This window comes from Phyllobates terribilis, unplaced genomic scaffold, assembly GCF_046119375.1.
Source record: "Phyllobates terribilis strain yellow unplaced genomic scaffold, ASM4611937v1 Scaffold_1__5_contigs__length_1240528914, whole genome shotgun sequence".
Lineage (NCBI taxonomy): Eukaryota > Metazoa > Chordata > Amphibia > Anura > Dendrobatidae > Phyllobates > Phyllobates terribilis.
In genome coordinates this window covers 876,687,467-877,262,940 of record NW_027362761.1, presented here as the reverse complement: position 1 = coordinate 877,262,940, position 575,474 = coordinate 876,687,467, and the positions used below count along the sequence as shown (strand labels likewise).

At 43.2% G+C, this 575,474-nt stretch overlaps 2 protein-coding genes across 6 annotated transcripts in view; one reads left to right on the top strand and one right to left on the bottom strand.

The window, feature by feature from the left end:
• AIMP1 (aminoacyl tRNA synthetase complex interacting multifunctional protein 1) overlaps positions 1-82,039 on the bottom strand; it is a 102,936-nt gene extending 20,897 nt beyond the window's left edge. Inside the window, exons 1-6 of one of the 5 annotated variants that reach the window (XM_073639611.1) lie at positions 78,679-78,866; positions 69,777-69,828; positions 30,261-30,394; positions 29,164-29,277; positions 28,174-28,323; positions 13,526-13,731 (exon numbers count right to left, since the gene is read on the bottom strand). In XM_073639611.1, the coding sequence (XP_073495712.1) occupies positions 13,526-13,731; positions 28,174-28,323; positions 29,164-29,277; positions 30,261-30,394; positions 69,777-69,778 (606 nt within the window). In that variant the 5' untranslated portion in view covers positions 69,779-69,828; positions 78,679-78,866. Of the gene's footprint in view, positions 1-13,525; positions 13,732-28,173; positions 28,324-29,163; positions 29,278-30,260; positions 30,395-40,542; positions 40,697-69,776; positions 69,829-78,678; positions 78,867-79,237; positions 79,259-82,016 lie in introns of those variants that run through there. The other 4 variants (XM_073639603.1, XM_073639639.1, XM_073639621.1 and 1 more) reach the window with 4 other exon arrangements.
• A 10,205-nt stretch (positions 82,040-92,244) lies between these two features.
• Positions 92,245-488,690, top strand: TBCK (TBC1 domain containing kinase). Its single transcript, XM_073639595.1, has 26 exons — positions 92,245-92,395; positions 94,979-95,206; positions 121,783-121,855; positions 185,796-185,910; positions 195,162-195,235; positions 208,341-208,482; positions 212,653-212,713; positions 214,597-214,658; positions 215,244-215,305; positions 219,898-220,046; positions 220,134-220,269; positions 222,779-222,878; positions 223,944-223,993; positions 224,434-224,560; positions 227,820-227,918; positions 228,496-228,558; positions 232,420-232,546; positions 241,193-241,243; positions 254,216-254,299; positions 257,138-257,223; positions 284,306-284,342; positions 311,442-311,603; positions 330,652-330,827; positions 388,141-388,316; positions 416,281-416,440; positions 485,504-488,690. The coding sequence occupies exons 1-26, from the start codon at positions 92,341-92,343 to the stop codon at positions 485,612-485,614; spliced, it is 2,766 nt and encodes a 921-aa protein (XP_073495696.1). The 5' UTR covers positions 92,245-92,340; the 3' UTR covers positions 485,615-488,690.
• Positions 488,691-575,474: the final 86,784 nt, after the last annotated feature.

The following is a 575,474-nucleotide window of genomic DNA, read 5'->3' as shown; positions in this document are numbered from 1 at the left end:
TGCTGTTGACGAGGAGGCCCTCTATACCAGTTGTGATGAAAGCCGGCCGGTGGGTGCAGCTCTCTGGCGCCCCCTTACCTCTCAGGTCAGTCAAGGTACTGCACCTAGAGGAAGTAGTGCCAGGTAGCTGCAACCAGCGCAGGGAACACGGTAGAGTGTTATCCCTTCAACGTCACTAAACCGTAACGTCACTACACAGCACAACTCGCTAGCGCCCTCTTAGCCTCAGGTCAGTCAAGGAACTGCACCTAGGATAAGCGGTCGCCAGGGAGACTGTCCTGTAACCTACTGGGTATCGGGGCCCTCTGTAGTGAGGGCGGTATATATATCTTCCTTGGCCGCGCCAGGAATATATATATCTGAACCTCCGACCGTCACTACCAGCCTTCCCCAATCCCCAGTTGGTATGCTGCCACCAGTCCCTATTTTAGATATACGCCCAGTCCGTGAATGGGCCTATATCGGGTCAGGAACCAACCCTGGGTAGCGTTTTTGGCTTGAGCCGAGCTCACACGGACGTGCGTTCGTTATGCAGAATAAAAGGCAGGCCCACAATTACTTGAGGTAATTGATTATAATAATACACTAGATACACGATATACAACTAAATATACACAGGTATAAGGTCAGGCTAAACTATACAACAATGGAATACAACACACAGAATCACCACAGCATATCAGTTACCGGTTTCTTGATTTTCTTGTGACGCAGGGAGAGGATTCTGCGGTCGCAGGCACGGTTCTTTGTTACAGGCTGAGGCCTACCACCGCATGGTCAAACTGCTCCTCCCCTTGGTGGCCTCAGCTGGTGCTCAGATGTTCAGCACCCCACTCTTGGGTCAAGACTGAGGGATCTCTTGTCTGTCCTGCTATCTTACCTGCCCCGTCCCGCCCACTGCTGGTGAGGTCAGCTGGCTCAGTCTCCACCCTCAGGTCTAACTTCGATCAGAAGCCCAAATTCTAAGGAACCCAATAACTTCTTCTGGGATGGTCTCATGATACCCCCAGGGGTTCCCATGGATTCGGGCCGCCGTAACCGACCTTTTGATATCAATTATGATACCATACGGTCCTCAGGAATGGCTCAGCGCTATATCTTGGCTTCCAGAGCACGTACAAACGTCTACCGCGGAGGCTTGTGTGCGCAGTGGCTCCGGGACGCCGTGATATTTTTTATTGGCCCATCCCACACAACATGCGTGTACTATTCATGTTTCTATATCTTATGCCTCCATGCTTGTGACAGACAAAGAAACTAGTCCTATGGGACAAATGGTCAGAGTTACAGATGGACGAAGCACCCCCCCTGCTAGCTGTGTTTCCTCTCGAAGTCTTTGAAGCTCCTAGCATTCAAGTGTTAAGTAAGCCCTGGGGCTTCTTATCTTACAGGAGCCTGGATGGGGGGAAACTATCTAGTTGACGTTTTAACAGAAGGTCCCAAGGGTGGGGGCTGCTGAAGTGTGGCCATCCCTGGATATGATTTATCATTACCAAGATGGCGGCTACGGGTTCATCACACCAGTATTGAGCACCATCACGGAATACTTTTTGGAGATGAGCAGTATGGAGGCGTAGCTTTGCTCTCTGGTTCTTACCCTATTAGAGTTTGTACTTAAGCACAACTTCTTCCTGTTCGGGGACCGATTCTACCTACAGAGGAGGGGCACTGCGATGGGCGCGGCCTGCGCCCTATCATACGCAAACCTGCTCCTCGCATATTGGGAGAGGGAGGTTTTCGGTGGTGGAGCTCTGGCCACGGCCCATGCGCAGTGCTGGCTTCGTACACTGACGACATCCTGATCATTTGGGATGGATCGGTCCCTGAGCTGGAGGAATTTATTTCTTCCCTGAATGTAAATGACTACAACATGAACCTCACCTATAAACATCATTTGCAAAGTATTGACTTCTTGGACATCAAGATTTCAGTTCATGGGGATGGTGAGGTAGGCACGACCATACTCAGCTAGGAGACCTCGGTTAATTCTCTCCTGCATGCCTCATCTGCACACACCAGATCTACAATCAGTGCAGTACCTACAGGGCAATTTTTACGTCTTAGACATATTTGCTCTTATGAGGTGGACTTCAAAGTGTGCGCAGCGGACATGCGGGAGAGATTCGTCTCTAGAGGTTATAGCAATTGTAGCATTATGAGGGGTTACCAGAGAGCGAAGGTAGCCTCCAGACATGAACTGCTGGTATCCAAGCCGCCATAGAGACTGACGAGTCGGCCCGTGGTGAGATTTATATCTACATTTAATAATCAGTGGCACGCCATCAGGGGCATCCTCGACAGACACTGGCAGGTCCTAAAAACTGATCCAAGCCTTCGAGAGTTTGTACCTGATCGCCCTCTTATGACTGAGAGGAGGGGCAGAAGCCTCAGGGATACTCTGGTGCAGTCACTATGTGCGGCAGAATACTTTACCTTTCAATACTGGTAACCCCAAATGGGGTTGCTATCCCTGCGGTTCCTGCCTCTCCTGCAGAAATATAGTTAGGGCTAAAACGTTTCGTAATGCGGATGGTACGAGAGTATTTGATGTCAGGCAATACATCTCCTGCAGCAGGGTCATTTATCATGCCACATGTTGTTGTGGGCTCATTTATGTGGGGCTCACGTCTAGGAAATTGAGACGACACGTGAGGGAGCATGTGTTGGACATTCTGGGAGCTGGGGAGGTGGAGGATCTATCATCACTTCGGACCCTACCAAGACATTTTAAGCAACATCATCATTGCGATCCCAAGAGTCTGCACGTCCGCGGCATTGACCAGGTTCATTTGGGCCTAAGAGGAGGTGATGTAAAGAAGGCACTGGCTAAACTGGAGTGCCGTTGGATCTATAGACTGGGAACCATGTCACCAGCGGGCCTCAATGAACGATTGAGCTTCTCCCCTTTCTTGAACTGTGTGGCATTCGCCTGCTCCCTCCACAGGGGTGGATTAAGAGTAGCAAGGGCCCTGGGCAGTTTAGAAGGCGCGCCCCCCCCCCCCCACACACACACACATACACACACACCTGATGTATCACATGTCACATGATCCCCTGTGATAGATCATGTGATAGTTCACGTGAAATTAATATGGCACAATATTAATTATAATAATTTTTTTTAGGCTGTGTGCCCACTATGCATTTATTTAAGCAATTCCGCTGCAGAAACGCTTAAAAAACGCTTGGTAGAAGGTCTGCCATGTTCCCCAATGATAATCCGCATGTGCTGTGCACATGCTGCGGAAATTTCCGCTCCGGATTATCATTGTGGAAAAATCTGCAGCATTACCAATTATTTTGCGGAAGCGCTGCGTTTTCGCCGCCACTGACTTGCATTGGAACGCATGGAATCCTCATCACTGCATCTGTACATGCGGATTCCATGTGTTTCAATGTGCGGATAGTACCCGGGTGTGGAGGAGAGGAGACTCTCCTCCGGACCCGGGTACCATAGTACCTGTAAAAAAAAAGAATAAAATAAAAAATAAATATCATACTTACCTTCTGATGGCCCCCGGTGTCTTTATCCGATGCGTCCTGGCTTGCCGGCAGCTCACGATGGTCTGAAAAGGACCTGCCGTGACGTCATTTAGTCATGTGACAGGTCACGCGACCGCTGACGTTGGCAGGCCATCAGAAGGTAATTATATATTTATTTTTTACCATTCTTTTACGGTCACACTATATAAATCCATGCCGGTTGCATGGATTTATATAGTGTGACCAAGTTGTCAAGCACTTTCCAAGTGATGCTAAAATCGCTTGGAAAAGAGCTTGATAACCCGCATGCAGAAATACATGTGAAGAACGCTTCACATCCGCTTGTAAAATCCCCATGCGTTTTTTCTGCCAGGGGAGATGCAGAAACGCTCAAAAAAAATCCGGAGCATTTCTGCATCGTGGGCACATAGCCTTACATTAATTGTATGACTCAATATTGAGCACACGTAGCCATCTATACACAGCGGGAGGCCGCACGTAGCCATCTATACACAGCGGGAGGCCGCACGTAGCCATCTATACACAGCGGGAGGCCGCACGTAGCCATCTATACACAGCGGGAGGCCGCACGGCGCCATCTATACACAGCGGGAGGCCGCACGGCGCCATCTATACACAGCGGGAGGCCGCACGGCGCCATCTATACACAGCGGGAGGCCGCACGTAGCCATCTATACACAGCGGGAGGCCGCACGGCGCCATCTATACACAGCGGGAGGCCGCACGGCACCATCTATACACAGCGGGAGGCCGCACGTAGCCATCTCTACACAGCGGGAGGCCGCACGTAGCCATCTATACACAGCGGGAGGCCGCACGTAGCCATCTATACACAGCGGGAGGCCGCACGGCGCCATCTATACACAGCGGGAGGCCGCACGGCGCCATCTATACACAGCGGGAGGCCGCACGGCGCCATCTATACACAGCGGGAGGCCGCACGTAGCCATCTATACACAGCGGGAGGCCGCACGTAGCCATCTATACACAGCGGGAGGCCGCACGGCGCCATCTATACACAGCGGGAGGCCGCACGGCGCCATCTATACACAGCGGGAGGCCGCACAGCGCTATCTATACACAGCGAGAGGCCGCACAGCGCCATCTATACACAGCGGGAAGCCGCACAGCGCCATCTATACACAGCGGGAAGCCGCACAGCGCCATCTATACACAGCAGGAGGCCGCACAGCGCCATCTATACACAGCAGGAGGCCGCACAGCGCCATCTATACACAGCAGGAGGCCGCACAGCGCCATCTATACACAGCAGGAGGCCGCACAGCGCCATCTATACACAGCGGGAGGCCGCACGGCGCCACCCCCAGAGACAGTGGGAGGCCGCACGCAGTCATGCACACACAAACATATACAGACATATACATACACGCATAAACACATTTGAAACACAAAAATACATATAAACAAACATCACACAATGATATCTGCCTGCACACACATACACACTCTATCATACACACACACTCACACACAGACACACACACACAGACTCACCATCCCCCGGCTCGGCTCCAGTCGTCCAGCTCCTCTCCGGTGGTAAGTAGCACTGCAGGCTGGGCGCGCACTGCGTGACGTCACAGCTAGGAGACACGGCCGCGCACAGGGCCGTGTCTCCTAGCAGTGACGCGGCCAGAGAAGAAGCAGCGTCCATGCGCCACTGCTGGGGGAGCGGTCCGGGGGCCCCCCCCCGCAACTGTCTGCCAGTATGTGCTGCAGCGCCGCACATATAATGAGGGCAATCTGGCCATAAACACCCCAGAGCCCCGGGCCCCATGGAGGCCCGAGGCCCCGGGCAGTAGCCCGGATTGCCCTCATTATAATCCGCCTATGATGACACGTGTTTTGGTTATTTATTTATCAGCTTTAGGATTATATTGGATCCTCTTGCCTCTACCGTATATGGCTATCCCCAAAAAAACATATAGACTAGGCTATTTGTTGCTGCTCGACTTCTCCTTATGATGGCCCATATTATGACTATCATAAATTGTCTTCTCTGGATGCTTTGACCTCCTGGTGACTTCCCTTGCATAATGTTTTAAGTATGAATAATTAATATTCCTCATTGGTTTATCTCTGCTCTTCTGCTCCACATCTCTTTTGCAGTCTGTTTTTTAATTGTTTGTGTTTGTTACTTTTTACTCCCTTTTTAGTTCACCTATTTCCCCTGGCCTCTTCTTATATGTGGAGCTTCTTCTGGAATGCAGTTGGAAGGGAATTCCAGTACTTCACGACAGATAACATATTTGGATTTAAATGTAACCCGATTTCCTTCTAAAGAGAACAAATGACACGATGGACATGGACATCCATCTACATTATGGACATTTTTTGCAATATGATCTGTTGTGCATCATGTATGGTATCTTAATTATATATCATGTGCGGGGTGACATTGGGTTAGCTGTGTGAACAGGTGCGGTATTAATTTTCCCACGTGGGAGCAATCTCCTGTTCTCCCCCATATTTGTCCCCTGCTTGTTTGCGACTGTCACCTCATCTTCTGCAATTATGTAGGCCGACCTTGTGCGCATGCGCCGGGTGCCGCGGTCATGTGACTGTGACGTGGCCTCTGAGGGGCGGAGTCCCGGAACATGTGACATCAATGGGGGAGTTCCCTCTTTCGGGACGCCGCCTGAGACCGCGCCGCTGTCACCAAGGTCCGGGGGTGCGCGGCGCTATGCGCCATCACTGGTCGGCGCCCACTTTTCTCCTCCTGGTTCACATATACAAGAGGCCCTGTATCCACACATACCCCACCACTGCCCCCTGAGGAAGTACGGAAACACGTGTCGGGCCTTCCCGGACACAGTTGGTTATCTCCTACCTTTTACTAAGTATGTCCTATTCAGCTTAACTTATGTGATATTTGCATTATTGTGTATTGGAGTGTATGACTTTTGGTCGTTTGCACTGACCTTACATAGGTCATATGATTAATGTTACTGTGATTTTCTCAACACACATGCTACTTTTACCAATGAATCGTATTGGTTAGGCTATGTGACCTCATATGTTGTAGGCTTGGTTTAAATTTGATACCAACCTTGTCTCTATCTACCCTCTGTTGCCTCACCTACCCATGTTAAGTCTTATATTATATGGAACTTATACAATGTGTGTCTCCTTAGAATCATAGAATGGTAAAGTTGGAAGGGACCTCCTTGGTCATCTGGTCCAACCCCCTGCTCAAAGCAGGATTCACTAGATCATCTCAGACAGATGTCTGTCCAGCCTCTGTTTGAAGACGTCCATTGAAGGGGAACTCACCACCTCTCGTGGCAGCCTGTTCCACTCATTAATCACCCTAACTGTCAAAAAGTTTTTTCTAATATCTAATCTGTGTCTCCTCCCATTTAGTTTCATCCCATTGCTTCTAGTCTTTCCTTGTGCAAATGAGAATAAAGATGATCCTTCTACAATGTGACAGCCCTTGACATATTTGTAGACAGCTATTAAGTCTCCTCTCAGTCTTCTTTTTTGCAAGCTAAACATTCCCAAATCCTGCAACCGTTCCTCATAGGACATGGTTTGCAGACCAGTCACCATTCTGGTCGCTCTTCTCTGAACTTGCTCCAGTTTGTCTATGTCTTTTTTAAAATGTGGTGCCCAAAACTGTACACAGTATTCCAGATGAGGTCTGACCAAAGAGGAGTCAAGACCGATAATGACTTCACGTGATCTAGACTGTATGCTTCTGTTAATACATCCCAGAATTGTATTTGCCTTTTTTGCTGCTGCATCACACTGTTGACTCATGTTCAGTCTATGATCTATTAGTATACCTAAGTCTTTTTCACATGTACTGTTGCTTAGCTCTATTCCTCCCATTTTGTATATGCTTTTTTCATTTTTATTGCCCAGATGTAGTACTTTGCATTTTTCCCTGTTAAAAACCATTCTGTTGGTTGCTGCCCACTGCTCCAGTTTATTTAGGTCTTTTTGAATCCTCTCTCTCTCTTCTCTAGTATTAGCTATCCCTCCTAGCTTTGTGTCATCAGCAAATTTAATGAATATATTTAATAAATTATGAAGTATTTTTAGTCATCACATTGTGTCTTAACTATGTTATATTCTGGGGTGGTTTAAACACTTATGGCTTTCCTTTTTCTGCTTAAAAGACTTGATAATGTTGAGATCACAGCTCTCTGTGGGCCATGTCATCACTTCCAGCACTCCTCATTCTTCTTTATGCTAAAGATATGGTTGTATTTTGGAAGTTGTTGTCGTGCTGCAGAATACATTTGGAGGCAATAGGATGCCTCACTCATAGTATACTATGATGGATAAGCTGAGGACCATAGACACAGTAGTCTGCCATGGTAACTTAATGCAGCAGAGGAAAGGCACATTATGCTTGATTCCCTTCGGAATCAGATGTGCAGTAGTACCATCAGCTCAGAACTGGCAGCAATCAGTAGGACTCAGCTACACCCATCTACAGGCAAAAAAAACATACTTTCAATGTGGAAAAGGCCAAGTGCTTAAACTAGGCATGAAAACACAGGAATCGGGGTTCAGGAGACTGGCATCAAGTGCTCTGAACTAAAGGGTCAAAATCTGAAATATTTGGCTGTAATAAAAGGCAGTTTGTTTGCCGAAAGGCTGGAAAGTGGTACAATGAGTGTCTGTAGGCAACAGCGGAGCATGGTGGAAGTTGGTAGAGAAATACAAGCAGATATGAATCCATCAGGCAATACCATCAGACAGGTGTCGGATTGGCTCCAAATTTATTCTGCAGCAGGAAAACGACCCTAAACATACAGCTAATTTAAAACTTTTTTCAGTGTAAAGAAGAAAAAGGAGTCCTGGAAGTGCTGATATGACCCCACAGAGCTCTCATCTCATTATCACAAAGTCTGTCTGGGATTACATGAAGAGACAAAAGGATTTGCACAAACCTACATGCACAGAAGATCTGTGGTTAGTTCTCCAAGATAATTGGAACAACCTCCCTGCCAAGTTCCTTCAAAATTTATGCAAATGTAACTAGAAGAATTGATGCTTTGATGATGTTTTGAAGGTAAAAAGTGTGGTTACACTAAATATTGATTTGACTTAGTTTTCTTCATTCACTCTACATTTTAATTGATAAAAAGTAAAATATTAACACTTCTATTTTTTAAAGCATTCTTACAGTGCAGCCTTTTTTCCATACCTGCCTAAAACCTTTTATACAGTACTGTACCACAAGTGCACACATGGCATTGAGAATTATATAAATTACATTTAAAACAAAAGAGAAAATGAAGAAATCTAAAATGATCATTACATCATGAACACTTTGGGACTTTGCAAGGTTAACTTAAATCAATGAGAAGACATGAATTTTACGTGCGTGTACTATTTGGGTGGTCATTGCCCCATACATACATTTATTTTTTCATTCTGGATTTTCATTTGAGAAATAAAATTTACAGGGCAATTGTGCCATTTCAATGTTGGCCATCTGGAGTCTGACTTTGGTGGCCATTTTACGCTCTGATAAATTGTTTCCCCTGGTGTCTCTCTTAGTTGCATGGTAAGCAGTTCAACATCCAGGACGCTTGTGGTTAAAGGGAATGTTAAAAAGCAGAGAGAAAATGAACTTCTTTAAGCCCTACCACTTCAGTCTACATTTGGATTACACATACCAGTAATAAAATGCTCTATTTTCTCCAGAGCTGGAAAATGATTTTCCTTGATAGATACCTAACTTAAGAGTATTTATAGCAATGATGAAGATATACGACTCTAACATGTAATTGACCAGATGTTTTATTTTTCTATTGTTGTTTTATATCTGTACTTAGGAGCACATGATTCACATCAAGTGCCGTTTTTCTTCTTATTTCCCAGGTGCTCCTTATTATTTATGCATGTATTTATTTTAAAGCTCATGCAAGCATCAGAGACAATTATCTAATTACTTGAATGGCTTGGCAGCACACCGATCCTCCCTGCTGCATCCTGAGGAATATTGATCAGCAGTTTGCAATGGTTCCCAAGGTTAGGATTAATCTTGGCACTAAGAATGTAGCCATAAACGACGGGTCCCCAAGGAAAAAATGAAAAAGAGAAAACAGCCTTCAAATTAGATCCTACTCTTCCCCCATTCAAAGGTTCATAAAACAGGGAAGAAGCACATGGAAACCTAACATCTATAAACTTTCGTTTCATAGATTAAAATAAAGTGCATATATTAGTTTTAAGGGGAAAAAAAAACCTTATGTGCACACATCTTTTTTCGGGCCATTTCTGCTCAGAATCTGCCTGAAAGAGGGCTGAAAAACGCCCTAATCAAAATGCACATCGATGTCAAAATAACATTGCTGTGCAAACGTTCTATCTTATGTCATTTCAGGGTTAGGAACTCCTGAAGTGGTTGAAAGAAGTGATCTGTCGATTCTTCGGGCGGCTTCTGTTACAAAGCCGCCCACTGACTATACTTGGAAGTATACAATATAAAGATGCCACTGGCAGGACCGCTGCAAGAACGACGGCAAAACCACCGGCCAAGCAGCTTCAGGAAAACAGTGGCCAGGGTTTTCTTGAAGCGGCTTCACCTGGGAAAACTAAAAATAATGCAGCGTTAAGACTAATATTAGTAAAAGAGAATAAAAGGTTTGTAGGGCACAGAAATGATGTTTTACCACTGCGGTTGTTGAAGGAAACAACATATCCACAAACTGCCCCCAAAAAATCACCAATCAATAATAAACTATATAAAGAAATAGTAACAATTATATACTTAAACATGCGGAGCAAATATGCAGTCACAGTTCATAACCTTAACAATGACTTTATGCATTCCCAAATGTTTGTTCAATGTAAAATTTTCGACTGGAAAAATTATTTTGGGAGGACCACACATGCTACGCAGAAGAAAAACTGGAAATGTATTTATGAAGAACTGCATTCAGCCAAGAGAGTGGAGAAATGTATTTCACATTCTGGAATCTATTCCTATAAATTATGCTGGACACATGTATGTTTTCCACCATAGTATGATACACAGGCCAGCTCCAGGCGTCTGTGGCCCCCCCTACAGGCAGCATAATTGTGGTCACATTCTCTCCTAAACCCAGTCGACTGACATGCCCACTGCCCAGGTTTGGATGATGCTGATGTTGTCCCAGAGGATACACATGATTCCCCAATTTTCTTCTTTCTAACTGGTAAATTTTAAAGTATATGAAAATAATTATTGAACAATTTCTTCAGCAATCTGTATTCTTTTGTGGGTACAGCTACTTTCATTAATCCTTAAACTCTGGCTTCAATGCTCGTACATCATATGCTATGGTCCAGAATTTAAGGATCAAAGAAATCTTATAATTAAAAAAGATCTACACTGTGGTTCAATCCAAGGGTCCCCCCAGGCCCTACAATTTTGACAAGCAAAGGTGTAGGAAATCAGCAAACAGAGAATGGAAAAGAGCAGTCATGTATGTTTAACTTTGAAATGCTGTGGGAAAGAGTTGTCAGTCTAGAGCAGGGGTCTCAAACAAGTGGCCCCTCAGGCTGCTTCATGCAGACACCGTAGACCCCTTATCGATCGCGGCCCGGTCCAGGAGCTGTGGACATCAGCTTTATTTCAGTGTATTGCCGCGCAGAGACCGACTCTCTGTACAGCAATACCCATGCCAGCTGCCTGCCTATCAGAGGCCAGAAGCTGACATCTGCGTCCCGGCGCTGCGGCGTATGACGTATACCTACAATATGGGGACATATCTACAATATGGAGACCTGGATGGGGATACACCTACTATATGGGGACCTGGATGGGGATACACCTACTATATGGGGACCTGGATGGGGACATACCTACTATATGGGGACCTGGATGGGGACATACCTACAATATGGGGACCTAGATGGGGACATACCTACAATATGGGGACCTGGATGGGGGACATTACGACAAGATGAGGACCAGGATGGGGGACATTACTACAAGATGGGGACCAGAATTGGGCATTACTACAAAATGGGGACCAGGATGGGGCATTAGCACAAAATGGGGACCAGGATGGGGCATTAGCACAAGATGGGGACCAGGATGGGGCATTAGCACAAGATGGGGACCAGGATGGGGCATTAGCACAAGATGGGGACCAGGATGGGGCATTAGCACAAGATGGGGACCAGGATGGGGCATTAGCACAAGATGGGGACCAGGATGGGGCATTAGCACAAGATGGGGACCAGGATGGGGCATTAGCACAAGATGGGGACCAGGATGGGGCATTAGCACAAGATGGGGACCAGGATGGGGCATTAGCACAAGATGGGGACCAGGATGGGGCATTAGCACAAGATGGGGACCAGGATGGGGCATTAGCACAAGATGGGGACCAGGATGGGGCATTAGCACAAGATGGGGACCAGGATGGGGCATTAGCACAAGATGGGGACCAGGATGGGGCATTAGCACAAGATGGGGACCAGGATGGGGCATTAGCACAAGATGGGGACCAGGATGGGGCATTAGCACAAGATGGGGACCAGGATGGGGCATTAGCACAAGATGGGGACCAGGATGGGGCATTAGCACAAGATGGGGACCAGGATGGGGCATTAGCACAAGATGGGGACCAGGATGGGGCATTAGCACAAGATGGGGACCAGGATGGGGCATTAGCACAAGATGGGGACCAGGATGGGGCATTAGCACAAGATGGGGACCAGGATGGGGCATTAGCACAAGATGGGGACCAGGATGGGGCATTAGCACAAGATGGGGACCAGGATGGGGCATTAGCACAAGATGGGGACCAGGATGGGGCATTAGCACAAGATGGGGACCAGGATGGGGCATTAGTACAAGATGGGGACCAGGATGGGGCATTAGCACAAGATGGGGACCAGGATGGGGCATTAGCACAAGATGGGGACCAGGATGGGGCATTAGCACAAGATGGGGACCAGGATGGGGCATTAGCACAAGATGGGGACCAGGATGGGGCATTAGCACAAGATGGGGACCAGGATGGGGCATTAGCACAAGATGGGGACCAGGATGGGGCATTAGCACAAGATGGGGACCAGGATGGGGCATTAGCACAAGATGGGGACCAGGATGGGGCATTAGCACAAGATGGGGACCAGGATGGGGCATTAGCACAAGATGGGGACCAGGATGGGGCATTAGTACAAGATGGGGACCAGGATGGGACACATTACTATAAGTTGTTTGCCAGAATTACTATATGGTGCTAATTGTAAGACAATATTACTGTATGTGGCTATTTGGGGGAAACAAACTTGTAAAAATTTCCCAACCCTATTTTCCTGTTCTCTCCACTTTTTTCCCCTCAATAAAAATTATTCCTACCCAATTTTCCTTAACTTACCTCCCCCTCTTTTCTTTTCCCATTTAATTATGAATATTTAATAAAATTATTGAAAATCAAAATTGTAAAAATTAAAAAAAAAAAAATTCTAAATAAAGCATGAAAAAATATTTTGCCACTAAAAATGCTGCTTTAAATATAAACGAAAATAATCAAAAAAAAGAGTGTTTGTTATCGTCACATCCGTAACGACCCAAACTATGAAAAAATAAAATAAAAACCGGCAAAAATATTCAAAAGGTGTATAGAAAAAAAATGATATCATTAAAAATGGCACTTTGTCCTGCAAAGTATGCGACCCCCCAAATTCCAATTTTTTCCATGTGCGGCCCATATACCCAGCTGCGTTTGAGACCCCTGGTCTAGAGGAGCGGGGTGCAAAAAAGTCTCTGACTAGTCATCCGAGACGCATAGTCCCAGACTGCCTTTTCAAAGTATGTTTTCCCTGAAGAGCCACAATATTTGTGAATAAAACATACAAGGAGGCCATAAAGCATCCAGGATCTTGGTTTGGTCACCTGATACTCCTGTCAGATTCCCTTTAATCCTTGAAATCTGGCCCCATTTCCATATGTACACCCTAGGTTCAATTTATACTGTACATATTTATATATAGTATATAAGGCATTTATGCTATAAAATTAGTACGATTCATTATCGTATACCTGTTCTAGAGGAATATGCTTCACAAGACCACTGACAACAGTTCTTGGAGATGCTTCTCCTACGTCTACTTCTTCTACATACAGGGAGTAGGCATCTGGATGTTTCTTGGCAGAGACAATGCAGCCAACACGCAGGTCCATTCGAGACACATCGACAGGTCTGGCATCATCATCTACTGTAGCTGACTTCTTCTCCTTCTTCTCTCCTTCATATTAAAGAAAATAATCCAATAGTGTTATGCTAAATGTTTACATGAAATCCATTCTTTTTCCAATTGAAAAATTCCAAAAATTACTTGCAAAAAAAAAAAAAAATCGCCTCTCAAAGTTTTTCAATTAAATATCCAAAGTAATATAGTTATAAAGAATGTTACGCACACGTCATCATAAGAACGGAGCAAGTTTTATATATTAGAAAGGTCACATATATATAAGCTCTATTTACTTGAGGTCAAGTTCAGCAGTGGAGGTCGGGTATGGAGCCAAATAAGCAATGGCTGATGGTGAGAGCTGGGGGATTTAAATGCTAAGTAAAGGTCTTTTATAATCACATTTCCCTTCTTGGACAATCTTTTGCTGACCTTGGAAAACCCCATTAAATATATACTAAATAGAAAGGTTTGCAGAAAAGACAAAAAGGTTAAGTATGGCCAGTGAGGTAACCTGCAGTAAAGTTCTGCCATAAATTACATAAAATTTCCAGAAACTCAATTCAAGACATACAAGAATAAACTTTCACTTGGATGACTTTTTGTTGACTTGCTGATCTTTTCTTTATAAGAATGAAAGACACAGTACCCTCCTGCATGCCGCACACTTAATTTATTCTTTAAAGAATCCTTTTACATGTGAAGATAAATTTGTACAAAATGAGCACCAACCAACCATAGTATTACAAATACAACATAGGAATATTGTTAAGTATACTGCATGCATTGCAATAATCGTATGTTAGTTTTGTAATTTTGATAGCTTATTTTTCCTCGCGTTTCCACTACTAACAACTTATTGAAAGCCGCACTGATCAGCAATGATAATACTGATAGATGACCTTCATATTAAACTAATGAAGCCCTGTAGGCAAATATATAGTAACTAGTATAAAAGTCCTTGAATGCACACGATTGCGAAATTTAAAATCCAGATTTTAGCCAAAAGTCAAGTAACCACTTCACAACTTTCCAGTTTTGCTTCTTTCTCTCTCGCTGTGTTCTCTGCTCGAATCCAACACAAGCGTCAAATGTAATTACAGCGGAATAAAGAAAATTGATAAAAGAACAAAGCTAAGCTGGTAGAGATCCAATATCTGGAAATGAAACCTTATACCCTTGAGGTAAACCTTCTCTTTTTATGAGTCAGATGCTAAGTGCCTCCAGAATGAATTAAAACTAAAAAAAAAAAAAAAAAAAAAAAAAGAAAAGAAATAACATTAGTCTGACTAGATGCTAAAAAAGAATTGATTGCAAAAAGAACTGGTCTGTCCCCTTAATCCCCTGTACGGTCTTCCACTCCTCTTGAGATGCCCTCCATCTCCTAAATGATGCTGCTCTCCAGCCCTTGTTCTAGGATTAGTTACAGAGCTCTACACATCTATATTTACTAACACATACATGCACACAGGAGACATTGGGACCACCTTTTGGGATCAGTAGAAGTGTCAGCAGCCCTACAATCACACAAATATATCAACTATACTGTGATTAGTGAATAAGTGTCATTTATGGAACAACTCCTGGTCAAACTGTATCTTATAGTTTTCCAATATCCTTTGCATGTGAACGACATTTAGATCTTCCTCTCTTCCTTACCATATATAGTCCCAAACTGTATTAATAGTCTCAAATTCATCAAAAAAATAATTTATAGCATCTAGCAAACTTGTCCTCCGCCCCATCTTTCTGAAACTCTTCTTAGCTCATCCATGTCTCATTGTGCTCCTTTATCTGCACCATCTCTACATGTTTCTTTCACCAAAAAAAACCTACAAAGTGGTCTTTAACCTTGTAGCTTTGCATAGCCCTGCAATTATCTCTGTACCCATCATCCACTTTATACATGACTTTATCCCTTAGTTACTCAGAAAAGTGTCCCCTCCAAGATTATAGGCACCTCTGCTCCTCAGGAATACAAACTTGTTCTGTTTTTTTTTTCTTTTACATATATACACTTCTCCGCACCTACTGGCCCTATCTAAAGCCCTTTTAAGGAATCTACTAATGGTGTAATTTATACATACATGACTCTTCCTTCTTGGTGTTGGAGTTTCTTTCAATGTTTAGGAGAGTGAGCAGTTAACTGAAACCACCCTCCAAATTGCGAATCAGAGGAGAGAGGCCAAGCCAAGGACAAATTGAAAGAGACAGGCGACTCAATACTGGCTTTTCTTTGGAAATCATTAAAAGACCAGAACAACGTCCTGAATGCCCGATGGCATCAAAGACTATGGTGGGAATTATATTATAAACCAGCAGAACGTCAAGAAGATTTGGAAACAATACACAGAATAACTATATGCCATTGCCAGCACTGGCCATCATGAGAAACTTGGGGGCCATGATGATCCAGAACTAGAACTACTGGAAAGTGAAGTGAATTGAGCACTGAGGCAGCTACCAAGCAAAGCACCTGGCACTGATGGTAACCCTGCAGAGCTAGTCAAACCAGCCTCAAGAGCCGCACTGACAGCACTATCCAAGATGAGGAATACCTGCACATGGCCACTCCAAAAGAAAGGTGACATCATGGATTATGCAAGTTATGGAACAACTGTCCTGATCTCCCATGCCAGAAAGGTGCTTCTAAAAATCATTCAGAAGTGCTGAGGCAACATCCTTGATAGAGAACGTTTTGATGACCATGATGAATTCCATAAGGACAGAGAGACTAGTGATCACATTGCAAACCTGAGGTGGATCACAGAAAAGACACAGTAGTATCAGAAGAAGCTCTATCTGTGATTCATTGATTATACCAAAGCTTTTGACTGTTGAGCATAAGCTGTGGGAAACACCAAGCAAAGTAGGAGTACTGGCGTACCTAGTTAAGTTAATCAGTTCACTCAATGATGATCAAGAAGTTACAGTGCAAACCAGGTATGGAGATGGTATATGATCAAAAAAGGACGCATGACAAAGATGCATCCACTCTCCTTTACAACCACTATGCAGAAGTAATCATGAGGAAGCTAGACTTAGATTGCTGATGGTTCTTCCACATATTTTAACCCGAACATCTTAATCATCTGAGATATGCAGATGATACAACCCTGCTGGCAGAAAGTGAGAATGAACCGAAGATGCTGATCCTGAAGTTGAAAGATAAAGCGAGACGATGGGACTTTACCTAAACATCAAGACGGCCAAAATCATGACTACCACCAACGAGGCAATCTACATAAAAATCAAAAATAAAGGAATAAAAGTGATCGATAGCTTTGTTTTCCTTGGATCCCTCATTGATCACAATGGCGGTCCAACAGAAGAGCTCAAACGTAGATTAGCTGTGGGACGTACAGCCGTGGTGGGCATTAACATCTCCGTCAATTAGATTAATCAGTGCAACTGTATTTACACATGAGACATATTGCTGTAAAACGTGGACATTCATGAAAGCAGGAAGCTTTTGAGCTGTGGTGCTGGAGACGACTTCTACGAATCGAATTTACAGCTAGGATCAACAGCAAAGATGTTCTTGATCAAATAAACCCAGAGCTGTCCCTGGAAGGCAAGATCATACAACAGAAATGGTCCTATTTTGGGTATGGGATGAGGGAAAATTTACTAAAAAAAAATGATGCTAGTTGGAATGTCAGTGGTAAAAGGAAATAGAGTATGCTTAATGCCCACTGGCTGGACACCATTAAGAATCAAATGGGAATGAACATCAAGTAATTGAAAGAAGCCATTGAAAACAGGGAAGCATGGCGAGACCTGGTCTATAGAGTATCCAAGGGATGACTGAATAGACAGAATCAGAATCACATCCACAGAAGAACTGGAGTTAGTTCTCTAAGATTTTAGGAACATCCACTCTGCCAAGATTCTACAAATTGATGTTGTTTTGAAGGAAAAAAGGTCGCCGTACCAAAATAATGATTTGACTAACACTTCTAGATTTTAACGCATTCTTACTTTGCAGCATTTCTTCCTCACCTACCTAAAACTTTTGCACAGACAAAATAGAATATATTCCCCATCCCATTACTGAAATATATGCTTTAAAGATCAGAGTCTCTTTTTTTTCCCTATTCATGATGTGGATATTATATATGCCAAAATAGATGGGCTGTTATTTAAGACATAATGGGGCCTCGTTATAAGATATTTTACACGCTAACTTCAAGGCTTTCTGCTGATTTATTCTATCATTATGTAGAAGTACAGCATTACAACTGAAAGGCATGTTAATTAAAATCTTCCATTTTCATGAAGCAAAAAAAATACTAGTCCTTCTCCATTCATCATAGCCAGACTGCTCTCCAGAACAAGCCTAAAACAAGTAGTTGTAGTAATACTTAAGTAGAAACACAGGTGTCTCATCGTTCCTATTCACCACCACTGGAACATTGCTCACTTGATGCATTTCTTTTTACATGAAAGGGACTAGAGGTTTTGTGGTGCTTGTGAAATATTACCTGCACCAATCTGCTGACCGACACAGTGCAATGTCAACATCAACTGCAGAAGCAGTAAAGTTGTGGGGTTTTTCTATTGTCGTTGCAACATCGCAAAAATGTAAAAAAAAAATGCTGTAAATGTCATATTTATCCCAAAATGGTATCAATAAAAGCGTTGTATCACCCTGCAAAAAATAAGCTAACGATCAGCTCCATCGACCAAAAAATTTAAACGTTATGGGTCTCAGAAAATGAAGACAGTCAAAAAAAATGTCTGTGTTTTTCTGGTTTCTGTGTCCCCCACAGAAAACTAACGAGAAACAGATTTTTACAGCGAGTACCAAAAATCTAAAATTTCTTGATCGCATCATTGGGAAACACAGAAACCGTGGGATGTCCTAAAGCTGTCCCTGTGGTGGGAGAAAATTAATATCCTGTTGTTACCACAGAACCTTCCGATGTCGATCAAGAGGAAGTGTAAGCTACTGCCACCTCCAGTATCTTCCTGCCAAGACTTGCATCTACTGAGGCAAAGGTGTGGATCCTGTAAAAATTAGAAAAGTATGTACTGATGTCCAAGTAGCTGCCTTACAGAGCTACAGTGCTGATGCCTCATCGTGAACCAACCAGGAAGCTGTTAATGTCTGCGAAGAGTGCACCCTTATCTTAAACGGGGGGCACCCTGTCCTTTGTCTTATAAGCCTGAATAATGGTTGTCCTGACCCAATGATCGATAGTCGCTTTAGAAGTGGCCTGACTTCTATGAGAGCAGTCTGTTATGACAAACAAGTAATCAGATTGGCAGAACGAGGCGGTGACCAATAAATAGCACAGTATAGCTCTGAACAAATCCAGATTGTTCAGCGTCTTCTTGATTGGATGAGATGGTGCAGGGCAAAATGAAGGTAAGACAATATCCTCATTAAGGTTAAATGCTGAAACTACCTTAGGGAGGGAGGAATGGCAGAACGAGCCTCAATACAACCTTATCCTGGGGCAGAACAAGGTAAGGAGCAGGAAAGAGCCCTCAGCTCCGAAATGCTTCTGATGAAAGTAATGGCTATAAGAAAGGCTACCTTTTAAGAAATAATTACCTGATGAGCTCGAACAGCGTAAACTGAATAGCCTCCAAAACCAGATTAAGATGCCAGGAATTGAGGGGCATAAGGAGGCATAGCATGGGCCACCCCCTGAAGAAAATTTCTGATCTGCGATTCTGAGGCTAAATCCCTCTTAAACAAGATAGCCAGAGCAGAAACCGGACCCTTAGAGAGTTATGCGCCAGCCCTGACACCAGCCCAACCTGCAAAAAGGAGGGCAGGACAGGCAAAGAAAAGGACATTGGGAAAGTATTAGCAGACTCACACGAACAAAAGTATACCTTCCAAGTGTTATGGTAGATATGCTGCAGGGCAACAGTGCGACCAGGAGGGTAGCAATGGCGACAGCAGCTGAAACACCGCCCGGGGCGCACAACCCTGACCAAGCCTTGAACAGCTACCTCTCTATGGCTGGAGAACCCAGCTGGTGATCACCAAGATCCACCACCTAAAGAAGGTCCCTATCTCCTGCAATGTAAGTAAGCATGGGGTGGGTGAGTGGGGGATGCCTCACAAGGGAGTGGCAGGGCAATACTCACCTGTCTTGATGTACCCAAAAAACTCTTCTTCTCCATGCAACGATCTATGTGGGACGGGTGGGCAGGAGCTAACGGACCAACACCCCCGTACCTGACCACCGGCTGTGTCAAGGTACGAAGGTCCAGCCCGAGAGGATACAGACTGAACAATACAGACTGTACTCTCCGTTGCTACGTGGGTGAAACAGATTGCACAATTACATTTTGTTAACTGCCATGGATCCATCTGAAAAACAAACAAAAGACGGTTAACACGTAACCTAACAACTAAGACAGGTCTGAGACAGACCTTGCCTCCAACTGACACTAGATAAAACTAAGGAAGCCAGATGCTAGCAGGCAAGGTACAGTCTGCTGGGGAATAGCCAATTGTTATTTGAATGTAATAATAATGTCAACCTCCAGGTGGCAGCAGACTATCCCATGGTTCCAACTGAGTAACAAGCTTTATTCATTTACACTACACTAAAAAGAATTTAAAAAAAGTTAATCGATAAGTTATTGTATGCCAAAATGGTACTATTGAAAAAAAAACTAGTACAGCAAATGGCAAAAGAGAAAAATCAAAGCGCAGAACAGAACTCGGCCTAAGTAAAGGGAGGATTCACACTGGGTAAGAAAGGTTTTTTTCCTCTTCTTCCCAATTTCAAAATCTAACTGTAATCTTTTTAGAAAGTCCCTGGCAAAGGATGGATAAGAGAGTAATTAGGATTTCCTTTGGGGAGACTAAACTTGCATGTTTTGCTGGATTCACAGCGCTGTGTACCTCGCCCACAAGTCAGATTCCTTCCTCTCGTCTATGCTATTTGTTGTGTGGTTTAATTAAACAGCATGGAATGGAAAATACCCTGCTGTGAGCGCAGGGGGGAAAGCATGGCACAGATCGCCTTTTTTGGAGACAACAGTCAGTAAACCTTTCTGGCGTTAAAAACAAGTTGAGTTTCATAATTGGCTTATTGGATTACAATCAATGAGAGCAATTTCATAATTATGACATATGTATTCCAGATGGTATTCTGTTTTCCTTTCCAGAGGAAATTCGGGTCTTCTAAGTGTGAATTAGCTTGATGAAATGCGCATCACTCCGGCTTGAGGCACTAATGCGTTCCTGGACCTCCTTAGATTACAGTGCTGCTGTGAATGTGTGCGCAGAACCAACAGTAAGTAGCATGTTCAAAGACACCTGTAGGTGTATATGACGCGCCCCTGGGCCTGTGTCGCGCTGCGTTGCGCACGCGGGAGCTTACCCGGAGCCGGATCTCTTGAGGGTTGTAGTCTCGTGGCGGTGACCCGGTCCGTGCCCAGGGAGTCAAACTGAGCGGCGATGTAACAGCGGTAGATGTAGGACGACTACGCCACCCGTTGAATGCAGCTGTGGAGCTGCCGCTGCAGGACAGTCCGCTGAGGCCGGTGGATGGATGGTGCAGCGTAGATGGTATAACCCCCAACGGGAGGGGTATGGCCTCAGGGCAGCAGATGTGGATGATGGGGGTAGCAGGAACCACTCAGAGACGGTGCGGTGTAATTCAGGGTCTTTACTGGTAACAACGATAGACCCTCCCGGAGTACTTGCTAGTGAACGGGGCCTGGTCAGTCCTTGAGCAGATGGGATCTCCCCTGGCCAGGCGGAGTTGTAGGCCTCCCAAACTGACTGTACTCTTCTGGCTACCTTGCTAGAAGCGGATATAAGTAGCCCACGTCCCTGAGTGTGCCGTGTGGTGCTCACCCGTATGGCCGGTGACTCGGGGCCTTCTAATGGCTTCCGCTCCACGATGGCGGTGCTGGTCCCACGCGTGTGACCGTGCCTTCGGGTTTCTGGGCCTGAGGACCTGAAATCCCCTGCCGGTCGGCTTCTGCTGCTGGGTAAGAGTTAGTCCCCACAGCCTCGGACGCCGGGTCCGGTAAGAAAGCTTCTCAGTCAGGGCGAGCTCTGCAGCTGCCAGCCCCTGACTCGTAGTAGTATTGCTTCTGCTGTTTCTTGTCTCTACTCTCCTTGACTGCTCACCCTGCTTCAGCCCCGGGTTTATATAGGGGAAGTTCTTCCCCTCCCAAGACTGGGCAGGAGGTGTGGCATGCACAGGATCCCTGACCAAAGGACCTCCCACCTGCTCTCAGACATAATATCTCTATCACTGTGGCAACCAGACCCCTGGGGTGTCACATATACTGTATAAAAAAACTTGTGGTAGAGATTTGCTTTTATAGCAGCATCACATGCTCATTACACTAGCTACACACCAAGAGGACAATGGTGGCCATCAGCGGACGTCAGGTGCCCTCTCTGCTGCCCCTGGCTCTCACATCACATCTCCCTGCGATACACTCTGCTGCCCGGTGTAAGTGTTGGTTCTGGTCTTCCAGTGAACAAACTACATTATGTTCTCAGCTTTAGCCTGTGCTTTCATATCGAAAAAAAATGAGTACAGTACTATTGCAGAGATTTCGCACTATGTAGTGTCCAGGAGATTGTACAAAAGCCAGTCATGATGTCATTGCAGCCAGCAAATCAGCACTGGCCACTAGATTTCCCACCCACCCGTTATATCCTCAGCTACTGCATCCAGCTTCTATTACAGAGCTGGATGCAGGAGACGACATGAAGCTTTATAATACAGCCTTCTTCCAGTAGAGGGCACCTCACAAGAGGGAGAGTAGGTGAGTAAATGTCTGCAGGGGTAGTGGGGAGTCCTGGTGTCCCGCCATGACTACTGTGTGACCCAATGTAGACCAGTGTGGTTGGGGGCTGTAGTGACTACTAAGAAAATAAAATGTAAATGTGGTAAATGTGGAGGGGGTCTCTGAGAACACGCATGTGAGAAACAATTTTTGTTACTAGATGGCAGGGACAGCTCAGCCATCGTTCATAAACTAAATTGTGTAAAGTAGGCTTGGTCCCATATTGAGTTGTTAATGGCTCTTAGATTAGACTAAAAGCCCCCATATTTATGGGATGAAAGTCGTCCAAACCCACTTCAGGGGGACCAGCCATCTTTCAGATCTGTATGGTACCCTCCTGACTCTCCCCCACAGGTTTCAGGGAGAGAAGGATCAGACACTGGAAATGTCCACAGTTTTTCAGGAGAGATGAGCAGCTGCCGGTATTGTCTGGCAGCAGTTTTCTCCTCTTTCGCTGCTGAAAACACATGAGCATTCAGCCACACTACTAGATCATATGCATAAGAAACAATCAAATTTTGGTTTGCCACTCATAGCTAGAAGACAGTGGTGGTCTGTAATAGGGGACTTCTCTCCAAACAATAGCGCAAGATACCACGGCACTCACTTAAAAATGCAATTAACGTTTTCTTGACAAGTCAGCATGTGGAAATAGAAAGGACGGCCAACGTTTCAGTCTGTTCCTTGATCAAGGCCTATGTGCTATCGTTCATGCCACTGGGGAGGCGCCAGATGTTGCAGAAGGGCCAGCTGGGGTGTGTAGCCTCACTGGCAGCAGATAATGATGTCACGGTAGCTGAAGTGGGTCGCTGGACCCCTCAACACTTCCCTCGTGTCCACAACAATTTCAAAAGCGGAACGTGGCACTTGTGGATGGTATAGGACCCCCCGGGGGCATTCCTGTAGCGGTGGTGTCTGGGGGCAGGTTTTGGAGTGCCCGTGATGTTTGTGTAATCTCCAGCAGCCAGACACGCAGGTGACCTTGTAACCATAACTATTTTACTGAAGGAGGTAACAGGGTACAGTCTTACAGGTAAAGGTCACAGTATATTGTACATACGGAAGTTATGGTTTTCTCCTCATGAGACGAACATTGTTATTGTCCAGGGCGGCTGCAGCAGAGTTCTCTTCACTTGCTTGTACAGGAAATGCTGTGCACAGTCCAGGAAATGCTGTGCACAGTCCAGGAAATGCTGTGCACAGTCCAGGAAATGCTGTGCACAGTCCAGGAAATGCTGTGCACAGTCCAGGAAATGCTATGCACAGTCCAGGAAATGCTGTGCACAGTCCAGGAAATGCTGTGCACAGTCCAGGAAATGCTGTGCACAGTCCAGGAAATGCTGTGCACAGTCCAGGAAATGCTGTGCACAGTCCAGGAAATGCTGTGCACAGTCCAGGAAATGCTATGCACAGTCCAGGAAATGCTATGCACAGTCCAGGAAATATTAAACTGATGGAGGGACCTCCACAGACTGGCTCTGTGGAAAACACACTAAAGTGTGGATGTACTCGCAGTTTTTATCCCACCATTCCCTCTTGCAGGGGGTGGGTTTAAAAAAAGTCGGTGGTGTGGCAGCTACGTGGATCTGGTCCTGGCTAGAAGCGATCAGGATAACCAGAGAGCAGGAGAGTCCATGTACAGCTTTCTCTCTCCTGACTAGAAGACACTTCACTCTTTTTGTGAAGGAGATTATGTGAGGAAAAATGTCCCCTCAGCATAGACTGGCATTGAAAACTCTTCTCTGAGAGAATAATGTCTCTCCTCAATCTTCCTGAGGCAGCAGGAACCGCTCACAACTGGTTTATACCAGCGTTCAGTCAGAGTGAGAGCTCTGAGCTGGGAGACTACTCTCAGCCATTGCTATGGCCACCACTTGTGAGGAGAATAATCGTTACTTCATATACACACATTGGCCAGCAGATGGCAGGAAAGTACAATTTACAATGCAATGTATTATATCCTCGGATTCAGTGCACAGAATGGAACAAATCTAGTACTGTACCACACTACAACTGTCTCACTTAGCAGCAATGGAACGAGTACCGGGATGCCACACAGGGGCTGGCAGTCAGCCCCCTTCAGTTAGCCCCTATATCTGCTAAGAACCATAGCACATAGGACAAGATCAAGGTCTAGGACAGACTCAAAAGTTGGCCATCCTTTCTATTTCCACATGCTGAAGTCTCAAGAAACCTTTCATTGGTTATTTAAGCGAGTGCCGTAGTATTTTGCACTATCCTAAATATGGGGAAGTCTGCCTGACGAACACTTGGGCAACTGCTATCTCGCACATGGACAGCTTAAGATCTGAACAAAGCCGATTTATCAACTTTTGAAACATTAATGACCAAGCACCAAATAGGTTTCTTAATCTAATGATAAAAAGAAAAGAGATGCACTGCAACCCACTCATAAAATACTAAGAAAGTGATTCCTACCTGTCTTAGAGAAAATGGTAGTCGAAATGAAGCACTTCAGATATACGTGTGCAGCTTCCAGGGGTCCTTTGAAGAAGTCACAACTGCAACTAGAGGTGGTGGACAAGTGCCGGAGACTGTAGAACGAGCCATGTGTATTGCAGAAAATGGGTTCAGACGGCGTGTTAACGCCGGAGATAGAGGGCATACGGTGCTTTGAGATTGCGGCTCTTTGCCTATCTTATCGTACTATAGCAGCAGCGCTACTGCAGTTTTTTACATTTTACTTTAGGTTTCTTAATCTGCTTGAAAGCACCACTCCAGGACTTATTTTTATTTCACCGCTGGAGTGGTGCAATTAATCTAAGTTCCCTGAACCTAGAATTACACTTATCAGTCGCTGTTTTTTGCTGTTCCCAGCGCCGCACAGGTCACGTGCCGCTATCTTGTGACTGCAACTTCTGACTGATTGCAAGTCAGAGATAACAGTCACAAGCTCGCAATATAAGTCTATGGGAGCCTTGTTCTGGCCATGTTCAGGCTCTCATAAACTTACAATGAGTTGTGACTTCCGGCTCGCTCGGCAAACACTTGAGTGATCTGGCAGGTCACAAACTGCTGGAGAACGACCGGAGCGGCGCCGATAACAGATGAAGACGGCGGCCGGTAAGTATAAGACTAGGGTCTGGAACTTAAGATTAGTTGCACCACTCCAGTGCTGCAATAAAAAAAAAACACTTAAGTGGTGCTTTAAAAGAGCTTGCCCTATAATGAAGATTGCATAGGGAAAATATCATTAAAGACTTAAAATATTTGGCAAAAAAAAATGAAAATGTACTTCATTTTGTAAACTTTGTTTGTGATAGATTTTATTCATGTTCCATTCAGTTATGTTCTTAAAAACTGTACAAAAAATAAATAATGTCTGGTGACCAAAAGTGGATAGCCAATCAGGAGAAAAGTGTAGGAAAGGGTTTGTAGAAAGAGCACGGAGTTAGGGTTACACAAGAACCTCTGCCCTCAGGTCGCCTTGTCACACTGGATCAGAAATGTGATTTCTATGCGAAAAGCAATACTTCCTCTGGAAGCAAATTCCACATACTAATCTCCATCCAGATAAAAACAAAAGGAAACGGTCATTAATCAAACTCTTTTTTTTTTGCTTTTAGATTTTGCCTTAGATGAAGCAGATTGCAATTACATTCTTCTTGGGTCTTCATTTACACAGATTTGGCAATGGCTGCATCTCCTCCATGACCTCTTTTAGACACATTCCAAAACTATTTAAGAAAACAGCCATACCCCCAAGCTAATGGCTAAAATACCAGAATGTCAGAACTCTAAATACTACAGAAGATGCATATAGATGTATACTCCACCATACTATTTTATACATACAGAAATATAGGATGCATGTGTAAATGATTCCACATAACGGACGTACAACACTCCCAATGTCACATCATAGCAGGGCCGGCTCCAGGTTTTTGTGGGCCCCGGGCGAAAGAGTCTCAGCGGGCCCCTTTAACACATACCACGATTCATGATGCAGAGATACCGCAGAGAAATATAGATATAGTACAGTGTTAAAGATTTCACTTCTTACATTACATGAGCGATATCTATTGTAAATTCTACAATAGCTCAGAAACCGGCGAACTCTCTCAACGCACAGTGCAGACTAGACAGTATAGTCCTCCATACAGTATTATGGGCCCCATATATTGCTCCATGCAGAATACTGGTCCCCATATAATGCTGAATACAGGATACTGGCCCCCATATAACGCTCCATACAGGATACTGGCCCCCTTATAATGCTCCGTACAGAACACTGGCCCCCACATAATGCCCCATGCAGGATGTCACCCGCCCCCATATAATGCCCCATGCAGGATGTCACCTCTCCCCCCATATAATGCTCCATGCAGGATGTCGCCTCTCCCCTCATATAATGCCCCATGCAGGATGTTGCCTCACTCCCTGCGCATATAATGCCCCATGCAGGATGTCACATCTCCCCCCCCATATAATGCCCCATGCAGGATGTCACCTCTCCCCCCCCCCCATATAATGCCCCACGCAGGATGTCACCTCTCCCCCCCCCCCATATAATGCCCCATGCAGGATGTCACCTCTCCCCCCCCATATAATGCCCCACTCAGGATGTCACCTCCCCCCCATATAATGCCCCATGCAGTATGTCACCTCCCCCCATATAATGCCCCATGCAGTATGTCACCTCCCCCCATATAATGCCCCATGCAGGATGTCATCCCCCCCATATAATGCCCCATGCAGTATGTCACCTCTCCCCCCATATAATGCCCCATGCAGGATGTCGCCTCTCCCCCCATATAATGCCCCATGCAGGATGTCACTTGTCCCCCCCCATATAATGCCCCATGCAGGATGTCACTTGTCCCCCCTCCATATAATGCCCCATGCAGGATGTCACTTGTTCCCCCCATATAATGCCCCATGCAGGATGTCACTTGTCCCCCCACCATATAATGCCCCATGCAGGATGTCACTTGCCCCCCCCCATATAGTGCCCCATGCAGGATGTCACTTGTCCCCCCCCCCATATAATGCCCCATGCAGGATGTCACTACTTGTCTTCCCCCCCATATAATGCCCCATGCAGGATGTCACTTGTCCCCCCCCCCATATAATGCCCCATGCAGGATGTCACTTGTCCCCCCCTCCCCCCGTATAATGCCCCATGCCTCCATACATATATAAAAAAAAAAAAATCAAATACTCACCTCACTTCTCACCTGCTGCTGCTGCTCCGGACCCCTCACCCGCGCCTTCCCGCTGCCGGTGACGGCTCAGGAGAGAACACGGTGTAAAGACGCCACCGCACCCTCTGACCTGAGACGTCACAGTGCAGCAGCCGCCGAAGAGACCGGAGCTGCTGTGGAGGCACGCGGAGAGGTAAGTATTGTGCCGTGACCCAGAGCAAGCGGGGGGAAGCGGGCGATGACACCGGCACCGTACCGCTCACGGGTCCCATAGCGAGCCGGGGTGCCCGACGGTGAGTTTTTTTTCCAGCTCCAAAAGTTTTGAACTCCCATTGATTTCTATGGCGTTCGGGTTCAGGTTCAAGTTCGGGTACAGTTCTAGTACCCGAACCAAACTTTTGGACTTCCACGGGTCTGCTCATTCCTACATGTGACCAATCTAGTTGCTGCCTCTGAAGCTCAAGAAGTAAAATCTGACTGGTGGCTAAGGGAGAATCCTCCACTTTTTCCTTGTACTGTTTTGTTGGTAGGAGACAGGCTTCTTATGTTATACCTTTTTTTTCGGGCTTCTCCTTCTTTTTCTTCTCTTCTCCCGCTTTCAGTGCCGGAGGCGAGGTCTTCACAGGTGCAGGTTGTGCAGCGGGCGGTGAGGTAGCTGGGCTGGAGACAGCAGGTGCAGTAGCAGGGGCACCAACCTGTTTTACTAAAATACCATCAAAATAAGAAAGGAGAAAATGAGCAGACTCCTCCAAATACTCCAGTGTACTGAATGATAAATTGCTCTACCAACCGAGCACAGCAGATCCTGGTACTTAGTGACCAGAGTACATTGCTGCAGACTGACACAAATCACTAATGTATTCCCAGACTTGGTCTTAAACGCTTTCTGCCTCCATACATACATGTACATGATGGAGACCACATGCAATCAGCTATGAGAGACAGACATATCTATCTAATCCTACCTGTAAAAACTGGATTTTCATTCTCATACTGCAGTGGGCAATCAGCAGCAGAACAGTAAATGCACACGGTGCGTATTTGGTCCAGATTTTCTGTGTACTTTTGTGTGCAGAAAAGCCACAGCATAATACAGGGCCAACTAAGTTAATGAGATTTTAAGAATCTCACGTACATTGCGGAGATTTTTTGCACATAAATTGACCTGCCGTGCCGACGTTAAAATCCACAGCAATAATTCTATGTGCAGAATTCATTGTGATCTTGCGATGTATAGTGTGAAATTCAACAAAATTTTCCAAAAGGGTGAAATTTAACAAAAATCATCATTTAGGATCTAGTCACATAGTAATTGATAAATGTATTGCTGTAGGCCCCTCCAGATCTCCCTTGATCCTCCTCACCAACATGACTGAGGTGAAAAAGATTTGGCCTCATGTAACAGAAACCATCTTGTCTTAATAAGTGACATATCAGTGATGTATACCAATGCAATAAATACAATTGAGAAGTCAATTCTGACCAAATATTAAAACCTTACTCTGAAAACACAATGGGGGTACAATGGATGCAGCAATCTTACCTCCGTTATTTATCTCTGTTTTCACAAGTTGATCTTTCAAGGCTTCAATCTCTTTCTTCAGCTTTGCGTTTTCAACACGCAGCTTCTTCTCCTCCCGCAGAGAAGCTTGTAAAACTGAAGTCAAAATATTGCAATTTATGTTCATAGGTGCATATAGTTACATAGGTTGAAAAAAGACTTGGGTCCATCAAACTCAACCATTCTCCACCAATTATACATCAGCAACTCTGATAACCTGCCCTGACAAACTATTAACCATGAAGGCCTATTCAGGGAAAAGTGGACAGTAGAGTGATTCTGATTACAGCAATCGATTAATATATCCTGAAAGTGTATGATAACTAGGTGTTACCCATCACTGGGGAGGGAGAAATAATGGTACAGTGCTACTTTATCAGGTATATAAGTGTCAGGAGAGTGCTATCTAACTCCGATATGGTTTTATGTCCTGAAGAAGTATGTAAACTTTGAAACGCATCGCCAAAATAAAAAAAAAGCAAAAACCTTTGTGTGTATACCTTGACTTGCCATTCCACTCACCAGCAGCGTGGAAAATCTACAATCCCTTCCTTACGTTCTTCCTAACCAGGGCTGTGTAGTCGGAGCCCATTTTGGTGGAGTCTGAGTCGGTATAAAATGGGCCGACTTTGACTCCTAAAATATATAATAAATTGGATACAGTAGTTCAATGCAGTTTGTGGGGAATATTTTTTCATAAGAATTTGAGAAAGTTATGAAATGTCCTATAAATGTCTGTCCTATTCTTGATCTAAGGGTCTAGACTTTCAGCTGAGATGAATCTGTGCTGCAGTAAATTTATCACAAACATGAACCATGTATGAGGGAGTTGGGGTCATGGACATGATAAAATCCATCTACAAGGGGTTTGTAAGTTCTCCCCGTGTTTGCGTGGGTTTCCTCCGGGTTCTCTGGTTTCCTCCCACACTCCAAAGACATACTGATAGGGGATTTAGATTGTGAGCCCCAATGGGGACAGTGCCGATATGTCTGTAAAGCATTGTGGAATTAATGGTGCTATATAAGCAAGTAAAATAAATAAAATTTGCATTTTTCAGAAAGGCATTAACATTTCATACTTGCTTTCTCTTTCAAGAGAGCGACTTGCTGTTTGAGGTATTCTATCACTTGATCGGCTTCGGAGGCCCTCTGCTCTAGCTTGTTCAACACTGGATTGCTGGAAGCCATCTTAGTTATGGACCTGACAAAAAACCTACAACCACAAAAATGAAATAAATAAAAAAAATGGCATTTTATGGCACAAGCACATAGTGCAAATCATGAATGGAAAACACTATAGGCACCATAAAAAAAAGGAAACAAAAATGTCAGGGGCCAGCAGTCCATTCCTAGTCATATTGGCTACAATATATCTGCCATCGTCGTCCGCATCTCTTCCTTTTCCCATCTTTATACATGCGGAGTACACAATGATACTGTACATGTAAGTACATGGCAAGAGAGCTTGGACGCCCTAAACAGATGAGGTCTTACTACAGCTATAGCTTTACTGCTGTACAACACCTTGCACTGTAATATGTTAAATGCCCCATTTCATGTATTCGGCGGGTCACTATGATTAATGTATGAACACATTTACATTTTCATGCTCAAACATTTTTACTGACTGTCAATGAAGCTGTGTTTCGGTAATTTGGATTATTTGCAACTTTATGATCACTTTTTATTTTAAGAGCAGCAAGGGTAACTAAAACATAACTTTTTACCTAGTCACTTAATAAATGGACATACCTTGATAAAAACATACAAAGCGAACAAAGACAGGTATGGTCAGTACTGCCGTGCAATAACATCCAAAAGGCATGTATGGTGCCACATCATGATGTATTATTGCACCAATAAATACAAGTAATGACAGGTGTACAACTCCACATATAAATGTATAAGTGTAGAGTTGATGTTAGAAGTGGGTCTGTCAAGAGAAAAAATAACCAATGTGGACAATCAATGAACTTGATAGTGATGTTATTATCAAATAGTATGCACAATTAAAATGTAACACGTGCTATGCATTTGATAAATAACCAAAACACTACACACATCCTTAGAGGCAGTATTTTAGACTGTTAGGTCATAAATATACACCAACAATCACCCCAATGGTGAATTGGACATAGTAAAAGCATATATAAATTGGAACGTCCTCACCCATCAATTAATTGAGTTGTCAGTAGTAGGTTCTCATGGATCCCCAGTTGATGGAGCAGGAGTAAAACAAAAGGGTCCCAGCGGTAGTTTCAGGAAGGCATATGGTTCTGCCCCTATTAAACCCAGACGGGGTACTGCACTACTCTGGTCCCCCTTTTGCTCCTGCCCTGACAAGGGCAGTCCACAGCTACCACTGCGATAACAGGCCCTGCACTTGCCCTACAAAAATGCCTCACATGCGTTATTGTCTACATTGTTATTGCGAGGAGAGGTGATCAATTCTGGCCCCTTTTTATTGCGTTCACCGTGCTGGAAAATATATTGATATTATAATATTTCTGATTGCTACAAATGTTTATATTTATGTAATAAATGGGAAAATGCTTTGTGAATATTTAGGACCAGGCCATACGTCTATATTAGTTTTTTTTTCACCATGGCATTCTAGGAGTCAGCAGTTTTATTTTTTTCATCAATAAAAAGACATTTCACAGCAACAAGACCTGTAATATGAGGTATACAGGTAGGTATAGATTTACATTTCTATCACCTGTATCCCAATATTAGAGGTCAGATAAGTGCCAGAGGGTGACAGATTCCCTTTAACACTCTATTTTTGGGGGGCTTTTTTGTGTAAGAGCTATTGTTTTTATTGGAATCATTTTAAGATACATAGGACTTTTAACTACTTTTTTTTTTTGCAAGGCAGAATCAACACTATTTTCGCATTCATTTTTTTGAATGTTTTATTTGTGGGCCTTTACCTTGAGAGATAAATAATTATATAGTGTTTTGTAAGGGTTATTAATAGTGATGAGCGAACGTGCTCGCCCGAGCATCACTGTGCTCGGCGCGTATTTCAGGGATTCTCGGGCGGGAACTCGGGTCCCCTCCCCGCATGTTTGGCGCTCTTTAGAGAGCCAATGGACATGTAGGGATTGCTTGCCACGCACTGTAATGTCATAGCCATGTTGGTTGTGGCATTACAGTGATTGGCTGGCCGCATAGCATCATCAGGTCAATATAAGGCTTAAAATCTAAAACAGGTAGGGTATGTGACAGACTGCAGTGCATGATACAGAACAAGAGGGTCCGATGCATGTTCAACTTCTGACTTATCCTGCTGTAACAAATATTTGTAGACATAGCACCAGATATCAGGGCAAAATTTTTTTTTATCTTAATCCTGGTTATTTGCTTAAAAAGCAATCCAGAGTACACCATTTTTCTGCTCCATTTGCTTGTTCTCACTGCAGAATAAAGCCAGATCTGTTCCATATTACAGCAATAAAAATCCAGAAATTTGTAGTGAACATGGAAAATATTGGCCTCCTTTTCCATTCTGTAGCAGTGTGTCAGTGAAGCTATTAAAACTAGGTGTCTGTGAAGGATAGTATTAGCAAATAACAGGCCTGCTATTTAAAGCCATGGTTCTCTGTCAGACATAACACCTATAAGAGTGTTCCAAAATCAGACATTTCTTCTATTTTCATTCCGTTGCAGTGTGCCGATCAAGCTAGTCACACTAGGTCTCTGTGAAGGATAGTATTAGTAAACTACAGGCCCGCTTTTTAAAACCGTGGTTCTCCGTCAGATGTATCACATATAACTGCGTTCCAAAATCAGCCATTTAAAGTGAACGTGGAAAATATTGTCCTCCATTTCTAGATTGTATCAGTGCGTCAGTGTACACCATTTTACAGCTCCATTTGCTTGTTCACAGAATACAGCTAGATTTTTTTAGTTTTATTCATATTATGGTATTGTGGAAGCAGAATAGCTTTTACCAATGATCAGACGCATGTGATCCATATGACTGCCGTAATAATACAGAAATTTTGTGGAGCGTGCCAAATATTCCACTCCATTTAAAGTCAGCCACCTTTGTTTTGTTGAACTAATTGACACTTGGTCGCTGACAAATACCATACTATTAAGCGACTGCCTGAAACCGTGGCCATCAGACGTTATCCCATATGACTGCCCTAATAATCCAGCAATTTTTGTGAGCGTGTCAAATATTACACTCCATTTAAAGTATTGCAGTTGTGGGTTCAAACCTATTCTCAGCTGGCCGCTGACAAATATCTGTGAACAATGTTAGGGTATTACGCCACTTTTACGGACTGACAACAAAAAACATACAAAAAACAAGCTAAAATGTTAAGAAACATTCTTTCCAGAGTAATGACTTGTATATAAGGCCAAAGAAATAAAAAAAAACAAAATTATGGACTGTGGAAGACATTTATGCGACCATAATGAACATCCATCTGTAGCTGGTGATGATACCACCTAGCGGCACCTGTTCCTATTATAAATGTATCTGACAGCATTATCGATAGGGAATAGAATAGATTTTACATTTTTTTGGGGGGAAGCACCAGCAGCACGCAGTATAAGGCAATAATACCTGGCTGGATAGATGTATTACGCTATCCACACTGCGATATCTCACACGTAAAAGAATTTCAGATAAGACCGTTAATATTCTAGAATATAGAATCTATACGAATTGTCCTTCCCATTATTAAGGAGCGTGCCTCCAATACTGTTATTGCATATGCAACAATTTCAAGGGCAACTGAAATTGCAATTAGGACGAACTCCAATACACATTTGAAGAGACGTAAAAAAAAAAATAAAAACACAGTAGAAATTGTCTTTAGTATAAAAGCCAGACTTGCCAATGTAACCTTAATGTAATCAGATTGTTCGGCTCCTGGACCTCGTCCTCCTCTTGTTCGGCCTCCATCTCCGAAATGACCACATCAATCACAAGCTGAAAGCACTGCAGCACTGCCTTGGCCAAAGGGCAACAGGCTGCGCTGAAGATAACATGCTTAATGCTTAGGTAACAAACCACCCACCGCTGCAGAGTTGTTGAAAGCTGTAACACAGCAGCCTTATCTGTGGCTCTCACCGCTGAACATACAGCCAGGTATGGTTGTGTGTGACAATGGTGGAGAAATGACAGCCGGAGTAGATACGGTTTCCCTCTATGACAGTCCTTTCACTGAGCTAAACAATATGGCTGTGGTGAAATACAACTCTCACCGAGAAGCAGTGTCAGACTGAAAAACATTGTGCCCACCAGAGGATTTGATTCTGAGGGCCCACATTTCTCCCCCGCTCAAGAGCCACATAGCAGCTGCAAAGTTAGCGCTATCATGAACTCTCCTGATGGAGAAGCCAGGGCCCACCCGATGATTCTCGGGTGGGCCTGTCCAACCCTGTCGAGAAGCAGCCCTGGCTAAGAAAAGTCTGTGGGAAGGTTCCAGGACAGTTTATGTCTGCTTTTTTACTGTGACCTGGCTCCAGTGAGATGTACGGTCCCTGGCCACATTCACTTGTCTACGTGTTGGTGGTTAGGCGGTCCTTCACATTAAGTGCACTGGGGAGGGCACGGATAATGTTCTGGGACCCGCCCTTGTGAAAAGCGGAGACAATACCGGGAGAAATAGTGGCGGCTGGGGACCGAGTATGGACACCCGGCCGCCGCCATGAGGTTGTGGAAAACTTCCGCCTCCACGAGCCTAAGGCTGCGTGCCCACGATGCGTTTTTCATGCGTTTCCGCTGCGGAATTTCCACAGCGGAAACGCATCAAAAACGCTTGGTAATCCGCACCCCATGGTCCCCAATGGCATTCTGCAATGTCAATGCTGCGTTTCTGCAGCGCTCATAAATCCGCAGCATGTTCATTAATTTTGCGGAAGCGCAGCGTAATCGCCGCCATTGACTTGCATTGAGACGCATATAATCCGTGTCTGTACATTTGTACACGCAGATTATATGCGTTTCAATATGCGGATGGTACCCAGTTCTGGAGGAGAGAAGACTCTCATCCAGACCTGGGTACCATTGTACCTGTGAAAAAAAGAATAAAATAATAAATAAAGTTTATATTCACCTGTCCGGCGGCTTCTCTCTGCTTGCCGGCAGCGCTTATCTTCCAGGACCTGAGATGACGTCGCGGTCATGTGACCGCAGGCTGTCTCGCGAGAGTCCGGCAACCAGGAAGAAGCCAGGACGAGCACGACAGCACACGCGGTAGGGCATCGGAGGTAAGTATAGCTTTATTTTTTTATTTTTACCGTCACACTATATAAATCCATGCCATTTGCATGGATTTATACAGTGTGACCTAGTTGTCAAGCACTTTCCAAGTGATGCTATCGCCTGGAAAGTGCTTGATGCGGAAACACATGCGGTAACGCATGTGGATACGCATGTGAATCCGCATGTATTCCGCATGTATTCTGCAGGAAAAAAGCATGCACAATCTGCATGCGTTTTTTCTGCCAGGGAGATGCAGAAATTTTCTGCTTCATTTCTGCATCGTGGGCACATAGCCTAAGAGGCAACATTTCAAGTGCAAGCGAGCAGTCCAGAAATGTATCAGCTTACTATTGCGGCCTGTGGGTGGTTGGTTGGCTGAATACTTGCGCTTGCATTCCAAGGACTGGGGTAGGGACAACTGAACGCTGTGCTGGGATTAAGGACGTGGATGGTGATTGTTGCAAGTCTCCAACGACAGGTGCAGGGCGGGAGGCATCTTCGCATGCGCCATGCACAGGGGATTGGCGTGCACGCACAACAGCGGAAGAGGCAGTGGTGTCACCTACAGACACTGTTTCTGGACCTTGGCGTTCGGCCCAGCTAGTCAGGTGCTTTGCTGTCATGTGCCTGAGAATGCTGGTGGTGGTCAGGCTGGTAGTTTTGGTGCTTTTGATGATGCTGGCCTGGCAGATGTTGCAAATGGCCTTTTTTGGGTTATCTAAACAACGGTCTTTAAAAAAGAACCAGACTCGGGAAGACTAACAGTTGTACTGGCAACTTCCATCGTGTTGGTGCTCCAGGGAACAGTTGCCCGCCTTGTGTCTGTGGCCACCACACTGCTTGTTCTTGCCTGTTGTGGTGCTACGCCTTCCTCCCCCTGTATGCTGCTGTGTTCGCTCTAAATGTGTCACGGGTGTGTCAGAAGTGACAGTCACCCTGCAGTTGGTTGCAGGAGAGCACGTCGTTTGCCATTATAGCCAACTTCTTAGAAGCAGTATCTCTAGGACCCAGCGGCTACCTTCCTCTGGCTAATTAACACCCTGGCCTGGGTGTATAAATACCTTCTGTGTACAGGAGGGAGGTGCCGGCGATATTCATTATTCCTTTTGAAGGCTTGAGCAAGCGCAGTACTTCTTCCTCTCTGGTGCTAGAGGACATGTGCGAATTTGTCTGGAGTCAACTAAAGCTAAGCGATTTTCCCTTGTTTGTCCCGCCTTGTTGTCTTTAGTGTTCAGTGGGGATCGACTAGCGCTCATCCCCTCCCTTCCGGCGATTGGTGAAGAACCAATATAGGGACGTTAGTGGAGATGGGCTGATCTACTCTCACCCTCCGTTTCCCTAGAGTCTGGGTTCCCTTTCCCTCTTCCCTTTGTGTTGCACTTAGTCTTTCCCACACCTTGAGTGACAGCATGTCCCCTTGCCAGGTTGGGTTAGTGACTTCATCGTCCACCACTTAGTCTTCCACTTCCGCACCCTGGTCCTTCTTCTGACTTTCTGTCCATTGTGTCTCATCAATATCCACCTCTTGCGACAGTAATTACACTTTCCCATCAAGAGCGAGAGGCCAGAACTTATAAATGATGATGAACAAAACAGCTCTTCCCCCACTTGGAATGGAGGATCAGGGTGAGGAAGATGCTGACTCCAACTAAAAAAAAATCTCCCGAATCCGCACATTCCTCAACCATGAATCTACGAAAACACTAGTGCACGTCCTCATCATCTACCTTCTCGACGACTGCAACCTTCTGCTCTGTGGCCTCGCCTCTAACACTCTCGCATTCCTCCAATCTATCCTAAACTCTGTTTCCCGACTAATCCACATGTCCCCTCGCTATTCCCTGGCCTCTCCTCTCTGTCAATCCCTTCACTGGCTCCCCTTTGCCCAGAGACTCCAGTTCAAAACTCTAACCTTGGCATGCAAAGCCATCCACAACCTGTCTTCTCCATACATCTGTGACCTAGTCTTCCAGTACTTACCTGCACGCAACCTCCGATCCTCACAAGATCTCCTTCTCTACTCCCATCTTATCTTCACTTCTCACAATCGCATACAAGATTTCTCCCATGCATCCCCCCTTCTCTGGAACTACCTACCCCACCATTTCTGACTCTTGCCTACTGTTGAAACCTTCAAAAAGCACCTGAAGACCCACCTCTTGTGACATGTACAATCTGCAGTAACCCTCGCTCCACCATACCGCTGCACGACCAGCTCTATCCTCACCCATCCCTTGTAGACTGTAAGCCCTGGCAGGCAGGGTCCTCTCCTCTTCTGAACCAGTCGCTGTCACATTTTTGTTCAAGATTAATGTAATTGTTTTTGCGATGTATACTCCTTTTTCACATGTAAAGCGCCATGGAATAAATGGCGATAAAGTAATAATAATAATGTGGTCCACTCACATCTACTGAGACTGGACCATGTGATGGTAGCAAACTGACTGGAAGCTTTATCTACTATCCAACCAACAACATTTTCACACTGCTCTGGCTTCAATAGTGGTGTTCCATGGCCCCCTAGAAATTGGGACAGGAAGGTAGTTCGACATGACATGGGTGTTTGTTGTGCTCCTTCAGCAGGCACAGTTTCATCTTGCCCACTGCCTCTGCGTGCACTATCACAATCACTATAACATCCACTTACCCGTCCCTTGACACACACCTTGCCCATTTTAAATGGAGTTTAATATTTGTCACGTTGTCAAAAATGTCTGTATTATTACAGCAGTAATATAGGATCACGTCTGATGAGATGACCACAGTTTTAGGCAGTGACCTTGGAGTCAGGAGTTGCTTCCAGGGGTTTTCCCCATGTTGTTCCCATGTCACACACCACATGGCCAGATAAGGTAGTAAAATGTTAAAATGACATTTCCTGGTGAATGCATTTTTCACAATTGAAAGCAATGCAAAAGTGCAAAAATGCATCAAAAATGCTACGTGTGAACATAGCCCAAGGTGTGGAGAAGCATTTTTGTTTTTGGTTATTTATTTTGCCTTATATACAAGTCATTACCCTGGAAAGGATGTTACTTAACATTCTTCCCAGGAAAATCCATTTTGGTTTTGTTTTTGTATGTTTTATTGTGAGTCCGTAAAAGTGGCGCAATACTCTGACCACGTTGCTGACAGCAGTGATCTGGGAGTCAGAAATGCTTCCAGGGGTCTTCCCCATGCTGTTCCCATGTCATTTGAGCACTGTTCCCATCGATTTGGGCAATTTTTAGGCCCTCTGCTGACCGCCGGGGGGAGCTGCCTGAAAAATGCTCGAGTTTCCCATAGACTCACATTGGGCTCGTTGCTCGGGTCGAGAACCCGAGTATTCCACTTTGCTCGACCTGAGCAACAAGTACCAGAGCATTTTAGTGCTCACTCATCACTAGTCATTACACATACGGTGATATCAAATATTTAAAGTGGGGGTTTTGAGAAGGGTTTATTATCTATTTCTTTGGCACTCCCTCTGTTACTCATTACATGCCATGGTCAATAGCTGCTGACTGCGACATGTAAGGAGTTAACTAAGCCTCTGTGGCGTGCAGACAGTGCTCCCTTCCCCTGCTCCTGTCTGTGCTCCCTCCCTGCATGAACCTGTTAGAGTTATCCTAATAAGCACTGCTAGAGGAGAAAATGGAAGATCTAGGGGGCTTTTTCAGACCCTTGATTGCCATGACAACACATCAGCAGAGTCCTCTCTCTTGTCTAGTCACTTCAATGCCATTTTCTATGGAAGCCATGGCATGTAAAAATTAATGGCAGTGATCGTAAAGCGTAAATGGCAGTGATCAGCGTTCTCAGATATTAAAAGTTGCAGCAAAATATTAGCAACTGTATACAGCTGATAGCTTCTACGTATAGTATAAGGTCAGCTCTTAAGCTGGCCACAGGCAGCCCTCCTGGGCTTTGTTAACAAGTGGCCAAAAAATTACCACTGCAATGGCCACGTGGTATACATTACTGCTATTACCACTTAGTGCTAAGCCATGATGCCAGTAGTGTATATATTACATACAGACTCATTATAAGATTTGTTATACTTCCCTGTACGATTTCTGCAAAGTTTGTTGTAAGTCCAGTTCCCTTTAACACCTGATACACAACTCTCGATGTCAAACCACTTAATAAATAGAATTGAATAGAATACAGTAGGAACTTCATTTTTGTTCACAAGACTCACTATCAGCCTGTATTTATTTTAAACACCACCAGTTCTGGGTGCATACTGTAACGGGAAACTTCATCTAACAGCCCAGAATGAGGATTTTATTTCTACAATTTATGTAATGATCCGGTTTTTTGAATGTTTTTTTCTGTGACATCATTTATGCCTTATGCCCAGCTTGCTCTATACTAGTCTATTTGATTTACAAAGCATCAGCTATAAATCATAATATATGGTAATAAATTATATGTATACATAAAATGCACACACATATACACACGTCTACACATATTTAACATTTATATTATTATACACACATGTTTTTGCTTCCATTTCTTAAATGGATTGGACAGCTAATCTGTGAGCCTAATCTTTTCTCAGTGGTAAAGTAGTAACTGAGCTCATACATTCCTCCTTTTGGAGGAATGTTATCTGCATTTTTTCAAGTGATGGAAGCATAATCACACATATAGATACCAGAAAGCAAATGTCAAACTGCAATACACAAAGCAATCATCAGCTTACACAAAAAGCTAAATAGTGGTGTAGTAGCAGTAGTGCTAGATTTTGGACAGAAGTAATTCAAGCTGTGGTATGGTATGTGTCCACTACTCAACAGTACGGTATGTACGCACAAGAGAGAACATCCGAACCCCAAACCTCCTCCTCTGTGTGATCCAACGCATAGATCAATTTAACTTGGATGTATAATGCACAAAAACAAGGATTGCTTACATACTTACATAGAGTATGTAAGCCAGGTTGTAGGAGAACGTCACTCAGCGACCACCAAACAAAGAGCAGCCGTCAAATGACACTAGTGAATGTGAAAGGTCAAGAATCGACAAGGCTGAACTGCTCCAAGCTCCCATCACAGGAGTACATGACAGTGTTGCCCCACTTATTAAAGTTTACAAACAAGTTTTATAAAAAAAAATAAATAAATAAAGGAAAAAATATACAATACCTTATATTTGATGCAGACAAAGAATAAAGTGAGACTACGTATTAGTCAGACTTGGATCATCTGTGGTGAGAAGCAACTGGCTCCTGTCACTCAAGGAGTGACATTCCCAGCGAGCTCCGACCTCCCCGCACCATGTGCGCTCAGGCCTGGTGTCCTGTGAAACATGAGAGGTCACACAACGGGGGTTTCTGTTTTGCTTCTTTTTCTAGATGGCATGGAAAGAGGAGGACACGGCTTCTCAACGAAAACCTTAATGTATGTTTTATTTGATTCCTAATAAGTCTTAACTTATTTTATTTCATCAGAGTTCATCAGTGTCAAAAAATGCTGTAAAGTCTTGTAAAGTCTTCATACATGGCACTATGTTTTGGGGGTCAGCAGGGCTTTTTAGGCTTCAAATTACATCATGTTTTGAATAAAAAATCTAAAATTTCTCTATAGGAAAAAATATATGTTAACACACAGAAGCTACCAAAAAACTTGGAAGAAATGCCTTCCGAATGCCTGACTGAAGCTAGGCGAAAGTAAGCCATCTACAATATAAAAGAAAGAAAGCCACGCAGCCCCCAACGGCACACGTTTCCACATAAGCAGAATACTACACCAACACAGCGTGTGAAGTGCTGGCGGACTGGCATTTAGCATCGCCCACACCTATCACAAAATAGACCAGGCAAAGGATGACAGCTGAAAATGAGGCCAGAGGGGGCAAGAAGTATGGTCATTTCACTTGGTGCCAGGCCAAATCTTACAAATCACCATCCCAAAATAGACCGGCTACTAATCACTAATTCATTCGCTGAGAACCAAGTCTGACAAAGCCAGGCACTATGCAGAAAAAACACTACATGATACTCTGCATGGCGGGAATAATGGAAAACACAGAGTTCTCACATGTATGATGTAGGAATGGACATTTAAAGTGGTCTGCACAGACACAGGAAGCAGTCACAGCTCCACCACCCTCTGGACCACTGGAAGGCTACATTCACACATTGCGTTTTTTTATGCAAATTTTCAGCTGCGTTTTACAGTACCAGCAAAGTCTATGAGATTCCAGAAATCTCACGCACACACCTTGGTTTTTATTTGATCAGTATTTTGTGCTTTGCATGTTTTTTTTATTACAGAACAGAGCATGTCACTTCTTTCAGTTTTTTCACCCATTGGAAGTAATGGGTGGTGAAAAAAACACACCAAAAACGCAGGTGTCAGGTTTTTCAGTGCTTTTTGTGCCAAAACCAGAATGAGATTTTTTTTTTTTTTTCACTGAACTTTATGTACATGCATAGAAGAGACAAAAGGAAAAAAACACTCCAAAAAGGGCGCAAAATAGCAAGAAAACTCCTGAACAAACCTCCTGCCAAGAGATCAGGTTTTGCTGCAGAAAAAAAACTGCTGAAAAACCGCAATGTGTGAACATAGCCTAATGAGCTGTCAGGTGACGGAGCAGCGCATCATAAAATATCCGATGACATGCTGCTCAAGAAGCCTGACCATCTGCAGCGGTCTAGCGGCTTGTGAAGCAGTAGCGCCACCACTTCCGTCTTTGCGCAGACCACTAGATCCAGGTGGGTGCCAGGAAGTATGACTGAGTTTGTTACTTACATATCCAGTTCCATTAATCAAGAATACACATGAAAATAAGCAACTTATCAGAGAAATCTGCTTCTTTCTCTGCCAGAATTGATCAGTCATTACCAAAATTCCAATTTCTTTGGTAAAATCTATATTCAGTGAAGATTTATCAGTATTTTATAAGTTTTAACTATCAATGATTTTTTGGCATGTAAAAAAAATTAATTGTAAAGCTTGTCGTACCCATTACAGGTGGCACCCATGTCCTGTCCGTGCTTATGTGTGGTTTTGATCTGTGACGAATGCGTCTACATGATTTTTCTGAAGACACACAGTCTGCAAAATAACTTGGTGAATAGCTCCATACAGTCGGTATATATTCAATGCATGGAAAACATGGTCAGAACACATATGTTACACCAGACGGCTGAATGAGCCCTTGAATGAAATCGATTTCACCTCAGGCCTCTGTCAGATGGCCGAAATTCAGCTACATAACTTCTCTAGAAAAAGCTCATGTCAGGGGAGAACAAAAGGGACTGGCAATTTAACCCCTTCATGACCGGAGCATTTTCTGTTTTTTGAGTTTTCATTTTTTGCTCCCCTTCTTCCCAGAGCCATAGCCTTTTTTATTTTTCGGTCAATATGGCCATGTGAAGGCTTATTTTTGAGGGACGAGTTGTTTTTTTAAACGCCATTACTAGTTTTACCATATCGTGTACTGGAAAACGGGAAAAAAATCCAAGTGCGGTGAAATTGCAAAAAAAATGCAATTTCACAGTTGTTTTTTTTTTCTTTCCACGTTCACTGATTGCTAGAACTGACCAGCCATCATTATTCTCCAGGTCATTACGAGTTTGTAGACAACAAACATGTATAAGTTCTTTTTTATTTAGGTGGTGAAAAAAAATTCCAAAGTTTGCTTTAAAAAAAAAAAAGAAAGAAAGAAAAAAATGGCGCCATTTTCCAAGACCCGTAGCGTCTCCATTTTTCAGGATCTGGGGCTGGGTGAGGACTTATTTTTTACGCGCCGGGCTGATGTTTTTATTGATACCATTTTGGGGTGGATCCGATGTTTTGATGGCCCGTTATTGCATTTTATTGCAATGTTGCGCCGACCAAAAACATAATTCTGGCATGTGGAATTTTTTTCTTGTTACGCCGTTTACCGATCGGATTAATTATTTTTTTATATGGATAGATCGGGCGATTCTGAACGCTGCAATACCAAATATGTGTATGTGGGGTTTATTTTTTAATATTTTATTTTGAATGGGGCAAAAGGGGGTAATTTAAACTTTTATATTTTTTTTTTTTCTTTTTTTAACACTTTTTGCTTGCTTCTATAGTGTCCATAGGAGACTAGAAGCAGCAACTGTCAGATCGCCTCCGCTACATAGAGGTGATGAGCAGATCACCTCTATGTAGCAGAAATGCTTCTGTACTATGAGCACCGACCACTAGGTGGCGCACATAGCAATCATTACATCACAACCACTGGGGTCAGCTGCAGACCCAGGGTTGTCATGCCCACCCATCAGTGACCCGCGATCAAGTGACAGTGTCACCGATGGGCGGGGTAAGTGATGCGCTTCTGGCGCTGTTAAATGCCGCTGTCAGAGATTGACCGGCATTTAACTAGTTAACAGCTGCGGTTGGATCGAGATTCCACCCGCGGCTGTTGCGGGCACATGTCAGCTGTAAGAATCAGCTGACATGTGCTCGGTTCAGTGCGGGCTCAGCGTCGGTCCCTCGCTCAACCGGCCTATCCGACGTGGTGCGTACTATTACTGACCACGTCGGAAAGGGGTTAAAGGGAATCTGTCAGTAGGATCAGCCTTCCTCCGCCGCCGTCTATATGGACATATAGGTCATAGGAAGCTGAATAACATGACACCTTGATTTCTGCAATCTGATGTCTTATTCCAGAGAAATCCATGTTTTTATTAATATATAAAAGAGCTGTGAAATTGAACCTGTCACGTAAAATAACGCTATGGGGTTAATCTGCAGGATAATAGCGTTCTAATACCGTGCAGCCACCACACCGAGCGCCCCGCTGCCAGGAGGAAATTTAATCTGAGAATAGCATAATCTAGGGTAAGTGAGCCCGATTCCAACGATATATCACTTAGTTTACTGGATGCAGCAGGTGTGACACAATCAGAGTTTTTAGATGTAGCAGAGCCCAGAAGCTAACCCCGCCCACACCAGGCTCTGTATGTACATTGTCTATTGACAGTGAGCTGCTTATCACAGGAGAGGGTGGAGTCGGACAACTGCTCACATGTGCACCAGTCTGGCAGTGATAATCCCCAGTGATAAAACCTTCATTGTAAGTAAATAACCACACTTCATTGTAAGTGACACACCTTTGAAACCTGTGTTTCAGCCCCTATGTCTTGCAGTCTTCAGATTACACAGCAAAAACCTGCTGACAGATTCCCTTGAAAGAGCGAGGCTGCCTGGGGAAATAAGCGGGGCTCGCAGTGTGGCAGCCACACGGTGTCAGAAGGCTATTAACCGGCAGATTAACCCCATATCTGCAGGTAAATAGTTATTTTACATGACATAAGACATCAGATCGCAGATGTCAAAGTATCATTTTATTCAGCCTTTTAGGACCTACATGAACATATATACGGCCTAGGGATGCTGATCCTACTGACAGATTCCCTTTAATGTCACCCTGTCCAATGCTTACAGATGATATGAAGGGAGAGTAGGGAGATCCCCATACACATTAGATGGTCAGTCGGTCCTGCTAAAATCATTAGTGTGTAAAATAGGAGCATGGTGCAGAATACCTCACCATGGAAAATAACTTTTTTTTTTTTTTTTTTGTAGAAGGAATACACAGGCCGTGCACTCCAAAACATGGTTTAAATCATATTAATAACCCCACATAGACATTCTTTAAGATGATCCAAGATCCTAAATTGTAGCTTAATGATAAAAAAAAAAATGATGATATGCACTGCAGAGGTAAACGGTTTAAGATCCGAGCTGAACCACAAAGAAACAAATTTAGGACAATTCAGCGAACAATAAATTTTATTTGGTACACCTGATTTCCGAGAGATCCTTTCCAAGAAATGTTCTAACATCTGCAGTTGTTACCGAGTGCAATAAAAGATATTCTTCAAGTGGTTGCCATACATTTTATTATAGTATAAATTATGCCTCATACTTTAGTCCTCAGAACCTATTACAGGAAAGCATGAATAAGAACCCATTACAGAAACAATTGCACATAATGATTGTTGGATGGTGGATCACAGAAAACAGTGTTTCTCTGAGTGATGCCAGCTATGATGAGGGCTATGCTCGCAGCAAGCGCATGGAAGCCATCACTCATCTTAAAGGAAAGCGATACAGTCGTGGCCAAAACGTTTTCACACTGACACAAATATTGGTTTTCACAAAGTTTTCTGCTTCGGTGTTTTTAGATCTTTTAGTCAGATATTTCTATGTTTACTGGAGTACTATTATCAAGTTTATGTGAAGACTCAATATTTACACTGTTGACCCTTATTTTTCAAGACTTTTGCAATTTTCCCGGACAGCTGGATATCAGCTTCTGGGTCAAATTCTGACCCACCACAACTTAGTAGGAATTATAAGGATTGGACTGCAGAGGACTGGAATAAAAGTTATTTTCTTATTTTCTCTGGTGAAGCCCTGTTCAGACTGTTTGGGACATTTGGAAGAGTGACTTGTCTGGAGAAGAGAAGGTGAGCGTTGCCATGTGATACTAATACTAAAGCATCCTGACACCAGTCATGTGTCATCATCCAAGGGAGCGGGATCACTAATGATTTTGCCTATGAACACTGCCATCATTAAAGAATGGGATCTGAACATCCTTCAGAGCAACTTCTCTCAAGAGCAACTTTTGGCCATGACTGTAGATTAGAGCCACTGATAGAAGACATGTAGCATATGTATAGCATAAACTTTATAACAAAAATGGCATGAATGCTATACAGTTTCCAAACTTCTCTAGAAAAGGCTTTCCTACTGCAGGAACCAAAAATTATAAGGTATAATGAAAACTAACATGATTGAAGCAACAGACCATCTGATATCTGCTAATGAGCAAGAGTTTGGAGCCCCCACTCATTTTAAAGAGGACCTGTTACCATGTAAAAAGTGGCCAGTTTCTGTCCACCATACGGTTCCCAGAGATAGGAGCCTTTATATTTACTGCTGTTTATGGTCTTTATGGAGGAGGTGGTGCTTACAGGGTAATTATGCAAACCAGCCTAAAAACATGCCACAAAAGAATCCAGTATGTCACACCCTCTCAAAGACCAGAAAAATCAGTACTAATAAAAGGTCCTATATCTTGAAATCGTATGGCAGATTTAAAAAATATATTTATTAAAAAGGAGCAGTGGGAGAAAAATAAGACCAAAAATTGCCCCTTGTGACTTCATGACAGGTCCTCTTTAATCATAAACTGATGGGTATTGCCACCCTAACAAGATAAAACACCTGCCGCTCCACTGCCAACTCTCCCCACTGACTTTCTTTACAGGCCTACAGCAGTGACATCCCGTCTACATATCTACCACCTTACTATCACCACTGATACCGCTGAATGGCTGCAGCGGTGAAAGGGACCTCACTACCGCAGTCCTTTAACAAAGATTGAGCCACGGCTCAGCATCACCTGATCCTGCACAACCCTTTTAAGTCTTTATAGAGGACCATCAGTTGTCAACAAATCTGGAGAGGTAATGGCATTCTCCATCAAATAATTCAAGAAGCTCTTTAAAATTCTGTGCCGTGTCATTCCTCTGTTTAACCTTCTAAAGAATGAATAAATAAATTGACAATTGGGTGTCAATTTATTCATACATTTTCAGGAGGAACATCACAATGCAAAGTGAAAAGATAGTTCAGAATTGCCATTTCAGGGTATGTGCGCACGATCAGGATTTGAAGCAGAAATTTCCTGAGCATTTCTGCATCTCCTTTGGCAAGAAAAACACTGGGCGTTTTTGATGCGTTTTTTTTTCAAGCGTTTTTGTACAACAATGAATGCTTTTTGGAGCTAAATAAAAGTTATTTGGTGGGACATTGCTTAAACCTTGGATTACCATCAAAACTGGGGTTAGTATATTGGTTAATTTGAATGATTAAAGAATGTGTCTGCTGTATTTCAAATAAAGTGTTTACTCTGCGTCTGTGTGTTTATTTAACTCTTTACTTTAACTGGGTTTGGTCATGAAAAGGTCTGACTGATACCTTGTCATCACCAAACAAAAGAGCTAAGTGTCAGCTAGTCCCATTCATCCAATCGTCATTAGCATTTCTATTCATGTAATTTATGCATCTGCTGTGAGCTGCTATTCTTAGCCTGAGAAGGTGCCATTTGCAAACATTTTCCCCGGCCATTAATAACATCTCACAGCTGTCAGCACTCCGCAGCGGCGCTTTGGACGCAGAATATTTTGTTACGTCCAAAACGCGGTGTTCTAATGCCGCACTTTTGTTGTTGGTACATGTGAATCCACCGCATATAATGGCACTTCAGAAATTGACATGCTGCGGGTGAGTTTGGGTACGCGGCCACGATCAGGACTCTGCGTATTTATACAGCGTCAAACCTGTAGCATCCAGATGTTACAGCAATGTGGATGGGATCTCTAGATATCCCATGTCCACTATGCGTGCATCAGAGGCTGCGAATCACCTGTGGACACCGACATGCGACGCATCTTTCAGGACTGCAACATGTCAAATTCTCTTGTGGAGTCGCTAGTCTCCGCAACAGAAATTTGACCACTAGAAAGTATAGAATGCGATAAATCCACATGGTTCAGTGAACACATGTGGATTTACTTGCTTTCAAAAGAATGCAACGTTTTGTACGTAGCAAAAAATGTGTGTCCAAATTGAAAAAAAAATAAAAAAAAAAAAATGGCGTGGGTTCCCGCATCATTTTTATAACCAGCAGAGGGAAAGCCGACCGCTGGGGGCTGATATTAGTAGCCGGGGAAGGGGCCATTAGACAACAATGTTCCCTGGCTATTAATATTAGCCCACAGCTGTTTGTTTAGCCTTTACTGGCTAGATTACAGAGGGACCCCAGAAAAAAATTTACGTGGGGTCCCCTTATAAAATCTAACCAGCAAAGGCTAAACTAGACAGATGCGGGCTGATATTAATAGCCAGGGAAGGGGCCATGAATATTAGACCCCTCCGTGGCTATTAATATCACCCCTCAGCAGTCCCAGCAATGGCGCATCCATAAGAATCTGGCGCTTAGCCTCCGCTATTCCCACTGCCCTGTAGCGGTGGCGAGTGGGGTAATGGGGTTGATGTCAGCCTTGTATTGGCAGCGGACGTGAAACCCAGGTTAGTAACGGAGGGCTGATTGCTGACGTCAGCGTAGGTCCTGGAAGCACAGTACACTGTGCTTCCAGGATTTGCTCCCCGCATTATACCGCTGGCCGCCGGGCTGAAGACATCGCCGCGAGGGACCAGGAGGTCACCGGAGGAAGCCGTAAAGGTGAGTATAGAGGTTTATTTTTACTTTCTTTTTACCGCGGGCACGCAGTTTATCAGCGGGAGCGGCGATCGGATGAGAGGAGTAGTAGCCTCCTCTCACGACCCACGTACCACCCGCAACGCGTTTCAGGCGCAAATTCTCACCCACTGACTTTCATTGAAATGCAGCAAATCTGCAGGTATAGATATTATACCTGCGGGTTTGCTGCTATTCACTGCAAGTCAATGGGTGCAAATTTGCGGCGGAAAAGCCCAAACAATGGTCTTGCTGCGGTTTTTGACAATGCGAATCCGGAGCGGAAATTTCCGCATCATGTGCACAGCACATCCGGATTGCCATTGCTATACATAGCAGACCTATTAACAAGAGTTTTTGAAGCGTTTCCGCGGCAGAAATATCGCAGCGGAAACGCATTAAAAACGCATCGTGTGCGCATAGCCTCGAGGTGAATATAAATATTTACTTAAAAGGAGTTGTCTCAATATCATAAATGAATTAAAATATGCAAAGTTGTTTATCAAAATCAGCGCTGTTCTGAAGAATTTGTTTACTGCTCATTGCCTTGGTTACCAGCAAACTGCAGTCTTTCAGTGCTAGCTTGTTCCTTCCGCATGGAGCACAGCACTTACAAGCTCTTTGCTACACATCCGGGCAGCTTCAGTGCCACTGCACTCCTTCCATGCTGCAGAGTTAAAGCTGCCTCTGCAAGCAGAATGGGAGATGGTAAAGTTCAGACAAGCAGCATCATGATGCCAGTGATCTAAACAGTCAATCATTCAGAAGAGCACCATTCCATGCCATGGAGGGAGCCTTCGATGCAGAGGAGACCTAAACACCTGAAGATCTATCATGAGAACAATCCTTTAAACAGACAGGTCACAAGAGCCGAGCAGTGAGTATAGTGAGCGGTGACTTTTACAGCTCCCTGCACAACCCCGATGACTGAAAGTGAGCAGCTCTAAGGAGAATATAACTTCATTTTCTCCCTGCAGCTGCTGCTCCATTAAGTCTGCCAGACATGATTTAAAGAAGCACTTCCATCAAAATGTTTATCCTATTAATAAATTGCAATCATCACATTATACAGCACTGTGTACTTACAATTGCTCATTTTGCCCTTCTACCCAGCTAATTCTTCTCTTTTCCATTAGGTCTATGACATCACGGGATTAAAAACCAACTAGCTGAATCACTCTAAGCTCTATGTACTCTACATAGAAACAGGAGGTCAATTTTCCCTGTATGACTCATCAGTCACTGCAAAAGTCCCTAGGGGGGGGGTTCGGGAGAGCAGCTGAGTCAGGAGTTGAAGAGGGGGATGAAGAGACTTCCTTTTTCTACATAGAGCAGAGAAAAGAGAAGAATTAGTTGGGTAGAAAGGGAAAAGGAGCAATTTTAAGTACACTGTGCTATATAATAAGATGACTGAAATATATTAACAAGATAAAAACTTTGAAGGGAGGAGTGCTTCTTTAAGTGATTATTATGTGCGATATACCACTATATCTAGCACTATATCTGCAGGTAAATAGCAGTTCTGAAGGTGTCGGGTTTCCTTTAAAGGGAACCTGTCACAAGATTTTCCAATATAACCTACGGCCACCACCTTACAGGGTATGTCACAGGGCCCTGTGACGTGCAGGGGAGAGGGGGGGGATATGGTAATTTATCACAGAGGCAGCGATTTAGGGGAATAGTAAGCAGATAGGAGGGGATTTCTCGGCAATCAGACCTCTACTATGGGCCATACAGGTAAGTATAGATTTACTTTTCTATCACCTGTATGCCCATAGTAGAGGTCTGATATCGCCCAGGGGGGGGTGACACATTCCCGTCTTCTTGGTCACATGTTGTGGATAATTCTGGCTGCATATTTGGTTACGATTTCACGACAAATCTGCAAACAGAATTCGCATATGTTACTTGTGGATTTTGTTGCGGACTTGTCTGGAGATTTCGTCCTACCCTTACACCAATACTAAGCATTGTATAGGGTGACATTTGAAATAAAAATATAGAAAAGAATAAGCATGCAGCAGATTTAAAATCTGCATCATGATTTCATTTTCGTGAGGATTTTTTCCTGCAACATGTGAACTGTATTTTAAAAACTTCATTCATTGACATTATACTGTAAATTGCTGGATATTTACAGTGCAGAATCTGCAACACAAAGCTGCCACATGTGAACTTGGCCAAAAGTATGTTTTCTCTAACCGGCCAGATTGTTTGGAGTATAGTTATAAGGAAATCTGTCCTTGACTCATTCTGCCCATGGTTCGGACAGCATAACTCAAATGACCGGTCTCCTACAAAACCTGTCTCTGGAGAAAATCTGCACAATGGGTTTTCAGGCAGCCCTGTCTGCAGAGCACTGATAGAATGAAGACTCCGGGAAACGGGAATCCGCTTTTTGCTGTAAGATACTTAGGGAAAGGTGCAATTGTTGGGATCAGCTCTGCTTCCTGATAATGATGTGATATAGTGGGACTTCTGATATGTCACATATTATATTCAGGCTTCATTTACTGCATAATCATGAATACATTTACAACTATTAAGTATTCAAACAGGTCTGTAGATACAAGTGTGCATTCAGGGCATGGCTTTAGTAATGAGGGTATGTGCATTTATCTTTCTCAGGATAAAATGAACATAATGCACAGTAACGTCACAACGACACTGCTGTGCATGTTACGTCTTATGTCACTGCTTTTAACCACTTCAGGGTTTGGAAACGCTTAAGTGACGTGACATGCTCATTCTTTAAGGCTGCTTCTACTCAGAAGCTACTCACTCACTACACTTAGTCTATGTGCCCACGATGCAGAAATGCTCCGATTTTTCCTGAGTGTTTCTGCATCTCCCTGGCAGAAAAACCGCATGCGGATTGTACATGCAGATTGTACATGAGGATTGTACATGCGGATTGTACATGCGCTTTTCCTAGAGATTTTAGCAGTGCTTGACAACTTGGTCACACTATATAAATCCATGCAAACGGCATGGATTTATATAGTGTGACCAAGTTACGATGCTGCAAATGCAGCATCAATAGTAAAAAAAACAAAACAAAAAAAACATTATACTCACCTTCAGATGGCCCCCGGTATCTTTGGCGGCTCCCGGTGCTCTAAAAGGACCTTCCATGACGTCATTTAGTCATGTGATGGTCACGCGACCATCACCTGACCGCTGACGTCAGCGGTCGCATGACCGTCACATGAGTAAATTATGTCACGGAAGGTCCTTGCAGACCACCGCCGGAAGCCAAGGAGACAGCAGCGCCGCTCAAAGGAGACCGGGGGCGCCGGAAAGAGGAGTATAAGGTTTTTTTTTATTCTAATTCTTTTTTTTTACAGGTACTATGGTACCCGGGTCTGGAAGTGAGACTCCTCTTCTCCAGACCCGGGTACCATCCGCGCATTGAACTGCATGATATCCGCATGTGCGCGTGTAGTCATGCGGATGTCATGCGGTCCAATGCAAGTCAATGGCGGCGAAAACGCAGCGCTTCCGCAAAATAATTGGTAGTGCTGCGGATTTTTCCGCAATGATAATCCGCAGCATGTGCACATCACATGCGGATTATCATTGGGGAACATGGCAGACCTTCTACCAAGCGTGTGTGCCCACGATGCGTTTTTTAAGCCTTTCCGCAGCAGCAATTCCACTGCAGAAATGCTTAAAAAAATAGGTAGGAGGTCTGCAATAGTTCCCAATGATAATCCGCATGTGCACATGCTGCGGAAATTTCCGCTGCGGATTATAATTGAGGAAAAAAACGCAGCACTATCAATTATTTTGCGGAAGTGCTGCGTTTTCGCCGCCATTGACTTGCATTGGAACGCATGGAATATAGCATCACTGCATCTGTACATGCGGAATCCATGCGTTTCAATGTGCGGATGGTACCCGGGTCTGGAGGAGAGGAGACTCTCCTCCGGACCCGGGTACCATAGAACCTGTAAAAAAAAGAATATAAAAAATAAATATTATAATTTACCTTCTGATGGCCAGCGGTGTGCTTGTCCTGGCTTGCCGGCAGCTAGCAGTAGACTAAAGGACCTGCGCTGACGTCATTTAGTCATGTGACTGGTCACGCGACCGCCGACGTCGGCAGGTCCTTCAGTCTACCGTGAGCTGCCGGCAAGCCGAGAAGCATCGAATAAAGACTCCGGGGGCCATCAGAAGGTAAGTATGATATTTATTTTTTAACATTCTTTCGGTCACACTACATAAATCCATCCTCTTTGCATGGATTTATATAGTGTGACCAAGTTGACAAGCACTTTCCAAGTGATGCTAAAATCGCTTGACAACCCGCATGCGGAAATGCATGTGAAGAACGCTTCACATCCGCATGTCCCTGGCAGGAAAAACGCATGTACAATCCGCATGCATTTTTTCTGCCAGGGAGATGCAGAAACGCTCAGGAAAAAATCCAGAGCATTTCTGCACCATGGGCACATAGCCTAAAAGTTTTTTTTTGTTTTCTTTTTTAATCTGCAGCAGGTCAATGCTTTCAGCATTTCCACCCATTCAAATGAACAGGAAATAAAATGCAGGTAAAAAAGCATGCAAAAACAAACACATTTTTTGCAGCTTTTTTTCCTGCCAGCACTCTGCTTTTTGCTGCAGAAAAAAAATGGGTGCCTTCGGCTCACCTTCTCAAATGCTTGGTTAGATCCATGGGAAGTGCTCAGATGAAAAATCCTGGATGGGAAAGAATGGATGAGACTTAAAAAGCCAGTGAAAATGCAGTACTTGTTTTTCAGTGTGAGCAAAAACGGAAAATTGTCCCATCAGGAAGAAGTTGATGTTTCAATGCAAGTTTTTGTTATTCTTCACACTGTAAAACAAGTGCTGGATTTTCACATGCATATGGCCTAACAGTACAGCGTGAAAGCTGCCAGGAGTGGAGCTGTCACAACAGCAGCAAAGCTTCCCCAGGGAAAAAAAATAACCAAAAAAACCCCCGGCGTTTTCCTGGAGTGGCCTTGGCTGGGAAAACTTGCCAGCGTCTAAATGCTGGCGTGTGCACATACCCTTAAATTGGTTATGTCTAACATGCATGCTCACAACCCCTAAGCATACGCCATGCTGATGTAGCCGATAAAATACACTAATACACTGGGTCACATTCCAATTCAGGCAATGCCTAGACATTTAATATAGAAATCATTAAAAACGTAAACCAGACACTAACATGGCCCTGAAATGCCAGCCTGGAAAGTCAATCAGTGCCCAAAACTGTTGGAGACACGGCGGCTAAATTGGAACAAATCTAATCTACAAAACAGAGTTTCCAAAGTGAGAGACCTAGTTTTTCATGGGTATAGGAACATTCTCGGCCAAAGTACCATCTCTGACAGCTCGGTGCTAGCATCTGCCGTTCTGTACACTTCACACCAAAGTCAGGATTTATAGGCGGTGCAAAATCCATGTCACAGGTGGAAAGTGTAGATCTGCTTTCACACGTTGCTCTCACGCCTCATGCACATGGCCATTTTACGCTTATATTTTGTACAGAGCAGTGGTGAGTGAATTCATAAGACCTCTGCTGTTCCTCTCTAGGAACAGGGTGACATCTCTCTAGGGTGTCAGTTCTTTATTGCTAGATTCAGTATGTGAGAATACTTGCGATTGAGCCTCTACAGCAGCGCACACAGTCATTTGGCTTTTCTGCCATTGTACATGAATCCAAATATCAACAGACTGGCAGGTGCATACTAAAAGTAGCCATCTCCATATATAACTAACAAATAAAGTTGCACTTTGTAACACTATAGTATGCAAACATGAAATATATGAAATTGCATTATTGCTCAAAAAAATAGGAAAAAACGAAGATACTCAGCGCATAAATTGGCCAATTCATGTGTGCCCAGTAGCCATGACAAGGCGATCTTCTTTGCTCGGAACCTAACCACTCCACCCATCACCCTATGGCGGTCTTAATCACAGCAGGATTCTACCTACCCATATAAATGTAGGCTATCAGCACAAGAGAGAAAACACATTAGGTTAGGCTCCCAACAAAGAAGATCGCCTTCTCATGGCTTATGTGCACACATGAATTGACCAATTTATGTGCTAAGTATCTTCATTTTTTCCTATTTTCTAGAATAATGCAATTCCAATTTGGTATATTTCATGTTTGCATACTATAGCATTACAGAGTGCAACTTTGTTAACTGTACATGAATCCTCAGGCCGAGTTCACATAACAGCGTGAAAAACATGCCTTGTAATTCCCTGAAAACCAAAACTTGTATGTGTTAAATGTGGATTTAGCTACTGATGTCGCCCACATGGGGCGGTTGGGGAATGAAGTGTTATACAACCCCATCTATTCACATTGTCTTATACTTTGCTGCTGGTCTCACAACCTAAAGACAGTTACACTGTGTGTGAATGAGGCCAAGATGGTCACTGGTCAAGATGAACTGATGACTGTAAAATCAAAAAGTCCCACATTTTTAATGAAATCCAAGGACAAATCAATGTATGCAGGGACAGAGTTAAAGCCAGAACTAGTTCTGCGAGGGTGTAAGGGTGAGTAGGATTTCTATTTTTAACCATTCTTATCCCGTGTAATAATATGCTTTACCAGATGGGAAAACCCTGTTAAATATCAAATTATATAACCTACTAATAGACTTCAATTATCAAAGGTACCCTGATTCGAATGTATCCACTCTGGTCCCCGAAGGCCAGGGCTGTGGAGTCGGTAAGCTACAGTTGAAACTCCGACTCCTGGATTTTATCAGGTTCCGACTCAGACTCCGGCTCCGACTCCTTCATAAATGGCCAATTCGTAACAATAAATTTACTGTTGTAAAATATTAACATCGTGCTTATTCAGTTTCTCACCATCACATAAGTAATCAGACCGCTTAGAGCAAAAACTATATTTATTAGAATACAATTAGAATATAGCAAATAACTTTTATAAACTTTTCTAAACTCTTGTAAGTAAATATGTAATAAACACTGTTATGCAGTTAAGAAGAAATCTATAAATTTGTCCTCAGAAAAAGTATTGCCTCTGTCAGATCCTCCTTCATGGATGCCCTCAAATCTGATCTAATTATTTTGAGAGCTGAGAACAACCTCTCTACACTAACTAGGGTTGGTGGCAAAGCAGTAACCACTCGGGCAACATCTCTGACAATGTCAGGATACAGAGGAATCGCTTGTTGCACTGTTATTTTTGATGAACGGTCAAATTTCTCAATTTCTTTTAGTGCACATGAAAAATTCTGCTGAAATGTACTGGCTGTGTTCTTTGATGGGGATGACTCTTCTTCTATGCGGGAACGCTTTGCACGGTCCTTGTGATCCAAATATTTTTCGAAATTAAATTCTTCATCAGTTGATGATGAGGGTGAAGATGTGGCAGGACGACCATTCTTCTTGTTCCTCCTGACTGTTCTGCAACCCTTTCATCCTTACTGCTATTTCAAACAGAGCTTCTTTTCCTTTAGTTAGCTGTTGATCATCTAGAAGAATCCGATGCATTGGGTCTACATAAACAGCTGCCAAAAGAATGTTATTTTGTAATAGTAGCTCTTTCATTGATGTAGCAATGCCACTTGCAATTAACCCTTCTCTTTGGGACAGGCGAAACATCAGGTTCTTCCACTCCTTTAAGAAAATACCTGGAGTTAAGTCCTCTGCTTGTAATTTTTTAGTCACGGTAAATGGGTGCTCTAGCAATTTTTCCAGCTCAGTCACCTGATTCCACTGACTTTCATTTAGCGTCAGTTGAGGGTTAGCCACATCTACAAGAAAGGTTTTCAGTTCAACCAAGCGCTGAATCATTAAGTAAGTACTGCCCCATCGTGTGGCTTGATCAATAATTGCCCCTTTTCCAGCACGTCTCTTCAAAATTGAGTCAACTTTAGGGGTTCTGGCAACAGTAGCCAATTTTCTCACCTTGCCAATCAGTGCAGCAGCATGTCCTTCTTGCAGACTGTCTCTTATAGCCAGCTGTAGCGTATGCACAACACAGCGCATGTGATGAATGAAAGAACGTATTGACACAGTTTCAACAAGATCATCTAAACTATCATGTTGCTGTTCATCTGAAGCAACTTCAGTTACAATACTGTGTTCCTCTATATCAAACATTTCTGTGTCTGTGGACCCAGAATGTTCTTCTAGCTGCAGGTCACCATCATTACTCTCATTCATTAGCTTAATAGTACTTATCATATTTGAAGCATTGTCAGTTACGACAGAAAGAACTTGCTCTTTAAGTTCATAGTCTTGCAGAACCTTTTCCACCAAGACCTGGAGAAACTCACTGGTGTTATGAGCTTTGGTGTCTTTTACTGCCAATTTCTTGGTAACTATTTCATTTTTGTCACAAACAAATCGGACATTGATGGCAAAATAGTTCACTCTGTGACGTGTGCAGGCATCCATTTTAAGAAACAGAAAGCGTCCCTTGAGAGTTTTTTTTAAGTTCTTCCTTTTGTTTAAAAGCTTCTTCGATTACTAATTTTCTAATACTCTCTCTCTCCAGAGAAACACCAAGCTTGCGGGCCATTTCCCCATTCAGACACATAAAAGCTGGTCGTGAAAATAATGAAATAGGCACACTATCCTTTACAACAAGCTCTATGATCTGTTTTTTTAAATGTATCTACTGTCATTGTCACAGTAACTTTGTCACTGACAAAATATCTTGCAACTGATGGCTGCAAAGTTCTCTGCTTCTTTGTTTGGCTGGAAGAGCTGGGCACTGGTTCATTGGTTTGGATGCAGTCTTTCTCATCCACTGCTTTCAGTACTACTGGATGAAAGCGCTGTAAATGTCTCTTTAGATTAGAAGCTCTGGTAGGAGCATTTTTATCTTTGCCTGAATATGCACTGATCTTGGCTTCACAGCATTTGTTTTCGTCTGGATCATTTGTCATACACTGACAGACAGAAAACATTATGTCTTGAGTGATGGTGAAATGTTCAAATACAGCTGATTTAATGTGACGCTTCTTTGACATTCTCAGGTTTTTAATTCTGCATTCACAATCCAAATGACAATTGTTTTTCCTAAAAACAATTGTACAAAATTATTGCCAGGTCGTACAACTGATATAGTGGTCCGTAATACTGTTATTCCTCATGTACTCACAGTTAACTGATGCAAAGTTTGTTGAAAGGATAATACTTCTTACAGTCTTCCTCTTCTGAGTAGCAGCTGTGAGATGCTTGGAAGACGCACACCTAGTAAACATCTAGTCTAGAGGAGGACCTTTACTACTAAGAATTTGCAACACATTTTCACTTTCAGTTTCATACATTGTAAGTAGGGGGGTTGGGGCAGCATGTGGTTAACCAAGTATAAGATTAGATAAAGGCAGTGGAGAACAGTGACACACAAGAAGTAAGAAATATCTCTATCTCCAGCAGAACTGCTTATCACTGTTGTTCATAGTTTGATAGAACATAAATATTTGAGTAACATTTATAAAATTCATATGAAAGTTCAATTATGAAGTATTAATACATTTTTTTAAAGCTGGAGTCGGAGTCGGTACATTTCTACCGACTCCGACTCCACAGCCCTGCCGGAGGCCCATCATCCAGAGAGCACCTTCATCTTGGCACATTATGAGCGACATGTATGAAGGAAGCTGGCCGACTGCTCATTTCAACAGCTATGCCAGCCCCTTTCTCTGGCTAGACATCGACCATGAAGGAGAAGGGAGCTGGCTTAGCTGTTGAAATGAGAATTCAGGTCGTCTCCATCACACAGCACTTATGAGATGAAACACTGTGTGGAAAACAAGCAAGAGGAGCAGATCAATTATAAAAGGGCCCAGATCTAAAGTGAACTATATAGGTAAGTAATACCACTTGCAGTAGTAAGCACCTTTGGGGACAATTTTTTTTCACTTTAAATGCATGTATTTGGGGCTAAAAAACATAATTTTTCCAATTGGAGTTCTTTAGAAAATTTCCAGCGTTTAGCTTTAACGGGCTCTTTGATTCCCTGCACATTCAATGTAGTCTGTGATCATAATAGGCAAGAGGAGCTCATAAAACAGATGTAAGAGATACAAACTATCGGTCAGACCGTCACAGCGGACTGACAGGTTCTCAGTTACCTCATTCTGCAGTCAGAAATAGGCAATGCAACACAGAGGCAATGAAAGAGAAATGGTGCAAAATTTTTAAGGAAACCCAACTGCACAAAAAATGATTTTTAGCTCCAATTACATACAAAAATGTTCCTGAAGGTGGAGAACCCCTTTAATGTTAATTCTTTAACTAGAGAGCACATTTAACTTTGGGCTACCTCATGCTTGAAAATGGCTCTTATATCATTGGATTCAGTCTGGACCCAGTATAAAGCAGAAAGTGATGAAAAAAAATGATCATTATACAAGTGGTAAATTCACAGACGACAGTCACAGCACTGCATCATTACTGCTTCCTGGCAAAGCCATCCATGGGGGGCACAGCCCTCCGTGTTCCTCCAGGGCGCCAATATCCACTCATCACAGCAGTGGTAACATTACCAATACAATAAGAAAGCGGTCCTTATATTCTGCTGCTAATAATACTACCATTTCCAGGTTAGTCTCCTGGGCAATCACTTTACAAGACAAAGAACATAATATTATTTACTGAAAACATGTCAGCAGGCATGGAAGAGGTTAATTTGTTGTGTTAAGATGGAGATCCCAGTGAAACCTTTATTTTCAAGAATTTCTGTGGCTTTTCAATCAGCTTCTACCCGAACCCGATAAGAAAACTAATTGTGAAGCCAATTCCTAATCAAAGTAAATGAAGCCAGGTGCGTGCACCGGAAACTGCAAGTTATCGCAATATACACAGCGTGCCAGGAGCACAGCCAGGGAACCTGGCACCTTCACAGAGAAGTAGCATCTACAGCCTGCCGCTATTTCGTGTCATATTTATGTACAGCCTGTCTCTTCCAAAACCCCAGAAACTTCATTCTGCGTCACGTCACAATTCATATAGGCCGTTTTCAGACAAGCATAATTTATGCGGCATATACAGCCTGGCTGCGGGTCTCCTAACCCAAACTATTAGGCTGTGCTCCCACTATGCGTTTTTCAAGCGTTTTTGCCGCTGAACTTCTGCAGCGAAAACGCTTAAAAAACACTTGGTAATACGTGCCCCATGGTCCCCAATGATAATCCGCATGTGCTGTGCACATGCTGCAGAAAATTCAGCTGCGGAAAAATACGCAGCACATCCATTAATTTTGCGGACACTCAGAGTAATTGCCGCCATTGACTTGCATTGAAACGCTCGATATCCGCATCACTACATGTGCTCGTGCTGATCGCAGCGCCGGCAGGAACCATGATAAGGGCAGCATTCAGCACCGGGTGCTTGGGAACAGTGCTAGCTGTACACTAATTCCCAGGTGCCGGTACGTGTCACACTGATGACACACGGATGTCATTTGTAGGTGTTGTGTGAGACACTTTTGCGGACCATGCAGCCGGAAAAAAACGGACATGTCAGCGTGTGGAGCACATGGATGTGCACAGACCCATTCATTTGAATGGGTCTGCATGTGTCAGTGTCTCCAGTACGTGTGGAAACTGTCACCACAAGTACCGGAAACACAGACATGTGAAAGAGCCCTAACAGTGTAAAGCTTTGTTCACATTTGCATCAGAGGCCATTGTAAATGACATAAGATTTGAGGGGAACAGTAATGATATGTGCAATACTATTCTACCAAAGGGATGGCACTCACAGAACCCAATTATAGGTCACTGAATGCTGAGGTCTGCTGTACGAGGGACCTCCCACTGTGTTGCTATATTAAAAGGGTTTTCCAGGCCCCACATAAGTGACTTCAGATTGCAGAATCCTGACATTGTGCAATGTGCACACTGTAAAAATTCTGCACAATTGGCAGCTCGACCAGGTTGTCACATAAGCACAAGTGTGTGATTTACAAACTGACAAAAGAGCAAAATCCTGACAGTGTGCACAGAGCCAGGATTTGGCAATCAGTAGTCACAGTACGCAGAAAATTAATGCAGAGCCTAGAAAACACTTTTAGGCTTAGTGCCCACGATGCAGAAATGAAGCAGAAATTTTCCTGAGCATTTCTGCATCTCCTTGGCAGATAAACGCATTAGTTTTTTACATGCGTTTTTGCATGCGTTTTTCCAATGCATTGTATAGGCAAATACGCATGCAGAAACGCACAAGAATTGGTCATGTCCGTATTTTTTCTGCGAGTAAAATCTGCGCAGAAAAAATAAGGACCATGTGAACAGAACTTGCAGAATGTCATAGGAAGTCATGGGATAAGGTATGCAATGCGTTTCTGGAGCGTTTATGCGCTGCAGATACGCACCAAAAACGCATGGTGGGCACACAGACTTAGAGTATGTGCACGCAACATCTTTTTCAGGCGGATTCTCCCAGGAAAAGTACTCAAACGTCTAAAATAATGAATACGTGAACAGCAATGTCAGAATGGCAGCAATGTAGAATTTGTAACTAAAAAAACACATCGGGGGCCAAGATGCCGCTAGATGACATTGTTATAGCAGAAGATGGAGTCCCTCAAGTTTAAAGACCCCATCAATGCTATATAAGTCTGACAGTTATTTTAGGTAAAAAACAGCAAGCTGAAATGTTCCTTCTTGTATCAATAGCGTGTCCTTGCTAAAAAGATAACATGTACTCCCTGGCCAGATATTTCATCTTGTAGCAATAATGTGTTCTTGCAAGAAGATAAAATGGCCTTGGTAACCAGATAAGTCTAATTAAATATTTTAAAGCATAGCTTTTTTTCGCTTGTTCAGCTAAACTGTATAATCGAACCATATATGGCAAATCCGTTTCCTGCCTTCAGGGTGTATATTAGCCCTGTGTTTTGTAATAAAGGTTAGAGTATGTTTAGACACAAACATCCTGTCCTGTGTCTTCTTCTCTCCAATATCGTAATCCAAAGGATAGAAGACCAAGAATGCAGTGACGACAGCTGGCACCTCGAACAGGGACCTTGAGTTAATCTACCCAAGGGTGCTCGACCGGTCCGAGACGTGGGACGAGTGAAGCTCTCTGTTGGTGATATATACAGCGCTGAGGTAAGAATAACTGTTATATTCTACCTAATTATATCACTGCATAGAAGAGACTCCCTCACCCCCGAGCGGTCGGCTCCCCAGGTAATTCACAGATTGTTGTCTGGCTCAGGTCCCTTTGAACCAGTAGAATCCCCTCAGATCAGTCCTGCCTTCTATCCTTTGGAGAATTTAAGAATGAAAGTATGGATCCGATGATTGTGTTGTGGATGTGTCCCGGGATTGATGTTTTTGGTCTGTTTTTCTGGCTGGCGTATAAGTCCTAGAGAGGCTAGTAGTGGAATGGTTCAGAAACCTTTGTGGCCCATTGTCTAAGTGACCATTGTCTAAGTGACTGAGGAGTCTCTTCTAGGTGAGGAGAACCGAAAAAAATGGGGAACCAAAATGCCAAGGAAGGTATTCTAGCCAAAGACTTAGTAGTACGCAGAGAAGGGAAACAGGCACTGATTGGAATTGACAAAATATTGTGTAAAGCGGGAATGAATGAGAATGGAGAGATGAATGGAGAGAAATGGAAATCCTTCTTTAACTCCTATCATGGATGGCTGAAAGATAAGGGTCTGTTAGGGACAGTAGATGTATGGATGAATGCATGCGCTTATTTTGAAGGAAAGATTGAAGAACTAGGAGACGGACGTTACAGACTGACAAAAACCAGAATGACAGATTTTCCTCCCTGTCCGCTCCCGACGTCACCCCCACCCCAGTATCAGAATTCCCAGGAACCTAAATGTTGGGTTTGCCCCAGATGTGGACAGCAGAACCCCTTGACAGTAGACATCTGTGTGGCATGTGGAGGACCGAGACCCCACCCAGCTAGTCTATTCCCAATGAGGACGGTAGTTGTGCCAGGAGCACCATCAGCAGCAGCAGGGGGGGGGGGCGATGCAGTGGTTCCAGGTCAGGAAGCTCGTACAATGTTAATGTATAGACCATGGAGTCCTTCAGAGCAGTTGGCACTGATCTCCCAGCTGCCAGACCCATCCCAGTCCCCTATGGTTTTCGCTAGAATGATCACCACCATACAGGATACGTACCATGCCACTAGAATAGATCTGCAGGGGGTAATTAAGGGAAAATTGGCAGATGAAGCCCGCTATGATAGGTTGATAGATGAGGCAAAAAAACAGTATGCCAATAGGACAGGACCCGTAGATGCAGAATCTAATGATGCAGCAGCTGGAGTCCTATTCGCAGCAGCATTGGTAAAAGCATGTCAAGACAGGCAAGCAGAAAAGCAAGTTACACTAGAAGATAGAGTGCAAGGGAAGGAGGAAGATCCTAAGGATTATTTCTATGCACTAAAGAAAACCTGGTCAGAAATGGGGTTCAACCCCGGGAATAAGACTAGTGAGAGGGTATTAGCAAGTGCTTTCATGAATGGACTAAAGAAAGAGATTGCAGAGAAGGTAAAAGCAAGTAGACCGGACTGGAGATCAGTGAAGGCAGAAGATTTAGCTAGAATAGCTCAGGGGGCACAATATGACATAGCGCAGGCAAAAAGAGCTGCCAGAATACACATAGTAGAGACGACCCCCAGAAACAACAGAAGCAGAGGACGGACTGAAGGAGGAGGACAGAAACTGTGTTACGGATGTAAAAAGCCAGGACATTTTAGAAAGAACTGTAGGACCAACCCGTATCCAAATGCTCAGAGTACGGGTCCTCCAGCTGACCAAACAACGCCCCCATAGGATGAGGGTAGCTTGCACATGAACCCCTTCATCTCCTTACCCCCAACTCCCAGTTGTATAGTGCAAGTGAACCTACCAGGGGGACATGAAATCGATTTCCAAGTAGATACGGGGGCCGACAATTCAGTAATTACGCAAGGTGATTGGCCATATACTGACACTGATTATTCACATCATGTCACTGCCACCCCCTTCAATTCCCCGTCTGTCCTGCTCCCTGTCACTAAAAAAATTCCCCTGCAAATTCAAGGAGCTACTGTACATAGCCAGCTCATGGTATCGCCCCGAGGCCAATGTAATCTTTTGGGAAATGATGTGTTGTCCCAATTACAAGCACATATAGAGTATCATCCCGATGGCACTGTGACCATGACCCCAGATTTAAAACCAAGTACCCTTTGCAAAATTATGTCACTAGATTGCCAGCATAGAAGAGACAAATGAGTTTCCCCTGATATTAGAGCAGGCTGTGCCACATGATTTTTGGGCCTCAGACAAAACAGATGTTGGTAGGTTAAGAGTTGAACCAGTGATGGTGAAATTAAAACCAGGAGCAATCTTACCTCAACAGAGGCAGTATCCCCTTAGCTCGGCTCAGGAGAATGCCATAGCCCAGCAAGTCCAAAAATTACTACAGAGAGGAGTCCTAGTCAAAACCCAGTCCCCTTGCAACACTCCCCTGTTCCCAGTAAAGAAAAAGAGCGTGCCAGGACAACCAGCCACATATAGAATGGTCCATGACCTTCGGTTGGTTAACAAAGCCACAGAACTTCTAACACCAGTTGTGCCCAACCCGCATACTCTCCTGTCACAGATACCTTCTAACTCTCTTTGTTTTTCAGTGGTCGATTTGGCAAATGCATTTTTCAGTGTACCATTACATCCTGACTGCCAGTACCTGTTTGCTTTCACATTCCAGGGTAGTCAATATACATGGACAGTGTTGCCACAGGGTGCCCAGAATTCACCCACAATGTACACTGCAAGTCTGCAGGAAATACTGGAGGGATGGTCTGAACCACATATCGTTGTTTTGCAATATGTCGATGACCTGCTCATTTGTGCCCCCTCCAGGAAACAATGTCATAGTGCAACTATATCACTTATGTTGTTTCTCTATCGCGCTGGCTGCAAGGCATCGAAAGATAAGCTTCAGTTTTGTAAATCTTCAGTCACCTTTTTGGGACATTGCATTACACCAGGAGCTCGTCATTTGACAAATGCACGTAAACTAGCAGTACAGGCATTCACCGTCCCCATTAATGTTGCAGCCCTCAGAACTTTTCTTGGACTTGTTTCCTATTGCAGACAGTGGATTCATGCCGTCTCTGTTTTAATGCAGCCCCTCTATGACTGTCTTACTCCAACACCTTTTGTACTAACACCAGAGGCAATAGACTGTTTTTATTCTCTCAAGAACCGTATTTTGGCCGCTCCAGCTTTGGGTACACCTAATTATGAGCTCCCATTTACTCTGTACCTTCATGAACAAGCTGGACATGCAGCAGGAGTTTTAACGCAAACACACGGTGATAATCAGAGACCTGTTGCCTACTTTAGTGGCAGATTGGATGCGGTAGCCAGAGGTGCACCATCCTGTGTACGTGCTCTGCATGCTGTTGGACTATTACTCCATAAATCCACAGACATTGTTCTAGATCACCCGCTCACCGTTCTAACACCTCATGATGTCTATACTATATTGAATCAAGTGCAACCCGCTCACCTCTCAGCAGCACGTCATCTTAGGTTACAATGTGCACTGTTAATGCCTCCCAATGTTTCTTTACAGAGGTGTACTACCCTGAATCCAGCAACTTTGTTACCTCTCTCGGATCTAAAGGAGGAGTCAGGTACTGTGCTTTTTAAGGAAGATCCAAGAGAGGAAGTTCCTCATGACTGTGTACAAATTATGGCACAAGAAACGGCAGGTTTACCTACTGTATTTGAACATGAATTACAAAATGCAGATTTTGAATTTTTTGTAGATGGATCCCGTCATCAGGACGATTCAGGTACCTTCCATACTGGATACGCAGTTATCTCCCTCAATGCAGTAATCAAGGCAGAACCAATGCTCCCACACCAATCGGCTCAAGAAGCTGAACTTAGGGCCCTAACCGAGGGCTGTAAACTAGCGGAAGGTAGTATTGTTAACATTTACACAGATTCTAGGTACGCATTCGGTATATCGCATGATTTTGGTCCAATATGGAAGTCAAGAGGTTTCTTGACGGCAGCAGGACACCCCATTAAGAATGCTGATGCGGTCCAGCAGTTAATTGATGCGCTACAACTACCCAAACAAGTAGCTGTCATAAAGGTAAGAGCACATACCAGACGCACCGACCAGGTAAGCAGAGGTAACGCGATGGCAGATGCAGCGGCAAAAACAGCAGCCTGTAAGCCGCAACAAGGGTCAACAGTACGTCAGTTAAGTGCCCCTAAAAACCCCTTTGTGTCGGAGGACATCTTATCCCAAATGCAGGCTCAGGCTCAAAAGGAGGAGGTTGATAAGTGGTTAAAGGAAGGTGCATGCCTGAATGAAGCAAATGGGATATGGGGGAAAGGGACACGACGATGCCTTCCAAGGGCACTGTACCCAGCAGCTGCCCAGATACTACATGGGCCGACACACCAATCTAAAACGGGTGTGATGAGTGTGATGCAGAAATATTGGGTGGCACCAGGATTCTCCACCTGTATTGAAAACCTGGTACAAGGGTGCATGATATATGTGCTACACATAATCAGGGTAGAGTAGTTAAAACACCACCCAAACACATCCTCCGGCCCCTCTATCCATTCCAGAGACTGCAAATTGATTATATTCAGCTGCCAAAGTCAGGATCATGGGAATATGTGTTGGTCTGTATTGATTTGTTCTCAGGATGGCCAGAGGCTTTCCCGATTGCCAAAGCCAAGGCTGCGGCAACCGCAAAGAAACTGCTTGCGGAGGTGGTCTGCAGGTATGGGGTACCAGAGGTAATTGAGAGTGACAGAGGTACACACTTCACAGGTGAAATAATGAATGAAGTCATGTCAGCTCTAGGAATTCAACAAGCATTCCACACCCCATATCACCCACAAAGTAGTGGTAAAGTGGAAAGACTGAATGGGACATTGAAATTAAAAATTCAGAAAGCCATGGCTGAGACAGGAAAACCATGGCCGGACTGTTTACCGCTTGCTCTGTTTTCAGTAAGATACACGCCTAATAGAAAGACTGGACTCTCCCCATATGAGATATTGTTTGGCAAAGTACCCAGCCTAGGGTGTTTCTATCCACAAGCATTAGAAATGAACAACCATGTGCTAAGTTCCTACGTGAGGGCTTTACACAAAAAGATTAAGCAAGCACATGATAATGTCTTCAGTTCTCTTCCAGATCCAGATCAAGACTCTAGCAGCCATACGCTGCAACCTGGAGACTGGGTGGTTATAAAAAGACACGTGAGGAAAAGCCTAGATCCACGGTTTGACGGACCCTTTCAAGTTCTGCTGACCACAAGTACAGCCGTTAAGCTAGAGGGAAAAGAGACCTGGATCCACGCATCCCATTGCAAAAAGATACTAGGAGAACCAGCGGACAAAGAATGATGACATTGTTTACACTTACCTGCATCCTTACAACCACAGGTGCATGGACTAGGTTGAGCGCCACAGATGGAGACGACAATAGATTCATTAGACACCATCTTGCTCTAATCGATGGACTAAAGGAGCAAAACCAGACCATTGCTAACTGTTGGATATGTACACATGCCCCTGTGACGTCCACTAGCATACCCTTTCTCGCTGTCCTGGTCTCATGGGACGAGATAAACTTTTGGGTGAACTGTTCAAATACTTTGGCCAATAATTCCACACAGATTTTCCTTTCTAAATCCCGCAAATTGGTTTAAAGGTATCGGTGGGTGGTTGGCTGGTATAGTGCAAGCTATTTTACAGGTTTTGCTAATGTGTCTTGCAGTTTATTTGGTTTTTAAGCTTTTTCTAATGTGTATTCAGCGTTGTACTAAAAGAAAACAGAGATTCGTATTGATAAATGAAGGAACAAAAGGATGGAATGTTATAGCAGAAGATGGAGTCCCTCAAGTTTAAAGACCCCATCCATGCTATATACAGTACAGACCAAAAGTTTGGACACACCTCATTTAAAGATTTTTCTGTATTTTCATGACTATGAAAATTGTACATTCACACTGAAGGCATCAAAACTATGAATTAACACATGCGAAATTATATACTTAACAAAAAAGTGTGAAACAACAGAAAATATATCTTATATTCTAGGTTCTTCAAAGTAGCCACCTTTTGCTTTGATGACTGCTTTGCACACTCTTGGCATTCTCTTGATGAGCTTCAAGAGGTAGTCACTGGAAATGGTCTTCCAACAATCTTGAAGGAGTTCCCAGAGATGCTTAGCACTTGTTCGCTCTTTTGCCTTCACTCTGCGTTCCAGCTCACCCCAAACCATCTCGATTGGGTTCAGGTCTGGTGACTGTGGAGGCCAGGTCATCTGGTGTAGCACCCCATCACTCTCCTTCTTGGTGAAAGAGCCCTTACACATCCTGGAGGTGTTTTGGGGTCATTGTCCTGTTGAAAAATAAATGATGGTCCAACTAGACGCAAACCGGATGGAATAGCATGCCGCTGCAAGATGCTGTGGTAGCTATGCTGGTTCAGTATGCCTTCAATTTTGAATAAATCCCCAACAGTGTCACCAGCAAACCACCCCCACACCATCACACCTCCTCCTCCATGCTTCACGGTTGAAACCAGGCATGTAGAGTCCATCCGTTCACCTTTTCTGCGTCGCACAGACACGGTAGTTGGAACCAAAGATCTCAAATTTGGACTCATCAGACCAACGCACAGATTTCCACTGGTCTAATGTCCATTCCTTGTGTTCTTTAGCCCAAACAAGTCTCTTCTGATTGTTGCCTGTCCTTAGCAGTGGTTTCCTAGCAGCTATTTTACCATGAAGGCCTGCTGCACAAAGTCTCCTCTTAACAGTTGTTGAAAAGATGTGTCTGCTGCTAGAACTCTGTGTGGCATTGACCTGGTCTCTAATCTGAGCTGCTGTTAACCTACGATTTCTGAGACTGGTGACTCGGATAAACTTATCCTCAGAAGCAGAGGTGACTCTTGGTCTTCCTTTCCTGGGGCGGTCCTCATGTGAGCCAGTTTCTTTGTAGCGCTTGATGGTTTTTGCAAGTGCACTTGGGGACACATTCAAAGTGTGCCCAATTTTTCGGACTGACTGACCTTCATTTCTTAAAGTAATGATGGCCACTCGTTTTTCTTTACTTAGAATTTGTATTATGGCAATAAAAAGCAGCTAACAGTCTATTCAGTAGGACTATCAGCTGTGTATCCACCTGACTTCTGCATAACACAACTGATGGTCCCAACCCCATGTATAAGGCAAGAAATCCCACTTATTAAACCTGACAGGGCACACCTGTGAAGTGAAAACCATTTCCAGTGACTACCTCTTGAAGCTCATCAAGAGAATGCCAAGAGTGTGCAAAGCAGTCATCAAAGCAAAAGGTGGCTACTTTGAAGAACCTAGAATATAAGATATATTTTCAGTTGTTTCACACTTTTTTGTTAAGTATATAATTCCACATGTGTTAATTCATAGTTTTGATGCCTTCAGTGTGAATGTACAATTTTCAAAGTCATGAAAATACAGAAAAATCTTTAAATGAGAAGGTGTGTCCAAACTTTTGGTCTGTACTGTAAGTCTGACAGTTATTTTAGGTAAAAAAACAGCAAGCTGAAATGTTCCTTCTTGTATCAATAGCGTGTCCTTGCTAAAAAGATAACATGTACTCCCTGGCCAGATATTTCATCTTGTAGCAATAATGTGTTCTTGCAAGAAGATAAAATGGTCTTGGTAACCAGATAAGTCTAATTAAATATTTTAAAGCATAGCTTTTTTTCGCTTGTTCAGCTAAACTGTATAATCGAACCATATATGGCAAATCCGTTTCCTGCCTTCAGGGTGTATATTAGCCCTGTGTTTTGTAATAAAGGTTAGAGTATGTTTAGACACAAACATCCTGTCCTGTGTCTTCTTCTCTCCAATATCGTAATCCAAAGGATAGAAGACCAAGAATGCAGTGACGACAACATCGAAGACATTATAGAAGATGTTTCAGGAAAAACACTGCCGGTGTGCACATACACTCAAAGAAGTGCACATTTTTGGAGGCAGCCATTACTATATCGCAACCACACAAATTTTCAAACCGTTTCTGCTAAGTTTAACAAGAGACAGAAAATCACAGGAGTCCTAAAGGTCTTGTAAGAAAGATCATTAAGAAAGGCACTTACATGTACGGACAGTAACTTGCTGCAAAGGGATTTTTCCACAAAAGCTGGAAATCTACAAGCAAAGATGAGAAATGTTTCACTTTTCAGCTTTCCAATGGCGCTCTTTGGTCAATGCTGGGGACAGCAGACTCCAATTTTAGGGTATGTGCAATGACGGCAATCACATACAGTTTTTGAAGCAAGACGCTTCAGGTAAATGACGGCGGTGTTTTCCCTGAAGCAGCTTTTCCAACGTCGTCTTGGACACTTCTAGTGGACCTGTCACTTTTTTTAGCTACTTCACGGATTTGAAAGACAAAACATATGTAAAGCAAGACGTTTTGACCTTGCTGTACAAATGATTATTTTCCCCCCCCCACTTTTTAAGGCTTTTTCAGGCGGAATGCACCTAAAAAGATGTGTTCACAAACTCTTAGAACACACGTCAAACTCTGGCCCACCAGAACTACCACCCCTATATGGGCCCCTTATACCGTATGGAGGGCTATGTGGGGCCCACTATACCGTATGGAGGGCTATGTGGGGCCCACTATACCGTATGGAGGGCTATGTGGGGCCCACTATACCGTATGGAGGGCTATGTGGGGCCCACTATACCGTATGGAGGGCTATGTGGGGCCCACTATACCGTATGGAGGGCTATGTGGGGCCCATTATTCTGTATGGAGGGCTATGTGGGGCCCATTATTCTGTATGGAGGGCTATGTGGGGCCCACTATACTGTATGGAGGACTATGTGGGGCTCATTTTTTCATTTTGGCCCTTTGTGTGTTTTGAGTTTGAGATCCCTGTCTTAGAATGACAGCTACCTGGAAGTGAAGGCTGGTACCAGGATCGGAGACGTGTCTCTTTTGGGAATCTGACACGGCCAGGTTAAGTTCTTTCACATATTTTTAGGAAAGTAATAGCCACGCTGTAAGCAAATGCAGCCAGCAATGTTCTGTTTTATAATAAAAGATACACGGTAAATGTCTTCCACAAGTCTTCTCCAACTGCTATGTATGTACAGTTACCTAGATGGTCACAGAACACTAGAGCAGGATTCCAATATACTGCGGTGTAAGAGGGGCTGGACAACCCATTGTGAAAATGAAGGGGGCTCTTTTCAAGATTATTTGTTGCACACTGGTGACTACCAAGCACAGTAAAAGTGGATAGCATCCCCCTGCAGTCCCACCTCTCAAATTTATACATAAAAGGTGTTGTCTCATGTTTGAAAAATGGTTAAAGGGAGTCTACCCCCCGAAAGCAGCTAGACTAGCTATACAGTGATATAGGGGAATTAGTCCCTATAATCATTCCTATAGCAATGTACATTTTAGTGGTACGGTGCCTGAGAAAATTACTTTTCATCCAAATTCAAATTAGGGGGCTTAGGCATTGCACAGTTAAACCCTTTTCAATTGGCATTTTGGGGACTTCCTCTGTGACAGTGTTTGCTTACCCAGAGCGAGCACTGCCTGATTCGAGTTCACGCGTCTGTGCATGCACAATAACACTGTAAACATCGTAAAGAAAAAAATACAATTTGTAATGCTAATATTTCCATTCATCAGTCACCACACCTCTCCCCAAAACTGCAATAAAAAGTTATCAAAACATTCTACATACCACAAAAAGATACCAATAAAAAGCAGAAAAAAAGGAAAACTGGCCGAAGCACAATTACAGTGATAGCCAGCTATATATATATATATATATATATATATATATATATATATATATATATATTTATTAGTGGTTAAAATTGATTCTGAACTTTGTAAAAAAAAATAAAAAATGTGGTTTGTCGCTATTTTCTGAGACTCATAAATTCATTTTTCCATCAATAGAGTTGTGCGGGGGCTTGTACTTTTGTGGAGAGCTGATGGTTTTCTTGGTACAATTTTTGGGTACACATGCTGTTATTAATTTATTTTTATTGCATTAATGCTTTTTCTTTTAAACTCTTTTTTCCTTCTCACTGATTTTTTTTAACCCCTTCACCACCTTGGGTTTTTTCAGTTTTCGTTTTTTGCTCCCCTTCTTCCCAGAGCAATTACTTTTTTGTCGGTCAATATGGCTGTGTGAAGGCTTGGTTTTTGTGAACAAGTTGTACTTCTGAACAACACCATTGGTTTTACCATATCGTGTACTGGAAAATGGGAAAAAAAATCCAAGTGCGATGAAATTGCACAAAAGAGCAATTCCACAGTTGTTTTTTGGGGTTCTATTTTATCACGTTCACTGATTGCTAAAACTGACCTGCCATTATGATTCTCCAGGTCATTACGAGGCCATAGACACCAAACATGTATAGGTTCTTTCGTATTTAGGTGGTGAAAAAAAAATCCAAATTTTGTATAAAAAAAAAAAAAAAAAAAAAAAAAGGCCTCCATTTTCCGACACCCGTAGTGTCTCCATTTTCGAGATCTGGGGCTGGGTGAGGGCTTATTTCTTGCACACCAAGATGACATTTTTATTTATACCATGTTGGGCTAGATACAATATTTTGATCGATTTATTGAATTTTATTGCAATGTTGCAGCAACCCCCCCCAAAAAAAAAAACCACGGAATTTTGAAGTTTGGATTTTTTTTCTCGCTACGTCGTTTATCGATTGGATTAATTCTTTTTAGATTGTGATAGATCGGGCGATTCTTAACTCGCCGAGACCAAATACAGTACAGACCAAAAGTTTGGACACACCTTCTCATTTAAAGAAATTTCTGTATTTTCATGACTATGAAAATTGTACATTCACACTGAAGGCATCAAAACTATGAATTAACACATGTGGAATTATATACTTAACAAAAAAGTGTGAAACCACTGAAAATATGTCTTATATTCTAGGTTCTTCAAAGTAGCCACCTTTTGCTTTGATGACTGCTTTGCACACTCTTGGCATTCTTTTGATGAGCTTCAAGAGGTAGTCACCGGAAATGGTCTTCCAACAATCTTGAAGGAGTTCCCACAGATGCTTAGCACTTGTTGGCCCTTTTGCCTTCACTCTGCGGTCCAGCTCACCCCAAACCATCTAGATTGGGTTCAGGTCTAGTGACTGTGGAGGCTAGGTCATCTGGCGCAGCACCCTCCTTCTTGGTCAAATAGCCCTTACACAGCCTGGAGGTGTGTTTGGGGTCATTGTCCTGTTGAAAAATAAATGATGGTCCAACTAAACGCAAACCGGATGGAATAGCATGCCGCTGCAAGATGCTGTGGTAGCCATGCTGGTTCAGTATGCCTTCAATTTTGAATAAATCCCCAACAGTGTCAGCAGCAAAGCACCCCCACACCATCACACCTTCTCCTCCATGCTTCACGGTGGGAACCAGGCATGTAGAGTCCATCCGTTCACCTTTTCTGCATCGCATAAAGACACGGTGGTTGGAACCAAAGATCTCAAATTTGGACTCATCAGACCAAAGCACAGATTTCCACTGGTCTAATATCCATTCCTTGTGTTTTTTAGCCCAAACAAGTCTCTTCTGCTTGTTGCCCGTCCTTAGCAATGGTTTCCTAGCAGCTATTTTACCATGAAGGCCTGCTGCACAAAGTCTCCTCTTAACAGTTATTGAAGAGATGTATCTGCTGCTAGAACTCTGTGTGGCATTGACCTGGTCTCTAATCTGAGCTGCTGTTAACCTGCGATTTCTGAGGCTGATGACTCGGATAAACTTATCCTCTGAAGCAGAGGTGACTCTTGGTCTTCCTTTCCTGGGGCGGTCCTCATGTGAGCCAGTTTCTTAGTAGCGCTTGATGGTTTTTGCAACTGCACTTGGGGACACTTTCAAAGCTTTCCCAATTTTTTGGACTGACTGACCTTCATTTCTTAAAGTAATGATGGCCACTCGTTTTTCTTTACTTAGAATTTGTATTATGGCAAGAAAAAAGCAGCTAACAGTCTATTCAGTAGGACTATCAGCTGTGTATCCACCAGACTTCTGCACAACACAACTGATGGTCCCAACCCCATTTATAATGAAAGAAATCCCACTTATTAAACCTGACAGGGCACAACTGTGAAGTGAAAACCATTTCCGGTGACTACCTCTTGAAGCTCATCAAGAGAATGCCAAGAGTGTGCAAAGCAGTCATCAAAGCAAAAGGTGGCTACTTTGAAGAACCTAGAATATAAGACATATTTTCAGTTGTTTCACACTTTTTTGTTAAGTATATAATTCCACATGTGTTAATTCATAGTTTTGATGCCTTCAGTGTGAATGTACAACTGTCATAAAAATACAGAAAAATCTTTAAATGAGGTGTGTCCAAACTTTTGGTCTGTACTGTATGTGGATTTTTTTATTGTTTTATTTTGCATGGGGCGAAAGGGGGGGGTGGTGACTAACTTTTATATTGTTAAAAAAAATTTTTTTTACCTTTCACTTGCTTCAATAGTCTCCTAGACTAGAAGCTGCGATCATCGGATTGCTTATGTTACACATAGCAGGGCGGCGCTCATAGCAGTTCGGCAATGACAACTACAGGGGTCTCCCATAACTTATAAGCAGCCCGCGATCATGTGATAGACGGAGGTAATCACGCGCTTACAGGTATTGACAGCGGCATTTAACATGTTAATAGACGTGGGTGGATCGCGATTCCGCCCACAGCTGTTAGGGGCACATGTCAGTTGATGAAATCAGCTGTCATGTGCCTGAAAAAGTGTGAGCTCATCGCCAGAGGCCGCACAGAAAAGGGGGAGGCGACCTATGACGTGTATATGTACATCATAGGTTGTAAACGTTTTAGATCCCCCCTGTGGACATGAAAAAAATGTTGAAATGCACCTGCCTCATACAGTGGGGAAAAAAAGTATTTGATACACTGCTGATTTTGCAAGTTTTACCACCTACAAAGAATGGCGAGGTCTGTAATTTTTATCGTAGGTACACTTCACCTGTGAGACAGAACCTAAAAAAAAATCCAGAAAATCACATTGTATGATTTTTACATAATTAATTTGCATTTTATTGCATGAAATAAGTGATCACCTACCAACCAGCAAGAATTCTGGCTCTCACAGACCTGTTAGTTTTCCTTTAAGAAGCCCTCCTACTCTGTACTCATTACCTGTATTAGTCGCACCTGTTTGAACTTGTTACTTGTATAAAAGACACCTGTCAACACATTTAATCAATCACACTCCAACCTCACCACCATGGCCAAGACCAAAGACCAGGGACAAAATTGTAGACCAGCACAACGCTGGGATGGGCTACAAGACAATAGGCAAGCAGCTTGGTGAGAAGGCAACTATTGGCAAAATTATTAGAAAATGGAAGACACACAAGATGACTGTCAATCTTCCTCAGTCTGGGGCTCCATGCAAGATCTCGCCTCGTGGGGTCAGGTTGATTCTGAAAGGTCAGAAATCAGCCCAGAAGTACATGAGAGGACCTGGTCAAGGACCTGAAGAGAGCTGGGACTTCAGTCTCAAACATTACCATTAGTAACACACTAAGCTGTCATGGATTAAAATCCTGCATGGCACGCAAGGTCCCCCTGCTCACAAAAGCACATGGCCAGGCCTGTTTGAAGTTCGCCAATGACCATCTGGATGATCCAGAGGAGGCATGGGAGAAGGTTATGTATCAGATGAGACCAAAATAGAACTTTTTGGTCTCAACTCCACTCGCCTTCTTTGGAGTAAGAAGGATGAGTACAACCCCAAGAACACAATCGCAACCGTGAAGCATGGTGGGGGAAACATCATACTTTTGGGGTGCTTTTCTGCAAAGGGAACATGACAACTGCACCGTATTGAAGGGAGGATGGATGGGGTCATGTATCATGAGATTTTGGCCAACAACCTCCTTCCCTCAGTAAGAGCATTGAAGATGGGTTGTGGCTAGGTCTTCCAGCATGACAATGATCCAAAACACACAGCCAGGGCAACTAAGAAGTGGCTCAGTAAGAAACATTTCAGGGAGGGTCCTGGAGTGGCCTACCCAATAGAAAATCTTTGGAGGGAGCTGAAACATAATGTTACACAGCAAAAGCCCTGAAACTTGAAAGATCAGAAGATCTGTATGGAAGAGTGGGCCAAAATCCCTGCTGCAGTGTGTGCAAACTTGGTCAAGAACTACAGGAAACTTCTGACCTCTAATTGAAAACAAAGGTTTCTATACCAAATATTAAGTTGGGTTTTTCTATTGTATCAAATACTTATTTCATGCAATAAAATGCTAACTAATTATTTAAAAATCATACAATGTGATTTTCTGTTTTTTTATTTTTAGATTCTGTCTCTCACAGTTGAGGTGTACCAACGATAAAAATTACAGACCTCGCCATTCTTTGTAGGTGGGAAAACTTGCAAAATCAGCAGTGTATCAAATACTATTTTCCCCACTGTATGATTGTGGTCCTGAGCCCATTCCATTCACTCACACATGACATGTGACGTAAATGTATGTCACTATTTCAATTAAGGAGCAAACAATAATGGGCAACAGGAATCAGTCTGGCTTTCTTGACGTCTAGAATTTTTTCTTTTTAGCGTTTTGAGTAATCTTTTGTGCTTGTCTTTTACAGTTATTTTTTTCTCTGTTCAACAATGAAAAAACTGCTAGCGGTCCTATAAATGTCTGTCCTATTCCTGATCTAAGGGTCTAGACTTTTAGCTGAGATGAATCTGTGCTACAGTAAATTTATCACTTACATGAGCCATGTAAGAGGGAGTCGGAGTCATGGAAATTGAGGAGTCGGAGGTTTGGCTTACCGATTCCACAGCCCTGATAGGCATCACACTGATTTCCGAGTCCGCAGCTATAGGTACAAGACACTAATCACCCTGCTGGGGAGGGTATGATGACACGTTCTACCTCCCGAATACAGATCATCTATTGCTAAGAAAAGCCACTTTGGACCTTGGTGTAAATCAGGCTGCAGGTGCCCAAAGCAGTGCTGATTCCAGGCTGCCGCACTACACCCCATCTAGGGTCACCTCTGTGTGCTGGGGCGATGTCTTCTGTGCAGATATTGCTCTTCTTAGCCATCACACACCCGTGGGTGGTGCTAGCTTGGGAATTAGGCTTTAACTGACACCTTATATTACAAGGGGCTATTCACGGCAGCTTTTGTTGCTGAGCGATGGTCCGCATAAAATGCAAAGCAAAGAGTATGTCATACTCTTCCATCCAAGTGAACGGGTCAGAATAACAATAAACTGCACCCTGCTGGCATCCTGGCATCGGTACGCTCACCATTTTCCCTGTATTCTGGAAGTTTGGGAAATCTCCAATAGGTTTTCTTTTGTTTTTTACATTCTTTTCAAGCAAAATGAATAAATGACAAACAGATGGTGAAAAGCGACAGATAAATATGTAAATAAGGAGGAACATGGAGGAGACATAGCCTGGAACCATCCTGCCCTCTGTCACAATGTGAAGGCTGCAGCCGATCACAGCTCCAGGACACTGCAGAGGTGCCAGTTACCAACCAATCATGGCCCACTGGGAAGAATTGGTAAAGCAGGAGAAATCCCTCTAAGGCTGTGTGCCCACGTAGCGTTTTTGATGCGGAATTTCCGCAGCGGAAACGCTTGGTAACCCGCACCCCATGGTCCCCAATGTGATTCCGCAAGTTCTATGCACATGCTGCGGATTTTTCCGCAGCGTTTAGGCTATGTGCCCACGTTGCGGACCTGAAGCATATTTTTTACGCTTCTCCCTGGCGGGAAAATCGCATGCGGATATTACATGCGGTTTTCCCGCCAGGTAGAAGCGTTTGTGAGGCGTCTTTGCATGCATTTCCGCATGCGGGTTATCAAGCACTTCTCCAAGCATCACTTGGAAAAGTGCTTGACAACTTGTTCAGAATGGTAAAAAATAAACTTTATACTCACCTTCTGATGCATTCTCTGCCCCGTCCGGAGTCTTCAGCGGCTCACGCTGTTGTGTGCAGGACCTGCAGTGACGTCATTGAGTCATGTGGTGGGTCACATGACTCAATGACGTGGCAGGTCCTTCAGACAACAGCGCGACGGAGAGAAAACATCAGAAGATAAGTATAAACTTTATTTTATTCTTTTTTTTACAGGTTCTTTGGTACCCAGGTCTGGATGAGAGTCTCCTCTCATCCAGACTTGGGTACCATCCGCACATTGATTCCGCTGCACTTCCGCAAAATTAATGAACATGCTGCGGATTTTTGACCGCAGCATGGGCCTTGACATTGCGGAATGCCATTGGGGACCATGGGGTGCGGATATACATGCGTTTTTCAAGCGTTTACGCTGCGGAAATTCCGCAGCATATACGCTTGAAAAACGCTACGTGGGCACACAGCCTTATGCTGCGTTCAAAAATCCGCAGCATGTCATTTAATTTTGCGTTTCCGCAAGCAGAATTGCCTTTGTCCAATGCATAAAAAACGCAAGGCAATTCCGCATGTGGAAAACGTGCGATAAACGCGTGCGGAATTCCGCATGCGTTTTTCCGGGAGAGGACTTGCAGAAATGAAGCAGAAATTTTCTGCTTCATAAATGCAACGTGGGCACATAGCCTAAGGGCGAGTTCACATCTGCAGGAAAGGCTGTATAAAAGCCGTATGGTTGTCAGTCTGGTAGAATGACAGCCGGGTACAGTGCTGGCTGCCTCCTGGTGCCCACCCATCACCCCCGCTGTTATTTACTGGCACCAAGGTGAACGGAGCCGGGACATCAGAAAGTTCTACTTAAAAGAGCGAAAAAGGTTCCAACCAGATGAGAATGTAAGCATGGCCGGAGGAGGCCGCCACCGAGCGGAGGACCGGCCGTCAGTGCGGGCAGAGCGCACGTGTCCGGTGTCAGGCGGCCCCTCCCCCAGCGCCCGACAACAACTCAGCACGACCTCCCTCCCCATGGAACCGGACTGACCGCAGGCACCAGCTCCCAACCGGTCTACAGATACCGCACATGAAACGCAGCGCTTACCTCTTCCTGAGGGCTGAGAGACCGGCGCAGAGAGATGACGTCACGAATCACATGGCTTGCCCAAGCTCGCTAGTCCTGCAGGTGGCGCTGTGTAATATGATGCCTAGACATAATGAGCTGGTGTAGGCCTGCAGTGTCAGTAGTCACCTGCCCATAGGAGGGACTGTACTGCGGGAGGTTCCTGTCATGTCTGCAGAGCCGTGGCCTGTGTATGGCAGCCTGTATGTCGTCACTGCCGGGCGCTACGGGAGCAGGCTCTGACCAATATACAATGCGGCTCATGCTCCATATACAGAGCGCGGTTCCTGTGCTGACCCCTCTCCCGCAGTACAGGGGGGTATATGAGGCTGTCAGTCCTGGGCTGGGGATTGGGGTCCGCACACAGGCTGAGCGTAAGGCCAGCGTTCACCAAGGACCACAATGCCTAGATACCGCCGGTCTCCCAAGCTGACCTTACCGGCTGTAAGCTCAGGAGACCGGCGGTCCGTCCGGGCATTGCGGTACATATACGGACCGCGAATGACACGTGTGTGAACCCGGCCGTAGTCCTGGATCTTACCTGTATGGAGCACAGCAGCAGGCGGGGAATGAGAGGACCGCCAGCCCTCCTGACAGGGGGCTCCAAGGAATATTATATTCCCCATGAAGTCACACTGGCACAGCCCAACATTAATCACATGCTGGTAACAATGGTGCCCCAGCCTCACCTACACAATCACACCACGTTCACACGTCCAGTATTTGATCAGTATTTTACATCAGTATTTCTAAGCCGAAACCAGGAGTGGGTGAAAAATCCAGAAGTGGTGACGTGTTTCTATTATACTTTTCCTCTGATTGTTCCTCTCCTGGTTTTGGCTTATATATACTGATGTGAAATACTGATCAAATACTGAATGTGTGAACGTGGCCTTAGAACTCCTTTGTTCCTCCTGGCCATTACACCTTCCATGTCAAGGGGTGTGTGCACAATGTGACCGTGTGTAAGGACACCCGCCATCTACTCAGCAACACAGTCATACATTTCTGGGAGGAATAGTACAAAGCACAGTATAAGAAGAGATGTTTTCTTTTGTAACAGAGGAACAGCGGCATTGACACAAGATGAACAAAAACGACATATTTATGGCAAGTGACAGGTCCTCTTCAAAGGATTATTACAAAAAATTCAAATTGCCCCATATCCTCAGGACAGGGAATAACCTACTGATCACTGCAGGTCTGATCACTGGGACCCTCACCAATCTCAAAAACCAGAGCACTGTACAGCCCTGTCCTGAATGGTGGAGGTGCAAATGCTTGACTGACACTCCATTCATTGTCTATGAGACCACCAGACAGAGTAGAGTGCAGAGATGAGCGAATCCATTCCCAGGACCCTAGTCCAGCAGCCACTTCGGTATTCCGGGACCATAGAATGGGAGCGCTGCAAACCTCCTACCGGCGTCCATGGCGTCTATTATGATTAGCAGTGTAATAATAGAAGGAAAGATGCACAGTCAAATAATAAGGAAATGGTGCTATATCAGCAAGCAAAATGAATTAGCAAAATTTCAATTAGCAAAATGGTGCATATTTGCACTACTCACATTATATTATATTAACTTACATGTACACTGTATGTGTGTATATATATACACTTGCTCAAAAAAATAAAGGGAACACTTAAACAACAGGATATAACTCCATGTAAATCAAACTTCTGTGAAATCAAATTGTCCACTTAGGAAGCAACACTGATTGACAATCAATTTCACATGCTGTTGTGCAAATGGAATAGACAATAGATGGAAATTATTGGCAATTATCAAGACACCCTCAATAAAGGAGTGGTTCTGCAGGTGGGGACCACAGACCACATCTCAGTACCAATGCTTTCTGGCTGATGTTTTGGTCACTTTTGAATGTTGGTTGTGCTTTCACACTCGTGGTACCATGAGACGGACTCTAAAACCCACAGAAGTTGCTCAGGTAGTTCAGCTCATCCAGGATGGCACATCAATGTGAGCTGTAGCAAGAAGGTTTGCTGTGTCTGTCAGCGTAGTGTCCAGAGGCAGTAGGCGCTACCAGGAGACAGGCCAGTACACCAGGAGACGTGGAGGGGGCCGTAGGAAGGCAACAACCCAGCAGCAGGACCACTACCTCCGCCTTTGTGCAAGGAGGAACAGGAGGAGCACTGCCAGAGCCCTGCAAAATGACCTCCAGCAGGCTACAAATGTGCATGTGTCTGCACAAACGGTTAGAAACTGACTCTATGAGGGCCCGACATCCACAGATGGCGGTTGTGCTCACAGCCCAACACCGTACAGGACGCCTGGCATTTGCCACAGCACACCAGGATTGGCAAAGTCGCCACTGGCACCCTGTGCTCTTCACAGATGAAAGCAGGTTCACACTGAGCACATGTGAAAGAGTCTGGAGACGACGTGGAGAGCGATCTGCTGCCTGCAACATCCTTCATCATGACCAGTTTGGCAGTGGGTCAGTAATGGTGTGGGGTGGCATTTCTTTGGAGGGCCGCACAGCCCTCCATGTGCTCGCCAGAGGTAGCCTGACTGCCATTAGGTACCGAGATGAGATCCTCAGACCCCTTGTGAGACCATATGCTGGAGCGGTTGGCCCTGGGTTCCTCCTAATGCAGGACAATGCCAGACCTCATGTGGCTGGAGTGTGTCAGCAGTTTCTGCAAGATGAAGGCATTGAAGCTATGGACTGGCCCGTCCGTTCCACAGACCTGAATCCGAGTGAGCACATCTGGGACATCATGTCTCGCTCCATCCACCAACGTCACGTTGCACCACAGACTGTCCAGGAGTTGGTGGATGCTTTAGTCCAGGTCTGGGAGGAGATCCCACAGGAGACCATCCGCAACCTCATCAGGAGCATGCCCAGGTGTTGTAGGGAGGTCATACAGGCACGTGGAGGCCACACACAATACTGAGCCTCATTTTGACTTGTTTTAAGGACATTACACCAAAGTTGGATCAGCCTGTAGTGTGTTTTTCCACTTTAATTTTAGGGGTGGCTCCAAATCCAGGCCTCCATTGGTTAATAAATTTGATTTCCTTTGATGATTTTTTGTGTGATTTTGTGATTTTGTTGTCAGCACATTCAACTTAGTACAGAACAAAGTATTCAATGAGAATATTTCATTCACTCAGATCTAGGATGTGTTATTTGAGTGTTCCCTTTAATTTTGGCAGTGTGTATATATATATATATATATATATATATATATATATACCGTATATATATATATATATATATACCGTATATATATATATATATATATATACCGTATATATATATATATATATATATATATTGCTGTAACATACCTGGCGGCGTCCTTGCATGGTGGTCCATCTCCCACTGTGCAAGAGAGCGCACTTGATCTCCTGTCCGGAATGTCTCTCTGGCTTCCCTCCATGCTGTCTGTTTGTGTCTGTCTCTGCTGCTTAAGGGCGGCGCCCGATCACTTCCTGCTTTTTGTACCTGCTGTGGGTCACACCCCTTGTGCGTCCTCAGCCTATTGCTGTCTGACACTTGGTATATAGCTCAGCAGCTCCCTTCTATCCCTGCCTGAGCATAGTGTTTTCCTTCAGTGTGTGCTTGCACTCTGAAGGTGCCAGGTCCCGTCTTTGTTTCCTTGTCTGCCTTTCCTGGAGGCTGTATTTCCAGGCCTGTCTGAACTTAGTCCTGTATGTCTCCTGCTTTGCGGTATTAGTTCCCGTGTCTGAACTAAGTCCTGTATGTCTCCTGCTTTTCGGTATTAGTTCCCGTGTCTGAACTGAGTCCTGTATGTCTCCTGCTTTGCGGTATCAGCTCCCGTGTCTGAACTGAGTCCTTTCTGTGTTCTCTTGTCTGTCCTGTCTGAACACGCTCCTAGCCTGTTCCTCCTGCCTTCTAGGGGCCGATTACCTAGACCCGTTCCTGTATCTTGTCTGACCTGTCTGAACACGCTCCTAGCCTGTTCCTCCTGCCTTCTAGGGGCCGATTACCTAGACCCGCTCCTGTGTCTGGTCTGTCCTGTCTGAACACGCTCCTTGCCTGTTCGTTCCGCCTTTTAGTGGCCGTTTTCCTAGACCCGCTCCTGTGTCTGGTCTGTCCTGTCTGTACACGCTCCTTGCCTGTTCGTCCCGCCTCTCTGGGGGCCGTATTCCCAGACCCGCTCCTGTATCCCTCTGCAGTGTCGGTCTCCTCCGTACACTCAGTTCCAGTCTGAACTCTCTCCTGTCCTTTACCTGTTTTGCCTCTATGTCCGTTCCCTTCCTTTTTCTGCAGAGTCTGAACTCGTACCTAACTCCTGCTTGTTGTCTCTGCAAGTACTGTGTGAGTATCTGGCTCTGTCTTTCCCTTCCTGTCTGTTCTGTGTGAACAGAGCCCTGTCCTCCCTGCTCAGCCTTGTCTGCACTCTAGCTGTGCTTGCCTTTACCCCCCCTGCCTGCATACCCGCCTGCCTGCATACCAGTCGTGCCTGCCTATACCCACCAGTCTGTGTGCCAGCCTACCAGCCTGTTCCTGTATTCCCCTGTGTGGGTCAACAGCCGTGTCCGGGGTCTGTCCTGGAGTAGCACCTGGTCCCTCTGCTCGGTTCCTCCTTGGTGCACTGGCGTCGTATGCCGTCGTGCGACCCTGGTCGGATCGGGTGAATACTTAGTCACGCCCCTCCAGGCATTCACTCTCCGGCATGGTCCAGTGGAATCACTACCAATCCCACGCACACGCCGCTTAGCCCGGGCGTGTGCATAACAGCATGCTCAGGCCATGGTTCCCGTTGAGCCCCACGGCCTTCGCCCTCTGAGAAGTTTTCCAGCGAATATATGCATTAAAATAAATAAATAAATTTTTTTCCTCTTAGCTGAGTTCCAGGCGAAATTACGCACCGTCCAGATGGATCTATCAGCTCTCGTTCCTGTGGATCCGCCACGTTACTATGGGGATCCAAGACAGTGTCGTGCATTTGTGGAGCAATGCATGCTACACTTTAAGGCCTACCCTCTCTACTTTCCTTCCGATTGGGCTAAAGTGGCCTTTATGATGTCTTACCTGGCGGGTGATGCCTTGGAATGGATCAACCCCCTATATGAAACACAGGATCCGATCCTCCGGGACCTAATGGCCTTCCTGGTGGCCTTTCTAATGGTCTTCGATGATCCTAACCCGGAGGCTCCTGCTGAAGCTTCACCTCCCAATATCCCGGAGCAGCCCCGATGGGTAATGTGTGTGGGTAGCGCAATAGTCCTCCAGCCCAATGAGACTACTGCCCACCCAGAATCCTCACAGGGTGACTACGCTTTCCAGAATACTTTTCTCAACCTCAAGAGGCAGTCCAGACGTGCTAGACGTAGAGGCAAGCCGTCACGCCAGGGTCTGTCCTCCCTGAGACCTCCTGACCCCAACCTTGAAGTCCCTACTGAAGCTTCATCTCCCTGTATCCCGGAGAAACCCCAATGGGTAATGTGCGTGGGTAGTGCACCAGTTCTCCTGCCCGAAGAGACTTCTGCCCATCCAGACTCCACACAGGAGAACTTCCTGCACCCGGCATCAGATGCTTCTCTCTCTTTAACCGGTGTGCATGTCCAAGGATGCTCCAAAGCTGTGGTTACCTCTGAGTCTGTGCACCTCTACTACCAGGCGGAGGATCCCCTGTTGCCTCCTGAATCCTCCGGGATACCACTCGATGACAAATGGAGAGAGACTTCTCTACACCCGGTACTCAATACTTTGTCCGCTTCGTCCTGTGAGCCTGACAATGGGTACCCCAAAGTGGTAGTTACCTCCGAGTCTCTACACCCCTCCGACCAGGCGGAGGATCTCCAGTTGTCTCCTGAACCCTTCGGGGTGCTACCTGGTAACGAAAGGACAGAGACTCTCCTATACTCTGTACCTGATACCTCGCTCGCTTCGTCCAGTGAGTCCAACCTAGTGTACTCCGAAGCAGAAGTTACTCCCGAGTCTCTACACCCCTCCGACCAGGCGGAGGACCTCCAGTTGTGTCCAGAACCCTTCGGGGTGCCACCTGGTGGTGAATGGACAGAGACTTTCCTATACTCGGTACCCGATACCTCGCCTGCTTCCTCCAGTGAGTCCAACCTAGTGTACTCCGAAGCAGAGGTTACTCCCGAGTCTCTACACCCCTCCGACCAGGCGGAGGACCTCCAGTTGTGTTCAGAACCCTTCGGGGTGCCACCTGGTGGTGAATGGACAGAGACTTTCCTATACTCGGTACCCGATACCTCGCCTGCTTCCTCCAGTGAGTCCGACCTAGTGTACTCTGAAGCAGTTGTTTTCTCTAAGCCTCTGCACTCTTCTGACCCGGCGGAGGACCTCCAGTTGTTTCCTGAATCCTCCGGGGTACCACCAGATAACAAAGAGACAGTGACTTTTCCTCATTATGTACCTGATAACCCGTCTATTTTTTCCTGTGAGCTTGACAAGATGTACCTCGAAGCAGAGATTACCCTCAAGTCTCTGTCCCCCTCCAACCCAGTGAACGACTGGTCCTCGAATTCCCTGCGGAAGATTCTGGCAGGCCTGAAGAAGAGGGGGCGTAAGGGGGGAGGTACTGTAACATACCTGGCGGCGTCCTTGCATGGTGGTCCATCTCCCACTGTGCAAGAGAGCGCACTTGATCTCCTGTCTGGAATGTCTCTCTGGCTTCCCTCCATGCTGTCTGTTTGTGTCTGTCTCTGCTGCTTAAGGGCGGCGCCCGATCACTTCCTGCTTTTTGTACCTGCTGTGGGTCACACCCCTTGTGCGTCCTCAGCCTATTGCTGTCTGACACTTGGTATATAGCTCAGCAGCTCCCTTCTATCCCTGCCTGAGCATAGTGTTTTCCTTCAGTGTGTGCTTGCACTCTGAAGGTGCCAGGTCCCGTCTTTGTTTCCTTGTCTGCCTTTCCTGGAGGCTGTATTTCCAGGCCTGTCTGAACTTAGTCCTGTATGTCTCCTGCTTTGCGGTATTAGTTCCCGTGTCTGAACTAAGTCCTGTATGTCTCCTGCTTTTCGGTATTAGTTCCCGTGTCTGAACTGAGTCCTGTATGTCTCCTGCTTTTCGGTATTAGTTCCCGTGTCTGAACTGAGTCCTGTATGTCTCCTGCTTTGCGGTATCAGCTCCCGTGTCTGAACTGAGTCCTTTCTGTGTTCTCTTGTCTGTCCTGTCTGAACACGCTCCTAGCCTGTTCCTCCTGCCTTCTAGGGGCCGATTACCTAGACCCGTTCCTGTATCTTGTCTGACCTGTCTGAACACGCTCCTAGCCTGTTCCTCCTGCCTTCTAGGGGCCGATTACCTAGACCCGTTCCTGTATCTTGTCTGACCTGTATGTACTCGCTCCTAGCCTGTTCCTCTCGCCTTCTAGTGGCCGATTTCCTAGACCCGCTCCTGTGTCTGGTCTGTCCTGTCTGTACACGCTCCTTGCCTGTTCGTTCCGCCTTTTAGTGGCCGTTTTCCTAGACCCGCTCCTGTGTCTGGTCTGTCCTGTCTGTACACGCTCCTTGCCTGTTCGTCCCGCCTCTCTGGGGGCCGTATTCCCAGACCCGCTCCTGTATCCCTCTGCAGTGTCGGTCTCCTCCGTACACTCAGTTCCAGTCTGAACTCTCTCCTGTCCTTTACCTGTTTTGCCTCTATGTCCGTTCCCTTCCTTTTTCTGCAGAGTCTGAACTCGTACCTAACTCCTGCTTGTTGTCTCTGCAAGTACTGTGTGAGTATCTGGCTCTGTCTTTCCCTTCCTGTCTGTTCCGTGTGAACAGAGCCCTGTCCTCCCTGCTCAGCCTTGTCTGCACTCTAGCTGTGCTTGCCTTTACCCCCCCTGCCTGCATACCCGCCTGCCTGCATACCAGTCGTGCCTGCCTATACCCACCAGTCTGTGTGCCAGCCTACCAGCCTGTTCCTGTATTCCCCTGTGTGGGTCAACAGCCGTGTCCGGGGTCTGTCCTGGAGTAGCACCTGGTCCCTCTGCTCGGTTCCTCCTTGGTGCACTGGCGTCGTATGCCGTCGTGCGACCCTGGTCGGATCGGGTGAATACTTAGTCACGCCCCTCCAGGCATTCACTCTCCGGCACGGTCCAGTGGAATCACTACCAATCCCACGCACACGCCGCTTAGCCCGGGCGTGTGCATAACAATTGCTATATACTTTCACATATGGTCTGTTATACTGCACTTGCACTTTAGGATATTATTAATTTGATTGTAGGGGTTTCTTTATCCATTAGGATATTATATTTTCTATATACAGTACAGACCAAAAGTTTGGACACACCTCATTTAAAGATTTTTCTGTATTTTCATGACTATGAAAATTATACATTTACACTGAAGGCATCAAAACTATGAATTAACACATGTGGAATTATATACTTAACAAAAAAGTGTGAAGCAACTGAAAACATGTCTTATATTCTAGGTTCTTCAAAGTAGCCACCTTTTGCTTTGATGACTGCTTTGCACACTCTTAGCATTCTCTTGATGAGCTTTAAGAGGTAGTCACCGGAAATGGTCTTCCAACATTCTTGAAGGAGTTCCCAGAGATGCTTAGCTCTTGTTGGCCCTTTTGCCTTCACTCTGCGGTCCAGCTCACCCCAAACCATCTCGATTGGGTTCAGGTCTGGTGACTGTGGAGGCCAGGTCATCTGGCGTAGCACCCCATCACTCTCCTTCTTGGTAAAATAGCCCTTGCACAGCCTGGAGGTGTGTTTGGGGTCATTGTCCTGTTGAAAAATAAATGATGGTCCAACTAAACGCAAACCGGATGGAATAGCATGCCGCTGCAAGATGCTGTGGTAGCCATGCTGGTTCAGTATGCCTTCAATTTTGAATAAATCCCCAACAGTGTCACCAGCAAAGCACCCCCACACCATCACACCTCCTCCTCCATGCTTCACGGTGGGAACCAGGCATGTAGAGTCCAACCGTTCACCTTTTCTGTGTCGCACAAAGACACGGTGGTTGGAACCAAAGATCTCAAATTTGGACTCATCAGACCAAAGCACAGATTTCCACTGGTCTAATGTCCATTCCTTGTGTTCTTTAGCCCAAACTTGTCTCTTCTGCTTTTTGCCTGTCCTTTGCAGTGGTTTCCTAGCAGCTATTTTACCATGAAGGCCTGCTGCACAAAGTCTACTCTTAACAGTTGTTGTAGAGATGTGTCTGCTGCTAGAACTCTGTGTGGCATTGACCTGGTCTTTAATCTGAGCTGCTGTTAATCTGCGATTTCTGAGGCTGGTGACTCGGATAAACTTATCCTCAGAAGCAGAGGTGACTCTTGGTCTTCCTTTTCTGGGGCGGTCCTCATGTGAGCCAGATTCTTTGTAGCGCTTAATGGTTTTTGCAACTGCTCTTTAGGACACTTTCAAAGTTTGCCCAATTTTTTGGACTGACTGACCTTCATTTCTTAAAGTAATGATGGCCACTCATTTTTCTTTACTTAGCTGCTTTTTTCTTGCCATAATACAAATTCTAACAGTCTATTCAGTAGGACTATCAGCTTTGTATCCACCAGACTTCTGCACAACACAACTGATGGTCCCAACCCCATTTATAAGGCAAGAAATCCCACTTATTAAACCTGACAGGGCACACCTGTGAAGTGAAAACCATTTCCGGTGACCACCTCTTAAAGCTCATCAAGAGAATGCCAAGAGTGTGCAAAGCAGTCATCAAAGCAAAAGGTGGCTACTTTGAAGAACCTAGAATATAAGACATATTTTCAGTTGTTTCACACTTTTTTGTTAAGTATATAATTCCACATGTGTTAATTCATAGTTTTGATGCCTTCAGTGTGAATGTACAATTTTCAAAGTCATGAAAATACAGAAAAATCTTTAAATGAGAAGGTGTGTCCAAACTTTTGGTCTGTACTGTATATATTTACTGTGGAAAATTATTATGGGGGCATGCCCCTTTTTATATATATTTTTTTTCAACTTTTATCTTTTTGAGGGGCTCCATTATTGATGTTATTTGTGGATTCAGTGTGTGGGTCATCTTGATAATTTTTAATTGTTTTTAACATGGCATTTCATATGTAATAAATTGGATGTACTATATTAGGTGTGCATATCATTTTTGGCTAGCTTTTGTCTCCCTCTGCTCTTATGATTAGCAGGCCTAGTATGGCATAGTTGTGGTGTGCCGCACGCATGACATTGCGCCGTGCCTTCTAATCAGAAAAGGCCCTGGGGATTCCTTCAGGTAGTAGACAGTTCACAGTGCTCCCATTTGGAGGCCATGGAACACTGATGTGGCCGGTGGACCAGGCGAATTGATTCACTCATTTCTAGCCAAGCCCTCTGTTCTCAGCTTTCTCTGGCAGTCCAAAAGGCAATTAATGGAGCAGAGGTTGAGCATGCACTTCTGTGCTCCATTCGACAGGGCTCTACAGAGCCCCATTTTCAGTATTGCTGGGGGTTCCAGTTATTAGATCCCCAGTGATCAAAAAGTTTAGGTAATAATTTTCAACAAAATAGGAATACCCCATGTCACTTTAACTGCTGATAACCTGCAGATATAGGGTTAATCTGCAGGTAAGTAGCATCACTATTCTGTCCATTTGCTTTACTGGAGCAATTACAGTACAATACTGTGAGCAGCGGTTGTAAGCACGTCCTGGGACTTTGATTGACAGAGATGCGCTGGACTGCGAACTGTCAAAGTGAAGTATAGTGAGCGGTGACTAACTGCTCCGTATATGACCTTAAGGACATGGCCCCACTATCAGTATTTTTTCTCAGGAGTGGGAGCCAAAACCAGGAGTGGGTGATAAATGCAGAATTGGTGCACTTGTTACTATTATACATTTTCTCTGATTTTTCCTCACCTGGTTTTGGCTCCCACTCCTGAGAAAAAATACTGACCAAATACTGAAAGTAGGGCCGTGTCCCAAGACTGAAAGCCAGAGGCTCCTAGGAGGAAATAAGGTAATTTCCTGCAGGTAGCCACACTTTCATTAAGACAGGCATCTTTGACACAATATTTACCTGCAGATTAACCCCTTGTAGTTTTCCAAGGTGACTGGTTCCTTTTTATGATAAAAGGGTTGTTCTCAAGAACAGTCTTCAGGAGCCCAATGCTCGTCTGCCCTCAGAGAAACGTACAATCCTGAAGATTGACACTTTGGGAAAGTGGCATGGTTGATCCGCATTGGAAGAGCAGAAGTGCTGCAGTCATTGCCTAGGGGACCGACCACCACCGCAAGTGCTGCAGTCATTGCCTAGGGGACCGATCACCACCGCAAGTGCTGCAGTCATTGCCTAGGGGACCGACCACCGCCGCAAGTGCTGCAGTCATTGCCTAGGGGCACCGACCACCACCGCAAGTGCTGCAGTCATTGCCTAGGGGACCGACCACATCACAAGTGCTGCAGTCATTGCCTAGGGGGACCAACCACCACAGCAAGTGCTGCAGTCATTGCCTAGGGGCTCCGACCACCACCGCAAGTGCTGCAGTCATTGCCTAGGGGTTCGACCACCACCGCAAGTGCTGCAGTCATTGCCTAGGGGACCGACCACATCATAAGTGCTACAATCATTGCCTAGGGGACCGACTACCACAGAGGTGGCCAGTAGCCTAGGTAATGAGCAATAAACTATAGCACTGAAAATCCCTTCATTGTTGATAACAGCTGTTTTTTTCCAGGACGTTGCAATGTTCCCACTTATCACATGGAGACAACCCCTGTGTGCTAGAAGACTGCTCAAAAAAATAAAGGGAACACTTAAACAACAGAATATAACTCAAGTAGATCAAACGTCTGTGAAATCAAACTGTCCACTTAGGAAGCAACACTGATTGACAATCAATTTCACATGCTGTTGTGCAAATGCTATAGACAATAGATGGAAACTATTGGCAATTATCAAGACACCCTCAATAAAGGAGTGGTTCTGCAGGTGTGGACCACAGACCACATCTCAGTACCAATGCTTTCTGGCTGATGTTTTGGTCACTTTTGAATGTTGGTTGTACTTTCACACTCGTGGTAGCATGAGAGGGACTCTACAACCCACATAAGTTGCTCAGGTAGTGCAGCTCATCCAGGATGGCACATCAATGCGAGCTGTGTCAAGAAGGTTTGCTGTGTCTGTCAGCGTAGTGTCCAGAGGCTGGAGGCGCTACCAGGAGACAGGCCAGTACACCAGGAGACGTGGAGGGGGCCGTAGGAGGGCAAGAACCCAGCAGCAGGACCGCTACCTCTGCCTTTGTGCAAGGAGGAACAGGAGGAGCACTGCCAGAGCCCTGCAAAATGACCTCCAGCAGGCTACAAATGTGCATGTGTCTGCACAAACGGTTAGAGGGTGGTATGAGGGCCAGACGTCCACAGATGGGGGTTGTGCTCTCAGCCCGACACCGTGCAGGATGCTTGGCCACAGAACACCAGGATTGGCAAAGTCGCCACTGGCGCCCTGTGCTCTTCACAGATGAAAGCAGGTTCACACTGAGCACATGTGACAGACGTGACAGAGTCTGGAGACGCCGTGGAGAGCGATCTGCTGCCTGCAACATCCTTCAGCATGACCAGTTTGGCAGTGGGTCAGTAATGGAGTGGGGTGGCATTTCTTTGGAGGGCCACACAGCCCTCCATGTGCTCGCAAAAGGTAGACTGACTACCATTAGGTACCAAGATGAGATCCTCAGACCCCTTGTGAGACCATATGCTGCTGCGGTTGGCCCTGGGTTCCCCCTAATGCAGGACAATGCCAGACCTCATGTGGCTGGAGTGTGTCAGCAGTTCTTTCAAGATGAAGGCATTGAAGCTATGGACTGGCCCGCCTGTTCCCCAGACCTGAATCCGATTGAGCACATCTGTTGCACCACAGACTGTCCAGGGGTTGGCAGATGCTTTAGTCCAGGTCTGGGAGGAGATCCCACAGGAGACCATCCGCAACCTCATCAGGAGCATGCCCAGGCGTTGTAGGGAGGTCATACAGGCACGTGGAGGCCACACACAATACTGAGCCTCATTTTGACTTGTTTTAAGGACATTACATCAAAGTTGGATCAGCCTGTAGTGTGTTTTTCCACTTTAATTTTGGGGGTGACTCCAAATCCAGGCCTCCATAGGTTAATAAATTTGATTTCCATTGATGATTTTTGTGTGATTTTGTTGTCAGCACATTCAACTTTGTACAGAACAAAGTATTCAATGAGAATATTTCATTCATTCAGATCTAGGATGCGTTATTTGAGTGTTCCCTTTATTTTTGTTTAGCAGTGTAATTCGATTCATTGCTGCTATAGGAAAATCCTTATATTCAGTAGTAAAACAGATGGAGGGGCTGTGATGGTGACTGCTGTGACATGCCTCATAGCTGGGGATGAGAACACGGCTGGGATGGAAGTGAGAGCTGACTAGTGAAGGGAAGATCCAGGGGAGCTCTGGGGACAGGAGACATTACTGGCACTGGACCCTCAGGATGCTGCAGGCACAGCACAGCGCTGCAGACCCTGCAGTGAAGGACCCGCACCCGTGAGCAGACATGGCTGTGTGCACGGCATCATAGGCACCACACGGTAGGAACTGTCTCCAGTCCTTCTCTCAGTCAGCGCCATGTGACCACACGGGAAGGCCTAGTGTACTGGCGCCTGCCGATGACGTCACGGTCACATGACAGCAGTTCTGGCAATGGAGTGTCCTGTCCATTTGTAGTACGGTGATGTTTGGATGCTGAGGTCTGTCCGGGCAGGGAGAAGAGGCGCCGTCACACGGAGGAGCAGGGGTGAGAGCAGCAGTGGGGCCGGGCAGGCATAGTCCTGCTGACTGTCTGTTAGCTGTGTATCTATCATCTATGTGCTACCTATCTGTTGTCTGTCTAGTCTGTCTGCAGCTATCTGTCTATCTACAGCACATGCATCAGTAATGTCACAAGGAAATATTGGGAGAAAAATGACAGAAAACTCCATATTTGAAAACTGATTCACAGTTGAAAATCTACACACAGTGATTGTAGCTAGAGTCCTCCACCCAGCTAGTGTTATTCCACGGAGTGGTGACAACGTTGTGATGGCTGAGGGTCCGAGCGCTGGGACCCCGACTTCTACAAACTCTGTACTCAGCTGTCTCTGGCAGTCAAATACAGGGCCTAGATCCAGGTATCTCAGGGTTAAAACCCCCATGATCAACTATCACCTGTCCTGTAGGTGGTACATTTTATGCTGGGGTATCACCTTAAAGGGGGTTAGCTATAACTCGTACTCCTCCTTCTGATTCCCTATGTCCCTTCTAGTAAAATGATAACACTTAGGCCACGGCCCCACTATCAGTATTTGGTCAGTATTCGGTCAGTATTTTTTCTCAGTAGTGGGAGCCAAAACCAGGAGTGGGTGATAAATGCAGAATTGGGGACTTGTTTCTATTATACCTTTTCTCTGATTGTGCCTCACCTGGTTTTGGTTCCCACTCCTGAGAAAAAATACTGACCAAATACTGACCAAATACTGATAGTAGGGCCGTGGCCTTTTTCTCACCTCTGGTGTCAGCACTGGCTCTCCCTGGGCTCATATGACATTATGTTACGCAATCCCTGTTGGAAGTCAGTGTTGGTTTTCCTCTTAGTGTTATTATTTTACTGTGGGTAAACAGGGATTCAGATGGGTTGTCCGAGTAGTAGACGACCCCTTAAAGCCAAGTGTGCACAACCTGCAGCCTGTGATACCATTTTGTGAGGTCCTCAGCCATCTACATAGTGTCTGCTCACATGTCATGGAGAAGATCAGGGGTGCGCAACATCACAGATGGGGGAAATATACATGATGTGTTTTTTTCTGGGCCAGGATGGGTGAGTCCTGACTCATATAACACAGACAGGAGTAATGAGGGAAAGATGCTGCCATGCATGAGTGCAGCTATATTCATTGTATTTTATGGGAGAAGGAAAACTGTGTCTGGAATATACTAGAATTTATTGGGCTGAATGCTTGGTCTCTTCCTTTCTGGACTGCACAGCCATGAGAAGGGTACCTCTACTGTCCTGATAGGTGAGAGCTGGTAAATGGAACCAGCACCTATAAATATTTACGTTACGTACTTTAAACATGCAGTAAATGTCTCTGAAGGTAATAGTGTGGTAATATTGCAGGTTGGGATTGGTTCAATTGGACAGTGTGGATATTTGAAAAACTTGGCACTCGATTTATGATTAATAAAGAAGAATATTTATTTGTAGCATTTTCCAGACAATAAAAGATGTTTCGGTCTACAACTTGACGGTGAAGGTCTGGAAAATGCTACAAATAAATATTCTTCTTTATTAATCACAAATCGAGTGCCAAGTTTTTCGTATATCTACATATAGGATTGATCCTACTTGTGCACTGCCTACCAGAAGTGCCACGTCTACTTTCAGTCGATCTAACAATGTGGCCCTCGGACCCAAAACTGTTGCGCACATCTGCCGTAAGATGACCATACAACCAATGTGCATGAGGGTGTCCCAGAGCCAGATTCGTTCTATAAATGTAATGGGAACCTGTCATCAGATTCTTTCTGCCTGAACCACATGCAGCATGAATCAGAGTCGGCCGGGATTATTGAGGACTGGTATGTATTTCTCTTAAACACTGCAGCATTTCAGAGAAAACATAGTTTGATAAGCCGGTTAAGGACTTTGGGAGTCAGCTAACTAATCCCAGGTGGTCCCTGGCCGATTTCTCCATACTCCGATCCCCATGACTTACTGGTGTCTCCCTATTGGCAAAGTCTGCATACTCACCTAAGCTGAACATGTATACATATGGGAGGCTTGTGACAGATAGGTCATCAGTATAAGATCTGTGGAGGTCTGACCTGGCAGCTTTACTATCAGCAGTTCACTCTTGTGGCAGCGGGATGTAGACAGCATGGGGAGCTGCACTGTACAACTCCATTCAGTGGGTCACAGCTGCAGTACTTGGCAGCAGCCACTACATTAGTGACAAGAGATGATGAGCAGCCCCCGGGGTTGATATATTTCACTAACACTGACACAATTTAGTAGAACAGAAGAGAGCAGTTTGCTGCTGTTGGATTTCGTTCACAAAGTAACACCGTTTTCTTAAACTCCTTTAGGAAGTGAAAGGTTTGTAGAGTTTTTCACCAGGAGGTAACCAAGAACTCTTCCACGTACTGATCCAAATGGACATCTGGGTCATTGTGTGGCAGTGAGACACAAAGTACAAGAGAAAATGCTATTCTACAATGATAAATCCCCTCTGGTAGCATGCATAACATCCGCTGCAGTCCTCTGTGTCTGTGAGCATGGCATGGAGCAATGGCAGCCGTACAGTATTGTCTTCCTAATCTATGCTCTGTCTTGTGTTCGCAGGTCATTCCTCAGCAAGTCGCAGGCAGCCCTCCATCATGGCTCCTCTCATGGACGCAGGATTAGGAGCTTTCACTTTTTTCGCATCAGCCCTCCCTCACGATGTGTGTGGCAGTAATGGCCTCCCTCTTACTCCAAACTCTATCAAAATCCTGGGCCGATTTCAAATCCTCAAGACTATCGTCCACCCACGACTGTGCCAATATGTGGATATCACCCGGGGCAAGCATGGTAAGGGGGCAGTACACCCTGAAGTCATAATTCAAAAACCGTGGAATTATATGAACAAATGTATTTTTCTGGCACAAATTTGCTGCATATTTTACCTTCGATCCTCTGCGAATCTGCAGCAATTTCTTCCTTTGTGAATTCGGCTTATAAATGATCAGTTCTATCACTGCAATTAGAAGTCGTCTGTGCATTAGCAGGGTTGCTGGGCCCTGTATTCATGGTGTCATTGGGGCAAGTTGTTTCTTCTGAAAAGCCACTTTGCCTTAGCGAGGATATTTAGATACAAGGATAGGGCGGAGAGGAAAGAACGCTACCCATTGGACTGCTCCAGCTCTCCTGTACAGCTATAATTAATGTTATTAGCCGTAAATCTGACCCCTTTAAGTTAGGCAATCTACTAAATGCTGTCCAACCTCCAGTAGCAGCTTCTTGTGGCTCTACAGTCCAAGCTCGTAGTGGCTACTTTAAATTGGATCTGTCACCATATATCCGAATATAAACTACTTACGTTATTAAATAGATCTCTTACACCTGGTGAGACTCTGTACTTGCTTTGAAAACCCAACATGACTGTTTAATCCTTTGTGAATGTTCCCCTCATGTTCATTTAAATGAACATATTATGGGTCCTGCCCTAACTCGGCTCAGAAAATGCTCATTTTAGTTTGAGGATTGTACAGCATTTCTGACATGGATTTTCTAAGTAAGCATAACAGCCCCATCAGATCTAAGATATCTATGTAATAATGTATACAGTTTGTATTGTGAAATCTGGTGGCTGATCCGCTTTAAGTACCATATTACTCCAGTGGTACCAAGTATTTCTTAATAGTACTAAAACTTGGTCGGGTCAAAATCACATACTTCCTAGTTAAGGGGTGTTCCCATGTTATAAACATGATGCACATCACTAGGATATATCATCACTTTGGGGCTAGAAATGTTGCATGTCAATTCTCAGGACCTGGTCCAACGCCCATGATTGTGTATGCCAAACCAGAGCTCTGCGCACCGCCTTGTACCTGAGGGCATCTCCGGGTCCTCTTTTGATTAGCCAAACTGGCATGTTGTCAATGCTGTTGTCACGGGTGTGTCAGAAGTGACAGACATTCGCCCTGCAGTTGGTTGCAGGAGAGCTCCATGTTTGGCATTACAGACATCTTCTTAGAGGCTGTCTCTAGGACCCAGCGGCTACCTCCCTCTGGCTAATTAACACCCTGCCTGGATGTATAAATATTATTACTGGTGAAGGCTTTAGCAAGAGCAGTACTTTGTCCTCTCTGGAGCTTGAGGATGTGTGCGCATTTGTCTGGATTCATCTAAAGCTAAGCAATTTCCCCCTGTTTGTTCTTCCTTGTTGTCCATAGTGTTTAGTGGAGATCGACTAGTTTAGTGGAGATCGACTAGTGCTCATGTCCTCCCTTCCCTAGCCTTAGCCATATGCCAGGGAAAGACAAGGCGAGGAACGCTTGTGGCGATTGGTGAAGAGCCGATACAGGGACGATAGGGGAGACAGGGTGACGCTAGATCAACCTAGGAGGTCTCCACTTTCCCCCTGTCCCTCTTCCCTTTGTGTTGCACTAAGTCTTTCCCATACCTTGCGTGACAGCTGTTGCATGACGCACGTGTGACATTGCACCAGGCTGGCTTATCAAAAGAAGAGCCGCAGATACTGGCAGGAAGGAGGACGGAGGAGATACTCAGGGCAACATATCGGTAGCAACAGGTGACTGACCTGATATATGTAGCTGGGGCCCAACCTCTGAGACATGCACCAATCAGCAGAATAATGGGGACGCACAGCTAGGGTAGTGCTGTTTTGGCCACCACTGGTACCAGTGATTAGCAGCAGCAGTCACATGCCTGGACAGGTGGAGTGACAGTGCACTTATTCTTACAGCATTAGACTTTAGGCATTATCGTCCCTTCTTTGTACCCACTAAAGTGATTTCACATCTCGTGGTCTTATGTACAGCACCATGGAATCAATGGCGCTCTATAAATAAATAATAATAAATTACCAAATAATAATAAATTACCTTTTGGGTATAATTGTATTGTGTCTATTATTATTGTAGGTAATTCTTACACCAACATTAGTTAAGACTATATTTCACCTTTTTTATACCCCCTGATATGTAGTTTGTGCCACCTTCTCCTGGTTTCAGACTTTTCTCCTGGGAGTGTATTCCTCTCAATACCTTGTTGGATGTGAATTCTGTTATTTCGGGATGCTGCTTCACTAGATTGCATGCATCATCATTTGATGGTCAGGATACGTACGTCGGTCCAAAAGAACAACTGTTAACGATAATGTTTTGATCGGACCCCATTTACAGCTAGATCAGGCAGATGGACATGTATGAAATAACGTAGTTCTATAGTTATGTAGGTTGATTAAAGACCTAGATCCATCAAGTTCAACCTTCCTCCAACAATTGTACATTTTGTCACTAATTTAACTATAACCCACATTGTTATGTGTAATGAGGAAATCATCCAGCCCTTTTTTAAAAGCTGTTATAGTGTCGGCCATCACTATTTCTTGTGGTAGGGGATTCTATAGTCCGGCTGCTCTGACTGTAAAGAACCCTTTCCTGTTTAGGTGCCGGAATTGCCTTTCTTCCACTCGTAATGAGTGCCTCCTGGTGCTTAGTATGACGTTTGGAAGGAATAAGTCATGTTCTAGTCCTTTGTACTGGCCACACATATATGTCACGGGTGTGACAGACACTCGTCCTGGATCCAGCTGTAGAAGGTCATTGCGCTTTACTCTGCAGGCAACTTCTTGATTTTCTCATCTCTGTAGTGTAGTGATATCCTTCTCCTTCTAGAACCTAGCAGTGACCTCCACCTTCTGCTGCTAATTAACACACCCTTGCTGGAGGTTTAAATTCCTTCAGTCTCTCCAGAGAGTCGCCGGTGATAGCTCTATTTTCCTCTGTCCCGGCTTGAAGCACTAGTAGTTGGCTAGTGTCTTCCTGGAGTTCCATTGGAGGATCGTTGGTGTGATCTCTCTGGTGTCTTCTCAAACTACACACGTGGTCAAAATTGTTGGTACTCGTCGTTTAATGAAAGAAAAACCCACAATGGCCCATGAAGTAAAAACCTATGAAAATGAACAAATGAAAGTCAGTCATTGCTTTTTAAACTCATGAAATAGGCCTGGACAGAAATGATGGTACTCTTAACTTAATATTTTGTTGAACAACCTTTTGAGGCAATCACTGCAATCAAACGATTCCTGTAACTGTCAATGAGACTTCTGCACCTCTCGACAGGTATTTTGGCCCACTCCTCATGAGCAAACTGCTTCAGTTGTCTCGTGTTTTGAAGGTTGCCTTTTCCAGACAGCATGTTTCAGCTCTTTACAAAGATGCTCAATAGGATTTAGGTCAGGGCTCATAGAAGGCCACTTCAGAATAGTTCATTGTTTTCCTCTTAGCCATTCTTGGGTGTTTTTAGCTGTGTGTTTTGGGTCATTATCCTCTTGCAAGACCCATGACCTGTGACTGAGACCAAGCTTTCTGACACTGGGCAGCACATTTCTCTCTAGAATCCCTTGATAGTCTTGAGATTTCATTGTACCCTGCACAGATTCAAGACATCCTCTGCCAGATGCAGCAGAGCAGCCCAAGAACATAACAGAGCCTCCACCATGTTTCACAGTAGGGACAGTGTTCTTTTCTTGATATGCTTCATTTTTCCGTCTGTGAACATAGAGCTGATGTGCCTTGCCAAAAACTTCAATGTTTGTCTCATCTGCCCATAGGACATTCTCCCAGAAGCTTTGTTGCTTGTCAACATGTTGTTTTGCAAATTCCAGTCTGGCTTTTTTATGATTTTTTTTCAACAATGGTGTTCTCCTTGGTCGTCTCCCATAAAGTCCACTTTGGATCAAATAACGACGGATGGTGCGATCTGAAACTGATGTTCCTTGAGCTTGAAGTTCACCTTTAATCTCTTTAGAAGTTATCCTGGGCTCTTTTGTTACCATTCGTATTATCCGTCTCTTTGATTTGTCATCAATTTTCCTCCTGCGGCCAGTGGATCTTAAATTTGTGAATAATATGTGCAACTGTAGTCACAGGAACATCAAGCTGCTTGGAGATGGTCTTATAACCTTTACCTTTAACATGCTTGTCTGTAATTTTCCTTCTAATCTCTTGAGACAACTCTTTCCTTTGCTTCCTCTGCTCCATGTCGAGTGTGGTACACACCATGTCACCAAACAGCACAGTGAGTATCTGTAGCCCTATATACAGGCCCACTGACTGATTACAAGATTGTAGACACCTGGGATGCTAATTAGTGGACACAACTTGATTTAACATGTCCCTTTTGTCACATTATTTTCAGGGGTACCATCATTTCTGTCCAGGCCTATTTCATGAGATACATTTTTTTTTAAATTCTGTGGAAGCAGGGTTGAAAAGCAATGCCTGACTTTCATTTGTTCATTTTCATAGATGTTTAATTTATTATAACTTTTGTCAGATTCAAGTTATTTCTGTGACCATTGTGGGTTTTTCTTTAATTAAACGAGGGGTACCAACAATTTTGACCACGTGTGTGTTTCCTTTGTCTGTTTACCTGTTTGTCTTTAGTTGGAGTGGGGGCTGACTAGTGCTCATCCCGTCCCCTCCCTATCTAGGTGCAGTCAGGGATTAGGTTTCCTGCTCGGCGATAGGTGCGGAACCTATTTAGGAACGTTAGGGGAGCCAGGGTGTTGTCAGATCTGCCTGGTGGGTCTCCACTCCCCCTTTCCCTAGTGTTTGGGCTTCCTCCCCCTCCTCCCGTTGTTGTGCACTTAGTCTTTCCCTGACCTTGCATGACAATATATTTATACATGTAAATGAGATTCCCTCCCTTTTTTCTAAACTAAACAAGCCCAACTTTTCCAACCTCTCATCATATGAGAGGCCTTCCATCCCTTGTAATAATCTAGTTGCCCGGCTTTGAACTGATTCTAACTTCTGAATATCCTTTTTAAAATGTGGAGCCAAAACTGGATCCCATGTTCTAGATGTGGCCTCACCAGTGATTTATAGAGGGGTAAGGCTATGTGCCCACGATGCAGAAATGAAGCAGAAAATTTCTGCAGCATTTCTGCATCTCCCTGGCAGAAAAAACGCATGCAGATTGTGCATGCGTTTTTCCTGCAGAATACATGCGGATTCACATGCGTTTCCGCATGCAGATTGACAAGCGCTTTCCATGCGATAGCATCACTTGGAAAGTGCTTGACAACTAGGTCACACTGTATAAATCCATGCAAACAGCATGGATTTATACAGTGTGACCGTAAAAATTAAAACAAATAAAGCTATGCTCACCCCCGAGGCCCCGGCGTGTGCTGCAGCGGTCGTCCTGGCTTCTTCCGGGTTGCCGGCACATCGCGAGACAGAGCGGTGAAGGGCCTGCGGTCACATGACTGTGACGTCACCGCAGGTCCTCAAGCGATGCCGGCATTCAGAGAGAAGACACCGGACAGGTGAATATAACTTTATTTGTTATTTTATTCTTTTTTTACAGGTAGAATGGTACCCAGGTCTGGATGAGAGTCTTCTCTCCTCCAGAACTGGGTACCATCCGCACATAGAGACGCATAGAAGCCGCTTGTAAAAATGTACAGTTGCGGTTTCTATGCGTCTCAATGCAAGTCAATGGCGGGAGTTCTGCTGCGCTTCCGCAAAATTAAATGACATGCTGCGGACTTTTGTACGCAGCATAAACGCTGCGGAAAAATCCGCATCATGTGCATAGAACATGCTGAATCCCCTTGGGGACCATGGGGTGCGGATTACCTAGCGTTTCACAAGCGTTTATGCTGCGGAAATTCCGCAGCATAAACGCTTGAAAAACGCTACGTGGGCACCCAGCCTTAAAGGACAGTGGGATCGCGGGATTTTATTTCTCTTTTTATATATCCTAAAATCTTGTTTGCTTTTGCGGCTGCTGCTTGACATTGAGTACTGCTGCTCACGTTACTTGTAACCAGAATATCCAGGTCCTTCTCCTGTTCTGTAGTCCCGAGTATACTCCCATTTATTGTATATGTAGCAATAAGATTACTCCATCCTAGGTGCATTACTCTACATTTATCTACATTAAACCTCATTTGCCAAGTGTTTTCCCATTCAGTCATCTTATTCAGATCATTTTGCAATATTGTAATGTCAAGATCAGATTTTAATATCCTACATAGTTTGTTGTCATCAACAAAGACTGACACTTTGCTCACAATCCCATCCACAAGGTCATTAATAAAGAGGTTAAAAAGAATCAGTCCTAGCACAGATCCCTGCGGCACCCCACTGCTGACTATATCCCATTTACAGAATGTACCATTTATGACGACTCCTTGTTTCTTGTCATTTAGCCAATTCCTTACCCATCTACATATACAGTACAGACCAAAAGTTTGGACACACCTTCTCATTTAAAGATTTTTCTCTATTTTCATGACTATGAAAATTGTACATTCAAACTATGAATTAACACATGTGGAATTATATACTTAACAAAAAAGTGTGAAACAACTGAAAATATGTCTTATATTCTAGGTTCTTCAAAGTAGCCACCTTTTGCTTTGATGACTGCTTTGCACACTCTGGGCATTCTCTTGATGAGATTCAAGAGGTAGTCACCGGAAATGGTTTTCACTTCACAGGTGTGCCCTGTCAGGTTTAATAAGTGGGATTTCTTACCTTATAATTGGGGTTGGGACCATCTGTTGTGCTGTGCAGAAGACTGGTGGATACACAGCTGATAGTTCTACTGAATAGACTGTTAGAATTTGTATTATGGCAAGAAAAAAGCAGCTAAGTAAAGAAAAACGAGTGGCCATCATTACTTTAAAAAATGAAGGTCAGTCAGTCTGAAAAATTGGGCAAACTTTGAAAGTGTCCCCAAGTGCAGTTGCAAAAACCATCAAGTGCTACAAAGAAACTTGCTTACATGAGAACCGCGCCAGGAAAGGAAGACCAAGAGTCACCTCTGCTTCTGAGGATAAGTTTATCCGAGTCACCAGCCTCAGAAATCGCAGGTTAACAGCAGCTCAGATTAGAGACCAGGTCAATGCCACACAGAGTTCTAGCAGCAGACAACAACTGTTAACAGGAGACTTTGTGCAGCAGGCCTTCATGGTAAAATTGCTGCTAGGAAACCACTGCTAAGGACAGGCAACAACCAGAAGAAACTTCTTTGGGCTAAAGAACACAAGGAATGGACATTAGACCAGTGGAAATCTGTGCTTAAGTCTGATGAGTCCAAATTTGAGATCTTTGGTTCCAACCGCCGTGTCTTTGTGCGACGCAGAAAAAGTGAACGAATGGACTCTACATGCCTGGTTTCCACCGTGAAGCATGGAGGAGGAGGTGTGATGGTGTGGGGGTGCTTTGCTGGTGACACTCTTGGGGATTTATTCAAAATTGAAGGCATACTGAAGCAGCATGGCTACCACAGCATCTTGCAGCGGCATGTTATTCCATCCGGTTTGCGTTTAGTTGGACCATCATTTATTTTTCAACAGGACAATGACACCAAACACACCTCCAGGCTGTGTAAGGGCTATTTGACCAAGAAGGAGAGTGATGGGGGGCTACGCCAGATGACCTGGCCTCCACAGTCACCTGACCTGAACCCAATCGAGAGGGTTTGGGGTGAGCTGGACCGCAGAGTGAAGGCAAAAGGGCCAACAAGTGCTAAGCATCTCTGGGAACTCCTTCAAGATTGTTGGAAGACCATTTCCGGTGACTACCTCTTGAATCTCATCAAGCGAATGCCAAGAGTGTGCAAAGCAGTCATCAAAGCAAAAGGTGGCTACTTTGAAGAACCTAGAATATAAGAAATATTTGCAGTTGTTTCACACTTTTTTGTTAAGTATATAATTACACATGTGTTAATTCATAGTTTTGATACCTTCAGTGTGAATGTACAATTTTCATAGTTATGAAAATACAGAAAAATCTTTAAATGAGAAGGTGTGTCCAAACTTTTGGTCTGTACTGTAGTTCCCCCAAGTCCTTGCTTCTGTAGCTTAAGTATAAGGCTGTTATGTGGTACGGTATCAAATGCCTTTGCAAAGTCCAGATAAATCACATCAGCCGCATTACCAACATCCACATTTGCACTTACCTCCTCATAGAACCCCAACATGTTGGTTTGACACGACCTATTTTTCATGAATCTGTTCTGATTATCATTTTTTGTATTATTGTCATGACTCTGTTGTCGGGTATCCCGGGGTCAGTGTCTCCTTCCCTGTCCCTAACGTTAGGGGTACCCTAGCTGGCCTGTTCCCCGGATTACTTTTGAAGGTGAAGACTCCGGGCCCACGTACCCTATCTTAGCTCCTCAATCCGCCCTCAGTCTTTTCCCTTCCCCCACCAGAGAAGAGGGGAGTAGTAGTGTATGGCAGTACACAAACCAGACTAACAAGGTAATACAAACAGGGCTAAAGGAAAATACCAATCATACAAATAAATGCACACAAACAACATAGGTTAACACCAGGAAGTGAAGGATGAGGAACCAACCAAAATAGGAGAAGAAGAGGATTACACTAAACCACGTAACCGTCTTAGCTTAAATCCTCCGATCAGCTTCTCAAACAACAACACTCCACCACACTCCTAGAACCATGCAGCATAAGCTAGCACTGGCAATGACTCCAAGCCAAAGCCCAGAATATATAGGAACGGGGAGTGGCTAACACTGAACAGCTGAGAGCCTTAATGCAGGTAAGCTTCCAGGAGCTCACAACTGAGCAGATTAACCCCTGTTCTGCTGAATGAAATCTGCGCCATTTTAATATGAAGGTGAAAGGCTTCTAGTGAGTGCAGGAGTGGAAGGCATCAGACCTGGCTCCTCTCTGTCGCGGTAAACCTGTGACAATTATTCTCTGTGATTATGGCTCTGCAGGTCATCTCTTATAATGCCCTCAAAAACTTTGCACACTACTGATGTCAGACTTACTGGACGGTAGTTGCCTAGATCCACCTTCTTACCTTTCTTAAATATCGGTACCACATCGGCTATCCTACAATCCTGTGGCACTACCCCTGTTGCAAGAGAGTCTAAGAATATGAGATACAGCGGTCTGTCAATTACTGAGCTCAATTCCCTCAGTATCTGTGGAAGAATGCCATCTGGGCCAGGAAATTGTCAATGTTTAATTTGCTCAGATGCAGGTGTACTTCTTTTTGTGTTAAACTAGTTATATCAGGTGGTGAACTTTGATTTTTGCCTAGTTGAAAGGTTACTGGAACAGACAGTTTGTGATGAAAAGTTACTGTTTAATATCTCAGCCTTTTCTTTGTCCTCTATAATTATCTTGTTATCGTCTTTTAAGGGGCCGATACCTTTATATTTTTTTCTTTTTGGAATTTATGTATTTATAAAAAAATTTGGGGATTTATTTTAATGTCACTGGTGATTTGTTGCTCTGTATATAACTTTGCTAGCTTGATTTCTTTTTTTATATTTCTTATTTAGATCTTTATACTCCTGAAATGCTATTTCTGTATTCTCAGCCTTCAAGATTTTGAAGGCCCTTTGTTTTTGTCTTATTAAACTTTGTACTGTCTTAGTTATCCATAATGGTTTCTTTTTATTATAATGGCTGACTGTGCTTTTTTTCTTGCTTATTGTTGGGACTGAAGGCTCCAACACAAGTGCATCTATGAACTGCTAAGAGTGACGGCCATATTTTCTGCTTAAGCACTCCCGTATCATACACAGCTTGTGTGAATCACCCACTGCCATTTCAAAATGCCGTGTGTGCTATTTTCTTATCTGCACTCTGATCGTGAACACCATGTATGATCTTCCCTCCCCATAGACTTAAAGGGTAACTATATTCAAGTATTAGCTGTCCACTGTTAGTACATGGGGAATAACACCATTTCTGGCCATTGTATGACTTGTAGCCCGCAGTCTCACCAGGGCTGTGGAGTCGAAGTCGTTGAGTCTGTGTCCATTTTGGTGGAGTCGGAATCGGAGTCGGTATGAAGTGGACCGACTCCAACTCCTAAAATATATAATAAATTAGGTGCAGTAGTTCAATGCAGTTTGTGGAGAATATTTTTTTCATAAGAATTTGGGAAAGTTACGAAATGTCCTATAAATGTCTGTCCTATTCCTGATCTAAGGGTCTAGACTTTCAGCTGAGATGAATTTGTGCTACATTAAATTTGTCACTTAAACATGAACCATGTATGAGGGAGTCGGAGTCATGGAAACTGAGGAGTTGGAGTCGGAGATTTGGCTTACCAACTCCACAGCCCTGATTTTCACCAGTATTCCCCTCTGCATGCTCTATCTGTAATTATAATCCACTCTGAGCTGGTGAGTGGAGACTAGCTGCTGTTTGTCTTCCATACACATTACTATCCATGAGAAAGGGTTCTTGGTCTTCTCTCCTATATTTTAGCACACAGAGACCAGAAGCAGTTGCATAAAGGACAATACACAGCAGTAGTGATAAGTGAAGATACAAATCCAGCTTTGGTGTGAGGTAAAAGACTTGCTAGAAAGTTCAGCACAATCTTTCTGCATCTCCCTCTGCTTATTTCCTCTCCCTATTCCTCTTTTTTCTCTGCCCCCGCTCCCGTTCCCTCTCCATAGAGTATAATGAGCCTTGCCACATGACACCACAAGGAGTCTTGCTCGGACTAGATGGATTTGAACTGGGTTTTTTTTTTCAGACTGGAAAATGAGGCAGAGGGAGGGGATGAGGGGGAAGAACCATCTTAGGGTATGTGCGCCTGATCCTTAGATGCCTGCGGCCCCCGACGCTGCAGAATAGCCGCACGGCTTCCAACCTCATTATGCAAAAGAGCGGCACAATGTTTTTTTTTTTCACATTCGGACTTTCCTGATTGAGGACGCGTGACATGTCAGTTTCCGCGGTTGATCCGCAGGTGCACGGAGATGCATAGTAACATCTGGATGCTGCGGGTTTGACGCTGCATAAGCACGCAGCTTCAAACCCGCAGCGGCTCCTGATCGTGTGCACATACCCTTATAAATGGGGAAGGAAACAGATTTCTCAGATAAGATATTTTACAAAGTTCCTTACATGAGCTTGTACCACTGAATTCAGAATTTGTTGAATGTCTATTTCCCTTTTAACCAGTTCCATTATTTACCAACCTCCCGACCAGGGGCATTTTTGGGTTTTATTGTATATAGATTTATAACGGTTCTAAAAAAAAATTCTGGCCCTCTTTTTTAGTTTTGTTTTATTTATTTATGCTTTTATCTATTTTATTTTTGCTTTATATAATATATATTCATTTATTTTACACACTGTGCCCCCCATAAGGTCTTAAAAGATGGGCATTTTAACATATTAATACATTCTTTTTATTGCTGATTTCAGCTTCTTGCCTGCACAGCGGAGCTGACTAGGACCCAGCATCTTCTGCTCCCTCCCTACACCTAGTAATCACATGTTCACTGGGTCCGGAGGAGGAAGAACTGTCAGTGTCTGGTTCAGTGCTGTGTATAAAGAGATTGAGAAGGTAAGCATTGCAATACAGCATGCTTAGCTTCTTTCAGGGAAGTCTGGCTGTGTCAGCCAGCCGGATCCACACCACCACAGCTACACAATCTTGTGCTAGCTGCTTACACTACATTGACGTTTTAAAAAGTTATTGCAGCATAATGTGTAGACTGACTGGATGTTTCTAGTCTTTGGGCTGTCCAAAAGTAATTAAAGGGATTGTCCACTATTTGCAAAATGACTTCTTAAATGCCCAAGTTCCCCGAGTGAAATAAGAAAACCTTATAGTCACCTCCTGACCAGGCGCCGACATCGCTGAAGCGGCAGTGCGGGAAGTAAGCATAAGGTTTTTTTATTTTACTCCGGGGACTGGGACATTTAAGAAGTCGTTGTCCAGATGACAAGCCCTTTAAGCATTAATACCTTTTAATTCTCAGCAGGTGTGTTATGGCCAGGTTGCATGTCGGAACATGAAACTCTGTTTCGGTATGTGAACTCGGTGTTCATATGGTTCCATGGAGGGGAGAATAACATATATTACAGGGTGCCCAAGTATTCCTGATCCTCTGCTCTACATTTTCCATGACCTCCGTTTCCTTTATGTGCACACAATATTCATTGCTCCTTCTTGAGTAATCGTTATTACCCTGCTTCTGATGCTTTTTTTACATGCATGGTGCGCCCCCTGCTGCTTGGCTCTATAACAGCTGGTATCCTTGTAATATAGGTGTGCACTTGTTTTCCTCTGTTTCCCATGTTACGAGGGATACATTTACACCCCCTTTTCATTACCTTGGAGAGCAGACATACTTGTAATCTGCTACAACACAACTTCTTCTAATTTCTTCTCCAGATGCTTTGCTTTTCATCACATCTACAACACTAAGAACATATAATGTCCTCTGACCACTGTCTTTATTACCGGCTCAGTCACTTCCACACTAATCATGGATCAGAAACCTCACAGTGGATTACACAAGCTGAGAAAAGGGCCTGACAAGGATTAAGTCAGTGATCCGGCTCTGTACATCTGTCTGTAGACAGCTACATGCACTACACAGAGAGGAGGAAAGTGACGAGGATCTGCCGGATTACACTTATCAAGGTCACTTTGATATTTTAGGAACGGAGTAATGTCTTTTTACGTCTTTTTAAGGGTTAAGTGCTACATTGCTACATTGTATTCATCCAGTAATGTATCCTTCCTGTTGTGTCTCTAGCTTATAACAAACATTTTTGTGGGATTTTATTTAATTTACTTTGTATCCCTATGTATATGGGATGCATAGTGTAAAATCACCTCTGTCACGATACAGCTGTCGGGTGACCAAGGGCTCCTACCCTGTCCGTAACACTAAGGGGCGCCCTAGCTTGCCCTATTCCTCGTGATACATCTGAAGGTGAGGATTCCGGGGTCTCCACCCTTGCCCTAACTCCTGAGTAAGCCCTCCGTCTGTTAACTCCCCCCTACCCAGAGAAGGGGGCGCTACTGTGCACCGTAGTACACCAACCCAACAAACAGGGTTACACAGACAGGGGTAAAAAGGAAACTCCAGGCACACGAAATATACACTCACATATAACAGAGGAAAGCATCGGGGTGTGAAAGTAGGGGAATAAACCAAAAATGGAGAAGGATAAGAAATTACCATGCGTACAAACCAGACAACAGTCACAAATAATTCCTTCAACTCTCCTTCTCATAAGAACTCCTCTCCCTCCGTTATCCATGCAACAAAAGCTAGCTCTGACAAGGATTAGTATCAGAGCCCAGATTATAAAGGGAAAAGGACTAGACGGCCCAGCAATTTACAGGAACTGGAGGCTTTTTGCCAAGAAAAATGGGCAGCTTTACCATCTGAGAAAATAAAGAACCTCATCCACAACTACCACAAAAGACTTCAAGCAGTCATCGATGTTAGAGGGGGCAATACACGGTATTAAGAAATGGGGTATATGAACTTTTGATCAGGGTCATTTGGATGTTTTTGGTTTTCATTAAGATTTAAAAAGAGAAAACACAATAGTTTGACAATAAATGGCTTCACCCAACCAATAACCATGAGTGGAGAAAAAAAGTTTTTTTGTTATCATTCATATTCTCTGAAACAAGGCCAAGAAAGGAAAAATTCTGCCGGGGTATGTAAACTTTTGAGCACAACTGTATATACACAGTGCATTGAAAAAGTATTCATATCGTGAACTTTTCCACGTTGTTCCCACTCTTCAATAAAGGCCAGATTTGTGGAATATCTAACTAAGGCTGGGGTCCCACTAGCGAATCACATCCGATGCGAGAGTGTCAGATGTGATATGCTAATGACCCTCGGCTCCTGCTCTGCTGCGAGCGTGAGCCGAGTGTCAGTGCTCCGTTCTGCGTTCCTCTCGCACAGAGAGGATCGCAACACAGCTGCAGAGGGGATGGAGAAATCAATTTCTCCATCTCCTCTGTTGCTAGCATCGGAGGGATTCGCCCTGCACTCGGCTGTTACCCGAGTGCAGTTCGATGTTTCACACGCACCCATAGGTTTATATGGGTGCGTGCGATCTGAATGCAGTATGCAATCGCTGCATGCTGCGATATTTTTTTTTCCAGCCCGATCGCCGCTGGAAAAAAAACGTCACTGAGCACATCATCATGGGATTAAATTGGTCTGAATGCAATCCAATTTTTTTTATCGGATTGCATTCGTCCAATTTAATCGCAAGTGAGAGCGAGCCCTAATAGTTGTCCTGTGGACAGATTCTCCCACCTGAGCTGTGGATTTCTGCATCTCCTCCAGAGTGACCATGGACCTCTTGGTTGCTTGTCTAATTAGGGCTCTCCTTGCTTAGGGTTCAGTTTAGGTGAACTTCCATGTCTTGTTCCTTCCATTTATGGATGATGGATTGAACAGTGCTCCGTGAGATGTTTAGAGATTGGGCTATTTTTTATAACCAAACCCTGCTTTATTGCTTTATTTTTCTCCACAACTTTATCTCTGACCTGTCTGGTGTGTTCCTTGGTTTTCATGATGCTGTTTGATCTCTTATGTTCTCATACAAACCTCTGAGGCCTTCACAGAACAGCTGTAGTTATACTGAGAATACATTACACACAGTTTACTAATTTACATTCAGTGTATTAATTATGTGACCTCTGGAGGCAGTTGTTTCACTCAGCATTTTATTCAGGGGTAACAGACTACAGGGGGCTGAATACAAATGCACGTCACAATTTTCAGATTTATGTTTTTAAAATCTCTAGAAAACCATGTATCACTTCCTTCATACTATACAAATACTTGCTACTTTGTGTTGGTATAGCTCATAAAACCCCAATAAATTATATTTAAGTTTGTGGCTGTAATGTGGAAAAGTTCACAGGGTACGAATACTTTTTCGAAGCACTATGTGTGTGTCTGTCTATTTATCTATGTATATATCTCAATTTTTCTTTTTTTGTGGGTGGGCTTTGTAAGGGGCAATTTGCAGCCCATTGAACCAGAAATTCCTGAATATGCTGACCTCCTACTATTTTTTTTCATGGAATCTTTAAACAGGATTTTACCACTTAATCTGACAGTAGCATTATGTTGGGACAGAGACCCTAATTCCAGCGATGTGTCACTTACTGAGATGCTTCCTGGAGTTTTGATGAAATCACAATTTTATCAGCAGGAGATTGTCATTAGAAGACTAGTAGACCTTCTGTCAGATAGACAAACTACGCCGCACCACTGATTGGCAGCTTTCTGCCTATGCACAGTGTTCACAGATCGCTTCCAATCAGTTGTGTGTGTGGAGTTACACAGAGCTCAGCATTCAGAGAACTTAGATCTGCAGCAGACAAAACAGTGATTTTATACATCTAATCTGCAGCAGCACGTAAAGTAAGTGACACATTGATGGAATCAGGGTCTCTGCCCCTACATTATGCTGCTTTCAGATGAGGTAGCAAAAAGCTGGTGACAGATTCCCTTTAAAGGTTGTTAGGACGTGTCACACAGTGAAAGGTGGATGGAGGTGCAGGCAAGGGGTCAGGAACCAAGCTTTATACAGTTTTGTCAAGGGCAGAGAGCTGGGGAGTGAAGGCACAAGGGATACAGAAGGGGAAACATGAGAGGAGGTTAGCTCTTACCTCATTTTGTGCATAGGTCAGACGACACAAAAAAACAAACTAACCAAATGAAATCAATTATTCACCCACATCTGAATAATCTATATATATATATTATACTTATATCTGCTATCCTAGGCAGAGAAATATTAAAAAGAGGTGATATAGGTTTATTACATATGTGATGGGGGAGATTGGGTAACTTTGTCCTTACTATTCAAGACATCCCATATTTCTTTCCATTTTTCCAAGCCCGGACCTGATCCTTTCATATTCATGTATTTGCCTTACAAGGTTCTGCCATTCCTACAACGTAGGGACATTCTGTCCCAGCCAATTTCTGGCTATGAGTAATCGATCAGCGAAAAGCAACCTTGTAGCGAGCACAGTTGTCATTGCAATTCCCCTCTCTGGTCCAGTTAAGAATTCCCGTGAACAAGTCACGTGGCAGATCAAGGTCAAGTCCCCTCCGAATTTCCTCAAAGAGCCCATTATAAAAATGTCTAAGAGATTCACAAGCTCAAGTTAGATGTTCAATGCCTGCATCGGTCATGTAAGTCATTGTCATAGTAGGCTGGTGATAGTGGTAAGATCGGGCTAGGTTCACACACACTGCTCTCCGCTGAGCCCTACTTCCAGGTTTCCACCATAATCCCTGAACAACTGTATTCTAACAAACCCTGAATGAGCGCCAACGGAGCCATTCTCTTAATTGAAGCCGACGTAGCCGCCATTCTCTTAATTGAAGACGACAAAGTGAACACTTTCTGGCCTCGGTTCTGGCAGTATTCGTCTTTTGCTGACATGCACAAAAACATGACACCCTATTGGCTCCCCAACACGATCGTGGGTGGTAATGGTTTGGTATGGCAGGCAAAGGTCTATAAAAGGCCCCCAGGCTTGCCATGGTTCTGAGTCTATAAATTACCTAATTTCATTACTGAGAGGCAATATCAAAGTATTTTATAAGCCATCAGTTGATTGCATTGTGAGGTCCACTTATGGGACTCAAAAAATAATTAGTGTGTGTGTATACAGGGTAGTCCAAAAGTAGGTGGACAGAAAATAATAGCATTTATTTTGATTTATATATAAAATTATATTTACTAACACAAGCATAACACTGACAATTCAATTTTATTCTGAACAATAATACAAAAGCCCTTAAATTTTATCAACGCAGGCGCTCAAACTGTTTTCCATTACAATTTGCACAGCTTTGAAGTCTGCCTCTTACGCTTCGACAAACTTTTTTGCACAAGTCTCTTTGGGTATTAATTTCTTGAAATGCATCTCTTATGTAATTTTTCAAATCACTGACACTTTTTGGTTTTCGACTATAAACTTTGTCCTTGAGTTCTCCCCAAAAGAAAAAATCCATTGGGGTCAAGTCTGGTGAACGTGCCGGCCAATCAAGTGGGCCAATCCATTTATTAGGAAATGTTACATAAAGATACTCGCGGACTACTCTTGAATAATGTGGAGGGGCCCCATCTTGTTGGAAATAAAGGTCATTTGAATTAGACTGTTGCTGTAACTGGGGAACAACTTGATTCATTAGAATTTCGAGATACTTATCTCCTGTGACTGTTCCATCAAAAAATATTGGTCCTAAAACACCAACTCTTGAAATAGCACCCCAAACATTAACACCAGGCTCATTTAGTTGTTGCTCTAATGTTAAATGCATGTTCTCATTATACCAGTAAATACAATTATGTCTGTTAATATGGCCGGATACTGTGAAAGAAGCTTCATCACTCCACATAATGTTATCTAAAATTACTGGATTTTGTTTGATAAATCTCCCGCTTCATAACTTTATTATACTTTCTGTGCATCTACTTTTGGACCACCCTATATATATATATATATATATATATATATATATATATATATATATATATATATATATATATATATATATATATATATATATATATATATATATATATACACTGTCCAAAACAATAAAGGGAACACTTGAACAACAGAATATAACTCCAAGTAAATCAAACTTCTGTGAAATCAAACTGTCCTCTTAGGAAGCAACACTGATTGACAATCAATTTCACATGCTGTTGTGCAAATGGAATAGACAATAGATGGAAATTATTGGCAATTATCAAGACACCCTCAATAAAGGAGTGGTTCTGCAGGTGGGGACCACAGACCACATCTCAGTACCAATGCTTTCTGGCTGATGTTTTGGTCACATTTGAATGTTGGTTGTGCTTTCACACTCGAGGTAGCATGAGACGGACTCTACAACCCACAGAAGTTGCTCAGATAGTACAGCTCATCCAGGATGGCACATCAATGTGAGCTGTAGCAAGAAGGTTTTCTGTGTCTTTCAGCGTAGTGTCCAGAGCCTGGAGGCGCTACCAGGAGACAGGCCAGTACACCAGGAGACGTGGAGGGGGCCGTAGGAGGGCAACAACCCAGCAGCAGGACCGCTACCTCTGCCTTTGTGCAAGGAGGAACAGGAGGAGCACTGCCAGACCCTGCAAAATGACCTCCAGCAGGCCACAAATGTGCATGTGTCTGCACAAACGGTTAGAAACCGACTGCATGAGGGTGGTATGAGGGCCAGACGTCCACAGATGGGGGTTGTGCTCACAGCCCAACACCATGCAGGACACTTGGCATTTGCCACAGAACACCAGGATTGGCAAAGTCGCTACTGGCACCCTGTGATCTTCACAGATGAAAGCAGGTTCACACTGAGCACATGTGACAGAGTCTGGAGACGCCGTGGAGAGCGATCTGCTGCCTGCAACATCCTTCAGCATGACCGGTTTGGCAGTGGGTCAGTAATGGTGTGGGGTGGCATTTCTTTGGAGGGCCGCAGAGCCCTCCTTGTGCTCGCCAGAGGTAGCCTGACTGCCATTAGGTACCGAGATGACATCCTCAGACCCCTTGTGAGACCATATGCTGGTGCGGTTGACCCTGGGTTCTTCCTAATGCAGGACAATGCCAGACCTCCTATGGCTGGAGTGTGTCAGCAGTTCCTGCAAGATAAAGGCATTGAAGCTGTGGACTGGCCCGCCCGTTCCCCCAGACCTGAATCCGATTGAGCACATCTGGGACATCATGTCTCGCTCCATCCACCAACGTCACGTTGCACCACAGACTGTCCAGGAGTTGGCGGATGCTTTAGTCCAGGTCTGGAAGGAGATCCCACAGGAGACCATCCGCAACCTCATCAGAAGCATGCCCAGGCGTTGTAGGGAGGTCATACAGGCACGTGGAGGCCACACACAATACTGAGCCTCATTTTGACTTGTTTTAAGGACATTACATCAAACTTGGATCAGCCTGTAGTGTGTTTTTCCACTTTAATTTTGGGGGTGACTCCAAATCCAGGCCTCCATAGGTTAATAAATTTGATTTCCATTGATGATTTTTGTGTGATTTTGTTGTCAGCACATTCAACTTTGTACAGAACAAAGTACTCAATGAGAATATTTCATTCATTCAGATCTAGGATGTGTTATTTAAATTTTCCCTTTATTTTTTTGAGCAGTGTATATTTTTATATATATATATATATATATATATATATATATATATATATATATATTATTTATTTAGTATTTATTTATATATATATTATTTATTAGTGAAAAAAAAGTTATGGTGCTGAATTTAGCAAAATAAAAAAAAGTTATCTTCAAGATAGGCCTGATAATACTACTGAAGTGGTGAAAGGGGCGAATGAATGGGAGACGAAGTGCAGTACTTGATAACGGCCACTATATGGTGAATGGCGCTGTTACATTCCCCCCACACATTGCTTATGTCTAGCTACTGCCAGAGGAGATTTCAGCTGATTATTGGGGGTGCCAGGTGTCGGACCCCCCACTGATCCTGTGGGTTGCTCATCAATTGTTAAATCTTGGACAACCCTATTAAAGAGCTGTATTGTAAACACCTTAAACAATAGGTGACCCCCACCTTATCTGAGTAGGGGTCCTGATCCCTGTTGCGCATTGAAAGGTGAGCAGCCGCAATAAAGAAATGAAGAAGAAAGCTGATTTTTCCAGAGCACGGCTCCTCAAAATGATGCTTTATTTCTGCTGCAGAAACCACAAAGCTCCCAGCTATCCCATACCCATTCACCTCCTATTGCAGATGTTCTGATATGTGGTGTTCCCAGGGGGACTAAAGATGTCTACCCCAGTACCTCTCTAAGTAAGCATAGCCTATATCACATTTACCATGAGGATGAAAAGATTTCACTAGAAAAACCTATCTTATTGAAAGTTTTCCTTGTTTCAGCCTTGTACTTGCGAGGATGTAAGATAGTGGTGAGTAGGTAGGCGGTCTTCATTGTGTGACTCCCCCGCAGTACTCCTACCACTGGTTGCCGTCTCAGCCCTGACACAATTGCGATCTTATAAGACACTTTTTGCCAATTGCTTTCAAGAGCTTAAAGTTATGAACTGTTTAAAAGTAATAATGGGGACGAGGGATTGTTCCAATATCCTAGCCATAAATACTGCTTAGCGCACATGTACGGTATCCGCAGGTCTCTACTATTGCCCTGTTCTGATTTAGCTCTGCACTTCAGATACAATGAGAGTAAGGAGAGCAAGAGCAGAACAAGATGTATGTTACGTAGCGGCCAAGGCATTCTTCTTCTATGTATAAATATGTTTTATATGTTCCTATTGTAATAATAGCCACTCAGGTCCCATTTCTGCCTTCAGACATTTCTTTCATCACCGTCTTATAACATCCTACAAATATCTTTTTTATTAGAAATTGCATTTGGAAGCGTTTAAAACTTCCTTCTGCCCAAATAATAAAGCTTGCATGTGTTTCATGAATGTTCCAGTTCTCTTGTGAGGACGCTATATCCCTTCTTAGAGCTGCAGTTGGTGCTCCAGAGCTCCTCTTCTTCCTACTGTAACCTGCAGGTTAAAATCTACAGTCACCAGTATTGGACACTATGGAGATTTGTATCTCTTAGGGGGATCACACATTAAGGAAAAAAAAGAGTGATGGTTCTAAAACATATTACCATGAGCGAGCACTCACACACGAATTATCCACATATCCACGATTAGCAAGTGATGAAGGCTCTAAAGTGCCAACCTGGACCCACTGTCACTTAGCAAGGGGCACTGAAATACATGGAAGGTATATGTTTTTGCATGTTTTGTATACATTTTTGTATTATCAGGAGACCAGGTGTGATTGGTTTTAATTAGACAATGTGTACTGTGACATACCCCTGATGAAGCTGCACTACGGCGATACACATGTAGCATTCATTCCTCCGTTGAGACTATAGGAATGAGTTCTAGTATTTGATACTATCTTTGTTGCCCTTTATTGGGGATCCTGCATATATTTTACGTTATTACTTTATATTGAATTATTTATCATTTATCTCTAGGTAGGACTACTTTTATCAATTTTATACATTTATTTATATTGCCACACATCTCATTTTCCACTTTGACCATCGTCCCTATGGGGGGTTGCTATTCAGATTAGTGTTAGTGTGTGAGTTTGTGCAATTCTGAATTTTTTTAAGTGTTTTTACTGCGATCTGTCCTGTTAATTTGATTATGATAAAATAAAATGTTATTTCTTTGATAATTGTGAATGTGCAACCAATTCTTTAGACTTTTTTTGAGTGTATGATTATGGTATTACAGGTATATGTTTTCACCCCATACAGTTTTTATTATATTTTTAACCGGTATTCTCATGTTATTAAATTGCTGTCGTCAGCAATTTAATTGACTTGCTTTTTCTATCTGCTTTTATTCTCCTGCTCTGAGTGCTTTTATCTTACATAGTGTACAACTTGTTTTTAATGAACTCAGGCACCAGAGCCTGGCTAAGTCTGTACAATAGTTACATTTCAGGAGAGGAGTTGACTCCTAACATACCAGTCAGCTCTTACCTGCCCATTGATTTTTATACAGCAGATAGCTTCCCCCCTCCCTCCCCCTCCCTATAACCTCCTGACTGGGCTCTTATCAGTCCTGTAGGATCACATTCCCTTGGCACTGAGCATTAGCAGTTCCCAAAGCAATTTCCTTAATCATGGCGCTCACTGTCCAGAGGTGTTTTTTTGTTCAAATGCCCTGTTATCTCTATAAGTAAATATAATGACTCCAGAAGAAGCACTGATAGACAGTTAATGTGTTGTGACAGAACAGAGCACCTGACCAGGACTGTCACTCAAGGAGGAGCACCCGTCCCACAAAGCAATAAGGAAGAAAGGAGACTGCAGAGCTGTAAGCTGCTCAAGAGATGACTTGAGAATACCTCTTTAAAGGGGTTGTCCAGTACTTTTAAAAAAAATGCCAGTGTGTTTTAATGATAAATACAATGACCCCCGGCTGCAGCCGACTCTGACATCCGCTGACGTCACAACAAGTTGCGGCTGCAGCGGGGGCTCCCTCTTTCGCGTTCCACCGGTGGCTGCTGGGTTGTGGGTTATTCCCCTGCGTCAAACCCGGCATCTACCGCGCGCTCTCTCTGTCCTCATTCACTGGGAAAGTTCGTGGTGGATGCTGGGTGTGACGCAGGGGAATAACCCACAACCCAGCAGCCACTGCGGAGACCCCAGCGCTGAGTCACGCCTCACTTGTCGTGACGTCAGCGTGCGGTCATGTTCTGCCTGTGAGCGGCCAACGATAGCGCCGCTCACAGGCAGTATCAGCAGCGCAAGGTAATTAGAAGGAAGGTTGTATTTATCATTAAAACACACTGCCATTTTTTTTAAAAGTACCGGACAACCCCTTTAAGTTATGTATGGTAGCCCAGAGCTGCATTCCCAATTTTGGACGTTTCAGAGCTGAAATCACCTTGCTGACCAAATTTCTGCTTGGAGCTTGCTTATGCAATTGCACTGCCGTCTTTACACTGTACTCTTTACAGTAAGCGTGTCTGTAGACAGGCTTGTTATCTGAGGGAATTAGCGGAATTGGCAACGTGTCAGTAAGTATAAAAATGACAGGAAAGGTATAACATTTTAGAGGTTACAATGGGATCCATCTCATTTTATTGTGAGAGCAAGAATGGTGCAAATGGAGCCCGTGGGGCAGTTTGGCTGACTGGTTTAATTATTTTTAAAATCTTCTCACAACTCCAGCAAAAGATACCGATGTTTAAGATACCTGTCAGCTGAACATTTTTTTTCGGTTGACAGTTATTCACCCCAATTCCTGCATACACACACATTCTCGTTTCTGCCGGGTGTGCATGTATTCTCAATGGAAAGTAATGGGGAATAAACCTCCACAGGACACTTCTGAGGACGGCTTATCTACCGGGATAGCAGCATTATCCCCACATATGTGCTCTCATGGGAGTGTTGGGACACCCATTCACTTTAGACAGCTGGTACTGCCAAAATGAGCAGGCTCTCTGACGATTGTCTAATGTGTATGGCCGACCCTATGTGGATTATGTGTGTTTTTTTATATATATATATATATATACATATATATATATATATATATATATATATATATATATATATATATATATATATATACACATATACACACTTTTATTATTTTTCATATGTTATGATAATTCTACATTGTTTACAATAGATGTTGTCTACATTTTTGGTGGTGATAAGGTATTTAATGTGTTCTTGAGTAGGTCTATATACTTGTGGTACAGGTCTGTATAACTTTCATCATGTATATATCTATGCCGTCATTACCCTTCTATGCTGGTAATAGGTTTTATGTATTCCCCGAAGACAATGATGTGTAATAAGGGTATAAAACCCCAATTACATGAAGTGTCCAAACGTTCTGATTTTTATGTCGGATTAGGTCATCGGTATGGATAATTTGGGAAAAACATGTTCTTAATAGAAACACTTGAGAATATGTCACTATCTGTCCTGATGTCTTGACGAAAATAACACATACAAGTGTGCGAGTTATAAACTCCGCGCTGCGAAATTCCCAGTGTTTTGTAAGACTGGGGGGGCCTGTAAAAGGGTAATGTGTCTGGGCTGTGAGCGAGCCATCTAGGCTACAGAGAGCGGCCAGGGCTGACGTGAGTTCCTTCTCTCTGGGAATGAAATCTAGTAAATTACCTGCAGTAAAACCTTTCATAGGAACATATAGTTTCCAGATTTCGGTGTGTGGACAATTCAGGATGTGAGGATGACCTATATTACTTCTAATCCATTTCTTGAAGTCCTCCTGTGGTTAGGGGAGTTTTCTTTAGTAAAATAACAGAGCGTGTCTGGTTTTCTTATTGTTCCTTTGCCCTTTGTATGTCCTGAATCCATGATCTGCTCATAGAGGGCAACATACATGAGTATACATGGCGTACGTGGAGTTAGCAGTCCAGACTCCGCAGCAAGTTGGGATCGCCTGACATGTAGAGGTGCCTTCTAGTTAGAATGGCTCAGGACGGTGCGAGCCCTGGAAATACATTGTGGCAGCCAGCCCCCTATAATGCATTAGTATCAGTGTTTTGGGTAATTGCACTGCTTGTTTAGAGACTAAATTAGGTTCTTGCGTAGGTGATTAAGGTTCGAGACCATTAAAAGTGATGTGAACAGAGCTTTTAATTTGATTTCCAAAATTGCTGCCTAGTTTTAAAAGCCATTGAACCCTGAAATGACCACATGCATTTTTGTGCTCCTGGTGGTTTCACCGCCGTAGCGCTTTTATTTCTTGAGATTGCAAAATATTTTTTACAGTGTATGATATAACATATGGGATGTGTGTATAAACATAAAAAAAATATGTATTAATTCTTTAAGTTAGTCAATTCACCTTATAGTCTTTGAAAAGTTTGTGCTGACATTTTTTTTGTTTTCCCATTGTTTTATGCAATTTTATTTTATCTTCCTTTTGTACGTATTATAGTTCAGCAAAAAGATTTGCAGGTACCTGGCGGAGTGCAATGCACATGTATTTTTCTAATTTTTTATTTTTATTGTTTCCATTTTCCAAGAGTCATAACTGTTTTGTCGTGTTTTCTTCATTTTTTTTGATTACTTGTAATAATAAACGAACTTAAAAAAATATATATTTTTTTTGGTCATCATGTTCAGAGAACCATAACATTTATATTTTTCTGCGCTTGTTCACATGCTGCGTTTTTGCCACGGAAAAAAATGCAGAATTTTACAGTACCAGCTGTGAATAAGATTTCTGAAATCTCCCGCACATGCTCCTTATTTTTTCCTTGCAGATATGAACCTTCAAAGTGTTTTTTTCACAACCTATGGGTAATTTTTTCTGCTACAAGAACCAGTGTTGGCAAGAAAACCGCTCCGTAAAATACACACAATTTTGATGTTTTTTTTCCTATTTGTTTGAATGGGTGAAAAACACTGCAAAAAAATTGAGAGAATTGACACACTGCAGATTTAATAAGAAATTAACACTTTTAGGTTCAAATTTTCATGGAAAAAATAAGCAGCATGTGCAGGACATTTCAGAAATCTCTCTTTGCTGGTACTATAAAATGCTATGTTTTTTCGACAGCAGTAATGTGAGGTGGGAAAACAGAAAAAATGCAGCGTGTGAACAACACTTAAGGGCTTATTATTTGACAAACTGTTTTCTTTATTTACTCTTTTGAAATATATGAAACTTCTTTTCAGAGATGAGGTGACCAATAAATAGCAATTCTGGCATTTCTATTTTTCTTTTCGTATGAGAAAATCGGATCATAGGTGAGGAGAAGACGGAGAACTTAATTTCTCCATCTTCTCCATTCTCCGTGTTCTCGGTAATCGGACTACATTTGGATGACAGCTGAGTGCAGTCTGATGTTTTACACGCACCCATAGATTTGTATGGGTGCGTGTGATCCAATTTTCGGATGTACTCGACTGTTTTCTCATGCCGACTCGGCATGAGAAAATAATCGCATATCTGCACCGCCCCATAGTATAACATTGGTTCGTGTGCCGTGTTATACGCTAGTGTGAGTGAGCCCTTACAGGCAGCGTCTTGCAGCTGATGCCTGATACGTATGGAGCAGGCCCAGCTCTTGAGTCTGCGCCATAGCTGTGCACCTAACGTGACGTACGTCGGGAATGGGGATAATTTTTTTTTTTATTCTTTTTTTAGGGTCATCACTAGATCAGGGATGTAACAAGTTCTATCAGGAGACTAAAGGTTTATGAATATTTTGGAGTCCACCTGCTTTCTTGTGTCTTTTTCTGTTCTTAGTTTCCATAGAAGTTGGATTTGGAATAGCATCACTTCCTTGGATTCAGAACTGCGGCACATCGCTATCAAAGTGAATTCAAGTCTATCCAAAATTCAGAAGGAAAATTCTTTTGTGCTCATATTCACAGCTGAACCTTTTTCATAAGGAATAATCTTTGTGTAAGAGCCAAACCATTGCCATCTTGTCATTTGCCTTACCACAAATGAATGAAATTAAAAAACCTGACTGAATTTTCTGTATAGAGTATCTTGGATTTACAGGAAAATGGCCGTGTTCTTTATTTTTCCTTATTACTATTTTGGATAACATTTCGGGGTAATCCAATAATACAGAAATCCTTGGTTGTCTGCCTATCGGAATATTACTTTAGTGAGAAAACATTCCTGACTCTGTTTTCAACATAAAACCTATTAAGGGAGGGAATAGCCCTAGAGAAATAAGTTTCTCTTTCTTTTCTGGACATCCTTAGAGTTTAGAAGGTTTTTGATCTCACACTTGGACTTCTGTAACTAGGTTGGGTTTACATTTAGTGGAAATTCCTGATTAAATACTCCTGAGCAAACCTTGCTTCCCTGTATTTGGATATCCTGAAATGTACATAAAATTTGTTATGTATTACATTTATTACAGCAAATTTAGATTTTGTGTCTCGTCTTACACCAATTTTTGTTCATAATTTTCTAGATCAGTAGGATTGTGGGATTTCCTTCTGTAGTCTTGTATTAACGTTGTACAGTTTCACTGCTTTTTAACCTCTGATTTATTCTCTTCTTGCCTCTCCAGAGAGACTGGTAGTTGTAGCTGAACACTATGAAAAAAGTCTTGAAGATTTGCTACAGGGCAGGAAGCCTGTGAGGTAACGTCTCCATCCAAGACATCCACATTTGTAAAATTGTCAAGCAAAAACAGATGGGCAGACTGCAACATGTTTGGTAGTCACATAACTGTGTATAGCGGCCACATTGTTAGTTTTGGTCTCTGTATGATATGTCCATCTTTCTACAATATTTTGCCCACACATACTCTGCTTTTAGCTCTTCAATTGTTGTAATCAGTAGTAAGTGATGAAAAAATTACCTAGATCAGTTATGGTGATAAAAGGCAAAACTATTAAGATATTGTCTTATAATGTCCAAAAAATTGTAATGCAGAATAGCATGATACTCCACAAAAGTAGAATATTACTGGTCAATTCTTGTGAAATGTGGCGCTAGTTTTAACATTCTTTCCTAAGTATTTACGTTTGTGAATTTTTGCCTTTTATCTTGTTCTGATTTACATTTTTGACATAAACCGGGATTTCACTGCACGATCGCAGTCATTTAATAGCCTGTTGAGGCTGACCGGACTTCCATGCTGTAATAGATCTTTCTGTTCGCATACAAAATTATGTTCTCAGCAGCACATCAACTGTTTACATGGGATAATGTGCAGATGATTCTTAAAGAAGACCTGTTGCTAGGTCAGAAGTGTCCAATTTTTTTCTCTTATTCTATTCCCACAGCTCTACTTAGCAATCCGCTTTATTATTTTTCAAATCTGCCATGTGGTTACAGAGGGCCGTTGGTCATAGGGCAATAATGGAGAAAAGCCAAAATAGAATTTTATAAGTCACGCCCCCTTGGTTAAAATCATAAAAATTAGCATAAATATAAAGGCCCATGTATCTGGTACCATATAATGTAAAAAACTGAATAATCGGGATCAGCAGGAATAAAATAGAAGTAAACACGGGCTAATTTTGACTTGGAGACTAGTCCTCTTTAAGCCAGCTTACAAATCATCTCACCTGACCAATGCAATGAGCGTTCTGCTCATTTGACGTGTGATTGGCGGCTTGTGTAGACAAGAGAATTTATCGAGAAACTAGCGCTCCTAAAACACTCAATCCTAAATATTGACCTGTCTGATTGGGCCTTTAGAGTAGCCATACAAAATAGATATCTAATAATAGAGCAGCCCCCCTACATAGGCAGGCTCAGCCAGATGTGCATATAGGAGAGTGGAGTCATTGCTTCCAGACTTATCTGACTGCAGTTTAACTTACTTAAAAAGAAAAGGATCAGGCTTCCATATTCATCTCTTCCCCAACATCCTCTGCCAGGGGAGAGTCAGGAAGCCCTCATAGCCAATCAATGGTCAACTGGTCCGATTGAACTTGTTTGGTTCGGCCTACATTAATTGTATGTGTATGGTCAGTTTTAAGCTTCACTGATCCAGTCACATTCCCTCCATTTTACATCTGTGTTACATCCATTTTTTATCATCTAGTTTTAAAACCTGTGGGGAGGCAGACTGTCTGAACTTTTTTCCCATTGTTTCTTAGCAATGGATTAATTCAAAACGTGTGAGAAACCGATGTCTTCTGCTTTTTATCTATTTTTTCTGAGTCTAAGCCCCAAAAGTGGATGACAATAGGACTTGCTCTGAGTTTGACAATGCGGAAACCCAGATCCTTTAAAAATGAGGATGTGTGTGGCGGGGTATGTAAAGTCAGTAAACCAAACTTCCAACTCCTCAATTTCTCCTACTCCACAGCACTGGTCACTACTGAGCGTGTACATAAAGTACAGCGCAGATTCATCTCAACTAAAAGCCAAGATCCTTAGATCAGGAACACACATTTTTATAGGACATTTCATAACTTTCCCAAATTCTTCTGAAAAAAATTTACAGCACATTCTGCACAGAACTACTGTACCCAATTAATTATATATTTTAGGAGTCTGGGTCCATTTTATACCAACTCTGGTGTGTGTGTGTACAGTTCTAATAAACTCGGTCGGTGTACTGACCATCGTAACAACCGATAAGAATAACAGATGTGTGAATGTAGCCTAAGTGTGAGGTTGGGATGGGACCTTCTGAAACACAGTATTGTGCAAGGACTCAGCTATGAAAGTGCTGAGGTTGTGTTCACACCTGCCTTGTAATCTAATGGGACCCCAACGTTCGCTAGCATTGGTGCTTGTAATTTCCAGTTATGCATCGGATATTGGGGTTTACTGTTCTGGGTATGATGCCCTTATTTTTTTGTACATTTTAAGTGTTTCTTAGTGTAGTAATTTTTGTAGAAGTGAAGTGGGCGAGTGGTAACACTGTGCAGATGCCTGAGGGCCGCACTATATTGTAGTAGTACCTTCTGTTATATGTGAGATTGCTGCTAATAATACCCTTACCGTCCTGTTACATCTCTACCCAACGTCTCTATTTCCCCATGCCGGTGTTATATCGCTCAATGTCGCTGCTCACTGAACCCTGAGAGAGGTTACACAGTCTCCCACAAAGATTTCCTTTCTGCTTAGCTGCCAAATCGATTCTCCACTCAGCGAATTGGCAAATACTTTTGGAGGGACATGTTATTTCAATTTCTAAATGTTTATCCAATTTGGGGAACCATAAAGTTAAGACTCATCTGCTTCTCAGATCAGTCCTGCCAGCTACCGCCAGGAGCCTACGGAGAACAAAAAGGTCCTATGCACCTGTAGTCGGCATGGGTTCAGACCCAGCAGGGAATGTCCTCTTAGTGCTGGCTCCTCGTAGCTTCTGTACACAGAGACATTACTGTATTTTCAGCAAAATTCCATGTAAGCGTGCGTTATTCATGCATTATGCTGAAAGCTTGGAATTGCAAGGTTGTGTGGTTTTTTTTCTATTTTTTTGCACAAATAACAATGTACTGTGTTTAAAATTAATTAAAATCTATAGTGTGTTTATATAGAAAGAAATATGTTGAAAATATGTAGTGCAATGGTCGTTAATCCTGATGTAAAATAGGGAACCTTTATCCCATGCAGTGTAAATGATAGTCGGTCTTATGTTGTGCAGAGGACAATAGCAGTTATCTTAAATTGTTGTCCCATGATTAAAGAAGCGATCCCATTAAAATGTTTATGGTCTAAATCTGTGTGAATTTATATGTAGTGTAGGTGTATTATACTCACCGATTGCTATCTTCCCCAGTTTCCAGCTCCGCTCCGGTCCTCTTCTGAGTCACATTACTAAAGTTCCATCAAGGACTTGAATAAAATGGGTTAAATCTGCACTGCCGGCGGAAAAGTGATGAGGAGTCAGGAATCCAAGAATGCAGTTTATTGGTCAATGCGTTTCGAAGTATCAAACTTCTTCAGCAGGACAATCTACAGCTGTGGTTTGTCCTGATGAAGTTTGATACTTCGAAACACGTTGACCAATAAACTGCATTCTTGGATTCCTGACTCCTCATCACTTTTCCACCGGCAGTGCAGATTTAACCCATATTATTCCAGTCCTTGATGTTTTCATGACCGTGGGTCTGCAGCAGCCTAAGCCCTTTTAGCGGTTGTGAGCACACAACCCAACCAGGTGACCACGATTGCCCACATTGTTTTACCTATTTACCGGATAAGACCCTATTACGCTTATTGTCCTTCCAGCTTCATTCTCTATTACTAAAGTTCCGACTCTCTGAATCACACTGGGGTCTACAGTGGGTACGGAAAGTATTAAGACCCCTTTAAATTTTTCACTCTTTGTTTCATTGCAGCCATTTGGTAAATTCTAAAAATTTCATTTTTTTTCTCATTAAAGTACACTCTGCACCCCATCTTAACTGAAAAAAAAACAGAAATGTAGAAATTTTTGCAAATTTATTAAAAAAAAGAAAAACTGAAATATCACATGGTCATAAGGATCTATAGGCTTACATTGTAAAAGAGACAACCCCACTGTGAACAGTCAATTCAGAATAGTCATCATGCTACTGAGAAGAGAATCAGAGTGGAGCTGGGCACCGGGAAAGATGACGATTGATGAATATATCAGTGCACCTACACTACACTACATATATGTTCACAGTTTTAGCCCATAAAAATTTTAATGGGAGTGCTTAAATATTACTTTCTCTATTAGGCCATGCATTTTTTTTTTTTCAATCAAAGTGATTTAAAAAACGCTCCTGTGTCTAGTTATTGCTGTTACACACTTGTTACTGTGCCCCCAAGTGTTATTTTCATTTTTTTCCAAAAAGATCCAATGTTGCCAATGGCAGGGGACACATGCCCAGTAGGTACTAAGCTGCTGAACATGTGTTCTTTGACATTATATACATTAGGAGGACATTCTGAGAAGGAATAGTAAAAAGCACTAGGGAGCGCCATAAAAATTCTGTGATAGCAGCCTCTAAACACTGAAACATTTTTTTAAAATTATTCAATTTATAAAATATTCTGTTTTTCATTATCTATTTATTTGTGCAACAGCCACTTTAAGAGTTTCTTCGAACGAGATCATATTTATTTTCATAGTGTACCGTAGTGTAATTATAGCATTTCTGTCTCCTATCCATCTAGAAGATCTAGAAAAGTCTCCGATATAAATCTGGTACCGCTGTAATCGCACCAAAGAATAAAGTCTCCTTATCACTTATACCACACTTTGAACGGTGTAAAAAATAAAAACAATTCTTGACCTGCTCTTCATTTGTTCCTTCTGCATCCCAAATATCGCAGTAAGGCTCCGCTCATATTTATCCTGCGCTCTACGCTGAGCGTTTACACCGGGGGTTTTGTGTCACTCTGAAATACGTGATTCAGACGTAATACCTGGCGGAAGATTCCCTATAATGAGGCAGATGGAGACACTGTGGACTCTGTCTGGCCTATGATCTGGCGGCGTCCATCTTTTTAAGCGTGCATAAAAGTGTGGTCAATCACAGTTTTGTGCACCTCTGAAAAGATGGACACAGCAGAACAGAGGCCAGACGGAGTCCAGAGTAACTCTGCTGCCTCATTATAGCAAATGGATTCCTCAGGGGGTTTTATCTAAATCAGGTAATTTATGTAAAATGTTCTCAATAAAAGCTTCAACTCAATCCACAAAAAAAGCAAGTCCACACTCAGGTCCTTCATCTGTCTACGGAAATATAGGGGGCTTCCACATCACTGGTAGCACAAAGGCTCTGGAAAAGTGCTGTGGCTCAATGGCCCCCAAAAGAAATCCAGCGAATTCTGCACTCCCAAATCCAAATGCCCTCCTCGCTTCTGAACTCCACAGTGTGCCTAAACCATATTTAGCATCCACATGTTTGGTATTTCTGTAGTGATGAGAGCACACTTAATTTATAGGGTCCATGTCTCCAGAAGCACAATCTGGGCATAATGTATGGGCACTACACTGGCAGATTTGCAATTTTCACTCAGCAACATCCACTGCTGTTTGTTTTTGGAAAACACCCATGAGTCAAAATCATCACTACAACTGTAGATAAACTCCCAAAGGGGTGCAATTTCCAAAATGGAGAGGGGATTGTGCTCTTCTAGAACTTAGAGGCTCTGTATACGGAGGCCGCAAACTATTCTACAATAATTTGTTCTCCAACTGTCAAATAGCATTCCTTAGTTTCCGAGTCACGCCATGTGACTAAGCAGTACTGTACAGCCACATATGGGGTATTTCCACATTCAGCAGAAATTGTGTGACAAACTTTGATGCCGTGTGAAATTGTAAAATCTGGACTAAAACAATTTTTTTGTGCTAAAAATACAACAATTTTTTTCTACACTGCCCAATGGTATAAAATTCTGTGACACACCCGTTCTGTCAATATGATCACTTAGATTAATTAATTGAGAGGTGTAGTTTGTAAAATGGGGTCACTTATGGGGGGTTCTGTCACCTCAGGGGCTCTTTTAGTGGGTCATGGCACCCGCAAACCATTCCAGCAAAATCTGAACTCCAACATGACGCTCCTTCCCTTATGAGCTTTGCACTGTGCCTCAGAAATAGTTTTCGACCACATATGGGGTATTGGCGTACTCAGAGAAATTGTGTAACAAATTGTATTATTAATTTTATCCTATTATCCCTTTTGAAAATTGAAAACTTGGGGCCAAAGCAACATTTTTGTGGAAAAAATACTAATTTTCCATTAACTCAGACAAATATTATACAATTCTATGAGTTCCTCAAGATGTGGTTTCCAAAATCACGTCACTTGTGGGGGTTTCTGCTGTTTTGGCATGTTAAGGGCTCTTCAAATGTAACATGACATCTGCACTCTATTCCAGCCAAAATTGCGCTTCAGAATTTAATTGGCAGTCCTTCCTTTTCAAGATTTGACGTGCGCCCACATATGGAGTATCGGTGTACTCAGGGGAAAATGCACAACAAATTGTACAGTCCATTTTCACCTGTAACCCTTGTGGCCGAAAGTGTTATCACCCTTGAACTTGTTCTAGAAAATGAAGCATTTCTCCCAGAATATTATTGCAGTTATACATGTTTTGTTATACACGTGTTTATTTCCTTTGTGTGTATCGGAACGACACAAAAAAATGAGAAAAAAAGGCAAATTGGACATAATTTTACACAAAATAGCAAAATGGGCCGGACAAATTGTTGGCACCTTTCCAAAATTGTGGGTAAACAACTTTGTTTCAAGCATTTGATGCTTGTTCAAACTCACCTGTGGCAAATAACAGGTGTAGGCAATATGAAAATCTCACCTGAAACCAGATAAAAAGTGTGAGAAGTTGACTCAATCTTTGCATTGTGTGGCTGTGTGTGCCACACTTAGTATGGAAAACAGAAAGAAGAGAAGAGAACTGTCAACTGTCTGAGGACTTGAGAACCAAAATTGTTGAAAAATATTTAACAATCTCAAGGTTACTAGTCCATCTCCAGAGATCCTTATGTACCTTTGTCTCCGGTGTGCAACATAATCAAGACGTTTACAACCCATGGCACTGTAGCTAATCTCCCTGGATGTGGACAGCAAAAAAAAAATTGATGAAAGGTTGCAATGCAGAATAGTCCGGATGGTGGATAACCAGCCCCAATCAAGTTCTAAAGAAATTCAAGCTATCCTGCAGGCTCAGGGTGCATCAGTATCAGCGCAAACTATCGGTCGACATTTGAATGAAATGAAACACTATGGCAGAAGACCCAGGAGGACCCCACTGCTGACACAGAGACATAAAAAAGATAGATTTATGTTTGCCAAAATGCTTGTAAGCCAAAATCTTTCTGGGAGAGTGTCTTGTGGGCAGATAAGAGCAAGATAGAGCTTTTGGGTAAAGCACATCATTCTACTGTTTACTGAAAACCGAATGAGGCCTACAAAGAAAAGAACACCGTACCTACAGGCAAATATGGTGGAGGTTCAAAGATGTTCTGGGGTTGTTTTGGTGCACCTGGCACTGGGTGCCTTGACTGGGTACAAGGCATCATGGAATCTGAATATTTCCAAAGGATTTTGGTTTGCAATGTAGTGCCCAGTGTCACAAAGCTGGCTTTGTATCCTAAGTGATGGTTCTTCTAGCAGGACAATGACCCCAAGCATACTTCAAGAAGCTCCCAGAAATGGATGGAAACTGTAGCGTCGGCGTCCCTGCCTCCTGCTAGGCAAGGACTCTGTTCCCCTCACCTCTCCGCTCTGTGCCCGGCGTCTTCTTCCCGCTCTGCTGGCAGCGCGCGCTGCTTCCCGGCCACGGTGCTTAGGGCGCGCGCGCGCTCCCCCTCTCTTAAAGGGGCCGCGCGCGCCGTCCTAAGGAGTCCCCGGCCAATGGCTGGAGGACTTCACCATATATAAGGCACCTCCTCCAAAATGGAGGTGCCCGAGCAATGTTGTTGCAAAGCCTTCACTCTGCTTCAGCCCTCAGGTCCCGTTACCAGTCACCTGCCAGATTCCTGCCTGTTACCTGCCAGTCACCTGCCAGATTCCTGCCTGTTACCTGCCAGTCACCTGCCAGATTCCTGCTTGATACCTGCCAGATATCCGTTTACCTGCTTGCAAGCCTGCGGTCCGACGGTCTGCCTTCCGACACCTGTCAGTCTGTCTATGGACCAGCCTGCCCGCTCACCTGGGAGCGCTCATCTGCTACCTGCCTGCTAGCCTACCTGGAGGCTCCGCCGTCACTTGCCGTGACCACCTGCCTGTCCAGAGACTCTCGCCTGCTCACCTAGGAGCGCTCACCTGCTACCTGCCTGCTAGCCTACCTGGAGGCTCTGCCGTCACTTGCCGTGACCACCTGCCTGTCCAGAGACTCTCGCCGGCTCACCTGGGAGCGCTCACCAGTCACCTGCCTGCTGTCCTTCTACCCAGAGACTGTCCCTGTCACTTGCCGTGAGTACCCGTCCTTCTACTCAGAGACTGTCCCTGTCACTTGCCGTGACTACCTGCCCTTCTACCCAGAGACTGTCCCTGTCACTTGCTGTGACTACCTGCCCTTCTACCCAGAGACTGTCCCTGTCACTTGCCGTGACTACCTGCCCGTCTTCCCTGGGAGCCACCCGCTTCCTTACAAGGACCGCCCCCTTGTATAGTTGCTCAGAGGTTCCGCCTCCCAGACCCGTTACAGTTTGCTCGGGCCATGGAATCCGGTGGCACCCAAGCTCCCTCGCTCTCGGACCTATGTCATGAACTGTCCCGTCAGAGGTCCCAACAGGAGTCCATCCTGAGTCACCTGCGGAGTGTCAAATCTCGCCTGGACACTCTGTCTGCTCCACCAGCAACCACCGCTATTGTCATGACTCGCAACCTGGCAGCGCCGCTGCCCACCAATACCATGGTATCCTGTCCCGGACCCCGGTTTTCTGCACCTCCTCGTTTCGGAGGTGACTCCGCTCAAGCTCGGGGCTTCATAAACCAGTGCACCCTGCACTTTGAACTCTTGTCCCACCAGTTTATCTCCGACCGGTCCAAAGTAGCCTTTATCATGTCCCACCTCACGGGGGAGGCTCTGGCTTGGCTAAATCCTCTGTGGGAGAGAGGAGATCCCCTGGTGTCCGACCTGCCAGCCTTTCTCACGGCTTTCCGGAAAGTCTTCGATGAACCCGGACGGAAGACGTCATCCGCATCGTCTCTGCTACTCCTCCGTCAAGGAGATCTCACCGTGGGCCAATATGCCATAAGGTTCCGTACCCTTGCTTCAGAGCTGGCCTGGGATAACGACGCTCTGGTGTCTGTCTTCTGGGAGGGTCTGTCCGGCCGTATTAAAGATGAACTCGCCGGTCGGGACATTCCTACCACTCTCGACGACTTAATAACACTTGCCACCCGGATTGACATCCGATTCCAGGAGCGCGCCAAAGAGGTCACCCGTGAGAGGAGGTTTCCACGTCTAGCCCCCACCTTCCAGAAACCTGTCACTCCCTCCGTAACGGAGTAACTCCCCAGGCACACTCACCTGAGCCTATGCAGGTCGACCAGACCAAGATGGTCAAAACCCATCAACACTTAAGCTGTGCCGAGGGGAGCTGCTTCTACTGTGGCAGTAAGGAGCACCGGATCCGTTCCTGCCCAGAGAGGTTGGGAAACGCCTGTGTCTAGGATCGCTCAGAGAGGTCGCCCTAGACAAAAGTAAACCCTCTCCATCTCTGATGCTGTCAGTCTCTATCACCTGCGGAGAGAACCGCTATTTCGAACTAGCTCAACTTGACTCAGGAGCTGCTGGAAATCTCATTTCTCAGTCTCTGGTAGAGAAATACCGCATTCCCACCAAACCTCTGGCCGTACCTTTATCTGTCGCCGCCGTGGATGGGGGCCTCTTACCACATCCCATCCAACTCATCACCGAATCCATAACTCTGCAGGTGGGAATGCTGCATTCTGAGAGCATCTCCTTTCATGTTCTGCCTGGACTCTCTCACGCACTCTTGTTAGGCCTACCTTGGCTCCAGAAACATGCACCCGTGCTTGACTGGCAGACCGGAGAAGTCCTTCGCTGGGGACAGGACTGCCATAGGACTTGTCTAGTTCCCGTTCATCCTGCTCGTCCTTCTCCTACCCCAGTCAATCTACCCGGTCTACCGGTTCCCTATTGGTCTTATGCGGATGTCTTCAATAAAAAAGAAGCAGAGACATTACCCCCTCATAGACCATACGATTGTCCAATCGTCCTGATACCCGGCTCTACTCCTCCCCGTGGGCGTATCTACCCTTTGTCCGCAGCGGAGACCCGGTCCATGTCAGAATATATTGAGGAGAATCTGGCCCAGGGATTTATCCGGAAATCTACCTCCCCGGCAGGAGCAGGCTTCTTCTTCGTCAAAAAGAAGGACGGCTCACTCCGTCCATGTATAGATTATAGAGGCCTTAACCAGATTACAGTGAAGAATAAATGCCCCCTCCCGCTCATTCCTGAATTATTTGACCGCCTGAGGGGGGCTAGAATCTTCACCAAACTGGATCTCCGTGGGGCGTATAACCTGGTCCGTATCCGTCAGGGGGATGAGTGGAAGACGGCATTCAACACCCGGGACGGCCACTATGAGTACCTTGTAATGCCCTTCGGTCTCTGTAACGCTCCTGCCGTCTTTCAAGAGTTGGTCAATGACATCTTCCGTGACCTTCTCTACTCCTGCGTGGTGGTGTACCTGGACGACATCTTGGTCTTCTCTCCGGACCTTCCTACTCACCGGAGGGATGTTCGTCAGGTCCTGCTCAGGCTCAGGCAGAACCACCTCTACGCTAAATATGAGAAGTGCATCTTTGAGCAGACCTCTCTTCCATTTCTGGGCTACATAATCTCTCAGACCGGCCTACGAATGGATCCTGAGAAACTGTCTGCCATCCAGAAGTGGCCCCGACCAGAGGGGTTGAAGGCTATTCAGCGGTTCCTGGGCTTCGCCAACTATTACCGCCTCTTCATACCGCACTTCTCTTCCCGGACTGCCCCTATCTCTGCGCTCACCCGTAAGGGTACTAATCCCAGAAGATGGCCGCCCGAAGCTGAGGAGGCCTTTCTTTCCTTAAAACAGGCCTTCTCCTCCACCCCGATGCTGCATCGTCCGGACGGCAACAAACAATTCTTCCTAGAAGTTGACGCTTCCTCCTCCGGAGCCGGGGCGGTACTTACCCAAAAGTCATCTTCCGGAAGAATGGTAACCTGCGTTTTTTTCTCCAAGCTCTTCTCCTCTTCTGAGCGCAACTATTCTATTGGAGACCGAGAATTGTTAGCTATTAAGCTGGCACTGGAGGAGTGGCGTTACCTGCTCGAGGGGGCTCTTCACCCGGTAATAATTTACACGGACCACAAGAACTTGGCTTACCTTCAGAGCGCCCAGAGACTTAACCCGCGCCAAGCCCTGTGGTCCTTGTTTTTTGCCCGCTTTGATTTTGTTCTTCATTTTCGCCCGGCAGACAAAAACATCAAAGCTGACGCCTTGTCCCGATCCTTCCTGGTATCTGATCTAGAGGAGGAACCTAAGCACATCATTGATCCCGCCAGAGTAATGCAAGTGGCTCCCGTGAATCTAAATCGTCTCCCTCCCGGTAAGACGTTCGTAACTGTACCTGATCGGAAGAAGGTCCTACACTGGGGTCACTCGTCTAAGCTAGCTGGCCACGCCGGTCAGAAAAAGACCCTCCAGCTCATTACCTGGCATTACTGGTGGCCTACCCTGCACAAGGATGTAATAGACTTTGTTTCTGCCTGTGTGTCCTGCGCCCGCAACAAAGTTCCGAGACACCTGCCAGCCGGTCGCCTTCTTCCTCTTCCAGTACCTGCTGCCCCGTGGCAGCATATTGCTATGGACTTTATAACGGATCTTCTTGTCTCTGCCGGTTGTACGGTTATTTGGGTGGTCGCTGATTGCTTCTCCAAGATGGCGCACTTCATTCCCTTGCCGGGTCTCCCGTCTGCACCCGAACTGGCTAAAGACTTTATCCGCCACATCTTCCGTCTCCATGGCCTGCCCCTCCACATCGTGTCAGATCGTGGGGTTCAGTTCACCTCACGCTTCTGGAGAGCCACATGTAAGTTGCTTGACGTCACTCTGGACTTCTCCTCCGCTTACCATCCACAGTCCAATGGTCAAGTGGAGCGGATCAATCAGAACCTGACCAGTTACCTCCGGCACTTCGTTAATGCCCACTTTTCGGACTGGGTGGATCTCCTACCATGGGCCGAGTTCTCTTACAATAATCACGAGAGCGAATCTTCCTCCAAATCCCCGTTTTTTGTAGTCTTCGGTCAGCATCCTCGGATCCCATTTCCCGTCTCCACCTCGGTGGACAATCCGGCTGCGGAATCTCTCGTTCGCGAATTCTCCTCCATTTGGGAGAGTACCCGATCCGCACTCCTTCAGTCGTCCGAACGGATGAAAAAACACGCTGACAAGAAACGCCTGGATCCTCCACAATTCCGTCCTGGAGATGAAGTCTGGCTCTCGTCCAAATATGTCCGGCTCAAGATTCCCTCCTACAAGTTAGGGCCTCGGTTCATCGGCCCACTGGAAGTTATCAAACAGTTCAACCCGGTGGCCTATAAATTAAAACTCCCGGCCAACTTACGGATCCCTAACTCCTTCCATGTATCTCTCCTCAAACCCGTGGTACTTAACTCTTTTTCCAAGTCTACAGGTACGCCTCCTGCTCCAGTTTCTGCTGAAAACGAGTTTGAGGTAGAGAACATTCTGGCCACCAAAAGGGTAAGAGGAAAAACCTTTTTTCTGGTAGATTGGAAGGGGTTTGGTCCTGAGGAGAGAATGTGGGAGCCCCGGGAGAACATCCATGCCCCTCTCATCCTTGATAAATTTCTCTCTGGCCTAAAAAAGGGGGGGCCTAAAGGGGGGGGTACTGTAGCGTTGGCGTCCCTGCCTCCTGCTAGGCAGGGACGCTGTTCCCCTCACCTCTCCGCTCTGTGCCCGGCGTCTTCCTCCCGCTCTGCTGGCAGCGCACGCTGCTTCCCGGCCACGGTGCTTAGGGCGCGTGCGCGCTCCCCCTCTCTTAAAGGGGCCGCGCGCGCCGTCCTAAGGAGTCCCCGGCCAATGGCCGGAGGACTTCACCATATATAAGGCACCTCCTCCAAAATGGAGGTGCCCGAGCAATGTTGTTGCAAAGCCTTCACTCTGCTTCAGCTCTCAGGTCCCGTTACCAGTTACCTGCCAGTCACCTGCCAGATTCCTGCCTGTTACCTGCCAGTCACCTGCCAGATTCCTGCTTGATACCTGCCGGATATCCGTTTACCTGCTTGCAAGCCTGCGGTCCGACGGTCTGCCTTCCGACACCTGTCAGTCTGTCTATGGACCAGCCTGCCTGCTCACCTGGGAGCGCTCATCTGCTACCTGCCTGCTAGCCTACCTGGAGGCTCCGCCGTAACTTGCCGTGACCACCTGCCTGTCCAGAGACTCTTGTCTGCTCACCTGGGAGCGCTCATCTGCTACTTGCCTGCTAGCCTACCTGGAGGCTCCGCCGTCACTTGCCGTGACCACCTGCCTGTCCAGAGACTCTCGCCTGCTCACCTAGGAGCACTCACCTGCTACCTGCCTGCTAGCCTACCTGAAGGCTCTGCCGTCACTTGCCGTGACCACCTGCCTGTCCAGAGACTCTCGCCCGCTCACCTGGGAGCGCTCACCAGTCACCTGCCTGCTGTCCTTCTACCCAGAGACTGTCCCTGTCACTTGCCGTGAGTACCCGTCCTTCTACCCAGAGACTGTCCCTGTCACTTTCCGTGACTACCTGCCCTTCTACCCAGAGACTGTCCCTGTCACTCGCCGTGACTACCTGCCCTTCTACCCAGAGACTGTCCCTGTCACTTGCCGTGACTACCTGCCCGTCTTCCCTGGGAGCCACCCGCTTCTTTACAAGGACCGCCCCCTTGTATAGTTGCTCAGAGGTTCCGCCTCCCAGACCCGTTACAGAAACAAAGCGCTCTGAGTTCTGAAGTGGCCAGCAATGAGTCCGGATCTAAATTCCTTTGAACACCTATGGAGAGATCTTAAAATTGCTGTTGGGAGAAGGCACTCTTCATATATGAGAGACATGGAGCAGTTTGCAAAAGAAGAGTGGTCCAAAATTCCGGTTGAGAGGTGTAAGAAGCTTGTTGATAGTTATAGGAAAGGGCCCTGTGACGTGCAGGGGAAGGGGGAATATTTAGATTAAGCATATAGAAAAAAGGATTTTACAGTTAGGTCCATATATATTTGGACAGAGACAACATTTTTCTAATTTTGATTCTAGACATTACCACAATGAATTTTAAACAAAACAATTCAGATGTGCCATCCTGTTTTTAAAGGGACCAAAAGTAATTGGACAATTGACGCCAAGGATATTTCATGGACAGGTGTGGGCAATCCCTTCGTTATGTCATTCTCAATTAAGCAGATAAAAGGCCTGGAGTTGATTTGAGGTGTGGTGCTTGCATTTGGAAGGTTTTGCTGTGAAGTAAACATGTGGTCGAAGGAGCTCTCCATGCAGGTGAAACAAGCCATCCTTAAGCTGCCAAAACAGAAAAAACCCATCCGAGAAATTGCTACAATATTAGGAGTGGCAAAATCTACAGTTTGGTACATCCTGAGAAAGAAAGAAAGCACTGGTGAACTCATCAATGCAAAAAGACCAGGGCGCCCACGGAAGACAACAGTGGTGGATGATCGCAGAATAATGTCCATGGTGAAGGGAAACCCCTTCACAACAGCCAACCGAGTGAGCAACACTCTCCAGGAGGTAGGCGTATCAATATCCAAATCTACCATAAAGAGAAGACTGCATGAAAGTAAATACAGAGGGTTCACTGCACAGTGCAAGCCACTCATAAGCATCAAGATTAAAAAGGGCTAGACTGGACTTTGCTAAAAAACATCTAAAAATAACAAGCACAGTTCTGGAAGAATATTCTTTGGACAGATGAAACCAAGATCAACCTCTACCAGAATGATGGAAAGAGAAAAGTATGGCGAAGGCTTTGTACAGCTCATGATCCAAAGCATACCACATCATCTGTAAAACACGGCCGAGGCAGGGTGATGGCTTGGGCATGCATGGCTGCCAGTGGCACTGGGTCACTAGTGTTTATTGATGATGTGACACAGGACAGAAGCAGCCGAATGAATTCTGATGTATTCAGAGCCATACTGTGTGCTCAGATCCAGCCAAATGCTGCCAAACTGATTGGTCGTCATTTCATACTACAGATGGACAATGACCCAAAACATAAAGCCAAAGCAACCCAGGAGTTTATTAAAGCAAAGAAGTGGAATATTCTTGAATGGCCAAGTCAGTCACCTGATCTCAACCCAATTGAGCATGCATTTCACTTGTTAAAGACTAAACTAAAGACAGAAAGGCCCACAAACAAACAGCAACTGAAAACCACCGCAGTGAAGGCCTGGCAGAGTATCAAAAAGGAGGAAACAGCGTCTGGTGATGTCCATGAGTTCAAGAATTCAGGCAGTCATTGCCAACAAAGGGTTTTCAACCAAGTACTAGAAATGAACATTTTATTTACAATTATTTAATCTGTCCAATTACTTTTGGTCCCTTTTAAAAACAGGGTGGCACATGTTAAGGAGCTGAAACTCCTAAACCCTTAATCCAATTTTAATGTGGCTACCCTCAAATGAAAGCTGAAAGTCTGAACTTCAACTGCATCAGAATTGTTTTGTTTAAAATTCATTGTGGTACTGTCTAGAACCAAAATTAGAAAAATGTTGTCTCTGTCCAAATATATATGGACCTAACTGTATAATAAGCAATTTCACAGCCAGAAGACTGCTAATATGGGACATACCGGTAAGTATAGATTTACATTTCTGTAACCTGTATGCCCATATTAGCGGTCTGATAGGTCCCAGGGGGTGACAGATTCCCTTTAAGGGTGCCAACAATTTTGTCCAGCCCATTTTTTGGGGGGGGTTTGTTTAAAATTATGTCCAATTTTCCTTTTTTTTTCAGTTTTTCTTGTGTTGTTCCAATACACACAAAGGAAATAAACATATTGTATATAACAAAACGTGTAATTGTAATAATTTTCTGGGAAAAATACTTCATTTTCTGGAAAAACTTCAAGGGTGCCAACACTTTGGGCCATGACTGTATATCCTAAACTTACATTTGAACATATTGCATTTAGAATATTTCTATAAACTGTAAGAATGTCAGAACTGGAGGTTGCACTAAGTGAAGAACACCAATGAGCTACATCAATAAAGTTCTACTTTCCAAACTGGAGAAGAGATGAATCACAAAGTATTAGAAAGTTTTATAACTTTTAATTATACAGTTACTGATCTTTATTTATATAAAACAGGAAACTTTTCCTTTCAAATACAATAATAGAATTGACGGTAGGAACAACTGTGTTTTATGGAACAGTCCTAGCCAAGCCAAGAACACATATCTGTGAGAACAATATTTTTCTCAGCAAGATGGGGTCTTCTGAATGGAAACTAATTCTTCTGGTTTAATGTTTGCTGATGTAGGTCCAAAGTGTCTACTATTTGGTGTGTCCACTTCAAAGAAAATATTTGGTATTCCTGGCACCCAAAAAAATACAGACACCTGGCATCAAGAAGGTATTAGAAAAAGACCAGGCTTGACTGTTGACAAGTAGCAATTCTGATTTTTTTTTTCCATCAAACTAGTAATGGAGGTTAGTAGTTGGCGCAGAGGTTCGCCCATGCCCATGTGACCTCCGGCAACACTAATAAATACATAGCCTTGATCTGAATATGTCTTACATATGTTCTGCGTGGGCTTCTGGCTAACGTTCCTGTAGTTATCATTAGGCTGTCTGATTTTCCAGCATCATTTTATTTAAAAGCCAGTGACTCACATGGTATTTTATTAGGTATGAGACAAATTTTCCCACCCAGAAATTCTGTAAAAGTGCATTGCTTGCTGTTTATTATGTGTTGTGGTCTGGTCTTCCCTTGAGGATTACATTGAGCAGATGATCTGTGTTGTCCATGTTGTATTTTCATTCTTCCTGATAAACCACATAAAGTTTTCTTCACTACTATATACTGGATTCTTTATTAAACTTCCTGGAAGCTTGGGATAATCAAGAAATGGCCTCCAGGACAATTGGAGCAGTCGTCAGTGGAATGTATATGTGTTTCACCTTTATGATTCCAGTGGAGAGCAGGTGTCATCTATTAAATCCTGATGAACTGGAACAACCCCAGCAAGCCGATTGCTTTTTAAACTGAACCTTGAGGAAAATAAATACTTACTGGACCAGATGAAATGTCCGGTCCTTGTGGCACGAAAATCTGGTATGAAGGATCTTTCCATATATGATTTTTTTTAGATAATTTGTGACATATCAATTGTCTTTAAAAAAATCACTTGGTTCATAGAGTGTAAATATTAGCTGCAGTGTTGGCATCTTTTAGGGTTATACAAATGAATTGGTGTGCCACTGAGCTTTTACAAACTGAGACGTTGGTGCTTGCCATTCAGAACTGTCAATTGTTCTTTAGTAACTGGTTACAGATAGACATTGTCAGCCTTCGCGACTGCTAATAGAGAAAAACTATTGTGTAGAATACAAAATATTGTGTAACAGCAGTCTACTATAGTTTTATTTGGTCCATCAGACAAAACGTTTTAGTCCATATTTAATTGTGTATTGTTGTTACACATACGAGACATTTCATCAGTAGGTTTTTTTTTGGGTGAATCAACCCATAATATATAGTGTATAACAGCCTGGGCTGTGGAACCAGAGTCTTATGGCTTGTTCACACATGACGTTTTTGCTAGAAAGTCAATATTTACTAACCTTTTTTGACCACTCTTAAGGCTAGCCACTCCTTTCAAAAGTATGGGGCAGACCCAGACTGGTGATAGTTGTACAACTTGGTTTTAGAGAGTACCTGTCTATAAATACCTCATAAGTTAAGTTGATTCAATGGAAACCATGCAGGGTTGAAGGGTTTTGATTTTATTGCCAGTAAAGGGCAAATTTACTGAAATAAATTTGCCAAACAACTTTCGTCTGTTATTGGAAATTGACGTAATAAATTTTGCATTGCCAAACTGTTACATTATTATCTGAGATGCTGGGCCAGCATCGATGCCAGTCCAATGCTACTCACTACTTTTACAGTCTTGTAGTCTTTTTTAGAAAGTGCTGTTGTGTTTCTCCATCTTACCATGTAGATTCTCCTCTGAAGAGACATTGGAGGAGAGCAATCCACCCCTAACTTTGATGCCTCTGTTTATTCAATAAATTCTCACCATGATTAAGGACAGTCATAATGCTACAGTGGGGAAAAAAGTATTTAGTCAGCCACCAATTGTGCAAGTTCTCCCACTTAAAAAGATGAGAGAGGCCTGTAATTGACATCATAGGTAGACCTCAACTATGAGAGACAAAATGAGAATACAAATCCTGAAAATCACATTTTCTGATTTGGAAAGAATTTTCTTTCAAATTTTGGTGGAAAATAAGTATTTGGTCAATTACAAAAGTTCATCTCAATATTTTGTTATATATCCTTTGCTGGCAATGACAGAGGTCAAACGTTTTCTGTAAGTCTTCACGAGGTTGGCACACACTGTTGCTGGTCTGTTGGCCCATTCCTCCATGCAGATCTCCTCTAGAGCAGTGATGTTTTGGGGCTGTCACTGGGCAACACAGACTTTCAACTCCCTCCAAAGGTTTACTATAGGGTTTAGATCTGGAGACTGGCTAGCCCACTCCAGGACCTTGAAATGCTTCTTACGAAGCCACTCCTTCATTTCCCTGGCGGTGTGCTTGGGATCATTGTCATGCTGAAAGACCCAGCCTCGTTTCATCTTCAATGCCCTTGCTGATGGAAGGAGGTTTGCACTCAAGATCTCACAATACATGGCCCCATTCTTTCATGTACACGGATCAGTCGTCCTGGTCCGTTGGCAGAGAAAAAACCCCAAAGCATGATGTTGCCACCCCCATGCTTCGCAGTAGGTATGGTGTTCTTTGGATGCAACTCGGCATTCTTTCTCATCCAAACACGTCGAGTTGTGTTTCTACCAAACAGTTCTACTTTGGTTTCATCTGACCATATGACATTCTCCCAATACTCTTATGGATCATCCAAATGCGCTCTAGCAAACTTCAGATGGGCCCGGACATGTAATGGCTTAAGTAGGGGGACACGTCTGGCACGGTAGGATCTGAGTCCCTGGCTAGTAGTGTGTTACTGATGGTAGCCTGTGTAACGTTGGTCGGTCCCACCTCTCTGCAGGTCATTCACTAGGTTCCCCCGTGTGGTTCTGGGATTTTTGCTCACTGTTCTTGAGATCATTTTGACCCCACGAGGTGAGATCTTGTGTGGAGCCGCAGATCGAGGGAGATTATCAGTGGTCTTCTATGTCTTCCATTTTCTAATTATTGCTCCCACAGTTGATTTCTTCACACCAAGCTGCTTGCCTATTGCAGATTCAGTATTCCCAGCCTGGTGCAGGGCTACAATTTTGTTTCTGGTGTCCTTCGCTCTTTGGTCTTCACCAATAGTGGAGTTTGTAGTGTGACTGTAAGAAGTTGCGGAATGGTGTCTTTTATACTGATAACAAGTTTAAGCAGGTGCCAGTACTACACGTAATGAGTGGAGGACAGAGGAGCCTCTTAAATAAGAAATTACAGGTCTATGAGAGCCAGAAATCTTGCTTGTTTGTAATTGACCAAGTACTTATTTTTCACCAAAATTTGAAAAAAAATTATTTCCAAATCAGACAATGTGATTTTCAGGATTTGTTTTCTCATTTTGTATCTCGTAGTTGAGGTCTACCTATGATGTCAATTACAGGCCACTCTCATCTTTTTAAGTGGGAGAACTTGCACAATTGGTGGCTGACTAAATACTTTTTCTCCCCACTGTATTTTTCCAAAAAGATGGTGCACCACCACATTATGGGTGTCTGGTCCGAGCATTCCTACATGAACAGTTTCCTGGAAAGTGCATTGGTCGTCGTGGGCCAGTTAAATGGCCACCAAGGTCTCCCGATCTGAACCCCTTAGACTTTTATCTTTGGGGTCATCTGAAGGCAATTGTCTATGCTCTGAAGTTACGAGATGTGCAACATCTGAAACAACAGATACTGGAAGCCTGTGCTAGCATTTCTTCTGCGGTGCTGCTCTCAGTGTCTCAAGAGTGGAAGAAGAGGGTTGCATTGACAATCCAACACAATGGGCAGCACTTTGAACACATTTTATAAGTGGTCGTAAACTTATAAAAAACTCATGAAAGAATAAATTTGCTTTACAACCAAGCACACCGTTGTTTTTCTTATGAAATTCTCAAGAAGTTTAATGTGTCACATGACCCTCTTTCCCATTGAAAAAAATAAAGTTGGATCCAAAATGGCCGACTTCAATATGGCCGCCATGGTCACCACCCATTTGGAAAAGTTTTACCCCTCCCATATACTAATGTGCCACAAACAGGAAGTTGATATCACCAACCATTCCCATTTTATTTAGGTGTATCCATATAAATAGCCCACCCTGTATATACACTGCTCAAAAAAATAAAGGGAAGACTTAAACAACACAATGCAACTCCAAGTCAATAACACTTCTGTGAAATCTACCTGTCCAGTTATGAAGCAACACTGATTGTGAATCAATTTCTCCTGCTGTTGTGCAGATGGAACAGACAACTGGTAGAAATGATAGGCAATTAGCAAGATACCCCCTATAAAGGAGTGGTTCTGCAGGTGGTGACCACAGACCATTTCTCTGTTCTCATCCTTTTTGGCTGGTTTTTTTTGGTCACTTTTTCATTTTGCCATTGCTCTCACCCCAAGAGGTACAGTAGCATGAGGCGGTGTCTACAGTACAACCCACAGAAGTTGCTCAGGTAGTGCAGTTCATCCAGGATGGCACATCAGTGCGGGCTGTGGCAAGAAGGGTAGCAGTGTCTGTCAGCACAGTGTCCAGAGCATGGAGCAGATACCGGGAGATGTGGAGGGAGCCATAGGAGGGCAACAACCCAGCAGCAGGACCGTTACCTCCTCCTTTGTGCAAGGAGGAACAGGAGGAGCACTGCCAGAGCCCTGCAAAATGACCTACAGCAGGCCACAAATGTGCATGTGTCTGCACAAACGGTTAGAAACCGACTCCATGAGGGTGGTATGAGGGCCCGACATCCACAGATGGGGGTTGTGCTCACAGCCCAACACCGTGCAGGACGCTTGGCATTTGCCACAGAACACCAGGATTGGCAAAGTTGCCACTGGCGCCCTGTGCTCTTCACAGATGAAAGCAGGTTCACACTGAGCACATGTGACAGACGTGACAGAGTCTGGAGACGCCGTGGAGAGCGATCTGCTGCCTGCGACGTCCTTCAGCATGACCGGTTTGGCAGTGGGTCAGTTATGCTGTGGGGTGGCATTTCTTTGGAGGGCCGCACAGCCCTCCATGTGCTCGCCACAGGTAGCCTGATTGCCATTAGGTACCGAGATGACATCCTCAGACCCCTTGTGAGACCATATGCTGGTGCGGTTGGCCCTGGGTTCCTCCTAATGCAGGACAATGCCAGACGTCATGTGGCTGGAGTGTGTCAGCAGTTCCTGCAAGATGAAGGCATTGAAGCTATGGATTGGCCCGCCCATTCCCCAGACCTGAATCCGATTGAGCACATCTGGGACATAATGTCTCGCTCCATCCACCAACGTCACGTTGCACCACAGACTGTCCAGGAGTTGGCGGATGCTTTAGTCCAGGTCTGGGAGGAGATCCCACAGGAGACCATCCACAACCTCATCAGGAGCATGCCCAGGCGTTGTAGGGAGGTCATACAGGCACGTGGGGGCCACACACAATACTGAACCTCATTTTGACTTGTTTTAAGGACGTTACATCAAAGTTGGATCAGCCTGTAGTGTGTTTTTCCACTTTAATTTTGGGGGTGACTCCAAATTCAGGCCTCCATTGGTTAATAAATTTGATTTCCATTGATGATTTTTGTGTGATTTTGTTGTCAGCACATTCAACTTAGTACAGAACAAAGTATTCAATGAGAATATTTCATTCATTCAGATCTAGGATGTGTTATTTGAGTGTTCCCTTTATTTTATTGAGCAGTGTGTGTAGAAAGAAAGAGACATGCAGCATTTAATTTTCCATACACTTGAAGACTAAAGGGATCTCTTACATTAACATAATATTGTATAGAAGTATATCCCAGAAATGCAAACTTTCTTAAGGGTATGTGCACACGATGCAGAAATGAAGCAGAAAATTTCTGCATCATTTCTGCATCTCCCTGGCAGAAAAAACGCATGCAGATTGTGCATGCGTTTTTCCTGCAGAATACATGCGGATCCACATGCAGATTGACATGCGTTTCCGCATGCAGATTGACAAGCGCTTTCCAGGCGATTTTAGCATCACTTGGAAAGTGCTAGACAACTAGGTCACACTATATAAATCCATGCAAACAGCATGGATTTATATAGTGTGACCCGAGAGAGTGTATATACTTACCTCTGATGGCCCGCGCTGTCCTGCTTTACAAAGTTCCCGGCTGCCGGCAACTTTGAATTAAAAGACCTGCCGACATCAGCGTCACGTGACCCGTCACATGACTCTGACGTCACCGCAGGTCCTACAACTCACTGCAAGTGCCGGGAACCAAGCGGGAGCGCTGCGCGGGCCGACAGATGGTAAGAATACATTTATTTTTTATTTTATTCTTTTTTTACAGCTTTTTTAATGGTACCTGGGTGTGGATGAGACTCTCCTCTCCTCCACACCCGGGTACCATCCGCATATTAGAACGCGCCAATAACGCAAGTACAAATGCTGTCTTGCGGAATTGGCGCGTTCTAATGCAAGTCAATGGCGGCGAAATCGCCGCGTTTCCGCAAAATTAATTGACATGCTGCGGATTTTTGACCGCAGCGTTAACGCTGCGGAAAAATCCGCATCATGGGCACAGCACATGCGGATTTCCATTGGGGAACATTGCTTCCCTTCTACCATGCGTTTTTCATGCGTTTCCGCAACTGCAAAAACGCCGCGGAAACGCATGAAATACGCATCGTGTGAACTCAGCCTTAATGTTTATAAAATTTCAGTGAGAAAGAAGTAAATATAAAAAAATAGAGGGGAGAGGGGTTGGGGGAGAGGGACGACTTCAGAAAAGGAAATTTCAAAATACTGAAATAAAAATATCACTCGGATATTCAGTTAGATAGAATCGCTGTCAAATCGTCAGAGTTTCTGAACATAATCCATCTCTGCCACGTTCTAAAGAAACCGTCAGTCTTCTATGTATTATGTGTTGAAAGCCTCTCCATTCTGCATATGGAGTCCATATCTGATGCCCAGTGTAGAATAGATGGGCCTGTCCTAGAGCGCCTTTTTCTCTGAATAATGGAGCGAGTAGCAGTCAGACAGTGCTTCACAATTCCTCGCTTGATGTTTTTATAGGAGCCTGGAATCACGGACAGAAGTCCAATCTGAGGTGTATTAGGTATGTCCTCTCCCGAGATATGTTTAAATACCTGTAAAACCTTTATGGAACATTCCCACCAAATATGTAACATGGAACCCTCTGAATTTTCACAACTTCAACATAGACTGGAAACCAAAGGATATATCCTATGTAGATCAGCTGTGCATTTATACCATCTGGAGATAATTTTATCGTTTTTTTCTTGTGCCTTATAAGCCAGTGAAATTCTCTGGGTACAGAAAAAGGATTTATTCCACTGTTCCTCAGAGAAGACCCCTCCAATCTCCTTCTCCCACTCTCTAATAAACCACAGCAAGGTCTCAAGAGAAAGAGAGGATAGTACATTGAGAAATGGGATGAGTTGGCATGTCCTCTCGTAATGCAATATTTTTAATGTACCTGGAACCTTTTAAGCTGTACTAATAAATTGGTAAAGTTTTGTATCCAAATGGCTGGATACCTTCATTTGCATTATCTGCATCTCAAGCCTGGCCCGGGCTTTTATTTTCCGTGCTGAGGATCTTCACAACCAGTCTGTGGGAGCTGGAGAGCTTTGTGCTTATCAATAAATTCTCAGCCTCGTCTTGTAGCTCATCTCTGCCGAGACCGGTAATATGGGGGCAAGAAGCATTAAGGATATGTGCACACGGTGCGGATTTGCTGCGGTTTTGATGCTGCGTCTTTATGTTGCATCAAAACCGCAGCTGCCAGATGTTACAGCATAGTGGATGGGATTTCAAGAAATCCCATGCCCACTATGCGTTTTTGTGCACCTGCCAATCACCTGCGGAAACTGACATTTCTCTTGCAGAAAAACATGCGGATTTTCCCCATAGACTAGCATTAGATGAGGAAAATCCGTATGCGTAAAAACTATTCTCTAATTTCAACATGAAGGCATGAAAAACGCATGCCTAAAAACCGCATAAAAAATCGCATGTGGCAAAACCGCACCAAAGACCGCAAGTAGCCTAATTTGCATATTAGGTGCGGAAATTCTGCAGCGCCAAAACCGCAGCAAATCCGCACCGTGAGCACAACCGCTGCACTGCTGTGTATGTGAGGATTTTCTGTGGCATCTTTACTTGAATAATATACTAGTTTATAGACACATATCCCTATATGCTTGTGAATTACAGATTTAAAAAATTGAAAAGTAAAAAGTTAAAGATTTTTTTTGAAAGTTTTCGAAAAGCTGCACAAAAACAATTGTAAGGCTATGTGCCCATGATGCAGAAATGCTCCGGATTTTTTCCTGAGCGTCTCTGCATCTCCCCTGGCAGAAAAAAACGCATGCGGATTGTACATGCGGATTGTACATGCGGATTGTACATGCGTTTTTCCTGCCAGGGACATGCGGATGTGAAGCGTTCTTAACTTGCATTTCCGCATGCGGGTTGACAAGCGCTTTCCAAGCGATTTTAGCATCACTTGGAAAGTGCTTGACAACTTGGTCACACTATATAAATCCATGCAAAAGGCATGAATTTATATAGTGTGGCCGAAAGAATGTCAAAAAATGAAAAAATAAATATATACTTACCCTCCGATGGCCCGCGCTGTCTTGCTTCACCGTCCCGGCAGCGGTACACTGAAGGACCTGCCGACGTCAGCGTCGCGTGACCCGTCACATGACTATGACGCCAGCGCAGGTCCTTCATTCCATCGTGAACTGCCGCCAAGCAAGGAGGAGCGCACCGAGGGCCGCCGAAAGGTAAGTATATATTTATTTTTTATTTTATTCTTTTTTTTTTCACAGGTTCTATGGTACCCGGGTCCGGAGGAGAGTCTCCTGTCCTCCACACCCGGGTACCATCCGCACATTAGAACGCATGGAATGCGCCTCTACAGATGCAGTGATGCGGATTCCATGCGTTCTAATGCAAGTCAATGGCGGCGAAAACGCAGCGCTTCCGCAAAATAATTGGTAGTCCTGCGTTTTTTTCCGCAATGATAATCCGCAGCGGAAATTTCCGCAGCATGTGCACAGCACATGCGGATTATCATTGGGGAACATGGCAGACCTTCTACCAAGCGTTTTTTAAGCGTTTCTGCAGCGTTTTTGCCTAATAAACAAAACTTTGTAATACACTTTTTTTAAAATAACCGTCACAGACCAATACAAACCATTGACATAGTTGGTAATCCTAGCTTCTCCTCCCTCTTACCTCTATAAATGAGATGACAGATGCTACTGATAATCTAAGTAGCCAAGGAGGAGGGCAGAGCTGTTCCCCCATCCAATCTACATAGGATCTTATCAGTAGTAATTTACATTACTGGGATAGATGACAATCTGTCTTCACTGAATACACATTTTACCTGTGAATTGAGAATTTTGTGAATGAATTAATCAGTCCAGGAGGAGAAAGAAGCAGATTTCTCTGATAAGATATATTACAAAGTTTCTTATTTTCTTGTGTACTACTGATGTATGAAATAAAAATTAAAACGACGGTTACCCTTTAAACCAAGCCACTTAACCAACCTAATTTTTGATATTTGTCAATTCCATATTTTTTATTTATTTTACTCACTTTTATAACGCCACTAATTCCAGAGTGCTTTACAGACATTATCTGCACTGTCCCCATTGGGGCTCACAATCTACATTGCCTATCAGTATGTCTTTGGAGTGTGGGAGGAAACCGGAGAACCCGGAGGAAAGCCAACACGGGGAGAACATACAAACTCCTTGCAGATGTTGTCCTTGGTGGGATTTGAACTCAGAACCCCAGCGCTGCAAGGCTGCAGTGCTAACCACTGAGCCACCGTGCTGCTTCCATATATATTTATTTCCACAAAGAAAAATGTAGTTTCCGTCTGTGAAAAGGGTACCGCTGTTTCTATACATGTTCTATATAGCCTAAAAGTATATTTGTGTGATGCTACCTCATTAGTTCCAAAAACCCACACAGGATTTGTGGAGCTGCCATGAAAACTCCCACCTTTGGTGGTATCGCACTATAAAGCATGGTGGTAAAAGCTGAGATAGAATAAGAATATTTCATGGATATATTATGTGTAAATCTGGCAGCTCTGTTCCTGTGTAAACGGCACTGTAATAACAATGTTGCCCTTGAAATAATCAGAAATGCTGATAATAGGTAATTCTATATCCTTGATGTGTTCCTTTCTATGTCTGCACCATTTTCAAAATGTATTTTTCCAGTTCCCGTTTCAGTGTTGTCCTTCTTGATCTATTTTATTCAGCACTATCAAATTCAAGTGCAAAAAAATAAGTATGTATCTCTGCTTTTCATGCCATGATGTATGAGGACCACCCAATATAATGGCCTGATTTCTCTGCGGCTAGATAAGTCATATGATTGTTGTGGCTTTGTCTGTTTGCCAAAAGTCAATAGATGTAAAGTGAGCATAGAGTGAAGACTAACCAGGAACTTTTCCTTGGGCAGCCATCAAGTACTTGAAGTGAGCATCATTTTAAAAAGACTGACCCCAATTCATCATTTTTAAGTCACTTTTCTTTTTTTTATCTTGTGGTATTTGTTGCTGGGTTTTGCGCCAATTTTTTCAATATTGCACACGTGGTTTTTGAGTTTTGCTCAAATTAAAAAAAAAAAAAGAATTTTGTCTTTTTAATTTTTTTTGCAACTTTTTTGAGCAAAACGTTGCATTTTCCGCAAAATGCTGCAAGTATATATAAAGTCACTAAGCTGGGAGGGGAAGCTGGGTGAGTGTTACAATGGACAAGAAGCCACTTATTGCTTGGCCTGCTTAAAAGAAAGAAGAATTTTGCTGGCCATGTGCTAGAAGATTAGATTGGTGGCTGAACGACTGAACTACTAAAACATAAATATATATACAGTGTGTGTGTATGTATATATATGTATGTATGTGTATATATGTATGTATGTGTATATATATATATATATATATATATATATATATATATATATATATATATATATATGTGTACACACATTTTATTTATTTTTTAAATTTGGTATCACCATAAACTCTTCAACCTGCAATAAAGAAAGTTAAAGGATTATTCCCATCTCCAAGATGCTATCCAAATATGTAGTAGGTGTAATAGTATTAACAAATACCTCCAATTAGAAATGTAGTATAGTTCTCCTGATAAGCTGTCGCTTAACTCATGTGCAGACATTGCAATAGCTTAGGTGTCTATCCGTGGTTATGACCCCTCATATAGGGACAGTTAGTTAGCTGTTAGTGGTTGTTACCATGGATACCTAAGCTATTGGATGTCAGCACATGAGGTAAATGACAGGTTATCAGGAGAATTATACTACATTTCTGATTGGAGGTATTTTCTTATATTATTCTTATTATTACACCTACTACATATTGGGATAGGATCTTGGAGATGGGGTACCGTGGCATGTAAAAATTTGGGCACCCCTGGTCAAAATTACTGTTATTGTGAACAGTTAAGCAAGTTGAAGATGAAATGATCTCTAAAAGGCCTAAAGTTAAAGATGACACTGTCACAGGTCAGTGTCTTGAGTTCACATACTTTTACATTGAATAGAAGCACTTCTCCCTCTTATTAAATGGTGCTCGTTTCTTTCAGCAGTGCAGGAGTTAAACTGCCCAGCTTTGAGTCTCTGTAGCTTACTTCTTGGAAGTTCTCAGCTGTGCAGTATCAGCCACGCCCCTCTCTTATATAGTCTCTGCTCTGGCAATCTTAATTGCCAGTGTTAAGTCTTGTACTGCCTGGTGAGGAGTGGAGGATTCGGTGTTCAATAGAAACGTTGAAGGAGAGTTGTTCTGTGACTGTTGCTTGGTGTTTTGGTTGTGTGCATAATCCCGTCCTCTTCTATTTTTGTTTACCTTCAAATCCCTTGAGTGTTTTCCCTCTGTTGTCTGTGAGTGCATATATTGTATGTTTGGTATTTTCATTCATCCCTGTACTTCCTTTCCTTGTTTTCTGGTTTGTGTATTTACATACACTATTCCTCGCAGGAGGGGAGGGGACCGATAAGGGCTGATTCAGGAGTACAGCAAGGTGCGTGGCATCTTCACCATCAGAAGTAACCTGGGGAGCAGGTATAGCTAGAGCGCCCATAGCGTTAGGGACAGGGTAGGAACCCCTGGTCCTGGGTTATCAGACAACAGACAAATTTCCTTCGTATTTTAGGCAAAAAAAAGAGGCTTTGTGGGACTGCACCATTTTCATTTTCAAAGTGCTAGGCTGCTGCTTAGAAGAACTAATAGCTGGTGTTTTTTGGCACAAGGTTAGAGGAGGCTGGGTTTTTATAAAGCTGGGAAAATTGGCATCACCTGGCCTTTCCTAACGATGATAGTGAACAAGCCATAACCCTAACGGGCTAATTAAGGTCTGAAACCTTGGTCAAAGTTACCTGAGCAAACAAATCTCCAGGGGTGCCCATACTTTTGCATTGGCCCATTTCCTTTTTGTAATTTTTAAATTGTAAAAAATTACAATTTATTGTTTTTCCTAAAATACAAAGGAAATGTGTCATCTTTAACTTTAGCCTTTTTTAGAGCTCATTTCATCTTCAGCTTGCTTAACTGTTCAGTTAACAGCAATTTTGACCGGGGTGCCCAGACTTTTACATGCCACTGTACCCTTTTAACCTCATTCTGACGCTGGGCGTAATAATACGTACCTGCGCTCTGTGTTCAGATTATTATGCCCTGGCAATCTCGCCCGCACAGAGGCTGTGCAGGCTCGATCGCTGACGGGTGTCAGCTGACACTCAGTACTATGTGCCAGGAGCTGTCCCGCACCGCCAGAATGCTGCGATAGGAGACCCCGCTCACATGCGCGGGGTCCCGATCGTTGCCATGATGACCCGATGTCGTCGTGACGACATCCGTGTCACCAGGCATCAGGAAGTTAGATAGATCGTGCCCAGTGCACAATCTATCTAACTTGTGCCTGCAGGGCTGACAGGCTGTATAGCATAGAGATGCTGCTGCCTCATCTATATGCTATGCAAGCGATCAGCCTGCAAAAAAATGAAAGTCCAATAGTGGGACAAAGTGTAAAAGTAAAAATAAAGTGTCAGAAAGTGAAGAAAATGTTTGTGTGTATATATATATATATATATATACAGTGCCTACAAGTAGTATTCAACCCCCTGCAGATTTAGCTGGTTTGATAAGATGCAAATAAGTTAGAGCCTTCAAACTGCAAACGAGAGTAGGTTTTATGAACAGAAGCATAAATCTTACAAACCAAAAAGTTATGTTGCTCAGTTGAATTTTATTAAATTTTAAACATAAAAGTGTGGGTCAATTATTATACAACCCCTATGTTTAATATTTTGTGGAATAACCCTTGTTTGCAATTACAGCTAATAATCGTCTTTTATAAGACCTGATCAGGCCGGCACAGGTCTGTGGAGTTATCTTGGCCCACTCCTCCATGCAGATCTTCTCCAAGTTATCTAGGTTCTTTGGGTGTCTCATGTGGACTTTATTCTTGAGCTCCTTCCACAAGTTTTCAATTGGGTTAAGGTCAGGAGACTGACTAGGCCACTCCAACACCTTGACTTTTTCCCTCTTGAACCAGGCCTTGGTTTTCTTGGCTGTGTGCTTTGGGTCGTTGTCTTGTTGGAAGATGAAATTACGACCCATCTTAAGATCCTTGATGGAGGAGCGGAGGTTCTTGGCCAAAATCTCCAGGTAGGCCGTGCTATCCATCTTCCCATGGATGCGGACCAGATGGCCAGGCCCCTTGGCTGAGAAACAGCCCCACAGCATGATGCTGCCACCACCATGCTTGACTGTAGGGATGGTATTCTTGGGGTCGTATGCAGTGCCATCCAGTCTCCAAACGTCACGTGTGTGGTTGGCACCAAAGATCTCGATCTTGGTCTCATCAGACCATAGAACCTTGAACCAGTCTGTCTCAGAGTCCTCCAAGTGATCATGAGCAAACTGTAGACGAGCCTTGACATGACGCTTTGAAAGTAAAGGTACCATACAGGCTCGTCTGGAACGGAGACCATTGCGGTGGAGTACGTTACTTATGGTATTGACTGAAACCAATGTCCCCACTGCCATGAGATCTTCCCGGAGCTCCTTCCTTGTTGTCCTTGGGTTAGCCTTGACTCTTCAGACAAACCTGGCCTCGGCACGGGAGGACACTTTCAAAGGCTGTCCAGGCCGTGGAAGGCTAACAGTAGTTCCATAAGCCTTCCACTTACGGATGATGCTCCCAACAGTGGAGACAGGTAGGCCCAACTCCTTGGAAAGGGTTTTGTAACCCTTGCCAGCCTTGTGACCCTCCACGATCTTGTCTCTGATGGCCTTGGAATGCTCCTTTGTCTTTCCCATGTTGACCATGTCTGAGTGCTGTTCACAAGTTTGGGGAGGGTCTTAAATAGTCAGAAAAGGCTGGCAAAAGAGATCTTTAATCCACACATGTGAAGCTCATTATTCTTGGTGCCTGAACTACTTCTTAATACTTTAGGGGGGCCAAACAGAATTCTTGTGGTTTGAGGGGTTGAATAATAAATGACACTCTGAATTAACTTTTAACATTTTAAAAAAAAATAAATAAAAAATAAAAAAATTGCTGCAGTGCATTTCCCACTTCCAGGCTGATCTACAGTACAAATGTCACAATGCCAAGTTAATTCCGCATGTGTCAACCAGCTAAATCTGCAGGGGGTTGAATACTACTTGTAGGCACTGTGTATATGTATATATATATATATATATATATATATATATATATATATATATATATATATATATATATATATATATATATATATATATTGTGTATATATATATATTGTGTATATATATATATTGTGTATATATATATATTGTATATAAAGAAAAAATAATCCCCATAAAAATATACTGTACCCATAAATAAAAAAAACAACAATAAAAGTACACATATTTGGTATCGCCGCAGCCGGAACGACCTGACCTATTAGACTGTTCCACTAGTTAACCCCTTTAGTGAACACGGTAAAAAAATTAAATAAACGAAGCAAAAAACGATGCTTTATCATCATACCGCCAAACAAAAAATAGAATAAAACGTGATCAAGAAGACGAATGTAAATAAAAATGGTACCTCTGAAAACGTAATCTTGTTCCGCATTTAACAAACCGCCATACTGCTCCATCAGTCAAAAAATAAAAGTTATAGCTCTGACTAAAACGATGCAAAAAAATATTTTTTCTATAATATAGTTTTTATTGTGTAAAAGCGTTTAAACAGAAAAAATATAAATGTAGTATCACTGTAAACGTACTGACCCAAAGAATGATGCTGACTTATCAATTTTATCACACGCGGAACGGCATAAAAAAAAATATAAAAAAAACAATTCCTGAATTGTTGTTTTTTGTTTATTCTGCCTCCCAAAAATCGGAATAGAAAGTGATCAAAAAATCTCATGTGCCCGAAAATGGTACCAATAAAAACGTCAACTTGACCTGCAAAAAACAAGCCTTAATATGACTGTCGGCCGAAATATGGAAAAATGATTGCTAAAACTTGTCTTTGCAAAAAAAAAAAGTGTCTTTTAGTGTGTGACAGCTGCCAAACATAAAAACCCGATATGAATCTGGTATCGCTGCAATCGCACCGACCCGAAGAATAAAGTAGTCTAATCACTTATACTGCACGAGGAACGGCTTAAAAAATAAACTCTAGGGTTAGGGTTGTTGTAGGATTAGGGTTGTGTTACGGTTACGGTTAGGGTTGTGTCAGGATTGTGTTGGGGTTGGGATTTTTTCAAAAGTAAAGAAAAAAAACGATGACGATATGGTGACTAGTGTTGAGCGCATGTGCTCGCTACTTGAGTTTGCATCGAGTGCTCGGCTATGCACTGTGTATCGCGGGTGCTCGACTGACATGCTCGAGTCTCTGCCCCATATGTTTCGCGTCTGTTATACAGCCAAAAAAAACACGCGGGTATTGCCTGCATGTTTTTTCTTGGGTGTCTAACAACCGTGAAACATGCGGGGACCCGAGCATGTCACTCGAGCACCAGCGATAGTTGGTGCATACCCGAGTACCCGATGCCAACTCAAGTAGCGAGCACTTACGCTCAAGATTAATGACAACTTATTTAACCCCTTCGCAACCCTGGGATTTTCCGTTTTTGCATTTTCGTTTTTTGCTCCCCTTGTTCCTGGAGCAATAGCGTTTTTATTTTTTGGTCAATATGGCCGTGTGAGGGCTTATTTTTTGCGGGACGAGTAGTACTTTTCAACGCCATTACTAGTTTTACCATATCGTGTACGGGAAAGCGGGAAAAAAAATCCAAGTGCGGTGAAATTGCGAAACAAAAGTGCAATACCACAGATGTTTTTTTTAAAAAAATTTTTTACCACGTTCACTGAATGCTAAAACTGACCTGCCATTATTATTCTCCAGGTCATTACGAGTTCGTAGACATCAAACATGTATAGGTTCTTTTTTATTTAAGTGGTGAAAAAAAATTCCCCAAAAAAATGGCACCATTTTCCAAGACCCGTAGCGTCTCCATTTTTTAGGATCTGGGGCTGGGTGAGTGCTTATTTTTTGTGCGCCGAGCTAAAGTTTTTATTGATACCATTTTGGGGTAGATCCGATGTATTGATCGCCCGGTATTGCGTTTTATTGCAATGTTGCGGCGACCAAAAAGCGTAATTCTGGCGTTTAGAATTTTTTTCTCGTTACGCCGTTTACCGATCGGATTAATTCTTTTTTTATATTGATAGATCGGGCGATTCTGAACGCGGTGATACCAAATATGTGTATGTGGGTTTTTTTTATTGATGTTTTATTTTGAATGGGGCGAAAGGGGGGGTGATTTAAACTTTTATATTTATTTAATTTTTTTAAAAACATTTTTTGTTACTTTTTGCTTGCTTCTATAGTCTCCATAGGAGACTAGAAGCAGCACTTATCTGACCGCCTCTGCTACATAGACGTGATCAGCAGATCACCTCTGTGTAGCAGAAATGGTCCTGTGCTATGAGCGCCGACCACTAGGTGGCGCTCATAGCGATCAGCTCATGACAACCACTGGAGCCTGCTGCAGACCCCGGGTTGTCATGCCCACGCATCGGTGACCCGCGATCACGTGACGGGGTCACTGATCGGCGGGGTAAGTGATGCGCTTCCGGCGCGGCGCTGTTAAATGCCGCTGTCAGAGATTGACAGCGTCATTTAACATGTTAACAGCTGCGGGTGGATCACGATTCCACCTGCGGCTGTTGCGGCACATGTCAGCTGTAAGAATCAGCTGACTTGTGCCCGGTTCAGTGAGGGCTCAGCGCCGCAGCCCTCACTAACCGGGGGTTACAGCCTTGTGTGTACAAATACGGCACAGGCTGTAAAGTCAATATGATGACCTAATGTTATCAAATTCTGTGTCATACCTCTGGGTTCAAAATGTTCACTATACCCCTTGATAAAATCCTTGAAGGGTCTAGTTTCCAAAATGGGGTCACTTGTGGGGGGTTTCCACTGTTTAGGCGCATCAGGGGCTCTCCAACCGTGACATAGCATCCGCTTTCGATTCCAGCCAATTTTGCGTTCAAAAAGTCACACAGTGCTTTTTCCCTTCTGAACCCTGCCGTGTGCCCAAACAGTGTTTTTTCCCCACATATGGGGTATCTGCGTACTCAGGAAAAATTGCACAACTTCTTTTGGGGTCCATTTTCACCTCTTACCCTTGTTAAAATAAAAAAGATAATTTTTGTGGAAAAAGTTTGATTTGTTTATTTTCACGGCTCTACTTTATAAACTTCTGTAAAGCACCTGGGGGTACAGGGTGCTCACCACACATCTAGATAAGTTCCCTGAGGGGTCTAGTTTCCAAAATGGTGTCACTTGTGGGTGGTTTCCACTGTTTAGGTACATCAGGGGCTCTCCAAACGCAACATGGCGTCCGCTAATTATTCAAGAGAATTTTACATTCAAAAAGTCAAATGGCGCTCCTTCCCTTCCGAACCCTTCCGTGCGCCCAAACTGTGTTTTTTTTCCCACATATGGGGTATTGGCATGCTCAGGAGAAATTGCACAACAAATTGCATGGTGCAATTTCTTCTGTTACCCTTATTACACCGTGTGCAGAATTATTAGGCAAATGCGTATTTTGATCACTTTGATACTTTTTATACATGTTGTCCTACTCCAAGCTGCATAGGCTTGAGAGCCAACTACCAATTAAGTAAATCTGGTGATGTGCATTTCTGTAATGAGGAGGGGTGTTGTCTAATGACATCAACACCCTATATAAGGTGTGCTTAATTATTAGGCAACTTCCTTTCCTTTGGCAAAATGGGTCAGAAGAGAGATTTGACAGGCTCTGAAAAGTCCAAAATTGTGAGATGTCTTGCAGAGGGATGCAGCAGTCTTGAAATTTCCAAACTTTTGAAGCGTGATCACCGAACAATCAAGCGTTTCATGGAAAATAGCCAACAGGGTCGCGAGAAGCGTGTTGGCCCAAAGAGGCGCAAAATAACTGCCCATGAATTGAGTAAAATCAAGCGTGAAGCTGCCAAGATGCCATTAGCCACCAGTTTTACCATATTTCAGTGCTGCAACGTTACTGGAGTATCAAATAGCACAAGGTGTGCGATACTCAGAGACAAGGTAAGGAAGGCTGAAAAACGACCACCTTTGAACAAGAAACATAAGATAAAACGTCAAGAATGGGACAAGAAATATCTTAAGACTGATTTTTCAAAGGTTTTATGGACTGATTAAATGAGAGTGACTCTTGATGGGCCAGAGGCTGGATCAATAAAGGGCAGAGAGCTCCACTCCGACTCACACGCCAGCAAGGTGGAGGTGGGGTACTGGTATGGGCTGGCATCATCAAAGATGAACTTGTGGGACCTTTTCGGGTTGAGGATGGAGTGAAGCTCAACTCCCAGACCTACTGCCAGTTTCTGGAAGACAACTTCTTCAAGCAGTGGTACAGGAAGAAGTCGGCATCGTTCAAGAAAAAGATGATTTTCATGCAGGACAATGCTCCATCACATCCATCCAACTATTCCACAGCGTGGCTGGCCAGTAAAGGTCTAAAGGAAGAAAAAATAATGACATGGCCCCCTTGTTCACCTGATCTGAACCCCATAGAGAACCTGTGGTCCATCATAAAATGTGAGATCTACAGGGAGGGAAAACAGTACACCTCTCGGAACAGTGTCTGGGAGGCTGTGGTGGCTGCTGCACGCAATGTTGATCGAAAACAGATCAAGCAACTGACCGAATCTATGGATGGAAGGCTGTTGAGTGTCATCATAAAGAAAGGTGGCTATATTGATCACTAATTTTTTGGTTTTTGTTTTTGCATGTCAGAAATGTTTATTTCTAAATTTTGTGCACTGATATTGGTTTACCTGGCGAAAATAAACAAGTGAGATGGGATTATATTTGGTTTTTATTAAGTTGCCTAATAATTCTGCACAGTAATAGTTACCTGCACAAACAGATATCCTCCTAAGATAGCCAAATCTAAAAAAAAAACACTCCAACTTCCAAAAATATTAAGCTTAGATATTTATGAGTCTTTTGGGTTGATTGAGAACATAGTTGTTGATCAATAATAAAAATAATCCTCTAAAATACAACTTGCCTAATAATTCTGCACACAGTGTAAAATGCAAAATTGGGAGCTGAAAAACATTTTTGTGGGAAAAATGTGAAAATTTTATTTTCACGGCTCTACGTTATAAACTTCTGTGAAGCACTTTGGGGTTTAGGGTACTCACCACACATCTAGGTAAGTTCTCTGAGGGGTCTAGTTTCCAAAATGGTATCATTTGTGAAGGGTTTCCACTGTTTAGGCACATCAGGGGCTCCCCAAAAGCGACATGGCATCTGCTAATTATTCAAGCAAATTTTACATTCAAAAAGTCAAATGGTTCTCCTTCCCTTCCGAACTCTGCCGTGCGCCCAATCAGTGGTTTTCCCCCACATAGGGGTATTGGCGTGCTCAGGAGAAATTACAAAACAACTTTTGGGGTCCATTTTTTTCCTTTTACCCTTGAAAAATAAACAAAAATTGGGTCTAAAGTAACATTTTTGTGAAAAAATTGAAATGTTAATTTTTTTCTTCCACATTCCAAAAATTCCTGTGAAGCACGTGAAGGGTTAATAAACTTTTTTAATGTGGTTTTGAGCACCTTCAGGGGTGCAGTTTTTAGAATGTTGTCACTTTTGGGGATTTTCGGTCATAAAGGCCCCTCAAAGTCACTTCAGATATGTGATGTGGGCCCTAAAAAATGGTTTTGTAAATTTTGTTGGAAAAATGAGAAATCGTTGGTCAACTTTTAACCCTTATAACTTCCTAACAAAAGAAATTTGGGTTCCAAAATTGTGCTGATGTAAAGTAGACATGTGGGAAATGTTATTTATTAACTATTTTGTGTGACATATCTCTCCAATTTAAGGGCATGAAAATTCACATTTTGAAAATTGCGAAATTTTCGCCAAATTCCCGATTTTTTTTCACAAATAAACACAAGCCATATCGAAGAAATTTTACTATTATCATGAAGTACAATATGTCATGAAAAAACTGTCTCAGAATCAGGGGGATCCGTTGAAGCGTTCCAGAGTAAATACCTCATAAATTGACAGTGGTCAGAATTGTAAAAATTGGCCTGGTCATTAAGGGGCAAACCATCTTCGGGGGTAAAGGGGTTAACATAATTTGTACTACATGATAAATATCATTAAAAAAAAACAGTGGAATTGACAGATAAGAAAAAGATGCTCTTTGTGATCAGCATGTCACTTTCCCTAAAGAAAAGCCTGCCCTGAATACATAGATATAGATTATTATATTGTGTATTTGCCCCATATTTCTAGTACCTTCTAATGCCCTGATGCACTCTGCACAGGCTCCACATTGTAACTAGATATACCACCAAGCAGGGCTCAGTAGTTTCCCTTGTTATGCACAAGATGGATCTGCTATCCTCTACCTGTAATAGCCCCACTGAGACTTGAAATTATCATTGTTTCAGGGCCACCCCAGTCTCGGGTTTCCTCCACTAAGTCTTGGACTTATTCTTGCAACATGTTTTCCATTTCTTCTTCTGTATTTGCTGTATAAGTTCTTCTGTAATTTTTTTTTTTGTGTGACTTCAATGCTTACTTTCTTCAGGGGCCCGTTTACCCCCTGGTTTGTTGATGTCTAGTCTTTGTAAAACTTAATAAAAATAGAACATAAATTGAATTGCCAGTTCAACCTAAAGCAAAGCTACAAGAAAAATTCACGCTCCAAAATCCAAACTATAGTCTTTTCCATCTGAGCCCTCCAGTATGTCTCAGCGGCAGTTTATGTCCACAGTCAAGCCAACTGACTCACTGAACGATTTCTGAGTGACTCCAGTTCCATTAGCTGGACACAACATTGCACAACAAAATGCCACATCTATGGAAAACTGCAGTTTTCACTTTGTACTGTCCGTTGTGCATCAGTTTATGGCAAATACCTGTGCTGAACACATTTCAAGAGAAGGAAGAGAAAAGGAAATATCTGAGCTAAAGCCACAGCTCAATTCATCATTGCTGTTTCTCCAGATTTCCGGAGTAATTTGCTCCTCTCTGTATGTTCTGTGCCCTTTTTAAAGGGGTTTTTAACACGAACAAAGTACATTTTAATTAATAGATCTTGGAACAAAAATAAGTTACAGAATTGGATGTGTTAAAAAAAAATGTTCCTGTGCTGAGATAATCTTATACAGTTAGATGCAGAAAGTGTAGACTTGCAGATTTAATTAAAGGGGTTGAACAAGAATATCTTGTGAAACAGTTAGAAACTACAACCATTTTTCTACAGAGCCTCATTTCAGGGGCTCAAGTCATTGGAGAAATTAACTTTACCATGAATAAAATGTTCATTGTTAATTCTTTGTAGAGAATCCTTTGCAGGCAATGACTGCCTGAAGTCTGGTAGTCATGGACGTCACCAAACACTGGGTTTCCTCCTTTGCGATGCTTTCCCAGGGCTTTACTGTAGCTGACTTCAGTTGTTGCTTATTTGTGGGTCTTTCTGCCTTAAAGGGAATCTGTCAGTAGGATCAACTCTCCTAAGCCATCAATATAGGCATGTAGGTCATAGGAAGCTGAATAAAATGGTACCATGATATCTGCGGTCTGATGTCTTATTCCAGAGAAATCCACGTTTGTCTTATGTGTAAATGACCTCTTCCAGGCTATGGGGCATACGCTGACCGGGAGATAACTCCACCACCAGAGCTTATTTTAAATAAAGGGGGAGTTACCAGTGTGAGACAAGTAACTAACACAGAAGAGGAGAACTGAAATAGCTGAAGCTGAGAGGAACCTGCAGATGTGTCAGGTATAAACACACACAGCTCCGCAGTGAGGCCAGGAGAGCAGAGAGCGGCCATCACACATCGCACTGGTAACTCCCCTTTCATGTAAAATGAGCTCTGGAGGCAGAGTTATCTTCCAGGCAAAATCCTACCCATAGCCTGGAAGAGCTCATTTATTTAAAGTAATAAATAATTTATCAACAACAAGGCATCTGATATGAGACATACAGGTAGGACTTTTTTTCAGCATTCTATAAACTGTATACCCATATTAATAATTTAGATCAAATGTGATGACCGATTCCTTTTAAGTTTTGTCTTAAGCATGTGAAATGCAGCTCGATGGGGTGGAGATCTGCTGATTAACTCGGCCATTGCAGAATATTCCAATTCCACTACTTTGCCTTAAAAAAACTACTTCATTGCTTTTGCAGTATGTCTTGGGTCATTGTCCATTTGTACTGTGAAGCATCGTCCAATCAATCTTGCTGCATTTGGTTGAATCTGAGCAGAAAGTATCGCCCTGTACACTTCAGAATTCATCCGGCTGCTTCGGTCTTCAGTCACATCATTAATAAATACTGGTGACCCAATGCCATTGGAAGCCATGCATGCCCATGCCATCACAATGCCTCCACCATGTTTTACAGGGGATGTGGTGTGCTTTGGATCATGAGCCGCTCCCAGCCTTCTCCATACTTTCTTCTTCCCATCATTCTGGTAAAGGTTGATCTTAGTTTCATCTGTCCAAAGTATGCTTTTCCAGAACTGGGCTGGCTTCTTTAGATGTTTTTTTGTCAAACTCTAATCAGGGCTTTCTATTTTTAAGGCTGATTAATGGTTTGCACCTTGTGGTGAACCCTCTGTATTTGCTCTCATGAAGTCTTCTCTTTATGGTAGACTTAGATGCTGAAACACCTACTTCTTGGAGAGTGTTCTTCACTTGACTGGATGTTGTGAAGGTATTTTTCTTCACAATAGAAAGCATTCTGTGATCATACACGACTGTTGTCTTCTGTCGACATACAGGCCTTTTTGAGTTCGCAAACTCACCAGTACGCTCTTTTTTTGCATAATGTAACAAACTGTTGATTTGGTCACTCCTAACATTTTTGCTATATTCTTAATGATGGTCTGTTTCTCTTCCATTGAGAGCTCCTTTGACTGCATGTTGTAGGTTCACAGCAACAGCTTCCAAGTGCAAATGACACATCTGGAATTAGCACCAGACCTTTTACCTGCTTAATTAATGACTGATTAATGAGGATATAGCCCATGCAGCCCATTAAAGAGCCTTTGATATAATTGTCCAAATACTTTTGGTCCCTTTAAAAAGAGGCAGCTACATATTAACATATTAACCTTTTTACGACCTTAGATGTACCCATACATCCTGGTTGGGAAGGGGTTCCCAACCTAAGACATAAGGGTACGTCTTGGTGATCGTGTGGGAACAGGAGATGTGCATACGCGATCGCCGCCGGGAGCTCAGCTTACATGCCCCTGGCTGTTTAACCCCCTAAATGCCGCGATCGATATTGATCGCAACATTTTGGAGGCTGGGAGACGGAGGGTTACCCAGCTATGGAAAGCCTGTTAGACCAAGTACAGACATTTAGTATTGCCGTGTCTAGAGCGACTTGACCTATAAAACTGTCATACTAGTGAACTGCTTCAGTGAACACCATAAAAAATGTTTACATATGAGAATAAAAAAAATACATTGCAAAATCTTCTCTTCAATCACGGACAGCACACGGATTGCACATGGATAGTATGTGTGTGCTGTCTATGACTTTCTTAGACCCCTAGACTTGTATGGGTAATTTTGATCTATAACTGTAATCAAAAACAGACATGTCTCCATGATGTTTCTTGTGGACACACAGTCCACAAAAAACATGGGCTTGTAAGTAGCACCATTGACTTTAATGGGTACGGATAGAACATGTACTTAATATACGGATGTCTGAATGAGGCCTTAGCGAGGCAGATCTGTGATTATACATTCCAGATAAAATATAACTTGCTGTCTTCTTTATTGGGTGTAAAATTATTATTGCAGCCATACAGCAATCCAGCATAAAGCTCCCCAATAAGCTTCCCCATCCTCCTGTCACAAGCGTCCAATTACCAAGGTGTGATCCAGCAGTATAAAAGTCTCCAGTCATTAAGGCTGAAAATACATCCAATGTTGCAGAGATAAACATGTTCCACAAAGTAAGTAAATCCACATTTTCATAATAAGAATCAAATTCAAAAATTGTTTTTGGAAAGAACAGTGCACTGTATATAATCAGCCCGAAAGAGAGGAAGGAATGACTGCGCAGAATAAACGATCAGCTGGAATAAAGAAGATGATGGAGAGCATGAAGCATGACGAGAAAATATAATCCTCCAAGATAGAGAAACGCCTGGCAAGGGTTAGGAGTTAGAAGAAGCCCGGAGATAAGTGAATGTCCAATGGACCTCAGACTGGAGGCTGTAAACCAGGGCTGTGGAGTCGGTAAGACAAACCTCCGACTCCACGACTCCTCAATTTCCATGACTCCGACTCCCTCATACACGGCTCATGTTTAAGTGATGAATTTACTGTAGCTCATATTCATCTCAGCTAAAAGTCTAGACCCTTAGGATCAGGAATAGGACAGACATTTATAGGACATTTCATAACTTTCCCAAATTCTTATGAAAAAATATTCCCCACAAACTGCATTGAACTACTGTATCCAACTACTGGGTACTGTACCCAATTTATTATATATTTTAGGAGTTGGTCCATTTTATACCGACTTCGACTCCACCAAAATGGACTCTGACTCCACAGCCATGCTGTAAATGCTCTTGTGCAATGTGCCATCACAAACAATGATGCCCGTTGAATAATTTTCATCTCCTTTCATGAAGAAATAATTTTTGTAAAGACGTTCTTCACCTCCTGCCTGCTTTCCTCCTCTCTGCCATTAGCACACCATTAATGAGCTGTCCCACCTTCTAATACTTCGGAACATAAGGCTGGAGTCAGACGCTTCTTAATGAAGGGCCCTACGCCTTTTCATGCATCAGAAGCACCGGATGAGTGGTGTAGACTTCTGTGAGCGCCTTGCCACAAATCCTACTCCAATCCCTGCTGGACTAAGATCGGTGATATAGTGCATGCCACTGCTTGCCATGAATTTGACAAGCGGTAGTCACCACGCCGCGCCCCACTCCCTGCTCACCCCACTTTTGTCAGAGCTGAGCAAAAAGGGCTTAAGACACCAAATGTCGCAAAAATTTTAGAGCTCCCTCAATTTGCTTCAATAATGTCACTATTCAAAGATTTTTAAGCCACAATACTGGTATAAAAGATTTGATCAAACACATTATTAAAGCTTGTTTCCGCTATTTCTCCTTCTTGATTCTACTACTTAAGTATAAAAATGAATTTAGAGGTGGAGAACTTAGTAACCCCTTCCTGACCGGGTGATTTTCTTATTTTGTACTTCTGTTTTTTTTTTCTTCCATTGTTCCAAGAGCCATAATTTTAACATTTTTCCATTGACATAGCCTGATATATGAATATTCTTGTGGGTTTCATGTCTTCAACTATAAGATAAATGTATGTTTTTGATGCAATCCGTGATGCCAAGACACTGATGCAACATTGCTTACTGATGGTTATTGGAAAAGAACCTTAGTGCTAACTGACTGCCTGCATGGAAAAATTCAGTGTACTACAGGATTTTACCCTTATCTTTTGGGGATGCGCAATACAACAAACTTACAGGTATGGAAATTAACAGTTTTTTCCCCCATAGAGCATTGGTCTCTTTAAGGAGAACTCCCCCAAAAGCTGCATTTACAGTATTTGATAGAGAGTGAAAGTAATGAGAACGAACATAAGTAGATGTCACCCAGTTTCCAGATAGAATTAAAACAATAAGAAGAATTACAATAATATAGGAAGACATCTCACAGATGTCAGATATTTTTCTGTCAATAGATCATTTTGGGCATTTGAACCTTTTTTATGAAGATGAAAATGTTATACTGTCTTCTACATAAGTGTTTTTGAGGATAGAGATTAGAAGATTTATTATTTTATGTACTACGGATGATTTACTTTTGTATGGGAATTGAACTTGATTGTTTAACAAAAATCAAAATACCTGAAGGATAGCTTGAGATATAGCTTCTCATGAAAATGATGCCAGAAGGAGATGGGATAATAGAATTCCTTGCAGCAAACACTCTGTAGTACTTTTGTAGATCCTTTCTGCTATTTTGTGATGGAGATTTCCAATCACAAACATGTATGATTGAAACCAGGGGAGGAGTCCTGAGGAGATAATTTGCATATTCCCACTGCATTTTGGGGTAAGTGAAAAGTCTCCGCGAGCTCAAAGAACACTGGATTTTGGCTGTTGGAGCTGAAAAGAGGACATCGGTAAACCAGGGGAGGAGTCCTGAGGAGATAATTTGCATATTCCCACTGCATTTTGGGGTAAGTGAAGAGTCTCCGCGAGCTCAAAGAACACTGGATTTTGGCTGTTGGAGCTGAAAAGAGGACATCGGTAAACCAGGGGAGGAGTCCTGAGGAGATAATTTGCATATTCCCACTGCATTTTGGGGTAAGTGAAAAGTCTCCGCGAGCTCAAAGAACACTGGATTTTGGCTGTTGGAGCTGAAAAGAGGACATCGGTAAACCAGGGGAGGAGTCCTGAGGAGATAATTTGCATATTCCCACTGCATTTTGGGGTAAGTGAAGAGTCTCCGCGAGCTCAAAGAACACTGGATTTTGGCTGTTGGAGCTGAAAAGAGGACATCGGTAAACCAGGGGAGGAGTCCTGAGGAGATAATTTGCATATTCCCACTGCATTTTGGGGTAAGTGAAGAGTCTCCGCGAGCTCAAAGAACACTGGATTTTGGCTGTTGGAGCTGAAAAGAGGACATCGGTAAACCAGGGGAGGAGTCCTGAGGAGATAATTTGCATATTCCCACTGCATTTTGGGGTAAGTGAAAAGTCTCCGCGAGCTCAAAGAACACTGGATTTTGGCTGTTGGAGCTGAAAAGAGGACATCGGTAAACCAGGGGAGGAGTCCTGAGGAGATAATTTGCATATTCCCACTGCATTTTGGGGTAAGTGAAGAGTCTCCGCGAGCTCAAAGAACACTGGATTTTGGCTGTTGGAGCTGAAAAGAGGACATCGGTAAACCAGGGGAGGAGTCCTGAGGAGATAATTTGCATATTCCCACTGCATTTTGGGGTAAGTGAAGAGTCTCCGCGAGCTCAAAGAACACTGGATTTTGGCTGTTGGAGCTGAAAAGAGGACATCGGTAAACCAGGGGAGGAGTCCTGAGGAGATAATTTGCATATTCCCACTGCATTTTGGGGTAAGTGAAAGTCTCCGCGAGCTCAAAGAACACTGGATTTTGGCTGTTGGAGCTGAAAAGAGGACATCGGTAAACCAGGGGAGGAGTCCTGAGGAGATAATTTGCATATTCCCACTGCATTTTGGGGTAAGTGAAGAGTCTCCGCGAGCTCAAAGAACACTGGATTTTGGCTGTTGGAGCTGAAAAGAGGACATCGGTAAACCAGGGGAGGAGTCCTGAGGAGATAATTTGCATATTCCCACTGCATTTTGGGGTAAGTGAAGAGTCTCCGCGAGCTCAAAGAACACTGGATTTTGGCTGTTGGAGCTGAAAAGAGGACATCGGTAAACCAGGGGAGGAGTCCTGAGGAGATAATTTGCATATTCCCACTGCATTTTGGGGTAAGTGAAGAGTCTCCGCGAGCTCAAAGAACACTGGATTTTGGCTGTTGGAGCTGAAAAGAGGACATCGGTAAACCAGGGGAGGAGTCCTGAGGAGATAATTTGCATATTCCCACTGCATTTTGGGGTAAGTGAAGAGTCTCCGCGAGCTCAAAGAACACTGGATTTTGGCTGTTGGAGCTGAAAAGAGGACATCGGTAAACCAGGGGAGGAGTCCTGAGGAGATAATTTGCATATTCCCACTGCATTTTGGGGTAAGTGAAAAGTCTCCGCGAGCTCAAAGAACACTGGATTTTGGCTGTTGGAGCTGAAAAGAGGACATCGGTAAACCAGGGGAGGAGTCCTGAGGAGATAATTTGCATATTCCCACTGCATTTTGGGGTAAGTGAAAAGTCTCCGCGAGCTCAAAGAACACTGGATTTTGGCTGTTGGAGCTGAAAAGAGGACATCGGTAAACCAGGGGAGGAGTCCTGAGGAGATAATTTGCATATTCCCACTGCATTTTGGGGTAAGTGAAAAGTCTCCGCGAGCTCAAAGAACACTGGATTTTGGCTGTTGGAGCTGAAAAGAGGACATCGGTAAACCGCGCGCCTGCTGGCGCGCGCATTTTGAAGCTTTCTTTTTAAGCTTTTTTCACTGTTTTCAGAACATTAACAATAAGAACATGGAAGAGTCCAGGAGCCATTTGGTGAGCTGCATATCCTGCTACATGTTCACAGACTTGCCAGTGGAAAAGCCAGACTTCACATGCCAGAAATGCAAGCTTGTGTCCCTGTTGGAGGAAAAGTTGCGAAATCTAGAAGAGAGGTTAACTACCTTGAAAATCATTAAGGAAGGTGAAGAGTTCTTAGACAGAGCAGAATTATCTCTTCATGATTCAGAAAGAGAAGAAATTCGAACTGCACCTGACGAAACAGAGGAATGGAAGCATGTGACCCAGAGAAGCAGGAGGATCGAGAGGCAGTCAGCACCCATACTGCTCAGGAACCAGTACCAGGCTCTCACACAGGAGAACCATGAAGACATACAGCAAGATAAGACTTTGCCAGCAATGAATAACCTTGTAAGCCCTCAGAATCCTCCTGGATGGAGAAAGAAGAAAGTTGTGAAGAAAAAACGGAGAGTGGTGGTCATGGGGGATTCCCTGTTAAAAGGAACAGAGGCCGCTATCTGCAGACCAGACATAACCTCAAGAGAAATGTGCTGTCTTCCAGGAGCAAAAATTAAAGATGTGTCTGACAGGATATCAAGACTCTTCAGACCTACAGATCACTACCCATTCCTGCTAATACATGTGGGGACAAATGACACCGCAAGAAAGGACCTGGAAACCATCTGCAGTGACTTTGAAGACTTAGGCAAGAAAGTGAAAGAATTGGGAGCGCAGGTGGTCTTCTCATCCATCCTCCCAGTGGATGGCCATGGAACAATGAGGTGGAATAAGATTCTACAGGTGAACAACTGGCTACGTCGATGGTGCCGTCAACAAGGATTTGGATTTCTGGATCACGGAATGAATTACCTATACGATGGACTACTTGCTAGAGATGGGGTGCACCTTACGAAGACTGGAAAACATGTATTTGGAAGTCGCCTTGCTACACTCATCAGAAGAGCTTTAAACTAGAACAATGTGGGAAGGGAAGCAAAAGGCCAGAAAAAGCCATACAGCTGACAAATACTATTGAGATCTCTGCTACTGGAAGTGGAAAAGAAGAACAAAGACAAAAAAATCTAAATAATAAAAATATGGGAGGAAGAGAAACCAATCACAAACTAAAATGTTTTTATACAAATGCACAAAGCATGGGCAACAAACAAGGAGAATTGGAACTACTAATGCAGGAAAAGGAATATGATGTCATTGGAATCACTGAAACTTGGTGGGACGATACACATGATTGGAATAAAAGGCTAAAAGGATACAACTTATTTGCAAGAAACAGACTTGATAAACGAGGAGGAGGTGTTGCATTGTATGTTAGAAAAGCATATATCTGCACAGAGATTGAAGCTTCAGAGACTGGGAGTTCTGTGGAAACTGTTTGGGTAAGAATACAAGGAGAGAACAACGGAAAGGACACCATTGTAGGCATTTACTACAGGCCACCTGGGCAAGCTGAAGATATGGATGAACTCTTTATGTATCAAATGACCAAGTTCTCCAAAAAATATGACGTAGTGGTCATGGGAGATTTCAACTATCCAGACATTTGTTGGGAATCTCTCTCAAGTAAAACTAACAGGTCAAGCAAATTCTTATCCTCTCTTGCTGACAACTTTATCTTCCAAAAGGTAGGGGAGAAAACAAGGGGATCTGCTACTTTGGATCTAATCCTTATAAACAGGGAGGAAATGGTTGAGGAGGTAAAGGTGGCTGGGACCCTAGGAGGCAGCGATCATGCTATTATAGAATTTTGGATAACTAGAGGAGGAAGACATGTGAAGACTCAAACTTCAAGGTTAGATTTTAGAAAGGCAGATTTTAAGAGACTCAGAAAGAGAATAGGAGGGATCCAATGGCTGGATGTCCTTAAGGACAAAAATGTCCAGGAAGGATGGGAAATTTTTAAAAATGAGATTCTCAAAGCACAATCGTTAACAATCCCGAAAAGTAGGAAGAATGGGAAGCATTTAAGGAAACCAGGATGGATGAACACAGAACTTAAACACATGCTAAAAATAAAGAAAGAAATGTTTATTAAATGGAAAGAGAGAGGCATATCTAAAGAAGATTATAATGCAGTCTGCAGATCCTGTAGGGCACGTATCAGGTTAGCTAAAGCTGACAATGAATTAAGGCTTGCAAGAGATGTCAAAAGCAATAAAAAAGGATTTTGGGGGTATGTCAAAAGTAAAAGAAAAGTCAAAGATGCTATAGGATTTTTACAGGATGAAAATGGAGAAATGGTAAGAGAGGATGTTGAGAAGGCCGAACTTTTTAATTCCTATTTTGCATCTGTTTTCTCTCAGAAAGAAAATGTAACATCAACTGATCTTCACTGTCCTTTTAAAGGAATAGAGGAATCCAAGTTATCAGTAAACAGAAAGATTGTGAGGGAATATTTAGCTAACATAAATGAGTTCAAGTCTCCAGGTCCAGATGAATTACACCCCAGAGTACTGAAGGAGATTGTAGAAGAAATTTTAGAACCACTCTCCATAATCTTTGAAAATTCTTGGAGAACAGGAGAAGTCCCAGAAGACTGGAGAAGAGCAAATGTTGTTCCTATCTTCAAAAAGGGGAAGAAGGTGGACCCAGGGAACTATAGGCCGGTGAGTCTGACTTCTATACCAGGAAAGATCTTTGAACAAATTATTAAACAACATGTATGTAAGTACATGGATAAGAATGAAGTGATTAACCAGAGTCAGCATGGGTTTGTAACTAACAAGTCATGTCAGACTAACTTAATTTCCTTCTATGACAGAATCACTGACTGGGTGGATCAGGGAAATGCTGTAGATATAGTATATCTTGACTTCAGCAAAGCATTTGACAAAGTATCTCACATCATCCTTATTGAAAAAATGACCAAGTATGCAATGGACCAGGCAACTGTTAGGTGGATTCATAACTGGCTTAGTGATCGGACTCAAAGGGTGGTTGTAAATGGCTTCACATCCAGCTGGATGAATGTCTCAAGTGGGGTACCACAGGGCTCCGTCCTGGGACCTGTATTGTTCAACATCTTTATCAATGATTTAGATGAAGGAATTGAGGGTAAACTGATTAAATTTGCTGATGACACAAAGCTAGGAGGGATAGCTAATACTAGAGAAGAGAGAGAGAGGATTCAAAAAGACCTAAATAAACTGGAGCAGTGGGCAGCAACCAACAGAATGGTTTTTAACAGGGAAAAATGCAAAGTACTACATCTGGGCAATAAAAATGAAAAAAGCATATACAGTATGGGAGGAATAGAGCTAAGCAACAGTACATGTGAAAAAGACTTAGGTATACTAATAGATCATAGACTGAACATGAGTCAACAGTGTGATGCAGCAGCAAAAAAGGCAAATACAATTCTGGGATGTATTAACAGAAGCATACAGTCTAGATCACGTGAAGTCATTATCGGTCTTTACTCCTCTTTGGTCAGACCTCATCTGGAATACTGTGTACAGTTTTGGGCACCACATTTTAAAAAAGACATAGACAAACTGGAGCAAGTTCAGAGAAGAGCGACCAGAATGGTGACTGGTCTGCAAACCATGTCCTATGAGGAACGGTTGCAGGATTTGGGAATGTTTAGCTTGCAAAAAAGAAGACTGAGAGGAGACTTAATAGCTGTCTACAAATATGTCAAGGGCTGTCACATTGTAGAAGGATCATCTTTATTCTCATTTGCACAAGGAAAGACTAGAAGCAATGGGATGAAACTAAATGGGAGGAGACACAGATTAGATATTAGAAAAAACTTTTTGACAGTTAGGGTGATTAATGAGTGGAACAGGCTGCCACGAGAGGTGGTGAGTTCCCCTTCAATGGACGTCTTCAAACAGAGGCTGGACAGACATCTGTCTGAGATGATCTAGTGAATCCTGCTTTGAGCAGGGGGTTGGACCAGATGACCCAGGAGGTTCCTTCCAACTCTACCATTCTATGATTCTATGATTCTATGAAATAGACTGCAACCAGGTGAAAGAGGGTAACGTCTACCATTTTCAGAGGAAACCCATTAAAATGAATGGATCCTATAAATGAACATTTTATTTCTGCTTGATACTCCCCAAACAGATCATAAAAATGGATATGTCAACATAACCTTAGCCCTTTCCCTGCATCCTCCATATGTGTATGTGCATGGAACAGGCTCACATGTATGACATACACAAAGGGAATCTGTCAGTAGGATCAACCCTCCTAAACTACACTGGTAACATCCCCCTTTGATTTAAGATGAGCTCTGGAGGCAGATCCTCGGGGAGATCAGTGTCCGGCCCATAGATCTTAACAGCTAATTTATATGTAAGAAAAAAACGTGTCTTTCTCTGGAATAAGATATCAGATTGCAGAATCAAGGTATCGTTTTATTCCACTTCCTATGACCTACATGCCCATATAGACCGCTTAGGAGGGTTGATCCTACTGACAGATTCCTTTTAAGAAAAACTAAATACAAAATCTTTGAATTATATGCATGACATAATATAAAAAAAATATCTGATTCTTAGAAGGTGCTAAATGCATCCCCAACACATGACAAATTACACCATGTTATTATTTATTTAACAGTAACTAGTCCAAACAACAAAAGTGAAAAATTAAGTAAACCCCTTTATGGATTATGTTATAGATTAAGTAGATAAATCCAATATCACTGGACACCAGGCAGCATCTCCTGTGTGTAGATACAGTATATTAATTAGCAAGTAACTGACAGTTTCTGGAAAAGCTAATTTACTGTGAACTTCCTTGTTAGCAAAGAGCTGCGACATCAGGTGAAGATTGCCCCTAAGGTAGATGGGTGGTCTCTAGCCTGTATCCGAGACATCACATGGCATTGCTAGTGCAGTGTTTTCATGCCATACTGATGGGAAAGCTGGGTGGTGTGTCCCCCCGAGGGCAGGCATCTCACTGGCTTATCAAAACAGAAAGTGGTGGCAGCAAGAAGTGTGGTGCGGGTGTGTGTACTGGCTGCGGGGTGTGCCTAACTCATTGTTAGCCTATTGCGATAGATGGGTGGACGTGTGAGTGTGCAACAATTGGGCGTGTTTGTGACACACCCCATAAATCAATAACTTACAGAACAATCTTTAGCAACAATAACTTGGAGTAATCATTTTCTTATCATTGTCTCACCTCGTTCTGGAGGAATGTTGACCCGCTCTTTTCCTTTACAACTTTCCTTAAGTTCATTGAGGTTTGTGGGCATTCATTCATGCCCAGCTCTCTTAAGGTCCCAATCCAGCATTTCAAAAGGGTTTAGGTCTCCACTTTGGGCCATTACAACATCTTGATTCTTTTTTTTTTTCAGCCACGCTGATGTAGATTTGCTGCTGTGCTTGAGATTGTTGTCCCGTTGCATCACCTAGTTTCGGCCAAGTCTTGGCTTTTGAATTGATGGCCTCCTAGCATCTGAACTTGCAATGTGGCTTTGTCTTGGTTTTTGCAGTGGTTCCTTTTAAGAACACATCTGCTTTTCAACAAGAGATCTGTTAAGTTGTTTTTCAAAGTGGGGAATCCCTATAGTTGTATTGTAAAAATATCATTCTAAAATATCTGAGAAAAGTGAAGTTCATATGAAAGTATTCTAGTACGTGGATCAATAAGCCAAGGAGGGCCTAGAATCAAATTCTCAGGGTAATTGTGGTGTCCCAATACATGTTTTGTCCAATTGTGGTTCACAATGAAAAGAATGGTGATCACATCCATACATTTTCCTTTTTTGCTATATTGTCCTATACAGAAATAGTTATTCAAATGTGGTCAATTCATACAGCTGAGAACAGAGTCGTATATCTGCCATAAGGCTGATTACATTCTGCCTATAGTAAGCAAAATACATAGAAATTCCTCTCGCTCTGATGGGATTATGGGATAATAATAACACATTTTGGTTTGAACATTTCCATTAACATTGCTGAGAATAGACTGTTACAGAATTTGTGCTATTATTATACAATCCTCCACAATAAAATAGAAAATGTTTTGACATGTTTAACATATTAGTGTGTGCTTTTCTATTACAGGCGCTCAAAATGAAATAAATGTTAATCTAAGCAAATATGGAGCACATGTGTTTAGAATTGACTGTATAGATTATCCAGAATTCATTAGTGATAGATCGCTCTTGGAGGCCACCTGCGAAAAATATGGTCCGGGAAATGAGACAGACTTGTGAATGGCTCCCTACCAGCATCACCTGGATGTTTTACATTTTATTTAGGGCTTTCATGTAATGCTTTTTTTGGGGGGTGCTTGGTGGTCCGCAGGCCACCATCAGACATTCTAATAGGAAATCTTAATACAGGTTATTGAAGCATGAAGGTTGGAACAATAATATCATTACATTAAGTGAATCCAGCATTTTGCATTTTTTTTTATTAAGTTACATCAGTTTTGGATGACTCTGAAGTGCATACAATATAATGATTATGTATTCTATGTGTTCGTTATATTGCATGAACCACTTTTTTTCACGTTTAATAAGAATATTCTGGTTTATTTTACAATCTGCTCTAATGGTTCTGTGAGATAATGATTTCCGCTATACTATTCTATGAATGGAACCTGATTAAATACTTTGCGTATATTTAAGTACCGGATGTAGAAGGATGTAAGGAGGGCATGTGGGTCAACAGAATAGCCTCCTTTTATATATGAGAACTATAAGGGTCTTTGCACATGTTGCATTTTTGTCCATTATTTCTCTGTACAGTTTTGTCACAAAACTTGAAGGACTTCCTAGTGCCAGCAAAGTGCATGAGATTCCTGAAGTCTCATGCACACATTGCTTATTTTTTCCTTGTAGATTTGCAACACTTTAAATCTTCAGCATGTCTATTCTCTCAGCATTTTTCAGATTTCATCCATACTAATGAGTGGGGAAAAATCCGGAGCAAAAAGCATGACAAAAATGTTCTGCAGCAATTTTTCCTGCCCACATATCAGGATCTGCGGCAGAAGAGCACATACCCTAATTAATTATCCCCCTTTAGAATGATTGATTATATTGTACTGTTACAGTCTTGTATATATGATGTATATACTGGGCTCCACACTGTCCATGTACCTTTTGGTCCAAGGTATATTAGGTAAAGGACCACTCAAACGTAAACATAATTTTACATTTGGCAACTATCAAGTGTATTGTATCATCAAGTGTGACCTGTAACTACCAAGCTTATTGTGCCACTTCATATGTTTGCAATCATTAACTGCTTGTGCCACTTTTGTGAAGAGAAGCAAAGTCCTCTGTTTAACCATTAGCTTTAGCAGATGTCACTATATAAACGTCATACATATTAAAGGGAACCTGTCAGCAGGTTTTTGCTGTTTAATCTGAGAGCAGCATAATATAGGGCACAAGAGCCTGATTACAGGGATGTGTCACTTATTAGGCTGTGTTGTAGTTAATACAATCAGTATTTTTATCAACAGGAGATTATCACTACAGGACTACATCTCATGTGCAGAGCAGTCAGGCTAATCTCTGTAACCCCGCCCCCACCACTCAATAGCAACTTGCTGACTCTTCACAGTGTACACAGGAACCTGCCAGCCAGGGGTGTGCGTGAGGTTATGCACAGCCCCGAAGACTTCGCTCTGCTACATCTACAACAGGCTAAACAGGGATTCTATCAAAATCACTCCAAGCAGTCCAGTAAGTGACACATCACTGCAATCAGGCTCTCTGTCTCTACCTTATGCTGCTCTCAGATTCCATAGCAAAAAACTGCTGTCATATTCTCTTAAATAGACCTGAACAGGCCTGTGTACTTACTCTGAAAATCCATGTCTGCTATGAATTTTTAAAATAAGGACACCGCCTGCCTTATCAGGTCTAAGTGATCTATGTAATAAAGTAGAGTTTGTTTTGCAAAATCTGGTGACAGATCCGCTTTACAGGGAGCCGTATTAACCGCAAGGATACTTACTAGAATGCAAGTCATCATAGCAGTGTCTGTGCAAACACTGTGCCTGCAAGGAGTGCTGGGATATGTTAGTGCTGTGAAAATGTGACTAATACAGATATCTAAATTATATAACCAACTATGTAAGGATGTTCAAACATACCCTTCAAAGGCCCTCGTAGTGCCCTAACAATTTACAGATTCTCTAACTTGCACCTTCCCGATGGCTTTCTCTAGTATGAGCTGTGGTCCTTCAGGTATTAAAGACTCTGGTCACTGTGCTCCACTCTCTCCAGCAGTCTTTAGAGAGCAAATGGAGCGGAGGTGGGTATGCCAGATCCGCGTTCAGACATAGCTGCAAAACTTAGCACAAACCCTTCAACTATTTGTTAGAGCTCGTATATTGGGCCACTACTTCTCCATTAAGACTACTTGACATGTTTGGTTTATCTTCTGTACAACTGCAATGCCTTTAGTTCTCTCTTATGGGTTCCTAATTTTATTATGGTCTTTGATGGGTATTACAAATTTTTAAATGGGTGACCTGCCTAAAATAAGCTACAGGAGCCTTTCGTATGTTAGGTTCCACACCACTTATGACTTTACTGGAAACAATGTCCTGACGGTCATCATCCAGTATCCAGAAGCTTCTGCTCTCCGGAGAGATACTAGAAGAGTGATGCTTTGGTAAATGTCTGGCCAGTTTAGGTTTAATGGTTTGGGTTTTTTTTTACACTACTGAAAAGCTTACACTGGTACACTAACTATAAGTAGGCGTTTGATTTTTGTTTCTGATATTGAAGTCAGTGGCTGATGTATGTTACAATACAGGTATATGGCAGCATGTGATTGCGTCTGTTTTGACTGTACAGTATACTTTTCCCCATTGTCATTCATGGGTGTGCAGTGCTGCTCCTCAGTCAGCAGCGATATCTCTCCTCAAAATGGTTGGAGATAGAAGCTCCTTGTCTAGGAGCAAGCTGCCAAAATCCACTCCAGTATTTAGGACATCTATCTAGACCCATAGCTATTGGATCTTTATCTTATCAAACCAAGCCTCCATAGGCTTACCAGTGGCAAGTGACCCATAGAAGTCAGATGAGGACCGGGGCGGCGCTGGAAACCAGGAAAGACGATGATCGGTTAGTATATTAACATACCTACAGGACTCTACATATATATGTACACAGGTTTAGGCTTTAAAACGTTATGTAGGAGTGCTTCTTTAACTCTTCCATATAGTTGGATACATTTTACTCCTATTTTTTGGATATATTGCCCTTTCCTCAAATGCTGTTAATTAATGTTTCCCACTCTAATTTAGTATATATCAGAGTGGGTTGCTGATGTATACTTCTGCTTTGCTACCATGACAAAGTCATACTTAGGTGAATACATTGTTAGGGACCCGTTAGCCAGGAGCTCAAAAGGTATAAATGCAGAGCGGTCTATATACACACTCCTGAATAATCCTGTGAGCACCACCCCATGAAAATTAGCACTAAATAAAAAGGAACTGCATGCCGGATTTAAAATAAAACAAAAACACACTGAGCACTCATTTTGATGGAGCTATTATCTTTTCTGAAAGCTGAAACTGTTTCAAAATGTGCATTTTGAAGACCCCTTTGTGCTCCTTTTGTTTTTGGGCCCTACTGAGTGACCAGGAAATGTAGTTGGGCTGCACTGGGGATATCAAGAAATTGGAGATTTAAATTTTTCACTGTTTCCTCATTTTGTACAAAATAACCTTACTTGACTCTTCCTGTCACGGAAAATTTCCTTTTTTATGCTTTTGGTTTTCTTCAACTTCTTCCATAGTTGTATGAGGAAACGCAGGGACGCTAGCACTAAAATATCAAGAATTATTTAATTGTTGTTCCAGGCAAAATGTGTGTATACGTGCGCTGCGATGTGTTCTTAAATGAATTTTATTTGAACAGGTTAAAAGTTAACAACATGTTTTGAAGTCACACAGGACTTCTTCACACATAACCTAAAAATCAAAAAAAGATTTTTAGGTTATGTCCTGAGGAAGAAGTCCTGTGTGGCTTCAAAACGCGTTGACTTTTAACCTGTTCAAATAAAATTCAGTTAAAGTGCACCTGTCAGCAGGATAGTGCTCAGTAAACTACATACACTGTCAGGTGGGCGACTTTACACTGATTAAAATGATACCTTGGTTGATGAAATCCATCCTGTGGTTCTTGTGTAATCTTTACTTTCAGTTTGGAGATAATGATATGCTCGTGCTCCGGGGCGACCTGTGGGGGGCGCTCTATGTGGTGCTCTGCATGTGGTGCTCTGCTTACATATTCATCTGTATGCTCTTTTGATAGGTCACTGTGCCTTCACTGACCTGCCTCCTATTTTACCTAGCCCCGCACTACTAGATGCACTACGTAAAATAGGAGGCAGGTCAATGAAGGCACAGTGAGCTGTCATAAGTGCATACAGATGAATATGTAAGCAGAGCACTAGATAGAGAGCCCCCCACAGGCCACCCCGAAGCACGAGCATATCATTATTTCCAAAATGAAAGTAAAGATTGCACAAGAACCACAGGACGTATTTCATCAACCAAGGTATCATTTTAATCAGTGTAATGTCACCCACTTGACAGTGTAAGCCGGATTGTGCTCAGTAAACTACAGACAGGTTCACTTTAAGAACACATCGACATCCTGGAATCTTCATCAGCAGCGCAGGTATACATACAATGTGCCTGGAACAACTATTTCTTCGGTCTGTTGACCCGTGTCCCACAGCAGCTGATTCATGCGGTTGAAATGTTGCTACTGTGCAACCTCATCAGGTGAGTGTAATACGCCTCTATTTATCACTTTTCTTTTACCAGTTAAGACCCTATTTGCGCTTGTTTTGCTCCCCAGCATCTCAACTACAAGAATTATTTAATATGTCTCAGCTCATCGGCCTTGTCTTTCCTCCTTACTATACTCAGTCTGATTGTAAGCCAAATGGCTGCAGCAGGACCCTCTCCCCTCTGCCTGTTTGCAGTAGGACAGTGATTGTAAACTCCACCCCTTTAATAAGCCCTGCCCCTCTGCCATTCGCTAACTGAAAATGGACCAGAGTTGCAAAGTGTATGTGTTTTACATGGGAGAACATTGCACAGTATTTCAGCTTCAGTCAGTGAATAAAAAAGCAGAATATGTATTTTGTTTATGCTTCATTGCAGGGTTGGACATACCATTGGTGCAACCTAGGCTGCTGCATAAGGGCCTAAGAGGTAAGGGGGCCACATGCACCTCCAAAGCAGGTGGAATTGTGCATTATAAAGAGCTATTGGACTGCAAAGGGCCCCTATATATTGTTCAGGGACCGCCTTCTATGTGTGTCCTGTCTGCCAGGGATCATTGCAATGCTCTTACAACTCCTAGAAGGAAATGTTACTTTTACAAATATTACCTAAAATGTACTGTATGCACAAGTTATTTGAGACGTAACAGAGAAAGTTTCAGATGTTAAACAGTAAGGTAATATATAGGGTAATATGTAGGATGTAGTTCTTATATTTGGAGCCAGCAGAATGTCTTGTTTTAGGCTTTCTGATTTGTAGTAGATAGGTGCCTTGCTGCCACCAAGAGGCCATTTATATGAATGACATAACTGCTTAAACTGGATGATAAAGCTTCGACATAGACCTTCAGTTTTTGTTTTACGCTGTTCTTTTTCTAAACCATAGCATTTCCTAACTCATAGTTTTGCTGAAGTTTCAATTGATTTCAGTGCGGAAAACATATCATGGCATTTAAATTTCTCAATGCTAGGACTTTTTTCTTTAATAAAAAAAAATGCAGTATTGCATTTACTAAGAGTTACCGAGATGTCAAATATACTTTTGTGTGTGTGTATGTATGTATATGTGTGTATGTATGTGTATATATATATATATATATATATATATATATATATATATATATATATATATATATATATATATATATATATGTCAAATATACTTTTGTGTGTGTATGTATGTATGTATGTATGTATATATATATATATATATATATATATATATATATATATATTTAAAAGGAAACGTAATAGTTGTTTTTTGGTCACCTTTTAGTAACACGGGATAAAAAGGAATCCAAAAGTCCTATGTTCTTAAACAAAACAGTCCTTAACATGGATCCATTGACAGAGAAATAAAAAAAAGTTATTGGCTGAATCCTGAAACATAAACATATTTTTTCTTTTTTTTAATAATTAAATTTTTCAGGATGTTGATAGACATAAAAACACCACTGTATATTAATTTGGGTTTTTCTATAATCATAAGGGTTTGCTCACACCGCCTTATTCATCGGACGGGTGCTATTCATTTTGTTATCAGATAGCACTAGGACCAATGTTATTTATTGAGGCAGTTCTGACGCACAAGTTTTTTCACTGACAATCTGTCAGTGAAAAAAATTGCAGCATTCACTTTGATATCGAAGGACACCAACCCATTCAAGTCTATGAGCTCGTGGAAATCATCAGACTGCACTCGGATGACTGCAGTCAGACTGCAGCCTGATTTCCACCCACTGACACAAGGGAGAAGATGGAGAAATTTTGTTCTCTGTCTTTTCAGTGTGCTATGGTTCTCCAGTCTCAGCTGAGATAATTAGATCACGCTATGCCGTCACTTTGATCATACTCTGATCAGTGTCATTTGCATATTCGGCCCGATTCTCTCAGATGAAAGAAGCTAAGTTCATCTGACCGTAGCCCTACCCAAAAAATAAAGTTTCCATAAATAAAGTCTTTTTTACTGCATAGTTAATGGCTTAAAAAAAAGAATTCAAGTAAGTAATGACAAAAGTGCATTTTATTCCCCTAAACCCCAGAATGAATATTTTTTCCCTTTCAGTATATTACGGTAAAATAAATGGTGGCTTATATGCCTATGTAGGGCCAAAAATATAAAAGGTGTAGAGGATTATGCTGATTAGCCAACAGTCATGACAACTACTAAATAAGCTCTTTGCACTCTATGGTTTTAAAGGAAATCTGTCATGTCCCATAGTGCAATTAACCTGCAGATATGGGGTTAATGTACATAACAATAGCCTTCTAAAGCTGTGCAGTTGCCACTCTGAAAGCGTGGCTACCAGGGATCAAATTAATTTATTCCTCTGGCTTTCAGATATAGAGGCATTGAGGTCTCCGCTCAGTACATAGTGAGGGAAAGGAGCAAAAAACTATCAAAAAGTCCAAATATATATGTTTCAAAAAATAGACAATTTTATTAAATAAATATAATTGCAGGTATATGGAGAAAAAAGTGCATGAGTGCAATAATTCAAGCATGGGACGCACAGAGGTGGAGCAGTAAATTCCTACATCAAATAATGACACAGCTGTGCATAGTAGTACGTTACAATGTTATAGGTATCTCCTATGTTCTAAGCCTATGGCATAACCTCAACAATCATCCAGCCATGAATGGTTAGGATTCAACAGGTTCAGATATATAGCAGGTAATGACTGTTTTACATGCTGGCAACATATTACACGGTACAATACCGTTTGATGTGTATATATAGAAAAAGAGGGGGGAGGGCTCCACCTAAGAGCACATCCGCCCCAACGCGCGTTTTGGATCTGCCTTCGTCAGGGGGCTTAAGAAAGTGAATGTGCAGGTGGTTTAAAAAGGATGCAGGATCCACTCAAACCGCAGCCCGGAGGTGATGTGTGCTTTGCTTTGGCAACCGCAATGCTGGCCAGCATCCGTGTCATGTGACGAGTTATGTCAGGCCCACATGATACACATGTGACTATATGGGCCTGATGTCAGAAGCCACATAGAGACGCGGAGGGCTGGCCGGGATAGCGGGGACAGAGCACGCACGCGTGCAAGGCCGCGGTGTGTTAAAACGGTAGTGCACAAAGACATCAATGAACACAGTATAAATAACTATATACTTGGCCGCAAATAGTTAGCATATGACATAACCATGTGGTAAGTCATGCAAATATGAGAAATAGATCATACAAATAATAAATGACAAGAAATAATCATAGCATAAGGATATGATCATATCAGCATTTACTTGAGGAGTATAAATATATACACATATGTGTCCAAGTCATACAATCACAAACCCCATAGATGTGTATATTCATAAATGTACCAAAACAACCTCACTTATAGTAGACATGCATACTTGTATCAAACTTATACGGTATAAGTATTACAGGAAAAATTTCCCTAAAGCACAATGTACCACTAAGATATACATATATCATAATATTCAAGAGAACATGTCCTATATAATTACACATGGCACATCACATAGGAACATCACCTCAAGGGCAATAATAGCATATGCAACCTAAGGCAAGCAATACACACATGATAAACTAGAGACGGGGGGGGGGGGGGGGACCAAGGAAATAGGTGGGATGTGAGGCAAGCAAGGGGGAAGGGGAGAAGTGAATATAATGAGGGTGGAGAGGGGGGTGGGGATAGTACAGTTAGATCGTTAGAGGAGAATAGGATGCTAAATAACCCCAAAGTTTTATCTTGCATGCTGACCAACGCAAGAAGCCTGACCAATAAGGCGGATGAGCTGCGGGCGCTTATATCGGAGGAGAGGTATGACATCGTAGGTATGACAGAGACTTGGCTAGACGATAGCTACGACTGGGCGGTAAATTTATTAGATTATAGTTTATTTAGAAGGGACCGGAAACAGGGGTAGGGCGGAGGAGTCTGCTTATATGTAAAGTCATGTCTAAAGCCCAGACTAAGGGAAGATATAGGAGAGGGAGAAGAGGGGGTCGAGTCCATGTGGGTAGAGATAGAGGGGGCAAAAAATAATAATAAAATATTACTGGGGGTCTGCTATAAGCCACCAAATATAACAGAGGAGAATGAGAAACTGCTATTAGGACAAATAGACAAAGTAGCAAAACATAATGAAGTGATTGTAATAGGGGATTTCAACTACCCGGATATTGACTGGGAAACAGAAACCTGTAGATCTCAGAAAGGAAAAAGGTTCTTGACAAATATTAAGGATAATTATCTCTCCCAACTAGTGCAGGAACCAACGAGAGGGAAGGCCGTGTTGGACTTAATATTGACTAATAGGCCTGATAGAATAACTGAGGTACAGATAGGGGGGCACCTAGGTAATAGCGATCATAATATTATCGACTTCAAAATGCCCTTCAGTAGGGTTATCAATAAGGGAACAACAAAAACATTAAACTTTAGGAGGGCGAAGTTTGATCAGCTGATAGAAAACCTTCAACTTATTGACTGGGACAAAGTACTTAATCAATGGAATACGAATAGTAAATGGGAAACCTTCAAAAGAATTCTGAATACTCAGTGCGAGAGGTATATACCGTATGGGAATAAAAGGGCCAGAAATAAGAGGAAACCAATATGGTTGAACAAGAACGTAAAAGGGGCGTTAAATAGCAAAAAAGAGGCATTCAAGAGATTAAAACAGGAAAACAGTAAGGAGGCACTAATGTGTTACAAGGAAAAAACGAGAACCTGCAAAAAACAAATAAAAATAGCGAAGGAGGAAACATAGAGACGTATTGCTAGGGAAAGTAGATCAAATCCCAAACTGTTCTTTACGTATATAAATAGTAAAAGGATTAAATCGGATAATATTGGACCGATAAAAAGTGAGGAAGGCAAAATCATAGAGAAAGATGAGGATAAAGCTAATCTATTAAATAATTTTTTTTCGACAACTTTCACAAAGGAAATAGAACTAACAGGAGAAATGAGAAGTGACAAACTTAATCCGCCACTAAGTATGACTAATCTAACCCAAGCTGGGGTACAGAAACGCCTCAGTAACATTAAAATAAACAAATCACCAGGACCTGATGGCATACACCCACGGGTACTAAGGGAACTAAGTAATGTGATAGACCGTTATATCTCATATTTAAGGACTCTGTTGAGACTGGGTCTGTACCACTTGATTGGCGACAGGCGAATGTAGTGCCAATATTCAAGAAGGGAGCGAAAAGTGACGCCGGAAACTATCGGCCGGTGAGTCTGACGTCCGTTGTGGGCAAAATTTTTGAAAGCTTCATTAAAGAGGCGATTACGGAGCATCTTGATGCTAATAATCTATTAACCCCGAAAAACATGGATTCATGAGGAATCGCTCCTGCCAAACAAACCTGATTGACTTCTACGAGGATGTTAGCTCTCGAGTAGATCAGGGGGAACCAGTGGATGTTGTGTATCTTGACTTCTCAAAAGCGTTCGATAGCGTGCCACATAATAGGTTGGTATACAAAATGAGAATGATGGGGCTGGGGGAAAATGTCTGCAAGTGGGTAGCTAACTGGCTAAAGGATAGAAGGCAGAGGGTGGTTATAAATGGAATATACTCAGATTGGGTAAGCGTCACTAGTAGGGTACCACAGGGGTCTGTACTAGGCCCAATGTTATTTAATATCTTTATTAACGACATAGTCAACGGGATAAATAGTAAAATATCAATATTTGCAGATGACCCAAAGTTATGTAAAACAATTAATACAAAAGAGGACAGTGCAGACCTACAGAGTGATTTGGATAAGCTGGGTAGGTGGAGCATTAAATGGCAAATGAGGTTTAACGAGGAGAAATGTAAGGTCATACATATGGGAAGGAAAAATGGAAGTCACCAGTACTCACTGAATGGGAAATCATTGGGGAATTCAGAGATGGAGAAGGACTTGGGCATCTTGATTGATAGCAAACTAAATTGGAGTGCCCAAAGTCAGGCCGCTGCTGTAAGGGCAAACAGGGTAATGGGATGTATCAGAAGAGGTATAGCTGCAAAGGATGAGAACATTGTTCTTCCACTGTACAAAGCACTGGTCAGACCACACTTGGAATACTGTGCTCAGTTATGGGCCCCAATATATAGAAAGGATATAAATGAGCTTGAAAAGGTACAAAGGAGGGCAACAAAATTAATAAAGGGAATGGAGGGACTGCAATACCCAGAGAGGTTGGCAAAACTAGGACTATTCAGCCTGGAAAAGAGAAGGTTGAGGGGGGACATAATAAATGTGTACAAATATGTTAGGGGACAGTATAGAGATCTTGCCCGGGATTTGTTCAAAAGGAGGGATATTACGGTAACAAGAGGGCATTCACTAAGACTGGAAGAGAAAAGGTTTCAGCACCAGCATAGGAAGGGGTTCTTTACGGTAAGAGCAGTGAGAATATGGAATTCACTGAGTGAGGAGACGGTAATGTCGGATTCACTACACCAGTTCAAGCGGGTACTGGATGCATTTCTAGATACCAGGCAGATTTCAGCGTATACTTAAAAATAAAATAAAATAGTAAGTTGATACAGGGATTTATTCTGACTGCTGGTTTCAGAGTCGGGAGGGAATTTTTCCTCAGGTGAAGATTGGCTAAATCATTTGGGGTTTTTGCCCTCCTCTGGATCAACTTTAGCAATTACAGAACTAACAGGTCGAACTTGATGGACGCAAGTCTTTATTCGGCTTTACTAACTATGTTACTATGATAATATATGGGATAGAGCAATATACTAGTACTGCATCCATACAGAAACCATGTAGTGTGAGGAGTAGAATGGAACACATGGTTTACATTAAGTGCATCCAATAGTGGACAATACCAAATCATGAATCCCTGGAGACATAAATAAAATAAATCAAGATAAAAAATGCATTACAAAAGAAAAAACCTTAAGCACATGGATGGTAGATGACATATAGATGGTGGATGCGGCGATAATACCGAGTACATGCTCCCAAACTCGGACTTTCAGTTGGTGGGTGGTCAAGCCAAAGTAAATAAGTGCGCATGGGCAGGTGGCAAAATAAATTACATTCTTGGTGGCACAGGTGATATATTTTTTAATTTTGTAAATCTTTGACTTGTTAGAGTCAAAAAATTAGTCACAACGATCAATATTGGGGCATGTCACACACCGGCCACACGGAACACATCCACATCTCTTAGCAGGGCCATCCAGAAACATAGTTTTTGGCTCACTGACATAATGTCTTAATACAAGATGGTCCCGGAGTTTTCTAGAGCGTCGGACAGTGATAGAGGGTTTATCAGATATTAACTTGGAAATAATCGGATTGGCCTTTAAGATTGGCCATGATTTTTCTAGGGCCTCCCTCATAAGGGGGAGCTGCGAATGAAAATTCGTGATATACAGTTGAAACCAGAAGTTTACATACACTATATAAAAAGACACATCTGCATGTTTTTCTCAATATCTAACATGAAATCAGAATAAACCTTTCCCGTTTTAGGTCAATTAGGATTACCATAATGTTTAATATTTGCCAAATGCCAGAATAATGAGAGATGGAGAATGTTTTAAGGCATTTTTATTACTTACTCCAAAGTTAAAAGTTTACATACATTTCATTAGTATTTGGTACCATTGCCCTTAAACTGAATGACTTGGGTCAAACCAACTTCAACAGCAACAATTTGAAACAATCCTGTATGACTTTATGAATCTCTCACCTCATTCTGGAGGAATGTTGGCCCATTCTTTATAATGTTGCTTAAAAAGGGATATCCAGGACTTTGTAAAAAAAAAAAATTGTGCCTGAACACTAACAACCAGGTAGTTGCTACCTACCTGCCTGTTGTGCCTGGCACCGTTCTTCGTCGGCAGAGAGCGTCACAGACCGATCCTGCCGGTGATTTAGCTGCCTCTGATGACATTGTGTCGACAGAGCGGAGGATTCTTTTCCGCTCTCCTCTGTTGACAGGGCTGGACTGCCGACTTCATTCTGATGGATCCCCGCTGCCTAACTGCCTAATACCATTGATCACCACCTTATGATTACCTGATATATGTCCAGTGCCGAGTGTCTCCAGATACATTTATATATATATGCATGTGATTGATAGCTCTTTATACAAGTTGTTCTGTTTCTGCATGTCCCTAACTGCTCTTTTTAGTACATTGGAAATCATATTCATAGACATTTTTTGTTAGCATTTTTCAAAGCCAGCACTTCTTCTCTTTCTCTCATCCATCAGCCCTTTGAAGATTTTGCACATTGCTTTTGAAGCCCTTCAGGGATTGGAATATTTGAACTGTCATCGCATTGTCCACCGGGCACTGTCTCCTCACAATATCCTGCTGGATGGAGAGGTAAGGATGAGGGGATCTATGGGGACTTGAGAGCTTCTTTGTGATCTAGTTACTCTACGGCTACACAGCATGCATTAAGATGAATAGTTGATTCTTAAATTCTATATGGAATTCGATCATTCAGTATATGTGTGTAAACCTAGCAAGCTCCGCACACCTTGCTCAGGATATGTATAAATCGGGCACCTTTTACAGCATTTCCTGATAAAATAAATAAATAAAGCTTAAAGAGAAGCTATCATCAGGATTTTATACCCCAAAACTGACCTGTATGTAGAGTTGAGTTGCAAGTGCAATGGGCGGGCACTGCACTACCACCTCTCCTGCCTCCTCTGCCTGTTCCTGCCGCCTGCCTCCTCTGCCTGTTCCTGCCGCCTGCCTCTTGTCACTGGCTGACAGGTGACTGAAATAGGAGAAACCTGTCAGTCAGAAACAGGAGGTGGCGTAGAAGTATAGAAGGCAGGAAAGCTGTAAGTGCAGTGCCCGCCCATTGCACTTGCAACTCATTAGCATACAATTATAACTATGGATTTCTCTAAGCCAGCAAAACGGATTTCTACAAGAAAGGTGAGGATTTATTCAGCATTAATAAATCGCATCTACATGCAGTACATGCCATTAATTTGGGATATAAAATCCTAGTAACAGGCTCTTTTATTAATCTTTGTATAAATGTAGTTTTATTAATAATAGTTATTTATGTGTACGTTTCAGTTCCAAATTTTTCAAAATATGATCGCTGTCAGTGAAAGAAAAAAACTGGTTAAAACCTGGTCCGCACTGAGTGTGTGTCCACGGTCACACGTAGGGAAAACCGGCACACTGCTAGTAGAGAGGGTCATGCTTGAGAAAAGGACCAAAAGTCCTGTAATACTGTAGTGTAAACCTCAGCACCAAAAAGACAAATGTGGAAATACGTGCTGCAAGAATTTCCACGTTTGTGCACACACAATCAGGATGGATACCAAGCCACCTGTCCATGATAGGGACCCACTGTAAAGAAACCTATCCCATTTGGTATTCATTTCTTTGCAGTGTCTCTCTGCATAGGAAAGCGCAGTTTGCTTTCAGCCTCTATCCGGTGAATAGTCAACTATGGCAATGTTATAGTTAACATTGTGAAAAGCTCCTGATGTGTACTGTAGGCTAGTGTCAGAATTCCTGTTGTCTTTATATAGTTTGACCCCTAGTGGCTGCTATTGTTCACCTTAATAATTATGCTGTAATCCCACTCCTTACCACTGGAGGCTGCTGTTGTGTTCTGCAATTGCTCTTTACTAAGATGGCAGATTCTGAACTTGGAATCCTTCTTTTTCCTCTTTGGGCCTACTTAAAGCCACATGGATTTCTCACTTATTGCTTGACTATTGTGTCTAGCTGTTAGCTAAGTTCCAGTCTCAGCTCCTGAACATTCTTTCCCAGACTGTTCTCATTCATCTATGGATTGTGCCCTACAACTCCTTTGTTATATCCAAGTACATCTATAGCTGCTTGCTGTTCCTGCTCGTGCTCCTTTGGCCACTGGTTTCCAGCAGTACTACACCAGTATCATAACCTCTAGGTGCACCAACACAGACCTAGCCTTACATCCACATTGTGCTCACTGATACTTATCTAGTCATGCACTCAGCCGAGTTGTCTATAAAATTGTATTCAGTCTACAGTAGACAATCCTTTGTGACATAAACAGCATGACCTCCAGACTGATGAATTGTAGCAAATTACATGGTATGTTCAAAAGTATTGGAACACGCCTCTTATAGGGGTTTCCCACTTTCAGGAAAGTGGACCCCAAACAGTCTAAAATACCTAAACAGAGCAGGTACTCACCCTCACCAGATTCAGCACTGGCTTCCCACTTTTGCTTGGGTCTTGGTGTTTTGGCTACAGCCGTCTATCTAGTAGCGATGCACTCTGTCAATGTCACCTCACTGCTGCAACTAAAGCACCAAAATCGAGTGGGTAGCAGTCAGTGGACCTGAGGAAGGTGAATATCTGCGCAGTTTGTGATTTCAGGTACTGTAGAGCAGTGTGGTATACTTTTCTGAAAGTGGAATACCTCTATAATCATTACATTTTGTTCTAGTTTTTATTCGGTTCCATTGTCACAGGTGTATAAAATCCAGCCCCTAGCCATGAAGGTATAGTTGGGTGTTACTTACCTTTCCCAGCTCCTGTGACAGTCCTTGATTAATTCTCTTATTTCAGCGAGCATGGAAGAGGGATTTGGGGGTTGGTTTGTCCCCTCTTGAGTGGGCTAAAGGGTTCTTCTTCACACATAAGCTTACTAATGCTGGGACTGCACAAGAAAAGAACTATAAATACTTACATGATGGTATCACTACCCTTCTAAATTACATGCAATATTCCCTACAGTTTCGGAAACATGTTGGAGATGTGAAAGTGAAGTGGGTTCTATGATTCATATATGGTGGGAGTGTTCTAAAATTAAACCATTTTGGGAGAAGGTATTTGACAATTACCAACGTATCACAGGAAACAGAGTATTGGGGTCTCCTCATAGAATCATAGAATGGTAGAGTTGGAGGGGACCTCCTGGGTCATCTGGTCCAACCCCTGCTCAAAGCAGGATTCACTAAATCATCTCAGACACATGTCTGTCCAGCCTCTGCTTGAAGACATCCATTGAAGGAGAACTCACCACCTCTCATGGCAGCCTGTTCCACTCATTGATCACCCTAACTGTCAAAAAGTTTTTTCTAATATCTAATCTGTGTCTCCTCCCATTCAGTTTCATCCCATTGCTTCTAGTCCTTCCTTGTGCAAATGAGAATAAAGATGATCCTTCTACAATGTGACAGCCCTTGAAATATTTGTAGACAGCTATTAAGTCTCCTCTCAGTCTTCTTTTTTGCAAGCTAAACATTCCCAAATCCTGTAACCGTTCCTCATAGGACACGGTTTGCAGACCGGTCACCATTCTGGTCGCACTTCTCTGAACTTGCTACAGTTTGTCGATGTCTTTTTTAAAATGTGGTGCCCAAAACTGTACACAGTATTCCAGATGAGGTCTGACCAAAGAGGAGTAAAGTCCGATAATGACTTCACGTGATCTAGACTGTATGCTTCTGTTAATACATCCCAGAATTGTATTTGCCTTTTTTGCTGCTGCATCACACTGTTGACTCATGTTCAGTCTATGATCTATTGGTATACCTAAGTCTTTTTCACATGTGCTGTTGCTTAGCTGTATTCCTCCCATTCTGTATATGTTTTTTTCATTTTTATTGCCCAGATGTAGTACTTTGCATTTTTCCCTGTTAAAAACCATTCTGTTAGTTGCTGCCCACTGCTCCAGTTTATTTAGGTCTTTTTGAATCCTCTCTCTCTCTTCTCTAGTATTAGCTATCCCTCCTAGCTTTGTGTCATCAGCAAATTTAATCAGTTTACCCTCAATTCCCTCATCTAAATCATTGATGAAGATGTTGAACAATATAAGTCCCAGGACAGAGCCCTGTGGTACCCCACTTGAGACATTCATCCAACTCAAATAGCCCTTCTGTCTATCCTCCCTTCCTCACTAGGTGTACAAAAGAAGGATTTACTGTGATTTTGCTTAACAGCGGCACGGACGGTAATTCCACAGTTTTGGAAACGTAAAAACCCCCCTAACATACTAGATTGGTACAAGGAAATGGTGAATCTATGTAGAATGGAAGAACTGTGTGCAGAATGTAATGGAACCAGTGATAAATTTAGAAAGGTTTGGAGCGGATGGATTCTGTTTCAGGACTAACCTGATTTTCATAACCTATTCTATAGTTTCAATAGATGCTTGCGATTGGGTTCATAATTAGTCACACGGGCATAAGGACCTCCCCCTCTTCCTTGACCCTCTGTCTTTTCTTTTCTTCTCTCTTTTCTCCCTCCTTTTTTCTTCTTATATGGGCTTTTCAGATACAATATAGAAATTGCCTCAACATATGATCCTCTTATAGGCGGTTATCTTAGAAACATCATATTGTTTAATACACTACTGTTTGAATTGTTATTTGAAAAAAGTGACCCCATTTGAACTTTGGACATTTTTTGATATGTTTATTTTGTTCTATTTTCTTCAAAGTCGAATACAATACAATATATTTTTCTTGATCTGCCATATGGAAAATGATTAATAATTAATGCTTAATTGATGTTTAATAAAACAGATTGAATATAATTCTCTTATGGCTAGCTCCCTCTGCACTTGTTAGTGCACAAGTTACTCTGGTAACCCAGCAAACACCTCTGACATAATCTACCTAGGTCTTTTAAGGACCGCTTACACAAGTACCAGCTGCCTGAGTATTTAGGAACCATATTTCCTTGCTACCATATGTTTGCTTCATCATTTACTTCAGTCAGTTACAGCCAGGTGCCCAATCTTCTCCCCAGCAAACTCATATCTGTTATCCAGCAATCTGCAACTAATTCCTAGGTCAGGCCTGTGAATTTTGGTGCTTTTGCAATTTTATCTCTGCTGCAAATAATTACATGATAATGAACTCCTCTCTGCTTCTGGGGCTGTTCACACCTTAGTCTCTGCAAGCAAGGTACTTGATTATTGTTCACCTTTGCTACTGGTATGCTGCCCATACTCTCAGCTCTTGCGTTCTTGTGAAAAGCAGAATTTCATCTGCAAGTTATCTGATTATTAATACATCTACTATTCCTGTGAGTAACTGCATCTCATTCGCAAGTTGTCAGATTGCCGATACATCTACTTTTCCTGAGTGTAACTTGATTTCTGTAAGTAAGTTACCAGATTGATTATACACCTTGATGGAGATCTTAAGCCCTGTTTGTGCTTTAACCAATGCACTGTACATTTTACATTTTGTCCTTAACAGAATATTTTCTGACCCGCTGAAAGTGATCTCGGTTGAGACTGCACCACTATGGGAATGAGTTAACTTGCTGTTAAAAATTAGCCATCTTCCCTTGACAATCTGATTTCTTTACTAATCGTGTGGACTTACGTTTTAAGGAGAGTTCAAGGGAGAAAGCTGAAGATTCTCGTGTAGGAATCCATGCAAATTTGACAGAAGAAATTGTAGTTTGATGAAAGATTCTGTAACCATACTGAAGGGCTTTGTCAATATTGTGATGAAAAAGCTCACTCTCACATAGACTGTTCCAAACTCAAGGCCAAACAGGGAAACTTCACACCCTAGGTGAAAGGGAAGGGAGTGTTTTTGGGTTAACATTATCCTCCACTAAAAACAAGCTTGTAACTACAGTACAGACCAAAAGTTTGGACACACCTTCTCATTTAAAGATTTTTCTGTATTTTCATGACTATGAAAATTGTACATTCACACTGAAGGCATCAAAACTATGAATTAACACATGTGGAATTATATACTTAACAAAAAAGTGTGAAACCACTGAAAATATATCTTATATTCTAGGTTCTTCAAAGTAGCCACCTTTTGCTTTGATGACTGCTTTGCACACTCTTGGCATTCTCTTGATGAGCTTCAAGAGGTAGTTACCGGAAATGGTCTTCCCACAATCTTGAAGGAGTTCCCAGAGATGTTTAGCACTTGTTGGCCCTTTTGCCTTCACTCTGCGGTCCAGCTCACCCCAAACCATCTCGATTGGGTTCAGGTCTGGTGACTGTGGAGGCCAGGTCATCTGGCGTAGCACCCCATCACTCTCCTTCTTGGTCAAATAGCCCTTACACAGCCTGGAGGTGTGTTTGGGGTCATTGTCCTGTTGAAAAATAAATGATGGTTCAACTAAACGCAAACCGGATGGAATAGCATGCCGCTGCAAGATGCTGTGGTAGCCATGCTGGTTCAGTATGCCTTCAATTTTGAATAAATCCCCAACAGTGTCACCAGCAAAGCACCCCCACACCATCACACCTCCTCCTCCATGCTTCACGGTGGGAACCAGGCATGTAGAGTCCATCCGTTCACCTTTTCTGCGTCACACAAAGACACGGTGGTTGGAACCAAAGATCTCAAATTTGGACTCGTCAGACCAAAGCACAGATTTCCACTGGTCTAATGTCCATTCCTTGTGTTCTTTAGCCCAAACAAGTCTCTTCTGCTTGTTGCCTGTCCTTAGCAGTGGTTTCCTAGCAGCTATTTTACCATGAAGGCCTGCTGCACAAAGTCTCCTCTTAACAGTTGTTGTAGAGATGTGTCTGCTGCTAGAACTCTGTGTGGCATTGACCTGGTCCCTAATCTGAGCTGCTGTTAACCTGCGATTTCTGAGGCTGGTGACTCGGATAAACTTATCCTCCGAAGTAGAGGTGACTCTTGGTCTTCCTTTCCTGGGGCGGTCCTCATGTGAGCCAGTTTCTTTGTAGCGCTTGATGGTTTTTGCAACTGCACTTGGGGACACTTTCAAAGTATTCCCAATTTTTCAGACTGACTGACCTTCATTTCTTAAAGTAATGATGGCCATTTTCTATACTTAGCTGCTTTTTTCTTGCCATAATACAATTTCTAACAGTTTATTCAGTAGGACTATCAGCTGTGTATCCATCTGACTTCTGCACAACACAACTGATGGTCCCAACCCCATTTATAAGGCAAGAAATCCCACTTATTAAACCAGATAGGGCACACCTGTGAAGTGAAGACCATTTCCGGTGACTACCTCTTGAAGCTCATCAAGAGAATGCCAAGAGTGTGCACAGCAGTCATCAAAGCTAAAGGTGGCTACTTTGAAGAACCTAGAATATAAGACATATTTTCCGTTGTTTCACACTTTTTTGTTAAGTATATAATTCCACATGTGTTAATTCATAGTTTTGATGCCTTCAGTGTGAATGTACAATTTTCATAGTCATGAAAATACCGAAAAATCTTTAAATGAGAAGGTGTGTCCAAACTTTTGGTCTGTACTGTATGTCTATTCTGTTCAGTTTCTCTGAGTTCACAGGACAAGCCTTCATTGATTCCGCAGCTCTCCATAATTTTATTGATCACTCATTGGCTAAAAGGCTAAAAAGTCCCTTAGTTTTTTTTGTTGACACCTCTAAAACGAATCTTTACGAATGGCTCCATAGTTCATGGTAGTCGTATCCAATTCCAGATTGAGAAAGTGACTCTTCAGATCAGAGCACTATATGTTGAGGACATTTCTTTTTTAGTTTTGTTACTTACTGATGCATTGGTACTGTTGGTACTTCTGTAGTTAAGGCTACATGCTCCAGTTATTGATTGGTCATCTAACCAGATCGTTCAGTGTGGATAGTCTTGCTTTCAATATTTCCTCAAAGTTCTACCACAACCACCTTCTCTGATATAGTGCTCTGCCTCTTTTGCCTCCAATCTGTTTGCTCCTTACCAAGACTTCATAGATATCTTTTCCAAGCAGACACTACCTCCACATAGGCTGTTTGACTATGTCATACTTCCTTTTTCAGGTACTGAACCACCCAGAGAGAAGTAATCCCCTTTGTCTTCCTGAGACTGATGCAATGTCTGCTTATATTAAAGTGAATCTGGAAAGAGAGTTCATCTTGAACTCAGGGCAGGATTCTTATTTTTTAAAGAAGAAAACCAGATCATTGAGACCAATGATAGACTATTCGGGTTTGAATAAAACCACTTTGAAAGACCGTTATCCATTGCCCCATATCTCTGAACTGTTTGATTGTATTAAAGGAGCTACCGTCTTTACCAAATTAGATTTGCATAGAACTTATCACCTAAGCTGTAGTAAATAGGGTGACAAATGGAAAACTGCATTCACCCATGATGGTTTTTATGAATATCTCATCATGATTTTCAGTTTATCAAACACACCTGCTGTGTTCGAGCAGTTCATTAATGAAGTCTTCTGTGACGTCCTCTACCCATATATCTGGATGACATACTAACATCCTCTAGAGTCTTGGACTCACATTGTCTTCATGTCTGCTCCATTCTGAAAAGACTGCGACGACATCTTCATGCCAAGCAAAAATATCCCTGAGGTTCCCCACCCCTGCCTTATAACATCATAAACTGCCATTTCTGAGTTACATCATCTCTTCAGGAGGTCTGTGGATGGATCCTAAGAAAGTTTCTGCTATTTTGGATTGGCCACAGCCCATAGGCTTTAAAGCCCTCAAAAAGTTCCTAGACTTTGCAAACTATTCCCCCCAGTTGATTAAGAGTTACTCTAAAGTGGTACAAGTAGCTCTTCAAATGGTGTTCACTTGAAAGGGCACTAGTTCTTGGGATTGACTATATTCTGCTGTACAAGGAACTGAAGTCTTGTTTTTCCACTACTTCAGCTCTACATCATCTTGTTGCCATGCTTTTTTTTCCTTGAAGTGTATTGAATTCAGGTGTCAATTGTTAAATAAGCAGTGGAAAAGTGATGCATTAGCTGTGCAGCAAAATGCCGGCAAAATTGCTCCCAAAAACCACATGAACCATATACTAAAATACGCATATAGGTATAATGAAAAGGACAAGTCTGATTAGTTTTCAAAGCTGCTATTATTTAATTGTAGTAAGCATTCCAACAAGATAGTGTACGTACAAGAATAACTACCTAATGGATAATTGCAAGCATACAAGGCAAATACTTGCTGTATAGAAGCCTTTATTCCTTTCCCTTCTTTCCTCTTTGTTCCCTTTCTTCTAATTTTTCCATATTCTTTCCATGTTTTACCCCTTAGTATAGATATTATTTTAAAATGTTAATAAAAACACTTAAAGCACCACTCCAGCGTTTTGTATTTTAGAGCTGGAGTGGTGCTTTAAATCTAAGCCCCCTGCCCCATTCTTATACTCACTATCCGGCGGCTTCACCTTTTACCAACGCCGCTTCCGTCCTGCGGCGCCATCTTGAACCCATAACTTCTGACTGGCCGGAAATCAGAAGATACGTCACATGCTCTCAATGCAAGAGAGGCAGAACGAGGCTCTCATAGACTTGTATTGAAAAGTGACCTCTGCACAGATCCATGGAACACTGGTGCTGTAGGCAGGCAGGTCACTTTTCACAGGAGACCGACTGGCGCGACGCCGGAAAAGGATGAAGGCGGCTGCAGGGGACTTACATGTAAAGCACCACTCCTGCGGTGCAATAAAAAAAACTGCTGGAGTGGTGCTTTAAACAAGAGGTTGGTCCCCGACTGCTTTTCTTTGCTCCCCTCCTCTAGACTGACCAGTCTCTGTGTGATAGGTGTGAAATTGTCCAGTTATAGCTGTTCGTTTCTAATACCTCTTCCCAGCCGCTCGCTGTGTGTGTATAGTTTGTATTGTGAATATTATTTTGTAATTATCTTTCTTTCTCAGGGTCATGTTAAGATGGCGAAATTTGGTCTTTATTACATAACAGATGATGGAACAGATGTAGATTTTCCAATCGGGTAAGATTATTAGTTCCTGCCGTAATGTAATGTAATGTACCAGTAGGTGGCAGTGTAGTCGCAGTGTAGAGGAAGCTGAGCACTTGCTGTTTTTGGATGAGATGTCCAGCAATATATTCAATGTAATAAATCGTCTCATTGATCTGATATCATAGCTAAAATAAGAAATTATAATAATGTCACCAAATTGGCAGTGTTACTGGCATGATGGCCAGTTCAAAAACACTTGCTGCAGATTTCAAGAATTTTTTGTTATGTTTTCTGGGAAAAAATATTAATGATTTTTATGTGTACTGACACACAGCAGCCAAACAGTCTAACAAATAATATCTTTATTTTTACAGCTTGTTGTAAAATTGGAAAATATCACTTTCTTCTTTTCAGCAGCATTAAAGTGATTGAGGATCCCCCATTGTCTGTGTAATTTGGAGGGTGGGTGATCTGCCCATTTTGAAGTGCCCATATGCATTAAAATCGACTGAACCTGAAGATCTAGAACAGGGGTCTAAAACTCAGCTGGGTATATGGGCCGCACACGGAAAAAAATTGAATTTGGGGGGCCGCATTCTTTGCATGACAAAGTGACACCATTTTTTTTTCTATACACCTTTTGAACTGGTCCTCATCTTGTAGTAATGCCCCATCCTGGTCCTCATCTTGTAGTAATGTCCGATACTGGTCCTCATCTTGTAGTAATGCCCCATCCCGGTCCCCATCTTGAAGTAATGGCTCCATCCTGGTCTTCATCTTATAATAATGTGCCCCATCCTGGTCCTCATCTTGTAGTAATGCCCAATCCTGGTCCTCATCTTGTCGTAATGGCCCCATCCTGGTCCCCATATTGTAGGAACGTCCCCATCCAGGTCCCCATATTGTAGGAACGTCCCCATCCAGGTCCCCATGTTGTAGGAATGTCCCCATCCAGGTCCCCATATTGTAGAAATGTCCCCATCCAGGTCCCCATATTGTAGGAATGTCCCCATATTGTAGGAACATTCCCCCATCCAGGTCCCCATATTGTAGGAACATTCCCCCATCCAGGTCCCCATATTGTAGGAACGTCCCCCATCCAGGTCCCCATATTGTAGGAATGTCCCCATCCAGGTGCCCATAGGTCCCCATCCAGGTGCCCATAGTGCCCATATGTCCCCATCCAGATGCCCATATTGTATGAATGTCCCCATTCAGGTCCCCATATTGTAGGAATGTCCCCATCCAGGTCCCCATATTGTAGGAATGTCCCCATCCAGGTGTCCATAGTGCCCATATGTCCTCATCCAGGTGCCCATAGTGCCCATATGTCCTCATCCAGGTGCCCATAGAGCCAATATGTCCCCTTCCAGATGCCCATATGTCCCCATAAAGGTGCCCATATGTCCCCTTCCAGGTGCTCACCCAGGTGCCCATATGTCTCCATACAGGTGCCCATAGTGCACATAACAGAGAAAAAAAAGATTCTTCTCACCTGTCCTCCATTCCCTCGGCGTCCTTTCTGCACATGCAGCCAACAGGCACCATAGCCCCCTTGACGATCGTGGCCCGGTCCAGGAGCCGCCGACATCAGCGTTTTAGTTCAGTGTATAGCCGCGCAGAGACCAGCTCTCTGTACAGCAGTGCCAGCCGCCAGCCTATCAGAGGCCAGAAGCTGACATCTGCGCGTGTCAGTGACGTCATACGCCGCTGCGCTGGGACGCAGATGTCAGCTTCTGGCCTCTGATAGGCCGGCGGTTGCCATCGGTCTCTGCGCCGCAATACACTGAAATAAAGCGCAGCTGTCGGCGGCTCCTGGACCGGGCCGGGATTGGGGTCTATGGTGCCCGCGGGCCGTGTGTTTGAGACCCCTGATCTAGAACATGCCTGACCCCTTGTTTTCTCACAAGATAAAATGATGTCAGAGTTGTCAAGCTTCCCGCCGTGGCCAATTTCCATTTTTTCATCCCCTTCTTTCAAGAGCCATAACTCTTTAATTTGCCCATCCACATAGCCTTATGAGGGCTTGTTTTTTTGCACTGGAAAGCGTATAAAAAATTCAATGGTAAAACTGATATGATTCCCCAGGTCTGTATGATTATACAGATACCAAACATGTATAGTTTTTTTTTTATATATTTAAGTAGTTAAAAAAAATCATAAAAAAAAAAAAATAATACATTTTGTTTTGATAGCCATTTTTTGATAACTGTAACATTTTCATTTTTCGTGATCTGGGACTGTGTGAGGGCTTATTTTTTGCGCCCTCAGCTGATGTTTTTACTGATACCATTTTGGGGTAGATACAATGTTTTGATTGCCTCTTATTGCATTATATTGCAATGTTGCGGGACCCAAAAAAAATTAATTCTGCCATTTCAATTTTTTTCGTCACACCGTTTGCCAGTAGGATTAGTTTATTTTAGATTTTGTTAGATCGGACTTTTACAAATGCAGTGATACCAAAAATGTCTTTTTTTATTTTTTTCATTTTAAAGGGACAAAAGGGGGGTGATTTGAACTTTTGTATTTTTTTAACATTTTTTCAAAGTCTTAAAAACTTTTTTTTACTGTAAATAATAGTCCTCTTATGAGACTTGAAGCTGGGATCATCTGCTCGCTCGTGCTATACATAGCAGTGCATCTGCAAAAATCACGATGTCCTATGACCACTAGCTAAATGCTGGCTTTCACAGATTAATCGTCATGACAAGCACAGAGATCTTCAGCAGACTCCTGGCTGCCATGACAATCCATCGGCGCCCCGCGATCACGGCACTAATGCGCTGATGGACATATGGAATGACGCGGCCCCCCTGCTGGCTCGTGTTAAATGCCACTGACAGAGCTTGACAGCGGAATGTAACAGGTTAAGAGCCGCGGGCGGTTGTCCGAGGCAGCTGATGTCTGATTAAATCAGCCTTCATTAGCTGGGAAAGATGCGGGCTCGGCGCGTGAGCCCGCATCAAAGTCAGGGACACGTCATATGAAATAAATGTATGTTGTGAAGGGGTTAAAGGATTTCCCTCTCACCAGTGAAAACACATGCACATTGGCGGAGTGTTCATTTATATGGAGCAGATGGGAGAAATATTTTGCAGCTGAACCACGTGTCTGGCATGCTTAGAGGGATTGTCCGGTCAAAGAAGAAAAGTGTGGAGTTACTCTATACGACTGCAGATTGTGAATCGTGACCGTGTGCAATGCACATACTGATTACCACAATTACCCTGTATTCCCAGCCCCAGTGAGTGGAATTCACCTCGTGTATGCCATTTGTATTCATCACATCCTGACCAGACTCCTCTCGCTTCTCTCAATTCTCGTCTATTGTGAGGAGCTGAATGAGACTAGTTGGCATGTGACTGTAAAGTATACAGATCGCTTACATGATGTCACGTGACCGCCCGAGGCTATGCCGCAGCCTGCAGTCACATAGAGTGACTGCAGACCTCTCTTAGACCGGACAACCCCATTAAGGGTATAAGCACCCAACATTTTTTTAGGCGTGAAAACCCATAATTTTCAAGAGTAAGATGTTTTGTTTTTGTTTTTTTTACTAAATCATCTTTTACAGAACTTTATTTGGTCATTTATTTTTCATAGCTTTTGGTTGCCAGCAGGGTTTTTTGAGCATTTTTCCAGTGGTTTTGGGGTGCCTTTTTTACTGGCATTTTCCAGATTTTGTGTTTAACTCCAGCAATGAATAAACTGCTAGCAATTTTTCAAGGAAAGACCATAGCAAAAAGATGCTCAGGCGACGTCCGGGCTTTTTTTGAGCCTTCCTATTAACTGGTATTGTAAAGTTTAGGCCACGGCCCCACTATGAGTATTTGGTCAGTATTTTTTCTCAGGAGTGGGAGCCAAAACCAGGAGTGGGTGATAAATGCAGAATTGGTGACTTGTTTCTATTATACCTTTTCTCTGATTGTTCCTCACTTGGTTTTGGCTCCCACTCCAAAGAAAAAAATACTGTCCGAATACTGACCAAATACTGATAGTGGGGCCAGGGACTTACAGTGTCTTCAGAGCTGAAAAAAACTGAAGAACAATCAGGTCCCTTCTTTTAACAGCTTGGCATCCTTGGAAATCTGAAGAGGCGAACCCCCTTCACGACTTTTGACGTACATGTATATCATAAGTTTTGTTCCTGTCTTTGATTCGGGGCTCGCATGCAGACCCCGCACCTTTCCCCGTATATGATGGCTGATTTAATCATCCATCATCTGCCTTTAATAGCCGCGGGTGGAGCTGTTAACCTGTTAAATGCCAATGTCAATTTCTTACTGTGGCATTTAACACGCGCTGGCAGGGAACACGTCGTTCCACACTCCCATCGCCGCGCCCATGACTTGATCGCGGGGCACCGATGGGTTGTCATGACAGCCGGGGGAATGCTGATGACCCCTGTACCTATCATTATGATCATCCTCTGAAAGTCAGCCCGTGGCTGGTGTTCATAAGAGATTGTGATTTTCACTATACATTTCAATGCTGATGCATATAGCACAAGCAATCAGACAATTGCAGCTTCAGGTACCCTAAGGGGACTATTAAATACAGTAAAAAGTAAAAACAAAAGTTTTTTAAAAATATGAAAAAAATATAAAATAAAAAAAAACAAAAGTTCAAATCACCCCAGTTTTGCCCAATTAAAAATAAAACAATTTAAAAAAATAAAGATACATTATTTGGTATTGCCACTTTCATAAAAGTCTGATCTATCAAAATATACAGTAAATTAATCTGATCGGCAAATGGCGTAACAAAAAATAAAAATAAAAACGTCGGAATTACTTTTTTTGGCTGCCGCAATATTTAAGTCAAATGTAATAAGAAGTGATCAAAACATCATACCTATCCCAAAATGGTATCATTTAAAAATTTCAGTTCAGGGTGCAAAAAATAAGCCCTCACACAGCCCCATATCCCGAAAAATGAAAAGGTTACAGGTCTCAAAAAAAATGTCGACAGAAGCAAAAAAAATAGTTTTACATATTTCTAAAATAAAATGTCACCACTTAAATTTAAAAAAAACCTATACATGTTTGGTATCTGCGTACTTGTTCTGACCTGGGGAATCATATTGCCTGCTCAGTTTTACCATATAGTGAACATGAAAAATGATAAAAACAATTGTGACATTGCACTTTTTTTTGCAATTTCAACGTACTTGGACTTTTTTCACGCTTTTATTTTTAATTATTTTTTTTTATTACTGGGTTAGTAATGAGGGTGTCTGATGGATACTGCTCCATTACTAATGCCAGGGCTTGATGCCAGCTGTGATTTTTGACAAATCACAGGTGACATCAACCCCAATACCATTACCTCGAATACCACCGCACCAAGGCAATCGGGAAGAGCCGGGCAAAGCGCCAGAGTTGGCGCATCTAATGTAATGCTACACTTTTGGGGAGGCTGCTGGCTCGTATTTTTAGGCTGGGAAGGGCCCGATAACCATGGACCTTCCCAGCCTGATAATATCAGCTCACAGCTGTCTGCTTTACTTTTGCTTGTTATCAAAAATAGGGGGGACCCACATTGTTTTTTCATTTATTTATTAGCTTAATCCATGTACTGTAAACTACACACGCATGGCAATTACATATCTCATGAATATCTATTTATCTACCCCATATCTATCTACCTACCCCATATCTATTCATTCATCTATCTATCTACCCCATATCTATCTACCTCATATCTATCTACCTCATATCTATCTACCCCATATCTATCTACCCCATATCTATCTATCTACCCCTTATCTATATATCTATCTATTTACCCCATATCTATTTACCCCATATCTATCTACCCCATATCTATCTACCTTCCCCATATCTATTCATTCATCTATCTATCTACCCCATATCTATTCATTCATCTACCTATCTACCCCATATCTATCTACCTCATATCTATCTACCCCATATCTATCTATCTACCCCTTATCTATCTACCCCATATCTATATATATATATATATATCTATTTACCCCATATCTATCTACCCCATATCTATCTACCTCATATTCATCTACCCCATGTCTATCTACCCCATGTCTATCTACCCCATGTCTATCTACCCCATGTCTATCTACCCCATGTCTATCTACCCCATGTCTATCTACCCCATATCTATCTATCTACCCCATATCTATCTATCTACCCCATATCTATCTATCTACCCCATATCTATCTATCTACCCCATATCTATCTATCTACCCCATATCTATCTATCTACCCCATATCTATCTATCTACCCCATATCTATCTATATACCTCATATCTATCTGTCTACCCCATATCTATCTACCCCATATCTATCTACCCCATATCTATCTACCCCATATCTATCTACCCCATATCTATCTACCCCATATCTATCTATCTAACCTATAGCTATCTATTTCTATCTTTGTACATCTTTAACACCTAAACATCTGTCATTTCTATTCTGCATTCTATTCTGGTACATGTCACACGGATGGCACAGGGATGTCACACTTTATGTCATCCATGTCCTCTTGTGCGAGATGCATTGACAGCCGTGCTGTTGGAAAAAAACAGACATTACCAGGACGTTCCTCCTGACAGCACCATCAGGAGGTCGTCCTTCATATCCTTGATAGGGACAGGAAACACACAAGAGGTTAAAAGGCCTCTCACTCCAGTGTTTTTCCTGTCCGTATCACAGAAGACTTTACCTACCGGGAGCAGGAGTTCCTGAAGCCGGGCGCAGGAGGATCGGGCCGGCGTCCTCGCACTCCTCCCCTCCCTCCTGCCAGGGTCCGGAGGCAGACACCCCGCTGAATCCAGGGGTCCCTCAGCCTTTTTTTCCGGTGGGAGTGGAACCATCTTCCCCGCAAAGGGGGCTCTTGGTTCCGGCTGCTGCAGCCCTGCATACTCCAGCGTGCGCGAGATGGCGGAGACGGCACTTCCGGTTACAGAGGAAGCGATACACGAACCTCTAGTAACCGGCGTGCGTTCCACGGTGGAACGCACTTCCGGAAAATTAGAAAAAAATGGCGCCAAACTAAAAATTAAAGGAGAAGCACCCTTTTTTCTGGCGATTCAGATGGAAGACAGGTGAGATCTATTTAAGGGGGGATGGGACTAAGGTCATCAGTCAACCAGCACACCAGCAATGGCAAATCAAACCACTGGGCGTTCTGACACTCTGACTGAGGTTTACTGGGTACTTCCCCTCTTCTCACCTCATTCCCATTGGTATACGGTAGTAAAAGTCTTGTGCTCTTTGTCTTTTTAGGACAAGGAGACACCTAAAAAAGACTCGATGACATCAGCTCCTAATAAAAGGAGATGCACCATCTGTAACAAGAAACTACCGGACACATACGGAAAACAGTTATGCTCTACCTGTATTGCAAAAATTGTCAAAGAAGAACATTCCTCCTTCATGTCAGACTTAAGAGCCATAGTAAGAGAGGAAGTGCAGAGTACTGTCACAGACTTAGTTGTTCCACAAGCTCCTCAGGGTGCGCCCCATCTCAAGAGGCCACGTCAGGAGCTGGAGTCCAGTTCTGGGGAAGAAGAGTTGTCGGATTTTTCTGCCCCCGATCAGGACAGGGAAGACTCTATCATTAACCCTCCAGAAGAGAAGAAAAAATATCTCTTCTCCTGGGAAGATACCGATACACTGTTAACTGCAGTAAGAAACACTATGCAGATAGAAGACACTTACCAACCATCATCAGTGCAGGATGAGATGTTTGGGGGGTTGAGAACCCGCAGGAATAAGGTTTTTCCCATGAATAATCACATTAAGGCAATGATCCTGGAAGAGTGGGAGGACACAGAGAAGAAGCTAATAATTCCCAGAAGCTTCAGAACTCGCCTACCATTCGAACCAGAAGATATAAAATTATGGGAGGAAACCCCAAAAATTGATATCCTGATTGCCACGGTAGCGAAAAAAACATCCATCCTGTTTGAGGATTCATCATCTGTAAAGGATGCAATGGATAGGAAAGCAGACAGTCTCCTTAAAAAGACCTGGGAAACATCTGCAGCAATAATAAAAGCCAATATCGCATCCACTTCAGTTGCAAGATCCATGAGTATATGGCTGGAACAACTGGAAGACCACCTGAGGAGGAAGACGTCCAGAGAGGAGATCCTCGACTCTATTCCACTACTTAAGATGGGGTTCGTCGTCGATGTCTCGGCAGAATCAATAAGATTTGCTGCTCGGAATGGGGCCCTTTCTACTGCATCCAGAAGAGCAATATGGCTAAAAACCTGGTCAGGTGACAGTCATTCTAAAAGTAAATTATGTGCCATTCCCTTTTCAGGCCTCCGGGTGTTTGTTCCAGTATTTGATGAAATACTGGAGAAGGCCTCAGATGAAAAAAAGGGTTTTCCGGAGGAGAAACCTAAGAAGGTGTCCTCCTTTCGGAAACCTCGTTACCAGCAAAAGCCAGAATATTCCGGGAAAGGGAAGTCAGGTAGATGGAGCTACCAGAAGGAAGGTATCTCGAGAAATCCCCTTCCCTCTACAAGTGCTAACACACGTAGAAGATGACGCCAGGAAAGTGGGAGTAAGACTCCAACTTTTCCACGGCGCTTGGATGAAGATTACCAACAGCCCATGGATTCTCCAGTCTATCGCAGAGGGCTACAAGATAGAATTCGGACAGATTCCGCAGGGAAGGTTTCACCTGACAACAACCCATTCCGCCCAGGTCTCCAAAAGTCTGCTAACAGACGTGAGGAAGCTAATAAAATCGGGAGCAGTAATACCAGTACCAAAAGCAGAACAGTTCCTGGGCTTTTACTCGGGTCTTTTTTCAATAAAGAAACCCGGGGGCGATTATCGCACCATAATAAATCTGAAATCTCTAAACAAATCAGTCATTTACAAAAAATTCAAAATGGAATCAATCAGGTCGACAATTCCCTTAATCGGACACAACATGGTGATGTGTACAATAGATCTCAAAGAGGCCTATTATCATGTCCCAATTCACCGTCACAGTAAAAAATTTCTAAGGTTTGCTCTAAAAGAAGGAGACACCATTCTACATTACCCGTTTACTTGTCTTCCGTTTGGCCTATCTTCAGCTCCACGTATCTTTACCAAACTGATGGCCGAAGTTATGGCGTTCCTCAGGGAACAAGGAATATTAATTATTCAGTATCTAGACGACTCCCTGGTATTGGCAGACTCTCCACAGCAGCTATAGACCAACCTAGCATCAACCATCCTGACCCTGAAAAATTTAGGATGGATTATAAACTGGAAAAAAATCACATCTTGTACCAGATGGGAATCCTTCTAGACTCAGAACAACAAATGTCTTTTCTGCCTGAAAAGAAACAGACAGAGCTCAGAGTCAGGATCAAGAAATTCATGAGGAACACGAAAGTTACCATTCGGGAATGTATGAAAATCCTGGGTCTCATGACAGCTTCCATACGGGAGTCAGGTGGAGCCAATTCCATTCAAGAAACTTGCAACAACAAATTCTATCAACCTGGAATCGGAAAATGGTCGATCTGGACAAAAAGGTTTCCTTATCAAAGGTAACCAAAGATCATTGACTTGGTGGACCTCCAAAGCCAACCTACAGGAAGGAGTCATGTGGAGGTTGACCCCATTCGTGACTCTCACTACCGATGTGAGCAGCAGAGGTCACGAAGGACTGGCTTATAGATTCCAACCTATTTATACAGTTTGGGGGAAAAAATAGGGGGGAAAAAGCAACAAAATCTACATTAGCAAGATGGGTCAGATCAGTAATTAGTCTGGCCTATTTAGCCGAGGGGAAGTCCCCTCCAGAAAATATTAGAGCCCATTCTACCAGAGCTATGTCCGCATCATGGGCAGAAAGAGCAGGGGCATCTGTGGACCAAATCTGCAGAGCGTCAACTTGGACAAATCTGAACACCTTCTGTAAACATTATAAATTGGACATTCTATCAGGCCAAAAGATGGCCTTTGGAAGGAAGGTCCTCCAGGCAGTGGTCCCCCCCCTAAATGTATTCTCTGGTATTCTCCTGATGGTGCTGTCAGGAGGGATGTCCTGGAAAGTAGGCATTAGACCTACCGGTAATAGGGTTTCCAGGAGTCCCTCATGACAGCACCCATTATATTCCCTCCCTAAATATTCCTAAACGGCTATGTGAAATTAACATAGATATTTGAAAGGCAAATAAAATAGAGTTGCATCCATCCTGGTGTGGTACTTGGAAAATCACTGGAGTGAGGGTGGAGGGAGGGGCCTTTTAACCTCTTGTGTGTTTCCTGTCCCTATCAAGGATATGAAGGACGACCTCCTGATGGTGCTGTCATGAGGGACTCCTGGTCTAATGCCTACTTTCTCCGCGTGGGTTACACAGCGCAGCCCCATAGGTTATAATGGGTGTGGGGGTGTAAGTGTCCCCAGTACTTGTGAAAACTCTCACCAAACTTATCGGAGACACTGACATGTGAAGTGGGGGCCTTAGAAAGACACATACCCTTAGGTGCTGTGGGCAGCATACTTCATCACAAAACAGCTATTTCGCACTTGTGCAGTGATGCAGCACTTGATGGCTTCTTCTTCATCTTTACACTGCACTTGGGCTGGAAGCCACTGGAGCCACTCAGTGTGCCAATTCGGACAGAGAACAGGTCATGGTATATGAGATACCAATCACATGTTTTATAATCACTGATTATCCTGTATATTCCATCTGCTATACAGGGTAATGTATATTTTATTATACTATGGCTACATACCAGTCACATATTATGGTATATAACATCGGGTGTTTGTATGCACAGTATATTACGGGTTGATATGTGACTAGTACATGCTATTCTGTGACCACAGATTATCATATGTTGCACACATAATGTGACTGGTCTAATTTATTCCTCAACTGTAGAACACTGGATAATGAGTACCGGTATATTCCCATTCACCCTATACACTGTGTGCACAATTATTAGGCAAGTGAGTATTTTGACTGTATCGTAATTTTTATGCAGATTTTCCAGTCCAAACTTGGACTATGCTGCTGTTCCTTACATGTGCTTTTTTCTTTACTTCCTGTGAATTTTTGTTTAGTTTTAGGGGAGTTGGGATATCAAAGTACAAAGGTGCTCCAGTCACTTACCACAGCTTCTGTCACCACTGTCACCTGAAAATGTCCTAATTCAGGAGGGCGATGGAGAAGTGACCGCAGCTTTGTCACCGCCACCCACATATTCAGTGACCACCAGCACACTTCTGTCGCCGCCTCTTTCTTTGAAACATATCACCAGGGGGCGGTGATATAAGTAGAGTGAGTTATAGCAGCGCTGCCGCACAGCTTCTATCCCTAACCTGAAATAAATCAGTAACAGGCAGTAGCTATAGAAACTGGTTGAGTAACAACAACGCCACCCCCTGATGATGATCCGTTTGAAGGCAGTGATAGAAGCTGAGGTCAGTGCTGCTTTCACTCACCCTCCTTTTATCACTAATCCCTGAAGATGATTCATTTTAGGCCGGTTTCACACGTCCGGATATTTCCAGTACTGGAAAAAACAGTACCGGAGATATCCGTGTCCCGTGTGTTTTACATGTTGCATCCATGTGCAGCACGTGTGTCGCATTAGGGTCACACGTACGGCGCCTGGGAATTAGCACTACTGTTAGCGCTGTTCCCAAGCGCCAGTGCTGAACACTGCCCTCATCATTGTTTCCTGCCGGCGCTGTGATCAGCACCAGCAGGGACAATGATGAAGGTAGTAGTGTGTGCTCCTGGTGTCCCCACCTGTAAAAATAAGAATAAAATCCATGTACTCACCTCTCCTAGGTGTCCCCCGCTGTAATCCATGTGACCACTGCTGCAGGGGAGAATGAGCTGCCTCGGAACTGCGCTCAGTGAGTGACAGGACACCGCTCCTGAGCCGCAGCTTCAGAGCGGCTCTTACACGCTGGCTCCTCGGCAGCAGCGCTGGCAGGGAACCATGAGGAGGGCAGTGTTCAGCACCGACGTTTGGGAACAGCGCCATTCCCAGGCGTCGGTACGTGTCACACGGATGTCATCCGTGTGGTACGTTTTGCGGACCGTGTATCCGCTAAAAAACAGACTTGTCTCTGAGTGGAGCACACAGACACACGGTCCGTGAAAACACACTGACATGTGCACAGACCCATTCATTTGAATGGGTCTGCGTGTGTCAGTGTCTCCAGTACGTGTGGAAACTGTCACCACTCGTACCGGAGATACTGACGTGGGAAATAGGATGCGGTGTCAAAAGCCCGGACTGTGGCGGCAGTGACAGAAGTGTGGCGGTGGCCACTGAAGATCTATATAGGGCATTATATATATTGGACAAGCCTTTTAAATAGAATGTGAACAATATGTTAAAAACATTCACTGCTGAATAGAAGAGTAATAAATATCTGAGAAACTGAGTCTGGGTGTTTTATCATACATGCCTAGTTTCATTTTCCTTGTAATAAGGAGGCTGAGAACCAAACTATCCCTACAGTCTATACTTCAGTGTTGGGGTTTCATATTATTGGTTCATTGTGATGAGCCGAAAATTTATATTTGGAATTTAACCAGGAAATTCAATTTGCATCAAAGTTATTTGATTTGAATCGAGTGTTCCTTATTATGTTTTGTGTGTTCTCTCCATACCCCAGAGCATAATAATTGTAGGGTAAAGAAATAAAAGTAATACTATCTTCACTGCTCACCTGTCTTGCTGACGCAGCCCCCGTTCAGTCTTCCACAAAGGCCCTTTCTTGCCATTGGCACGTCTGTAATCTTCACTGTGTGCTGGAACTTCACTGCAGTTGTGGCTGCAATAAGCCCATTATTTTTCTGTGTTGTGTCTGAATGTTCCTTCATAAGATATAGAGATTCAAAAAGACACAAAGATTGACTATAGGTCAACAATCATATTGGCAAACGCACTGAGAGATCTTGATTACTGTTAATTTCCAAGAAGTGAACGTTGTATGCTCCACTAACCTTCACTGGTTGCCGCCAGACATTTCTTGGGATCAGTGGGGGATGGCAGATGGCTAGAATCTCAGTGAGTGGGGATTTGTGGTACCTATTAAGTCATAGCCATATTAGGGACAACACCCTGAATGTACTTCTTCTGCTTGATTCCCTTTAGATACCCCTCATATTTGGCTCCGGAAGTAATCGCCTTGGGAATGGTTAAACCAAAAGATCCCACTCAAAATGAGAGACCTCTACCCTCAGGATCCAAGTCAGATGTGTGGTCGTTGGGGGTCATTTTATTTGAACTGTGTATGGTATGTTAAGTCTATCTCTAACTTGTATGTCTCTGATTCTCTGACATATGTGTGTTTTATTTAATGTCAGTTGGTTAGTAATTTGGTTAAAAGGTGGTTTTCCTAATAATGAGATTTATCACCTAACCACAGAATAGAGGAACCATTTCTCACCTCTGTGACCTCTACCTGTTGCAGTTGAATAGGGTGGCATGATAACACGTGTGTGCCGCTCAATTCACTGTCTATATGGGACTGTAGAGATGGCTGAGTACAGCGTAGAGAAGAGCATATACAGTGGTGTGAAAAAGTGTTTACCTCTTTCCTGATTTCTTATTCTTTTGCATGATTATCACATATTTTCAGATCACAAAACAAATATTAGACAAAGATAGCACAACTAAACATAAAATGCAGTTTTTAAATGAGGGTCTTTATTATTAAGGGAAAAATAAATCCAAACCTACAGGGCCCTGTGTGAAAAAGTGATTCCCCGCTCCCTTAAAACATAAACTGTGGTTTATCACATCTTTAGGAAGCGGAGTTAAATTTCCCTAGCCACACACAGGCCTGATTACTGCCATACCTGTTCTCAATCAAGAAATCACTTAAACCTGCCTGACAAAGTGAAGTAGACCAAAAGATTCTCAAAAGCTAGACATCATACTACGATCCAAAGAAATATAGGAACAAATAAGAAGCAAAGTAATTGAGATCTATCATTCTGGGAAAGGTTATAAAGCCATTTCTAAAGCTTTGGAACTCCAGCGAACTACAGCGAGAGCCATTATCCACAAATGGCAAAAACATGGAACAATGGTGAACATTCCCAGGGGTGGTCAGCCAACCAAAATTACCCCAAGAGCGCAGCGACAACTCATCCAAGAGGTCACAAAAGACCCCACAACAACATGCAAAGAACTGCAGGCCTCACTTGCTTCAATAAAGGTCCGTGTTCATGACTTCCCCATAAGAAAGAGACTGGGCAAAAATGACATGCATGGCAGAGTTCCAAGACGAAAACCACTGCTGAGCAAAAACAACATAAAGGCTCATCTCATCATCAGTTTTGCCAGAAAACATCTTGATGATCACCAAGACGTTTGGAAGAATACCCGAGACAAATGTTGATCTTTTTTGTAAGTAAAATACGGTTGTGGTAGTGTGATGGTCTGGGGCTGTTTTTCTGCTTGAGGACCTGGAAGACTTGCTGTGGTAAATGGAACCATGAATTCTGCTGTCTACCTGAAAATTCTGAAGGAGAATATCCGGCCATCTGTTCGTGACCTCAAGCTGAAGCGCACTTGGGTTATGCATCAGGACAATGATCCAAAACACACTAGCAAGTCCACCTCTGAATGGCTTAAGATAAACAAAATTAAGACTTTGGAGTGGCCTAGTCAAAGTCCTGACCTTAATCCGATTGAGATGCTGTGGCATGACCTTAAAAAGGCGATTCATGCTTGGAAACCCTCCAATGTGGCTGAATTGCAACAATTTTGCAAAGATAAGTGGGCCAAAACTCCTCCAGAGCCTTGTAAAAGACTCATTGCCAGTTATCACCAGGGTTGTGGAGTCGGTAAGCCAGACCACCAACTCCTCAATTTCCATGACACCGACTCCCTCATACATGGCTCATGTTTAAGTGATAAACTTACTGTAGCACAGATTCATCTCAGCTAAAAGTCTACACCCTTAGATCAGGAATAGGACAGACCTTTATAGGACATTTCATAACTTTCCTAAATTCTTATGAAAAAATATTCCTCACAAACTGCATTGAACTACTGTACCCAATTTATAATAATATAATGTGTGTACAGTGAGTTTTTGCTCTCTGGTAGCCGCTTCGATATGCAGACAAATGGGAAAGGAAAACAGATTTTCTTCAGCACAAATGAAAAACAAAACAGTTGTTTCTTTTGTGTAAGGCAAATCAAACAGTCACACCAATTTTCTGTCAGATGCATTTCTCAGACTCTAACAGACTATCCATCATGAACAGTCTCCCTCAGCCTCAGTACAACAGCATCTACTAAGCTAACCCAGCTGCCTGTTATTAAGCCTCTAAGACCCAAAATAGAGTATGGGAGCGACATTTCCCACCCAGTCTCTTTTGTTCGCTCCTTAATCCTGGACCCGAAATCCAGTCAAAATAAAAACCTATTGTTACTGGTGCAATTTCTCCTGGGACTTATATCACTGGGGCCAGCCGCCTTGGTGACACATACCTGCCATCTAGAACATATATATATATATATATATATATATATATATAATATAGTATATAGTCCTGCTCATTGTTATTGACACCCATGAAGTTTAAGTATATAACGTGGAATATCTCCTGGAAAAAATCAATCAAGTGAAACAGTTTTTTTGTATAGAGCACTCGTGTTAAATGCAAAAGAGCAAATGATAAACAATAATTTAAAACAAAAAACAATGGGAGGGAAAAATAGGAAAACTTAAAGTTTGCTGTGTCACTGGTATTGGCACCCTTTACATTAATTTAGTATGGAAACACATTTTAACTCGCCTGTGGTAAATAACAAAAGAGATTCACCTGTGATTGTCGATGCCCATGTGACATGAATTAGCCAGTGAATGATGACTTCTGTATTTTAAAAAGCCACATGGTAGGCCCTGTTCCTTTGCCACAATGGTGAAGACAACGGAGCTGTCTGAGGACATCAGAACTGCTATTAGCAAACACTTACTTCCAAAGGGTATAAGGCCATCTTCAAAGACCTTGGTATCCAAGTTTCAACAGTGCGCAATGTTATTAAGAAGTTTGCCAAGAATGGAACCGTCAAGAACCTCCCTGGACTTGGGGGGGAAAGAGTAAAATTGACAGGAGATGTCTTCGAAGGTTGATGAGAACGGTGGAAAAAACACCACGTCAAACATCCAAAGACCTGAAGGCCAACCTGGAACAGTACCATACGCTGCACACTAAACCAAGCAGAGCTTTATGGACGAAAGCCAAGGAAAAAAACATTGCTGAAGAAAAGACATAAAAAGGAACAACTGATCTTTGCCAAAGAGAACCTTGACAAACCCCTGCGGCACGACTAACTCTGCCCTCTCCTACTGTTTCCTCACCCATCCCTTGTAGATTGTGAGGCCTCGCGGGCAGGGCCTTCTCACCTCCTGTACCAGTCGATGACTCATTTTTGTTCAAATGATTGTACTTGTTGTTTGCTATGTATACCCCTTTTCACATTTAGAGCGCCATGGAATAAGTGGCGCTATAATAAATAATAATAATAAAACCACAATCCTTCTGGGAAAATGTTTTGTAGACCCATGAAACAAAAATAGAGCTTTTTGGCAATGGAAAGCAACAGTTTGTTTACAGACGGCGCAATGAAATTTCTAAGGGAAAGAACCAACAGTTAAGCATGGTGGAGGATCCATAATGCTGTGGGATTGCTTTGCTGCGTCTGGTATTGGAGACCTTGACCGTATCACAGGAATCATGAAATCCGAGAATTATCAAGAGATTTTAGAGCGAAATGTCCTACCCAGTGTATGAAAACTTGGTTTGAATCGAAGATCATGGGTCCTCCAGCTGGACAATGACCCAAAGCACACATCCAAAAGTACACAGCAATAGTTGAAAAAGGAAAAAATTGACTGTTTTTTAAAATTGCCAGCAATGAGTCCTGACCTAAATCCCATTGAAAATCTTTGGGGTAAGCTGAAATCTACCATTGGGAAAAAGAACCCTGCAAACATTCAAGAGCTTGAACAAACTGCAAAGGAAGAGTGGGAGAAAATTCCAGCTGAGAAGTGCAAGAAGCTTATAGATGCCTACACGAAACATTTGGAGGCTGTCAGCAATGCCAAAGGGTGTGCAACCAAGTGTTAATTAGGGGTGCCTTTATTGCTGCACATGCTGTTTATACTGTTTCTTCTTTGAAATTGCAACATGGAAGGTGAAAAACAATGTTTTATTGTTGTATTACTTTGGACCACTAATTAAAAAATCCTGAGGATATAACTTTGGAACATTTCCATTTATTTATGAAGATATTGTACAGTCTATGAAAAAAATAAAGGGGTGCCAATAATGTTGAGCAGCACTGTGTGTGTGTGTGTGTGTGTATGTATATATATATATATATATATATATATATATATATATATATATCAATTGACACTGTGACTTGGTATTTTTTTTTTCAGGGAAGGATGTTATTTCAAAGCCTGGACATATCAGAGAAACTAAAAGTAATGCTTGAATTGGGTATGTAGCAATTCTGAATGCTCACATAATATATTGAACGTGTTTATTTTTTGATATACATAGATTAAAAGTTCTGTGCCGCCTAATAGTATAATATGGCTCTATAAAGATAGAGTAAATGCTATACCGCTACTCAGTCCTCTGCACCGTATTCTTGGTATCCCCTTCCACAATCCTCTGTGTACAGACGTACACAGAGATTGCTATCAGGCACGACTGAGGAGGATAGATGGAGGTGGCAGACGTACTGAGATCTTAAAAAGCAGACTCATAATCTGAAATAAAATATATAATATATTAGTTCTTTATTTTGGTCGCCTCTGCTTTATGTACTGCACATTACATACTGCACATCCACAGATGGGGAGAGTGTGCAATACTCCATGTATTAAAAGTAGCCATACACCTTGGAAAGCAGCCTGCTATCAGATATCTGTACTGAATTATCTATACTTATTCATGTTCGGCTTCCCCCAGTTTATGCATTTTTTTAGTGGGGTGATGGAGGTAAGTCGCTGTCAGACTCTTCAGCTTGCTGCTTATCTCAGAAACAAATGGAACTCATATATGGCTCTACATCATCCATGGAGGGAGAGTCAGGACCTTCATACACATCATATGGTTGGTGGGTCTCGCTGATATTGACATGTTCAGTCGTCATTAGCCTAATGTGTATGGGGCCTTAATAGCAGGTGTCTGAGAGATTGTTTTCAAATGTAGCCCTACAATTTTTTATCAGGTTTTTGATACCCCTTTTGAGAGAAGCATGAGACCCAACCAGTTGTGGGGACTGGGTTATACAGAGCTCATGAATATGGAGGACTGCATGGCAGCAGGTTTCCTAGTCCTATGGTGATAATCTGCTGATAAAATAGTGATTTTATCAAAACTACAGCAAGCAGCCCAGTAAATGATACATCGCTGGAATCACAGTCTCTGGCTCTACATTATGCCGCTCTTAGGTGGCAAAAACCTGATGACAAATTCCTTTTAATCTATTAGAGAATTGGAGAGCTTGACTATTGTCCTTAGGGTTTTTTTGTGATCTATACTGAAGGTATAGTTAACTACAACACTGAAGAGTGATCTTAAAATTTATAACAAAGTCACCCCTCCAACTCCTCCCTCGAGAGGTGCTCAGCTCAGGAGATAAGAGAGCATTGCTCCTGGATTAGGGTGCACACGGAGCAGGATAGGCTTCTAATGTATAAGGGAAAACTGCTAAAAATGCAAATAGGTCATATAATGGCCAGTGTTATTTCTTATGTACGTATAGGATTCCTAGGATTAGCCTTGACAAGATGATGGCAATTTTCCATCAAAATGTATTATCTCTTGAACAGCTGCAATCAAAATTTCTACTACTTGGGGTTCCCTGTAGTCATCACTAAACTGCTGCCATCCTTTATTAAAGTCATGATCGAACTACCAATGTGCTTCACTGTGGTCACTAAGCCACCGCTGTGCTTCTCTGTAGGCAGGGTGTTGAGATTGTCAAAAAGATGAAACAATGTAGACATGATGAAAGGAGCCAAGGTGGTCTGATCCTGTCATATAACGGGTGCCTTTCTGACTGCCATTGGCCACAGCACATTTTCTGCTGCATTTCTATTAATGTTTTGTTTGTGAATATTAGGTTAATATACCATGCTCATCCGGCTGCTTCCGGTGTGAGAGTACACGGCTACAAATGCTATCATGTCTGCAGGAAGCCTTGATCTACATTTAATCATATGTTTGTTTTGCTACTTGCAGATTTCCATTCCGGCTGTGTTTAGCTTTCCAGCCCTCGCCATGTAATTCCCAGCATGCTATTTTTTCGTGGTTTCAAGTGCTTGTGTGTACGGCTCAGGCCTCATTTTCTTGTTATTTTGTTCCCTCAGGCTGTGTTGATGACATTGTGACCGTGCTCGCTGAAGAACATGGATGTGTGGAAGTGATAAAGGTGTGTGAAGCGCTTTGCTATTCCCAGGAAATTGCTGCTAAAGCTAGTGACATGCATTTTAAGCGGTGATTGTTAGTGATGTTCCCTGTAGGTGGCGCTGTAGAGCAGGTGACGGTCCATGTAATCAGTTCTAGCAGGGAGCATTTCGAATCGTGTGTAACAAGAGCGGGATTGGATTTATCCCTTCTCTGTAGCTGTGTGTAGATGCTTGTTACAATGCCGGTGCCACTGCAGAGTCTTATAATGATGCTGCAGATTAATTCCAAATAATACTGTATTGTGCTGCTGTGTAAGTGCAAAATTAGATATAGTATATCAATTATATTATACGTTCTTCTGTAAGGATATCAACCAGAACATGACCTTGATTCCCAAGAGATAGGTTTATCTGTAACTTCTGGACCTGGTTTTTGACCCCAGGTTAATTCTGGAATATCTGCAACTGGCTATATGTTTTCTATATTCTTATTTTGGATTATAAAACAGACGGATACCTTTTATTATTAATACTATTATTACTATTACTACTATTGTTGTTACTATTATTATTATTACCACTATTTTTACTGTTGTTATTATTTCAAGAATCTTCCAGGAAATCTCCTAACATTATTGAGAAAATGCCTTACGTATCATCCTTCCAAGAGGTGGGTGCATTGCAGGCTATAGTGATAATTAAACCTTCCAATAGTAAACCCCCCCCCCCTCCAAACTCCAATAAGAATGGGGGTCCTCGCAACTCTTCCTCCGACAGGTGATGCCAGGGAGACAAGGACCAGACGGTTGGAATTTCAATGGCCGATCCTTTAATTTTCAGGAGCTACTGGCAGCATTTCTTTTTAACTCTTAGCTGAGCCGCTATATACAGGAAAGTTAGGAGAGTTAGCTGTTCAGCTGACAGCTATCTTGTGTGTGGCCATCTTAAAGGAAATCTGTCATCAGGTTTTTGCTGCATTATCTGAGAGCGTGATGTAGAGGCAGAGACCCTGATTCCAGTGATGTATCACTTACTGGGCTTTGCTATTTTTTTTAGGAAATTTTTGTTTTATCTCCTGCAGATCTAGTTCTCTAAATGCAGAGCTCTCTATAACTCCGCCCATACCACTGATTGGCAGATTTCTGCCTATGCACAGAGTACACAGAAAACTGACAAACTGGTGAGTCCTGGTTATACAGAGCTCATGAATATGGAGGACTACATGCCAGCAGGCTTACTAGTCCTCTAGTGATAATCTCCTACTGAAGAAAAGTATTTTTTTGCAAATGCAAAATGGACAAGCATGTGAGACTAAGGCTTGGGATGGAAAGACACAAAGAGACAGGAGCGCAATGTGAGGACACCTGAGATTAAATGAAAAGTAATTGGGGGCCAAAAGGCCGCTCACCCCGATGGTTGCACACCCTTGCACAACTGCGGTGAAAGCCTGAATGCCATGTTGTCTGGCTGGAGATGCAGAGGAGCCCAGCCGGTTGTTGTGCCGCTCCCCAAACACTTCCTGGTTTGTCACGTGAGTTATCATGTGATGCAGGTCCTAGACGACGTGCAGGCAGGACTTTGCAACAGCGGTGAATGGAAATGTCACTTAGCTCCTCCAAAATAGTAAGTGATATTAAACAAAACCCAAAGCAGCTCCACCAGCGGTCCCAAAGGGACAAACAGTAGAAAGAAATGCGAATATGCCAGTGATCTTAAGCGCTAGGGTGATGGATGGGGATAAAAAAACGCTGAATAAGACAGGGGTAAATGGTCAATTGAGACTTTTTATTAGAAATCCTTGTATAATCCACAACGCGTTTCGACAGCACGCAGGCCGTCTTCATCAGGTGATCCATCACCCTAGCTCTTAAGATCACTGGCATATTCGCATTTCTTTCTAAGGCTTGGGATGGGAATACCTATTGAACTGACAATATTATGGTTTTGATCCAAGTGTCATGTTTTAGTAATACTATGACATCACACTTGTAACAGGTGAGGAGTCAGGTGGGGCAAGTGCTCCTAAAATAACAAAGGAGTGGCTTCAGAACAAATCTGTGACCATTCTTGACTGGCCCAGCCAGAGCCCTGACCTAAACCCAACTGAGCATCTCTGGAGAGACCTGAATATGGCTGTCCACCAACATTCACCATCCAACCTGACGGAACTGGAGAGGATCTGCAAGGAAGAATGGCAGAGGATCCCCAAATCCAAGTGTGAAAAACCTGTAGCATCATTCCCAAGAAGACTCATGGCTGTACTAGCTCAAAAGGTTTCTTCTACTCAATACTGAGCAAAGGGTCTGAATACTTATGACCATGTGATATTTCAGTTTTTCTTTTTTAATAAATTTGCAAAAATTTTTACATTTCTGTTTTTTTCAGTCAAGATGGGGTGTATAGTGTACTTTAATGAGGAAAATAATGAACTTTTTAGAATTTACCAAATGGCTGCAATGAAACAAAGAGTGAAAAATTTAAAGGGGTCTGAATACTTTCCGTACCCACTGTATTCCATGACAAACAGCATAAAATCTACAACAGGCAGTACAACTTGAGGCAAGGTCTGATTTGCACTAGGCTGTGTTTTGTCTGACCTGTAGTCAACATCATTGTGCTTTTGTATGTGTGTGTATAGTTGCAATGTAAAGTGGTACAAGTAAGTGCACACACTGCGCAATAGTGTGTGTATAAGAAGAGACCTGGCAGCCAAGCGGGGCACAGAGAAGCTTTTGGGAACCTGCTTGGACAAATCATCTGAGCTGCACAGGGCCCGATCCATTATTACATTTGCGCCTGTTTTTGGTGTTTTTCACCTGTTTATCCTTTGCGTCTAATTCTTCTTTTAATTTGGATCTTTTTTTAAGTCTATTTTAAGTGTGTTCACCTCTTTTTGTCTTATGTTCGTTATTGTGGGTTATTGTTTACACATGTGTAAACTTCTTAAAAAGTTGCAAAATTTGTCTCAAAACTTGACTCTTAGGCTATGTACCCACGATGCAGAAATGCTCCGGATTTTTCCTGAGCGTTTCTGCATCTCCCCTGGCAGAAAAAACGCATGCGGATTGTACATGCGGATTGTACATGCGTTTTTCCTGCTAGGGACATGCGGTTGTGAAGCGTTCTTCACATGCATTTCCGCATGCGGGTTGACAAGCGCTTTCCAAGCGATTTTAGCATCACTTGGAAAGTGCTTGACAACTTGGTCACACTATATAAATCCTGCAAACAGCGTGGATTTATATAGTGTGACCCCAAAGATTGTAAAAAAATAAAAAATAAATATATACTCACCTTCCGATGGCCCCCGGTGTCTTGCTTCACCGTCCCGGCTGCCGGCAGATCGCGTTACACTGAAGGTCCTGCCGACGTCAGCGTCGCGTGACCCGTCACATGACTGTGACGTCAGCGCAGGTCCTTCGTTCCATCGCGAACTGCCGGCATGAGAGGAGGAGCGCATCGGGGGCCGCCAGAAGGTAAGTATATATTTATTTTTTATTTTATTCTTTTTTTTTTTTTTACAGTTTCTATGGTACCCGGGTCCGGAGGAGAGTCTCCTCTTCTCTAGACCTGGGTACCATCCGCACATTAGAACACATGGAATGCGCATCTACAGATGCAGTGATGCGGAATCCATGCGTTCCAATGCAAGTCAATGGCGGAAAAAACGCAGCACTTCCGCAAAATAATTGGTAGTGCTGCGTATTTTTCCACAATGATAATCCGCAGCGGAAATTTCCACAGCATGTGCACAGCACATGCGGATTATCATTGGGGAACATGGCAGACCTTCTACCAAGCGTTTTTTATGCGTTTCTACAGCGTTTTTGCCGATGCGGAAACGCTTAAAAAACACATTGTGGGCACACAGCCTGAGGCTACGTTCCCACAATGAGCTTAAAAAATGCAATACAAGTTCAATACAAGGTCTCCTTAAAAGCAATATGCTTTAACAGTTTGTTTTCCAAGTAACTTGTAAGAGACCATTTCCATGGGCAGGTAATCTGCCTAGAATAAGAGATAATTGATAGAGCATGTTGATCAGTGTTTGTTAAACTTCCATTTATACGCATCATTAACCATGAATGTGCAAACTGAATGGTCACAAACAATTGGTAGTACAGTACAGTTTTTACTATTGTCAGCAGCCCGTGGCTTATATACATGAGTGAATGTGGTGCTGTTAAACCTTTTTTTAGGCCTGCATTAAAGTTGTAGTCAACAACAAATAGTTGATCGCTGACTATGTCTACACATTGCTATGAGCGAAGGTTGGTCGACTGATCATCAACCCATGCTAAAGGGTCTTCAAGGGTTATTCACATCTTCATAAATGGTTATTGTTGAATAGTGCTGGCAAAAAAACAAGCAATTTTTGTAAGTTTTTGGCTTATTAAAATTTTCATTCGTTCTTGAGATATTAACACTTTTCTTTTGTTTACAGCTTGTTGCTTAGGAGACCGACCACCGCTGCTAGACAGCAGAGCATGTCCAGTACTTACAAGCACTTTTCTATTGAGCTTATAAGCACTGTTTGAAGTTGGCTTGTGATCTCTGGAGCTCGCTGTTACTTCCTAATCTCAGCCAGCTTCAGAGCAGTGCTTACAATCTAGGCAGCAGTGGTGGTCGGTCTCCTAGACAATCAGCCATAAATAAAAGAAAAGTGTTACAGTCTCAAGAATGGCTGCAAAGTTATATAAACTGTAAATTGCAAAAGTGCTATTTTTACAAAACCAATCTGACAATATTCCTCCATGAAGATGGTAATAACCTTTTATATAACAATGAAGAAATGTTTCTGATACAGTCGGGAGGATAAATACTGGTAGTAATAATAATGTAATACAACATAAGTTGTAATCAAAAAAATGTATGGCATGCCCTTAGGTAGCACATGATGAGCATCTACATATAAACTTTCACAAGTAAGTGAAAGAAAATAGAAACAAAAGAACAAAAATAATAAATAAAATAAGAGTCAAAGTATCCATCTATCCACTGAAGATGCGGAGTACAGGTATCCAACTTATTGAGGCCACACGTAATAATCCACAGTAGTTTCTGTTTAACTAGATAAAGTTAACTGCGTTGATTCTTCCATTACCATAGGCTACATACCGTATGTCTTTTGAAATTAGTACTTGTTTTTATTCCCCCCTATCATTATACAACTGGTTAGATGTTTACAATGGGGTTACTTTGTGTTTCTGTTGATGCTTACTAAATGTTAGCAGTGTTTTACTATACTTCTGTTCCTTGTAGGCCCACAGCTTCAAATTTGCTTTCTGATGACGTATTCAGTGAAATCTCCCCTACATACACGCCCTTCCACAAACCTGCTAGCCTATTCTCATCTGTTTTGAGATGTGCTGACCTTTACCTTCCTGAGGACATCAGTCTCCTGTGTAAAGGTACTGTGATGATTTAGAAAATCAAGGTCAAAACATAATTGATTAATTTGCCATACATATTCAATTCTTATCATTTCATCATTTTAGATGAAGGTGACTTTCTGTCAGAGAGATCCATTGAGGAAGTGTACCACCTCTGGTGCTTGGCAGGGGGAGACCTAGAAAAAGAATTGGTCAGTAAAGGAATCATAAGGTCAAAGGCACCGATTTGTACATTACCAAAGTAAGTGGAAATACTTCTCTAACTGCACATATATCATCTCCCATTCCCATACTACCTCCTCATCCTGCCCTCTCTCTGTTGGTGTGCCTCAAGGCTCTGTCCTAGGCCTTTTACTCCTCTCCATTTACACCTTTCACCTGATGCAACTCATAAAGTCACACGGCTTCTAGTATCACCTATATGCTGGTGACACTCGGACCTACCACTCTGGCCCAGACATCACCTTTCTGCTGTCCAGAATTCCAGAGTGCCTATTGGCCATATCTTTCTTCTTCTCATCATGCTTCCTAAAATTCAACATGGACATAACCAAACTAATAATCTTTCCTCCATCTCACTCAACCCCCAAATCCGATCTATCTATTGCTATAAATGACATTGCGCTTTCCCCTGTGTCACAAGTCCTCTGCCTGGGTGTACCCCTTGACTTTTCTCTGTCCTTTAAACCACACATACAAGCCTTACCACCTCCTGCCATCTCCAGAATTTACAGAATCCATCCTCAATCCTGAATCAACCAACATGTTAGTGCATGCCGTCATGATCTCTTGCCTGTACTACTGCAATATCTTCCTCCGTGGCCTACCGACTACCACTCTCACACCTTTCTAGTTCATCCTTAACTCTGTTTCTGGATTAATCCACCTCTCCTCTCGCTACTGCTTTGACTGTCCCCTCTGCCAATTCCTTCGCTGGTTTTCAGTTCTCCAGTCAATCCAGTTTAAATGACTGGTAATTACATACATCTCCAAACTCATCTCCCGATACCTTCCTAGATGTTATCTCCCATTCTTATAAGACCTCCATGACTCCTTCGCCATTGTGCTTTCCTCACTTAATCGCCTCCAAGATTGTTCTTGAGCATCCCCTATTCTCTGGCATTCAGTGCCTCAGCACATCTGATTGTCTCCCACAATTGAAATTTTCAGCCGCAGCCTAACCACTCATCTCTTCAGGAAAGCCAAAACCTGAAAAAACCTCCACTGTCACCTCACTGCCCCCGTGGCTGTTACAGCTCCCGGACCTACTGTCTCTTTCCCCATTACACTGTAGATTGTAAACTTGTAAGGGCAGGGCCTTCTACCCTTCTGTACCATGAGTTTATATTTGTTAATTGATGAATAGCTGTTATTTACATCTTATATCAGCTCCTACAGTTTATTGCACTGTTATCTTTGCACAGGGTCTTTAAGCAATGAATGTTTGCTAAATATGTTGATTAACCATTGTGTGGGCCCTGTGGCTTGTTGACTCGCAGAGCAGAGGAGTATAAGCTATGCAGATCGATTAAATGCTCAAACAACGGAGAGTTAAACTCATCTCACCTCCCCTCTGACCTGAAGACAGTGTCTTGAAGGACAGTTGTGAACTATATAAAGGGATTATGCCTCTGTATCAGGAGTCTTTTACAAAACCACAGACAGGAACACTCTAAGTGACAGGTCTACAGGACAGCATGGCTCCATCCAGAGGGATACAGATCTGCTCCATTAACTATCACAGAACCCATGGATACATCGATACATTCGGGAGAAAGCCAGGTTGGGACCCACCAGTCACCTGGTTCCATGGAGATGTTTGGGTAGCCAGGTTGGGACCCACTGGTCGCCTGGAACCCATGGATACGCTCGGAGAAAACTAGGTTGGGACCATCCGGTCACCTGGTTCCATGGATATGTTCGGAGAAAGCCAGGTTGGGACCATCTGGTCACCTGGTTCAATGGGTATGTTTGGAGAAGCCGGGTTGGGACCCTCGGGTCTCCTGGCCACTTACCTCAATGGACTTTCAGCTTCCTAAGCTTGCCGCTACCTCCTCTCTGTGAGTGTTCACCCAAAGCGGGGTGCCACTGGTTGAGGTAGTTGGCCCTGGAAGTCCCAAAGCCGCAGCTGCTCTATTCCCGGCAGGCCAGCTGAAGGGTTAGACTGTGTAATTTTGCACCATCTTGGGTGTTTGCTGGGACTGTTCTATATGGTTATTGTCTGTTTGGTGGTTCAATAAAGTATTGCCACACTGTTTACAGTCACCCAGTGTTGTCTGAATAGTATTGCGTCAACGCAAGACCCTGCGTCTTCACAAGTAGTAATAATAATCGGAGAAGTAATCTGTGACCAGAACAGAGCTCTTTTCCTTACTACATATAATAGAAAGCTTAGAGGGATTGTCCAGTGAAAACAAGCTATCACCTCTCCTCAGAATAGGGGATAACTTCCTGATCAGTGTGTTTCTAAAAGCAAGGAACCGCACCAATTGGCAGATGTGGGAATTTTTTCCCCTTTACAAAATGGCATGATAGCTCAGATGCCCAATCACAACCCATTTATTCTCTACGGAGCTGCCAGAGAAAGCCAAGCGCTGTGTTCAGCAACCCCATAGGGAATGAATGGGGCAGTGGTCGCGCATGTACACTGTTGCTCCATTCTACCAGGAATAAAAGGTACCTTTGGTTTAAGTAGTTCAGGGACATCTACTGCCGTCTGAATTATTCTGTCTTATACTGTCTTTATATAGCCTGTTATTAGAAGATGGAGAAAGCTTTGGCCGAGGAAGAGACAGAAGTTCCCTTCTTGATGACACAACAGTGACTTTATCTCTGTGCCAACTTAGAAATGTAAGAATAGATTTTCATATATCTGTGGCTTTTGAACGGCTAACACCAGCTAACCTACATTTTACATTTCTTTGCCTTACACAAGTTTTGCTGCTCATGGATGTGCCAGACCCCTGCACTCAATGGGAATTTTTCATAGATGCTGTCTCAGTAATTCTACTACATGTGCCAGAAAGATCTGAGCTCATTACCTAGAAGCTGGGCTTACATTTCTATTGTAGTTAACTAAAACATATATCTACGTTTGTTAGGTAGAGAGTGGTGGGATGGAAAAATGTCAGCAATCCGGGATTAAGAGGTATTTCACTTGGAGAAGTTTATTCACCATTTATCATAGCAGTACAGCCAGATCCTTCGCCACCACAAGGATATATGGCGCATACAAATGATTAGTCCTTTCATACATAACTTTACATTCATGCACGCAAAGGGTCCAATTCATCAGTTTGTGCTAGATAAGTGATGGAAAACTCTTTAAAAAATCTCAAACTTTTTGCACAACTACGTGTGTGTCTACAACTACTACAAAACATCACTCTTGATGAATTGGCTTCTAAATCTTTAAAGCTGAATGGATGTGTATAGACAGGCAATTTCACTGCATAAAAAACCCATAAATCACCTTTGTGATCTCCCTCAGTTCCAGTGCCACTGCTTCGGTGGCCCCAGCCATTCCTATAACTGGTGTCATATATCATTCACCTGACCACTGCAGCCAGTCACCAGCCTCTGCTGTCATGCTGGCTTGTATAAAATATGACTGTGAAGCCCAGTGTTTGGCTGCAGCAGTAATGTGAATTGAAAGGTCAGTTATGGTTATTCTCTGATGTGATCACATTGCCCGCTGTTAGGCAAATTTCATAAAATCCCTTTAATTTTAGCATCAGAAAGTTATACTCATGCCCCATGTGCAACTATTGCTGAGTTTGGATTGAGGATAGGGCTCATCACTTCATTTGCTGGATTAATATATTGGTTTTCTGTGTAAGGCTGTAAACTTTGTTTTTTGGGGGTGTTTTTTTGCCTTGAATAATATATAGTTCTGTGTTATCTCCTACATTTTAGAGACTGAAAGATGTGCCTGGGGAGGCTTATTATCCCCTCCTAGGAGAAGAGTGAGTACAGCTTTGTCTTCCTCCCTGTAATAGCTGCCGATAGCCAATGTGAATCTAGTCTTATGTGCCGTCCAGTAATTTCATTCTGCAATCAGTGTTTTTTTTTCAGTAGCGTTATCCTCATGGGTATTTGTTAAGCACACAGCTCATCATATTAGCCCTATGTTTCCGGCGCCTGGCATACACGCCGATGCTTCGACTGCATGTAAATAAGTGGCAGCGCAGAATGTTAACAGTGACATTGTAATATCACGCTGATCATCTTTATTTATTAATGATTCACGAACGACTCCCCAGAGGGTGAGGCGTACAGACACGGCCCGGGCATGGCAGGGACGGCTGTTGTGCGGCAGCGAGACACAAGCTGTCAGTGGCAGATGGGGCACAATGTGTATATAACAGGCTGGTAATTTGTTCTTGTCTCTCTAATCACTTCTCAGCCAGTCAAACGTCCCTCATTCCGGTAGTAACAGCGAGCTCTCTACATCCACCCTGCCTCTGATTATCAGGGAGAGAGACACCGAATATCAGCTCAACCGGATTGTCTTATTTGATCGGCTGCTTAAAGTAAGTACTTTTCTCTTAGGCTTAGTGCCCACGATGCAGAAATGAAGCAGAAATTTTCCTGAACATTTCTCCATCTCCTTGGCAGAAAAACGCATGCGTTTTTTACATGCATTTTTGACGAGTTTTTAACGCGTATTTGCATGCGTATTTGCCATGCGTTTTTCCAATGCATTGTATAGGCAAATACGCATGCAGAAACGCACAAGAATTGGTCATGTCCGTATTTTTTCTGCGAGTAAAATCTGTAAGAAAAAATCCTGACCATGTGCACAGAACTTGCAGAATGTCATAGCAAGTCATGGGATAAGGTATGCAATGCGTTTCTGGAGCGTTTACGCGCTGCAAATACCAAAAAACGCACCAAAAACGCATCGTGGGCACACAGCCTTATTGTATGTATTGGTCTGAGCAGATTTAGACCTTTACAGATCGGAGTCAAGTGTTTTCAATCATTATCTATATTTACTCTTTTCCCCGAATGCAATCTAGTATTCCTTGTTATTAACCAAAGGGGAAGATTGCAATATTCCTTATTTTCATGGTCACTACCTTAGCTTATTCCCCAATATTGAAATTGCAACCCCAAGAAGGAAAAGTCGTTGAATTATGAAAATCACAGGATGGATAGACATGTTAATGATATGCAAATGATGAAAAAATGGAAACCAAAATTTCAAAACTTCTCAAATTATTCAGTATTGAGTGTGAGCGCCATGTGCAGAAATTTTCACCTTTGCACATCTCTGCATGTTATCAGTTAAGTTAGTGATGGTTCTCTGAGGAATGTTCTGCCACGATAAATGCACTTGGCCAAACAAATCATCAAGGTTTGCTGCTGGCAGCTCCCTTTGAAGTTGTTGACCAATAACATATTAGGTGTGCTTGACGAGAGACAAATTTGGAGATAATTCATGCCATGGTAGCACGTTTAGACCATGCAGGCCACTGTCAATAGCACTAGCAACATGCAGCTTCAATTTCACAATGCATTTTGGGGCACTGCAGTAATGTCCATACCCCTGGTTTCCTGACCAAATCAATGTTACACTGAGCTGTTACTGTACCTGTAATGAAGATTAGAGGAGTCCGGCTACTGTACATTATGCCACACCATAATCTTTGGAATAGTACCGGTATGATGTTCCCTCATGAAGGCCTCCTCCTGGCATTGCTCGTATGAACTCCAGACCATTCTCCGGCTATCATTGCATCCAAGACAAAATCGTGATTAATCTCTGAAGAGGTTAGACCCCTATTTCAGCCTCTATTGCCATCTTGCTCTGCACCAATATAACCTTAAAGAGCGATGGTATGAGGTCAGTGGATCATGTGCAGAGGGACCTCTGTCTCATAGACCATTGTCATGCAAACACCTTCCGTTTGTGCAGACAATGTTTGATGTTATAGGCTTGGTATGTGACATCCAATTTGACTTGCAGTACATAATGGATCAATTGTGGAACCAGTGGTATGGCAATTTCTCCAAAGTGTCCCAGTTGCCATTTTCCAACACTACAACCTAGGCCACATGTTGCTCGTGCTACTGTGAGCAGCCAGCGATACAATGCTATCTGGCCGCTGTACCGAAAGCACGGCTACTGAGAGAAAAATAGCGTTTGGCTTAGGATTCTCAGTTTGAGTCCAGAGCACCCATGGCAGATTCCCCAAAGCACCACCCACAGCATCTAGATAGAACTTTCCCAAGGTTATCTTCAGTTATCTTCTTCTATCCAATTTTTTAGTCATTTTGATTACCAGCAGGACTATCTGGTCCACAGTTTGGAAGGCTCTTGGCCTTCTGGATTAGGTTTGTCTGACCAGGATTAGGGAAGAAGGGCCTTAAAGGTCATTTTTGTGCCATTTAATTTAGCAACTTCTTCATAGGTGACAGCCTATGGGCAGCGCTCATCTGGCTATATCCTCCTTTTTAATTGTTCTAGGCCTCTATTGAGCTAGTGTATACTCCCAAGAGCCAGGTTCCTGCCTTGGTTTTCCTGGTTCAGTAGAATTTTACTTGTAGGCAATGGGTCAGGACTGTCCTTCCAGGCAGGGCGAACTTGAGACCACCTTATTATCCCCCGAAATCCGAGAGACCTCTATTGCGTTTCGTCACTCTTCGGTCCTCTCCCTTGGCGCAAGTCAGAGAGATCTCTCTATTTCGGCTTTCTAGTGATTTTTCTCCTCTTTAGCGATACCTTCCATCACGCAAGGCTCCAAGGGAGGCTCTCTCCTGTCTCTCTCATTCTCTGGGACAGAGTAGTCTGACATTGGGCTCTATTCTTTCTCCTTAGCGGGATTCTCCACCTTTCATTTTAATGAGGAGATGGCTCTCCTTCCTTTAGTTACTTCGCCTCTCATCTCCCTGAGAGGTTCTCACGTAATCTAACATAGCGAGAGCTGTACAGCTCTACTTATCTCTCACAGCTCCGTTTGGATGTCATGTGGGTCATCACGGTAAGATCTGGCAGAGATCCTACCCCATCTATGATTATTATTAGATCAGCCATTATGGAGGCTTTATAAGGCAAGGCCACTGCTTCAGTGTTTAAGCTCACTCTGTGTGGGCTGTTATAGCTTCCCGGGCTGTTAATCAGGCATCAGTTCTGCAACTATGTAAGGCAGCTACGTGGTCGTAGTGGCATACCTTTTCTACGTTTTACGGGGTCCACACCTTTGCTTCTGCAGACACAAGTCTTGGGAGGAGTATACTGCAGGCGGCAGTTGCTCAGGTGATAGCTTGAGCAAGAGTGGAAAATTCTGTTATAACAGTATATTATTTAGTTTGCAACCACTCCAGGGGCAGCTTTGGGACATCCCATGGTTTCTGTTTACCCCAATGAAGCGAGGAAGAAATCAAGATTTGTGGTACCCACCATAATATCTCTTTCTCGTAATCTTCATTGAGGGACACAGCACCCACCCCTTGATTGCCCGGTCGGGCGTGCATTTACATTGTTTTTTTCTCGGGGTGTAATTGGTTCATTTGCCTTTCATGCTTTAATTCTTTTTGTTTCTCCTACTGCTTTCTCACTAACTCAGGAGGCTTTACGCTAGTATGCGAGGTATAGTCTGCTGAGTAAGAGCCAGTTTTCATTTAGGATGTAATTATTGTGTCAGCCTCCAGGTGGCAGCAGACTATCCCATGGTTTCTGTGTCCCCCAGTGAAAACTACAAGAAAGAGATTTTACTGTGACAAAAATCTTCATTTATTTCACCTGGATTATGATTTTGATATATTGCATTTGTGCTGGTATTCCAGGCTTACCCATACAAGAAGAATCTCATTTGGAAGGAAGCTAGAGTGGACATTCCCCCCCTTCTGAGAGGACTAACCTGGGCAGCATTGCTGGGTGTAGAGGTCAGTATCGTATATGGTGCCTTACATCAGAATAGATTTTTTAATATTTTGTAAAAATCTGGATAGATTACTGCTCCTTGGTTATACCTGGTTTAGAATCTTACATTGAGGTAACGGACAACTGAAAGAACAAATACTATTTCACTTATAGATCCACAATATTTTTGTCCAACTTCATGTTATGGGACTTGTTACAGGATAGGTGATAACTATTAGGTCAGTGGGGTCTGACTGCCGAAACCCTCACTGATTGCCAGAATGGGGACTAGTATCCTCATTACAATAGAGCAATGCTGCTTTTGTATGTAATCATTTGGAACTGAAAGACATAGCCGATAACTGAGCTTTTCTATTTTTGTTAGCTCCATTGACATTGAATGGATCAGCAGCAGGCAGACATATACGCACGACCGTCGGAACAACCATACAGACAACTAGTGTGTGTATCGATAGTCAGACCCCACCAATTCAGCAACTATCACCTACCTACTTATTCCCAAAATACCCTTTTAAATTTCTTTATAACAGTAAATAATTTGCAGATGAAATCTTTATTTTTTCATGTTGACTTTTAAAGGGTGCAATCCAAGAGAAGTACGATTCCACAGACAAAGACACCCCAATTCCTACTGACCGCCAGGTAACCATGCACGTTTACTATGTTATGTTTCAGTGGGGTCTCCAGTTTCTAGAAATAAACATATCCATCCACGTCTATTGCTCATGGACCATATATGGATTTCTCTGGTCCTCAGCATGTCAATATCATCTGATATTTTAGAGTCCGTTAGATGAATGTCATAGATAACAGCCGGGGAGAGGCACGTAGATCCCACCACTTGCCACCAATATGTCACTGATACACAGCTGGGGGGGTCATGCAGAGCCCACCACTGTTACTGCTTTGTCACAAATGACACTGAAGAGATCACCTAGATCTCGCCACTGCCACCAGTATGTCAGGAAATGCAACTCCGCTGCCTCCAGTCGTCAAGACAATTACACAATCGGCTGATGAGTGACGGACATGACCGCGGCTGCTTCCAATACTAGACCAGTTATTGGGGAAATAACAGTGAGCATATGGTAAATACACCTCCAGTTCCAACTAATGGATTATATATATATACCCCTCGTATGGGGTACGGGGTCACTGCTAGCTCCACAATAACAAATAGAACCATTAGCTGCCACCACCAAACATTTATACAGGCCGATTGGATACCCGTTACAGGTAGCGTATGGCTTCAGGGGTGCGGTTTACAGAGCAAGAGGAACAGAGCTATTAAATTTTATATATTTAATCCAGAAAGATAGGCAGTGTTAAAATTATAAAATTATGCAAATATGTTGCAAAATGGGAATAAAACAATATGGTATATGCATTTACATAAAATAAAAATAGATAACAAAAGAGAATAACTAAACCCGATGTCATGAAAATGGCTCAGAGCTTAGCGGAGGGTTATACTCCAGTAAAACGGACAGAACTTACAGCAAGCTGCACCTTCCAAGAGCTAACAAATGACCCAGACTCAAATACTGATTCTTATTAGCTCAAAGTTGCGCCTACACACCTCCTCCTGATGAGCTCATGAGCGAGCAGATTGTGGGATGTGCCGGGTCTGTTAGAATTTTATGAGATCCCTAACTTACAGAATATCGTCACTCCTGAACGTTCCATTCGTTAGATATTGACGTCATATTTCTTTTTTTTTTTTCCGTAAATATATTTATTAAAATTTTGTCAAAGATAAGATACAACAATCAAGAAAAATAGTATACATATGAATACATGTGAATTCACATTCAGGTATAATGCAACTTTATGAAGAAACAAATCAAACTTGTAATCCTAGATATCTCGGGTTGGACTCATCTTGTCCAAACACCACTTTGTAAATTTTAAACTAAACATTCTTAAATTGTGTAGGAAAAGGACAGTGAAGAAGAAACAAAGTCAGGAAAAGAGAAAGGAAATAGAGTCAAAAGATTGGAAGTGGGGAAAAGGGGGGGGGGAGGGGCAAAACCCGCCTCGGTCCCGATTACCTTATTTGGAGGTTATGAGGACTCACTTAACCAGTCCCGAAACTCTAAGCTCACCTTGAATGTCTCCCAAAGGAACCATGTTTGGCCCTGAACGGTCACAGAGTTGCTATCTTGAGCCATCATCGACTCCATGTGGCCCAATCTATCCATTTCGGACACCCACTCAACCGCAGATGGAACCCTCACCATTCTCCAGTATCGGGGGATAATTGTTCTGGCCGCCACTAAGCAGAACCTCAGAATTCCCTTCTTTATGGTTGTTATAGACCCAGGAATCAATGAAAGGAGGGCAATTTGAGGGGATGGTTCACAATGGACACCCGTCATCAAGCGAAAGGCATTAAAAACCGCACCCCAAAATGGACGCAGAAGCCTACAAGACCACCATATATGAAGCATAGACCACTCCTCATTGTCGCATCTCCAGCATGTATTCGGGATTGCAGGATTGAATTTATGGAGAAGCACAGGACACCTATACCAGCGTGTTAAAATTTTATAATTTTTCTCTTGTGATCTGCAAGAGACAGAGATCTTGTGAGTAAGGGTAAAGATCTTCAGGCAGTCAGCTTCAGAGAGGGTAGTCTGCAGGTCTCCCTCCCATGCTGTAATAAAGCTAGGGGTGTCAATAGATACCGTTTCCAGGATCAAATTATAAAGCAAGGAGACTGTGTGGGTAGGGCCCTCTGTAGACAGCTTCAAGTACTGAAATCGAGTCGGTCTGTTAAAAGAAATACCTGAGAGGAAGTCCTTCAACTGGGTGAATTCAAACAAAGACCGTGGCCTGCCATGGCATATGTCCCCTAACTCCCCCACATCGGAGAGCCCAGAGAGCCTGTCCGCCACCTGTCCCAATCTCACCCGGTCATCAGACCTCCAACATAAAAACGTAGTCCTATCCACTGCTGGGGAGAAATCAATGTTGTCGAAGAGGGGGCTTAATCTGCACGGTGTATTACTAAGTTTCAGTTTCCCCCGATTTCTATCCCAATATCTCAGCACTATCTGCGTAAGTGGTGGAAAGTCTGAGATCGGGGGCCTAGAATTGGCACCACACCATGGTGCCCAATATAGAGAGCCAGGGGAGAGAAGTTTGACGTCATATTTCTTATTCTGATTTTACCGTTACAATGAGATCAAACATGGCCTGGTTCGCATCATCTATTTAGACGTTATTAAGTTGTAGGGGTTCTAGTGGCCTTAAAGTGATGTGAGTGAATGCGTTCTGTTCGTCCCTTCGCTATGACGCCGAAAATCTATATTCATCACTAACGACCGGAGACAAAAGCCTACTGCCCTTGTCCAGTTATCCTTTGATGCGAAAAAGAGTTACCTCTGTGTAAATGAATGTCCATTTTGGTATCTGGTTCCCAGAATAGATCTTCCTGTCTTAATTACCGGGACACTGCAGGGGACCGCTGCTTCAATGGAGCTGAGGTGTTAGCTCTCTCTCATTTCACTTGTTTTAAGTAGTCCCTCTGTTCCCTAGCTATAATTAGTTTTCTCTCTTTACCCTATATTTAATGTGAGGTTAGCATGTCCCTCCCTGGAGATATCTTATGGTTTTTAATTTTTCTCTATGACAATGAATATCTAAAGTGAGGCCATGACGAGGTCAAAAGTAGACAGTTTTTGCTCTATTTATTCCCAGTTATTTTTTTTTTCAAATTTGCCTTACAGTTTCAGAGATATCAAGTTTTTGACTTGGTACTTCTTTTTATGTTGTGTACCAGTGGGGCGAGGCTCACAGGGTAATAATGCAGAACAGATTAAATACACGCCCCCAGAGAATTCTGTCAGCCACACCCCTCTGGTATACACCATAAAAATTAGCGCAAAATGTAAAGACCAATATCTCTGAAACTGTATGGTGGAATTTAGAGAAAAAAAAAAGCAGCAGGGGGAGAAAAAAAATTGGACACTTTTTACCTGGTGACAGGTCCTCTTTAAAAATTAAAATTCTGTATTTAACTATTTTAGCTTAAAGGTCTAGTTTACCTGTCGATTTAGATCCTAAAGCTTTCCTACTAATGAGAATTGCCCAGGAAATAACTTCTTACACAAAGTGTCCGTCACACTAAAGCTTCATGTCTATTTGGCATCTCATCAGTAGGCCTGGCCAATACCTAGGTTCTGTGTAATAAGTGCGCTCTTCTTGCACCCCGGGTAACTCTGATCGGCTGGCTTTCCTTATGTTTAGGGTTAGTTCCTCCCCATGCTTCTGTGATGGTTATAATATTATAATTGTAATAGAATTTTAAACAATATTTAGACCTTATTCTGGCTTTTATATTTGTAATTTTTTTAAATCTGTGACTATGTGAGATAACTTGACTTTCATATCTATGTGCTTTCTGGGTTGAATGTAGTGAAATATACAATATTATATTTTTGGTTCACTGATGATATGTTACCATTCTGATATGTAACCTTTCTGCTCATCTTTTGTCAGATTGAGGTGGATATCCCCCGATGTCATCAGTACGATGAGCTCCTGTCATCACCCGAAGGACATGCAAAATTTCGGAGGGTGTTAAAAGCGTGGGTGGTATCACATCCAAACTTGGTATACTGGCAAGGTAACTTGTGCAAATTAAAATCTGAATTACATGAATCCTCACATTAGTAACTGTAGTTATGCCTGAGGCTTGTCCTCCTGGGATATTGCGGAGAGCTTGAAGCTGGTACAGTCTTTGGAAGGCATGGTGGATTCATGGCCATTAGTGCTATGCCAATTGAAAAGATTAACAGCATACTAAAGCTAGGAGGCATAATGGGGGAATTGAGAATCTATTGCGGAGTTTCACCCAGTGTGCTTAGTTTCTTGAGAGGAGTGGTTCATCTGCTTTTTGGAACATGTCCTGGAAGCAAATTGTGAGCTAATACAGTGATAGCTTGTTAGTCTAGACATGTTTAGCCGTGAAGGCCGGTGGCTTCCTGCACTAGTCAGGACAACATTAGTGTATCAGGTATAGTGTGAGTGCAGTTGGGGTTAGTTCTGGGAGAGTCTGGGGATATTTTCAGTCTAGAGAAAGCCAGGGAGAATAAAGCAGTGCCAAAATCAAATTTGGGGAAGACTGCAGTACGGTTCAGTCAGGGCTAGGAGAGAAATCACCTAAGTGGGACTAGTGAGGAGCTGTATTCTGGGCTGCAGTGGCACTAATGAGGAGCTGTGATGCAGTCTTCAGCAGGCCAAGTGAGTAGCTGTGTTGGAGGCCATGATGGAACTAATGTGGAGCTGTGTTAAGAGTTCTTAGCGGGACTAATGAGGAGCTGTTTTGGACGCCTCACAGGACTAGAGAGGAGCTATGTTGGAGGCCACAGTGGGACTAATGAAGAGCTGTGTCTTAGGCTTCAGGGGGATAAGTGAGGAGCTTTTCGGTGGCAAAATGTGGGATTAGTGAGGGGCTGTGTTGGAGGCTTCAGGGGGACTTTAGGGGAGCTGTGTTGGAGGAATCTGTGGGACTAGTGAGGAGCTGTGTTGGAGGCCACAGTGTGACTAGTGAGGGGCTGTGTTAGTGGTTTCAGGGGGACTAGTGAGGAGCTGTGTTAGTGATTTCAGGGGAACCAGTGAGGAGCTGTGTTGGGAGCCAGAAACATGGCCTGGTTATTTCAGTTGTGAATGTGTTTAAGACAGAACATTGTCCCCAGAAGGTGTGACATGGGCTCAAGAGAGCAGGGCCTGGATAGTCATGAGTTGCAGTGGGATTGTTGGTGCACTATGTGGTGCACTAATGGCTCTTGATAGAAGGGCCTAGACTTGGAAGGACATTGACTTAATATTAGGTGGAAAATGTATTTTCTGCTTTGTAAGGCAACACTATTATAAGGTGTAACTCTAAGAATTGAAAATAAAGGTTAGAAGTTAGAGAATAACATGATTATTAAGTGACATATTCTTCTTGTTTTCTCTCTCTGACAATAAGCAAAAGCAAAAAATACCAGGCAATAATTGAATTACTTGAAGCCATATTACTGAATAAATGATAGGAAAGGATGACATGCGCCAGTAAGCTTGGTCATGATAGAAGCCCCATGCATATCATGACCTCACAAAACTTCTCCAGCAGTAGTCCCGTGCTAGCAAGAAATCATTATAGAAATAATGTTACATTGATAACCAGGTAGAGCGGACACCATGATACTGAAGGCAAACAAGCCAAACACAAGCAATCAATCATTGATCAGTTTCAGTGTCATGGTGTTCGCTCTACCTGGTAAACTTGTACAGATTTTATTGTTATTATTCCGTTTTTGTGAATGGTGAGAAGTCTTAGCATATATAGACACTGGTCTATTGCCTAGTCCTTAGAATTATCATACAGTGTTTTTAATGTGTTTTGGATAGTTTATTTTCCCCAATGTTTGCATTAATATTGATTAATACTGTATTATACTATGCTAACACTAGATTATTACTATTGTATATTTCAAGTGTGCACTAATTTCTTCGTTACATGTAGTCTTCTTTCAAGGTTTAGTGTTATGTTTGTTCACATTAGTTGCATTCCCATTTGAGACATAGTTGCAGTGACTTTCAGGTATATTAGTATATTATGTGAACCGTATACATGCACATATTTGCAGATTACCTTTTGAATTGTGCATCTTCACTATTAAATACTTTGTCGGCCTTTAAAGGGGTTGTCCAATAGGTATAATGCCCTTTATAAATATCTATCTTTAAGACCTAACCACTTTTTTAATTAGTTTAATAAACCCTATATGTTTTTTTTCTTTGCTTCCTGTGATGTTTCATTTGAGGGGAGTCGTAAATGAGACATTATAACCCGCCATGAAACCAGACGTCATCAGGGGGCACTGCAGTCATTTACCAGCTTCTGTCACTGTCACCCCGTGATGATGTCCTGTTTCATTGAGTTAATAGAGAAGTAACTGCTACTTCTCTCCCCATCAGCCACATCTACAGTCGCCGCACACATCTTCATTTACCGCCTCCACACTCCCTACTTCTGTTCCCGACGCCTCATCCACTGAAAGAAGACGTCATCGGTGGGCACTAACAGAAGCAGTATGAGTGACAGCAGTGCCTTCCCACAGCTTCTTTGTCCGCCCTGAAACAAATCGTTGTCAGGGATTCGTTTCAGGGAGCAAGTTGGCGGGAAGAGAAGCAGTGACTGTAGCTGCAGTGAGTAAAGGTGTGGGAGGCAGTGACTGAAGATGTGGGCCGGGTGGGTAGAAGCTGCAATCTCTTTTCCATTGCTCCCCCGAAATAGGTTGTCATAAGGGAACAGCTATGGTAAGTGTGTGCCCCATGATGACGTCCTGTTTCGGGGAGTGATAAAAGCTGTAGGGAAGTTACTGTGTCCTGTGACGTCCCGCTTGAGACTCCCCACAAATGAAATGTCACAGGAAGTAAAGTAACAAAGCACATAGAGGGATTAGCAGGACAGGGAGAAGTGTAGGGATTTTAATATATAACAAATGACAAAAGTGGCTAGGGCTTAAAGATAGATATTTATAAAAGGCATTATAATTATCGGACAACCCCTTTAAAAGGAATGTGTCACCCCCTTGGGCGATATCAGACGTCTACTATGGCCATACAGGTTATAGAAAAGTAAATCTATACTTAGCTGTATGGCCCATAGTAGAGGTCTGATTGCAGAGAAATCTGGTTTTATAAAGTCTGTTTTCCAGAGGCTTGGCGTCTGGGGGGACGCCAAGCAAACCCCTCCTATCTGCTTACTATTCTCCTAAATCGCCGCCTCTGTGCTAAATTACCATATTCCCCTCCTCCCCCGCACGTCACAGGGCCCAGCTCTGCCTCCCCTCCTGCGCATGCGCAAAGCACCGCTCGCATGGAGCGCACTTTGTTTCCCTCCGGCCCCATTTGGCTGCATACTGCCAGTGGAGCGGAAGTCTCAGTGACTCACCATCGCTTGTGCAATACAAGGCTGCGGCGCAGTAAGCAGCCAAACGGGGCTGGAGGGAAACAAAGCGCGCTCCATGTGAGCGGTGCTTTGCGCATGCGCAGGAGGGGAGGCAGAGCAGGACCTGTCACAGGGCCCTGTGACGTGCAGGGGAGAGGGGGGGATATTGTAATTTAGCACAGAGGCAGCGATTTAGGGGAATAATAAGCAGATAGGAGGGGTCCCCCAGATGCCAAGCCTCTGGAAAACAGACTTTGTAAAACCATATTTCTCGGCAATCAGACCTCTACTATGGGCCATACAGGTAAGTATAGATTTACTTTTCTATCACCTGTATGGCCATAGTAGAGGTCTGATATCGACCAGGGGGGTGACACATTCCCTTTAAGTCTAGGGCTACTCAGCAACATGTCATGGGACTTTGTGACAGCGCATCAAAATTTCCTGTGTTCCGTTATTGCCTTCTGCAAGACAGTCCAAATGTTTTCAAATGTGTTGGGTTTTCTGTCTGTGCTCAAGTGACACGCAGCTCTCTTGCCATAGACTTCAGTGCAAGTTCTATGCAACAGTGACTTGCGTGTGACCTTTTTGCGACTTGGCCATTTTTTTTACATTGAAATCACAGCTCTAATGTAGTTAAGTAACAGCAAGTCACAGACAAGTTGCACCGATGTTTTTGAACCTACAACTTGTCTTAAACACATGTCACCATACAGCCCGAGCTTTAGGATAAATACGTTTTGTCCTCCAGCTTTACACTGAAAGGGGGTATCTTTCACTCCACTCCATTTGCTGTCTTTTCTGCTAACCTGCTCTCTGTCTACTGTTATGACAGGGCAGATGGAAGGAAGTAGCATGTGATTTAAGAATTACGATGTGTTCACACTGAGTTCTTTTGATGATTTTTTTTTTAGCAGAAGAGTTTGGAGAGTTTCTGCTCCAAAATCTTCTGAAAAAAAGTGTGGACACACCTTCAAGGCCTGTGCATATGGCGTCTATTAGCGTTTTCCCACGTGAAGCCACTTCATGAAAACACCGGTGGTCGTTTTCCTAAAGCGGCTTCGCTAGCGGCTTTGCTGTTGTTCTTGTGGCTGCATGTATTTCGCTCTATATTCTCGAGGGTAGGCGGCTTCAGCTCTAAAAGTAAACACTTTACTTCTTTTAACCTGAAGCATGAAGCTGATAAAAGAAGTGACATAAGAAGGGACATGTGCACAGCAATGTTGTTTCCACATTGCTGTGCGTTACGTTCATTTTATGGGGAGCTTTTGTGACACTTAATCAGGTGAATCCACCTGAATAAGACATTGTGTTCTCATAGCCTTAGACAATCACTAGTTTATAGAGATACGTAGGTTTGGATAAAAGCTTCTTTTTTATTTTGGATTCATTGGGGCAAGTAGCAAGTAAAGAAAAGCAAGCATTTAGAGAAAAATTGCCCTGGGGCCCTAAAAGCTTGCAAGTCCCGGAGTGGTGCCCAATTATCTGTATGAATAGTCCACACCTGCAAGAGAGCAATAAGCATGGTTGCAATTTTTTTTTTCAAATATAAATTAAGTTGTACCAAAAATTCAAGTTATCACCAATCTATAGGCACCACCTTTTGGACAACGCAAGATCCCAAAAATGAAGGCTCAGGAAGTCTATTGGTTAGTTCCACATAGCTGAGTGCATCTCCGACAGGCTCATAGATAATGAGTGGAGCATAGGTGCTCATGTATGACCATTGCTTCATTTAGACAAAGCACTCCAAAGCCTTTTTCTCGGCATTGCATGGGATCCAGCAGTGAGAACCAGCAATGGGATCCAATATAGTTAACAAGATATCGCTTATCCTGTAATATATTGCATTCTCGGTACAACCGCATTAAGTGCAGTGTACTATTACAACTAATCCCATTGATTTAACCACTAAGTTCCTAGTTTAAGTCCAAATTTGCCTGAAGGACATAAGACTTTGTCACCAAGGAGAGATGTCTCCTTTCTACATTTGTGCTTTGGATTTTGGTAACAGTTGGACAAATCCCCATGAAACCAAGAGCATCCAATGCAGCTTTTGCCTTTGATGTTGATCTTTTTTCATTTGTAAAGTTCTCAGAGGAATCAACATAAAACGCTTGGACTTGCTGTACTGTAAAAAGGATGAATTTATTTCTCGCAGTGTTCAACAAACTCCCTCAGCATCCGCATTAACCCTTTGCTTATAGCTGTGGCTATATGAAAGAAGGCTCATGTTTACTATTACACTATTGGAGAGGCGAGTATTGCACCCTATTGGGAGAAGACCACCCAAAATGAAACAGGGGCCTTATGAGTGGTTGGCATTATTTAGGCTATGAGATTTTAAACGATATTCCTTCTAATGTCAGAAATAAATCGCAGATTAATGTTATGATTATCATACACTGATGATTCATTTTATTATTGAACACCTACAGTGCTGTCTGTGAATCCAAAAGGTTAATAAACCTGAAATATTTAAGAAAGTAAAAGTGAGGTTTTGTAAGGGCGCAGTCAGACGGCCATAAAATTCGGACCAAGATCGGAACGTATGCATGGACTGGCCAGCGGCTCTCCCGACCCAAGCGTACCCACTGCATAGAAATACATGAAGCTGTCACGCTCTGATTAGGACAGCCACCGGCCAGTCCATGCACTGCGTTCCTATCTCAGTCCGAGTTTATATGGCCGTCTGACTGCTCCCTTAGGAGAAAATCTATGTGTGCAGAATTATTATGCAACTAACTGAAAAACATAAATGTTCCTATCTCAGTTGTATATTTTCATCTACAGTGAAGGAAACTATTATTTGATCCCTTGCTGTTTTTGTAAGTTTGCCCACTGACAAAGACATGAACAGTCTATAATTTTAAGGATAGATTAATTTTAACATTTGAGAGATAAAATATCCCCAAAAAATCAAGAAAATCACATTGTATAAATTAGATAATTTTTTTTTGCAGTGAGAAATAAGTATTTGATCCCCTTAGACAATTATAAGTTCTGGCTCCTACAGATCACTTAGACGCTCCTAATCCACTCGTTACCTGCATTAAAGACAGCTGTCTTACATAGTCACCTGTATAAAAGACTCCTGTCCACAGACTCAATTAATCAGTCAGACTCTAACCTCTACAACATGGGCAAGACCAAAGAGCTTTCTAAGGCTATGTGCCCACGATGCAGAAATGCTCCGGATTTTTCCTGAGCGTTTCCGCATCTCCCTGGCAGAAAAAACACATGCGGATTGTACATGCGTTTTTCCTGCCAGGGACATGCGGATGTGAAGCGTTCTTCACTTGCATTTCCGCATGCGGGTTGACAAGCGCTTTCCAAGCGATTTTAGCATCACTTGGAAAGTGCTTGACAACTTGGTCACACTATATAAATCCATGCAACCGTTTTTGACGCTGCGGAAACGCTTAAAAAACGCATCGTGGGCACACAGCCTTTCTGTCTGTTTCTTAATCTGTTGACGATAAACTTTTTAGGCATCACTAACCCCAGCCTCCCAGACATTGTTCAGAGAGGTGTAATGTTTTCCTTTACCCTAAATCTTCCTTTTAAAGGGAACCTGTCAGCAAGTTTTTGCTATGCGTTCTGAGAGCAGCATGGTGTAGGAGTTGAGACCCTGATTCCAGATACTTACTTGACTGTGTCTTTTATTTCAATAAATTAAGTTAATCATCAGGAGATTATCACTATCTGACTAGGTGCTGGTCTGACCCCACCCCCACCACTGATTAGCAGCTATCTGTCAATAGACATTGTACAGAGAAGACTGACGCTCAGTGGTGTGGGCGGGCTCAACATTCCAAGCTCTGCTAAATCTGCAGCAAAACAAAACGGATTCTGTCACAACTGCTGTGCCCAGTAAGCTATGTGATACATCATTGGAATCAGGGTCTCTGCCCCAGCATTTTGCTGCTGTCGGATTACAGAGCGAAGGGCCCACAAGCTCTCAATAGAGTTTTTCAGGTGAAGAAGAGGGCCATGTCATTATTCTTTTATGTTTAAAGGGGTTGTCCACTACTAGGACAACCCCTTCTCAATCTGAATGTTTGCCCCCGTGAAAATAAAAACACCTATACTCACCTGTGCCGGCGCCGTGGTCGTCGCTCCCGGGGCTCATGTGCAGTTGTTATGACACGTGAGCCCTGTGCCCAATCAGCGCTGGCGTCACTGTGTCCGCCTTCAAACATTCAGTAATCAAGTGAGCGCCAGCCGCAGCTCTCACTTCCTCTTGATCGCATTTACGTCCGAGGGCCTTTACCTATACCCCTTTAAGGCCTTTACTGGCTGCCAAGCAGTGCAGGACTTCGATGCATGTGATGGAGAATTGTCTTGCATAAAAATCATATTTTTCTTGAAAGATGCAGACTTTTTCTTGTAGCACTGTTTGAATAACTTGTCTTCTAAAAACTTGCAGTAGGTTTAGGTTGATTGTTGATTTTGACTCCATCTTGAATCCAAGAAGGTACGACTAGTTCACGTTTAATAATAGCAGCCCCCCACCTCCGTCTTACGAGTGTTCTGTGCCTGCTACTGATCCAGCCATGAGCCCATCCATCTGGTCCGAAAAGATCACTCTCATCTCCTCAGTCCATAAACCTTTGAAAAATCTATGTTAAGATATTTCTTGGCCCAGTCTTGATGTTTCAACTTCTGTGTCTTGTTCAGTCGGGTTTCAACCTTCCGTACCTTGGCCATGTCTCTGAGCTCTGAACACCTTGTACTTCTGGGCACTCCAGGGAGGTTGCAGTTCTGGAATATGATGGCACTAGAGGGTAATGGCTTCCTGATTACTTCATGTTAGATTTCTCTTAAATCTTTGGCAGTTAATATGCAACTTTTTTTCTGAAAACATTTTTTTTGCGATCCTGTTGATTGTTTGCATTTAAACATTTCATTAGCAATTTCAAGAGTGCTGCATCTCTTTGTAAGACAATTTTTGAATTTTCAGAGTCAGTTAAATCTCTTTTTTGACCCATTTTTGACTGACAAAAACTAGTGTCCTAATAATTCTGCACACCTTGATACCTTGATAAAGGGCATTGAATCCTTAGGTCATACACCCCTCATAACACAAATACGCATCACCTGATCTGCTTTATCCAATAAGCATTCACGGTTATATAGCTTGGAGCTGGAAAATCTGCATAAAAATGATGATCTGTTCGAAATCCTCACTTGCCTAATAATTGTGCACTCAGTGTAAATAGAGGTTAGGGTGATATATGAAATAAACGATTGTTATACTGTATATCTGAGGTGTATAATTAGTTCTGTACTTACCATTCTTTGCATACATTTCTCCTTTTGCTTTCCCAGGATTGGATTCTTTGTGTGCTCCATTCCTCTATTTAAACTTTAACAATGAAGGTAAGTGTCTGGAATCTTACATTAAGGTGTAACTTCAACTATGAGCACCTTTTCAAGTTTAGGTTCAAAATTTTGTGTTGATTAATTTCTGTTTAGTTGCACCTTTCCTTCGTGTTAGCTATGGACAAAGGTCTCTTTCATAATAATGGAGCCATCTAGTAAGAGGCACTTAGTTTGGAGGGATACTGATTTATACTGCCAATAAGGGTATTTTATGTGGGGAGATTATCCTTTAAAATAATAATTTAACCGAGGTTCCTAATCATTGAACAGTGTAAACAAATTGAACTATCAGCAAAAATTGTCTCACTTCAGTGGCTGCCACTACACTTCTTCTGTTCCCACAGCCCATATTTTCAGTCGCCACCACCACAGTCCCTGCCTCTGACACCGCCACCTCTTTCCCTGAAATGAGACTGTCACACAAGGTGAGGGAGGGAACAAGTGTACAACGATGGAAAATGGGGGAAGGGAGCCCAACAACTAGGGAAAGGGAGAGTTGAGACACCTAGGCAGATCTAATATCACCCTGACTACCCTATCGTCCCTACATAGGTTCCGCACCTATTGCCGAGCAGGAAACCTAATCCCTGAATGTCCCTAGAGCTACGCCCTATTAAGGGAGGGGACGGGGTGAACAGTAATCGGGCCCCACTGTAACTAAAGACAACAAGGTAAACAAACAAAGGGGATACACTTAACTTGAAAAGACACCAGAGAGATGACGCCAACGGTCCTCCAAGGGGAAGTCCAAGGAGAAACTAGCCAACTACTAGTACTCCAGGGCATGGACAGAGAAACATAGAACTATCACCTTCGACTCTCTGGAGACAGAGTTTTTAACTACCAAGCATGGGTGTGTCAATTAGCAGCAGAAGGCGGAGGTCGTTGCTGGATCCTAAAGGAAGAAGGATATCACTACACTACAAAGATGAGAGGATCAAGAAGGCATCTGCAATGCCAAGCGCAGTGACCTTCTACAGCCGGATCCAGAGCGACTGTCTGTCACACTTGATATACCCGTGTCAGAGACTTCATCAAGAGGCAGCGATTGAAGCAGGATGATTGGCAGCAGCACCGCATCTCGGCTTCTATCACAGACCTCAAACAAATTGTCATCAGGAGGCGGCACTGGTGTCACTCAACCTGCTTCTATCACCGCCCACTGGTGACAAGGGCGGTGACTGAAGCTGTGGTAAGTGACCGCGGCAGCGTTCCCTGACAACGTCCTGTTTCAGGGCAGGTGATAGAAGGGTCATCTTCCTGTAATGTTCCATCTGAGACTCCGCTTAAACAAACGTCACAGAAAGTAAAGAAACAAATGACAGAGGGAATTGCTGTATTGGGGTAATGTTAGGGAATTTTATAATATAGCAAATTACAAAAGTGGTTAGGGGTTAAAGATATAGATATTTACAAAGGGCATTATAGGTATCAGATAAACCCTTTAAAATGACAAATTTGTGAAAATCAGAGCAGGTCTTATTCTGATCCTATTTTGAGGATCAGAGTAGGACGCACTCTGTGTGCTATCCGATGACAAAAAATCATACAGCACACCGACTCTTCACATGGATGTATGAATGCAGCCTTGAAGTACAAAATGGCTTTGTTTCTAGGAGATTAAAATACTTCAAATCCATTAATTCAAAAAAGGACGTTTTTTTTATTTATTTTTTTATGATGTGCAATTTTACTGCTGCTAAATGTTTTCTGTAATAATTACTGATAGTAGAAGACAGTTTGCTAATACCTTCTGTGAGAATATCATGCATCTTCATTCTCTTTGTTGAGCATTTCAGATCCCTCCTACTCAATTATAAATGATTTAGTTGCTGATTTATGAATGCGATTAGAGGTAACATAACATTGTATTGTTATATCATCAGGTAATGGAGATGAAGGGGGAAGTCGTGTTTTTAGAACACTCTTACTCGCCCATTATCTTTTTTCCTGCCCATTCACTCACATATTTCTATTACTGGGCCACCCAAGCAGCATCCTGACCACAATCAATTTCATTAATGATGCTTTGCAAATTATTCACATCTCCAGTTCTACTTTTACCAACATAATGCGACTAATTGAAATGACGTTTGATGGTTGAATTCACTTGTTTTATGTAGAATGATTCCTTGTTGATTGAGCTACACTTAATTTACCCTAAAGTTTGCATTTGTACCTTTTATTAAAATACAAGGTTTTTAGCATTGTCTTGAATAGCACTTTGTAGCTACGACTGCGTGTTAAACTGCAATGAAGAAATCCTTTAAATCATTTGCTAACCTAAATATTTTTCTCACTTCATACCATTTAATTATCTGTTTGTCTAATGTCATGTATCACCCACATCAATTGGCATTACAGGCAGTATGAAAAGGTTTTTGTATGGCTATTTGTTTTAGGTTTTGAACATTAATATAGCAAAGTATTTAAAGGGAATCTGTCAGTAGGATCAACCCTCCTAAGTCATCTATATGGGCATGTAGGTCATAGGAAGCTGAATAAAATGATACCTTGATAGCTGCAATCTGATGCTTATTCCAGAGAAATCCACATTTTTCTTATATGTACAGTACAGACCAAAAGTTTGGACACACCTCATTTAAAGATTTTTCTGTATTTTCATGACTATGAAAATTGTACATTCACACTGAAGGCATCAAAACTATGAATTAACACATGTGGAATTATATACTTAACAAAAAAGTGTGAAACAACTGAAAATATGTCTTATATTCTAGGTTCTTCAAAGTAGCCACCTTTTGCTTTGATGACTGCTTTGCACACTCTTGGCATTCTCTTGATGAGCTTCAAGAGGTAGTCACCGGAAATGGTTTTCACCCTGTCAGGTTTAATAAGTGGGATTTCTTGCCTTATAAATGGGATTGGGACCATCAGTTGTGTTGTGCAGAAGTCAGGTGGATACACAGCTGATAGTCCTACTGAATAGACTGTTAGCTGCTTTTTTCTTGCCATAATACAAATTCTAACAGTCTATTCAGTAGGACTATCAGCTGTGTATCCACCTGACTTCTGCACAACACAACTGATGGTCCCAATCCCATTTATAAGGCAAGAAATCCCACTTATTAAACCTGACAGGGTGAAAACCATTTCCGGTGACTACCTCTTGAAGCTCATCAAGAGAATGCCAAGAGTGTGCAAAGCAGTCATCAAAGCAAAAGGTGGCTACTTTGAAGAACCTAGAATATAAGACCTATTTTCAGTTGTTTCACACTTTTTTGTTAACTATATAATTCCACATGTGTTAATTCATAGTTTTGATGCCTTCAGTGTGAATGAACAATTTTCAAAGTCATGAAAATACAGAAAAATCTTTAAATGAGAAGGTGTGTCCAAACTTTTGGTCTGTACTGTATATGAAATGTTCAGGACTATGGGCCGGACATAGATCTACATGAGAATCTGCCTCCAGAGCTTCTATTAAATGAAAGGAGGTGTTACCAGTGTGAGACATGTAACTAACACAGAACAAGAGAACTGAACTTAGTCTCCTTTCAAACGCATTTGCTGCAGCTCTCACAGCTCTGCTGTATAGCAACAATATTGCAGCCCTGTGAGGAACCTGCAGATGTGTCCGTTATAATCACACAGCTCTGTAGTGAGATCAGGAGAGCAGAGATCGGACATTACACATCACATTGGTATTTCCCCCTCTTATTTATAATAAGTTCTGAAGGCAGATTCTCATGTACAGTGTAAACGTTTGGGCATCCCTGGTCAAAATTACTGTTATTGTGAACAGTTAAGCAAATTGAACATGAAATGATTTCTAAAAGGCCTAAAGTTAAAGATGTCACATTTCCTTTGTATTTTAGGCAAAAAAAATACTGTCATTCATTTTAAAAATTACAAAAAGAAAAATGGGCCGATGCAAAAGTTTGGGCACCCTTGGAGATTTGTGTGCTCAGATAACTTTGACCAAGGTTTCAGACCTTAATTAGCCTGTTAAGGTTATAGCTTGTTCACTATTATCGTTAGGAAAGGCCAAGTGATGCACATTTCCCAGCTTTATAAAAACCCATCCTCCTCTAACCTTGTGTCAAAAAACAGTAGCAATGGGTTCTTCTAATCAGCTGCCTAGCACTCTGAAAATGAAAATGGTGGAGGCCCACAAAGCAGGAAAAGGCTATAAGAAGATCGCAAAGCGTTTTCAAGTTGCCCTTTCCTCAGTTCGAAATGTAATTAAGAAATGGCAGTTAACAGAAACAGTGGAGGTCAAGGAAAGGTCTGGAAGACCAAGCAAAATTTCAGTGAGAGCTACTCGAAGGATTACTAGAAAGGCAAATCAGAACACCCGCTTGACTTAAAAAGGCTTTCAGAAAGATTTAGCAGACTCTGGAGTTGTGGTACATTGTTCTACTGTTCAGAGACACCTGCACAAATATGACCTTCATGGAAGAGTCATCAGAAAAAAACCTCTATTGCTGCCTCACCATAAAATTCAGCATCTGAAGTATGCAAAAGAACATTTAAACAAGCCTGATTCATTTTGGAAACAAGTCCTGTGGTCCGATAAAGTTAAAATAGAACTCTTTGGCCACAATGATCAAAGGTATGTGTAGAGAAAAAGGACACAGAATTTCAGGAAAAGAACACTCACCAATCATTAAGCATGGGGGTGGATCAATCATGCTTTGGGGTTGTGTTGCAGCCAATGGCACGGGGGGACATTTCACGGGTAGAGAGAAGAATGGATTCAATAAAATTTTAACAAATTCTTAATGCAAACATAACACCATCTGTAAGAAAGCTGAAGTTGAAAAGCGGTTGGCTTCTACAAATGGATAATAATCCTAAACACATGTCAAAATCCACAATAGACTACCTCAAAAGGTGCAAGCTGAAGGTTTTGCAATGGGCCTCACAGTCCCCTGATCTGAACATCATTGAAAATCTGTGGCTAGACCTCAAAATTGCAGGGCGTGCAAGACGACCCATGAATCTCATAGAACTGTAAGAATTTTCCAAGTAAGAATGGATGAAAATCTCTCAAACAAGAATTGAAAGACTCTTGTCTGACTTCAAAAAAACGTTTACAAGCTGTGATACACTTGTAGATGGTTTAGGAGGGTAATTGCTATGGACTAATTCCTTTAAGACATATTTTACCCTTACATAAAATAAGGTGTTTTGGGCCGTGATGACCAGAGCAAAATGTTAACTTCCTAACTTCGGTCTTCTAAAATAAATGATTTTATTTTTTTTTGTTATTTCTTAGGCCATGTTCATAAATTGTGTTCAGATGTTGCATTCCTGGTGCAAGTTGCAGAAAAGGCTGTAAAATGTAGCAATTTTACGACATTTTTGGAGAATCACAGAATCATGACAAATACAACTGGAATGCATTGTGTGAACATAGCCTTTTTGTACTTTTTTTTTCTGTTCCTTTTTGTTTTATTATTATTTCTCGCTACTGGAGCTCAGTTTAGCAGGACAAATATGAACTACTAGATGGTGGCCCGATTCTAACGCATCGGGTATTCTAGAATATGTATGCGGCCGACCGGGCGAGACTAATCAGCGAAGCAGTGTTTAAATGGGTTGTGCACTACTTTAAATGAAACCCCCAATGTATCCCCCCGGGGTCCCTAATGAATTTTGTAATTACGTCATGTTGTCAATACTGCTTGTGACAACATCGCTGACCACGCACAGCCAGCACGTAATTCCCCCGGCTGCAGCCGGCTCTTGCTTCCGCTTACATCACGACTATTTGCGGCTGCAGCCAGGGGTCTCCTGTTACGCGTACCATGGTGAATGACGGGCTGTGGGCAGGGTTATCCCCCATCGTGTTACACCCAGCATCCAACGCGCGCTGTGGCCATCTCCCGGCTGCTTCGCCGCTGATCTCCCGACGGTGGCCTGCATGTTTCAAATCCAGCGCCAATTCGCGGCCGGGCTGCGCCAGTTGCTGATTGGTCGCGACCGGTGGCCTCCACCAATCAGGACAGCGGTGTTTTAAATTTCGCGCCAATTTCGCTGATTGGTCGCACCCGCCCGGCCGCGACCAATCAGCGAAGCATGTTTCAAATCCGGCGCCAATTCGCGGCCGGACTGCGCTCGTTGCTGATTGGTGGCGGCCGCTGATCTCCCGACGGCAAGTGTGAAGGGAGGACCGGGGAGCGGCGCCGCCGGTCGGGGTACTTCTGCTGCGAGCAGCCGGGAGATCACCGGCTGGCGCCGGTCATCTCCCGGCTGCATCGCCGCTGACCTCCGTGCGACTTATGAACCGCTAACGGCCGCCATCTTGATCTGAAATCCCGCGTCGCTGATTGGCCGCGGCCCGACCAATCAGCGACGCTGGATTTCCTGGACGGACAGATTGGATAAGCCGATTATATAGTAGACTAGATGGTGGCCCGATTCAAACGCATCGGGTATTCTAGAATATGTATGCGGTACACCGGGCGCAATCAGCAGAGCGGTGTTTAAATTTGGCGCCAATATCGCTGATTGGTTGCGCCCGCCGGCCACGACCAATCAGCACAGCGGTTTTTAAATTTGCCGCCAATATCGCTGATTGGTCGTGGCCGGCGATGTCCAACTCATTAAGTGAGTTGGACATCACCACTTCCTCTCCCAGAGAGTTCCAGAGTCTCACGGCTCTGACCGTAAAGAATCCCCTTCTATGCTGGTGCAGGAACCTCCTTTCCTCCAGACGCATAGTGTGCCCCCTCGTCTTTGTCACCATCCTTGGTATAAACAGGTCATGGGAGAGATCTCTGTACTGCCCCCTGATGTATTTATACATGTTTATGAGGTCTCCCCTAAGCCTTCTCTTTTCCAATGTAAATAGGCCTAATTTTGACAACCTCTCTGGGTATTCTAGTCCCTCCATTCCCTTTATTACCTTAGTCGCCCTCCTTTGTACCCTCTCTAGCTCCAATATGTCTTTCCTGAGCACCGGAGCCCAGAACTGTGCACAATATTCTAAGTGCGGCCTTACCAGCGCTTTATACAGAGGAAGAACAATGTTCTCATCACATGCTCCTATTCCTCTTCTGATGCATGCCATGACTCTATTTGCCTTCGCAGCTGCTGCTTGACACTGGGCACTCCAATTTAATTTGCTGTTAATCAAGACGCCCAGGTCCTTCTCCATGTCAGATTTCCCCAACGGTTTCCCATTTAATATGTATGGGTGACTGCTGTTTTTCTTTCCCATGTGCATGACCTTACATTTATCGGCATTGAACCCCATTTGCCATTTTTTGGCCCAACTCCCCAATTTATCTAAAGCCTCCTGTATCTGTGCCCTATCCTCATCTGTATTAACTACTTTACAAAGTTTAGTATTTGCAAATATTGCTATTTTACTATGCAACCCTTCCACTAGATCATTAATAAATATATTAAATAATATAGGGCCCAAGACAGACCCTTGAGGCACCCCGCTAGTAACCCTGACACACCCTGAGCTTACTCCATTGATAACCACACTCTGCTTTCTATCACTCAGCCAGCTATTTACCCACTTGTACACATTATCCCCCAGACCAAGCATTCTCATTTTATATACCAACCTTTTGTGTGGCACGGTATCAAACGCTTTGGAGAAGTCAAGGTATACAACATCCACTGACTCTCCCCGGTCCAGCTGTGAGCTCACCTCCTCGTAGAAGGCGATCAGGTTTGTTTGGCAGGAGCGATCCCTCATGAATCCATGTTGATATGGAGTTAGACAGTTATTATCATTAAGATATTCTACAATAGCATCTTTAAGAAATCCTTCAAACAATTTACCCACAACAGACGTTAAGCTTACTGGTCTATAGTTCCCAGGGTCACTTTTAGACCCCTTTTTGAATATTGGTACCACATTTGCTTGGCGCCAGTCTAGTGGGACAGTCCCTGTCCATAAAGAGTGCTTGAATATAAGATACAGCGGTCTGTCTATCACATTACTTAATTCTTTTAGTACCTGGGGGTGTATGCCATCTGGGCCTGGTGACTTGTCTATTTTGATATTATTTAGGCGTTTCTGAACTTCCCCCTGGGTTAGGTGGGTGATATTTAGCGGAGGGTTTACTTTATCACTCTGCATTTCCTCCGATAAATTGTTTTCTTTTGTGAAAACAGTGGAGAAGAAGCTATTGAGTAGGTTTGCTTTACCCTCATCGCCCTCTATGATTTTACCCAGGTTATTTTTCAATGGGCCAACGCCATCAGTTTTAATCCCTTTACTGTTTATATAGTTAAAGAACAGTTTGGGATTCTTTTTACTTTCCTTGGCAATTAGTCTCTCTGTCTCCTCTTTTGCTACTCTTATTTGTTTCTTACAGATTTTGTTTTTTTCCCTATAAGATATTAGCGCTTCCTCGCTGCCTTCTTGTTTAAGTTTACCGAAAGCCCTTTTTTTGTTTTTCATTGCCCTCTTGACTTCCTTATTTAGCCACTTTGGCTTCCTCCTATTCCTAGCCCTTTTATTCCCATAAGGTATGTACCTTCTACAGTGACTATGTAGGACTGTTTTGAAAATTTCCCATTTTCTATCCATGCTCCTATTACTGAAGATACTATCCCAGTCTATAAGGTGAAGGGCATCTCTTAGCTGATCAAACTTTGCCCTCCTGAAGTTCAGTGTTTTTGTGACTCCCTTGCTGGGCACCCTACTGAAGCACATGTGGAATTGTATAATGTTGTGGTCACTATTTCCCAGGTGCCCCCCGACCTGCACCACAGTTATTCTGTCTGGCCTGTTAATATTAAGTCTAAAAGGGCCGTCCCTCTAGTTGGTTCCTGCACAAGTTGTGACAAATAATTGTCTTTGATAATTGACAGAAACCTGTTTCCTTTCTGAGATCTACAGCTTTCGGTTTCCCAGTCTATATCGGGGTAGTTGAAGTCCCCCATAATAATCACCTCGTTATTTTTTGCTACTTCGTCTATTTGTCTCATTAATAGACTTTCCGTGGCTTCTGCTATATTTGGTGGTTTATAACAGACTCCTATGATAATTTTATTATTGTTTTTTGCCCCATGTATCTCCACCCATAAGGACTCTACCTCCTCATTTCCCTCCCATACATCCTCCCGTATTGTAGGCTTTAGACACGTCTTTACATATAGACAGACTCCACCCCCTTTCCGATTTCTTCGATCCCTTCTAAACAGACTGTAACCCTGTAAGTTAACTGCCCAGTCATAGCTTTCATCTAACCATGTCTCGGTTATTCCCACTATGTCATAGTTACCTGTAGATATTTCTGCTTCCAGTTCATCCATCTTGTTTGTCAGGCTTCTGGCATTTGCTAGCAACCAGTTTACATGATTTTGTTTTGTTCCAATCTTCTCCCTGTGGATTGTATTAGAAATTTTCTTACCTCCCTTCCAAGTATCTTGTCTTGGACCTTCTTTGTCGCACTTCATATCTTTCATTAGTATGTTCTCTGGTTTCATGTTCGTGTCCGGCGTTTTTCTTCCCATCCCCTCTTCTTCTAGTTTAACGCCCTCCTGATGAGTGTTGCGAGTCTCCTGGCGAATGTGTGTTTCCCGAGTTTGTTGAGGTGTAGTCCGTCTCTGGCAAGGAGTCCGTCATAGAGGTAATTCACACCGTGGTCCAGGAATCCAAATCCTTGTTGTCTGCACCATTGTCTTAGCCAGTTGTTCACATCAAGGATCCTGTTCCATCTCCTGACGCCATGCCCGTCTACAGGAAGGATAGAAGAAAAAACTACCTACGCATCCAGTTCTTTTACTTTCTTCCCCAATGCTTCAAAGTCCTTGCAGATTGTCGGTAGGTCCTTCCTTGCCGTGTCATTGGTACCAACATGTATCAGAAGAAATGGGTGGACATCCTTGGAACTGATGAGCTTCGGTATCCTATCGGTAACATCCTTGATCTTCGCACCTGGTAGGCAGCATACTTCTCTTGCAGTTATGTCCGGTCTGCAGATAGCTGCTTCTGTTCCTCTCAGTAGTGAGTCTCCCACCACCACCACTCTTCTTCCCTTCTTGGCTGTCCTTTTTCTTGTCGCTTCTGGGTGCTCTTTTCTTTTTTGCTTGCTGGTAGTGCCTCATCCTTAGGTGTGCCATCTTCATCCTCCACAAGTCCTTGGAATCTGTTTCTCAGTTGTGTGGTTGGTGGTGTCTCCATGGTCTTCTTGCTTCTTTTGGTCACTTGCCTCCACTTGTCTGCCTCTGGAGGTTCTCTGACGCTTCCTTCACTTTCCGTGACCAGTAGTGACGCTTCTGTTCTGTCCAGGAAGTCTTCATTTTCCTTGATGAGTTTTAATGTCGCAATTCTTTCTTCCAGTCCCCGCACCTTTTCTTCTAAAAGAGCCAGTAGTCTACACTTCTGGCAGGTGAAGTTGGTTTCATCTTCTGGTCGATCTGTGAACATGTAGCACATGTTGCAGCTCACCATGTAGGTTGTCACATCTGCCATGCTGCTCCTTGTCCCTGCTGACTTGATGTCTGTCTTCTTTCTTGCGATACTCTAGGATAAACAAATTAAACAAATTCGGCGCGCGGTTTGGTGATGCTTTCCAAACAGCTGGTCCCGGCTGTACCCAACGATCTTCTAGCTGAGGGAGACTCTTCGCTTTTCCCAGAAGGCACCTGGAATATGCAAATTGTCCTCTTCAAGCTTCAATCCCTGGTTTGGCGATGTTTTCCAAGCAGCTGGTCCCGGCTGTACCCAACGATCTTCTAGCTGAGGGCGACTCTTCGCTTTTCCCAGAAGGCACCTGGAATATGCAAATTATCCTCTTCAAGCTTCAATCCCTGGTTACATGTGGATTACACCATAGATTATGATCGGTACATGTATCCATGAAAAAAAAAAAAAATATTTATTTACTGTTTTGCAATGATTAATTGGATATGGATATTTACTTGCTAGTTATTCTCTTGAAGAGGAGTTTTGTTGAGATTTTTAGACAGAGAAAATCCTCTTAAAGTGCACCTTATGTCTCCAAAGCTTATTTTAAATGAAAGTGGGCGTTACCAGTGTGAGACATGTAATGTCTGACAATCTGCTCTCCTGATCTACCTGTCTCACACTGGTAACTCCCCCATTAACGTAAAATAAGCTCTGGAGGCAGATTCTCAGGAAGATCTATAGTGGGGAAAATAGTATGTGATACACTGCCGATTTTGCAAGTTTTCCCACCTACAAAGAATGGAGAGGTTTGTAATTTTTATCGTAGGTACACTTCAACTGTGAGAGACAGAATCTAAAGAAAAAAAAAAACAGAAAATCACACTGTATGATTTTTAAATAAATTACATTTTATTGCATGCTATAAGTATTTGATCACCTACTAACCAGCAAGAATTCTGACTCTCACAGGTCTGTTAGTTTTTTTAAGAAGCTCTCCTATTCTACACTCATTAGCTGTATTAATTGCACCTGTTTGAACTTGTTACCTGTATAAAAGACATCTGTACACACAATCAATCACACTCCAACCTCTCCACCATGGCCAAGACCAAAGAACTGTCTAAGAACACCAGGGACAAAATTGTAGACCTGCACAATGCTGGGATGGGCTACAGGACAATAGGCAAGCAGCTTGGTGAGAGTTGTCGGCACAATTATTAGAAAATGGAAGAAACAAGATGACTGTCAATCTTCCTCAGTTTTGGGCTCCATGCAAAATCTCGCCTTGTGGGGTAAGGATGATTCTGAGAAAGGTCAGGAATCAGCCCAGATCTACAGGTGAGGACCTGGTCAATGACCTGAAGAGAGCTGGGACCACAGTCTCAAACATTACTGTTAGTAAAACACTATACCATCATGGATTAAAACCAAAGGAGGCATGGGAGAAGGTCATGTGGTCAGATGAGACCAAAATAAAACTTTTTGGTATCAATTCCACTAGCTATGTTTCGAGGAAGAAGGATGGGTACAGCACAAAGAACACCGTCCCAACCTTGAAGCATGGTGGGGGAAGCATCATACTTTAGGGGTGCTTTTCTGCAAAGGGGACAGGACAACTGCACCGTATTGAAGGGAGGATGGATGGGGTCATGTATCATGAGATTTTGGCCAACAACCTCCTTCCCTCAGTAAGAGCATTGAAGATGGGTCGTGGCTGGGTCTTCCAGCATGACAATGAGCTGAAATACACAGCCAGTGCAACTAAGGAGTGGCTCCGTAAGAAGCATTTCAATGTCCTGGAATGGCCTCGCCAGTCTCCAGACCTAAACCCAGTAGCAAATCTTTGGAGGGAGCTGAAACTCAGTTTTGCCCAGCGACAGCCCCGAAACCTGAAAGATCTGGAGAAGATCTGTATGGAGGAGTGGGCCAAAATCCCATGTGCAAACTTGGTCAAGAACCACAGGAAATACCTGACCTCTGTAATTGCAAACAAAGGTTTCTGTACCAAATATTAAGTTCTGTTTTTCTATTGCATCAAATACTTATTTCATGCAATAAAATGAAAATTAATTATGTAAAAATCATACAATGTGATTTTCTGGATTTTTTGTAGATTCTGTCTCTCACAGTTGAAGTGTACCTACGATAAAAATTACAGACCTCTCCAATCTTTGTAGGTGGGAAAACTTGCAAAATCGGCAGTGTATCAAATACTTATTTTCCCCACTGTATGTCTTGCCCTTAGATCTCAACAGTTCATTTACGTATAAGAAAAATGTGTATTTCTCTGGAATAAGACTTCGAGTTGCATAGCTCAAGGTATCATTTTATTTAATTTCCTATGACCTACATGCCTGTATAGACAGCTTAAGAGGGCTGATCCTACTGACTGATTCCCTTTAGCCTTTAGTAAATACTATATGCCCCTATACAATAGTGGCATTTTTTTTTTGTTACAGTCACCTAAAATGTATGCGATGACTTGTACAACTTTAAACTCTTTCGTGAATAGCAGATGTAATATGTACTTAGAACTATATGTTTATGCAGTAAATTTTCCATATGTTAGCACAATTGTGGAAAATAAAATATTAAACAAGGATTCTTTTCTTTTCTTCTAGCACTAGCATATGCATGTATGTCTGCATTCATACCAAAGTACCTGTACAATTTCTTTTTAAAAGATAATTCTCATGTAATTCAAGGTAAGTTGTTTACAGTGCTAATAGTAGTCTGAAATATGTAGTATGTTAAAGGGGTCATCCAGGACTTTAACATTGATGGCCTGTATCGGTGGGGGTGCGACGACTGGCACCCCTGACAATCAGCTATTCCCGGTATCGGTGTAAGTCAGAGCTGCTCAGTTATGGAGCTGCACAATAGCTGGGTCCTGCACATCCACCCCCTACTGATTTGAATAGGGGGCAGATGTGCAGTACCCAGTCGTGGCCACTATACAGTTAGTGGAGCTGTGCTGTGCAGTTCTGGACGCCACTGACACCGGGAACAGCTTATCGTGGGGTGACCGGGTGTTGCACCCCACCGATCAGGCATTGATGACCTTTCCTAGGTAGAGGCCATCAAAGTTAGTAGTGGACAACCTCTTTAAGCTATACAATTTGTTTGGGTAAAATGCTGCTTTGACAGTTGACATGAGCTCATTGATCTGCACATGTGATGGACGCATTAAATTCAGCACTTGTATGTGACACACAGGTATATAATATGACTGCTATCATGTTACTGTGTATGTACGGCATACATGGACAGCTGCACATATTGAAATTTCACTGGCACCAGAAAGAAAATTATTATTGTTCTTTTCTTTATTGAAAATGAAAAGTTCTACTGAATAATGAGGGAGTGTGGTCTATTGGAGAATTCAGGGGAGATAAAAGGAGAAAAAAAAAAGTATTCCAATGATAGACATCGATGACGTACGGTATATCTAAATATGACATTAAGGCTGATTAGTGGGGCCCCTGCCAGTAGGACTCCAGATGAGCCGAGTTCATGTCCAATGAACTCAGCTCACCTCATGCACGTCACTGACAGCGTGGGAAAATTCTCCTGCACTCACCGCATGCGCAGGAGAATTTTCCCACGCTGTCAGTGACGTGCATGAGGTGAGCTGAGTTCATTGGACATGAACTCGGCTCATCTGGATGCAGTCACAGCCAGACACTGAGGAGCGCAAGCATGCCTGCGCTTCTCAGTCTCTGCGGCATGGCAAGCTGGATGGCAGCGTTCTGCTGCGGTCCAGCCTGTCATGTGAATGTAGCAGAGCTGAAGTTGTCGTGGGAACCATGGAAAGGTAAGGATGAGGTTGCTTTATTATTTTACTTTTATTGCAGGAGATCGTTGGCTTCAGCTGGAATGGGCGTGATGGTAAGTATGGTTTAATTTAGAACAATAAAGAATTGTGTGTTTATTTCAATTAAAGGACTTTATTCTGGGTGTTGTGTTTTTTTGTAACTTTGACTATGGGGTTAGTAATGGGGGTGTCTTATAGACGCCTCTCCATTACTAACCTGGGCTTGATGTCAGCTGGCATTATAAGCTGACATCAACCCCAACCCTATTACCCCACTGCCACCGCTACAGGGCAGTGGGAAGAGCGAGGCTAAATGCCAGAATTGGCGCATCCTATGGATGCGCCATTTCTGGGGCGGCTGACTGCTGGTGTTTCTAGCCTGGGAGGGGGCCAATATTCATGGCACCCTTCCTGGACCATTAATATCAGCCCCCAGCTGTCTGCCTAGCCTTTGATAGCTATTAAAATAGGGGGGACCCCACGTCACTAGTAAAGGCTAGGTATTCAGCTGGGGGCTGATATTAGTAGCCTGGGAAGCTCCGTGGGTATTACCCCCTTCCCAGGCTTCAAACATCTGCCCCAGCCGTCTGCTTAACCTCCGCTAGAGACTAAAATTACGGGGAACCCCACGCCAATTTTTTTTTTAATAAATCCTTTATTTTAACACTAAATGACAAGTACAGTAATCAACACTATCACTGTACTTCTTATATATGTGACTGACATGTTTCTATGTATCTAATCTATGTGTGATGCTCTATTCTTTCTGTTATTGCCGGCCGGCTTTTTTAAAGAGGCGGTGCATGAAAACACTAATATTTTTTTTAATAAATCCTTTGCACTAAATGACAAGTACAGTAAGCAACACTGTCACTGTACTTCTTATATATGTGACTGACATGTTTCTATCTAATCTATGTGTGATACTCTATTCTTTCGGTTCTAAATTGTTGGGTACCGGTGTATGCCTCTGCTGAATTGCCGACTTTTCATGTTTCACTGTGAGCACTGTTCCCATTGATTTGGGCAACCACTGTAATGCTACAACCACCATGGCTGTGGCATTACAGTGAGTGGCAGACAATCCCTGCATGATTGGTGCTCTAAATAACGCCAGACATGCAGGACACGCTTTTGGTGCACGAACAGTTATCGAACATAACCTCGAACCGCCGAATTTTTTGCAAATCGTTCGCGTTCGTCGAACGACTCGAACACCGCCCAAAACAGCTCGAATTTGAGATTGGCGAACAGTTCTAGTCGAACACCGCTCATCTCTGTTAGTGAGGTATATGGAAACCTTGGATTTTGAGCCTTTTTAAAAATCTGTACAGTAAGAAGTTAATGTATGTTTAATTGCTTAAAGGGGTTGTAACATGAACAAAGTACTTTTTAATTAATTGATCTTGGAATAATAAGTTCCACAATTGGATGTGTCTTTTGCTTCCTCCCCTGCCCAGGAGATGTGGTATGATCAGACCATGTTCCTGTATGGTCAGACACAGACATTACACAGTACACAGCAGGGGCACGTTTATAAGATTATCTCGGCACAGGGACATTTTATTGAAACACACATAATTGTGGAACCGATTATTATTCCAAGATCTACTGATTAAAATATACTTTGTTAGTGGGATAACCCTTTTAATTTATCTGTCCTAGGCTATGTATGAACTCTGCCTCGTTGCTTTGATCACATCTGTCTGTAATGTTCCTGTGATTTCAGAGTACCTGACTGTGTTTTCCCAGATGATTGCATTTCATGACCCAGAACTGAGTAACCACCTCAATGAAATTGGTTTCATTCCAGATGTAAGTAATTGAGGCTCTTGTATATGCATTGTGCCATAAAGCAGCATGTGTGTGTCTGTCTATCTGACATATCTGTGCAAATGTGGCTCTGTCCACAATCTCCTGGCAGCCCTAAATAGAGCTTCCTTGGACAGGCTTTGCAATAGCTACACCAACTATGGTTTCCCATGAGAGCCCTGGCCATCACCTTTTAATCCCTTTACAGAGATGTGGACTTAGACAAGGACCCTAGTCTGAGTCCTTAGTGTAGCTGCTGGCCGGCAGAGCAAATGGTCAGGTCAACAGGTCAGAACTAGGAGGGTGAACAAGGGATAAAATTGTGAGTCAGAGGGAACATCAATAAATGGGCCGATGTCAGAACAAGAATCAAACAGGCAAAGTAGGAGCAGAACTGCAGGAGTAGACCAGAAATAGTATGAACTATAACTGGCAACTCCGAGCAGGAGTCTTGGTGGATGTGTAGAGTGTGGCGCTGTCCCATTGTTCAGCTGGTTTGCACACACACCCATACTGCCAGTGCCTACTGTACACAGTCTGCACCAGAGCTTCTAATCCCAATGTCTCCTCCACCACCAGTTCTGCCCACAGAATGAATACAGTGGCGCCTGGTGACAGAAACAGATGTTACAGTAGCAGGTCCCAGAGTAGATGTGACAAAAGATCAATTCACTATTACTCTTATTATTACTTATAGGATAAAATTATCATTATGGATAAAACAAACATTACATTTGGCAAGTGGAAGAGTTGGGCATCCTGTTAGCCTTCCTTAACCTTGCCTTCTTTTTAGCCAGCTAATGATGTCTGCCTTCTTGCTATAGGAGATTTTTTTTACTTTTCACCTGAGCACCCCAATGCATGTTTTGCAACCTTCATCAGGAGATAAAAGGTTAGCAAAGGCTGTGAAATGCACTTTGATGTGCTCAGGTAAAGGTTTACCTCTACATATGCTCATTAGATCATTAGATGCTTCAATAAAAAAAGATAGGGTCTGACTCTTTTTGCTGCTAGTATATGTTTGGATTTCCTGAAACAACAGAAAGTAGGAACAAGAGGACGTAGGAGTCCAGACTAGCCCCAGTGGCCAATGTAAAAATTGCAAAATTTCTAATGGTGTTTTAAATACAGATCATGAGATGAAGAATAAAAAAAATTAACACAAATTTTGTAAAAAATCCATTTAACATAAAAAAACTGATTTAAATAGTAGGCCATTTTCTGATGACACATTCCTTTTAAATCAGATTATTTTTCCCAGACCATATTCAGCGAGAAAAGGGTCCTGGTGCTGTACTCTACCTCCACTGATTGCTGTAAAATGGCTGTAATTTTGTCAACGCCATAATTCATCTTAATCTTTTTTTTTCTAGATACTAAATAGCTATAATTTCAGACATGATTCTGGCTTGAAGTGCTGATGAGTGCAATCAGTGGCTCTGCTGTAATCAGATGTCATGGTTATTTTCTAGAATGATCTTTAATCATTAAGCAGAAGTATTGTAGAGTTTCCTTTTTTCTGGATTGATGGAATGACTTGGTTCTGCCCATTTGTTATCATTATGGTTGCACTGAATTTTCAGTTTTATTATTTTGTTACAGAAAATTCTGGTATGAAAGTAAAGACAAGATTAAAGTGGTGTTAAATATTTTTGTAAGGCATTCTGAAAGTTGATTTGGTTATGTTATAGTGGATTTTTGCTGTCTTTGAATAAGTTAATTTTGATCTGGCATTGTACATGTTGTGTGCAATAGAGAAAAGAAAAATCTAGCTTTTGGGGTTAAAGAACTATGGGGGCGATTCACTAAGCCAACAATTCTCTTGCCGATCTTGATGAGGGGCGTTCTGGAGAGGACGCTCATACCTCTTAATGAATCAGGTGAGGCGCATAGTAACATAGTTTGTAAAGCCGAATAAAGACTTGCGTCCATCAAGTTCGACCTGTTAGTTCTGTAATTGCTAAAGTTGATCCAGAGGAGGGCAAAAACCCCAAATGATTTGGCCAATCTTCACCTGAGGAAAAATTCCCTCCCGACTCTGAAACCAGCAGTCAGAATAAATCCCTGTATCAACCTACTATTTTATTTTATTTTTAAGTATATGCTGAAATCTGCCTGGTATCTAGAAATGCATCCAGTCCCCGCTTGAACTGGTGTAGTGAATCCGACATTACCGTCTCCTCACTCAGTGAATTCCATATTCTCACTGCTCTTACCGTAAAGAACCCCTTCCTATGCTGGTGCTGAAACCTTTTCTCTTCCAGTCTTAGTGAGTGCCCTCTTGTTACCGTAATATCCCTCCTTTTGAACAAATCTCGGGCAAGATCTCTATACTGTCCCCTAACATATTTGTACACATTTATTATGTCCCCCCTCAACCTTCTCTTTTCCAAGCTGAATAGTCCTAGTTTTGCCAACCTCTCTGGGTATTGCAGTCCCTCCATTCCCTTTATTAATTTTGTTGCCCTCCTTTGTACCTTTTCAAGCTCATTTATATCCTTTCTATATATTGGGGCCCATAACTGAGCACAGTATTCCAAGTGTGGTCTGACCAGTGCTTTGTACAGTGGAAGAACAATGTTCTCATCCTTTGCAGCTATACCTCTTCTGATACATCCCATTACCCTGTTTGCCCTTACAGCAGCGGCCTGACTTTGGGCACTCCAATTTAGTTTGCTATCAATCAAGATGCCCAAGTCCTTCTCCATCTCTGAATTCCCCAATGATTTCCCATTCAGTGAGTACTGGTGACTTCCATTTTTCCTTCCCATATGTATGACCTTACATTTCTCCTCGTTAAACCGCGTTCGCCACTATGTGCGCCTTGCCACAAGTCTTACTCAAGCAACTGCTGAAGTAAGGTTTGTGGCATTGTGAAAGCCGTCGCTCGTCATGAATTTGAAGAGCTGGGGTAGCAACACCCCCATCGTGTCCCAGCTCCACCCATTTTGTCGAAGCTGAAGCTGGGACGAGAAAAATACCAGATGTCAAATGTTTTTGCAAGACCTCGTGTTTCTCAAAAACAATTGCAACTTTTCAACTCCTTTTTTCTCCAGAAATCTGGCGAAAAAGCTGTAATGAATCACCCCCCCCATTTTTTTATGTTGGGACTTGTGTTAAAATCTATACACATTGATTATGTGGTGCCCCCCCCCCCCCATTATTGCAATGTGTTTCAAATGTATAGCACCTTTTTAACCCTGGTGTGTATAGTGGCCTCGTGCTTCCAAACACTCCGGATTCATTATAAAGGGGTAAGCTGGTTTTCTTGCTTCATATCTGAACATGCTGTATGGAGCTATACCCAAAAAACTATACGTTTCCACATGTTTTGTGCACTCAGACTTAACTTTTAATATTGAATACTTTTGTAATTAGAATATACTAAAATAAAGTAACAGCAGAGTTTTAGTTTCTCATTTCCTTTCTGCCAGTGAACAAGTTGGGGTTAAAAAAAAATTCTCTCACCCATGACCGCACCACGCAGAGAGGGGTACACCCTTCAATGACAGGAAACCTACAGGATAAAAGGGTGTACCGCTCTTCCACACCTCAGTTGGTTTCCTGTCCTTGAAGGGGGACCTGCATTTGGATTGGCGGTACTGGATGAAGATGAGAAGACTTACCCAGGCCTGACCGATCGATTCAGGCAGCGGCTCCATCTCTGCTGCGGCCAGTGCAAGGGTCCTGGAAGCTCCACAGTGGGTCCAAGCGGATTTGACTGGTGTGCGGGCATGAGTAGTGGCGCCATTTCCTGTGGCAGGTTGGCTACCACGCCTTCCGAATCTTCGCATATGCAGGACACACACCAAGGAGGATTGCCCTGATGACAAGTGCTCCCGTGAGATTTCACCCGGAGGTGATTTTTCACTTCCAGGGTAAGCACGGAAGAGGTATCAACGGAGGGACAGGCTGTGTCTGGCAGGTCCTGCATTTAAAAATGCGGTTAGACCGCCGGCAGCGCAGTTTCTTTGCTCCGATAGTCATTCTAGCAGTAATGGAGCAGCCACAACAGTAGTGGGAGCCCCATCAGGAGCATGTTGAGCGGAAGCAGCAGCAGCAACATCAGCGGCAACGCGGCAGTGGTAATTGCTCCGGTGGGATGCATGGCACCAGGAGTGACAGTATGACCTGTCAGAAAAGGCACAGCTCCAGTAAGTTGGCTCTCGAGAGAGAATGGATGAATCCACAGCCTCCAGACGTCGGATCTGTCAGATGATATAATTCATCCACCGAATCCGGTAACCTTGATAACTTCTGAGTGGTAAGTGACCTTCGGGAAAGTTCACTTTATAATAGGACTTCTCTTGTCAATTTATTGTCAGGGAAAACTTAGGAAGTATATAATGAAGTCTAATCACAGAGGCTGTGCACTCTGTAAACAACGGTTGCCCAGTTCTTGGCAGAAAAGACTTTCTCAATCCTGTATTGACCAGGCTGTCTGTGTAGAATCCCCTAACTTTTCCTCAGAATTCAGATTCATCATTAGGCTTGAGGTCAAGAATTCGCTATTCAAGAAAATCCTCTCTCATGGAGAGGAAGAAAGGGATAAAAATGTTAGGAAGTCTAGGAGATCATCCCCACAGTTGGACAAATCAGACAGGTCAGAGAGAGGGCGAATACGTGTCTTTGGATTCTTGTTCTTCTACTTCATCATCAGATGGTGGTACAGGGGGGCGTCAGAGCTTTCTTATAGAGGATACGGATAAATTAGTAAAGGCAGTTAGATCCACAATGGGTATTGTTGAGCCGAAAGCCCAAAAATCTGTCCAGGATATCATGTTTGCGGGCCTAGAACAAAGGAAGCGTCGGACTTTCCCTGTTAATGAAAAGATCCAAACCCACATCAGAAGAGAATTGAAGAAACTCTGAAAGAGAGGTTTTTATCCTTCATTATTTAAGAGGAAATATCCTTTTGATGAGGTCTCAACATCATCTGGGGATAAAGCCCCAAAATTAGATGTAGCTGTCTCAAAGGCATCCAAAAGGTTCACTTTACCCTTTGAAGATATGGGGATGCTTAGGATAGAAAGGCGGATAGCTTTCTTAAAGGTACTTGGGAATCCTCAGCTGGAGGTCTGAAACCAATCATCTCAGCAACATGTGCCACCAGATCTTTAATGGTTTGACTGGATCATCTGGGAGGTCAGCTGAAGGATAAGGTGGCTAGGGACAGTATTTTATCCGCAATTTCGTAAAAGCAGCATTTCTATCTGATGCTTTAGCGGATTCTGCAAGGCTGACGGCTAGATCAGCGGCACTTTCTAGTGCAACCTGTAGAGCTCTCTGGTTGAAATGCTGGCTGGGGGATATTCAAGCTAATTCAAAGCTATGCTCTATCCCTTGTGAAGGGGAATACCTATTCGGGCCAGTCTTTGACAGCATTTTCGAAAAAGCAAGAGACAGCAAAAAAAGAATTTCAGAATTTGTCCTTTCCAGCTTATACAGGATCCTTTCAGAAAACAAGGTATAACACGAGAAAAAAAACATGGATCAAGATACATGGGATGACTGGAGGAAAAAAAAGTAGAGGTTTTATTTTTGGGGGTCCCTCCCATGAAGGAAAGAAATCCTCCCAGTGACTCCTGTTCCCAGTTGGTGGAAAGCCTCTCCCTCTTTTTCTTTGCTTGGGAAAAAATTTCCTCAAGCAGCTGAATTCTCAACCTAGTAAGATCCAGACGAAGTCTGGAGTTTCAAGCTGTTCCTCCGCAAAAGTTTATTCTGACTTCTGCACGGTGTTCTCATAGGGAACAGCTAGCCTTGGAATCAGAGATCCTTGATCTGGTAAAGAAGTTCGTCCTCTTGGAGGTCCCTATACAAGAAAAGGGGGAAGGAAGTGTTTTATTCCCCTCTCTTTTTGATAAAAAAGAGAGACAGTACTTTCAATACAATAATCAACTTGAGGGGCCTGAACAGATTCCTGAAAATTCCTACGTTCAAGATGGAGTCCGTAAGATCAACCGTAAAGATGCTTTTCTGGACTGTTATATGGCTGTCCTCGATATGAAGAATGCATATTATCACTTGCTGATACATGTGGAATACCAGAAATTCCTTAGAGTGGCCTAAACCATAATAGGAGAAATCAAACACTTCCAGTACAGAGCCCTTCCACTCAGACTGGCAGTGGCCCCTCGGGTCTTTACAAAAATAATAGTGAAAGTGACGGCTCACCTTCGAGAGAAAGATGCGCTATAGTCCCATATCTGGACGACTTCTTAATTATAGGCCGTTCAATTCATCACTGCAACGTTCAGCTAGAAGAGGTCAGCACTACCGTGAAAAACTTAGGTTGGTTCTTAAAGCTAAAGAAATCGAGACTAAAGCCCCTGAAAGCACAAATCTTTTTAAGTCTCATGCTAGACTCCAGAAATCAGGATTGTCATCTTCCAGAGGGCAAAATAGAAAAAATATGCAGCCAGATATCAGAAGGTAGGAAGCCCAAAGGACATAGAAAATGTGGTGGGATTACCCTCGGACCATTTGTGAAACGCCTCATCATATGGTTGGGTCCTTCTTAAACTTTATCTGGACAAATGATTGAAATCAGATAAGGAGCCTTTGATATACATATCTGTGCCTGATTAACTACTCCTGATGAACCTTGTAAAAGGAGAAACGCGTCGAGTTAATATATGCGTTGGTTAGGCTATATGGAATGAACTTAAGCTTGATTTGATCTGACTATATTTAATTCATTTATCAAGATCATCATGATGGAATTAAAATCATGCAATTTATATATGTTAATTGATCATGTTATATCTTTGAATCATACATAAGACTTATCTAGAGATATTGAGATTCCCAACATAGATTAACTCTTTCTTTTGCTACTTGTCTGCTGCTAAATTGAACTGATCAGAGCTGCTGATATACATTTTTTCCTACTATATGCTACTGAATTTTTATGTCTCTACATCAAATTTTTGCACTTTGCACTTTTTGGACCCCATATTTTTGTCACTATAGGGTGAGGAGGGTGAGTCGTCGGTGAGCGGGGGCGCCATTGCGCAGGATATAGGGTGCCAACCTCCACAGCAAGGTAGGGTCAGTTAGTGCCGTAACAGGGTAAGGCACTCCTCCTTCGTTTTTACTGTGCACTGATAATGTGGTTTGTAGTTTTATTATTAAGATATATATTAAAAGTTAATTTTTAAACGGTCTGTGAAGGTATTAATTCTGTGAGCTTCTATTTTGATTGTCAGTACTATATACAGATTAGTTTTTTGCTGTGATTTATGCATCTTTTGCCTACTGTTAAATTAGAGTTTTTCTGGTATAGTGAAGTTTTATAATGGTGCGGGCACATGCTCCTGGCTTAGCAAGGGTGCAAAACTTTGTCCACCCCCATCGAGCCAATGGCTACATGTGGCCAGCCTCTTTCTCCTAGTTTTCATGTCAGTCATGCTGGAATAACGCACCACATTTTGATGCTTCACCCTCAGGGCTTAATCACATGTCAATTTTTCGCGTATGCGTGCTATCCATGTATTTCATGATAATCATGCGGCTTTTCAAAGGCATGTCCGATCCTGATCCGAGTGTTTTATGAGACTCCGCAATGAAAGGCTATGGGTCCATGAGAAAATCAGACAACACTTTAGTGTCCAAGGACTGTCGGTTTTTCACAGACTGATAGGAGAAGGTGGAGAAAGTTTTTTTTCTCACCAGAGACACTCAGAGAAAGCCCATGTTCACACGCTGAGTATTTGGTCAGTATTTCACATCAGTATTTGTAAGCCAAAGGTAGGAGTGGTGATAAATACAGAAGTGGTGACAGGTTTCTATTCTACTCCTCTGATTGTTCCTCTTCTGATTTTGGCCTCTAAATACTGAATGTGTGTGAACATTTCCAAACTCTGATGACACTGATGAAACTCTGATCAAAATCTCTGATGAACTTCGGACCGATTTTTTGTATAAGAAAATCACTGATGTGTGCATGAGCTCTGCGTTACATGGTTAGTATGATTGAAAAAAGACATATCCATCAAGTTCATCCAAGGAATGAGAAGGAATAAAGGCAACAACCATACTGCATGATCCAGTGTGCCCTAAAAGGGCAAGTTTTTCACTCCTTATCCCGAGTGTCAAGCGACTGGATGAACATTCATAAACAGAATTTGTGTACCTCCCCTGAAATCTTACTTTATTACCGGAGTGAGATTTCTGACATCAGGTATGCCCAAACTGAGCATGAATCAGACGAATGGGCACAGTCTCGCCCCTGTTCCGCCCCAACTCTGCACACTTTGACATTAAAACTCCAGAAGTCGCAAAATTTTGTGACTTTTTAAGGTGTTTTACCCCAGTATTTTAGCGTAAAAACACCTTAATGAATTGGGACCCAAGCTATTTAATTATTTCCAATGTACACTGAATGGCCACTTAATTCCTGTCACAATTGGAGCTTTTTGGTGTGAATTAACATAAAATTTTGAAAACTGCGATATGTACATGTTTGAACGAGGCATGGTCATTGGTGGTAGACTAGTGAGGCCAGTATGTCAAAAACTTCCAACCTTATGGGGTTTTGTCATACAACATTGCCAATAATATACTTAGAGTGGGGGTGCTTGAGAAAAATATCTAGTGAAAAGGGTACCTTAGGATTTAAAAGTTGGTAGATGAAAAGGGATCATAGGATGATGTAATGGGCCCAATATTCTTGCTGAATGTATGCCATGAAGAATTGCTGTGGTTCTGAAGGCCAAAGGAGGTCCAACACATTGCTAGATGGATGTCTCAGATAAAGTGACCACCTAGGGCTTCATTGCAGTCTATTTCTTATTGTATATAACATTTTAAAATGTTTATACTTTCTTTTTTTAATTTAGAACTTCACTTAAAATTTGCAAACTTTTTTTTCTCCCACTTTTTTTTTGTCCAAATATGATTCAAAATTCCATATGCTTTTTTGAAGGATTTGCTGGTGACTGTGGTGCTGCTATGTAGGTGTGATGTGGAAAATTCTTTTCTACTTTCCAGTGTATTTCTAGAATTAAGGCAAGGGGCATCATCCCTGAGTCATAGTAATGTGATCACACATACGTTATTGCAATTCGGCTTGTGAAGGTTCTTGTGCAACCTGCTGCTGCAGAAAATGCGCTAATACAAAGAAGATTGTTTTCTCCTCAAACAAGATGGCCTGTGTCTGGTCATGGTAACCTATCAGCAAGCCGATAATAGGGCCTGAACTTGATTTTCGTGCTGGAGCAGTAATCCGGTATCAGTAAAACCTGATTAATCTTTCATCACCCTAACGCGGTGTCTCACTGCAGGAAGGATTACGTTTCCTGGCAACCTTCCACTTACTCGGGGTCAGTAAGAAGCTCTTGGAATACAGAATGTGTCTAAAGCTACAAGCATCCTCGGTGCCGTATGCCGACCTGCCTGTTTGCTGGAAAGTCAGCATCATATTACCCTTGGATTTTTATTTTAATGCATTTTATAATTCCATTCTTATTTCTTCTCTATTATCATTTCTGATGTGATGATTTCTCTTTCTGCCATATGTATCATACATCATCAATATACCTAAATTACTAACATGCATAGTGCTACTTATAGGTATAGTCAATTCAATATACCAATATACTGTCATTTCAGTTTTGTAGATTCTCCGCTTGTGCTTCCCTAATTGATTGGTCTTTATGTATTGCTGGCTTCATATCTTCCAACCACATTGCGTCCTAAAGCTGAGATGACATACAGATTAGTTTAGTTTTCCAATGACAGCAGATAAAGGTAGCTTCATTGTTAGTGGCCATCCGGTGAACTGCCATTGGGTTGCATAACCGCTTAGGCCTCATTCAGACGTCCGATTTTCTCACGTATGGGAAAAACGGACCAATTATTTTGATCGGAGTTTGATTAGAATGTGGTCTAAGCGTCTTCAGATTTCCTCATATGTGGTGAAGAAACAAAAAAAAGTTTCTCCACATTCTCCTATGTGACAGATTGCATCCGAGTGTGGTCAAATTTTTTCACGAACCCATAGACTTGCATTACTGATTTTGATCCTACCCTCAGATCAAAATCGGACATGTCTCAACGATTTTCCTCGGATCGCTTGGTTCTCGGCAAATCATGGACATGTGAAAAACACAGATATCATTCATATGCGAAAATCAAACGTCTGAATGTCTGAAAACGTCTAAACTTATATATGCCATGCATGCTCCTCTGGGAAATTAAGTATTCCAGAGGAGCATGCATGGCGTATATACGTCTCCTCACTCTGACATGCCAGGCCTGGCTTGTCACTCTCCACAAAGAGACCCCTTGCTAAAACATTAAAATACTGATAAAGTATGTGGTGATCATAAAGCTTTAACATATCAAACTGTCTAAACATGTAAAAGTCGCCATTATGAAGTATTCTTCTGAACGTTCGTTCAGTCGGCTGATTGCATGTGTGAAAGAACCTTTACAAACAATTTGATGAATTTAGCTATCTAATGTGTGTGGATCCTTTCATTACACTATCAAACTTATTCTAATAAAGAATGAGAGCAGAAAACATACAAAGTATCAAAGTATTACTATCTGGGAGTGCTCAAGATGCCTCGTAGACAGTATAAAAAATGGCTGAGCTGCAGAAGATGTGCCATGATGTGTTTGATTATGAGTGTACTACATCACGTATTCCCTCAGGATCAGCTTCAAGCCACTGGTGCGGATAACAGCCATTTATCCCATGGGGATATGCTCTTATTTATGTCCTATAACACAGGCTGGAAGCTGCAGTGAAAAGATGCTGAATTGTGATACTGACTATTTTGATTCATTTAGTGAATTTTTAAAAAATAAAATGCAGTTGTTTGTTGAGTGAATTACATTATGATGACCCCTTTTTAGTGCTTTCTAATTATTTGTGGATTGTCCTGCCATATTCGCACCAACTCATTACTGCACTATTTATGGACACCTGACAATCACGTCTATGTGTAATAGTTGCCTCCCCTTTTTTTAGCAGGGGGTAGAGTCTAAACCTTGGCCATGACACATGTTGCAAGGCCAAAGATTGCGGTAAGGTGATTCAACATCACAGGTATAAAGGAGTGTTGTTGCATTGTGATTATGGCAACTTGTGAGTCACAACTCAGCCACAATATCTTTCCCTAAAAAGGCCATGTAGCATCACCATAGTGCAATCTTTGGTGTTGGAACTTCAAGCCTTATTCATTGGAATGCTATTAAAGGAGTTGTCTCAACTTCTTAAATCTTTAAGATTGCAAAGTGTCTTGTAAAAACTAAGTAAGTTTGCAATTTATCGCTTATTAAAAATCCTCGTTTCTCAGGTACTGGGGGATTTTTAATTTTATAGCTCACTCATCGTTTCCAAGGTTACCGTCTACCTTTGTATGAAAGTGAGCGTGATTGGTTTCCTAGGCAAGGTGCTTTCGCTTGGAAGCGCTGCTCTGAAGCTAATCAGATCGCTGGATCCTGCCATCGTTATTGTCAAAGCTGCCTCTGCTTGCAGCATCGGAGAGCGCAGTTCAGACCAGCAGTGCGACCATGCAGCTGGTGTGAACAGTCAGCCAGGAGCGCCTGATCTCCAGCAGGCAGTGCACTCCTGAAGAAAGAAAATTAGAACAACCCTTTAAGTAAAATGGAGGTCTGGGCTTGGAGATACTTTTATGCTGAAACTAGACTTCCCAAAACTGTGACCTCTAAGTGGGAAACAAAATTCTTTTGAACCCACAAACTGATTAATATATTTATATAATTGTACTTTTTTCTTCATTGGAACTAAGGCACCAATGATATCATAGAGCCAATCTGTAGAGTAGAGAGCAAAGCCACTTTCACCGCTGAAGAGGGCACCACAGATGGTCTGGCACCCAAGGTTTGTAGACACCATAATAAATCTTAATATTTATTGTATAGTAATATCATTTCCACATTGTTTACCCCTGTTGTTAGGTGATGTGTGTTGTCAAATTTACTAGGATCACCATTTATGCAGTGTGTTGCAGTGATAGCAATTCAATATGTGCCCGTGTTATTTAGGCAACTGAATGGAAGTGATATTTGGCCAACATATGGCACTATTATTTTGGCACTATTTTTAAGCATTGTATGGTTATTTGGATACTAGTGCATCACCTGGTGGCTGGGTTGCGAAAGAAAGTCCCAAATTAGGCATAATCCCATGTAAAACAATCCAGCCTCCGTTAAAAAAAAATAGTATGCCAGAAATTGTGCCCCTTGCCAACTACTTTCCTAACATACACTGGGGAAAGTGAATTCTTACTAGTGGATGCGGACAATTGGGACACTGCTAATACATGGCATTGGGCATTACTACAGCCATAGGGGACCCATTGCAGGTGCTATGGCATCTACAAGCTTCAACTTTTTGTAGAGAAAAGAAAAACAGCGATGGCCCCATTGTGTGGGTTCTACTTGTGTCAAGGTCTAATATGCAACACAACTATCCATGCCACTAACATAAAAGTAGTTATTCTGCTGTTTGCAGCTCAGTTTATGGCAAACAAGGTGTAACCTGATTTTGGTTTTATAATTTGACTAGTAATTTTCTGATGTCACAATATGCTTTTTCCAAATGGGAGGAACCTGATTAAATTGATCAAATTGTGTGCTTGTGTCAACTTGAAGTCCCCCCCCATCCTGGAATATGAGGTTATGGGTACTAGATTCTGTGATGGAACTTTGATCAGGGAGTTAGTCTGATTGCAATTTTCAATTGCCTGATTTGGTTGTTCATTCCGGTTTTGAGGGGGCATGCTGGAGTCGGACACTCCTGATTCATGAAGCTGTGCCTGCATGCGCTAACCAGAAATCTCATTCCAGTCAGGTACTGGAGTGAGAATTCTGGCATAGGGAACGCCGCAGCCTGACTTGAATTAGACAAGCTGTGGCATCATGCCCCTGTCCCATACCAGCTCCACCCATTTTTGCGGAGCTAGGAGAAACTGGTGAGAAGATGCGAAAAGTCGCAAAATTTAGCAACACCAACTTTCACCTACATTTTTTACTTCAGAATTCTGGCATGAAAGCTGAATGATGAATTGGGCCCATAGTTTTTGTTCTTTCAGGAAGAGGCAGGATTGCAATGACAGGTAACTATTCTATACACAATTAATAACACAATCGATAACCAATCACAATAGGTGATGTCAAAACTGACCCTGCTCCCTTTCCCTTCCCAATGACCTTTGCAAAATATAGGGTCTTGGCCTGATCATTGTGGCTAATGTACACATGGTTTTTTTTTACAGAAACAGTAAGTTAGAGTCTAAAAAATCCCTAGTGCCCAGTGTGAGAATTGCAACATTTCATTTTTTTTATTTTTAATACAAATTATGTTATAGGGAAAAAAAATGTTGCCAAAAATTAAAAAAATATGTATATTTAACACACAAGCCGGAGGTAACAGACTGTGGGTTGGTAGTTTCCCTTTACTACTATTATGTGTGAGTTATATCTGGACATATTGAATGTACTTGACATTTTATCAGTATATATTCTTAAATGGCTTTATGCACTTTACCAATTGTAGCTACAGAGCAGGAGAGCCTAGTGTATCCTTATGCACTATTATGATATTTAAATTATACGGGGACTATATATTTTGGATTAGTTATTATTTAACAATCTTTGATGAATTTTATTTTCTAACACTTTCTATACTCTTTTGCTCAGTACATAATAATAATAATATAATAATAATTTTTTATTTACCGTATATAGCGCCAACAAATTCCGCAGCACTTTACAATTAAGCGGGGACATGTACAGACAATAAATTCAATACAATTTAAGACAGTTTAAACAGTTACATTAGGAGTGAGGTCCCTGCTCGCAAGCTTACAATGTACAAGAAAATGGGGGGGACACAATAGGTGAAAAGTGCTTGTTATTTCAGATCTGGCAATTATAATAAATAGGGATTTTCATATAAAGCTATTTGATGCGGTCATCAGCCTGTATGTTTAAGTGCAATACTCGAGTACCGAGTGCACTTATCTTGTGCATGGAGGATGTGGAGACAAATGAAGAGTAGGGAACAGATTCTGAATGATATTTAGGAGGGAACAGAGGAAAGTTAATTTACTGAGTAGTTAAGGTGGTAGGCTTGTTTAAAGAGATGGGTTTTTAAAGCACGCTTGAAGACATGGGGGGCTAGGCATCAGTCTGATCGCCTGGGGTAGTGCATTCCAGAGAACTGGCGCAGCACAAGAGAAGTCTTGGAGACGGAGGTGCGAGGTTCGGATTATGGGGGATGTTAGTCTTAGATCATTTGTAGAACGGAGGGCACGTGTAGGGCGATAGACAGAGATGAGAGAGGAGATATAAGGCGGTACAGAACTGTGGAGAGCTTTGTGGGTGAGAGCGATGAGTTTATATTGGACCATGAGGCGGATAGGCAACCATTGTAATGACTGGCACAAGATGGAGGCATCGGTGAAGCTGCTGGACAGAAATACGACCCTGGCTGCCGCATTCAGGACGGATTGGAGAGGAGAAAGTTTGGGAAGAGGGAGACCGATTAGAAGAGAGTTGCAGTAGTCCAGACGAGAGTGAATAAGAGCAACAATAAGAGTTTTAGCAGTTTCAAAGGTGAGAAAAGGTCGAATTCTGGAGATGTTTTTAAGATGCAGGTGACTGGAGCGAGTGAGTGATCGGATATAGGGAGTAAAGGAAAGGTTAGTGTCGAATATGACCCCAAGGCAGCGGGCGTGCTGCTTGGGAGTTATGGTTGAACCCTCCAAGGTAATTTCGATGTTAGGTAGAGTTAGGTTAGTAGAGGGGAGAAACACAAGAAGTTCGGTTTTAGAGAGATTCAGTTTAAGATAGAGGGAGGACATGATGTTATACACAGCAGACAAACAATCCTTGGTATTTTGTATTAGGGTAGGGGTGATGTCAGGTGAAGAGGTGTATAATTGGGTGTCGTCAGCATAGAGATGATACTGGAACCCAAATCTGCTGACTGTTTGTCCAATAGGTGCAGTGTATAGAGAGAAGAGGAGGGGGCCTAGGACTGAGCCCTGCGGAACCCCGATAGTAAGGGGATGAGGAGGGGAAGAGGAGCCGGCAAAAGATACAGTGAAGGAGCGGTCAGAGAGGTAGGAGGAGAACCAGGAGAGAACGGTGTCCTTGAGGCCTATAGAGCGGAGCATAGTGAGGAGGAGCTGGTTATCCACAGTGTCAAATGCTGCAGAGAGATCCAGGAGAATCAGCAGGGAGCAGCGACCTTTGGATTTGGCTGTTAGTAGATCATTAGAGACTTTAGTGAGGGCAGTTTCAGTGGAGTGTAAGGAGCGGAAACCAGATTGTAGAGGGTCGAGGAGAGAGTTATCTGAGAGATAGCGGATTAGACGGGAGTGGACCAAGCGTTCCAGGAGTTTGGAGATGAAAGGAAGATTAGAGACAGGTCTGTAGTTAGCAGTGCAGTTCTGGTCCAGGGATGGCTTTTTAAGTAAATGATGGCATGTTTAAATGAGGAGGGAAAGATACCTGAAGAAAGAGAGAGGTTAAATATTTTAATCATGTGAGTGGTGACCACCGGTGAGAGTGACTGCAGGAGATGTGAAGGACTGCGGTCACTGTTGCAGGGTGTAGGCCGAGAAGAAGCGAGGAGCTGGGTAACTTCTTCTTCTGTAACAGGTTCAAAGATGGCAAGTGAGCTTGAAGTGCGGCAGGGAAGGGGATCCTGGCACTGAGGAGATTGGGCTGAGATGTCCTGATGGATGTGGTTGATTTTTTCAAAGAAATAAGTGGCCAGATCCTCCCCGCTGAGGTTGGTGGTGGGGGCCTGTGCTTTAGGTTTCAGGAGGGAGTTTAAGGTTTCGAAAAGTCGTTTTGGATTGTTGGACATTGAAGTGATGAGGGTGGTTAAGTAGGATTGTTTGGCCAGATGAAGGGCAGAGTTATAGGTTTTGAGCATGAATTTATAGTGGATGAAGTCCTCTGCTAAAAGAGATTTTCTCCACTGACACTCAGCACACCTTGAGCAACGTTGAAGAAAACGTGTTTGCATCGTATGCCAGGGCTGCCGTTGTCTGTGCCGGGTCTTTCTGCGAGTAGAAGGAGCTGCTTCATCTAGGGCACTCTTCAGTGTATTATTGTAGTGTGACAATGCTAAGTCTGGACAGGAGAAGGAGGAGATGGGGGCTAAAGATGTGTGGAGATTGTCCATAAGCTGCTGGGTATTAATGGTACGTGTATTCCTATAAGTGTGGTAAGTGGGCGTGTCCCAGGTGAGGAGACAATTCTTAACAGAGAAGGAAAGAAGGTTGTGGTCCGAGAGCGGGAGAGGGGAGTTGGTAAAGTCATCCAGCGAGCAGAGACTGGAAAAAAACAGGTCCAGAGTATTCCCGTCTTCATGGGTAGGAGAATTCGTAAACTGTGAGAGACGAAATGAAGAGGTTAGAGAAAGTAGATGCGAGGCAGATTGGGAGAGGGGATCATCGATGGGGATGTTAAAGTCGCCCATGATGAGGGTGGGGATGTCACAGGATAGAAAGTGAGGAAGCCAGGTGGCAAAGTGATCCAAGAACTGGTGGGAGGAGCCAGGAGGGGCGATACACAACTGCCACTCGCAGGGAGAAGGGTTTAAAGAGTCTGATGGTGTGGACTTCAAAGGAAGGAAACATAAGTGAGGGAACTGGGGGGGATGACCTGGAAAGCACATTGTGAGGAAAGGAGCAGACCAACACCTCCACCCTGTCTGTTGCCAGGTCTGGCGGTATGTGAAAATTTCAGCCCACCAAACGAGAGAGCAGCAGCAGTGGTGGAAAGCGATAGGAGAGGGCATGCACTGAATGTTAATAAGATTAGCAGGGTTTCTATATGCAGCTGGAGGAGAGTGGTGTATGCTAGTGGAGGGAGGCCCAGGGTTGGGGAAGATGTCGCGAGCGACTAGGAGAAAGAGCAGGTGGTGCAATGATTTGTATGAACGTTTTGAGTGCTGTGTGGAGGTAGTGGATGGTTTGGAGTGGGTGAGAAATGTCAGTAGAGCCTCAGAGTTATACATGGGAGAGGGGAGAAGGGAGGGGTGATATGGAGTGAGTGCACAGAATGTGTTAAAGGGTGGATGAGATGTGAGAAAGCAGAAGTTAAAACATGTAAGAAGCAGATTGCTATGGCCAATGCATAATGTAATACAACTGACCAAGAAGCAGCATGTTTGTATGAATATCTTATACACCTTACCTGTCTCCTGCCCTGTCTAACTGCCGTTGTATAACTGCTTATTAAATGCACTTTAAACTATTGCACTTAAAGTCTGTTGCACACGTGACCCAGCACGCGTGCTATCCTGAGCCAGAGCTGAATATAAATACAGTACAGTTTGTAATAGATCATCTGTCATGTATATATTTAAGTATGAGACTAATATATTTATGGGAGTGACCAACTCATCCTAGAACCTCCTAGTTATCATTGATGAAGTTAACAATTTTGTTATTATTATTTTATTTTGTTTGTAAGTTATGTAATTATGATTATGTGTAGTAAATCATTTTTGTACCGTATTTTTTGTAGTCATCGTTTGGGTTTTATAAGATTGTATTCATGACTACCAATGCAATAAACATGTTATATTAGTGGCCCAGTGTTTTTTTTTTGCCAATTTTTATAGGTATTATATTTATACCATATTATATGAGGTTTACCCTAGTTTTGCAGCTCGAAGTCCTTTCTATTGGGTCTTCAGAGGTGGAGCGTCATTTAAAGTGAATCTGTCAGCATGTTTTTGCTACCTCATCTGAGAACAGCCTGATATAGGCAAAGAGAAGCTGAATCCAATGATGTATCACTTAGATTACTGGACTCACACAATCAGAGCTTTTAGATTTAGCATGTAGCAGAGCTGAGGAAGCTAACCCCGCCCACACCAGGCTCTGTATATACAATGTCCATAGATGGTGAGCAGATCATCACTGGAGGGGGCGTGTCTGACTAGCATGCATGGGCTACTGTGTCCCAGTAATGATAAGATCCTGGTGCTAAAACAATCATTACAAGCAAACAAAACCACAGAGCTTTATAAGATAGGCATAGCTGAAACTTGTGTTTTAACCCCTACCTCATGCTGTCTTCAGACTGCATTGCAAAAACCTGCTGACAGATTCCCTTTAAGAATAATACCAGCAGAGGAGCAGTGCATCACTTTATTCATGCAAAATGTTTGTACAGTGGTGGCCAAAAGTATTGGCACCCCTGCAATTCTGTCAGATAATACTCAGTTTCTTCCTGAAAATGATTGCAATCACAAATTCTTTGGTATTATTATCTTCATTTAATTTGTCTTCAATGAAAAAAAACACAAAAAGAATTGTCCTAAAGCCAAATTGGATACAATTCCACACCAAACCTAAAAAAGGGGGTGGACAAAAGTATTGGCACTGTTTGAAAAATCATGTGATGCTTCTCTAATTCGTGTAATTAACAGCACCTGCAACTTACCTGTGGCACCTAACAGGTGTTGGCAATAACTAAATCACACTTGCAGCCAGTTAACATGGATGAAAGTTGACTCAACCTCTGTCCTGTGTCCTTGTGTGTACCACATTGAGCATGGAGAAAAGAAAGAAGACCAAAGAACTGTCTGAGGACTTGAGAAACCAAATTGTGAGGAAGCATGCGCAATCTCAAGGCTACAAGTCCATCTCCAAAGACCTGAATGTTCCTGTGTCTTCCGTATGCAGTGTCATCAAGAAGTTTAAAGCTCATGGCACTGTGGCTAACCTCCCTAGATGTGGACGGAAAAGAAAAATTGACGAGAGATTTCAACGCAAGATTGTGCAGATGGTGGATAAAGAACCTCCACTAACATCCAAACAAGTTCAAGCTGCCCTGCAGTCCGAGTGTACAACAGAGTCAACCCGTACTATCCGTCGGCGTCTGAATGAAAAGGGACTGTATGGTAGGATACCCAGGAAGACCCCACTTCTTACCCCGAGACATAAAAAAGCCAGGCTGGAGTTTGCCAAAACTTACCTGAGAAAGCCTAAAACGTTTTGGAAGAATGTTCTCTGGTCAGATGAGACAAAAGTAGAGCTTTTTGGCAAAAAACATCAACATAGAGTGTACAGGGAAAAAAATGAGGCATTCAAAGAAAAGAACACTGTCCCTACAGTCAAACATGGCGGAGGTTCCCTGATGTTTTGGGGTTGCTTTGCTGCCTCTGGCACTGGACTGCTTGACCGTGTGCATGGCATTATGAAGTCTGAAGATTACCAACAAAATTTTGCAGCATAATGTAGGGCCCAGTGTGAGAAAGCTGGGTCTCCCTCAGAGGTCATGGGTCTTCCAGCAGGACAATGACCCAAAACACACTTCCAAAAGCACTATAAAATGGTTTGAGAGAAAGCACTGGAGACTTCTAAGGTGGCCAGCAATGAGTCCAGACCTGAATCCCATAGAATACCTGTGGAGAGATCTCAAAATGGCAGTTTGGAGAAGGCACCCTTCAAATATCAGGGACCTGGAGCAGTTTGCCAAAGAAGAATGGTCTACAATTCCAGCAGAGCATTGTAAGAAACTCATTGATGGTTACCGGAAGCGGTTGTTCGCAGTTATTTTGGATAAAGGTTGTGCAACCAAGTATTAGGCTGAGGGTGCCAATACTTTTGTCTGGCCCATTTTTGGAGTTTTGTGTGAAATGATCAATGATTTGATTTTTGCTTCATTCTCTTTTGTGTTTTTTCCTTCCAAGCAAATTAAATGAAGATAATAAGGCCAAAGAATTTGTGATTGGAATCATTTTCAGGAAGAAACTGAGTATTATCTGACAGAATTGCAGGGGTGCCAATACTTTTGGCCACCACTGTATAGATCAAAAATTAGACTTAAGAAAAGCAATGTGGTGATTGAATCGCCTAGACACTCTTTCTTTAAATAGTGTATCTTATTAAAAAAAGATAAGAACATATCTGATTTCTAAAGAAATTGCCTTTTATCCGTTCCCTTTTCCACTGTCTTGTCTTAGCATTTGCAGGTTTAAGGTTTCCATTCTACCTAGTAGACAATCTCTATTATTATTTCCAGCCACTGTCTGCTGCTGCTTTCCCATCAATATGAGCTGTAACAAACATCCGTAACATGTTCCTTGTAACAGAATAGATTAAGCTTACAGTGGTTGGCAAAAAAAGCATCAAAACCCGGTTTGATGTAACGTATAGGCTGCATACTTTTCATTCCAGCTGCCGAGCCTTTAGATGCATCCAATTTACACCCTGTTATAGGTCAGCGAGCACCGATACAGAAAGAGCATAGGAAAGTAAGTGTCCAACACCAGCTGAGACCATTGCTGATCTGTAACACTGTCCAGCTGATGGGGAAGAGAATTCACATCAGTAGCGGTTAGACGGAAATAATTGTATGATAGCGGCATGGATAGTCTGACAGGCTAGGGGGAATGACAGGCTGATTGATTATGTAGAATGATAGACTGATTACGAAGAATGACAGACTGATAGAATATAATAAGTAGATACTATAGAGAGATAGATATTGTAGATGGAAACTGTAGATAGATTGATGGTTAGATACCGTACATAGATATATATTGTAGATAGATACTGTAGATAGATTAACTAGGTGGATAGATAGTCACAAATGTTCCGCATTCTGCTGAGACCTTTTGGGTATCTGGAATCAGAAGGGCACAGCAATTGGCAGATCGCAGGTCCTCTTTGGAGTCCGCTCAGCGTTTAACTTGAGTGCAGCGGATTGATTTTCACTTGGTGTGGAAGGGATTGAGTTCCTTTTTGATCCTTCAGTGATTCCACATGGCTCTAATCTCAGCTTCTGCATTTTGCTGCCACTCCCTTTCATTATTTAAACTCACTCATAGCTCTCTCCTATGCCGGTTATAGGCTTTCTATGCTGACCTCCCTTGAGAAGTTGTTCCAGTTTTAGCTGTGGAGTTCCAGTTGCTGTTTGATTTTTCTCTGTTGTCTCCCTCCCTGTGTTTCCTTAATGTAGTAGTGAGACTAGTGTCTTGCTGCTTTACTCACTAGTTAAGGCTAGCTCAGGACCAGCCAGGGCTTAGGCACGTGATCACACACGGGGTTAAGGACCCGTCTAGGGATGATAGGGAGCGCAGGGTGCAGTCTCAGGTGAGTGTTTAAGAGTGTCCCTTCTTTCCTTTTCCTATCGCCCGGGCACCTTTTACCTTCTTTCCCTCGTTTGCGCCGCACGCTGGGCATTTCCTTGCTCCGGCGTGACATAGATAGATAGATACTGTAGATAGATACTGTAGATAGATACAGTGGGGAAAATAAGTATTTGATACACTGCCGATTTTGCAAGTTTTCCCACCTACAAAGAATGGAGAGGTCTGTAATTTTTATGGTAGGTACACTTCAACTGTGAGAGACAGAATCTAAAAAAGAAAAACAAGAAAATCGCATTGTATTATTTTTAAATAATTAAATTGCGTTTTATTGCATGAAATAAGTATTTGATCATCTACCAACCAGCAAGAATTCGGGCTCTCACAGACCTGTTTGTTTTTCTTTAAGAAACCCTCCTACTCTACACTCATTACCTGGATTAATTGCACCTGTTTGAACTTGTTACCTGTATAAAAGACACCTATCCACACACGCAATCACACTCCAACCTCTCCACCACGGTCAAGAACAAACAGCTGTCTAAGGACACCAGGGACAAAATTGTAGACCTCCACAAGGCTGGGATGGGCTACAGAACAGTAGGCAAGCAGCTTGGTGAGAAGGCAACAGCTGTTGGCACAATTATTAGAAAATGGAAGAAACACAAGATGATTGACAATCTTCCTCGGTCTGGAGCTCCATGCAAGATCTCGCCTCGTGGGTTAAGGATGATTCTGAGAAAGGTCAGGAATCAGCACAGAATTTCTCAGGAGGACCTGGTCAATGACCTGAAGAGAGCTGGGACCACAGTCTCAAACATTACCGTTAGTAACACACTACGTCGTCATGGAGTAAAGTCTTGCAGGGCAAGCAAGGTCCCCCTGCTCACGCCAGGACATGTACAGGCCCATTTGAAGTTCACCAGTGACCATCTGGATGATCCAGAGGAAGCATGGGAGAAGGTCATGTGTTTACAGGAAGAAGAAGGATGAGTACAGCCCCAAGAACACTGTCCCAACCGTGAAGCACAGTGGGGGAAACATCATACTTTGGGGGTGCTTTTCTGCAAAAGGGACAGGACGACTGCACTGTATTGAAGGGAGGATGAATGGGGTCATGTATCGCAAGATTGCTGCCAACAACCACCTTCGCTCAGAGCATTGAAGATGGGTCGTGGCTGGATCTTCCAGCATGACAATGACCCGAAATAAATACTGTGGATATGTATTGTAGATCAGTAGATACTGTATAGATACAGTAGATAAATAGGTGGATAGATAGTTAAATGGATAGAAGGACAGACAGACTAATAAATAGATAGACAGATAGATAGACAGCTTGAGGAAGGCTCAGTATTGTGTTTGCACCTGAAATGTCACATTTACACTTCTGGGTGAATAAAAGAGTCTGTTTCTTCGGTTGAATAGCAGTAGAGTGCTGCCTTTTTTTCTGGGAATGTAGTTTTTGTGCACTTGGGTAATAGTCCTGGGATGTGCACCCGGCCACACATATAGGGTAGAACACCAGTGCTCTTTAATTCAACCTAGATAGAAAGAAAGCAACTCCTGCAAAAAAAGGAGTACGGAGAAGGAATATGTATGAAGATGATTTTGATTGAGAATAAGGGGCTTTGTACCCATTGCTGTCTGGCATGCTGCTTAATTTTTTTCCCTTTTTTTTTACATGGATGGACAGATAGATGGATGGATAGATACATATAGATACAAATGAAAAGAGATGAATAGATGGATATGCCTGTATGCCAGATGCATGGACAAGACTTAAGTAAATGGTTCCCTTCTCCCCATCTTCCATACCTCCATTCTTTTATAAAACATATTGTAAGACGTATTATAATAAAACCAGCTCTGCTTTATGAGCTTTCATTTTAGCAACAGTTGTAAAACAAATCGTACACCGTTTAATTGCTGGCCCAGAATTTTGTTTTCAGTGTGGCTAGAAAAACTTTACTTTGTGGTATCTGTCAAGATTGTGCTTATGAGAGAGACATTAGGAGAAGCATATTTCCAAAGTTGTGATTTCCATCCTTCGCTACTAGGGGGCACTGTGGGACAATATAAGTAGCCTGCTTGTCTGGTTTGTACTGTAGAAAATAAAAAATAGGAAATAATTTTAAAGAGACCCACACACCACAGTCACATTTTCAATCAGTTCACATCACCTTATCTATAGTTCTGAGTATTACAGCAGTTATGCCGTTGTATACTGTAGACATGTTTCTGTAAAACTGTTCCATGGTATTACAGTATAGATTAGACTATGAGCATTGTAATTTTTTGAGGCATACACTCTGTAGCAGCTATATTTTGGACAGAATTGCCACAAAGTTTTCAGTGAGTATTAGAAACAGATTGACATATTGCAATCCTATTAAATAGCTGTGTACTTACAACTGTCCTTCTACACAGCTAATTCTTCTCTTTTCCATTAGATCTGTGACATCACATGATTAAAACAGACTAGCTGAATCCTTCTGAGCTCTATATAGAAACAGGAGGACAATTTTCCCTGCATGAGTCATCACTATGAAAGTCCCTGGCAGTGGGGAGGAGGGAGCAGCTGGGTAGAGATTTGAAGAGGGGGATGACTCATGCAGGGAAAAGAGACTTCCTGTTTCTCTGTTTCTACATAGAGCAGAGGAAAGAGAAGAATTAGCTGGGTAGAAAGGCAAAATGAGCAATTGTAATTACACAGTGCCATATTATATGATGATTGCAATATATTAAGAGTATAAAAACTCTGATGGGAGGAGTTCTTCTTTAAGAGACTGTTAAATATGACATACCAGTGTAAAGAGGAACATGCCCATTGCTGCGTTTTCTGGCACCTGCTCCACCAAGAGATTTTGTGAAAAAGTGGAGAGGGAGACATGTGAGTGCCCTTGCCAAAACATGCTGGACTAATTGTAAAATCAAGGACACCATGATGGAAACCTGACGGACCTAAGTATGAAAGAATGATAGTCGACACCATTGGTGTACATCATGTGACATATTTGGCACTGCAAATGCCTTCATGTAATATCATTGAAGGGTTACACCTACAATTAATGTTATACCAAGTATCTGTTATTCGTATATTTTAGTATGATATGGCGCAAAATGACAGCTAAAAATATGACTGAATTCCATATAGGAACATATAACCCATCTGATGTGGAGAGCACAATTCCTGTTGATGATGTTGGCTCTGGATATCTTATGTCCACTACTTAGGGATCTGCATTTTCAAATAGTTTCCAGGCTAGTTAAGAGATTAATTACTGTTCTAGAACAGCATGGAAGAGCTCATTTCAATTCTCATTTTAATGTAAGGGGAAAACCAATTTAAAAAAAAAATTATACAGCCATTCTGACATGCATTTTCAAAGCAAGTAGACCAGCCTCATCTGGTCTAACATGTATTTAAAGGGAATCTGTTACCAGTTTTTTTTTCAAAATCTGAGAGTGGCATAAAATATGCTCACTTACTGGACTTCTTGCTGTAGTTTGTATAAATGGACTATTTTATCTGCTGCAGATTTGCTTGTCTTCTCAATAATGAGGTCTGTGCATATGTAGAGAGCAGTTAATCAATGGTCAGGGGAGGAGATTGACAGAGCTCATGAATATCGAGGACTACACAGCGCAGGTTCATCATTGAGAGAACTAGCTAAGCTGCTGCAGATTACAAAATGTGTTATTAAAGGGAATCTGTGACGTCTCCAAACGCTATTAACCCACTGATAAGTGGGGTTAATCTGCAGGTTAATAGTATTATAATGCTGTCCAGCCGCCTTATTGAATGTGCTCCGCCTTATAGAAAATTAACTTTATTCCTCCTGGAGCCACGCCCTGGCACTTTGATTGGCAGCTCACTCTGCTGTGCATCTGCAGCGCTTACTACTTGGAAACCATTTTACCTTACAAGAGAGATGTACAACTTCTAATATGACTCGTTTTAATCCTCTTTAAATACCTTATTACGGTTTATTATAACCATGCAACCATGCTAGATTCTGGCCGCCCCTTGACCTTGTGTTTAAAAGAAAGTTCTCACTTGTATAACAGTGCTCTATTTAGTAAAAAGATAAAAAGAAACTCCAAGCCTCCATATCTGCTACACATGTATTTTTATACAATATTATTTTTTTTTCTTGCACATGTGAATTAGCTTATTGTTTTCCAACTTAGCCGTAGTATATGGTTCACGGCTTCTGTTCTTTTAACTTCTGTTATCCATGAGCCCCCGAGTGTCCTCCAGAACTCTTGTGTCCGGTTGCCCTTTGATGATATTCGGCAGGGTGTGTGACCTGAGTACTTGCTGCATTCATTTACTTAGTGTTTTTGTGGTAGAGCCACCAAGTACTTGAGTCATTTCCACTGCACTGATCACTGAACTGTTTCCTCTTCACTCTGTGTTTTCCTGCCAGGTGGGCGCACACACTCTTTTCTATTTATTTTTACATTATATAAATTATGTGTTTTTGCACAAAGACAAATGAAAAAACAAAACGCATTGGTTATGTTAATACCCCAAAGAGATCTCAGCTTGTTGATGCTGGCCTGTTTAGGCTAGGTGGCTTACTTCTGTCCTTCCTTACACCCCCCCAATGATTCAGTGATCGGTAGGAGGGGGTTCTTTTGCCAGGTATTACATTTTTGTTTTTCAGTAGAGAAGAGCACAGATCTAAAATGATCTACCTAAGATGAGCCACTCTGTCACAACCATTGGCTTCCATCAAACAACAACTTCAAGGAGCTCCTAGGTTTTATTTAAGAACATTTTCCCTTAAAGGGAATATGTCAGTAGGTTTTTTCTATATAATCTGAGAGCAGGATAATATAGGGGAAAGAAAGCCTGATTCCAGGGATGTATCACTTACTTGGCTGCTTGGTGCAGTCTTGATAGAGTCCTTATTTGTTTGATGTAGATTTATCATAGCTAAGTCTTCTGACTGTGTATTACCCCGTCCACACCCCTGACTGTCAGCTTCCTGTGTACACTGTGCATTGTCAGCAAGCTGCTAATCAGTGGTGTGGGGGGCGGGGTTACAGATTATTCTGACTGCTCTGCACAGGAGATGTAGTCCTGATAGTGATAATCTCCTGTTGATAAAATACTGATTGTATCGAAAGTACAACACATAGCATAATAATTGACACATCCCTTGTATCAGGCTGTTGAGCTCTATGTTATACTGCTCTCAGATTAAATAGCAAAAGCTTGCTGACAGATTCCCTTTAAAAACATAAGTCATTCTGTGCTACCAGTTTAGTAAAAGAAACACCAAAGCCATTAGGAAGATAGATGAGACAATAAAACTAGGGGTTCCCAAAACAGCAACATCTGCCCCCCACTCCCCCCCCCAAAAAAAAAATAAACTTACATTCACCCTATTATCAACCTAATTATTAGTATTAAAAATCACCCAATGGCGTCCCCGTGTCATAAATAACAGAGACCTAACGATATCCACTGCATCAAATACTCTGTAGTAGAGCAAGAGTAAAAGATGACGGCCAGAAAATAATCTGAGATAAAGGCAAAGATGTGGACTGAGTCAGATCAATACTAGGAGTCTACATCTAATATATTGATACAAAATCGAGAAGCAAAAAGGGATAATTAATAGTGTATTTTAGTTTTTTTTTCTTCTTTTTTCTGTGTTGTGCAGTTTGGTAAAATCTAAAAAATATATTGATCCATTTCTCAGGAGTCTGGAAAAGCGACATGACGTCCCCATGTGATTTTTTTTTTTTTACTTTTAAGGAAAAGTTCCATTGTGTCTAGACACCATGCTATTACGTTTTGTGAAATAAGTTCACATTTAGTTTTATTAGTCTTCACTTTTCAGAGCGACACCTCCATTTGTGGGTACGGCGTAGCATATTTGTGACAATGACATTACTCATCACTGAAAGGTTATGTTTCTTCCGAGAACAGATTGTTCCCCCATTGATTGCATCTTCACTGTCTTTCAGCTCTACGCTATTCCGTGGTTCCTCACAATGTTCACACGTAAGTCCCAATTTTTCTATTTTGTTCCTGTGTTCGGTCTTATTGCTTTACGTCACATTTTTTTTGTTCTTGTCTACCCGCATTCTTGACATTTGTATTGCATTATGCTTTGGTTTGTCGTGTTTGCTGATCACAGATATTAAATGTCAGCAGTCACCCAGGAGCTGCCACTTCCAGCGCACCCCGCACTGACACAAAGGGGTTAAAAGACTGTAGACAGATGGAAACGGATATGTCATTGAAACTGAGAGGTAGATTGTTGTGGAAAATGAATACGCTGAGTCTCTGTGGAATGAGAAGACTTTGGAGTAATAGGAGTTCAATCAAGGTGGAAGATTAAAACCTACAAGGCCAAATTCATGCCTGCTGATGTGGCTGTTTCTCCGAGAAGGTTTCGTGTCTTAGAACTCTACTAGTTTCTCATAGCGAGAGCAGGTTGAGTGAAGAATTCTTGTCTGGTTTGATTAAACAATTAATGCCTAGATGCGGGAATTGCTTGCATCATCCAAGCAGGAGCAGAATTTGCAAGTAAATCACGCTGCTTTTGACAGTGCCAGAACAAGAAGAGGATCCTCTCATTTAACACTAGCCAAAACTCACTTTAGAAAGCAATTTGCACTTCTCTGAAATACACTTGAAATGAAAAGCCTTCTATAATAGGTTAAATAAAAATCAAGACCAATGCTTCCCATTAGTAATTACGAGCCTTGAGGAAGTTGAATACATTTGTGCCGTCTTCAAGAGACCCGTGGTGCTGTAATAATATTCTATTTAAGACATTGGCATATCTTGTTACGTAAAGTGGCCCGCTACCGCAAGAGGGGCTTAGTACTTTCTTAAGTCCACTTCACAGGCCATATGGATTAATTACACAAAGATACAAGACCATTGCTCATTATAGATGTGTGATCAATCATTTTGGTGGGGGTCCACTAGCTGGTGACTCCAACATTGTTGTGAAAGAAAGGTCCTGGAGTTCAGTTCTTGGATAGGTGATTGCACATGACCGACCATCATCAGTCACACCAATGACATTTCAATAATTGGAATATTCATCCTTAAAGAGTGTCTGTCACCCACCCAACGATAAATTTAAAAAGTACACAGTTATACAGGGGACTTAGCCCCTTTACAAACTTTACTTTTAGTGTATTAAAACTTGGCTTAATGTCTAGAAAACAGTGGCTGAACAGAGTCTTCCTGTGTGCGCATGTATACACAGTCCGCCGGCGTCTGAACGGCCAGTGTATACGCCTGCACCCAGGCGGATTCTTCTCAGTCAGTGCTCGCTCTAGGCAAGCAAACGCTTTCTATCACGATTCAGAGAATGAAACGGACTCTCTGAGCTCTGGGCTGATGCACCAAGCACCCTAAATTGCATATTGATTAAATAGTGCTTTCCGGACAATAACACCATGGATTTATACTAGAGATTAGCAGATCAATTCACAGAACTCTGGTCCATCAGCCAGGTCAATAGTCTGTGGCCGCTGGATGGGAGGCTCACAAATCTCTTATCTACTGGGATTGATAATGCGGCATTCGATTAGCCAGGCTGATATAACGTCATCATTGCAGTGTCACACACAGATGACATCATGCCAGTCCGACTAATTAAAAGCCACCACATGGAATCCCAGAAGGAAAGAGATTTGCGAGACTCTTGTCCAGTGACCAGAGACTACTGACCTTGCCATGGACCAGTGTCTCGCGGATTGATCCGCCCATTTCAAATTCAGTAAATGTATACTTTTTTCCCCTATATGACGTGTACTTAATTTAATTTGTGTTTGGTGACAGATTCCTATTAACCATTTACAACAATTAGTGATTTGCTAATATCAAGTCAACAATTGCATAGCCGCATAGCCCTAGATGGAAAGTCTGAGAAGATTATTTTATTAAAGGGGCACTGTATAGAGAAAAGAGGACCTAAGACTGAACCTTGAGGAACCCCTACAGTAAGGGGAACAAGAGCAGGCAAATGATTATTTTATTTTTTTTATCATTATGCTTTGCTTATACATCACTAACATATTCTGCAGCACTTTACAGACATTATCATCGCTGTCCGCTTTGGGGCTCACAATCTAGATTCCCTATCATTATGTCTTTGGAGTGTGAGAGGAAACTGGAGAACCCGCAGGAAACCCAACATGGGGAGAACATACAAACTCCTTGCAGATGTTGTCCTTGGTGGGATTTGAACCCAACGCTGCAAAGCAACAGTGCTAACCACAGAGACACTGTGCTGCATCTGAGAGGGAGAAGAAGAACCTTGATAGAGTAATTTCTATGAGGCAGAGATATTGGAGGAGCTAGTTATCCAATGTGTCAAATGCTGCAGAGGGATCCAGGAGAATCAGCAGGGAGCAGTGACCATTAGATTTAGCTGTTAGCAGATCATTAGATACTTTAGTAAGGGCAGAGTCAGTAAAGTGTAAAGAACAGAAACCAGATTGTAAAGGGTCAAGGAGAGAGTTATCTGTGAAGTAGCGGATTAGACACTAGTAGACCTAGTGTTCCAGGAGTTTAGAGATAAATTGGAGAGTAGAGACAGGTCTGTAGTCGGCAGCACAGGTCTGGTTAAGGGATGTTTTTTGTTTTTGCAAAGAGGTTATTAAATAATTGTCAACCTAATTAGAGGCTTATAGGATTTGATCAGCTGTTTGATGTGTATGAAGGGGTCCCAAGTCTCTCCCTATGACAAATGTCAGGGGCAAGGAGGGAGTAGAATGATCTGGCATATTGAATTTCCTGCAGAAATTAGGCAGCTTCTTACTGAAAATGCAACCCCAATTCCAAAAAGTTAGGACCCTATGTAAGATGTTAAGAAAACAAAAATGCAATCGTATAGAAATCTTTTATAGACATACTGTATTCAGAACACATATCAGAAGTTGATAGGTATTTTTCCATTTTATTTGAAAGGATTAATTAATTTAGAAATTAATGACCGCAACACATCTCAAAAAATTTGGAACAGTGTTAACAAGAGGCTGGAAAAGTAAGAGCTACTAATGAAAAACATCAGGAGGGTCAATTTTCCACTAAGTCACATAACTGTGTATAAAAATCACATGTTAGGCTATGTGTGCACGATCAGGATTTGAAGTAGAAATTTCCTGAGCGTATCTGCGTCTCCTTAGCAGCAAAAACACTGCGGAAATTCATCGCGTTTTTGACGGATTTTTTGATGCGTTTTTTGAAGCGTTTTTGTACATCAATGAATGCTTTTTGGAGCTAAATAAAGTTATTTGGTGGGACATTGCTTAAACCCTTGGATTACTCTCAGAACTGGGGTGAGTATATTGGTTAATTTAAATGATTAAATAATGTGTCTGTTGTGTATCAAACAAAGTGTTTACTCTGTGTGTGTTTATTTAATTCTTTACTTTACTTTAATTAGGTTTGGTCATGAAAAGGTCTGATTGACATCTTGTCTTCACCAAACAAAAGAGCTGGGTATCAGGTAGTCCCCTTTGCCCCATCTTCATTAGCATTTCTATTTATGTAATTTAAGCAGCTGCTGTGAGCTGCTATTTTCAGCATAGGAAGGTGCCATTTGGCCATTATTAACAGCTCACAGCTGGTTCATTAGCCACTATGTCCCCACAAACCGCAACAAGCAGAGCTTTGGACCCAGCATATTTTTGTTGTGTCCAAAACGCGGTTTTTAATGCCGCACTTTTGTTGTCGGTACATGTGAATCCACCGCATATAATGACACTTCAATCGATCAAAATCTGCAGCGGAGACTAGCGTGTCCGCTACAGAAATTGACATGCTGCCGGTGAGTGTGGTTATGTGTCCACAGTCAGGAGCTGCTGAAGGTTTGATGCTGCGTGTTTATACAGCTTCAAACCCGCAGCATCCAGATATTACAGCATAGTGGATGGGATGTCTAGAAATCCCTTGTCCACTATGCGTGCATCAGAGGCTGCGAATCACCCATGGACACTGACATGCGGCACGTCTTTCAGGACCGCAGCATGTCAAATTCTCTTGCGGAGTCGCAAGTCTCTGCAACAGAAATTTGACCACTAGAATGTATTGAATGTGGTAAATACGCATGGTTCAGTGAACACATGCGGATTTACCTGCGTTGAATAGAATGCAGTGTTTTGGTCGCAGCAAAAAATATGCGGCAAAAGTGCTACTACTTCCGGATCGTGGGCATAGAGCCTAAGATTTAAAAAAAATATATAGCGTGGGCTCCCGCATCATTTTTATAACCAGCAGAGGGAAATCTGACCGCTGGGGGCTGATATTAGTAGCCGGGGAAGGGGCCATTAGCCAAAAATGTTCCCTGGCTATTAATATCGGCCCACAGCTGGTTATTTAGCCTTTACTGGCTAGATTACTGGGGGACCCCAGAAAAAAATTGACATGGGGTCCCCCTATAAAATCTAACCAGCAAAGGCTAAACAAACAGCTGCGGGCTGATATTAATAGCCAGGGAATGGGCTCTGCGGCTATTAATATCACCCCTCAGCAGTCCCAGAAATGGCGCATCCATGAGATGGCGCTTAGCCTCCTCTCTTTCCACTGCCCTGTAGCAGTTGCGAGTGGGGTAATGGGGTTGGGGTTCATGTCTGCCTTGTATCGGCGGCTGACGTGAAGCCCAGGTTAGTAATGAAGGGCGTCTATAAGACGCCCCCATTACTTACTGCGTAGTAAAATGGTCGCCGCTTTTTCAATAAAAGACATGGCCAGAATAAAGTATTTTAATGAAATAAAAAACACACAGTTTTAAAAAATATATATACAGTACAGACCAAAAGTTTGGACACACCTTCTCATTTAAAGATTTTTCTGTATTTTCATGACTATGAAAATTGTACATTCACACTGAAGGCATCAAAACTATGAATTAACACATGTGGAATTATATAGTTAACAAAAAAGTGTGAAACAACTGAAAATATGTCTTATATTCTAGGTTCTTCAAAGTAGCCACCTTTTGCTTTGATCACTGCTTTGCACACTCTTGGCATTCTCTTGATGAGCTTCAAGAGGTAGTCACCGGAAATGGTTTTCATTTCACAGGTGTGCCCTGTCAGGTTTAATAAGTGGGATTTCTTGCCTTATAAATGGGGTTGGGACCATCAGTTGTGTTGTGCAGAAGTCTGGTGGATACACAGCTGATAGTCCTACTGAATAGACTGTTAGAATTTGTATTATGGCAAGAGAAAAGCAGCTAAGTAAAGAAAAACGAGTGGCCATCATTACTTTAAGAAATGTAGGTCAGTCAGTCGGAAAAATTGGGAAAACTTTGAAAGTGTCCCCAAGTGCAGTTGCAAAAACCGTCAAGCGCTACAAAGAAACTGGCTCACATGAGGACCACCCCAGGAAAGGAAGACCAAGAGTCACCTCTGCTTCTGAGGATAAGTTTATCCGAGTCACCAGCCTCAAAAATCACAGGTTAACAGCAGCTCAGATTAGAGACCAGGTCAATGCCACACAAAGTTCTAGCAGCAGACACATCTCTTCAACAACTGTTAAGAGGTGACTTTGTGCAGCAGGCCTTCATGGTAAAATAGCTGCTAGGAAACCACTGCTAAGGACAGGCAACAAGCAGAAGAGACTTGTTTGGGCTAAAGAACACAAGGAATGGACATTAGACCAGTGGAAATCTGTGCTTTGGTCTGATGAGTCCAAATTTGAGATCTATGGTTCCAACCACCGTGTCTTTGTGCGACGCAGAAAAGGTGAACGGATAGACTCTACATGCCTGGTTCCCACCGTAAAGCATGGAGGAGGATGTGTGATGGTGTGGGGGTGCTTTGCTGGTGACACTGTTGGGGATTTATTCAAAATTTAAGGCATACTGAACCAGCATGGCTACCACAGCATCTTGCAACGGCATGCTATTCCATCCGGTTTGCGTTTAGTTGGACCATCATTTATTTTTCAACAGGACAATGACCTAAAACACACCTCCAGGCTGTGTAGGGGCTATTTGACCAAGAAGGAGAGTGATGGGGTGCTACACCAGATGACCTGGCCTCCACAGTCACCAGACCTGAACCCAATTGAGATGGTTTGGGTTGAGCTGGACCGCAGAGTGAAGGCAAAAGGGCCAACAAGTGCTAAGCATCTCTGGGAACTCCTTCAAGATTGTTGGAAGACCATTTCCGGTGACTACCTTTTGAAGCTCATCAAGAGAATGCCAAGAGTGTGCAAAGCAGTCATCAAAGCAAAAGGTGGCTACTTTGAAGAACCTAGAATATAAGACATATTTTCAGTTGTTTCACACTTTTTTGTTAACTATATAATTCCACATGTGTTAATTCATAGTTTTGATGCCTTCAGTGTGAATGTACAATTTTCATAGTCAAGAAAATACAGAAAAATCTTTAAATGAGAAGGTGTGTCCAAACTTTTGGTCTGTACTGTATATATATTGTACTGGTCCGCAAAGCCATCCATCTTCTGAAAAAACTAAAATAACAAACAACCATATTCCTCACCTGTCCGCGGTCAATGACGCAGTCCACGTATCGCCAGCGATTGTCACACGGCGATCTGGGTCACTTCTACAGCAGTGACATCAGTAATTACTGATGTCACTGCTGTGGAAGACAGCAGTGTATACTGATCAGTGTCCATTGCTGTGCAGGAGGTCACTGGGGTTCATCGGCTGATAAGCCCTGGTGAGCTCTCACCACCATCACCCTGGGAACATTCTTCAGAATGTTCCCAGGGTGAGGTCACGTGACCACAGGTCCTGGAAGCACAGTATACTGCGGGGAGCGAGCGCACTCCTTGCAGTATACCGCTGGGGAGAGAGCATCGCTGGGGGCCACCGGACAGGTGAGTATAACTTTTTTGTTTTTTTTTAATTTTTACTTTTTTTTTCTTTTTTTAACTGCCGATTGTTCCGGGCTCTGCTGAGGAGAACTACTTCTCCCTCAGCCACGCCGTTCTTGCTGTTATCAGCGGGAGCGTCGGTCTTATGAGAGGAGTTGTAGTCCTCCTGACCTGGGTACCACCCGCACCACGTTTCCGCAGCGTTTCCCGCTCATTGGCTTTAATTGAAACGCAGCAAATCTGCAGGTATTAATATTAGACCTGCGGATTTGCTGTGTTTCAATTAAAGTCATTGGGCAGCAAACGCTCTAGAAACTGGGCATAATGGTCATGCTGCGTTTTTTTCCGCAATCCTAATCCTGAGCGGAAATTTACGCACCATGTGCACAGCACATCGGGATTAGCATTGCTATAGCTGGCAGACCTATTAACAAGCGTTTTTGCAGCGTTTCCGCAGCGGTTTTAACGCATCAAAAATGCATCGTGTGCATATAGCCTTAGAGAGGCAAAGTCTCTCAGAGGCAAACATGGCCAGAGGTAGGTTCATCAATCTGAACAGCTGCTTCTAAGAAAGAGGGAACAATTAAAAAAAAATGCTCTTCAACACAAAATTGCAAAGACTTTGAAGATCCCACCATTTACAGTACATGATGCCATCAAAAGATTCAGAGATTCTGGAGAAATCCATGTGCACAAAGGACAATATCGACAGTCAATATTGGATGCTTGTGAGCTATGGGCCCTCAGGTGGTACTGCATTAAAAATGGGCATGATTCAGTCATGCAAATCACTGCATGGGCTCAAGATATTACTTCCAGAAATCATTTTTCCTGTGCAAATTACAAATTCCAGTTACATTTCTACCGTGCAAAGAAGAAACAATATATCAACCAAATCCTGAAAGGCTGCTGTCTTCTCTAGGACAAAACTCATTTAAAATGGACTGAGGCAAAATGGAAAACTGATTTGTGATAAATCAAAATTTAAAACTCTTTATGGAAACCACTGATGCCTTTTCCTGGGGAATCATGAGGAGAGGGACCATCCAGCTTGTTATCAGCACACCGTTCAAAAGCAGCTGCATCTCTGATGGTATGGGGTTGTATTAGTGCCTATGGCATGGGCAGCTTATACATCTTGAAAGGTAAACTAGCTCCATGCAGACTCAGCGTGACCCCCCCACAAGGTCCAAAGCAGTGAAGATTCCAAAAATCCGAGTCACCAGAATTTATATAGGGATAAAGTGTAGCGTTTATTTCATCCCTAAAATCACATAGCCAGGATACGACAATGTGGTAAATGATGCAACGTTTCAGCCATAATAGGCCTTTATCAAGCCTGAAATACCAATGATAAAAAAATTAATACTGACCCAATACCGTAACCTAATAGAAAACATTGGTCTCTTCACTTCCCAGATGTTTACAGACTGTTGTAAAAGAAGGATGGATGCTACACAATGGTACAGTGGGTACGGAAAGTATTCAGACCCCTTTGAAATTTTCACTCTTTGTTTCATTGCAGCCATTTGGTAAATTCTAAAAAATTCATTTTTTTCTCATTAAAGTACACTCTGCACCCCATCTTGACTGAAAAAAAAACAGAAATGTAGAAATTTTTGCAAATTTATTAAAAAAGAAAACCTGAAATATCACATGGTCATAAATATTCAGACCCTTTGCTCAGACACTCATGTTTAAGTCACATGCTGTCCATTTCCTTGTGATCCTCCTTGAGATGGTTCTACTCCATCATTGGAGTCCAGCTGTGTTATATTAAACTGATAGGATTTGATTTGGAAAGGAATATACCTGTCTATATAAGACGTCATAGCTCACAGTGCATGTCAGACCAAATGAGACTCATGAGCTCAAAGGAACTGCCCAAGGAGCTCAGAGACAGAATTGTGGCAAGGCACAGATCTGGCCAAGGTTACAAAAGAATTTCTGCATTACTCAGGGTTCCTAAGAGCACAGTGGCCTCCATAATCCTTAAATGGAAGAAGTTTGGGACCACCAGAAGTCTTCCTAGACCTGGCCGTCCAGCCAAACTGAGCAATCGTAGGAGAAGAGCCTTGGTGAGAGAGGTAAAGAAGAACCCCAAGATCACTGTGGCTGAGCTCCAGAGATGCAGTAGGGAGATGGGAGAAAGTTCCGCAAAGTCAACTATCACTGTAGCCTTCCACCAGTCAGGCCTTTATGGCAGAGTGGCCCGACGGAAGCCTTTCCTCAGTGCAATACATATGAAAGCCCGAATAGTGTTTGCTCAAAAACACATGAAGGACTCCCAGACTATGAGAAATAAGATTCTGTGGTCTGATGAGACGAAGATAGAACTTTTTGGTGATAATTCTAAGCGATATGTGTGGAAAAAAAACAGGCACTGCTCATCACCTGCCCAATACAATCCCAACAGTGAAACATGGTGGTGGCATCATCATGCTATGGGGGTGTTTTTCAGCTGCAGTGACAGGACGACTTGTTGTAATTGAAGGAAACATGAACGAGCCAAGTACAGAGATATCCTAGATGAAAACCTCTTCCAGAGTGCTCTGGATCTCAGACTTAGCCAAAGGTTCACCTTCCAACAAGACAATGACCCTAAGAAAACAGCTAAAATAACAAAGGAGTGGCTTTGGAACAACACTGTGACCATTCTTGACTGGCCCAGCCAGAGCCCTGACCTAAACCCAATTGAGCATCTCTGGAAAGACCTGAAAATGGCTGTCCACCAACGTTCACTATCCAACCTGATGGAACTGAAGAAGATCTGCAAGGAAGAATGGCAGAGGATCCCCAAATCCAGGTGTGAAAAACTTGTTGCTTCATTCCCAAAAAGACTCATGGCTGCACTAGCTTAAAAGAGTGCTTCTACTCAATACTGAGCAAAGGGTCTAAATACTTATGACCATGTGATATTTCAGTTTTTCTTTTTTAATAAATTTGCAAAAATTTCTACATTTCTGTTTTTTTTCAGTCAAGATGGGGTACAGAGTGTACTTTAATGAGAAAAAAATGAACTTTTTAGAATTTATCAAATGGCTGCAATGAAACAAAGAGTGAAAAATTAAAAAGGGTCTGAATACTTTCCGTACCCACTGTAGACATGGCCCTGTCACAACTTTTTTGAGATGTGTTGCTGACATCAATTTAAATGGAAAGCGGCCTTGCCCTTATCTTCTGATATGTGATCTATGTTCTGTTGTGAAAAAAATATGGCTATAAGAGATATCCATATCATTTCATTCTTGTATTTACATTTTAAACAGTGTCTCAACTCTTTTGAAGTTAGATTGTACATTCAAATTTTGCCAAGTTGAGCATGTATAATTATAGTGGAGGGAGAAATAATAAATATCTGAAATGTATGGCTAGCTTAATGTGTTGACCTATTTATCTTTATTTTACCAAATGTGTTGGGGACATGACTTAGTAGCACTTACTATATAAGTATTGCAGGTTCTTCTCTTGCATTTGTTAGTGTACAGCCTTGTTCACAGACTAGATGGCTCTTATTTTCTCAAAATGACAGTTTCTGAAGGGGCAAGTTACCAGACCTGTCCTTCAGCCTCTTCCAATTGAAAAACCCTGGACATGTGAAAGCTGTTTTTCAAATGCAGGAGGCTGATGGACAGGTCTGGTCACTTGCCCCTTCAGAATCTGTCTTTTTGAAAACAGGGGCTTTGTGAAGATGGTGCAATAACAGTGTCTAATGTTTTGCAATGGAGAAGAACCTGTCAAATGTACACTGCTCAGAAAAATAAAGGGGACACTCAACACATCCTAGATCTGAATGAATGAAATATTCTCATTGAGTACTTTGTTCTGTACAAAGTTGAATGTGCTGACAACAAAATCACACAAAAATCATCAATGGAAATCAAATTTATTAACCAATGGAGGCCTGGATTTGGAGTCACCCCCAAAATTAAAGTGGAAAAACACACTACAGGCTGATCCAACTTTGATGTAATGTCCTTAAAACAAGTCAAAATGAGGCTCAGTATTGTGTGTGGCCTCCACGTGCCTGTATGACCTCCCTACAACGCCTGGGCATGCTCCTGATGAGGTTGCGGATGGTCTCCTGTGGGATCTCCTCCCAGACCTGGAATAAAGCATCCGCCAACTCCTGGACAGTCTGTGGTGCAACATGACGTTGGTGGATGGAGCGAGACGTAATGTCCCAGATGTGCTCAATCGGATTCAGGTCTGGGGAACGGGCGGGCCAGTCCATAGCTTCAATGCCTTCATCTTGCAGGAACTGCTGACACACTCCAGCCACATGAGGTCTGGCATTGTCCTGTATTAGGAGGAAAGCAGGGCCAACCGCACCAGCATATGGTCTCACAAGGGGTCTGAGGATCTTATCTCGGTACCTAATGGCAGTCTGGCTACCTCTGTCGAGCACATGGAGGGCTGTGCGGCCCTCCAAAGAAATGCCACCCCACACCATTACTGACCCACTGCCAAACCGGTCATGCTGAAGGATGTTGCAAGCAGCAGATCGCTCTCCACGGCGTCTCCAGACTCTGTCACGTCTGTCACATGTGCTCAGTGTGAACCTGCTTTCATCTGTGAAGAGCACAGGGCGCCAGTGCCGACTTTGCCAATCCTGGTTTTCTGTGGCAATTGCCAAGCGTCCTGCACAGTGCTGGGCTGTGAGCACAACCCCCATCTGTGGACGTCTGGCCCTCATACCACCCTCATGGAGTCGGTTTCTAACCGTTTGTGCAGACACATGCACATTTGTGGCCTGCTGGAGGTCATTTTGCAGGGCTCTGGCAGTGTTCCTCCTGTTCCTCCTTGCACAAAGGCGGAGATAGCGGTCCTGCTGCTGGGTTGTTGCCCTCCTACGGCCCCCTCCATGTCTCCTGGTGTACTGGCCTGTCTCCTGGTTGCGCCTCCAGCATCTGGACACTACGCTGACAGACACAGCAAACCTTGTTGCCACAGCTCGCATTGATGTGCCATCCTGCATGAGCTGCACTACCTGAGCAACTTCTGTGGGTTGTAGAGTTCGTCTCATGCTACCACAAGTGTGAAAGCACAACCAACATTGAAAAGTGACCAAATTATAAGCCAGAAAGCATTGGTACTGAGATGTGGTCTGTGGTCCCCACCTGCAGAACCACTCCTATATTGAGTGTGTCTTGATAATTGCAATAATTTCCATCTATTGTCTATTCCATTTGCACAACAGCATGTGAAATTGATTGTCAATCAGTGTTGCTTCCTAAGTGGACAGTTTGATTTCACAGAAGTTTGATTTACTTGGCGTTATATTCTGTTGTTTAAGTGGTCCCTTTATTTTTTGAGCAGTATATATATTAGTAAGTGCCACAAAATCATGTCTTCAACACATTTGTTAAAATAAAGTGTGCAATCTCTTTAAGTTTAGTGTGGCTATCATATGAACATGATGATGACGATTTCTGGATGTTATTTTCAGATATACATTTTACTTAATGACTTAAAAAGGACCTTTCACCAAATTTTTGAGATGTTGAACTAGACACACAATGTAATAGTGGCTGCAGAATGTAATGGAATGCTTTTTTGTTTGTTTGTTTTCTTTTGCCTCTACATTGCGGAGATATTAACAATTGAAGTATTTTTCAATGATTTAATGTTTTTTAAGTGGGTGTTATCAGATAGATTTCACTGGGGTCGTGTACATCTCCCTGTATGACCCTGACCAATCATATTAAGTCAGCAACACACTGGAGAAAGAAGAACACGTCCCCACAAAAGATTAGAGCAGGTTAATCAGTGTGAGAGATGTATGACAGATAGCCCTCATCTGATGTAACCGCATACATGATTAGAAGGAGCACAGGTGATTAACACTTGTCACATAAGCTAATTAAATAAGCAGAGCAGGCTATCATATGTGGTACACAGAGGTGGCTTATCTGTTCTGGGCTACTCCTGTGTGAGCTGTAATGACAGACAACCTGATCTCACTGCAACTTGATTACAAGTTTTTGTGAACACAACAGACCTAAGTTTGTTTATTGACACATTTCTGGATAGACAGTATGTGGGGCAACACTGCATAGATGCCAATCCTTGGAGAACAGGGAAGCTGATAGAACTGTTTGTAATATGACACAGCTAAACTCAGCTGTGCTTCCCCTCCCCACACACAGACTGCTGGCAATTTATCTGAAAGTTGTTAGTCGTCTGTGCTCTATTCCCAGCACTTTTTAATCATGGAGGATGATAGACCAAGAGTTCAGGGCTGTTTGTTATTACATCTCACTCACTGAGAAACCTGCTCTAAGGTATTGTGCAGGCATGTTTTTTCTTCTCCAGTGTGTTGCTGCCTGCTTATGATTGGTCATCCTCATACAGGGAGAAAAAGTACACCCCTCCAGTGAAAACTATCTGATAACACCCTCATGGACTTAACTTACATTAGCTCATTAGGTGCCAAATTGCTAATATCTCTACAATAAAGAGACGAAATTAAATATAAATAAAAAGGATTTATTCCGCTCTACAGCCAGTATTATATCATGTGTCCAGTTTAACAGGAAAAATTTGGTGAAAGGTCCTCTTTAACACCTTTATTTTCTTTTTTCCAGTAGACTCAATCATTTCTTGTTGCACTTGTGTGCTAATTGTACAAAACTATAGATACTAAATCACCTTCTGTTTGGTAATGTGAAGTGTCATTTAGCTAATTTCAACTGTCATTCACATAATTATAACTTGGCTGCACACTTCTTTCTAAGCAGCAAAATCAAAGTAGCTAGAAGTTGTCAATTTTGTTTCTAGATTGACAGAGTATTAACATTTTAATTATAGCCTTTATTGATTTAATAATACATTACAACATTAGCCCTGTTATTAAATATATAATAAATCTGTGATTGTCATTGAACTCTTTAATGTTCTGTTTGTGAGTGTATAGAATTTTGTGTGTGTGTGTGTATATATATATATATATATATATATATATAATATACAGTACAGACCAAAAGTTTGGACACACCTTCTTTTTTAAAGATTTTTCTGCATTTTCATGACTATGAAAATTGTTCATTCACACTGAAGGCATCAGAAGTATGAATTAACACATGTGGAATTATATACTTAACCAAAAAGTGTGAAACAGCTGATAATATGTCTTATATTCTAGGTTCTTCAAAGTAGCCACCTTTTGCTTTGATGACTGCTTTGCACACTCTTGGTATTCTCTTGATGAGCTTCGAGAGGTAGTCACCGGAAATGGTTTTCACTTCACAAGTATGCCCTGTCAGGTTTAATAAGTGGGATTTCTTGCCTTATAAATGGGGTTGGGACCATCAGTTGTGTTGTGCAGAAGTCTGGTGGATACACAGCTGATAGTCCTACTGAATAGACAGTTAGCTGCTTTTTTCTTGCCATAATACAAATTCTAAGTATAGAAAAACGAGTGGCCATCATTACTTTAAGAAATGAAGGTCAGTCAGTTTGAAAAATTGGGAAAAATTTGAAAGTGTTCCCAAGTGCAGTTGCAAAAACCATCAAGCGCTGCAAAGAAACTGGCTCACATGAGGATCGCCCCAGGAAAGGAAGACCAAGAGTCACCTCTGCTTCTGAGGATAAGTTTATCCGAGTCACCAGCCTCAGAAATCGCAGGTTAACAGCAGCTCAGATTAGAGACCAGGTCAATGCCACACAGAGTTCTAGCAGCAGATACATCTCTACAACAACTGTTAAGAGGAGACTTTGTGCAGCAGGCCTTCATGGTAAAATAGCTGATAGGAAACCACTGCTAAGGACAGGCAACAAGCAGAAGAGACTTGTTTGGGCTAAAAAACACAAGGAATGGACATTAGACCAGTGGAAATCTGAGATGGTTTGGCGTGAGCTGGACCGCAGAGTGAAGGCAAAAGGGCCAACAAGTGCTAAGCATCTCTGGGAACTCCTTCAAGATTGTTGGAAGACCATTCCGGTGACTACCTCTTGAAGCTCATCAAGAGAATGCCAAGAGTGTGCAAAGCAGTCATCAAAGCAAAAGGTGGCTACTTTGAAGAACCTAGAATATAAGACATATTTTCAGTTGTTTCACACTTTTTTGTTAAGTATATAATTCCACATGTGTTAATTCATAGTTTTGATGCCTTCAGTGTGAATGTACAATTTTCATAGTCATGAAAATACAGAAAAATCTTCAAATGAGAAGGTGTGTCCAAACTTTTGGTCTGTACTGTATATGTATATCCTAAACTGAAGCAAAAGCTTAAATGGGTGGTCCGAAGGCAAAACAATGTTTCGTATCTATTTACTCCCATAATCTAAGCTATTTTCTAATATACTTGCTTTAACAAATCCCTACCTTTCCTTAAATACAATACCTAACTACTTTTGTATTTTTTTTCTCTACTTCCTGTCTGATGATTATTAGTTTGAGTATCCACACTGCATGCTGGGATACTCAAACAAAACGTCATCAGAGCAGGGGGAAAATGCTGTGGTCATTGTTATAGCCCTTACCCCTCCCTGAAACTAAGCATCATCATTGTGGCAGTGACCACAGTTTCTGCCACCTGATGATGCTTCGTTTAAGGGAGGGGCATGGGCTGTGACAGTGACCGCAACCTCTGCTCCCTGCTCTGATGACGTCTTGTTCGAATATCCCAGCATGCACTGTGGATACTGAAACGAATCGTCATCAAACAGGAAGTAGAGAAAAACAATACAAAAGTAGTTAGATAGTTTAGTTAGGGAACAGTATGGAATTGTTAAAGCAAGTTTATTAGAACTTAGATTATGGGACTGAATAGATAGGGAAAAGTGCTTTGCCTTCGGACCACCCCTTTAATCATTGTGAAATTTGAAAGCGCCTTAATTTTATAATATACTTGTATCAAGATCTCTCTTTCCAATCTGTGAATGTCTTGTTCTTGTCAACGTTGAAAGGATGGAAATCTGTGTGACTAATCATGTCCATAACATTGGTACAAGGCTTGATAAAGGAAATCCCTGGAACACGAACACAGCCTACACTAATTTTATTTAGAAAAGATATGGATAGTTTTGACATATCTGGATGTAGAAAAAAATGTTAAGTGACAGACAGTAAGCAGAAAATGTTGACTAATCGAAACGTATAGGCCCTGATACATCATCTGCATTTTTTAAGTGACTTTTCTTTCTTTGTTTTATGATATTCAATGCCATTTTTGCACCAAATTTGTTCAAAATGGCACACATGGGTTTATGAATTTTGTTCAAAGTCAAAAAAGCTTTTTTTGTCTTTTACTTTTTTACACCCTCTTAAATCTAAGTCACAAGGTCCTTTAAAAACATTGCACGTTATTTCTGATTCCACTATAAACATATATGTTCAGCTTGGCTAAATGTAAATGTACAACCCCAATTCCAAAAAAAGTTTAGATGTGTTAAAGTCTTCTACTGTGTAAAAATGAAATGAGACAGAGTTTGTACTGCAATAGGATAATAGGGTACAATTGCAGAAAAATATTGTAACACTTTGAAAAGTTGCTAATTATGAATTGGGTTAAAACATCTGGATAGGAAGCCCACTCCCACATTGTCAAACAAAAAAATTAAAGCAGATGAAATCGGGTAAAGTTAACTTAAAGTCCCATTCCATATAAAAATTGTTTGCACTCCCTCCATGATCTCTTCAGCTTCAATATTAATAGCAGTGGCAAAAGGCTCATTTATATCCAATGGTGGTGCTTAATATCCAAAGTCCACATATAAGAGAAGATTCAAAAAGTCACAGTGGATATAAAAAGTCTACGCACCCCAGTTAAAATGCTAGATTTTTGTCATGTAAAAAAATCATATTAAGGCTGTGTGCCCACGATGCGTTTTTAATGCGTTTCTGCAGCGTTTTTGCAGCTGCGGAAACGCTGTAGAAACGCATTAAAAACGCATGGTAGAAGGTCTGCAATGTTCCCCAATGATAATCTGCATGTGCTGTGCACATGCTGCGGAAATTTCCGCTGCGGATTATCATTGCGGAAAAAAACGCAGCACTACCAATTATTTTGCGGAAGTGCTGCGTCTTCGCCGCCATTGACTTGCATTAGACCGCATGGATTACGCATCACTGTATATGTAGATGCGGAATCCAAGCGTTTTAATGTTCGGATGGTACCCGGGTGTAGAGGAGAGGAGAGTCTCATCCACACCCAGGTACCATTAAAAAATCTGTAAAAAAAGAATAAAATAAAAAATAAATGTATATTTACCTTCCGGCGGCCGCGCAGCGCTCCTCCTGGCTTCCTGGCACTTTGCAGTGGTTTGAAGGACCTGCGCTGACATCAGAGTCATGTGACGGGTCACGCGACGCTGACGTCGGCAGGTCTTTCAATCCACTGCTGCCGGCAGCCGGTACCAAGCGAAACAAGCCAGCGCGGGCCATCGGAGGGTAAGTATATATTTATTTTTTTATTTTTACCACTCTCTCGGGTTACACTATATAAATCCATGCAGTTTGCATGGATTTATATAGTATGACCTAGTTGTCACAAGCACTTTCCAAGTGATGCTAATCGCTTGGAAAGCGCTTGTCAATCCGCATGCATTTTTTTCTGCCAGGGAGATGCAGAAACGCTCAGGAAAAAATCCTGAGCATTTCTGCATCGTGGGCACATAGCCTATGAAGAATAATTTCAGCGATGTTCCACTTTTAATTTTACCCATAATCTGTACAATTTAATTGAGAAATAAAACTGAATTCTTTTTGGCTGGAAAAAGACAAAAGAAAAAAAAAACTAAAATAATGTGTTTGCATAAATATACGCACAGCCTTAAACTAATACTTTATTGATGTGCCCTTTGAATTTATGACAGCTTTTAATCATTTTGGGTAGGAGTCTATCAGCATGATACTTCTAGAATTGGCAGTCTTTGCCCACTCTTCCCTGCAGTACTGCCCCAAATCTGTAAGATTGTGACGGCATCTCCTATGTGCAGCACTCTTCAGGTCAACCCACAGATTTTCAATTGGATTCTGCTCCGGACTCTGGCTTTGCCACTCCAAAACGTTGATCTTCTTCTGGAGAAGCCATTCTTTACTTGATTTGGAGGCATGCTTAGTGTCATTGTTCATTATTATTATTTATTTTTAACGCACCATTGATTCCATGGTGCTGTACATGAAAAGGGGTTACATACAAAATACAAATATACCGTACTTTTCGGACAATAAGACGCACTTTCCCCCCCCCAAATTTGGGAGGAAAATGGGGGGTGCATCTTATGGTCCGAACGTAACTTACTGGTGGTGCGGTGGTGGTAGAGCGTGATCACACGGCCCTTCGTTCCCTCCCTCCATCAGGAAGGCGGCGGTGGCAGCAGAAGAAGAGGTGAGGCAGACTTGTATCTGGCTGGGTACCGGGGCCGGTGTAAAGCTGTGAGCGACTTTCCGGTGGCCGCGGCAATGTTCCTTAAGCTGTGATCTACTGGAAAATGGCTGCCGGAGCCGACACATGCGCTCTGCCACGCCAGCGGCCATTTTCCTGTAGATCACAGCTGCAAAAAGATGGCACCGGAAGCCGGTCACTCCTCTCTGCCACGCCGCTCACAGCAAGACACCGGTCCCGGTATCATGCCCCCTGCGCCTGGCACCAGGCCCCCAGTGCCAGGCACCAAACCCCAGGCACCGGCCCCCAGCCAGGCACCGGCCCGCAGCATCTCACCTCTTCTGCTGCAGCCGCCGGGTTCCTGAGGGAGGGAATGGAGGGCCCTGAAATCCTTCTTCACCGAAACTCCCCGCTGCTGGAGCACCAGCTTCTCGCATCAAGGGTCCGCAGCATTCCTCCACTTCCGCCGGCTTCCTGAAGGACCCTGCCTCCTGTGACCCCCGCTCCACTGCCCCCCTAGGTAAGATTCAGACTATAAGATGAACCCCCATCTTATAAAAATATTTTTATTCCTATTTTCCACCCCAAAATTCGGGGTGCGTCTTATGGTCCGGTGCGTTTTATACTCCAAAAAATACGATAAATTACAATGAACAAACTAACGATTACAGACTAGCACAGAGTGGGAGAGGGCTGTGCCGTTTCAGGCTTACAGTTTACATATGGAAGGTGACAGTAAGTTGGGGGTTGTAGCAGCTCTGGTGGTGGTGAGGGACCCTTCTTCTAATGAATAAGGAATATTATGTGATCCTTTTGTTTCTCTGAGATATAACCCACAGCCAGAGGTTTCTAGCATCTTACTTCACTTTCCCCATTGAAAGCATGTGGACATTTAGCCAAATGGTTTGTGTATGGATGTCAGGAAAGATGACTGTCAGCAGAGCAAGCATTCTGCTAGCTAAGGTGGGTACAATTACAGTATGGGGCGTTCATATCGTAGAGGTTGACTATGAATCTTCTATGAAAACCTTAGAGATTGTTGTCTTTGCTACAGGGTGACAAAGAACTTTGAATGACTTAGTACGGAAGAACTATGGGGAATTGGGACAAGGAAAGGGAGTGACATAGGCAAGAAATGCAAAAAATGGCACCACTATGGGAGCCCTTTCATCCTATAATTTTTTTTGGCTCCAATATAGAATTTTACCTAAAAGGTTGTTCAAACTTATTCAGTCCCTTCTTACCAAATCCACTGGCCATTACAGTCATAAAACTGCAAACTTATCGATGGCTGTGTCCCACGGCAGTCACGTGATATAATGTAATCTTCAGTATTCCATTAGAGCGGAAGTCACATCACCACCAGGAACAGGGCTGGTTTGGGGAGGGAAGTATGCGGTTTTATTATTTTATAATGGGCAGTAGAGCTGTTGAGAAAGGGTTGTCTAGTCGTGGACAATCCGTATGTATTACAATATTAAAAAACAAGTTTATTTTCCTAGAAAATCTGATTATTTGCACATACAGTCATATGAAAAAGTTTGGGCACCCCTATTAATCTTAAGCTTATTGTTTTATAAAAATTGGTGTTTTTGCAACAGCTATTTCAGTTTGATATATGTAATAACTGTTGGACACAGTAATGTTTCTGCCTTGAAATGAGGTTTATTGTACTAACAGAAAATGTGCAATCTGCATTCAAACAAAATTTGACAGGTGCATAAGTATGGCCACCCTTATCATTTTCTTGTTTTAATTACTCCTACCTACTTTTTACTGACATACTAAAGCACTTTTTTGGTTTTGTAACCTCATTGAGCTTTGAACTTCATAGCCACGTGTATGCAATCATGAGAAAAGCTATTTAAAGTGGCCACTTGCAAGTTGTTCTCCTGTTTGAATCTCCTCTGAAGAGTGGCATCATGGGCTCCTCAAAACAACTGTCAAATGATCTGAAAACAAAGAATATTCAACATAGTTGTTCAGGGGAAGGATACAAAAAGCTGTCTCAGAGATTTAACCTTTCAGTTTCCACTGTGAGGAACATAGTAAGGAAATGGAAGAACACAGGGACAGTTCTTGTTAAGGCCAGAAGTGGCAGGCCAAGAAAAACATCAGAAAGGCAGAGAAGAAGAATGATAAGATCAGTTAAGGTCAATCCTCAGACCAGCCCCAGAGAGCTGCAGCATCAACTTGCTGCAGATGGTGTCACTGTGCATCGGTCAACTATACAACGCACTTTGCACAAGGAGAAGCTGTATGGGAGAGTGATGCGAAAGAAGCCGTTTCTGCAAGCACGCCACAAACAGAGTCGGCTGAGGTATGCAAAAGCACATTTGGAGAAGCCAATTTCTTTTTGGAAGAAGGTCCTGTAGACTGATGAAACCAAGATTGAGTTGTTTGGTCATACAAAAAGGCATTATGCATGGCGGCAAAAAAACACAGCATTCCAAGAAAAACACTTGCTACCCACAGTAAAATTTGGTGGAGGTTCCATCATGCTTTGGGGCTGTGTGGCCAATGCCGGCACCGGGAGTCTTGTTAAAGTTGCGGGACGCATGGATTCCACTCAGTATCAGCAGATTCTTGACAATAATGTTCAAGAATCAGTGATAAAGTTGAAGTTACGCAGGGGATGGATCTTTCAGCAAGACAATGATCCAAAACACCACTCCAAATCTACTCAGGCATTCATGCAGAGGAACAATTACAATGTTCTGGAATGGCCATCCCAGTCCCCAGACCTGAATATCATTGAACATCTGTGGGATCATTTGAAGAGGGCTGTCCATGCTCGGCGACCATCAAACTTAACTGAACTGGAATTGTTTTGTAAAGAGGAATGGTCAAAAATACCTTCATCCAGGATCCAGGAAATCATTAAAAGCTACAGGAAGCGACTAGAAGCTGTTATTTTTGCAAAAGGAGGATCTACTAAATATTAATGTCACTTTTCTGGTGAGGTGCCCATACTTATGCACCTGTCAAATTTTGTTTGAATGCAGATTGCACATTTTCTGTTAGTACAATAAACCTCATTTCAAGGCAGAAACATTACTGTGTCCAACAGTTATTACATATATCAAACTGAGATAGCTGTTGCAAAACACCAATTTTTCTAAAACATTAAGCTTAAGATTAATAGGGGTGCCCAAACTTTTTCATATAACTGTATGTGTGCAGTGGGTCATTGATAATGAGTGTTCTATATACTGAGCAATGGAATGATTGAGTCACAGCAGATTTACAATGCAGAACACATAGCAAGATGAGGATTTCATGTACTAGTTAATTTCCCAAAGCACAATCCTGTTTTTAAGATGTGGAAATGTTCAGGAAAGCTGAATTCCCTTCAAGGAATCTTTCACATTAATGATTGAACACTGACATAATGATTGAACTCTTGTCCTTCCGATTTTCTCACACTGGAAGAAAAATGAATTTCTGTGGTTGTAAGGGCAGCTCCATTGTATACCAACAGTGAACTCTCACCTCTCTGTTCATTTGTGCAAGGCAAGGAAGCAGGGATGTGATGAGCAGCATTAATAAGAGGAGATAAAAGATGCTCTGGCCTTTGAGTCTAGTGAGATGCAACAGCATATGTAGCAGAAATGTGCCGATTGCTCTGGAGGTTACAACAGGGCAGCAAGCGGAAGCTTCGGAATATCAATGGTGAAGATCCTGGTCTACTCCTGAGCTTCGAATGATATGCACTGCCAGGAATTTACTCGCATTTCTTTTCTCTTTTGAAGATCTTAAAACGGCAATCCTATCGACTTCTATTTTTTTTTATTATTATATTTTAGCTGGAAGGAGATTATATTCATCTTTTTACATGTATAAAAATTTCGAAGCTCTATAATCCCTAAAGAGGAAACTGCTTTGCATCCCGTGAGGAGAGGCGGCCGAGCGCATCCTACCCATGTTCTCCCATGATCTTTGGGCTATGTGAACTTGCACGGAGTCTCTGCTAGCAAGCTTGGGTCCTAGAGTTTTGTTGTTTTTATGTTTGTGTTTATTTTTTTGCAAAACATTTATTAAGAGATGAATTACAGGAATCACCAATACGTTAAAATTCAGTAAACTTTATTCCAGGAAGTAAGGTGGTAAACACATATCAGGCTTAAAGGGATTTTCCACTACTAGGACAACCCCTTCTTAAACTAAGACCGCGAGTGCCGACACCGTTGGAATGGAGCTGGCACAGGAGGGGAGTATAGGTGTTTTTATTTTATCGCGGCCAAACATTTAGTTTAAGAAGGGGTTGTCCTAGTAGTGGACAATCCCTTTAACTCAGCTGTTGTTCAAGTATTTAGAGTATCAGCATGCTTCCTCGCTGTATTTTAATGCCTTTAGAATAAAGTTTGCTGAATTTTAACATATTGTTGCGAGCCACAATTCATCTCTTAATATATGTTTTGCAACGATCTCCTGGATTTTCTACGTATCATTGCTGAGCACCATGGAGTGTAAGGGGTAGTGATTTCTATTGAGTGTTGGTACTAATTCTCAGGATTTGATTGTTTATTTTTTTTTGTTTTATTTTGCTTTTTTTATTTAAATTTTACTATATCTATTTTCCAAAACTTTGCACCCCATTGAAATCAAGCTTTCTCCCACTTTTGATGAATTGACATCAAGTGTTCCTAATAAGGACAGGTGGTGCAGATGACTGTAGCTACTCTCATCCGCGAGAAACGGGTCAGTTATGCAAATGACACTCTGATCAGCGTTTAATCAGTGTATGAGCATAGTCTGATCCTATTCTCTCAGATAAGGAGCAAAAAATTCTCCATCTTCTCCATTCTGTCAGACCTTGGAAATCAGACTGCACTCAGATTTCACCCGATGGTTTCCACAGTCTCATTGACTTGCATGGCCAAGTGCGATCTGAATATCGGATTAAACTTGGGCATGCAGCGATTTTTTCCTCAGATAGTTTCTGTTCGAGGAAAAAATCAGACATGTACACAGCCCCATAGAATAACATTGGTCTGAGTGTGATTCGGTGTTTTGTCGGATCGCACTCTGACCCAAAATACAGTTGTCTCCGCCTGGCCTCCAGATGTACGGTTGTATCATCCAGTGGGTATTAATGTCTCTCTGTAACGGGTCTGGGAGGCGGAACCTCTGAGCTACTATACAAGGGGGCGGTCCTTGTAAGGGAGCGGGTGGCGACCAGGGAAGACGGGCTGGAAGTCTCAGCAGGTGAACGGGACAGTCTCTGAGTGAACGGGCTGGAGGTCACGGCAAGTGACCGAGGCAGTCTCTGGATGAACGGGCTGGTGGTCACGGCAAGTGACCGGGGCAGTCTCTAGGTAAAGGGTTGGTACGACCTGTGGCGGCTGATGATAGACGTGAGCTCCCAGGTGAGCAGGCGAGAGTCTCTGGATGAACGGGTGGTCACAGCATGTGACGGCGGAGCCTCCAGGAAGACCAACAGGCGGCAGATGAGCGCTCCCAGGTGAGCGGGCAGAAGTCTCTGGACAGGCGGGTGGTCACAGCACGTGACGGCGGAGCCTCCAGGTAGGCTAGCAGACAGGTAGCAGATGAGCGCTCCCAGGTGAGCGGGCGAGCTGGTCCATAGACAGACTGACAGGAGTAGGAAGGCAGACCGTCGGACCACAGGCAAGCAACCAGGTAGCTGATGTGCGCTCCCAGGTGAGCGGGCAGGCTGGTCCTTAGACAGACTGACAGGATTAGTAAGGCAGACCGTCGGACCTCAGACTAGCAGGCAGGTAGCAAGTAATCAGGCAGGAATCTGGCAGGTAAACTGGCAGGTAACTGGCAACGGGACCTGAGGGCTGAAGCAGAGTAGTGAACAGTGCAACAACATTGCTCGGGCACCTCCATTTTGGAGGAGGTGCCTTATATATGGTGAAGTCCTCCGGCCATTGGCCGGGGACTCCTTAGGACGGCGCGCGCGGCCCCTTTAAGAGGGAGGGAGAGCGCGCGCGCGCGCCCTAAGCACAGTGGCCGGGAAGGAGCGCGCGCTGCCAGCAGAGCGGGAGGAGGACGCCGAGCACGGAGCAGAGAGGTGAGGGGAACAGCGTCCCTGCCTAGCAGAGGGCAGGGACGCCGGCGCTACACTCTCCACCCCTGGGAGATTGTAAATGGACGTACTTTTAATGGAGAAGTCAGCATTTGATGTGATCGTGTGATCATTTTGTCGGCACGTGATCATTTTGGCATTCTTTCACCTTGTGTGCTAATTTAAAAAGGCCCATAATGCAGCAGAGTAAACCAGTAACATAACATGCACATGGAGGGTGACCTTAGTTCTCCATGTTGCAGAAATAACCTTTCAGCAGAATAACCATCTAACCATCCCTGGGAAAATGAACTGTTTTACTTGTAAAAAAATACAAATATACCGTACTTTTCGGACCATAAGACGCACTTTTTCCCCCCCAAATTTGGGAGGAAAATGGGGGGTGCATCTTATGGTCCGAACGTAACTTACTGGTGGTGCGGTGGTGGTAGAGCGTGATCACACGGCCCTTCGTTCCCTCCCTCCATCAGGAAGGCGGCGGTGGCAGCAGAAGAAGAGGTGAGGCAGACCGGTATCTGGCTGGGTACCGGGGCCGGTATAAAGCTGTGAGCGGCTTTCCGGTGGCCGCGGCAATGTTCCTTAAGCTGTGATCTACTGGAAAATGGCTGCCGGAGCCGACGCATGCGCTCTGCCACGCCAGCGGCCATTTTCCTGTAGATCACAGCTGCAAAAAGATGGCACCAGAAGCCGGTCACTCCGCTCTGCCACGTCGCTCACAGCAAGACACCGGTCCCGGTATCATGCCCCCTGCGCCTGGCACCAGGCCCCCAGCGCCAGGCACCAAACCCCAGCCCCAGGCACCGGCCTCCAACCAGACCCTGTCCCGCAGCATCTCACCTCTTCTGCTGCAGCCGCCGGGTTCCTGAGGGAGGGAATGGAGGGCCCTGCAATCCTGCTTCACCGAAACTTCCCGCTGCTGGAGCACCGGCTTCTCGCATCAAGGGTCCGCAGCATTCCTCCACTTCCGCCGGCTTCCTGAAGGACCCTGCCTCCTGTGACCCCCGCTCCACTGCCCCCCTAGGTAAGATTCAGACTATAAGATGAACCCCCATCTTATAAAAATATTTTTTTTCCTATTTTCCACCCCAAAATTCGGGGTGCGTCTTATGGTCCGGTGCGTCTTATACTCCAAAAAATACGATAAATTACAATGAACAAACTAACGATGACAGACTAGCACAGAGTGGGAGAGGGCTGTGCCGTTTCAGGCTTACAGTTTACATATGGAAGGTGACAGTAAGTTGGGGGTTGTAGCAGCTCTGGTGGTGGTGAGGGACCCTTCTTCTAATGAATAAGGAATATTATGTGATCCTTTTGTTTCTCTGAGATATAACCCACAGCCAGAGGTTTCTAGCAGCTTACTTCACTTTCCCCATTGAAAGCATGTGGACATTTAGCCAAATGGTTTGTGTATGGATGTCAGGAAAGATGACTGTCAGCAGAGCAAGCATTCTGTTAGCTAAGGTGGGTACAATTACAGTATGGGGCGTTCATATCGTAGAGGTTGACTATGAATCTTCTATGAAAACCTTAGAGATTGTTGTCTTTGCTACAGGGTGACAAAGAACTTTGAATGACTTAGTACGGAAGAACTATGGGGAATTGGGACAAGGAAAGGGAGTGAAATAGGCAAGAAATGCAAAAAACGTAAATTAAAGCAACCATAATTTTCATAACCACAACATAGAGGATTTCAGGAAAGAATGCACACGAACAAACCAAAGCGGTCCCACAATATATCACTAAAGTTTCACAATTAAAATAGCTCGACCAATACAGCAATACAGTCCCTCAAGTGTAAATCTGCAGTTGTTGCAATTGTTCCGACTCTCCAAAGGTTCCAAGATTGTTGCAAGTCTGAAAGAGCCGCTCTAAAATATAAATGTCTGTTCTAGAAAGTGAAATATTGTGCTCATTACTCTGTTACTCTTCTTATAAATGTATGGACATATTGACATTTGGGTCTTACAAGTTGGAGGTATGTCCCTACACTGCATATGCTTCCAGTATCATACTTTGTAAGGACACACCCCTTTGACAAGAGGGGGATGATAATAGCCAGTTGTCAATTTATTCAAAAATGTCTAGGAGGCAAAAAGGAGTATTGCAGACATATTAGTAAAAGTACTTTATAATTGTTATTTCATAAAGAAAAAAAATTTGCTCAAACAGGAATCAGGAGAGATGGGGTGATCTTCAAATTTTACAGTTCAATCCAGTCAATTATATATTTTCTCCAGCAATAAAAATGTATCAATGTATTTTTTTTGTTTGTGGGCAAAAACTTTTTTTAATCTGTAATAGTTTTTGAATGATTACTTAAACAAAATTTGTCATGTTTGAACGTTCTCTACTTTTCAGGCAGGATGTTATAGAGCAGAAGGAGCTGAGCAGAATGATGTACATATTTGTGGGAAAGCGAGTCAGTATAACTTGTATTTTTATTGAAATCCCTGGTGTTTATATACATATGAGTCCTGTGGGTGGTCCTCTACATGCACAGTCATACAGGGAAGACTGTCAGTCACTATTGGCACCGCCCACTGGACTCATGTGTATAAAAACAGTAACTTCTAAGGATAAAATACAAGTTATACTGAATCTTTTCCAGCAAACCTGTACATCGTTCTTCTTAGCTTCTCCTTCTATACGGCATGATGTCCACAGATCAGACTGCAAGTACAGCGAGGCAGATTCTACTTAACGTGCATAATCCTTGTTATTGGATATTTAACTGAATGCATATTGAATTTGTGTGTGTAAATGTATGTGTATATATATATATATATATATATGTGTGTATTTATGTGTATATATATATATATATATATATATATATATATGTATTTATATATATATATATATATATCATTATTCTTTTTCCTTTATCCTCTTGTATTACAGATGTTTTTCCTTTGCACAAGATCTTCCACTTGTGGGACACACTGCTCTTGGGGAACGCCTCTTTTCCTTTCTGTATTGGGGTGGCTATTTTGCAGCAGCTGAGAGTCCGGCTTCTTGCTAATGGATTTAATGAATGCATTCTGCTTTTTTCAGATTTACCAGGTATGACATTGCCAAAAAAATAATTAGTTAATTAAAATAGCCTCATGAGCAACTGAAAATGTATGATTTGCCATCCTTACATTCGCGGTTCTAATGTAGTACATGCGTGTATTATTCTTCAGTAAAAAGATGCACTTATTATTGAAGAAGCACATATGTGACTTATTAAAGTGTTATACCTCCAAAAAAACAAGTTATCTACTATCCAAAGGGGTGATCCATCAAGAGGACACCCAGCAATCTCGAGTTTGGTCCTTCGATCCCTGAGAATAAGGCTCCGCAGTCCCCTCTTTGAATAGAGCAGTGGTGCTCAAGCTCAACCTCTGCTTCATTCATTGCCTATGGGAGTTCTGGAGAAAGCTGGGCATTATACTCTGCTTTATCCCGCAGCCCCAGTAACAATGAAAAGATCTGGCTGAGCATGACCCCCAGCAATCAGCAAGGTATCCCTTATATGGATAGGGGATAACTTGATTTTTTTTTGGGACTCACCCTTTAAGAGGCGGGTTGACTAGTAGGTCCATATATCAAAGATGAGAAATATACTGGTCTTGTTGTCCACATCAACCAGCCAACCTTAGGTTTCATTTCTTCAGTAGAGTTTAGAAATATTTTGATTGCATGTTCCAAGCAACAGCTTAGATAAATTACAGTGGTTCTGTTGTTCGCTTAGGATATGTAGTGGTCCTGTGTCCTAATTCTATGATATTAGATCCAAAAAATGAAGTCTTTTGAAAGGGAAAAAGTATCGCAGCACACAAAAAGATAGTGTCAAAACATGTGAGGTTCTTACTTCACGTAAAAACATTTGTCACATTTTGACCATGTTTGGTTCCTGGGATGGAGTAGCGTTGCACCTGCACTATACCAATTGCTACTGTATGGGATGTTCTTATGATACTGTCTCTTAAAAACTTCCATGACTACAGCTGTATTTCTTAGAGGGCGTTTACTCTTGCCAAACTCCAGCTTTAACCGACTTCCCATCGGCTATATGTTTGCTGATCGGCATTCATTTAATATCCTGGTTGGACAGGCCAACTGTACTTCCCATGCCCACAGAGCAACCAGTGACAGATCATTTTTTTGCATAGACTGTCATTGTTCTCAAAAATTATTTTAAAGCAAGCCTAAAGTGGTTGTCCACTACTATAACAACCCCTTCTCAATCTGAATGTTTGGCCCCCTTGAAAATAAAAAAGCTTATACTCCCCTCCCGTGCCAGCGCCATTCCAGCGGTGTTGGCACTCACGTTCCCGGGCTCACGTGCGGTTGTTATGACATGTGAGTTTGGCGCCCAATCAGTTCTGGAGTCACGGTCTCTGGAGGTGAGTGTAAGCTTTTTTTATTTTGACGGGGGAAAATATTCAGATCGAGAAGGGGTTGTCCTAGTAGTGGACAACCCCTTTAAAAATAATTTCCCCTGAAGAATGAGAATTTTGCTCTATTGTCAAGTGATTGGCAATCTGTTTACACTGGCCGATTAGTGGGAAACGAGCGTTCACAATATTTGATCATATAAATGCACCTTGAGTTTCGATGATGATTTCACTATGAATCACAAGGATATCTCCAATTAAATGCTAGAATAAGTTTTTCGTGACAACCAATTCAAATATCACAACATTCTTCATCTTGCTGTAAGAAAGTAAGGACTAGCCTGTAAGGTCGTATTGTTTAAAATTAAGACAACATCAGTTTTTCGTGATAAATGCTGATTGTGCTGCAAATTTGCTGCCAAGTTCAGCCAAAACTTCGAAAGAAGGGTATGTGTAAATCCCTGTAACATGGTTTTAATGAGCATATGCAATTCTGCCAGACGTGTAGAAGTCTTTAAACTGAATTTTGTTTGATATTGAACTTGTCAATAGTTGATGTGTCTGACAGTACCATAAATCTCCGTCCCTACATCTGTTTACCCTGGCTGCATGGAAGGTGTGTTGCCTGCAGCATGTCAGGAAGGATAGCAGTCAGCTGTGGACTAGCGCTGCTATTTCTCCCCCCCCGGACACATTCCTGTCTCTGAAGACCCAGAATGTCCCAACTTGATTTCTTTGTCCTGTTCAGAGAGGAAATTAAAACATATTGCTCAAGTATAACCGGTATATTGCTTTATTATTTGGTCTTGGGGAGAAAAAGGTGAATATTTCTTAAATCAAATCTATTTGACATATTCTGATAATTTCCGGCTATCCCATTGCAGAACGTGAGCCTTAGTGACAGGTGAATATTGACAGTAGGTCATGAATGCCATTCTTCTTTGTACAAATAATTAGAAGTTTATTAACTCCTCTAGACACATGCATCTCATTGTCTTCTTCAGGCTCTTCTTTGGAGAGGAGGAGATTTATTTATTTGGAATTGTTAGTCTCAAAAATATAAAAAAATTGCATTGGTCAAACTACCTTGATTTTGTTTTTCTAAAGAGTTGTGCAAAGATTGTTAGTAAAAACAATGGTCGAGACAGAGGCCCCGATTCATTAAGCTGGCATTTCGTACACCAGTCTAAATGATGGGCATGCAGGAGTAAGGCGTGCCTAATTAATTAAGGCCACTTAGTGTATTAGGCTCATCTTAACACTGGCGTGTGCCTCAACAACAATGTTACTCCCGACAGAGACATTTCTGTTGTAAGTTACGCTACTAAGTTGGCGCAACCTTTTGAAGCATTTGTCTAGCGGACTTTGCCACACCCATCCCACTTATGCCTCGCCCACCTTAGCGGACCTGGCCAGGACTATTGTGAAAGCGTCAAACTTTTTAAAATGTTTTAAATCTGTCAAAAACACTTTGATGAATCAGGGCTAAAGTCTTCCAAGACTTGTTGTATCTGACAGCATTGTAAAGTGGAAAACTTTGAGTGAATATTGATTGTTCTCATTGGTTTTGAATGTCATTAACCAGTTAAATGGTCATTGTTCGTAATGACAACTTGATATACTTTGACAATGTGCTAAATAGACAATCTACAACATCACTGTTGTGAACTATAATCTGACTCTAGCACTAGAAATGCCAAGATGGATTATAAGAAGTGGGGATGGTTTTGTCTATCCGCTCTTGCTTTCATGTTAATCTGTGTGCCGACACAAAAGAGAAGCCAGCTTTCAGTCTGGGGCAGGAAAGCGATTGGACAATGGCAGGTACGATACATGCTGTGATGTAAGGGAAAGGATCTTCCAGCACATATATTGCTGGCAGAATGCCAATAAAGAGGAACTGTCCACACAAAAAGAGTGCATGGCAAGTTACATAACATGAAAATCAGGACCGTTTTTTAGAACGGTATGTGCACCAAATGCACGTGCCCGGAAATGAAGACAAGCAATCTTGTGCTGTCGTTACAATTAAATTTATCATAAAGAAAATTATAAGCAACATTATCACAATACAGATTTCACACAAAATAAAGACATTTTTGTGGCATTATCACATTGCAGTAGGGTTCTGTGTGCATAAAATATGTATTTTACCAGAAATTGGCACAATTTATTAGGCTGAGTTCACACGATGCGTTTTTCATGCGTTTCCGTGGCGTTTTTGCAGTTGCGTAAACGCCGCGGAAACGCATGAAAAACGCATGGTAGAAGGGCAGCAATGTTCCCCAATGGAAATCCGCATGTGCTGTGCCCATGATGCGGATTTTTCCGCAGCGTAAACGCTGCGGTCAAAAATCCGCAGCATGTCAATTAATTTTGCGGAAACGCTGCTCTTTTGCCGCCATTGACTTGCATTAGACCGCATGGAATCCGCATCACTGTATATGTTGATGCGTTTTTCATGCGGTCTAATGTGCGGATGGTACCCGGGTGTGGAGGAGAGGACTCTCATCCAGACCCAGGTACCATTAAAAAAAAAAAGAATAAAATAAAAAATATATATATTCTCACCTTCTGACGGCCCGCGCTGCGTCCTGCCGGCTTCCCGCGCACTTCGGGGTTGAATGAAGGACCTTCGCTGACGTCAGAGTCATGTGACGGGTCACGTGACGCTGACGTCGGAAGGTCCTACAGTCTTCACTGCCGGCAGCCGGGACCGATGAAGCAGGACACCGGGGGCCATCAGAGGGTAAAGTATAGATTTATTTTTTATTTTTTGACATCACACACTATATAAATCCATGCCGGTTGCATGGATTTATATAGTGTGAAGTTGACAAGCACTTTCCAAGTGATGCTAAAATCGCTTGGGAAGCGCTTGTCAACCCGCATGCGGAAATGAAAGTGAAGACCGCTTCATTTCCGCATGTCCCTGGCAGGAAACCGCATGTACAATCCGCATGCGTTTTTTCCTGCCAGAGAGATGCAGAAACGCTCAGGAAAAAATCCTGAGCATTTCTGCATCGTGTGCACATACCCTTATTGTCCATGCATTTTTTTAACATGTTCAACATTTGGATCAAAAAATGCAGCAAAATGTATGTAGCTTAGAAATGTGAGGTTTTTTTCTCTCGCTTGTCACTCTACCACAATATATCACATGATCCCAGCCTTTAAACGTAATGATAATACAGGGGATGGGATGAATAGCATAAGTTTACATTTTTCCAGATGACTGCAAGATGTGGAATGTAATGCAGAGTGTGCACGAAGCTTTATTACTTAGGAATTGGGTGAACTTGTAGATCATACACTAAGAACAACCTGGAATATCAATCAGCTGCTTCTAATGCTAGCAGGTTACTGTCGTGTAATAAAATAGACATGGACTATAGCAAAAAATAACCTAAAAACGTATGTACTATAAATATATTAAACTCCAAGTTGTTTGACTGTTGATACGGTATGTTTGCCATGTGGAAACATGAGGAGGCAGAGCTTTAGAACGTCCTTTCAGAGTCAGCAGCTTCAGGATTGGGATGCTACCTGTCAGAGACAGGCAGACTATCTACCTACAGAAAAGGCAGCAACAGTTTATTACCATCTCTGCGTTCCTGAGAGACGTATGAGCACTGCGCACACAGTTCAGCAATTAGTAATAATGCTTCCTGCTCCCATCGCAGCAATCTTCTGATCACTGGAAAAGGTGTAGAAGCTGCTGGGTCTTAGCAGAACAAGCCCAACTCCGCAGCATAGTCAGAAGTCTAAATTTGCCCTATAACCGGTGCTATCCCAAGTTCAGGGGAAGTCCGCACTAAAAAAAAATATGATAACGTTGACATGCTTCCAAAAGGTAATTTATGACATTATGGGAAACACTGCAGTTTCTAGAGGCACCCTCTGATAAAAAAAAATAAAAATGATATATTCCAAATATAAAAATAATTGTAGTTAAATGGGAACTCGGTTAAAAGCAATTTAAGTGGCACTTTGTGCTAAAAAAAATGCTAAAGATGTGAAAAGTAGATGCATATTTCCTCTTTTTTTATTTACATTATAACCTTACATTGCAAAAAAATAAAACAAGAATATAACAACAACATAATCCTCTTGTATCTCAAAAAAATAATGCACAAGTTACAGAGTGCAAAACCGTTGCTTTTTCTCCCGCCTTTGTTTTTTTGCCACTGTCTGCACCCAAATGTACTGCATTTTTGCTGCATTTTTTATTCCATTTCCTTTTTTTTTTTTCATGTTTTTTTTTGGTTACCGATATGAAGCAGTGTTTTTTAAGGAGTCTTTTTAGTTAAGAAGTGATGGGAGTCTGCTCTTAAAAGCAAGAAAATGGCCTTGAAATAAAGACAAACATAAAGGCTCTGTTCACACATTGTCTTTTTGGCTGAAAAAAAGGGTCATTTTCTTACCTCCCAACTTTGAAAGTTGGTTAAGAGGGACGCATACTGCGTGTACGCGTAATACACCACAACAATTTCTATTTTGATCTAAGCTGTTTCCCTAATCTTGCCCAGTCTTTTATATGTGCCCAAACAAAAATATTGCTGCTAGTGAAGTCCATTAGTGTTCCCACACAGTGCGATACTTTTTTCATTGCCACTATAGTGCCCACAACACTTGTATGATGCCCGCAGTCCACCCACACAGTACAATGATGAATAGTCCCACTCCATACTGTGCTATGTCCCCACAGTCCTCCCACACAGTACAATGCTCCACAGTCCCACTCCATACTGTACTATGTCCCCACAGTCCTCCCACACATTACAATGCTGACTAGTCCCACTCCATAGTGTACTGTGTCCCCATAGTTCTCCCACAGAGTACAATGCTGAATAGTCCCACTCCATACTGTACTATGTCCCCACAGTCCTCCTACACAGTACAATGCCCCCACTGTCCCCCACACACACATTATGAAGCCCCTCATGTCCCTCTTATATTATACCCCCCATAGACTCCCCACATATTATCATGCCCCAACAGTTTGAATTCCCCACAGTCACTTCCACATGTTATAATGTATGAAGCATGCACAGTATGAAGTGCCCACAATGGCCCCCAAACAAGCATCCCACTTGCCTATGTGTCCTTTCACATCCCTGCTCCCCTGCAAATGAGCTTTGCCTGCTGCCCAGTCATGTGACCTGATTTGGCGGTGGCGTTTGCAAAGCCGCAAACCTTACTCCAGCAGGGGACTGAAGTAGGATTTGTGGCAAGGTGAACACGGAGGAGCATGCGACTCGTCCAGCACTACACCTCTTCATGAATCATGAGCATCTGACTCTAGTGCGCCCATATCAAGACCTGCGTGAACAGCGCCGGTCTTGATGAATCGGGCCCAATGTCTAAACCGGCCCATGTGAACATAGTCTAATACTATAGTAATAAAATTCAATATTAACTGTTGAGGCACAGTGGACATGCAGGAGCCCGTGGTGAATACTACATTCTGTGCATGGATTCTCTGCCTCACATTCATTTTAATGAGCTAGTTATTCTATAAAATGCTGTGTTTTCTCTGCATTGTGGATCTACAGCAGTGGTGGTTTCCCTTTGTGCTAGGAAAGGCCTTGAGGCACTGACCTGGTGAAATTACAAATTACCATCATTATTATTTTTCAAAAGAGCAGATAATGCTTATTCTGCGCTGAACTCCCACAGAGCCTTGCAGAGTGCTGCCGTATTAATTAATTCTTTGGAAGACATGCTTAGACTGCTCGCAGAACTTCAGCCTCTTCTCTCTGCTATATATTTTTTAACTCTAAACTGTAATGTTATTCACAGCGAATACATTAAAGGTCAAAAAAAGATCTGTAATGATTTTTCTTGGCATGATTTTTTTTTTTACATAACAAAAACCTGGCATCTTTACATCGGTGTGTAGATTTTTTGTAAAACATTGTAGCAGTGTTTCCCAAGGGTCAGTCCTCACAGCCCCCCAATTCATTTTTTCAGGATTTCCTTAGTATTACCGTGTGAGAGAACCTGTGGCAATTTCTGGTGCTTTGATAATTCCATCTCCTGTGCAATACTAAGGAGATACTGGAAACATGATGTCTTGGGGGGGCCGTGAGAACGGGATTTAACAAACACTGCTTTATGGGATAGATTCTAATTTACTGACCGCTGGAACCCCACCAATTCTGGAACCCCACCAAGTCCACATAATTCAACCCTTCCAGAATGAAATCGGCTTCAAACCAGAAGGAGTGTAGAGGGATATCCCGATTCGCAGTAGATGGATATAGAAGCAATCTATTTCCAAACCTGCTGGATGACAAAATATCTAGCTGATAGGAATGGAATATAGTGTAGAACTGCCAGACAGGGTATAAATGAAAAGCAGTTTATTATACTCAGAAAAGGAGATAACAGAGCACTCATAGCTTATTTTTATCTTGTGCCAAACGCTGATGTTTGACCTGACCCAGAGTTTTTCTTTGCGTATGTCATCTTCTTCTGGGGTGTAGAAGAAGTCATGAGACAGGCAATATTACTAACTGTAGGGCAACCATTCAATATTTTTAATAGGAGTATACTGAAAAAATTACAAAAATACAATTTTCTAAATATATTGATGACACAACACCTCTAAGTCTTGATATACAGTCATGGCTGAAAGCATTGGCACACTTGAAATTGTTCCAGAAAATGAAGTATTTCTCCCAGAAAATTATCTGTGCCTTGGTGGAGGATGATGCCAGGCAACAACACGATGTGGCCCCAGAGCCCGGCACCAGTGGAGCACCAGGATGCTCAGTTATGGATCCAGTTTCAGAACTTTCCAACTCAGAGGGGGTCAGCAGCAACCATAGTTCCCAGAGTGGAACGAACTCTTGCTTGCCACTCATTCTGCAGCAACTGGGAGGATGTGACCCTCAAATGTGGATACAGCTTGTGCTACAAGAACTCAGCAGAGCGAGAGGTTGCTGAGCGTCAAGCCAAGTGGCAGGTTCAAGCCGGACAAGAAGCCCAACAGGCCTAGCCAAAGGAACAACAAGCAGAGTGAGAGCACCAGCTGGCGTTAGCCCGACTGCAGAAGGAGCCATCCACCCCACTGATCAATGAGTCCAGTAATGTCCACACCTTTAAACCGCATCCTGAGCATTTTCATGTCATGGACAAGGACGCGGATCTGGACACATTTTTTGCATGGGTTAGAAAAGGCCTATAAACAGTACCAGTTGCCTGAGGATCATTGAGCCTGATACTTAACCCAGGACTACGAGGCAAGTTTCTCGAGGTGTTCGCCTCTTTCCCTTAAGATCAAGATGGAGACTATGAGGCCATCAAAAAGGCCCCGATAAAGAAATATCAGCAGACTCCTGTGGCGTGGCATGGTGTGGCATGAAAAAGTTCTGTGGACTTCACGACAGCTACAGTGATGTGGTGAACGGGCTCAGAACCAAATTTGAGCAGTCGGTCCAGGGACTATAGGTCACCACCTTCCGGGAACTAAAGGACTCAATGTCGAACGACCAGTTTCTTCATGTTTTCCCTGTGGAGGTGAGACAGTTTGTGATGGACCAGGAGCCAAAGGAGGCCTCCAAGTCCACAAAGATTGCTGATACCTATGAGGCCAACCATACACCTGAAGTGAGGAAATCGGCCATTGCCAGCCGGAAAGGGGGAAAGCCGACACCTAATGCTCCTAACAGCTGGTCCTCGGGGGTCTCGCCCATCTTTTAGCACCCAGTTTGCATCTGACTCCCGCCTGTGCTATACCTGCGACCGAGCTGGCCTCACCTGCCAGATGTGGGGCAGAAGAGGAACCCCACATTTGAGGCCTTGTTCTTTTTGTGGGTGGGTCGGTTGGGAGGGCCCGTGAAAAATTGCAACTGATTACTGTGGGCGACACCGTTACGGTGGTGCTCAAGGACACCGGTACAGAACAAACTCTCATTCGTCCTGAATTTGTGTTCCCTGAAGAACTCATCCCTGGAAAGAGCCTGGCTGCCATCGGGTTTGGGGGTGTTCGCCGATCTTTACCAATGGCCCGGGTTATCCTGGATTGGGGTGCTGGGAGGGGGTTGAGGAAAGTGGGGGGGTGTCTGAGAACCTCCCTACAAATGTTTTATTGGGGACGAATCTGGGACGGTTGGTCGCTCAATACATTCCTGACAACCTTCCCAGATTTAACCAGTCATGTGATTCAAATATCAATAATTTGGATGTTAATGTCATGCATGATGATAATGTATTTTGTGGTACAGGAGAACTCAGCCATGTTATGCTGTAGGGTGATGTTGCTGAGGATCTCTTAAAAGGAGCAAGCATCAGTGCTAAGGGCTATGGGAACAGGCATTGGGATCATGAAGCTGCTGGTCCCATGCTGCTGATCGGTGTCACGAAGGACTGTGACATGGCCAGTGGTAGATGCCCCATGATTAGCACTGAACCTGAGGTATCAGGAGAGGATAGGGACAGGCTTGGGGATCATGAAGCGAGTGGTCCCGTGCAGCTGACCAGTGTCATGACGTACTGTGACATGGCCGGTGGTAGCTGCCCCATGATTAGCACTGCTCCTGAGGTATGAGGGGAGGCGGTTAAGGTTTTATCCCCAACCTGTCAGGATGGTAAGAAAGCGTGTCCCACAGCCTGTCAGGGTTGGGGGGAAAATGTTACCACTGCCTGTCAGGATGATGGGAAAGTGGTACCCATAGCCTGTCAGGATGGTTGGAAAGTGTGTTCCACAGCCAGTTAGGGTGAAGGAAATGTGTTACCCACAATTTCAGGGTGGTGGGAAAGTGTGTCCCACAGCCTGTCAGGATGGTGTGAAAGTAGTGTCCACAGTCTGTCAGGATGATGGGAAAGTGGTACCTATAGCCTGTCAGGGTGGTGGGAAAGTGCGTATCAGAGCCTGTAAGGGTGATGGGAAATTAGTACACATAGCCTGTCACTGTGGGGGAGAAGTGTTACCCACAGCCTGTCAGGGTCATGGGAAAGCCGTACACATAGTCTGTCAGGGTGGTGGGAAAGTGTTAGCCATAGCCTATCAGGGTGGAGGGAAAGTGTGTCTCACAGCCTGTTAGGATAGTGGGAAAGTGTTACCCACAACCTGTCAGGATGGTGGGTGAGTTGTGTCCCCAGTCTGTCAGGATGATGGGAACATGTGTCCCACAGCCTTTCAGGATGGTAGGAAAGTGGTATCCCCAGTCTGTCGGGGTGAGTAAAAAAAAGGGTTACTCACCGCCTGTCGGACTAATGAGAAAGTGTTGTTATACCTCGGGGTGACAGACTACATAGCTGCTGTCACCCGACATATATGGGAGATGTGTTTTCGGCGTCATAGTGAAGGGACAAACATGATGCATTCACTCACGTCAGTGTAAGGCCATTCTAAGCCCTCCAACTTAATAATGGTCCAATAAATGATAATAAAAAGCAGTATTTGGGTTTGGGTAATTTTTCACTTCTGGAAGGTACAGTTTGCTGTAGTTTTGTCCATTTTTTCAAGGTGTACCTCCCTCTGCTAAACTCAGCCATTTCCGTGACACAGGTTTAGTAATTTTCTTTTGTTATTCCATTCTATTTTATGTAATTATATATCACATTGTTTTGTTCCCATTTTGGATCATTTCTATAATTTTTATAAACACTGCCTATCTTTCTGGATTAGTTCTGATAGTCCTTTGAAAATCAGACCACACTCGGATGTCATCCAAGTGCCGTCTGATTTTTTTTCATGGACTCATAGACTTGCATGGCCGATTTTGATCCTACACTGGGATCAAAATTGGACATGTCTCTGTTATTTTCTGCTGACCTAATTGGTTCGCGAAAAATCACGGACATGTGAATGGCCCCATAGACTATTAAAGGTACAACTGCTATCTGTGAAAAACTGACATCTGAAAGAGCCTTTATTCTAACACATTCTTTTCTTTATGTCCGTTGTTCTAAAACATCCTGGATAAGCCCTTTAAGTTTCTTTGATCTGGCGATAGTAGCCTCCGCATACACTAACATAAAGGTATATTCACATACAGAAGATTTGCTGCATACATTTTTTTAGCTGAGAATATATTCAAATCCTCTGAATTCAGTTGCTTTGGCATCAAGCCCTTGAATTCCTCTATTAAGATGACTAGAACAATTGAAGAAATTTCTCTGGCGCTGAATTTTGCTTCGAGGCTTCCAAACTTCTTACAAGTGGAACTCACAAACTTCCACTTTCTTCACCCGTGTAACGCTTGATTCTTTGACCTGACATTCCTCCTATGCAGCGTAGCTGTTTTGTGTTCCTTGTTGCCCAGATACCCTCTTCTCCTCAGTCCTGTAGTTAATTTTAGTGTAATGGGAATGAGTTGAGGTTTATTTGATTAGCCGACTCCTTGAAAACCTTTATTGTATAGTATGTTTGCACTACATTACAGACACTTGTGCCTTGTACAGGAGCCATGATAAGCAGAGGGCTGCATTAACCCTTTGCTGTGTACATGAATGCAATTATCTTGTAAAAACAAGACAAATACCGAGAAAACACAAAGTAAATTAAGACTCTAGTGTAAAGATGGAAAATGGTTCTAGTCCTTGCCCGACCAAGACTTTTTCAAGTGGTTGCTACGGTGTTCTTTGTCATGCAGCTCACGTGATGAAATGACGCAGATTATTAAATGATTGTGACTGGAGCTTGGGAAATGCACATAGGCAGGTCATCTATTCATGCTGTCAGCTTTTTCCTACCTTGACCATGGACAATAACGGATTTATTGATGGCAAAAGGTGACTCGGGGACAGATTAAAGGAACAGACTTCAGCTGAAATAATAAATCTTTGCTGGGTGTGTATGCTGGCACATCCTTTTTAATCTCCTCTAATAAAGAATTGATTTTACTCTGAGACTAAACTTTTCCTTTTTTGCATTGTGTATTATTATTATTGCTTGGTTTTAATCTTAAAGTTACATTATTCACCTCCTTATCAACAGATTTTAAATGTATATAAAAGAACACAACTAGACAATATATATATTTTTACAGGCTTTATTGCTTGCCAAAAGATCAGTATTCACTGTGACAAAGTCACTGGCAAAGTACTGGAGGGGAGATATGTAGCACTGAGATTGTTAGCTCCAGTAATATAAACATAGGAAAATGTTCCAGCACACGAAGGAATGAGGGGTTAATCGGCCATATTTACTGCTAAGGTGATTAAACACCTGTAGAGAGGGAGGAGGGCAGAGTATACATTCTCAGCCTTCTAGAGCATTTGGTGTGGGGTGGGTCTGGAGGTGAAAGCTCTGGAGCTGATTTGTCATGTGAAGGAAAGCTAAACCTTGGATTGTTTGTTCCTAAAGCGGGCGGTTACCTGTAGCAACCAGGACTGTGCCATTCATTGTTTTGTTTTTCCTGTTAGGCCAGGAAGGCCGTGTTTGTTTTGCTAACGTTGCCGTGGTTTAGGAAGTGCTCTTAATAAACCACAGTAGATTTAAAGAGACAGTGTTCCTGTGTCTACCTCTGTGTGCAACCAAGTGAGCTGATCTACCACATCACATATTATATGCATTTTCTTGTCAACATGTACAAGCCAACTTCCAGTGGTTCTACAGCTGGACACAGACATCAACTTGTTAGATCAATACCATCAATTTTTACAGCTAAGATAGGTCTAAATAGATTGTTTCTGACATATAGACATCCCAAATAATTTCTTATTAAAACTAAAAGCACCCAAAAATAAATGCTCTTAAAGGGAAGCTGTCCTGTAAAAAAAAATGCTACTAACCTCCAGATATGGGGTTAATCTGCAGGTCTGAAGCTGTCTGCCGGCCGCAATGAGGACCCCACTGCCAGGAGGAAAATTAATTTTATTTTTTCATAGGTGTGGTGCCAGCACAGCTTCAGTCACCACTCAGTGCATAGCGAGCGGTGGTGGTAACCGTTCCCCAGTACTGAGTGACAGCCTGCTCAGCATGAGACTTGCAACATGACACAGTGTCTGGATCTTATCTATCATTGGACAGTGTACTGTCATGCCTAAAATGTAGCGTTGGTGTAATTTGTGGCAAATTTATCATTAGGATGCAACATTTGATAAATATGGAGTGACAAAGTTGAAGCGTGTACACTAAAAATTTGGAGACAATGGTGCATATTTTTATATAGAAATGTGGCCATCAATTCTCTGGATCAGTGGGAACTTTGGTGGAAAATCCTTTTAGGATTGTGTAGGTTCACAGTAGCGTATATAAAAAATTGTTCAAAGTTTCATGCAGAAAAGTGGGTCGATTGTTTTCTCACTTGTCATCCGTGTATAGTCCGTATACAATGTTTTTTACAGCAGCAGCTATTAATCATATACAAGACTATTTACAATTTCCCGTGTTACAGAATTGTAATGTTTCCGTAAAAATCTGATGTTATACTGTTGCTTCGTACTGCATTAGATTTTTTTTTACGTACCAATAGACTTAAATAGGCGAGTCTCATCCGATTTATGGAAGAAACTAGTGCATGCTGCTATTTTTTTCAGACACAGATTCGGTCAAGTGAAAAAAAAATCGCTCATCTCCACTGCCCCATTGATTAAAATTGGTCTGAGACTGTCCTTTTTTTTCACGGACAGCATTAGGACTGAAAATACAGTTTTATGGACGAGCCCTTAAAGGGAAACTGTAACTATATTTTCCCGATATAAACTAAAAGGACCACCTTTAAGCCTTCTTACATGTTACTCCAGCAATTTGTCTATAAGCCTCACGGATCCATAAAAATACCTTTTATAATTGTTCCACGCCATTTGCCAAACGACACAGTCTGATCTGATGGGTGTTGCTGGTGTTTGCTCAGTGCCTCCTCTTTCCTTGCATTTACCGCCCCTCCTGTCTTGCAAAAGTGTGAGTGTTGCAAAATCTCGAGCCTGTGAAATTGAAACGCAGACCTTCTTCTGAGGACAGAGAAAAGTTCTGTAATGCACTGGTGCCGGCTACACTTCCGGGTCATCGGCTACCTCCGGATAGAGTGAAGCATTCGTATGCCAGTCTTTACAGGCTGGAGATTTGCAGCACTGGGTGGATCATATAGGAGCCATCATTCTTGTTCTTCAAGACAGGAGAGCCAGCGATTGCTGGGAGAGCGGTGTGGGAAAGACTTAGTGCAACACAAAGGGAAGAGGGAAAGGGAGCCCAGACTCCAGGGAAAGGGGGTGAGTGGAGACCTCCTAGGTTGATCTAGCGTCACCCTGTCTCCCCTAACGTCCCTGTATTGGCTATTCGCCAATCGCCGCACGCCTACCTTGCCCTGTCTTTCCCTGGCGTTTGGCTCAGGCTAGGGAAGGGAGGAGAAGAGCACTAGTCGATCTCCACTCAACACTATAGACAAGGAAGGACAAACGGGGAAATAGCTTAGCTTTAGACGACTCCAGACAAATGCCATCAAGCTCCAGAGAGGACAAAGTACTGCTCTTGTTAAAGCCTTCACAGGTAGTAATGAATATCGCCAGCACCTCCCTCTAGAACACACCAGGTATTTATACACCCAGGCCAGGGAGTTAATTAGCCTGAGGGAGGTAGCCGCTGGGTCCTAGAGACAGCCTCTAAGAAGATGTCTGTAATGCCAAACGTAGAGATAGCCTGCAACCAACTTCAGGGCGACTGTCTGTCACTTCTGACACACCCGTGACAAGAGGACACACAGACCAGCGACACCCATCGGACCGGACTGCACGATTAGCTTATGGCACGGCAGAATCATAAAAGGTATTTTCATGCATGTGCGGAGGGAGGGATTGCTGGAGTTTTATGTATGATGGCTTAAAGGTGGTGATTTTACTGTACGTGGGGAAAACCTAGTGACAGATTTCCTTTAACAGCCATTGGTTGAAATTGTCTCATGCCAGGCGGTGCGAGTAATTAAGATTGAGTATTGTCCTCTCCCCTTTTCTTTTATATTCTTAGTTGCCATGATGCACACTTGCTATTTTAGTGAATGAATCATGTATTTGTTTAATTGGCAAAGTACTTGATTCTCTGCATTGCGTAGTGTATTTGCCGTACCTTGCAGTACTCCTGGGAGTGTTTGGAAAATTGAATGGAGCAGATGACAGGTTTGTTGTAACCCTTTGTTGTGGAAATTAGGCGAACACAAAATTATAACTTGTACCACAAGATATATAGTCAGTAAAAGATGGAATTCTGCATCTATGTAGATGTCGACCGTGGTTCTAACTAGGGACACAAACTTTGAAAAATAAAGTCATATAATATAATAAATGACGAGCTTATATTTCTGTGGATAGTGGGATACTTTCCATTGTTGACACCATACAAGTGTTTCTACCCCCTGGAAATTAAAGAAAAAATAGGTCCTATAAATGGCTTCACCGTATATACTATTAAATCTACAATTAAAATACGCAGCTTTAATTTGATACAGATGTGAATGTGAAAAGTTCTGCATAAATGTGAAATAATTTACAATTAGAGACAGATTTGAACGGACCAAAGGGCAAACGTCTGACCTGTTCTCACGTTCTCTGGTCTCATATCCTTCCAATAACAATATACTTTTGTATAAAACACATTTCCTTTTGATGGTGCTGTCCAAATAGTTGATACAAGTGTCACAGTAGTGTAACATTTATTTTCCTATTGAAAACAATCCCATTTCAAGAGATTAAACGGAGATCATAGTCAAACATTTGTACAACGATCAGTAGACTTCCGTGTTCGTTTTCGGAATGGAGATTAAAACCAACATGTTTCTTTTAGAATTTTTACTACTGCTGATAAAAATGGCTTTGTTTCATTAAGTGTGGTTTGATTTTTTGTGCACCATCTTTTAGTTGTCTGAGTTCAGGCAGGAATTTAGGCAATGGATGGTACCTGAGCGGATGTGAATGCATGAAATTGTCTACAATCTGTTTTGCAGTGGAAGGTTTGCACATTTCAGCTTGTTAGGTATGTAGCCTTTTGGACACAGTATACAAATTTAGTTTGGTCAGTGGACCTATAGTTTATTCATGTTTTTGAAACACCACTCCAGCATTTTTCTTCTTTCAGCACTGGAGTTGTGCCGCTAATCTAAGTTCGCTGCCCCTAGTCTTATACTCATCAACTGCTGTCTTCAGCTCTTCACGGCGTTGCTCCAGTCCCACGCCGCCATTTTGTGACCACAACTTCTAACTGACCGGAAGTCAGAGGTAACGGTCACAAGCTCTCAATACAAGTCTATGAGACTGTCATTCTGGCTCTTATAGACTTACATTGAGTTGTGACCTTCAGCTCGCCCAGCTAACACCGGAGCGATCCGGCACGTCACAAACTGCTGGGGACCGACCAGAACCGCACTGATAACAGATGAAGACAACGTCTGGTAAGTATAAGACTAGGGGCAGGGAACTTAGAGTAGTGGCACCACTTCAGCACTGCAATAAAAAATAACGCTGGAGTGGTCCTTTAAGGAAATGCAAATGTTGCATAAAGGCATTCTGACACAAAAAAGGCTTGTCTTCATGCAACCATATACAGTACACACCTTCTCATTTAAATATTTTTCTGTATTTTCATGACTATGAAAATTGTACATTCACACTGAAGGCATCAAAACTATGAATTAACACGTGGAATTGTATAGTTAACAAAAAAGTGTGAAACAACTGAAAATATGTCTTATATTCTAGGTTCTTCAAAGTAGCCACCTTTTGCTTTGATGACTACTTTGCACACTCTTGGCATTCTCACTTTTTTGTTAAGTATATAATTCCACATGTGTTAATTCATAGTTTTGATGCCTTCAGTGTGAATGTACAATTTCCATAGTCATGAAAATACAGAAAAATCTTTAAATGAGAAGGTGTGTCCAAACTTTTGGTCTGTACTGCATGTCATCAAAAGTTCTAGAAAAGGGAGTAATTTCAGCATTAGGATATGGCATGCTGAAGGTGACGTTTGATACCGGCTTATTTTTCGTTTTGGTCCGTAGTGGACATTTTTATTTTTTTTTATGGCAGAAGAATATGCAAAACCAAAAAAATGAAAAAATATGCATTTAAAAAATAAAAAATTATTATCCCACCTACTCTTCGTTCTATGGAGAGTAAAAAATATTTAATGCTACCATTTTCCACTGGTAGATTTATGTGCACACATTGTCGTTTTAAGTAAATGAACTCTAGTGTAGTAATTTTAATTGAAATGGTCGATCAGCTGGAACTATGTGTAAATTTGCGCCAAATTGTAATTGAAATGTCACTCTCTCTACATAATTCATCTTATTAGTTGCCACAAATTCTACAGGTTAATTACGGTTAATTCAGAACACAAATAGGTGAAAAGTAGTTTGGGGTTTTTTTTGGATGGGGGTATTTTGCTTTGATGTTAATAAATTATGCTAAATATAACATTGATCAGGTATAGTCCTTCTGAAAGTCAGTGGCATCAAGAATAATGCTAAGGAATTATATGACGACTACTCTGTAGAGCCAAACTGAAGAATAATAATTTACTACTAAAAAAGTATTTATTTTGAACAAAAATTTCCCTCTGATTTAGATTTCTTTTTTGTTCATTTGATTTCCATTTTGTTAAAGAAGCCCTCCCATGAAGTATTTTTACGTAATCTGTGCATGTAGTGTGAGTGTGTTAATATATTCACCTTCTCCGGTATCCAGCGCCGTTCTGCTCCTCTTCTCAATGACATCACCGCTCTTCATATCCGACTCACTTTATGTTCTATGTATGAGCCGGAGGTCTCTTTTACAATGTAAGTCTATGAAGCCTTGTTCTGATGCTCCATCAGCTTACATTGTAAAAGCCATTCCAGGGCACACAGAGTGAAGTGTGACCAGTAGAATCTGAAGAGCAGGAATGTTACTGAGAAAAGGACCGGAAGAGCACCAGGTACCGGAGAAGACTCTGGTAGGTGAGTACTTTAACACACACACTATACTACATACACATATACACAAATTTAGGTAAAAAAACTTAATGGAAGAGCTTATTTAATTGATAAAAATAATCTGTTTATACCTCTATTTTGAAAGCATTCTTACTATCATCCTTTTTTCTACATCTGCCTAAAACTTTTGCACAGTACTTACTGTTCATTGGTGCCAATGAGGCAACATGTACAAAGGAGGGGTTACTTTTCATCCAGAAGAATGGAAGTATTATATGAAGGCTATAGATGCAGAAAAAATATTTTTGCCATGACAAACCAAGATAAATATGTACCCCCAAAAATAGATGAGCAAGAGTAGTGAAATGTGTCACTAAGGCTGGTCCATAGTAGTCTGGTGAAGAAGTTTAGAACAAGAGGGAAATGGAGATACAAATAAGTAAAGGGTCCAGTCGGATTATAAAAAGTGAACAACGACCGATAGCAGGTTAGAAAAAGGTCAAATCCCAGAAATCGTAAGTAGGTGTGAACAGGGGAAACCGTTTTCTTAAAACAAAAGGGTTTACAGCAAAGTATGATTCTTTCCTGGCCTGTCCATGATGTGAGCCTACAGAGCAGTGTAGGTCATGTAGGGATGACCAGACTTTCTTCTATAGATGAGATTTGGTGGCCTAGAAAAGATACACTCTAAGGGGATTTTTCTTATGAACAAGCCCGAAACATAATGTAGCAACACAAGGGCAGAATCCTTTCATCTATAGTCAGACCAATAGATAGGGAAGCACAGTGCCATAGCCCATTGGAAGTAATTTATAAGTAAAACCACATTTTTATATATATGTTACTTATTGTATAATTTAATGTTACATACAGAAATTGACATAGAGCGATGTGTGCGTGAGTCAATCAACCTCTTCTGTTGGACGCCTAAGAGCGCCACCTTCAGGCAACATGCTCAGTCACCGAGACAAGCAATTGACAGCAACAGCATGGGCAGATCTCCATCCAGCTTCACCACTGAATATCAGGACTCTTCCAAGACTGATTTGGTATGTTGAACAAACCCCTATTACAGACATTTTACAAAACTGGATATATGTTATATATGTTTTCTAACATGCTTTGAAATGTAAAAGGTGAAAAATAGCAGAAAATATCTACTTTATGTGCATATGACCTAAAATTCCTCCAGAGACGTCATTGCTTTTTGCGCCTAAATACCCCCAAAATACTGGTTGGGCCATTTATATGGCCACCTAAATAAAATGGGAATGGTTGGTGATATCAACTTCCTTTTTGTGGCACATTAGTATATGGGAGGGGGAAAACTTACAGATGGGTGGTGACCATGGCGGCCATTTTGAAGGCGACCATTTTGGATCCAACTTTATTTTTTTCAATGGGAAGAGGGTCATGTGACACATCAAACTTATTGTGAATTTCATAAGAAAAACAATGGTGTGCTTGGTTTTAACACAACTATTCTTTCATGAGTTATTTACAAGTTTATGACCACTTATAAAATGTGTTCAAAGTGCTGCCCATTGTGTTGGATTGTCAATGCAACCCTCTTCTCCCACTCTTGACACACTGATAGCAGCACCGCAGAAGAAATGCTAGCACAGGCTTCCAGTATCCGTTGTTTCAGATGCTGCACATCTCGTATCTTCACAGCATAGACAATTGCCTTCAGATACCCCAAATATAAAAGTCTAAGGGGTCAGATCGGGAGACCTTGGTGGCCATTCAACTGGCCCACGACGACCAATCCACTTTCCAGGAAACTGTTCATGTAGGAATGCTCGGACCTGACACCCATAATGTGGTGGTGCACCATCTTGTTGGAAAAACTCAGGGAACGTGCCATCTTCAGTGCATAAAGAGGGCAACACATCATCATGTAGCAATTTCAGATATCCAGTGGCATTAAGGTTTCCATTGATGAAGAATGGCCCCACTATCTTTGTACCCCATATACCACACCATACCATCAATTTTTGCGTTCCAACAGTCTTGGAGGCATCTATCCACTGTGCGTTAGTGTCAGACCAATAGCGGTGGTTTTGTTTGTTAACTTCACCATTCACAAAAAAGTTTGCCTCATCACTGAACATAATGTTCTGTGTAAACTGAGCGTCCTGTTCCAATTTTTGTTTTGCCCATTCTGCAAATTCAGTGCGCCGATCTGGGTCATCCTCGTTGAGATGCTGCAGTAGCTGGATTTTGTAAGAGTGCCATTTGTGAGTAGCTAATATAAGCCGAAGGGATGTTCGACTGATGCCACTCTCCAGTGACATGCGGTGAGTGCTACGCTGTGGGCTCTTGCTGAATGAAGCTAGGACAGCCACTGATGTTTCTTCATTAGTGACCGTTTTCTTGCGTCCACATTTTGGCAAATCCAACACTGAACCCGTTTCACGAAATTTGGCAAGCAGTTTGCTAACTGTAGCATGGGAGATGGGTGGTCTCGTAGGGTGTCTTGCATTGAAATCTGCTGCAATGACCTGGGTACTGCGTTCACCAGACATCAACACAATTTCTATCCGCTCCTCACGTGTTAACCTCTGCGACATGTCAATGGCTGTAAACAAAGAGAAACTTGTAAATAACTCATGAAAGAATAAAGTTACGTTAAAACCAAGCACACCATTGTTTTTCTTATGAAATTCTCAATAAGTTTGATGTGTCACATGACCCGCTTCCCATTAAAAAAAATAAAGTTGGATCCAAAATGGCCACCATGGTCACCACCCATCTGGAAAAGTTTTCCCCCTCCCATATAGTAATGTGCCACAAACAGGAAGTTGATATCACCAACCATTCCCATTTTATTTAGGTGTATCCATATAAATGGCCCACCCTGTACTGTATTTATACACTGGCATATAAATTTATATTAGAAAAATAAAATGATGAACGTTTTCCTTGCTGGCATAAAATGTGTTTTTCAAAAATGTTTTAATAAAGATAGTGTAGTATAATGTTTTTAATAAAAAATACTACCAAATGAAAAAAAGACCAAAATGTTAACAGTACACTTTGTATAATAACTATTAAATGCATATACCCCACATTAAAGGGGTTTCTTGGGTTTAAGATATTGATGAGCTCTCTTCAGGAAAAGTGAGCAATATAAAATCCGTGAGGGTCCCCACCAATCAGAGGGTTTCAGCTCCGGAGGCCAAGTGTAAAAAGTGAATAGAGCCAAACAGCACTGCTCTGTACACTGTCTAATAGCCATTCCTGAATAATGCAGCTCAGCTCCTATTCACTTTAATGGGAGCTGAGCTGCAGTAGCTGAGAATGGTGACAGTGTACACAGCTGTTCTCTTTAGCTTTGTTCACGGCTAACATCCAGCTGCTGGCGGAGCGGAAAACTTCAGAATGGTAGCAGTTCCCCAACGAACCCTTTATGGGTTAATACAGGATGATTCAAAAAGAGTGGGGCAAAATTATAGTCTTGATGTTCATGGCTGAGAGAACATAACACAGATTTATTAATATGAAAAGACACATCTATTCAAGCTTTATCTATACGCTATAAAGTGATTTTGATTGGTGATACGGCAGCTGTGTAGGTGATAGTCCAATTCTGGCCAGACGTATGCCAGCATATCCTCGGATATAGCCTCCACTGTTTCAGTGATGCATGGTCTCTGGGCGTTCAGATCCTATGGATGGGGGCACAGATATACTGAGTCCTTGATGTAGCAATACAAAAAGAATTTGCAGGGTGTTACATCTGTTGACCCTGTAGGCCATCACCACATTAGTTAATTGTTGTTTATCAGTGGCCAATCCAATGTACCAATAGTTTCATTGAGATATCGGTGAATGTCCAAATGGAGATGTGGAGAAGGAAATATGAAATTATGTTTGACAGATCTTCCTCGATTTGTGGCATAAGCCATTCTTTTAACACGTCCTGGTAGAAGTGACCAGTGACAGTATCCTCTGCAAAAAAAAAGGGGATCTTGGTAAGGGCACATGGTTTTTCTGAGCCCCAAACTCTAACATTGCTCGTGGCGATTGACCTTTCCACTGAGGTCAACAGTAGCCTTGTCGCTGAACACCAGCCTGTCAGTGAATTAGTCCTTTTCCAATCAGTGCAATAGTCACAGCATTTTGATTTGTCCTCTGGTTTCAGCTCCTGAAGATGTAATTTGTACACATGACATCGCAGACGTTTTTGTAGAAGGTAGTAAGTGGCATCTGTAGTTCCATACGAGTCAGCCTGGTTGGCTTTATAGGACTACACACGTCTTGAATCCTGTTCTCTTTCTCTGCTGAAGTTTTTGGGCGGCCCAGACTTTTCCCATGACACGTACACTCAGTGGTTTTGAATCGCTGAATTTGCCTTGATGTTGTCAACTATGTTAACACAGTTTAAAAGTTCGGGTTCTCATTGTTTTCAATCAGGTTCAAGTTCGGGTAAACATCTGGTAACCGAACTTTGGAAAAAAGTTTGAATAGGGAACCAGAACTCGAACTTCCACTGGTCTGCTCATCCCTACTCCTGAAGATTGAGAGTTCAGCCTTGTTTTTCAAGTTCTAGAAAATGTCTCTATCTTTATGAAGACTTTCACCTTGCTGAGAGCATTGCACTCTGTCATCATTTCGCTCAATGTGACGGACGTCGCTTATACACACATCACTGCCTCCTCTACATCTTCTCCCACACCCTGTGGCCTGATACACATGTGTATGTTTGATAAAGGTCTACATTGACCGAAACGCCACGTATGATGCACAATATCTATGAGGACCACTGTAATTAAAGTCTCATGTTTTTTCACCATACTCCCCTCTGAGTGCCGTTTTTTTCTTACTACTTTATCATTTCGTATAGGTCAGACATGCAGATTGCTACCCACTCCAACCAAAATTGAACCCAATAATCGCTTTCATGTTTTAGTCAATGAGTCCGGAACTCAGAACATTTCTGGTTGTAAAATGCAACATAGCCACTATTAATCATACATGGTGTACTACTATTGGTGGAGATTGTGCTCCATTATTTAGCAATTCCAAGTGTTATTGACGATTAGACCTGCTGTGATGTCATCCTGACGTAAAAGACTGTACATACTCTAAGGTTATCCGAAAACCTGAGCAGAAGTATTATGGAGTTTGTGGCATTGAGATACTTTGTATAAGTCCCATAGAGCATCCTCCTGCAGGCGAAATAATTGGCACTTTTAGAATCGTGAATAAATTCACAAAATTGCACAATTAAATTGTTGTGCGGATATATTAAAGGTGAATTAGGAAATAGATCTAAGCCAGAGTGTCCAAGAGCATCCGTGGAATGCTTGACATTCGCACTTGTGCAGATAAGATGGATTTCTTGAATATTTATGGCGTTGCTTATGAATCAGCATGGCCTGCTATGTTATATGATGTGTGTCTTAAGATATCAGTCTTGAGATTAACTCAGCATTCTTCTTAATTCATAAAGTATACAGTGATCCCACACATTGGCAGTGGGTTTCCAAAACTTTCGATTATTGGTTTCCATAGCATTAGGCGTCAGTTTCATAGCAATCATGAGCATGCATATTTAATAATATGTCACAGTATATAGTAATTTAATGGTCTATATCATAATATACTAAATCAGTAAATACAGATATGCCTAAATAAAGGCTGCCTTTATATCCTGTTTACTTGCAGGAGGTTTTGCATTGTACAGTCAGAGAACACAAGAGCTGTTTTCAATTAGTATAACCATCATTTTAATTTTTGAAATAAATCCATAGTACTTGTAAAGATAAGCAACTTTGTAATGTATCTTATCAGAGAAATCTGCTTCTTTCTCCTCCTGGAATGATCACTAATTCTTAAAATTCTCAATTTCATGCGTTAATTCTGTCTTCATTGAATCCATAGTTTACCCATGAATTGAGAGTGAAAGATCAATCTAACAAGAGAAAAAGGCAGATTTTCCAGAGAAGATATATTACAGCGTTTTTTATTTTCACGCATACTATTGATTCTTGAAATAAAGTGAAGACGACATTTACTCAAAAAAGGGAACCTGTCAGGTCTCTTTGTTGCTACTAAACTGCCCCCAGTGTCTTGTTAGTGATGCACATTGTATCACTAACATGTTTGTCTCAAGCAAAATGTCCCAGTCTTTGGCGCACAAATCACTATTTACACTTTGATTGCCCCACATACCTCCAGATTCAGTCATAGGGGTGGGCAGCTCTTCAGTCACAGTCAATCAAATGCGTTTTGAAATTCTCCATGCCCATCCCATTAGCATTCCTTCCAGCCACTGCTTCCTATGTCACTGCAATCTCCCAGCAGATCCCGCGCTTGTGCAACGACGCTCAGCTTTCCGGGCATGCGCACTGATTCTAGGTGTACGTCCCAGCTTCATATACTACGTGAGCATGCTCCAGAGCCGCTGAGCGCCAGCATGGTGAGCAGGAAGACAGGCGCGCATAGCGTGCACGCTCACAAACTGTCATGTGGCCACTGACGCTCAGCAGCTCCAGAGCATGCGCACTACTACTGCAGTTCACCTAGTAATGTGATTAGTATTATGTTGTAGATCATGTTCGCACATTGAGGAGTCTGTCAGTATTTTATTTAAAAAGCTTAAACAAGGCAAAAAAAAAAGAATCGATAGTCACCCTTTCCCCCACAGCTCTGCTTTCGACACTCCTAACTTATGTCCCTACTTTCTGATGCCATCTTGTCACACAAGAAATGCCCTCTCAGGAGAGATTAGCTGTGCCCAAGTAGGCATCAGAACCAGAGTTGTGGGGTATTGGTGAGGGTACGTATTACTATTTATATTTTGTTAAACCAGGCTGAGTCCTTTGATTTGTATATTTTTGGATAAAAATTTTTTAGCCAAGTTAACTTATTGCAGCCGATAAAAGACACATTTTGCCTACTTCCCTTCAAAATCAGAAAATGTCCAGCAGTGCCATCAGCTCAGAACTGGCAGCAACCAGTGGGAATCAGCTACACCCATCTACTGTTTCAAGAAGTCTAGCCAGAAGTGGTCTTCATAGAAGAATTCCAGCCAAAAACTATACCTTGACCTGGAAACCAATCCAAGTGACTCAACTATACACAAAAAAAAAATGGCAGCAGGAGCTCTGGACTGATGAGTGAAAATATGGAATATTTGGCTATAACATAAGGCAGTTTGTTTGTCAAAAGCCTGGAGAGTAGTACAACAGTGAGTGTCTGCAGGCAACAGTTGAAGGCTTTTTGTAAGTTTGGGGCTGCATTTCAAGGCCAAACTTGGGTTAGGATTCATGGTGTCGTCAATGCAGAGAAATACAGGCACATACTTATTAGTCAAGCAATATCATCAGGGAGGCATCTGAATGGATCCAAATTTATTCTGCAGTAGGACAATACCCAAACATAGTTCACAGCCAATACCATTAAAGAATGTAACATCTAGAAGAACAAGGAGTCCTGGAAGTGATGATATGGTGCCTACACAGTCCTGATCTCAACATTATCAAGTCTGTCTGGGATTACATAATGAGACAGGAGAATCTGCACAAGCCTACATCCACAGAAGATCTGTGGTTTGGAACAACCCCAACTGCCAAGTTCCTTAAAAAACTGTGTGAAAGTGTACCTGAAAGAATTGATGCTGTTTTGAAGACAAAGGATGGTCACACCAAATATTGATTTGATTTAGATTTTTCTTTATATACTTTACAAAAAAATGTGTCAGCTAGTCAAAGGGGCCAGTGTGAGCAAAGCAAGCAAATGAGGGAATGAACACAGACTACTAGCATATAAATCCGAAAACCTATAAAGAATGACTCTATTTGAATAAAAAATACCTTTATTAACAAATAAACAAGATAAAAAAAGTCATGAGATGACATATAGATAGTAATGGGTGATAACATCATAGAGAAAACATATTCCAGAGAAGATCAAGGTGTAACTAATGATATATATATACAAAAATTATGGAACCAAATTTGTTATGGCAACCAAATACTATGGCATTGAATATTGTGTAACTCACTGTAAATTACAGTAACAGCGTAGATATTGTTATTGTACCAGTAGTAAAGGAAAATATAAAGGATAAGTGGGTAATTTAGGATCAGCCTGATTAACAGATTGCCTAAAAAAGTATAATATACAGAGAGATACTACAATAAGTATTCCCAATCCTTGCTAGTAGAGTACCGCAGCTGCAGGTAAATCAAGGCAGAATCCCAACAAGTGAAGACAAATGATTGTCATCAACTCATAGTGAGTATATGGTAGATTTCTCTTTTGTTCAGTCACTTTGCATTTTGTTCATTGATACAGATAAACTATTAACACTTCTATTTTTGAAAACATTCTTACTTTGCAGCATAGTTTCCACACCTGCCTAAAAATTTTCACAGTACTGCAGTGATATTTTTTATGTATATACACACAAACGACAACTTATTCTGAAAAGTCACCTGAAAAATCTACAATCTTTGATGTGCTATATGCTGTAGAACCCTAACATAAATTGCTTTTATACATTTTTGAACATTTTTCACCCACAAAATATGTATAGAAATATATTTTGAAAGTAAAATGTATATGTCTGTGGGCTAAACATATGCCTGAAGTGTGCTTATATCTCACTTGTAACAGGATCAGGACTCAAATGAGCAGGTAAAGCCTATTCTTGGTATCGTTTTATTTTCATTTTTCTAAATGTAATTATTGCTCCACATTGTATGGCTTTTATTAATCTAATGCCAAGCTTCTCTTGCCTCCTCCTGCAGTTCTGGGCTACTAGTTTTAGTTAATTTAGTTACTTTTTTCCTGGGAACATCAAAGACTGACCGCAAGTAATTATATCTGCCAGAAAACAAAGCAAAGTGATGATTACATTTCTAGAGGGGGAGTTCCAGCTCAATCTTGGCATCTATTCACTATTAGTGTAGGGTTGCATTACTTTGTATTTTATTAATTTTATACAGACCATACAATTTTATGATAGTATTAGACAAGTTACTTGCTGTCTTTGTGGCTTTTATGGTATATTTAAAGATAAGCAGCAATAATCCAGCAGTAAATCATTGTGGTTTTGACAAAGTCTCATTCTGTTTTACTGTGGATTGTCAGTGTTCTGGCTTTCATCAATAAAGTCAGTAGTAGTTATTCTGCATTTAATCTCTGTTTAGTAATAATCAAAAACGAATGTCCTAAGCGCCTGTCTAAATGGAGTGCTAATACACACGCAGGACCACTTGGACTGAGGGAACGGCTATCACCATCAGTCCTGTGGAGGTGAATAGAGGGGTAGTCATGGACTCTCAGTACTGCACACTAGCAGTATTTATACAGGGGAAATTAGGACCCCTATTCTCAGGTGCATGGGAGTCACCAGCAATTATACATATTTCACCTATCTTGTGGATAAGTGATATTTGCATTTAGTGGGGAAACCCTCATTATTACAAAATTAGACCCTATTTTGCAGCTATAGCAGTCTCCATTCTACTCGGAAGGAAGTTAGAATTTGTGTCCATTCGGGCAAAAGAGCATTTGTAAGCTCAGAAAGGAGGAGAGGAGTACATATAGTGTTCCGTTTGGCTGAAGTCATATATATATATATATATATATATATATATATATATAGATAGATAGATAGATACTTATATATATATATAGATAGATAGATATATGATATAAATACTGCTCGAAAAAATAAAGGGAACACTTAAACAACACAATGTAACTCCAAGTCTATCACACTTCTGTGAAATCAACCTGTCCAGTTATGAAGCAACACTGATTGTGAATCAATTTCTCCTGCTGTTGTGCAAGTGGAATAGTCAGTCAGTAGAAATTATACGCAATTAGCAAGACAACCCCTATATATAGGAGCAGTTCTGCAGAAGGTGACCTCAGAACATTTCTCTGTTCTCATCCTTTTTGTCATTGCTCTCAACCCTAGAAGTACAGTAGCATGAGGTGGTGTCTACAGTACAACCCACAGAAGTTGCTCAGGTAGTGCAGCTCATCCAGGATGGCACATCACTGCGAGCTGTGGCAAGAAGGGTAGCTGTGTCTATCAACACAGTGTCCAGAGCATGGAGCAGATACCAGGAGCCAGGCGGGTACACCAGGAGATGTGGAGGGGACAGTAGGAGGGAAAATACCCAGCAGCAGAATCTCAACCTCCTCCTTTGTGCAAGGAGGAACGGGAGGAGCAGTGCCAGAGCCCTGCAAAATGACCTCCAGCAGGCTACTAAGATCCATGTGTTTGCTCAAACTGTCAGAAACAGACTCAATGAGGGTGGTATGAGGACCCGATGTCCACAAGTGGGTATTGGGCTTACAGCCCAACACCGTGCAGGGCGATTGGCATTTGCCAGAGAACACCCAAGATTGGCAGATTCGATATTGGCGCCCTGTGCTCTTCACAGATGAGACCAGGTTCACACTGAGCAGATGTGACAAAGACTGAAGACGTCGTGCAGAACGTTCTGCCTGCAACATCCTCCAGCATGACCAGTTTGGCAGTGGGTAATGGTAATGGTGTGGAGAGGCATTTCTTTGGAGGGCCACACAGCCCTCCATGTGCTAGCCAGAGATACCCTGACAGCCATTAGGTATCGGGATGAGATCCTCAGACCCCTTGTGAGACCATATGCAGCTGTAGTGGGCCCTGGATTCCTTCTGATGCATGACAATGCTAGGCCTCATGTAGCTGAAGTGTGTCAGCAGTTCCTGCATGATGAAGGCATTGAAGCTATGGACTGGCCCGCCCATTCCCCAGACCTGAATCCAATCGAGAATATCTGGGACATCATGTCTCGTTCCATCCACCAACGCCACATTGCACCACAGACTGTCCAGAAGGTGACTGATGCTTTAATCCAGGTCTGGGAGTAGATCCCTCAGTAGAACATCCGCCGCCACATCAGGAGCATTGTAAAGAGTTCATACAGACACTTGTCTTGAAGCATTTCCACTGAAGTTGGATCAGCCTGTAATTTGATTTTCCACTTTGCATGCCAAATCCAGAATAAAGATCTGCAACTGGAATATTTCATTCAGTGATATCTAGAATGTGATATTTTAGTATTCCCTTTATTTTTTTGAGCAGTGCATGTGTATATGTGTGTATATATACAGTATGTGTGTGTGTGTGTGTGTATATATACAGTGCCTACAAGTAGTATTCAACCCCCTGCAGATTTAGCTGGTTTGATAAGATGCAAATAAGTTAGAGCCTTCAAACTGCAAACGAGAGTAGGATTTATGAACAGAAGCATAAATCTTACAAACCAAAAAGTTATGTTGCTCAGTTGAATTTTATTAAATTTTAAACATAAAAGTGTGGGTCAATTATTATACAACCCCTATGTTTAATATTTTGTGGAATACCCCTTGTTTGCAATTACAGCTAATAATCGTCTTTTATAAGACCTGATGAGGCCGGCACAGGTCTGTGGAGTTATCTTGGCCCACTCCTCCATGCAGATCTTCTCCAAGTTATCTAGGTTCTTTGGGTGTCTCATGTGGACTTTATTCTTGAGCTCCTTCCACAAGTTTTCAATTGGGTTAAGGTCAGGAGACTGACTAGGCCACTCCAACACCTTGACTTTTTCCCTCTTGAACCAGGCCTTGGTTTTCTTGGCTGTGTGCTTTGGGTCATTGTCTTGTTGGAAGATGAAATTACGACCCATCTTAAGATCCTTGATGGAGGAGCGGAGGTTCTTGGCCAAAATCTCCAGGTAGGCCGTGCTATCCATCTTCCCATGGATGCGGACCAGATGGCCAGGCCCCTTGGCTGAGAAACAGCCCCACAGCATGATGCTGCCACCACCATGCTTGACTGTAGGGATGGTATTCTTGGGGTCGTATGCAGTGCCATCCAGTCTCCAAACGTCACGTGTGTGGTTGGCACCAAAGATCTTGATCTTGGTCTCATCAGACCATAGAACCTTGAACCAGTCTGTCTCAGAGTCCTCCAAGTGATCATGAGCAAACTGTAGACGAGCCTTGACATGACGCTTTGAAAGTAAAGGTACCTTACGGGCTCGTCTGGAACGGAGACCATTGCGGTGGAGTACGTTACTTATGGTATTGACTGAAACCAATGTCCCCACTGCCATGAGATCTTACCGGAGCTCCTTCCTTGTTGTCCTTGGGTTAGCCTTGACTCTTCGGACAAGCCTGGCCTCGGCACGGGAGGACACTTTCAAAGGCTGTCCAGGCCGTGGAAGGCTAACAGTAGTTCCATAAGCCTTCCACTTACGGATGATGCTCCCAACAGTGGAGACAGGTAGGCCCAACTCCTTGGAAAGGATTTTGTACCCCTTGCCAGCCTTGTGACCCTCCACGATCTTGTCTCTGATGGCCTTGGAATGCTCCTTTGTCTTTCCCATGTTGACCATGTCTGAGTGCTGTTCACAAGTTTGGGGAGGGTCTTAAATAGTCAGAAAAGGCTGGCAAAAGAGATCTTTAATCCACACATGTGAAGCTCATTATTCTTGGTGCCTGAACTACTTCTTAATACTTTAGGGGGACCAAACAGAATTCTTGTGGTTTGAGGGGTTGAATAATAAATGACACTCTGAATTAACTTTTAACGTTTTAAAAAAAAACAAAAAAAAAAAACAAAAACAATATTTGCTGCAGTGCATTTCCCACTTCCAGGCTGATCTACAGTACAAATGTCACAATGCCAAGTTAATTCCGCATGTGTCAACCAGCTAAATCTGCAGGGGGTTGAATACTACTTGTAGGCACTGTATATATATATATATATATATATATATATATGTGTGTATGTATGTATGTGTATATATATATATATACACACACATATACTGTGTATATATATATATATATATATATATATACAGTTAGGTCCATATATATTTGGACAGAGACAACATTTTTCTAATTTTGGTTCTAGACATTACCACAATGAATTTTAAACAAAACAATTCAGATGCAGTTGAAGTTCAGACTTCCAGCTTTCATTTGAGGATATTCATATTAAAAATGGATGAAGGGTTTAGGAGTTTCAGCTCCTTAAAATGTGCCACCCTGTTTTTAAAGGGGCCAAAAGTAATTGGACAATTGACTCCAAGGCTATTTCATGGACAGGTGTGGGCAATCCCTTCGTTATGTCATTCTCAATTAAGCAGATAAAAGGCCTGGAGTTGATTTGAGGTGTGGTGCTTGCATTTGGAAGGTTTTGCTGTGAAGTAAACATGCGGTCAAAGGAGCTCTCCATGCAGGTGAAACAAGCCATCCTTAAGCTGCAAAAACCGAAAAAACCCATCCGAGAAATTGCTACAATATTAGGAGTGGCAAAATCTACAGTTTGGTACATCCTGAGAAAGAACGAAAGCACTGGTGAACTCATCAATGCAAAAAGACCTGGGTGCCCACGGAAGACAACAGTGGTGGATGATCGCAGAATAATCTCCATGGTGAAGAGAAACCCCTTCACAACAGCCAACCAAGTGAACAACACTCTCCAGGGGGTAGGCGTATCAATATCCAAATCTACCATAAAGAGAAGACTGCATGAAAGTAAATACAGAGGGTTCACTGCACGGTGCAAGCCACTCATAAGCATCAAGAATAAAAAGGCTAGACTGGACTTTGCTAAAAAAAACATCTAAAAAAGCCAGCACAGTTCTGGAAGAACATTCTTTGGACAGATGAAACCAGATCAACTTCTACCAGAATGATGGAAAGAGAAAATTATGGTGAAGGCGTGGTACAGCTCATGATCCAAAGCATACCACATCATCTGTAAAACACGGCGGAGGCAGTGTGATGGCTTGGGCATGCATGGCTGCCAGTGGCACTGGGTCACTAGTGTTTATTGATGGTGTGACACAGGACAGAAGCAGCCGAATTAATTCTGAAGTATTCAGAGCCATACTGTGTGCTCAGATCCAGCCAAATGCAGCCAAACTGATTGGTCGTCATTTCATACTACAGATGGACAATGACCCAAAACATAAAGCCAAAGCAACCCAGGAGTTTATTAAAGCAAAGAAGTGGAATATTCTTGAATGGCCAAGTCAGTCACCTGATCTCAACCCAATTGAGCATGCATTTCACTTGTTAAAGACTAAACTTCAGACAGAAAGGCCCACAAACAAACACCAACTGAAATCCACCGCAGTGAAGGCCTGGCAGAGCATCAAAAAGGAGGAAACACAGCGTCTGGTGATGTCCATGAGTTCAAGACTTCAGGCAGTCATTGCCAACAAAGGGTTTTCAACCAAGTACTAGAAATGAACATTTTATTTACATTTAATCTGTCCAATTACTTTTGGTCCCTTTAAAAACAGGGTGGCACATTTTAAGGAGCTGAAACTCCTAAACCCTTCATCCAATTTTAATGTGGATACCCTCAAATGAAAGCTGAAAGTCTGAACTTCAACTGCATCTGAATTGTTTTGTTTAAAATTCATTGTGGTAATGTCTAGAACCAAAATTAGAAAAATGTTGTCTCTGTCCAAATATATATGGACCTAACTGTATATACACATATACACACACACAGACACACACATTTGGGAACATCTAAATTGTGATGATTCAAGGAATAAATTTAATATGTTGTTTATACTATACAGTACAGTAAACATCTAACAATCAACAATCAAAAATATCAATCCCAAAAAATTATGAAACTGCTGTTATTTTGTTAACTTAGAAAAACTATTCACAGATTATATGTACACCAAAATGCCACCATTAAAAAAAATACAATGAGCCACTAAAACAAGCCCTCGTATGGTTATATTCTAAAAGGCAAATTAAAATGTTATGGCTCTTTGGCAAAACAAAGATGAAAAATAGTGTTTGCTTGATGTTAAGCATCTATATGTTATGAATGTGGTAAAAATGGTGGAACATGAACTCAATAAGTAGTGTTGATTGATATATTGATAGACACAAAGAGGAAAAAAGTCTATACACCCCTGTTAAAATAGCATTTTTTATTATGTAAAAAAAATCATGCCAGGACGAATCATTTAAAAACTTTTTTGACCTTTAACCCCTTAATGACCTGAGCATTTTCAATTTTTGTTTTTTGCTCCCCTTGTTCCCAGAGCCATATCTTTTTTAGTTTTTGGTCAATATAGTCTTGTGAGGGCTTATTTTTTGTTGGACAAGTTGTACTTTTGAACGACATTACTGGTTTTACCATATCGTGTACTGGAAAATGGGGAAAAAAATTCTAAGTGCGGTGAAATTGCAAAAAAAGTGCAATTCCACAGTTGTTTTTTTTACCACGTTCACTGAATGCTAAAACTGACCTGCCATTATTATTCTCCAGTTCATTACGAGGTCGTAGACACCAAACATGTATAGGTTCTTTCTTATTTAAGTGGTGAAAAAAAAATCAAAATTTTGCTAAAAAAAATGGCGCCATTTTCAGAGACCCATAGCGTCTCTATTTTTCGTGATTTGGGGCCGGGTGAGGGCTTATGTTTTGCGCCGAGCTGACGTTATTATTGATACCATTTTGGGGTAAATCCGATGTTTTGATAGCCCGTTATTACATTTTATTGCAATGTTGCGGCGACCAAAAAAAAGTAATTCTGGCGTTTATAATTTTTTTCTCGTTACGCTGTTTACCGATCGGATTAATTCTTTTTTTATATTGATAGATTGGGCAATTCTGAACACGGCGATACCAAATATGTGATGTATGTGTTTTTTGTTTTTTTTTATTTTGAATGGTGCGAAAGGTGGGTAATTTAAACTCTTATATTTTTTTAATCTTTTTAAAAACATTTTTTTTTACTCTTTGCTTGATTCAATAGTCTCCATGGGAGACTAGAAGCAGCACTTGTCTGATCGGCTCTGGGGTTTATGTCACCCATAAACACAATTCAATTGAAAAGTAAACTGAAATCTTTTCGTGTGGAAAAAGAAAAATAAAGAGCTAAAATAATGTTTTTGCATAAATATGCACACCCTTGAACAAAATCTTTGTGGAAGTACTTTTTAAATTTATGAAAAAATGCAGTCTTTTTTGGCAGTAGTCTATCAGCATTGGTAATTGCCAATCTTTGCCCACTCTTCTTTGCTGTAGTGCTCCAAATTTGTCAGATTTTGAGGGCATGCTCAGTGGCTTTGTCATGCTGAAAAGTGAAATTCCTCTTCATCTTCAGTTGTTTTAACAGACGCCTGAAGGTTTTGTTGCAAAATTGGCTGGAACTGTTCATATTTCACTCCTCCTTGATTAACCCCTTTCTGACATGCTCAGTAATAGTACGTCCCTGTGCCCTGGGCCTATTAAGACCAGGTATGTACTATTACGCGCACTGCGATTGCGCCCGCACACAAGCGGTGCAGGGCGATCGTCGCCGGGTGTCAGCTGATTCTCACAGTTAGGGTTGTGTTGGGGTTGGAATTTTTTCAAAAGTAAAAAAAAAAAAAATGATGATGATATGGCGACTAGTGTTGAGCACAAGTGCTCGCTACTTGAGTTTGCATCGGGCGCTCAGGAATGCACTGAGTATTGCGGGTGCTTGAGTGACATGCTCGAGTCTCTGCCTCATATGCTTCGCGTTCAAAAAAAACCTTGCGAGGATTGCATGCAATGCACGAGCGATCCCCGCTTGTTTTTTTTTTTTTTTTTTTGGGTGTCTAACAACCGTGAAATATGCGGGGCAGGGACTCGAGCATGTCACTCGAGTACCCGCAATACATGGTGCATGCCCGAGTACCCGATACAAACTGAAGTAGCGAGCACTTCTGCTCAAGACCAATGACAATTTATTCAATATAATGACCTAATGTTATCAAATTCTGTGTTGATCCTCTGGGTTCAAATGTTCACTATACCTCTTGATAACATCCTTGAGGGGTCTAGTTTCCAAAATGGGGTCACTTATGGGGGGGTTTCCACTATTTAGGTGCATCAGGGGCTCTCCAAACGCGACATGGCGTCTGCTCCCGATTCCAGACAATTTTGCGTTCAAAAAGTTACACAGTGCTCCTTCCCTTCTGAACCCTGCCGTGCGCCCAAACAGTGTATTTTGCCCTCATATGGGGTATCGGCATACTCTGGAGAAATTGCACAACAGTTTTTGGGGTCCATTTTCTGCTCTTACCCTTGTGAAACTAAAAAATTTGTGGAAAAAGTTTGATTTTCTTATTTTTACGGCTCCATGTTATAAACTTCTGTGAAGCACCTGTGGGTTCAAGGTGCTCACCACACATCTACATAAGTTCCCTGAGGGGTCTAGTTTCCAAAATGGGGTCACTTGTGGGTGATTTCCACTGTTTAGGCACATCAGGGGCTCCCCAAACGCAACATGGCGTCCGCTAATTATTCAAGCAAATTTTACATTCAAAAAGTCAAATGGTGCTCCTTCCCTTCCGAGCCCTGCCGTGCGCCCAAACAGTGGTTTTCACATATGGGGTATTGGCTTACTCAGGAGAAATTGCGCAACAAACTTTGGGGTCTATTTTTTTTGGTTACCCTTGCGAAAATAAAAAAATTGGGGTCTAAAGTAACATTTTTGTGAAAAAAGTTAAATGTTCATTTTTTTCTTCCACATTCCAAAAATTCCTGTGAAGCACCTGAAAGGTTAAAAAAAACTTCTTGAATGTGGTTTGAGCACCTTGAGGGATGCAGTTTTTAGAATTGTGTCACTTTTGGGTATTTTCTGTCATAAAGGCCCCTCAGTGTCAAATGTAATGTGGTCCCTAAAAAAATGGTTTTGTAAATTTTGTTGGAAAAATGAGAAATCGCTGGTCAACTTTTAACCCCTATAACGTCCTAACAAAAGAAAATTTTGGTTCCAAAATTGTGCTGAACCTGAACATGCTGAAGTAGACATGTGGGAAATGTTATTTATTAACTATTTTGTGTGACATATCTCTCTGATTTAAAGGCATGAAAATTCAAAGTTTGAAAATTGCTAAATTTTCAACATTTTTGCCAAATTTCCGATTTTTTCGCATATAAACGCAAGTCATATCGAAGAAATTTTACAACTATCATGAAGAACAATATGTCACAAAAAAAACTATCTCAGAATCAGTGGGATCCGTTGAAGCGTTCCAGAGTTATTACCTCATAAAGTGACAGTGGTCAGAATTGTAAAAATTGGCCTGGTCATTAATGTGCAAACCACCCTCGGTGGTAAAAGGGTTAAAGCCCCAATTCCAGCTGTCGAAAACCAGCCCAAAGCATAATGTTGCCTCCTCCGTGCTTCACTGTGGGTACGTTGTTGTTTTGATGATGCGCAGTGTTGGCTTTGCAACAAACATGCCTTTTGGAATTTTGGCCAAAAAGTTCAACCTTGGTCTCATCAGACCATAACGCGTTTTCACACAAGCATTTGGTAGACTTTTGATGTAGGTTTTGTCAACTAGCCGGTCTTGGATGTTTCTTTTGCAAGCGGAGGCTTCCATCTAGCCACCCCACCCCCAGAGACCAGACAAGAATACGGGAGATTGTTTCCTTTCGCGCTCCTGCGCAGCCGAACTTCTCTCTGCCCTGCCGAGGGCAGAGCAAAGTACTGTTTTGCGCATGCACAGGGAAAGACCAAAGACCGCTGATGCATGCGCATTGCAGTACTTTGCTCTGCCCTCAGCAGAAGTGCACCTGCGCGGGAGCACAAAAGGGAATGCTGTGTGGATGACGTAGGATGTGTCATCCACACGATGCAGAGAAGGAGGACAGCATTGGTAGAAGAGAGGAGGCGCCGGACCAAGACCAGGTATGCCCATCGGGCCAGACCACCCCCTAGGTGAGTATAATAAAAGGTGTATTTTTTGCCTTGCCCTTTAGAATGCTGTCACATGGGGCTTATTAAAGGTGGTGGATTATATGGGAAAAACCTGGTGACACGTTCCCTTTAAATGTGATTGGCTAATTTTCAACACAACCACATCCTCAATTATAAGAGGATGTTCACACTAATGCAACCACATTATTTTAGTTTAGTCATTTTTATTTTCCCCTTCAAAATTATTTCAGTTTTTTCAACCGAACCACCACAGCTCCTTGTATACAGTACGATAGCCCCCACAGCCACATATACACATTATAATGGCCCCTAAAGCTACCATCAGTATGTTGGTCCTACAGCCCCTATATGCAGTATGATTGCTTCCAAAGCCCCCCCCCACATACAGTATGATGGTCCCCACAGCTCCCAATGTACAGTATCATGGCCACCACAGCTATCTTTATACAGTATAATGGCTCCCACAGCTTCTTGTATACAGTATATCACCTCAACTCACTATATACAGTATAATGGCCCCAAAGCTACTTATGTTCAGTATGCTGGCCCGCCCAGCTCCCTATATACAGTATTATCCCCCCGTAACCCACTATATGCTCATGATGTCCTCCACAGTCTTCCATATATAGTATTGGGCTCAACAGCTTCCTAAATATATCATGGCCCCACAGCCCCCTATATACAGTATGATGGCCACCACAGCTCCCCCACACACATTATATTTGTCCCCACTGCCTCCTATATACAATATGATAACCTTCACAGCCCCCTATACACCGTGTTATGACCCCACATATCATACAGTATGATGGCCCTCACATCTCTCTATATACAGTATGATGTCACTTCCACTATGATGGCCCCACAACTCCGCATATATAGTGTATCAACTCAGCTTCCTATGTACAGTATGATGGTCCCTACAGCTCCCTATATACAGTATCATGCTCCCACATTCCTCTTCAAGTACTGAACTATACAATAAAAAAACACTATATGCTCACCTAATCCTGAGTTCACCGTCACAATCAGCGACCAAGCGCGGACCGAGGCATGCGGTTACATCATCATGCCATTTATGCCAAGGCACTGACATCCTATGCGTGCTCCCGGTGTTCTGCAGTCGCAGGCCTAAAACAACCTGTGGCTTACAAAATGGAGAGCAGTAGAACAGGGAGACCATGTCCCTACTGCAGAGTTTAACTATGTAGTGCACAGTTAAAGTTATAAGTGGCGGTCTCTCCAGTTGGGCCCCTACATGTGCAGGGGCCTGGCCCAATTGCCCATTTGGACCCACCTAGCACTTGCCTCCTGCTGGCGCAGTGACACGGGGAGTGCAGTAATAAGTCTAAGGCAATAACTAATATAATACATTTTGTGTACTTCCAGTGCTGCTGGTCCAGTGTTTCCTACTGGTCACTGTCTAATTCCCTACAGTGGTCACATGCCATCTAATTAGTGGTCATTTAGCTATTTTATTTCATTTAGTCTTTTAATTTTGCTGATCTCTCAAAGTTATCTCTATCTACCTATAATTGTAGAGCTAACTGTGTTCTGATGTCTAGCCAGGCAGCAGCAGACAAGAGTGTGGGGGGTGTCTCACTGGTTCCACCACAACTAAAACTATATGGATGGCAGGCCACATTTCATGGACAACCTTGCACTATATAATGAAACGGATGATGGAAGACACCAAAGGTGTTATCCGTATGCTTACAGGTGGCAGTGCTTCTTGACGGTGATATTTTTTTTTCCATGTTTTCAAGGCGTTTTGGCAAGATCGGACATACCATTGGTTTAATATATGCAGCCACACAAGGGCCAAGTGGTAAGGGGGGCAACATCTACCTCCAAAGCTGGTGGAATTGTGCATTATGACGAGCTATTGGACTGCAAACGGTCTATATATTGTTCCTCTACAGGGGACTTTTTGTCTATGTCTTCTACTACTTTTTGGGTACTTTCTTGTGATAAAAAATATATAATAATTGGTGCTTGCATAGAATCTGGATACCTTCTAGGACCATCTAGGATGGGAACCGGAGATAACAATTCTCTAGACTACTTGTCTAGGGAATTGATTGAACCAGAAATGAGAGCCAAGCATGGATTATATGAATAGGAGGAAAGTTCTACATTTAAACATTAGAGACCAAAGGTGGTTAAAGGGGTGGTCCGAAAGTAACATTATTTTAATCCTAAATGTCTGTTTAATGAAATAATCTAATCACTTTTCTAATATAGTTTAATTAAAAAAATCCCTACTGTTCCTCATCAGGAGGCAGAGGCTGCGGTTACTGCCGCAGCCTTTGTCCCCACTCTGAAACAAAGCATCATCAGCGACGTCCGCCTCAGGGGCTGGGCTAGTTCTACTGTGCATGTGTCGGTTCTACTCTACTGAGCATGCGTTGGTTATCAGTTCCAAAGTATGCTGAGTACGAGCTGCCTTGTCACTGTGTAATATTACTTTCAATGCACAAAGACAGTGCGCTCCCTTGCCTGCTCTGGTTAGAAGTGTCATGGGCTAACCAGAGAGCGCGTTCTCTGTGCACATAGTAAGGAGAAAACGCACAAAGTGATGTCACATTCGGGGGCAGAGCTGGTCTCTGCTCGCCTGGTTATCTCCTTACAATGAGCACTGACAGTGTGATCTCTTATTGGTTCATCAATTCTGATAAGAGCAAAAGAGGGAGAGCACTGTCAATGTGAAATAAAAGTATTATCACATAGTGAGGAGGGATCTCATAATGAGTATAAGTTAGAATTGACAACTTACTAGTGATGAGCAAACGTGCTCTGATAAGGGGTTAACCGAGCATGCACGGATGCTAACCGAGTATCTTCAGCGTGCTCGTATATTATGTTTGAGTCCCTGCGTCTGCATGATTTGCGGCTGTTAGACAGCCTCAACACATGCTGGGATTGCCTGTTTGTTAGACTGCCTCAACACATGCAGGGATTGCATGTTTGTTAGACAATTTCAACACATGTGAGGATTCCCTAACAGCCGCAAATCATGCAGACGCAGAGACTCGAACATAATATACGGGCACGCCGAAGATACTCAGTTAGCACCAGAGCATGCTCAGTTAACCCCTTATCCGAACACGTTCCCTAATCATTTAAACGTACGCATGCGCAGTAGATATATGTAAAAAATAACATCAAGTGCACTTTAAGAATATAATTTTATCCATTCTGAAATCATTTTTCTTATGGCAGTGTTTATGTAGGATATCATGTAAGACATAAGTAGTAGCACAGAAAGGAAAGTGATGAATTTCTCCTCTTGCCATTTCAGCCTAGTGTTTACGTAGTGTGAAACAAGAGCTCTTAAATCCTAATATGGCAATGATGTTGCTGTGTTAAGCACGCAGCAATTTATTGAAGTCCTGGGCTATGTCATCACTTTAATTGTTCTATAATTAGGCCCTGCTAGCCATAATTACAGACCCTTCATCTTCTAAACCTAATTGAATACGGAACGATTTAATGTGTTGTCCTATTGAACTTCTCTTCTCGCGTATTTTCCCAGGTTAATTATTCTGAGTCAGCCTGGTCTCCATGCTTTGGGTTGTCTTATTTTACTGTTCATCATTAGAAAAATATAGGGTTTATTCAGAGTCTGCGTAACACAAAAAGCAGTTTGTTTCCCAGCTCTTTCTTCCATGAGCTAATTGCCAGTTCTGAACAAATGTATTGAAAGCAGGCACATCTGCCTCAAGAACTTTGCAAGTCTACAAGAATGTGTTAAAGTAATGCATATTCTATTGGATATTTGGAAGCATCATATACAATAGAGTCAAGATTTATTGTCATGCATAGTGTGACAAAGTCACTGGCAAAGTACTGGCAAGAAGATGTGCAGCACTGAGATTGTTAGCTCCAGTAATATAAACATAGAAAAAGTGTTCCAGCACACGAAGCATAGAAAGGGGTTAATCATGCATGTTTAGTGTTAGGGTTAAGTAGAAAGGGAGGAAGTCAGAGGATAAATTCCCAGCCTATTAGAGCATTTGGTGTGGGGTGGGCCTGGAGGTGAAAGCTCTGGAGCTGTTTTGTCTTGTGAAGGAAAGCTAAACCTTGGATTCTTTATTCCTGAAGCGGGCTGTTACCCGTAGCAACAAGGACTGTGCCATACATTATGTTTTGTTTTTCCTGTTAGGCCGGGAAGGCCGTGTTTGCTTTGCTAATGTTGCTGTGGTTTATGCAGTGCTCTTAATAAACCACCAAAACAAAAATTGATAGAAAAGAGGTCACAAAATAATTAAAGACACATTTAACAAAAGACCCACCCACTGTATACATTCCTTTATTAGTCAATATCATAAAACTAGATGGTGGCCCGATTCAAACGCATCGGGTATTCTAGAATATGTATGCGGTACAGCGGGCGCAATCAGCAGAGCGGTGTTTAGACTTGGCGCCGATATAGCTGATTGGTCGCGGCCGTCGGCAGCGACCAATCAGCGTCGTATTAGTGTGGGCCCGGGAGCGGCGCTGCTTGTGCGGGTACTTCCGCTGCGAGCAGCTGGGAGATGACCAGCTGCTCGCAGCAGAAGCATCCCGACCAGCGGCGCCGCTCCCCGTTCCTCCCTTCACACTTACCGTCGGGAGATCAGCGGTCCTAGCCGCTGCTCTCCCGACGGTAGCCGCATGGAGGTCAGCGGCGCCGCCGGTCGAGGTAGTTCTGCTGCGATCAGCCGGGAGATGACCGGCTGGCGCCGGTCATCTCCCGGCTGCATCGCCGCTGACCTCTGTGCGGCAGATGAGCCGCTAACGGCCGCCATCTTTTTTCTGAAATCCCGCGTCGCTGATTGGCCGCGGCCAGACCAATCAGCGACGCGGGATTTCCTGGACTGACAGACTGACGGGATAAGACAATTATATATATTAGAAGGGGGGCTTTAGACTACCAGAGTTACAGGGGAAGGACATTGGGCCTTACCCTATAAACACCTCTTATACTGTCCCTGCCTTGCAGCGGAGGTTAGCAACCTAAGATTGCGTTATGTCGCCCCCGCTCCTCATCGGCTTTCCCTCCTGACCCTATCATGCCCTAATAAAAAAGAAGTGACAAGTGAAAAAAGTGAAAAATAACAATACCAATATAAAATCACGTCGTCAAAAAGGCCATCAATGAGATGGTTGAGACATCAATACAAGTCACTGTTTAAATAGATTATATAATAATCTGTATTGATGGTCTTTTTTACTATGTGATTTTTGTATTGGTATTGTTATTTTTCACTTTTTTTTTTTCACCTGCGAACTTTCCTCATAGAGGTTAGGTCTATGGGGAAAGCCCACATGCGGACCTGCCGGAGAAATTGACATGCTGCGGTCTGGAAAGTCCCGCCACATATTAGTTTCCGCGGGTGAGCCGCCGACTCATAGTGGACATAGGATTTCTAGAAATCCCATCCACTATGCTGTAACATCTGTCTGCTGCAATTTTGATGCCTCATAACACACAGCTTCAAACCTGCAGCAGGTCCTGACCATGTGACATACCCTAATGAAGTTATATAATAGAAATTTTCATTGTTTACTTCTTAAAGGGGTTTCCCAACAAAAGTTCATTTTAATCAATGGCTGTGTCTGACCGTGGAGGGACACGGTCTGATAATACCACATCTCCTGGGCAGTGGAGGATGTGAAAGAGTATACAGATATTACAGCACGGGATCACAGCTGATTCTTTCTTTGAAGTAAAACATTGTTTAAAAATAGGCAGGGAAAGGTTTTACCTCCCAAAAAGAATCAGCTGAGATCTCTTGCTGTAATGTCTGTATACTCTTGTGCTTCCTCCCCTGCCCAGGAGATGTGGTATGATCAGACCATGTTCCTGTATGGTCAGACACAGCCATTACACAGTACACAGCAGGGGCACATTTATAAGATTATCTCCGCACAGGAACATTTTATTTAAACACATCCAATTGTGGAACTTATTATTATTCCAAGATCTATTGATTAAAATCAACTTTCGTTTGTGGGAAAACCCCTTTAAATAAAGTTCTGTCCTCTTTATGTGACCATTGGTGTTGGGAGTTATGTAGCATTATGAATGAAAAGTGCATCCATATCAAGGCTACATTCACTTTTTATTTTTTGCTGTACAAACTGAATAAAAAATAAGACATGCTTGCATCCATACAAGAACAATTAGTGCAATCATGACTACACCAGGACTGGGTTTAACTGACACAACACAAAACCTGTCCTAATCCCATTACCAACTCAATCTTTATGTGCAGATATTGTGCCAAAAAGCCACTTATACAATTGTATCAAGCAGTGTGGTCTGTAATGAGGTTTATCCTCTTGTCTTGGAACTGATGGAATTTCAGGCATTAATTCCTTATAATGAGCACTTAGTGATAATTATCTTATGTGCGATTAACCTGTGATGACAGTAATGACTTGATGTGACCGTGGATTGGCCTGTGCCACCATTTAGGTTCAGAAATGGTAATAGAAATGTTAGAAATATGTGTGTTCAATAAATGGCCTAATGTAATAAGCAAAGCCAGGAATTGCCCAACATCATTGCTTACAGTACACCTCAATAAGGTGATGTCCATTCCTTATGATTTTGTGCCTGTTCATGTCGTAGTTTAACCCTTAAAGCACTACTCCAGCATTTTGATTTTTTCAGTGCTGGAGTGGTGCTTAAAATGTAAGCCCCCCTGCCCCCGGTCATATCCTCACATTCCGTCATCTTCCCCAGTTTTCAGCACCGCTCCGGTCCCCCTGCGCTGTCTTGTGAGCTCAGGTCCACTCACAAGCTATCAATACAAGTCAGAATGAGTCTCTCATAGACTTGTATTGAAAAGTGACCTCCGCGCAGCTTCATGAAACATTGGGGCTGTAGGCAGGCAGGTCACTTTTCACAGGAGACAGACTTTAGCGGCGGGGAAACTGGTGAAGACGGCGGAAGGTGAGTATGAGACAGAATGCAAGGGACTTACATTTAAAGCACCACTCCAGCAGTGCAATTAAAAAAAAAACCCGCTGGAGTGGTGCTTTAGAGGTATTCTATCAGCAGGATCCTCCACCCCCAAACTATTGATGTTGGAATGTAGCTCTTTTAAAGACAAGTCCAGCAATACCTTTACATGGCCAGTCTGTTCCTACATTACTGAGAAATCAGTGTTTGAATTGATATGTAAATGAGGCTGAGGGACTATTATAGATCTGAGGCCTGTATCACTTCAGCTCTATTCCTCACCACCCAATTCCTGACACATACCCCTAGTGAATCTTTTATGGAAGAAACACATTGGGAGGCCAATGAGGACACCGAGGGCAAGCTTTTGATAGGGAAAGCTGTGGACTGCTCTTGTTAGGGCGGGAGCAACTGGGGTTCGTATGGACACAACAGGTCCTGAAGGGCTAAACCGGGCATTTATTTATCCTGATGCCCCCCTGCAATCCAGGTTTCGGCGCCGGGAGCGGCAGTTATGTGACCACAAGTATGCAATATGCATACTTCCGGGCACATTCTGACTAGACTGTTTTTGGCCTCGCTCAACACACTTGTATTGATCAAGGCCGCACCCATCTAGTCGGAATGTGGCCTGGAATATGCATATCACATACGTATAGTTATATGACCGCATCTCCTGACGGCGGAGTATCCTCACAGTGAACAGTGTGCATCATGTGAGGTTTCATAAGTCTGCAGTCACATGGAGTGACTGCAAACTTTTAGTTTTAGGCCAGACAACCCCTTTAAGCTCCGTTTGGAAGATATGTGAGACAATTCCTTTATTTGTGATATCTTTAAGTGCTTATGGTGGGGAGATACGACTGAACCTGGATATCATAGACATTATTGGAGTATAAATAACCATTGTTTGTCCTCATATCATACATATATCATCATATCATATCATACAAACATCATCTTATTTTAACAGAGGTCATAATACTTCTGTATGTCTTTACGTGGTGAGTGGATATTGTGTTACTATATTGTGACATGGCATTCATGGCCCTTTTTAAATTATTATATTATAAGTCATATTTTAATATTTTTTTGATTCTCACACTATTGCTGGATAATATTTAGCGGGTGAGACTTTTCCTATTGATTTTGTCATTGGACACGATGTTCACTTGTGCTGCTTGATATGTTTAATGCTTCCAGGATTCTTGCTATTTCCATGATTGTTACTATAACCTAATGTCTTTTTTAATTCAGATGTTAACATGTTACTATTTATCCAAAAATAAGGAATATGCATTAAAAAGTCACTGATCAATTCCAATAATTCTTAGTAAGACTGGGTCTTTACCCTGCAGTAGCAGCTTGAAAATGTGTAGTACTTTGCCATCAGCTGTACAGGAACTGTAAAGCATCACTGAAACAACCAGTGTATACACCCGTATCTGTAAAGTCCAATTGCTGTTGTCATAAAATACCTGTCAGTGGATGGATATTGAGTATTTTTCTTAGGCTTTCCATAAACCAGAGATGGGGAACCTTGTTTCTGCCAGGGGCCATTTCAATATTTATAACCACATTCGAGGGCTGTACAAAATGATCAACTTGAAATTTATCCTGCTATATTTGGTCAAACATTTAATTAACTCACCCCTAATGTGATGGCTGGAACTGCTTTTTGATGCAACGTATGATGTTAGTTGGTATTGATGATGTTGCTGCTCGCAACTGCTTTTCCATTTTTGCGTCGGTCTGGAGCGCAGTCAATTATTTGCTATGAGTTTTGAAAAGAACTTGCAGTATATTACTCTGAAGGTCTCCAAATAGTGGGAAATTCATCACTGCTCACATTACATATTTAGAACTCAAGCAGTATAAATCACATAGGAGATGCTGGGGCTGAAGCATATACATTACACAGGAGATGCAGGGACTGGAGCATATATATCACATATGGATACTTCACAGAAGATGCTGGGGCATATGCATCACAGAAGACCCTGGAGCATACGGATCACAGAAAATGTTGGGAAATATGCATCACAGGAGACACTGGGGCATATGTATCACTGAAGACGCTTTGGAAAATTCTTAACAGGAAACGCTGGTTCATCTACATCACAGGAGATGCTGGGGCATATACAGTACAGACCAAAAGTTTGGACACACCTTCTTATTTATAGATTTTTCTGTATTTTCATGACTATGAAAATTGTACATTCACACTGAAGGCATCAAAACTATGAATTAACACATGTGGAATTATATACTTAACTAAAAAGTGTGAAACAACTGAAAATATGTCTTATATTCTAGGTTCTTCAAAGTAGCCACCTTTTGCTTTGATGACTGCTTTGCACACTCTTGGCATTCTCTTGATGAGCTTCAAGAGGTAGTCACCGGAAATGGTCTTCCAACAATCTTGAAGGAGCTCCCAGAGATGCTTAGCACTTGTTGGCCCTTTTGCCTTCACTCTGCGGTCCAGCTCACCTCAAACCATCTCGATTGGGTTCAGGTCTGGTGACTGTGGAGGCCAGGTCATCTGGCGTATCACCCCATCACTCTCCCTCTTGGTCAAATAGCCCTTACACAGCCTGGAGGTGTGTTTGGGGTCATTGTCCTGTTGAAAAATAAATGATGGTCCAACTAAACGCAAACCGGATGGAATAGCATGCCGCTGCAAGATGCTGTGGTAGCCATGCTGGTTCAGTATGCCTTCAATTTTGAATAAATCCCCAACAGTGTCACCAGCAAAGCACCCCCACACCATCACACCTCCTCCTCCATGGTTCACGGTGGGAACCAGGCATGTGGAGTCCATCCGCTCACCTTTTCTGCGTCGCACAAAGACACGGTGGTTGGAACAAAAGATCTCAAATTTGGACTCATCAGACCAAAGCACAGATTTCCACTGGTCTAATGTCCATTCCTTGTGTTCTTTAGCCCAAACAAGTCTCTTCTGCTTGTTGCCTGTCCTTAGCAGTGGTTTCCTAGTAGCTATTTTACCATGAAGGCCTGCTGCACAAAGTCTCCTCTTAACAGTTGTTGAAGAGATGTGTCTGCTGCTAGAACTCTGTGTGGCATTGACCTGGTCTGTAATCTGAGCTGCGGTTAACCTGCGATTTCTGAGGCTGGTGACTCGGATAAACTTATCCTCGGAAGCAGAGGTGACTCTTGGTCTTCCTTTCCTGGGGCGGTCCTCATGTGAGCCAGTTTCTTTGTAGCGCTTGATGGTTTTTGCAACTGCACTTAGGGACACTTTCAAAGTTTTCCCAATTTTTCGGACTGACTGACCTTCATTTCTTAAAGTAATGATGGCCACTCGTTTTTCTTTACTTAGCTGCTTTTTTCTTGCCATAATATAAATTCTAACAGTCTATTCAGTAGGACTATCAGCTGTTTATCCACCTGACTTCTGCACAACACAACTGATGGTCCCAACCCCATTTATAAGGTAAGAAATCCCACTTATTAAACTTGACAGGGCACACTTGTGAAGTGAAAACCATTTCCGGTGACTACCTCTTGAAGCTCATCAAGACAATGCCAAGACTGTGCAAAGCAGTCATCAAAGCAAAAGGTGGCTACTTTGAAGAACCTAGAATATAAGACATATTTTCAGTTGTTTCACACTTTTTTGTTAAGTATATAATTCCACATGTGTTAATTCATAGTTTTGATGCCTTCAGTGTGAACGTACAATTTTCATAGTCATGAAAATACAGAAAAATCTTTAACCCCTTCAGGACCCAGCCTATTTTGACCCTAAAGACCTTGTCATTTTTGTCAATTCTGACCAGTGTCCCTTTACGAAGTAAAAACTCTGGAACACTTCAATGGATCCTAGCGATTCTGAGATTGTTTTTTCGTGACATATTGGGCTTCATGATAGTATTAAATTTAGGTTGATAATATTTGCGTTTATTTGTGAAAAAATCAAAAATATGGGAAAAATTTTGAAAATTTTGCAATTTTCAAATTTTGAATTTTTATTCTGCTAAACTAGAGAGTGATGTGACACAAAATAGTTAATAAATAACATTTCCCACATGTCTACTTTACATCATCACAATTTTGGAAAAAAAACAAATTTTTGGTAGGAAGTTAGAAGGGTTCAAAGTTCATCAGCAAATTTTCTTTTTTCCAGCAAAATTTGCAAAGCCATTTTTTTTAGTGACCACATCACATTTGAAGTCCCTTTGAGGGGTGTACATGACAGAAAACACCCAAAAGTGACACCATTCCAAAAACTGCACCCCTCAAGCTACTCAAAACTACATTCAAGAAGATTATTAACCCTTCAGGTGCATCACAGGAACTAAAGCCACATGGAAGAAAAAAATGAACATTTTTATTTTTCTAACAAAAATTTTCTTTTAGCCTAAATTGTTTAATTTTCACATGGGTAACAGGATAAAATGCATCCTAAAATTTGTTGGTCAATTTCTCCTGAGTACACTGATACCTCATATGTGGTCATAAACCACTGTTTGGGCACACGGCAGGGCTCAGAAGGGAAGGAGCGCCATTTTACTTTTTGAATGGAAAATTAGCTCCAAAAGTCAAATTGCGCTCCTTCTCTTCTGAGCCCTGCCATGCGCCCAAACAGTGGTTTATGACCACATATGAGGTATCAGTGTACTCAGGAGAAATTGACCAACACATTTTAGGATGCATTTTATCCTGTTACCCATGTGAAAATTAAAAAATTTAGGCTAAAAGAAAATTTTTGTGAAAAAAAAAGTACTTTTTTGTTTTCACAGATCATTTTGTGAAGCACCTGGGGGTTCCAAGTGCTCACTATGCATCTAGATAGGTGCCTTGGGGGGTCTAGTTTCCAAAATGGGGTCACTTGTGGGGGAGCTCCACTTTTTAGGCACATTAGGGGCTCTCCAAACGCAACATGGTGTCCGCTAACAATTTGAGCCGATTTTCCATTCAATTTGTTTGCGGACACCATGTCCCGTTTGGAGAGCCGCTGTGTGCCCAAACATTGGAGCTCACCTACAAGTGACCCCATTTTGGAAACTATACCCCCCAAGGCACCTATCTAGATGCATAGTGAGCACTTGGAACCCCCAGATCCTTCACAAATTAATCCGTAAAAATCAAAAAAGTGTTTTTTTTTCCACTTTTTCATTTTTATGAATCAATTTGTGAAGCACCTGAGGGTTCCAAGTGCTCACTATGCATCTAGATAGGTGCCTTGGGGGGTCTAGTTTCCAAAATGGGGTCACTTGTGGGGGAGCTCCAATGTTTGGGCACACAGCGGCTCTCCAAAAGCAACATGGTGTCCGCTAACAAATTGTCGACTCAAATTGTTAGAAGACACCATGTTGCGTTTGGAGAGCCGCTGTGTGCCCAAACATTGGAGCTCCCCCACAAGTGACCCCATTTTGGAAACTAGACCCCCCAAGGCACTTACCTAGATGCATAGTGAGCACTTGAAACCCCCAGGTCCTTCACAAATTAATCCGTAAAAATAAAAAAGTGTTTTTTTTTCCACTTTTTCATTTTTATGAATCAATTTGTGAAGCACCTGGGGGTTCCAAGTGCTCACTATGCATCTAGATAGGTGCCTTGGGGGGTCTAGTTTCCAAAATGGGGTCACTTGTGGGGGAGCTCCAATGTTTGGGCACACAGCGGCTCTCCAAATGCAACATGGTGTCCGCTAACAAATTGTCGGCTCAAATTGTTAGAAGACACCATGTTGCGTTTGGAGAGCCGCTGTGTGCCCAAACATTGGAGCTCCCCCACAAGTGACCCCATTTTGGAAACTAGACCCCCCAAGGCACCTATCTAGATGCATAGTGAGCACTTGGGACCCCCAGGTCCTTAGGAAATTAATCCGTAAAAATAAAAAAGTTTTTTTTTTCACTTTTTCATTTTTATCAATCAATTTGTGAAGCACCTGGGGGTTCCAAGTGCTCACTATGCATCTATATAGGTGCCTTGGGGGGTCTAGTTTCCAAAATGGGGTCACTTGTTGGTGAGCTCCAATGTTTGGGCACACAGGGACTCTCCAAACGCAAAGGGTTCCAATTTGTTAGTGGACACCATTGTGTAGTGCATGTCAGGTTGGTGTGCGGTGTGGTATATTGTAGTGCATACACCACACACACACACAACACACACACACAATCTCATACACTACAACACACACACACCAACCTGACATAGCCTCCTCAGCTGAGTACGCCCTAGACTGGGATGAGCGGGACGGGCGGGACATTTTGTGTGCTTTGTGCGTGTGTAAAAAAAAAAAAAAAAAAAATCAAAACTTTATTATAGTGTGAGTGTACGTGTGTGTGCTTGGTGTAACCTTCTGCAGTCACGTGTGGGGCCGGTCAGGCGTAGGGGGCGGTCAGGAGTAGGGGGCGGTCAGGCGTAGGGGGCGGTCAGGCGTAGGGGGCGGTCAGGAGTAGGGGGCGGTCAGGCGTAGGGGGCGGTCAGGCATAGGGGGCGGTCAGGCGTAGGGGGCGGTCAGACATAGGGGGCGGTCAGACGTATGGGGCGGTCAGGCGTAGGAGGGGGCTGAGGAGATGGAGGAGCCAGAAGCAGCAGCAAGGGGGGTGATCACTGGGGCAGGAGCCGGCAGCAGCAAGGGGGGGTAGGAGGCCGGCAGCATCGGGGGGTGATTACTGGGGCAGAAAGGGGAGCAGGAGCTGGCAGGAGCAGGGGGCTGATTACTGGGTTTTCGGGGGGGGGGTGATCACTGGGAACAGGGGGGGGTGAACACTGGGAACGGGGGGGTGAACACTGGGAACAGGGGGGGTGAACACTGGGAACAGGGGGAGTGAACACTGGGGGAGGGGGTGATTATTGGGAGGTGGGGGGTGATATCACTGGGACTGGGGGATGGTGGGTTTGATCACAGGAGCAGGGCATTTACACTGAGCCTGCTGCTGCTGTGATCACAGTCCACCGGCTGTCAGAAGGAGAGCAGCAGCCGGTGGATGAAGACGTGGGAGAGGGAGCGGAGGTCGGGGTGCAGGTATGAAAGTGGAGGGGGGGTGGAGAGGGGGGCGGGGGGTGGAGGGGGGGGTCGGGGGGAGTGGCGGCAATACTTACCGCTGATCAGCGGTGGCGGCGTCAGACGCGATACACAGGGTCCACAGCAGGGGGTCCGCAGCAGGGGGTCCACAGCAGGGGGTCCACAGCAGGGGGTCCACAGCAGACGATCTAGGGTTGGGAAGGTGCTGGGAGGTTTCAGCCATCCCTCCATATCTGATTGGGGCTAGTATCCATGTGACGCTAGCCCCCCAATCAGATCTGGGGGGAGGGGGGAACAGAGGTGACACTCCCCCCAGCCAATGGCTGATGCTGTAAGCATCAGGCAATGCCCAGATTTAAATATTACACCAATTTTCATTGGTGAAATATTTAATTCATACCGATTGGCAGTTTCACTAAAAGTGAAAATGAAACAGCCAATCGGAGGGGTCCCAGGCACGGGGGGGTTAATCCACCCCCGGGGGGTCGACTTCAGGATGTCCAGTTGCAGTAGCAACTGTGACACCTGAGCGACCCCGCTCGCAGGCGCTGCAGGGGCTCTTTCCCTCCATGTCACAGACGCTGTGACATGGGTCGGGAACGAACTGTTTTCCATGTCACAAACGGTGTGACACGGGTCGGGAAGGGGTTAAATGAGGAGGTGTGTCCAAACTTTTGGTCTGTACTGTACATCACAGGAAACGCTGTAGCATATTAATCACAGGAGTTGTTGGGGCATGTACATAACAGGAAGGGGTTGAGGCATATACAGCACAGGAGACACTGGGGGACTGTACATCACAGGAGGGTCTGGGGAATTTACACCACAGGAGGGGCTGGGGCATATACTTAACAGAAGGGGCTGGGGTATATACATCACAAGAGACTCTGGGGCATATACATCACAGGAGACGCTGGGGCATATACATCACTGGAGACGCTGGGGCATATACATTGTGAAAGTGGAACAATGCTTATTTACGTTGTGTTTTATTTATTTGAAACCGTTTATTATAAATATAACCATTGAGATTGAAACATTGACAGATTTAATAATTGAGTAATTTAATCATTTAAAGTTTATTACTGTGTATCTGGTACTGCAGCTCTTCCCACATCATTTAATTTGATGGTATTCTGCAGGTGGGTGCTAGACATAGACACACAGACTTAAATGACACGATGTTAAGCTGTCCATACACATGATAGATGTTGGATAAAAGAACAAATCTCTCCCGTCTCTCCCATACACATGAGTATTCAACTCGGTCTTGTGTTTATGTGTTTTCAATAGGGAGAGAGGAGATAACTGCTGCCAAACATCTCTGTCAACTGCGTATCTTCCATAAATGCAAAAAGATTGGACATTGGAATTTTAACTGCTTGATCCCTACCTCCAACCCCAAAATAATCTGTTAGAGGAGAGTCAGGAGGCCTCCATCCACATCAGATTGTGAGCTGACTTTCTAATGTGTATGAGGACCTTTAGTTATTACAACAAAGCTATTTTCACATACAGTATTTTGTTGTGGGCCCAAACAATACATGTAAAAAACGTCACAGGCCACAGGGTTGTCCACTATTATGATATTGATGACTCATTCCTGTAAGGACCCAACACCGGCTCTCCTGGTTTGCAGAAAGGAAGAGCAGTAGCGCCATACACTATTTAGTGGCAGCTGCCTAAAACTTCAGCTAAGTTTTTACTCAGTCGGTTTAGTAAGTGATATATCACTTATTGAAACAGTTTCCACACAAAACAAACATCATGTGCAACCATACATTAAATGGGACTTATCCGAGTGCAAATCAACACCAGCTCAAACTGCAAATCCGTTTCAGAAATCTTGAGTGTTAGCCACGGATTTCTGCCATGGATTCCAATAGTTCTCTTAGACCTAATGATGCAGGCTTACTTACTTTAAAAATGTGTCAGAATGGCTGTATAGTGCTTTTTTTAAAGTTTAAGTGTCCCTTCCTGCTGCTGATCTCACACTGCTCAGTACAAGCAGCAGCTGTCAGCCTGGGTGGGCAGAGACTGAATATACTTGAACTCATGATATCTATCTCTCTATAGCTGGACTCCTGAATAGCTCATTGTGATTACACAACCATTCTGACATGGATTTCCCAAGGAAGTACACCATCCTCATCAATTTTGAGACATCTATTTAATAATTGGGCAGCACGGTGGCTCAGTGGTTAGCACTGCAGCCTTGCAGCGCTGGGGACCTGGGTTCCAATCCCCCCAAGGACAACATCTGCAAGGAGTTTGTATGTTCTCCCCGTGTTTGCGTGGGTTTCCTCCGTTTTCTCCGGTTTCCTCCCACACTCCAAAGACATGCTGATAGGGAATGCAGATTGTGAGCCCCAATGGGGATAGTGCCCATAATGTCTGTAAAGTGCTGTGGATGTAAAGCGCTGTGGAATTAATGGCGCTATATAAGTGAGTAAAATAAATAAATAAATAATGCATACAGTTTGTATTGTGAAATCTAGTGACAGTTCTGCTGACTATCTGGTTATCTGGGATTGAGATTATAATGGCGGCCATATATATTTTTACGTCCAGTCACTGATATATTACAGTGGCTTGTTAAAGTTTGGGCACCCCTGGTAAAAATTACTGTTATTGTCAACAGTTAATCAAGTTGAAGATGAAATGATCTCTAAAAGGCCTAACGTTAAAGATGACACATTTCCTTTATATTTTAGTCCAAAAAAAAATTGCCATTTTTTTCATTTTAAAAATTTCAAAAAGGAAAATGAGCCATTGCAAAAGTTCAGGCACCCCTGGAGATTTGCGTGCTCGGATAACTTTGACCAAGGTTTCAGACTTTAGTTAGCCTGTTAAGGTTATGACTTGTTCACTATCATCGTTAAGAAAGACCAGGTGATTCAAATTTCCCATCTTTATAAAAACCCAGCCTCCTCTAACCTTGTGCCAAAAAACAGCAGCCATGGGTTCTTCTAAGCAGCTGACTAGCACTCTTCAAATGAAAATGGTGGAAGCCCACAAAGCAGGAGAAGGCTATAAGAAGATAGCAAAGCATTTTCAAGTTGCCCTTTCCTCAGTTTGAAATGTAATTAAGAAATGACAGTTAACAGTAACAGTGGAGGTCAAGATAAGGTCTGGAAGACCAACCAAAATTTCAGTGAGAGCTGCTCGTAGGATTGCTAAAGATGCAAATCAGAACCCCCACTTGACTGCAAAAGACCTTCAGAAAGATTTAGCAGACTCTGGAGTTGTGGTACATTGTTCTACTGTTCCGAAACAAAATTCAGCGTCAGAAGTATGCAAAAGAACATCTAAACAATCCTGATGCATTTTGGAAACAAATCCTGTGGACCTATGAGGTTAAAATAGAACTATTTGGCCATAATATTCAAAGGTATGTGTAGAGAGAAAAGAGTACAACATTTCAGGAAAAGAACATCTCACCAACCATTAAGCACGGTTGTGGATCAATCATGCTTTGGAGTTGTATTACAGCCAATGACACGAGGAATATTTCACAGGTAGAGGGAAGAATGGATTCAATGAAATTTCAACAAATTTTTTATGCAAACATAACACCATCTGTAAAAAGCTGAAGTTGAAAAGCAGATGGCTTCTACAAATGGATAATGATCCTAAATACACATCAACATCCACAATAGACTACCTCAAAAGGCGCAATCTGAAGGTTTTACTATAGCCCTCACAGGCCCCTGATCTGAACATCTTTGAAAATCTGTGGCAAGACTTCAAAATAGCAGTGTATGCAAGACGACCCAGAAATCTCACAGAACTGGAAGAATTTTCCAAGGAGCAATGAAAATCCCTCAAACAAGAATTGAAAGACTCTTGTCTGGCTTCAAAAAGTATTTACAAACTGTGATACCTTCAAAAGGAGGTGCTACTAGGTACTAACCATGCAGGGTGCACAAACTTTTGCATCGGCCCATTTTCCTTTTTGTAATTTTTAAAATGTAAAAGATGAAAAAATATATACACTGCTCAAAAAAATAAAGGGAACACTCAAATAATACATTCTAGATCTGAATGAATTAAATATTCTCATTGAATGCTTTGTTCTGTACAAAGTTGAATGTGCTGACAACAAAATCACACAAAAATCATCAATGGAAATCAAATTTATTAACCAATGGAGGCCTGGATTTGGAGTCACCCCCAAAATTAAAGTGGAAAAACACACTACAGGCTGATCCAACTTTGATGTAATGACCTTAAAACAAGTCAAAATGAGGCTCAGCATTGTGTGTGGCCTCCACGTGCCTGTATGACCTCCCTACAACGCCTGGGCATGCTCCTGATGAGGTTTCGGATGGTCTCCTGTGGGATCTCCTCCCAGACCTGGACTAAAGCATCCGCCAACTCCTGGACAGTCTGTGGTGCCCAGCGAGACATGATGTCCCGGATGTGCTCAATCGGATTCCGGTTTGGGCAACGGGCGGGCCAGTCCATAGCTTCAATGCCTTCATCTTGCAGGAACTGCTGACACACTCCAGCCACATGAGGTATGGCATTGTCCCGCATTAGGAGGAACCTAGGTCCAACCGCACCAGCATATGGTCTCACAAGGGGTCTGAGGATCTCATCTCGGTACCTAATGGCAGTCAGGCTACCTCTGGCGAGCACATGGAGGGCTGTGTGGCCCTCCAAAGAAATGCAGCCCCACACCATTACTGACCCACTGCCAAACCGGTCATGCTGAAGGATGTTGCAGGCAGCAGATCGCTCTCCACGGCGTCTCCAGACTCTGTCACGTCGGTCAAATGTGCTCAGTGTGAATCTGCTTTCATCTGTGAAGAGCACAGGGCGCCAGTGGCGACTTTGCCAATCCTGGTGTTCTGTGGCAAATGCCAAGCGTCCTGCATGGTGTTGGGCTGTGAGCACAACCCCCATCTGTGGACGTCGGGCCCTCATACCACCCTCATGGAGTCGGTTTCTAACCGTTTGTGCAGACACATGCACATTTGTGGCCTGCTGGAGGTCATTTTGCAGGGCTCTGGCAGTGCTCCTCCTGTTCCTCCTTGCACAAAGGCCGAGGTAGCGGTTGTTGCCCTCCTACAGCCCCCTCCAAGTCTCCTGGTGTACTGGCCTGTCTTCTGGTAGCACCTTCAGCCTCTGGACACTATGCTGACAGACTCAGCAAACCTTCTTGCCACAGCTCACATTGGTGTGCCATCCTGGATGAGCTGCACTACCTGAGCAACTTCTGTGGGTTAGCCCATCTCATACTACCACGAGTTTGAAAGCACAACCAACATTCAAAAGTGACCAAAACATCAGACATAAAGCATTGGTAATGAGATGTGGTCTGTGGTCCCCACCTGCAGAACCACTCCTTTATTGAGTGTGTCTCTACAACCCACAGAAGTTGCTCAGGTATATATATATACCTAAAATACAGAGGAAATGTGTCGTCTGTAACTTTAGGCCTTTTAGAGATCATTTCTTGTTAAACTTGACTAACTGTTAACAATAACAGTAATTTTAACCAGGGGTGCCCAAACTTTTACATGCCGCTTTATTTCCGCAGTGCTGTGCAGAAAATGTCATCACATAATGGTAGTTACATAGAAACCATAGTAACTGAAGCCTTTATTGCCCAAGGATTTATATCTACCTGTGATTGTTTTATATTAGAGAAGGCGCTAGTAATATATGTCGTCTTTGAATAGCTCTGCATTCAGTATTTCTGCTTTCAGGCTGTTCTTGGCAGTGAAAACTGCAAGTTGAATGAATCAGACGACATTGAGGTTTCTGTATAGTCAGATGCATTTGTGACATTTCTCAGCTTCTGCATCGACTTAACTTCTGAGTGACCTGTCGTCGAGACATTTTTATGCCACTAATAGTAATCAATTTTTGCCCCATCATATATAATTTCTGCTCATTTTATTCTTTGCGGACAAGTCACAGTGGTCCTTTGTAACAGTCACCATGACAAATGTCTTAAGAACATTGTCACTCTCAAGACTCTCTGTCCCAAAGAAAATAAGTACTATCATGTGACATGGAACTAAATTAGTGAAAGGAGCGAGCATTGGAAGAAACCATTTCCAGCTCTGTTCTTTCATGTTCATGAAAATGATTTGCCGACATGTCATGTCCTGATACGAATATGATTGCGTACTAATGGCATACCTTTATTTGACTGCATTTGGGTGCAAAGTTTAGGTAAATGTTTTTATTACAAAGTTATTCAAGCAAATCTGAACATTGTGTTTATGCCATGGGGCATAAGAGCTCCTATTAAGCCGGCGTTCTTAAGTGTACTCTCTTCTTGTCAGAGAAAACAGATTATAAATGCAACCTGAAGGTCCCCTAGTAGGTTAGATTGCATTAGAGTCTGCGAAAATGGGACCCACTATAAATTATCTGATCTCCAACATTTTATAATCTTCAGATCCTTCTACCAATACAAATCCTAACCTACTGAAATAGTCTGGACCTTACATGTCCTGTATACTAATGGATGCATATACAGATTATACATTGCATGTGTCTCTTTGGAGGGACACTTTATTACATTTGCCTCTGAAATTTGGAACTTATAAAATATCTGCACTAATACATTTTCTTTATTGTATGAGAAAGTTCCACTTTGGTTACTATTAGTGATGAGCGAGCACTAAAATGCTCGTGTACTAGTTGCTCGGGTCGAGCAAATTGGAATGCTCGAGTGCTCGGTCCGATTAACGAGCCCAATGTAAGTCTATAGGAAATTCGAGCATTTTTCCGGCGCCCCACCCCACCCACTTCCCCCCGGTGGTCTGCACAGGGCTCAAATGACATGGGAACAGTATGGGGAAGACCCTTGGAAGCACAGACTCGCAATAAAACATACAAAAACAAAACCAAAATGGATTTTCCTGAGAAATATGTTAAGTAACATCCTATATAACCAAAAAAAAAATGCTCCTCCACACCTTGGGCTATGTTCACACGTAGCATTTTTGATGCTTTTTTGCACTTTTGCATTGCTTTTAACGGTGACAAATGCATTCACCGGGAAATGTCATTTTCCCATTTTGCAACCTTATCTGGCCATGTGGTGTGTGGAACATCAGACACATCCTGTTTCATTGATGAAGGAGGGATAAACACTATTTTTACAGCCTTACTATTCTTAAAGGGCCAGCAGTCGGCTATGCTTTGTTGTTCCCATTATTAAAGACTGGGTCTCCTATACTGTTATTACTGCAGTGACTGCAAGGGCTGCCAAAAATTTGGACGCACCCCAATACCCCTTTGAAGAGACATAGAAGAGGGTCTCAGTAAAAAAAAAAAATTTCCCATTACAAAGGATTGGGTCTTCTATAGTGGTAATGCCCATGCTGTGACTGCAAGGGCTGCCAAAATTTGGGAAAAACCCCACTAACAATTTAAAGACACATAGAGCTTGGCCACCGTAACGAATACAACATGTTCCCATTAGAAAGGAGAGGGTCTGCTATACAGTTATAGGGTATGCAGTGAGTCCAACAGCTGTCAAAATTTAGGAAAAACCCTACTAACAATTTAAAGACACATGGAGCTGGGCTACAGTAACGAGTATGACATGTTCCCATTAAAAAGGAGTGGGTCTCCCATACTATTTGCCTATGGAGTGAATGCAACGGCTGGCCTGTCTCCTGGTAGCGCCTCCAGCCTGTGGACACTACGCTGATGGACACAGCAAACCTTCTTGCCACAGCTCGCATTCATGTGCCATCCTGGATGAGCTGCACTACCTGAGTAACTTCTGTGGGTTGTAGAATCCGTCTCATGCTAGCACAAGTGTGAAAGCACAACCAACTTTCAAAAGTGACCAAAACATGAGCCAGAAAGCATTGGTACTGAGATGTGGTCTGTGGTCCCCTCCTGCAGAACCACTCCTTTATTGAATGTGTCTTGATAATTGCCAATAATTTCCATCTATTGTCTATTCCATCTGCACAACAGCATGTGAAATTGATTGTCAATCAGTGTTGCTTCCTAAGTGGACAGTTTGATTTCACAGAAGGTTGATTCACTTGGAGTTATATTCAGTTATTTAAGTGTTCCCTTTATTTTTTTGAGCAGTGTATATATGTTGTGGAATACCTATACTAACAGGACGTTCAATGGACCCTCTTGCACTATATGCACTGCAGTCTGCCACATACCCTGCCTCCCTGCCTAACTCCTGCTATCACCCCTGAATATATGCAGCTGGATTAGTCCTCAGAAGGACTGTTAGTTTAGATGGATATATATATACTGTATATATGTTGTGGAATACCTATACTAACTATAAACAAACAAATCTCTCCCTGACTCAGCAGCACCTCTCCCTACTCTGCCTGTTTCAGGGTTAGACTGTGACGAGCATGACTGTGCCCGGTCTTATGTAGACCTGATAACGCTGTGTGGCAGCTAATCACTGTAATGCTCACAACCAACATGGCTACGGCATTACAGTGCGTGGCAAGCAATCCCTGCATGTTCATTGGCTCTCTAAAGAGCTCTAAACGTGCAGGGAGGGGACCCGAATTCCCGCCTGAGCAACCTGGAAATACTCGCCGAGCTTGTCGAGCACCGTGATGCTCGGCGAGTACGAAGCAGTGGCGAGCACGTTCGATCATCACCAGTTCCTATATGTATAGAACCACATGCTCTTTATTTTAGCCCATCCTTCTTTACGTAAGCATGCATAAATTTAAAAGAAAGGGGAACATTAATGAACAAGTAGATTTTTAGAACAATGAAGTTTTATTGCTCCCTTTTAGTAGAGTTGAGAAAAAAGACTTACGATTTCCTGGTCCGGCATCCAGTCTGGTCAGCCATGGCAGCCAGATGACAGCAGTCTTCACTTCGCAGCCAGCAGATCTGGCCTGGCATTCCCTGCACCTCTTCTGCTTAAAGGAGTTGTCCGGTCTAGAATGACAAGTCTGCAGTCATACTATGTGACTGCAGACTTGTGAATTCTCTCAGCGCACATTGTCTGCCCCGGGAACGGTGGTATGAGATATGCATACTCCCAGGCAGAACCCGTCTAATGAGCGTGGCCTTGCGCAATACAAATGTAGTGTGAAAATAGGCTGAATGTATAGGTATCCTCTTTAATTGTTCATTAGATGACTATTATCTACATGCTACATGTGTTTAGATCTGCAGGGACTCTCCTATCTAGATAATTGAGACATCCACCCTAGTAGGGCATATGACAGTCATAGCACTACAGTTTGGACCATCTAATTAAACAATGCAATATGGGCCAGCGTATACTCTTGAAAAGTAGTTGTAGTTTATTTGGAGTTGCAGACCCCACAAGATCCCCAAAGGTGTCATTTGTTATCTGACATTAAGATTTCATAAGTTGATTCTTTAAGTTCTGTGAGTGGTAGAGTGGGGTGTCCATGAATCCGACTTATTTCTCCAGCCCATCTAATAGATGTTCAATTGGATTTAGATCTGGAACATTTAGAGGCCAAGTTAACTCCATGAACTCTTTGTCATGTTCCTCACACCTTTTCTGAACACATTTTGCAGGCTGGTGGGGCGCATTATCCTAATGAAAGAGACCACCGCCACTAAGGAATACTGCTGCCATGAAGGGATGTTCTTGGTCTGTACAATCTTTAGGTTGGTGATATGTGTAAAAGTAACATCCACATAAATGACAGCACTCAGAATTTCCCAGAATATTGCCCAGAGCACCACACTGCCTCTGACAGCTTTTCCTTTGCCTGTGCTGTGTCTTCTCTTTGTTGGCCACACACGCACATGGCCGTCCATGTGATGTAAAAGATTATGTGAGTCATCAGACCAGGCCACATTTTCCATTGCTCTTTGGTCTAGTTTCAATGCTTGTATGTTCATTATAGGTGATTTTGATCATGGACAGGGGTTAGCATTGGCACTCTGAAGGTTCTTTGGCTGCTCAGCCCTATACCCACCAAGCTGTGATGCATACTTATTACTATCATACCCAGCATTAACGTTTTAAAAAATTGGTGCTACAGTAGCTTTTCTATTGGGTTGGAGCAGATGGTTAGCCTCGATTCCCAACACGTCAGTGAGCCTTTGATGCCTTTGATGCCCCTGTTTCTGTAACATGTTCACCAGTTTTCCTTCCCTGTACAACTTTGGTAGATGAACATCCTACACAGGCAACACCTACAAAACCTACTTTTCTGGAGATGTTCGAGACATCGCAATATTGCTCTCAGATTATCACACTTTGACAATTTTCTTTGCACCAACACTTCCAGACTTAACTATTCAGTTACTACCATTTTCAGGCATTTTCTAATGACAGACAGTCACACAATACCTCTACGAAGAACATAAGATAAAAGAAAGAGTGAGCGATTAGCCATGGTGGTTATGAGAGGTTGTAATGTAAAGCATAAACTATACTGAGGTCACAGGTCAGCCCTTTTGGGTAGAGCTGATATTTTAGCAGTAACCAGAAACCATGAGAATTCTCATCACCTGTCCTAGAATGGAGCGATCTCATTGTATAGTCACCATATTGTCTGTAAACAGGTGGTACAAGAACAGGATCCCTGCATAGTTGTGTATAAATCAGTACTAACCTGACGTAGAGCGTACCTTCACACGGTATTGTACTGGTCGCATATGAAGTACTGAAGAACATTGTTCTCAGGCAGATCCTTATTTATTAGAACATCTGTAAGGTCACTTAGTAATGTGAAGCAAAATACACCTGAGGAGACTTTGTGCAAAATAAATGTGTTCCCTCTGTGATCAATCGATCTGCAGTAATCCTGCTGTGCCACCTCTGTGACTTTGGAGTTTTTGCTAAGAGTATTTCTTTTTTATTCAGGTTTTATGCTTGTAATATGTTTGTCACTGTTTTTATACTGCTCTGGACAAAAAACTAGAATTATTAGTTGGTGCAGGAGTCATGACCGTACAAGCGACGGGATTGCTGGATTATTAGAATCATGATTCCTTTCTTTCATGTCACCTTTATTTAGTTATGTTGTTTTCTGATAAACTCATCATATTTTTTTTATTTTTTTGCTGCTTTTGAGTTATCAGTGAGTCTTTCAATACTATATTAATGACCTATCCTTTTGATCAGGGTGGTCCAAAATCCAGCTCCACCATTTATTTTATTTGCTTTTATAGCGCCATTAATTTCTACAGCCCTTTACAGACATTATCATCTCTGTCCCCATTGGGGCTCACAATCTACATTCCCTATCAGTACATCTTTGGAGTGTGGGAGGAAGCTGGAGAACCCGGTGGAAACCCACGCACACACGGGGAGAACATACAAACTCCTTGTAGATGTTGTCCTGGTGGAATATGAACCCAGGACCCCACTGCAGGGCTTCAGTCCTAACCACTGAGCGACATCAGCTGTTATTGCCTCTGTTGGATGTAAACACTGTGGAACACCCCAGCTGCGTATACTACTACCGCTACCACAGCTCCTTACACTGTGTAGTGGCCTCTGCCGGCTATTGCATATCACATCCTATTGAAAAAAAATAGGATTTTATCTGCAGTGGACTGCAGCAGTCACTAAGCAATTTACAAAGCTGCCATACCTGTAACACTGCCACCTGGGGTGATAATTGCTGATCGGTGGGGATGCCGGATCCCCACTGATACACTGATAGGTCATCAACATAAAAATTCTGGTCAACCTCTTTAAGCATTAAGAAAAAGATTTGCAGACCCCAGTTCCTACCATCACTTGTGGATGGCCTCTTTGACCTGGCATCTCCTAATTCCTAAGCTCCACAATGTCATGATGTCACCTGAGACCTCTTTATGACTTTATGTCCAGCAACTCTTTTTGCTCCCCTCTGCTATATAATGTTGTGGTATCCTACCCACAATATGCCACCCTCTCCAAGCAGTATATCACTTGTATGTGAATTTACTTTTGTATTGCAGAACTTACAGGTGTTAGAGTTTGATGCACAAATCTGATATATCTATGAGTTGATGACTCTCCTAGCTCACTCGCCACTGATGGACAGCTATCTCATTTTACAGTAGGGGATAGAAGGATGTGGGTCAAAAATAGTGAACGTTTTTCCAAAATAGTGACCTTGGGAGGTATATGATTTTCTCACTGACCTTTTTAGTGCAGCAGATCCTATAACCAGCAGGTCTTTGCTCTGCACACAGAGAGGGTCCAGAGCAAGGGCTACTCCTCCATTATGACACCTATATTCTCCTCTGGGTAAGTATACACAAGTTTTTATTTTTCTTGCTGAACCTGAAAATGGCTTCTTTGTTCACTTGCTTCTCCATTTCTGAGATATGGCTTCAGTTATGCAAATCTAGTCTTGTTTTCCAAGGGTCATGATCTTCAACTCTTCTGTATGGGAATCTTCATGAAGGCTTTGCTGTTTTGTCTAATAAGACTAGATTTACATAACGCGAAGAGGAGGCCATATCTGAAGAGCAGGTCCAAAAAATAAGAAACCTAATGCCAGCTTCAGAACAGCGGCATTAAGACCAGATATAACAATTACATATTAATGGCAAGCCACAACCCATATTCTTATGTATTATTAGGATGCAAAAGGGTTCAAGATTTCCCCAATTTCAGCCAAAGTGGAGAGCCTTTCCAAAAAGCTCTTCCTCTGAAGGACTCTTTATTGGATATTAGGGCAGCTAATTTCTTCAGTAGTCCCTGTGGCTCTTCCCCACAATATAACAGTCAGGTATGAAGAATGTTCCATCTCTATCCGGTTATCATGCAAGAACCCCATAAGACGGTCAATGAGCTTTTTTTTTTTAAATCACAAATGGCAAAAACATTGTTCTAATTCCTTCCTAAGAGATACAGAGAGGAACTCCTGCCGGGTAAGAGAAAACCAAGAATCCTCTGATCTAATAGATGCTTTTCACACTCTGCTGTTCATAAACCTTGACTTTCTACAAAATAATGTCAAAGGCCACAGGATATAAAAGACAGGTTGAGAAATGTTTGACTGTACATGAAAGCCCTAGCGAAATGCCAGCGAGAGATTATGAAATGATGGAAAATGAAATGGCCGTCTCTAATTGTGCGTGCCTGCCGCCAAGTGATGCTGAGAACTCTTTAATCTTGCAGGAGCTTAGCTTTTAATTTCAGAATGCCTTGGTGGCTTTGATTACTAATATTAAAATAAGAGGCTTATCTGGTTTTGTGAGTCTGTGTTGGTGGAGGAGAAATGCTGATCTTTTTCTTGACCACATATCCTTCCTACCATTTATGTGTGATATAAAATATCCCGAATTCCTGACATTGATAAATTACCTTATAGGAGAGTTGTGTATGTGACAGTTCCCTATTGCCTCAATACGTGTAACCAGAAGTGTTCTGATCAGGCAGGACTAATGTTACTGCCTGTTCTACAGCCGATTAACAAATTATAGACAGATTACAGGTGGCTTCCTTATTTGTGATGATAGACTCAAGTCATTGACAGTGTAAGGCAGTATAAAAGGGTCTCTCTGTAGATCTACCGCTCTTCTATCGCAGGACCGCTGAGGCCTGTGATTTGCTGCAGCGGTCAAGCTGTTAGGACAATGCATGAATTCATGTTTCAACAATGATGCATTGTTTTAGTCACCTGACTGCTGCAGGCAGTCGCAGGCCTCAGGTGTTCTATGACCTCATGGCTTCGGGTGCAGCCCACCGGAGCAGCCTGTGCTGCATCAACATGGGTGACAGCAGGTAAATATATATAATTTTTTTTACATTTTCACCCCATCCATGACGCCTATAGTGTTTTTGATGGAGACGAGACAATCCCTTTAATATTTTGAAGGGGATAGTGTTCTTTTTTGAAGGTATGGGATTTATTAGCTTTTTGCCGCATTGCGCCATAATAGTACATCACCAAGGAGGACTTGCATTCCCACATTACTGTCCTGGATGATATAGATAGGAGTTTTTCTCCCTAGCAAAGCAGCACCGGCACCCAGTAGAGTATGTATAGGGACGAACAAAAGGAAGTGTTGCCAGGTTTTCAACTTGACTTTTTTTTTCTGGGCAGCTTATCAAAAAGTCACAAATAATTTTTTTACGGACACATTGGATACCGATGATAAATCATTATAAGTGATCTATGTCTACAGTCCATAATATTGATATGAAGACAGCTGAATTCACTGTGAACTGTCAAATGATCAGAATTAGTCAAAATAATGTGTTTGTGATTTTTTTTATGCTGGAAAAATATAGACACCTCACATTTTTTTTTAAGGACAGGGCAAAAATATGCCCTATTTTTACAGACTGTCCAGGAATTTTATATGGGAGCTCTGTGCAAACAGAAGTGTGACTTTATCTGTGAGGTATAAGATACTTTGATACAGGCAAAATGACACAATGCTTTTTTTAAATTGCTTGTTACTTTCCTTAAATATATTGCATAATGCTCAAAAGTGAGCGAATGCTTTAATTGAAAGCTCTGATTGTAGTGTGAAATAGATGTTGTGTTTTGAAATGTCCAGAGTCTTGTAAAGCAAGCATGCATAGGCTGTATATGTGAACATGATCAATGTGTAATTTTGAGGAATGTAAGGCTTCTTGAGAAAATATTCATCTTTGGAGAAAGGGGAAATCTGGGATCATGTGAATATTTCAGCCGAAGCACAAGAATCTTTCATCATTTTTAGTAAACAGGGTCATCTTTTATAACAATCTGACATTCCATTTTGGTGTATGTCTATCATTTTCAGGCACCTTGTATTTGGCGAGATTTTGGAAATTCATGTCATTGCTGCCGTTCAGCCATAAAGACAAAATTTAAAGGGGTATTCCCATCTCCAAGATCCTATCCAAATATGTAGTAGGTGTAATAATAATAATATTAGCAAATACCTCTTATTATAAATGTTGTATAGTTCTTCTGATTCACTGTCATTTACCCCATGTGCATGCATTGCAGTAATTTAGGTATGTATGGTTACGATTGTTATAATAATAATGTAGCAACTCACTCCGGAAAATAGGTAACGAACTAAAACTGCAACTGATCCTGCTGGTTCCTGTACAGACTAGAGATCCTGACACCACAGTCCCTAGAGGTTCCTGTGATAGCACAGATAGCCTTAGCCATAGACTAGACGATGGCAACTCAGACCTATGCTGCCTGAAAGACCATCGAGCTCTTCACGTTGCTCCTAAAGAACCGGAGGGCAGAGCAGAGTGTAAATTACCTACAGAAGGCAAAGTATGCTGAAATAGAAAGAGATCCCAGAATGAGTAAAACAAACTATGAAATACAAAATAAAGGATTAAGTACGTACTGTTAGAGAATATGCCGCCTACTTCCTAAAAAGAAACAGACGATGGGTGCAGGGTAAAGAACAAAAACAGTAGAGAGATAAACCCTAGCTGGTCTTTCACTGCCTGACTTAAACTACAGCAGTATGGCTGAACATCCAAATGAGACTATCACCAGAAGGAAGTACCAGCTGGGGGAAAGTATATAAAGCTGCAACCGAAAGTTGATAAGGCAGACAAATGAGTAAATGAAAACACCTGTTACCCTAAAAAGACTGAAACAAGGATAACAGAAACTAAACATCTGGAGAAAAGGTGTATCTGCTGTGGCTCAGCGGACAGAAAAGCCGACCACAAAGCACAGGCTCAAGGGTTCGAACCGAGACGCATGACAACGACCACTCCTATAGTGACAGTTAGTTACATGTTAATGGTCAAAACCATGGATACATAAGCTACTGCAATGCCCTGCACATGGGGTTAGCGACATAGTGAATCAGAAGAACTATACTACATTTCTAATTGGAGATATTTGTTAATATTATTACACCTACTAGATGTTGGGATATGATCTTGGAGATATGAATACCCCTTTAATAATGAAATGCTTGCTTTCTGTATGGCTTTTTTACATATTACCTCCGAACTAAACAAGAGTATCAGTAAACATACTGTATATTTTTGGGGATTTTAAAGCTATTACTTGGATTTGAAACTGACATACAGGCACACTATATTTGATCACTCATGTACACTGGACTTTGCACCCAACCATATAGAAGGGTCACTCAGTTTTTTTCTTTGTTATGGGACCACTGTGCGATTTTTATAGTTTATGGATATACATCTTTGCTTGAGCTTTTTTTTTCTTGTTATCTGTGTTCCTTTACGATGCATTATGACAACTCAATTTTAATCTATTCTCTTCTGTTTTTTTTTACTTTTAATTACAATATATAGTCGTCAAAAATAATATATAAGCATTTTTCCTAACCTGACTGCCTCATATGTCAATATAAGTCCGTGTTCACACGTCGGTGACAGTAGGGTGTGCTTAGATCGCAATAAATGGAATGATTGGTGGGTCTCCTAACTAGAGCTGACTGCCTCATATGCGTATATGTGCAATCAGTATGATATACTGTATATATCTGTCAAGGAGCATTAATTGACAAATTCTCATGACAGATACAGTTATGGCATGAAAGTGTTGGCACCCTTGAAATTGTTCCAGAAAGTGAAGTATTTCTCCCAGAAAATTATTGCAATTACACATGTTTTGTTATACCCATGTTTATTTCCTTTGTGTGTATTGGAACAACACAAAAAAACAAAAAAAAGGCAAATTGGACATAATTTCACACAAAACCCCAAAAATGGGCTGGACAAAATTGTTGTCACCCACAACTTAATATTTGGTTGCACACCCTTTGGAATAAATAACTGCCATCTATCCATTCCTATAACCATCAACAAGCTTCTTACACCTCTTAACTGGAAATTTGGACCACTAGTGTCTTTTACAAAGTGTTCTAGGTCTCTCATATTTGAAGTTTGCCTTCTCCTAACAGCAATTTTAAGATCTCTCCACAGGTGTTCAATAGGATTTAGATCCGGACTCATTGCCACTCAAGTGCTTTGCTTCCATCCGTTTCTTGGTGCTTCTTGAAGTATGTTTGGGGTCATTGTCCTGCTGGAAGACCCATGACCTATGACACAAACCCAGCTTTCTGACACTGGGCACTATATTGCGACCCAAAATCCATTGGTAATATTCAGATTTCATTATGCCTTGCACACAGTCAAGACACTCAGTGCCAGAGGCAGCAAAACAACCCCAAAACATCTTTGAACCTCCAACATATTTGACTGTAGGTATTGTGTTCTTTTCTTTGTAAGCCTCATTCCGTTTTCGGTAAACAGTAGAATGATATGCTTTACCAAAAAGCTCCATCTTGGCCTCATCTGTCCACAAGATGCTTTCTCAGAAGGATTTTGGCTTACGTACATTTTGGCAAACTGCAGTCTAGCTTTTTTATGTCTCTGTTTCAGCAATGGGGCCCTCATGGGTCTCCTGCCATAGCGTTTCATTTCATTCAGATGTCAACACATAGTTTATGCTTATACTGATGCACCCTGAGCCTGCAGGATAGCTTGAATTTATTTGGAACTTGATTGGGACTGCTTATCCACCAACCGTTGCAACCTTTCCTCAATTTTTGTTTGCCGTCCACGTCCAGGGAGATTAGCTACAGTGCCATAGGTTGTAAACTTCTTGATAATGTTTCGCACCATGGACAAAAAAAAAATCAAGATCTTTGGAGATGGACTTGTAACCTTAAGATTGTTGATATTGTTCAACAATTTTAGTTCTCAAGTCCTCAAACAGTTCTCTTCTCCTCTTTCTGTTCTCATTGTTTAGTGTGGCACACACAGATGCACAATGCAAAGATTGAGTAAACTTCTCCCCTTTTTATCTGGTTTCAGATGTGATTTTCCTATTGCCCACACCTGTTACTTGCCACAGGCGAGTGTGAATGAGCATCACATGCTTGAAACAAAGTTGTTTACCCACAATTTTGGAAAGGTGCCAACAATTTTATCCGGCCCATTTTGGAGGTTTTGTGTGAAATTATTTTATCTTTTTTTCTCTGTTTTTTTTGTGCTTTTCCAATACACACAGAGGAAATAAACGTCTATAACAAAACGTGTAATTGCAATAATTTTCTGGGAGAAATACTTCACTTTCTGGAACAATTTCACTTTTGGCTAGGACTGTATACGTCATATAGTTGTAAGAGATTAACAAAAAGATTAAAAATAATTGCCCCTCTGGTTAAGTGTTGGGGGGACATACCAGAGTTTGATGATGGTGATTGAGGAGAAGAGGAGAACTACTTTTTGTATTTAGTGGTAAGCTCAAAAGATAGTCTTATACAATATATATTCCTACATAGTTTATTTACTACAGCTTCACTAGTCTGCAGACAATGGGCATTTCTTATTTGCTTTCAATGTGGAATAGCTCAAAGGACTTTTATACATGCCATCTGATCCTGTCCTAAACTCTCACCGTTTTGGTCAGAGATATTCCTCTTCATGTATACCGATTTTGAGTTTCTTATGGTCCCCTCCCCACAAGTATGTCTCCTAGGGGTCTTAGATGAATTGATCCAGGATTCCTACAAACGACTTTTTGTTCGCATTCTTCTCTGTGTCCGGAAAGTGGTCGTAATGACGTGGAAGTCATCAGATATTCCTCTGTTGTCTCATTTGCTTAAACTAGTTAACAAATATATTCACTTCTGCAAAATACCTTATATACCCAAGGAATGTACAAACAAATTTGAGAGAATCTTGAGAGGCTACATTTGCTGTTGAGGCATTCCCCTAGATCATGGGTGGGCAATTCATTTTCCTAAGGGGCCACTGTCATGAAAGTTAGCCGCCATCTTAGGTATGATACGTCATACCTGAAGATATTCCCTATTGTCATTTCTAAAAATCCCTCACACAGCTCCTACCATGTCACAATTCTCCAACCCCTGGTAAACAGAGCAATTCGCCCCCACCTCTGGAGATCAGTCTCAAGGAACTTCTTTGATGTGGTAAATAGATGGTCAGCTCTGTTGTGTCCAAGCAGGACAGAGTCAGCGAGATCCTAGGGGGTAATTAACACCTTGATGTCACTTGAAACCAGAAGCAAACCATTTGTGCAAGCCTGCCAACCTCTCCATTGTCCCAAGGAACCATGTGCTTTCTTTGTGGAAAATGTCCGCCAAAAGCTACAGACATACTATCAATTCATAACCACACGATACAAGTTAGGGAACCCAAATAAAATGTATCATGTGGGGAAGGTGCCCGCGGACACAATCATGGGACTTATAAATCCATGAGTGGCCAGGAAAGCTAGATATTTAGAAGAACCTTATACAAGGTCCCAGGGGAGGCATGTTTAGAGTCAATGGCTTCCCCAAAAGAGTAGGATCACGACGAGACCTCTGGTGATACGATGAGATTACCCCAGGGAAAGTTATGGGTACTTTTCTCAAATGGAGCCAAAACTGGCATTGGTAGGGGGAGGGGGGCTTAGTAAACTGACATCACCAAGAGTGGGCGTGACAGGACTTTAGTATAGCCGACAGCCAGAAACCCTCTCAGTTTTGACCCAGGAGATGATGTGAACAACTCCTAACGTCGGGTCCAGGTGTCTGAGTGGGAGGAGCACCTTTGCCATGTGCTACTGAGGCCTGGACGACTGCAACTAAGCTTGAACCTGTGGGATAGCAGATCCTCCCTTGCACCACAAGAACGGTAACTGATTTATCGTTGTTATTCCTGTGTTTTGTAATCCTAATTGTTATATCTCTTATTCTGGCCAAATACCGTTGTATAGTTAATTGTATAGCCTTGTAAACTAGTGTATTCTTATAATCAATTAAATCATAAATTAATCGTGGGCTGTATCCTTTACTCTGCATATACGAATCCATTGGTCCGGAAACGCTTGGCTGAAACGCTACTGGGTTGGTTCCTGACCCGATACAAGTCTATTAACGGACCGGGCTTGTATCAAACGAGAACTGGTGGCAGCATACCATCTGGGGGATTTGAGGAAGGCTGGCAGTGACGGTCAGAGGTGTGGATATATATTACTGGCGCAGCCAGGGAAATATATATACCGCCCTCACTGCAGAGGGCCTCAAATACCCAGAGGGCTACAGGATGGCCTCTCCGGCAACCACTCCCTCTAGGTGCAGTGCCTTGACTGACCTGAGAGGCAAGGGGGCGCCAGAGAGCTGCACCCACCGGCCGGCATTTCATCACAGCCACATCATATACTGTGTTTATTGTGGAGGGCCAAACCAACTTGTCAAACTTAATTATGGTCACTATTATTGTTTTATATTCATTTTTATCACTTAATATTGAGGAGAAGAACTAAGTCTATTGACTAGTTATTAGTTAATACATGTTATGATAAGGCTTACCTTATTCTAACTTGTATTCTTACCTAATCAAAACCATATAATTTACTGCTTTTTATACAGTTTATATAAAGAAGTAAATCATACCGTTTTTTCATTCATCCCTTGTATTTTGATCAGCAGCTCTAATATGGATTGAAGGAGGGTGGTAAGGGGTAGATTTTGAATCCCAAGTTTTATGAGCTGGTGATTGAGCCCAATCCTGCTTGCTAGAATGATTTTGATCCACGAAGAGCAATCCACCATAGTTCTGAAGTAGTGTAATTGTGTTCAACCCTAGGATTTGATGAGAACTATAGGAACTATGACAATAATTTATTGACTGAAAAATTTTAAAGGCATGCACTGGGCCCAGTTTAGGAAATATTTAAGAAGTTGGTCACTACTTTTTACCACCAACCCAATGTATCCCCCCGGAGCCCCTAAGGGTTTTTGTAATTACCTTACGTTGCCGTTACTGTCTGTGAGCGGCGCTATCGATGGCTGCCTCACACACCGCATCGACCGCGCGCTTTCCCAATGAATGGGGAGAGTGCCCAGTGGATGCCGGGTGTGACGCGGGGGGTAACCCCACCCACAGCCCAGCAGCCATCGGTGGAATGCAGAAGAGGGACCCTCGGCTGCATCCGGAACCATGATGTGATATCAGCAGATGTCAGAGCCGGCTGCAGCCGGGGGTCACTTGATGCCTGTGAGCGGCCAGTGATAGCGCAGTATCTGCAACAGAAGGTATTTACAAAAACCCTTAGGGGCCCAGAGGGAATACATTGGGGGGGGGGGGTAATAAGTACTGGACAACCCCTTTAACTTCCCTTACTTTTCTTGTACTTTCCCCTATACAATCTTCTCTGGGCTACAATCTCAACTACTTCTATGTTTGGTTAACTGGGCCAGATTGGCTGGTAGCCTTACAGCTTTGATCCTCTCCTGTATGTTGCGGAAAACAAGGCCATAATCTCAGGTGGAACAGAAAACCTATAGCGATGAACTGGAGTAGAAGTAGGTGTGCATGCAGCATATACGCGCATGTTCACACTGGCAACTAAAAAGACAAAACCCCAAGATAAAAACATAATAAGCAAATACCCTACAGTAAATAAAGAGCAATAGTGCATGAAAATATAGGGTGATTATTTAACTTAATTCTTATTAAAAAAAAATGCAAAAAGCCTTCCTATCACGTCACGGTGACCCTATTCGGGATGATCCTAACCTCTAATATTAAAACCTTACCATTTGTCAAGTGACATACGTGTGGATAAGGGCAGGGATGGATTGAAACCCGGCTAGGGGACACACAGCCATGCGCAACTACATGAAAATAATGTCCAGCTCAAAGAAAGGCCATACCTTTATATGCACTGAATGCAAACAGACTGAAACAGAAAACTTAAAGAGATGAACTGGAATATAAGTTAGTCTGCATGCAGCATGTAAGTGCATGTTCACACTGGCCACTAAACAGATAAAAACATAATAAGCAAATACCCTGCAGTAAATAATCTCAGGTGGACAGGTTGCTTCTCCACCCTATTTTATTTCTTATATTTAATCTGTTTTTACATATAGCAGATGTTTTACTTTGCTACTGTTGTGCGATATTAAAGTCTTCTCACCTAAAGCTGAAGTATGATAGCTTGAACACTACTTACTCATTTAATTCTGCTTGTAATTAATAGCATTTGTCACCAGCAGTCACTTTGGATGATGGTTTTTATTCGCTCTCATGCTCTATTTCCTCCTCCATCTCAGTATTGACTAATGTCAATTTTCCTTCTTTTTAAAAATCAAAAATAGTAAGAATTTAAAGGAAATGTGTCAGCAGGTTTTTGCTATGTAATCTGAGGACAGCATGATGTAGGGGCTGAGACACAGATTTGTGTGATGTGTGCTGTTTTATCACCAGATTATCACTGCCCAGATTGGCTCCTTCATGCCAAGTTGTCTGACCATGCGCCCTCCTCAGATAAGCAGCTTACGGTCATAGACAATGTTCATAGAGAGTCTGGTGGGGGCGGGGTTAGCTTTCTGAGCTCTGCTGCATGCTAAATCTTAAAACTCTGATTGTGTCACAACTGCTGTACCCAGTATACTAAGTGATTCATCATTAGAATCAGGGTCTCTTTTCCTACATTATGCTGCTTTCAGATGAAGTAGCAAAAACCTGGTGAAAGATTCCCTTTAAGAGTAAATAAAAGAGCCTTACATGTTAGTAAAGATGAGCAAATAAATTTCCAAGTCCCATTAGACAGGTCACTAGTCCGTGACTGCTGGATGGGAGCACTGCAAACTACCTCCTACAGGCTGACATCCGCGCCTGCTCACTTGATTAGCTAGGCCTGGCCCGATGTCATGCGTGCATCATCTCGTAATGATGACGTCGCAACCAGGTAATTAATGAAAAGAGGAGCAGCGGATGCCATCATGTAGGAGGCGCTTCACAGGGCTCCCATCCAGCGGCCACGGAATGCTGATCTGGCCACTAGATCAGGGTGTTAGGAATCAGTTTGCTCATCTCTACATGTTAGTCAATCAGCATTGGCTCAGGTAAAGTAATTGCCTATAAAGACTGATTAGGCAGGTAGAACAAGCAATGCGTACACCACGTCACCCAATTGTATAATCTCAATCTTCGCATAATCTCCATCTTCTGACATCAGATTGTGATATTATTACAAATATCATTTACAAGTAGCACAGCAAATCCCAATTTATACAGATGTTCTTAGTTATGTCTTATTGTTTAGAGATCAAGTGAATTAAGCATATCAAAAGGAATTGTATCTAGTTTTCCTGGAATCTAAGAACCAAGCAATGTGAACTGAGGTCTAAGATGGTAGACATGCAAGAAGACGGCTTGTATACTTTTTTTGATCAAAAATAGTTCACTAAGTACCCTATATTTATTATGCAACTTTGCTTTACATTTATATATAATGATGGTAGGGTATGAGATATTTTTTGTCTTCTGTAGGTTTTGCTTCTTTTTGCTAGTGTGAACATGCTCCTATTTCTTGCATGTCTACCATCTTAGACCTCAGTTCACATTGCTTGGTTTTCTGTCTTGTTTGCATTCTGTGCAATTTAAGGGTGTGGCATCCCCTTTGTTGAGCTGATTAGTATATGTGTAGCTTACCACGGGCCTAGGTGGTCTGGAGTTGGGACCCGGTCCTATTTGTCTACCCTTTTATATGCATTACTTCAACTTTGATATACAGTAAGGTTTTTAATATAGACAGTATAGGTACCGTCCCAATTTAGGGTCACCTTGCCGCTGGTGGGACGGCTTGTATACTTTTTTTGATCAAAAATAGTTCACTAAGTACCCTATATTTATTATGCAACTTTGCTTTACATTTATATATAATGATGGTAGGGTATGAGATATATTTTTTGTCTTCTGTAGGTTTTCCTGGAATCTGTAGCATAAGGACTGCGTGGCAATATTTCCTATAGTATCCTACAGTGCAGAATTTGGTTTTAGCCTTTAAAACTAATCTTAACGTGTGTGGATTGGCATCTCTGTGTGTGGCCTTGTTGTTCACCCATACTTCTTTATCACAAGCAAATTAGTAAGGTCATTGTAGTGAGCTGGTGATATCTCGACCAGGATCATGTGCGCACGGCCCTCTGCCCTATAGAAGTATAAGGTCATGTACAAGTCTCAGCCGATTCGCATAATAATAGGTAGCACTAAATAAGCTCTGCTGTGTGTGCGGTTTAATGATTAAGCTTGGTGTCATGCTCTAAACTCTGCAATTGAGCACCGCAATTTGCATATTAAATTTCCCAGAGGAGCATTGCACGGCGAATAAGCCTACTTACATTGACATGCCAGAGCCAGTATGTCACTCTCCAGAAGGAGAAACATTACACCTTATACCTCAGTCCAGAGCCACTCATCTAGCCAAATCAGATCTCATACCTTGCACTAACAAGGGCCCGAAACACCGTGTCTGCAAATTGAGATTCTGATTTGCCTTTTATCCTAAATCATATTGCACGACTCGTTAAAGGGTTGATTCCTATGCTGTGGTTTCTCCATCCTTTTCTGGCATTAGTCTCTGGTATGCAACCCAACTTTTCCTATGCTCCAGTTCAAAACCCTAACCTTGGCATATAAAGCCATCCACAACCTGTCTCCTCCATACATCTGTGATCTAGTCTCCCGGTACGTACCTGCACGCAACCTCCGATCCTCACAAGATCTTCTTCTCTACTCCCCTCTTATCTCCTCTTCCCACAAACGCATACAAGATTTCTCCCATGCTTCCCCTATACCCCAAAGCATCAGACTCTCGCCTACCGTGGAAACCTTCCAAAGGAACCTGAAGACCTGCCTCTTCCAACAAGCCTACAATCTGCAGTAACCCTCGCTCCACCATACCGCTGCACGACCAGCTCTACCCTCACCTACTGTATCCTCACCATTCCCTTGTAGATTGTGAGCCCTCGAGGATAGGGTCCTCTCCCCTCCTGTACCAGTCGCTGACTCGTTTTTGTTTAAATTATTGTACTTGTTGTTTGCTATGTATACCGCTTGTATACATGTAAAGCGCCATGATATTAATGGCGCTATAATAATAAATAATAATAATTGTGACTTGTAGGATTGCTGCTTCCAATAGGTGTGGCGCTATAGAGTTCAAGTCCTCTTTTTCTCTGAAGAGGCAATTTGCATATTAAATTTCCCAGAGGAGCACTGCACGGCGAATAAGCCTCCTTACCTTGACATGCCAGAGCCGGTGTGTCACTCTCCACAAGGAGAAACTTTACCCCTTAGACCTCAGTCCAGAGCCTCTCACCTAGCCAAATCAGATCTCATACTTTGCACTGATGAGGGTCAATAGCTTGAAACACCGTGTCTGCAAATTGAGATTCTGATTTGGCTTTTATCCTAAGTCATATTGCACAACTGGTTACAGGGTTGATTGTGACTTGTAGGATTTCTGCTTCCAATAGGTGGCGCTATAGAGTTCAAGTCCTCTTTTTCTCTGAAGATTCAATTTACATATGTATTTTCTATATTAGCTCTTAAAGATGATATCCCACAGATAATACAGCGTACACAGTATAGCAGATAAATGTTTGGTGGGGGTCTAATCCCTGGAAACCCCTCCGATCCTGTCCTGAGAACGGAACTTCAAAGACTTGTATAATTGAAGAATGTTGTTTCTACTGCTTCATAAACCTCAAAACATCTATGGGAGCCATAGTAGACATGTAAGGATATAAAAGGGACATGTTGCAAGTCAGGGGTTAGACTCCCACCAATCATAAATTTATTAAATATACTGTACATAGGGGATATCTTCCTTATAATATCTAAGTAATTTTCTAGAATTATATTGAATGTAACAATTTAGTGATGTTTTCTGCACTTATTGTCCAGATGAATACACAAAGGGCATTTACCATTTACATTTTCTTTTTTTTTTTTTAAGGGAAGAGAACTCATCAAGTTAAGTGAACTAAAATCAGAGGTGTCCCCTCGAATATCGGCAGAAGATCTGATAGACCTTTGTGAACTGACTGTGTCTAGTCATACAAAGGGGCTTTCCAAAAAGACCAAGTCCAGTAAGCCTAAGTTACTCGTGGTTGACATTCGCAACAGTGAAGAGTATCCTTTTGTGCTGTGTCTGCGTGAGTAATACCTGTTACCGTCTGCTGGAAGTCTAAACTGAGTCCACACAAAGATAAGACATTGACTCCTTCTTTTACAATACTAATCTGGTTCCGAGCCAACTCTATAAGGTGAAAATAAATGAGGCTCTTGTTTTTTGCCCGGTATTACATAAATGGCAGCAAATTAAAATGGCAGCATATCTAGCTCCTTTTATTAAAGGAAATTTGTCACCAGGTTTTTGCCACCTTATCTGAGAACAGCATATTATATGGGACAGGTAACCCTGATTTCAGCGATGTGTCAGTTACTGGGCTGTTTGCTGTAGTTTTGATAAAATCACAGATTTATCAGCATGAGATTATCATTAGAGGACTAGTAAACCTGCTGACAGGTAATCAAACATATTCATGAGCTTTGAATAACCCCACCACTGATTGACAGCTTTCTGTGTACACTGTACATAGGCGCAGAAAGCTAAGTTAATGCACACAACACACCTCCAAATATTAATAATAGGATAATACTTCCAGAGACAATAGGTGCACGAAGGTACTGACACTAAGATAATTAAAATCTAAACTTTATTATTGTTTCAAAATATATAAAATAAGATTAAAAATCAAGCATACAGGTATCTCTGTTTGTAGCTAACAAGCATAATGCACAAATGTCTCCAAAAGTCACTACAAGTTCAATGTTATAATGGCATATATATAGAAATCACAGATTCATAAAGTGCATAGTGATGGATTGGTTTAACCATTTCTATATGCAGCATTGCAAAGTTTGTAGTGTCAAAATAAATAATGAGGATGTTTTCAGAAAGGGTTTCTAGTAACCATTGTACTACTGGGGAAAAATATAAAGTGCAAGTGCTTTTTGATTGTCAAAATCTCAAGTAGGGTAACAGAGTGTTGATTATACCCACAAAATACATATGAGATACATGAAAAGGTCAATTAACCACTTCGCGCCAGAGCCTGTTTTTGCCTTCGTGACCGGGCCAATTTTTTCAATTCTGACCACTGTCACTTTATGAGGTAATTACTCTGGAACGCTTCAACGGATCCCCCTGATTCTGAGATTGTTTTTTTGTGACATATTGTACTTCATGATAGTGGTAAAATTTCTTCGATATCACTTGCGTTTATTTGTGAAAAAATCGGAAATTTGGCGAATATTTTGAAAATTTTGCAATTTTCAAGCTTTGAATTTTCATGCCCTTTAATCAGAGAGATATATCACACAAAATAGTTAATGAATAACATTTCCCACATGTCTACTTCACATCAGCACAATTTTGGAACCAAAATTTTTTTCTGTTAGGAAGCTATAAGGGTTAAAAGTTGACCAGCGATTTCTCATTTTTACAACAAAATTTACAAAAACATTTTTTTAGGGACCACATCTTATTTGAAGTGACTTTGAGGAGCCTTTATGACAGAAAATACCCAAAAGTGATACCATTCTAAAAACTGCACCCCTCAAGGTGCTCAAAACCACATTCAAGAAGTTTATTAACCCTTCAGGTGCTTCACAGGAATTTTTGGAATGTGGAAGAAAACAATGAACATTTAACTTTGTTTCACAAAACTGCTACTTTAGCCTCAAATTTTTAATTTTCACAAGGGCAGCCAGAAAAAATGGACCCCAAAATGTGTTGTGCAATTTCTCCTGAGCACGCTGATACCCCATATGTGGTGCAAAGCCACTGTTTGGGCGCACGGCATGGCTCGGAAGGTAAGGAGCGCCATTTGACTTTTGGAATGGAAATTTGACTGGAATTGATAGCGGACGCCATGTTGCATTTGGAGAGCCCCTGAGGTGCCTAAACAGAGGAAACCCCCAACAAGTCACCCCATTTTGGAAACTAGACCCCTCAAGGAACTTATCTAGATGTGTGGTGAGCACCTTGAACCCCCAGGGGCTTCACACAATTTTATAATGTTGAAGGGTGAAAATAAAAAGACACATTTTTAACACAAAACTGCTACTTTAGCCTCAAATTTTTAATTTTCACAAGGGCAGCCAGAAAAATGGACCCCAAAATGTGTTGTGCAATTTCTCCTGAGCACGCTGATACCCCATATGTGGTGCAAAGCCACTGTTTGGGCGCACGGCATGGCTCGGAAGGTAAGGAGCGCCATTTGACTTTTGGAATGGAAATTTGACTGGAATGGATAGCGGACGCCATGTTGCATTTGGAGAGCCCCTGAGGTGCCTAAACAGAGGAAACCCACAACAAGTGACCGAATTTTACAATCTACTCCTCTGTATAAATTAATCTAGTGGTGGGAAAATAAGTAGGTAAATGGTCACTAAACCCATAGATGAATTCCCACAGAGGTGTCATTTCCATAATGGGGTCACTTCAGGGGGGATTATGCTGTTCTGGCACTTTTCAGAGTACCAGAGCTAAAGAATCCCCCCTGAAGTGACCCCATTTTGGAAATGACACCCCTCTGGGAATTCATCTATGGGTTTAGTGACCATTTTAACTCGATGGATGATTTCCAGAAATAAGCACGCAATGGAAGGTTTAGATTCTGGAGAACCCCCCCTGGAAATTAAGTGAGCTCTACTCGAATATGTCATTCACTAAATGAACCAAATGTTTGAATGACAAATTGGGATACATTTTTACAGTTTAAAAACGTGGTTCTGTGTGGTAGATTTTAAAGCAGTCAGTGACGCATAAGGCTGGCAATGATGGGCATTGTGGGCAATAGTAGCGGGTATCACGCCTCATTCCTCTCTTTGTACATACACGACATCTTTTCTGGGGGTTCCTTCTTGTTTCCGTTGCTGGAATAAGTGCAATAAAATGTCGCTCAGTGAGTCTTTTCACATCCTCAGATTCTAATGGATGAGCGGGGCTAACACTTTGAAAGACAAGATTTTCAATTACCTTTTCTTGATAATCAAGAAAAGGATCTGAATTTCCTGCTTTTTTGTACAACACAAAAGAATTGTATGTGGCCACCTGAAACAAATAGATAACCAACTTTTTATACCAGGTATAGGACTTTCTTGATACCTGGTATGGCTGTAGAACCTGGTCTGCAAGGTCCACACCCCCCATGTGTTTGTTGTAGTCAATGACTGACACAGGTTTTTGCTTCGGAGTGGTGGATCCTAGTTCTACAGTGGCCCTTGTGGCATCTGTGTGGATCGAGCTGAGGACAAAAATATCCCTCTTATCCCTATATTTCAGGGCAAGCAGCTCTCCGTTGCGTACAGCCCCTGACTGCCCCTTTTGGAACTTTTGGTTGACCAATGGTTGTGGAAACCTTACGGTTTTTACGGATGGTCCCACAAGCCCCGATGTTGTGTTCAACCAGACTTTTAAATAGTGGTATGCTGGTGTAATAATTGTCCACATATAGATTGTAGCCTTTTTGAAAAAATGGACTTATCAGCTCCCAAACAATTTTTGCAGATGTCCGCAGATAAGTAGGGCATCCTGGTGGGTTTAGTTGGCTATCTTTCCCCTCATATATGCGGAAAGCGGATGTGTATCCGGTTGAACTTTCGCACATTTTATAGATCTTTATTCCAAACCTTGCCCTTTTAGATGGGATAAATTGCTTGAGGTGCAGTCTTCCTTTGAATTTTACAAGGGACTCATCTATAGAAATATTTTGTGTTGGGGTGTAGAGGCTTAAGAATTTTTCTGACAAATTTTCAATGCTGGGTCTAATTTTATATAACCTGTCATGTTCTGGGGCATTTCTGGGCAGGCATTGACTATTGTCGTTAAAATGCCAAAACCGCATGAGCATTTCATAACGGGTCCTAGGCAGAATGACTGAAAACATAGGGGTGGCTTGAACAGGGTGGTTGGACCAGTAGGATCGAATGCTCGGTTTTTTAACAAGCCCCATGGCAAATGTAAGTCCTAAAAATTTTTTTATTTCCGGGACATTAGTTGGTGTCCATAAATTTGCCCTAGCATAGTAAGATCGGGGATTCTGGCTTATGAATTGGGATGCATATAAATTTGTTTGCACGACAATATGCTCTAGCAAGCTGTCTGTAAAAAACAAATTAAAAAAATGAATTGGTCCAAAATCTTCCACCTCCACATTTATACCAGGAGTGGCGTTGAAATCAGGGCTGAATGGAGCAGCCGAATCCGAAGCCTCCCATCTGGGAAATGCTAGATCATGTGGCAAAGCCCCTTGTACACTGGCGTGCGCCAATTCACTAGTAGCAGAGACAGCGCTTGTACTGGGCAGTGTTCCCTGATTTGGAGACGTTTCTCCAGTAGCGCTATTTGCCCCTATTGTTGTACTGGTCCTTGGGCTTGAGGATGGACCAGAATCACTGCTCATTTCTGAGCTCTCAGTGTCGCCGCTACTAAAGCCCTCAAAATCCACATCTCCATCTGAGATTGCGCTGTCATCAGTGTCAGAACACAGCAGGGCATACACCTCCTCTGCGGTATAAGTCTGACGGGCCATTTTATTTTTAGATTTTTTGACTGGACTGAACGGACCGGACTGAACGGACGGGACTGATCTGACAGGACTGACTGACCTGACAGGACTGACTGATCTGACAGGACTGACTGACTGATCTGACAGGACTGACTGACTGATCTGACAGGACTGACTGACTGACAGATCTGACAGGACTGACTGACTGACAGATCTGACAGGACTGACTGACTGACAGATCTGACAGGACTGACTGACTGGACTGATCTGACAGGACTGACTAACTGACAGATCTGACAGGACTGACTGACTGACAGATCTGACAGGACTGACTGACAGATCTGACAGGACTGACTGACTGACAGATCTGACAGGACTGACAGATCTGACAGGACTGACTGACTGACAGATCTGACTGACTGACAGATCTGACAGGACTGACTGATCTGACAGGACTGACTGACTGATCTGACAGGACTGACTGACTGATAGATCTGACAGGACTGACTGACTGATCTGACAGGACTGACTGACTGATCTGACAGGACTGATTGACTGATAGATCTGACAGGACTGATCTGACAGGACTGACTGATCTGACAGACTCACTAACCCTAACTCTTACTTTCTTTTTTATTTTATTTTTTTTACTTTCACAGTGGCAAGGCTGACACAGCTCTTGTCACACTGTTTCTCCTCTGCTCTCTCACTGAGATCGGAGGAGAAACAGTGTATTTATCAGGCAGATCGCCCGGGAAAGTTTGTTGCTAAAACAAACTTCCCTGGTGATCTCTCTGATTGGCTGGTGTGACGCTGACATCATCGAGACCTGAGCCAATCAGGTCTCAATGATGTCAGAGGTCACAGCACCAGGATCCCCGCCGCCCCTGAGGTATGTGGGGGGTCCCGATCGCCGACCACCAGCTGTTACTATCTTTTAAATGCCGCGATCGCTATGGATCGCGGCATCTAGAAGATAGGAACAGGTTAACATCATGGGGACCTGATCCATTCAGGTCCCCATGATGCCACATGTCAGAGCTATCGCTCTGAACCGGTACCCTGGGGGTCCTGAGCGCTGCGGGACCACCCACCGTTTTTAAACGTCGGCGCTGCACAGAGCCCGGGCAGCGCCGACGTTTATGTACAGTGGGCGGTCCTGAACCGGTTAAAGGGAGGTGCCCCTTTTGAAAAAGCTAAGGCAAAACAGCGTTGTCGGTGTGGTAGTCCAGTCACACACAGGTCTTCACTATTGCAATCGTAAGTCATATTATAAAACATTCTAATTGACCTTTTTGGGTCTCTGATATGTACAGTACAGACCAAAAGTTTGGACACACCTTCTCATTTAAAGATTTTTCTGTATTTTCATGACTATGAAAATTGTACATTCACACTGAAGGCCTCAAAACTATGAATTAACACATGTGGAATTATATACTTAACAAAAAAGTGTGAAACAACTGAAAATATGTCTTATATTCTAGGTTCTTCAAAGTAGCCACCTTTTGCTTTGATGACTGCTTTGCACAGTCTTGGCATTCTCTTGATGAGCTTCAAGAGGTAGTCACCGGAAATGGTTTTCACTTCACAGGTGTGCCCTGTCAGGTTTAATAAGTGGGATTTCTTGCATTATAAATGGGGTTGGGACCATCAGTTGTGTTGTGCAGAAGTCTGGTGGATACACAGCTGATAGTCCTACTGAATAGACTGTTAGCTGCTTTTTTCTTGCCATAATACAAATTCTAAGTAAAGAAAAATGAGTGGCCATCATTACTTTAAGAAATGAAGGTCAGTCAGTCCTGAAAATTGGGCAGACTTTGAAAGTGTCCCCAAGTGCAGTTGCAAAAACCATCAAGCGCTACAAAGAAACTGGCTCACATGAGGACCGCCCCAGGAAAGGAAGACCAAGAGTCACCTCTGCTTCTGAGGATAAGTTTATCCGAGTCACCAGCCTCAGAAATCGCAGGTTAACAGCAGCTCAGATTAGAGACCAGGTCAATGGCACACAGAGTTCTAGCAGCAGACACATCTCTTCAACAACTGTTAAGAGGAGACTTTGTGCAGCAGGCCTTCATGGTAAAATAGCTGCTAGGGAACCACTGCTAAGGACAGGCAGCAAGCAGAAGAGACTTGTTTGGGCTAAAGAACACAAGGAATGGACATTAGACCAACAGGACAATGACCCCAAACACACCTCCAGGCTGTGTAAGGGCTATTTGAGTAAGAAAGAGAGTGATGGGGTGCTACGCCAGATGACCTGGCCTCCACAGTCACCAGACCTGAACCCAATCGAGATGGTTTGGGGTGAGCTGGACCACAGAGTGAAGGCAAAAGGGCCAACAAGTGCTAAGCATCTCTGGGAACTCCTTCAAGATTGTTGAAGACCATTTCCGGTGACTACCTCTTGAAGCTCATCAAGAGAATGCCAAGAGTGTGCAAAGCAGTCATCAAAGCTAAAGGTGGCTACTTTGAAGAACCTAGAATATAAGACATATTTTCAGTTGTTTCACACTTTTTTGTTAAGTATATAATTCCACATGTGTTAATTCATAGTTTTGAGGCCTTCAGTGTGAATGTACAATTTTCATAGTCATGAAAATACAGAAAAATCTATAAATGAGAAGGTGTGTCCAAACTTTTGGTCTGTACTGTATTCTGTGGATATAATCAACGCTCTAATCTACAGATTAAATATTAGAAAAAACTTTTTGACAGTGAGGGTGATCAATGAGTGGAACAGGCTGCCACGAGAGGTGGTGAGTTCTCCTTCAATGGAAGTCTTCAGACAGAAGCTGGACAGACATCTGTCTGAGATGGTTTAGTGAATCCTGCATTGAGCAGGGGGTTGGACATGATGACCCTGGAGGTCTCTTCCAACTCTGACATTCTATGATTCTATGAATCAGGAAGATCGTTAGAATGATCATACAGGAGCAGGAGCTGTGCAGTTAGCAGGAAGAGAAGGTTGACAGCAGATCCGGGCTGTTTAACCCCTAATAACACCTAAGCAAACGTGGTATCTTAAGTGTTTGAGAGAGAGATGAGGTCCCAAGGCGCTCTTGTAGTTTGGTGAGATTTTATGGCACCAGATATAGCATAAGTAGCCCACAAGTTGAAGCTCTGTCCACCCTCGCTGTGTGTTCAATGTGTACACGAGTACTCAGGACTTTTGTGGTTCCCACCCATCCCAGGCTGTGCACCTTATCTACTCAGCTTTCACCAGGCAAGTGTTAAAAACAGTCAGGCCTTTGTCCTACGCTGCCCCATCTATTTTGAGGCCTGGTTGGCACGTAGTGAGATGAATCACTAAAGTTAGAGACCATCCTTTATAGGTACGCCTTGTTGCGGTTGGATATCTTTTACACTTTTTGATTTAAAAAAAAAAGATAACCACGTACTTAGTTATTTACACGTGTTACTATTGCCACGTATGTCTCGAAAAAGGTGAAGATATCCAAGTTGTTGATGTAAGTATGTTTTGTGCTCAGTATAATGTAAAGATAAAGCCTTAAGGGTAAAGTGTGCTTGATGCACCTGGCTTCTTAAGTATTATCCAGTCCTGTTAATCCTCATTGTAGTATAATCACCTCCTTCATACTGTCCTTCTAGAGGAGATTTAGTGTAAATGCAACCTCCTTGCATGGCGTTGTAATGACTTTGCTTTTTAATTATATCCCTAGAAAGCTCTAAAGTATATCCAGTATTTTATTGCTTGAGAAATCAATCCCCTTTAAGCAATTCCAAATAGCTAATCAGAGCATGATTTCACATGGACATGAACCAGTACTGTATTAAGTTGTCGGAATACATACATTAAAGGACGAAAATGAGACAAAGGCTTGTCTGTTTGAGCCAGGAGTATTTGCTTGCAATTAAGGAAGCAATCTTTTCATTGTAATAGCTGAGAGAATGTAAAATATTCACTACAAATCAAAAGAATCTATAATGGCAAATGAATTTCTTTATCTAGCATTCTAATGTGCTTATACAATGGATGTGTAACTGATGTAGAAATATCAAGTACGAAACACTATGGACACGGTACTGCAAAAACAACTGTCTGTGTGAGGGCAAAACTGAAGAAAGAATGTTGATTTTCCAAAAAGCACTAGTGCCCAAAAATACCCACGTGTTCAAAATCATATTGATATGTGTGTAATAGGTTATATTAATTAAAATGTAATTAAATCTAAAAATGAAATAATAATAATAATAATTAAAATTTAATTAATTATCCCTACCCAAAAAAAGTTATGAGTGTATTTGGCCAAGTTTCAAAGTATTAAAGGGGTTTTCCACTAGAAAGTAGACCCACAAAGTCGCCTTTTTTGTAAAATCAGAAAATCAAATAGTACTCACCCTCCCCAGGTCCAGTGCCTGTTCTCCACCACTTCTTTGCTTTCAGTGTTTTTTGCTGCAGTGCTGATGTCACGTTGACAGCTCACATCACCTCTACAGCCAATCGCTGAGCTCAGCAGCTCATCTGAGCTGCTGAACTTAGTGATTGGCTGCAGGAGTAATATGAGTTGTCAACATGACCGTAGAAGCGATGGGGAGCTGACGCTGGACCCAAGGAGGGCTAGTACTATCTGGGTTTTTATTATACGTGGCAGGCAATTTTTGGGGTCTAATTTTCTAAAAGTAGAAAACCCCTTAAATTGTTCCTTTACAAGTCATACTGTTGTGTTCTGCATTGAAAAATAGTATTACTGATGTTAATGTGCCCAAGATATATGGGAGAAGTACTGGTTCTCCATAAAGAAGCCAAATTAGTAAGAAATCTTACAGGTAATTCTCCAGGTGAGAGAAATATATTAACGTCCTCTCAAAGAGAGTTTTGTTCAATCTTGCAAGACTCACCTAGGAGAGTTATCCCTGGTCATGTTGCAAGGCTTGTTAAAGGGTCAGACATTGACTTGAAGGGTTGCTTCCTCTCCTTGGTATACGTTTAAGCTTAATTCATTCTGCAATAGAGCTAATTTACATACTGTGCCTAGGATGTAGTGGTATTGCACTCTTTATTATTGTATTGTTTCATGCCATGTACCCTTTATAGGTCAGGCATACAATCGGAGCGTTCCTGGATGTCATCCTGCAGGGAAGGTGTCAGTCAGTGGGATGATATACTTTTGTTGCCCTGTCCTTGAATTAAAGGTGGACATTGAGATGGCAGAATCAGTGTGCCAGCCACAGATTCAGTAGGTAGAGCCGAGGTGCCTCCAGCACATGGGAGTCAGTGAGGCCTGCCGCAGGACTGAGCACAGATCTGGGCCTAATTAGGTACTGAGGAGAGTGAGACCTACACAGTATTAGAAAGCTGAGAAGAAATGGACCCTGGGACAGAACCACGTGTGGACCTTAAAAATGAGACTGAGATGGGTCCTGAAGCTGAAAACCCTCATAGGAGAGACACAGAAGCCCTCAACAGGTTAAGATTAGGACTAAGGACTGGTTAGGGTGTGGTGTGATTGGTAAAAGAAATCAATGTTACAGGTGGCCCTTCTTGGGCCCAGATATTTTTGTGATGCGAAATACTGTGCTCTTGTTCCTGTTTATTGTGTGCTATTACTACAAGTTAAAGATAAATGGTAGTCTTAAAGAGGTAGTAATGTAACCCTGTAATAAATTAAGGAAATGTGAGAAAAACCATCAAGCATATTGTCCCTCTTACAGTACCCTGTCTAGTTTGAGGATGAGGAAACATGATGATGAGACTATCCTGGAAGGTGTAGAAAGTGACTTTGAAAGCATTCAGCAAATACTAGAGTGTTTAGGATAACATATAATAGGCAAATGATGGTATTTTACAAACTCTGAATGGCTGATGCTCCTGGATGAGGCTTTGGTGCCAGCATAAGTGGTGAATATTCAGAATGTGGTGCCCAACCGGTTCCGTTTCTCCAGGCAATACCTTTTTTGCCTCCTTCTGGAGGTGGCAGATCTAGACTGAGCTCTCAGTACCACTGGAGTGGCAGCCCAGGCTGGTGCACAAAACAAGACTGGCTCTATACCAAACTCTCCCTGGTTCCCAAACTATTCTGGTCAGGATAGGTGGGAAAGGGTGAAAGGATGTTTAATGGTGGTCCTTTTTCCCTGGAAGAGGGCTTGTGATGACCACATGCCTGTGCTCAGTTTTGTGTGGCACACAGCATATTTTTTGCACTTGGGTGAAGAATGTGTGACCTTTTGGGCTTTAAAAAAAAGAAAAAACAATAAATGGGCGGATGCTGGAGCTGAATGGAAGGGTATTAGATCTGTATCGGTCGTTCGATAGGTGGCCAATTATGGCATTTGATGGTCTAGTAATGTCCTATGTAGTTACTTAGCAGTAGCCACTCGTCTGATCACCAATAAGCATATGAACAAGACTATAAATATAAAGGCATCACACAGTATGTTGTGCTTGAATGTTCCTTAGCATTAGGTTAAAGCTTGGCGAATGCTCCATATAGCATATTGTGTATTCTATATTTAACACTATGACTCATGTTTCGCTGTCACTGGGGCGGTGATGTCTCCTGTCCTTCAAGGTTTCAGGTGAAGTATCGTATTAAAAAAATTAAAAGTACTCACAATCTGTATTTCTATCACACCTCAGGATGAGAAGTGCTAGACATCTATTGCAATTGCAAGATTTATTTCCCCTCTTCTCAGAAATTCAGGCCCCAGCTTGCGAGCTGCATTAGAGGCGTTTTATAGGACACCAATGTAATTTTGTTTAAAATTGAAGACGCATGCTCGCAGTACATCTTGCAAATTGCTCATGCCAGCCCAGACTTGTCAAAGGCAGAACCCATTTATCGATTCCCTGAGGTGACTATAAAACACAGTAAGTAATCTGACTCAAGGTTTACATATGTGTAAGTCACCAGCAATGTGCTCAGCTGTAGGCGAGAGTAGCACTTGGCAAATACTAAACACAAGCATTCCTCCAGGCAAACGTCTTACCTTGTGCTTATTTCAGCACAAATGAAACCTTGCTTAATAATGGCAAATTAAGATAAACTTACATCGGGTATTCTGTAGTTTATTATTGATTTATATAGATTTGTTAGATCTATTAGGATATATGGGTCTTAGTATACAAATGATTAAAGGGATTGTCCAGTGTTCTTTGAAGGTCTGCAGTTACTCTATGTGACAGTGGACGTCTGAATCCTTTTAGCATCCACATCGCACGCTGTCATGATTCTGGTCACCAGGGTTGTCAACCGTTCAGAAATTCCAGGACAGTCTGTAAAAAACTGTCACTTTTTTGCCCTGTCTGTAAAAAAAAATTTATGGCGTCCGTGATTTTTTTGAAGCTGAAGAAACTTCTACAGAATATTTTTACTGTAATTATCATGATTTTACAGTTTACGGTGAATGCAGCTGATGTCTTCATATCAGAATTATTACTTGTAGACATGTATCACTTATAATTAGAATGATTTGTTATGGTTTCCCAATCTGTGCTTAAAAAATATTTTCTGACTGATTTTTGGATAAGCTGTCCAGAAAAAATAAAAAGTTAAGTTGGCAACCCCAGCAGTCACGTGACCACAAGCATGCAATTTGCATACTTACGGTCACATTCTGACTAGACTTGCTCAACCTCGCTCAATTCACTTGAGCATGTCTAGTTGGCATCATTTATGAAGAGCGCATAATTGATGTCCCCTGACTTCTCGCTCTCACTGGTAACCCAGAGAATCTTAACAGCGTGTGGTGTGCATGCTGTAAGGCTTCAAAAGGCTGTAGTCACATAGAGTGACTGCAGACTTTCATTAGAAGACCGGACAACCCGATAGTGTTGATAGTGTCTGTATTCAGGTACTGTATAGTTGGGTTATGTTATTACACTTTTTCACCTAATGCCTAAAGTGGTCCTGTCTGTACTGCCAGTGACATAGCGTGGGTTTCAAGTGTCCCGGCAAGGCAATTATTGTGGTCCTAGCCCAGTAATAATCACTCCTTCAAACAATTAATGCTCCCTGAGCACTCCCTTAAGACAAATAGTCCCCATGTTTGTGCCAACTCCACAAAAAAATGTGAAGTTTTTACTCTCCTAAGCCAAGCGATCGAGTCCTCTTTTCCCTTGCTCACAGAACAGGTGAGCCCAGTTGGGGCAATCCAGTGATGTCACTATTCTGCCTGCATTGGGACACCAATGTCTAGTAGGCCAAAGACCTACAGCAGGGTGTGGCCTAAGGAACGGAGGACGGTGGGGTCAGAGAGCCTGTGACTTCCAGCTCTATCTCAGGATCTAACTACATTGGTGTCATATTTTGGCTTGTGCACAGCCCTAAATCTATAAGAGCTGAATGATGTGTCATAGAAATGTTTGAATATATTGATAACTGGGTTTTCCCTGCACACTTTGATTGTCGAGTCAGTGCCATCAGTGTCCCTGTGTTGGGATGCCCCTCTGTGGTGAATAAAATATGCCCAGAATTGTTATTTAAACTGGAATGCAAGTAATTACTCAAATAGGAATGTTAGCGGTGAAGACAGGTCCTTTTGACTTGCTTGGGATTGATGTTTTTCTAATGTTTGACATTCATTTGGGAGAACAGTGTGTTGGGGAACTGTCAATACTGGGATTTATTGCTAAATTTAATAATTCAGTCCCCATCTAGCAATGGTTCCTACACGTCAATCACCTAAACTAAAAGTATTATTTGGCATCATGCTTTAAAATAATCTGACATTGTAATTAGTGCGCTCATATACAGGAGTGTCTAGGGTATGTACACTCTACATCTGTGTATATTGTCTAAAGTATATGCTAGGAGCTTTACCCAACGTATACATTAGCATTGCCATATGCCCCCTTTCACCAGATGGAACCCAAAGGTGTGTTCTTCTGGCCAGACTGTGCTTTCTTATACAGAGAATCACAGCAAGAAACGTATGTTTTTCTTTACAATTGGTCCCTATTAAGAACCAGTCGTCCATCGTGACTGAGCACTTTCAGGCATATGGCTTCTGAGCATACTCACCCAACAGTGGCCATAAGTGATTTTTTTCCCTAGCCTAAAATATAATGAAAATGGGGCCGTTACCCCTGGTAAAACACAATGTAAGGGCTGCGCTGGTTCTGATTAAATATATTTTTAATTATATATATATCCTATATATTTAATTAACTCTAATCTTCAAAAAAAACACGTCCAATGTACTTTTGTTAGTTTGAAACATTTTAATAATCTCACCACCAATACAGAAATGCTGCCTATAATTTATATGACCGACAACATATTGGAGGCAAGTATACTGGTCTGGTATCTGACAATTCAGATGCAATACATATTACAATATAAGGCATGAAATAATTTATAGGGTAACAGTACTTTCAAATAACTTTTAGGAATAAGCTGTTCTGTGTGAGGAATAACATTAATTCTGACCATTATATGACTTGTATCCTCCATTTCCCTTGGCAGTTCTTTTTTAAAAGGAAAAAAAAGAACACAAAAATTAAAAATTTGAATCCCCTTTCCCTCCATTAACAATAAAGTTTTTTAAAAAATCTAAATAATACACATACATGGTATAGTCATGTCCATAAAAGTCCAACCAACTAAAATAAAAATTAATCCAATCAATAAAATTTCAAAACAGCATAATTGTGGCTTTTTGGCCACAGCAATGTCACAAAAAATGCAATAAATCATAATGTCATGTCTATCCCAAAATGATATAAATAAAAACGTTGACTAACCCCCCCAAAAAAGCAAGCCCTCACATACCTCCATCAACCAAAAAATTAAAGTGTTACAGGTCTAGGAAAATAATGACAAAATAAAAAGAAAAAGTTTTTTTCACATCTACAATAAAATAAATCTAGACAAGTTTGGTATCGCTATAATCATACTGAGAAGGATAATTTTGATGTCAGGTAATATTTACTACACACTGTTTTTAGGGAATTGTTTTTATGGCGTACAGTGTCAGAATTTGGGGGGGGGGTGGTTTCCAGTTTCACCACAGTAGGATTTTTTTTCCCTTTTCCTTTTTTTCCAGTATATGATATAATAAAATACATAGTAACGTAGGTTGAATAATGACCTAGGTCCATCAAGTTTAACCTTTCTCCCCCAATTGTACTCCCTACACTAATACTACACTAATTTCCTAAGCCCTATGCCTAAATCTGTTGATCCAGAAGAAGGCTAAAAAAAAACAGGACACCTTCAGCCAATTTGCATCACGGGGAAAAATTCCTTCTTGACCCCGAGAAAAGACGATCAGTCCTAGAACCCTGGATCAAACCTAATTATGATACTAGTTATGTAATTACTATTACCGTATTAAATGTACTACTATAGGTGTAACATTTTGTCTAATTTAACTGTAACCACAATATTATGTGTATCGAGGAAATCGTCCAGCCCTTTTTTGAAAGCAGTTATAGTGTCGGCCATTACTACCTCTTGTGGTAGAGGATTCCACAGTCTGACTGCTCTAACTGTAAAGAACCCTTTCCTATTTAGGTGCCGGAATCGCCTTTATTCCACCCGTAATAACTGCACCCTGGTCCTTAGTATGGTCTTTGAAAAGAATAAGTCATGTGCTAGTCCTTTGTACTGACAATTTATACATGTAAATGAGATCCTCTCTGAGGCGTCGTTTTTCTAAGTTAAACAAGCTCAACTTTTCCAACCTCTCCTCATATGAGAGGCCTTCCATCCCTTGAAATAATCTAATTGCCCTTCTTTGAACTGACTCTTCTGAATATCCTTTTTAAAATGTGGAGCCCAAAACTGGGTCTCATATTCCAGATGTGGCTTCACCATTGATTTATAAAGTGGTAACAATACTTTGGGATCGCGGAATTTTATTTATCTTTTTATACATCCTAAAATATTGTTTGCTTTTGTGGCTGCTGCTTGACATTGAGTACTGCTGCGTAGTTTACTTGTAACCAGAATACCCAGGTCCTTCTCCTGTTCTGTAGTCCCGAGTATACTCCCATTTAATGTATATGCAGCAATAGGATTATGCCGTCCTAGGTGCATTACTCTACATTTATCTACATTAAACCTCATCTGCCAAGTGTTTGCACATTCAGTCATCTAATCCAGGTCATTCTGCGAAGTTTGGTGTCGTCAGCAAAAACTGACACTTTACTATCAATCCCATCCCCAAGGTCATTAATAAAGAGTTGAAAAAGAATTGGTCCTAGCACAGATCCCTGCGGCACCCCACTGCTGACTATATCCCATTTAGAGAACTTACCATTTATGATGACTCCTTGTTTCCTATCATTTAGCCAAATCCTTACCCATCTGCACATAATTCCCCCAAGTCCTTGCTTCTGTAGCTTCAGTATAAGGCTGTTATGTGGTATAGTATCAAATGCCTTTGCAAAGTCCAGATGAAACACATCAGCCGCATTAACAACATCCATATTTGCACTTTCCTCCTCATAGAATCCCAACATGTTGGTTAGACACGATTCTTTTGAGAATCCGTGCTGATTATCTTTTATTATATTATTCTCTGCAATATAACTCTGCAGGTCATCTCTTATGGTGGCCTCAAAAATTTTGCACACTATTGATGTCAGACTTACTGGACGGTAGTTACCTGGATCCACCTTTTTACCTTTCTTAAATATCGGTACCATATCTGTTATCCTCCAATCCTGTGGCACTACCCCTGTTACAAGAGAGTCTAAGAAAAGGAGATACAGCGGTTTGTCATTTACTGAGCTCAGTTCCCTCCGTATCCGTGGATGAAAAACATCTGGTCCGGGGAATTTGTCATTGTTCAATATCCTCAAACGCAGGCGTACTTCTTTTTGTGTTAAACTAGTTATATCAGGTGGTGAACTTTGATTTTCGCCCTGTTGAAAAATCCCTGGAACAGACGGTTTGTTGGTGAAAATGGATGAAAAGTGCCTGTTTAATATCTCAGCCTTTTCTTTGTGCTCTATAATTATCTTGTTATCGTTTTTTTAAGGGGCCGATACCATCTAATTTTTTTTTTTGGTATTGATGTATGTATAACATTTTTTGGTATTTATTTTAATGTCCCTGGTGATTTGTTGCTCTGTAGATAATTTTGCTAGCTTGATTTCTTTTTTACATTTTTTATTTAGGTCTTTATACTCCTGAAATGCTATTTCTGTATTCTCTGCCTTCAAGATTTTGAGTGCCTTTTGTTTTTGTCTTATTAACCCCTTTACGACATAGGGCGTATTAGTACGTATCTGTGCCTTGGGACTTATGGACCAGATACGTATTTATACGCCCTGACGATTTCGCCCGCACACAGGCTGTGCGGGCGCGATCGCCGCCGAGTGTCAGCTGATTGTTACAGCTGACACCCGGTACTATGTGCAGGGAGCAGTCCCGCACCGCTCCCGGCACATTAACCCCCGCAATGCTGCAATCGAAGTCGATCGCAGCATTGCGGTGGCAAGGGGAGGTGATCGCCGATACTCACCTCCTCTTCCGGCCTCCAGCGCTGTCTGCCGCGGCCTCCTGGATGTTGCCATGACGACCCGATGTCGTCATGACAACATCCGGGTCACCAGACAGCAGGAAGATTTTTTGAACATGCGCAGTGCATCTTCAAAATATCTTCTCCCTGTCCAGCGCTGACAGCCTGCATGGCACAGGGATGGTGCTGCATTCCTGTGCCATGCAGGCGATCAGAGAAAAAAAAGTGGAAGTCCCATAGTGGGACAAAGTAAAAAAGTGTAAAAAGTGTCATAAAGTGAAAAAAAAAAAAAAAAAATTGGAAAAATATTTAAAAAAAAAATAAAAAAAAATAATACACCAAAAATAAAAATATAATGTACCCATCAATAAATATTATTATATAAAAAAAAAACAATAAAAGTACATATATTTGGTATCGCCGCGTCCGGAACGACCTGACCTATAAAACTGTCCCACTAGTTAACCCCTTCAGTGAACACGGTAAAAAAAATAAAATAAAAGACTAAGCAAAAAACAATGCTTTATCACCATACCGCCAAACAAAAAATGGAATAACACGCGATCAAAAATACGAATATAAATAAAAATGTTACCGCTGAAAACGTCATTTCGTCCCGCAAAAAACAAGCCGCCATACAGCTCCATCAGCCGAAAAATAAAAAAGTTGTAGCTCTCTGAATAAAGCGATGCTAAAAAATATTTTTTTCTATAAAATTGCTTTTATTATGTAAAAGTGCAAAACATAGAAAAACGATATAAATGTGGTACCGCTGTAAGCGTACTGACCCAAAGAATAAAGCTGCCTTATCAATTTTACCACACGCGGAACGGCATAAAAAAAAAATTCCTGAATTGTTGGTTTTTGTTTATTCTGCCTCCCAAAAATCGGAATAGAAAGCGATCAAAAAATGTCACGTGCCTGAAAATGGCACCAATAACAACGTCAACTCATCCCGCAAAAAACAAGCCGTCACATGACTCTGTCTGCCAAGATCTGGAAAAATTATAGCTCTCAAAATATGGCGATGCAAAAAATGCGTCTTTTAGTGTGTGACCGCTGTCAATCATAAAAACCCCATATGATTCTGGTATCTCGGTAGTCGCACCGACCCGAAGAATAAAGTCTTCTAATCACTTATACCGCACGAGGAACGGCGTAAAAAATAAACTCTCGGGTTAGGTTTGTGCTAGGGTTAGGGTTGGGCTAGGCTTAGGGCTAGGGTTAGGGCTGGGTTTGGGGTTAGGGTTGTGATGGGGTTGGGATTTTTTTCAAAAGTAAGAAAAAAAGATGACGATATGGCGACTAGTGTTGAGCGCAAGTGCTCGCTACTTGAGTTTGCATCGGCTGCTCTGGTATGCATTGAGTATCGTGGGTATTTGAGTGACATGCTCGATCTCCGCCCCATATGCTTCGCGGCCAAAAAACTTTGCGGGGATTGCCTGCCATGCACGAGCGATCCCCGCATGTTTTTTTTGGGTGTCTAATAACCGTGAAACATGCGGGGCAGGGACTTGAGCATGTCACTCGAGCACACGCAGTACATGGTGCATACCTGAGTACCCGATGCAAACTCAAGTAGCGAGCACTTGCGCTCAAGACTAATGACAACTTATTCAATATGATGACCTAATGTTATCAAATTCTGTGTCGTACCTCTGGGTTCAAAATGTTCACTATACCCCTTAATAAAATCCTTGAGGGTTATAGTTTCCAAAATTGGGTCACTTGTGGGGGAGCTCCACTGTTTAGGCACATCAGGGGCTCTCCAAACGCGACATGGTGTCCGCTAGCAAATTGAATGCAAAATCGGCTCAAATTGTTAGCGGACGCCATGCTGCGTTTGGAGAGCCCATGTGTGCCTAAACATTGGAGCTCCCCCACAAGTGACCCCATTTTGGAAATGAGGCCACCCAAGGCACCTATCTAGATGCATAGTGAGCACTTGGAACCCCCAGGTGCTTCACAAATTGATTCGTAAAAATGAAAAAGTGGAGAAAAAAACACTTTTTCATTTTTGCGAATCAATTTGTGAAGCACCTGGGGGTTCCAAGTGCTCACTATGCATCTAGATAGGTGCCATGGGTGGTCTAGTTTCCAAAATGGGGTAATTTGTGGGGGAGCTCCAATGTTTAGGCACACAGGGGCTCTCCAAACGCGACATGGTTCCAATTTGTTAGCGGACACCATATTGCGTTTGGAGAGCTCCTGTGTGCCTAAACATTGGAGCTCCCCCACAAGTGACCCCATTTTGGAAACTAGACCACCCAAGGCACCTATCTAGATGCATAGTGAGCACTTGGAACCCCCAGGTGCTTCACAAATTGATTCTTAAAAATGGAAAAGTATTTTTTTTTTCCACTTTTTCATTTTTACAAATCAATTTGTGAAGCACCTGGAGGTTCCAAGTGCTCACTATGCATCTAGATAGGTGCCTTGGGGGGTCTAGTTTCCAAAATGGGGTCACTTGTGGGGGAGCTCCAATGTTTAGGCACACAGGGGCTCTCCAAACGCAACATGGTGTCCGCTAACAAATTGGAACCATGTCGCGTTTGGAGAGCCCCTGTGTGCCTAAACATTGGAGCTCCTCCACAAATTACCCCATTTTGGAAACTAGACCCCCCAAGGCACCTATCTAGATGCATAGTGAGCACTTGGAACCCCCAGATGCTTCACAAATTGATTTGTAAAAATGAAAAAGTGGAAAAAAAAATACTTTTCCATTTTTACGAATCAATTTGTGAAGCACCTAGGGGTTCCAAGTGCTCACTATGCATCTAGATAGGTGCCTTGGGTGGTCTAGTTTCCAAAATGGGGTCACTTGTGGGGGAGCTCCAATGTTTAGGCACACAGGAGCTCTCCAAATGCAACATGGCATCCGCTAATTATTCAAGCAAATTTTACAATCAAAAAGTCAAATGGCGCTCCTTCCCTTCTGAGCCCTGCCGTGCGCCCAAACAGTGGTTTTTCCCCACATATGGGGTATATGCGTGCCCAGGGGAAATTGCACAACAAATTTTGGGGTCCATTTTTTCTTGTTACCCCTGTGAAAATAAAAAAAATTGGGTCTAAAGTAACATTTTTGTGAAAAAGTTAAATGTTCATTTTTTTCTTCCACATTCCAAAAATTCCTGTGAAGCACCTGAAGGGTTAATAAAGTTCTTGAATGTGGTTTTGAGCACCTTGAGGGGTGCAGTTTTTAGAATGGTGTCACTTTTGGGTATTTTCTGTCATTAAGACCTCTCAAAGTGACTTCAAATGTGATGTCCCTAAAAAATGGTTTTGTAAATTTTGTTGGAAAAATGAGAAATCGCTGGTCAACTTTTAACCCTTATAGCTCCCTAACAAAAAAACATTTTGGTTCCAAAATTGTCCTGATGTAAAGTAGACATGTGGGAAATGTTATTTATTAAGTATTTTGTGTGACATATCTCTCTGATTTAAGGGCATAAAAATTCAAATTTTGAAAATTGCAAAATTTTCTAAATTTTTGCCAAATTTCCGTTTTTTTCACAAATAAACGCAAGTGATATCGAAGACATTTTACCACAATCATGAAGTACAATATGTCACGAAAAAACTTTCTCAGAATCAGGGGTATCCGTTGAAGCGTTCCAGAGTAATTACCTCATAAAGTGACAGTGGTCAGAATTGTAAAAATTGGCCTGGTCATTAACGTGCAAACCACCCTCGGGGGTAAAGGGGTTAAACTTTGTACTGTCTTATTTATCCATAATGGTTACTTTTTATTCCTGGACATTTTATTACCAGAGGGTATCAATTTTCTACAGGATTCTCGTAATATTTTCTTGAACATTCCCCATTTACGTTCAATATCCCCAGTTACCAATCCATGGTCCCAGTCTACACTATTAAGCTCTTCCCTTAATTTGTTGAAATTAGCTTTCCTAAAGTTCCAGGTTTTTGCATTTCCTTTTTTAAATGTTTTATTAAATATTACATTGAAACTTACCATAATATGGTCGCTGTTTCCCAAATGCTCCTGGATCTGAAATTGTATCTATTTGATAGCACAAGATGAATGAATGGTGTCAGTCAAACTTACAACTTGACCTGAAAAAAAGCAAGCCCTCATACGACCATGTAGATGTAAAAATAAAAAAGTTATGGCCCTTTGAAAAAGGGGCAAAAAAAGCAAAAACGGAAATTGGTCATATCGGGAGAGGGTTAAAATGACAAGTCTGCAGTCACTCTATGTGACTACAGACTTGTGAATCCTCCCATCGCACGCACTGCAAGCTGTGAGGATACGCCGGTATCAGCGGTCACGTGAACGCAAGCATGCACCATGCATATTCCTTGCCAGAACTCGACTAGACTGTTTCCGACGCACTCAATACAATGACTGCATGTATGCGACATGCATATTACCGGCCAGAACCCGACTTGACTAATTCCAGTGCACTCAATACAAGTCTATTGCATGAGACCAGAAACAGTCTTGTCTGGTTCTGACCGGGAGTATGCCTATCGCATACTTGCGGTTATGTGAGCTGACACTGGCAAATCCTCACAGCACGCAGTGCTTGCGCTGGGAGGATTCACAACCCCCTTAAGCCCACAGCTACCATCTTAAACAATCAGTATGTGGCTATTATGTCATGGGGTGCTGACTAGTCAGATGGAGCACCCTTCCTCTTTCAAACACCTTATATGCCGCTGAAGCTGTTGACTGTGGCGGGTGTTAAACTTCCAGGGTCAGACCTAACTTGTCCTTCAAAATTTGTGTTGAAAGCCTGAGTGTGAGGGACATTGGGCCGCTCCCACAAGATTATTGTACTAGGATGTGTGAACTTGCACCTACTTATGAAAGGTAATGTCATTGGCTGTTGAGGGGTTAAAGTGAGTATCTATACTATGGCATACATCACCGCCTTCTGTTGGAAGTATACAGTGGCTTGCGCAAATATTCACCCTTCCTTGGCATTTTTCGTGTTTTGCTACCTAACAACCTGGAATTTCACTGTTTTTTTGGAGGGTTTGCATGAGTTCATGTAAAGAACATGCCTACAACTGTGAATATTTAGTTTTCTTTTTATTGTGAAGCAAACAACAAATAGGACAAAATAACTGAAACCTTCAGTGTGCATAACTATTTACCCCCTAAAGTCAGTATTTTGTAGAGCCTCCTTTTTGTGGCAATTACAGCTGCAAGTTACTCTGGATAAGTCTCTATGGGCTCTCTCACCACTTGCCACTGGGATTTTTGCCCTTTCCTCAAGGCAAAACTCCTCCAGCTCCTTCAAGTTATATGGTTTCCTTTATTGAACAGCAATCTTCAAGTCTGACCTGAGATTCTCATTTGGATTAAGGTCTGGGCTTTGACTAGGCCACTCCAAAACATTTACACGTTTCCCCTTAAACCACTCGAATGTTGCTTTAGCAGCATGCTTTGGGTCATTATCTTGTTAGAAGGTGAACCTCCGTCCCAGTCTCAAATCATACACAGACTGAAACAGGTTTTGCTCAAAAATATCCCTGTATTTCGCATCATTCATTTTCCCCTCGACTCAGACCATTTTCCTTCCCTCTGCTGCAGAAAAACATCCCCACAGCATGATATTGCCACCACCATATTTCACTGTGGGAATGGTGTTCTTGGGATGATGAGCTTTGTTCTTTTGGTGCCAGACATAGCGTTTACCTTGGTGGCCAAAAAGATAAATTTTGGTCTCAACTGACCACAGCACCTTCCTCCATACAGTTGGAGAGTCTCCCACATGTCTTTTGGCAAACTCAAAACAAGTCTTACAATTTTTGTGTGTAAGTAAAGGCTTTTTTCTGACCACTCTTCCATAAAGGCCACCTCTATGGAGTGTATGGATTATTGTGGTCGTATGGACATATACTCCACTGTCTGCTTGGGAACTCTGCAGCTCCTTCGGGGTTACTTTTGGTCTCTGTGCTGCCTTCCTGATTAACCCCTTACTTACCGGGGACGTATTAGTACGCATATCTGCGTACCGCCGGTTCAGTGAGGGCTCCGGCGCTGAGCCCTCACTGAACCGAGCACATGTCAGCTGATTCTTACAGCTGACATGTGCCCGCAACAGCCGCGGGTGGAATCGCGATCCACCCGCGGCTGTTAACCAGTTAAATGCTGCTGTCAATCTCCGACAGCAGCATTTAACGCGCGCTTCCGGGTAGCGCGTCATAAGCCCCGCCCACCGGCGACCCCGTCACGTGATCGCGGGTCGCCGATGGGCGTGCATGACAACCCAGGGTCTGCAGCAGACGCCTGTGGTTGTCATGATCTTGTCGCTATGAGCGCCACCTAGTGGTCGGCGCTCATAGCACAGGACCATTTCTGCTGCATGCAGGGGATCTGCTGGTCCCCTGTATGTAGCAGAGGCGATCGGACAGTTGCTGCTTCTAGTCTCCTATGGAGACTATAGAAGCATGCAAAAAGTAAAAAAAAAAAGTTTTTAAAAATATAAAAAAAAATAAAAAAATATAAAAGTTTAAATCACCCCCCTTTCGCCCCATTCAAAATAAAATATATAACAAAAAACCCACATACACATATTTGGGATCGCCGCGTTCAGAATCGCCCGATCTATCAAAATAAAAAAAGAATTATTCCGATCGGTAAACGGCGTAGCGAGAAAAAAATTCTAAACGCCAGAATTACGTTTTTTGGTCGCCGCAAAATTGCAATAACGGGCGATCAAAACATCGGATCTACCCCAAATGTTATCAATAAAAACGTCAGCCTGGCACGCAAAAAATAAGCCATCAAACAGCCCCAGATCACGAAAAATGGAGACGCTACGGGTCTTAGAAAATGGCGCTATTTTTTTATTTATTTTTTTTACCAAATTTTGGAATTTTTTTTCACCACTTAAATATAAAAGAACCTATACATGTTTGGTGCCTATGAACTCGTAATGACCTGTAGAATAAGAAGGGCAGGTCAGTTTTAGCATTCAGTGAACATGGTAAAAAAAATAAATAAAAAACAACTGGGGTATTGCACTTTTTTTGCAATTTTACCGCACTTGGAATTTTTTTCCTGTTTTCCCGTACAGGATATGATAAAACTAGTAATGGCGTTGAAAAGTACAACTCGTCCCGCAAAAAATAAGCCCTCACATGGCCATATTGACCAAAAAATAAAAACGCTATGGCTCTGGGAACAAGGGGAGCAAAAACGAAAATGCAAAAACGAAAAATGCTCCGGGGCTTAAGGGGTTAATGCCCTCCTTGCCCACGCTGAGAGTTTTGGTGGGCGGCCCTCTATTGACAGGTTTGTTGTGGTACCATGTTCTTTCCATTTGATGATAATGAATTTGATTCTGCTCCGGGGGGATCATCAAAGATTGGGATATTTTTTTTATAACCCAACCCTGACTTGTACTTCTCAACAACTTTGTCCGTGTCCTGTTTGGAGATCTCCTTGGTCTTTATGGTGTTGTTTGGTTAGTGGTGCCTCTTGCTTAATGGTGTTGCAGCCTATGTGACCTTTCAGATAAGGTGTGTATATACTGACAGACTATATGACACTTGGATTGCTCACAGGTGGACTTCCTCTCACTAATCATGTGACTTATGAAGGTAATTGCTTGCACCAGAAATTTTTTGGTGCTTCATAGCAAAAGAGGTGAATGTATATGCATTTGCCAATTTTTAGTTATTTGATCCTATAAATTTAATTTATGCCTATATTTTTCTTACTTCACTTCATCAACTTAGACTATTTAGTGCTGATGCATCACACACAAATCAGATTACAAAAATATTTACCGTAAACACAGGATGTAATGTAACAAAATAGGTAAAAAGCCAAGCTGAGTGGGGGAGATGAATACTTTCGCAAGCCATTGTACACTGGGAAATATTTTTGATGTGTACCTGTGATATGAGTGCTCCTATTCAGGATAGGAATGACTGGTCTCCCAATATGAGTTTATTGAAAACCACACTGTGTTCAGTCATTTACGATTCGCATAATAATCAAATCTCTTCAAAATCTTTTTGCCTAAAATGAGCCTTAATTCTATCCGACCGTCTGAAAGAGAAAAAGGAAAGCATCAGGTAACCGTATGTCAAAGGGACTATTCTTTATTAGCACTATGCAATTATAACACGTTGGCTTTTGCAGATAAATTCACCCTCATCCGGAAATTTTGATAGGGTGGCAAGTGAGATAACACTTTTCCTTTTCAAGGTAAAAGCAGATGTATTGGCTTTCACCCAGCAGTGGTCCCAGTTAAGGTCAATCCAAAGCTCTAGTACTAGCAAAAACTAGATCCAGGACAATGGAACAGTGACTGGCTGCTAGATAGGCTGTGATCTAATATGTATAATCAGCTTTTATTTCCTGGTTCTGCGTACTACACAATAAAGATAATGAAACTTTGTTATTTTGCAGAACGAGTCACTTTGTTCACTCAGCAGAATACATTAGGGATGTTAAAGGGGTTGTACAAAGTTAGGAAGTTATCCCTTTTCCAATAGTTTGTGGATAACTTCTCGAGAATCGGGGATAGCCAACTGTAGTGTTCGGCTGGTCTTCGGCACTCTCATTAAGAATTAATGGATCAAAGGCGCATGTGATTGACCACTGCTCCATTCACATGAGACTTTTCAGAGACTTTGTTCTCAGTAACGATTGGGGTCCCAGGCCAGCACTCAGACACACAGCGATCAGAAATTTATGCCCAATCCTACGGATAGGGAATCATTTTCAAACTTGGTACAACAGCTTTAACATCAGTAAGCTCTATGGCCATTAATGAAGCATTTCTGTAGTTTTAAGGGTTAATACATAATATAACACATGTATTGTTTTTATTTCAAGTGAAGCTCCATTTTTGGAATAACTTCTGTTAGTTGAGTAGGTACTTCTTGGATATAACAAGGCTACACACCCCTGTTAAAATGACAGTTTTTTTGCCATTAAAAAAATCATACAATAATAATTTCATATATTTTTCCACCTTTATTGTCACTCATAATCTGTACAAATCCATTGACAAACAAACCAAAATAATTTTGAAGGAAAAATAACAAAACTAAAATGAAGTGGTTGTATAAATGTGAACATGCTCCTATAATTGTGGATATGATTTTGTTCAGAATTAGCCAATCACACTTAAACTTATGATAAATAGTAGGCAGTACACTGATTAACCTCACATAAAGTTTAGCTGTTCTAGTAGGATTTTCCTGATATATCCTTGGTTGAATTTTTCAGTCAAACCCAATGTTCATGAACAGCTCAAAACACAGCTAAAGGATCTCATTGCTGAAAGTTATCAGAAGAAGGGTACAAAAAAATTCCAAGGCCTTGGAACACTATGAAGATGGTCATCAAGAAGCTTAAGTTTGGCATAACAGTGACATTACCTACAACTGTATGTCATTCAAAAATTGATGAAAAGTAAAAATAAAAAAAAATGGTTCCGGGGACTGCCAGTGGCCTACAGCAACATTAAAGGAGCTGCAAAGATTTCTGGTAAGTAGAATCATACATTGGAATCATAGAATGTTAGAGTTGGAATGGACCTCCAGGGTCATCTGGTCCAACCCCCTGCTCAATGCAGGATTCACTAAACCATCTCAGACAGATGTCTGTCCAGCCTCTGAAGACTTCCCCCCCTGAAGGAGAACTCACCATCTCTCATGGCAGCCTATTCCACCCACTGGTCACCCTCACTGTCAAAAAGTTTTTTCTAATATCTAATCTGTATCGTCTCCCTTTCAGTTTCATTCCATTTCTCCTCATGTTTCCATGTGCAAATGACAATAAGAATGATCCCTCGACGCTGTGACTTCCCTTCAGATACTTGTAAACAGCTATTAAATCTCCTCTTAACCTTTTTTGCAAGCTAAACATTCCAAGATCCTTTAACCTTTCCTTGTAGGACATAGCTTGCAGTCTGCTTACCATCCTGGTAGTTCTTTTCTGAACCTTTTTAAATATTTTTAAAATGTGGTGCCCAGAACTGGACACAGTATTTCAGATAAGGTCTGACCAAGGAGGAGTAGAGGGGGATAATGACTTCACGTGATCTAGACTGTATGCTTCTCTTAATACATTCCAGAACTGTGTTTGCCTTTTTTGCTGCTGCATCAGACTGTTGACTCATGTGCAGTCTGTGATCTCTTAGTGCTGTATACCCAAGTCTTTTTCACACGTGCTGTTGCTTAGTTCTATTCCTCCCATTATATAGATATCATTTTAATTTTTCTTGCTCAGTTGTAGAATCTGAAGAGGGCGCTGTACACAGGAGATGCCCTTGTAATCTGAAAGAGGAAAGAAGAATGGGCCAAGATTGCCAATTCTAGATGTGCCATACTGATAGACTCCAACTCATAAAGACTGAATGCTGTCATAAAATCAAAGGGTACTTTGACAAAGATTTAGTTTAAGGGTGTGCATATGTTCATGCAACCACGTTATTTTTTATTTTGTTATTTTATTTCCCACCCAAAATTGTTTCAGTTTGTTTCTCAACATTAAAGTGGGGACGGTAAGTTCTTAAATTATTCTTTTTGGTATTAATTTTTTTAAAGGGAAAAAAACCCTACAATTTTAACAGGGATGCGTAATCTTTTTATATCCACCGTAAATGCACAGCCAGCTTTTGCTGTTTAAGTGATGCCTGCATTTTGCTATAAACTGCTGCAGAAAAACGTCAGGGAAGTTGGTTGTGATCCTTACTGCATAGAAAGGATGCAATATGTAATTGAATGTAATTGCTTAAATAGTATGTATCTATAGGGGTTGCATAGGTAGGAGTTGCACCCAGACCCTGGAGCCTGAGGAGGCCAAAGTAAACCATCTCTCCAATATGAGGAGATTCATTTTAGTAAAAAGGTTCAGTGAGCTTCACGTTACGACACTTTGATAAACACGTACCTTACGTCACACTAAGATATTCATCACAAAGGTCATTTTACAGGTACCTACAAATCTAATCCATCTAACCATTTTCTTTTTGTAAACCCTTTTTTGATTTTGTAAACCCTGATTTACTCATTGTTTTACAGTAATTAAAATTGTAAAGATGTGTATTTCCCAAGTGTATTTTCTTCCATTTTCCTTAACTTTTATGTCACAGCTTTAATCGAGGACATATACCAGGTAGCATCAATATGCCATTTGGCTCGGCATTCTCTTCTGATGGTGACTTGGTGCCAGGTCCTGCCAGTGCCACTCTCCAAAGTTTCAAAGGCAAAGTGATTGTGTCTGTTGGACATGTGACAACAAATTCAGCAGAGGTAAGTCTGAATATGTCCTTAAAAGGACCTGGTCAAAATTCTCCAGTGTTTGCTCTAATTTTAATCCCGCCGCTCCCCTTAGTATTTAATTTCTTGTTTTGTTTCCTTAAATAGGCCACGGTCCCTGAGATATGGGCTTTTTTATTCAGAGTTAATTTATATGATCTTTACACGGGGGTGTTGCTCGCAGAGTAATAATGCGGAACAGCTTACAGACACGCCCCAGAGAATCCTGTGAGCCACGCCCCCTTGGTTAAGACCATAAATATTAACACTAAATAAAAAGGCCCATATCTCTGGAACCATATGGACAATTTTTAAAAGAAAAAAAATAGCGGGAATAAAAAGAGCTAAAACTGTCCAATTATGACTTGGTGAAAAGTCCTCTTAAAATTGTTTCTTTAGTAATTAAAGTTTTCTGTATCTTATGTGTCATATGCTAACTTGTATTGTAAGAAAATATGAAAAAATGGTAACTGAGAAAACCGTGTAACTGTTAAAACTGTGAATGGTGTAGGGCAGGAAAATCTGTGGATGATCCTAATTCACTGGAGCACTAAGTATGAAATGAGCTCATTACTACCCTAGAGCTCAGGAAGGTAACATGGACCACTCAGTAGACCACCAGAGAGTCAACAGTTTATGTGGTGGAGCCAGACATTTTGTGTGCCCCTCGATGTATCTCAGCGCTGTGTACAATGGTCACCGTATCTGGATGCTGTGGGTGGAAGTAGTGAGGCCCAGTAGACTATAACAATCTTATTCTAGTCTCAGGGTGAGCCCACACTCCTCTGCCATTTTTGTATGAATAAGTTTAAATTCACATATAGATGTTGATTCATTGCATTTTTTAATATAAAGGTAATTTACGATCACTCTGTTTTCTATTGATTTGCTTTTATTTGTATAACCATGTATGAATTTCTTTGGTATCTGCCTCTCTATACATATGTTACTAGAAAAAAAACAATATTTTCAGCATGGTGATAATTGCAATCTAGAGTTTATGAACTTAATGTGTTTCACATCCAGCTTTAAGAAAAAAAAAAATGGAAATCCTTCCTTCCATTTAAAACAGACAAATTTCCACCTTACCAAATCAGGCTCTTACCATTTGTATTCATAGCTAGGCCATTTTGATCAATGAAAGAAATAAGATTTTGCGTACACCCATCCATCACACTTGAAACTTTTACCTATAAGGATCCTATTCCCCATTTTACTTTTCTTTTTTTTTCAGTTTTTCTAAGCATTTATTATTTTTGTTATCTTATAAATGCTACTCTACTATTCATTAGTGTTCTTGGTAATTTTCAGTTTTGTTAGCAAATCATGCATGCTGCAATTTTTTTCTCGGACCACTCTGTCCAAGGAAAACATTGGGACATGTGCATTAAATAACATGGGGACGATGGCTCAGACATATGTTTTGGTTGTTAATTAGTAAAATGATCAATCTTAAAGAGAGAGACACAAGAAAAGTTAGAGGAGTACAGAGTCTATTTTTAGGAAGTATAAGGTGGTACAAAGTAAGTTCCCTGGACTCGATATGTACCTGGTATTATTGATCCTAAGTCTCTCTGTTGGAGGTAGATGTCCACATATGTATGGAGTGGTTCAATGAAGACCTGAACGGGATAATCAATACAGAGTGGATACCGTGGGGGAATCTTAATTAGGGGTTGCCAATGTGATTTACTGGCTCTATGGACTATTTACCTCTTTTGTGTAGCTATATTATATAAGAGGCTGGTAAGGGTCTTTTGGATCGTGACGTGCCATTACAGAAGTATTGGCTGTCTCCTAAGTGCCTCAGATTGAAAATTGGTAATATGTACTGGTCACTTAGAAACTGGTCACCTCACGAAGTGAGGTGCTGGAATGTAAAATAGGAGAAATGTGGGTGATAGAGGCAAGGTCCAAAGTCTATACTGTGGGGAAAAGAGAGCAGTGATACTCACAAGGACGTTGAGTCAATACACAGAGTCGGCGTGTAGTGGGTCACGATGATTCCTGCGATATGCAGCTGACGGCAGAGCGTGGCAGGAGTAGCGGTGAAGATGGCAGAAGGATGTCTGCGGCTTCGGTCCCAGAGTGCCGTGTGCCAGGTAGTAAGAAAGTGCCCCGCTGCGTCACGCCGATTGAGGGTTTGTACTTACAGGTCTGTACTTGCAGGTCCGGGCATGTTTTCAACAATATCGGTTAGAATGGTTGCAGGCAGGGCCGGCTCCAGGTTTTTCTGGGCCCCGGGCGAAAGAGTCTCAGTGGGCCCCTTTAACACATACCACGATTCATGATGCACAGATACCGCAGAGAAATATATATATAGTACAATGCAAAGATTTCACTTCTTACATTACATGAGCAATATCTATTGTAAATTCCACAATAGGTCAGAAACCGGTGAATCGCTCCACACAGAATACTGGCCCCCATATAAGGCTCCATACGGAATACTGGCCCCCATATAAGGCTCCATACGGAATACTGGCCCCCATATAAGGCTCCATACGGAATACTGGCCCCCATATAAGGCTCCATACGGAATACTGGCCCCCATATAAGGCTCCATACGGAATACTGGCCTCCATATAAGGCTCCATACGGAATACTGGCCCCCATATAAGGCTCCATACAGAATACTGGCCCCCATATAACGCTCCATACAGGATACTGGTCCCCTTATAAAGCTCCATACAGGATACTGGCCCCCATATAACACTCCATACAGGATACTGGTCCCCTTATAACGCTCCATACAGGATACTGGCCCCCATATAACACTCCATACAGGATACTGGTCCCCTTATAACGCTCCATACAGGATACTGGCCCCCATATAACGCTCCATACAGGATACTGGTCTCCTTATAACGCTCCATACAGGATACTGGCCCCCATATAATGCTGCATGCAGGCTGTTACCCCCCACATAATGCCCCATACAGGCTGTCCCCCCCCCTTATAATGCTCCATGCAGGCTGTTCCCCCCACATAATGCACTATGCAGGCTGTCCCCCCCCCCCCTTATAATGCCCCATGCAGGCTGTCGTCCCCCCCCCCCCTTATAATGCCCCATGCAGGCTGTCACCCCTCCTCTTTATAATGCCCCATGCAGGATGTCACCCCCTCTCTTTATAATGCCCCATGCAGGATGACACCCCCCTCTCTTTATAATGCCCCATGCAGGATGTCACCCCCCCCATATTATGCCCCATGCAGGATGTCACCCCCCATATTATGCCCCATGCAGGATGTCACCCCCCCCCCCCCCATATTATGCCCCATGTCTCCATACATTAAAAAAAAATCAAATACTCACCTCCCTCCTCCTCACCTGCTGCCGCTGCTCGGGTCCGGACTCCAGCGTTGCCGGCGTTTTCCCGCTCTGCGCTCCCTGTGACGGCTCAGGGGAGGGCGCGGTGGAAAGACTTCACCGCACCCTCTGACCTGAGACGTCACAGGGAGCGCAGAGCAGGAAGACGGGGGATCTGCGGAGGCATGGGGAGAGGTAAGTATCCGGCTGCCAGGGCCCTGAGCAAGTGGCGGAGAAGGGCGGGCGCTGACACCGCTCTCCTCCGCCCATAGCCCAGCGGGGTGTGCGACCGCCAGTGGGGTGCGCGACCGCCAGTGGGCCCCCCTGCCTGCTCAGGGCCCCGGCACTTGCCCGGGTGCGCCGGGTGCTGACGCCGGCCCTGGTTGCAGGGTGCGTGCTGTGTTACCGGAGGATGTAGTCCTTAGGCTGATAGTTGCAGACGCTCATAGGGGAGCAGTCTGTGTAGAAAGAAGGGAGGAAGCGAGAGTGGAGTCCCGGCCGGTGACTCAACACTCAGGGAGCTTCTCCTAAGCGTGTGGTACAGGTAGGTCAGAAGGACCTGCAGGGAATACGGTCACGTGACAGTCACATGGTACAAGCTTGTACAGGTGCCTAGTTGGGTCAAAAACCTACGCGTTTCGGAAACCTTGGACGGTTTCCTTCATCAGGGTAGGTCCATACTAGGCATAGGGTTCTTTATATTGGTCCAGTGGTGTATCAATTGTAAAAAAAAAGGCAGTTGATTGGGGAATGGTTCACAGTCTTATGGAAGGATTAGTTGTAGGTGGATAGATCTCATGATGACTTTATCCTTCATTCCAGAAAAGGGATTACTTGAATGGTGACTATTAGTCATTAAAAGCAAACAGTTCTATTTCAGAGTTTAAACCTCTGGGTATGCTCGTTATTTGGATACCATTACATGACCCACCGTGTTTATCCGCAAAGTGTTTGGATAAGGGGTGATCTAAAAATTTGTTCCTGATGTTACGAAGATGTTCATATATTCTGATAGTCAGGGGGCGTATAGTGCGGCCTGTATATAGTTTATTACATGGGCATCTTAGGCCGTAAATAACACCTCTTTTAGTGCACCTAATAAAGTTAATAATAGTATGCTTGGCACTCCCATTTTGAATAGTTTTTTGTTTTTTTAGTGTGCAGTGTTTTACAAACCGAACATTTGCCTCAAGGGAAAAAAACGGCTATTTCTGGGTATCTGGGTTTTAGTTGCAGGATTTTTTACAGACGAGGCAATCATGTTTCCCAGATTGTTTGCTTTCTTGAAGGTAAATCTAGGATGTTGTGGTATTTTATCACCTATGATTTTATCCTCCTTCAGGCGGTGCCAGTGTTTTTTAACTATTTTCCTTAGAATGTTAGTATTAGAATTGTACGGGGTTATAATAGGAATGTCAAGGTGATCATGAGCAGCGATTTGCTGGGCTTTGTCTTCCAGGAGGTATCCTCTGGTAGTTCTCTTATATTGTCTCTAGCATTTTTTTCAATTTCATAGCCTTTAGCTAGAATTTTTTTTGTAAGGGTATCTGCTTCCAACTCGAAATCAGTAAATTTGGAGCAGTTTCGGTGAACCCTCATAAATTGCCCTCTTGGTATGTTTAATATCCAGCTTGGTAAATGACAACTCTGTGCATTAATATAGCTATTAGAGTCTGTAGGTTTGTGATAGGAACGTGTATAGATTTTACGATCCTGTATATAGATAGTAAGATCCAGAAAGTTAACTTGTTGGGTACTAGTAGTGGAGGAGAATTCTAAGTGAAAGTAATTTTTATTAATATCTATTATAAATTCATTGAGTGAGGTTTGGTCGCTGGACCATATAAATAGTATGTCATCAATGAAACGTTGCCAGAGGACCAGGTTCGCGCGTAGTCCCCCCTCTGTATAGATATTTTGATTCTTCCCATCTGCCTACGTATAAATGAGCATAACTAGGCTCGAACCTGGTCCCCATGGCCGTACCCCACTGCTGGGTGTAGTAGTTCTTCTCGTATTTGAAATAATTATGTGTTAAAATAAAACTCATACAATCTCTGAGGAAGGTGATTTGTTCAGTAGGCATGGTTTACTATAGCAACAAAACAGTAAATAGACATTCTTGATGTCAGACTTTGTCACTTGTGCATAAATTAGTGTTTTCCCCACACTTTACAGGGTCTGTTCAAAAATAGTCCTTCACTTTTCACAGTGATATCTTCAGACCTTTTACTGCCAATATGAACTTCCCCTCTCAGTGCAGCAGGTACAGAGCTCACTGCTCTCTGGGAGCTTTTAATCAATCATGCTTAGTCCCACCTGCGGCTTCCTGTCAGGTAGATAAGATGTGGCATAGAGTATGGGAGTGACCTACCTCTTCAGTCACTCCTAAAAGCTGGACTGAAATTGCAATTAAATATTTCAGTGAAATATCATCACTGGTCATAACATTTCTAGGACTTAGGTCATAGAGGCAACAAGCTTCTCTGATACATGCTTCCCATTCATTATTTTAATGCCTGTGATAATTTGTAACAGGCACCCTCATGCTATGGCCTGTATTCATATATAGTATACATACAAACACAATTAAAGAGTATATGAACTCCATTATAGCTGCAAACATGCAAAATGTGATCAAAATTGCATAAGCTCATCTGCCAAAGGCAACTTTATCTAAGATACGATCCTGACTCTACGGAATCATTTATCCATGTGCCAATGCCTCAAATGAATCGGGGGAAGAGTAGAATCCAGCTATACTTTGCTCTTTTTTTTTTACACCATGTTCACTTCCATGGTGTCCTGGGCATGTAGATCAATCATTTGGATAAATGTTCCCCCAGTTTTACAGAATGTTTTTTTCATGATTAGCCAAACTGAATCATACGTAGGGTAGAAGTAGCTAGGAAATTTATGAAATAATGTGATGCATATACTTCTTACATTATTAACCCTCTGTCACATACTATATCGGTTCTAACGAGTTCACATACAATGTGACTGTCAGGCGCAGGCTAGAAAAATACCTATAATATCTAATGTTTGCAATTTCAGTGCTCTAAAAGTGATCAGTGACCTTCATAGGGATGTAATAAAAGAGACTACACATAATCAGGTGCAAAAAAAAAAAACCATTTACTTAACATAAAACTAATAACTCTGAAATACAAACATTTCAAAACTCCCGCCAAATAGTCCCCAGTTCGACTCTGTCAAAAAACTCTACAAAGAAAATTTATGGAAACAAACTTAATTTTAAGGTACCTTAAGTACTATTAAACACACATTCAATCAGAATTAGATCCTGAAGTTTCCCCAGAAAAATTACACTTGCAGAGCAAAGTGCAAGAATTACACATCATTTTTGCATGTGTCAGGCAGATTGCATTATGACATTTGTGACATTCATAATTAGAAAGCCTTCTGATTCCGCTTTCCGTGGTGCAGGTGGTGCATCTCCTTCTTTTGGGAGGTGGTGCAGGTGGTGAATTTTCACTATCATCTTCTGGGCGGAATCTTTTGAGCTGAACTTGAAGGTGAGAGGGGATACCGATTGTTTTCATACTTCTCCTGCGTAGCTCTCCAAGCACTAGTTCATGGGCCAATTTTTTCAGATAGAATCGTCTACGGAGTGGTTCAAGCTTGTTTTCAAGGTAAATGACTTGTGAATTTATACCACCCAAATTCAACATAGCAAAAAATATGACCATTGGCCAGCGTTTGGTGTTTCTGCTGACGTTGAAAGTTGAGCACATCTGATCAGCTGTATCAACACCCCCTTTGGTTGCATTATAAAATGTAATTATCTCTGGGTCTTTTTGTGCCTCAGTCCCAGGATTGATGGCATCATCATCATGAAGTGTTGATAGAAAAAGTACAATTTTTTTTGCTTGTGGTACATAGGAAACCAAAACCTTTCCATTATGGAATGCAAACATACTGCTGTACTGTTGTCTCCCTTTCACACTTACAAACTGTGTAGGCAATTCTTTTTTATTTTTTCTTACAGTTCCGACAAATGAAAGCTTCTTCATTTTCAGATAATCAATCAGATCACAATTTGAAAACCAATTGTCAGCTGTTATATTGCGATCCGATCCAAATAAGGGCTCAGCCAGTCTTTTTACAACATCACTGGGTTTGTTGCTGACACAGTAAGGACCTTCTGGTTGTTTTCCTGCATAAACTTCCAGGTTGTAAGTGTAGGTCTTACTGGCATCAACAAGGGCATACATTTTTATTCCATATTTGTTCGGCTTTGATGGAATATATTGACGAAAGGCACATTTACCACGAAAACCAGGGAGCATTTCATCAACCGTGAGATTCTCCCCAGGGCAATAGCTTTTTTTACAGTTTTCAACAAATTTTTGGAATATATCACGAATTGGAGCAAGTCGGCCATGTGTTTTACGTTCGGTTCGGGTAGTTCTGTCGTCAAACCGAAGGCAATGAATTAGAAGCTTGAATCTGTTTATGGACATAACAAGGCCAAATTTTTCAACTCCATCCCCATCTTTACTCCAAAGTTCCTCCAAACTTTGTCTATTTGCCCTATAAGCTCCTGCAAGGTATAATAATCCAAAAAAAGCACGCAGTTCTATTTCATCTGTGGCCTTGATGGTTCTGTTGCAGATGAACTTGTCCTTTATAATGTCTATATATTGGTTGGTATATGTGACAATAGAGTCCAGAATGTCATCTGTGAATAAACTATTCCAGCATTCAACTGCAGTTTTTGCATTACTTGCAGTTCCTATAACTGCAGGAAGGTGAGTAATAATGTTTTGAGGTTCCCTACGTTTTTTCTGGAGTGGCTTCTTGTTCCATTGTTTTTTTTTTTTATCTTTTCCCATATAATAAGATTCTACATCTTCATCCTCATCACTGTCACCATCTTGCTCTGTTTCAGAATCCACTTCACATACTTCCACCTCATCATGAGAATCAATCTCACTTTCCTCTCCTAAATCCTCATTCAGTGTGGGGTCTGCATCATCTAACAGCATGTTTGTTACTTCCTCAACATCAAGGTTTTTTGATAAATTGTACATTTTCCTCTCCATTTCAGCAGATAATCTGAAGCAAGAGAAGGAATATGTGTTAGGGAACTACTGTATATGCCTGAGCAGCACACTTTCTTTTTTAATCTGCCTTATTTCTATGAAATATCCTCACACTTTGTGCTATACATTCATAAAACAAGCTAAATAAACAATTGTGATGAATAAAAACATAAAATACCAACCTTATTGAGTGTGACGTGTTCACATACAATGAGCCTGAGAGATTAGCGCAGTTATATCTGTCCTCCTGAAGCTCTGCAATCCAACTGTGGTATGAGGTTTCACAGAGCTGCTAGAGACAGGAGACTACCTGGAGGGAGGGGATTTCCTCACAATCTGGTGAGGAAGGAGAAATGAAAGTAAAAGAGATGTGCCTGTCAGGCCTATTGTATGTGACGGAGGGTTAAGAACTTCTATTTCACAAAAATGGTGGCAAACTGTCCAATGCACAAAGACTTAAAGCAACATGTACAAAGAGGTTGAGATTCTCTAGTGTTTTTCTCGCTCTGAATGCTTCCACAGAACTTTCACATTAATTACCAGGCATCAGTATACCTAATATAATGTAACCCCCATCCTTCCTGTGTTATGACAGGATAATTACATTATGTATGACATAGGATGTGTTGTGGGAAGCCTTGAGTGTACCAAACCATGGACGGCATCCGGCAGGCACCGGAGAGCTCTGCTTCAGCCTAGAAGGCTTCATGTTTAGTCAATAGCTGACAGCGGCTAATGTGGTTTAATTCTGAGTGATGTCAGCGTGAAGGAATTTTTGCAAGGAGCCTTCAGATATTCAGTGGTTCAGGTATTCAGTTTGTGCTCATAACATGTAGTTAGCATTACAGTTCTAATCCCCCACTTTGCCGTGATTCTGGAATATTTTCTTGTCAGAATAAAATAGGCCATAGACAGGTGTACTAATTATATTAGAAAGCTACCCTTGTTATTTCTGACCATCATCTCAGTAGTTATTTAGGTGCCATGTCTCAATCTTGGAGCGAGTGTATTTGCACCATTTGTTCCTTTTACTATATTCTTAAAAATGTCAGAAGAAAAAATAAAATCATTTTACTTTTAGGCTTTTTTCCACACTCCATTTTTACTGTTTTTTTTTTTTTTGCTTGGCTTTTAAGAAAACTCAAAAAGCATTTTTGTTTATTATTTTTATTAGCTTTTTTTATATACAGTATATACATATTCACTTTGGGTCCGATTCATTAAAACTGGCATTTTGCTTGCCAGTCAAAATGAAGGCACTGCTGGCGTAAGATGTGATGAATTCACTAATAGGCGAGTACTTTTTAATGAATTCAGCGTATCATACAACTGCTGTATGCAGAAATGTTACTCCAGGCAGGGACTGTAGTACAATTGTGGTGAAATTTATGTAAATTTTGATGAATTTGTCAGGCAGGCTTCGTCACTGCCCATCCCGTCCTAGCTCTGCCTATTTTGACAAAGCTGGATGGAACTGACATAAAAATGCCAAAATTCGCAACATTTTTGCAACATTTGAAGGTATTTTATGCTAGAAAACTAGCGAAACAACAATTTTATGAATCATCCCCTCTATGACTGCCATTTTATCTTGCATTCTTCTAGTGATTTTCGTTTTATAAAAGTTTATTGTAAATTTCCAAAAAACATGCCATGCTTCATTTGAAGAAAATGTCGTTTAGATTTCAATATAGGCTTTCAACAACAACAAAAAAGTGTTGAAAAACCGCAGCAAAATACACGGTTTAAAAATGTTCTGTGAAACCATTTTGAAATCTCTTTACATATTAGGAAAATGTATCCTAAGCAGTGCCCTAATATATCAGAATTATTCCTGTTACAACCATAAATAGTGCCGATTAGATATCTTCAGGGCATTAAAGAAATCAAATTCCCTTTAAGTGCTCAGCAGGTGGTAACAGCTTTCATAAATGGCACCTACATTCTGCTGATAGTGCCAGCTCAGAACTGAATTAATCTATAGTCCTACTGGTTGTGCTTAGAAATTTTTCAGCTTTTAACGAGTGTAATTAAGTGAAAATTCTAAAATAATTTTTGGTATTTATGTTGAATCAGTTTTTATTGAATTTTCGAAAACATAAAAGAATATTTATTGGTCACGCAGGACCATTAAAATATAGAAACAACAAAATGAGAACATAGATCATGTTCCAGAACTATTACGATTCAATAATAATATGCAAAGGTCATTGCGTGTCTAACACTAAGGTAGAAGAAGAAAAGGGAAGCGAGAAAAAGAAGGCAGAAAAAAAAGGGATGGGGAGAGGGGTGGTGTGAAAAGGGAAGGTGGGGAGGAGCTGCGATAACATCAAATCTCTTCTAAAAAAAAGAAGTATGGAAATTATCAGAATCTTTAAATTTCTCCCACGGATGCCGTATCCACCATAATTTTTCATAATCTTAGTGGTTCTCAAGATGTTATTTTTGTAGGCCTTGAGCCAAGGAAACTGGAAAGTAGGGCAATTTAGGGAGTTTTTGGAATTGTCTGACCCCTTAGAGCAGTGGTCCTCAACTCCAGTCCTCAAGAGCCACCAACAGATCATGTTTTCAGTATTTCCTTAGTATTGCACAGGTGATGAAATTTAGGGCTGTGGAGTCGGTAGCCAAACCTCCGACTCCTACTTCTCAATTTCCATGACACCGACTCCACGACTCTGACTCCGACTCCCTCATACATGGCTCATGTTTAAGTAATAAATTTACTGTAGCACAGATTAATCTCAGCTAAAAGTCTGGACCCTTAGATCAGGAATAGGACAGACATTTATAGGACATTTCATAACTTTCCCAAATTCTTATGAAAAAATATTCCCCACAAACTGCATTGAACTACTAGACCTCTGACTCCACAGCCCTGATGGAATTATTACCTGAGTATTATGAAAACATGATCTGTTGGTAGGTCTTGAGGACTGGAGTTGCGAACCACTGCCTTAGAGAGTTACTAATCTGAAAAACCCTATCCCGGAAAGGCTGAATTCTAGGCAAGCGCACATTTGGAGCATTTATCTGTACATGTACAATTCATCTTTTATCATGATCATCCCAATTATGCTATATCAGCCCATAATGGATGGATGGTTCTTCCAGAAAAGCTGGACCTCAGAAGAATTGATTGTATTAGAAACAGATTCATAATAGAAAAGCATGGCCACTATGATCTGAAGTGTTGCAGAATAAATAAACGTTGCCTGCCAGTCGTACAACTGGCGGAATAGAAAATTCTGTGCACAGTATCAGATCCGTTTCTTTGCAATTTAGACGTCTACTGCTCCTCCAGGTTTACCAAATTTCGGACACAGCTATGACATGTCATGTAAGCATAGAACTGTAAACTGTGCAGTTTGATTTGCCCTGACAACGAGAAATCTAAATTTGGCACTCTATCACAGAGCATCATTTAACTATGAAGCTAGGGATCTATTTGTTTTTTGGGGAATGTGCCCTAATGAAGTATATATGCATGCATTGTATAGATGTATATGAATATATAAATTATACACATGAGGTAGTGGTTGACGTGCTCTGTAAGTCGATGAAGGTATTTACTCTGTCACACATCAGTTATGTCCCTTTACACTGTATTGTAATGTGAATATCAGCCATTCACAAGGATTAAAGCTGTCCCATTTGGAAAGCTTGCATTATTTTTGTTTTCATGCTTGCTGGAGCATGTTATCTCCCTCAGTGTACCACTTCGATGAGGGATAAAACAAGGCCGTCTTTCACCAACATTCCACTGATTGATGTTGGAAAATCACATTTTTAGTCATGGAAAACCTTGCAAAAATTCAATAACTTCTGTAATCATTCAGCTTCCCCAGTATATCAAATCAGCCAATGTTTTACCGATCTGGATTTTTTATTTTCTTTAAATGCATAAATCTAAACACATAGTTAAACTTACTTTCATGAGGTTGTAGCTTTTCCCTTGCTTTTATTTATGACACCATAATGGTTGATAGGATGCTTTTTAAAGGGGTATGTGGATGATGATCTTGGGTATTGTTTATTGTCACAAAATTGTCTAAAGGCCCCCATACACATTAGACTAAAGTCAACCTAATTCGCAGATAATGAGGGGATTGTCCGACATTAGAATGTGTATGGGGGCCCTCTCCTCTCTTCCTGACAGATGATGTTGAGATAAGCCGCTGCCATAGGAATCTGGCAGTGGCTCTCTTAAAGAGAATACCGAGCATTAAGCCGAGCCAAGCATTCCTATGTATGGGGCGATCGGGAGAGCTAGCGATCAGCCAAACTATAATTCTTTCCACAGCTATGTGATGTGTATGGGGGCAGTGGCGTAACTAGAAAACGATGGGCCCCAGTGCAGGATTTCGACATGCCTCCCCCTCCCCCCTCGCATATTGGTCAGACGTATAGTCATGTATAATCACCCCCCTTGGCATTTTTTGTGTTTCTCTACCTCACAACCCGGTATTTCACTTTTATTTTTGAGTGTTTGTATCAATTCATGTAAAGAATATGCCTACAACTGTGAATATTTAGTTTTCTTTTTATTGTGAAGCAAACAAAAAATAGGACAAAATAACAAAACTTTAGTGTGCATAATTATTCACCCCCCTAAAGTCTAGTACTTTGTAGAGCCTCCTTTTGCAGCTGTTACAGCTGCATGTCGCTTTGGATAAGTCTCTGTGAGCTTTTCACATATTGCCAATGAGATTTTTGCCCATTCCTTAAGGCAAAACTGCTCCAGCTCTTTCAAGTTAGATGGTTAGGTCTAGTGAACAGCAATCTTCAGGTCTGACCACAGATTCTCAATTGGATTAAGGTCTGGACTTTGACTAGGCCACTCCAAAACATTTAAACGTTTCCCCTTAAACCACTTTAGCAGTAGCTTTAGCAGTATGCTTTGGGTCATTGTCTTGTTGGAAGGTGAACCCCCATCTTAGTCTCAAACATTGACAGACTGAAACAGGTTTTGCTCAAAAATATCCCCGTATTTCACACCTTCCATCTTCCCCCTCGACTCAGAACATTTTCCTTGCCCCTACTAACAAAAAACATCCTTACAGCATGATGCTGCCACCACCATGTTTCACTGTGGGGATGATGCTCTTGGGGTTATGAGCTGTGTTGCTTGGCACCAGACATAGCTTTTACCTTGATGGCCAAAAAATTCAATTTTGTTCTCATCTGACCACAGTATTTTCCCCCATACATTTGTTGTGGTACCATATTCTTTCCATTTGGTGATAATGGATTTGATGGTGCTCTAGGGGATCATCAGTGATTGGGATATTTTTTTTATAACCCAACCCTGACTTGTACTTCTAAACAACTTTGTCCCTTACTTGTTTGGGGATCTCCTTGGTCTTTATGGTGGTGTTTGGTTAGTGGTGCTTCTTGATAAATGGTGTTGCAGCCTCGGTGACATTTCAGAAAAGGTGTGTATATATTGACAGACCATGTGACAATTATTTGCACCAGAAATTTTTAGGTGATTCATAAGAAAAAAGGGGAAAATATATGCACATGCCAATTTTTAGTTATTTGATCCCATAAATTTAATTTATGCCTATATTTTTCGCATTTTAGCAATTTAGACTATTTAGTGCTGATGCATCACACACAAATTAGATTACAAAAATATTTAAACACAGGTTGTAATGTAACAAAATAGGTAAAAAGCTAAGGGGATGAATACTTTTGCAAGCCACTGTATGGGCCCTTGTAGCATTCTCAATCCTATAATGACTTATGTGTTGCACCCTCCCTCCCCTATCCTTTACTAACATCCCCCATCCTGGGCCCTTTCAGGTATATATGTTCCCCATCAAGGTATGTATGTCCCCCCATCCTTGGCTGCTTCCAGGTATAAAGGTCCCCCCATCCTGGGCCCCTTCCAGGTGTATATATCACCCTTCCAGATATACATGTCCCCCATCCCGATATATATGTCCCCCCATCCTTGACCCCTTCCAGGTATATATGTCGGCTTACATCGGCATGCGCACCATGGCACTTGACGTCGCTGCCATGTGCCACCAGTTGCAGGCATGCTGACGTCAGCTACCGGCCTCTGATTGGCTGACGGCATGTATTGCAGCACAGGGACCCGGTGGGTCTTTGCGCCACAATACACTTCAGCTAAATGTGCGTCCTGCAGCACGGGCTTGGTTGCGGTCGCCACCTCTACGACCGCGATCATTATGCCCCTGTATAGGGGTCTTTAGCTTTGTTCTTAAAGGAAACAACATTGTCAAATTTCATTCTCTGTTGTTCATTATACCCTATTTCAGCAGCAGAAGGGAAGGAAGGGAGACACAGATTCTCTACTTCGTGGGTAGGCGGAGCCCCATAGGATAGTCACCTCAGATTGGAAAAAGACGACCGGCCCCTCCAGTATATAGGCTCCTCCTACTCCCATGTTCATCAGTCTTTTTATCTGAAGTCTCAGAGGATAGTCGCTGCTTCGGCAGCTCCTCAGAAGAGTTGTTATTTTATATCCAGCGAGTCCTGGACCCCCCGTGGTCTAGAGGTCTCTGGGGGTCTCGGCGCTGCTGAGACCCCTGACCCTCCCCTGGCAGCTCTGTGTACCCCTTGAGGAGGTTCCCACTTATGCCTGCCGGCCCCGGGGGATACAGGGCGCTCCCTGGCGGAGGCGCACACCACACATCTGAGAGGGTCCCTGCGTGCTCCGCCATAGGGGGGAGCAAAGGGCCATGGCGCCACACATCCCTGAGGATCCCTGTGGCGTTCAGCCGGGTAAGTGCTCTTTGGTCTAAAGAGTATCTTTGACGGCTACGGCAAGTGTACTGCCTGTGTGTTTCTTGTCTATTTCAGACGCTGCCTTGACTGGGGAGCAGAGACGGAGGCCAGTAATTTTTATTTTTATTTTTTATTTGCGCATGCTTTTTCGTTTTTGCTTCCTGCCTTCATTGAGGCAGGAAGCTCCCTGTATTGGCGCGCGTTTTCTTGCTTTTATTGACTTGCTTCCTGCCTTCATAGAGGTAGGAAGTTTTCTGCCCTCATTTTTGTTGTTTGAATAAGGCGGGGGGCGTGGCCTAGCGGGGGCGTGGCTTAGCGTCTCCTGGCTTCCTGCCGTCATTACTTAGGCAGGAAGCGCTTGGTTGAGCGTGCGCTGGCGGTCCCTGCTTCTCCCTCCGGCGTCCAGCGGCGCCTCCTGCTCTCTGCTCCCCGTCCGTCCACACACTTAGGAGGAGCGGTCGCCGCAGTACCGGTGAGTCCCCTCTGCCTCTGGCAGGGGTTCTTTGTCAGTGCTGTCTCTCCAGGCTACCTATTAGGAGTCCTCAGGAGCACTGCCGCTTTCTCTCATAAAGCTATTTACTTCACTGACCTTTTAGGCTGTGTAGTATTATAGTTGCTGTGATGTTAACCCCTTCTGAAAAAGTGGAACTTTAGGGGAAACACATGGTGTTTAAGGGAGTTTCCCCCTATTGATTTTTTGCTCGGCATTTCTGGGGTAGCTCTTTTCTAAGGGTGAGCTTTAACCCTTCAGAGCCTGTCGCATATATAAAAAAAAAAAATAAAAAAAAAATAAATAAAAAAATAAATAAAAAAAAGAGTGAGTTTTGAAAACAGGCTGTGCAGCTTTCACACTTTTTTTGCCATCCTTGTTGTACATCCTGGCATCTGGTGTGGGTGGCATGTCGGATCAGGGGCCTGGGAGTGCGGATCGGTCTCCTGATCCGTTTCAGGTTCAGTCGCACGCCTCTGATACACTCAGGCCTTCTACTACATCAAGTTCAACGCTCAGTGATGTTAAGGTGGAGCCGCTCACTCGCTCCATTGATAGTCTCTCTAGTCTCCTGGGACAGTGGGTGTCAGCTAGATCACACCCAATGCCACGAGGTAAAAAGCGCGGCAAGACTATGGTGGCGTCTCCCTCGCAGAGCGCATCAGAGGCTTCGGATTCACCAACAGATTCGGTTGATGAAATTTCTGAGTCCGAAGAGGAGGATCAACAGGATCGCTCTGTTTCTCTTTCTGGTCGCGTAGATGGGCTTATTAAGGACATGCGGGAAGTATTAGAGCTGTCTGAAGAGCCGACAAGACCGTCTAGGTCGGGCCGTCTGTATCAGAAGACGCGCCGTGTTCGTTCCACATTACCTGCGCATGAGGAACTTAACGAAGTGGTGGAGAAGGAGCGTCAGTGTCCGGATAAACGCTTCAGAGGAACGCGTTTTTTTGATGCCCTATATCCCTGTGCCAAGGAGATGGTTACTAATTGGGTTCCCTCTCCTGAGGTGGATATATCTCTGTCTCAGCTGACCAAGTCTTCCCTGCTTCCTGTTAAAGGGAGAGCCAATCTTCAGGATCCTTTGGACAGAAGATCGGAGTCAGCGGCGAAATCCATCTATGAAGCCGCGGGTCATGGTTTCCGAGCGGCCTTGGGGGCCATGTGGGCCGGTGAGGCTTCTCTGTGGTGGTTGGATCAGCTGCGTGCGGCATGGCAGGATGGGACTTCGCGTTCAGAAGTGGATAAGCTTTTTCAGCGAATGGAAGAAGCTATGTGTTATGGCAGAGATGCAGTACTGGACACGGCTTCAATTCTGTCCAGGGCTCAGGCTTCGGCAGTCACGATTAGAAGAGCTCTGTGGCTTAAACAGTGGACCGGGGATGCAGTATCCAAACAGGGATTGCTTAGTCTGGCATATAAGGGCGGTCAGCTCTTTGGTTCAGATCTTTCGGAACTAATTGCCAAAGCTAAAGCTAAGGATGTTACTCTGCCTGGGAAAAAGGCAGTGGCATCCACAGCTAGCAGGACAGGGCCCGGCAGAGGTATTCGGTCCTTTCGGGCCAGGGGACGATTCAGTCAGCCTTCTTGGAGATTGGGTTGTCCCTCATCCTCCGGCAGATCCGCCCAGAAATCTTGTACTCCTTGGAAGCAATGGTCCCGTCAGGAGAGACGGGAGGTTGATAAAAAGTCCGCTAAGGCTGACTGACGCCAGGGGTCCCCCCGAGGGCTCTCGGGTGGGAGGTCGTCTGCTACAATTTGGGTCGATCTGGGCATCCCACATAGCAGACGCCTGGGTGACACGGGTTATGTCGGCAGGCTATTTCATAGAGTTTCATTCGCTGCCTCCAGACAGGTTTCGTCTGACGGGCATTCCGTCCGTGCCAAGACTGGCTGCAGCACTGTTTCAGGAGGTCGACTCTCTCCTACAGCAGGGTGTGGTGGTTCAGGTTCCTCCGGAAGACCAGGGAAAGGGTTTTTATTCCAACCTTTTTGTGGTCCCCAAAAAGGAGGACAAGTTTCGTCCGGTGCTGGATCTCAGGGATTTGAATATTTACGTCCGGACACGGAAGTTCCGCATGGAGTCTCTCCGATCGGTGATAGCGACCCTGTCGCAGTACGATTTCTTGGTGTCCATAGACATCCGCGACGCCTATTTGCATATCCCTATCGGCAGGGCTCACCAGCTTTTCTTGCGTTTCGCTATAGGTCAAACCCATTACCAGTTTGTGGCCCTGCCTTTCGGGTTGGCCTCAGCTCCCAGGGTTTTTACAAAAATTCTGGCTCCTCTCATGGCGCTTCTTCGAAGACAGGGGGTTACGATCCTCCCCTACCTGGACGACCTGTTCATAGTGTCACCCACAGCGGAGGAGGCAATAGCGGCTCGCGATCTCTCCCTTCAGTACCTGATGGACTTCGGGTGGCTGATCAATTGGAAGAAATCGTCATTGGAGCCAGCACAGTCCATTCTTTTCCTGGGGATGCAGTTCGATACTGTTCGGGCAGTTGTGTCCCTGCCTCCTGTCAAACAGACGAACCTTCGTCTTCTGGTCCAGGCTATGAGGTCGGCGCTGTCAATGTCCCTTCGGGAATGCATGCGCCTTCTGGGTCAAATGGTGGCAACTATGGAAGCAGTACCATTTGCACAATTTCATTCCCGGGATCTCCAGAGCCTTATTCTGACCCATTGGGATCGATCGCTAACTTCTCTGGATCGCTCGGTCATTATCTCCGTCAGGGTGCGAGAATCTCTTGGATGGTGGTTACGTCCGGAGACTCTATCCGTGGGGAAATCCTTCCTTCCTCCGAGATGGTCGGTGGTGACAACCGATGCCAGCCGGACAGGCTGGAGGGGAGTTTGGAACAACCTCTGGATTCAGGGAGTCTGGTCGCCAAAGGAGTCGTCACTCCCGATCAACATTTTGGAGTTGAGAGCAATATTTCTCTGCCTCCAACATTGGGCGGTCTTATTGAGCGGTCTACCGGTCCGGATCCAGTCGGACAACGCTAAGGCTGTCGCGTACATCAACCACCAAGGCGGGACGAGGAGTTCCAGTCTCATGTCGGAGGTCTCTCGGATCCTGGTCTGGGCCGAGTCCAAAGTTCCAGCAATCTCTGCAATTCACATTCCAGGGGTGTTGAATATCTCGGCGGACTTCCTCAGTCGCGAGCAAGTGGACCCTGGGGAATGGAGTCTCCATCCAGAAGTGTTTTTTCTGCTGTGTTCCCGTTGGGGGACTCCTCAGGTGGACTTGATGGCATCCAGGCTGAACGCCAGGGTTCCAACGTTCATGTCCAGGTACAGGGACCCGGAGGCGGTGGCGGTGGATGCTCTAGTGGCCCCGTGGGGTCAGTTCAAGCTGATCTATGCGTTTCCGCCGATATCCTTACTACCTCTGGTGATCCGACGGATCAAACTCGAAAGGGTATCAATAATTCTGATAGCACCAGACTGGCCCCGGAGGACATGGTATTCGACGCTGGTGTCTCTTCAGGCGGCACCTCCGTTTCCGCTGCCCCTTCGCCCGGACTTGCTCACTCAGGGGCCCATTCGTCATCCGGACCTGAGGTCCCTTCGTTTGACGGTGTGGCTCTTGAGACCGAGATCTTGACCCGTCGCGGTTTTTCGCCCGAGGTCATTGCTACCTTGCGAGCGGCCCGGAGTCCAGCTACGTCCAGGATTTATCACAGAACTTGGGAGTCTTTCTATTCATGGTGTTCTGGATCTTCAAATCTTCAAGAAACCCGAGGGTTTTTTCCATCCCCAACTTCTTGGCCTTTCTGCAATCTAGTCTGGCCAGGGGTTTGGCAGTTAGTACGGTGCGGGGACAGGTATCTGCTCTTTCCGCACTTTTTAGGAAGGCTATTGCCTCTCGTAGGGATGTGCGCTCTTTTTTTCGCAGAGTCGCACGTCAGTTTCCGCCACAGAGGGCAGTTGTGGCTCCATGGCGGCTTAATCTAGTCCTGGAAGCCCTTCAGCATAGGCCTTTTGGATTCTGCTAAACTTTCACTACTTTCTTGGAAGGTGGCCTTCTTGGTGGCAGTCTCCTCTTTGAGAAGGGTATCGGAATTGGCAGCACTTTCTTGCTCACCTCCTTTTCTGGAACTTTTTCCGGATCGCGTGGCGCTTCGTACTCGTGAAGATTTTTTGCCTAAGGTAGTGTCACAATTCCACATTAATCAGGACATTGTGTTGCCTTCTCTTTGTCCAGGACCTAAGAATCCAAGGGAGCGGGCCTTGCACTCGTTGGACTTAGTGCGGGCATTGAAGTTCTATCTTACGATCACCCAAGGTTTTCGGAAGTCGGACTCTCTTTTTATAATTCCGGCAGGTCGTCGGCGTGGTCAACGTGCTTCCAAAGACACGATAGCTCGGTGGATCCGTTCAGCTATCCTGGAAGCGTACCGGCTCAAGGGCGAGCCTTGTCCGGTTAAAGTTAAAGCTCATTCCACGAGAGCCATTGGCTCATCGTGGGCTTTTCGTCAGGAGGCCTCGGCAGCGCAGCTCTGCCGGGCGGCCACCTGGCGCTCCGTTCACACCTTTACTAAGTTTTAGAAGGTGGACGTAAGTGCTTCAGCCGATGTGGCCCTGGGACGTAGGGTCCTGCAGGCGGCGGTAATTTAAGTTATCCCTTTACTTAGTTTTCCGTTATTTTAGCGCGGTTTGCGCTCTTGCCTAAGTTTTGGGGTATGGAAGCTTCTGCCTCTATTTCCCACCCTTAAGTAGGTACTGCTTTAGGATGTCCCACGAAGTAGAGAATCTGTGTCTCCCTTCCTTCCCTTCTGCTGCTGAAAGCCGGATTTTGGTAAGAACTTACCTGTAAAATCCTTTTCAGCGAAGGAAGGAAGGGAGACACAGCACCCTCCCAGGGCAGAAGTGTTTTTTTGTGTTTCTAGATGCAGCGCGTCTCCTTCCTGATGTCGATCTTCTGGACTGGATTTAGCGCTCTACGGCTCTCCTTCCAGTTTCGCCAGCTCTACACAGTTGTCAGGTCCAATAGGGTATGCCTAAGATTGTGTGTTTCTATTACATAACCTGTTTTCTCTCATTTCTGAAATTTCAGAAGGGGATATGTTGTTCTGCTGGTTGGTCTGCTCTTCCTTAGCTTGTGTACGGACTGATGAACATGGGAGTAGGAGGAGCCTATATACTGGAGGGGCCGGTCGTCTTTTTCCAGTCTGAGGTGACTATCCTATGGGGCTCCGCCTACCCACGAAGTAGAGAATCTGTGTCTCCCTTCCTTCCTTCGCTGAAAAGAATTTTACAGGTAAGTTCTTACCAAAATCCGGCTTTTAGAGCAATTTCCATATTTTGGCTTGCTACAGATATAATAAATTAATTGCATTATGATCAACTGTTGACAATGTAAAGAATTACTCATAATGAAATTCCCTAATATTTTAGGCAATGGTATCTCCTGGTTGGGAAGTAAACTGAGATCTGTTAAATCTGGTATGACATAAATAATCAATGACTGTTCACCAGAAATCCATAGATTAATAAAGAGTGGTTCCTTAATATATTATAAGACTGATAGATAGCACTATTATGTGATTGAGACATCGGTGTACGAAAGGGTATTTTACAGTTAGAGCACTGAAACTGGAGAATGACCTACTCAACAGGTAGTAATAGTAGTTAGTATGATAGCTGTAGGTACATATACTTATCTAATGACTAATGGAATTGAGGGTATTATCTAATGATATTTAATTAATCTGAAAAATATTGAACTTGATTTATGTAACCTACGTAAAACTATATCCTATATTTTCAAAAAGGAAACATTTTATTCTCATTTGTTTTTTTTATATAAAATAATACAGTGGGGAGTTTTTACATGTTTTTCTTAGGTTGATTTTTTTTAAGCAAATTCAAAAAGCAAATAGCCTGAGATTCCACAATCCAAGATCTAAAGAGTTAGCCAGCTAGAGGGTTAGTCATCATCCAATGTTAGTCTGGTAAATTGTAATCAGTCCTTCATGGAGGCCGACATCTTCAGTTACTGTAGGCCGGCATCTTCAGTTACTGTAGGCCGGCATCTTCAGTTACTGTTGGCCGGCATCTTCAGTTACTGTAGGTCGGCATCTTCAGTTACTGTAGGCCGGCATCTTCAGTTACTGTAGGCCGGCATCTTCAGTTACTGTAGGCCGGCATGTTCAGTTACTGTAGGCCGGCATGTTCAGTTACTGTAGGTCGGCATGTTCAGTTACTGTAGGTCGGCATGTTCAGTTACTGTAGGCCGGCATGTTCAGTTACTGTAGGCCGGCATGTTCAGTTACTGTAGGCCGGCATGTTCAGTTACTGTAGGCCGGCATGTTCAGTTACTGTAGGCCGGCATCTTCAGTTACTGTGGGCCGGCGTCTTCAGTTACTGTGGGCCGGCGTCTTCAGTTACTGTGGGCCGGCGTCTTCAGTTACTGTGGGCCGGCGTCTTCAGTTACTGTGGGCCGGCGTCTTCAGTTACTGTGGGCCGGCGTCTTCAGTTACTGTGGGCCGGCGTCTTCAGTTACTGTGGGCCGGCGTCTTCAGTTACTGTTGGCCTGCTCCCAGCCCCCATAGGCCCACACAAACATTAAGCATTTCAAGATTGCGGTTTGTGTGTGTCACAGCTAATAGATGAAATGTTCGTGTAAACATGACTTATCTGATAAGAAAACAGCTGGAGTGGGATATCAGATGCCAATTGCAACCTTTTCCCAAAAATAGAAGTCAGAAGAAATCTGAATTAAGCAAAACAAAAACCAAATGTGTATTTCATTAACATTATAAAGAATCACCAGTATGTGCTGCGGCCTCTTCTGTTTATACATAGGAGCAGTACATTGTACATGCATTTATAATATTCATCCGTTCTTACAAAGTGCGAACAATTGTTCCATGGTGTTCCTGGTGTATCAAGATGCTTAATCCTCTTCTCATGGCTCCTCCTCATGGATTATGCTTTTCTTATATAGTCCCATCATATTCCACAGTGTTTTATAGACATTGTCATCACTGTCCCCATTGGGGCTCACAATCTACATTCTCTATCAGTATGTCTTTGGAGTGTGGGAGGAAACCTAAGAATGCGGAGGAAACACACAATCACAGAGAGAACATACAAACTCCTTGCAGATGTTGTCCTTGGTGGGATTTGAACCCAGAACCCCAGCGCTGTAAGGCTGCAGTGCTAACCACTGAGCCACCGTGTTGCTAAGAATTGTTATTATAGAGGCGAGAGTTCGCTGGGTTCTCCGCATTCTACTGTAGTTGACTCTTAGTTGAATTGGTTCAACATACTATAATGTGGGACACTGTATAAATTTCATTTTAGACGGGTTGTCCAGGACTTTGATATTGATGGCCTATTCTTAGGATGATCATGGAGGGCAGACACCGGGAACCCCACTGATCAGCTGTTAGCAGGTGCCAAGATGACTGGATGTATAGTGTGGAGCTGGAACACCACTACTCAATACACCACGTAGTGGCCATTTTCGGTACTACAGCTCAGCTCCCTTTAAAGTTGTACAACTTTTCTCTTACAGATACTTATTCCTACCGGTACAAGGTATTTTATTTTTTACAATATATTTTTTGTGATCTACAGTAATTGAAATAACAGGGACACATTTGGGTAGGGTCTGTTCTTATTAGCATTATAGTTTTGTTTTCAGTATAAGTCAAAATGCTTTGATGGATCAGTTGCATGACAGGTCCAAGCAGTCATATACTGACCCCATTGGCTTTTATGTCTGTCGTTAAACCCCTGAAGTTCACAACGAGTCTGTGAACTGAGCATGACATTAGTTTTCATCAAATTTCTCAGCCTAGCACTCAGTGACCCCAATGATGATTAAAAAACCCTGTTGATGACAGAACTAATGAAGATTGATGCATCTACACTTAATTCAAGGTTTTACAAGTTCTCTTTTTAAAGGAACACTAAACCTAGAAAGTAAGGACAAAAGTATACAGAAGTTAGTCTTGCCTCCTCGAATTTTCAGTCTGAAAGATATTCTGTATGTTTTGAAACAAAGTTTTGTATAAATCCCACAAATAACAAAGGGGTTAATCTGCTGATATGTTTTATGTTTATCTGGATAATGTCTGAGGTTTAGGACTCAGCAAAGGGTGCAGTACATATCACTATATTTGTCCTAGTGCAGACAGGGCTGAGGGGGAGGCTCCTGCTGCAGAAAGCTGTCTTACAGCCAAATACAAGTCAGGCACACACCAGTACAACTCGTCCCACTATTGTTTGGCTATTTGGATGGGGAAATACAAAAACTATAGCTCTGCGAACAGGGGTAGGAAAAAAATACAAAGCCAAAAACAAAAAAATTGCCCTGTCATGAAGGTGTTAAAAGATGATCACCCTTTGTGCAGTGTACATGAGTAAGGCAAGCCACGCTACACTTAAAGGATCAGTCCTGGACATCTTGGCTTGGAAACCAAATATGAAATTGGTGTAGATTGTAAACGTGTTCTATAATATGAACTTTGAATGCTCAAACTATAAATCCTCGGATTGTAGGCGTTGGTGGTCATGATGCTGATGATTGGCTTCTCAAAAGACATTGACCAAGTAAGCCATATTACTACCTATGTTGTGAAAATACATTTTCCAGGCGTTAAATGTTAGGGAACAAAACCTAATCTATAATAAATAACTTGTGTGTTCTGCACATTGTAGAGCTTTTGTTTTATAGCTTTTCTCCTTAAGTTTCTCACTGTTGACTTAAAGCAAGCGATATGACTGGAGGAAGTCAATGCTATTTATACTCCTTGTGAAAATAATTTCTTCATATTCTGTTATCTATTACTGTCAAGTGGTTTGAAAGCCATGTGCATGGGAATAAGGAGTTGGTCCTCAGGATCGAGTCTATCATAATGTATATGTGAAGCCAGCCAAGAGAAATCCTAGCTCTGCTTTCTTCATGCAGCGATGGTTACTCGGTCAGTGACTCCATGACCCATCTCCTGGAGACAATCTACTATGTAGTTTCTTCATGGAAACTAACTGGCTAAAGTCATAACAAGGTTACCCTTCCAGGTTGTGACATATGGTCAGTGCCTAGTTACAGAATTACAGGTTGGTTATTTGCCTTTTACTTTATGCACTCTTTATATGACGCGCCCCTGGGCCTGTGTCGCGCTGCGTTGCGCACGCGGGAGCTTACCCGGAGCCGGATCTCTTGAGGGTTGTAGTCTCGTGGCGGTGACCCGGTCCGTGCCCAGGGAGTCAAACTGAGCGGCGATGTAACAGCGGTAGATGCAGGACGACTACGCCACCCGTTGAATGCAGCTATGAAGCTGCCGCTGCAGGACAGTCCGCTGAGGCCGGTGGATGGATGGTGCAGCGTAGATGGTATAACCCCCAACGGGAGGGGTATGGCCTCAGGGCAGCAGATGTGGATGATGGGGGTAGCAGGAACCACTCAGAGACGGTGCGGTGTAATTCAGGGTCTTTACTGGTAACAACGATAGACCCTCCCGGAGTACTTGCTAGTGAACGGGGCCTGGTCAGTCCTTGAGCAGATGGGATCTCCCCTGGCCAGGCGGAGTTGTAGGCCTCCCAAACTGACTGTACTCTTCTGGCTACCTTGCTAGAAGCGGATATAAGTAGCCCACGTCCCTGAGTGTACCGTGTGGTGCTCACCCGTATGGCCGGTGACTCGGGGCCTTCTAATGGCTTCCGCTCCACGATGGCGGTGCTGGTCCCACGCGTGTGACCGTGCCTTCGGGTTTCTGGGCCTGAGGACCTGAAATCCCCTGCCGGTCGGCTTCTGCTGCTGGGTAGGAGTTAGTCCCCACAGCCTCGGACGCCGGGTACGGTAAGAAAGCTTCTCAGTCAGGGCGAGCTCTGCAGCTGCCAGCCCCTGACTCGTAGTAGTATTGCTCCCACTGAGCTCCAGCTGTTTCTTCCTATGACTGTTTCTTGTCTCTACTCTCCTTGACTCCTAACCCTGCTTCAGCCCCGGGTTTATATAGGGGAAGTTCTTCCCCTCCCAAGACTGGGCAGGAGGTGTGGCATGCACAGGATCCCTGACCAAAGGACCTCCCACCTGCTCTCAGACATAACATCTCTATCACTGTGGCAACCAGACCCCTGGGGTGTCACATTCCCCCCTAGTGAAATTTAGTACTCCGGGACTAAACATATTTTAGAAAAACATAACAAGATAAAAACAATAATAATACAATAAGAAAAACATATAAGATGGTTACGGCGTGTCCGCAACCGGGTGCAGTCTTTGAAGAAAAGCAAGGTGTCCATTTCACCAAAACAGGGAGACGTAACCAGGTAGGGGTTTGTCCTACCCCGAGTCCTTAACAGTCTTTAGTCCGTCCTGGGTTACGCTCCAACTATGTACACAGGATTCCCGGTAAATCCACCAAGGACTCCTACAAATAACTAGAAACACAAAATTATACACAAGCAACAATACACAGGTAAACATAAATAAAACAATTTATACACTTCAAATCCTCCACTGTGCGGGTAACTGGCCTCTAGTGGCCCTAGTGGACCTACGGAGCTAACTGCCTAGCCCTGAACTACAGGGTGTAGGAGCTGTCAAGGGTAAACTGGGCAGCTGTCTACCGGCTCTTTGGCTCACTAGGGATATGGCAGGCTCACTGCAAGCAGAGGGTTGATCCTCCTGGTCTGCGGGTGTGGGGTCTTCTGCCTCCTGGACCGGCTGTTCTTCCAGCTCTACCTGTTGCTCCGTAGGTGCTTGGGATGCTGGTTGGAGGAAGGTGAGTACGGGTACCACAACTGCACCATTGACTTGAGTCCAAGACCGAGGGAAGTCCCCGAGCACAGTACTAACCATATCTTCCCTTTCCTCTACGGGTCGATGGTCTTCTTGTTCCTCTTCAGGGTTCCTCAGTTGTTCGGGACACTTCTTCAGGTGGTCCCGGGATACAATAGCTGTGGTTTCCCCTCCGTCTTTACTGATGGTACAAACCTTCGGGTTCTCGTGGCTTGAGGGCAGTACGGTGTACGGGTCCTTTTCCCATTGGTCGTCCAACTTGTGGAGCCGTCTCTTCCTCTTCAAGACCTGCTCTCCGGGTACCAGGGGAACAGCGGGAGCATACTGGTTGTAAGTTTTCTCTTGTCTTTCCCTAGCCTGACAGAGACTTCGCTCCACGCTCTCCTGTACTCTCCGGTACTGCTGCTGCCTCTCCGTGTCCCAGTCTGTTTCTGGTGAAGTGTCCTCGGGTGTCAGGACTCCCATTTCCAGGTCAACAGGTAACTTACCAGGTCTTGCCCTCATTAGGTAAGCCGGGGTACAGTTGGTGGAACCTACCGGGATGTGGTTGTATAGGTCCACCAGATCGGGCAACTTCTCAGGCCACAGACTGCGTTCTTCCAGGGGCAACGTTTTTAGAAGATCCATTACCACCTGGTTCATTTTCTCACAAAGTCCATTAGTTTGCGGATGATAGGGTGTCGTCCTTATCTTCCGGCAGCCATACAGAGTGCAGAATTCTTGGAAGACCTCCGCTTCAAAGGCAGGTCCCTGGTCTGTCAACACTTGGTCCGGGTACCCGTGTGGACGGCAGAAATGCTGCTGGAAGGCTCTAGCTGCTGTTCGAGCTGTTAAGTCCTTGACGGGGACGACAACCAAGAACCGGGAGTAGTGATCCACGATGGTTAGTGCGTAGACGTAGCCACTTCTGCTTGGGGTCAGTTTTACATGATCCAAGGCTACCAGTTCCAACGGTTGCCGGGTGACGATGGACTGCAGGGGAGTCTTCTGGCTGGCACGATCCTTCCTTCTTAGGTTGCACGGGCCACAGTCTCTGCACCACCTCTCGATGGTTCCCCTCATGCCTACCCAGTGGAACCGCTCGCGCAGCAGGAACTCCAGCTTCTTCCACCCGAAGTGTCCAGCTCCGTCGTGGTATGCCTCCATCACCATGGCTGCGTCTCTTCGTGGCACCACTACTTGCCAGAGTAGTTCATGCGTCCGGGAGTTAACCATTCTGCGGCACAACTTCCCCTTGTAAAGGAACAGTCGACTCTTCTCTGCCCATAGTTGTTTGGCTTCCTCCGGAGCGTCTGGTTCAAGGCAAGCCTCCGGGCGAGTCAGCATCTCCTTCACCAGTCGGACGGCAGGGTCGCTGTCTTGCGTTTCCGCCCAGTTGTAGTGAGGTAAGGGGTTCAACGTAGCAGCCTGCTTACTCCTTACCCGGTGGGAATACTGGATAGTCCCATGACGGTGGAACGCAGGGAGTTCAACTTCTTCCAGTCCCTCCGGATCTTCTCCTTCGTCCGGCAGGTTGGGCATCCTGGACAGGGCATCCGCGTTGGTATTGGAGCGTCCGGCCCGGTATTTGATTGTGAACTCGTAGTTGGACAGACGGGCCATCCACCTCTGCTCCAGGGCACCGAGTCTTGCCGTGTCCAGGTGTGTCAACGGGTTGTTATCCGTGTACACGGTGAACCGGGAAGAAGCGAGGTAATGCTTAAAGCGCTCGGTGACTGCCCATACTACGGCCAGGAACTCTAGCTTAAATGAGCTGTAATTCTCGGGATTCCTTTCGGTGGGTCGCAGCTTTCGGCTGGCGTAGGCGATTACTCGTTCCTTCCCCTGCTGGATCTGGGACAGTACGGCTCCTAGCCCGATGTTACTGGCGTCGGTGTAGAGGATAAAGGGCTGGCTATAATCCGGGTACGCCAGGATTTCGTCCCCCGTGAGGGCCATCTTCAGCTGGCGGAAGGACTCTTCTTCCAGCTCCTCCCATTTGAAGGGCGGCTTCTGGTTCTTGGCCTTCCGGGACTGGCCTATCAGGAGGTCCTGCATAGGTGCTGCCTTTTTGGTGAAACCGGGAATAAACCTTCGGTAGTAGCCTACTAACCCGAGGAACTGCCGCACTTCTTTTACGCTGGAGGGGCTTGGCCATTCCTTAATTGCGGTGATCTTATCAGGGTCGGGAGCCACTCCGTCAGCGCTCACCACGTGTCCCAGGTACTGCACCTTTGGTTTCAGGAGGTGACACTTGGAGGGTTTCACCTTTAGGCCGTAACTCGCCAGAGCTTCGAACACTTCCGCCAGGTGTTTCAGGTGGTCCTCATACGTCTTGGAATATACGATGACATCGTCCAGGTACAACAGGACCGTCTCGAAGTTTCTGTGGCCCAGACAACACTCCATTAGTCGTTGGAAGGTTCCCGGTGCATTGCAGAGTCCGAACGGCATGCAGGTGAACTCGCTAAGTCCCATCGGGGTGGTGAATGCGGTCTTCTCCCGGTCCGCCACTGCTACAGGAACCTACCAGTACCCGCTAGTGAGATCCAAGGTAGAGAAGAAGTTAGCAGATCTTAAAGCAGCCAATGACTCCTCTATCCTTGGTAAGGGGTACGCATCCTTGTGTGTGATACGATTGATTTTCCGGTAATCTACACACATCCTCATGGTGTTGTCTTTCTTTCGGACTAAGACTAGTGGAGCTGCCCAGGGGCTACAGCTATCCCTGATCACCCCAGCCTCCTTCATGTCTCTAAGCATCCCCTTGGCGTGTTGGTAGTGGGCAGGGGGTACGGGTCGATACCTCTCTTTTATAGGAGGATGGTCTCCCGTGGGGATGTGGTGTTCTACCCCCTTGACTCGCCCGAAGTCTAACGGGTGTTTACTGAACACTCTCTCGTACTCTTGAACCACCCGATAGACTCCTTGTTTCTGGTGTGCGGGAGTGGAGTCAGTACCCAGATGTAGTTGCTGACACCAGTCCTCCATGTTTTTCTTAGAGCCGTTACCTTCCTCCGAGTGAGATGGAGGCAAGGGTTCCACAGATTGTATAGAATTTTGGTTAATGGTATATAATTTAGCTAGCGTGGCATACCGGGGCAGATACACTTCCCTCTCCCCGATATTTATTATGCGAACGGGCACCCTCCCATGGCGTACATCAACCACCCCCCGTGCTGTCAAAATGGTGGGCCTACTGTCCGAGTAAACTGGTTCTACCATTGCCTGGTAATCCCTACCTCTCAGACCAATAGCTGCCCGGCACCAAATCATCATTTCACTTTTTGGGGGCATGGCAATAGGAAAAGGGTCACACATTCTTACGCTACCAATCTCACCGCCGGAGAGTTCCACCTGTTGCCGTCGCATCAGTGCCCGGATCTCTTTCTGGAGCACCCGCTGCTCGCCGGAGCTGGCGTTCTTGGCAACCTGCTGTAAAAGGAAAATCACCTCTGCAAGACAATTTTCAATTACATTTGTTCCTAGAGTTATTTTTGGGTGACTCTCATGTTTGTCAATATCTACAATGATCAGTCCCTGTGCTGCCAGTTCGACTCTACCGATTTTGATGGTCACCTCTTTAAATCCGATCTGTGGCACGGGCTGGCCATTGCTGGCGATGATACTCAAGTCGTCGTCAGGGTAGCGGGTAATATCCGAGTCATTCCAGTACTGCTTAAAGAGCACGTACGGGATGGTGGTGACCTGTGACCCGGTGTCCAGTAGGGCACTCATGGGAATGCCATCCAGTACCACAGGCAAGACTGGACGTCCTCCCACATATCTGTCGCGCCAGTTCGATGGGCCTGGTGATCTTTTTCCTGGGGGTTGGCCCTCTACCCCAGGTTGTGCCCGTTTAAAGAACAGTACCTTGCCATATGTCCAGGTTGATTGCAGCGGCGACAGATGGGTCGTCCGTCCTCGCTGTATCGGTCACTGGGTCTTCCTCTGGCCGGTGGGGTCCTCCTTGGTCGACGCCACGGGATGTCCTCCGGTCCGGATGCCAGCTGGATCTTCCCTGGGGTGGAAGCCTGTAAAGACTGCACAGTTCGGGTTAGCGCAGCAACGCTCTTAGCTAGCTCTTGGACCTGATGGTGTAGGTCTGGAGCCGGGTCATTGTCCAAAGCCTGCGCATCAGCTCCCACAGGCCCTGCCGACAAGGGCGCCGCCTCCTGGTGGTAAGTGATAGCAGGGCGCTTGTGGGTCACAACGCCACCCGGTGCCGGTTCTCGGAGCACCCGGATGGCTCTGTCCTTGAACTGTGCAAAGCCCAGATGGGGATCCTGTAAGGCCATTGCCCGCAACTGGGTTCGGTGGGTATTACAATACAGTCCCTCTATAAACTGTTCGGTCAACAGCCTGTCCTCGTTTCCCACTCCATCAGGGTCGGTCTGCTTAATGGCCCTCAGGGCCTCTTGTAGGTTTAGTGCATAGTCCCTTATACTCTCATGCGCTCGCTGCTTGCACCCGTAGAATCTAAGCTTAATCTCGGCTGAGGTGCGGGTATCAAAGGTGTCCTTCAGCCGGGTTAGTATCCCTGCGACAGTCTTCCTCCCAGGTGGCCAGGATTTTACTTCCCTTTTGGCTGCCCCGGTTAGTTGGGCCACCAGGATGCTCACTTTTTGCTCTTCTGTGAGGGGGTACACCTGGAAGAGGTTATCCAGCTTTTCTCTAAAGTCATGCAGGGTATGTGACTCCCCTGAGTACTGGGGTAGCCAAGCTGCTCCCGGGATATAGGGCATGGTGAAGGGCATAACTGCAGCAGCGGTAGCGCTGGCGGGGGTTGAGGCAGTGAAGCTCTCCTCCGTATCCGACATCTTCCTCCCCCCCTAGTGGACCGTGGCCTACCTTGCGATGATCCTCTTCCGTAGGCCGCGGCTCCGCAGTGGATCGTCAGGGTTGAGGACCTTCCGTCGCGCTCCTGTGACGTCGGCGTCTGCTGGGCTCCTTCCAGGACCTTACGCAACGTCCGGACGTGAGGCGGGGCTTCAGTTCTCGCGCGCTTTCGGAGTCCACGCCCCTCTTCTTCCCGCGCGGCGTCCTCAAGATGGCGTCCAATGGAAAACTCCACGGATGGCGGGAAGAAGGCAGAAGATGGCGCCGGATGGCGGGAAACTTCACCGATGGCGGGAAGAAGGCTGAAGATGGCGCCGGATGGCGGGAATCTTCACCACAGGTAAGTTTGAAAAGTCTCTTTTTCAGGCACGCAGTACCCGGTGGTTGCGGGCACGAAATCCTGCCGACTACGCCAAAGTTGACGCGCCCCTGGGCCTGTGTCGCGCTGCGTTGCGCACGCGGGAGCTTACCCGGAGCCGGATCTCTTGAGGGTTGTAGTCTCGTGGCGGTGACCCGGTCCGTGCCCAGGGAGTCAAACTGAGCGGCGATGTAACAGCGGTAGATGCAGGACGACTACGCCACCCGTTGAATGCAGCTATGAAGCTGCCGCTGCAGGACAGTCCGCTGAGGCCGGTGGATGGATGGTGCAGCGTAGATGGTATAACCCCCAACGGGAGTGGTATGGCCTCAGGGCAGCAGATGTGGATGATGGGGGTAGCAGGAACCACTCAGAGACGGTGCGGTGTAATTCAGGGTCTTTACTGGTAACAACGATAGACCCTCCCGGAGTACTTGCTAGTGAACGGGGCCTGGTCAGTCCTTGAGCAGATGGGATCTCCCCTGGCCAGGCGGAGTTGTAGGCCTCCCAAACTGACTGTACTCTTCTGGCTACCTTGCTAGAAGCGGATATAAGTAGCCCACGTCCCTGAGTGTACCGTGTGGTGCTCACCCGTATGGCCGGTGACTCGGGGCCTTCTAATGGCTTCCGCTCCACGATGGCGGTGCTGGTCCCACGCGTGTGACCGTGCCTTCGGGTTTCTGGGCCTGAGGACCTGAAATCCCCTGCCGGTCGGCTTCTGCTGCTGGGTAGGAGTTAGTCCCCACAGCCTCGGACGCCGGGTCCGGTAAGAAAGCTTCTCAGTCAGGGCGAGCTCTGCAGCTGCCAGCCCCTGACTCGTAGTAGTATTGCTCCCACTGAGCTCCAGCTGTTTCTTCCTATGACTGTTTCTTGTCTCTACTCTCCTTGACTCCTAACCCTGCTTCAGCCCCGGGTTTATATAGGGGAAGTTCTTCCCCTCCCAGGACTGGGCAGGAGGTGTGGCATGCACAGGATCCCTGACCAAAGGACCTCCCACCTGCTCTCAGACATAACATCTCTATCACTGTGGCAACCAGACCCCTGGGGTGTCACATATATAACACACTTATTAAAAAATCTATATGGAACGTGATTAGATCTGGGAAACCTTAGTTACAGCTAATTGACGAATGCAATCTCAAAGTTAAAGGGAACCGATCAGGTTGTAGACACAAGCCAATCCGTGGACGGCAATGTATAGAGAAGGAGACGCTGAGCAGAATGATATATAGGTTTGTTGGAAAAGTTTCAGATTACTTGTATTTTATTCAGTGAAATCCTAGATGTTTGTATACATATGATTAACAGCTATTTCTGCATGCACAGTCATTCAGGTAAGACTGACAATCACTATATAGGACCACCTACTGGACTTGCCTGTTTACATTGCCAAGGATTTCAATGAGTAAAATTCAAGTTTTACTGAAACCTTTCCCACAAAAATGTGTATAAATCTGATTGGTTCCTCCTGCTTTACAGCATGCTGCCTGCAGATCATATACCATTTTCAGCATCACAGGCTCCCTTTAATGTACCACACTAATGCCATGTAAACCTCTGATAGAGGCTTTGCAAAGATTTTTTGATTGCATTAGATGGCAATGGGACCTGCCTACCAGAAACCAAGCAAAATCGATGCTCACCAAGAACTAAGGAGATAATTCTTTATTTCGATATTAGCATGCATTCCAATATAGATTTAGCCTGGAATCAGACATGTAGTTTTTGGCAAGTGTTTGATTCAGGATTTCATAACCAAACAAAGGAGTGGATATGAAGGAGTGAAAGTCTCTCCTTTTTACTTTGGCTCAAAAACAAAATTTGATAACTGCATCTGTGTTTCTAACCTGAAAGAGTAACCTAACTGGAGATATTCATGAATCCTTTGTCATAGAAATTTTATTTTGTAAGTCTTTTAATCAAAGTTCAAAATACAATTAATGCCCAGATTGAAGGTCCCTAATCTAGCCCTAATAATGGACAATAAATGTATATTCTGCCTTTTCCTAGAGCATCGGCTGAATTTAAAGGGAATCTGTCAGCAGGTTTTTGCTATTTAATCTGTGGTCAGCTTGAGGTAGGGGCTGAAAGCCTGATTACAGTGATGTGTCGTTTATTAGGCTTAGAGTGTTTTATCAGCAAGAGATTAAAGAAGCACTCCCATTAAGTTTATTATTCATTTAATGTGTGTATATATGAATGTAGTATGAGTGTTAATATCCTTCCCCTACTACTGCACTCTCCAATTCTCCAGTCCCAATTATTAACTAACTCTTCCTATAGTAAAACTACACATACATTACACTACACATCTTACATTACTACACATATTAGTAACGTATTACACTATTCACATTACACATCACATAACATTATTTACAATAATGCAATTGGTGTCTTCAGGAGTAGGAACATGACAGCCATTGTCCACCACTCATACAAACATACTATGTGCAGAGCTGTGGGGGGCATCAGACTTTGTGGGTGAAGCTGACGAGTAAGGTACATGACCAAAGTAACAGGAACCATATGATTTACTTCTTTTTATAAAAAGCAATATATTATATGGCTTGCTTCTACTTGTAAGAATACATATTGCAATATGCACTATCATTACATCAATTAGTAGATAATCATCATACTTAATTCTGCTCAACATTAAGCAGCGAAAAAAATATTAATATAAGATAATAATATGTTTCTAATAATAATACATACTACAGGGTATTTTCTAATTTTGTCTGTTACATGGCCACAGTGTGAATGTGCACCTACACATTGCACTTTTACCAACATGATTTCCAGCTGATTTCTTTGGTTTTGCTTTAGTTTCTTGTGCTTTGTGCAAACATGGGTGTGGCTCCTCCTTTTTGGGCTGGGCATTTTGTCTGTATAGCTTCCTACAAGAAAATGTCTAAACAGTCAGTCTGGGTCCTGGTCTGCAGACACATAGTGAAGCTAACTACCAGATTATTTATTTGGTTTTACTGTAATACTAATATTGAGCAGAATTAATTCCAGCCTATTGGTTCAGCCCTCCACAACAGTTATGGTCTCTCACGTGCAGGGCCGTCATCATGGCCAGGTCCCCCACTCCCCCAGGGCCCTCAGCCAGTGGTTTTCCGCTAATACTGGCAGACCATCCAACCGCTATGGAACCCGTGATTCGGTGGGGCCGACTCTGGGCACCCCTTGGCCCGGCATCACACATTTTGTGATACAAAAGTAGTTGAAAGTAATGATGGAGGAGGGAAACCGTGAGGGAGATTCTCCTTCCCCCATCATTCTTCCTCAGCGTTTGACATCTCATGGCACGATGATGTCACTTCATTGCGCCATGCTATGCTGGGCAGTGGAGCTGATGAGACGCGCTGTGTACACCAGAGCAGCGTGGGAACGAGGAGAGGTGAGTATGTACTATTTGTAGTGTATGGAGGACTATGGGGTATGCATTATACTGTATGGAGGACTATGGGGTGTGCATTATACTGTATGGAGGTGTATGGAGTGTGCATTATACTGTATGGAGGACTAAGATGTGTGGATTATACCGTGTAGAGGACTATGGGAGGTGCATATACTATATGTTGGGCTATGGGGTGTTTATTTTACTGTATTGAGGACTATGGGGTGCATTATACTATATGGATTTCTCCATATTTCTCGATATGCAGATTTGTCTCTACCTCTCTGCCCCTATATACTAATGGTACGTGGGACTATGGGGTGCATTATACTATATGGATTTCTCCATATTTCTCGATATGCAGATTTCTCTCTACCTCTCTGCCCCTATATACTAATGGTACGTGACTCAGCTTTCCCATCCTGATTTCCATGCAGATTTGTCTCTACCTCTCTGCCCCTATATACTAATGGTACGTGACCCAGCTTTCCCATCCTGATTTCCATGCAGATTTCTCTCTACCCCTATATACTAATGGTACATGACTCAGCTTTTCCATCCTGATTTCCATGCAGATTCCTCTCTACCACCATATACTAATGGTACGTGACTCAGCTTTCCCATCCTGATTTCCATGCAGATTTCTCTCTACCCCTATATACTAATGGTACATGACTCAGCTTTCCCATCCTGATTTCCATGCAGATTCCTCTCTACCACCATATACTAATGGTATGTGACTCGGCTTTCCCATCCTGATTTCCATGCAGATTTCTCTCTACCTCTCTGCCCCTATATACTAATGGCATGTTTTTCAAGTAACACCAGCTACCCCCACTTTCATTTATGACCTTGTTTACTTAGCCTTTGGCTATCCAGCATCTATTTCAGCCTTTAGTCAGCTGATCAAGATGAGCACAGACCACTCCCGTCTGGTTCACAGCTGAATGCATTCTGTTACAAATATATTGTGAACTAGGAGTCTGTTAGACTTTAGTCTGTGTCCATCACCTTAAGTGTGTCCATTGCTTAAGTGTGAGAAATATGACTTAACCCTGAATTGAACCTGAAGTGAACTGAAGGTAACTGGATACTAAGTCACAGTAAACAATTTTTGTCTTTGTTTTCACTCTCACCCCCTTAATCCTCCACCTTTTCCAACCACCACTAATCCCTACACCAAGTAATGAACTATTCATCTCTCCCTCCATCCTCCCCATTCATCTCACCTCCTCCTCAGAACTATTCCTCAACGTTCAATCCTGTGTCTCCAAACACAGCCACTTCATGCCCTCTCCTGCTCCCACCTACTAACACTTTCTCTGCTCCTCCTCACTGCCAGCGACATCTCTCCAAATCCTGGCCCTCCTCACCACATTCCTACAATCACTTCCACCTCCTACCCACGATCTATCCAAAACTCTCGTAACCCTTCTAACCTTATACCCATCCGCCTAGCCCCTGCTTCCCCAGTCCCTCTAACTGGAGCTTTATATAACGCTTGCTCCGTCTGCAACAAACTTTCCTACATCCATGATCTCTTCATCACTAACCAGCTTTCCTTCCTCAGCATCACTGAAACCTGGCTCACCCCCTCCTACACGGCCTCTCCTGCTGCAATTTTGTATGGTGGATTCCACCTCTCCCACACCCCCTGCCCCACCGGCAAGCATGGTGGAGGAATAGGTTTCCTCCTATCAGATAACTGCTCCTTCACCCAAATCCCACTGCCGCTCTCCATTACTCTCCCCTCTTTTGAGGTGCACTGTGTGCGCATCTACTCCCCATCCAACTGGCTGTCATTTACCGCCCCCCAGGATCAACCACCACCTTCTTTGACCACTTCACCACCTGGCTATTTCATTTCCTCTCCATTGACATCCCCACTATCCTCATGGGTGATTTCAACATCCCCATTGACACTTCCCTCTCAGCTGTCTCTAAGCTTCTATCCCTCACTTCCTCCTTCGGCCTTAATCAGTGGTCTTCCGCACCCACCCACAAAGATGGCCACACACTGGACCTCATCTTCACCCGCCTCTGTTCCCTCTCTAACTCACCTCTCCCTCTTCCTGACCACAACCTACCTACATTCTCTACCCTCTCCTCCAGGGCACCAATCCCCACTCCACAAACTTGCACACCCTTGCAGAAATCTTAAACACCTTCACCTACACTCACTTTCTGAATCCCTTCTCCCTCTTACAGATATTAGGTCCTTACATGATGCAGATGTTGCTGCCACTCTATGCAACACCACAACAGCTGCAGCTCTCAATTTGGTCGCCCCCCTCACACATGCCAAAGCTCGCACAATCAACAGACAACCCTGGCACACCAGCCTAACTAAAGAACTACGACGAGCCTCCAGGGTTTCTGAGCGTAGATGGAAAAAGTCCCACTCCAATGAGCACTTCATTGCATTCAAACAGTCCCTCACTACCTTCAAGTCCACACTCACTGCAGCAAAACACGCACACTTCTCATCTCTCATATCCTCCCTGTCTCACAACCCTAAACAGCTATTCAACACCTTCAGTTTTCTCCTCCATCCCCCAGTGCCTCCTCCCTCTCCTCTTATTTCAGCCGAAGACTTTGCCTCATTCTTCAAGCAGAAGATTGACACCATCAGACAAGCTTTTGCCTAAAGTCCCCACAGCTCCTCCCCACACCTACTCAATCCTCCTCCTCCATAACCACCTTGTCCACCATTACGGAAAATCAACTTTCCTCTTTACTCTCCAAATCACACCTCACCACCTGTGAACTTGACCCAATCCCATCCCACCTCATCCCAAACCTTACCACTATCTTCATCCCAACCCTAGCCCATCTTTTCAACCTGTCACTAACAACTGGTGTCTTCCCCTCATGCTTCAAACGTGCCTCAATCACACCCATCCTCTCTGACTACCTATCGCCCCATATCACTTCTCCCCTATGCCTCAAAACTACTGGAACAACACGTCCACTCTGAACTGTCCTCCTACCTCTCCTCCTGCTCCCTCTTCGACTGCCTACAATCTGGTTTCCGCCCGCACCATTCTACTGAAACTGCACTGACCAAAGTCACCAACAACCTCCTAACCGCCAAATCCAAGCGACACTACTCTGTCCTCCTGGACCTGTCATCTGCCTTTGATACAGTGGACCATTCCCTCTTACTCCAGACTCTCTAATCTCTCGGCATCTCAGACTTGGCCCTATCCTGGATCTCCTCATACCTAACACCGGACATTCAGTGTCTCCCACTCACATACACACACCACCTCCTCATCTCACCCCCTATCTGTCGATATCCCCCAAGGTTCAGTTCTAGGACCTCTACTCTTCTCCATCTACACATTAGGCCTGGGACAGCTCATAGAGTCTCATGGTTTTCATTATCCCCTCTATGCCGACGACACACAGATCTACCTCTCTGGACCCAATATCTCCTCCCTTCTTCTCTGATAGATTTCTAAAACTCAACATGAACAAAACAGAATTCATCATCTTTCTGCCATCTCATTCAACCCCCCCAACTGACCTATCTACCAATGTCAATGGCTGTCCACTCTCCCCAGTCCCTCAAGCTCGCTGCCTTGGGGTAACCCTGGACTCTGAACTTTCCTTCAAACCACATATCCAAGCCCTTTCCACTTCCTGCCGACTCCAACTTAAAAATATCTCCCGGATCCGCACATTCCTCAACCATGAATCTGCAAAAACACTAGTCCACGCCCTCATCATCTCCCGCCTCGACTACTGCAACCTCCTGCTCTGTGGCCTCCCTTCCAACACTCTTGCACCCCTCCAATCTATCCTAAACTCTGCTGCCTGACTAATCCACCTGTCACCCGCTGTTCCCTGGCCTCTCCTCTCCGTCAATCTCTTCACTGGCTCCCCATTGCTCAGAGACTCCAGTTTAAAACCCTAACCATGGCATACAAAGCCATTCACAACCTGTCTCATCCACATATCTCTGACCTAGTCTCCCGGTACATACCCACATGCAACCTCCGATCCTCATAAGATCTCCTTCTCTACTCCCCTCTTATCTCCTCCCACAATCGCATACAAGATTTCTCCCGTGCATCCCCCTACTCTGGAACTCTCTACCCCAACATATCAGACTCTCGCTGACCATGGAAATCTTCAAAAGAAACCTGAAGACCCACCTCTTCCGACAAGCCTACAACCTGCATTAACCATCGCTCCACCATACCGCCCCATGACCAGCCCTACCCTCACCTACTGTATCCTCACCCATCCCTTGTAGATTTTGAGCCCTCGTGGGTAGGGTCCTCGCTCCTCCTGTACCTGTCGCCGTCACGTTTTGTTCAAGATTATTGTAATTGTTTTTGCTATGTATACCCCTTTTTTACATGTAAAGCGCCATGGAATAAATTGCGCTATAATAATAAATAATAATAATAATGTGGAGGACTATAGGGTGTGCATTATACTATATGGATGTCAATGTTGGACCCATTATAACAGATGTGCTGCTGATAACATTATATGTATGGGGACAGATTGATCTATTAGTGATCATTCTGCACTTCTTATATATCTTTACTCTGGGATATACTCCTTCTTTTGTAAGTTTAAGCCATTTTACAGTTTCAGGGGCTATGTGGAGGTGAATTATCCTGTTTGAAGGGCTGTGTGGGGTCTCTGTATGTATGTGCTCCGTCCACACATGTGGCGGTATGTATGTGCTCCGACCATGCATGTGTTGGTATATATGTCCTCCGTCCATGTATGTCAGTATGTATGTGCTCCTTCTATGCATGTGTCTGTATGTATGTGCTTCGTGTATGCATGCGTCTGTATGCAGGTGCTCTTTATACATGTATCTGTATGTACGTACGTATGTGCTCTGTGTATACATGTATATGTATGAGGACTATGGGGGATTACATTATACTGTATGGAGAGCTATGTTGAGTGCATTATACTATATGCAGAACTATGGGGAGTGCATTATACTATATAGAGAACTATGGAGAGTGCATTATACTATATGGGAGTCAATGTTGGGCCCATTATAACAGATGTGCTGCTGATAACATTATATGTATGGGGACAGATTGATCTATTAGTGATCATTCTGCACTTCTTATATATCTTTACTCTAGGATATACTCCTTCTTATGTAGGTTTAAGCCATTATACAGTTTCAGGGGCTATGTGGAGGCGAATTATACTGTTTGAAGGGCTGTGTGGGGTCTCTGTATGTATGTGCTCCGACCATGCATGTGTTGGTATATATGTGCTCCGTCCATTTATGTCAGTATGTATGTGCTCCTTCTTTGCATGTTTCTATATCTATGTGCTCCGTGTATGCATGCATCTGAATGTAGGTGCTCTTTATACATGTATCTGTATGTACGTACGTACGTACAGTACAGACCAAAAGTTTGGACACACCTTCTCATTTAAAGATTTTTCTGTATTTTCATGACTATGAAAATTGTACATTCACACTGAAGGCATCAAAACTATGAATTAACACATGTGGAATTATATACTTAACAAAAAAGTGTGAAACAACTGAAAATATGTCTTATATTCTAGGTTCTTCAAAGTAGCCACCTTTTGCTTTGATGACTGCTTTGCACACTCTTGGCATTCTCTTGATGAGCTTCAAGAGGTAGTCATTTCTATTTTTTTTATTTACTGCAGGGTATTTGCTTATTTTGTATATCATACAGTTGCTTATTTTTTTCCACAACTCGTGATTTTTAGCACAATTTGTGACTTTTTGGAACATAGTTCTTGAACAGATTAGTAATGTCTCAAACCTGACCATAATGATGTAATACCCAGTTGTAATAGATCAATCATAATATTGAAGGGGTTAGCCAGCTTTTTAAAATTGATGGCTTATCCGTAGGAAGGTGGTTTGACCATAAGCACCCCCTGTGATCAATTGTTTAAAGAGGCCACAGGGCTTGTGTGTAGCCTATCCAAGGAACAGTCTTATGTGTCTTATATGTTGGCCCATTCCCATTTTTATCAAATTAGCAATAGAGGTAAACACTTGGTTTGAGATCCATAGTAAGCAGCTCACTGAAACTTCTGAATTCAACCTTCCCAATTCTTCTCTTCCCCAATATCTTCTCTCAAGGAAGAGTCAGGAATCCACCATATACATAAGATGATCAACTGATCCTGCCTGCATAGTAGTGGGTTAGACTGACTTAAATCTAGTGTGTATGGGGGGCTTTAGATGTAGCTTTACTAGACAAGCCCATTGTATGTGGAGCAGATTGTATGTGCTTTGACAGATCTTTGCAGCTTGGTCCATAAAAATGTTGCCATATAGAGATATGCTCTAATGAATTTGTCCTTTGTAGGGCTGACATTCATCCATTAACACAGATCTGAATTTTGATATGAATTCTCAAAGGATCTCTTTGCTCGCTCTGCTGCTTGTGAACCTAAAGACGGTTGCTCTGTTGGCCTGACAAAACACATTGTGCAAGTGTCCTTTAACATTACAGAATGTCCTGTAAGCTTGCAGCAAGAGCTGTGATACGTTGTATTATATCTTTGATAAATTCCCTAGTCTCAGTGCATCCCAATTTACCCAGTACATACGGCAGCCCCCTACCTTCTCTGTGGTTAGAATGGTTACCACTTCTGCATTGGATGCAGCAGCCCCCTACCTCCCTTTTAGACGGAACAGTCACCTCCCAGGCCTACTTTTCACCCTTATGCCAGCAGTCATCTTCTGATTTCAACAAGTAATTGTTTTGCACATAGTTTGCAAACAAGACTGAATACTATCCGATAAAACAATGGATAGCATTCATCCGAGTTATATGCTTGCGTGAGCGAGCCCTAATAGTTGTCCCATGGACAGATTCTCCTACCTGAGCTTTAGATCTCTACAGCTCCTCCTAAATGACCATGGGCCTCTTGGCTACTTATCTGTTTAGTGCTTTCTTTGCTTGGGATGTCAGTTTAGGTGGATAGTAATGTCTTGGTAGGTTTGCAGTTGTGCCCAGTCTTGGACTGGCCAACAGGAGAATCCTCCGGTGGCCCCTGTGCAGAAGTGGTCCACCACCTCTTATATGAGCAGTGCTTGGCACAATATACTTGAATCATTAAGTACAGACAGAGGCAGCATCTTATTCATTTAACAATCTACCCAGTTCATTGTTCTATAAATCTGTGATTGATTAATGTCACATTTGAATGTAGCTGAAAAGCGGGGCCCTGGAGTTGGTTACTGGTGGGCCCTTGGCACGAGACCGCCACTGCTTGTGTCTCTTGTATTCGGCGGCTCTGTGTCCCGGTCTTCAGACTTCTATCAGGTAGTTTGTTGTGTAGGACATATACTATTTTAGTGCCCTTCCCCCATCACAGCGATCGGCCCAAATAACACTTTGTAATGTAACTTGGGATAGGCGCTGACATTATGATACCACAATGGGTGTAAATATATGTGGTCTACCTTCTGTAAATGGTGCCCACCATAATTCCTAGTTCTACTTGTGGAATATTGAGGGTAGTAATGATAAAAAGTCAAGACAAAAACCTCACTTGACACTTATTTTCTTTCTTTTTATTTTTTTATTGAAATAGCAATAAGCAACATTGTAATAAAAATATTACCGGCCCTCTAAGATATTAAACCATGATCACAATGACTCTCAGGTCAGGCCCCATAGAGACTACAAAACTAGCTGTGGGCATTGAGGACCGGCTGAGAGACACTGGACCAAAAGATCCAGAGGAAGGCGAAGAAACCCCCGGAGAATTCTGCCTCGGGGGGGGGGGGAAATTCCTTCCTGGCCCCAGTTGTGGCGATCGGATATTTCCCTGGATCACGTCTGTCCTGCTGCATATTGCTGTATATCTGCATGTATTATAAGCTCAGGAGAGCCGACCCTGACAAATACACCCTGCTCAAGAGGAGCGTACAATCTAATATACAATATAAAGGCTTCTCCTTAGAGCATACAGAATAATGCACACCCTGTCCTAGGAGCTTACAGTCTAATATACAATATACAGGCTTCTCCTTAGAGCATACAGAATAATGCACACCCTGTCCTAGGAGCTTACAATCTAATATATAATATACAGGCTGCTCCTGAGGGCATGCAGAATAATGTACACCCTGTCCTAGGAGCTTACAATCTAATATATAATATACATGCTGCTCCTGAGGGCATACAGAATAATGCACACCCTGTCCTAGGAGCTTACAGTCTAATATACAATATACAGGCTTCTCCTTAGAGCATACAGAATAATGCACACCCTGCCCTAGGAGCTTACAATCTAATATATAATATACAGGCTGCTCCTGAGGGTATACAGAATAATCTACACCCTGTCCTTGGAGCTTACAATCTAATATACAATATACCGACTGGTCCCGAGGACATGCAGAATAATCTACACCCTGTCCTAGGAGCTCACAATCTAAGAATATACAGACTGCTCCTGAGGGCATACAGAATAATGTACACCCTGCTCAAGAGGAGCTTAAAATCTAATATACAATATAAAGGCCCTCTAAGATATTAAACCATGATCACAATGACTCTCAGGTCAGGCCCCATAGAGACTACAAAACTAGCTGTGGGCATTGAGGACCGGCTGAGAGACACTGGACCAAAAGATCCAGAGGAAGGCGAAGAAACCCCCGGAGAATTCTGCCTCGGGGGGGAAAAAATTCCTTCCTGGCCCCAGTTGTGGCGATCGGATATTTCCCTGGATCACGTCTGTCCTGCTGCATATTGCTGTATATCTGCATGTATTATAAGCTCAGGAGAGCCGACCCTGACAAATACACCCTGCTCAAGAGGAGCGTACAATCTAATATACAATATAAAGGCTTCTCCTTAGAGCATACAGAATAATGCACACCCTGTCCTAGGAGCTTACAGTCTAATATACAATATACAGGCTTCTCCTTAGAGCATACAGAATAATGCACACCCTGTCCTAGGAGCTTACAATCTAATATATAATATACAGGCTGCTCCTGAGGGCATGCAGAATAATGTACACCCTGCTCAAGAGGAGCGTACAATCTAATATACAATATAAAGGCTTCTCCTTAGAGCATACAGAATAATCTACACCCTGTCCTAGAAGCTTACAGTCTAATATACAATATACAGGCTTCTCCTTAGAGCATACAGAATAATGCACACCCTGCCCTAGGAGCTTACAATCTAATATATAATATACAGGCTGCTCCTGAGGGCATGCAGAATAATGTACATCCTGTCCTAGGAGCTTACATTCTAATATATAATATACATGCTGCTCCTGAGGGCATACAGAATAATGCACACCCTGTCCTAGGAGCTTACAGTCTAATATACAATATACAGGCTTCTCCTTAGAGCATACAGAATAATGCACACCCTGCCCTAGGAGCTTACAATCTAATATACAATATACCGACTGGTCCCGAGGACATGCAGAATAATCTACACCCTGTCCTAGGAGCTCACAATCTAAGAATATACAGACTGCTCCTGAGGGCATACAGAATAATGTACACCCTGCTCAAGAGGAGCTTACAATCTAATATACAATATAAAGGCTTCTCCTTAGAGCATACAGAATAATCTACACCCTGTCCTAGGAGCTTACAGTCTAATATACAGGCTTCTCCTTAGAGCATACAGAATAATGTACATCCTGTCCTAGGAGCTTACATTCTAATATATAATATACATGCTGCTCCTGAGGGCATACAGAATAATGTACACCCTGTCCTAGTAGCTTACAATCTAATATACAGTATACAGACTGCTCCTGAGGGCATGCAGAATAATGTACACCCTGTCCTAGGAGCTTACATTCTAATATATAATATACATGCTGCTCCTGAGGGCATACAGAATAATGCACACCCTGTCCTAGGAGCTTACAATCTAATATATAATATACAGGCTGCTCCTGAGGGCATGCAGAATAATGTACACCCTGTCCTAGGAGCTTACAATCTAATATATAATATACAGACTGCTCATGAGGGCATACAGAATAATGTACACCCTGTCCTATGAGTTTACAATCTAATATACAATATACAGACTGCTCCTGAGGGCATACAGAATAATGCACACCATGTCCTAGGAGCTTACAATCTAATATATAATATACAGGCTGCTCCTGAGGGCATGCAGAATAATGTACACCTTGTCCTAGGAGCTTACAATCTAATATACAATATACAGACTGCTCCTGAGGGCATACAGAATAATGTACACCCTGTACTAGGAGATTACAATCTAATATACAATATACATGCTGCTCCTGAGGGCATGCAGAATAATGCACACCCTGTCCTAGGAGCTTACAATCTAATATATAATATACAGGCTGCTCCTGAGAGCATACAGAATAATGTACACCGTGGGGAGTGTGGCGATGCTGCGGGCCCTGGGCTCTCATAAGATGTCAGTGCCAGTAAGCAGAGTCCCCCTTTTCCCATTGATTGCCCTGTAGTGGGCTTTGGGAAAATGGACGCTGGAGGAATTGCATGCATCTCCCGAGATCTCAATCTGCACATGTGCCGCCTACAGCGGCCATTTTCCCAAAGCCCACTGCACGGCAATCAATGGAAAAGGGGGACTCTGCTCACTGGCGCCGACATCTTATGAGAGCCCAGGGCCCGCAGCATCGCCCCACTCCTGCCTCCGCCGGTCCCTTGAAGCAGCAGCCCTGCCTCCTGTGACCCTGCTCCACCGCGCCCCCTTCCGGTAACCTACCGTTAATTGGACTATAAGAGGCACCACCATTTTATTTAAAAAATGTATTTTCCACCCCAAAATTTGGGGTGCGTCTTATTGTCCGGTGCATCTTATAGTCTGCAAAATATGGTAATGGCTAGTGTTGAGCGAATTTGTTCGGCATTTCAAATTCTTGTTCGTGTTCGGAGTTCTGGCTTGTTCGCGCCAAAAAATCGGATGTTATCTGTGTGACAGCGTGGCAAACCAGGGATGTTCGTCGGCGGAGCCGATTTTTTGGCGGGAACAAGCCGAATTTGAAATGCCGAACAAATTCACTCAACACTAGTAATGGCAATGCAAGTCTATGGGTCTGTGAAAAAATTGGACCTCACTTTGATGACATTTGAGTGTGGTCTGATTTTCATCGACTGACAGATGGGAGAAGGTGAGAAACCTCTTTTTTTTCTCATCTCCACGTTCGAGAAAAACTGATGCCGCTCTGATCAAAGTCTGATCAGAGTCTGTAACTCTATTACGCCAGTTGCTGTTGCTTCAGTTTTACTCATTATATCCTGTGGTTCCAGTTCTGGTCCTCTGGTGAAGCTACTATGTTCTCCGTTTCTGCTCGACCATCCTGCTGCGCCACCGTCATCTGTCCGTGCTTCATTACAGCTGCGAATCTAAAGTAGATGAGACATAACACCTATCATTACAAAAAAGAGGATTAAATCATAGGTCCTATTTAAGGAATCATCCTGATACACAAGAGAGAACAAGTCACTCAGATGTTTGCTCAGATTGTTTAGGGGTAAATGGTGCAGTTCTAAACTTCACCACAAACACCCCACACCTACACAATGTGTGAATTAGGCCTTAGTGTTATGTGAAGAGCTACCTACATGGATATGTCTTCATCAAGCTGCTGCCTCTGGGACACAAGATGGTTTAGGATTAGAACTTTACACATTCTATACCAATTGTGATGTCATGTGCCCTGTGATGTCATGTCCCCTGGATGTCGTAATAACTGCCACTGCTGTACATGTATCACATTTCCAACATCAAGGAAGAATTGAATTAATAAAACAAAATCACAGGCTGCAAATATCCACCAGCCTCATTTTTAATTGAGTCATGACACATGTTATAACCTAAACATTTCCACCCTTTTCTTCTAATCTGCATCACCTAATGTTCTATGAACTAAAGAAAAACACAGGACGCCATACTGCAATTCCTGATCATGATAAACCGTCAGTTCCAGGTCACTCCTGATCCAACAGGACCATAAGAGCTGAGAATGGAGAACTGGAGCAGTCTGCAATTAAATTTATGTTATGAAAATACTATGTTTTAACAACATTAATGGCAAAGCTACCCAAAAATGGAACCAAATGGAGTTGTCTCAACTTGCCCACCCCTTTCTATATGTTTTTATTAGAGCATATGGGTGTCATAGAGGGCAACACCAGCCAGTTTCTGAGGGTCTTCAAGACCCCTGATGTTCAGTTGATTGACCAGCAAGTCCTCATTTAGGGAAGGGGTTGTGCAGATTGGTAACCCCTGTTAGGCCGGGCTCACACTGCCTTACTGAAGCACCCAAATGTGCAGATTTTCCTTGGAATCTGGACAATAATATTTTTTTTAAATCTTAGAATCATGATAGCAATCATAGCATGGGACACATGATCCAGTGCTTTTTGCTGAGATTTTCAGGTGAATGATGCAGTTCTGAATCCCACTACTAACCCCCCATCTATACAATGTATGAGTGAGGTTGTAAGTGAAGAGTTCCCTACCTAGACTTGTTTCCTTCAAGCTGTCCGGCTCTAATGAAACAAGATCAGGTGTTACACTTTGTACATTCTATACCAATTGTGATGTCATATGATGTCTATGACGTTTATGTGCTTTGTGATGTCATCAAAACTGCCTGTTTAACCCCTTCCAACCCAATGTCATACTTTGATTTTGTGAACAGGTTATTTGGATGCAACGGCGCAGACAATGAATGGACACTAGTAATCATCCAAAACTATTTATATTTCTAACACCAAAAGGAAATCTAACTATAGGGACACACACACACACACACACACACACACACAAACACACACACACATATATATATATATATATATAAATAAATATATACAGGGTGGTCCAAAAGTAGGTGGACAGAAAGTGTAATAAGGTTATGAAGGGGGAGATTTATCAAACATGGTGTAAAGTGAAACTGGCTCAGTTGCCCTTAGCAACCAATCAGATTCCACTTTTCATTCCTCACAGACGCTTTGGAAAATGAAAGGTGGAATCTGATTGGTTGCTAAGGACTACTGAGCCAGTTTCACAGATCTAGTTTTCACAGATAGATCTCCCTCAAATCTGTTTTCTTTTCAGATAATTCAGATAACACATAATGGCAAATAACTTAAATACAGATCAAAGAAAATGGATTTTAACAGGGTATTGGAAATCTCAAAATGCTGAAACTGTTAGAGAAAATTGGGTTGAAACATTTGGTACTCAAGCCCCAAAAAGACAAACCATTTACCGCATTCGTGACAAATTCAATGCCACTGGCTCAATCCTTAATGCTCCAAAAACTGGTCGACCCGAAACAGTCTGTACAGAAGATAATAAACAACTTGTTGCTGAAACATTTGTTCAGAGTCCAAAAAAGTCCACCAGAAGAGCCTCTTTGGAATTGGGAATTTCACGAGCTTCTATCATGCGAATCCTGAAATCTATTGGGTGGAAAGCTTATCGTCCACGTCTAATTCATGGTTTATTGGAGGATGATCCAGACAGGCTGCTGCAATTTAGTGTTTGATAAATCTCCCCCTTCATAACCTTATTACACTTTCTGTCCACCTACTTTTGGACCACCCTGTATATATATAATATATATACTGTGCATTGTGAAAGTATTTGCCCCCCTTGAACTTTTCTGCCTATTGCCACATTTCTAGCTTCAAACATAAAGATATAAAATTCAAATTTTTGGGGGGAAGAATCAACAACAAGTGGGACACAATCGTGAAGTGGAACAAAATTTATTGGATATTTTAAACTTTAAAAAAAAAAATGAAAAGTGGGGCGTGCAATATTATTCGGCCCCTTTACTTTCAGTGCAGCAAACTCACTCCAGAAGTTCAGTGAGGATCTCTGAATGATCCAATGTTGTCCTAAATGACTGGTAATGATAAATAGAATCCACCTGTGTGTAATCAAGTCTCCATATAAATGCACGTGCTCTGTGATAGTCTCAGGGTTCTGTTTCAAGTGCAGAGAGCATCATGAAGACCAAGGAACATACCAGGCAGGTCCAAGATACTGTTGTGGCAAAGTTTAAAGCCGGATTTGGATACAAAAAGATTTCCCAAGTTTTAAACATCTCAAGGAGCACTGTGCAAGCGATCATATTGAAATGGAAGGAGTATCAGACCACTGCAAATCTACCAAGATCCGGCCGTCCTTCTAAACTTTCATCTCGAACAAGGAGAAGACTGATCAGAGATGCAGCCAAAAGGCCCATGATCACTCTGGATGAACTGCAGAGATCTACAGCTGAGGTGGGAGAGTCTGTCCATAGGACAACAATCAGTCGTACACTGCACAAATCTGGCCTTTATAGAAGAGTGGCAAGAAGAAAGCCATTTCTCAAAGATATCCATAAAAAGTCTCGTTTGAAGTTTGCCACAAGCCACCTGGGAGACACACCAAACATGTGGAATGAGGTGCTCTGGTCAGATGAAACCAAAATCGAACTTTTTGGCCACAATGCAAAACGATCTGTTTGGCGTAAAAGCAACACAGCTCATCACCCTCAAAACACCATCCCCACTGTCAAACATGATGATGGCAGCATCATGGCTTTGGCCTTCTTTTCTTCAGTAGGGACAGGGAAGATGGTTAAAATTGATAGGAAGATGGGCGGAGCCAAATACAGGACTATTCTGGAAGAAAACCTCTTGGAGTCTGCAAAAGACCTGAGACTGGGACGGAGATTTATCTTCCAGCAAGACAATGATCCCAAACATAAAGCAAAATCTACAATGGAATGGTTCAAAAATAAACATATCCAGGTGTTAGAATGGCCAAGTCAAAGTCCAGACCTGAATCCAATCGAGAATCTGTTGAAAGAGCTGAAAACTTTTTCACAAGTGCCCTTCATCCAACCTCAATGAGCTCGAGCTGTTTTGCAAGGAAGAATGGGCAAGAATTTCAGCCTCTCGATGTGCAAAACTGATAGAGACATACCCCAAGCGACTTGCAGCTGTAATCGCAGCAAAAGGTGGCGCTACAAAGTATTAACTCAAGGGGTCTGAATAATATTGCTCGCCCCACTTTTCATTTTTTATTTTTTTTAAAAAAACGTTTAAAATATCGAATTAATTTCGTGCCACTTCACGAATGTGTCCCACTTGTTGATTCTTCCCAAAAAAATTAGAATTTTATATCTTTATGTTTGAAGCCAGAAATGTGGCAAAAGGTAGAAGAGTTCAAGGGGGCCAAATACTTTCACAATGCACTGTTAGTATGTATATATATATATATATATATATATATATATATATATATATATATATATATATGCCAAAAGTTTGGACACACCTTCTCATTTAAAGATTTTTCTGTATTTTCATGACTATGAAAATTGTACATTCACACTGAAGGCATCAAAACTATGAATTAACACATGTGGAATTATATACTTAACAAAAAAGTGTGAAACAACTGAAAATATGTATTATATGGTTTTCACTTCACAGGTGTGCCCTGTCAGGTTTAATAAGTGGGATTTCTTGCCTTATAAATGCGGTTGGGACCATCAGTTGTGTTGTGCAGAAGTCAGGTGGATACACAGCTGATAGTCCTACTGAATAGACTGTTAGAATTTGTATTATGGCAAGAAAAAAGCAGCTAAGTAAAGAAAAATGAGTGGCCATCATTACTTTAAGAAATGAAAGTCAGTCAGTGCGGAAAATTGGGAAAACTTTGAAAGTGTCCCCAAGTGCAGTTGCAAAAACCATCAAGTGCTACAAAGAAACTGGCTCACATGAAGACCGCCCCAGGAAAGGAAGACCAAGAGTCACCACTGCTTCCGAGGATAAGTTTATCTGAGTCACCAGCCTCAGAAATCGCAGGTTAACAGCAGCTCAGATTACAGACCAGGTCAATACCACACAGAGTTCTAGCAGCAGACACATCTCTTCAACAACTGTTAAGAGGAGACTTTGTGCAGCAGGCCTTCATGGTAAAATAGCTGCTAGGAAACCACTACTAAGGACAGGCAACAAGCAGAAGAGACAAGTTTGGGCTAAAGAACACAAAGAATGGACATTAGACCAGTAGAAATCTGTGCTTTGGTCTGATGAGTCCAAATTTGAGATCTTTGGTTCCAACCACCGTGTCTTTGTGCGACGCAGAAAAGGTGAACGGATGGACTCTACATGCCTGGTTCCCACCGTGAAGCATGGAGGAGGAGGTGTGATGGTGTGGGGGTGCTTTGCTGGTGACACTGTTGGGGATTTATTCAAAATTGAAGGCATACTGAACCAGCATGGCTACCACAGCATCTTGCATCGGCATGCTATTCCATCCGGTTTGCCTTTAGTTGGACCATCAATTATTTTTCAACAGGACAATGACCCCAAACACACCTCCAGGCTGTGTAAGGGCTATTTGACCAAGAACGAGAGTGATGGGGTGCTACGCCAGATGACCTTGCCTCCACAGTCACCAGACCTGAACCCAATCGAGATGGTTTGGGGTGAGCTGGACGCAGAGTGAAGGCAAAAGGGCCAACACGTGCTAAGCATCTCTGGGAACTCCTTCAAGATTGTTGGAAGACCATTTCCGGTGACTACCTCTTGAAGCTCATCAAGAGAATGCCAAAAGTGTGCAAAGCAGTCATCAAAGCAAAAGGTGGCTACTTTGAAGAACCTAGAATATAAGACATATTTTCAGTTATTTCACACTTTTTTGTTAAGTATATAATTCCACATGTGTTAATTCATAGTTTTGATGCCTTTAGTGTGAATGTACAATTTTCATAGTCATGAAAATACTTTAAATGAGAAGGTGTGTCCACACTTTTGGTCTGTACTGTATATCTAGAAGAATTGATTCTTTGTTGCTGTTTTGAAGGCAAAGTGTGGTCACACCAAATATTGATTTGATTTAGATTTCACTTTTGTTCATTCATGTTGCATTTTGTTAATACATAAAAATAAACTATTAACACTTCTATTTTTGAAAGCATTCTTACTTTGCAGCACTTTTTCCACACCTGCCTAAAACTTTTGCACAGTATTGTATATCCAAGCAGTTTTATTAAACATTTTTATTTCAGGAGATATTTTATATGGAGTACCAGGAATGTTGATCTCAACTGCGTCTATTGATAGATCGTTCTTAAAGTAATATAATCTTTTCCACATTTTAAATCCTAATAGGACACCATGTTACTGCTTCACTGCTGTGTGGACAAGTTGTCAGTATCATCCCAATGCCTCCTTCATCCTTCTTCACTTTTGGGTCTTTGCTCTTCTCGATAATTAACGTTTGTATTTTGTGGAATAGTGTAAAGCCAGCTTGTTGTTGGTCTGCTTTTTTTACTTCAATTCTTTCAAAATTAACCCACTTTGCTAATCAGATCTACCATTTCACAATATGTCAGGTATAACATTCTGTAAATCAGGTCTAGTCAGAAGTGTAAGAATGGTCTTTATATGGTCACCTTTGTACAGTGGGTACGGAAAGTATTCAGACCCCTTTAAAATTTTCACTGTTTGTTTCATTGCAACCATTTGGTAAATTCTAAAAAGTTCATTTTTTTCTCATTAAAGTACACTCTGCACCCCATCTTGACTGAAAAAAATAGAAATGTAGAAATTTTTGACAATTTGTTAAAAAAGAAAAACTGAAATATCACATGGTCATAAGTATTCAGACCCTTTCACTCAGTATTGAGTAGAAGCACCCTTTTGAGCTAGTACAACCATGAGTCTTGGGAATGATGCAACAAGTTTTCACACATGGATTTGGGGATCCTCTCCAGTTCCGTCAGGTTGGATGGTGAACGTTGGTGGACAGCCATTTTCAGATCTCTCCAGAGATGCTCAATTGGGTTTAGGTCAGGGCTCTGGCTGGGCCAGTCAAGAATGGTCACAGAGTTGTTCTGAAGCCACTCATTTGTTATTTTAGCTGTGTGCTTAGGGTCATTGTCTTTTTTGAAGTTGAACCTTTGGTCAAGTCTGAGGTCCAGAGCACTCTGGAAGAGGTTTTCATCCAGTATATTTCTGTACTTGGCCGCATTCATGTTTCCTTCAATTGCAACCAGTCATCCTGTCCCTGCAGCTGAAAAACACCCCCAAAGCATGATGCTGCCACCACCATGTTTCACTGTTGGGATTGTATTGGGCAGGTGATGAGCAGTGCCTGGTTTTCTCCACACATACCGCTTAGAATTATCACCAAAATGTTCTATCTTCTTTTCATCAGACCAGAGAATTGTATTTTTCATAGTCTGGGAGTCCTTCATGTGTTTTCGAGCAAACTCTATGCAGGCTTTCATATGTCTTGCACTGAGGAGAGGCTTCCGTCGGGCCACTCTGCCATAAAGGCCCGACTGGTGAAGGGCTGCAGTGATAGTTGACTTTGTGAAACTTTCTCCCATCTCCCTACTGCATCTCTGGAGCTCAGCCACAATGATCTTGGGGTTCTTCTTTACCTCTTTCACCAAGGCTCTTCTCCCACGATTGCTCATGTTGGCTGGATGGCAAGGTCTAGGAAGACTTCTGGTGGTCCCAAACTTCTTCCATTTAAGGATTATGGAGGCCACTGTGCTCTTAGGAATCTTGAGTACTGCAGAAATTCTTTTGTAACCTTGGCCAGATCTGTGCCTTGTCACAATTCTGTCTCTGAGCTCCTTGGGCAGTTCCTTTTAGCTCATGATTCTCATTTTGTCTGACATGCACTGTGAGCTGTGAGGTCTTATATAGACAGGTGTGTGCCTTTCCAAATCAAGTCCTATCAGTTTAATTAAACACAGCTGGACTCCAATGAAGGAGTAGAACCATCTCAAGGAGGATCACAAGGAAATGGACAGCATGTGACTTAAATATGAGTGTCTGAGCAAAGGGTCTGAATACTTATGACCATGTGATATTTCAGTTTTTCTTTTTTAATTAATTTGCAAAAATTTCTACATTTCTGTTTTTTTTTCAGTCAAGATGGGGTGCAGAGTGTACTTTAATGAGAAAAAAAATGAACTTTTTAGAATTTACCAAATGGCTGCAATGAAACAAAGAGTGAAAATTTTAAAGGGGTCTGAATACTTTCTGTACCCACTGTATGTCTCTTGAGATGCATGGTATTTCTAAAAGTGCTGAAATTCACTAACACCAACACTTTCCTTATATGTTGGCGCTATATAAATAAAAATATTATTATTATTATCTGGAATCACTGTATATATATTTTTATATTCTATGCAGCAGTGAATATTGCTATATAGTTAAAAAATGAACTCCATAAGGTACATAAAATCATTCCCTCAGGGAAAAGTCCTACTTCTGTTGACAGTCTAGACATAAAAAATAACTATATGCTGGAGGTAGCTTTGGTAACTACAGCTATATGAAAAAGTTTGGGCACCCCTATTAATCTTAAGCTTAATGTTTTTTAAAAATTGGTGTTTTTGCAACAGCTATTTCAGTTTGATATATGTAATAACTGTTGGACACAGTAATGTTTCTGCCTTGAAATTAGGTTTATTGTACTAACAGAAAATGTGCAATCTGCATTCAAACTAAATTTGACAGGTGCATAAGTATGGGCACCTCACCAGAAAAGTGACATTAATATTTAGTAGATCCTCCTTTTGCAAAAATAACAGCCTCTAGTCGCTTCCTGTAGCTTTTAATGAGTTCCTGGATCCTGGATGAAGGTATTTTTGACCATTCCTCTTTACAAAACAATTCCAGTTCAGTTAAGTTTGATGGTCGCCGAGCATGGACAGCCCTCTTCAAATGATCCCACAGATGTTCAATGATATTCAGGTCTGGGGACTGGGATGGCCATTCCAGAACATTGTAATTGTTCCTCTGCATGAATGCCTGAGTAGATTTGGAGCGGTGTTTTGGATCATTGTCTTGCTGAAAGATCCATCCCCTGCTTAACTTCAACTTTATCACTGATTCTTGAACATTATTGTCAAGAATCTGCTGATACTGAGTGGAATCCATGCGCCCCTCAACTTTAACAAGATTCCCGGTGCCGGCATTGGCCACACAGCCCCAAAGCATGATGGAACCTCCTCCAAATTTTACTGTGGGAAGCAAGTGTTTTTCTTGGAATGCTGTGTTTTTTCGCCGCGATGCATAACGCCTTTTTGTATGACCAAACAACTCAATCTTGGTTTCATCAGTCCACAGGACCTTCTTCCAAAAAGAAATTGGCTTCTCCAAATGTGCTTTTGCATACCTCAGCCGACTCTGTTTGTGGCATGCTTGCAGAAACGGCTTCTTTCGCATCACTCTCCCATACAGCTTCTCCTTGTGCAAAGTGCGTTGTATAGTTGACCGATGCACACTGACACCATCTGCAGCAAGTTGATGCTGCAGCTCTCTGGAGGTGGTCTGAGGATTGTCCTTGACTGATCTCACCATTCTTCTTCTCTGCCTTTCTGATGTTTTTCTTGGCCTGCCACTTCTGGCCTTAACAAGATCTGTCCCTGTGTTCTTCCATTTCCTTACTATGTTGCTCACAGTGGAAACTGACAGGTTAAATCTCTGAGACAGCTTTTTGTATCCTTCCCCTGAACAACAATGTTGAATAATCTTTGTTTTCAGATCATTTGACAGTTGTTTTGAGGAGCCCATGATGCCACTCTTCAGAGGAGATTCAAACAGGAGAACAACTTGCAAGTGGCCACTTTAAGTAGCGTTTCTCATGATTGCATACACCTGGCTATGAAGTTCAAAGCTCAATGAGGTTACAAAACCAAAAAAAGTGCTTTAGTAAGTCAGTAAAAAGTAGGTAGGAGTATTTAAAACAAGAAAATGATAAGGGTGCCCATACTTATGCACCTGTCAAATTTTGTTTGAATGCAGATTGCACATTTTCTGTTAGTACAATAAACCTCATTTCAAGGCAGAAACATTACTGTGTCCAACAATTATTACATATATCAAACTGAAATAGCTGTTGCAAAAACACCAATTTTTATAAAATATTAAGCTTAAGATTAATAGGGGTGCCCAAACTTTTTCATATAACTGTATGTGTGTCATGATGCTTTGTCCTTCAAGGTACAGTAAATTGTCATCTATAGAGCACAAGAAGCTACCTGGAGAAGATAATGTAGTTAGCAGATTTTCAGTCGTTACCCAGCCCATCCTGGGCTATGCAAAACATTGTCTAATATTCCTTTCATTTAACTAAAGCGTCCCCTTGGCTGCAAATCATCTATGGGGCCAAGGAAAAACCATGACCTTCCGATGTCATTGCTCTTATGAATATCAAACATTTTAAATTTGGACTCTAAAAAACGGCAGTTGAGGACAGCCAAAAAATAATAGGCAAAAAAAATGTAGAAAATGTTCCCAAATTTTCAATTTTGGTGTCCGGAATTACTGTGCTGCCACTTCTCTTCTAGTGCATTCATTTCTGGTCAGGATATCACACAATCTCCTTGTCAGTATATTCCCAGAGTCCCTACAAGGAGCAGAATAGTTTTGAAAGCTCAGATATTGTTCGGAACTCCAAGAGGTTTTTTTTTTTTTTAAGTTCAATGATGTGGTAATTAATAAGATGTTGGGAATGTATAGATCAAAAAGCCTCACGACTTCTGGTCTATTTCTGTGCTGGCATGAAAGCCTTTTGTTATAGCTTTGCCACGTCTGTGCCAAGCATGTATTCTCAACTGGTATAGGAAAAATTGAGAGCGGTTCAGGGAATGTAAATAATGTGAGATTAAAACCACAACTCTATTCCAAGTTAGTTTGACTTTATCCATTTCAAAGGCTTTGCTAAAGCCACGATAATACAAGTTAAAGCACCATTTGTTTCCCTAAATTATACAGGCTGCATTTCTCCGCTTTAGAGAATTGAAAAGTCACACTACCTTTCGCCTCATATCATTTCCATATTGTATTGTTAGAAGCTTTATTACCTCTAGCATTTGCTTAGTGTATGACTTTTACTCATCTGTAGATATGGATAAATATTGCTAGAACTTCTTCCTTGTGGCCATCACTTTTTCTATTCTCAAAATAGTCGTAATAAGTGTCTGCAACGCATGATAAATATGGCACATGCTGCTCAGAAAGTTTCAATTTATTTCAGTGATACTGCGGCAACAAAATTAAAGGTTCTCAAACATGGTTCCTGCTCTGTCGGGTACTGAAAATTAACTCCTAGTCTTTTCAATAGTTGCTAATCTTCAATACCCTGTGGTGGTCACAAATCATTATATATAACTGCTGAGATCTCCATACACTGTTTACATCCTGCCCCATATGATAACTAGAGATGAGCGTTGTTCTACTCGAACTGTTCGCCAATCTCAAATTCGAGCTGTTTTGGGCGGTGTTCGAGCCGGTCGGCGAACACGAACAATTTGAGAAAAATTCGGCTGTTCGAGGTTATGTTCGATAACTGTTCGTGCACCAAAATCATAACTGGATTTTTTCTCAGTAATGATGAAAATTAATGTTAATACGCAGTTTGAGTGTACAGCGGGGCGGGGGGAGGGGAAGGGGATGGATCTCTGCAGGAACAATGAAGATCTCCATTTTTTTTTCTCTTTCCCGCATTTGCAGTGGGGAGGTGCAATCTGTCAGCCTATCAGCAGCGCACACACGGAGCGAAGTGCTTTTTTTCACACAAGCAAGGGCATGTGTGATTGGCAGTGTATGTCACATGTCCTTGCCCTATAAGACCCAGCCATTTTCCCCGTCGCCACCATTTTCTCACTGCTGCAGCTGCATGTTAGACGGCACCGCTGTTGCTGTGTGCGCTATACCTTGTTAATTTCAAGCCAATTTTCGCACAAATATACAGATAGCTTGGGAGTAGGGAATAGTTGTGATTGCAGTCCTTTTAAGGACTAGGTTACAGCATTTCCTACGACTTTTATCAGGCAGGTCTGTGCTCTTAAATAGATAGATTGTGGGAGTAAAGACTAATTGTAATTGGAGTCCTTTTCAGGACTAGGTTACATCAGTTCCTATCAGTTTTTGCCAGGCAGGTCTGTGCCAGTGCTGTGCAAGTTTTTTTCACAGCATTTGGCTGAATCTAGTAAAGCTAATCCTTTTTGGCCTATTGCAGAGTGTGTTAGTCAGTGGAGTAGCCTATCTGTGTTGCAAGATATACCACCTGTGTATAGAATACCAATTTTTTTACTGCACCTAGTGAAGTAAAATCTTTTGGGCATAGCATCATTCTATTAGTCCATCTATACTGCCCTCCATCAGGTTGCAAACTGAATATAATTTTTTTCTGCATCTAGCTCTGAAAAAATATTTGGGCTTCTAGCAGTGTGTGGGACTTGGTCTATTAGTCCATCTATACTGACCTCCATCAGGTTGCAAATTAAAAATAATTTTTTTCTTCATTTAGCTCTGAAAAAATATTTGGGCTTCTAGCAGTGTGTGGGACTTGTTCTATTAGTCCTTCTATACTGACCTCCAGCAGGTTGCAAATTGAATATAATTTTTTTCTGCATCTAGCTCTGAAAAAATATTTGGGCTTCTAGCGGTGTGTGGGACTTGGTCTATTAGTCCATCTATACTGACCTCCATCAGGTTGCAAATTAAAAATAATTTTTTTCTGCATCTAGCTCTGAAAAAATTTTTGGGCTTCTAGCAGTGTGTGGGACTTGGTCTATTAGTCCATCTATACTGACCTCCATCAGGTTGCAAATTAAAAATAATTTTTTTCTTCATTTATCTCTGAAAAAATATTTGGGCTTCTAGCAGCGTGTGGGACTTGTTCTATTAGTCCATCTATACTGACCTCCATCAGGTTGCAAATTAAAAATAATTTTTTTCTGCATCTAGCTCTGAAAAAATATTTGGGCTTCTAGCAGTGTGTGGGACTTGGTCTATTAGTCCATCTATACTGACCTCCATCAGGTTGCAAATTGAATAAAAAAATTTTCTGCATCTAGCTCTGAAAAAATATTTGGGCTTCTAGCGGTGTGTGGGACTTGGTCTATTAGTCCATCTATACTGACCTCCATCAGGTTGCAAATTAAAAATAATTTTTTTCTGCATCTAGCTCTGAAAAAATATTTGGGCTTCTAGCAGTGTGTGGGACTTGGTCTATTAGTCCATCTATACTGACCTCCATCAGGTTGCAAATTAAAAATAATTTTTTTCTGCATCTAGCTCTGAAAAAATATTTGGGCTTCTAGCAGTGTGTGGGACTTGGTCTATTAGTCCATCTATACTGACCTCCATCAGGTTGCAAATTAAAAATAATTTTTTTCTTCATTTAGCTCTGAAAAAATATTTGGGCTTCTAGCAGTGTGTGGGACTTGTTCTATTAGTCCTTCTATACTGACCTCCAGCAGGTTGCAAATTGAATATAATTTTTTTCTGCATCTAGCTCTGAAAAAATATTTGGGCTTCTAGCGGTGTGTGGGACTTGGTCTATTAGTCCATCTATACTGACCTCCATCAGGTTGCAAATTAAAAATAATTTTTTTCTGCATCTAGCTCTGAAAAAATATTTGGGCTTCTAGCGGTGTGTGGGACTTGGTCTATTAGTCCATCTATACTGACCTCCATCAGGTTGCAAATTAAAAATAATTTTTTTCTGCATCTAGCTCTGAAAAATTATTTGGGCTTCTAGCAGTGTGTGGGACTTGGTCTATTAGTCCATCTATACTGACCTCCATCAGGTTGCAAATTGAATAAAAAAAATTTCTGCATCTAGCTCTGAAAAAATATTTGGGCTTCTAGCGGTGTGTGGGACTTGGTCTATTAGTCCATCTATACTGACCTCCATCAGGTTGCAAATTAAAAATAATTTTTTTCTGCATCTAACCCAGCCAATAGTTTTGGCCTAATACCACAGTTTGGCCACTCAGCTCTGCTCGGTTACCATCCATTGTTTTTTTGTGCAAACAACTCCAGAGTTGTGAATTAGTTAACCACCAAAATGAGTGGAAAAAGGCCTGCTGCTGGTGGAAAGGGGAATAGGCGTGTTGGGAAGGGGAAAAAAGGTTGTGTCCGTGGGGTAGGTGCAGAAGAAAGACCATCTTCCAGCCAAACTAAAATGTCTACTTCTTTTAGCGGACAATGTGATAAGATCCCTTTCTTACGGCCACGCCAATCGCTACAAATTCCAGATGAGGCACAAAAACAGCAGGTGCTTCAACGGATATCAAGTGCTCCTTTAAGTGGGCTCTCCTCCACATCAACTTCAACATCACAAATACTCCAGTCCTCAAAGGTGTCACCCAAATCGCACTTGCTTCCTCACAGCTCCCAAATCTCCAGCTGCCCGTCTGAGTATGAGGTAGAACAGATGGTTGAGTCTGCAGAGCTGTTTACTCATACTATAGCCTGGGAATCAGAGGTCGACTCCAGCGCTTCTGTGAATCCAGACGAGGAAATGATCTGCACTGATGCCCAGAATCTTTATGAGTCGGATCCAGGACCAGACGCAGAAGGTTCTGACCATAATGTAGACCCTCATTCCCAAACTGTAACTCCTGTTGGTGGAGACAATGAGGAAGACGATGATAAGACTCAAATACCTGATTGGAGCGACAACTTTAGTTTTTTGTCAGGGCAGGAACAGGTTGGCTCTGAGGACGACGGGTGTGATAACGCACAGGGTGATGATGATGAGGTCGGAGATCCCACTTACTGTCAACCCACAGTCAGCCAAGAGATGAGGTCAGCAGAGGAGGTGGAGGAAGATGCTAGTGACGACGAGGTCAGGTTGCGCCTTCCTGGACAGAGACGTAGTACTGGAAGCACGTCAACAACTGCATCCTCAAACACAACTCTGCCTCTCACCACAAGTCGTGGTGGCTCTTCAGGTCGCATGGGTGCTAAGCCTTGCATAGCCTGGGCATTTTTTCAGATCGATAAAGATGACCCAACTCGTGTTATCTGTAACATTTGTCAGCAAAAGCTAAGTAGAGGCCAAAAAATACATAGTTTGAGTACTTCATGCATGAACCGGCATATGGACATGAAGCATAAGTTGCAGTGGGAAGCTCAGTGTGCTACAATGCGGTCTAGCCGGCCGGGCCAACCACCGTCTGCCATATCTTGTGCATCCGCGGCCTCTTCATCCTCTGTGACTGGGGGGACAGCAGTCACACCTGTTTTGGGGCGCAGACCTGCCACCTCTTTACCCGCAACAGCCAGCGTGATTGGCAGGTCATCATTTTCTTTGGAGGTGGTAACACCAGCTGGTCTTGAGCGCTGTCCGACATCGATAGCACCACCTTTGGATCAAGGCAACCTAACATGTCCGCCTGCATCTTCCTCACAGACCGGCAGTTTGCCGGGGACACCCTTATCAACCCCGTCTAAGCACAATAGCCAGCCCTCGGTCCCTCAGATGTGGACAAGTAAAAGACCATTTCCTCCTAGCCATGAGAAAGCTAAGAGGTTGAATTTCACCATCTGCAAGCTCTTGGCTACAGAAATGCTGCCTTTCCGCCTGGTGGACACAGAGGATTTTCGAGACCTTATGTCCGTCGCAGTGCCCCAGTACCAGATGCCCAGTCGGCACTACTTCTCAAAGAAAGGTGTGCCTGCGCTCCACCAGCATGTCGCACACAACATGACCGCTTCTTTGAGAAACTCTGTGTGTGACAGGGTGCATTTCACCACAGACACTTGGACGAGTAGGCATGGACAGGGGCGTTACATGTCGCTGACTGGGCACTGGGTAACTATGGTGACAGCAGGACAAGGGGCTGCTGTCCAAGTCTTGCCGTCCCCACGAGTTGTGCGTCAATCCTCTTTATGTCATTTTTCCTCCACTGCTTCTGCCTCCTCAACCTCCTCTCGGTCTTCCACCTGCACCCAAAGCCTGTCTGGTCATGCCACAAGCTTTCTAACTGCGCAGAAGGGATCCTGCACACCTCCTTACTATGCTGGCAGTAGGGCTCAACGTCATCAGGCGGTTTTTACATTGAAATGTCTGGGAAATGTGAGTCACACAGCTGAGGAGTTGTGGTCAGCTCTGGAGAACCAATTTCATGAATGGTTGTCTCCACTGGACCTGAAACCAGGGAAGGCCGTGTGCGACAATGCTGCAAACCTGGGTGCGGCCCTTCGCCGGGGCAATGTCACTCACGTGCCTTGTATGGCTCACGTGTTGAACCTGGTTGTCCAGCAATTTTTAGCCCACTATCCCAGACTAGATGGCCTTCTGCAGAGGGCACGGTCGCTGTGTGCTCACTTCCGCCGTTCGCATCCCGCAGCTCAGCGACTTACATCTCTACAGAAGTCGTTGGGCCTGCCACTTCACCGGCTAAAATGCGATGTGCCTACCCGGTGGAATTCAACTCTGCACATGTTGCAGCGACTGTGGCAGCACCGACAAGCCCTGGTGCAATACGTTCTGACGTATAGCCTGGGCCAACGAGATTCAGAGGTGGGGCAAATCACGCTGGAGGAGTGGTCTCAGATCAGGGACCTATGCACCCTTCTGCACAGTTTTGAAATGGCGACGAAGATGTTTAGTGCTGACGATGCCATTATCAGCATGACTATTCCGGTGATTTACATGCTGGAGCACATGTTAAACAGAATTCGGAGTCAGGTGGTGGCACAAGAGGAGGTGGAGGAAGTAGAGGAGGAGGAGTTGTATGCGGAAGGGCTAACATCTGCAAGGTCCAGACGGTCGGCAGCACCAGGGCGGCAGGCATGTGAGGGTGGGGGAGATGATTTTACCATGGCGCATGGTAGCAGCCAAACTAGTGAGGAAGGTGCAGGAGCCCAGGAAGAAGTGGAGGACGAACTGATGGAAGACTCATCAGATGAGGGAGACCTTGATCACATTTCTGTTGTGCGAGGTTGGGGGGAGAGGACAGAGGAAGGAAGCATGATTGTTACCTCGCCACCAACACAACAGGGACTTGGTGCTCCTGGATGCGCAACACACGAGTGCCTTCTTGCTGCACTACCTGCAACATGACCCTCGAATTGTGAGAATTAGAAATAATCCTGACTACTGGGTTGCCACACTGTTAGATCCCCGGTACAAAAGTAAATTTGCAGAAATTATTCCTGCCATAGAAAGGGATGCACGCATGCAGGAGTATCAGCAGAGACTGTTGCAGAATCTTACATGTGCTTTTCCACAAAATACCAGTGGTGCACGTAGTGAATCTCACAGTTCCAACTTGCCAACCGTGGTCTGTATGGAATTGTTCAATAAAGGGCCCAAAATTAAGATAACATAGATGGGAGAGGTCTCTATGAATAGGAATTCCTAAGTATTTGATACCCTGTGAGGGCCAGGCAAAGGGAAAGTTGGACTGGATGGAATCCTATATGGATTTAGGGAGGGAGACATCGAGGGCCTCAGACTTCGCTGCATTGATTTTAAAATTTTACCATGTAACAAAGTGATCTATTTCAGCCATAACAGCAGGGATGGATATATGTGATTGAGTGATATATACTAGGACATCATCAGCAAATAGAGAGCACTTGTACTCGGTGCCTCCCACCTCAATCCACCTAATATTGGGGTTATGGCGAATTGATGAGAGCAGGTGCTCCGTCACTAGGATGTATAAGAGAGTGGACAGAGGACATCCCTGCCTTGTCCCATTGGTGATTGTGAAAGGTGATGAAAATGTTCTGACGCACCCCCTGGGCCTTGGGACACCCGGAGCCGGACCCTTTTTGGTGGATGCTGGTGGTTGTAGTCTTCGTGGCGGCGATCCGGTTCCGTGGCTCAGGGCGGTCAAACCAGTGGCGGAACTATTTATGTGGTTTTGATGTTTAAATGTCCGACTACGCCACCCGTGGATTGCGGTCAGAGTGAACCGCCGCTACAGGGCAGACCGCTAAGGCTGGTGTTGTGGGTGCAGCAGAGCGTAGCATAACTCCCCACGGGAGGAGTATAGCCTCAGGGCAGTGTATGCGGAGGATGGGGGTGATGGTGCAGGGCAGCAGCAGTAACGACACGGAGTCAGTGATGCAGTTCAGGGCCTTTACTCACAGTTCTTATTATCCAGACCACGTCTGCAGGTAACGGCTGCCCACGTCGTACTGTGCTCACCAGGTGAGGGGCTCAGACAACTCCCAGATAACTTTGGAGCGCTTCACAGGACCCCCTTTGTGTGTCCTTTGTCTGGCCTTTCTTACCAACACTTCTGTCCGGCTGCCTCGGGCCTCCTCTTGGTAAACTTGGCGCCAGTTTCCCTGACCCTATGTGGTGCCTTCCTAGCGGGTGGAGCAAGGGGCTACGCCACATAAAATGTCAGAGCCTCCGGTTTCTAGCTGATTGTCGTTTCCTGCCTCCACTAGTTCGGGGACCGGTCTCCCCCTTTGGCCTGACCCCTCCACGCAGGTGGATTCGGGCGTGCGGTGGCGACTCGCCCGTCCGCACCCCTGGGATCCCTTCATTCCTCGTTCCTGGAGCCTTCTCCGCTCCTCTTCCTTCCTTCTCCCTCTTGCAGGCCTGGGCCTCTGTTACTAGGCCCGCCTCCGGAGCAGAGCCCCTGCTCCCTGCCACTTCTGCTCAGACTTCTCTGCACTGAACTAAGATGGTGCCCACCTTTTATACTCCCTTCTCAATGCACCCAGGAACTGCTTCCTCCCTGCTCCTGCACTGCAGGGTTCCCCTTCCTCAGTGTTCCCTCCCCCCACTCCAGCCAGGGACAGGGACTGTCGTGCCCATCTCAGGGGCATATTGGTCGCCCTGCCCCACGGCAATGTGGTGTAATGCATGCAGGTGTCGGGTCCTGATCCACACTCCATCCTTATCTGAGAGTGAGATATCACACCTCTGGGTGAGGTGCAATACGTCTGTAGCAACCGAGCCCTCGGTGCTACAGTTCCATTTATCTTCAGCCTAGGTGACGTATTGTGATACAGGGCCGTGATTTTGGCTATAAAAGGGTCCCCTAGACCCCTACCCCAAGCTTTTTAAGAGAATCATATATGGCGTGCCAGGAGACTCTATGGAATGCTTTCTCAGCATCCAACGAGAGTATCTACTTACAAATTTTTAACTGCATCTAGCCCAGGAAATACTTTGTGCCTAGTAGCAGTGTCTGCTAGTCAGCGGATTATCCCGGCTGTTAAGCAAGCTACACCACCTGTAGTTTGGACACTTAATTTTTTCAAAGGAAATGCTTCGGGACCACGGGATACTTAGTGAAGAGCATCAGGAGGCACCCCAAGGCATAGGGGCTGGGACTGGCACTAGGATGCCTTGCGGTGGACAGCCGAGCTCGATCCTTATAAAAGCTTTTTAACTGCAGCAGCTTTAGTGGACGCTACTGGAGCTGGAATTACGCGGCTGCTGGCATGAGACTTGCCCTCCAATAGATCCTTGTAAATGGATTTAAAGTGTATTCATTCAAATTAGAGGGACAATTTAAATTAAAAAGCTTAGAGCTGCCTCCACCACAGGGGGGCTCTCTCGACCCACCAGCGGACAGGCACCAGTATTGGGAGAGGGGGGCTGGCCGTCAGGGTTCACCGCGGCTCTGGCACAAACCCGGCGACACGGAGGTGGCACGGGCAGGAGCGGACTGGCCGTCTCGGCTTCTCACTTTTTGGATTTTAGAAGGGCATGACATGCCTATATCTGTGTCTCCCCCTCCTTTTACTCCTCCACCTCTTTTCTTTTCGCATGACTATATGTACTTGTCACTTTTCCATGTGTTAGTTGTGTCTTCTGAGCAGTTTGTCAGCTTTTGGACACCTTTGAAGGTGTTTTCTATGTGTTTCTATGTGTTTTTGTTTGCCTGCCATTGGTTTTAACGGTGTTCGAAGGTGTTCGACGAACAGTTCGGCGAACACACGGGTGTTCGACGAACCGAACCGAACTCGAACACTACAGGGGTGGCTCAACACTAATGATAACGGCTTATTGTTGGGGATGTCAGAACCCTGCTGATCTTTTATTGATAGGATAGGTCATCAATATAAAAGTGCTGGAAAACCCCTTTAACATTGCTTCCATAGTGACATGATATCATGTGAGTATATTTTTCTTTACACAAAAAACATTAAAGGGAACCTGTCATTAGATGAGTCTGAGCAATTGCAGCCAGGTATGTTTTACACTGACGCTCTGCGCCTTTCAGAGAAAACATAGTTTGAAAACATATAGGACTATAGAGAGAGACATGACTAGTCTGATAATGTCCCCATCTGGCTCTTCCCTACCATGATCCAGTTGATTGACAGGTCCCTCCTTATGCATACATATGGTACAGACCTGTCAATTAACTGGAACAGGATGGAGAGAAGACGGCCAGGGACATCATCGGAGTATTCAAACCATGTTTTCTCTGAAGTGCCACAGCATGTCAGTGTAAGACATGCCTGGCTGTAATCACGCAGCCAGCTTCTGATTCATGCTGCCCGTGATTCAGGAACTTCAGGTTATATTTTAAATAGTTAATTTTCTTCAATTCTAAAATACATACCCAATAACTAAATTAATTTTTCTTCAAGCAGGAATAATTTGGGTAAAAGGTAATCTATTATACCCCATGGCTGTTCTTCCTTTCCCTGGACACTACCCACAAAAGAGAAGTACCCATTTACACCTGCTCTCATCTATCACTCATAAAGGGGAACAATCGCTTTAAAAGTGGTTTTCTTACAAGCTGTCACCCATTATAGTCAGGGCTGCTTTGATCTGCCAATTATCCTGTCTAAAATAAATTAGGCCATTCAGCAAAGTACTAACTAGGTGCTCCTTTCTGCTAATGCCAGGATAACAGAGGCAGGAATGTTTTGCGGGCCCACTGCTGATTTTTCCATCAAGACATTTAGATGTGTATTAAGTGTTACATTGGCTTCTGTATAGCCAGCCTCACGTACTGTTCACAATGAAATTTAGTTGCCTTTAATGAGAAGTTTATTTAGCATTGATTCCTGTTTTCCCATGCAATCCTTTCACCCAGTACACAATGAACGCTCCCAGCCCTCCCCCACAAAGCTGGCGGGATTCTTTTGTATCAAAGTTGTTCTTTTTTAGGACTATTTAATTAATCTAACTTGGGTGGCTATATAAGTAGAATAAGAACAGAAGTAGGCTAGAACTACTGAAGACAAATGACTATTGTTGTTTTTTTAACTTTCTATGCAATTATGATGTTTTAGGTCAGCCCCCCACCCCTCCCCCTCTTCCACCTCTCAATAACTTTTACACTTCTGTCTATTTCATAAAAAAATATTTAAGTGTCTCTTTGTTCACCCTATCAAATCACCATAACGGTTCCAACTTTGGACAATTCCTACTTATCTGAAGAGTCATCTGCCTGGCAGTAAATTTTCAGATTTTCCGCAGGACATGACAAACTCTTTGAAAGTACTCTCATCTTTGGCTCCTGAACATAGGTCTTCTTCTACTAACCTATTATTCTATTAGAGAGTATATAAAATGTATTTTATATTTTGAATTAATCCGTTTGAAATGTAAAAGTTTCTAAAAATTACCAACTGAAAATAGCCATGAATTGATACATCCCACTAGGCCTACATATAGAAAATATATTTCTCTCTCCTACTGTGTCTTTTGAATGCTAGCAGCCATCATAAACCCATTCTGGTTGTAGAATTTATGTTCAGTATATCTGGTGTCTGCTATGTAATTGCTATAGTATACAGTGATTATAATGTTCATCGTAAATACCTATGGAATGTGCAGACAGCTTAAAAATAATGGGAATAGGTTGGCCAGTAAAAAGTGACATAGGATATAGGCTTGACAAGTGAACTTGACTTGGGCAGCTGTCAGATTCTTCACACTCCACACTTTGTAAAATCTCGTATTGAGCCCACCCTGCGAGTATGTGCCACAGTCCTGGAATTTTCTTTCTTTATGCCATTAGCCCAAAAGTCCAACATTGTATCACTAAATAAAGAAGTCTGTAAAGCAATGGCTGAGTTACTGAGTGAATGATTATACAACATGTCTCAAGTCTTAGGCATGTTACAAACAATACTGTGTTATTATAAAGTGAGGAAAAAAATTCTACATTGGTAAAGGAACTATAGGGGAAAAAAGTGACGAGAGAGTAGGAAAAGCATGAGAGTAAATGGTTTATTATAGCGTTAAGATACCTTATATACCTTAGGAAGATGTTTTTAAAAGTCAAACTGCCCAATCCTTCTCTCTCCCAACATCATCTGTCTCAGGAGAGCCAGGAAACCCTCAAATGGTTTGACGTTCCCTTGTAAATCAGTGGGTTCGCCTGACTTAAATGGTATATGGTGGCCTTGATTAAGAGAAAATCCTTGCACAGAGGCCACGTTCTAGTAATGGAGAATTATAAAAATGGAGAATTATAAAAAATGGCTACTATAACAAGCATGGAAGGACACCTTAGAGAAGACACTTGAGGGGTTAGAAGTGATGGTGAGGCAGCACATCTCTTATGTGTACAAGCTGATTTGAATGAGTGCACGGTCAGAGGGAGATGGCCACCTAGCTTATCCTGTTACACTGATATACAAAACGTTACTGGAACAGCACTTCAGGAGGTGTTGGTTATGCCTTACAAGAATTTTTATTAGCATGGTTGTTCAACCAGGTCCAAGTAAGTGCACAACATACAGTATCAAGGTAAGTAATATAGACAGAATTACAGCAACGTTTCTGGTTGACACCCTTTGTTGGGCTTTGTGTGAATACCGAGACATAAACATAGGTAATTACCATATATACGAGGTTAAATAAAAATTATGGTATAGTAGTCAAGAAATAAATGTGTGTCTGAAATTGGCACATGAGCAGGAGGTGCATCTTCAGAATGCAATGCCCTAGGTGGCCCCAAAGTACAACTTGCATGCTATGGAGAAGATGTTACTCATGGTGGTTTATGCATTGTGTTGTTCCTCTGAGCATTGTGCCACTGAGAGCAAAGAGTATGGGTTTCTGCCTCAAGGAATACTGTATATAAAAGAAACTTCTTCAAAAGATCAACAAGATGAAGAGCACTAATATAATTAGACCAGTCGTTTTCACTGCAATTTGGGGTGGTCGTTTCAAAGAGACTACGTTGTATTCGATATGTAGTTTTGTCAACATACGTCTACTGTACATGTGCACTAATGTATACATTCTTTTATTGTTATCTCCAGTCCTTTCTACAAAAAAAGTAAGGCCGGCACAATGTTGGCTCTGGATAATTGCACTAATGTTTTCTCTCTTAGTTTGCAGCACATCTGGTGAAGTTAGGATACCCACGTGTTTGTATCTTGGATGGTGGAATGAACAAGATGAAGCCAACAGGTCTACTAACTGTACCATCCCCGCAAATATGACCGTTCCACATCCTGAAGACTGACTATTGGTCCAGTCCAGTTCCACCTGTGCCATCTACTTTTTTATATATTATTTTCATTCACAATATCATGCTTCTGGATACAGCTACAAGATAATTTTTGGGATTTTTTTTTATTCAGCGAATATGTCGTTCCTAAATCATTGTTGCTCCTATCTTCCTCCAACCAAAAACCCAAAAGTCACAATATTTTTCTGCAACTACAAGTTGTGCAAAAATATTGCCACTTTTCAAAGTTATTTATTCCAGAATTCTGGCGAAATTGCTATTAAAAAGTATACATATTCCATCTTAGACCCAAAATACTAACATAGAATTGGGTCATAGTCCCAGAAAAGGGTTTATTCCCATTATTGCAATTTCTGATGTGTATCAGATATGCCATAAGGGTTCTGTCACATTGGTGGAGCAAGAACCTTCATTGATATCTAAAATGAACAGTTCAGAGCAGTGACGCTGTGTGTGCAGTCATGTCTCCACTAAACCAGTGGGAGGAATTCATTGAAGCGATGGCTGTGCCTATGGGGTCATCGCAATCTTCTAGATTCTTCTGTGATCATGCTCTTGGACTATGAGAAATTTGACAAGTCAGAACATCTTGTAATGAGAAAAAAAACACAATTGTCTAATGCAGTTTGCTTATACTTTGTGAGCATTTACAAAAGGTACACATTAGTTATACTACAGAATTATGGAAGATCCTAAGTTATCTGTATGAAATGGAAAAATCGCATTGTGAATCATGATGAACTATTATATTTGTAATAATGTTACATGTAATAAATATGCATTACACCGGACAGTGAATAAAGCTGCATAGAGAACGTGGCAGAAAGTGTGCTTAGTAAATAATCATGAGATTCAGAAATGGAGGATACATCACTCTAGCGGAATTTTTTTTAATCACTACTCTACATTATAACTAGAAAAGTCGCTGTCACCATCACTGGGAATGTTTTACCTGCAAGATGAACAAGTGTATCTTACTGATGAGAGCATAGACCAATGACTAATGACCTGGTCACTTCTCTGGAGAGTGTTTTTTCCTTTCTGCCCTTCACATTCTCCATTCCTTGTGCTTACACTAGTGTAAACGTCGTCCTCGGAACTGTAAAAGTTATATGGTGTTCTGCCTATAAGAAGTGGTACTTATTACACTGGACTAAACAAAGCCTTTTGGCAAAAATACTGTGTCAGTGGTCCTGACAGCTGAAGTAGCCTGCAGACACCCCACATCACGACCAACATAGACGATAGGCAACTCAATGGTGAATCTCTTCATCAAAGTGTTAGTGAAGGTGGTTATATTTTATCAACTAGAAACCTTTGCGAAATTCAACAGGGTTACATCTTAGGAGCATCATTTCTTGCATCTAAAGCTTTTAACCCCTTAACAACTTTGCAATTTTCCGCTTTCATTTTCTGCTCCCCTTCTTCCCAGAGCCATAATTGTTTTTTATTTTTCCGTCAATATAGCCGTATTAGGGCTTGTTTTTTGCGGGACGAGTTGTACTTTTGAATGACACCATTCATTCTGCCATATAGTGTACTGGAAAATGAGAAAAAAAATCCTAGTGCGGTGTAATTGCAAAAAAAAATGCAATTCCACAAAGTTTTTTTTGTTTTTTTATTTACCATGTTTACTAAATTCGAAACTGACCTTGTGATATGATTCCCCAGGTCAGTATGAGTACGCTGATACCAAACATGTGTAGGTTTTAGTTTAAATGGTGAAAAAAAATCCCAAATTTGTATGAAAAAAAATTAGCTTATGTCGCCATTTTTCGAGACCCGTAGCTTCTCCATTTTTCAGGATCTGGGGCTGGGTGAGGACTTATTTTTGCGCCCTTAGCTAACTTTTTTATTGACACTATTTTGGGGTAGATATGATGTTTGGATCACCTGTTATTGCATTTTATTGCAATGTTGTGGTGGCCAAAAAACTTAATTCTGGCGTTTAAATTTTTTTTTTCGTTACGCCGTTTACCGATGTGATTCATTTAATTTATATTTTGATAGATCGGACATTTATGAACTCGGCATTCCAAATATGGGTATTTTTTTATTGTTTCCTTTTCAATGGGGCAATGGGTGATTTGAAATTTTGTGTTTTTTTTGTTATTTTTTAAAACTTTTTTTTTTTTTTTTTGCTTTTTACTGGCTTCAACAGTCCCCTTAGGAGACTTGGAGCTGTGATCATCGGCCAGCATTCAAAGTAGATTCACAATGACAGCGCACGAGGGTCTTGTGTAGACCCCCGGCTGTCATGACAACCCATCGGCGCCCCGCGATCACATGACAGGGGCACCGTTGGGTGGGACTTGTGGCGCACTTCCGGCCAGTGCGCATTAAATGCTGCTGTCAGTGATTGACATCAGCATTTAACTGGTTAACAGCACGGGTGGATCTCGAACCCAACCACGGTTGTTAGAGGCACCAGCTGTCATGTGCAGGGAAAGATGCGGACTCAGCGCCGGATCCTGCCTCAAAGGTAGGGACACAACCTTGGACGTACCTAGGTCCAAGGTCGTGAAGGGGTTAAATGTATCATATTCAATTGTGTTTCTAAAATAATTATTTCATTTCCATCTTTACCATCTAGCACTAGCAGTGGTTAATTCCACTTGTATTGCCAGTGTTGTTGTTTTTTATGTTTTTTCAACATTAATGGCTTTTTCTGGCACTAAAGCATTGATTGATAAGAACTTTAGATAGGCCCCAAGTGTTTTATAAGTGGTGATCAAACATCTGGATTCCCCACTTATCAGAACAGTGAAGTCTCCTCCATTGTATAGATAGGCACAGTGACTCTTCTGTGCCTACAGCTGTGTCTAGTAATGCTGCTCATGTCATAGTGCTTGTGCCGTGCAGCTCGCCACTTCATTGTACTAATAAGATAAAACATTCATGACTTATGAATGGGCCATCATTATTATGAGAATACAAGGCTCTATTAAGATTTTTTTTGTCATTTCATTGTTATATGGTCCCAATGCGGTATATATATCTGTTTCCTGACTGTTATGTCCCAGGTGGAGCAGCAGTGCAGCCTGTCTACATAAAAGACATAGTGAAGTGAAGCTTTACAGCAATTACTTGAATATGATCTTCTTCAATAAAAATGTCCTTTTAATTTTTACAAATCGTGTTGCTTGACTTCTTCTATGTCTTTAGTTACAAGGCAACTATTACTGTTGTACAATGCATAGACAAATAACAAAAAGGACACTCACTAATTTTTACCCTTTCATGCTAAAATGAAGACGTGTGTTACGCCACCCTGTGGCGCAAGTGGATTAGTGGACCCACTGTGCCACAGGGATGGGTCTGCCTAGGTAGGGGCTAAGCGGCTACCAGGTGTTCACTGCAGCTCCAGATAGTGGAGACAGGCTGGGCTGCAGGTAGCCGCCAGGTACCACTCCAAGGCAAATGCCGGTACTTCAGTAGCTGACCCCAGGGGTCAGGTAGCTGAGACAGACTAGACCTCTGTTCAGACTAATAGGATAAGTTCAGGTTTACTGCAGAACGGTTACTGACACAGAGATTCAGGCGGATACTTCTGAGATAGGTTGTAGCAGTCCGGATACTCGGATAGGGAAATGTTCAGACACTGGCCGCATCGGGACCTGGGGAGAATGTTCAGGGAAATGACCACACCAGGACCAGGGGATAATGCTCAGAGGACTGGCCACACCAGGACCAAGGGATAATGTTCAGGGAAATGACAACACCTGGACCAGGGGACAATGTTCACGGAGCTGGCCACACCGGGACTAGGGACTTTGGAAACAAGAATGGCCGATCACAGACCAGGGGACAATGTTCAGGAAACTGGCCGCACACGGACCAGGGATTCTGGTACAGAATCAGGATTCTAGCCACACGAGAACCAGAGGACTAACAACTCACTAGTAGGGGAGACTACATACTAATGAAAGCTGTTGCTTCAGCGACTCCCTAAGGGAAAGGGAGTCTTTTACATAGGGTGACTCTCAGCAATAGGTTGAGAGCCATCCAGCAGGTGAGCTCATTATTCTAAATGCTTTCCAGAAATTCACTGGGGGAATTTTACTATGTGCACGTGCTGCCCCTTTAAGAATCGGGAAGCAGACCCACGCGCACACTAGGCGAGCTGCCAGTAAGTGTGGCATGAACAAGCAGGAGGCATGCCAGCAGAAGGGGACCACCGCGGAGCCGGAGCAGTGAGTATGCAGGCAATGGTATCATAATGTGTTATTTAAAAATTGAGCATAGACATAGTTTTATTTGGTTGTCCTCAGTAGACTTTCCCAACGGAGCCCAAAAAGTTTCTGTAATCTTTTGTGCATACTTTACATTAATATGATGCTAAATAAAGTCACTTATTTTGATTCTTCCAACATGGATAAATCGTTCTTTCAAAGAGGACCAGTCACATGATCAGCTGCAGTTTCCAAAGTTGAAACCTCCTGCTAACAGATGCTTCTATCTGTTGCAGGAGTTACGTTAAGTTATAACGGTTACAGCATGTACTCTTTTCGTAAGACTTTGCATAAGATTTTGCTGTGTGTTTGTGGGAATTTGGAATTTGTGCTCATTCAGTCAAATGAACATTTGTGGGTCAGGCATTAATGTTGGATGAGAAGGTCTGACTCACAAACAGTGTTTAATTTCATTTGCAAGATATTTAATGGGGTTGAGGTTGGATCTCTGTGTAGCTCCACTTAAGCTCCTCCACACCCATCTCACTGTACTATGCCTTTACAGTAGTGTTCAAAGTAATAGCAGTCCAATATGACTAACCAGATTAATCACTGTTTTTGGTATAAATTCTATTACCACATATCAAACAATTTACCAGTTGGTGCAGTAGATTCTAAGAAAACCAACAGACTCCGCATTCATGATCTGCATGTTTTTGAGTCTGTGTATATGAATAATTAATTGAAAGGGGGTGTGTTCAAAATAATAGCAGTGTGGAGTTCAATTAGTGAGGTCAATCATTCTGTGAAGAAACAGGTGTGAATCAGGTGGCCCTTATTTAAGGGTGAAGTCAACACATGTTGTACATGCATTTCTCCTTGAAAGCCTGAGAAATTTGTGGTTGTTCGTGACATTGTTCAGAAGAACAGCGTACTTTGATTAAAAAGTTGATTGGAGAGGGTAAAACTTATAAAGAAGTGCAGACAATGATAGGCTGTTCAGCTAAAATGATCTCCAATGCTTTAAAATGAAAAGAAAAACCAGAGAGATGTGAAAGAAGACTACCATTCGAATGGATCGAAGAATAGCCAGAATGGCAAATGCTCAGCCAATGATCAGCTCCAGGATGATCAAAGTAAAATTGTTCTTTTTGTGGCAAAGGGCCGCATACAGTTCGTCAGACAACCCCCAAACTCTGCATTCAAGCCACAGTACAGTCTGACAGTGAAGCATGGTGGTGCAAGTATCATGATATGGGCATGTTTCTCTTACTATGGTGCCGGACCTATTTACCTCATACCAGGGATTATGGACATGAAGCAGTTTGCATATATTAAAATACTTGAAGAGGTCATGTTGCCTTACGCTGAAGAGGATATGCCCTTGAAATGGGTGTTTCAATAAGACAACACCAGTAAACAAGCAAAATCTTGGTTCTGGTCCAATAAAATTGAGGTTATAGAGTGACCAGCTCAATCCCCGGACCTTAATCCCATAGAACACTTGTGGGGTGACATAAAAAATGCAGTTTCTGAGCAAAGCCAACAAATGCCAGAAAATTGTGGGATATAGTCAAAGCATCCTGGGCTGGAATAACAGTTGACAAGTGCCAGAAGTTGGTTGACTCTATGCAACATAGATGTGAAGCAGTTTAAAAAAAATGGGGTTATACAACTAAATATTAAGTTAGTGATTCACAGGAATGCTAAATCCTCAAAAAATAGTGCATATTGTGAGTTTATAAAGACAAATACAGACACAGCTATTTTTTTAAACAGCCCAATGTTAATTTTTTGGTATTTTCTGTAAATTAGTTAAAAATTATATACATTTACCATCATGTTTTGAATTAGAAAACAGTGTGCAATGTTCCCAATGCATGGAAATAAAAACAAGTACAAAGATTTTGTGCTTAACATGTTTTTCAACACACTGCTATTATTTTGAACACTACTGTATGTATACCACACTTTATGCATAAAATGGAACAAGTAAGTAACCTTTGCCACGGAGTTGGAAGGGATTATCTAAAATGTTTGCATGCTATATGTCAGGGATTCACAGGAGGACGACACCGGGGAGATCACACAATATTCCATCGCTGCCGTCACTGTCAAGATTTGTCAGGAACGTCAGGGATTCGCACGCACATGATCCCAACTACGCACTGCGTAGCTATCGGCAAGCGACCAGTGAGCATATGGCGTACACACCTCCGGATTCCAACGCATAGAATATGTGTATACGCCCCCGTACGGTCACTGCCAGGTTCACGATAGCCCAATTAATATTATTCGCTGCCACCACCGATCAATTTTAAAATATAATACAGGTCTGATCGGACGCCTGCTTTTTCTGGTAGCGTATATGGCTTCGGGGGAGGAACGATTACAGGACAAAGGAAACAGGACTTTTAATTTTTATATTTAATCCAAAAGAGAGGCAGTGTTTATGAAGAATATACAAAAGTTTTTACAAAGGGATACATTACAATACAGAATATAGTTACACAAATAAAATGGGATTAAAGAAGAACTTACTATACCGATCGCAGAGACGATTCCTTTTAGCTGGAGGGGAGGCGCTCCAGCTGACCGTTATCGAACGTCACCCGTGCTATATGAAATATATACTCCCGGCATGAGTACTGACCCATCCTCGGCTGGGTCTTTTATGTCGCAGGGGGGACCTGCCCACCCATCCCCTGTGATGACATCACCAGAGCTGGGCTCCAGCCTTCATATTTTTATTAAAATATCTAACTTCTGCAATAACTTATTGCTGGTTGATTGCAGAAGCTTGCAAGTGACGCCATATTCTTTATTACGAATTTACCTTTCCCTAGAGACTACACATGGCATAGCTGCGGTCCGTTATTCTGATACTTTTGCGCCACAGCTCACCAGAGGGGCCCACAGCTACGGAAAACTATAAAAATATGATATTATTATCGGAAGTATAGAACTTACGATATTCCATATTTCGGGTCCGTGCTGGCGAGACTGTAGATTTCTATTGAGCAAAAGGGGGAATGCCCTGGGGGTGAGAGAGAATTCTTTTGAAGCCAGGGACTGCATCCTTCTCACCTAGGTGTATATTTGTCACAGGCTGGCATCACTAGAAAATACACTCGTATCTTAATTGGGTTAGTAGCTCCCTTTGTACTAGCATTTGCCTATTAGCCACTTCTCCTGTGTGTGATAATTTGCATAGACAGCTCCTTTAGATTGCCAGCTTTTCTACTCTGACAGATGGTCGATAAGGGATGGGGGAAGAGCGGTTTTGGGAGAAATTCTTAATATTTCTATGACACTATAGTAGTATTACTCTTCATTGGTACAAATAATAAAACTTGCTTTATGCATTTCTCAACTTCAGTCAACCTTTGGCATTGCATACAGTGATCATCTTTTGTAAAGCTTCTTGACCATTTCATAGTTCCTGTTCTAATGTCACTTCCAGAGGCTGTTGGAACTTAACCCTTTCCCGACATTTTCAGTATATACAGTCATATGAAAAAGTTTGGGCACCCCTATTAATCTTAAGCTTAATGTTTTATAACAATTGGTGTTTTTGCAACAGCTATTTCAGTTTGATATATGTAATAACTGTTGGACACAGTAATGTTTCTGCCTTGAAATGAGGTTTATTGTACTAACAGAAAATGTGCAATCTGCATTCAAACAAAATTTGACAGTTGCATAAGTATGGGCACCCTTATCATTTTCTTGTTTTAAATACTCCTACCTACTTTTTACTGACTTACTAAAAGCCTTTTTTTGGTTTTGTAACCTCATTGAGCTTTGAACTTCATAGCCAGGTGTATGCAATCATGAGAAAAGCTACTTAAAGTGGCCACTTGCAAGTTGTTCTCCTGTTTGAATCTCCTCTGAAGAGTGGCATCATGGGCTCCTCAAAACAACTGTCAAATGATCTGAAAACAAAGATTATTCAACATAGTTGTTCAGGGGAAGGATACAAAAAGCTGTCTCAGAGATTTAACCTGTCAGTTTCCACTGTGAGGAACATAGTAAGGAAATGGAAGAACACAGGGACAGTTCTTGTTAAGGCCAGAAGTGGCAGGCCAAGAAAAACATCAGAAAGGCAGAGAAGAAGAATGATGAGATCAGTCAAGGACAATCCTCAGACCACCTCCAGAGAGCTGCAGCATCAACTTGCTGCAGATGGTGTCACTGTGCATCGGTCAACTATACAACGCACTTTGCACAAGGAGAAGCTGTATGGGAGAGTGATGCGAAAGAAGCCGTATCTGCAAGCACGCCACAAACAGAGTCGGCTGAGGTATGCAAAAGCACATTTGGAGAAGCCAATTTCTTTATGGAAGAAGGTCCTGTGGACTGATGAAACCAAGATTGAGTTGTTTGGTCATACAAAAAGGCGTTATGCATGGCGGCAAAAAAACACAGCATTCCAAGAAAAACACTTGCTACCCACAGCAAAATTTGGTGGAGGTTCCATCATGCTTTGGGGCTGTGTGGCCAATGCCGGCACCGGGAATCTTGTTAAAGTTGAGGGACGCATGGATTCCACTCAGTATCATCAGATTCTTGACAATAATGTTCAAGAATCAGTGATAAAGTTGAAGTTACGCAGGGGATGGATCTTTCAGCAAGACAATGATCCAAAACACAGCTCTAAATCTACTCAGGCATTCATGCAGAGGAACAATTACAATGTTCTGGAATGGCCATCCCAGTCCCCAGACCTGAATATCATTGAACATCTGTGGGATCATTTGAAGAGGGCTGTCCATGCTCGGCGACCATCAAACTTAACTGAACTGGAATTGTTTTGTAAAGAGGAATGGTCAAAAATACCTTCATCCAGGATCCAGGAACTCATTAAAAGCTACAGGAAGCGACTAGAGGCTGTTATTTTTGCAAAAGGAGGATCTACTAAATATTAATGTCACTTTTCTGGTGAGGTGCCCATACTTATGCACCTGTCAAATTTTGTTTGAATGCAGATTGCACATTTTCTGTTAGTACAATAAACCTCATTTCAAGGCAGAAACATTACTGTGTCCAACAGTTATTACATAAATCAAACTGAAATAGCTGTTGCAAAAACACCAATTTTTATAAAACATTAAGCTTAAGATTAATAGGGGTGCCCAAACTTTTTCATATGACTGTATATATTTCATATGACTGTATATACTCTGGTATATACGGCGCCGGACTACTGGCAGCCCATTGCAGCAGCAGAAGCTTCTACTTTATTTCAGTTACAGTTTTGTTAGTTATTTTATTTTATTATTTTATTACCTTCTCTGGATTGCAACGTTCCTGTATACTCGTCTATTGGGGATGGAAGATACAACACTTCCCACACTATCAACTGCTGCTGGGCACACAGCACGAGATCTGCACCTGGATCTTCTTCCACCACTTACAAGTCTCCTGCAGGTACAGACACTCTGGGGCACGCAATACGGACCATCTCAGCTAATGCTACTGAAGGATGCATGCTGCTACCCACAGCCTGTGACAGGGATACAGCCATATGTGAGCGGTGGAGGTCACTGCATACGATCTGCCATGGAGAGGACTGGTGTGACGGGTGGAAACAATGACGGGATGGTGGACCCTAGGTCTGTTGCTAAACGAGCAGTGTATTCTAGGGATCGTCTTCTGGAACTGCGCAGGATAAAGTCTTCTCCAGCAGTGGCAATACTGAATGTTCCACGGGAAATAAGGAGACCTTTCAGAGGCTGCAGAGCAGGCAAGAAGATCAAGTCCTGGAGGAGAAGGTTTAAACCAGTGGTCCCATCCATTATCATGGGTAACGTACGATCGCTGGGAAATAAGTCGGATGAACTGCTGGCTCTGAGTAAGACCCAGAAGGAGTTTAGGGAATGCAGTCTCATGTGCTTTACAGAAACCTGGCTGCATGAGGAGGTCCCAGATTCATGTGTCTCGGTACCAGGGTTTCAAATGGTTCGGGCTGATAGAGAGAGAGTTAGATGCGGCAAGAAAAAAGGTGGAGGAATGATACTCTACATTAACAACAGATGGTGCAATCAGGGGCATGTAACTGTTAAGGAGAAACATTGCTGTCCAAATATTGAACTGTTAGCAGTGGGCCTCAGGCCTTACTATCTGCCTAGAGAATTCACTCTTGTTATTGTAGTTGTGATGTATATACCACCATCTGCGAACCCAGAGGCTGCTGGGGATGTGTTGTCAGGGGTGATGGCCCGGCTTCAGACTAAACACCCAAACTCTCTAACTGTAATTTCTGGGGATTTCAATCGAGTAAAGATCTCATCTGCAATACCAAAGTTCTATCAATATGTCAAATGTCCTACACGGGACAACAACACACTGGATCTCCTCTTTGCTAATGTTAAGAATGCTTATTCATCGGCTGCATTACCCCCCCTGGGGAAATCTGACCACAACCTCATACTATTGTCTCCTGCTTACCAACCAGACGTCCGCAAACAACAAGTGACAATTAAAAAGATAAGGAAGTGGTGTCCAGCAGCAGAGGAGGCGTTACAAGACTGCTTTGATTGTACAGACTGGGAGGTGTTGTGTACCATGAAAGAGAATTGTGATGTTAATGAGATTACTGGCAGAGTTACTGATTACATCAACTTCTGTATGGACATAGTAGTACCTGTTCAAGAGATTCGGTGTTATGCAAACAATAAGCCATGGATTACAAAAGAGTTGAAACATTTACTAAACATGAAAAAACTGGCTTTTAAAAGGAAGGACAAGGAGGCATTGAAAATTATACAGCGAGACCTAAAGGGGAAAATTAAGATTGCCCGTGAGGCATTCAGAGTTAAATTAGAAAATCAATTTGCACAAAAAAGCTCCAGAGAGGTGTGGGCTGGAATGAAGCTAGTGACTGGGTTTAAGGCAAGGTCGGAGCAGGGGGGTGGTGGACTTAGAATGGCTAATGAAATGAATGAGTTCTTCAATAGATTCAGCAATAAAGGTGCGGTAGCAGCAGGGAAGGGGGAGGAGGCCGGGGAACAACTAGCTAAATTAACAGGGGGTGAAATAGATCATTTCTCGGTCTCCAAAAATGACGTGAGGGACCAGTTTAGTAAGCTGGCCATTGGCAAAGCAGCAGGGCCTGACGGTCTCAGTCCACGTGTCCTCAGAGTGTGTGCAAATGAGTTGTGTACTGTCTTCCAGCATCTCTTTAACCAGAGCTTACAATCAAAGAGAGTACCAGTGCTATGGAAGACTTCCTGCCTGGTGCCGGTTCCCAAGACTACCTTCCCGGCTTCCCCGGGGGACTATAGACCGGTGGCCTTAACATCGCATGCGATGAAGTCCTTGGAGAGAATAGTACTTGCTCACTTGTGTCCGAGGGTGATGGCGTATACTGATGCTCTTCAGTTTGCGTACCGGCAGGGACTGGGGGTGGACGATGCTGTAGCGTCTCTGCTACAAACAGTACATTCCTTTTTGGACAATGATGGAACCACAGTGCGTGCTTTGTTCTTTGATTTCTCTAGTGCGTTCAACACATTACAGCCACTCTTACTGTGTGGAAAGTTGATTAAAATGGCGGTGGATGAGGGACTTGTGAATTGGATAATTGACTACCTGTCGGATAGGCCACAGTTTGTTAGGTGGGGGACGGCTACATCAGATAGTGTACTGAGCAGTGTCGGAGCCCCGCAGGGAACAGTGCTGTCGCCATTCCTCTTTACATTGTACACAGCTGACTTTCAGTATAAATCAGACCGTTGTCACCTCCAGAAGTACTCGGATGACTCTGTGATAGTTGGCGGTATTGGGAAGGACCAGGATGAAGAGGAATATAGAAGGGTAGTTGCGGACTTTGTAGTATGGTGCCAGGCTAACCATCTAGAACTAAATGTTAAGAAAACCAGGGAGTTGGTGATGAGCTATGGAAGGTGCAAGAAGGTATGCCTACCTGTTACCATTGACGGTCAGGATGTGGAGATGGTGGACAGTTTCAAATATTTGGGGGTTTACCTGGATAGCAAGCTAGACTGGAAGTGCCACATGGAGAAGGTCTACAAGAAGGGGATGAGTAGATTGTACTTCCTAAGGAAGTTAAGGTCTTTTAATGTGTGTGGCAAAATGCTTGAGGTGTTCTACCAATCCATTGTGGCTAGTGCCACCTTTGCGGCAATAATTTGCTGGGGTAACAGTGTGCGTGTTGCTGACGCCAACAAGCTCAACAAACTTATAAAGAAGGCTAGCGCGACGGTGGGCCTACAGCTTGGGACTTTTGAAGAGGTGGTAGAGGATAGGATTAAGAAGAAGTGCAGAGCTATAATGGGCAACAACACACACCCGCTTTATGAACTGTTTGCGAAACAGAAGAGCACATTCAGCAATCGCCTAATACAACTAAGGTGTAAAAAGGAAAAATACAGGAGATCGTTTGTTCCAACAGCTATGGGGGTGTTTAACAAATGTCTGAAAAGCAATGTCTAAAGCATTCCAAATGTTATGTGTCATGTTCGAGATCTGTGTTCTGCTGCTGTGATACCGCAATTTCCTCCGGGATAAATAAAGTATATCTTATCTTATCTTATCTTATCTTATCTTATATACATCATTGTCAAGAAGGAATTCATGACCAATGCATTATATATGTCATGGCGATTGCCCGCGCAGAGGGCTGTGCATGGGTGATCGCCACTGGGTGTCAGCTGATTCTGACAGCTGACACCCAGGACACAGTGCCAGGAGCGGTGCCCACACCACCCCCGGCACTGTAACCCACTAAATGCTGCGATCGAAGTATTCAGCATGCAGGCAGAGGGAAGAAAGCCCCTCTGCCCTTGGATTGGAGACCCCGCAACGTCATCGCGGGGCTCCGATCGTTGCCATGGTCAGCCGACATCCGGGTCACCAGAGCTAGCACATTTGCTAGATCATGCACAGTGCATGATCTAGCAACTTTGTGTGTCAGTGCAGCACTGATAGTTTATAAGGCATAGGAATGCTGCTGCATCCCTATGCTTTATAAGCGATCAGGCTGAAAAAATGTTCCATAGTGGGACATAGTATAAAAGTAAGAAAAAGTGAAAAACAATTGTAAAAAATCTTTAAAAAAAATCACAAAATAATAAAAAAAAATAAAAATACGTTGTTCCCATAAATAAATATTTTTCTGGAAAAAATAAACCAGAAAAGTACACATATTTGGTATCGCCACGTCCGGAACAACCCGACCTATACAAACGTCCCACTAGTTAACCCCTTCAGTGAACAGCGTAAAAAAATAAATAAATAGAAAACCAACCAAAGAATGATGCTTTATCATGATACCACCGAACAAAAAATGGAATAAAACTAAAAAGACAAATGTAATAAAAATACTGACCTGAAGAATAAAGCTGACTTATCAATTTTACCACACATGGAACGGAATAAAAAAAAAAACAATTTCTGAATTGCTGTTTTTTGTTCATGCTGCCTCCAAAAAATCAGAATAGAAAGCAATCAAAAAATGTCACATGCCCGAAAATGGTACCAATAAAATCATCTAATCACTTATACCACATGAGAAACGGCGTAAAAAATAAAAAAAAACAATTCTTGACCTGCCGTTGATTTATTCATTCTGCCTCTCAAAGATCGCAGTGAGGCTCGGTTCACATTTATCCTGCGCTCTGCACTGAGCACTTACACCAGGGTTTCCATGTAAATCTCTGAAATATGTGATTCAGGCAGAACCCCCGTCAGAAGATTCCCTATAATAAGACAGATGGAGGCACTGTGGATGCACCTGACCTGTGATCCGGCAGTGTCCGTCTTTTTACTGTGCCGTCGGCCACAGTTTTGTGCTCTTCTGAAAAGGGTAATGCTGAACAGAGGCCAGACGGAGTCCAAAGTAACTCTGCTGCCTCATTATAGTGAATGGATCCCTCTGAGGTTTTATCTGAATCACGTCACTCGGAGATTTAGATGGAAACCCGATATATGTGCTCAGCGCACAGCGCCGGATAAATGTGATCCAAAATGTTATGTAAAGTGTTCCTAATAAAATCTTCAAATCAATACACAAAAAAAGCCCCCACTCAGGTGCGTCATCTGTCAATGGAAATATAGGGGCTTCATGTTACTGGTAACGCAAAGGCTCTGGAAAAGCGCTATGGCTCCTCGCCGCTCAAAACAAATTCAGCAATTTCTGCTCTTCCAAATGCAAATATAGTTTTGATTTCTCTTTTTCTTCAATTTGCATTTTAATAATTTTTATAAAATAAATCAACATTTCTATTTTTGATAGCATTCTTAATTAACAGCATTTTTTTTCCATACCTTTCTAAATCTTTATCTTTGTATAAATATGTATGTATGTGTGTGTATATATACATGCATACTTTCCCTGACAAATTATATGTACAGTATATATATATATATATATATATATATGTGTGTGTGTGTGTACAGTATATATATATATATATATATATATATAGTGTATATATATGTATATATATATACCATATATATATGGTACATTGTCCTGCACAGTGGATGTTTCTCTCATATTTCCTCTATGATAGCAAATACTGAAAAGTGTAGTAGTATTTCTTTGTGTGTGGTTTATCAAAGAACCCTCTAAGTCCCACAAGTAGTGGAGGAAAACATCCTAGTGAGTGTTTTATCATACTGGTTACTATTGGGGATTGGTCAGATTTCAGGCGCCACAGAACAAAGCCAGCATTATTCCTAAAGGCTTCCTCTACTACTTTTTATCAGGCTTACGTTCTGTTTTGTTTAGTTATGGCATTACTATAAGTTCTGCTTTTCTAGAACCTAACAATTATATTTTGTTAAATTGTTGCCCTGGATTTTTAGTCTCACTGTATCCATTTAGGAGCTTAGAAAAGGAGGCCTCTAGCAGTTGTAAGGATTAAGTCTTGTTATTGTAGCGTCTATCTATGGAGTGTTATCTGGATGCACAGTACAATGTTCTGATTCATTTGTTATGTTTCAACATTATCAACATGGAACAACAGCAATACCGATTCTTTTAGTGCAGACCACCTTCTGTCTGCTTCTCATACCATACAAAAACTTGTTCTTCCCACAACCCAAGATTATGTCAGGTAATATTGTTTTTACATGTGACGGTGCCTAGCCCTTTCATTTAGGATAAAAATGAGGCAGGGGCCTATGTAACGGGTCTGGGAGGTGGAACCTCTGAGCTACTATACAAAGGGGCTGTCCTTGTAAGGAAGCGGGTGGCTCCCAGGGAAGGCGGGCAGGTAGTCATGGCAAGTGACAGGAACAGTCTCTGGGCAGGAGGTCAAGGCAAGTGACGGAAAACGTCTCTGGGCAGCAGGTCACGGCAAGTGACGGGAACAGTCTCTTGACAGGCGGGTGGGCACGGCAAGTGACAGCAGGGTAAGAGTCTCTAGACAGGCAGGTGGTCACGGCAAGTGACGGCAGAGCCTCCAGGTAGGCTAGCAGGTGGGTAGCAGGAGAGCGCTCCCAGGTGAGCGGGTAAGAGTCTCTCGGCTGGCTGGCAGGTGGTCTCAGGCAGGTGGTCTCAGGCAGGTGCTTCCTGATCCGCCGGCGGACTAGTCCATAGACAGACTGGCGAACGTAGGTAGACAGACTGTTGCACCGCAGGAATGCAAGCAGGTAGACAGAGCTGGACAGCAGACTGGCAACGTGACCTGAGGGCTGAAGCAGAGGTGAAAGGCTTTGCAACAACTTTGCTCGGGCACCTCCGTTTTGGAGGAGGTGCCTTATATATGGGAGCTCCACCGGCAATTGGCCGGGGTCTCCTCAGGACGGCGCGCGCGGCCCCTTTAAGAGAGAGGGAGCGCGCACGCCCTAAGCACAGTGCCCGGGAAGCGGCGAGCGCTGCCAGTAGCGCGGGAAGAGGGCGCCGAGGACGGAGCAGGGAGGTGAGAGGAACGGCGTCTCTGCCTAGCAGGAGGCACGGACGCCGACCCTACAGCCTACACATCAAAATGTTTATGCCAGTGGCATAAAACCGTTTTGAAAAGTGGTAAAATGTTTTTCAACTTTTGATGTTTTCTCGCCAATCTCAGTCAGCACAGCCAAAGTGGGTGGATCATGGGTAGGGCCGGGGGCATGAAGGTGGCCACCTGTCTTATTTATGGTCAGACATGACATGCCTTGCACCACGAATCTTACTATAGTCTCTGTCTGGCAAGGCCCCCACCACTTGTAAGATGTGTCTGATTCATTAAATTAATCAGGCGCCTCTAAATCAACCATGCCTCTTAATTAAGACTGGCTTGTACAACACCAGTCTTAATGAATAGGGGCCACAACCTTGATACACAGCTAGTTGTAGTGCCAAAGTATAGTAATTTTAGTCTGTCGGGTGAGCCTGTGTCACAATGAGCCTGCTCTAGGGTCTATTTGTTGCCCAAATGGTTGCAGTAATAAAGAAGTAACCCTCCAGTTTCTTCCCATATGCCTGCAGTTTCAGGTTACTCAACGGCATTACTTAGATTTGTCATTTTCCATTATAATTTTTTATATTTTCCCCCCATTAGCATGTAATAGATCTGTCAGGTTTTTAGCATCCTTTATATTTTACTCAATAGCTATGCTGTTCTGACCATCAAAAAGCAATGAAATAGTATGTAGAGAAACTAATACATCTGTTAACAGGTATGCTGAATAGAAGCTATGCTTTGGTTTTGCAGATGAACCAAGTACATATTCTCCTCCATCTACAGTATTTTTAGGGGAAGACATAAAAGGAATGTCTAGTTTGGACATCCCTTATCTATAGGTCCAATTTCAAGAGCCAGTATATCAGCAAAATGCACAAGAGTTAGAGATGTGGTAGTGGCTGCCACTTGTTTTACTTCTTCAATTTGGTAGGACTTGAACTTGACAGCTATTCTTAAGAGTTTTTTTCTATTTTGGTCTTGTTCTATAATGTGTAGCTTAACCATTTATCATAATAAAAGGTAGAGTGGTAGAAATTGTTCAGATAATTAATGCTCAGGTACTTCATATAGAGGCGGGCTGCACAAATTTTTCACATCTCAAGATCTGAGGCTGGTGTTTAGTTGGCCAGGTGGAAGTAACATGAACACTTGGGATGAGGGTTGAAATGTAACAACTGTTCGATAGGATCCATGAAAATCGATCAAGCAAACAGAGTTTCAGAAAGTAAAAGTCATGATTGGCTTGTTTCTGTCTTGTATTTTAACCTAGTGATATGACGGATACTTCTAATCCTTATTCCATTTTTGGACAGTGTACTTCAGAGAAGGAATGAGGACATCTGACAGATGTTACATGGAAAGAATTGGTATGAAAAATATTTTGCAGAAAGATGTTTTGAAATGCACTGAGATTTTAGTATTTGCATTTAAAGAATTTACAAAAAATAATTACAACTCCACTATGTACTGAAGGGTATAAGCATTGATAAGGGACTAATTTTTCTGCTTTACTTGAATAGGCAAAAAAGTTTATTTTTGAACTCAAATAGAGGTCTTGACCTTGTAATGAAGAAATTTTGAATTTAATTTTCATAGTTATTTTAAATATGCCATTTCCAAATGTAAAGGAATAAACTTAGAATTGTTTGCACTAGACTGCAGTATTTGCCCAAAGTAGAAAGAAAAATGTGGTAGTTGCTTGAACCTCAGTTACTGTGTTCTTGGAGAGTGGGAATAGTAGGTAGGGGAAGGATATATCAGTGTCAAGTTTAGGTTAGGACTATGTTACATGGACATTTAAATAAGACTTAAAAACACAAAGACGTATTGACAAGATGGAGGCAATTAAAAATAAGGTCCAAGGTCCAGAACTTAGAACCATTGAGAAAGAACTGATTTGTAGCACTAATGAAAGGGAGAAAGGATCAACAGGATTTAAACCTTGAAAGCTTGGCTCAGCAGGGAAGTGTGTCTATAAGAAGATGGGTTCACATAATCACATTATTTAATTAGAAACATTGATTACAAACTATTAAAATAGTTGTTTGAGACTTGACAACGTTTCTACAGAGGAACTCTGGCCTATAGGCTGGGTATGTTGTTGCAGTACCGCCTTACTCACTAGAATAGGTATGAGTTGCTGTACTAGACAAAGCCAATGAACACACTCTAATGGTGGTGTTACTGAAAATGCAGACTGCTTTAAGAGGAATTTTACAAAGTATTTTATTTCTGAACTTCCACAGTAAGTGAGTATATATGTGTACGTGATTAACACAGTGATGCTGACATGGGAAAGACAGAGATGCTGAAATGGGGAAAAAAATCATAAAAATACCCAAAACAAATAGCGTGTATTGAGAAAAATGTGAGATAAGGGTATGTGCACACGATGCAGAAATGAAGCAGAAAATTTCTGCATCATTTCTGCATCTCCCTGGCAGAAAAAACGCATGCAGATTGTGCATGCGTTTTTCCTGCGGAATACATGCGGATTCACATGCGTTTCCGCATGTGGATTGACAAGTGCTTTCCAGGCGATTTTAGCATCACTTGACAACTAGGTCACACTATATAAATCCATGCAACCAGCATGGATTTATATAGTGTGACCCGAGAGAATGGTAAAAATAAAAAATACATGTATACTTTACCCTCCGATGGCCCGCGCTGTCCTGCTCACTCCGTTCTCCCGGCTGCCGGCAACTTTGAATTGAAAGACCTGCCGACGTCAGCGTCACGTGACCCGTCACATGACTCTGACGTCAGCGCAGGTCCTACAACTCACTGCAAGTGCCGGGAACCAAGAAGGAGCGCTGCGCGGGCCGACAGAAGGTAAATATACATTTATTTTTTATTTTATTCTTTTTTTACAGCTTTTTTAATGGTACCTGGGTGTGGAGGAGAGTCTCATCTTCTCCACACCCGGGTACCATCCGCACATTAGAACGCGCCAATAACACAAGTACAGATGCAGTCTTGCGGAATTGGCGCGTTCTAATTCAAGTCAATGGCGGCGAAAACGCCGCGTTTCCGCAAAATTAATTGACATGCTGCGTATTTTTGAGCGCAGCGTTTACGCTGCGGAAAAATCGGCATCATGGGCACAGCACATGCGGATTTCAATTGGGGAACATTGTTGCCCTTCTACCATGCGTTTTTAATGCGTTTCCGCGGCGTTTACGCAACTGCAAAAACGCCGCGGAAACGCATTAAATACGCATCGTGTGAACTCAGCCTAAAGGACCAGACTACATGTACCAAGCTTTGTTTTCTGAAGTCATTACATTGTATTTCTTTGTTTCCAAGTTTGCATGTGTTAAATAACTGAGAAGAATCATAGAACAAAAGTTGGTAAATAAATTATGCTTTAATTGACAACATATGACAAGAAAACAACAGTTATGTTGTTAGGCAATGAATCAAGACAGCATGGGTCAGTGGTGAAGCTCCAGCCAACTCCATAGTTAAGTAACAAACATTGTGATTGTCATTACATGATTCTACAAAACTATTGGACAATGTTTTTGAGGCTTTTTTTGTCTGTTTTCGTACATGTTTTACAAGCATATTTGCATGTCATATTTTATTCACAAATTTTTCACATGTGTCTTTTTAATGCTTTTTTTAAGTCCTACATAGAAGCTCATGGGAAAATGCATTAAAAATGGCATGCCATACAAAATGATGCACTTTAAAAAAAAACACACTGTTATGCACATGCCCGGACTGACTGACGTGTGCGTGTTTAGTGATCCCACTGGACCATGAACCGAAGAGTGCCTGGAGGGGCGTACCTAAGTATCTACCCGATCCGACCAAGGTCGCACGACGGCATACGACGCCTGTGCACCAGGGAGGGACCGAGCAGAGGGACCAGGTGCGACTCCAGGTCAGACCCCGGACACGGCTGTTGACCCACACCGGGGAATACAGGAACAGGCAGGTTAGAGCACAGGCTGAGTAGGGTCCAGTACAGACTAGGAGACGGGTTCAGAGCCGCAGATGCAGTAATCAAGCAGAGTAAAGCGAAACCACAGGTGCGTGGACAAGGCTGAGCAGAGCGAAACCGCAGGTGCGGTGGACAGGGCTGAGCAGAGCGAAACCGCAGATGCGGTGGACAAGGCAGAGCGAAACCGCAAGTGCGGTGGACAAGGCTGAGCAAAGCGAAACCGCAAATGCGGTGGACAAGGCTGTGCAGAGCGAAACCGCAGATGCGGTGGACAAAGCAGAGCGAAACCGCAAGTGCGGTGGACAGGGCTAAGCAGAGCGAAACCGTAGGTGCGGTGGACAAGGCAGAGCAGAGCGAAACCGCAAGTGCGGTGGACAGGGCTGAGCAGAGCGAAACCGCAGATGCGGTGGACAAGGCTGAGCAGAGCGAAACTGCAAGTGCGGTGGACAAGGCTGAGCAGAGCGGACAGAAATCGCCAGAGCGGTAAGTAAGGCAGAACAGAGATAAACCGCCAAAGCGGTGAGCAAAGACAGAGCAGAGGGGACAGGGCTCTGTTCATGCGGAACAGACTGGAAGGGAAAAGCAGAACCAGATACACACAAGGTACTTGCAAAGAAGTAGCGAGTGGACTCCAAACTCACAAACAGAAGTACAGCGACAACGAGTAGGAGTTAGGTGCAGGTTCAGACTCTGCAGAAAAAGAGAGGAAACGGACACAGAGACAAAACAGGTAACAGGTTAGGAGACAGTTCAGACAGGAACAGTTACTGCAACTAAATACAGGAACGAGCCTAGGTAAAACCAAGTGCTGGTTCAGACACTGCAGCAAAAGGGAGGAAACGGACATAGGGACAAAACAGGTAACAGGTTAGGAGACAGTTCAGACAGGAACCGTTACTGCAACGAAATACAGGAACGAGCCTGGGTATACGGCCCCCAGAGGCAGAAACGAACAGGCTAGGAGCGTATTCAGACAGGCCTGGAAATACTGCCTCCAGGAAGGCAGACAAGCAGGGAAAAACAGAACAGGACCTGGAACATTCAGAGTCTAGAAGCACACTGAATGTTAAAGTTGCTCAGGCATCAGCTTCCAAGTGAAGCTGGTTTAACCCTCCGTCAGGGGCAATATGTTTCATAACGAGTTTAGGGACATTGCGCCTGTCAGGCACAGGCTAGAAAATTGGCTATATTTTCCTTTTTTTAAAATTTCAATGCTCTAAAAGTGATCAGTTACCTTAATAGGAATGTAATAAATGGCTTTCACACAGCCTTTAAAATTAGGAAGGTACTGGGAGGAGGGAGTTTCCCAGACAAACCACTGAAAATAGAGAAATTAAACTAAGTGAGCTGCGCCTGTCAGATCAGTTGCCCCTGACGGAGGGTTAAATATCCAGTGACAAACAGCAATAGGCTGAGGACGCATTAGGGGTGTGCCCACAGCAGCTACAAGAATCAGGAAGTAACCGGGCCGCCGCCCTAAGCAGTCAGAACAGAGACAAACAGACAGCATGGAAAGAAGCCAGGCTAGCAGACTGGACTGATGATCAAGTTTGCGATCTTGCATAGTGAGAGATGGTGCACTATGCAAGCCCGCCACCAGGTATGTTACACACACTACTGTAGTTGCCCTAAAATACACCAAAAGTAAGTGAAAACACCTCAAAAAGCATGGTTTGTCATGCATATTATAATTGCATATAGAAATACAGCTAACATCTTTATTAAACAAGGAAGTGCAACAAAAAACCACTATACGTTTTTTAAACTTCAAAACAGCAGTTTTAAATACATTGAGTGGTGTTTTTAAAATTTAATCACTTTGTGGGGTTGTCCACTATTTAAGCCCCTCAAAGTAACTTCAAAACTGAAAAGGTCCTGATTTGAAACATAGAAGTTTGCTCCAGCACACTAAGCACTGAGAGGAGTTAATCGGCCATTTTAAATGGGCTAGGTTTTATGTGAACAGCCGTAGAGCAGGTGAGAGGCTTTTCACCATATCTCCATCCTGGGGTGTGGTCTGGAATACAACAAAGCCGGCCTGTTGAATCATGTGGTGTTCAGTGTATCTGGAGAGGCTAGCTCCAGAGAGAGGAGTTTGTGTTTGTATAACCTGAACCATGTGTTGGGCTAAACTCTGAGCTTCCGGATTTCCGCGGATGTATGGACTATGATGTACAGTTATTTTTGTTTTGCCGTTATGCTAGAAGGGCCGTGTTTGATTTGATGAACTTTATGTTGGTTTATGTCATTTTTTAATAAACCACCAAAATATTTAAAGAGACAGTGTTCCTGAATCTACCTCCATGTGCAGCCGAATGAGTCGATCTACCACAGGTGGTGGAGAAGTGCGGACAGAGTTCCCAGCGAACACGTGTGACTGCTACAAGAGGTACTGCATGTCCTGGGAGAAGCCGGCCAAAAGCCAGCAAGTGACGTTAAACAAAATGGAGGACCTGCTTAAACATCTGGTTCAAGCACAGCAGCAACAGCAGCACCAGCAACTGTTACAGCAGCAACTGGCGCAACAGGAAACCAGTAAGCTGCTTATGCAGCAGATCCAGCAGCAACAGGACCAGCACCGACAACAGCAGCAGCAACAGATCAAGTTGCTCACTGAAGCGGTTCGTGGCAAGGCGACAGCTCCAACTCCAAGGTCCGTGGACAAGTTTTCCATCCGGAAGGTGGTAAGAGAGCCCTGCAGAATATGACCCTGGGGAACGACATATAGGCCTTTTTGACCGTGTTTTAAAGGGTCGCTGAGAGGGAGAAACTTCCGCCAGAGTAATGGGCAGAGGTGCTGGCACCATACTTGTCGGGGGAACCCCAGAAGGCCTACTATGACTTGGCCTTGCAAGATGCCAAGGAATATGGCAAACTAAAAGCTTAAATTTTGGCGTGACGATGACTGTCAAGACGCAGCAGGTCCACCGCTGGGCATATCACTGTGAGAAACCCCCTCGCTCCCATATGTTTGACCTACTGCATCTGGGACAAAAATGGTTGCAGCCAGAGTCCTTTACCTCTAAGCAGATGGTAGAGCGATTGGTGATGGACCGGCTCGTGCATTCCCTTCCATGGCAGATACAGACTTGGGTTGTCCAGGGTGATCCCCGGAACGCCAATGTACTGATCGGACTGGTTGAGAGGTATCAGGGGGTAGAGGGTTCCTTGAGAAAGCAGCCCACAACATACTGGGGGTCCCAACAGGGGGCGGAGGCCCAAAAGGGGGTAGAGAGTCCAAGATCCAAAGTAGCAGGGGAGGTAATGACAAAGGTCCCTGCTGGCGATATTATATGCTGGAAATGTCACGGCCCAGGCCATATAGCCATGTGTTGCCCCCTGACCTCCATGCTAATGGACTGTAGCCTGGGACAACGCTGTTGTTACTATGCATATCAGGCCTGCAGTGTGAACTGTCCACCCAGTTAGGGGCTGCAGGAATGTCCCGTAATAATAAATGGGGTACTGTTGTCTGGACTGACCCTGGTAAGGGCCACACTCCCCCCACCAGTTTATCCCTGGAAAACATGTGGGCATCCGTTGTATTCACGGGGACACCAAGGACTGCCCCGTGGCTAGAGTGAATATAAAAACAAACTGTGGGGCTAAGTCCCATGAGGTTGGAGTGGTTAAGGACCTGCTGCACCCGGTGATAATTAGGCAGGATTTTAGTTTGTTTTGGGACTTATGGTGGAAGGCTGGGGTACTGAATGACTCAGACAGGAGCCGATTCAACAGGCAGGAATCCCCATTGCAGTCGGAAGCGGATGAATTTACCCTGTGTGTCCTTGCTGGGGACGAGGACAAGACGGGGACCAATGAGGCCAAGATGCCTGAGTGGGGGGTTTCTTGGGGGAAATTTTGGAACTGCTCAAATTCAGGATTTTTCGTTAAAAGGTGCATTTGACAATCTGATGGTAATAAATGGAGTAGCTCAAGAGCCGGGGACAGACACCAGGTTTCCACATTTTGCTCTAAATGAGGAGCTGATGTATCAGGTCACTAAACTAAGAGAGGAAGTGATAGAGCAGTTGTTAGTACCGGGTCCCTGTAGGTGTAGGGTATTAGACTTGGCCAATTCTCATGTCTTGAGTGGGCATCTGGGAGTAGACAAAACTTGAGAGTGAGTCCTTCAGAGGTTCAACTGGCCTGTATGTCACAGAGAGATTGTTAACTACTGCCGCTCCTGCCCTACCTGTCAGCTAGCTGCTTTTGTATCTCACTTCCAAAGTCTCCTAGTGCCATTGCCTATTATACAGGTCCCTTTTAACAGGCTTGCATGGTCCTTGTCGGGTCATTGGTTAAGTCCGCCAGGGGGCACCAATACATCCTGGTGGTGTTGGACTATGCAACTCGGTACCCTGAGGCAGTACCACTGAGAAACTCCTCCGCCAGGAGTATAGCCCGAGAGCTAGTTCATATTCTCTACCGGACGGGCCTGCCAAAGGAGATCCTGACGGACCAGGAAACTCCTTTAATGTCTAAGGTAATGAGGGAGTTGTGTAAGGCTCTCCAGATTACACAACTCCGGACATCGGTGTGCCATTCGCAGATAGACGGACTGGTGGAGAGATTCAATAAGACCTTGAAATCCATGCTGAAGAAGGTCGTGGAGAAGGATGGGCGAGACTGGGATTGCTTGCTGTCATACCTGCTGTTCTCCATTAGGGAAGTCCCCCAGGCCTGTATGGGATTCTTACCTTTCAAGTTGCTATACGGACTGCACCCTCGGGGACTTCTGGATATTGCGAAGGAGACCTGGAAAGAAGAGGTTACACCCCACCAGATCATAATTCGAGCATGTGGCCCAGATGCAGGACTGGATCGCGAGGGTGATGCCAATTGTGAAGGAGAGCCTCCTTCAAGCACAATAGGCCCAGGCAAGGGTCTACAATCGGGCCGCAAGGTTGAGACAGTTCAGTCCTGGAGACCGGGTATTGGTGTTGGTTCCCACGGTGGAAAGTGAATTTCTGGCCAAGTGGCAAGGGCCATATGAGGTGGTCGAAAAGTTGAGTGATGTCAACTACAAGGTCCACCAGCCAGGAAGAAAAAAGCCGTACCAGGTATATACCACATCAACCTGCTTAAACTGTGGCGAGGCAGGGAAATGGTGGAAGCTACGTGTCTGGGGGCCAATCCTGAAGCTAGGATCAAGGATGTCTCAGTGGCCGAGACACTGTCACCAGCTCAGAAGCAACAGTGCTGAAAAAAAGCTTCACCGGGACCTGTTTTCGAAGTTGCCAGGATATATGCAGGTTGTGGAGAATGAAATCCTAACGGAATCACATGTACGGGTGAACCTCAAGCCATATCGGAGTCCTGAAGCACACCGTGAAGTAATCTCAAAGGAAGTGAGGAAAATGTTTAGCCTGGGCGTCACTGAGGAATCTAAGAGCGGCTGGTCCAGCCCCACTGTCCTGGTGCCAAAGCCTGATGAAGAATGGCGCTTTTGCAATGATTACAGGAAGCTAAATGAGGTTTCCAAGTTTGACACGTATCCGATGCCCGCGTGGGTGAACTCACTGAGAGGCTAGGTCCAGCTAGATACATCACCACCCTGGACCTAACAAAAGGGTATTGGCAAATTCTCCTATGTCCAAGTGCCAAGAAGAAGATTGCCTTCTCCACACCTGACTGTTGCTTTCATTACACAAGGATGCCGTTTGGTCTGCAGAGAGCCCTAGCTACCTTCTAGAGGTCCATGGACCGGATCCTGGTCTCTCACAAAAAGTATGCCGCAGCTTATCTGGATGACATTGGGATCTAAAGCCCAGACTGGGGAAGTCACCTGCAGAAGGTCCAGGCGATACTAGATGCACTGAGGAAGGCAGGGTTTACTATAAACCCAAAGTGCGCGATAGGGAATAGAAGAGGCGAAATACTTGGGCTATGTAGTCGGAAGGGGCGAAATCAAGCCGCAAGTGAATAAGGTAGAGGCAATCTAGAATTGGCCGCAACCGGTCTCCAAGAAACAGGTGCTGAAGAAGTTGGAATTGAAGATCGCTCTGTGTAAGCAGACGGTCTTGATCGCACCGGACTTCAGTAAAGACTTTGTGGTCCAGACAAACGCCTCCGAGGTCGGGTTGGGAGCCATGATGTCCCAAGAAGTAAATGGGGAGGAACATCTCATCCTGTGCTTGAGCACAAAACTCTAAATGTGAGGAAAAACGACGCCTTCATGGAAAAAACAGTGCCTGGCCATCAAGTGGGCAATTGACACTCTGAGGTACTACCTATTGGGCCGGAAAATCAGGCTAATGTCAGATCATGCACCCCTAAGTTGGATGAAGGAAAGAAAGGGGAAGAATGCCCGGGTGACTAGGTGGTTTCTAGCTCTCCAGAACTATAGTTTTCATGTGGAGCACAGGCCAGGGAAGCTACATGGTAATGCAGATGCCCTGTCTAGACTTCCCTGTTTGGTAACGGAAGGTGCCAAAACCCCCTGCTTTGGGCTGAGGTATCTGATATGTCACAAAGTCACTGGCAAAGTACTGGAGGGCAGATATGTTTCACTGAGGCTATTAGCTTCAGTGATTTGAAACCTAAAAGTTTGCTCCAGCACACTAAGCACTAAGAGGGGTTAATCGGCCATTTTTAATGGGCTAGGTTTTATGTGAACAGCTGTAGAGCGGTTGGGAGGCTTTTCAACATATCTCCACCGTGGGGTGTGGTCTGGGATACAAAAAAGACAGCCTGTTGAATTATGTAGTGTTCAGTGTATCTGGAGAGGCTAGCTCCAAAGAAAGGAGCTTGTGTTTGTATAACCTGAACTGTGTGTTGTGCTAAACCCTGACCTGCCGGTTTCCCGCGGACATAAGGACTATGCTATACAGTATTTTTTAATAAACCAACAAAATATTTAAAGAGACAGTGTTCCTTAATCTACCTCCATGTGCAGCTGAGTGAGCCGATCTGCCACAGTCTTTAAAAGATATGTTTTGTAAGTTTTCTGTAAAAAAATGAATTCCTGCTAAATTATTAAACCCTCTAACATCCTAACAAAGTAAAACAACATTTGAAAATTATACCCTTTAACCCCTTTACGACCTTGTCAGTAATAGTACGTAGCTGCGTCCTGGGCCTATAAGGCCAGCTACGTACTATTACGTGCGCTGCGATCGCGCCCGCACTCAAGCGGTGCGGGGCTATCGCCGCCGGGTGTCGGCTGATTGTCACAGCTGACACCAGGTGCTATGTGCAGGGAGCGGTACCGCACCGCTTCCTGCACATTAACCGATCGAAGTCGATTGCAGCATTGCGGTGGCAAGGGGGGAAGTGATCGCTATACTCACCTCTCCTGCCGGCGTCCAGCGATGCCTGCTGCGGCTTCCGGATGTTATCATGATGAACCGATGTCGTCATGACAACATCCGGGTCACCAGGAGGCAGGACATTACGTTGGTCATGTGCAGTGCATGACCAAAGTAATGTCTCCCCTGTGTTCAGCGCTGACAGGCTGCATGAAAAGGGAGCTGCTGCTCGCTATGCCATGTAGCCGATCAGGCTGCAAAAAGTGAAAGTCCCATAGTGGGACAATGTGTAAGAGTAAAAAAAAAAAAGTAGAAAAGTGAAAAAAAAAAGCAAAAAAAAAAATGAAAAAAATAATCCCCAAAAAATAAAAATATATTGAACCCATAATATTTATTTATTATGAAAAAAAATATAAACCAATAAAAGTACACATATTTGGTATCGCCGCGTCTGAAAACAACCTGACCTATAAAACTGTCCCACTAGTTAACTAACCCCTTTAGTGAACACAGTAAAAAAAAAAAAAACGAAGCAAAAAACAATGCTTTATCATCATACCGCCAAACAAAAGATGGAATAACACGCGATCAAAAAGACGAATGTAAATAAAAATGGTACCACTGAAAACGTCATCTTCTCCCACAAAAAACAAGCCGCCATACAGCTCCATTATCCGAAAAATAAAAAAGAAGAAAAATTATTTTTTCTAGAAAATAGTTTTTATTGTGTAAAAGCGCTAAAACATAAAAAACTATATAAATGCGGTACTGCTGTAAACTTACTGACCTGACGAATAAAGCTGCCTTAACAATTTTACCACACGCGGAACGGCATATAAAACCCCCCAAAAAAACAATTCCAATTTTGTTTATTCTGCCTCCCAAAAATCAGAATAGAAAGCGATCAAAAAATGTCACATGCCCAAAAATGGTACCAATAAAAACGTCAACTTGTCCCACAAAAAACAAGCCATCACATGACTCTGTCGGCCAAAATATGGAAAAATTATAGCTCTCAAAATATGGCGATGCAAAAACTAGTCTTTGCAAAAAAAGCGTATTTTAGTGTGTGACAGCTGTCAATCATAAAAATCATGTATGAATCTGGTATTGCTGTAATCGCACCTACCCGAAGAATAAAGTCGTCTAATCACTTATACTACACGAGGAATGGTGTAAAAAAATAAACTCTAGGGTTGTGCTAGGGTTAGGGATGTATTAAGGTTGGGGTTAGGGTTGTGCTAGGGTTAGGCTAAGGTTAGGGTTGGGCTAGGGTTAGGGTTGGGGCTAAAACATAATTTTTGTGGAAAAAGTTCGATTTTTTTTATTTTCACGGCTTCATGTTCTAAACTTCTGTGAAGCACCTGGTGGTTAAGCACCACACATCTAGATAAGTTCCCTCTGGGGTCTAGTTTCCAAAACGGTGTCACTTGTGGGGGTTTTCCACTGTTTAGGCACATCAGGGGCACATTCGCTAATTATTCAAGCAAATTTTACATTCAAAAAGTCAAATGGCGCTCCTTACCTTCCAATCCCTGCCGTATGCCCAATCAGTGGTTTTCCCCCACACATGGGGTATAGGCTTACTCAGGAGAGATTGCACAACAAGTTGCATGGTGCAATTTCTCCTGTTACCCTTATAAAAATGCAAAACTGGGGGCTGAAAAACATTTTTGTGGGAAAAATGTGAAAATTTTATTTTCACGGCTCCATGTTATAAACTTCTGTGAAGCACCTGGGGGTTCAAGGTGCTCACCACACATCTAGATAAGTTCCTTGAGGGGTCTAATTTCCAAAATGGTATCACTTATGGTGGTTTCCACTGGTTAGGCACATCAGGGGCTCTCTAAACACAACATGGTGTCCGCTAATTATTCAAGCAAATTTTACATTCAAAAAGTCAAATGGCGCTCCTTCCCTTCTGAGCCCCGCCGTGCGCCCAAACAGTGTTTTTTCCCCACGTATGGGGTATCTGCGTGCTCAGGGGAAATTGCATAACAAATTTTGGGGTCCATTTTTTCCTGTTACCCTTGCAAAAATAAAAAAATTGGGGTCTAAAGTAACATTTTTGTGAAAAAAAGTTAAATGTTCATTTTTTTCTTCCCCATTCCAAAAATTCCTGTGAAGCACGTGAAGGGTTAATAAACTTCTTGAATGTGGTTTTGAACACCTTGAGGGGTGCAGTTTTTAGAATGGTGTTACTTTTGGGTAATTTCTGTTATAAAGGCCCCTCAAAATCACTTCAAATGTAATGTGGTCCCTAAAAAATGGTTTTGTAAATTTTGTTGGAAAAATGAGAAATCGCTGATCAGCTTTTAACCCTTATAGCACACTAATAAAAAAAATTTTTGGTTCCAAAATTGTGCTGATGTAAAGTAGACATGTGGGAAATGTTATTTTTTAACTATTTTGCATAACATACAGTACAGACCAAAAGTTTGGACACACCTTCTCATTTAAATATTTTCTGTATTTTCATGACTGTGAAAATTGTACATTCACACTGAAGGCATCAAAACTATGAATTAACACATGTGGAATTATATACTTAACAAAAAAGTGTGAAACAACTGAAAATATGTCTTATATTCTAGGTTCTTCAAAGTAACCACCTTTTGCTTTGATGACTGCTTTGCACACTCTTGGCATTCTCTTGATGAGCTTCAAGAGGTAGTCACCGGAAATGGTTTTCACTTCACAGGTGTGCCCTGTCAGGTTTAATAAGTGGGATTTCTTGCCTTATAAATGGGGTTGGGACCATCAGTTGTGTTGTGCAGAAGTCAGGTGGATACACAGCTGATAGTCCTACTGAATAGACTGTTAGAATTTGTATTATGGCAAGAAAAAGCAGCTAAGTAAAGAAAAACGAGTGGCCATCATTACTTTTAAGAAATGAAGGTCAGTCAGTGCGAAAAATTGGGAGAACTTTGAAAGTGTCCCCAAGTGCAGTTGCAAAAACCATCAAGCGCTACAAAGAAACTGGCTCACATGAGGACCGCCCCAGGAAAGGAAGACCAAGAGTCACCTCTGCTTCTGAGGATAAGTTTATCCGAGTCACCAGCCTCAGAAATCGCAGGTTAACAGAAGCTCAGATTAGAGACCAGGTCAATGCCACACAGAGTTCTAGCAGCAGACACATCTCTACAACAACTGTTAAGAGGAGACTTTGTGCAGCAGGCCTTCATGGTAAAATAGCTGCTAAGAAACTACTGCTAAGGACAGGCAACAAGCAGGAGAGACTTGTTTGGGCTAAAGAACACAAGGAATGGACATTAGACCAGTTGAAATCTGTGCTTTGGTCTGATGAGTCCAAATTTGAGATCTTTGGTTCCAACCACCGTGTCTTTGTGCGATGCAGAAAAGGTGAACGGATGGACTCTACATGCCTGGTTCCCACCGTGAAGCATGGAGGAGGAGGTGTGATGGTGTGAGGGTGTTTTGCTGGTGACACTGTTGGGGATTTATTCAAAATTGAAGGTATACTGAACCAGCATGGCTACCACAGCATCTTGCAGCGGCATGCTATTCCATCCGGTTTGCGTTTAGTTGGACCATCATTTATTTTTCAACAGGACAATGACCCCAAACACACCTCCAGGCTGTGTAAGGGCTATTTGACCAAGAAGGAGAGTGATAGGGTGCTACGCCAGATGACCTGGCCTCCACAGTCACCAGACCTGAACCCAATCGAGATGGTTTGGGGTGAGCTGGACCGCAGAGTGAAGGCAAAAGGGCCAACAATTGCTAAGCATCTCTGGGAACTCCTTCAAGATTGTTGGAAGACCATTTCCGGTGACTACCTCTTGAAGCTCATCAAGAGAATGCCAAGAGTGTGCAAAGCAGTCATCAAAGCAAAAGGTGGCTACTTTGAAGAACCTAGAATATAAGACATATTTTCAGTTGTTTCACACTTTTTTGTTAAATAATTCCACATGTGTTAATTCATAGTTTTGATGCCTTCAGTGTGAATGTACAATTTTCATAGTCATGAAAATACAGAAAAATCTTTAAATGAGAAGGTGTGTCCAAACTTTTGGTCTGTACTGTATCTCTCTGATTTAATGGAATAAAAATTGAAATTTTGAAATTTTCAAAATTTTTGCCAAATTTCAACTTTTTTCACAAATAAACGCAAGTGATAACGAAGAAATTTTACCACTATCATGAAGTACAATATGTCAGGAAGAAACAAGCTCAGAATCAGTGGGATCCGTTGAAGCGTTTCATAGTAATTACCTCATAAAGTGACAGTGGTCAGAATTGTAAATATTGGCCTGGTCATTAACATGCAAACCAACCCTGGGGGGGTAAAGGGGTTAAAAGTAGACATATTATATATTAAAAATTTTTGTGTGATATAGCTTACTTGCTTTATCTCTTTAAGGATCGGGCAATTTTTTTGTTTCTGCGCTTTTTTTTTGCTCCACTTCTTCTAAGAGCTATAACTCTTAGAAGCTATGTGCAGTAAAATTGACCTGAAAATATGATTCTCCAGGTCAGTATGATTATGGTGATACCAAATTGACATCACTTTTTTAAATTTAAATAATGAAAACAAATGGAAATTCGTAGAAAAAAAATAGCTTGTGTCGCCATTTTCCGAGATCCATAATGCTTTCATTTTTCTGTAAATTAAACTTTGTGAGGGCTTGTTTGTTGCATTGAGATCTGACTTTTTTTTGCTGATCCAATTTTGGGGATGAAACAATGTTTTGATCACTTCTTATTGTAGGGTTGCGGCAACCAAAAATACACATTTTGTAGTCCCTTTAGGATGCTTCAACCTGCCCTTGTCTGATCGCTTATACTATACAAAGCAATACCACAATATTCCTTTTTATAGAAAAATCACAATTTCCTATTAACACCAGCCATATGCTGTCTTTATAGAAGCAGCACCATGACAGGCACAGGGTTCATGGCAATCCATCGGCGCCCATCAATCGCGTCATAGGGGCTCCGATGGACAGTTACAACATCGTGTCCCCAGGGTGACGCAATGTAAATTCCGCTGTCAGAGAATAATCTGCTCTATTAGCAACTGTTAAAGGCTAATGATAGCTGAATGTTCCAGCCATCATCTGCCAGGAATGGGGCCAACTCAGCCTGAGCCCGCACCATTCTTCCGCATCCAATAAGCGGCATACATGTACGGTTCTTGTTGTTAAGGCTTTAAAATTTCAAAGTTTGAAAGCTAATTCTTTGTATTTTTGGCAAATTTGAGATCTTTTCATAAATAAATGCAAAACGAATCAACTTAAATTTGCCAATAACATAAAACATAGTGTGTGACCAAAAGTCTATGGATATGTAGAAGCATTCAAAAGTTATTACCATATATACTAACATGTTTGATTGGGCTTGGTTATGAAGGCCAAAACTGGCTCCATCATTAAAGGGAGTCGTTAGCGCAGAATTAGTGTTTAAACCAAATACAGATGCTCTGTGCACTGTGCCAAACATGTAAGTGCACCTTTCTACATACTTACCTTCAAACAATAGGCAGGGTTTCTATGCTTAGGCATAGTCACAGAAAGGCATAACTCCCAACTTCAAAAGATACAGAGAGTGATGTGTATTACTGCCCCTATTAAAGTCCTTTAGTGTTTCCACCCACTACAATGCCCCTTTCATGACCGCTATAGAGAATGATGTTCCCACATAATACATTGACCCCACAGTGCCCCAACACAATGTGAAACTCTTACAGTTTTGAATGCACTGTATCATGTCTTTACAGTTCCCCAAACACATTGTGAAGCCCCTACATTGCCCCTCAGTCCACTTTGTGCCCCAACAGTTCGCTTACACACATCGAGACCCCCAGTCAGCCCCAACACAGTATTATGAACCCAAATACCCCCACAGAGCATGATTTTCCCTAAAACAATGTGATGCTGCCCATACAATATCATACGTTCCAACTTTTGAAAAACATAAAGAGAGTAAGAATTGACCACGTCACTAGCCACACCCATTCACCATTTCTTTCTACCCTGGCAGGAGGAGATGAAAGAGGGGGCGGTAGTAGTGAGGGACATTCAGCAGATGCCCGAGACTGCAGGGCATAGACCCAAATTTGGGACTATCCTGTATCTGGGACATTTAGGACTAGAGTTGAGCAGGTCAATTCACGGGACTCTGGTCTAGCGTCCAAGCCAGTGGTACCCAGAGACTGGATGGGAGGCCTAGGAATCTCTTACCTTCCGACGTCGTAGGTGCAAGTATTGAGTGGTCCGGGTTGACGTGTCGTCATTTGTGCATCATGCTCATCTCTAGTTGGAAATTATGGATTTATTTTTTGCTCATTCATTCATAGTCATAGCAGCCAGAACTTTATCATTTTCATGTAAGCTTTACTATATGACATCAGAGGGACACCAAATACATCTGTTATTTGCTGATTTATGATATTTATTTTTTAAAGCACATTAAAAATGACATTATTGCAATATTTTTCATTATTTTCTAGTAATTTTATAGGAACAAAAAAATCTGACTTTTATTTTCCCTCTAGAATGGACATAGAAATACACTGCTATGTACAGATGTATCTCTATGTACTAGTATAATCTGCCTTCAATGCAGCTTCTAGTATAGAAAATCTTATACATGTCAGTGTAGTCTGTAGCTTATAGGTTTATCTACTTACTGCGATGATAGAAGTTGTGGGTTCATAAACTTGGGGAGACCAGATAACAAGAAAATTACATTTTTGTAACTGTTTTTTTTTATAAAATTTTAATAATGTTATAAGAAGAAAAAAAATCTCACTCTTATTTTCTTCATAGAATACATGGACATAGAAATGCACTACTATATACAATGTATCTGTATGTACCAGTATCATCTGCCTGTGGGCTCAGGGCCTGCTATGCAGCTGCAAGTATAGAAAATTCTCCCCTCGTGGTCAGTGTAAGCTGTGGCTCATTGTTTTAGTTTCTGCCTGCAGTGATGTATTTTGTGGGTTTGATTCCTGGGAAGACTTGATCTCAAGAAGTAATTGTTTTTCATTATATTTTAGTAGTCTGATAGGAACAAAAAATTCTGACTTTTTTCACCTCTAGAATACAGATACATAGAAATACACTGCTATGTACAGATGTATCTCTAAATACCTGTATAATCTGTGAGTTCATAGCCTGCAATTTGAAGTATACCAAATTTTCTTTTACAGATCAATGTAGGCTGCCGCTCAATGTTTTAGCTGCTGCCTGCAATGATAGACTTCAATTCCCGAGGAGACAAGAGAAGAGAATTGCTTAATTAATGTAAGTGTGTGCAGAGAGATGTCAGACCCATCTCCAAGGAGGAGGCTCTATGGAGAGATGAAGAAAAGACGCTGAGAGAGGAGAGTGAGAGGAAGATGTGACAAAGCCCATGACCTGCCGGGACAGCAGGACAGTCCCTCTGAATCTGGGATGGTTGGGAGCTATGCAATATAATGGCCCCCACAGCCCTCAAACATTGTGTGATGGCACCCATAGCCCCTAGGCTCATCAGGGCTTCATCACCTTTTTCTATTTCTGCTGGTCTCTGCTGTGCTTCACACCGGGTTTTGCAAGTGGCCCGGCGTTCTCCCATGCGATTATCAGCCTAGGCCTATGTATATAAGGCCCACCAAGGCACACACCTGATTTTAAGACTCCTAGTTTTCCTGTGTCCTGTCTGCCTGCAGCTTCCAGTGCTTCTGCTACCTGATCCATACTTGTTTCCCTGTGTCTTGTCTGCCTGTGGCCTACAATGCTTCTTGTCTTCGTTTCCCACGTGCCTTACCTGTCTGCTGCATCAAAGCTTGTGATCCGTGTGCCCATCCGGACCACGGTTTAGAGGATACACCTCACAAAGTGAGCCCATAGCAGATTACCAAGACCCAAAGATGCAGCAACAACAACACTGTTGCATACCTCCCAACTTTTGAAGAAGAGAACGAGGTATAGATCATGCTGCAAATTTTGGCCATGCCCCTGGCCACACCCCAATCCACACCCATTTACAATTTCTTTCTCCCCTGGCAGGAGGAGTTGTCAGAGGGGCTCTGGTAATGAGAGGCATTCAGCAGACGGCCCTCATCCCCATTCTTGATATGCATAGCCCCATTATCCCCATTCCTGGTATGCATGGCCCCCTCATCCCCATTCCTGGTATGCATAGCTCTCTCATCCCCATTCCTGGTATGCATGGCCCCCTCAGACCCAATCCTGGTATGCATGGCCCCCTCAGACCCAATCCCGGTATGCATGGCCCCCTCAGACCCAATCCCGGTATGCATGGCCCCCTCAGACCCAATCCCGGTATGCATGGCCCCCTCAGACCCAATCCCGGTATGCATGGCCTCCTCAGACCCAATCCCGGTATGCATGGCCTCCTCAGACCCAATCCCGGTATGCATGGCCTCCTCAGATCCAATCCTGGTATGCATGGTCCCCTCAGACTCAATCCTGATATGTATGGCCCTCCATCACTGCACACATGAAAAAAATTGACACTTCTACTCAACTTCCTTTTTCCCTTCTGCTCCAGCACTGCGTCCTTTCTGTCAGTAGCTGATCTCAGCATCTGAGCAGGGCATGACATCACTGCCATGCACCCTCAGATGCCGAGGTGAGCTGCCGGGATATTCACTCCTCTCCACGCCGGGACTATGGGCGTGGAGAGGAGTGAATAGTCATTCTCCTTAGTAGCGGGCACTGTCAGCACGGCCGCAGCTCCTGCTGCAGCTCAACTATCCTCTGTGCCCGCTACTAAAGAGAATGAATATTCACTCTTCTCCACTCCCATGGGTGTGGAGAAGAGTGAATATTCATTTTCTTTAGTAGCACGGGCACACGTGGTAGCTGCTGCTGCTGCCGGCTACTACCTGTGCCCGCTGCTCCACCGCCGCAACCCCCCCACCACCCTCCACAGCCGGGAGAACAGCTGAGCCGTGACAGGACGCGGGAATGAACCCTCAAAGCTGGACAGTCCTGCAGAAACCGGGACTGTTGGGAGCTATGCTATTGCCTTGGGATACGCACGATTTGCCTGGACTTGTGTTGCAACTTGCTGTGAGTAAATAAGAGCTTGTCCTGGCTATGTAGGATCTCACATTCCATGTGGACTCACTGTCTCAGACACCTGCAGTCTCTCCACCAGCTCCTCAACACCTGCAGCAGTCTAATATTTACCTGCAACACTGCCTGAGACACATCTCCACATTTGCGCCCACTCCCGCACGTTTTGATGGAGACATTAAGGACTGCCCTGGCTTTGTAAGCCAATGCATTGTACATTTTGAGTTGTGTCCCCAGCATTTTTTCTGACTGGGCTGAAATGGCTTATATTTTTTCTTGTCTGGGGACGATTTAGCGTGGGCTGTATCATTCTGGAAGCAGGATGACCCTATGATGCATTTCTTACCATCTTTCCTGTCTGTAAAGTGTTTAACATACCGGGTCATTTCCACTCCACCTCTGATTCCTTACTCTGGCTCAGACAAGTGACTAGCTCTTTGGGATATTATGCAATCCAGTTCCACACTCTCTCTGCTGAATTGACATGGAACAACGACTCTCCCTGGCTGCTTTCTATGCCTGCTTATCCAGTCAGATTAAAGACGAATTCGGTGGTAGAGATTTTCCGTCCTCCCTCGATGACTTGATTTCTTTTGCCACCGGACTGGACTTGAGTTTTAAAGAACAGTCTAAGGAAAAAACTCTTGATTCCCATTCTGAAATGTCTCCAAAATCTCATCCCAGAATGGCTGAACCAGAACCCCCTGGAGATCAGGCGGAACAGATTGTCTCAAGATGAAAGATCCTGTCGCCTTACTGGAAGACTCTGTATTGTAGTGAATGGGATTATTTTCACAGAAATTGTTCAAAACTGAAGGCCAAAGAGGGAGAACTTCAGACCCTAGGCGAAAAGGAAGCTATTGCCCTAGGACTTAACTCTTTTCTTCACTAGAGATAAATTACTCGTGCCTATGTCTGTTTCTTACAGTTCCTGTGTGTTCACTGGGCCAGCACTTATTGATTCCGGAGCAGCAGAGAATTTTATGGACTTCTCTCTGTCCAAAGGCTGAAAATTCCTTTAGTTTCTTTTCAGGCACCCCTGAAGCTAACCTCCATGAATAGCTTAACAATTCCAGGTGGTCGTTTCCAATTCCGGACAGTAAAGGTAACTCTTCTTATTGGTGACCTACATGTGGAGGACATTTCTTTTTTAGTTTTGCCACTTTCTGGTGCACCTGTGCTTTTGAGACTGCCGTAGCTAAGACTACACGCTCCAGTCATTGACTTGTCATCCGACCAGTTCGCCCAGTGGGGATCATCTTGTCAGAACTACTTCAAGATTCTGCGTCAAACACCTCAGAAACTCTGCTTTACATCAGCTGGCTCTAATGTTCCTTCCTCCTTTCAGGACTCCGCAGATGTCTTCTCCAAGCATGGGGACAAAGAGAACAGCAGGGAAGATGTAATTGAGCTTGAGTGTGTCCTTGTTTCTGCTTCTTCATTTCTAGCTCACCATCTGCAGGTCGTCCTATGGTGCTCAACAAATCCTTTTCTACATTCAAAACAGTTCCTGCTTCTACTTCTGATCCAATCACTGAGTATGAAATGAACCGAGTTCTGGAGTATACAATGATTCGTGGACTGTAAAATGATTCCAGAGGAGAGATGTTTGTTGGATAAAAAGGGCATAGGTGTGCCTATCCTGCTCAAGAAATTTCATGCAAAGCATTCATCTGGGAGGGGCCTTAAAAGGGTGGTACTGTTATGCATCTGCTCCGCCTCAGCCAAGCTTCATCACCTTCTCCTATGGCCATTGCTCTCTTCTGTGCTCCACGCCGGATTTTGCAAGTGGCCCATTGTGCTCCCATGTGATTATAAGCCTCGGCCTATATATAAGGCCCACTAAGACACACACCTGGGTCTTGGTATTAAGACTCTTAGTTTTCCTGTGTCGTGTCTGCCTGTGACCTCCAGTGCTTCTGGTCATTGTTTTTCCCGCGTGCCTTACCTGCCTGCTGCATCAATGTCCATGATCCGTGTGCCCTCCCAGATCTGGTCTTAGAGAATCCACCTCAAAAGGTGAGCCCATAACAACCCCACAAAGTATAATGGCTCCAACATTGTATGATCCTCTATATAATAAAATGCCTCGCAGTTTCATCCTGCATAGTATGATGCCCCCAACACACACTATGATGGCCACTGTAGCTACTTATGCAGTTTCATGGCCCCCACGGCCTGCCACACACAGTATATTGACCTCCATAAGCCCCCATACAGCATTATGGCCCCCACAACCTCCCACACAGTATGATGGCTCGTAAAGCCACCTTTATACGTTATCATTGCCCCCACATACCGCTCCACACAGTATGATGGACCCATCACACCTCACAATCCCTCACGCAGCATAATGCACATACACATAGTATGATGGTTCCCATAGCCAACAGTCAGTATGATGGTCCACATACAATATGATTCTCCTGCAGTTCAATCCGACGCAGTATAATGACCCCAACAAACTATGATAGCCCCCACACAGTGTGGGGGTCGTGATGACATTCCACTCGTCCTCCAGTCACTCCAAATTCAAACTATGAGCATGGGTCAACCATTCAAAGAATGAGTCAGACAACAAGCTGGTTCAAGCTCAGAGCATGCTCAGAAGACTACTACAGTCAACGTCCTCAGCATTGTTCTGCCTTTATTTTTACATGCACAAATCTAAATACACTACATAATGGGAGGGGAAAGGGGTTGTCCGGGGCGGGGTAAACCATGAAAGTCCAGTGTCTGGCCACTCCTGATTGGTCCACATCTCCTTATCTCAGTCTCTGGGCAGATATTGCAGCCGTCAGCTTATAATCTTGTTTCGTTTCTCTGAAATGTCTTAGTTTAAGTTTCGATTTGAGTATTACGTAGCAAGGAAAGCTTATTGTTATATGATACAAAATGGTGGTTAGTACATTAGCAAAAAAGCGTATAAAAGTTACAAAAGTATAAAAGTTACAAATATATATTCTCTTTTACCCCGACAACAGTATGATGGCCCACAATAGCCCTGCATACACAATATTATGGCCCCCACAACCTCACAAACAGTATGCTAGTCACCACAGCCACCCCTCTCACATCAGGATGGCTTTCCAAACAGTAAGATGCCCCCCTCAACCTCCACACAGTATGATGCACCCACAGCCCCCCATCACAGTGTGTGATGGCACCCACAGCCTGCACACTCTATAATGGCCCCCACAACCTCTCCACACAGTATTTTGTTCCTACGGCCCCCGCCCAGTATATAAGATGGCCCTTACAGTGCCCCGTACAATATGATAGCCTATTACACAGTATGATGGCACATACACAGTATGATGGCCTAAAGACAAAGTATGATGCCCCCTCAGTGCCTTCTCACACAATATGATGATTGCCAAACTGTAAGATCCCCCCAAACAGTAGAATGCCCCTGCAGTCCCATCTCACATGGTATGATGCACTTAATACAGTATGAAGACCTCCACAACCCTCCCACACATTATTCTAACCCCTAACCCCCCTGAAAGAATGGCCCACACACACATTATAATGGACACTACAGCCCCCCCATGCAATATAATGGCACCCACAACCCCAACACGATATGATAACCTCCACAGAATTATGACTCTAACAGCCCTAGCCACATGGTATTATTGCTTCCACAGCCCTTCCACATGCTATTCACCCTCCAAACCACCATACAATATGTTGTACCTCCCCACACAGCATGATGTCCCTACGCAGAATGATGGCCCTCCCAAGCCCTCCACACAGCAAGATGTTCCCACAACTCCTCCACACAGTATGATTGACCCCACAGCCCCACCACAGTATGATTGCCCTCATAGACCCCTCCCCAATACAGCATGATGCCCTCACACACAATTTGTTGGCCCCTGCAGCCCCCCACACAGTATGTATCATGGATATTGTGGAGACACGGGGGTCTCCCATGAGCAGAATACTAAGACAACACAGGGTGAGGGTAAAACAGTGTGGCAATACTTTATTGAACCACCAAACAGACAATAACATATAGAACAGTCCCAGCAAAATACCAAAGATGGTGCAAAATTACAGAGTCTCACCCTTCCGCTTGACTCGCCGGGATTAGAGCAGCCGTGACTCCGGGGCTTCCAGGGCCGGCTACCCCCACCAGTAGCACCCTGCTTTTGGCAGGCACCCAAGGAGAGGAGGTAACGACAAGCTTAGGAAGCTGACAGTCCATTGAGGTACGTGACCAGGTGACCAGAGGGTCCTAACCCGACTTTTCCGAACATATCCATGGGTTCCAGGTGACCAGAGGGTCCCATCCTGGTTACCCCAAACATATCCATGAGTTTCAGGTGACTGGAGGGTCCCAACCTGGCTATCCCAAACATATCCATGAGATCCAGGTGACTGGAGGGTCCCAACCTGGCTACCCCAAACATCTCCATGGGATCAAGTGACCAGATGATTCCATCCTGGCTTCTCCGAACATATTCATGGGTTTTCTGATAGTCAAATGAAGCAAATCTGTGTTTCTCCAGCTGTGGCTGTGGTCCCCTAAGCTGACCTCCTGTAGAAAGTCAAATCTGTGTCCCTCTTGATGGAGCCATGTTGTCCTAGCTGTGGTTCTGGCAATTCACACTGATTCTTCTTGCAGAACAATAGAAATCCCTTTTTCATATCTACATCTGTAGCTCAGGTCATCATCCACATGTCAGGGGGGAGGTGGTAGGGGCTCATCTCTCTTTGTTTGAGCATTCAATAAATTTGCATAGTTTGTCCTCCATTGCTCTGCAAGTCAACAAGCCACATGGACTTATACAATGGTAATCAACATATTTAGCAAACATCCATTGTTCAATAACCCTCCGTACCTGTCTTGCAAACATAGCAGTATAATAAACTGTAGCAGTATAATAAACATAGCAGTATAATAAGAGGCAAACCGCAGCTATTCACCAATTTACAAATTTTAATTCAACCTACAAGAAAAGTCAACATTGAGAATAATTGTCCATGTGTCTTGACCTACTGAAAATAGATGTCTGAATAATTAAGATTAAATGCTGTGACATCACAGGGATGTATGAAGGCCCCCACATGGCCCACACTGCATGATAACCCCCATAGCCCACCACACAATATGATGACCCCTATAGCCTGCCACACAGAATCATGGCCCCCACAGCCCCTCACAATGTATGATGGCCCCCAGAGTATGCCACACAGTATGATGTCCTCACAGCACCCCGTCCAAGAATTGACTGATCAAATAAAAAATAATAAAAATACTCCACTAGCCCTGTTCCTCCAATGTGCTGCTCATCTCTTTGCAGCAAATGGGCTGAGGCTCTACCCATTAATTATGTATTGCTAGCTGTTGGTTAGATCGATCATTAGGGGTATTGTCTTACTCTTAATGCCATTCTTATTATTGTTATTGATAAATTTGGGTTATTCTTGTATTATTATGGGATTTTCATCCTTATCTGATGTGGGCAGGCCATTGAATGTCACCAGGGATTTCCCTCTGACTCGCCGCATCATGTGGATAGCCGGAAGCGATGCGCTCATCAGCGTGGGTATCAGTGCGCATACACCGCTTTCATGTCGCGAGATTAACTACACCTATGGAGGCCAACATATATATCTCTAATTGACATTCAGTCCATTACAACCTCCCAAGGAAGCTCACGCGAAACACACATCGGGGTTGTAGTGCCACGGTCTGATCCAGGGATTAATGGGTATGTTATGTGTAGTATGTTCATTCTTATAGATCTGGGTACTTACACCCTTTCCTATCATGGAGTATGGTAATCTTTTACTATTGGTGATATATGCACTTTATATGACCTAGATCTTTGTACTACATTATAATGGGCTATTATGCTGCATTAATTAGGTTACACATTGAACATTTATTTCATAACTGCTCATCCTTATATGATGTGCTCATGTTCGCACCCCTTATTCACTCGAGTCTTCACTCTTTGCTTATTTTTATTTTTTGTATCTATGTTTATTATCTTCATAGTATTCAATAAAATTGACTTTTTATCATTATAAGTGATACATTTCTCCTTTTTCTTTCTCTGTAGTATATATGTATGATGGGTATGTTTGATGGCTCCCATAGCCTGTCACACAGTATCATGGCCCCCACAGTACTCCACACAGTATGATGTCCTCATAGCACCCCCCTACAAGAGTTGACTGATCAAATAAAAAAATAATAAAACTACTCCACCAGCCCTGGTCCTCCAATGTGCTGCTTATCTCTGTGCAGCATATGGACTTAGGCTGTGTGCAGTAAGACATGATCTGGTGATGGCATTGCACCTTAAGCACGGAAACTCAGATGCACAGGTTGAATGGTGGAACATGTAGCTGACTGCTGTTCCACCATTGTCTTCAACTGTATCTGCATCCTGATGATGCAGATAACGAAATTGTTATGCAAGGCGGAGTAACGGCATAGCAACCGTGTGGATGGCCTCTATTAGTAGTACACCACTGTCAACTGCATTTGTTACATCCACTTTTTTGTCCATTAATTTTGTGAATTTTTTTTATTAGAGACTCAAAAGACCCTTAATGAAAGGGGTTGTGCCATGAACAAAAGTATATTTTAATCAATAGATCTTGGAATAATAATAAGTTCCACAATTGGATGTGTTTAAATAAAATGTTCCTGTGCTGAAATAATCTTCTAAATGTGCCCCTGCTGTGTACTGTGTAATGGCTGTGTCTGACCATACAGGAACATGGTCTGATCATACCACAGCTCCTGGGCAGGGAAGAATACAAAAGAGAGGATACAGACATTACAGCCGGGGATCACTGCTGATTCTTTTTGTGAGGTAAAACATTTCCCTGCCTGTTTTTAAACAATATTTTTTACCTCAAAGAAAGAATCAGCTGTGATCCCCTGCTGTAATGTCTGTATCCTCTTGTGCTTCCTCGCCTGCCCAGGAGCTGAGGTATGATCCGACCTGTTCCTGCACAGTCAGACACAGCCATTACACAGGGGCACATATATAAGATTATCTCGGGACAGGAAATTTTTTTTAAACATATCCAATTGTGGAGTTTATTTTTATTCCAAGATCTGTTGATTAAAATATATTTTGATTCATGGCACAACGCCCTTAAGTTTAAAGTGATAACTTATTGTAGTTTTTCCTGAGTCACTGGCAATACACAAAATGTTTTTGTAGAAGAAGCATCTACACCAGCCAACCATGTATTTTATCTGCTGTAACTTTTTCCACATAAAGGAATATTCTAAGGAATATTCTACATTAGTATTGTCTTGTTTGCTCTGTGTAATATGTGATATTACTTCAATTTTTACTAGAACAATCGAGAAGAGTGAGGTCAAGCGCCAGAAGTGGCGCATCTAATGTGATGTGCCATTTCTGTGGCGGCTGCGGGCTGGGAAGGGCCCAACAACCATGGACCTTCCCAGCCTGAAAATGTCAGCTCACAGCTGTCTGCTTTAACTTTGCTGGTTAATAAAAATGGAGGGGGACCTACGGCATTTTTTTCATGTATTTATTTATTAGTTTAATACATGTACAGTAAACTACACATGTGTAAGGTGCCCTAGCGCCTAGCGAGGTAGTCGTGGGTGAGCTGTGGCACATGCTCGCTCTGGCACCTCACAGACAAAGTGTGTCCTCCCTCTGATGTGCAGTATGTGGTGCTTTCCACTTACTTCTGACCAGCCGGTCACGTCGGTCTCCAGGCATTTCTCTTCTGGAACCAGGGCAACAATAAACTCAGAGGACACAAGGTTCATAACAATAACTGGGACTTTACTTGGGGTAGAGGAATATATACAATATTTACAGGCAGATATAATGGATAAGGCCCGACGGGTTGTCATCTTTAGGTGAAGCATCTCTGTTGCCTTATTCTCTAACCCTAGAGAATCTTCCTCACCAATGACAGTATATCCGGATCCTAGTTCTCCCCACATCTTAGGTTTGAGTCCTGACTTCTTCTGCAGCCTGCAGAAAGAATGTGCCCCCGGGTCCTCAATGACTCTCTTGAGTTTCCCAGGCTGACTAAGGGGACTCTTGTGAAGGGATTCTTTTCCTTGGTGATCCACTGTCTGGTGTATGGGGCTCACGTCAGCCCTAGCAGCCAATATACCGAGGCTGCCTGTATTGTCCCAAGTACTATCTCTCACTGACTCATCACTTCCTGCTCCTGGGAACTAACCAGAGATTTCCTACAGTGCCCACCCTCTCTGGGCTGTCCTCACACACCGCTAATTCCCTCACTGCCCTGAATGCCTACAATGGTACTGGCCAACTTAACCTGCCTTCTGCAATCCAGACAGTGGCATGTTGTGGCTGGTTACTAATACTACAACCCACAAGGAAACATATCAAGAACAGAGCATTTACTCACATCCTGTGCTCAACCATAGCACTGGGTTCCCTCTCCCTCTACTGGGCTGGATTATCACAGCTAACCAATTAACTGGACCTAACTGCAGCCCAGAGAGATCTAACTGTCGGGAGCATACTCTTTAACCCTTTTAGTGCCAGAGGGAAGCTACTTCCTTCCCCACTACTACACATGCAAAGCACTCACGATTATCTATCTATCTACCATCTATCTATCAACCTATTTACCTCATACTTAACTATTTAGCTTTATCTTTGCACATTTTTAACATCAAAACAGCTGTCATTTTTACTCTGCATTCTATTACGGTACGTGTCACACGGACAGTACACGGATATCACACCTTATGTCATCCTTGTGCACATTGACGGGACGTATTTACATCCTTGCTGCTGGAAAAAAACGGACGTGTCTACACATGGTCCAAGTGAACACACGGACATGTGCGCAGTCCCATAAATTATAATGGGTGTGCGTGTGTAAGTGTCTCTGGTACATGTGAAAAATGACACCACATGTACTAAAAACATGGACATGTAAAGGGGGCCTTAGCGGTTGTTATTATTATTAGAAATTAGATCCTCTAGTTCCCACCTTGTCAGTGCTCACAACTACAGTTGCATCTCACTAAATTAGAATATCATCAAAAAGTTAATTTATTTCAGTTCTTCAATACAAAAAGTGAAACTCATATTACATAGTCATTACAAACAGAGTGATCTATTTCAAGTGTTTATTTCTGTTACTGTTAATGATTATGGCTTACAACCAATGGAAACACAGAAGTCATTATTTGACTGAAATAAATTAACTTTTTGATGTTATTCTAATCTAGTGAGATGCACCTGTATATTTAGCCTACAGATGTTCACTTTTATGCTTAGTAGACCAGTTTTATTCCCTGTTTCTTGACAGAATGATAAAGATAAGAGAGCTGTCTGAGCAAACCAAAAATGCTATGTCACCAAGCACATGCAATCTAAAGGAACTACATTATCTGCTAATACATTGGTAGAACGATTTCAACAGTTTATTAATCTAATATGTTATTAAGATGTCTTGTTATTACGCTACTCATGGAACAGTCAAGAAACTTTAAGGACAGTGGAGAGTGGCAAACTAATTAAAGATCCCTTTGATACTTGGTTTAAGATGTAGGAGAAAAAACATGTACTTCATATCCAGAACTTTAGGCTGAACTTAAGAAATCTGGAGTGATGGTTTCAACCAGTACCTTATGAATCACACTAAACAAAACAGGGCTCAATGGACGAAGGCCAAGGAGGACCCCACTGCTTTAAGAAAGGCATAAAAAAGAGCAACTGAACTTTGCCAAAAGTTACATAGACAAATTACAATCCTTCTGGGAAAGCATTCTATGGATAGATGAAACAAACTAAAGCTCTTTGAAAATGCATTGCAGCGTTATGCTTATAGACAAAAAAAGCATCTATAAATCACATAGTCTTAATGGAACAAAACTATATGCAAAGTCCTTGCCATCACAACTTCAACACCTTGTTGAATGTATGCAGTGCTTGAACACAAGTTTGAGATTGCATATTGTAAGATGTGTTCATATTGAGCATTTAAATACCCAGATACTGGATCTAATTGAATAAATTACAACACTGAGGTTCATTGAAAATATATAAAGGATTTTGCTCTGAGAAGGCACTCTGTGAGGCTCTAGGGTAGATGTGTGGGGATGGCAGCATAAAAGTGCAGGACAATGAGGCAGCTAGCTAGCTGACAGATTATGGAGTTCAGTTAAGAGTGTCATGGAGGCCAGTCCTGATCTAGCAAAGCAAAACAAGTTTGCAGATGCCCTCATTTCTGTAGAGGAGTAGCATTGCTACAGCAAGGTGCATCCTTCGAAAGTCAGGAGAATGTCTGCCCCAGTAATGAGTGGTATATGAGCATAGGGTAGGCCAGACAGGTGTTGATCGGTGGGAGCTTCAATTATTATTTACAGCACATCACGGATCAGGTCGATAGATAACTGGGAGTGGCTAGTGAGGCCCCAGAAGGCATGGTGCATATTGGTACCAATGACAAAATTAGAGGTTGGTGAAAGGTCCTTACAAATGATTTCAGGAATTTATGCTATAAGCTTAGGGCAAGAACATCAATAGCAGTGTTTTCTAAAATATTACTTGCACTACATGTCACACCAGCGAGGCAGTGGTAGATTAAGTAGGTAAATAAATGGCTCAGGAATTATTTTACAAAGGAGAGTTTGGGGTACCTGGTGAAATGGGCTGACTTCCCTGTTTCTCCTTAGAGGGGCTAAAAACTTGGAGGAATGTTTAAACTAGTAGTGAGGAAGAAGGCAAATGCTGAACAGGAGGGAAAGGTTGTTTAGCTAGTGACCTGGAATCAAGTAATGAAAATGGGAGTGGAGTGGGAGGATAGGTTACATCAGTTATTCAAAAAAGAGGAATATGGATACAGAAAATTATATAACGTTCAAGTGTACTAATGGCAGAAGCCTCACCGCCAAAATGGAGGAATTAGAATTAATAATTTTGAAAGAAAATTATGATAAAGAAGCAATAACAGAGATATGGTTGGCCGACAGCTATAAATTATTGGACAAATAAGAGAGGGTTTACTTATATGTAAAATCTTCCCTAAAATACACCCTGCATGACAATATATATATATGAGGCAAATAAAAAAATGTAGTTTCCTTATTAGTCAAAATTAGGGACGAGAGAAAAATAAATTGTGTAAGATACAAATAAAAGCAGCAATGATTCAGACAAAAAGGCTCATTGGCAAAGAAAGTAAGAATAATACAAAATTGTAGTTTTGGCGCCTTCAAAAATAATCTTGTTTCAACAATGGGAGAGGATGAGGGAAAGGCTTATCTTTTGAACGATTTCTTCTTGATAATACTTACACAGGAAAATCCAACTGCAGATGACATGACCAGGTATACCATAAATTCACCATTAACCCCATACCAACATATGCTTGTCAGTTATATGCATCAGGGGGAATCGCGCAGATCACACCGATGCCATCAGTTTGTCAGGGAAGACACCGGAGAGATCACTCAGATTGCACCACTGCCACCAATTTGTCAGGAAAATAACGCAATTGACTAACGAGTGATAAACGAGGCTGCGACTGTTTCCACATCTAGGCCGGTTATTGGGGAATTCCCAGTGAGCGTATGGTATATACAACTCTGATTTCAACGTATGGAACATATATATACAGTGGAGAAAATAAGTATTTGATACACTGACGATTTTGGAAGTTTTCCCACTTACAAAGAATGGAGAGGTCAGTAATTTTTATCGTAGGTACACTTCAACTGTGAGAGACAGAATCTAAAAAGAAAAAAAAAACAGAAAATCACATTGTATGATTTTAAATAATTAAATTGCATTTTATTGCATGAAATAGTTATTTGATCTCCTACCAATCAGCGAGAATTCTGACTCTCGCAGACCTGTTAGTTTTTCTTTAAGAAGAAGCCCTCCTACTCTGCACTCATTTCCTGTACTAGTCGCACCTGTTTGAACTCTTACCTGTGTAAAAGACGCCTGACCACACACTCAATCAATCACATTCCAACCTCTCCACCATGGTCAAGGCCAAAGAGTTGTCTAAGGACACCAAGGACCAAATTGTAAACCTGCACAAGGCTGGGATGGTCTACAGGACATAGGCAAGCAACGTGAGACGGCAACAACCGTTGGCACAATTATTAGAAAATGGAAGAAACACAAGATGACTGTCAATCTTCCTTGGTCTGGGGCTTCATGTAAGATCTCGCCTCATGGGGTAAGAATGATTCTGAGAATGGTCAAGAATCAACCCAGAATTACATGGGAGGACCTTGTAAATGAAGTGAAGAGAGCTGGGACCACAGTCTCAAACATTACCATTAATAACACACTACGCCATCATGGATTAAATTCCTGCAGGGCACACAAGGTCCCCCTGCTCATGCCAGCACATGTCCAGGCCCGTTTGAAGTTCGCCAATGACCATCTGGATGGTCCAGAGCAAGCATGGAAGAAGGTCATGTGGTCAGATGAGACCAAAATAGAACTTTTTGGTATCAACTCCACTCGCCGTGTTTGGAGGAAGAAGAAGGATGAGTACAACTCCAAGAACACTGTCCCAACTGTAAAGCATGGTGGGGGAAACATAATACTTTTGGGGTGCTTTTCTGCAAAGGGGATAGGATGGCTGCATCATATTGAAGGGAGGATGGATGGGGTCATGTATCGCAAGATTTTGGCCAACAGCCTCCTTCCCTCAGTAAGAGCATTGAAGATGGATCGTGGCTGGGTCTTGCTGCATGACTATGACCCGAAACACACAGTCCGAGCAACTAAGGAGTGGCTCCACAAGAAGCATCTTCAAGTCCTGGAGTGGCCTAGCCAGTATCCAGACCTAAACCCAATAGAAAATCTTTGGAGGGAACTGAAACTCAATGTTGCCCAGCGACAGCCTCGAAACTTGAAAGATCTGGAGAAGATCTGTATGGAGGAGTGGGCCAAAATTTCTGCTGGAGTGTGTGCAAACTTGGTCAAGAACTACAATAACCGGCTGACCTCTGTAATTGCAAACAAAGGTTTCTGTATCAAATATTAAGTTCTGTTTTTCTATTGCATCAAATGCTTACAGTATTTCATGCAATAAATTGCAAATTAATTATGTAAAAATCACACAATGTGATTTTCTGATTTTTTTTAAAGGGTGATATGTTCTCCTAAGGTGTCTTTATGGATTTTACAATTTTTCTCTACAACAATGTAATTATTTCCAGCCCTCGGGCAGATTTCCGGGACCACAGTGCTTGGACACTGGGCATTCCCTTTGTGATGTATATGTACTAATCCTAGTGTTTCCTAGGTGATGTATATACACCTGAACCAGCATCTCCAATGTGATGTATATACACTAGTCCCAGAGTCTCTGATGTGATGTATACACACCAGCCTCAGTTTCTCCTATGTGATATATATATTTATACAATAGTCCCTTGTATCTACTATGTGACGTCTATGCACCAGTCCCAGCATCTCCTATCTGATGTATATACAGTAGTCCTGTCATCTCCTATGTGATGTATATACACCAGTCATGGTGTCTCTTATGTGGTGTATATACAGCAGTCTTGGTGTCTCTTATGTGATGTATATACATCAGTCTCAGTGTCTCCCATATGATGTATATACATCAGCCTAGGTGTCTCCTATGTGATGTACCGGAGTGGATATACCACTGGTGCAACTGCACTGGGGCCCGGAGGTCCATGGGGGCCCTTGCAGGGTGGATAATACTGAGGGCAATCTGGCCAGTTTCTCGGAGCCCAAGGCTCCAGGGGGCCCATGGCCAGATTGCCCTCATCACACATGGTGGGCAGTGAGCGATCCCCGGAGCTGAGGGATCCGTCCTCTGCTTCCTGCCCGGCACTTTCTGTCTGACACAGACGCGCGCAGCTTGATGATGTCGGCAAGCAGCGCGCGTCTGTGTCACGGAGAAAGTTGCCGATTTCGACGATGCTGCGGGAGAAAAGACGGAGAGGTAAGTGTTGTTTTTAATTTGTTTTATCCAATACACTGGGGAGAGGACACTGAGGTGTGGTGTGGGAGAGCAATGATGAGGGTGATGGGGGAGAGCAATGATGGGGTGATGGGAGGAGAGCAATGATGGGGTGATGGGAGGAGAGCAATGATGAGGCTGATTGGGGGAGAGCACTGTTGAGGGTGATGGGGGAAAGCAATGATGAGGGTGATGGGGGAGAGCAATGATGAGGATGGTAGGGGAGAGCAATGATGAGGCTGATTTCGGAGAGCAATGATGAGGGTGATGGGGATAGCAATGATGAGGGTGACAGGGGAGAGCAATGATGAGGGTGGTGTGGGACAGCAATGATGGAGGTGGTGTGGGACAGCAATGATGAGGGTGGTGTGGGAGAGCAATGATGGGGTGGTGAGGGACAGCAATGATGGAGGGTGGTGTTGGAAAGCAATGATGGAGGTGGTGTGGGACAGCAATGATGGGAGTGGTGTGGGACAGCAATGATGGGGGTGGTGTGGGACAGCAATGATGGGGGTGATGTGGGACAGCAATGATAGGGGTGGTGTCTTAGCGCAATGATGGGGGTGGTGTGGGAGAGCAATGATGGGGGTGGTGTGAGAGAGCAATGATGTAGGTGGTGTGGGAGAACAAAGATGGGAGGAGAACAATGACGGGGGTAAGATGCATAGGACACTTTATAATGAATTGAAAGGTGGGAGAAGATGCTGTCAGAGACTTGCAATGAATTAGGAGGTGACGGAGGATGCTCAGTACTTGATAATGTCTTCTCCCACCTCCAAATTCATTATGATGCTATCAAGGACTTATAATAAATGGGTGGGGTACACAGGGCAGGGACTAGGGCTATATGCACACATTCAGGATTTGCAGGCGAAAACTCTGCTGCATGTCCTAATGTGTTGGCAGGAAGAAAGCTGCGCAAAATAATTTTTTTGCCACGTTTTTGACATGCTTTTTTTGCCACTTATTAGTACGGCTGAAATACGCTGCAATAATTGACATTATGCAGATTTTAATCTGCTGCAAATCTGCAAGGAAAAAATAAGCAATGTGTGCATGAGACTTCAGGGATCTCATTCACTTTGATTGTACTGTAAAACCTTGTATATGTTCCGTGAGCACATAGCATTACAGTTAATTGGGGAGAGTCTCAGAGACTGAATAGTTTATATTATTGGGTGGCGAAGATTATATTTAATGGGGGGCACAGTGCTGCTTATCACTTTATATTTTGATTGGTGCGTGGCTAATAATATATTAATGGTGGGGTACATATCTGTATTCAGGGGCACAGTGCCTTGTTATTTTCTAGGCTGGAGATCATCGTGACAAGACGAGTCATGGCTCGGCGATGTCGACATGAAGGTCTGACCAGACGGAGAAGAAACAGCAGAAAATGACTCTAATCAGATGAGACGTCAGTGGTAAGTGCCTGGATGTAAATATTATTCTCTATCTGCACTGTATGACTTGGAGTGATAATGTTATTGACGCGCCCCTGGGCCTGTGTCGCGCTGCGTTGCGCACGCGGGAGCTTACCCGGAGCCGGATCTCTTGAGGGTTGTAGTCTCGTGGCGGTGACCCGGTCCGTGCCCAGGGAGTCAAACTGAGCGGCGATGTAACAGCGGTAGATGTAGGACGACTACGCCACCCGTTGAATGCAGCTATGGAGCTGCCGCTGCAGGACAGTCCGCTGAGGCCGGTGGATGGATGGTGCAGCGTAGATGGTATAACCCCCAACGGGAGGGGTATGACCCCAGGGCAGCAGATGTGGATGATGGGGGGGTAGCAGGAACCACTCAGAGACGGTGCGGTGTAATTCAGGGTCTTTACTGGTAACAACGATAGACCCTCCCGGAGTACTTGCTAGTGAACGGGGCCTGGTCAGTCCTTGAGCAGATGGGATCTCCCCTGGCCAGGCGGAGTTGTAGGCCTCCCAAACTGACTGTACTCTTCTGGCTACCTTGCTAGAAGCGGATATAAGTAGCCCATGTCCCTGAGTGTACCGTGTGGTGCTCACCCGTATGGCCGGTGACTCGGGGCCTTCTAATGGCTTCCGCTCCACGATGGCGGTGCTGGTCCCACGCGTGTGACCGTGCCTTCGGGTTTCTGGGCCTGAGGACCTGAAATCCCCTGCCGGTCGGCTTCTGCTGCTGGGTAAGAGTTAGTCCCCACAGCCTCGGACGCCGGGTCCGGTAAGAAAGCTTCTCAGTCAGGGCGAGCTCTGCAGCTGCCAGCCCCTGACTCGTAGTAGTATTGCTTCTGCTGTTTCTTGTCTCTACTCTCCTTGACTGCTAACCTTGCTTCAGCCCCGGGTTTATATAGGGGAAGTTCTTCCCCTCCCAAGACCGGGCAGGAGGTGTGGCATGCACAGGATCCCTGACCAAAGGACCTCCCACCTGCTCTCAGACATAACATTACATTACTGTGGAAGCCAGACCCCTGGGGTGCCACATTCCCCCCTAGTAAAATTTAGTACTCCGGGACTAAACACATTTCAGAAAAACATAACAAGATATAACAATAACAATACAATAAGAAACACATAAAGGTGGTCACGGCATGTCCGTAACCGGGTGCAGTCTTTGAAGAAAGCAAGGTGTCCATTTCACCAAAACAGGGAGACGTAACCAGGTAGGGGTCTGTCCTACCCCGAGTCCTTAACAGTCTCTAGTCCATCCTGGGTTACGCTCCAACTATGTACAAGGATTCCCGGTAAATCCACCAAGGATTCCTAAAAATAACTGGAAACACAAAATTATACACAAGCAACAATACACAGATAAACATAAATAAAACAATTTATACACTTCAAATCCTCCAGCGTGCGGGTAACTGGCCTCTAGTGGCCCTAGTGGACCTACGGAGCTGACTGTCTGGCCCTGAAGTACAGGGTGTAGGAGCTGTCAAGGGTAAACTGGGCAGCTGTCTACCGGCTCTTTGTCTCACTAGGGGTACGGCAGGCTCACTATAAGCAGAGGGTTGATCCTCCTGTTCTGCTTGTGTGGAGTCTTCTGCCTCCTGGACCGGCTGTTCTTCCAGCTCTACCTGTTGCTCCGTAGGTGCTTGGGATGCTGGTTGGAGGAAGGTGAGTACGGGTACCACAACTGCACCATTGACTTGAGTCCAAGACCGAGGGAAGTCCCCGAGCACAGTACTAACCATATCTTCCCTTTCCTCTACGGGTCGATGGTCTTCTTGTTCCTCTTCAGGGTTCCTCAGTTGTTCGGGACACTTCTTCAGGTGGTCCCGGGATACAATGGCTGTGGTTTCCCCTCCGTCTTTACTGATGGTACAAACCTTCGGGTTCTCGTGGCTTGAGGGCAGTACGGTGTACGGGTCCTTCTCCCACTGGTCGTCCAACTTGTGGAGCCGTCTCTTCCTCTTCAAGACCTGCTCTCCGGGTACCAGGGGAACAGCGGGAGCATACTGGTTGTAAGTTTTCTCTTGTCTTTCCCTAGCCTGACAGAGACTTCGCTCCACGCTCTCCTGTACTCTCCGGTACTGCTGCTGCCTCTCTGTGTCCCAGTCTGTTTCTGGTGAAGTGTCCTCGGGTGTCAGGACTCCCATTTCCAGGTCAACAGGTAACTTACCAGGTCTTGCCCTCATTAGGTAAGCCGGGGTACAGTTGGTGGAACCTACCGGGATGTGGTTGTATAGGTCCACCAGATCGGGCAACTTCTCAGGCCACAGACTGCGTTCTTCCAGGGGCAATGTTTTTAGAAGATCCATTACCACCTGGTTCATTTTCTCACAAAGTCCATTAGTTTGCGGATGGTAGGGTGTCGTCCTTATCTTCCGGCAGCCATACAGATTGCAGAATTCCTGGAAGACCTCCGCTTCAAAGGCAGGTCCCTGGTCCGTCAGCACTTGGTCCGGGTACCCGTGTGGACGGCAAAAGTGCTGCTGGAAGGCTCTAGCTGCTGTTTGAGCCGTTAAGTCCTTGACGGGGACGACAACCAGAAACCGGGAGTAATGATCCACGATGGTTAACGCGTAGACGTAGCCACTTCTGCTTGGGGTCAGTTTTACATGATCCAAGGCTACCAGTTCCAACGGTTGCCGGGTGACGATGGACTGCAGGGGAGTCTTCTGGCTGGCACGGTCCTTCCTTCTCAGGTTGCACGGGCCACAGTCTCTGCACCACTTCTCGATGGTTCCCCTCATGCCTACCCAGTGGAACCGCTCGCGCAGCAGGAACTCCAGCTTCTTCCACCCGAAGTGTCCAGCTCCGTCGTGGTATGCCTCCATCACCATGGCTGCGTCTCTTCGTGGCACCACTACTTGCCAGAGTAATTCATGCGTCCGGGAGTTAACCATTCTGCGGCACAACTTCCCTTTGTAAAGGAACAGTCGACTCTTCTCTGCCCATAGTTGTTTGGCTTCCTCCGGAGCGTCTGGTTCAAGGCGAGCCTCCGGCCGAGTCAGCATCTCCTTCACCAGTCGGACGGCAGGGTCGCTGTCTTGCGTTTCCGCCCAGTTGTAGTGGGGTAAGGGGTTCAACGTAGCAGCCTGCTTACTCCTTACCCGGTGGGAATACTGGATAGTCCCATGACGGTGGAACGCAGGGAGTTCAACTTCTTCCAGTCCCTCCGGATCTTCTCCTCCGTCCGGCAGGTTGGGCATCCTGGACAGGGCGTCCGCGTTGGTATTGGAGCGTCCTGCCCGGTATTTGATTGTGAACTCGTAGTTGGACAGACGGGCCATTCACCTCTGCTCCAGGGCACCGAGTCTTGCCGTGTCCAGGTGTGTCAACGGGTTGTTATCCGTGTACACGGTGAACCGGGAAGAAGCGAGGTAATGCTTAAAGCGCTCGGTGACTGCCCATACTACGGCCAGGAACTCTAGCTTAAATGAGCTGTAATTCTCGGGGTTCCTTTCGGTGGGTCGCAGTTTTCGGCTGGCGTAGGCGATTACTCGTTCCTTCCCCTGCTGGATCTGGGACAGTACGGCTCCTAGCCCGATGTTACTGGCGTCGGTGTAGAGGATAAAGGGCTGGCTATAATCCGGGTACGCCAGGATTTCGTCCCCCGTGAGGGCCATCTTCAGCTGGCGGAAGGACTCTTCTTCCAGCTCCTCCCATTTGAAGGGCGGCTTCTGGTTCTTGGCCTTCCGGGACTGGCCTATCAGGAGGTCCTGCATAGGTGCTGCCTTTTTGGTGAAACCGGGAATAAACCTTCGGTAGTAGCCTACCAACCCGAGGAACTGCCGCACTGCTTTTACGCTGGAGGGGCTTGGCCATTCCTTAATTGCGGTGATCTTATCAGGGTCGGGAGCCACTCCGTCAGCGCTCACCACGTGTCCCAGGTACTGCACCTTTGGTTTCAGGAGGTGACACTTGGAGGGTTTCACCTTTAGGCCGTAACTTGCCAGAGCTTCGAACACTTCCGCCAGGTGTTTCAGGTGGTCCTCATACGTCTTGGAATATACGATGACATCGTCCAGGTACAACAGGACCGTCTCGAAGTTTCTGTGGCCCAGACAACACTCCATTAGTCGTTGGAAGGTTCCCGGTGCGTTGCAGAGTCCGAACGGCATGCAGGTGAACTCGCTAAGTCCCATCGGGGTGGTGAATGCGGTCTTCTCCCGGTCCGCCTCTGCTACAGGAACCTGCCAGTACCCGCTAGTGAGATCCAAGGTAGAGAAGAAGTTAGCAGATCTTAAAGCAGCCAATGACTCCTCTATCCTTGGTAAGGGGTACGCATCCTTGTGTGTGATACGATTGATTTTCCGGTAATCTACACACATCCTCATGGTGTTGTCTTTCTTTCGGACTAAGACTAGTGGAGCTGCCCAGGGGCTACAGCTATCCCTGATCACCCCAGCCTCCTTCATGTCTCTAAGCATCCCCTTGGCGTGTTGGTAGTGGGCAGGGGGTACGGGTCGATACCTCTCTTTTATAGGAGGATGGTCTCCCGTGGGGATGTGGTGTTCTACCCCCTTGACTCGCCCGAAGTCTAACGGGTGTTTACTGAACACTCTCTCGTACTCCTGAACCACCCGATAGACTCCTTGTTTCTGGTGTGCGGGAGTGGAGTCAGTACCCAGATGTAGTTGCTGACACCAGTCCTCCATGTTTTTCTTAGAGCCGTTACCTTCCTCCGGGTGAGATGGAGGCAAGGGTTCCACGGATTGTATAGAATTTTGGTTAATGGTATATAATTTGGCTAGCGTGGCATACCGGGGCAGGTACACTTCCCTCTCCCCGATATTTATTATGCGAACGGGCACCCTCCCATGGCGTACATCAACCACCCCCCGTGCTGTCAAAATGGTGGGCCTACTGTCCGAGTAAACTGGTTCTACCATTGCCTGGTAATCTCTACCTCTCAGACCAATAGCTGCCCGGCACCAAATCATCATTTCACTTTTTGGGGGCATGGCAATAGGAAAAGGGTCACACATTCTTACGCTACCAATCTCACCGCCGGAGAGTTCCACCTGTTGCCGTCGCATCAGTGCCCGGATCTCTTTCTGGAGCACCCGCTGCTCGCCGGAGCTGGCGTTCTTGGCAACCTGCTGTAAAAGGAAAATCACCTCTGCAAGACAATTTTCAATTACATTAGTTCCTAGAGTTATTTTTGGGTGACTCTCATGTTCAATATCTACAATGATCAGTCCCTGTGCTGCCAGTTCGACTCTACCGATTTTGATGGTCACCTCTTTAAATCCGATCTGTGGCACGGGCTGGCCATTGCTGGCGATGATACTCAAGTCGTCGTCAGGGTAGCGGGTAATATCCGAGTCATTCCAGTACTGCTTAAAGAGCACGTACGGGATGGTTGTGACCTGTGACCCGGTGTCCAGTAGGGCACTCATGGGAATGCCATCCAGTACCACAGGCAAGACTGGACGTCCTCCCACATATCTGTCGCGCCAGTTCGATGGGCCTGGTGATCTTTTTCCTGGGGGTTGGCCCTCTACCCCAGGTTGTGCCCGTTTAAAGAACAGTACCTTGCCATATGTCCAGGTTGATTGCAGCGGCGGCAGATGGGTCGTCCGTCCTCGCTGTATCGGTCACTGGGTCTTCCTCTGGCCGGTGGGGTCCTCCTTGGTCGACGCCACGGGATGTCCTCCGGTCCGGATGCCAGCTGGATCTTCCCTGGGGTGGAAGCCTGTAAAGACTGCACAGTTCGGGTTAGCGCAGCAACGCTCTTAGCTAGCTCTTGGACCTGATGGTGTAGGTCTGGAGCCGGGTCATTGTCCAAAGCCTGCGCATCAGCTCCCACAGGCCCTGCCGACAAGGGCGCCGCCTCCTGGTGGTAAGTGATAGCAGGGCGCTTGTGGGTCACAACGCCACCCGGTGCCGGTTCTCGGAGCACCCGGATGGCTCTGTCCTTGAACTGTGCAAAGCCCAGATGGGGATCCTGTAAGGCCATTGCCCGCAACTGGGTTCGGTGGGTATTACAATACAGTCCCTCTATAAACTGTTCGGTCAACAGCCTGTCCTCGTTTCCCACTCCATCAGGGTCGGTCTGCTTAATGGCCCTCAGGGCCTCTTGTAGGTTTAGTGCATAGTCCCTTATACTCTCATGCGCTCGCTGCTTGCACCCGTAGAATCTAAGCTTAATCTCGGCTGAGGTGCGGGTATCAAAGGTGTCCTTCAGCCGGGTTAGTATCCCTGCGACAGTCTTCCTCCCAGGTGGCCAGGATTTTACTTCCCTTTTGGCTGCCCCGGTTAGTTGGGCCACCAGGATGCTCACTTTTTGCTCTTCTGTGAGGGGGTACACCTGGAAGAGGCTATCCAGCTTTTCTCTAAAGTCATGCAGGGTATGTGACTCCCCTGAGTACTGGGGTAGCCAAGCTGCTCCCGGGATATAGGGCATGGTGAAGGGCATAACTGCAGCAGCGGTAGCGCTGGCGGGGGTTGAGGCAGTGAAGCTCTCCTCCGTATCCGACATCTTCCTCCCCCCTAGTGGACCGTGGCCTACCTTGCGATGATCCTCTTCCGTAGGCCGCGGCTCCGCAGTGGATCGTCAGGGTTGAGGACCTTCCGTCGCGCTCCTGTGACGTCGGCGTCTGCTGGGCTCCTTCCAGGACCTTACGCAACGTCCGGACGTGAGGCGGGGCTTCAGTTCTCGCGCGCTTTCGGAGTCCACGCCCCTCTTCTTCCCGCGCGGCGTCCTCAAGATGGCGTCCAATGGCGGGAAAACTCCACGGATGGCGGGAAGAAGGCAGAAGATGGCGCCGGATGGCGGGAAACTTCACCGATGGCGGGAAGAAGGCTGAAGATGGCGCCGGATGGCGGGAATCTTCACTACAGGTAAGTTTGAAAAGTCTCTTTTTCAGGCACGCAGTACCCGGTGGTTGCGGGCACGAAATCCTGCCGACTACGCCAAAGTTGACGCGCCCCTGGGCCTGTGTCGCGCTGCGTTGCGCACGCGGGAGCTTACCCGGAGCCGGATCTCTTGAGGGTTGTAGTCTCGTGGCGGTGACCCGGTCCGTGCCCAGGGAGTCAAACTGAGCGGCGATGTAACAGCGGTAGATGTAGGACGACTACGCCACCCGTTGAATGCAGCTATGGAGCTGCCGCTGCAGGACAGTCCGCTGAGGCCGGTGGATGGATGGTGCAGCGTAGATGGTATAACCCCCAACGGGAGGGGTATGGCCCCAGGGCAGCAGATGTGGATGATGGGGGGGTAGCAGGAACCACTCAGAGACGGTGCGGTGTAATTCAGGGTCTTTACTGGTAACAACGATAGACCCTCCCGGAGTACTTGCTAATGAACGGGGCCTGGTCAGTCCTTGAGCAGATGGGATCTCCCCTGGCCAGGCGGAGTTGTAGGCCTCCCAAACTGACTGTACTCTTCTGGCTACCTTGCTAGAAGCGGATATAAGTAGCCCACGTCCCTGAGTGTACCGTGTGGTGCTCACCCGTATGGCCGGTGACTCGGGGCCTTCTAATGGCTTCCGCTCCACGATGGCGGTGCTGGTCCCACGCGTGTGACCGTGCCTTCGGGTTTCTGGGCCTGAGGACCTGAAATCCCCTGCCGGTCGGCTTCTGCTGCTGGGTAAGAGTTAGTCCCCACAGCCTCGGACGCCGGGTCCGGTAAGAAAGCTTCTCAGTCAGGGCGAGCTCTGCAGCTGCCAGCCCCTGACTCGTAGTAGTATTGCTTCTGCTGTTTCTTGTCTCTACTCTCCTTGACTGCTAACCCTGCTTCAGCCCCGGGTTTATATAGGGGAAGTTCTTCCCCTCCCAAGACCGGGCAGGAGGTGTGGCATGCACAGGATCCCTGACCAAAGGACCTCCCACCTGCTCTCAGACATAACATTACATTACTGTGGAAGTCAGACCCCTGGGGTGCCACATTATCTTTAAAATCCCTTGTAGAGTTTTATAGATTCATTCACACATCCGTGAAAATCACGGATCTGAGAATGAGATCCGTGAGGGTCAGAGAATATCCTGTTCTGATCTGATTTTGAGCATCAGAATAGGACATGCTCAATGCTTCTGTAAAAGCTGGCAGCACACCGACACTACACTGCACACGGATACAGGAATGCATCCTTATATATAGTACGGCCCCTTAGTATATAGTGTACTCACTTATTTATAGCGCTGTCCTTACTTACATAGTTTCCTCTTTTATTATGTATAACACCGTCCCTCATTACCTACCATCCTCTCTAGTTATACAGTACAGACCGAAAGTTTGGACACACCTTCTCATCTTCTCATTTAAAGATTTTTCTGTATTTTCATGACTATGAAAATTGTACATTCACACTGAAGGCATCAAAACTATGAATTAACACATGTGGAATTATATACTTAACAAAAAAGTGTGAAACAACTGAAAATATGTCTTATATTCTAGGTTCTAAAAAGTAGCCACCTTTTCCTTTGATGACTGCTTTGCACACTCTTGGGATTCTCTTGATGAGCTTCAAGTGGTTGTCACCTAGCTGTTTCTGACATGCGTCATTCTTTCTTGCACGAAGCCTACATGGTTGAGCAGACATTCTATTGTCTACTATATTTGTGGCACCCCAGGGGTCTGGTTTCCACAGTAACAGCAATGTTATGTCTGAGAGCAGGTGGGAGGTCTCTTGGTCAGGAATCCTATGCATGCCACACCTCCTGCCCAGTCCTGGGAGGGGAAGGACTTCCCCTATATAAACCTAGGGCTGAGGCAGGGTTAGTGAGTAGAGAAGAAGTAGAGACAGAGAAGAGAAGCAGATATAGGAAAGAACATCAGGAGCTCTGTGGGAGCAGTGCTACAAGGAGTCAGGGGCTGGCAGCTGCAGAGCTCGCCCTGACTGAGAAGTTATCACCGGACCCGGAGTCCGAGGCTGTGGGGACTAACTCCTATCCAGCAGCAGAAACCGACCGGCAGGGGATTGCAGGTCCTCTGGCCCAGAAACCCGAAGGCACGGTCACACGCGTGGGACCAGCACCGCCGTCGTGGAGCGGAAGCTACTAGAAGGCCCCGAGTCACCGGCCATACGGGTGAGCACCACACGGTACACTCAGGGACGTGGGCTACTTATACCCGCTTCTAGCAAGGTAGCCAGAAGAGTATCGTTAGTTTGGGAGGCCTACAACTCCGCCTGGCCAGGGGAGATCCCATCTGCTCAAGGACTGACCAGGCCCCAATCGCTAGCCAGTACTCCGGGAGGGTCTATCGTTGTCACCAGTAAAGACCCTGAACTACACCGTACCGTCTCTGAGTGGTTCCTGCTACCCCCATCATCCACGTCGGCTGCCCTGAGGCCATACCCCTCCCGTTGGGGGTTATACTATCACGCTGCACAATCCTACCACCGGCCTCAGCGGTCTGCCCTGCAGCAGCAGCTCCTTAGCTGTACTCAACGGGTGGCGTAGTCGTCCAACATCTACCGCTAATACAGCGCCACTTAGTCTGACTCCCTGGGCACAGACCGGATCACCGCCACGAGACTACAACCCTCAAGAGGTCCGGCTCCGGGTAAGCTCCCGCGTGCGCAACGCAGCGCGACACAGGCCCAGGGGCGCGTCATATTCATAGTACTAGGCAGCCATGATGCTGTCTGCTGATTTATCCTGATTCTCTTCCACCAGAGAGAGACCAGTATGCGGCGACCCACACTCACCATCAGTTCAGTAATCAGTCTTATTTTGACTGCTGTGCAGCTTGTCAATGTGATACAGAGGCAGCACATAGAGAAGGTGGAGAGTATTCCTCTACTAGGGCAGATACTGGTGATAGAGAATCAGGATAAGGCCACTTTCCCACATTCAGTATTTGGTCAGTATTTTGCATCAGTATTTGTAAGCCAAAACCAGGCGTAGGTGAAAAATGCCAAAGTGGTACACGTGTTTCCATTGTGCTTTTCTTCTGGTTGTTCCACTCCTGATTTTAGGTTACAAATACTGATGTAAAATACTGACCAAATACTGAACGTGTGAATGTGGCCTGAAGCAACAGGCAGCATCTTAAGTGCTGACGGGTACCATAGGCAGTGCCAAGAACCAACTCCTAACTGGTAGGGAGAAGTGGTGAGTGGTGTCAGGTCAGGACTGCCAATAATAGTCTCCCCCTTATATATTATAATAAATTCCACCAGGATTCAATCATATATTCCTCAAGCCTCCCAACACCCACAGTAAATGAAATCTTAATCCTTTCCACCACATAGAATCATAGAATGTTGGAGTTGAAGGGGACCTCTAGGGTCATCTGGTCCAACCCCCTGCTCAATGCAGGATTCACTAAACCATTTCAGATAGATGTCTGTCCAGCCTCTGTTTGTAGACTTCCATTGAAGGAGAACTCACCACCTCTCGTGGCAGCCTGTTCCACTCATTGATCACCCTCACTGTCAAAAAGGTTTTTCTAATATCTAATCTGTATCTTCTCCCATTCAGTTTCATCCCATTGCTTCTAGTCTTTCTTTGTGCAAATGAGAATAAAGCTGATCCCTCTACAGTGTGACTGTTAGAACTCTCCTGTTAGGTTTTTTCTAGTTTGCTGGTCACATGACCTTTTTTGCCTTTTTAATCCTGCTCCGCCCTCCTGGCCTTGCTGGACTTCATTGTAATTTCTACTCTTAAGTTAGCCTGGTGCTTAGTTACCTTTCTCAGTCTGTTTAGCTTGGTCTTCGGACCTTTATGTTCTATGTTGTGTGTTTGTCTTTTACTGCTACAATTTCTGCTAGGAGGTGCCCAACTTTATCCCAGTCCCTAGTTCTTGTAGGGATCCCTCCCTTGCATCTATAGGTCTTCGTACAGACTAGCCGAGGACTTTAGAGGGTCTGATCGCAGGATCAGGTTCCCCGTTACATCGTAGGGATCTAGCTTAGTTCTATTGTAGTGACAGATCTCCTTTCTTTCCTTAGTGCTTGCAGCAGTTCCTAACAGTAAGTCCAGCCCAAAAATATCTCGAAGGAAAGACTTCCAGTTTCCATCATGGTGTCGGTTCAGGATTTGGCTCAACGCCTGCAGGGACTCTCTCTGGAGGTGGCCGAGCTCCAACAACACGTGAGTAGCTGTTCTGGAGCACATTTTGTGGAGCCAAAGATACGTTTGCCTGATTTATTCTTTGGTGATTAACAGGAATTTTTTTCCTTTAAAAATGCTTGTTTATTGTATTTTCGTTTGAGACCCAGATCCTCTGGTGATGAATCACAGCGCATAGGGTTCATAATGTCACTTTTGCGCAAAGAACCTCAGGGATGGGCCTTTTCTCTCCATCCTAGTGATCCGTGCTTTAAATCAGTGGATAGTTTTTTTTCTGCTTTGGGTTTGTTGTATGATGATCCTGATCGTGTCTCATCAGCTGAGACTGAATTAAGACATTTGAGGCAGGGATCAGGTAATGTGGAAAAATATTGTTCTCACTTCCGTCGGTGGTCTGCCCAGGTGGGGTGGAACGATTCAGCTTTGAAAAGTTTGTTTCTTGCGGGGCTAGGTGAAAGGGTTAAGGATTTGCTGATTGCTTATCCCACAACTGGAAACTTGCAGGAGGCTATGCAATTAGCTATACGGGTGGACAGGAGACTGCGTGCAAGGGTTAATGAAAGTAAATCCTTTGCCATGTCAGCTCCTAGTCTTGAGAGGGTCTGTACTGACTTTGGAGAGCCGATGGAGATTGGGGCGATGTCACCCCGCTCTCAGGAAAAAGACCGCAGATCTTCTGAAGGTTTGTGCTTTTATTGCGGAAAATCTGATCATTTTATTAAGAACTGTGTACTTCGTATGAACAAAGAAAAAAAAAAGGTCAGTTACGCCCGTATTGTTTGTTTAAATTCTAAGGGGGTATTTCTTTCTGCTACTACCACTGCTCAGGAAGAATTAATTGAATTTCGGATATTTGTGGATTGTGGTTCTACTCTGAATGTGATTGATGTGGGATTCTTGGAAAAACTTAAATTAAAACCCAAACCTTTGTCATCCCCTATTGCTGTGGTTTCTGTCGATGGCTCCCCCTTGAAGAGTGTTACTCACAAGGTCTGTGAATTTCCCCTCACTATTAATGGTGTTCATCAAGAAAATTTGGATTTGGTGGTATTAAATAATTTGCCTTCTCCAGTAATTTTGGGGTTACCCTGGTTAAAATTGCACAATCCTGTACTGGATTGGTCTACCAATGAAATTAAGTCCTGGAGTCCTAAGTGTTATGACAAGTGTTGTAACGGACGTATTGCTGCGGTGGAAAAAGGGGAATTACCTGTACCTATTCAGGATTTTTGGAGAGTTTTTTCTGAGGAGGAGTCACAAATATTGCCTCCTCATAGAGACTATGATTGTACCATTGAATTTGTCCCTGGAGCGACTCTTCCTAAAAGTCGTTTATTTAATCTTACTATTCCTGAGAGAAAGGCTTTGGAGGAATACATACAGACAAGCTTGGCTGCCGGTCACATTAGGCCTTCCAAGTCTCCTGTGGCTGTTGGATTTTTTTTTGTTAAAAAAAAAGGACGGCGGTTTACGTCCTTGTCTGGACTTTCGTGAGATTAATAAAATTACTGTGCGCAATCCTTACCCACTGCCATTGATTCCTGATTTGTTTAACCAGTTAGTGGGGGCCAAGTGGTTCTCTAAAATTGATCTCCGGGGGGCATACAATTTGTTGCGCATGAAGGAGGGTGATGAATGGAAGACTGCTTTTAACACTCCTGTGGGTCATTTTGAGAACCTGGTTATGCCTTTTCGTCTTACCAATGCTCCAGCATTTTTTCAGAATCTTATTAATGACATCCTTAGACCTTTGATCGGCAAAAATGTGGTTGTGTATTTGGATGACATTTTGATTTATTCGCCTGATCTGGAGTCTCATTGGCGGAGCGTACGTGAGGTATTACAGTTATTAATTGACAATTCGCTCTTTGCTAAGCTGGAGAAATGTGAGTTTGCTGTACAGAGAATTAGTTTTTTGGGCTACATTATCTCCAGCGAAGGCTTTGAGATGGACCCTGTGAAGGTTCAGGCGGTTCAGGAATGGCCTAGGCCTATTGGTTTGAAATCGATACAGAGGTTTTTGGGTTTCGCCAATTATTACAGAAAATTCATTAAAAATATTTCTATTATTGTCAAACCACTGACCGATCTCACCAGGAAAGGTGCTAATGCGGTTCAGTGGACTACTGAGGCCATTGAAGCTTTTGTGTTTCTAAAGGAGAGGTTCAGCTCTGCTCCTATCCTTATGCAGCCTGATGTGACTAAGCCGTTTTTGGTTGAGGTTGATGCTTCTTCGGTGGTGGTCGGTGCGGTGTTGTCTCAGGAAATCAAGGATGGAGTACATCCCTGTGCTTTTTTTTCAAAAAAATTTTCTGAGACTGAACTTAATTACGATATTGGTAACCGGGAATTGCTGGCTATTAAACTCGCATTTGAACACTGGCGTCATCTCTTGGAAGGTGCTGAATTTCCCATTCAGGTTTTCACTGATCATAAAAATCTGATCTATCTTGATGCTGCCAAGCGCTTGAATGCCCGTCAGGCTAGGTGGGCACTTTTTTTCTCGCGGTTTAATTTTTCCGTTACTTACATCCCGGGTACCAAGAATGTTAAAGTTGATGCTTTGTCTCGCAGCTTTTCTCCCATGGTCGGTGCTGAGGAGGAGGGGAGCATTTCACAAGAAGGTGTTGTGATTGTTGCATTGGACTCCGTTTTGGAAGATGAGATTCTTAAAGCACAGGAGAATGCCCCATCTACCATCTAACACTCCCCATGGGAGGTTGTTTGTGCCTAGGACCTTTAGGAGAGATTTGTTTGTTGAGTGTCATGAGTCTCGGTTGGCAGGTCATCCAGGAATTTCTGAGACCAAGAGACTTGTGGGTCGCAGTTTTTGGTGGCCTGGATGGCAGAAGGAAGTTATTAAGTGGGTGCGTCAATGTACGGTGTGTGCTAGATCTAAGTCTTCACATACTCCTGCAGCGGGGTTGCTTTGCCCTCTGGAGGTTCCTAGTGCACCTTGGACACATCTGGCTATGGACTTTATTACTGACCTTCCCCCCTCTGAGGGTTTCACAGTCATCTGGGTGGTCGTGGACCGTTTTAGCAAGATGTGTCACTTGGTTCCTTTCATCAAACTGCCCTGCGCTAAGGCCTTTGTCAAGGAAATTGTCAGACTACATGGCGTTCCTACTGACATTGTTTCAGATAGGGGACCTCAGTTCGTGGCTCGTTTTTGGCGTGCTTTTTGTGACAGATTGGGAGTTCATTTGTCGTTTTCATCCGGATATCATCCTGAGTCTACTGGTCAGACAGAAAGGAAGAATCAGGATGTTGAGCAGTTCTTGCGTTGTTTTGTGGCAGACAATCAGGAGGGGTGGTCTGAGTTTCTGCCACTTGCTGAGTTTGCTCTTAACAACCATACATCCTCTTCTGCTGGTTGTTCGCCTTTTATTTGTTGTTCTGGGAGACATCCGTCTTTTGGGTCATTCTCCAAATTGGTATCGGCTGTGCCTGAGGAGGAGAGTTTTTCCGGTGACTTGGAGAGAGTTTGGACGGATGTGCGTGGTAATCTTTAGGAGGCTAACAAAAAATCTAAAAGGTACTTTGATAGGAAACGACAAGAGGTTTTGTTTGCTATTGGTGACATGGTTTGGTTGTCCTCTAAGAATCTGCGGTTGAGGATTCCTTCTAAAAAATTGGGTCCCAAGTTTGTAGGGCCCTTTAAGGTGCTTCAGGTAGTTAACCAATCTGCTGTTAGGTTGGAGGTTCCTACCTCCTGGAAGATTAATCCGGTGTTTCATGTTTCTCTGTTGAAAAGAGCTTGTGTGTCGGATGGAGATGTCTCTGCCACTGTTCCTCCAGTGGTGGAGGACGGGGAATACGAAATTTCCCGCATCCTAAATTCTAGACGGTATAGAGGGAGTTTGCAGTATCTCGTCGCTTGGAAAGGTTTCGGACCCGAGGATAACTCGTGGGTGAGGGCGGATGATGTTTCTGCTTCCAGACTTGTCAGAGCGTTTCACAGGAGGTTTCCTGATAAGCCTGGGCCTAGGGGATCCGGAGGATCCTCTTAGAAGAGGGGGTACTGTTAGAACTCTCCTGTTAGTTTTTTTCTAGTTTGCTGGTCACATGACCTTTTTTGCCTATTTAATCCTGCTCCGCCCTCCTGGCCTTGCTGGACTTCATTGTAATTTCTACTCTTAAGTTAGCCTGGTGCTTAGTTACCTTTCTCAGTCTGTTTAGCTTGGTCTTCGGACCTTTATGTTCTATGTTGTGTGTTTGTCTTTTACTGCTACAATTTCTGCTAGGAGGTGCCCAACTTTATCCCAGTCCCTAGTTCTTGTAGGGATTCCTCCCTTGCATCTATAGGTCTTCGTACAGACTAGCCGAGGACTTTAGCAGGTCTGATCGCAGGATCAGGTTCCCCGTTGCATCATAGGGATCTAGCTTAGTTCTATTGTAGGGACAGATCTCCTTTCTTTCCTTAGTGCTTGTAGCAGTTCCTAACAGTGACAGCCCTTGAGATATTTGTAGACAGCTATTAAGTTTCCTCTCAGTCTTCACGTTTGCAATCTAAACATTCCCAAAACCTCTAACCGTTCCTCATAGGAAATTGTTTGCAGACCGGTCACCAATTTGGTTACTCCTCTCTGAACTTGCTCCAGTTTCTTCATGTCTTTTTTAAGATGTGGTGCCCAGAACTGGACACAGTATTCCAGATGAGGTCTGACCAAAGAGGAGTAGAGGGGGATAATTTCTTCACATGATCTAGATGGTATGCTTCTCTTAATACATCCCAGAACTGTGTTTGCCTTTTTTTTGCTGCTGCATCACACTGTTCACTCATGTTCTGTCTGTGATCTATCAGTATACCTAAGTCTTTTTCACATGTGCTGTCTCTTAGCCCTATTCCTCCCATTCTGTATATGCTTTTTTTTTCATTTTTCTTGCCCAGATGTAGGACTTTGCATTTCTCCTTGTTAAAAACCATTATCCTTGTTAAAAAACATTCTTGCCGTTGTTCGTCCTTTGTAGTCAAAGATGGCAATGACTTCAGGGTTTAGAGAAGGATCAGTGTCTGTGGGTCCAGAGGTGACTGATGAGGCCAATCCGGGTCCTGAAGGCTTGCCCATATATGTGACATAAGTAAGTAGATGTAGTCAGGACAGTAGATACCACTTGTACCTTGCACAGAGCACACTTTCTTTTTCCCTCAAAGATTCTTTTATCTTCAGCTGCATGTGCTCCTGAGGAACTCTTGCCTCTCCAAGCAGGACGGTAGAGGGCAAGCTTCTCCCATTCCTTGATGTCGACTACCAGGTCTTTAAGGGACACTTTAAGGCAGTCTTTGTACCGTCTCTTCCGCCCCCCAACTGTTTGTTTTCGCTGACACAGTTTTCTGTACAGCAGTTGTTTAGGCAATCAGCTGTCTGGCATTCTGACCACATGTCCAGCCCACCTGGCTTGGGCTTTCAACAGGAGAGTGTAAACACTGCAGAGTCCCATCTTATTCCAGGATTGCCGTGTCAGGGACATTGTCTTGCCACCTGATGAGGAGAATTCTGGGAAGACAACTCAGGTGATTGAACTGTTTGGCATGCTGGTTGTAGACAGTCAAGGTCTCGCTGGCATAGAGAAGCATGGTAAGGACCACCACACTGTAGACATTCATCTTAATGGTAAAGCTGAGTCCCCTTTGTTCACAGACGATCTTACAGAGTCTCCCGAAAGCGGTGCTGGCTTTAGCAATTCTGTTGTTGACCTCAGCTTCTATGGTCACTACGCGGGAGAGTGGGCTACCCATGTAGGTGAAGTTGTCAACTGCTTTGAGGTTGTGTGCCTTCCCTGTAATGCGTGGCTGCTGGTATGGTTTTCCTGGAGCCGGATGGTACTGTGACACCTGATAGCCCTCCCTGGGAAATGGGGTTACTCGGAGCCGGGTCAGTGTAGGTGATACGAGGGATGCAGTCGTGGCCTAGACCAGTTCCGTGCCCAGGGCAGTCACATAAAAGATAGATGTAATGGGCTTTCAATTAAGAGTGGCATTTTCTGACTACGCCACCTGCGGTTTCCGGTGATGGGCACCGGCGCTGCTTCAGTCCACTGAGGCCGGTGTTACGGGCAGCTAAGATGGGACGGCTCCCCACAGGCGGAGCAGGCCTCAGGGCAGCGTGAGAAGTGATGGTGGGTGCAGTGCCGCGCAGGAAATAATGAGCTGAGACGGTGTATGAAGTCATCCGGGTCTTTACTCACTTGGGATGATCTTTCAGTCACAAAGCTTCTCTCTGCTACTCGCGGTGTACTGCGGCCACCGGGAAGGGGTTCAGCACTTTCCCGGTAGATCAGGAGCACCTGTCAAGACCCCTCTGGTGTGTGTTCCTCTCCTTGGTAGGTTGTTCTCCCACTAAGTCTTCTACTGACTGTGTGTGGTTAGAACGAGGTGTAAGGCCGGGTCCCACTGGATAAACGCAGTGTAAGAGATACAGGTGGCGTAGGCCGCTCCGTCCGTATCCCTCTGGGATCCACTAAGCCTCCAGGCTTTTCTGACTGAGACGTGAAGTAACAAAGTCAGATATCGGGGGCCGGTTACCCCTCTTGCAGCAGGAATCCCTCTGACTAGGCCAGAGTAAAGAATGCAGGTGGCGACTCCGCTCCGTCCGTATCCCCCTGGGATCCTTTTGCCTGTGGAGCCTATCTCCTCTGCTCCCCTCCAGGCCTTCTTAGGTAAGGACCTTGACCGGGTAGAGACAGTGGTTAACTCTGATCCGCTCCTCGTCTCAAGGCCAGAGAACGAGGACCGTGTATCTTCAGTCAGCTGCGGCCTTATGCTGGACTCTGGCGGGTGACCACAATCAGAGACGAAGACCACAATCACAGACGAAGATCACAATCAAAGACCTTGAACTTAAGATGGCCGTAGATTAAATATGAAACAATATGTGTTTCCTAAAAGTGTGTCCTCCACCCTCACCCACTACATGGTTCCCCCTATCTTTGGTTCCCCCCATCTCCTCTATCCTGGGACCGGGCAGCACCCTGGTGCATTTAGGCCCCCTTCAGGACAGGAGTGGTGTAGTGTTGAATGGTGAAGTGGTGTCCCGTGAGATGCTCCATCCTTACCTGGAAGAGGAGATACCACTCCTCGATCTGAGGTGCAGTACCCCTGTGGCGACTGAACCCTCAGGGGCGCCACAGTACCTAACTTCGGTCATTTTAGTATTGATAACAAGACCAAAGTTGTTGCAAGCTTGGGAAAAACAGTTCGCTTCAGGCTGCATCTGCTGCTCTATGCTGGCATTGAGTGCGCAGTCATCAGCTAACAAAAAGTCATGGATGTCAGTCTCATGCACCTTTGTTCTGTACCTGACATGGACTTCATCATCGCAGTTGCTTAAGGCATTTGTCAACATGGCAGAAAATAGCATACTGAACAGGGTCGGGGCAACCCCCACAGTGTAATAATCATGGTGCCCCAGAAGTCATCTTCAGGAATACAGTAAATTACCCCATTTGCAATAATTACACACCCCCTTACAAAAATAATTAAACCCCCAAATGCATAACTCATTGAAGCACTCATCCCCTTCAATGGAATTATAATCTCATACCCTACAGTATAAATAGCCATTCACTCCCATGAGCATCCCAGAGGGTCAAGAGCAATGCTACCAGTGTGACCTAACAAGATGTCCACTGACAGCAGCGCCATGATGGATCTGTTCTCATCTGGCTCTTTTGTCACAGCTGACCAGACCCAAATGAAGAGGCATCTCCTAAGCAGGACAAGAACTCTTCTCTGGAGGGTAAGAAAGAGGCGTACAGTGTGCTGCTGCGTGGGCCCGCCTTAAGATTCTGATGAGGCCATTTAAAGGTACAGCACTGCTATATTGCCCAGCGTTCAGGACCGTCAGTTGTTTTATTGGTGCTGTACCTTGCTTTCAATCACCTGTGACTGCATCACTATCTGGAGGAGCGCTGCGACCTTTTTCAGATTATAATGCCCCCCCCCGGTGATTTAAAGGTACAATGTTCGTAACGCACCTTGCGGCCATGATCGGATGCTGTGGGACAGATGCAACTTAGCCCCCCAGCCCAGCCCGCCCCTGTCAGTGATCATAGAAACATTTGACAAACAGAGTTAAAAACCAGGGGCGGACACAGACTGTAGTGGGCCCCTGTGCAAGAAATTTTTGGGGGCCCCCCCCGCCCTTCATAAGGCAACAAAGTTATGTAAACATAACTCCCCCATGTGCATCTCTCACCCCCCCATGTGCAGCTCACCCCCCGTGCATCTCTCATCCCCCTCCGTGCATCTCTCACCCCCCCGTGCATCTCTCACCCCCCCGTGCATCTCTCATCCCCCCCGTGCATCTCTCATCTCTCCCCTCCCCCCCATGTGCATCTCTCATCTCTCCCCTCCCCCCATGTGCATCTCTCATCTCTCCCCTCCCCCCCATGTGCATCTCTCATATCTCCCCTCCCCCCCATGTGCATCTCTCCCCTGCCCCCCATGTGCATCTCTCATCTCTCCCCTCCCCCCATGTGCATCTCTCATCTCTCCCCTCCCCCATGTGCATCTCTCCCCTCCCCCCCATGTGCATCTCTCATCTCTCCCCTCTCCCCATGTGCATCTCTCATCTCTCCCCTCCCCCCCATGTGCATCTCTCATCTCTCCCCTCCCCCCATATGCATCTCCCATTCCCTCCACTCCTAGTTAATTGTATTTAAAAAAAAATAAAACTTGTTATACTTACCCCCATGCGATCCCTGCAGAATCCTGGCGCTCGTCCAAATCGCTGACACCAGGTTCTCCTGCCTTCCGGTCATGTGACGGCGCCGTCACATGACCGGAAGTCAGAGGAATTATGAGATGTCCTGGACCCGGCGCTTTGCATGGGGTCGGGGGCCCCATGAGGAGAGAGACGCACAAGAGGGGGGCTCCGAGGGGGCTCCTACCGGCCGGGCCCCATACTGGAGTAAGGCAGTCATGCCCTGATGGCGGCCCTGCTGGAGGCTGGAGGGGCCCCCTCTCCCTCGGGGCCCCCGTTCAATGAACTGGCTGCACGGGCGGTAGTTCCGCCCCTGTTAAAAACACTGAAGAAGCAAATATTGTGAAAACCAACATTTCTACCAGTCTCAAAACTTGGCCATGACTGTGTACATACAAACAGATCTGGACATGGCCCTGGAAGCTAATGTTTATAAAGTGACTATTCTCGAGTTGATTGTAATGGAAACATTCTAATATGTGTGGTAAGTGCGATGGCGTGAATCATTGCAATCTAGAAGAATTATTTCAGATTTCACTTTATATATCTGCTGGGGACAGGAGCGGAACGAGGTCCCAACGAGTCCATAATTGCTTGTGGCTCTCACTGATGATCTGTCCGGCTAATCTTTTCTTCCAATGCGGTCTCTTATTCGGCTTCCAAGTCATGGGCACTTAAATGATTAAAATTTCAAAAACAAAAGTATTTAAAAGTATTGGCGCCAATTTATTTTTTGTTCTATACCCATGGTCTGTGCCTTTATCAGGAAGTATAAATTAAGAAGTAATGCTAGGTAGTTGAGGATATAGAATGCCCTTTACAACAGTCTCCCAGCTCCAAAAGTGCATTTTAACTGGCAAATAAATACTGTCTAGTTTTACAAGGAACATTTCATCATTCCACAATTGGTCCCTCCTTGAGAAATAAAATGCCCCCAGTTGTAATGTCCTTTCCTTAGTTTTCCTCTCATTGCTGTAATGTGTGGCATGTGAATAATCAGGTCGATCTGGGGAAGAGTAATGCCTCGTACAGTCTTCCAATCAGATTAGCGGATTCTCATTACTGCAGCACTTAACTCCTTTAATAATAATGATGAATCTCTCGGCGCTATACGAGCAGTGCTACATTTTTCATGCACACCATGTGCGATTAGAACATTACATTTTTAATTTTCCAAATGGTCATCTGTTTTGGTGCTAAGCCACATCCAATTTCCTATAATTCAGCGCTGATGAACGTGTGTGAATGAATCCCTGGCTGTTTAATGAGGCTTTTAATTAGACAATAACGATGTCTGGGAATAGAGAAATTTGCATTTAAACAAGAGCTGTGGCTTTGCATGTAATTGAGCTATTTAGCTGTGTCATTTTCCTGTGTGCGGCTGTGCAGTGAAGACGGCATCTCAGGCTTATTGCACCTCTAAACATCCAGGGTGCACATCATCGATGTCAATTGACTTTTCTGCACTTAAGAGAAGGGAAATGAACCAGGAGCGTTACTTTGAAGACCCCAGAAATTTAAATGCTGTGTTGCTTAACTGGCATGAAGATGACTATAGCATGTATTCAGTAAATGGTTAGACAAGGGTTAACAGGATTGTTCTGCTTTGCTTTCAGAGGGATTAATTATACAATATCCGCGGTGGGCAGAATTCTTATTAATTAATTAATCTTTTGTATTCAGACAAGCGGTCCTTACCCGATAGGATAGCATCTTGTCTTCTGCTATGATGATTTGTCAGCTGCAGTCGTGTAAACCATGGAAGGAAATATTTCCCACTAGATTCTCCAGGATATTTTAATATGAGATGAAAGTTTTACTAATGATAAAATCATATACAGAATGAATCCTAATTTATTTTAGCACACAGAGCACAGGAGTGATTCTGGACTGTCTGCTGCCTGGAACCAAGAATAGTTACAAATACAGGGTGTGGTGACAAGGCTTAGGTCAGTAACACCTAATCACTATGTAGTAAAAAGGTTCTGCTACTTTGTAATGTAGCAAAGAATATAGAATTTCAGCACCAGAATGCACTTGAATATAAATTAATCTCCTTTATTCCACCATGTTAAAATCATAGAAACCCATTACTCTAATTAAAAACTGCAGACTCTTTTCGGAGTGAAGCCCTCAGTGGTTGTTTGCTTGCAACAACTAAGGACTTGGATTGGAAAGGCAGCTTCATGACCAACAGTATAATAGACCAACACCGTATGATACACTCACAGATTCCCCCCACACAGTAAGATGGCCCCTACAGTCCCACCCATAATATGATGCCCTCGCATACACAAAAACTCAACTACATCAGCAAATGAATACATACTCTGCAGTTCTGCTACATCAACACACACGGCCCTGCTACATCAACTCACACAGCTCTGCTACACCAACACACAAATACACACACAGAGCTGCTACATCAACACATATCCTGAGGACAGAGATACAGTTAAAGGTTGAAGTTGGGACATACTGTGGAGACACAAGGGTCAGTGGGTTCTCTCGTTCACTGACTTGGCTGTCTTTAGAAAGGCTGCACTGACCAGGGCTCATTTCACTGAACACCCGTACGCTTTTCCCGTGGGCGGGACACTACTCAGACAACACAGGGTGAGGGTACCATGCTCTGGTAAGACTTAATTGGATCACCAACAGTCACAACATATAGTACATTCCCAGCAAGTACACAAGATGGTGCAAATGACAGAGTCTCACCCCAGCTGGCTCACTGGGGATTAGAACCTCTGTGACTTTGGGGCATCCAGGGCCAACTACCGCAACCATTAGGACCCCACTTTTGGCGGGCACCACTGAGAGGAGATAGCGGCAAGCTTAGGAAGCTGACCAAGCACAGCAAGGTATGTGACCAGGTGACCCGATTGTCCCAACCTGAGTTCTCCAAACGACCTTGCGGGCTCAGTGATGGGCAGTGGAGCAGATCTGTATTCCACCAGCTGGAATCATGGTTCCTGGGATGTAGTCCTGTACAATCACCCCGGTGACAGGGGTAGACACGTTTTATATCCCACAGGATTGGGAGAAGGTGAGGGGAGGTAATCCCTCATTGTTCAACTGGACTCCATATTTGTCTTTCAAGTTGTGCAGACTATTGCAGGGGGCTGATGTAATACGTAATCAGCAGGCACAAATTAACACACAACAAGGGTCAATGGACAGTCTCACATGAAACAATAGCTCATGTTCCTTGACCTACTAAACAAAAGAACAGGTATGTCTGGCATAATTAAGAATAATTCACCTTTGCACCAGTGGCCAGATTGACACTGTGTCGTCACACATACCCCAGACAACCAAGAACAACAGGACAGCTCCCCAAATTTAGGACAATTCCACTGAATCTGAGACCATTAGAAATTATGATTTTGGACCACTTTTAAAAGTATTTAAATTTCAGCAAGTAAATGTAATTCTTTGCGAAATGAAAAGTTATGCAATTTTCCAATACACATTCTGTATCAATCTGAGTATTCAAAATCTCCGCTTGCTGTCATTCCATTCAGTAGGAGCTTTCATTGTTTACTTCCAAAGAAATCTGTCTTAGTCATGTGATAATCATACAAATGCACATCTCATTATAGTACACGGCTCAGATAACGGTAGTTTACACACGTGGTCAAAACTGTTGGTTTAATGAAAGAAAAACTCACAATGGTCACAAAAATAACTTGAATCTGACAAAAGTAATAATAAATTAAAAATCTATGGAAATGAACAAATGAAAGTCAGACATTGCTTTTCAACCTTGCTTCCACAGAATTTTAAAAAAAAATTAAACTCATGAAATAGGCCTGGACAGAAATGATGGTACCCTTAACTTAATATTTTGTTGAACAACCTTTTGAGGCAATCACTGCAATCAAACGATTCCTGTAACTGTCAATGAGACTTCTGCACCTCTCGACAGGTATTTTGGTCCACTCCTCATGAGCAAACTGCTCCAATTGTCTCGTGTTTGAAGGTTGCCTTTTCCAGACGGCATGTTTCATCTCTTTCCAAAGATGCTTAATAGGATTTAGGTCAGGGCTCATAGAAGGCCACTTCAGAATAGTCCAGTGTTTTCCTCTTAGCCATTCTTGGGTGTTTTTAGCTGTGTGTTTTGGGTCATTATCCTCTTGCAAGACCCATGACCTGCGAAAGAGACAAAGCTTTCTAACCCTGGGCAGCACATTTCTCTCTAGAATCCCTTGATAATCTTGAGATTTCATTGTACCCTGCACAGATTCAAGACACCCTGTGCCAGATGCAGCAAAGCAGCTCCAGAACATAACAGAGCCTCCTCCATGTTTCACAGTAGGGACAGTGTTCTTTTCTTGATATGATTTATTTTTCCATCTGTGAACATAAAGCTGATGTGCCTTGCCAAAAACTTCCATTTTTATCTCATCTGTCCATAGGACATTCTCCCAGAAGTTTTGTGGCTTGTTAACATGTAGTTTGGCAAATTCCAGTCTGGCTTTTTTATCATTTTTTTTCAACAATAGTGTTCTGCTTGGTCGTCTCCCATGAAGTCCAATTTGGATCAAACAACAACGGATGGTGCGATCTGACACTGATGTTCCTTGAGCTTGAAGTTCACCTTTAATCTCTTTAGAAGTTTTCCTGGGCTCTTTTGTTACTATTCGTATTATCCATCTCTTTGATTTGTCATCAATTTTCCTCCTGCGGCCACGTCCAGGGAGGTTGGCTACAGTCCCATGGATCTTACATTTCTGAATAATATGTGCAACTGTAGTCACCGGAACATCAAGCTGCTTGGAGATGGTCTTATAACCTTTACCTTTAACATGCTTGACTATAATTTTCTTGCAATTCTCCTGAGACAACTATGTCCATTGCTTCCTCTGGTCCATAATGAGTGGGGTACACACCATGTCACCAAACAGCACAGTGAGTATCTGTAGCCCTATATACAGGCCCACTGACTGATTACAAGATTGTAGACACCTGGGATGCTAATTAGTGGACACAACTTGATTTAACATGTCCCTTTTGTCACATTATTTTCAGGGGTACCATCATTTCTGTCCAGGCCTATTTCATGAGTTAAATTTTTTTTTAAATTCTGTGGAAGCCGGGTTGAAAAGCAATGCCTGACTTTCATTTGTTCATTTTCATAGACTTTTAATTTATTATTACTTTTGTCAGATTCAAGCTATTTCTGTGACCATTGTGGGTTTTTCTTTCATTAAACGAGGGGTATCAATAATTTTGACCACGTGTGTAACTGTCCTGCACCTGTTTTTAACCCCTTCTTGACATGGCGCTTTTCCTTTTTTTCTTTTCCTTTTTTTCTCCCCTTGTATAAGGGCTTTTTTTTGCGGGACAAGTTGTACTTTTGAATGACACCATTCATTTTATCATGGTATGCACTAAAAAGCAGGAAAAAAATTCCAAGTGCATTGAAATTGCAAAACAAGTGCAATCCACAATTTGTTTTTGGATTTTTTATTTACCATGTTCACTATACAGTAAAACTGACCTGGCAATATGATTTCCCAGGTCAATACGAGTATACAAATACCAAACATGTATAGTTGTTTTTTTATTTAAGTGGTGAAAAAAAATTGGAAAATTTGTAAAAATATTTTTGCTTTTGTCTCCTTTTTTGAGACCCATAACGTTTTCATTTTTTAGGATATGGAGCTCTGTGAGGGCCCAGAGCTGATGTTTTCACTGATACAACTTTGTGGTAGATATGAAGTTTTGATTGCCTGTTTTTGCATTTTATTGCAACGTTGTGGCGGCCAAAAAAACATTATTCTGGCGTTTCGTTACACTGTTTACCGATTGAATTAATTTATTTTATATTTTGATAGATTGGACTTTTTTGAACTCGGCAATACCAAATATGTGTATATTTTATTTATTTATTTTTTTAGTTGTTTTATTATTAATGTGGTAAAAGGAGGATGATTGGAGTACTGAGTTTTGAGTAGTGATCAGCACTGCTATGTATAGGTAAAATCCTATTAATGCCAGCTACAGGCTTGGCTTTCAGAGGAGTATCATAATGACAGGTATGGAGTTCATCAGCTGACCCCCGGCTGTCATGACAAACCATGGGCGCCCTACGATGACGTCACAAATGTGCCAGTGCGTGTTAAATGCTGCTGTCAGAGATTGACAGTGGCAATTAACAGGTTAACAGCCAAGCTGTTAAAGGTGTTATGATCTGCAACATAAACTAAGGAAAGATAGGGGAAAGCTGTCCCTACAGTAAGACTAAGCTGAATCCCTACGATGTAGCGGACTGCCTGTTCCTTGTGAACAGACCCGCCTTAGTCCTCGGCTAGTCTGAACGAAGACCTATAGAATTAAGGGAGGGGTCCCTAAATGAACTAAGGACTGGGACAAAAATGGGACACCTCCTAAACAGAAGTTGTTGCAGAGCACAAAAGACAAACTGACAAAAAGTACTAGAGGTCCCAGAGGACCAAGCAAACTAGACAGAGATAGGCACCGAAGCACCTGGCTAGAGAGACAGGCAAACAACACTGAAGTCCAGCAAAGCCAGAAGGGCGGAGCTGGAATATATAGGCAGATGGTCACGTGACCGCAAAACACAAGATAGAAAAAACTAACAGGAGGGTTCTAACAGTACCCCCTCTTTTATGAGGATCCTCCAGATCCTCCAGGCCCAGGCCTATCCGGAAACCTCCTGTGGAAAGCTTTAACAAGCCTAGGAGCAGAGACATCATCCGTCCTTACCCAGGAGTTGTCTTCGGGACCGAAACCCTTCCAGGAGACAAGATACTGTAATCTCCCTCTATGCTATCTAGAATTCAAGATACGCGAAATTTCATATTTGCCGTCTTCCACCACAGGAGGAACTGTGACAGTGGCGTCCCTATCAGATACGTCAGCCTTTTTCAACAAGGAAACATGAAACACAGGATTAATCTTCCAGGAAGTAGGGACATCCAACCTAACAGCAGACGGGTTAACAACCTGAAGCACTTTAAATGGACCCACAAACTTAGGACCCAGTTTTTTAGAGGGAATCCTCAACCGCAGGTTCGAGGACAACCAAACCATGTCACCCACAGTAAACAAAACCTCTTTACGTTTCCTGTCAAAATTCTTCTTGGACTTTTTGTTAGCCTCTGAAGGTTACAACATACATTAGTCCAAACTCTCTCCAAATCACCGGAAAAATTCCCCTCCTCCGGCACCGCCGACCCCAATTTGGAAAACGAACCAAAAGACGAATGTCTCCCAGTACAACAAAAAAGAGGAGAACACCCAGCAGAGGAGGATGTATGATTGTTAAGAGCAAATTCTGCGAGAGGCAGAAACTCCGACCACACCTCTTGATTGTCCGGCACAAAACAACGCAAAAACTGTTCAACATCCTGGTTCTTTCTTTCAGTCTGTCCATTAGACTCAGGATGCTAACCAGACGAAAATGACAAATGGACTCCCAACCTGTCACAAAAAGCACGCCAAAAGTGAGCCACAAACTGAGGTCCTCTATCAGAAACAATATCCGTGGGAACGCCATGGAGCTTGACAATCTTCTTAACAAACGCCTTAGCGAGTGTCTTGGCGCAGGGCAACTTAATGAATGGAACCAAATGACACATCTTACTAAAACGGTCCACGACCACCCAGATGACAGTAAAACCCTCGGACACAGGAAGATCAATAATAAAATCCATAGTGAGATGCGTCCAAGGCGCACTAGGAACCTCCAGAGGGCAAAGCAACCCCGCAGCAGGAGTATGTGAAGCCTTTGACCTAGCACACACAGTACACTGACGCACCCACTTGATGACTTCCTTCTGCCATCCAGGCCACCAAAAACTGCGACTGATCAGTCTCTTAGTCTCCGCAATTCCTGGATGACCTGCCAACAGAGACTCATGACACGCCACAAACAAATCTCTCCTAAAGGCTCTAGGCACGAACAACCTCCCATGGGGAGTGTTAGATGGAGCATCATCTTGAGCTTTCAGAATCCCATTCTCCAAAACGGAGTCCAAAGCCGCCACCACAACTCCTTTCTGTAAAATGCTCTCCTCCTCCTCGGCACCGACCGTAGGAGAGAAGCTGCGAGATAAAGCATCGGCTTTAACATTCTTAGTACCAGGGATATAGGTAACAGAAAAATGAAACCGAGAAAAAAAAAGTGCCCACCTAGCTTGACAGGCATTCAAGCGCTTGGCAGCATCCAGATAGATCAAATTCTTATGATCTGTGAAAAACTGAATAGGAAATCTAGCGCCTTCCAAAAAATGACGCCAATGTTCAAACGCAAGTTTAATAGCCAGCAACTCCCGATTTCCAACATCATAATTCAGTTCAGTTTCCGAAAATTTTTTCGAAAAGTAGGCACAAGGATGTACTCCACCCTTGTTCTCCTGAGACAAAACTGCTCCGACCCCCACTGATGAAGCATCGACCTCGACCAAAAAAGGCTTGGTCTCATCAGGCTGCATAAGGCTAGGGGCAGAACTAAACCTCTCTTTGAGATACTCAAACGCTTCAATGGCCTCAGTAGTCCACTGGGTCGTATTCGCACCTTTCCTGGTGAGATTGGTTAGAGGTTTAACAATTACAGAAAAATTCTTAATGAATTTCCTGTAATAATTGGCAAAACCTAAAAATCTCTGTATAGATTTCAAACCAATAGGCCTAGGCCATCCCTGCACAGCCTGAACCTTCACAGGGTCCATCTCAAAGCCCTCGCTGGAGACAATGTAGCCCAAAAAACTAATTTTCTGCACAGCGAACTCACATTTCTCAAGTTTAGCAAAGAGTGAATTATCACCCAATAACTGCAAAACTTCACGTACACTCTGCCAATGGGACTCCAGATCTGGTGAATAAATCAAAATGTCATCCAAATACACAACCACATTCTTACCAATCAGAGGTCTCAGGATGTCATTAATAAGGTTCTGAAAAAATGCAGGTGCATTGGTAAGACCAAAAGGCATCACCAGATTCTCAAAATGACCTACCGGAGTGTTAAAAGCAGTTTTCCATTCATCACCTTCCTTCACACGAAACAAATTGTATGCCCCCCGGAGATCAATTTTGGAGAACCACTTGGCTCCCACTAACTGGTTAAACAAGTCAGGAATTAACAGCAATGGGTAGGAATTGCGTACGGTAATCTTATTAATTTCATGAAAATCCAGACATGGACGTAAACAGCCGTCCTTTTTTTTGACAAAGAAGAATCCAACTGCCACAGGCGACTTAGAAGGTCTAATGTGACCAGCAGCCAGGCTAGTCTCTATGTACTCCTCCAAAGCCTTTATTTCAGGGATAGTCAGATTAAGCAAGCGACTTTTGGGAAGAGTAGCTCCAGGAACAAACTCAATGGCGCAATCATAATCCCTATGAGGAGGTAAAACTTGCGACTCCTCCTCCGAAAAAACCCTCCAAAAATCTTGAATAGGTACAGGTAATTCCCCTTTTTCCACAGCCGCAATGCGACCATTACAACATTTATCATAGCACTTTGAACTCCAAGACTTAATCACATTAGTAGACCAGTCCAATAAAGGATTGTGCAGTTTTAACCAAGGCAAACCTAGAACAACTGCAGAGGGCAAATTATCCAAAACAACCAAGTCCAAAATTTCTTGGTGAACTCCATTGATAGTGAGGGGAAATGCAGCAGTCTTGTGAGTAATACATTTCAAAGGAGTGTTATCATTTGCAACCACAGAAATAGGTGATGACAAAGGTTTGGATTTCAATTTAAGGTTTTCCAAAAACCCTTTATCAATCACATTAAGTGTTGAACCACAATCCACAAATACCTGAAATTCAATCAAATCTCCCTGCAGAGTAGTACTCCCAGAAAGAAATACTCCTGCAGAGTGTAAACAAGCTATACGGGCGTAACTGACCTTTTTTTTTTTCTTTACTTAAACGACGCTCACAATACTTAATCAAATGATCGGCCTTACCACAATAAAGACATAAACATAAGACATAAGCCCCCACCTCCATTGGTTCTCCGCTGTCAGAGCAGATTTTCTGGGAACTAGGACCTGACGTTACAGGAGTTTTTTCATCATTCACCCTGGACCTCAGTCTCCTGTCCACAGGAACAGCTAACTGCATAGCTTCCTGCAGAGTCTCAGGTGCAGGGAATGCAATTAGCAAATCTTTAACCCTTTCACTCAGACCAGCAAGAAATAAACATCTCAGCGCAGAATTATTCCATTTAACTTCTGAGGCCCATCTCCTGAAGTGTGTGCAATAATTTTCAACATCATCAGACCCCTGATTCAATCGTCTAAGTTCTGATTCAGCAGATGAGATTCGATCAGGATCGTCATATAATAGCCCCATAGCAGAAAAAAATTCTTCAACAGAACTTAAACACGGATCATTAGGCTGGAGAGAAAAGGCCCAACCCTGTGGTTCTTTGCGCAAAAGTGACATAATAAAACCAATGTGCTGTGATTCATTCCCAGAGGATCTTGGTCTCAAGCGAAAATATAACAAACAAGCATTTTTAAAGGAAAAAAAATCTTGCTGTTTACCATAAAAAACATCAGGCAGTCCTACCTTGGGTTCGACAAAATGCGCTCCAGGACAGCTACTCACGTGTTGCTGAAGCTCGGCCACCTCCAGAGACAGTCCCTGCAGGCGTTGAGCCAACTCCTGGACGGAAACCATACTGATTCCCGAATTTCTTTCCTTTTAGTTTTTTTTTTGGGCTGGACTTACTGTTATGATCTGCAACATAAACTAAGGAAAGATAGGGGAAAGCTGTCCCTACAGTAAGACTAAGCTGAATCCCTACGATGTAGCGGGCTGCCTGTTCCTTGTGAACAGACCCGCCTTAGTCCTCGGCTAGTCTGAACGGAGACCTATAGAATTAAGGGAGGGGTCCCTAAATGAACTAAGGACTGGGACAAAAATGGGACACCTCCTAAACAGAAGTTGTTGCAGAGCACAAAAGACAAACTGACAAAAAGTACTAGAGGTCCCAGAGGACCAAGCGAACTAGACAGAGATAGGCACCGAAGCACCTGGCTAGAGAGACAGGCAAACAACACTGAAGTCCAGCAAGGCCAGAAGGGCGGAGCTGGAATATATAGGCAGATGGTCACGTGACAGCAAAACACAAGATAGAAAAAACTAACAGGAGGGTTCTAACAAAAGGCGCATGATGGCCGAGCCTGCATAAAAGGCAGAGACGCGAGATATGACGTACATATGTCTTGAACGGGTTAAATGCAAAAACCCATGTCTGATCGTTCACTGTGCATAGACTTAAAAAATTTGTTAACTTTAATAGTTTAAATATTTTACTTTTTATAGGGTATACTGTAATGTAAAGGCTGTCACCACAGAGCCTGGAGCAGACAGTCCATTAGTAGAGATATAAATACAGATATGCAGACGTAAATGATTCCATTAAAAATGTACTGCACCATAAAAATCTACTGTGACCATATATGTACAAGCTCCTAATAGCAGTTGAAACATAAATATGCACTCGCTTTTTGTTAATCCTGTAAAGCTTAATGGTCTAGCAATCTAACTACAACTCCAATTCCAAAAAAGTTGGGACACTGTGTAAAATGTAAAGAAAACAAGAATGCAATGATTTGGAAATCTCTTATAGTCATATTTTAATTACAGAAGACATCACAATATGAAAGTTAGACATTTTTCCATTTGATTTAAAAATATTAAGGCTGTGTGCCCACGATGCGTTTTTTAAGCGTTTCCGCAGCGGCAAAAACGCTGCAGAAACGCTTAAAAAATGCATGGTAGAAGGTCTGCCATGTTCCCCAATGATAATCCGCACATGCTGTGCACATGCTGCGGAAATTTCCGCTGCGGATTATCATTGTGGAAAAAAACGCAGGACTACCAATTATTTTGCGGAAGTGCTGCGTTTTCGCCGTCATTGACTTGCATTAGATCGCATGGATTACGCATCACTGGATCTGTACATGCGGAATCCATGCGTTCTAATGTGTGGATGGTACCCAGGTCTAGAGAAGAGGAGACTCTCCTCCGGACCTGGGTACCATAGAACCTGTAAAAAAAAAAAAAGAATAAAATAAAAAATAAATATATACTTACCTTCTGATGGCCCCCGATGCGCTCCTCCTCGCATGCCGGCAAATCGCGATGGACTGAAGGACCTGCTCTGACGTCATAGTCATGTGACGGGTCACGCGACGCTGACGTCGGCCGGTCCTTCAGTGTACCGCTGCCGACAAGGGAGAACGGAGGGAAGCAAGACTGCGCGGGCCATCGGAAGGTAAGTATATATTTATTTTTTTATTTTTGTTACCATTCTTTTGGTCACACTATTTAAATCTATGCCGTTTGCATGGATTTATATAGTGTGGCCAAGTTGACAAGCACTTTCCAAGTGATGCTAAAATCGCTTGGAAAGCGCTTGTCAACCCGCATGCGGAAACGCATGTGAAAAACGCTTCACTTCCGCTTGTCCCTGGCAGGAAAAACGCATGTAAAATCCACATGTACAATCCACATGCGTTTTTTTCTGCCAGGGAGATGCAGAAACGCTCAGGAAAAAATCCTGAGCATTTCTGCATCGTGGGCACATAGCCTAATTAATTTAAAATATTGAAAGCAGCAAAGCATTTCAAAAAAGTTCGGACAGGGTTAACAAAGGGCTGATAAAAGAAGTGGTAGTAATAAAAAACAGCTGGAGGATCAAGTTTCAACTAAGTCACACAACTGTATATAAAAACAGCATGTTAGAGAGGCAGAGTCACTCAGAAGCAAAGATGGTCAGAGGTTCACAAATCTGTGAATAACTGCGTCTAAAAATTGTGGAATAATTTCAGAAAAATGTTCCTCAATGTAAAATTGCAAAAACTTTGAATATACAGAATTAATCACAAGATTCAGAGACTCTGGAGAAATCCATGGGCACAAGGGACATGGCTGATGATCAATATTGGATGCTTGTGATCTATGGGACCTCAGGTGGCACTGCATTAAAAACAGCCATGATTCGGTTATAAAATCAGTGCATGGGCTCAAGAATACTTCTAGAAATCATTTGAAGCAAAAAGGAAAGTTATTTCAGCTCAGATTCAGCCTGATATGAAAATACAGACAATGCAGGCAGTGCACAGACCAAAGCTTCATGTTGTTGTCAAGCACGAGATATCCAAAATGATTCAAATGTCCAGCAATATGTAAAACAAAATTTTTTCCCACCCTAGGCTTATACTTGAGTCAATAAGTTTTCCCAGTTTTCTGTGGTAAAATTAGGTGCCTTGGCTTATATTCGGGTCGGCTTATACTCGAGTATATACGGTAAGTTTAAAAACAACAATTTATTATATCATGTTAAAAGCAAAGTAGAAAAATCCCCGGGAACTGGTCTGCGTGTTTCAAACAGAAAGGTTCTTGTTCAATTCATGATATTTGAAAGGCGTAGGCCGATTGCAATCAGTTTTTTCAAACATGCTTTTAATATAATATAATAAATTGTTGTTTTTGAACTTAGTTTTTCTTGGATGTGTTGCTGGACATTTGCACCATGCAAGAAATCATTACCTGTGAACACGGTTCACAATTGCAAGTTAATGCTCTATCATGGAAAAGAGAAGCCACATATCAACACAATTCAGAAATGCTGCCATCTTCTATCGTCCAAAGCTTATTTAAAGTGGACTGATGCAAAATAGAAAACTGTTATGTGGTCAGATGAATCAAAAATGTAAATTATTTATGGAAATCACGGATGCTATGTCCTGTGGACATGAGGAGAGGGACCATCCAGCTTGTTATCAGCACAGAGTTCGGTCCTACATCTACAATGGTAGAACATTCTTCACCCAAAACTCCAGTAATTGGTCTCCTGACATCGTGTCACAGGAGCGCTGGTGGGTTCGTAGAATGATGCACCCACCTGCCAGTACACTGTTAATGCTGCTGTCAGAGTTCGACAGCAGCATGTAACAGTGTAAGAGTCACGGGTGGAGCTCCGCTTCACCCACGGCTGTTAGAGGCAGGTCCTTTCTGTGACACATATTTTTGCATATCCCCAGACCTGAGAACAGTTGTATTCTTTCAACAAAATGTGCTTTTCAGGTCATCTTCCCAGTACCCTCACTTAACTTTCCATCTTTTTAGGTCCACACTATCATATGTTTCCACTACTTCTCCCTGCAAGTGGCGGTTGTGTACCGCCATGTGGGCCAGTCCCACCAGTTCCTACCTGGCTTCCTTATTTTCTATTCTGTGACATTCCCACTCTCTTCATGGGGGATTTTAACATCCCCATTGAAATACATTATCACTGTCTGCCACTCATCTTCTATCTCTAACCTCCTTTCTAGGCCTTCTCCTGACATCACACCTGCATTACTACAAAATACCAATGAATGTCTGTCGGCTGGCCCTATCATTATTCTGATTGGGTACACATTGCCGCAGTGAGGTGGCTTTTATGATTTTTTTTATCAAAATAGTATCAACTAAGTACCCTATGTTATTTACCTGTACTATTACTATTTTTTTATTTACTTACTCTTGGGTATTTGCTCATTTTGTTTTGGCTTAATGGCCACAGTGTGAATGTGCACCTACACATTGCACTTATACAACAGGTGTCGCTTTCGCTTCAGTTCCCTGTACTTTGAACATAAGGGGGCATCGCAAAGGTGAGGAGTACAAAGAAAAATGCTTGATGCCTACAGTGATACATGGTGGTGGCATTGTCCTTATGTGCGGCTGCATGAGTGCTCCTGGTGTCGGGGAACTACATTTCATTGATTACAAATTCTCAGATGTACTTCTCTATATTGATAGAGAAGATGCTACCATCACTCTGTGTCATTGGAAGACGTGCACTTTTCCAACATGACAATGATCCAAAACACACATCTGCCACTGTTGCATTTCTGAAGAAGTGATTCAGTGCCAAGTAACTGGCACACACATCCACTTCGGCTCAGATGCCAGCAAAGTGGAGGTGGGGTACAACTATAGGCTGGTATTATCAAAAATGAGCTAGTTGGACCTATTCAGGTTAATGATAGACTCAGAGTCAACTCCCAAATCTACTGCTAGTTTTTAGAAGTTACTTTCTTCAAGCAGTGGTAGAGGAAAAAGTCTGCATCTTTAAAGAAAACCATTATTTTTATGCAGGACAAAGCTCCATTGCAGGCATTGAAGTCTCCACTGCTTGGCTGCCAGTAAGGCCTTAAAAATAAAAGAATAATGTCATGGCCCCATTCCTCAACTTACCTAACCACTATTGCGAACTTGTGGGCTCTTTTTAAACTGGAGATTTACAATGAAGGAAAACAGTACACCTCTCTGAACAGTGTCTGGGAATCTGTGGTTGTTCCAGCCAAAAAAGTTGATTGTCATCAAATCAAGAAACTGATAGACTCCATGGCTGGAAGACTTATGACTATTACTGAAAAGAAGGGTGGCTATTAGTGATGCGCAAACGTGCTCGGATAAGGGGTTATCTGCGCATACTCGAGTCCTAACCGAGTATCTTCGGTGTGCTCAGAAAACATGTTTGCTTTGCCGCGGCTGCATGATTCACGGCTGTTGGATAGCCGCAACACATCCAGAGATTGCCTGACAAACTGCATGCTCAGATAACCTCTTATACGAGCACGTTCGCACATCACTAGTAGCTATATTAGTCACTGATATTTTGAAATGTCATAAATGTATTTTTTTTGAGGGTTTGCATCAGTTCATGTAAAGAACATGCCTACAACTGTGAACATTTGGTTTTCTTTTTATTACTACCCTCACCTACTGTATCCTCACCCATCCCCTGTAGATTGTGAGCCCTCACGGGCAGGGTCCTCGCTCCTCCTGTACCAGTCGCCGACTTGTATTGTTCAAAATTTATTGTAATTGTTTGTGCTATGTATATCCCTTTCACATGTAAAGCACCATGGAATGAATGGCGTTATAATAATAAATAATAATAATAATTATTGTGAAGCAAACAAAAAATAGGACAAAATAACTGAAAACTTCAGTGTGCATAACTATTCACTCCCCTAAAATGTGGCAATTATAGCTCAGCTGCAAGTCGCATTGGATAAGTCTGTATGAGCTCTCCGCAGTAGCGTAGCTACCGGGGGGGCAGAGGGTACGGTCGCCCCGGGCCCCGTGCTCAGGGCAGGCCCACCACGGGGTGCCCACCCGGGGCTACGCTACCCTTAACTATTTTGGAGTGCACAGCGCTCCGATATGGTTAAGCCAGGGTTGCATAGCATGCGGCTCGCTGCTGGCTCCCTTTTCCTTGTGCTCAGACTTATTCACGTCTCTTAGACGTGCATAAGTCTGAACAACACTGCAGCTCTGGGAGGAGGGGAGCGCTCCTCATCTCCCCGGCCCGACATGCAGTGGAGTGAAGAGGTCTCACACTGCTGACCTCATCACTCCGCTGCTGTCAGATCACTGAGCCGCAAAGTGGCAAAGCATGGAGTCGGTGCTTGCATATTTTGGGCAGTGAGGAAAATTGTGAGAAGGAACAGCATGGGGGTGGGTGGACCATATTGAGAAGTGTTGGGACAGTATGAAGAGGAGGGAGCATGGGGGACAATATGGAGGAGTGGGGGGACCATTTGGAGAAGTGGGGGACATTATGGAAATGAGGGGGGCCATATAGAGAAATGGGAGTGTGGCACCCCAGGGGTCTGGTTTCCACAGTAATGTAGTGTTATGTCTGAGAGCAGGTGGGAGGTCCTTTGGTCAGGGATCCTGTGCATGCCACACCTCCTGCCCAGTCTTGGGAGGGGAAGAACTTCCCCTATAAAAACCTAGGGCTGAGGCAGGGTTAGTGAGTAGAGAAGAAGTAGAGACGAGAAACAGTCATAGGAAGAAACAGCAGAAGCTCAGTGGGAGCAATACTACTACGAGTCAGGGGCTGGCAGCTGCAGAGCTCGCCCTGACTGAGAAGCTTTCTTACCGGACCCGGCGTCCGAGGCTGTGGGGACTAACTCTTACCCAGCAGCAGAAGCCGACCGGCAGGGGATTTCAGGTCCTCAGGCCCAGAAACCCGAAGGCACGGTCACACGCGTGGGACCAGCACCGCCATCGTGGAGCGGAAGCCATTAGAAGGCCCCGAGTCACCGGCCATACGGGTGAGCACCACACGGTACACTCAGGGACGTGGGCTACTTATATCCGCTTCTAGCAAGGTAGCCAGAAGAGTACAGTCAGTTTGGGAGGCCTACAACTCCGCCTGGCCAGGGGAGATCCCATCTGCTCAAGGACTGACCAGGCCCCGTTCGCTAGCAAGTACTCCGGGAGGGTCTATCGTTGTTACCAGTAAAGACCCTGAATTACACCGCACCGTCTCTGAGTGGTTCCTGCTACCCCCATCTTCCACGTCGGCTGCCCTGAGGCCATACCCCTCCCGTTGGGGGTTATACTATCACGCTGCACAATTCTACACCGGCCTCAGCGGTCTGCCCTGCAGCAGCAGCTCCTTAGCTGTACTCAACGGGTGGCGTAGTCGTCCAACATCTACCGCTGATACAGCGCCACTTAGTCTGACTCCCTGGGCACGGACCGGGTCACCGCCACGAGACTACAACCCTCAACAGATCCGGCTCCGGGTAAGCTCCTCAACCCTGACGATCCACTGCGGAGCCGCGGCCTACGGAAGAGGATCATCGCAAGGTAGGCCACGGTCCACTAGGGGGGAGAAGGATGTCGGATACGGAGGAGAGCTTCACCGCTTCAACCCCCGCCAGCGCCACCGCTGTCGCGGTCATGCCTTTCACCATGCCCTATATCCCGGGGGCAGCCTGGCTACCCCAGTACTCAGGGGAGTCACATACCCTGCAGGACTTTCGAGAAAGGCTGGATAGCCTCTTCCAGGTGTACCCCCTCACAGAGGAGCAAAAAGTGAGCATCCTGGTGGCCCAATTAACCGGAGCAGCCCGAAGGGAGGTAAAGTCCTGGCCACCTGGGGGGAGGACTGTCGCAGGGATACTAACCCGGCTGAGGGACACCTTTGATACCCGCACCTCAGCCGAGATCAAGCTTAGATTCTACGGGTGCAAACAGCGGGCCCATGAGAGTATAAGGGACTATGCCCTGAACCTACAAGAGGCCCTGAGAGCCGTTAAGCAGACCGACCCTGACGGCGTGGGAGACGAGGACAGGCTGTTGACTGAACAATTTATAGAGGGTTTATATTGCAATGCCCACCGAACCCAGTTGCGGGCAATGGCCCTACAGGACCCTCATCTGGGATTTGCACAGTTCAAGGACAGAGCCATCCGGGTGCTCCGAGAACCAGCACCGGATGGCGTTGTGACCCACAGGCGCCCAGCTATCACTTACCACCAGGAGGCGGCGCCCTTGTCGGCAGGGCCTGTAGGGGCTGATGC

What these genes read in the sequence shown, in the direction of transcription:
- TBCK (XM_073639595.1), top strand. Translation starts at nt 92,341, where the DNA reads ATGCTGAGGTCTGTCCGGGCAGGGAGAAGAGGCGCCGTCACACGGAGG. An exon ending in ATATCCTGCTGGATGGAGAG is followed by an intron (nt 185,911 to 195,161) that starts GTAAGGATGAGG and finishes TTTCTTTCTCAG; the next exon opens with GGTCATGTTAAGATGGCGAA. An exon ending in GATGTAGATTTTCCAATCGG is followed by an intron (nt 195,236 to 208,340) that starts GTAAGATTATTA and finishes GATTCCCTTTAG; the next exon opens with ATACCCCTCATATTTGGCTC.